The sequence below is a fragment of the Siphateles boraxobius genome, unplaced genomic scaffold, assembly GCF_051911475.1.
Source record: "Siphateles boraxobius isolate OS27281-9 unplaced genomic scaffold, OSU_SipBor_1 9, whole genome shotgun sequence".
NCBI lineage: Eukaryota > Metazoa > Chordata > Actinopteri > Cypriniformes > Leuciscidae > Siphateles > Siphateles boraxobius.
This window is the reverse complement of record NW_027509219.1, coordinates 17,989,101-18,565,816: the sequence shown is the minus strand read 5'-3', so window position 1 is coordinate 18,565,816 and position 576,716 is coordinate 17,989,101. Positions and strand designations below refer to the sequence as shown.

The window sequence follows — 576,716 nt, the reverse complement described above, 5'->3', positions numbered from 1 at the left end:
AGAGCCGTTTTTATAGCTCAAATAACTAACTAAAAACAAACTTATTTTAAAAACAAACACTTAAAATGACATCAGCGTGATGAAAACTACAGTAAATGACAGAAACTATCTTTGGAAAAAAGATATGTGAAGTGTAATTTAATTGTTTAGTTGGTCTCACGTCCCATTGAATAACATGGGGAGGCAGGGTTTATGAGCTATACTAGGACCGGTCACCGGGGGGCAATCGAGACGTTTTGGCTTCACTTTTCAGGGCTTGTAGCAGATTGTGAAATACTCAGACCGGCCTGTCTGGCACCAACAACCATGCCACGCTCAAAATTGCTTAAATCACCTTTCTTTCCCTTTCTGACAATCAGTTTGGAGTTCAGGAGATTTTGTCTTTTCAGTTCAAACTGCCAAAAAATGACTATATGAGTTTGGAACAACATAAGGGTGAGAAAATAATGATGAGAATTTTTTTAAGTGAAAGAATTTGTTTTTGGGTAACTCATTTTTCAAGATTTGAGACCTGAATCGTTTTAATAATACAAGAAAGGAAATAAAAACTGGCTGACTCATTCCACATGCGCACATTTTTTTAAACAACCATGGAGAGGGCTATCATGCAGCCAATTTTTCTATTCTTTGAAAGCATTTATTTAAAGGGGTCATGTCATACTTTTTTATAGTCCCACTAAGATCCACTTATAATGTTTGTCAAGATTTTTATTGAGCTGAATAATGACATCACTGTTTTCTGCAGGGCTGCTTTACAGCTGAATTGAACTCATTGTATAATTGATTAACTACACAATTACTGAACTGGCTTCAGCTAAATAATGACACCACTGTCTTAGAGCTGAATCTTACAGAATTGAATTGTGTTTGCATCATTGATCATTATCTTCCAGTTTATCACTGTAAAGCTGCTTTGAAACAATCTGTATTGAATAACTTGCTATATAGATAAAGATGATTGTCTTAACTGTTAAAAACAAAATTTGCTTTTATTTTATTTCTGTACTTTTTTTATTAACAAGATGGCTGCTTCTACAAAGTAAGAGACAAATGACATATACACACACAAGCACAAATTATAAAAGGGGAGGAAAAAACAGCAAAATATAGTACACTGTAAAATCATACTATATAACAATTGATTTTAAAACAAAGCAAATATGGCTGTGATGACTTAATTACTTCTTTCCAGTCTTGCAGTCTCTAATGTTTACTTGATTTTACTTTACTCTTTGTTTAAGGGGCAGTGCACATTAATAAACATAGATGTAAATGTGACAGAATATGCCAGAAAGGCTATTTTTCAACTGTAGACTCTTAACAGAATGTTAAAAGGGCACCCTAAAAATAAAGCATCTTATATTAATACACATGCACAAAAGATAAAGAAGAAAGGAGAAAAAAAGCACATTATCAATTAAAAAAACCAAGTACATGATTCCACGTTTATTAAACACAATTTATCTTTGGCGGTATGGTTCCTTATGGGTGCTCTTGCTCCATGATTAATGGCATACAGAGCTTAAGCATTACGCAGTCGTACTGTGTAATATCTTACGCTAGCGGAGAAAATTCTTTTACACGAGATATTGAGTCTCGTTCCCTCTTCTAGAGAGAACCGAGGTTACGTTAGTAACCGAGTACGTTTTGTCAGCTACAGCTGTTAAATTACAGTTTTATACTGCAGCTGACAAATCGGTATTTAGCGGTATTTAGCTGTTGATATGAGTTTCTAAACGAAGAAACCTTTCCCGCTTGAAAATTACACCTTTCTCGTTGGTCAAGCCAAACTTAAGAGGTGTGACCTCCACATAAGTTAAAATGGTATCTCAGTGACCTTCTCCTCTTCTTCTTCTGGTTGCTGTTCGTGTGAAAACGGATTTTTTAGGAATTAGTTTTAGGAATTACACTATCAATCATCTTTTGGTTGTTTGCCAATTCATATTCTTGTGATTATTTTATATTTTATATTTAGTAAAAGGCTTGGCCATTTGTTTCAATTGTTGTTGCTATTGTTATTTCATTTCCATTTTATAACTGTGGGTTTATTTGAGAACAACAGCAACCTGATTAATCATTTGCCCTTATTAAAATAATATAATTTGAGGATATTGGTTCTAAAAGAACTCAGGTTAGCCTTCCCCCATAAACAACTGTTGGGGGCGCTACACTTACAAAAAAAAAATGTGACCTGTTACCAGTTTTCAACCAGGAAGTCATTCATATATATATATATATATATAAATATTTATTGTTTTGTTTGTTCATTCATTAAATTTAAATCAATATTGCTTAGGATAATGATAATAATGAGAAGGGAGAAAAAAACACATTCCTGATACCATCACCACATGCCAATCAATGTGATTTGATTACAAATACAGTACACAATTTCCTCATTCGTAAGTAGCTTTCAATAGAAGCGTATGCTAAAAAGAACTTAATTTATATGAAATGTAAAATAATGAAATTAGTACTCTTACTTTTTGATCTTTCTGACTCTTTATACGACTCTCAATTTGGGCCACACTCCAAACCACATCTCAAAGTAAGAACACTTAATTTTAATACAGAGTTCCTGACACCAGAGTAATTAAATCTATCAGACCATAGGTTACACCAGCCTGTTCTCCTCCAGACCTTTACCAAACATTTGATTAACAACAGGATTTGCCAGCTGCCAAGTCTTTGTTTCTCAGACTCCCACCCAGGAACGATTACCTTCTGGCATTATAGCTACTGAGTTTGTCACAGTCATGCCAACAAGTGGTGGGCTTGTGAATGGTGGGAGGCGGACAGGTTTTATCTGACCACCACTGAACACACCAGACTGGACACAGTACAATATCTGACAGCCATCACTAATGGCAGCGAGATTTTGGCTGAATTGAGGTGGACAGCGAGATTGACCCATTGCAAAAGGATTGCCAGACTGGCAGCTGAAGAAACCACCAAAAGGCACTGAGGATTTTGTTGCTGTCACATAATCATTGCTCAGACAAACCTTAATGTCACTACACAAAAATTTCTGGACAAAAAAATTTGGAGGACAGCTGTAAGATTTGGTAAATGGGTTTTGCAAAGATGGTCCATATAGACCTCCAAAGAGGTATCCAGAATTCAAAGGTGTTTTCTGAGTTGTGGAACACCAGTAGGTGTCTACTTTTGCACGGCGGACATAAAAAACATCACTACATATTGGGTCACAACAAGTAGACAACCATAAGAAACCACATGAACGACAGGACTTTTGGCACACGTTAAGAGTATAACCTCTCTCTACTGTCTCAGAGCGTAACAGGGTGGTGTTGTACTGTGAAGGGCAAGAATAATCACCAGTGGCTGGGTTTTTCTGTGCTGTCTCATCACAGATAGTATTTCCATCAGTTGTCAATGAAGTGCATCGTTGGTAAATGCCACCAAAGCTAAAATTAGTGACTGGACCATCACAAGAAGCATCATCTACATTTGCCTGAAAGTTGAAGTTTTTGGAATCTGGATTTATACACCCTGGAATGGTGTTTACTTTATAGTATTTCTCTGCAGCCTGAGAAACTAACAATGCTAATTGATTTAAAGTGGCTGCTGGGAGGTCTGGGAATGTTGATGGATTAAGAAAATAGTGCAGCGGCAGCCCAGAGCGGTCAATAGCCACCAGATTATTGAGCGTACTCTCTTGCCACTTCTGTAGAGTGATGCCTGGGTAGAATAAAGCTCCACCATGGCTCTGAATTAACGAATACGTGATGTTACCCTGATAACCACTGGTTTTAGAGGTTCCCTCGGATGCACTGGCACCAATATCAAATTTAACTTTTTCAAAGAAGGAACCGCCTGCTGATGCAGAAATAGAAGACAATTCTAACTGATTTTTCTGGATATAAGATGTTTTTAAATATTCCTCTTGCACTAAAGTAGCACCAGCATCAACACTTGTGATGACATGAGTACCATAATCAAGTATTAGTTTCTCTGACAGGTAAGTTGCTTGACGTGTTTGGTTGTTATTAATAGCATCTGCGATTTCCTCTGCCTGTTGAGCAAAGCGGGAGTCCAGAGCGAAGTCCGGATAGGCCTTTACTGTGTACAGATGGTTGCGGACCTGAAAAAAATAAATAAACAAAAGAATAAAGACAGACCGACTAAATAAAAATGTTCATTTTAAAACCTTTTACACCTTTACAAATCAAATATATTTTATGGCATAAAAAATGAATAAATGCTGACATTAAGCGATCAATAATAATGAAAAATTAAAATTGTTCTTCTATTTTCAACACAGTCAATAAGTGAAAAAATAGGTAATATTGAATATTAGCATATATATATATATATAAATTAGTTATGTGTTTCTGTAATTCAAGCCATATAAAATTATTTGTTAGCTTTGTTAAACTGTTGTTGTGACTTACTTGAACCCGTGCTGTTACAGCACTCTCTCTCACTTGGTGAGTTTTAATACGTTGGTTTTCTTTAGAGAATTTTCCATTGAGCAAATGAAGAAAGGATGCTTCTGCATTGATGGAGTTTGAAGTGGAGCTAGTCTGGTCCATCCATGACATGATGATCTCAGAGTTTGTTTCCAGGCGGATTTCCTGATATGTGATTTGAATAGGATTTCAAACCACATATGGATGTAGCTTGAAACAGATTTCATGTGCTTTTTTGGCAAGTCCATAAAGCAAGATGAGCGATTGCAGTTGCATATCGCATTACATTTGGAATACAAATACACAGAAACAAACAAATAAACACTTTACAGACAGCATGGAAAGTGAACAATTGAAGTAAAGATGCAAAAGAAACGTGTCATGACTGATAATACTGTCTAAAAAAAATGGGATTTGAGTTTTGACTTAAATGCATGCAGTGAGGTTGTTGTCCTAAGAGCCAGGGGAAGAGAGTTCCATAGTTTAGAGGCTAAAACGGAAAAAGACCTGCCACCCATAAATGATGAACGAAATCTCTGCTCACAGAGGAGTTCACAACCAGAGGATCTGAGAGTTCGAGGGGGAATATAAGGAGAAATTAAGTCAGAAATATAAGGAGCAAGACCATTTAGTGACTTAAAGGGTAGCAGAAGAATTTTGTAAGTAATGCGGGATAACACAGGTAGCCAGTGGAGTTTGAACAGAATTGGAGTGATATGAGCAGATTGTTTAGTAGAAGTTAGTAATCTTGCGGCAGAGTTTTGAATATATTGCAAACGTGAGATAGAGTGTGCTGGTAGTCCAGAAAAAAGAATATTACAGTAGTCGAGGCAAGATGTGATGAACGCATGTACCAGCAATTCAGCGTCTTTTGGGCTTACATAGGGCCGGAGTTTGGCAATACGGCGGAGTTGCAAAAATGAAGCTTTACAGAGTTGACTATAAGCGTCGAAGGTCAGGGAAGGGTCGAGAGTGATACCCAAGTTTTTGACAGTGGCAGATGGAATAATTGATGTAGCTTCAAGGTCAAGTCTGGAAGTATTAGTTATATTTTTTGTTTGAGATGGTAGACCAGTAATTAAAATTTCTGTTTTAGTCAGATTCAAACTGAGAAAATTGCAATTGAGCCAGGTCTTTAATTCATTAGCCTAATACATGATGATAGTGATGTAGTCTGGTGAATAGAGTCTGGGCGGCAAGCAGTATATATCTGGATCTACATAAACAGTGCAATCCATGCTGTTGTTTACATATTCCTAAATATCTCTAATCTATACATATCTCTAATATGGCCTCGCATCAGGGTAAGTGACCAAATCGTGACGTAGGTGCAAACCCTCTATCCACCTCCTGATGAGCTTTCGACTGCGTTTCGAATTATGGGTGGTACTTCCGGTTTGGGGAACTTCCATTCAAAAAGACTGAAACGATTCATTTTAAATCATAAGGTTGGCCTACAAATAAAGCTGATCTGTCAGTTTGACTCAATGAGATATCAGTTTTCTTTCATGTTTTATTTAAGAATAACATGAGAATAACGTAACACTTGGCATTTTAATGTGACATGTTATAACAAGAATATCTAAGGCAAGAGCTCTTTTCAGTCGCTGCTTTTCCTCATGATTATTTTCTTTTTTCCGTTTGCATTCGGCTGTAATAGTATAAAAAAGTTCAACATATACTGTACATTTGTGGTCTGTTGTCAACAATTTAATTTACGATATATGCCATTAATAATTAAATAATTATCTGTCATATATCTGTATATTATTAAGGCAACGTCTGTTACATAATACAGACTACCACAGTGATATTTAAACGTCATTTGCTGTGGAAGATTCGCACTTTTGGGGTTATTCACGGTCTGTTGAAAGTACCTTGTTGATGCTTTTACATTTAAATGTACTTTTAATGTTCAATGTTTGAAGGGTGAGTAGAATAATGTAATGTCATTGTACACAGTTGAAAAAATATATATTATTGCGTCCATAGAGGTAGTCTTTCACTGATTGTTTACAGCATAATGGAAGTTAAACCCATAAATTGCGTAAAGCGTCATGGGGCGCAGGAATAATGTGGATAGTTGAAAATGTTTTTTTGTAATGGCATTGCTGTGAAAACACCCTTTTTGAACCCATAATTTCTGCTTCAGATTAAAGTACAGAAGGGTGGGCACCAGACCTCACCAAGTGAGGGGGCACAAGTAAAATCAGTCCAATGGTGTGACGAGACGTCAGAGGCGTGTGATGTCACCAACCAGGAAACTATAAAGCCTGCCCAAACAGTGTAACGCTAGCTTCTGTGTCATCAGCAAGCCCTCTATGTGAATCGTGTGTCTTATTAGGTGTTGTCTGTCTTTCATATATATATATATATATATATATATATATATATATATATATATATATATATATATATATATATATATATATATAGTATATATATATATATACAGTCCCTGACAAAAGTCTTGTCGCTTGTGTACAAATTGCCCTGAAGTGCCGCTGAAATATATTTATAATCAAGATTTTTTTACAAGAAATGGCTCATTTTAATCCCAACAGCTTTTGTAATAATGTTTCAGTGCAAAACGAAACTGTCAAAAAGTATTCTAATATTCACAGCTTGGTAAAGCCCATTGAGTCAATTTTTGCAAAGACATAAGTGTTGTCGCCTTTTCATTAGAGCTTCACCTGTGACTAATAATGGATCAATTAGGTCTCAGGTGTTTATAAAAACAACCCCAGTACACTAGACCTTCACATCAACTGCAACTAGACCTCTGCAAACATGCCTAAGATTCACCCTGAGACTAAAGTTTTGATTATCAAGAGGCTGAAGACCAGATTCACTGCTGATGTGGCAGACACCTTCAATGTGTCTCAGCGTCAAGTACAGAGGATAAAAAAAACATCTGAAGGCACTGGAGACATTTTTGACAAGCCCAGGTCAGGCAGACCCCGCAAGACAACTGCTCGAGAGGACCGTTTGTTGGCTCGAAAATCCAAGGCCAGTCCATTTTCCACTGCAGCAGAGCTCCAGGAGACCTGGTCACCTGAAGTCCCTGTGTCAACCAGAACAGTTTGTCGGATTCTGTCTCGAAATGGCCTCCATGGTCGAATCAGTGCCCAGAAGCCAGCACTAAACATAAGACAATTGAAAAACCGTGCGGCATTTGCCAAGGCCCACAGCCTGCTAAAAGGATGGACGCTGGAAAATGGAAGACGGTGAATTTTTCAGATGAATTTTCTGTTGAATTACACTACAGGCGCCGCAAATATTGAAGGAGACCTACTGGAACCCGCATGGATCCGAGATTCACCCAGAAAACATTGAAGTTTGGTGGCGGAAAAATCATGGTCTGGGGTTACATCCAGTATGGGGGTGTGCGAGAGATCTGCAGGGTGGAAGGCAACATCAATAGTCTAAAATACCAAGAAATCTTAGCTACCTCTTATATTCCCAACCATAAAAGAGGCCAAATTCTGCAGCAGGATGGTGCTCCTTCGCATACTTCCATCTCCACATCAATGTTCCTCAAGGCGAAGAAGATCAAGATGCTCCAGGATTGGCCAGCCCAGTCACCAGACATGAACATCATTGAGCATATGTGGGGTAGGATGAAAGAGGAAGCATGGAAGACGAAACCAAAGAATATTGATGAACTCTGGGAGACATGCAAGACTGCTTTTATTTGCTATTCCTGATGACTTCATCAATAAATTGTATGAATCCTTGCCAAACCGCATGGATGCAGTCCTTCAAGCTCATGGAAGTCATACAAGATATTCAATTTGGATCTCACAGCACCACTACTTAATTTGCTGACATATTTTTGTATTTGCAGTAAATTTGTTATATTTCTGTATAGGCGACAAAACTTTTGTCTTGCCAAAATTTGACCTTTCTGTCTTGTTTAAATTATAAATCTTTTTTCAGTGAAACTAATTTATTTCAGTGCATTAAACATCATTTGGGAGGGTTTCAGCTTTTCATATGAGCTATTTCTAACACCAATTGATTAATTAAAAGTCAGGTTATTAGCAGGTGTTTCTACAAAATAGATAAGCGACAAGACTTTTGTCAGGGACTGTATATACAGTATATATATATATATATATATATATATATATATATTAAATGTATAATATATATATATATATATATATATATATTAAATGTATAATATATATATATATATATATATATATATATATATATATATATATAATGTATATTGTAGCAAGGTTCAGATATTATGGGAAGAAGGAGGCGGGAACCGGTGAACATTTAACATTTTTAATCAAATAAAAATACAAAAACAAAAGTATAAGCCGGCAGCCCCTCACGGACGACTGCTGGCCACACAAAACAGAAACAAAACACAACATAAAACCAGGCCTGTTCCTCTCTCGATCTCCTCTGTCATCGCTCCACCTTTTATGCTTTTGCTCCTCCGTGAGAGATACGAGACCAGTGTGTCGCGCAGGTGGCGCTCTGCCGTGCTCATCTGTAATCACGCCACCGGCCATGCTCCCATGGCCCTCGTCCTGCTCGCCACATATATCATGGCGAGCAAACAGCATTTTAAATTGTGTGTGCAGGTGCTGGCTGTGCAGACTGTGATCCACTTCCTTTAAGGATGCTCCGCTCTTGCCTGGCTGACTTTGAGGAGACTGCTGCAGGCTCCCATTCCTCACGGGGGACCTCTGTTGCCAAGGCACAGCGGTGATATAGATCGCGGGAATCGCAAATGCGTCTATCAAAGCAGAGGGGTTTGAGACAGGCCCAGCCTTATCTTAACTCTCACCTGATAGATCTAGTGCCATTTTCCGGTGTCAGGAAGCATGCATTGTGGTTCCCAGGTGAGGCACCGGTGCTTCATATGTCCAGCTCTGAGGAGACTGATGTAGAAAGCATCGAAGCAGGGTGATGACGCTCGCAAGCTATCTCTTCCCTCAGTATGCATCGTCCCTAAAGGCCCTGATTCTGGAATGGAATAATATGTTGTTGTTGCAACCAGACTGCTGACAATATGTTAAAATATAGAATACAATTATATTTAAAATTTGGTGCTTTACTTTATTGTGGTAATCAAAATCAATTCGAAATAATTATGTTATCCGCCATCATCATCCACATCCTCATTTCATGTTAAATATTTAAAGCAAATAAAATACAAACAAATTATGCTGTTACTATTACTGTCAGGGTTTATCTGTGTTTGTTTTGGTTTTCAGATTTTGCATGTTTATTTTTGGGTTTTCATCTGTTTCTATGGTTTTCGAACACCTCGTATTCATTACATTGATTGGTTTGGTCTGTATTTAAGTTATGCGTTTTCCTCAGTTCATTGTCTTTCTCTATTTTATATATGGTTGGGCTGTTCTTTTTGTGTTTTGCCATTTAGTATCTTGTATATCTTGAGTATCTTGTTATTTTTAGTTTTTGTTTTATTAAAGAACTGCTGCACCTCCAGATATTTCTCATCATTACCTGCAACCGGCCCTGGGCCCCTGACACTAAAAACTCTAAAACTCTTTGCGAAATCTTTGTGGCCCATTGAAGTGAAAGTGTTACAACCCAAAATGTTGACACCACTCATATATTGATCCTCATTCTGAACCTCTTTGTACCTTTTACTCAGACAACCTCCTCCTTTATATATATATATATATATATATATATATATATATATATATATATATATATATATATATATATATATATATATTCCTACCACCACAAGAGCACTAAAAGCTACAATAGCATAAAGAAAGCCCTACATTGTAGCTACTAGACTTGTGTTTTTTAATTTGTGATTCTTGTAAATTGAATCATAATTGCAAGTAACCTAATGTGATAAGGTAGTGTAATTAAAAGTACAATAAATTTAAAAACTCATTTTCCGTATATTTGTATGCTGTATATTATTTATTTACATAGCAGCAATAATAATAATAATACCAGAATGGTTAAAGCAACAGGTTGGCCAAATAAACCAACAAATTAGTTGTTGGGAAACAATAGGTTGGTGCTATATCAACCCATCACTGGGTTATCTGATGGGTCATTTTAAAAACCAACTTTTAAAGTGAGCATAAGACAAAAATATCTACCTAATTTTTTAGACAAGGCGTCACACCATTAGACTAGACTAAAATTAGTATTTTGAAAGGTAAGCCATGGGATTGTCATTGGGTTTTATAACAAGTTTTATAACTTTGAACAAGCTTCCAAAAAGGAATCCCATTTTTTTTTTTTTAGATGTTTTGTGAAGGTGTGGAACAGCCCTTGTAGTACAGTTCAAATTGGGTCTCCGAATAAAAGAATACACACAACACATGACAGCACACATAATGACTGTCTGGTGTCTCGGCCAACACCTTGGAAAGCTATTTCCTTAGTCACACATCGATGAACCAATACAAGTTTTTGTTTTGTTTTTCTCTGTTAACGTATGAGATGATTAAGAGTGCAAATATACATTAAGATTAAAAAAAAACATATACCTTTATCATGAATCTTTATCTATAAAACCACAAGACACGTTAGTTTATAATCTTTGCCATACAGTGCATACTAATAATGATTCTTGCTGCATGATATTCTGAAAAAGAAAGAAAGAAAGAATAAATCTGGACAATTTTGGAATATGTAGTTAATGTAGTATTATGTAGTTAAAGCTGCAGTAGTGAGTTTTGAGGAAATGTTGACTTAGCCTGAAAATTTGAACAAGCACAACTTACAGGTCCAACCCCCTTGCTCTCTGCTACGCTACAGCCCTCCGTCCACAGCTCCTCCCCCACAGCGGAGCCTGCCGTGAACGCACAGGCTAGTAAGCAGGACCACCGATGACGGCGGATTATAAACAGTTATGGAACATTCACTAATAGGGACGAAACATCAAGATATACTTTACATTGACTATGGCCTGCCCATACTTTGACTACAAACTTGGTCCTCAAATCATTATGTATTTTTCAATACATGTAACTTTATAAGGTTGCACTCTTTCTATAAGTTATAGCTATTAAGATAACGTTAAAGGATTAGTTCACTTTAAAAAAAAAATTTTGCTGATAATTTACTCACCCCCATGTCATCCAAGATGTCCATGTCTTTCTTTCTTCAGTCGAAAAGAAATTAAGTTTTTTGATGAAAACATTCCAGGCTTTTTCTCCATATAATGGACTTCAATAGGACACAAACGTTTCGAGGACCAAATGACAGTTTAAGTGCAGCTTCAAAGTGTTTTAAACGATACCAGACGATGAATAAGGGTCTTATCTAGTGAAACGATCGGTCATTTCAAAAATAAATAAAAAACTTTAAGTTTTATAAGCACAAATGCTCGCCTTGCTCTGTTCTGTGATGCACGCTCGTGATCCTGTTCGAACTCGCTCATCCAAATGAACAAATCTTTTTTCGAGTCATTCGTTCGTTGAATGAACGAAATGACTCCGAAAAAGACTTGTTCAAAATGAACAAATCTTTTTTGTGAAAAAAGATTCGTTCATCTGGATGAACGAGTTTGAACAGGAGAGTCACGAACGACAGTACGCGCTCGCGCTGTCCAAGAGAGGGGTGATCAGCGCGTACAGGAGCGTGATTGACACTGCTAAGACATTCCTCCTGGCTCTGATTGGTTGTTTCTGACCGGGAGCGGTGTATTTCTGCAAATGGCAGAAGGACCACAGGGAGGAGCCAGAGGAGCTTGATTTTTTTTCACAGATTATCTGTCTCATATTCTACTTTCAGGACATAATGAGAGTTTTAACAAATATTTGTATACAAAAGCTACCTACTGGAGCTTTAAGTCAGTTACATTAGTACAGTAGTTAGTCTAATAGTCTACACAACCTAGTTAAAACATTTGGCTTTTGTGATGTACAATATAAAACAAAGATAAATAATCCGAACCTATGCACTTGAATGTAAAATTTACAATTGCGAGGAGATCTCCTGTGCGGTTACAGATTTATTTGGATTCAGGTTTGGGCTCTGGTGGAGCCATTCCAAAACAATCTTTCCAAGATGAAGCAATTGTTTTATTGATTTAGATGTGTGTTTGGAATCATTGAGTTGAAAGGTGAAAGTCCTCTTCTTTTTTTGAGATTTCTACACCAGAAGGTTCAGTGCCAAAATTGACCGGTACTTCCGGCTATTCGTGATTTCCTCAAACTTGCAAGAAAAGCTTCCCAGACCAGTTTTCTCTTTGTCTTCTCAGAAATTTTGGAGGGATGCCCAGTTCTTTGTAATGACACTATATATAGACAGAGGGTATGATCGTGACATCACTGTCAGCTGGCCGATACCATATATTTTGTTTTCGATACGATACCGATACTTTAAGACCAGTATCGTCGATAACAATACCAATACTATACCTCTAAACTGAACTTTTAAATTTGAAAGTTTCTTAAATTATTGAATTACTAAGATTAAAATGGGTAATGATACCCACTAAACATTATATTTGAAAGGCATTTTAACATTCAATATGCCTTAATTGGAATTTATTAGAATATATTTTTATTTACACAAGGTTAAAATGTTTACTTGTAGTGGTAACCATGGAAATCGACAAAATATTATAGGCCTATTGAACTATGGTCACTGTAATGTTCATTTTCATAAGGGACTGCCAGTGACAGGCTGTTGCACCAATAAAATGTAACCTTTTTAAAATTAGTTACAGAATAGAACATCAGTATGAACTTTTAACATTAAATTTAAAATAATTTAATAGCACAAATTTGCACAATGCTACAATTTGTTTATTGTGAAATAGCTCAAACATATATTTTTCTGTCTTCTGTTAAAGGGATACTTCAGCTCTGGGAAGATGAATGTGTATTTAATAGTGGTCATTTATATAGTAGAAATGTGAAATTATTTTTGAAATTGAAGCATTCTAGACTGAGAAAAGGCAGAACATTTATTTTTTACTCATGTGGCTGAAAGACAACAACTCCCAGAATGCACTTGCTTTGCTGCCCTTATGAAGCCAGGCCACTCCCAAACCACGCCTACCGGTTACAGGCGGCAGTATCCGAAGAAATTTCTCCACACATTCTCTAGGCTAATACACACTCTAGTAACAGTAAAGGTTTATAAAAAGAACCACAACCAATGTGAGTTATAACTTTTAATTAAAAAAAAAAATAATATTAAACTTTTACACTCAAAGCTCTTCCAGAGCTTCAGCTGTTTCCTTATATTCATTCACAGTATTGTCCGTCAGGAGCTGGATATCTCCGTCTGATATCCTGGACAACACAGGTGGGCAAAACGAGACGATAGCCTTTAGCAGGTTAATACGTTTACAGAGCGAAATCAGAGTAAGAGGCAAAAAAACTACCTGTGACGACCGGTTTATGCTTGAGCTGTTTATGACCTTACTCCTAAGAAAACGGGTTTCCGCGTTTACATGACCACGTGCGTTGTCAGCTTGTTAAGCATAATATCGGATGTTTTTTAAATAAACACTGACAAAAAACTATACAAGTTTTAGGGCTGGACGATATTGTAATGTCAGTATAAATGGCAGACACCCGTTAGTGTTCTGTTGTTACTGTATTCCGACAGTGTTAATCGAATCATAAGTGGTTCTATCTGTTAGTCCCTAGTTCTTTAAGGGGCGGGGTTTTAGCGGGGTCAAGGGACTAGAGGGAGGGAGAGCTGGAAGCGGGAAGACAGAGTGAGTTTAACAGCAGAGACAGCACTTTATATCTAGAGATGCACAGATTACAATTTTCTAGGCAGATTCCGATTTCCGATTTTTCATGAGTTTGGCCTGCCGATACCGATTTTAGCCGATTCCGATTTCATTTTTTCTAACCACTTTACAGCAAACACAAATATTTATTTTCTATCTTTTCTTTAATAGAACATTTTACATAGAACATAGAACATTTTTTGAACAAATTAAATAAAATTGAACTATATGAATTATTACTCCTGGTGTGGGAAATTCACACATGTAAGTGCAGTGTTATGGTATGGAAGAACCATTTTCAATTCCTATATTCAACTATACAAAAATGTGATATATTTACTTATTTAGGAAACTAAACTTCTGTATGAAAACAGGTAATGGCAATACAATAATATATAAATAGCAAAAATAAATAAATAAATATAGCCTTGCAGTATAAAGATATTTATCCAAACACACACACAGGCTTAATCCAATCACTTGTACATCAATGGCAAGTTTTATTTCGCAAACAGTTCTTCTCTCTCTGCCACATGTCCAGCCAGGCTAAACAAGCGCTAAGCTCGGGCAAGTGGAGCAAGTGCAGGGAAACGATTGGGAAATAATAAAAATCATTTCTTTTCTGACATAGCCTACTCCAGTTCTTGTTAAAACACACCAGACATGCAAATTCTGGGCACTTTTTGGGTGAAATCATATTTATTTTGTCCAACAAAAGTGTGCTTTCACTTTAATTGAGCGCAAGCAGCGCAGCAAAAATAGACTCTGCGCCGAAACCCGCGCTTCACTGCTGCTCACACGACGCTCCTACTCGACGCTCACGCGCTGCTCCTGCTCTCGGTGGCAATGCACTCATTGATTAACATGCACACCGGGGGGAAAAAAATGCGCTGCTCACGCTTAAGGTGTGAAACGGCCGTAATTCACAAGGTTCCTACATGTGAGTTCCGTGTGCACGTGCGATGCTGATGTTGCGCAATGTTAATCATGCGGCGCCCGAGTGCATTTGACCGGCAAAAAAATCGGAATACATCAGACTGACCGGTCATCGCCGGTCATGGCCGATCACGTGAAAATCGTCCGATTCCGATCACAAGCCGATCAATCGGTGCATCTCTATTTATATCTCTTCCTTTATGTTGTACGGCGTGGGTTACGGCCATAACGGTAACCCTGCAGTTCTGAATAAAGCCGAGATGGACTACGGAGCACAGCCGAAAGTGAAGCAAGAGATGCAGGAGACAGTAAGGGGGAAAAGCGAGTGCTTGTGGACACACGGGCCGGCGGCAGATCCGCGCTGGGTTTCGAGCGAGGCGGCTAGGATGAGAGAGGCTATCATGTTACAAGCTGCTGAAGCTGGCTTCGCACCTCCCTTTACCCCGCACAGTGAATTTTTAACATCAGCAGAATGGCGCTGACGTGACAGGCCGACGTGACTAGACGCGGGATGTAAACAAACATGGCGGCGCGCAGGCCTGCAGCGAATACATCAGAGACTCAACCACGCTCGGTATTAAAACACCGCGGTTTTCTAGTAAGACGGATTGGGATGCATTCAAAGCCCAGTTTGAACTGTTAGCTGATGCTGCAGGCTGGCCTGAAAATCATAAAGCCTTGCAGTTAGTGCTGTGCCTGACTGATGATGCGGCTGCCTGTCTGTTGTTGTTGAGTCCTGCAGAAAGAAATGATTATAATGCATTGGTTGGGGCTCTTCATAGGCGGTTTGGACATTGTAGCCAGCCTGTCCTTTTAAGGACAGAATTTCATAACAGGCCTAGAAGACAAGATGAACCCCTCCGTATTTTGGCCAATGACATTGAATGCTTATGTAAACGTGCCTATGCTGAAATGCCACCGTCAGTCCAGAATGAGCTCACTAGAGACAGATTTATCCAGGCACTCAGCCCAAGAGAGCTCCGTGTACAAACGCAGCTAGCTCACCCGACCACACTGAAGCGCTGGAACTGGCTATTGAAAGGGAGATACTGGGGACTGAAATGGATGCAGTTGAAGTTACTCCAATAGTGAGGGCCACAGAAATGACTGAATTGTGTCCCAGGACACCCACGTGGGTGGATAATTATGCAAATGGTGTGACGATGCGCCCGGGCCGCTACGCCTCAGAGGCAAGTTCACGGCGCCGACCTTCAGTTTGCTGGGGCTGTGGCAAGCCAGGTCATCTGATCAGGCATTGCCCTAGGATCGGTCAAATGCAGGGAAACGCCCAGGGGCCCATGTAGACAGGGGGACACGGGCCTGTGATAATATTTCCCATACCTCGCCCCAAGCTGAGGATGAGGAGCAGCGGGTGGAGAAAGGGGTTAAACTGTAACCTGCAGAGACTGTTATGGTATTGGGCTGGTCTTATGTTGGAAATTTTTGCCACATACCCATTGTAGTGGCGGGAGTCGCTTGCACAGCCCTTGTTGACACTGGATCGAATGCAACCCTTGTTCGTCCTGATCTGGTCCCAGTGGGGACAACTTTGGAATCGACGTCTGGTCGTCTGAAAACTGTGACTGGTGATTTTGCGCCAATAAAAGGGAAAGGTCTCTTCCTGTTTGTCATAGGGGGTCTGTCTGTGTTGTTCCACATGTGGGTGGCTAAAGTGCAAGACCCATGCATCCTGGGACTGGATTTCTTGAGGGCCGTTGGCTGTGTGCTGGACCTATCTAGAGACTCACTTACCCGCCCTGATGGACGTTCGGTGCGACTGACCCATCCTACTCCAAACTTGACCCAGGTTTCCCCATCTGTGTATTCAGCAAACGCATCCAGACATGCCCTTGGCGCAGAATATCCAGCCCTTGGGGCACCACCTCACTCAGTGAAATCGCCTGCCATTAGTTCACATTGTCACACACACTACGGCCTCGATGGTGACGCCACATCCCCTTCCCCCATTTTTCCGTCAGCAAAGAATAGCTGTTGTGTGAACAATGGGCTGTGCGATGACGAGAGAGAGACTCGGATATCGGCTGTGAGAGACATTTGGTCCAAAAACTGTGAGGGCTTAAATGAGCAACAAAAATAGTGCTTGTGGGAAGTCATAGAGGACTTCATTGACATTTGTGCTCTCAATGAGAAGGAAGTGGGCCTTACCCACTTAATGCACCATGTTATTGACACTGCAGATGCCCGCCCGATAAGAGTAAGGCTACGTCGTCTCCCCCTGGCCCGACAGGAAGCGGCGGATAAGGAGTTGGAAGAAATGCTGCAGGCGGGTATAGTTGAGCCCTCGGAGAGTCCATGGGCTTCAGCAGTCGTCATGGTAACACGGAAAAACAGTTCCAGATGGCTATTCTGCATAGACTATAGGCAGCTCAACAAAGTCACGAAAAAGGATTCATACCCACTGCCTAGAGTAGACGAGTCACTTGACTTGGTAGCTGGTTCATCACGGTTCTCCACCCTTGACTTGAGGAGCGGCCATTATCCCCTGAATCTGCTCCCAAAACCGCGTTCCACTCAAATGGAGGCCTCTGGCAGTTCAGGGTCCTTCCGTTCGGACTCTGCAACGCTCCTGCCACGTTCAAACGGCTCATGGTCAAAGTGTTGGCAGGAGTGCCTCGCCATGAATGTCTTGTATACCTGGATGATCTCTTAGTCCATGGTGATTCGTTTGAGGTGGCACTCGATTCCCTCAGACGGGTGCTGGGAAAAGTGGCCGCAGCAGGCCTGAAATTACATCCAGATAAATGCCACTTTATGAGGCGGGAGGTTGAGTTCCTTGGGCACAAGTTGGGGAGGGAGGGCATAGGCACCCTGGAGGACAAAATACACACCATAAGAGACTGGCCAATTCCCACAGACCTGAGACAACTGAAGAGTTTCCTTGGGCTCGCCTCTTACTATAGGAGGTTTGTAAGGGGATTTTCATGCATAGGGGTGCCGCAGAAAGACCATGTTTTCGTCTGGACTGACGATTGCCAGAAGGCATTCGATACCCTACGGCAAGCATTGATTGAAGCTCCAGTCCTTGTTCCACCTGACACCTCACTGCCTTTTGTTTTAGACACGGACGCAAGCAACGTCGGCATGGGGGCAGTGTTATCACAGAACAGACCAGATGGGGAGAAGGTGGTGGCATAGCAGGGTCTTTAATAAGTGTGAGAAATGCTATTGTGTAACCAGACGTGAACTCCTTGCAGTGGTAATAGCAGTGAGACACTTCAAATACTACCTTTGTGGCACACCATTCACGATAAGGACAGACCATGCTGCTCTTCAATGGTTGATGTCCTTCAAAGAGCCTGAAGGTCAAGTGGCCCGATGGCTGGAAGAACTCCAGTCATACGACTTCTTAGTAGTTCATAGACCCGGGTCTAACCACGCCATCCACGCCGAGGGCTGCCGTCACTGTGAGAAGAGAGAGAGGCAGGAGAGGGAACTGTGTCTGGGGAACGAGCCAGCACAGCCTGCATGTGGAGCATTGAGGGTGTTTGATACACCAGAGTGGAAGTTGGAGCAGGAGCAAGATGAGGATCTGAGGCCTGTTCTACGTTGGCTGGAGGCACAGCAGGGACTTGATTGGGGGGATATTACGGGTTGCTCGTTGGGGACAAAAGGACTACGGTCCAAATTTAACACACTGAGGCTGAGTAAGGGAGTGCTCCAGCGAGCATGGAAGGAGCCTGCCACTGGCGAGGATAGATGGCAAGTAATAGTGCCCAAAGCACTGAGGGAAGCAGTGTTAACCGCTTGTCATGGGAGTACGGGGTCCGGCCATTTCGGGGTGTCCAAAACCGCTCCGTCGCCTTCGCCAGGGGTTCTACTGGGGCCACCATAAAAGGGACGTGGAGGATTTCTGCCGCAGATGTGATGCCTGGGCAGCCTATAAGGGCCATCTCAATCAATCTCATGCAAAACTTCAACAGCAGGCTGTAGGAGCACCAATGTAAAGAGTAGCTGTGGACATCGTTGGCCCCTTCCCTGTAAGTGTAAGAGGTAACCAGTTAGTCCTCACTGCTATGGACTACTTCACAAAGTGGCCTGAGGCCTATGCAATACCAAACCAGGAAGCAGAGACGGTGTCTGATGCACTGGTGGAGGGGATGTTCAGCAGGTTCGGGGTGGCAGAAATCATTCATGGTGATCAGGGGAGAAATTTTGAATCCAAGCTATTTGCAGCCCTGTGTGAATGGCTTGGCATGGAAAAAACTCACCCAAAACGCCCCTGCACCCCCAAAGCGATGGCCTGATTGAAAGATTTAATAGGACCTTGGGTCAACAGCTAGCTATCCTTACAGCTGACCATCAGCGGGATTGGGACACTCAACTTCCTTTCATTCTCATGGCCTACAGAACTGCGGTACAGGACTCCACACTGTGTACCCTTGCTTTGCTTATGCTGGGGCGTGAGCTTCGGACCCCCCCAGAGTTGTTGTTCGGGAAGACCCGGACATGCCGGCTATACCTGCCGGACCAGAGTATGCAAGGAGGTTGCAGGATCGAATGGAGACAGCCCATGTGTTTGCCAGGGATCAATTGGAAAAGGCTGGCATGAGGCAGAAAAGGAACTATGATGTTAGGAGCAAGGGAAGAGACTTCCAGGCTGGCGAGTCAGTTTGGGTGTACAGCCCGAGGAAGAAAAGAGGATGCTCCCCGAAGCTTGACTGGCAGTGGGTTCGCCCCTGCTTGACTCTAGAGAAGGTGGGAGAGGTAGTGTGCAGAGATAGGGTGCAGATGCCGGCTAGAGATAGGAAAGTAGCCTTGCATAGAGGCAGTCTGGCCCCATACAGAGGTAACTTGGCCGTCTCTTTTGAAAAGAGAAAGACCACCCCCCCCTGCCTCACAAAACAACATTGACCACAGGCCCGTGCCCCTAACCCCAGGGGCTCCTGATTCTCCCGCCCTAAACACCCCACATGGAGCCACTTTCCATGGACTTTCCACTGATCCCCATGCCCCAACCCTTCATCCCCTTGCAAACTCGGACATTCAACCTGATATGCGGCCAAGGAGGCAGAGACGTCGGCCTGGGGACCTTAAAAACTTTGTTTGCCCCTTCGTGGACGAGGGTTCTTCTTATTAAAGGGGGGGGGGGGGGGGCAGTGTAATGTCAGTATAAATGGAAGACACTAGTTAGTGTTCTGTTGTTCGACTGTGTTAATCGATTCATAAGCTGTTCTATCTGTTAGTCCCTAGTTCTTTAAGGGGTGGGGTTTTAGCGGGGTCAAGGGACTAGAGGGAGGGAGAGCTGGAAGCGGGAAGACAGAGTGAGTTTAACAGCAGAGAAAGCACTTTATATCTCTTCCTTTATGTTGTACGGCGTGGGTTACGGCCATAAAACTAACCCTGCTGTTCTTGAATAAAGCCTTATAAGGAGGAAGAATCCGTCTGTTTTAGTAGCGAAACGCTACAATATGATGAGATAGCCTATACATAACATTGATGAGTAGCTAGGCTACATCAACCAGATTTAGAGCGTTCACATGCAAATTTGCTTTAGGCTATTTCCCTCTGCATCGAAATCAGGCACAAAATGTCAGGATTAGAAACACGATTCCTGGCTGCATTTCACTGAATCTTTGGTAAGTTGTAAGGAACACCATCTAGTCCAACCTATAGTTTAAACTGATAATCATTTGTTTTACTTACGTTTTTGCAGTTTCCCATTTTAAATCCAGTCACGCAGCAGGCTCTTTTTTTGCCACTAGGTACGGCTGAGGTGGGGCAATGCGTGCATTTACTATATAGTGCCATTTTTTCGCCACTTCCTGATGGTACTGTAAATCTAATTACTTTGAAGTTTTTTGTAACCCTCACCTGAGCGATACCTTTCAACAATGAGATTCCATTGATAAGCTGTTGTGGCCAATGGCTCTTGTAGCTCTTGTAGTCTTTGAATTGTGTCAGGTTTTCTGTGGCATTTCATAGGTTGTAATATTTACATTTAATGAGTAAAATAGGGCTGATGCCAGATGCCATCGAAGTCAAGTCAGTTACAATGACAAACTGCAGTCAGGTCGAGACCCCGATGAGGATGACTAGCATGCAGTTGAGCTTCCCTGAGACGGTTTCTGACATTTTGTGCTGAAATTCTTTGGTTATGCAAACCGATTGTTGCAGCAGCTGTCCGGGTGACGATGTTGGATGTGGAGGTGGGCTGGTGTGGTTACACGTGGTCTGTGGTTGTGAGGCCGGTTGGATGTACTGCCAAATTCTCTGAAACACCTTTGGAGATGGCTTATGGTAGAGAAATGAACATTCAATTCAAGGGCAACAGCTCTAGTGGACATTCCTGCAGTCAGCATGCCAATTGCACGCTCCCTCAAAACTTGTGACATCTGTGGCAAATAAATAGCATCACAGTCCAGCTTAAGTAAGTAGAGTGATGTTTCATTTTTGTTGTAAAAAAGTTATTAATTTGGTTCATTTATATATAGATAGGAGAAAACTCTGGAGAAAACCGTGATGTCATCGTCCAGCTCAGTTCAGTTCTCATAATTATAATGGTCTTAATGCAGGCAGATCAATATTATTGTTGAATATTACATTAAATGTTACATTTAATGTCCCCAACTAAGCAAGCCAAAAGCCAATGGCATCAAATGGTTAAAAAGGGTGAAAAAGCCCACAGTGGCAAGGAACCAAAACTACATTAGGTGTCCATCATGGGGAAAAAAACCTTGGGAGAAACCAGGCTCAGTTCTACTCTGGCCAACGAACGAACAGTGTGATTGATTTGTGTGTTGTTTGTATGCCTGGGTGATATTAAACCCTTCAACATCTATTTTAAGTTTTCAGTTGAAGTTCTGTCATTTTGTGTATTGTTTGCTTACCTGTTAATAATTCTATTAATGTAGAACCTAACGCCTTTTATTTTGGGACACCTTTCTGGGGAATATTGTGTGGCCTCTACGTTGTTGCTCTACGTTGTGGAAAATGCAGCCCTGGTCAGAAAAAAAAAAACAATACAAGAGAGAGAACACTATTTTCCATTTGTATTTATGCATTTGACACTGATCTTTTAAAATACAACTTTCAGTGCATACATGTTATATCCTAAGTCTAAGACACTGTGGGAAATAAACCAATGACCTTGGAGGGGTAAACACACCTCAGAATTTCATGTCTTATTTATTGTAAAGTTATTGTGTACGGTCTTTATTGAACCAATAGGCAGTCATGTTTAATTGAATGATCTGTTATAGAAAATGAAAAGACCTCATATTTCACTTTGTGTTAAATTACAACAAACATGCATAGGAATCAGACCACGGAAAGCAAAACTATTTTCTGTCTTCTGAGTTGCATTAACAAATCTTCTAAAAGTTTTAGAAAAAAGAAACATCAAAATGTATCATTACATTTGAACACTATAAATGTTGGAAATATATTACAAAAATAATAATGAAAATGTGATTATTTTTTATTTGTCCTTAATTTTCTATACATGTGATCTGTGTATAACATCTCATCTTGAACTAAAAATGAATATGCTGAAATATTCTTTATAATTATAGTTTGTTTTATACAAATAAAAGATCTTATGTTTTTGGTGAATATCTGCTACACCTGTGTCCGGTCAGGTGAGCATCACAAGAAGCGTTGTAGGTGAAATAAAGGATGCCACGCTTTAATTTACAGCTGTGTGAGTGAGTCCCACGTTCAGGTCTGACCACACATCTCCCCACCATGTCATTATAAAATACATCACTGTCCCACACCTCAAATATGAGTTCATGACCAAACTCAATTGATCCAAAATCATAGCTGATGTTCCATTCAGGATCATTGTTGTCCATAACCACCTCAGTCTCCTCATACATATTGTTGTACCAAACTTTCACGTAACCGTCAGTGCGTGTGAAGAGATCTGCTTTCAGGCCTGCGGCTTTCTGCACCAACACTGCCAACCTGCCACGGCTTGCTCGCATAGGACAGCAGTTGTTGTCCAGATTTGGTGTCTGAGAACATCCTTGATTCTCCTTGTGATCTACAGAAAGCATGTTCTCTTCAATATACTCTGTTACTGCACTTTTCAGATTGGCACTAACCTCAGGATCAGCCACCAGATGATGGAGAGGGAAAATTGCATATGATATAATTTCAGGGTTGTCATGCAAGCTCTTCATCCAGTTTAAGTACGCTTCAGTTGGGCTTTGATTTAAATCAAGGTCTGGAAAGTATTTCTCACCTCCCAGCACCTCTATCTTGTGTGTCATGAAGCCCTGGTAGAATCCCATGCTCATGTTATCTTTAAGGATTTGAGAGCATTTGTTGGAGAGAGAGGCATTAGCTGGCAGGAACCCCAAATTCATCTTTAACTCAATATTCAGACAGTTCTTGATATCCGTCTCAGAGAAGCCCATCAGGGTTGCAAGACAAGTTCGAAAAGCCGTGACCCGTCTCACTCGGCCTCCCAGATGGACTTGACGTATGTAGTGAGTGCCGTACGTATCTATAGTCCTTCGGTACAGGGGTTTTGTTTTGTCATCATACTCTGCTTGAAGTCGCTTGAGATGATTTGCAAATTCGGTGCTGATCTTTGGGTGATCTGTAACTCTGTAACTGTACATGAACAACAAAATAAGTCATCTGTCAGCAGATTCTGAGTGTACTTTCTAAATAAAACTGTAATTTGCCTGATGTGTTTTTCAGTTTTTTTGTTTAAAGTTATTTGGTCAAGGGACATGATAAGAAAGTACTTACTAAAGCATGTTTAGGGTTTGTTTTATTTTGGAAAAAACTGTGATTTGGCTGACTTGGCTGTGATTTGGCTGTGATTTGGCCCACAGCTGGCTGACTTGGTTTTGAAGTGTTTTATGACTAAATTGTTTGGTCAGATGAGGATTGCATGCACATCTTAACATGTTTGAGATAATGCTTCTTCTTCCTCATCATACGTAATCCTAAATATCCCAAGGAAAAGAAAACTGACATTCAAATAATTTACTTGCACTGCAGCTTGCTTTTAAAGGTAGTTCTTATGAGCCTTGAAATATGTCTCTCAACAGCCAACAAGAATAAAACTTAAAATACAATATATATATATATATATATATATATATATATATATATCCTATGTCAAATTATTTTGATATTATTAGGTATTCTCAAGTCACCTTATCATGAACTATGATCAAATTAAGGTAAACTGCAATTGAACATCTGTTTAGTAGCTGGCTTTGGATTGTACATCTATGTAGTTGAGACCTGCTCTGATAATTTGTTATCATTCAATCAATATTCAGATATTTTAAGTGTCTCTTTAAAGCTGCACTAATTGCCCTCTTGCGGTTAAAAAGAAAACTGCATGTGTCTTGCGGAGGAACAGTACTTTGGTTGTGCTCCGGGTCTACTCCTCTGTGCGGATGAATGTGGTTAGAGGCACTGGTGTAGTACACGTGGATACAGGACTTCTAATCTGATGTTTTTACAACCGGTGATTCACCAGAGGCTTGCCGTTTTGAATGATCCGTTGTCACTTTTTCTCGTTTTTCGTGACAACAAACCTTCGTCTCCACACTACCCACAGCTGGAGCAACTTTTCTGTGCATGAATATGGCGTGCCGTGTGACACACACGCACACCCACGGGCGAATGACGTAAGTATGTATGGTATTTCAACTATAGCCTGTAGCCTATGTCTGACAGCACAGCTAATGAACAGCTAATGGTAAAACAAAATATATTTGTTTCCATGATAAACCAGCCTTATAGAATAAGTAATGTTTTCCAGCTTCTAGTCATTTTTTGTGCATGCTACCTTAAATTTACCAGTTGTTATTTTACTTTAATAAAATTTAGATATGTCATGCATGGGATTGGCACCATAGGGTTTAACCAAAATCTAAATGTAGATATCAGCAATATTATTTTGCATTAAGTTAGCAAACACTCGCCAGTCTGTTAACATTAATATTTGCCAGCCTCCAAGTTTTGTAGCAAATCTATGCATGTTTCCATGCATGGTAAACCAGAGATATATGCATTAGTTGTTTTCCAAATTCTTGTCATTTATTGTACATGCTACCTTATATTTTTCAGTTTTCAGTTCAGTAACCTCGGTTTTGCATATTCTAAGCTAGCTAGCTACATATTCTGGCTGCTACATTACCATTGTTAGCAAACGCTAGTCTGTTAACATGAATTTTTGCAAGCCTCCTCCAAGCACAGACGTCACACTTTAAATCCTACCTGTTGCTTTTCACCATGCACTTATTTGGCTGCTGTCGCATCCCTTGACATGCCATGTCCTTTCCCCTCTTTCTTTTTCTATGTTTTTAGCCTCCGACAGCTTTTTTGCTTTATTATACTTTTTCGAGTTTCAACGACAACTCACTACTGTGCTGCTCACTCAGCGCTCACGCGCCCGCGCCCGCTCGCGATATTACCCTTCTATGTCAAAATAAATTCTATGATGGAATCTTATGAGGGCGCCGGCGCCTACTCTAGCCTGTTATTAGTCCTCTAAAATTTAAATAACTTTTTTATATTTAACTTAAATAACTTTCATAAAAATTTATATAACTTGTATAAATTAGAATTATTTTTTTAACCATCGCTTTGGCGCCCCCATGATGCGGCGCCCCTATACGCCGCATATAGCACATACCCACTTTTTGCGCCACTGTGTATTTGGGTAAAGTAATTGTTCGTAAGATAGATTTTATTTGCACTATCCTATTAATGACTGTTATTTTTTATCACATTTTTCTTTTTTTCTTTTACATAGTTAAGTCTTCAAATAATTTTGGGGCCAATGTAGGCTACCTCATATGTGACCCTGGATGACAAATCCAGTCACATGGGTCATTTTTTTTAAATTGAGTTTTATACATCACATGAAATCTGGATAAATAAGCTTTCCATTGATGTATAGTTTGTTAGGATAGGAACATATTTGGCTGAGATACAACTATTTGAAAATCTGGAATCTGAGGGTGCAAAAAGATCGAAACATTGAGAAAATCGCTTTTAAAGTTGTCCATTTATGTTCGCGATTGTGCTGCATTTTCTCTCACAAAAATAAATGTTTTATACATTTACGGTAGGAAATTTACAAAATATCTTCATGGAACATGATCTTTACTTAATATCCTAATGATTTTTGGCATAAAAGGAAAAATTTATAATTTTGACCCATACCATGTATTGTTGGCTATTCCCACAAATATACCCGTGCTACTTAAGACTGGTTTTGTGTATCCAGGGTCAAATATATGCAACACTGGCTAAAGATTTCCCAAGAATATAGTTGCAAAAAAAGCATAATTTTATTTTATATATCATTTGAAATGAGTCATTTTGATATATTAAATTTTAAATAAAGGGATGATTTCCATTACACGAGAGTAGGTGTTAAAACTTCATGCTGATTTGTACTCGGCTTTCGCCAAGATAATCACCAACTAAGACGTAGCTTTACAGTAACCTATGCTTCTCCATCCATTTACGCTTCTTTCCATCTGTTGACGTGAATCTCCTTCTGTCTGGTGTTAATACGCGTCAGCACACACAACGGCTGCAACCACAGTCCGGTCCCTTCATAACAACCCTCTGGATTGAGCGGAGTAGGGAACATCTCTAGGGTCTTCAAGTGGGCACCTTCCGTCCTCAGTGTTTCGTCGACTAGCCCACGACACCTCAAGAGGGCTCGACAGTGACTCTGGCGTCCCAGAGTCACCCCCCTCTGTCCCCCACTCAACTCAGCCCAGCTTACTGACCTCTACTTCCCTCTTGCTGCTGAGACCTAACCACAATCTCTCCGCAACCCAACCATACGCGCCAACCCGTTTGACTAAGGCTGTCGAGCCCCACTGGTGCGTTAATATGCAGTTTCAGTGGCAACGGGTCCGTATGGCATACCACCTACCACAAAACACAATATCTGCCCAACCACCCTTCATTCACGCAATATACACAGGAACGTAATGACTGTAAATACTATACAACCTATACAAATAAACCAACAGTTGCTGCTGAGACCTAACCACAATCTCTCCGCAACCCAACCATACGTGCCAACCCGTTTGACTACGGCTGTCGAGCCCCACTGGTGCGTTAATATGCAGTTTCAGTGGCAACGGTTCCGTATGGCATACCACCTACCACAAAACACAATATCTGCCCAACCACCCGTCATTCACGCAATATATACAGGAACGTAATGACTGTAAATACAACCTATACAAATAAACCAACAGACTCTTCAAGTTTTCAAGAAATCTACGAAACCGTAGCATGGCGGCCTGTACACAGCCAGCTAGAATCTTTCCGTCTCAACCACAGCCAGTTGCTGCTCCTTTCAGCTGCTTGATTTAGGAGACTGATTAGCCGTTTTTACAATTTTGGGCCTAAATCAAACAAGCTAGTGTGTGGCAGGGCTAGTCGGGTTTCCACTGTCACTTCCAGGGCTTCCTCAGTGCCAACTGTCAGGGTTTTTGGCTCGCTTAATACCTTGGTCCAAAGTGGGCCAACTGGGGCTTGAGGAGTGGTCATGAACAAAGGCATAGTTTACCCGAGTCAGGAGAGGGTCAACGCTGCTTCTCATTTCCCATGTTATTATGTCAGGCAACCAGCTAACTTCAAGATTTAAGATTTTTGAATAAATTTTCAGCTCAAAACTCACTTTCAGACACCAGCAAGCGTTTGACATAACTTCCTTGCAACCCAACGGGGATTCTGATAACAGTATGAAAGTGAGTTTTGAGCTGAAAATTCTTTAAAATGTCTTAAATGTTGATGTTAGTATTGTTGACTAGTAGCCTGATATAATAACATGGGAAATGAGCAGCGGTTTTGACCATCTCATGTCTGACTCAGGTAAACCCTGCCTTTGTTCATTACCACTCCTCAAGTGTGGACCAAGTCATTCGGTGTGCCAAAAACCTTGGCCGTTGGCCCAGAGGAAGCCCAGCTGAGGCCAGATCAAGCCCCGGAAGTGACAGTGGAAATGCGACTAGTCTTTGGCTCGACAGTGGAAACACATATATTAAGAAAGGTTCCAATTGTTACCATTCTGTGAGAAGTTAAACCAAAAAGTCAGGAGAAATACAATGCTAAATGAATTGAGCTCTTATGAACTTACCTGTAATATGTACAGCTGATCTCATGAAGGGCAAATGTTGCCTTATCCATTGCATTCTGAGAATGGGCAAATTTAGCTATATCTGAGCGGCTCCCTCCCAAAATCGCCTTTCCAATGTCATCAAGGCTAAGGTCCATTTCCCAGTTGTTGTTGATGAGTGATGTTGAACTCTTCATAAGGGAGTCAACAGAATGATGAAGAGCAGTAGAAAGTTGTTTGCTGCAGCGGGTGAAGGGACGCCAGTCCAGCACGGCTGAGGGAAGTTTCTGCATCTGCCCTCCCTGAAAGCGGTTCTTGCAGACCGTACAAGTGCCATTGTCCATGTGTGACTTGACATTGATCAAAAATGCCCCTTTACGGCGCATCCTGACAACATCAAAGCCTTCGCCTGCCAGGTTGTAACCAGGCACAAATGGGGCTTTCTCACATTCTACCTGAGAGCCTGTATGGCAAGCTGAACTTGTGTCCCAGTGTGTCAAGATCAGAGAAATGCAGAGAAAGAGGTGGAAAACACAGTGATTTGTTTCCATGATGATATATCTACAGGGAAATACAGATGGTTCACATGTAATATTTAATTTCTTCCAGAATGGAAAACAACATTAATGTGTTTTGTTTTGTATTATTTATGCTGAAATGGCATTGAAATCTACTAAAATATCCAAAATGTAAAAGAAAAAGAAAAAAATCACCTCACCAAGTTCAATTTTATCCACCGAGTATCTTTCATGCAACAGTCTGTTCCAGCTGTGTTACACCACCATATTGACCTACTTCAGAAAAAGCCTTTTTCTATGTTCCCCCGAAAATACAGTTTCCTCATAAAATGTTATTGCTGTAGAATCACTTTCTGGAATGCTAATGTTGAAAAGGAGCATTGTGTGGAAGCTTGAGCCTGTGGTATTTGTGGAAGGGAGTGTCTTCCTTTTAGACCCTTTCTTCTGTGCTAGACAGATTTCATCCGCTGACTGATTTTGTTTAGAATTTTTTTTACAGGGAATACCAGCTGTGCAATGGGGGAGGGTTATCGTGAGACTTCGCATAAGGGAATTCAGGATGAAGTGCATGGTCAAGCTTAATCATGCAGGACATGTGAATGATTATATGTAGTATTTTTTTTTTTTTTTTTGGATTATGTGGAAACACACTGTGTCATGTTTTGATTTGTCTATGTTGTATAGAACATTTATAGAGAACAAAAATGCCAAATTTAACATTACAACAGCCTGAAAAAAAAAGCCTTTAACTCAAAAATGAAAATTAGTTTCATGTCAAACATAGAGGTGTTGTTAGATTGTATAATTCATGGTTAATGTTCAATATTCTGAAATTTGATTGGCCATTTTGATTTTATCTCTCTATTTGTGTTTACATTTACTCATTTAGCTGACGCTTTTATCCAAAGCGACTTACAATTGCTATATATGTCAGAGGTCGCACACCTCTGGAGCAACTAGGGGTCTTGTCTTGCTCAGGGACACATTGGTGTCTCACAGTGGATTCGAACCCGGGTCTCTCACACCAAAGGCATGTGTCTTATCCATTGCGCCATTTCTTTTCATGCAGCCTTCCCTTGCATCCTACAGGGGGTGGAGCGGAGATGCAAGGAAAGGGAAGTTTGTGAGTCTATGTCTAAAAGAGTTAAACGAAGCCAAAGTAGCTGTCAATGTCTTTCAAATGTCTAACTTTTCCGTGACAACGTGTTTTTGATTATATAAGTGTTGTTCTGGGACTACAGAGAACAGTGTCTGGTTAAAAAAAACACAGAAATATGCTGATAATTAGCTTTGCTGTGTACAAGGTTGATGGTTTCAATTTATAAGACATAATAAATTATAGAAAAGACAAAGAATACACAGAGTTAGTGGAATAGGGACAGTTGGCCTTAATACTGCCACACACACACACACACACACACACATTTATACCTACTAATTTTGATTGTTCACTATGTTAGCAAACTTATGCTTTCTCATTTGAGAGAGGAAGAGATTATAGAGTCAATACAGTGACTCTTTAAAGGGAAACAATTATCTCAAGCTATACTAGGTGAACAGGTAGTTGATAAATAGGGCAGATGCCAGATAAACTTAATTCCTGTTTTGTTTTTATTTTATTTTTATTTTTTGGCTTGGGAGACAGGACATCAGGACATCTTATGACAGGAGGCTTGAGAGACTGGACATCTTTGAAAAATGACAAACTGACTATTGTCCAGGACAACACTGTTTTACTGATTGCTCATCTGGGCAAACAGTCTCACATAGTGGTGCTACTGTTATATCTATGGAATCACTATGCTTTCTTGTCATGCAAAGCAAGTTAGAACAGATAATTGGCACCATCTTGAGTCTCTAGGTGAAAAGGGCATTGCTCAGAAGAATAAGGATGAGAGAGAAATTAAGAGGAAGACAATGGGATTTGTTGGGAGATTTTTAATACACAAATTAATTGTCTAAAGATGTTACAGTGTTTGACTTTGTAGTGGCTGGACATATCAGACTCACAATTATTTGTTACCTAACAAAACAAACCATGAGGTTCTAGTTCTAAGGCTAAAGTTCCAGAGCAACTAAACACCCCAAATGCAGCTAACACCAGGGGCCTCATGTATCAATATTGCGTATGCACAAAATCTTTGCTTAAGCCAGCTTTCACGCTCACGGTCGGATGTACTAACAGTGAAATTAACGTGAGAATGTGCGTTCCCCCACGGCAATTTCATGTCTGGCGTACGTACATTTCTCATAGTTTTTGTCCGTTGGCGAATCTTACAGGCAATGAAGTTAAGTTGCAAACATTACACAACGAATTGTTCTACAAGTCTATCGCACTACCACCTGTGGGAAGCATTGCTATTAATTTGCAATTTATAAAATAATTTACATATATTATCACACGAGCCTTATGGGAATTTTCAATCAATTATGCAATTAAGTAAGAACATATAAAACCATATGCAGATTGATACAACCCTTAGTTTATGGCAATGGCAGCTTTGGCCTTATTAGAGGACATTGCTATTGCAGAATCCGAAGAGAATGAGTTTTTAGGGACTACAATGATTTTCTGGCCCAGGATGATAACTGGCTTATCAGCCGTTTCAGATTTCCAAGGGCTATCCTCTTGGAGCTCTGTGCTGAGTTGGGTCCGACTGTAGAGAGAGGGAGAGACAGCGAGGAGCCACGCAATACCCGTTCCCTTGCAGGTGCTGACAACACTTGGTTTCCTGGCAACTGGTTCTTTGCAAAGAAAACTGGCAGACCGCTCAGGAATAAGCCAGTCGTCTTTGAGCCTCGCAATGCCAGCGGTATGGGTCGGGATCATCCGCATGTCTACCAGGTATATAAGGTTCCCATGTGATGCAGTTGACCAGCCAAACATTAAAACGCAATTTTGCAGCGAAAGCCGGTTTTCCTAATGTAATCGGAGCGATCAACTGCACACACATTGCTATAAAGGCGCCATCTGAAAAAGAATTTGCATATGTGAATCGGAAACATTTCCATTCAATAAATGTGCAGATAATATTGGTTACCTTCCTGTAGTAAATCCGAGTCTCCCACAGCATCAGATACTACTCCAGAGAGTAAAGTTTTTTTTTTCTCGTTTCTACCTCCGATAGTAGCACCTCCGATTCACTTTCTGTAAAGTTTTGCTTCTTGCTGCTTGCTTTAGCCATTTTCTTACTCCTTTCTTTTGCCAAAGTGGACTCATTACCATATTTAAATGTATTTAATTAAGGGAGGAGACTGGGTTGGGCGTTGTGCTCGTGCATGTGCGCTCATTTTTACGTTGGGATTGTCATTTTAATTGGGATGTACAAAGAGAATATGCGTGGGATCCTTCGTACGCAGAGATTCATACATCTGTTTTTTTTTGTGCGTACGCACATTTACAGCTTTGTCGGTACGCAATGTTTTAGTATGAATTCAACGCAAGTCTTTGTACATGAGGCCCCAGGCCTCTGGTTAACATGCTACCAAAGATAAGACTGGTTTACAGTTCAAATTAATGTACTCTAATGTAGTTCAAATTTCACTCTGAATTCACTTTGAAACAAAACAATGAGTTTTTTAATATACAGTCTATCCTAATCCTCTACCCTCTACCCGCTTATGTACAATCATCCAATTTTTCTATGTAATCATGTTCTTTTACGTTGTTTTGCGTATGTTTTAATTCAAACTCTATTGAAGGAATGAATGGGTATCTATGAACTGCAATTATAATTTTCTTTGTTAATTTACATTAAATCTCACAGAACAAGTACACAAACATACACCCTTTCACATTATAAATATTCAATTTACACTTCTTAAAAAGAAGAAATGCATAAAGTAAATAATAAAAATGTAAAAAATTAATAAATAAGTAAATATAATAAATGAATTTGTTACAGACAGTGTTTACAAAGTATTTTCCAGTAAGGTCTTCATTTCCATTTTACATGATATTTATGTATGGCTCCCATAGCTCCCATTTCCGCTTGCACTTAGCAATATAATGGCGCTTTTCCATTACCAGTTTAATGTTAAACATGTCTGACAACATTTTATAACCTCCTTCCCGAAGTTTTGTATTTTTGTACATTCGTTTCATTTACTATTTCTATCAAGACCACTTTCGTCAAATACGATTGACAATTAGCATAAGATTTGGACTGGCAGTATGGTTCTGTTCTGAGCAAGAACTCCCTCCGCATCCATGCAGCCTAGCATGGATAAGAGCAGGGAGAGCAGCAATAACCCCCCTTAGGGTAAACAGAACAGAACCAACATGAATGTATTCCAGATATCATTAATTCAAGATTTTAAAGTACAACATAATTCTATAATTTATTCTGATTCAAGGGGAAAACCAAATCCTGACTGGACGAGAGGAGGAGCTGGGGATGGAGGAGGGTAATTCGCTCCTGAGAAACGGAATAGCTGCTGATAATACTGAAGGAGCTTATATATGTATACAGTGATAGGCGTCATATTCCTATAGGTAGACGTGGATCAGCTGAGAGTCAGCTGATGCGAGCTTGACTAACGTGACCTGCGAGAACTGATGCTATGCTTGATTATAAGAATCTTAAAGGTTTCTTCTCTTAACACGCAATCCAATTTAATATGCAAAACCCTCTGCTAAAAGACAAATAATCGTGAAGTTTCCCTCGAAAGGAACAACTTTTATTTTTAGCTCACTCGCCTCCCGAGGGTGTGGAATCTTCATGTTTAAAAATATTCTCTACAATTGATCATAGTTTGCTTTAATGTTTTATCTTGTTCAAAATCGCACAAAGCCATACTTGTGGTGTTCACGGTCAAAAATGACCAGCCTACAAAAAAAAAAGAAGCTTATAATTAATGCTATATAACAGCCCGTTCTCATCCTTTGGCGTCATACATGTGATGCTTTGTACATTTCGTTGAAATCTTACGCACATGGCATCCTTTAGCATCAATATGAGACGCAGAACCCAAGGCGCCATACAGGTGACGCTCGTCTAAATCCAACGCACATGGCATTGTTTAGCGTGAATATGAGACGCAGATCCCAAGGCGTCATAACCGTACCCTACCCCAGACCTAAACCTACCCATAACAGTGCGTGTTATATTGACACTAAAGGATGCCATGTGCGTAAGATTTCGACGAAATGTCATATGGCGTCACCTACATGACGCCAAAGGATGAGAATGCGTTGTATATAATCATCAAATATTTGATTCAGTCTTTTTGCCAACTTGTTTTCTTTAATTTTTTAAAGATATTCTTTCAATTTCTTTCAATATTTATTTTTTAAACTGACTGATTGTAGGTCTCATTCATCTGAGCTTATATTTGTCAAAACTGAATATCCAATGAAAATCAATGGGGAAGCAATAAGAGAAACATTTAGTGGTCAGGAGCATTTTCATGTTCACATATTTACATGTGTGCTTGCATAAAGGCCTTGGACCTGTCCACAGTCACGCGACCAGGCACACAAACACACACTTTCATGTACACAAATAAACAATTTTAAGTATTACAGGCTTTCTTTTTCACAGGCATGAAATTACTCAGATCAATAATTTTTGACCGCAGGAACACAAAATGTTTTTTAACACAGCACAAGGTTTCAACACTGCTTCTTCCCCTCTGACCTTTTTCACAGACTGTAATGAAAGATCTGAAATGCACACCTGGGAAGGTTTATATATGTTATTTTTTTTAAAATATGTAAATTACTTAAACACTTAAAATTTAGTATTGTATAGCCTTTGCATAAAAATAAAAAAACTAGTTAACGCTGATGTGAGGGTGTGGGAGTGATGGTAAAGTTGACATATTTCTCTCTTCTGACTGTTTTTATCAATCTCTTTCTAATTCGTTTTTTTAATCTTTTCTCTATTGAGTAGTTTTTCTTTTGCTATTTGAGCAATTGGGGAACCAAAAAAATGTATTTGTGTAGTATCTCATTCACCATTATAGAAGTTTACCCAACTATGACGACTTCCGCTTCTGAGAAACCTGGAAATGTGAAAAAGGTCTATTCTGAGACACTCTGACATGAAGATGATCCTGAGCTTGAAGTCTTCTAAAGACCCCTAAGTTTGTGCTAAGCTGCGGCCTTATCTTTCCATTAATCAAAGATCCTCTGACTCAAACGGGTTATCTCTCAAGTCAACTTTAGCAAAGATCAACTTTGGATAAATCCTTAACAAATTGGATAAAGACACTTTTATTTAAATGGCAGAGACATACAAGTAGCATATCAAACCCCGGAAATGAACATTTATTAGAATTATTAAAACAATTTTTTTGGTTGTGGTATTAATTCTCCTACATCAAGTTAATTCTTACAGCTGATCTAAATAATTATAGTGAATTATAACTAGTTGTAATTAATTATTAATGTTTTCTATTGGGCTAATTGGCTAGCTTCAATGACTAAATGAAAAATAAAATAGTCTATTACAATCTCACTAACAACAAGTAAAATATAATAATAACTTAACTTGACATCAGGATTTTCATCAAGATGTCCTTGTATTTACAAGATTCCTGATCATGTTGCATGTCTAAAGACATTTGCTCAGTTTTTTTCAATGAAATATTTATTAGTCACACAAGCATAAAAATTTAGATATACACATATATCAATAAAAATAATAAAGAATTAGAAAATAATTGTATATATCAAACCCATAATTCTGTGAATGTATTTTTGCTCATCTTCTTTAAAACGAATACATTTCAGAGCATTCTCATTTCACAACAATCTCCTTATTAGATACACTTTACAATTTTCAAGATTTCATTACGTTGAATTGTTTTTTATATATTAAATATATATATTGTGTTAACAGAAACATTTTCTTTCAGATTTATTCCAATGCTTGGATTGTTAGTTGAATGTTTCATGTTGAATGTGAATGTAAGTTATTTTTAGAGAATGGTTACTAACTGAGAGCACTTCTAGTAATATAAGTGCTGTATCTGTTACTGCTGCAAACTATTACTACTACTAATATTCATTATAACATTATAAAGCTGTACTGCAAATCTCTGAATAGTCATCTTAAAGAGATTATGAAATAAGGGATTGAGTGGGGTTATCATTTGCAATCTCAATCTGTTGTTCTCTCTGAATCTCTACACTACTCTCGCTTTGACCCTCACTATCAATCTCTTCATAGCCTTTGCTCAACCTGATGGCAGAAAACCTCTTTCTCTTTTTCATTATAATCACCATTCCTGTGACCATAAGAGCAACCAAAACCATTACACCAATGGCTACTCCAGCCTTTTCTCCTCCGGACATCTTAGAAGAAGACTCTACGTTAAACATTGTTGCCATTTGGTTAATCTCACCAGGCTTTGCCAGTCGCCACATCTTTGTTTGTCCAACTCTCACCCAAGAATGATCACCTTCTGTCATGACAGCTACGGTATTTGTGGCAATCATACTGACCATTGGTGGTCTTGTGAATGGTGGGAGACGGACTGGCATTAAATGACCACCAGTGAACACACCGGACTGGACACAGTACAGTACCTGACAGCCATCACTAATGGCAGCAAGATGTTGACTGAATTGAGGTGGACAGCGAGATTGACCCTTTGAGAGAGGGTTGCCAGATTGGCAGCTGAAGAAACCAGCAAAAGGCACAGAGAATCTTGTTGCGGCCTCATAATCATTGCTCATACAAACCATCATGCCATTAGACAAAAAGTGTTGAGTAAAGTAGTTTGGTGGACAGCCATTAGATTTGGTCAATGGGTTTTGCATAGCTGATCCAAATAGACCTCCAAAGAGATATCCAGAGTACTGAGGGATTTTCTGACTAGAGGAACACCAATAGGTTTCTACTTTAGCACGACGGACACGGTAAGCATCACCACATGTTTGGTCACAACAAGTAGACAACCATAAGAAACCGCATGAATGACAGTGGCTGTGGCATTCATAATGATTATAACCCCTTTCTACTGTCTCAGAGCGTAACAGGGTGGTGTTGTACTGTGAAGGGCAAGAATAATCACCAGTGGCTGGGTTTTTCTGTGCTGTCTCATCACAGATGACACTTCCATCTGATGTCAATGGAGTGCATTTTTGGTAAATGCCACCAAAGCTAAGATTGGTGACTGGACCATCACAAGAAGCATCATCTACATTTGCCTGAAAGTTGAAATTTGGGGAATCTGGACTTACACAACCTGGAATGGTGTTTACTTTATAGTATTTCTCTGCAGCCTGACGAACTGATGAAGCCATTTTGCTTACTGTTGGTGTTGGGAGGTCTGGGAATGTTGATGGATTAAGAAAATAGTGCAGCGGCAGCCCAGAGCGGTCAATAGCCACCAGATTATTGAGCGTACTCTCTTGCCACTTCTGTAGAGTGATGCCTGGGTAGAATAAAGCTCCACCATAGCTCTGTATTAACGAATATGTGGTGTTACCCTGATAACCACTGGTTTTAGAGGTTCCCTGGGATGTATTGGAACCAATATCAAATTTAACTTTGTCAAAGAAGTTTAAACCTGCTGATGCAGAAACCGAAGACATGTCTGACTGACTGTTAGAGACATAAGACATTTTTAAATAATCCTCTTGCACTAGAGTAGCACCAGCATCAACACTTGTGATGACATGAGTACCATAATCAAGTATTAGTTTCTCTGACAGGTAAGTTGCTTGACGTGTTTGGTTGTTCTCGATAGCGTCTGCAATATCCTCTGCCTGTCTCGCAAATCGGGAGTCCAGAGTGAAGTCGGGATACGCTTTTACTGTGTACAGATGGTTACGGACCTGAGAAACAAATATTTGAAATGAGAAAATAAAGGATTGATTTTCATCATTTGTTTTAATCAATATTTTTTTACTTGTAGATTTTATAAGATTAGATAAGATTTTGGTGTTAGAATTGTAATTTAGATTTTATGTTACCATAGTGTAGGTTATTCAAAATTACTTTTTCCCTGGTTTAGGTAAAATTACTTCAAAATCTTCTGTATTTGTCCAGCTTATCAATACGGTCCATACATAAGTTTTTTCTTTTAGTTTTGTACTTACTTGAACCCGTGCTGTTACAGAACTCTCTTTCACTTGGTGGCTTTTCATGCGCTGGTTTTCTGTGGAGAATTTAGCATTGAGCACCGAATAGAAGGAAATATCAGCATTAATGGAGCTTGAAGTGGAGCTTTTTTGTTCCAGCCATGACATAATGATCTCCGAGTTTGTTTCCACTCCACTCACTTTCTGTGGAATGACAAAGACTTCATCTGGAATGAGATAGGCACCATCTTCTGTGGTCTGACACTGGGAATAGCTCAGATTCATCACCCGGCCCATGTCTATGTTGCGCAGGTTATCCCAGCCTCCACCTGGAAGAACCTCCAGTGCTGTCAAACTTGAGTTTTTGCGGCACAAACGAAGTCCATTACTGGGACGAATGAGCGGATGAAGGTTGCAGATGTTGATAAAACAGCAGAGAATCAGCAGACACAATGCTCTTGACTCCATGATCACCAGAATCATGTTTCACACTACTTCAATAAAAATGTATGTGGCAGATTATAGAATTTGGTGAGTTCCTTAATAAATCCACTTCTCAGTTTCACATCTGTGAGAAAATAAAGTCATGAGACCATGCACTTCCTCTTCATGGTTTGGCTACCTTGGAGACAGAAACAGACAAAAGAGCCTTTAACCTATGTTTAAACGTTCAGTTGAAGGACGGTTTTATGAGCTGAATGAAACAAATATTTTTGTTGTGAATTATGGTAAATGTATTCAGTTCCACTCATTTTTCTGGGTTTTCATAATGTCCAATTTTTTTTTGATAATGTAGGAGGGTGTGTAGTTTTATTTTAACTATTCTTTTTTTTTCAACAAGAGGAAGTGAGATTCTTTGCTGCTTCTTGTTTTAGAAGAGTATGGCAATATCAGGTATTTTCAAATCCTCTTCATTATGAAAAACATTCTAAAACCGCTGTGAATGTAGATCATGAAAGCCCCAAACAGGTTTCTTGTCATACTTTTTGTACCATATGGCGGCACAAACTTATATATTTTATTATTTCAAAGTATTCAATTCACATTTATTTGTATAGCACTTTTCACAATACATATTGTTTCAAAATGCATGTCTACATTACAATTTAGATGGGATCGGTTATCAGAGGTGATTGTGTCGAAGTTATGTTTTTCAGAAATGTACATATACAAATCACACAGTTAGCTAATAATGTATTAATTTAAACAATGTATTAATTTAAGGCAGAAACATTGAATACATAAAAAGTACTTCGATTCTGCAACGCATATGGTCAGCCGGATATGATGTCATGCTTAAGTACTTGTGTTTTTCAGCAAATATTAAAAGGCAAATTACTAATAATAATGAATTCTGTTGCAATTATTTTTCCTAAATTATTCAGCTTCGAAGTTTGAATGTATTTAGCCAAGATGTGATGTTTACCTTCTGTGTTGAACAAAAATAAATTTGCAAGCCATAATTTGATGCAGTAGAAGATAGTGGTTGAAGGGTCCAAAGTACTTTTGAATGTTCAAAGCCTGACTATACTTTGAAAGAACTGGGATAAACTTACAAGAGATAAAACATCTTTAAATATTTAGCATCACTAGTTTCAAACCACAAACATCCAGTGACATGCTCAGTTCAAGTTCTAATAGTTGGCAAATAGATATGGAGGGCAGCTATGGGTTGGAATCTTGAAAATGGGCCCTATTTAAAAATAGACACACTACAAACATAATGTTGTGTACCATTCAAGAGTAAACTTTGAAAAGATAACCATGCTGTACATGTAGTAGACAAATATTTTATTATAATTTATTTTTACCCATAGGGAAAAAAAATCCAGAGGCTTCCAAACGTGAATTCTCTTTTGAATTCAATGATTAATGTATAAATGTAACTAAAATATAACTATTTATTGTTTTACTGTATTTTTTCATTACAACAATAACATTTTACTTTCTGTTATTGGTTATGGTGATTATTTAGAACTCATCTTTTTCTTTTTTTCCCCCTTTTTTTCTTCTTTTGCTCAAGCTAGCATTTGCGTTTTATGTTTAGGCCCAATGTCATCTTAATTAAAGTGTACAACAAATAATTGCTTCTTTAATTAATTACTTTTTCTTAAAGAAATGGAAGAAACACACTATTGAATGCAATTGAGTTGTTCCTGGAAGATGCTGTCTCACCCAACAGCCTCATCACCTGTGAGGAATAAGTTACACCACAACACACAACACACACAGTTGAAACTTGGAAGGATTTGTTTTCAAGATGAGGAAACCCTCAATGTAAGTCAGGCTACTGTTTAAGTCTCAGCATTAATGTGTGGAGCTGTTCAGTCAGCTCATTCGTTTGCAGACTGTATGCATTTATTAAGTCTTTTTACCTTGCTTTTTTATTAATATAAAATCCTTAGGCTATAGGATATTATAAGATGAAGAAGCCTAACATGGTACTATTTACAGTAAAAAATATATATATTTTCTTTAGCATGCAGAGCATGGCTGGCAAGGAACATGGATATAAACAAAAATTGTAAACATTTTCTTGTTTTCCTCTACTTTTCATCAACTTTTTTATTTCAATATTTCAACTGAATTTTTAAAAGTACAAATATTCCTTGTAGTCTCAGTATGAGCTCATAAAAACTGCATTCACAATAATTATGAGACATTTGAAAAAAATACTGGTTAAGTAAACAAAACATACTGTCTTACATATAGTTCTTATGAAGTTTGTCCAGGGGCCTGTACCGTAATGGTAGTTGAACAAACTCAGGGTTACAGGATTAGTTTTGAGTTGACAAAACCAAACCAATCCAACCAGGCTTTGTTGGTACCATGATGCTGATCATCAACTTTCTCTGTCAACTCAGGCTTTGATCCTGAGTTTAGGTGTGACATCAGTATCGAACAGCCAATCACACGTTGAGAAAGTGAAACTCAGATTAATTTCTCGTGAGAGAAGAAGTGCAATTCACTTATTAAATAAAAGTATTAAAATAGGAAGTATTTCAACAAATTTACACAGCAAGAAGAAAACAGCTGTCTATGAAAGAGGACAACTAAAAGAAAAAGTCTCGCTACTGTATATCAGTGCAATTAAAAGTTGTGAAGTTATTTTATACAGCTGATAAAAGTATAGAGAGAATTGAACATTTAAGCTCACATGTAGTTATTTTATAGCTTCATCTATTGATGCTAAAACGTATATATATTACCTTTATATATTTATTCATTTAAACTGCGTAATAATAATTGATGGACTAAAATTGTACATGTGTGATTGATTAAGGGTATAATAATTACATAAATAATAACTAAATCATACAAATTTATTATTCTAAATAAGCATCACTAAAACCAAGACGATTTTGTCTTTAAAAATCATTTGCTATGTAGTGACCTTTAATTTGGAGTTGAAACAGGTGGAGTGACTTTATCGCATCAGGCATGTGTCACTTTGCTCACAGCTGATTGGTCCAAGTTCGGTTTGCAACCTCTTACCTGGAACATAACCTGCCCAGGACCAGGTTAGCCGTGGAGCGTAAGTTACTATGGCGATGAACACTGCTTAAAGCCAAACCACTTTCATGGTCCCTAAAACCCAGGGTTGTCGCAAACTAAACTGAAACATAGCTGGCTAGCCACCTAAACCGGCTTCATGGTATAGGCCCCTGGTCTTCTTGGCTTGAGGTGCAGTCACTACACTTTTCACTTTTGTACACACTTATATATACACATACAAGCACGTGCAAAAGGAAATTCCATCTTCCTCTCCGGGCCAAAGTTCATGTTTGATGACCTGCAAGTCTGTATAGCAAAAAGATAACTAATAGAGGATGAAATATCATCTCTTGACTCAGAAAGAATCCAAACTTCAAGGCTGCATGGTTTGTAATTGTGGGAGAGTGAAATACTGTATAATTATATTTTAAAATTGGTAATGTATTATAGCTATGTAATCTATTATTTATAACAAACATAATCTCTAGAACATATATCATATCTTTATAATATGGCATGCTCAAATGCTATTGTGTACTTAGTTACACATCCTCAAAGATGGATTGACCTCCTTTTAAATGAATGTAAACACAGGAGAGCACAGTGCAGGTAATGCTTTCTCTTTTACTGCGTACCAAAGTTAAAGTTTGTTGGCAGCAAACTTTGTTAGGATGGTTATAAAAGCATTATTCTTTATTATACTTTAGTTTCTCTAATTCCTTTGCCAAAGTTTGATTTTATTATGTAACAAAAGTAACAATACCCTACCTATTGCAACAGTGTGTGAGTGCTTCTGAGAAGTTTGTTTGGTCCACTTGCACTTTTGATAAATTAAAATACAAGACACGGAAAAATTGCGAGTGACACTCTGCAGGTTAAAAATTATGTAAGAAGTTTGAATGAGAATGGGCGCAACTGTGCAAAAACTTGACAGAAACAAAAAAATCCATACACAATGCAAACATGATGTCATGATTCTGCCATCATGTTCTTTATTTTCCTTGTCTTGTGGCAGGATCATGACAGAACCATGTTTTTGTACACTAGCGCCCTGTTGTTTGGGCCATGTGCTTGTGTTGTCTCGTTAGATACCCCGCCCCCTTGTTATGCTTCTCTTGTCATTACCTAGCCTGTGTCACCTCTTCCCCTCATTAGTTTCTCCCTATTTAATCACCCTTGTGGTACATTGTCAACCAATGCGTGTTACTCTTTGTGAGAGTCCTGTGAGTACTTTGTCTGAATCCCGTATTAAGATTTGTGAGTTTGTGTAGCTGTTTGTTTTCTTCATCTTGTCATTATCAGTCAGTTTCTAGTCCTAGTTTATTTCCTGTCTTAGTCTAGGTGTACTGCCCTTCTGTCCTGTTTTGCCCCCTCGTGGGTTTTTGTTTACTGTTTTGTGCCTCAATAAATCCTGTGTGTCCGCATATCATCTGCGTTTGGGTTCTCTCCTTCACCCTCATGACACATGATAAGTGGTTTCAGAAAAGATAAACATATTATATGTATATGCTCAATAGTGTGCTATGTATTTGCAACGATCACCAGTGAGAGTGCCTGGGATAACCATCAGATATGTGTGTGTGTGTGTGTGTGTGTATGTATGTGTATATATATATATATATATATATATATATATATCCATAGAAAATTCCCAAGGCACAGAAATAGTAACTCCCTTCTGGGTGTGAATACATTTTGCAGACTAGTGTTTAACTAATATTTTATATTACTGCTTGTTGCTATTTTTATACTGTTATTGTGTTTTTATTTTCACTTCCAATAATTGGTATTACAAGCAGATGGGAGACATAATAGCCAATGTAATCACTTTACAGGCAAAGAACAAAGTATTCAAAGTACAACTCGGGTAAATTTAACTTGATTGGGAATTTACATTTATCCATTTGGCAGACACTTTTATCCAATTCTCATTTTAGTTAATAATTCTTATTTTAAATATAAAATAAAATGTTATATTTGTTGTTTTCCTGTTTGGTTTATATAATGAGGTGAATATGTAAACAAAAGGTATTATTATTGTTATTATTATTCATGTTATGATTGTAATCATTTATTAATGTTACAAGTAATGTGTCTAGCCTACTTCAAATGAGAAAGTCCTTTTTTCTGCAGTTAGACACAACAAAAGAGTGTTTTTTCATATATTCGGCTATATGTTTTTTCATATATTGCTTATGGCCTCGGCCTAAGCATGAAACATATTATTATGAAAAATTAATCCACACTTACAGGAAGGTTTATTTCTACTCAAACAAACATTTTTGTTACAATGTTTTCCAGATAGTAAGAATTTTAGAAAATCTAATTTATAATTTTATGTTTTATGTCTTTTTCATTTTACCCTGTAACACAGTCTAATTACATTTATTAATTTCCAATTTAAGTTAAAAAATATATATTGGTGATGTTTTGTATAAATTAATTGCAGTCTTGGATGAGCATCTCTTTTTTTGATGAATATGTGACGTGTGTAATTAGACACGAGCTTTATACACGTTATTCCACTAGATGGTGTTATCTGAAAAGCAGCGATTCTAAACGGAATGACGACTAGGCTACTGCTTTTCAGATAACACCATCTAGTGGAATAACGTGTATAGCTCTTGCGTGATAATTGCATGTTACTTTTCGATAGAAAACTATCCCAGTCACGTAATTTTTTAACATTGTTGTATATATTATTTTATAAGCAAGAAATTATCAGAGTTAGGCCTACATATTTACTACAAAAAAAGTAATTAATAGCCCAATGTAGGATTAAGGCTAAAATGAAATTTGGTATGTTGTTAATGAAATGTTAATAAAACGCAATGCATGTTATTAGTGTAAAATAATAGTAATTATAGTAATTTTTATTATCATAATCGTCATCAAATTTCAATGCAGCAAGAGACTAAACGTTTTTCATTAATTAAGAATTGTTTTATTTATTTTTTTACAAAGGGTCCAACATCCCTTAAAAAGTATGAACAATAGCCATTATCATTTCTAGGTAGTTTTTGCTTTGCTTGATCTGGAAGCTCTTCGTTTGGCTCTCTTGGGTCTTGTGGTCTTCTTGACCGGAGCTGTCTCGTTGGCCTTTTCAGGACTTCCTAAATTTCTTCTCCTCTTCTTAGGGGATATCTTTGCCCCGGCAGGTTTCTTGGCCGTCTTTCTCTTTGCCCTCTTCGCTTTTGCCTTCGTTGGCTTTGTAGCAGCTTTCGAGCCGATCCTAAATGATCCAGATGCTCCAGTGCCTTTGGTCTGAATCAGGCGACCGCTGGCCACCAGTCGCTTAACTGCCAGCTTAATGCGCGAGTTGTTTCTTACCACATCATAACCACTGGCAGCCAGCGCTTTCTTCAGAGCGACCAGAGAGACACCACCAAGCTCCTCTGATGATGACAAGACCTTGAGGATCAAATCAGACACACTGGGTCCTGACTTCTTGGCCTTGGACCTTCTTTTTGGCGTTTTAGTAGCAGATGAGGCTGCTGTGGCACCTGACATGACTGACAGCTTATTTGAGCTGAAACATCAGCTGGAAGAAGATGTCTGATGAGAGTGAGCTCAAGGGCGGGTGCGTGCAAGTAAAATAGTCTACATGAGAACCGTGTAGACCCTATGATTTCAGCGCCTTTTTATGAGCCGCAATAATTTGTGTTTTCCGACTAATAGAAAGAGTATGTTTTTTACTTTTGAAAATAATATAACGACCTGGATTGTCGATCAGATAATCAAGAAAGTTCCACAAGGACATTTAACTTGTACATAGAATACAAACAATAAAGTAATAATTCGTTTTTTATTCGCAATTGTGAAGAATCGATGTGCTGTGCCGTTTTAAGACTGAAAAATGTCTGGACTTTGTTTAATTACATGATTTAAAAAACATTGTTTACTTATTATGTGCCATTGTTCAGTGAGAGTGGACCATATGTAATATTTTCATTAATTAATATAGCGAATATTTTGCAGAGTTTTTGAACAAATAAAATATTTTCAGTCTACTAAAACACATTTTCTTTTTCTGTCAGTTTCAGTCAGTTATACATTATGGCCCTACAAAAACAATGACACATTGAATAAATGTAATTAATAATGCAATATTGATCAAATCTTTTTATTCTTTTTTATTTTATTTAGTTACCAACACCTACAATTCTGTCAGGTGGGATATTGAGATCTAAGGCTATTAGATGTAATTCATTTGTCTATTGTGCTTATTTGGCTGATAGCTTTATAATGCTAAAATAAACTTTAGTTTAATTCATAAAAGCATTAAAATTTTTACAGTTTGATCTTCTAGAGTTATTACACCAGAAGGGTGTCTCCTAGACGCTGAAACCTTATCTTTGATGCCATGTCAGTTGGTAGATAAATGACCTAAAAGGACCCTTTTGGTTGTTTTGCTTGTTTCAAAGGTTTAATTTTATGGCAGTTTTTAAAGGATTACGATTTTGCTGCTTTTAAATCAAACATGCTGACTTTGTGAGCACATTTTGTTCTTCAAAAACAATAGTTATATGATTTAGTTTACATCTTGTTTTTAGCATTGTAATTTAGAATTGAGCTAGATATCAATAATAATGATTTATTCATTTAAATACCTTTAATTCATCCTGCAGCCCCCTTAGAAGTTTTCTGTTTGAAAACCAGTGCTCTAAAATGTAGGTAGTATAACCAGGTCCAGAAAGTAGCCTAATAACATATTTTTCTTACACTTTGAATAGCTACATGTATGTCATTGTTTATTTTTTTTAATAAAAATAGTTTCACAAATATGAAATTAATAATTAATAAAATACATTTGGGAACATGCCCCTCACAACATATTAAGTCAAGTAATTTTTACTGTTACTTTGAAACAAATATTCTCACATTGTGAGAAGTTTTGTGACCAACTAAAATTAAAACTCTGTGCTGTATTTGTGCTTTTTCAAAATCTTCATTAAGCCAATTTATTTTGTGTTGTTTGGCAAAGTTCGTGCCATAGATTGTCTTATTATAGTGAGATGAGAGCTTATGCCTCTTGTGCTTGTGCTTGAGCTTGTGCCTCTTACCATTGGAAAAATATCTCGTTACTAATATAACCTCGGTTGCCTGAGATAATGGGAACGAGTATTGCGTCGGTCTTTAGCTGATGCTATCTCTTTCCTCCGAGAATTCTGAAGCCTGATTGAATCACATATCTGCAACTGCTCAAACCTATGGTGCTTCTGGGCTACCTGCCATATAAGCAGGCTGAGAATGCCATTTTCTCACAATCTTTCGATTGAGGAGTGGCAAGCGTCTACTCAAGTGCAGAACATCAGCTGGAAGATCTGGAAGAGCACGGCCACACAATGCTCGTTCTCGTTATCTCAGGAAACTGAGGTTACGTTAGTAACCGAGATGTTTCCTTATCTATAAGGTTCACTCGCATTGCGTCAATCTTTAGCTGATGCTATCAGGACGCAATTCAAAAGAACCATAATACAAGCGTAGAACGAAAGACCATCCTACGAGCCCCGGCCTTGGGAACTCAAGGTTAAGGGCCCAGAAAGGCAGCAAGGCTAATATTACGGCAAGAACATCCGCCCAAAAACACAAGGCTCAGGTCACAAGGCCGGAGTTCTCAGCAAGCGCCCTAATCGTTAGACGTACAACGAGGTCTAGGACCGGTTTAGACACACAGGACCCGTGCTTTGAGAGCAAGGATGTCCAAGTTATAAAATCTGGTGAAAGTGGATGGAGAGGTCCAGCCGGCCGCCACGCAAATGTCACCAATGGATACTCCAATGGACCAGGTCCAGGGGGAGGCCATGCCCCTGGTGAATTGGGCTCTCACTCCAATGGGGCACTGAAGGCCCACAGAAGCATAAGCTAACACAATTGCATCCACTATACAGTGTGATAACCTCTACTTTGTGGCCGGGTGCCCTTTAGTGCGGCCTCCGAAGCATACAAAAAGCTGCTCTGATTTTCCAGAAGTGGCTAGAGCACTCGAAATATATTCTGAGAGCCCGAACCGGGCAGAGTAAGTGCAAACCTTGCTCGTCCCCAGAAACAGGAAGACCAGAAAGGGTAATAACCTGTGCACTAAACGGAGTAGGGAGCACCTTAGCACTCAGCCATGTCTTGGTTTGAGGATGACTTTGCAATCGTTTGGCCCAAACACAAGGCAGAGGGCGATTGCAAGTCCCTCACTTGTTTGACCGACGCTGAAGCCAGCAGAAGGGTGGTCTTAAGCGAAAGGGGGCGCAGCTCGGCTGACAGAAGCAGCTCAAAGGGCGGGCCCTGAGGACCGTGGACAGGTCCCAAATCGGGATAGAATGGGGGCGAGGTGGGTTCAGCCTTCTGGCCCCTTTCAAGAACCATGTTTCTAAATCGTTCCTTCCAACTGCCTGGCCAGCCATTAGAGCATGATTCGCAGCAATGGCCGCCATGTAGACGTTGAGTGTTAAAGGGGTGCACCCCTTGTCCAGAAGCTCTTGAAGGAAGCATAAAATCAGTGAAACGTCACAAGACGTCAATACTTCATTCCGGACTGAGCACGCCATGTAGACGTTGAGCGTGAAAGGGGTGCACCCCTTGTCCAGCAGCTCCTGAAGGAAGCATAAAATCAGTGAAACGTCACAAGACGTCAAGACTTCATTCCAGACTGAGCACCAGTCAGAGAAGACAGACCATTTAAGGGCATAGAGACGTCTAGTAGACAGGGCTTTAGCCTCTGAGATAGTGCTCAAGACCCTTGCGGGAAGGCACGCTGGCTCCCATCGAGGGGCCATACGTGGAGGCTCCACAACTCAGGTTGGGGGTCCTAAATCATTCCCTTCACCAAGGAAAAGAGGTCCTTCCTCAGAGGAATCGGCCAAGGGGCTGCTGACAGCAATTGTATCATCTCGGGGAACCAGAACTGGTTCCACGAGAAGGGAGCCACCAAAAGGAATGAGCGCCTGTCCTCTCTGACACGTCTGATGACGTGAGGGAGCAGAGCGATCAGGGGAAAGGCATGCAGGGGCAAGCAGGCTCACTCGTGGGCTAGAGCTTCTCTATCTTTTGAAAAAGAAAATATGGCCAGTGAGAGTTGCCTTCTAAGGCGAAGAGGTTGATGTCTGCCCTCCTGAAGACACTCCAAATCATCTGAACCATCTGGGGGTGAAGCCTCCACTCTCATGGAGACGTACCACCCCGAGACAGCATGTATGCCCCTTGGTTCAGTCTGCCTAGCATGTGCACTGCCTTCAGCGGGTGCAGATTGTGATGTGCCCATAAGAGGAGGTGTCTGTACATAGGCCGTGGCCTGAGACCGGCGATTTAGGTGATTGGGTGATTGGTGATTTAGTTAGGCCACCACTGACATGTTGTCCAAGAAATGGTGCCCCTTTAGGTCTGGCAGGAAGGTTTTGAGAGCCAGAAAAAACACCAGCATTTCCAGGCAGTTGATGTACCAATGCCTCTCCAGGCCTGACCAAGAGCCGGACGTCAGCCTGCCTTTGCACAGAGCTCCACATCTGTGTTTGAAGCATCTGTCATGACTACCTTCCTCCTGGAGACCATCCCCAAGTCTGCACCTGTCCGGTACAGATGAGGGTCCTTCCAAGGGGCCAGGTCCTTGACACAGCCATGGGTTACCTTGAGACAGAAGCATCCGAGATGCCAAGCATGGAATGAAACTCGGGCTTTGAGCCAATATTGTAGGGGCCGCATGTAGAGCAGGCCCAACGGAACCACAGAGGCAGCCGCCAATAGACACAGAATCCTCTGAAAAGTCCTGAGGGGAGAGAATCGTCAGAGAACATTTTGGCGCAAGCCAGTTCTGCATTTGGTCTGAGTCGAGAACTGCTCCAAGGAAGGATATTCGCTGAATAGTCTGATAGACAGTGAGCTCTTGGCTAAATTGATCCTGAACCCCAGGCATTCCAAATGGCCAAGGACCATGGACTTATGAGCATTCAATTGTGCTCTGACTGGGCCAAAATGAGCCAGTCATTGAGGTAATTCAGGATGTGCACTCCCTTCTGTCTCAGAGGGGAGAGACGCATCCACGCACTTCAGAAACGTGTGCGGTGCCAGGGACAGTCCGAATTAAAGGACAGTATACTGGTAAGCCACCCCTTCAAACACGTATCTCAAGAACGATCTGTGATGAGGGGCTATCTGGATATGAAAAGTAAGCATCTTTTAGATCAACTGACAAAAACCAATCCCCCGGACAAACCTGCAAGATAATTTGTTTCAATGTTAACACCTTGAACGGCCGATTCATCAGATGTCTCAGATCGAGGGTGGGCCTAAGGAAGTAGTGGCTGTAAAAGATTCTCTACGCCCCCCTTTGCCAGTAAACTCTCAACTACGGACCGGAGGACGTGCAGATTGCTGACCCATACTGAAGTCTGTACAACGCCCTTAAAGCAGGGAGGTCTGCTGATGAATTGAGTGAGTAACCTCATTTGATTGTGTTCAGAACCCAGCTCGACACACTGGGGATGGCTCCCCAAACCTGAGCCAGGGTGGCAAGGGAACTTAACCTTCACCTCTTCAGACAGATCTTCAGACAACTCTTCAGACAGATCAGGACGGCTTCCGAGGTTCAGTGTCGAACGTCACCTTGGGGCGGGGACACTGGTGCTTAGGGATGGTGTAGAGCTTGGTGGCATGGGAGTGCTGTCGTTGCTTGGGCTGAGGTCGGTAGGCTCCTCTGGCAACTTGAGGCAGCTGCTGAGCTGGAAAGCTTAGGCCGGAAGTGGCATATTGCCTGCGGCCACTTCTGTGGAGTGAAGCGTTCAACGAATCCATCCACCGCAGGGCCAAAGAGATCGGTGAGGTGAGACTGAGGAGTCAAGGAAGGCAGCCTTTTCTGCATCTTTTGGGATCAGGGCACGAGGGATGTGAAGTGTTTCGAACAGTTCACTCGTACTCATCAGCTCAACCCTCTGCCCAGCAAACACATTTATGTTGTGGCAACTTCTGTGGCACGTTGCATTTCTGCTATGGCATTGTCGCCGTCTACATTTTCGCAACAAACGTAGAATTGTAAGAAGCATGACATTCAGCTACTGAGACGACGTTCTGAAAAAAAAATGTATGCGATAGGCCTATACTGTAGATATCCCCCATTTAGCATTTTATGTTTTTGAGGTTCATTTTTTATTTCTCAGATGTTAGATAATTATATACTTTTTAAATATTGTTTATTATTTAATGGGGCTATCAGTAAATTAGCCTAATTATAGCCTAATCAACACCTGAAAGTTACACTTTGAAGAGTAAAAATGTTAATTCAACTTTATTAAAACGTCATATGGTAATCAAATTGCACTTCCAAATGTTATACATTTGTGAAAAAAGAAAAAAAACTAAATAAAAGAATATACAAATTTCTTTTAAGTATAATAAATAAAACATAAAAAGCTAAGATCAGAACATTTAATGAATAAAACCGGATTCTGTAGGCTTCATGGCAGACAGTAGCTAGTCGAAAGCCGGGTGATAAAGGTCGCCGGAATCAGTCCAGGAAACATCCACAAATCCAGATGAACAAAGAAACGAATGAGACAAAATAGCATACAAATAAAATGAAAAACTAAACAGTGCGAACGAGGCTACATTAGTCACATTAGAAAATAAAGTTGTAGGTTGTGTTTGAATAATTAGGCTACGTATCCAATTTAGCTGAGGTAGGCTAGATCAGGGGTTCCCAAACTTTTCCATTCCAGGACCCACCTAGACAAGAATAATCTATCTCAAGACCCACCAAAATGATTTTTAAAAAGCATGAATGTGGGGTTGGGTGGAATGCGTTAGATCTCTTCAGAGCAGTTTTCTCCTTGTCATAGTATGAAAGACATACAAGTTTAACTGCAATACAAACTTATGGTACATTATCAAAATAATGTAGAATTAAAATAGCAGCCTAATGGCTGTTGAAATAAAGGGAAGAATACCGAGTAGTTCTTGTCTGCTGCCTCAACTAATTTACCCAGACACAAAGAAATTAAAGATTAAGTAATTTTAATCTTAACCAAAGTTTGATATAACAACAAATAATTTTATTTTCTAAATTATTTAATTTGACAGTAGGCCCATGACCTAGAATTTCAATACTAATATGTCTGCTAAAAGTGTTGTTAAACGCGGTATGCGCGCTCATAATGGAAGCTCGCGGTGCGACGCGCTCGTTTTTTCCAAGCGCGTCCGCGCCGCATCGAGATAAAAACATCTCAACTTTTCAGAATGCCGCAAGCGTTTTCCTTGCTGTAACGGAGAGCGCAGCTGATGGTTGCGCTTAGCAACGACAGACGCCTCCGGAGCGCAACCGCCCTAGCGCTTTGGAAAAAGGAGAACGCTGCGCGTAAATTTCGCTGCAGCCAATAGTGACTGCGCGGACCCACCTCTTCCCAATCTGCGACCCACAAATGGGTCTCGAGTCTCGACCCACAGTTTGAAAACCCCTGGGCTAGATTAAACGCAATACTCACGTATCCTTGCTCGATGAAGAATGAGACAACACAATGAGCCAAATGGGCGGTTGAAATTTAAAATGCTGATTTTCGCGTTTCATGGCAGTGTCGAGTAGCCTACATTGTCCTGTGGTTGTCAAGGAGAAAGACACCATAGACACATAGACACTTGAGCAATGGCCCTGCGGTTTAAATCAACACTGTGACAACGCTGTAACAACCTTCACCACACAACGTAGTTATAAGGTTGGGTACGTTGTGCCAACGTTCTGTGTTTGCTGGGTGGCAAGCGCGTACTTGCATAATGTTTTTACCTTTTTTTGGGAATTTTTTTTTGTAACCGCACACACCTGTTTATTTTTCCTTTGATTTGTCGTCTCATTCGTTTCTTTGCTAGATTTTCATGTCTGCTCATGCTCGTTAGTCACTCCCTGTATATAGCCTAATCTTTTCTTTTCTCACAAATGTATGACTTTTGGAAGTGCAATTTGATTACCATATGCTTAATAAAGCTGAATTAGCTAACCTTCAATGTAATTTTTACTTTTCAAAGTGTACACTTGCAGGTGTTGATTATAATTAATTTACTGTTAGGTCCATACATAATAATAAGGATAAACCATATTTTATATAGAAGTATATAATTATCTTACATATGACATTAAAAATTAACCATAAAACATAACATGCTAAATGGGGGATATCTATATCTAGCATATTAAAAAAATTTAATTGTCAGAACGTCATCTCTAAGTTGCTGAATGTCGTGCAACAACGTTGACAGCCCTGTCGTGTCTTAGAATTCCACGTTGTTACAATGTTGCGAGCACGTAGACAGTGACGTTGCCATAGCAGAAATGCAACGTGCCACAGACGTTGCCACAACGTAAATGTGTTTGCTGGGTGGACATAACATGATTTCCAACAAGACCCAATTTAATAAATTCAAAATTGTGTTACTTATACAAGAAAATGCTATATGTAGTTTTTGTAATATTTAAACTAAAGCAAATATATTTCCATCGAACTTCATTGTTCAATGTGTTTAGCTGATGATGTGCATCTGTCCCAATTCAACAAAAAAAATCATGTGTGAAATGCAACAGTCTGTCATCACAAGGAAGTTATACTACTTTAAATTATTTGTCTTGAAATTTTAAAACGGGTGTAGAATCATAAAAAATGACTGTAACGTTACGTAAACAGATTGTATCAGTCAACCAACATGAATATCATGCTGTGCCATCATATCTCTTTTTCTGGTCACCTAGGCAACGCCTCACACATTTCCATCATGAACAACTTCCCTGTGAACCAGAAAGTTTTACGTTATTCTTTTCTTCTTCTTCTTCTTCTTCTTCTTCTTCTTCTTCTTCTTCTTCTTCTTCTTCTTCTTCTTCTTCTTCTTCTTCTTCTTCTTCTTTTTTTTCTTCTTTTTGCTGCACGGTATTTAGGACCTGGGAGTTTCCATTGTTGACGTATGAGAGAGCACGTGACCGACTGAACTATAAAGAACACGAGGAAAGATAACGTCACAAACTCAACAAAGAAAAAGAAGATCGCCACAAACTATCCGCAACATTCCCAGCTTCGACTCGTCACTCAGCAGCAGACATGGATTGCGGAATGATAACATCCAAAAGCGTTCTTTTGCTTCTCAGTTTAATATTTTGGGTGAGTTTGTGATGTTCTATATAAATTCTGTTCGGTTCTGTTTTTGTTGCCTAAATATAGCCCATTATGATGTTACAAACCTATGCTGTCCATGTGGGTTTTGCAGTTGTTTGATGACTATATTTGTTGGAAGAAGGGACCTTATAAGTATCACAATAGTTTGTATTCATTCCAGAGGTTGTTTCTCCTCCTCCAGACCTAAACGTTTAATAGAATTATTTGCTTTTGACAGCGAGCTGTTCTCTAGAATGTAATTTAATTTAGGGTGAGTCATTTGTTTGCTCTTTGTTTATACACTTAAAATAACTTAAAGGGCTTCAGTGCCTTTTGCTATGCTGCCTTTAAACGTATGCGCTTGCTTATTTAAGAGTTGATGTAACTGCTTCTAACTTGATTTCAATGAAAATAAAGATTGCTGATGCCCATATTGTCTGTGCCATCATGTAGGCCTAGTCATCTGACTAGGCTTAATGTCATGTGCCCTTTTCTGGCTTCAGTGGGCACGAAGGGGAGTTCTGTAGAAAACCAACACTTCTTACTCTTCTACACAGACAATTTAATACTTTCATGCTCACAGAGATGTTACAAAAATTTGCTGAAACCAAGACACACTTTTCAGGGCTGAGACCCTCCGGGGCCCTTTGGTTCCCATTATCTCCAGCCCTGTCTGCATGTGCAATTTGTTTTTTAATTTTCCCCCAAAACAACAGTGCAAGAAGTAAAATCTGAGAACGGAAAGTTCTCATTGTTGCATCTTTGTCTTCTGAAAAGCTGATTTATTGCTGTTGTCATGTGTACTTTTCTACCTCAAGGGTTTCTGTTTTGCTTTTGCCGCTTCTGCTCAAGCTGAGGCACAAGACCAGCATTCCAGGAAAGATTAGGGGGCAGGAAAGGGTTACTCATGGTCTCGTGACTGTGCATTGTGACTGACTGCTGAAGAAACCGATCATGTGCTAGCGAGTCATACATAACCCAAAGTTTACTTGTTATGAAATGACATCATGTGAGAGATGTAGGAGGATATCAGCTAAATTGGGCCACTTTTTGGTAAATCGTTTGGGACAATAATACAATGCCATATATGCCTTTTCCATGTGTTTTTATGATTAATAATGACTGTTTTTGATAATTTTGTGTTGAAATTATGTAATAAAATATAATTATTTAGGCCATATACATTTCTTGAAACGTCAGCTGTGCCAACTTTTTTTGCATGAGCAGTTTCAGGTAAAATGGGCCAGTCAAACTGCAAAGGGAAATAGAAGGCTAATTTATCCTCAATTTTAATTTTAAAACACAATTGCTTATACAGCCACATGACATGTAAACTGCATTAAACAAACATATTCATATGCGCCATTAAAAAAAAACATTTTGGGTGCAAACCCACATATTCAAATGTGCAATTAAAAAAGTCAATTTTGGAACAGCATCAGTAAACTGATGTCAGTGGTGTGTGTGTGTGTGCGCGCACACACACATGTCTGGTTCTCTATCTTTGTGGGGACTCTCCATAGGCATAATGGTTTTTATACTGTACAAACTGTATATTCTGTCCCCTTACACTAATCCTGCCCCTAAACCTGCCCATCAAAGAAAACTTTATGCATTTTTACATTTTCAAAATTCAAAGTTTAGTATATTTATTAAACCATTTCCCTCGTGGGGACTGCTGGCTGCTCCACACAATGTAGGTGATCTCAGGTTTTATTATCCTTGTGGGGGCATTTGGTCCCCGCAATGTAATATAAACAAAGACACACACACACACACAGATGATGGCCCATTTTAGCTGAAACCATGTGGCCCATTTTACCTTAGTGGGTTAAGGTAAATTGGGCCACCAAGAAAAACATCACTTTTACAAAAAATATGTTCATATACCAAACTAACAACATTATTTCTGATTGATGCCATCAAGACAGAGTGCATATTTTTTTATGTGCATGTTTTTTTTTTATAGATTTATCATCCTTATAATTGTTAGATTTGGTATGCCAGGCTACTTACCATGCATCTTTCTGGTGTAGTCTTGATTTGAATGATTCCCCCGCCCACCATATCAACCATAAACTAATCAAATCGCCTGTTACTTGTCAAGCACAGTTATAACAACAGTTTGAAATCATTTACAGTCATTGGCTCTAAATTCCAGAGGGGCTGGGACCCCCAAACCTTAAATGGCCCATTTTACCTGATGGCCCAATTTACCTGATATCACCCTATGTGTTCTTATTGAACTGAACTGTGCAAATTCAGCACCGTTACTGGGTAAATGACAAGTGTCCAAGATAAAAGGACCAATCTTTTTTGAAAATCTAGTTTGTGTGTGTGTGTGTGTGTGTGTGTGTGTTTGTTTGTGTTAATATATCAATAATCATTTAAATACTTGGTCATGAAATAGTAATGGAAGTTTGGTGTGGAGTAATGACATTTTTCTTACACCCTGAATACATGTGAGTGAGTGTACATTCCTGTATATCAGTATTTGTTTTTAATCAAGTTTTATATATATAAAAAAAAATATATATATATATATAGTAAATATCATGAAATGATTTTGGGGGGAGTCCCACCACAGACATTACTGTGAAGTTTGATGTCATTGACCCACCTCCTGTGTCGTTCTTTTTCAGGGTGCTGGAGTGGCCCTTGCATATGTTGGTTCTTATGTGATAAAGAGCTACAACAGCTTTGAAGACTTCGTGTCTGATAAGTACAGCATCATCCCAGCAGCCATCATAATCGGTGTGGCTGTGGTCATGTTTGTCATCGGAACCGTTGGCTGCTGTGCAACTCTGAGGGAGTCCAAAGTCGGTTTAGGCTTTGTAAGTATGAGCCATACATCTGTGTACCTTGTTTCAGTTTATTTCATCGAAAATAGAGCGTAGGGTCCATGTGGTGGTTTCTATTCCTTTTTAAAGCCTTTTGGGTAGCACTGGTTTCATCATGGTGTCTGTTTGGGGATTTAATATTTTATGCTTTTCTCTGAATTTTTCGTTTAGTTTCTTCTCATCATCATGATAATCTTTGCTGCCGAGGTGACCGCTTTTGTGTTTGGCTTCATCTACAGGGGCAGAGTAAGTTGTTCTTATATAACTTCTGAATATTTGTATGCTATTTTGTCTCCTTTCTTTTTAAAAGGGGGATATGTAGAAATCTAAATCATTGGAAAATGTTTCCCATGATGTTTACAGATTAAGGGTGATCTAGAAAAGTCAATGAAAGACGTCTTCCAAAAGTATGACGGCCTGAACACTGAAACGCATGCAGTGGATTACTTGCAATCTCAAGTAAGACTAAAAGGTTCCTTGATATCATTGCAATAATTTTTGGTTGCACAGGAAATGATAGACGCACTGGGCAGGAAATGGATGCATAAAGGAGTCTCCTGATCTTTTTTAATTTTACTCCTTTTTACATTTCCAGTTGGAGTGCTGTGGGGTGAATAACTTCACAGACTGGACTGCGACACCATGGTTTGGCCAGCATAACAACTCTGTGCCACATTCCTGCTGTAAAGCAAACAATACACAATGCACGGGTCAACTCACCCAACTTGATCTTCTGAATACACAGGTTTGAGTGGCGTGTCATTTCGTTTGACATTGTCAATTATTGTATTAAGTGAACTGTTATTTTAGTATTTAAATGCCATTTTAGTATTTATTGATGTATACTGTGTGTGTGTGTGTGTTTGTGTGTGTATATATATATATATATATATATATATATATATATATATATATATATATATATATATATATATATATACTTATTTCAGTTTATAATTTGCATTTAAATGTTTCATCTGATGTTTATTTTATTCCATTTTAAGTAACAAAAACAACTTTTAATAACAAAAACTATATGGTATTCAGATCAGCATATTTCCAAGCAGTTTTCTTGAAATATGTAATTGTTTTTAAACCATTCTTTCGGGGGGAAAACACACTCTGTTGTTCCTACAGGGATGTGAAGCTAAACTGGAGCAGATGCTTCAGGATGTGCTTAGTTATGCAATGTTGGTCATCCTGGGATTTGCCATCATAAAGGTACATCGGTTCATTTTAGCCTCATCATTATACTTGTTTATCTGACAATGAATTTTCAACAACTTGTTTTGTGTTTCTCTCTCTTTTTCAGTTTTTTGGGATGCTCAGCATTTGTGTCATCACCTGCCGAAGCAAGAAGAATGACTATCAGCCTCTGTATGCGTGATAGTAAAATCTGAATCCCTGTCTTGGGACAGTCTCTATTTTCTCAATACTGTGCAGCTACACACAGCCTCACTGGCACTATAAATAACAGATGTTTGAATATGTGACAGTATTCTAAACTTTCTGTATAAAAAAAAAAAAAGTTGATTTTAATATCTTTTGGTTCGAACAAGATATGCTGACCGGAACCACAGAGGTGTGTGTGTGTGTGTGGCCAAAAAAAAAAAACTGTTACCAAATTATCACAGAGGATTTGAAAAAACGTGTGATGTTTTGATGGTTAATGTTTCCCTGCCAAATAGGTTTATAAAATATTACACCCAACTCCACAAAGTTTTAGGAAATGTTACTATAGCAGCACATTACCAAGTGTGTATATATTTAAATCAAACTTGCATAGATAGATAGATGCACTCCATTTTTAAGTATTTTATGCATTTCAGTGTGCTTTAGTTTCTACATTGTCATTATTCAGTTTTTTTTTGTTTTTGTGCTGCTATCCAAGCCTAAGTCTTAATAGTCATGTATGTATCTTATATCTATTCAAATTATTTACCTCAACAAAAGAGTTATTAAATTATGGAAATAAATTGTTCTGGTGAGTGTATTTTTGACATTGTTAAGATTACAAAAGTGCATATTAATAATATCCTCAAATGACTTGTTTATCAACACCATTTCTGAGAAAACTACATGTGAATTTAGATAAAGTGTAGGCGTTGACTAGTTATCTGTCTTTTGCTGACACAGTTGTGAAGTTACTGCTCGTAAAGCCGCCGTAAACTGTCATTATTATCCAGGAATGCTCCGTTGGCCCACTTTTTGATGCTAATAACGCTAATAACACAAAATGTACAGGCACTCGAATGTACATTTGAATGTAAACAATTCAATGTTTATAATACTATAAAATGTTCTGGGTGAATACATAGCAAGAAAAATATTACAGCACTAGTCATATTCAGCTTTGTCAGTTTCTAACCAGTGAAAACCCTAAAGAACTAGACGAAGTCCATTAAATTTAGTGCTTTAAAAGTAATAATAAAATACAAGACAAAAACAATTTGGTTAAATCGTGCCATTATGAGTGTCAGATTGTATAGTCGTTTGCAGTTATATCCATTAGATGTCGCTGCAAGCTAAATTTTACTGAGGGCATTATTAGACAAAGCATCGCGATTGAGAGTTTTCCTCTCTTCATAACAGCACCTGAATAATCCAGCTATATAGCCTACATTATCAATGATAATAAGCATAGCAAAAATTGACGAGTATAGAAGCAGCTAAACAAAACACACTGCTTTGGTTATTTTACACTGCTACATTTGTATCTATATCTATACACTCCCCAAGCTGACTCTGATGTTTGGACAGAGGAAATGTAGACGAGGTCTTCATTTATCTAATTTCCTCCTTTCACCACTGACTCCTCAGTGCGGTAAACTGACCTCAGTCAGGATGAAGCGTTTGGAGGGCAGCCAAACACTTTCTCTGCTGCAGAGGAATCCAAAGAGATACTGCATCTCAGCACTGCCGGTGGAACCGAGGTGCTCATTTTATTTCCAGGAACTGCTGTACTTGATCTATGGGCATTTATAAACTTTGAGTTGTAACCACACAGAATGAGGGCGAGAGTGTGTACAAGTAAAGCAGAGAAGCAAAGCTTTGGGAGACCTAATTGACATCTCCGTTCACTTTATCTGAAAAGAAAAAGACGAGCATTGATCAGAGTGAATGGAAACATTGCTCAGTCAGTCAGACAAAAAAAGTAGTTGGATCGTTCTCTGGAAATGGTGGCCGCAGTGTCGTGTTATTTTATAACCGTATAGGCTAAATTTCATTTGTAAGGGTGTGAGTGTGTGTGATATACCTGATATGCGTATGTGTGTGTGTGTGTGTGTGTGTGTGTGTGTGTGTACAACTGCAGTAGCCTAGACATTACCACAAAAAAAAACTTCTGAAAAAAATCTATTTTTTATAGGTAATAATTAACTTTGTAAAACAACGAGTGTGCCTGTATAGTGAAGCACTTTTCATGTCAAAAACGGACGCCCTGAGCACTGACCAGTCAAGAGCATAATTTAAGCACAGGAGGATGTGTTTGTCCTGCATAAGCGCGCAGGTGTCAGGATCACCGTGTGATGGACGGGGAGGGCCTGACGTCATCAAGGGGGCACCGACGAGTTTTGCCAAAGAAAGCTTCCACACAGGGGAAGGGACACCGGGAGGCGAACAAATGCAGTGTATCTCAAATGAACGCTCTCTCGGCGGTTTCTCCCGTTGACACTATCACGGGTAAGATCTTATGTTATTCTCTGATAACACACACGGAAAATTCCTCACGGCAGCAGCAGCAGCAAACTGACTAAAACCTCCATCTACCGGACTGCACCAGTGCCGATTCAATAACAAACTCTGAACTACGAAAACCCCACTTTCCCGGTGGAAAAGTATGTTCATTTGTATTTTTTCCCAACACAAATAGAGCAAACCCGTAGAGCAGCTGACAAAGGCAGGCGACGGTAAGAGATCCAGGAGCATCGCTGCCTTTGTAGTTTTCTCCGCGGATGGGCCGGAAGATAAGAAGATAGTTTATCAAAATCTGATTCTATACTCTATTTCTTAGGTTTATATGCTCTTTTGTCACTTCTGCGTAGACTTGCGAGTGAAACTGCTCTTATTCTGTATATTACGCACGGGTTTGTGTATGTATCCGTTCAATTTCAGAACCAAATACAGGCGTTACTGTTGTCACACAAAGGCGAATGAATGCAGCGCTGCCTATTGTGTGTTCAGCTGGACCCACAGCTTCATTTGTGATTCATTCACAGGCTTAAGTTCTCCGTTTTTATTATTTTACGTTATCAAACGTTGTGCGTAAATATGAACAATAAAAATTATTCAGCGTAATAAACGTATACATTCTGTTTTAACGTTCAACAACAAATTGCATCCGCTCCCACGGTCATGCAGCGCCATAGTCATATGCATTATTTATAAAGTTTGGCTCACACTAGTCTGGTCCGATTGGTTTATACTAGATTCCTCTGTGCACTCAGTAATTGTTTATTTTTATTTTTAATTTTTATAAAATTGTTTTAGCCTACACAAAAAAGAACAGCAGTTTTGAGAAATCTCAATAAAAATGATCATAGTAGCCTACTCTAAACGTATCAGTGTTCTAGAAAAATCTGTTCTACTATTCTATTCTATTCTATTCTATTACATGAACAGTAAGTCAGTATTATTTTAACTTATTTTTTTTAAATCGTGTTCAACAGCAGAATTACTGGTGTAACATTACCCATGATTCTGTGGAGAAATATCCACCAATCAGAAAACAAAATAAAGCAAAAAAATGACCAAAATATATCTTTTGTGCCCATCTATTTCCATGTCCCATGTTTCTCCATCAGTTTTATTTTGATTGTCGTTCACAAAGCTTCATGGGATTTTAGTTCTTTCCCATTTAAGCCGTCTGTACACACTCTGTACCTTTTGTCTTTTTGTCCGATTTACAAATACTTTTTGCAACATATCATAGTGTGTAATGTTTTGATTCACCTTGTAGCTGGTTGGTTTGGTTCATGACGTTACGTTTTAACAAGGTTTTTTGAATAAGTGAATGTGAAAAATACTTTCAGAACCAAAGCAGCTGAAAAGTGTACGGACACTGCTGCACTCCATTGAGGTGAATAAGAGCCAGCTAAATGTAAACAAAAACTTACTGAGTTCACCTTTACGAATTCGGAAAACAAGAAATAGTATTGTAGTGATATCAGACTATTAAAGGGATAGTTAACAGAAAAATGAAAATTCTGTCATCATTTGCTCAACTTCAAGTTGTTCCAAACCTGTCTGAAACACAAAAGAAGATATTGTGAAGAATGTAAATAACCAAACAGTTAACGTAGCCCATTGAATTCCATAGTATGGAAAAAAATACTATAGAATTCAATGGCGCTCATCAACTGTTTGGTTATTTACATTCTTCACAATATCTTCTTTTGTGTTTCATACAGGTTTGGAACAACTTGAGGGTGGGTAAATGATGACAGAATTATCATTATTGGGTGAACTAACCCTTTAAGTCTAGTGGAATAACATTGGATGCTTTCTTGCTCATTATTTATATAATAATGTAGGAAACCACTAAGCTGAAATATTATAAACTATGAACTGTAAAATGTTCATTTGGTCATACTTCTAAAGCATACTTGTCCATATGTTTATTGCAATTGTGATCAGTATCTAATTATGTCTGCTCTTTCTCTCTCACTTCTTTTCTCCACTGAAGTGCATGCATGAGGTGCATGGCACATAGCTGCGTGAAGAGCATGGAGGGTACAGGACAGACTGGAGCCCGAGACGGCAAGTGAAAGCTTTTAGATTATGGATGAAACTCACTCACGACGCTGCTGCTAATGTTAAAGTCAAACATCACAGAGAACCTCAAACTCCAGCACAGGGGTGTAATTCAGTTTGAAAATAACATGGAGTGTTTTTGGGTTAGAGATGAATCCTGGGAGACGGCGTTTCAGAGTGTTTGCTGTGTGCAGCAGGCACTGGCTGACTGTGGGATGTTGCTATGGAAACACTTGCCTGTTCTAGGGTGTTGAGTTGTATTCCACCAAGTACTGTGCCCCCATTGCTTTGCTAGTATATGCAACTGTTATTTAAGATCTCTCTCTTCAAGTAAAGTGTTAATGTTTTCATGCAGCTGTAATTTGAGTTATAGATTGTAATAAAAATATTGCATTATTCGGTTATTAATCATTCTCCTTACTTTCTCCAGCCTCTCACAGGCAATGCCCAATTGCTCCTCTCTAAGCAATGGCCTGGCAAAATACATCCCCATTCCAATATGGCTTTGACCTGGGGGGACATTACCAGGATCTGCGTCCTCTGGGCGTGGGAGCATCGGGGCTCGTCCTCTCTGCGGTGGACAGGCGCAGCGGCCTGCGTGTGGCAGTGAAGAAGCTGGTAATGCGAGATGCCGTCAGTGTAAAACACGCTCTGAGGGAGGTGAAGATCACACGGCGCCTTCAGCATGAGAACGTGGTCAGGGTGTATGACGTGTTGGGGCCGTCTGGTCACCCTTTACCCTGTGACCTGACCCATGTGCCTGCAATATACATTGTGCAAGAGTGTATGGAAACTGACCTGGCACGGTTACTCGAGCAAGGGTACTCGTTGCCAGCTGAACACGCCACCCTGCTCTTTTATCAGCTGCTTCGTGGGCTCAAGTTCATCCACTCTGCCAACGTGCTGCACCGTGATCTCAAGCCAGCGAACATCTTTATCAACACGGAGCAAATGCTGCTGAAGATCGGAGACTTCGGCCTGGCTCGCATTGTCGACCCACATTACTCGCACAAGGTAAGAGTTGCAGCAGCAGGGCAGGAATGACTGCAGCACATAATGCTTCACTCACTAGAAAGAATAACTGGTATCTACTAGATAGGTCTTTGTTAGTAGGAATAGTACAATGGTTTCTAATAGATAGAGATATCTGACTGATATTTCTTTATCAATTCTCAAAAATGTATTTGTTATCAGTGTTTTAGTAGTTGGTCTATTGATAAATGGCACCATTTGGTGAGTCTCTACAATATTTATTAGTTACGTATCATGGATAATAACATTTTAACATTCATTCATTCATTCATTCAAGGAAGCATAATAATTAGACATTTGACAAAAAATATTGTTTAGATCGAAAATGAATAAATAATAATATGTAATATATATTATGTTCTTATTGTTGTAGTTTAATTATCATTAAGTTATACGTTATTTAATAAAAAAAAATATAACAATAATAATCACATATTCATAATTAGCTTAGCAATAAGACCTTGACCAAAGAATGGATTATTTGTGACCATTTTTACCTTTGCAAAAATGTAAATAATAGTAGTAATAATAATTGTGAAAATAATCAATGCATATGTTTTTTATTGTATTTTATGATCATTTATACATGATATATGATCTAAAAGCAAAAATATAACAACAATTCAAAATCTGTTCTGCGTATTGATTATTTGACATTGAAAAGATGGAAAAAAAATTATAGGTATTGGTCATAAAAAGACAATATCAATTATATCAAAGCTCATCAAGATGTTTATCTAGTTTGAGGTCTTGGATTACACATGTTGAGTTTTAGTGTGTGTGTGTGTGTGTGTGTGTGTGTGTGTGTGTGTGTGTGTGTGTGTGTGTGTGTGTGTGTGTGTGTGTGTGTGTGTGTGTGTGGCAATAACATGTTTTTGTTCATGTACCAGGTTATTGTTTAGAGTACCAGGTAACCTAATATATATCAAAGCACTATTACAATCTGATGCGGTCCCGAAGCACACAGTACTTTTTGTAAGGGTGTGGTTCACTTGATGCTGAATTCCCCATTTTTGGGAACTTTTAGATGTTAGTAGTATGTACTGGCATACTGTTAGTCTGTACTGCGTTACAAGCTTTCATTGCGGTTCACCCTGCAGTTACAGTCTGGCCTTGATTAGCAGAATCACATTTCCTATCAATTATCATGTGGTACGGCTATTAAGATAATGACATATTAATCCATTTACAGCTTTATCATCAACATAACCTCCTTAGGAACAGAAGTACTTTAGATTATCTGCTTTTAATCTTTTTGATGGTTCTCATAAGTCATAAGTCTAGGCAGCTACAGATTAAATTTAAGCAAAAGTTTTTGTTATTATGCATCTGCAAGTAATTTTATATTCCTAAAAGTTAGTTTAGACAATTTTTGTACATAAAATACTGATGGATATAGTTTGTTAAGCCTGTATAGTTGTTTGGAGAGTTTATTGAAGCATTTTTAGGCACAGTGTTTTGTTTTATGCAGATATTATTATTATTATTATTTGATCCTGGTGACCCTACATTAACCCTATTAATATAACAACTACAGTCTGTCTAAAGTTACTTCATATTTCGGTGCATTTTACATAGATAGATGTTTTTAAACTTTGACATTATGCCCTATTGTATTACACAATAATAATGAACAATTACCTTGATGTTATAGGAGCTGAAAGATTAATGTGGCACTTTACTGTCTCATTGTGCTTCTGTATTATTTAGCAGAGCTCACTGTGTAACACTAGAAGACCAGGAGGACAACATGAATGGAGAGCTTTGTGTGAGACAGACAGGACACGGTGGGGTGAATGATCAGGGAAGGGGGATAGTCACAGTTTGGGATGTAAAGAACAGCTAGAATAAAAACAGCCTTACACAGAAAATTATAGATGGACTATTCTTGCAAGAGCCTTGTTAAAATGCCATGCACTGATAGTAAAATAGCTGAGATTGCAGACTCCATAAGAGCAGCATCCCTCTTCTCTCATGTCGCTCAAAATGTTCATTATCAAAATGTCAAAGCTGCTTTAGCACTATTTGCTCGGGATAAGTATTACCTGGTGACCTCTAGTCATTTGTAATAATTGCGGAGGTTGTCTGTGATCTTAATCCCGCGCGAATTGGCCATGTCTGTAATTTGTAAAGTAAAAATTCCCCCGCAAATTACCTACTATATTTAGCTGAACACCGAGGTCCTGGATCTGTGATAATATTAGTCCCGTGCGAATCGCCATCTCTGTAATTTGGCACTGTCGTTTATAACTTTTTCAAGGTTTTTGTTTCATGTGCGCTTTTTTATCCATCTTTCGGGAAGAATGGAGGCTGCGTTGGAGTGTTTTGATTGTAGTTTGGGTGCTGGGTCATATCGCTATACACCTTACAACTATACAATTTTCAGAAAGACAAAGCTGAAAAACATCAGAAGAGCAAAAACAAAAAGAATGATTAGATGGAGATGAACGACATGTATAGCAGCATGGGGTAAGGAACATTCTTCTGTTTATGATATATCATACAGCTAGACCTATAATAACGACAAGACATTTCCAAGCAATAGCTTTTTGATATCATATCCGGGAGATAAGTCAAGTAAATTCGAGTAAAATCACAGGCTTCGCTTATCCCGCGCGAATGTGCCACGCGAAATTCAGATGTGGGGGGGGATAATATCTAATTCACACGAGGTCCCCAGATAGTCCCGTGCCAAGAGGATTTTTTTCTTCAGTGGCTTCAAAAAATATTCAGCCGATATTGTCTCATTAGGAATCATTAGTGGAAAATGTTCTTATAGGATACCAGTATATACACCTACAGTGCCAGATCCTGCTTCAAAAACATAAGTCAAAAATAAGAAATCCAAAATAAGCATCCAAATAGCCAATCACATGGCAGCTACTCAATGCATTTAGGCATGGCCATCTGCTGAAGTTCAAACGGAGCATCAGAATGAGGAAGAAAGATTATTTAAGTGCCTTGAACATGGCATGGTTGTTGGTGCCGGACAGGCTAGTCTGAGTATTGCAGAAACTGCTGAACTACTGGGATTTGTACGCACACCATTTTTATCTAGGGTTTACAGAGAATGATCAGAGAAAGAGAAAATATCTAGAGAGCAGCCGCTCTTATGTGGGTGAAAATGTCTGGTTGATATCAGACGAAATGACCAGACTGGTTTGAGCTGAAAGAAAGGCAGGCAACAGTACCTTAAAAATCACTTGTTACAACAGTGGTATGCAGAAAATCATCTTTGAGCACACAACACATCAAACCTTGAAGTAGATGGGCTACAGCAGCCGAAGACACACTGGGTGCCACTCCTGTTAGCTAACATCAGGAAACTGAGGCTATAATTTGCACTGGTTATAGAAGGACAATAGAAGACTGGAAAAACGTTGCTTGGTCTGATGAGTCTCTATTTCTTTTGCGACATTCCGGTGGTAGGGTCAGAATTTGGCGTAGACAACATGAAAGCATGGATCCGTCCTGCATTGTATCAACGGTTCAGGCTGGTGCTGGTGGTGTTATGGTGTAGAGGATATTTTCTTGGCACACTGTGGGCCCTTTAGTACCAAATTAATTGATCATCGTTTAAATGCCACAGCCTACGTGAGTATTGTTGCTGACCATGTCCTTCCCTTTATGACCACAGTGTACCATCTTCTGATGGCTGATTCCAGCAGGATAACACACTATGTCACAAAGGTCAAATCACCTCAAACTGGTTTCTTGAACATGGCAATGAGTTCACTAAACTCAAATGGCCTCCACAATCACCAGATCTAAATCTAATAAAGCATCTTTGAGATGTGATGTGACATTCACATAATGGATGTGCAGCTGACAAATCTGCAGCAACTTTGATGCTATCATTTCCATATGAACCAAAATCATTATAATATACTGATTTGGTGGTCAAGAAACATTTCTTGTTAGAATCAATTTTGTAAACAGTTTAGAAATATATTTCTAAAACTTCAAAGTTGCTGATTTTTGTTCTTATTTGGTAATGTCTTATCACCTTTGTGATTACAAGTGAGCCTGGATGCCTCCTGTGCCCCCTGTAAAATAAAGGTACAGGTTGTATTAGTCTAAAGAATCATTAGTGTATAGTGAGCTTGAGTGAATTAAGAGCAGTAGTTTCCTTCACCCATTCCCTGAGCGAGTGCATGTAACTCTGCCACTCAGTGCTGAGAGCGTCTGCTCCCCTCTCAGCATGGAGGGAACATTCAGTTCCTAAATCTAGAGGATCACAGATAAGTGGACTATGGATTCACAGCAGCATCTGGATCCACATATGCTAGCAGTGCAGGCAGGGGACTGATAGGGCCCCAGATGGTTATACTCATTCAATACAACATGAAGAATAAAGATGATGTGGACACTGCACTTCATCTATAATTTAAATAAGGAACCAATGGGCCCATTCTCGTGTTCTGTAGCTTACTTATGATGGCTTGGCCAGCGTAAGCAGCAATTTAAAATAAGTAATCCATAGATAAAGAGATTTATAAAAAGCTATATTAAATTCCTTAATCATATTTCATGACTTTGAAACAGATTTGACTTATGATTGTTTTGGAAACTTGATAAATCAATCCACAAGTGTCTTTAGATAAATATATTAGATATTATATTATAGGATTTTTGTGATCATTGTTTATATAAATATGATAAATAAAAAAATAATGAATCCAATAATAATCTAATAAAATGTATCCTAAAAATATTTATCCTATTTGTGGATTTTTGGCCAGTGAAAAAGTTGGCAGCAGAAAACATCCTAAATGTCGAGTCTGTCTCTGTGTGTAAGTTAAACTGACAGTTCTTGACAGCTCGAAATCAGCATTACCGACATTTGTTGGCCAAGATGCCTGATTCCTGACATTTTGTCCTCGTTATTGCTCATTTTGTTGGCCTCACTTGCTTGTGATCGTCAACAGTTTCAATGGTCTGAGTGAATCGGCTCCAATGGGAAGACAAAGGCCCTCTGTTTAAACAGGATATGTAAATATCATTCTCGTTCGTGTCACCATCCCCCTTCAGATCCACCCTACTGAGGCTGCCTGCTAAAATCCCACAAATAATTCATCACCTGAGTCCTGGGGGAGAGTGGGAGGTGAGAAAGAAGAGGAAAGGATGAAGGAAGGCAGGAGCTGATGGAGATTTGTTGGGTGTCATGGGGTTGCTGTATATCAGCTGATTCTCATCAGACTTCATACAGATGCTGAGTCACATGGCATTTTTTACATCCTACTGTTTTTTTATATATTTATTTTGTACTACACAATGACTACAGTTAAATAGTATATATATATATATATATATATATATATATATTATTTTTTTAGCAAAAAGCAATAAAGACATTAATAATGTCACAAAATATTTCTATTTCAAATAAATGCTGTTCTTTTGGGCTTTCTATTTATAAAATAATCCTGAAAAAAGTGTATCACGGTTTTCACAAAAACATAAAGCTGCTGTTCTCAATATGATGATGATAATAAAGCACCAAATCAGCATATTAGTATGATTTCTGAAAGATTGTGTAAACATTAAGCTTTGCCAGCACAAGAATTAATTACATTTTAAAATATATTAAAATATAAAAGTTATTTTAAATTGAAATAATATTTTGCAATATTAATGTTGTTACTGTGTTTTTGATCAAATAGCCTAAATGTATGATATTTAAATAGGTTTATTTAAATATATTTAATTAGGTGTACAAATTCAGACTGACTTCTTTTTCAGCTTGTAAACCTTCAAAACGACAATACAAAAAAGATATTATCATGTGAAGTACATGTCCATTTAATTGTTGTGCATATGGTGTGTGTATGTACATTTTATCTTTGCCACGCAGGGATATCTATCAGAGGGAATGGTCACTAAATGGTACCGTTCACCTAGACTGCTGCTGTCTCCAAATAACTACACTAAAGCAATCGACATGTGGGCCGCAGGCTGCATTCTGGCTGAGATGCTCACAGGACGCATGCTGTTCGCAGGTAAGACTAGAAGAGCCCTCAGTAATGTGCAAGGGGCCGTCATTAGTGTTTCTGTTGCTCTATTGGTTTTTTTATCTTGTGGTTCACTTGAGACTCAAGAACATCAATCTTCATTATCCGAACTCAGTCTTAGAGCGTCCTCTTGTGGCTGTACGTGGCATAGTAAAAAATAAATGTTTAGACCACCTGACATATCAATCCATTTCTATAGTTTTTATTTCACTGTACTACATTGGCAAGATTGTAATAAATACAATACTGCAAAAGTATCAATACATGCAACAAAGGCAGTGACAAGAATAGGGATTTTTATTTATTAATGATAAAAATATGGTAAAATAAAACAATACAAATAGCAGTAACAAATAGTTATGGACTATAAAAAAAAGAGTATTTAGTGTTAAACGATATTTTTATATTGGCATGATTGTTATACATTTAAGCACATTTAACAAAACAGATAGGGATACAACGCTTCAGTTCAAAACAAAAACAGTGACCTGACAAGAAATGTATTAGTGATAAAAAATAAGGTATCAGTACATTTAAAAAAAAATATGGTTATAGTTATACAGACAACAATTGAAATTGATTTTTTTTAAAGAAAAAAAAAAAGATTATTTATTTTCTGTAAGAATTTACTACACAAGTTTGGTGTAACAGGTCTTTTTATAAACGGTAAGATTTTTATTTATCAGTATGGGAATAGATTTTTTAAGTGCATCCTGATGTAAATAGTCCTGGTTCAGTTAGACAGTTACTGCGTCTCTGTTTGTTTCTCTTCTCTAAGGTGCTCATGAGCTGGAGCAGATGCAGCTGATTTTGGACACTGTGCCTGTTATAAGAGAGGAAGACAGACAGGAACTGCTAAAGGTCATGCCCTCTTTTGTAGGTCAAGGGTGGGAGGTCAAAAGGTCACTTAGAGAACTACTGCCAGAAGTAGAGGACAAAGGTAAGCTGAGCATATATTGTTTTTTTAAACATGTGATACTGTGATGCATCAACAGTTTCAGTCACTGAATCTACATTTCAGGCATTGATTTCTTGGAGTGTATCCTCACCTTTAATCCCATGGACCGGCTGACAGCAGAAGCAGCTTTGTCTCATTCATACCTGCAGAGATACTCGTGTCCTCAGGATGAGCCTGTCTCCCTGCAGCCGTTCCGCATAGAGGACGAGTTAGAGGACAGTGTGGTCACTGAGCACGGTCATGCGCTCAGCTCCCACTGGGACAGGTACACCTCTCACTCTAGGCACTCTGATTTAACACCCAGAGCTGTCATTTGTTACAGTTTTCCTGACACAGACCAACGACAATATAAAAAACATAAACTCTTGCTCTTTCATAAAACATTATGTTAAATCTATATAGCATTTTCAGTTTCAAATAAAGTAGAATCCACACTTTTCAAAGTAGAATCCACACTCCAAGGTTTTATTCATGTTGTATTTCTTGCATGAACCTTAAACTAAAATAAAAAATATAATTAATTCATAATGCATATAGGGATCATTTTAGGTACAGTGTGCTGATTGAAAACAACACTATGTGACAATAATCAAGAATGATTTTAGAGCACTAAACAGCTAAATATATACTTAATGTAATATATAATCAATTCATTAATTAAAATAGGATATTCTTAATTCATGGATAATACAATGTAATATTGAGAACGAAAACACATGTATGTTGTGTGACAGTATATTGGATCTGTGCCTATGCTCTTAAAGCTCTTATTTCTTACCCAAATACTACTGTTAGACCCACCTGAAACACTTAAAGCAGTGTTCATTTCATTTGTTTCTCTATTCTATTGTATGCATTTGTGCTATTGTTTGCAATTTGTCTATTTGTTCTTATATTATTACTGACTGTTTACTTGTCTTTTTTTGTAAATTTAGATCAGAGTTCCAAATAAAGCCTCCCTGTGCTGTGTGTACGCTATTTGGGACAAATTACTATTATTATTAAGATAATAATAAAAATGATACGATGTGATACAATAATCGATACCATTTCGATACAATGGGGGAAACTAGACAAAGTTAGAAATTCCAGTTTCATTACAACAAGTTGCTTCTTGGCAACAAATATATTTCTGATAACAAATAAAAATATAAAAAAATGAAATGAAATTACTTCCAGGACATAGTATGACCAAGATTGGTTTGTTTCAACTTTATTATTAGTCAGTTTACCATCTTATATGCAACATGTCTTTGCAAAGCAAAGAAATCAATCGTGCAATTACGGTTTGCCAGAAAGAAACATTATTTTAACAATAATAAGTAGCAGACAAAAGCAGTTTGAACTGAGATTTGTGGTCCCAGTAAAGTGCAGTACTTGTGGTACTAGAGCATACTGAAACTGAGAAAAAAGCCAATTAAAGTCTGCAGTCGTTCTTTGATACTCTTTAATGGTAAAAGTTTGTGGAAGCATGCGCTGGAAGAGTAAAAACAAGGGTGACGTAAAAGGCAATTTACACAGATGGGCACTGAAATGCCCATAGGACCTTCCAATGACGTAGAATGCTGTTCAAATATAGAAACTTATTAAACCCCTGCATAATTAAATCTCATAGCGGACTCCGTGACAGCTTAATAAGAATGTCATTATTGGCACCATATCCATATGGGCACATCTGAAACAAAGTCTTCCTTTACTGATCAGAACCAACAGTGAGAGGTAAAAAAGCTTGTTAGCTTAGACCAAAGAACAGGAATGAACCTTTGAAACATCATATTATCAAATATTCGCAAAGTGTATAAATGCTGATGTTAAAAGGAAATGAATGTGGATGCCACAGATGGTCTTAATTACCACCACTTGACTCTTTTCTCTGTTTGAGAAAACAAAATGTGTGGTTTAAAGGGTTAGTTCACCCAAAAATGAAAATTATGTCATTAATGACTCACCCTCATGTCGCTCCAAGCCCGTAAGACCTCCGTTCATCTTCGGAACACAGTTTAAGATATTTTAGATTCAGTCCGAGAGCTTTTTGTCCCTCCATTGAAAATCTATGTACGGTATACTGTCCTTGTCCAGAAAGGCAATAAAGACATCATCAAAGTAGTCCATGTGACATCAGGGGGTTAGTTAGAATTTTTTGAAGCATCGAAAATACATTTTGTTACAAAAATAACAAAACGACGACTTTATTCAGCATTGTATTCTCTTCCGGTTCTTTTGTGGATCCGCGTTCATGAGTCCGCTGACGTAAGACGAGCTGACGTGTTATCTGGTGTGCCCGAGCTTCGTTTACAGTCTGAGGGAGACGCACGCTGTAAACAAAACAATCTTTGCAAACATGTCTAAGGATTTCCACACAGGGGAAGGCTTGCATTTTTTTTTAACCAGACATATTTATTTGAACCCGAATACACGGACGCACCAGATAACACGTCAGCAGCGTCTTACGTCAGCAGCGTCACTGGCCTCGTGAACGCGGATTGACAACAGAACCGGAAGAGAATACAATGCTGAATAAAGTCATCGTTTTTGTTATTTTTGGTACAAAATGTATTTTCGATGCTTCAAAAAATTCTAACTAACGCCCTGAGGTCACGTGGACTACTTTGATGATGTCTTTATTGCCCTTCTGGACAAGGACAGTATACCGTACATAGATTTTCAATGGAGGGACAGAAAACTCTCGAACTGAATCTAAAATATCTTAAACTGTGTTTCGAAGATGAACGGAGGTCTTACGGGCTTGGAACGACATGAGGGTGAGTCATTAATGACATAATTTTCATTTTTGGGTGAACTAACCCTTTAAGTAATGCACTTACAATGGTCAGCACAGAAGCATTTGATAGCAGACAAGTTTACTGATTGATTTGATCGCACTAACCAACTGTTAACATGTGTAATGTGCAGCCTGATATTATTACAATTTAAAATAACTATTTTATATTTTAAAATTCCTGTAAACTGCCGAGCTGAATTGTCAGCATCATTACTCAAGTCTTCAGAGTCACATGATCCTTCAGAAATCATACTTGTATGCTAATTTGTTGCTCAATAAACATTTCTTATAGTTATCAATGTTGAAAACAGTTGTGCTGCTTACTTTCAACATTTATTTGAAAAAGACACGTTTTTGCTGTCACTTTTGATACATTAAATGCATCCTTACTGAATAAAAGTATTTATTTATGTTCTTACAGTACTGTACTGTATATTAGTGTGTAATCCATGTAAAAAACAAATACACTATAAAACAAAACATTACAAATAGAGTTAATTAAATAAAAACAATGAAAGTATTGTACACAGTCTTAGTTTAAAAAAATATTAAATGTTTGTTTTTATATATAAACTTACTAACACAGTGTGCATGATTTTATTTTATTTTTATCATAATGCTGGTTGCGCAATGTCTCTTACCCTATAAACTTCTAAGTTCAGAAATGTAATTTAAAAAAATTGTGGGAAAAGAGATGCAGGTGTTTTTAACCTAAAACATTCCTTTAAATAATGCCGTAACTAATTGCTAATATGCACTTCTTTATACTTAGTACGCTGTGTACGAAACGTTCATATGTATGCTAAAACTGTTTACACTTTTTCCAGGTATGATGGGAGTCTGTCGTCAGATGTTTATTGGCGGCCGCAGGAGCAGTGTGGGTGCATGCAGAGCGTCTCAGAGCTGGGAGAGGCAGAAGACGACGAAGTTCAAAGAGATCCACGAGCGAGCTCGACGGCCCACATCGAGGAGGCTCAGGTTGACCCTCGCAAATACTCCCACAGCAGCTCCGCAGAGCGCTTCCTGGAGCAGTCCCACTCATCTCTGGAGCGGGTCTGCGGACAATTCACGGAGCTGGACTGCGGCCGCTCCTGCGATTACAAGGTGGGCTCTCCGTCCTACCTGGATAAGATCGCGTGGCGAGAAGGGAAGCCGCAGCACTACTCTGAACCCAAGCTAATACTGGACCTGTCTCACTGGAGGCATAACAGCATGTCTGCTCCAAGAGGGGGCAGCGTGGAGAAGCTTCTTGCCGAGCCTGGAGATCTGTTTCAGGAGATCTCGCGCTGGGTGGAGAGCACACAATCTGGACTCCACTCGCCCGGTTCACCTCAAGAACCTCTCACCTCCCCGTGTTCCCCTCCTCAACCGCTGTCTCCTACAATGCTGTCTCATTCTCACACACAGATCCCAGCACCTTTGCAACTGTCCAGCCCTCACCAGCTCCATGAGGACAGGAGTCCTACCCCGTTCTTCTCCGCTCCTCCATCTCTGCTGCCCTCATCTCCGTCCTCTCCTCATCATGGTTCATCTGATTATCCGTCTTCCTCCATTTGTGAAATCGACGAAGAGCCCTCGCAGATGGATCCTTCCGGAGAGGAACATTTTGACCTAGATGTGTTTATCTCTCAGGCTCTGAGGCTTTGTAGTCAGAGCGAGGCACTTTCGGAGAACTCGGATGCTCCCAAACCAGGCAATGTTAGCCACGTTCATAATATCTCAGATCACAGACCCTCCAGAACACAAACTCCAACCCCTGAGATTGTCAAGGCTCATGGGTGTCATAAAGAGCACTGGTAGAAGAGATCTGTGACTTCTTATTTAATGATTTTAAAGATGTTTGATTGGTGCAGCTTATTTAAGATGGCATGAATGTGAACACTGAGGACCTTTTAAGGACCAGAAGATTTTTGAGAATGTTGTTTTATTACCTGAAGCTGAGATTCTGTATTCCACCAAAAATCCAAAGTATTTACCTTTAGGAAGAGGATCCCCTGGCAAAAACATCTGAGATTTCAGATATTAGGTGAATGGAGCCCTGAGGGCACGTGGTGATGTGAACATTATTTGTTTCCCCAAGAAACTGTTCTCTCTCTCGCTCAAGAAAATTTGTTTTTGCGAGAGACATCTGTGTACTCTCGTATTTGATTTCACGCACTTCAGTTGTCTACAAACTATTCCATCTTTTTGAGCATTTGAAAACTAATTTTGTTAGACACGTTTTGCAAGTTTCTTGGGAAATGAAAGGAAAATGCCAAAAAGTATTTTTCCCCCTTTCAACTTATTTCCCCCCATATCTCTATATTTGCCCTCTATATTTGAAACTAAAATGTTTTATTGAATGTTAGTGCAAGAGTGAATGATTTGTCTGTTAATTCTGTTTAGCACAAACGTAGGTCAGCATAATTTCAATAAGAACTTAGTTAAAAAATTACTTCGTTTGCACACTTATTTTAATAATTTAATTAAGTTATCTAACAAATGGCACTTTGATATAAAGGTTTTTACTCACAATGAAATAAAGACGTAATTTCAATGGACCAGAAAGAGATGTATCATTCTACATAAGGAATCCCCCATTATTGTCCACCATGTCTAGACAAAGACTATACAGTATATGCCAAGACGGTTTACATATATTACAATGAATGGGAGAAACTGCTACGCATAATATGGTGGAACAAGTACTTCTAAATAAAAGAGCCAATAGCCAATTGGTAAAGTTACTGGATCATTGCGACTGCACATGACCAACTAAATTTTCTAATTTTCAAAAAAAAAATTAATGCTATCTGAGGATAAGAAACAACATTTATGGGACAGTTAATGTCAGATTGAGTTTCTGATTTGAAATATGTTTGAATGTGAATTTGGCAAGAGATTTCAATATTTCCCCATTCAAGTAGATTGGCCGGCAAGTGTACAGACTTTCCCTGAAAGAGTCTTTGGAATAGATCACTCTGACCCTCTTTATTACAAACCCTCTGCCATTGGACTCTTTTTGTTGAAGAATGAATCATGGCTGTCGAATATACCATAGGATAATTCTACAATATCATTGGTAAAAGAAAAACATTGCATCCATGCTGTCTTTCAGACAATGACAATGTCAAGATTTATCAGGCTCAAAATGTGAAAGAATGGTTTGGAGGGACACGAAGAATAATTTTCACACATGAATAGGCACCTCTGAGTATTGTTAGACTTTACAGAGTGCTTGACTCTTGCATTGTCAATACAAGATCTTGACCAAAAATGTTTACACCTCTTGATGGAAAAAAAGGTTGTGATTTCCATCAAGAGGTGTAAACATTTTTGGTCAAGATCTTGTTTTGACAATGCAAGAGTCAAGCACTCAATAAAGTCCACTCCATAACATCTCAAAGACTTTCAATGAATTTAGTGTTTGAACTCAGAGGCACTCTATTCATGTGTGAAAATGATTCTTCATGCTCCCTCCCAACCCTTCTTTCAGTCTGATGTGTCTTCCTACATAGTTGTTTAGGAAAAGAAAAGCTACACACTCCATCAGTTAGGGCCGGAAGAACTATTGCCACACATATAACATGCTAGAAGCATAATAATCACCGCAATAATGATCCAATCAGATGCTTAAGCATTTGCCAATTTTAATCCAAACAGCAACTTTTTTTTTTGGCCGGGCAGTGTATGTCCATCCATATTAAGCTGGGTTGAGATAAAGCATTTTAACACTGAAAAAATAAATAAAAAAATCACACTCTTCAACTTTAAAACATTAATCAACAAATGAAAACAGGAGATCGGAAGATTGTTATTCTTTGTAATTTTAATTCCCATAATTTAATTAGTTAAAATGCAGACAACTTTCACAAAAAAAGTTCCAAAAAGAAAGAATACAGCATTACAGTACATATGCAGATAAGGGGGTTTGTTAAATCTAAAGCCCTGTCTTCAGATGTTACCAGACAGTTAATAGCATAGCATTCGCTTCATTGTGGAAATAGAGACGACACAGCAGGCAATCAGCAGGCCAGCAGAAGATTGGGCTACATTCTATTTCAATTGCAGATAAGAACATGGAAACTTATATGATGTTAGAACACTACGGGAGAATGTCACTATAGACTGCCAAGGACAGTTATGAAACCTTTTGTCATCACACCGGTTGAGGATATGAAGGATTTTGTTTGTGCAGCTCCTTCCTAGTGATTTCTTTGGATATGTCCAAATTATAAAATGTCCATCAAAGAAAGCACAAAATGGCACTGAAGTTTTTGATCTAGCATTGTTAGTGGCTAACATGACATTCTTTGTAACTCAGAACTAACTCAGTGGCCAAACTATTGCAGCCCAATGTTCAGTTACACAAATACCTGAATGCACACAATTACGAAATTCAACGCAACTCAAGTGCGCATCACATTTCCAGTGTTGCGCAAGGGGTGCTATAGTACGGATACGCTACTCCCCAAGAAACTTCACATTCGCTCTCAAAACTTTTGAGTTCTTTGCAAGCGAGCGCAAAGTTTCTTGGGGAAATGCAAAAGCATTGAAATATATTTTTTCCATCACCATATCGCTTCAGGGGTTTCGTACTAAAGTGGGAATTAGCGTTTTAATTACCAAGCAAATTACCAAGATGAAATAACATTTGATTTAATGTTAAATACATTTGAAAGCAACTAAATCACCCCCTTTAGGCAACACAAGAGTACATGTGTGCTGGTCAAACGCAGAGCGTCTGCATTCCTGTACTAGCGTAAAGTGTTTCTGGCTTTTTATTTTTACTGCGCATGTGAATGATTTTGCTGGTGTGCCGCCATAAAACAAACCAGGTCGTAGCATAAAAGCCTGATTAAATCGCCAGTTTGATGCAAAATATCGGATGCAGGTTAGTAAAACGTTTGGCTGTGCCCCTGTCTGACTCAATGTTGGTAACGCCACTGCTGGTGAAGGTTCGATTGACCACAGTCTGGCAGCTCAATATTGCATTTCAGGGAAACAAAATTACAAAGGGTATTCAACCTTACTTCTCAAAAAATAATCATGAAAAACTCAACCTCTCTTTCACTCAAGGGAGAGAGATGTCCCTGGGCAAGAAAAAACAATGGATATATGGAACCAATCCACATTACTAACCCCCATCTTACTCTTTTTGCGATAAAATAATCTTTGAGAAAATGTTCAGTGGTATTCAGCACTGAATTTTCTTATAATAGTTACTGGTACTTCCACATAATCGCTGCTCAGGAGCCCAGTTTACTCTCAATGTAAGAAGTCGCCACCTAGGTAAAACTTATATATGTAGAAAAATATAGTTAATGAAATTTATATATCTATTCATTTATTTTTTTTATCTTATCCACCATGTAAAGTTGTGTACTACATGTAGCAGTGTGAGTAACACAGGATCATTATGGATCACACTGCTAAAACACAAAATGACATGAAACACCTTTGCACTATGCCTGGTTATTTCATATTTAATTTGTGATTAATAGTTAGTTGATTGGCATATTTAGGCAACTGCAATGAGTTATTCTACAATATTACAATGTAAACACCACAGTACTGAAGTTATTGTATCCAACAAACAGTAAAGCACATTACAAGGCAAATGGCCATTTAAGCATAGATTTGTTCTTGATGAAAAATAAAAACAAAATTAACACACACACACACACACAAAAAGAAACAGCAACACTTTGCATTGGTTCAAAGCCACACGTTTGTACAGTTTCCAAATCAGGTGACTATCCCGAGGCAGATTACAATGGTGTCTGACAAACATCTAAGCTCAGTTTAGCTGATATAGAATGGTCATTTTTTGGATGGAAATCACAGACTTTTTGGTTTCTTGTGGTTTCTTCTTGGTTTCAGGGCCACAAATATAGGTTTTTACACATTGACCTTTCATTATATGACACATTTGTGTCTCTGGACCACATATTGACCTGATGTTAAACAAGTTCCTCTTCTGATAAAGCTCAATGTGATATCATTACTGAAGGCTTTATCAGTTAGGCTGAATCAAGTAGCTGGATGCTGATATGAGATTCACCGATAGCCAGACCCAGTATCTAATACTGCCTCTCCAAAAAAACATCTATATGAACTGGTTAAATCTACGTTTGTGTGTTTGTGCTGGTTTTATGGGTTCACGCAAGTGCCCGTTAGGGGATTTTGGCTGTTTCGGCACATACAGGTTTTTATATTGGCATCATCCATTGGGCTTGGAGAACATTTTATACAAGGGCTAGACTGAACTACTAGCATCCTTTATATACTTTCTGCAATACAGAGACAAACTGATCTCTTTTGTTTGGACATCATTTAGATTGTTGTAATTACAAACACTGTCAAAGAGTTTGACAATTAAACTTGACCATCAGAATCTTTGGCTATTTTCCAAAAAGGGAATAAAATCAAATGAGTTCAAATCACCTATTGATATGTATGAATTTAAAAAAAAAAAAGCTGAATTATTGAAAGTTTACATTTAATACCTCAGATATGGTCCTATATCCCCTCATTAAGTTTTAATATCTTTAAAATGATGGTGAATTCCTAATATTTCACTGACATGGGAATCTTCTAGGTTAGTTGACTGGAGAAAAAGTGGTAAATCATTTATTTGAAGTTATTCTTGATATACCCTGACAGGATTATGAATAAAGCGTCTTGTCATAGGAAAGTAAATGTTTAATATTTGATCATTTTCAAATGCTTGGAAGAGCATACGTTTCATGCAACTACCAAACCTGGTCTAAAGTCTCCTTATATGTAACAATATAAGACCTCGAAATAAGACATAACTAAAAATCTAAAATCCAAAGCTGAATATATACACAGTAGAAATTATAGTAGTATACATAGTTCAAAACATGATTTTGTCTTCACACCTTTGTTTTTTTTTAAAAAAGGTCTGAATGGTAACATATCGAAAAATAAATACAACAATAGAAGAACAGGGAATTCTTGCACATTATCCACTAGAAAAATGATGAATCTTATAATATGTCATGTATTATGAGATAGCACAGTTTTGTCACTTGTCTTTTATGTGGCATAGAGGGTTGACTGAGGTATGATTTTAGCAATGCAGCTAACGTAGGTTTTGAACAGCAGGATGCTTCTCAGTGTCATTTACGCAGAAGTTTGATGTTTCAGCGAATGGCAATAAAGGTACAGTTATAACACACCACATGTGGCATATTTCAAAACATTACATTTAGACGCCCAGGAATAGTTAACTATATTTTGTGCCAATATACTGTGAATTCTGCCATAAAACTTCCATTCTTCATTTACTGATATTTTATGTGAGATTGGCAATTGCAACGGTTACGAATGCACAGAGTATGTGCACATCTGTCCAGTTCTGTCTACTCCTTTTGAACATGTAGGATCACAGATTTACGATAACTATTTTTTGGAACTTTGAAAATGTACCATTTCATATCACTGAGTCAAAGACCTTGCGGTTTATGGTAACATTTCAACAAAACAATAGAAAAATGAAACGGAAATAAATACTCTTGACAAGATTAAGGATATTAAGGTCAAAGGATTCTGGACGCTTTTCCAGGCAGCATTTGAAGACTCTCCCTACCCCTCTGGTTGTCCCCTTATATCATGATATCATTTTTTTTTCTGTCTCTGTCTGTTTTATTTTTTCATCATTACCCTCCTATACCTCCTTCTCTCTTCTCCATTTCCCGTCTCAGACGTAAGGCAGTATGCCGTAGACGAACAGTGCCATGACAGCAGCGCTGAAGAGGCCTGCTACAGGTACAGTGACAAACCAGGCCAGGAAGATGTTCCGGAAGAGACGCCAGTCCACAGCCTTCTTAGAGCGGATCCAGCCCACCGCCACCACTGAGCCCACCTGCACCCACAGCAGAGGCAAAATCAGCAGTAGCACGATACAAAAACATGAAATGAAAGCAATAAAACATGGATATCAACTCTCAGATGGGGAACTAGGGATACAATATCTATGGAATGTATTTTGTTATTCCTGAAGGCTTTTTAAAGACCCCATGAAATCACAATCGTAGTTTTATGTCCTGTTGTATCAGGATGTTAGATTAATACATATTAAAGGGTTCATCCCATTATTATTTTTTTTTTTTTTTGGGTGGGTCAAAAGCGCTGGGAGCAACATAGCTTAGAAATTGAGATTTGCATTGAGCATTGATCTTGTTGTTAACAGACTGAAATCAATATATCATTTACAGTCACCTAAAGGATTATTAGGAACACCATACTAATACTGTGTTTGACCCCCTTTCGCCTTCAGAACTGCCTTAATTCTACGTGGCATTGATTCAACAAGGTGCTGAAAGCATTCTTTAGAAATGTTGGCCCATATTGATAGGATAGCATCTTGCAGTTGATGGAGATTTGTGGGATACACATCCAGGGCACGAAGCTCCTGTTCCACCACATCCCAAAGATGCTCTATTGGGTTGAGATCTGGTGACTGTGTGGGGTACAGTGAACTCAATGTCATGTTCAAGAAACCAATTTGAAATGATTCGAGTTTTGTGACATGGTGCATTATCCTGCTGGAAGTAGCCATCAGAGGATGGGTACATGGTGGCCATAAAGGGATGGACATGGTCAGAAACAATGCTCAGGTAGGCCGTGGCATTTAAACAATGCCCAAATGGCACTAAGGGGCCTAAAGTGTGCCAAGAAAACATCCCTCACACCATTACACCAGCCTGCACAGTGATAACAAGGCATGATGGATCCATGTTCTCATTCTGTTTACGCCAAATTCTGACTCTACCATCTGAATGTCTCAACAGAAATCGAGACTCATCAGACCAGGCAACATTTTTCCAGTCTTCAACTGTCCAATTTTGGTGAGCTCTTGCAAATTGTAGCCTCTTTTTCCTATTTGTAGTGGAGATGAGTGGTACCCGGTGGGGTCTTCTGCTGTTGTAGCCCATCCGCCTCAAGGTTGTGCGTGTTGTGGCTTCACAAATGCTTTGCTGCATACCTCGGTTGTAACGAGTGGTTATTTCAGTCAAAGTTGCTCTTCTATCAGCTTGAATCAGTCGGCCCATTCTCCTCTGACCTCTAGCATCAACAAGGCATTTTCGCACAGGACTGCCGCATACTGGAGGTTTTTCCCTTTTCACACCATTTTTTGTAAAGCCCAAGAAATGGTTGTGCGTGAAAATCCCAGTAACTGAGCAGATTGTGAAATACTCAGACCGGCCCGTCTGGTACCAACAACCATGCCACGTTCAAAATTGCTTATATCACCTTTCTTTCCCATTCTGACATTCAGTTTGGAGTTCAGGAGATTGTCTTGACCACGACCACACCCCTATATGCATTGAAGCAACTGCCACATGATTGGTTGATTAGATAATTGCATTAATGAGAAATTGAACAGGTTTTCCTAATAATCCTTTAGGTGAGTGTATATCAAGATATAATATATAACAATATTTACTGTACAGAAATTGTTTAAAGGCATAGTTTGTCCAAAACAGAAAATTCTGTTATCCTTTACTCACTCTCATGTCATTCTAAATAGGTAGATCTTTCGTTCATCTTTGAAACACAAATGCAGATATTTTTCAATATTCTCAGCATGTTTGTCATTTCAACCACGCACGTATAAAAATAGATCATAAAAGTAATCCATATGAATCAAGCAATTTAATCCAAGTCTTCTGAAGGTACGTGATTGCTTTAAATGATGAACAGATTTTAATTAGGTTAGATTTTGTTTTATTCATATATAAATTTGGTTTGTTCAATTAAATGTTAATTGGGTTTTACGTACGTACACCTACCAACAACCGTTGCCATAGTGTTTGGAATGACTTATCGTGAGAGGGAAAAAAAGTCGCATAACATCGTTAATGGAAACGCCGTCATAGCAATAGTTTTTTAATCGACATTTAGCAATTATCGCAAAAGTTCTGCACAAATCTGTAATGGAAACCAGGCCTGTCTTTAGCAAACTGAATGTTCAGAAAGCCAGCTAAAATTATTACTATATGGACAACATTTTATTTCGCCACCACAAATATATATTGAATATTTGATATATCGCATAATTATATATTATAGAGAGCATTTTACCAAACAAAAATGTTGGCAAAAGCTCTGACTAGCTAATACATGGCTTAAAAGCTAACAGACACAAGGTAAAAGCCAGAAAACTCCCATTTTGATTTCATAGGGTCATCTGCTTTATATGTCTCCTGAATGCACTGACATAACAAAATACATGGATTTGATTATTAATTGTGCAAAGTACTGGGGGGCAGAGGTTAGTTAGAGGAAATACCACAAGGTTTGAAATTAAGCTTTCTTTTCCTTTATAAAATATATAGCAGCGGGAGGAGTAACATTTTCATACATGCTGTGTGACTCAGGGGTGCTGGTGACAGGTGTTGTGCTAGATACAAGAGCGATCTGGCTGTTCTTATACGGTCAGTGTAACCGAAGCCTCCGTCACAGGGGGGACTAAATCTGGAGCAAAAGTCAACCCAAAGTCAACAACAGAGAATAAAAGACTTCAGGCCTTTAATTCTCCCATGACTTTCTTCAACATTTAAACCCCTTGAACTACACAAACTTCATGTAAGATGTAACCTGTGGGCCATGCAACTAATCCACGAATTCAAGAAAAGCATCATGACCTTTCTGTGAATTTGGTGGTATCATTTGTTTAGCAAACAAGCAACTACATTTTTTTGAGGCATTAATCAATATACACCTGATGAAGATGAGACTCCTCCACAGCTGACATGTGTTTGTTCCGGTTTCAAAATGATGCAATATAGGTGGCTTTACTGCACAAAACTCAACGTGAACGGCCTGGCCTGCCGATTAATATTTTGGATGCTATGACACAAACATGACACATGCTCCCAAAAGTAATGATGATAATTCGAATACCCAAACTAGGGCTGTCAATCGATTAAAAAAAAAAGAAAAACCTTTATTATAATAAACTTTATTAGAAATAAAACATTAAAAAAATTACATTTAAAAAATGTGCTTAACCCCATAATGGGTAACCGGGTTGATTAAATTGAGCTGCTAGTCAATAGCAGTGTTATTGTTAACTTAAAACTATTAAAACTGATTTTCAATATTGAAATAAAGTTTAAATAAAATTAAATATAAATATTACATGAAAAGCTTAAACTTTAAAAAAAAAACTTACACACTTACTAAAACAATTTAAAATTAAAATTGAAAAAATAAAAACTAATTCAAAATATTATTAATTCAAATAATAATATAAATACTACAATAGTTTATAAATAATAACACTGGTCAGTAGGGGCTAGATAGACCAAATGTTGTTTATATAATTTACATAAATTCTGCATTTAAATTGTTGCATATAGTCTCAAACTGTTGGATATAGAGTTGGGTATCGGGTTGAATTTAAGCGATCCTGATCCTGCTTATCGATTCCCAGGTTCAATTCCAGTAAGGTAAAAACATTAAGTCAAACTTTTTGTTGCAGAAGATTTTCATGAACAAAAATCATCAGCCTAAAGAACACTCACATTTTTCTATGGTTTTAACAAAAATAAAAGTCATGACAGTTGTTTGAAAATCATGGCAACTTTTCAAAAACACTGGCGGGGAAAGAGTTAACATGTTAAATTAACAGCCCTAATCCAAACTGTTAACATGTTAAATATACAGCCCTAATCCAAATTAGCCTCAATCCAGTTTTTATAGCACTAGAAAGATTTTACAAGATGCTTATAAATCTGAAAAAAATGTCATTGAGTAGAATGAAGCCAAACATACTTAAATCCCTTGAATTACAAAGCATCCCAGAGCCCCAACAAAAAGCACACGCAAGAAAATAGAGAATACATAGAGGTCAGCTCCTGTCCAATCCAGGGATTTGTAGCAACAATAAGTAAATGGGCTTATTTTTGTTTTGAATTTTTGACTATAGGCGAGGTTGCTGGACTGTCAAGTTTTAGCTGAATGTGAACGGTTCAGGCTGTTGACCAATGGTAATGAGGAAAAATGTACTACTTTTAAATGGCATCACTGCAAGTGACATGGTGTGGTTAAAGCGTTTAGTGTCTCAACTACAATGTATGCACTACTACACAGTAACTTTAAAAAACATAAAGACTTTGATTACTACCTTTTCTTTAAACAACTTAGTAGATGAAAAAAGAATGAATCAAAAAAGTGAATCAAAGCTGCAATCATGGAGTGACATGTTTTGCAGAGGTGAGCACTGATTGGCTGTTCGGTGATTATGCTAGTGAAGCTATGGGGTGGAGTTTAGCACTACCAAAGCTTCACTACTATACCAATACCTTGCAGTGGGTGGAGCTTATAGGAACGCCCATATTTGAGGCAACAAGCACGGTTAGAGCGCTCATTACTTCAATGCAAAATCCACTGTGACAAATGACAAGACAAAGACAAACAACAGATAAAATGTAAGAGACAGGCATAGCAAGGAGCAAGACACCAGTGGCCCCGAGCATACGTGGACAAATACACAGCGACATGCCATGAGACAGGTGAGGAGGGGACAAAGAGATAATGTGGTGAAGCATCACTTAAACACAAATCTGTGAAGAGAAGACAAGAGTTATTTCATTCTGTATGCACCAATGCCACGTGTGAGAGAAGAGGGAGTACTCGTCTTCATTTCTAAAGGGTTTGAGAGAGCCGTCTTAGCCTTGATGAGATGGTTCATTGTCCCTGGATTGACATCAGTATGCACTAAAGTTGATTTATAACCATCAGAAACAGTGACTAAGCCAATGACATCAGTAACTGGATGACTCACATTAGATAACCTAAGATGCCTGCCAGAGAAATCGTGATAAAAAAAAAATGCAACAAATGTCAGTAAAAAGAGGTGCTTAACTTTAAGAAAATGTTGCTCATCCACTTCAGGTGGTAAAACAACATATTATATGAGATGATTTATTTTATATTTGTTATATACTTTTTGGAGATTTTTTTCAACCTGTTACTAACGTAGGTCAGTTTGTCTAAATTATGTCTAACAATGCATATTTATGTGATTATAAAAGAAAAAATTAATTTCATAATTTAAACGAATAATTTAAATAAGAATAAGACCATGTTTGTTGGTAGTAATTGACCAAGTTATTTCAGTATTATTTATATACTATTATATATACTATATATTTTTTATATTTTCAGCTTTCATTTTAATTTTAGTTTAAGTTTTAGTCATGTTATCATACGCTTTTGTTTTTTCTTTAAAATATTTAGGTTTAATTCATTTTTTATTTCGGTTTTAGTTTCAGTCAATTTAGTATTTCAACTTAAACTTAACATTAGAAATGCTGTCTCGGGAACTAACTGAAATACAAGTTTAAGTTTAAAAGATTTCAGTTAACAAAAGCTATTTTTAATAGTTTTAGTTAAATAACAACACTGATTATTGATAAACTTATATTTATGTAAAAGTATAGTTTATAATATAAGAAAAGTATTGAATCAAATTCGTCTTACAGTACATTAACTTTAATAACAGGGTACAATGGAGGAATGCGAATCAACAATAAAAGTCTAATTACAATTTTCTGAATTATTAATGCTTGTGGCAATAAAAGCTAAATACAAATTGTATCATTGTATGATTTTAAATGTTAATAAATACAAGATTAATTTGGAAACTCCTACAACTCATACCATGTTCATTTTATGTTATCTAATAGTTATTTTTCTAAGTACAAGTGATGTGTGCGTTTATTGTAGCAGGACAGTACCCTATTTGTGGATAGGGTGTCAAGTGTTGCTGTTCATCATGATTTGTGATTCACAACAGCATCATATGCTGAAAGCTGTTTTCGGCAGCTCTTGTTCCCTGTACAAACAGACAGTTCCCTCCTCTCTCCGGTGGCGTGCACACAATAACCTGAGGGGGCCAGCTGGGGTCTGACCCGATCTTTACCTTGCAGTGTGTCGTACTGATTGGAAGTCCGATATTGGACGCCAAAACAACAGTGAGCGCAGAGGCCAGCTCAATTGTGAATCCACTGCGGGGGAGGGCAACAGAACACAACTGGTTTAACTGCAGGTGTAACTGTATAAAGTTATGACAATGCATGCCACTGAAAGAGTCTATTACAAACATACAGCACGCAGGTCTAGAGGAGCAGAAACATGCATGCAAGAAGTCCAAGAGGAGATGAAGTTGGTGTAGTAACAAGAAAACAGGGTTGACAGGTTTTCTGTGAGTATTTGCATATGAAATGTGCGCGTGAGGGAGAGAAAACGTGTGTGCATGCATGCAGGTGGAAACAGCGGCAGCCTCGTGGTGGTTATGGTCATGCTGAAATAGTGCTGATAAACTCTCCTGTGGCCTCTTAAAACACACACAGACAGCAGGAACACGTGGGTAAGATATGCACTGTGCACAAACAAGCAGACAAACCATCCACAAAATCATGCAAACCCATCTAAACAGCAACTTTTGAAATAATGAATATAGCAGGAGGTACACTATCTCATTACATTATCCCCAGGGTGAATTACCCCTATTATGCTCTTTTGGATATTACCTGTCATACAGTGTGTACTATAGCTGTTTGTGAATGGAAAATGACTGCAAAGTTTCAAAGATCAAATAAATGGAGTCATTGTCTCCCAAAAGAAAGAACCGATTCTGAACTGCATGAAACGAGTTATCAGTAATTACAGTCTTAAATCCTGCACAAATCTATTTAGGTTTGTAACAAATATGCATAATGCCAGCCTATGGTCTTCATTGTCTACCCACGAACCACGATCTGCTTTGATCTGGCCTCAAACACAACTGTAATGGATTTAGCAGGGAAATATTATGTAATTTTACTGTAAAATACTGTTAGTGTAGAGATTTCGGATTTAAGATTTTTACCGTAAGTTTAAGTCCCTTAAAACCTAAAATGTTGCTACCGTATTTTTTTTTTTACTGTAAAGTACTTGCGATCACAGCTGCTATTTTTTTAGCTTACTTTTAAGTTAAATTCAGTTAAACCTAAAAGGTTGCTACTGTATTTTTTACGATAAAGTACTGGCAACTACAGATTATGCTTTTTTACTGCACATTTAAGTCTAAAAGGCTGCTGCCATGTTTTTTAAGGTAATATACTGGCAACCACAGCTGACGTATTTTTACCGTAAATTTCAGGATTTTTTTTTCAGTGCGCAGTTGTAGCTGAGGTCTGAAAGAGCACAAGAAAGGAAGAGCACACTTCAAAAGCACAAGAACTTGCACTCAAATTGATACGGTAATACCAACACTATTATTACTGTCCTTACCACTGTGTATACAAATGCTGAAATTCAGATAGGGTAATGGGCATTTCTTTTCTGCCACGTGCTGTAAGCGGTAGACCAATGGCAGATGGCAGACTTGCCATCTGACCAATCAGAGCAGAGTGGGTTCAAGAAAAGAAGAGGCTTAGAGAATCCTTTATTGAACCGTTTCAGACACTGAAAAAAGAGGTTGTGCTGCAATGTATATTTTGAGAAAATTAAAGTGTTTTTTGACCTTGGATTCATGTAAACCTATTGAAGGAGACCTCCAAAACAAAATTTACGAACCTTTTAAATGACATAATAGGGACACTTAAAAAAAAAAACTTCTTCCTGTCAACAAACATTAAAGCCAAGGAGTAACCTGACAGATGCTGAGGTCATGCTGATTGTTATTTTTGTGAGGGAACATGGCCACCTGATCCACACTCACTTAGTATAGACTGGATTGTCATGCAGGATTATAGAGTGACCCTTCAGTGTGAAACAATTACAGTCACCAACACATATTTCCTGAAACTGCTAATTTCCGAGCATATCAATATAATTTATAAATAATAAGATTTTAATTCTAAAAACGACACAATCCCAATTAAGTTTCATGATTTTTTTGTTAAAGTTGTTACTATAATTGTTTTATTAAAATTACCAATGCTATATTAATGCTACATAATTAGCAACCATGCTACATTATTCTACATTATTCAAGTCGTTTTTTAATGTAAATAATTGGATTTTTTTTTACTAAAATCCCTGCCACTTAAAATATAAGACAGATAATTTGATTTTATATATATATATATATATAAGTGCCATGAAATGATCCAGGTTTAATTGTATCTAAAGCAGTGTTATTTTAGTATCATTGGGATACTATTATAGTTTCTATTTATTATTATTTGTTATTTTATATTTTCTTTTTTTAATTTTAATTTTTAGTATGTCCATTGAGTATTTAATAATTGTTATTTCAGTATTTTTTGGTACATCAAGTTAAGCTAAATGAAAATGAGAAATATTTCCTTTAGCTAAAATAAAATAGCTTTCAGTTTATAGTTGCAAAGTTTATTTTATTTCAAGTAACACGTTTTTTCATGGTTTCAGTTTTAGTTAACTACAATAAGCCTGATCTAAGAAAAAAATGTAAGTGATGATGGATATACAGTATTCACAGTAAAAAAAGTAATGTTCACCATTAGAGAATCTCGTGGAGAACCAATAATTCACAATTAATATAATTTCTAAATGTAATACTTAAAACATATAATACACTATTTTGGAGCGTAGATGTTATTAGTAAGAAGTAGTCAACAGAAAAATATTATTAAATTAATATAATTTGCCCAGTTTCAAAGCCTCATTTAAAATAATCATCTTTGGTTTCGGGTTTTCGGCAGAATGTGTCCAGAAAGTTTAGTTTTGAGCAAGTTACATTTCAGTGTATCAGTAGTAATCACAATTTCTAAACAAGCATCCTAATAAAAATTATCTGCAGCTCATATTCTCAGAACAATGATGAGATTTTTTATAGGGTAAAATCTTTAGTTCTTATTATGAACTCGAGCTTATTTGTTATTGACAGTTTGTCTTGTTACTAAGAGAACGCAAGGTCGCTGAGGCCGTGTGCACAAGTGTCTTGCTAAATTTAGGAAACCCAGGCTGAGTGAAGGGTGAAAAACAGTGTCCGCTCTCTTTTAACTGCCTTTATTCGAAAGTGTGTTTAAAATTTATACTACAGTCATTCTGCGGTGATATTTAACCGGATTTGTGGTAGCAACACAAAGAGGGATTGAGGGCAAGTACCCAAACGAGAGAGGAGAAAAGCCTCTATTACAGAACTAATCTAGCAAGATTTCAATATCAGATAAACTGTTGTGACCCTGCAGCCAAAGCAGCTCCGTTTCTGTAGTCTACAATTACACCCTTCAGCACTGCTTTAGGACCAAGCGGAAGGTTTCAGTTCTGTCAGATTTTTGCACCAAAACAGGTCCTCCCCTTCTGCTATTTTCCATTTGCTACAGGAAAAGATGGACAGCTTTTGTATTGTCAGAAATAAATAAAACATGGAAAATTGGGTTTTTGGCATGGGTTTACCATAGGAGGACACTTACATTAAGCCTGCTGTATACTGTGCAATTTTTCTGTCCTTTCTAACTGCTGTTCGTTAGAATACTTAATATAAACCCAGTGAGATCCTGGGTGAAATTACAAGATGGCTTAAAGGGATCGTTCACCCAAAAGTGAAATTTACCCCATGATTTACTCACCCTCAAGCCATCCTATAGTATATGACTTTCTTCTTTCAGACAAACCAAATCTGAGTTAGATCAAAAAATATCCTGGCTCTTCCCAGCTTTATAATGGCAGTGAATGGAGGATGAGATTTTGAAGCCCAAAAAAGCACATCCATCCATCCTTAAAGTAATCCATACGGCTCCAGGGGTTTTGACGAACGCGGAAGCACAGAGGATAGAGCAAAACAAAAAAAATGGTTACGAATTAGAAAAATTTTAAAGAGAAATGTTGGAGGATTTCGATGTAAGAGAAGAGGAGCTTAATTTTGTTACACGCATCAGGGGTTACTCTTTTGGCGTAAGTTGACTTGCGCAGGCTGTCTGTCGAAAGATAGTTATTTTAGTTTATAAAGTTTTAAATTGGGATTTTTTTTTAACACAAACGCATCGCTTCGCTTCAGAAGGGCTTTATTAACCCTCCAGAGCCAAGTGGATTACTTTAATGAAATTACTTCAAAATCTCATCCTCCATTCACTGTCATAAGGCTGGCAGATAAAGAACCAATGTAGGATAATGGTTCCTAAAAAGCGGGAATCTCTGTATATTTGTGCAGTGTGCGCATGTCAAAAAATCTATTCCGATTTGCTTGTGACATATAAACACGCACATCCCGAGCACTTTATTTAGTGTTCATGTAAACACTACGTTTGGACTCATCCGATTGAAATAAAAGGTGTGCAAGTAAACATGTCACAAGATCGTTTGAATTTGGCCGAGATTTCGATTGAGCACCAATTCTGTCGCGAATTAGATTACTCCAAGATAATTGAAGAGTTTGCAGCAGCCAAAGCAAGATAGGTCCTCTTTTAAATGGTGAGTCAACTATATTAATTCATCTTAAGTCAACAGTATGTGATATATATGTGATATGTGATAAATTGGCATTTTTTCTCTTAAAAATTAGAACATAGGCGGCATATTCCTATTTTGCCCAGAGCTCTGGATTGTCTTCCCCCGGCCCTGACTGTCATTATAAAGCTTGGAAGAGCCAGGATATTTTTTTAATATAATTTAAATTGTATTCGTCTGTAAGAAGAAACTCATATACACCTAGGATAGCTTGAGGGTGAGTAAATCATGGGCTAATTTAAATTTTTGGGTGAACTGTCCCTTTAGGAAGACTTCTTACACAGCTGGATTAACAATCACATCTGCATGCAACAGAAGCACACACACCAATCATCATGCTCAAACGTCATGCTCTCTGCCAAAAAGCTGATCTCACCTGGAGGGGGTGATGGGAGTGAGGTCTTTGCCCATTGTTTGAATGACACGTCGACCCCAAACCCACAATCCAGCACAGATTCCCAAGCCGCCATAGAACAGCAGCCAGATCGGTGTGGCCGCTTCCTGCATCACCCCACCCTGGTCATATATCAGCCACAGGGCCACCAAAGGACCAATTGCATTACTGCAGAAAAGACAAAACAAACATGTTCACATGTGAAAATTACTACAATGAGGATACAAACTGTATGGAGATCAAGCCATGTGGTCTTTAAATCAACATATTGCTTTAACTCTGCTTACTCATTTAAAACGTAACTACAAAAAGTAATCATAAGTACCTGCAATTCAAGTTTGGGTCGGTAAGATTTTTGTAACATTATTATTGTCATTGCTGTCACTTGATTCATTTAATGTGTCTATTATTTAAATGTCTTCTACAGCATCATAATATTTTGTGCTAGGAGAGGTGGTCATTTTTTATAAATTAATTTGCCCCCCAAAACTAGTAATAATCAAAATTATATGAATGCACAAAGAAATATAATTACGATAAAATATGAATAAACAACTATTAGTACTTCATTTTCAGTTTTTATATGTTTGTACACACACACACACACACACACACACACACACACACTACAGGTCAAAAGTTTAGAAACATTACTATTTTTTTATGCTTTTGGAAAAAAAAGTCACTTATGCTCATCAATTCAGCATTTATTTGATTAAAAAAAAGCTGAATTTTTTTCATCATTATTCCAGTCTTCAGTATCACATGATCCATCAGAAATAATTTTAATATGTTGATTTATCAAATTTGTAAACAGTTGTGCTGCTTAATATTTTTTTAGAACCTGTGATACTTTTTTTTATTCTTTGATGAATAATAAGTTTAAAAAAAGAACAACATTTATTTAAAATAGAAGCACAGCTGTTTCCAACATTGATAATAACTGAGTATCAAATCAGCATATTAGAATGATTTCTGAAAGATCATGTGACACTGAAGACTGGAGTAATGATGCTGATGAAAACTCACAGAAAAAAATTCTATTTTAAATTAAAATAAAATAAAAACATTATTTTAAATTGTAATAATATTTCACAATATTACAGTTTTTCCTGTATTTTTGATTAAAAAATATAAATGCAGGCTTGATGAGCATAAGAGACTTCTTTCAAAAACATTAAAAATAGTAATGTTTCCAAACTTTTGAGCGGTACTCTCTACAGACCCGCCGCTATGGGCAGGCCATAGGGGGCCGGGGCCGCCGCAAAAAATGCTTGTGCCCCCCACTTGAGGCACAGATAATTTAATTTAAATTTAATTTTAATATTATCATAGTTGCTAATTTTGTGTTGCATTAATTTTGCGTTCTTTATCATTAAAATATTAAAAAAATAAAGAAACAATGGTGTGATTTAGTTTGATTGATGGGAATCTACACTGCAACAGCCTATCACGGCCTTACAAAAGAACTTTAGGCTACGTACGTGACATACACCCACTGATCTATATAGAATCAGTCTATATAGAATCAGTGCATACAACTAAGCCGCTCAACAGTTACCGCGCATTTTTGAAAGCTGTTTCAAAATGAGTTTTCGCCGGCTTACTCGCTTCAGTTCCTTCCGAGTGAAATGATACTTTGATGAGGAGGTTCTGCTCGGAGAAACGCTTCCTCCCGCTGTACTGGGACTGGAGAGATGACAGCGCTGCCTCCACTCAAAGTATCTGTGCGAGTGTATTTGCGTGCGTGTGAATGTGTGTGTGTGTGTGTGTGTGTGTGTGTCATGGCAATGCATATCCCTCTGTTGACTGCTTTAAAATGCAATGTTTGAGAGATGCTTCTGTGTTACATCTAATATGTTGTGTAGGCAAGTGTTTTATGGTTATTCATAACATTGCTTCTGTGTAATGTGGTGTAGGCTAGGCTACCTGGTCATATTGGTTATACACTATGTTTAACGTGATGATTACGTGCTGCGCGACTAGAGTTGATTATTATAAATATACATACTGTAGGCTAATAATATTTGCCCCCCCATACATTTCATATGCCCCCCTTAAGACTGAGGTCTGGCGACGGGTCTGACTCTCTATATATAAGATGTTAACCGTTTAAGTTATTAAGCAGCTGAAGTTAGCCTAAACACATTGCCACATCTCAAGTCTTAACAGTCTGGGTATGTGCCAAATCAACTGTAGAGCTGTGAACCAGATCTGTGGCACTCAACTGAGGGCTGGCTCTCAGGACACACTAATGCTGTGGAATGTGAGAAACTATGCAAATACAGTCTTATTCTGAACTCACTAATCACAAGGCATACCAAAAAGAAAAAATACTCAAAAGAAAACACTTAAGTTTCTCAGAGGCATACTGAAACTAGAAAAAAGAATCTTGGTTTTGAAACTAAAAACTACATCAAGTGGCATACCTGACATCATTCCCCCCGTGAGCAAACGATCCGAAACAGGCGGTGAGGATTTGCAGGAAGTGGAAGAGCAGGTAGACTTGAGCATTGTCCTTCTCTTCCTTTTCCTCATCAATGCAGTCCTCCAGCACACCTTCAGCAGGGGCAAGGGGCTCCCTTTTATCGGCTGCCAACTTCACATCCACATCGCCTTCCTCTGCTTCAATCTCGGCCTCTGCGACCGCGTTACAGTAGCTGGAGTAGCTGTCATACCGCAATCGCTTCTTGGAATAGAAGACGCTGTCGCCCACTAGCTTCTCGCTGTCCTCTGGAGGAGGGGCGCTGGACTCCGACCGTATCAGGGGTTGCATCGGCATGCCGCAGATGGCCGCTGTGTAGCACGTGTAGCTGTTGTTGCGGCGAAGGTGACGGTAGTTGTTGTCAGTACGCGAGGCGCTGCGCTCGTCCTCCAGGCGGCCCAGGTGGATCTTGTGTAGGAGGTCCTTGTAAAGACCAGAGTCCTTGTGAACAGTGTGATAGACCTGGCCGTCGCTGCGCATGTGTCCGTCAAAGCTGAATCCCCCATTGGAAACGGGTGACTTGAGGCAGCCGTTGGTCATGGAGTTGGTACGACCTGACATGGAAAAAAAACGAAATAAACAAACATTTTAGGTCGGTGCAGGACATTTTTTTCATAAAATAAGCACATCCTTTCACGTACCATACACTCTGCCGTTGGGCAGAACAGTGCCTCCATTAGCCAGGCTGTTCAGCTCCCCTGTGGACTCTTCTGTCAAGGGCAGCACAGCATCGTTGCTGTTTTTCGCACCTGGGAGCTCTTTAAACACGGGGGCTTCCTCTTCCTCCTCCGGAATTTTATCCAAACTCTCATCAGAGATGCGGGAAAGAGCATGCTCTTTCTTCAGGCGACCTATTTAGGGGGGAAAAAGTAGGAAATGATTTAAAAGAAAGGTATCAAAATTAGGTAGGGAGGCACAATACTGTATATTGGTTATTGAGTTTTTTAATGATCCAGATCGTATCCATATTGGATATTTGTTTTGCATGCTCATTTCCCTTATTGTTAAATTTACATTACCTTTGTAATCATCTAACACTCACTGAAAGTTACTGTATTTTTAAACTTTTAAGGTTTTTTTATCATCTGAAACATGCTGTAACTAATATCTCAAAGCAACTTATATAATGCACATCAAGCACGCAAAACATTTACATTTGTGCTGAATGAGAAAGGTATGCAAGCCCAAGTTTATTTGTATAGCGCATATCCCAAATGCTGGTAGTTGCAGTTTTGCTTTAAATAAATTTGTCTAGGCTTGTCATTTATAATACATGTTGATTAGAATGAATGTCTCTTTAATTTATTTGTTTAATACTAAATAGTTTTCATTCCTTTTCTATTCTGAATACCGTTAAATGTAAATGTAAATTTGTTGTGGAGTAAGGGGAACTAAAATGCAAGTATATAGTGTCTATAATGTTTGTAAAAAAGTTTTTACCACCAGTATTTTACATTATTTCTGAATGTTATAATAAAATGTGGATTATATACCGATGTGACTTATCTGTGGTGTTTTTTCCTCTTAATGCAATTTTAACCAGGTGTGACAGTTTTTTTCATACTGAACATTATAATGTACCATTTAAAAGATTTATTTTAGTTTTACGGTTTTATTTCAAATGTGCACTACCATTCAAAGGTTTGGGGTCAGCAAGATTAATATTATTACAAAGATATGATTACAACTTAAAATAACTGTTTACTATTTTTAAAATATATTTAAAATGTATATTCCTAAGATATCAAAGGTGATCATGATCACGTGATCCTTCAGGAATCGTTGCTGATTTGGTGCTCAAGAATCATTTGTTATAATTATAATTTTGTTCAAAACATTGTGCTGCTTAATATTTTTGTGTAAATCATGATACAGTTTTTCAGAATTCTTTAAAAAGTGACAGTAAAGACACTTATAATGTTACAAAATATTTATATTTCAAATAAATGCTGCTATTTTGAACGTTTCTATTCATAAATTTAATGTATCATAGTTGAATAAAAGTAAAGTTCTTTCAAAAAACAAAAAACGTACTGATCCCAAACGTTTTAATGGTAGTCTATTTAGACAAAATCATATAGAATATTCGCTTATTGGCATCGGCCAGAATTTTAATATCAGTGCATCCCTAATCAACAGAAATGTTCTTTGCCAAACAGACGGGGAAGGGGGAGTAGGCAAGCTTTGTGAAACTGGTGAAAAGCTGAAAATTAAAAGCAGCATTTACAAGATTACAGTGAGAAAAACGAGCAAGCAAACATAATCACTGATAAACATGGATAATCCATCCGTGAAAAACTGTGATATCGGTATGATTACAAACTGGCTCTTTTAAATCGAGCAGTGATAATTAACAACAAGCACTTTATATTAGTGCCCCTCATATTTAATGCCAATTTGCTCTTTACTCATATATAGAATTGATCCTTCTCAAAAGCTTAATAAATCAGATTTTTACATATGATCTCACATGGGAAACCACACTATGAAATAGACCCTTGATCTGAAAACAAATTCAATAAAGCATGCATCAATTCAGCAAAGCGCTGATCCTTGAGTGAAAGCAGTGCTTTAACATTACATTTCATTAGTGATTCATTTCATTGAGGCACTTCTCTCAATCAAAACATGTGGGCAGCCAATCTTGCATTGAGAAAGGTACAGCGACTGCCCAAGGTCCGTGTGACTCATCTGAAAAAATTGTGTTGTTTTCAAATAAACAGCTTCAGTTTATTTGCTTTTCATCAATTGAACGCAACGTGAGCCCACAAGCCAGAGCCAGCAAAAGAGAGCCTTTACATTACAGAGCGCCCCAGCAGAGCAGCAGATGTTAGGCAATTCCTTCCCCTCCTGATCTGGTGAAGAAACCTCATGCTGAGTCACATCTTTGACTTTTTCCAAAGCTGGATTAGAAATAACATCTAACTTAATGGCCAGATGTCAAGTGCACAAACATGTGGAACACACAATTTCTGCAAATGTAGTTAGTAATTGTCCTCAGATAATTGATTCCTAATCGGAAAAAGGAATTTAGTACAAACGGAACAGAGATCTAACACAGATGCTTAAAGCCACTAGTCAGTGGGAGTGAAAAGGACAGTACGTACTTGCTATTTTTCTTCTCATCCAGGGGCAAACAAAAAACCAGACTACACCGGCACATACTACAGCGCCAGCCAAAGTAATGAGGCCAATAGCCCAGACGGGGAGCATCTCCAAGCCCAGTACTGCACAAAAAAGAAAGAGCATGACACGGTCACACACATAATTAAACTTTGCTGTGAGATTTATAAACAATCAAGTGAATATATTCTGAAAGAAAATGCATTTTTCGTGGAAAGTCATCTCAAGACAATGTGGCCTATTTAAATGACAATTATTCAATGACAACAACCAAACTCAAGGCAGATCAAGGACGTCTGTAGGGTGAATGTGCCATAATTTCAATACTTACAGGGAGCGCCAGTGTACATGATGGAGAAGGTGTTGATTCCTATGGTCGTAGCGTAGAAGAGGGGTAAAGCGCGGAGACCGTTGGGAACAGGGTCATCCTGTAATGGACAGATCGCAGAAAGAGCTTCAACTCTATATAAAACTACACAGATATTATGAATAAAGACAAAACATTTCCAAAGTTACATTTATTGCTCATTTATTTTGTTTATACATAAAGTGCCTGCCATTCTTAAATAAAAAGTAGATGCTATACGTTGCAGCTTAAAATAACTACTCCATTATCGGTCACAATTTAAGAGTAGCACATTTAAATCAGTGTTATAGTATTATTTATTTAGTATTACAATAATAATTAATATTTTGAATGAGCTTTTATTTTTATATATTTAGTTTTTATTTATATTTTGTTGTGATTTTGTCAATATTATTTTTTGTTCTATTCAGCTTCAATTTCTTTCTTTCTAGTTTTCGTAATTTTAGTACTTCAAGCTTAAACTTATTTTAGTTCTTTGCCATATCAACATCTCTATTTCTATCTAATATTTTTATTTTATTTTATTTCAGCTTTATTCCAATTAGTTATTCCAATTAGCTTTAGTCAACAATAACAACACTGATTTAAATACTCTCTTAAAGGGATAGTTAACCCAGAAAATGAATATTTGATTATTGTTTATTTAACAGACAGAATGTCCAAGCTGCTCTTTTCCATACAATGTAATTTGGGTTAAGCATCAAAACTACAAAAAAAGAAGAAAAGAAAAACCCAAAAAGAGCCTGTCTATTTCTGAGCTTTGCAGAGAAGAACATTTTGAGTTTTAGCTGCACGAATCTGGATAAATTGAGAATCACTTTTTTATTTTTATTTTATAGAGATCATGATTATCCCACTACTCTAATTATGAATGATTCAATGACTTCACTCGTTTACTGAATGAATCAGCGTTTTTGAACAAATCTCTTGAATAAATAATTAAACGGCAAATAAATATTTGAACAGTCATTTGTTTACACCTAGTGGTGTAACATTGAATGAATGAATGAATGAGGCATTTTATATAGCGCTTTCATATGTACTACTCTACACCCAAAGCGCTTTACAACCATGTCGGGGTCTCTCCTCAGCCACAACCACAATCCACATTTAAAATCCCCTTCCACTCACTACACATCTACATATTGTTCGTCAAAAACACCAGAAGGTCAACTTAATCTGCAGCGAGTGCTGAGCACTTTTTGATGACAATGTTTTCAGCTCTGACCGATGTGCTATGTATGGTCAAATATGTCGTTGCACATACCAATGCAGCCCGGCCACGCTGTATACTGGATAAGCTAACAAAAACAAACCACGTCAGTTACGTTATCATCATGTCTCGCGCTCCAAAAACCACACCAAAAATAAATTTTGACGAATATTCAAATTTTTATTTGACAGTCCTAATGGACAGAATGATTAATCATGTGGCTCTATTTTCTGTGTATATTCAAAAAATAAATGTTTACCTTAAAAACTAAGAAACTTTAAGAAATACATCTCTATAGTTCCTCACACAAAGCAATCACATGGCTTCAGAAAACATTCAATATAGCATGCAAGTAGCATGGACAACTTTTATAGTTAGTTTTTTTTATATTATGAATTTGTCTTTTCGGAGCTTGGCATTACTGTATATTGCATTGTACTTGCATTATACAGAAAATAGCTGCTTAGTCATTCTGCTAAGCATCTCCTGCTATTTTTCACAGAAGAAAAGTCATACAGATTTGGAACAACAGGCTGGTGAGTAAAATATTAATTTTAATTTTTAGGTGAACTGTTCCTTTAAACCACTGTGCTTATGTAGCCACAGGTAAGAATGCATTTCCCAGCTCCTAACTCTTTAAGGCTTAAATATTTAAGTGTTTACAGAAGCAGAGCCTACATCAGGCACACATTTAAAAGATGAACTGCTGTCGACTGTAAAGCAGTTCCTGTGCCATCACAGATGAGCTATTGTCAAATCAATCTAAACAGCCACAGGCACAGTTACTTGGAAATAGCTGAATGCATGTTAAACAGTAAATATAATGAGAACATGTGAGGTCTTATAAGCACTGGTGATGGACCGGTACATAACGCTGAAGGACTGGGAGAAGGCCTCTACTGCACTTTAATATTATATTGCATGTGTGAATCAAAAGCTAAAAACACTTAGAGCACCTTGATCAAATTACTATTTTTTTGTTTTACGTCAAAATTTGTCAAAACAAGACCAATGAAGTAGGGTGATATAAGACAGGTGTAATAGTCGACCCATAACTCACCTTGTTAAGAATTAAATATCTGATGATGAAGAAGAGCAGGCCAGACATCAGGCCAGACAGCAGAGGGGAGATGAACCATGAGGCAACTGCATCAAATAAACAGCAATTACTAAATCAATAGCTTTTCAATATAATGATGCATTACGCAGCTAGAGGCGCAAAGGCCAACAGCCAACATTACATTAATTACAGATCTCAGTTACAAGAATATTGACAGCAAAAATTTGATAATTTACTCCAGAGAAACAATAAATAAACACATACAATACTGTTCAAACATTTGAGGTTGGTATTTTAAGGAATATTTGAGTTTTTTTTCATGTTTATCATGAAAGAAGTCCCTTACACTCACAAAGGCTGGATTTATGTGATCAATATTGTGAAATGTTATTGTTTTCTATTTGAATACATTTTCAAATGTAATTTATTCCTGATGGTAATGCTGCAATTTCAGCATCATTACTCCAGTCTTCAGTGTCACATGATCCTTCAGAAATCATTCTAATATGCTGATTTGCTGCTCAAGAAACATTTCTAATCATTATCATTTTTGAAAACAGTTGTACTACATAATAGTTTTTGTGGAAACCATGATAATTCTTTTCACGATTCATTGATAAATAGCATTTGAAATATAAATCTAAACTAAATATAAATATAAACATAAACGTCTTAACTATCATGTCCTATTAATGCATCCTTGCTAAAATGAAGAATTGCTTTTAAAAAATAAAATCTTACTAACACTACATGTTTAAACAGTGTAGCATAGCATTAAGTAAAAAAACAGAGCAGTACACTAAAACTGGAATTAGACAGCAGAAACAGAAAAGGTAAAAGGCTGACCTTAAGCACTCAGTTGCATCAAAGCAAAGAACAAAAATGTTTGATGGCTATCAAATAACTACCATAGTATGATAAATAATGATTTCATAATGGATTTTTTACCAATTTTGACTAACTGCATCCACTGTACTCCTTTAGTGCCAATAGCAACCATGGAGAAGCCAATAGTAGATCCCACAATGCAATGAGTTCCAGAAATGGGCAACTTCAGAAAAGAGGCAATGAGCTGCCAAGCCGCAGACCCTGAAAGAGACGGGAATTTGAGTTTGAGGTGGAGCAAAAAAAAGTCTTTCAGCCATATGTTCTCTGTCCTTCTGTCTTCAATACAGTCTCTGGATGGGATACTGTTAAAATTGTTACAGTATATCTTTCCCTACCAAATGGCATTAAAGAACTCCCAAAGACATGTTTGATTTCATTTCACAACTTCTTTTAAACCATCTAGGCAATGTTCTAACTTTGAGCTTTACATTTCTAGATTAAAATGTTTCCCATAAATCAGGCATCGGCTAATTCACTCTATTACAACTCACTATACACTACATGTAATCATACCTCCCAGAACCTGGCAGCCTACGAAGAATAAACAAATGCCTCGCTAAGCTTCTCCATCATTAATCTTTAAAATGACACACTGAGGTTTCAACTTTCAACAAACCATTACTTACCGACCATGGCGCTGACCTCTCCAGCCATCAGTACCGGCACAGTTTCATTGTATAAAGTAACATCTATAATTCCCTTCCGAATGGTTTCCCCGACTTTGGCACCAAGGAGCATGGAGCCCAGGGTCTCAAATATGGACGCCAGGATACAGGCCTGACGTAACGTCACCACTCCTGACCCGACCGCTGTGCCAAACGAGTTTGCCACATCATTGGCCCCCACTGAAAACGCCAGGATGAAGGCAATAATGAAGCCAAGCACGACCATCCACAGGTACGAATCTGTTTCCATCTTGGATTTTGTTCACGCAAAGCTTACAAATGAATCCCAAACAAACAATTACAAAGAACTGGAGTAAGCTGCTGTACTACGAAGGAAATTCTCCTTTGCTCGTTTCTTTTTTCTCCCAACTTTTCCCAGGTTAAAAGAGTTCTTGGGGGAGAGGTACACTGCTAACTAAGCCGTTTAACCTCAGTCTGTAGAGTGCTGAGCAGTGTAGGCAGGAGAGAGCATTCCATTGTTTGGCCCTCTAAGTGTCCTGTCCACAAAGACGCCTTCAGCTGTCAAAACAAGAGAGACAAGGACATCATTACACAGTATTCAGATATTAAATACATTTTTTATAATATAAAATATTTGATACCATAGACATTTCATAATTCTAGCCAATATAAAAGAAAAAACTAATACTAGCCTAACTATATAAAAAACTCAAGCTTTCTGAAGACATGTAAACAGTGATAAAATAAGAACAAATTAAATAATTACAAGCAATAGGATAAAAAAACTACAATAGAACAGACAACTAAAATAGATCTACCTGAAAAACTTCAAGCACCAAATTACAAATGCTAGATAAATTGTAAAAAGTAATCAAATGTATAAAAAAACACTGTTTGGTTTTCACTTTTTAAACTAAATATACATTTGTTCTTATTAAAGCTACAAAAAATGATTCAATCAAGAGCAGTGAGTGATTTTCTCTCTTTTGTTGTTTCATTAACATGAATGACAGACAGCAGTAATATTCGGATGCTCTCACTTTAAGAGCTTCCCGGATCCAATATACTGTTACACATGCGTTTCCTATCTCAACTGTGTACGTTCACTTAAGGCATGAATGACTGTATTTACTAGTATACTTGCAAAGACAAGTATTTTGACATACAAGTGTTTGTATTTAACCATTCAAGGCCAATAAAGCGGAAAAATAACAGACAGCGCTGAGAAACAGACTCTCAGAGAGTGCGCGCATATAGCGAAATGAGTTCCGTTTAGCTGCATATTGCGCCTCAATGGTTTAAAATCACTTGTTTTTAAACCACAATGCTTAAAAACTCATGCAAACTTAAGCTTTCATGACATGCATGCAGCACAGCAACGTCACATGAGCATAATCGCGATAGAGACGATAGTGCAAAAGCACACCAGATTGTGTAACAGGGTTGAATATTTGCAATTCAGAAAGGGCTAGCTAGTTAGGAACTTATGTTAGTTTGTAGCTATTCTCCATAGATTTAAGAAAAATATTTGTTTGTTAATTTTTCCCCCTCACAATATTTTGAGTAACGGCTGAATGTTGAGTGTAAATACAGAACAATTTGTGTAATAATTGAGAAAATTAAACAAGAATTTACTTGTCTTCCTGCCATGCTGTAAAAAATGTAGAGAAAATGTTACATTGTTTGGAATAAGGGGGAAAATCATGTGGTAACAGGATTAATAATCAGAAATTCGTTTGACTACAATGAATTGAATATTTCAACAGATTGTGACATATTACATAATAGCATTACATAAAACAGTAAGAAAACCACTTGAGCACTTACATTAACTGACCACCTTACACTACGACACCAAGGGCGAAGCGTTCAGAGGTGACCAAGACACACAGTGTACGTCCATAACAGAATGTAACAGCGCAGTAAGCACTGCAAAACAATCACTCGTGCTTCACACCTCCTCTCTGCTTCTTGGCTTCGTTTCAGGTTTGAGTCTCCCACCGAGGCAAGCAGTACAGAGAGTCGTGCTCCAGCTGCACTGTGCAACACTGCGGAGTCACAGCCCCTAATACCCGCTTACAGCCTCCTCGCTTCCTGCTTTCCCTGCTCTAAGAATCTTAGCGGGTCAAACTCAGTGGAAAACGGCAGGGCTGTAAAAGGGCCACTATGTGCTTGGTGAAATCTGATCAGTCCTGTTTATCGGAACGACTGATCCCACACCACAGGGGGACAGTACAGTATTTAGAGCATCCGTCAACAGCTGATGACTGAATGGACTTTAAAGCATTACAAAGACATAGTATATGATCATGTAGTGACGTCAAAACAAACACCTGTAAAATTACAGAGCGTTCTCACCACAGGCCAGACCTGCAATGCAGAGGCTGAAAAATCACCGCTCAGAACTGATACCGAAGTCAACTCGAGGGGGGACAATGGTACATTCTTCCACTTCACTAAGCCTTTTGTTTAAAGGGAATTAAATGTAAACAGTAGGAAAGCCAGAGTAATACATGCTCAAGGTATTTACTGATTGTGTGCAAGAGTCCCATGAACAGCTATACCTCACGTATCAAACATCACATGGTTGTTGACTTTGTCACAAAAGATGGTCTGTATAGTATAGCTACAAGATTCTGGATAAATAGAGAATCTGAGTTTTTTTGGGTTTTTTTTAAAATAGAGATCCCGATTTTACCACGACTCTGAACAGACAACTAAACAAAATAACACTTAATTTACTAGAGGCTCTGACAAAATTTGAATTGTTTTAAAATAAAAAACAATTATTTTACATTGTAATATTTCATAATATTACTGTTTTGAATCAAATAAATGCAGTCTTGATGACCACATGAGACTGTTTCATTTTTTTTTATAAGTCATATACCAACCCCAAACATTTGAATGGTATATATGCACCGATACAAAATTTCTCTGCCATTACGATAGCGATTATTCAGAATAATTTCAGCCGATACTGATAGTTAGATTTTTCTTAAGGAGAAAAAAAAAATCGCTCCAAAATAATGCTGCAAACTATACAGGTAACCCTCTCATTTGGTACACTATAAGATTAGAGGTTAAACTTAACAACAGAGCCTTTATATTCAACTGCCATTTTTTTTCCAGATATAATATTTATATTCAAATTAAAGCTGAAATATTTGTATACAGCTCAGTTGCACATAAGGTAGTTTTAAAAACACGTCTTCATGGCAAATTTAATCAAACATATATATGTAATTAAAAACTAATAAACTGTGGCCACTGGATAACTTTCCTTAGGTAAATGCAACATTAAGTGATATTGTTCAGAAGCTGTTCTATTGACTTCTTTCCGTGGTTGAAACACAGATTGAGTGAATCCACAAGTCATGATACGGATTTAGGTAAGTTGTACTTTATCTTTCAACATATCTTCTGATATTCATGCATGTTTTTCGAAAAACCCGTACATCTGGCAACCCTGGCTTGAACTACGGGTGATTCATAGGATCAAATAAAGCCTGCATTAATGACGCTACTTTTTAACTGTTAAGGCGCTATTGTCTCGTTTACTTGCCCTAAATTCAACACCAGAGAGATATTCTTCACACACACAGTATGAGTTGTAGTCTGACACGTTTTTCTGCACCGTTTTGATTGACAGGATATATTTAGCTGTTTTTAAACAATCGCCCAATCGCAAAAATAATAGCTTTAACTGGCCGATACCAATTACTGGCCGATTTGTACACACATATTTACATATATATAAATTACACATAGCTATTTATTTATTGCATATCTGTTTGATTAAGTACAAAAACTCCTAGTTGTTAGTGAACTTCTAAAGAAGTTATAATAACAAGCAGCAGATGTTAGGTTTTTCACAAAAATAAAGCACTGTTGAGATATAAATGTCTCAATATAGCAGGTCTGGATTTAAAAATAGGTGCATTTTACAACTAATAATGGTTACAGCACATTTTTAGAAAATGGATGCAATGCCAAAACACTGATACTGCCATGTGGCATCAGGACAGGTGATAAAGCTGAGACAATTTTGATGAATTCTGCTGCTCTCAGATATTTGAGGTCTATTGCTTTTTAGCCCTTCAGCTCTTTAGCAATCTGTGTAACAGGTCTAGCAGTCAATTTGCTGACAACACCTGTCAAAGCCTATTTTTCATACTATTGCTGAACTTTTTATGAGTCTTTTATGAGAAGACAACCACCTTATTCAGAGATTAAATTGATATCAATAAAAATCCCAAGGTTCACCTTGTTTAAAATGTGAGAAATTTAATCAGTCTGGGACCATCCTTACATCATTTCAAGACATAGGCCTATACTTAAAAGGATAGTTCACACAAAAATTTAAATTGTCATTATTTACTCACCCTCACAATAGTTCCTAACCCGTATGACTTACCTTCTGCTAGTTTTGGTTAACACTGACTTTCATTGTATGGACACAAACACTCACTGAGACATTTCTTAAAATATCATCTTTTATCTTCCACAGAAGTCAGTCAGTCATTCAAGTTTGGATTGACAAAAGGGTGAGACGACATGACGACGCGACAGAATCTTCATTTTTGTGTGAACTATCCCTTTAAAGGCCCATTCATACAAACTACAGGTGCACAAACCCTTGTAAACTCTCTAGGCTCAACGATTTATGATGCATTTCACAGCTTCACACAGATATTTAAAAGAAATTCCATAAAATGTAAGTTATGACACCTTGGGACATTCAACACTAATAAACCCTGGGACACAAAAGATGCACTGGGAGAAGAGTATCACCAAACTAATCTGAATATTAAAAGCATTCAGCTTATACTTTGATTGTTAAACAAAGGAAGAAAGATGTGTGTGTGTGTTTATACATAAAAATAGTAATACAATCAATGCACCTAGTTAGTAGTTTCTACAATGCATTCCTCTTGACACTCTCATGCCCTGTCCAATTTATGAGGCACATACAGAACCTGTTGCATTAGACACGACACAAGAAGAAAGGTGTCTGTATAAAAATTTGTCTGTAATGACTGCAGCACTCTAAACTCTAATCAAGTGTACTCACCTTTGGCCAACGCAGTGCTCAGAGTTTCCCCCCTTTTTTGGAAAGTGGGGTCGGAAAAAGGTTCGAAAAACGAACGATGGAGAGATTAAACGTGAGGGATCATGAATGAAAGGATGGGAAAATGCTAAACTGATGTGCTGACTTATGCCAGTAAAACAGGAACAATGAGACTGGTCAATGGATTCAGACAAAGAATAGATGTGCGAACGTTGTGTAAAATGTAATATGAGGAAATGCCAGAAGGAGAGTCAGACGTGTTGCAGGACAACAGCAGTGCGATTCTCATTGAAAAACCTGTCACTGCAGTCTAGACTGCTTCTTAAAGTGAGGCAGCAGCATCACAGGCCAGCCAGCCAATCACGTGCACGCTGAGTGGGAGCGGTGGATCTGATTGGCTAACGCAGCATGGGAAGAAGGAGTGACGAGGAAGATCAAGCCAATGAGAGTGAGGAGAGAGGAAGAGGGGTGGGTGAATCCCTTGTAACAGTCAGGAAAAGGCATGCAGTTGCACCAAGGACATTCAATGGTGTACTGACTGCTGGCACCATAATATCTGCATTATGGCTCTCTAAAAGCATTTAGTATCAAATAAATACAAATTACCAAATGCAAAAGGAAATTTAATAAAGCACCACAGAGTTGTCTCTCCTCAAAGTAGAGCAGGCAAATAAGTAATATTTCAATATTAAGGGATATGCAAACTCCCATGGCAGAACAAATAAAAGGAAGTCAATGCTGTGCAGGTAATTTGAGTGGGGGAAAACATGGGTAATCTCAGGAAAACAATTCACTTATTTTTAAAAATATATAACAGAAAATCAAATAAACAAACCACATAAAGTACATCATATTGTCAAATAAGTATTAATATTATTATTATATTATTAGTTGGACAGTACAAAAAAAAATTCTAAGCTAAAAGAATAAAAGAGGTGTGTTATGCTTAGGGTTAGGGTCCTTGCACACATTCCTTTATATTTGAGGCCCCTAAAAAGGCTATTGTCTTTCAAGAAACGACGGACTGCATGATGAATGTTTCTGACAGTAATATTACTGACACTAATCTCCTCCACGGTGAACAATAAAATCACATCTGCTTTCATAATCTCATTTCGCAGGGCTCCCACACCTTTCGACCAATGATTCTGCATTATCCAATTGACTGCAAATGTCATTTCAAAAATAAACTCAGCTTAAAGGGATAGTTCACCCAATCATGTTGTTCCAACCCCGTAAGACTTTTATTCATCTTCGGTACACATTAAGATGTTTTTGATGAAATCTGAGAGCTGGCTCACTCCTTCATAGGCTGCTAGGTAATTGATATCTGCCAGCCCAGAAAAGTTAGTAAAGACATCGTTAAAATAGCCCAAGTGACTACAGTGGGTCAACCTTAAGTTTGTCAAGCGACGAGAATACTTTTTGTGCGCAAAAATAATGATTTTATTAAACTATTAATTTTAGTTGGAACAACATGAGGGTGAGTAATCACTGACAGAATTACTTTTCATTTTTGAGTGAACTATCCCTTTAACTCAAAACTAAGGAGTTTTCTGCTACCCTAGTTCAGATTCCTACATGCTCTGTGAATATTTTCAATGACCCATATAAAAATGTAATATTTATTTTTCAAATATTTCGGACTGCAATATTTATTTAAATATTTATTATTCAATAATTTTTCACACGTATATGAAATTTCAAATAGTTATAAATATATCTGACAAATATCAAAATATAAAACTTAAATATTTGTATGTTTTCTTAAAGAATGTGTGCAATAATAGCTGAAAATTATACACAGACAGACAGACAGACAGACAGACAGACAGACAGACAGACAGACAGACAGACAGACAGACAGACAGACAGACAGACAGACAGACAGACAGACAGACAGATAGATAGATAGATAGATAGATAGATAGATAGATAGATAGATAGATAGATAGATAGATAGATAGATAGATAGATAGATAGATAGATAGATAGATAGATAGATAGATAGATAGATAGATAGATAGTCTGTCTTTGTTTCTTGCAGTGTTTGGAACAATCAGTGCTTTCAGGATGATGATATCATTATCATCTCATGTGACCCCACCCATTCAGTTCACTTCTCTTGCTCTGAACAGTGAACATCAGACAAAAACAAAGCCAGAACACGTCAGGCGACTACCCCTCTCCAGCAAATCACAGACTGTCCCGCGCCGCTGACACTTGAGGGATGTCTGTAGCCCCAAGCTGACCAACTCACCCTCAGGTCATCCATCTCTCAGTCCTTAAAATAGACAAACCTCCAAACAATCATTCATCCACTGCTGAGACAGTAGCTATAGGTGACATAGCTGCAGTTATTGGAACACTCTCTCCAACAAGCACCGTCAGAAGGGAATGACAGCCTGTCAGACATTGTCATAAGCAATTCTGGGACTCGCTCTCACATCTACACAGCCCTGACTCACCGGCAGCACATCACGCAGTGTTTCAGAACACAACACTTTTATCAGCTTGTCCTGTGGCAAAGAGATACTCTAAACAAGTCTGTGCGGTTTCGGGCATCATGGGAGATAATATATGGGTGGTTTGCGAATAGAAATCCGTAAACAAACAAATGACATTCGCAGGATGCAATCTACCCAACTTCCTTCGCTTCCTTTGATAAGTTGACGAAAGATACTGAAAACCACAGAATAACAGCCAGTGTGTTTACAATGTTTACAGTGTCCATTGTGTCTGATGAAATGATATTACAAATTAGTGGTGTTTTTCATTTTTCATTAGGGATGCATTAATATTAAAATACGGGCTAATACTGATACAGAAAATTCTGACAAAAAAACCCCTTAAATCTAAAACTTAAACTAAAATCAACCACACAACATTATAATGCATGGTATATAAAATTAATATTATTAATTTAGAGATTTTGTTTTGGTAAATATTACATTATATAAAGTGTTAAATGTAAGCATTAGGAGATAATGTCAAAGCTAATGTAAATGAAAAAAAAAACCGAACATGTATGATTAAACATCCATCAATCAATACAGACAAATAAAAAAATATATATAATATAAGCCATATGATATGGCACTAAATACCATCAGGCAATTGTTCATAGCGGTGAGATGATACATTTGTTTTTTTTGATACATCAACATTTAAATAAGAATAAAAAAAAATTATTTACATTAAATAAGGAATATTCCTGCAATGTTTTAATGATTATAACATATGAATTTGAATAATATGACTAAATATTAAATTATTAAGAGGAGGTGGTCAGCTTTTATGTAAAAATTAATTAAGAAATGACTTACAGTAGAAAAAAAGTCACTTCTGAATCAAAGTGAAAATCAATGGTTTCAATCAAATCAGTTCACAGCGAATCCAAAGGTTCACAACCCTGATTGCCTTTTCAGTTTGTATGAAATTTGTGACAGGGATCCTGCATCAAAGAAGCAGTCAAAATCAGCAATGAAGCTCCACAATATTATGACCCCCGCACAGACATTGATGGTTTCAGGTGTCTGCCAATAGCTGCTTTTACACTGATAGCAGGGTGCTCACTTCCTAAACTGACCCTAGGGTGCTGGAAATAGTCGTGACACATGAGGCCGTTCAAAGAAAAGAGCAACCAGGTGTCCATTGCATGTACATATTTTACATTAACTGTAATCCATACAAAAACACCCTCACAGGAACAAAATGCACACAGACACCCTCTTGAGTGCACACCACTCCTCCTCTAGTGCCAAGCAGTAATTTGATATTTTTAGATGGCACTCTGCTGTCTGTGTGGTGTTGGCGTGAGTAATAAGTGCTTTGGTGGATGGTTTATGGAAAATATTAGCTTAGATGCTTTCATTCATGTTTCCCCGCTTGAAAGAGTTGGAAAGCTTAGGTGTTACACTGTTAAATGTCATGCAACCGCGCAGCTCGCAGTGTGATAAATGTTCAAATTAAGACCTGTGGATGGCTGAGAAATGCAGATGAAAAGGCCTCATGCTACTCATATAACTACTAATTTGTCATTAAAGACCCCATGAAATGGCTTTAACAAGTTCAGTTTTCTTTCCTATGCTGGCGAATAAGAGGTGAGGCATATCAAAGGGTCAGGGTCAGTAAGTTGTAATAATATAATATAATATATCAAGTATGCAATGGTACTTTTTTTAAACTTAAAATGCGTAATAATAAAAGTTAATTTTCATCTTTAAGGCCGTATTTAAGCTATAGTGTACTCCTAAAAGTTAACAGGCAGGCACACGGACTAAAATCCACAAAAAATGTATTTAACTCCATAAAATTACTTTTATCTATTTGTTTGTTTTTCCTTCAGCTCCGTCTGATGGGAGCTTTATTTCATTTTTTTTTTCTTGCACCCTGAAGAAGGAAAAAGCTTTCCTTTTAAAAAAAGGTCATTTCAGAGACATATTTGCCAAACTTATGTTCTAACGGCTCGGTGACAGAATGCCTACAGCAACATCTAGTGCACTAGAGGCAGCCCGTGGCTACTGCCGACCTGCCTTTCTACATTACCCTAACATGCCAACTGCCAACAGAAATTAGAACTTCAGTCACAGTGACTTTGGTAACAGATCTACATTTTATCATAAGTCAGACTAGTTTTTTGTTTTTTTTACAATGCTGCCATCTCAAGATTGAGTGACTGAACGATTCAGAGATGGCAAACATATGACAGACTTGCGCACCATTTACTGACATGTCCGAAATTTTCACCCATTACCCTAGTGTGCGAGTGGCGCAACAGTGTGATCTGGGACTGGTGCCAGTTGCCGAGGAGTGACAGCTAGACAACAACAAGCAGCCATGTATTTCCATGGGATAAAAAGAGAAAACAAACCCTAGTCAGTTCTTTACACACTATACTGGCAAAGCATAAACTCGTTTGATGTCAAAAAGGGCATGCGTACAGGATGTTTCTGTTCTTCCTCTAGTTCAGGGTGAGGCTCTGTGGATTCCTCCACCAAATATATTGGAGGGCGTAACTCAAAAACTAAGCACAACCGTGGGCATTTTAGGCATTTCATTTTGTGCCCTTGTAACAACAACCTAACTCCTAACACCACTTAACCTGGTCATAAATTGAGCCATGTGACTTCATTTAAAAACCCATTCACCTTCATGAAAGCTCAATGGAGTCAGTGACTATTTCGGTAAGCCAAGTGTTTGCCATAATGTCTTATTTAGAAACATTTCAGAATGTCGCTATTTCATAAACAATGACAAACTAATGTGGTCACCTCCTCTTCTCCTGCTTATGTCATGTTTTTTAGTTTAAAATGCCCTCTAAGGTGGGAATTTAGCCACAATGTTCTGCAACAAACAGTACTATAACCTGTTCCGATATCTTCACAGCAAAATCATGTCCCTTTACAAAGAATTAGCCATTGTGTTTAAAGAGCACCTCCCAGCAGTTCCTTAACATATCAATGACTTATTGTTCCTTTAGTGCTGCAATGGGCATGGTAAATGGGCAACTTGCCTTCCTTTGAGAATGCCAAGCGAAGAGCCAAATGTTGTTGGGGTTACACACAAGGCTGAGCTGTGGGCACTGACATTCAAAGCTCAGAGGGAGTGTATTGTGAGAATAGCAACAGGGAACATGGATGATGGGTAATTCACTCCCTGTATTGTGGAAAACTCTGCCTCACTCTCTCATAAATCACTATCATACTAAATCTTAGATACATTTATAATTTTTTTATTAGCATCAAAAGTTATATTTGTGGCAAAGACTAAAAATAAACTAGTAATAAAAAAAATAGTATACAAACAATACAATTAAATCTCTTAATATTAGTTCCCAGTGAAATCTCTCTAGGTGCTAAGTTAAGGCTGCTCTTTGCCAGCTCAAAATTCAGTGTAAAGACATAATGCTGCACAAAAGCCAGATAAAATCAAGCATGCTCTGATCCACCTTAACTCCTATATAACAGTATATAGATGTAACTGCTGTGTAAAACCATTTAGGCTATGCCACCTTAAGGCTCAGGTTAAAAAGGTCTGTAAAGCGAGTACAAATACTCTAAAACCATTTGAGTCTCTGTATAAACAATCACTCAAAATAATTGTTAAGAAATCAGAAAATTTTCATCATTGCTCAATACTATATATATATATATATATATATATATATATATATATATATATACACACACACACACACACACACATACATACATACTGCACTTTGGTCCACATGGGGTGGAGAAAGAGGGGACTGTAATATTCCTCTCAGAAAATTTAAATTTAGTCAGTCCGTATTTTCAGTCAAAGCCGCAAGGGAATGGAACTCATTCCTATATTAGAAGACGGGATATGTATGCTTCTTTTAATTTTCATCTTTAAAAAATCGGCACTTACTACTTACTACTGTCAACATTATCATCTAAATACCTTCGCATCGATTGGGGTTATCTAAAGTTTTTTGTGAATAAACTCAAATCGCTGAGACCAAAAATGGGCAAATTGGCTTGAACCTGGCCATTTCTTTTTTTAATAAGTTCAACAACTCAGCAAACACTTATCAGATGTAGGCCCGGATACATAAACACTAAGAGGCTGTTGCTGTCTGATTCTATCACAATGCACACATGGCACATGATGCTGCACATGATGCTAGGATGAAATACTGGTTTTAAAGTCTCTTCATGCGGGTAAAAAAAAAAAAAGCATACACGTTTATTATGACAGGAACTTTTTTTTAGGCATTAATTGAATATTTGACATTCTGCCCATTCAAATCTGTGGAGAAATGTGTGATCTCAACCGAAGGTGAAGTCTGTTTTGTAGGTCCATAAAAGGACAGAAATCTGATATACCACTAAATTATATCAAGCACTGTGAGGAAGCATAAAAGTTATCCAGTATATTTGAAAAGCCTACTATTTGAATAAATCTTTTCATAGTCTTCTTGTGTTGATTCATCTTTTATAGTATATTCCAATCAAGAGCAGACTGAACACTGACTGTAAATTGTAAACTCTTACCAATACACAATAGGCGATGAGAAAGGGAGTCTAGACACATTGATTTCACATGTATGCATGATATTATTTGTCCATATGGCCCTCAGATTTAACTGAATTAACTAGCCATTTTTATCCAAAGCATAAGTAACTCAATATAACAAAACGGGCAGTTTAGATTCTGAACTCCGTACAGCAGCCATGTTATATATATTTAAGAGCAGCCATGTTATTTATATTTAAGAGCAGCCATGTTATATATATATATATATATATATATATATATATATATATATATATATATATATATATATAAGAGCAGAGTACAACAGTCGGATTCCAGAAGTAAAAATACCATTTATTTTTTATTTAGAAGAATTGATTTTTAACAATAACTTAAAAACCATTGAAGACAGACCTACTGTGAGGTTGGGTAATCGATGGTAGATGCTTTTTTGAAACCACCAACCCACATTATTTCAACTTTTTTAAATGATCACATGCTGCCTTCACACCATGTTGTAATTACCATTAATAAAGCTTCGTATGCTTTCAAATCACTCTCGCAGTACTTTGATGTTATAAGACGATCAGTTTGCACAGTGCCACTTCAAGTCGAACACGTGTTCTCACTTGTTGTTCGGTATGCTTGGGTCGTTTGGTCAGGACCAAAAAAAAAAAAAAAATTTATTCCTGGTCCGCTTAGCGTTCAGATTGGCATTTTTATCACAGAACCTAAAGGAATATGTTCACAAACAACCTGATTGGTCAGCTTCGTTTTGCCTATTTTGGGACAGTGTGGTGAAGTGCTGAGTTCCAGCAAAGTGATGAGTCCCAACTTAGGAGCCCAGTAGTATGCCTGATCTAAAGCTGTTCTCGCGATTCGTGATGTAATCAATCAAACTTTAATTCATTTAATAATCTTTCATTTGTATCCTGATTATTTATATAGTTAAAGTGAAAGAAATTGCATTTTTAGGTAGGCTACCGCTATGTTTTGTGACATTGTTAATTGTTATTACGCAATAAGGCACAATTTACTTTTATTTTATTACAAGCATGTCATAATTCGTAAACACAATTAGGCTATGCTTGTATCATATTTGTTATCGTAGTTTTTTATCGAAAAATATTGCAGTTGGTGAAAAAAACGTTATCTCTAATCATTTCGGATAGCTGTATGCTATGTGTGCTGTGTGCTGGGATAATGCGCTTATTGTATGTGCGTAACCTTGAGAACTCGCAAAGAGTTTATAAAATGTGTAAAGGAGTCAAACAGCAGCAGGAATCTCTCCATCACACACACAAATGAAGATCTGACGCAAGGAGACGCGGTTCTGATGCCTGTATCGAACCGTGATGGATGGGCAACATCACGACAACGACTTTTTAGGGTCTCATCTTGTTTTTGGTTCGTTTTTACATGTCTTTGGTCCGTGTTGGATTCATATTTCATTTGAACTGCACCAGAAATCATTTGGTTTTTTGTTTGGTGCGCACCATTGGATGGCAGCGTTCACACTTATTCAAATGAACCGCACTTACAGAGCAATCGCACCAGGGTTTATCTTAAACGAACCAAACATACCAAGTGTGACTGAACACACCCTTAAAGTCCCCGTGAACTGGATGTTGTTTACCGCACCACTTCTCAGTCTCAACCCCTCGCTTATTGCAGACTGATTGTGGAGCCTATGAGTGGAGGTGGTCATGTGGTACAAGTCGTAGCTCTAAAGAAAATTATTAGTTTACACATTGTAATTACAAGTTCTATAAGCACGTGATAACTTTATACAGCTCAGAATCGTTAAGGTAATTACGACATGGCGCGAACACACCTATATTTAACAGCGGAATTCCTGGTGAAAAACTACATTAGCCATGATTCTGCAAAGACAAATCCACCCATCAGAGAATAACAAATCACAAATTGTGCCAAAAGAATGACGTATAAATGGCAAAGCTTCTTATGATTGTAGTGATTTCCCTCATTAAAGTCTTATACCTACCTAATAATATTCATAACATAGCATACCACATAATAGTCTTGTTGAGACTATTCTAACAACAAAAATCCACTTAAAGATTCTTCGCAATAAAAAATTTTTCATGAAAATTGCTGTTCTTAATTATTTATTATGTGGTAACAGGGGTCTCTTGTACCGTCCTTTTGCACGTGAATTAATTACTTAGGCTACTAATTAAGTATTCAATTAAGTAGGCTAATTAATTACTGAAAGCAATATAGACCTGGTCTGTTATAGCGATTATTAGCACAGCTGTGATTACATGTGGCAAGAGGCAATTCCTTTCGGGTCACACTACTTAACTTTAAACTGCATTTGTGCGTTATATTTTGTTGTGGACCGTGAAAAAAAGTGTTAATAGTGCTTCGACATTACAAAATGTTACAACAGACAATCACGTGTATAACGTCTCTAAAATCACTGCAGCCTGTTCGTTGCTGTCTGTCTTGCGACCTCTTACAAATACATAAATTCACATTGGAACAAATCAACGAAAGCCGTGTCACTCACAAAACGATCACCATGCTTAATACAAAGCGGTTAATAGCATTACATACCAGTGGACAAATCTGACCCTGAGGAAAATCACGCAATCCCTTCTTAATATACAAGCACTTTAGAGACAATATCACCGCGTCTCAACGGCATGAAGCAGCTGCACACGCGAGTAACAAAGTAATAAGCGGTCATTTTCCTATTCCTGAGCGCGTGGTGCTGCAAATATTGCGTGAATCTAATCCATTGAATTATCTACGGTTTGACAGCGCTCAGTAACAAAAGCTCTTTTTACTCACCAAGAAGAAAATGTAGACCTCGGACGAGGCTTAACGTGCTTCAGACGACCAGTCTAAGAGCCCTTACTTTATAAAGAGACATTAGCGCGGAGATTCCTAAAGGCTTCCTTCAGCTCTGGCGACCATGTTTGTCCTGACTGGCTGACTGACTGACTGTTGCTGGTGTGTGGCTGTGTGCATCCGGGCGATTGGGGGATCAGGGGGGCAGGAGCTTTCCGTGTATGGAGAAAACACGGGAAAGAACGTGTGGAGACCTATGGTGGAGACGAACCAACGCAAAGTCCTGTCCCCTTCAGCTAAAGTAGCCTATCAACCAAATGTCAGTGGCTTCAAGTAAACTGGCTTTTTATTAGGTTTATTATGGGATGTTTAGATATGACCGAAATGTATCCTTGTGGGTGTAAGAGCCACGAGGGCATTGCTTTTTCTGAGGAAACCGGAGGTTTATTGTAATGTCTGGATCACGTAACTTAACGATCGATATCCATAATGAATCTCCATTGGAAGTGTTTACATTCTTAAATCGAAATATTGATGTTTTATGTTTCCGGGCAGGTAGTTGTCAGTATGCGTACTGTTACGTAACAACATTCGCGCGTTCTCAACACATGCGCGCCACACGAGACCGGGAAGTCCGACTCCTTTCTGCGAATCGGTTCTGTTAATGATTCGTTTAAAAAAATGTTAAAACAATTCAGCGGTTATTTTACACTCGGACGTAATTGCACGTGGTCCCTTTACATTATTTGCATTTTAATATTTTAAATGGGGATGATTCAGGATAATTGGTCCCAATTAATTTAATTATTTTCTTGAACGAATTGTTCAGACCAATTTTGTGATTCAAACGATTCATTGAACAAATTCGACTCGGAATTATCAATCGGGCACGACGAGACAAGTTCAGAAGAGCAACACCACAAGTTCACTGAGGTCATCCCAGGCATTTACCGTACATAGAGCATCAACATATTTCCCTCTCGGCGGTGTAGTACAGCTGCACGCTCATCACTCCATCTGTCTAGAGCAAACATGATATAAATAATGAGGTAACATTTAGGAATATAACAATATAACACGTTACCTCTGTTAATTTCGACCAGACGGTGCACCAGTAAGAATTTTGTGCCATCGGGTTGCTTATGTTAATAATAATAATAATAATAATAATAATAATAATAATAATAGAGGACGCTATTTCTTCGGTTCTTACAGTTTGATAACATAACTTTATATAACTATATTCTACATACTGTATATTGTCCGTTATAATTAAAGTTAAATTATTCGAGAAGTTGACATGCATATTCGTTCACATGAAAAAAAATTTCAAACTCATTGCTACTAAGAGATAATTTAAGATGCAGTTCGATAACATGAACTGGCCTATAGACTATATAGCCTAGTGGCCGTATGCATAATTAAAGTTAAATCATTAACTTAATTGTGGTTTTTCATCCATATATTTAAAGGGATAGGCCTAGTTCACCCAAAAAGGAAATTTCTGTCATCATTTACTCCCCCTCAAGTTGTTCCGAACATGTATGAGTTTCTTCTGTTAAACACAAAAGAAGATATTTTGAAGAATTTTGGTAACCAGACAGTTGATGGTAGTAGTAGGAAAAAAATACTGTGGACAATAGGTCCAACTGTTTGGGTACTGACAGTCTTCAAAATATCATCTTTTGTGTTCAGCAGATAAAAAAAAACCTCATACAGGTTTGGAACAACATGAGGGCGAGTAAATGATGACAGAATTTTCATTTTTGGGTGAACAGGCGACCAAAAAAATTCCAAACTTGGTGAACATCGCCCTCTGCTGTTTCATCCCGACATGCAAATGTTGATTTAGTAAGACGAGAAGTGCTCGTTAAATAATAATAATAATAAAAAACATTACAGTGAATAATCCTAATTTCTACATCTCTCTAATAACATCTTGAATAATATAGCAAACCGGTTGCTAGAGATTAAACAATGAGGCAGAAAACATTTGACATCCATTCAGTTTAAACTATTCCGGAGTGGGCAGTGGCTGGCAGAGCCAAACAAAGCCCTTCTATGAGATTTATTAATCTGAGGGAGGGAGTTTTATTTTTGAGTCTACTCGCATAATTTAACATATGTTTAGGACAATCAACATAAAATGGAGTAGTATAAAACATGTTTCGCAGTTGGGCTGTAGGCTATAGGGCGTGATTTGTACTACACTAGATGGCGGTGGAGCTTTTTAAATAAAGTGCCTCAGAGAGTTCAACACTGCAGTGCCAGACAAATGTTCTACAGGGCTGAGATGATAGAGCAAGAGAAGGGCAACTTGTGTGATGATGAATTAAAGAGTGATTGTTGACATATCTTCACAAGATCAATAATTGTGGGGGGAAAAAATGTCAACAAATGAGGTGAGCAGTGCACATTTACTGTAAATCAAGCTACAAAACTTGATATTTAGTCGTACCTTTCAGTCTTCCCTTGAAAAAGTTAAATAAATAAAGGATAAAAAAAGAGTTGTCTGGGTGGTCTTACTAATAAATTATTAATACATTTTATCACCCTCGTTTATCACACAGATATAAATTGATAAACAGTGAAATCTTTTTGTTGTTGAGCCTTATTATTGTAACATGAGCAAATGTGTTTTTTATATCACTAATCCATCTCTACATTAATTATAACACTAAACTGAATGTGACAATATAAATAAAAAGGGTTTATAAAAATATAAAAACACCAGAATTTAAGGTAAAAAAGAGGGGTTGGGGGGTACTAATAGTGCCAGGTTAGTGAACTCGTTAATAGGTTGTTAAACAGCTTGGGTCCATATTGATAAAAGCCCACTTTTTAATTTTTTTTGTGTTTAACAAGCAACCTGCAGATAGAAGATATAGACTAGGTGGACTATATTTAGCAATTATATTGCTATGGTATGTAGGGGCAACACCCTAAAATCTGTTCTGTAAGACGGCAGTGAAGGGATTTAAGTGCTGATTCTTTAGTACAGAATGGACCTATATTCTGTGAAACAAGGTAAGTCACTTAAATTCACTTCACTCTGGGATTTGAAAGACAATAGGTGAGCTTACTCGTACTAAATGGCACAACACACACACACACACACACACACAAATCAGGAATGTGAATTATGTCCTGGTCAGAATGGGCTGAGAAGATTCTGATTGGCCGAGGGAGCTGTCAGCATTGAGGTTGAAAGCTTGTGGTCAGATTAGATGAGAGAATGAGAACCGTGCAGTATAAAGAAGGACCAAAATAGCAAGAAGGACTCATTTTAAGCCTTGAGAAAATCCATCATGACTCTCACTGAGATTCTCTTCATCTTGACCGGGACTTGCACCGTTCTGGTTTTTGGAGGGAAACTAGTATGCCTTCTTATGATGTTTGCCCCAAAGCTCTTCTGTCCTCTTTCTGAATCTTTTTTCACCTCTCTGGGGAAATGGGCAGGTGAGATACACCAACATTTTGACTTTATTTCCTGTAATTTTGTTTATATAACAGTCAGTCAAGTTTAGTTTAAATATCATACTTCAAAGATTTTTGCAGGGGAAAAATGAGAAAAAGATGTCTTTCAGCAAAAAAAAAAAAAACTTTTACTAAAATTACATTACTACATTAAATCATGCTTAATAGATAATTATTTTAAAAGTAAGTTGTTAGTTAACAGTTAGAAGTGTCATGATTTAATCATTTAAGAATTATGCAATGTTTTTGTATGTTGAACACATGCTGCTGTGCCTTGAAGGACAACCGCTGGTTGAGAACAGTCAGAGTGAAGCCAGCACTACCTTGCTGTTGTTCCACTGTTTGACCCAGGAACAAGTTTCTCATCTCACTTTAAATTGTCACTCACAAAATGTCTTGCTTCCCTAAACAGGACTTTTATTGTTTGCAAAAGAGGGATCCTCTTTATGGCTTTCTTGAAATTATACTGTTTATACAAGTTCAGCAACACAAAACAACAATTCCAGCCACTTTTTCCCAAGCTTCCTTTCCATTCCATTCCGGTACTGAGAGGGGCAGAGAACAAAAGGCAATTAGAACAGTATGTTCTAGGACGCGATTTCTCTATTCATTTCTTGATTTTGAATGGTGGTTCCTGTTCATTTTAAAACAAATTAACCTTACCTTTTCTCTCTTTCCACAACTAATTCTTTCACTTTGAGGCTTTGAAAAGTTCTTCCTGGTGTGCGTGTGCATTACAATATCCCTTCCCAGGGGGTGTTTTCTAGCATGTTAAGACATAGTACATCTGCTGTTCCTTAGTTTCACTTTGAATGAATATTCATGCAGAGCGTTTTGCAATTTGTCCTGCACATTCTAGATGTCACACAGTTGGTTTGGCCTGTATAAGTTATAAGGCCCGGCTGGATCGGCCCAAAGAAGGTTTTCCGATCAGCGGTTGAAGGTCGCTGCACATTACTGTCTATCCGCATGGCAAAGTAATTGATTAAATTAAATACATTTTCTCATATGTATTTACTCGTTACGTCATCTGACTCCAAAAAATGAAAAAGGTTTTAATGATATCTCTACAACATCATTAAGTGTGCGCGAATGTTCGACTATTCTTTTTAACTCTTTACTGAAAATAATGTCAGAGTTGATTAGAATAAAATCAAATGTTTACAATTTATTATGTCAGGTAAATGTATCACGCCAGTTGCATAATCAGTTCAAAGATAATAGATACAAACATCAAATAGTCTAGAATAAAGAGAGAAGATTCAATACCTGGACATTATAAAAAACTACATGATGCGAAGTATACGCAAAACACGGGCTAGTTTTACAAGAGAGAGTTCAAATGTTAATTTCCACAAAGTTCCTTTGTCTCATCAGGGAGTGGTTGTTCCTCAAGTAGACTGTCTGGGATTTATCTAATTTCTCAAGTCTTACAAAGTGCATGATATATATATATATTAGGGCTTCTGTGGGTTATCAAATGGGCATCCCACTTCTTTGATGTTTCAACGATTTAAGACCATGACATCTCAGGGGGGCTCGACGGTAGAAACAGAGTCCTAGTTCCGCCCCTGCTCTCCACCTCCAAACTCAGGATTATCCGGACTCATTGCTGGTTTAGTACTTCCTGGTACTTCCGGACTGCCCTGCGAACCCCCTGCAGCCAACCTCCACCAACAGGTTCCAAGCCCTCCATCCTTTCCGTTGGCACTCGAGAATCAAAGCCTGATATTTCTTAAGCTTACGCTTGTGTGCCTCTTCCATCGTCTCTTCCCAGGGTACTGTGAGCTAAATAAGTACCACCTGCTTGGTACCCAAAGCACAATGTTAGGTCTGAGGCTTGTATGGAATATTTCCTCTGGGAATTTGAGTTGCTTCTTGAGAACTGCCCGCATCTTCCAGTCGTTTTCCGTGGCCCGGACTCCTTTACTCCTCCTCTCTGTTACCGTGCCCTCCCCAGACCTAAGGAACTGAATGAAACAAGGCCTCTTAAATAGTTGTTTTGGCTTCTTTCTTGCCTGCTCCACCCAGACAGCCAGCCGAGTTAATATTTGGTCATGTCGCCACCAAAATTTCCCATTAACCAAACTTGACCTGCACGAGGAGAGGACGTGTTCAAGATTAGCTGGCCTTCTGCAGAATCAGGCTCTCTGTCAAACGCCAAGTATGAAGGTTTGATGGAGTAAATAGGACATTATATATGGAAGACAATAGAAACTCTCTTCCATGCTCCAGATGTCCTGCCAGGTCAGAACCCTCTCCTGCACGCTCTCCCAACTTGTCCAGCTGCCCTGCTTTTTCATGGCTACAGACTTAACATGTCGTCTATCCCCCTTTGCCTTATGGACCTCCCTCTGCACCATGCCACACCAGTCCCTCGGATTCGCCCACTTCTAGCTTGCCCTGGTTGAGAAACCTAGCCATTGCCTTCCCTGGGCCACTGACCTGAAGGTGTCAGCATGTTTCAGGCGCACCTCCGCCATCCTACCCCTTGCGAACCGTTCTAACCTCAATAACCTGACGTACTCTTACGTCTTTACTGTTTCGCAGCATCATAGCCTGCCTTGTTTTTGTTATTATACTCCTCCACCACTGATGTAACTGCCAGCTGCAGCTTGTTGCCTGTGCTATACAGGCATATGGAACAGAAGCTTTATGGAACCATGCTGAACCATCTCCTCAAATAGTTAAAATAGTCCAATCTCTCCACGGTAGAGACAGGTATCTCATAAATGAGCAGTGGCCAGATCAATCTGGGTAGGTCCCTATGCTGGTATCCCCAGGCCTTATACTTGCCAGGCAAGCCGCTCTTCTCCAGCGATGTCATCCAGGTTTCAACTTCCTTAAACATTTCTTAAACACTCTGCTTGTCATTGAGGTCTGCCCTGTACCACTTTCCCAAGCTCTCCACTGACTTTCCTTGGACTGTTGGAATGGTGTCCTCTTTGATCTTAAAGTGAAACCGATTCTGGATGTGTTCCCTCCTCAACACCGAACTTCTGGAATTATTGGGTTTGAACTCCATCCTTGCCCAATCAGAGAGCTCAACAAGTCCTCCAGTGTCCATCCTCCTTTGGATACTGATCTTACCGTGATGGTCAAGTCACCCATGAATTCTCTGATAGGCACCTGTTGGGTGCCATCTGCCAGTACTGCACCCCTATGTAACTTCTCGGCTGACTTGACAAGGAGATTCATTGCTGCTGAGAACAGAATGAATAGCCTCTACCAGTCAGTGATAAATTGTGCGGTGGTGAAACGCATGTTAACCATACTGAGGTAGCACAGCATTTATTTAATTATTATAATTATAATAAATTATAAAACTGAAGCAAGCCAAATCAAGGTTGAATGGTTCACATTTACAAAGATATTTCATTCAAAATATTTATCTTGAGATCTCAATGAGATTGTGAAGCAGGGTACTACTTGTACTTCTACACACAAACAGTGGTACAAAGAAAGAACGAAAGCATGGGAAACCACTTAAGTAAAAAAGACACAAAAAAGTAATTTTCCCACATAGAGACAACACACAGACATTAGTTCAAATCTTTCTAGTCTGCAATGAAAGCATGAAGGCAGTAATTACATCTTACATAATTTCCTCTATATTATACACTGGCCCGCCAGCACCCTTTTTCCTGCCACTCCCTTGTACCACCTACAATGTGAACTTCTATGATGGTCTAATAGTCAGAGGAGGAGAGAAGATGCAGCTCCAGACTTTCAGAGAGACATTTCACACATATGCACCACCCATTCTTCCTCTTTGTTTATTAAATTGCTGGGTACACACAATCTGTCCAAGAACATGCTGTTAAAACACTGACTACCCATCGTCTGAAGTGTGTTAGATTCTCAGAGGGAGTGATAGGAGATAGATTATCACATTCTGCATACACTTGATACGAGAGTTTATTTTCTGTAAAAGAAAAAAAGTAAATTATGTGGTCATAGTTATTTACATTGTAAAATATATAAAGTATTGTTAAAAAAAATTCTCAGATTGAATAGGTTGTTGATCACATTTGTTCACAACATAAACAGACACATCAGTGAATTAGAGAAATAATTATTCTTACTGTTTACGATTTCAAGAATAATACTGAATATTTCCTCTGTTTCAGTGGTCACTGGAGGGTCAGATGGAATAGGCAGAGCATATGCAGAAGAGGTAACCGCCTATGTGAAAACTGTTTTATTGACTATATCTTGATATTAGATTAGTTCAATAATTAAGTATAAGGATAAAAAGGTAACAGTAAAATGTGTTAATGCTTATCATAGACTGCTTATCTTTATAATGACCTGATTATATACACTGACTACAATAATTATTACTTTTATTCTGCAAAGAATGCATTAAATTGATCAAAATAAATGACATTAAAGACATTTATAATGTAACAAAATATTTCTATTTCAAATAAATGCTGTCTTTTTTAACTTTCTATTCATCAAAGAATAGTGAAAAAAGAATGTATCATGGTTTCCACTACAATATTGTCACAAGGGAAGAGGAACATAGAAACTCCTATGCAGAAAATTTAGTTTATTTGCAAAAACAAAGACGGCAATCCAGAAGACAAAAATCAGTCTAACAGCTTCACATGTAAAGACAATTCAGGACAAAGAGAAGAACCGAACTGAGGGCTTAAATCCATGGCTAAATGAGGAACCAAACCAGACTGGGGTGAACATAATAAATTAACCAATGAGAAACAACAGAAACCAACTAACAACTGGAACAAAGGGAACAGGAACTAAACACAGGAAGGAAACACGGGAACCAAAGGAAAAACAACAAGTGTCCACACAAGACCGTTACAAATATTAAGCAGAAATACAAAGTGTTAAGCAGCACAAATATTTTCAACATTGATAATAAAAAGTTTTGATTCAACAAATCAGCATATTAGAATGATTTCTGAAGGATCATGAGACACTGAAGACTGGAGTAATGTGTATACCTGTGAAGTATAGGCCTGTAATCAATCTGGAACAGGAAGTAATCTTTAGTTTAGGCTGCTCCAAATTCTTTGTTAAGATCCCATGCTGTATTTAAGCAAAATAATTACCAACTCATCTCATATAGATATAGGCTGTTTCAATAAGACTTTACAATTTTTGTATTTCCTGTCTCTGTGCAGCTTTCAAAACTAGGTATGAATGTGATTGTCATCAGCAGAAATCAAGAGAAGCTTGACAGAGCAGCCAGGAAGATCGGTGAAGTGTTTACTGTGGAAATTTCAGTTTCTTAGCTTTATCTGTAGTCTTAGAGCTCATTTTTAACCAGCTTTCTTTTCTTGTTCTGACAGAGCTCACTACAGGAGGAAAAGTCAAAGTAATAGCTGCTGACTTCACCAAAGACGATATATATGGACACATTAAAGAAAACATTGAGGGTTTGGATATTGGTATTTTAGGTCAGTAGGTATCAGATATTGCTCATATATCAGAGTTGCAGTTATAATAAAAACAGTAGCTTTACTGTTACTTTTCTTTAAACACAGTAAACAACGTTGGGATTCTACCGAGCCAAATACCCTGCAAGCTACTAGAAACATCTAATTTGGAAGAAGTGAGGTCACCTATGGTTCATACAATCATTTTTCATGCATTTATCTTTATAAATACTAAGGGTTTTCAAACGGTTCCTGCATGGATCCTTCTCAGCCCTGTGCATTTTTAATATCTCCCTTATTTAAAGTGGGCATGAAACTACAGTATATGCTACTAGTGTAGGCTCCCATTAAAGGTGGGGTAAGCGATATTTGAAAAACGCTGTTTGAAAGTTAGCCGGACTGACACACAAACAAACAACACAAACATGTGTAGCCAATCAGCATTAGGGGGCGTATGGCAGTGGAGGAGAGAGAATGAGACATGTTTGTTGGCTCGCAAGCAATCATGTACCACACCCTAGCAACCGAGTGGCGGGTTTTGCCACTGCAAGCACCACTTCACATTTTCTTCAGGAAATGTACATTCTAGTTAATCCTGTGTTATTCAGAAACTGAAACAACACCTTTAGCATACTCTAATATATTCTTTAATGTTAACTATTTTCCTTCATTCTTCCATATTTCTTCTCTTTGCACTTCTCTTTCTTCATCATAATCCTTACAATTTATAATCACATGTTCCACAGTTTCACTCTCTCCACATTTCTCACACATTCCCGTTAGATGTTTAGATATTAGATGTAATGTTGTATTCAAACCTGTATGTACCATCCTTAATCTTGTGATTATATTTTGGTCCCTCCTTATTGCTGATTTTATTTCTCTTATACTGTGTGGCAGTTCCCAACACAGCTCTGATGATGGTTGCAGTTTAAATACTCTCCTTCCCCTCCCAGCATCCAATCACAGCAGGGCATTGATTATTGGCATCAGGTTGAAACCATTTCTCCTACGAAGAGAGACAGGGAGAGAGAGAGTGAAAAAGAGCACAGCTTGGGCACACAAAAACAAAACCTTATGGCTCTGGGTGTAACAAGTGTAGTGCACTCGCCTCGCATGCCGGCGATCAGGGATCGAGACGACTCGGAGCAGGGCGGTTTGGATTGAAGAGAGGGGTGTGTTTGTTTGGGTTGATTTCAAATATCAACAACGTCCAACAGCGTTTTTGAAATATCGCTTACCCCACCTTTAACGATGTAGTAGTAATTATTTTAGATATTGGTAATAGAAAAATGCCCACTGTAAATCTACATGGAAGCATGTTTTTTTTTATAAAATATCACAAATATCAGAAATGAAATTCTATCAAGCAATAGTTGGTAGCCTATTACAAATTATTTATCAGAAACTTGTTTATATGTTTCATGTGGTGGTTTCTAGAGAATACATGATGTTATCAACTGCAATGTAAAAGCCATGGTAAAGGTGAGTAAAGGCAAACAGAACTGTACACTATGAATATTGTTGGCTCTGTGAAGAAATGCTTATGTTGCTCTATTTTAAACGCGTCTGCTAAATGCATACATGTAAATGTAACTGGGTCTTTACCACTCACTCATACTGTTACAAATAGATAAGGAAGTTAACTGGTGGGTCGCAGTGGTCACATCCAAAAATGAGTCACAGCTCTGACAAGGTAGCAGAAAACAAGGGAAAAAATGCAATTAATTAAATACAGCTAATGATATAATTGTCTATAGATAGCAAAAATCTCAGCATAAAATGAAAGTTGGAAGTTAGAATAGTCTTTTCTTCCCGATTGTGATGTATATCTGAGTGAAATGGCTTCTCGAACAAGAAGAAATGTAGGTTGGGACTTGATTTAGTCCATGGAGAATTGATTAGATGGTTTTATTTTGCTATTGCAGTGATCTGATGTGAGTGACAGGTTGTCCTGCTCTCACCAGTAAACATGTCATCAGAGAAGAGATGTTGCTGCAAGAGGGAGGGGAACTTATTTTGATGAGGGACACATGAATAATAAAAAAAGATATACACAAATAAATCATTTGTAATAATAGAATTGTCAATTTCATGTCAATTCTTAAGTGTTAATAATTTTGCATTGCATATACAGATCCGTGTAATATTAATACATTTTTTGGTTGAAATATTGGATGCTAAATAATTTTGAGTCGCCACTTTACGTCCAACGTAAAATCCTAAATAAAAGCCTGATTCAGTGCTAAAGAGATTGATTTAACAGAATGCACTAACACTGTTTTTCCCCATATTTAGATGTGCAGAATTGTCCTACCAGGAATGCAGCAAAGGTTTGGCCTTCTCTGTTGACTAGTTTTCTCGCAATTTTTCATTTAGACAATCCGTTGACTGTACTGTAAGTAATGTTGTACCTACATGTCATCTAACTGAGTATTAGTAGACTGTTAGATTTAGGGTTAGTAGAATAAGGGGTTAGGGTTAGTAGAATAAGTTGACATGTAGTTGCAAAGTTACTTATAGTCTGTAGAATGTCTGTTGGGGTCCATCAAAAAAAATTGTTAGCAGATATTAAGCAGAGAGTCCTACTAATATTCTAATAAGAGTTAGTGGACATGTAAGGTGCAATGTTACTTATAGTAAAAAAAAAAATTCTTAAAGGGACCTTTTAAAATAAAAATAAAAATGCCAGAATTTTAACATATGACAAGCACACTGACAATAAGTATTTCCTCAGAGGAAGAGGAGTCATTCTGAATGTGTCTTCTGGAATAGCCAAAATACCCTGCCCTATTTACACCTTGTACTCAGCATCAAAGGTAAAAAATAAATTAAAACAAAAACCATGTACACAAAGTTGAAAAGCACTGTATTAGCAATGTCAACATATCACGTCAAAATATATTTTTAATATATATCTGTTCAGGTTTTTGTGGAGAGATTTTCACAGGGTCTTCAAGCTGAATATAAATCCAAGGGAATTATTATTCAGGTAGAATAAAAAAAACTTTCCACACTACTAACCACACAACAGTTAAATAATGTGGTTTTTGTGTGCGTTTATCAAATTTACATATCTGCTAACCAGAAGTGAGATGTCAATGTCTTCATTCCCTTAAGTCTTTTTTTTTTTCTCAGACGGTGGCTCCATTTGGGGTTTCAACTTCAATGACAGGACATCAGAAGCCAGATATGGTTACATTCACAGCTGAGGCGTTTGTGAGGAGCTCGTTGAGGTATCTGAAGGCTGGTGACCAAACATATGGCAGCGTCACTCATACCATATTGGTAATGACCCCTGTTTATTAATATAGTTAAAGTGCACTCTTAAAAATAAAGGTTCTTTATTAGCATCAGTGGTTCCATGTCAAACCTTTAACATTTATGGAACCTTTCCATTGAACAAAAGGTTATTTATTTATAGTGGGAAAATGTTTTTTAGATTATTAAAATGTACTACACGTTAAGAAAAAAATGGTTCATTTAAGAACTGTTCACTGAAAGGTTCTCTTGGGAACCCAAAATGGTTCTTCTATGTATGGCACTTCTGAAAACCCCCTTTTTTTAAAGGGACTATGTGTAGTTTTTTAGGTATTTTATTATCTAAAATCAATATTTTTATTCATAAATATGTCCTCAATGGTGTACAAATACCTCTGCCAATTATCTGACTTGTCCTCGTAAACAAAGAATTTATTATCTTTATATAAATGTGACGGGTAGGTCCACGGAGGCTTCCATGTCCTTCCGCCATCTTGAAAAACTATAATAGCAGAGAGGGTCAAAAAGTACTAGGCAAACGCGTTTCCACAACACGTTTTGGTTCAGAGCCAGCGTCACGTAACTGAAAGCAGCAGAAACGGAGGAGCAGAGCAGTGAGAGGCGCTTGTCACATGTCATTGCCCCGGCAAGTTTAAAAGGCTACATTGCACTGTTATTATTCATACTGTAACATTCGTTTGTTCGTTGTGTCAAGTTGCAGTTTGTTTGAAATAACAAACCTGTTCACCCGAAGGAAAACTCGACGAAGTGCTATTAGAAGACATCCTGTCATAGCTTTTTGGTACATAACAGCTACCGTAGATGCAACACGCATTTGAAAAAGCGAGGCGCTGGAGAGCACAATTCGTTTCAATGCAAAATACAATTTCACCGCTAGATGGGAGAAATTCATACACAATGTCCATTTAAAAGAGTGTGTGTGATTTCTGTGCGTGTATTGTTTCTGACCAACGTGTAAATCTCCTATAGGGCGGGATTGTGCAGTCCATTCCCACCTGGGTCCTGCAGAGTGAAGCGTTTCAGCATCACTTTAAGGAGTATGTGAAGGAAAGGGTCAAAAGCTGAGAGTTGTCATTCTCTAAGTATGTATAGAGTAAATATTGTTGAACATTTTAACACCACAACTGTTGTGTTTGCTTGCACTAATAATAACAATACAGTTAGCAAAAATATAAGACTGTAGAAGAAAGTGTGAGGACGAAGCAACTGACAGGCCTCTGTCCATGGTCCTTCAAAATATGCTATATCAGTGTTGATAATGGAATGTAATAATTATTAATCAAAATCATATCAGTAGACAGAAGATAGTTGAGCAGAACTGACCTTGATAACATTAAGAGAAGGTCAGTTTCACAAAGGCCAAATGACAGCCGAAGAGGTGTGACCTTGTTATTTTTTTGTCTATATTTTAAGATTAGAAAATGTTTGGTCTTATTTAAAGAGCAAAATCATGTTTTCATTTGAAATATCCAGTTATTTGGCGCCACACAGTGGTTAAATGCACTTTCACATGCTCTTTAAAGCTTGAAGATGATACATTTTTTCTCATTATCCCTATTATTTTGACTTTTATGTGACTAATCGCTCTGTAGCTGCAAAGACGCACAAGAACGCACAATTTTTTATTTATATGGATATACAGAGAATATATCTTAGAACAATTTTAAGAACAGTTAGTCCGAGTCAGTCTCATTTGAGTTGACAAATTTCACCAAACTTTCTATTTAACACAGACATCATACACTTCTCAACGCCACACACTATGGATCTTGCTGTAAAGTAACTGCTGTCCTTACTTTATATCTCATTTAACTTTAAAAAAAGAGCTGCTAGTTTTGTTTCTGACTCTGACATGCGGCCAGCAGAGGGCATATTTTTGATTCTACAACATGCAGTGTGTGGATTCAGATTTCAAAGATCTCTTGAAGATGCTGAGCAGGTAAAGCACACAAACAAGTGCAGTCTGATGGGGGATTTCCAGCTGTTAATAAAGCTGTTCACCCTTAAGCGTGCTGTCCTGATTGAAATACTGCTGACAGGATGACAAGTTTCCACTCACATTAAAGGGTTTGTGTTTTTACTACAGGGAATTTCCACTGATAATTTATAATGATACTGCTTATAACAGAAAAGACATTTAAGTGGAATAAGGCAATAATAATTTTTTTTTTAAAAAACTGGGAAATCTATTGTTCATCATGTCTAAGCTATGCTGGCTTTGACTGCAGCAGTGATTTATGATAATTGAATGTTTTTTTTTTTTTAAAACAAGCTTCCAGATAATCGCAGATAAGCAAAATAAAAGTTGCAAACGTAATACCCCAAATCTGGGGAAACCACCAACTATATCTCAAAACAAATGAATGTGGTTTAAATAGTGTACAAACTACCCTGTATCTTGAAACAGCCTCACATTCTCCATTCCATCATTTTGCTATATGGCTGTTTTGTTTCTATTTCACAATTGGTTAAGATGAATTAATTAACTGCTGTATAGCTAATTAATCTGAATGAGCCAACTTTTCACTAGTAAAAATTTTACTCAACAGTTCACTAGTTGTTGAGTCCTTTGTTTTGCTAAGGCTAATTTTATAGGTAATATTTTATGTATCCTAAATAAAAAGAATCTATAAAAGTATTTGGAAAAGTTGCAAAAATAAATTCTCAAATTTAAAATCAACCCCTAAAAGTGGCTAAAGAAATAGCCTACCCATAACTTTCAGATGTTTTTATTTTATTTTATTTTTTTATCCAGAACTTCACACCACAGTTTGAAGAATAATCCCCTGGTGATGACTAAGTACATTTTAGCATATTGTTTTTTAAAAGAGTAGCCTAATTATTACAGAAATAATATACTCTGAAATACTAAGTTGGAACTGAATGTAAATATTACAATTAGGCTAAATGAAAATAAATTCTAATTTACAACCCCAAATCAGAAAAAGTTGGGACATTTTGTAAAATGCAATAAAAATAAAGAATTTGTTATTTGTTCATTCTTTTTAACCTTCTTTTTTAACTGACAAAAGTACAAAGAAAAGTTTTCCAATATTTTCACTGACCAACATAATTGTATTTTGTAAATATGAACAAATTTTGATTTTGATGGCTGCAACACACCCCAAAAAAGTTGGGACAGAGACATGTTTATCACTGTGTCACTTCACCTTTCCTTTTAATTACACTTTTTAATCATTTGGGAGTTGAGGATACTAATTGTTGGAGTTTTGCTAGTGGAATATTTGCCCAATCTTGTGTGATACATGACAGCCGCTCAACAGTCTGTGGTCATCGTTGCCTGATTCTCCTTTTCATGATGGGTCATACATTTTCCATAAGGAACATATCTGGACTGCAGTAAGGCAGGAGGAACATCCCTTCTATGGTGCAGAGTGTCTAGAAACCACTCAGTTTTAGCATGTGCAGAATGAGGCCTGGCATTGTCTTGCTTCCCAGGGAAGATGTCATCTTGATGGCAGTTTATGTCTCTGTACAATCCAAATACATTCCTCCATGTCAATGGTACCTTCACAATAATGCAAGTTACCCATACCGTTTGCAATGATGCACCTCAATACCAGCACAGATGTTTGCTTTTGCACCTGTCGCTGGTGAAAGTCTGGTTGGTGCCTTTCGTCTTTTCCATTTTCTCCCAAAAACAAGCTGAAACATGGACTCATCTGACCACAGCACACATTTCCACTGTCTTCTAGACCATCTGAGATGAGCTCAGGCCCAGAGAACTCGCCGGCATCTCCACATAGAACTGAAGTAAAGCTTTCTCCTTGCGTAACAGAGATTCAAGTGGCATTTCTTAATGCAGAGTCAGACTGTGTTCAGTGAAAACGGTTTTCCAAATTACTCCTGAGCACGTGTCTTTATTCAATGGATTAGCATGATGGTATCTTGTGCAATGCCATCTGAGGGCTCAAAGGTCACGCACATTCAACAGCGGTCTACTGCCTTATCCAACACAGACTGAGATTTCTCTGGATTCCCTGAATCTTGTGACAATATTATGTATGGAAGATGATGAAAGGCATAAATGCTTTGCAATCTTGCATTGAGAAATGGGATTTTTTAATTGTTTGACAATTCTCTCATGATATTTGGCACAAAGTGTTGAGCCATGACCCATCTTTGCTTAAAAAGACTGAGAAGCACTTTTACACCCAAACACGATTCCCTCAACTATTTCCAATTCACCTGCTCATTGTGGACTGTTTCAAAATAAGTGGAAAATCTAATTTGGATAATCTTTTTACTTTTATTTGGTCACTGTCCCACACTTTTGGAGTGTGTTGCAGCCATCAAAATCAAAATTTGTTCATATTTACAAAATACAATTATGTTGGTCAGTGAAAACATTGGTAAACGTTACTTTGTACTTTTGTCAGCTAATAAAAGGTCAAATAGAATGAACAAATCACAGATTCTTGATTTTATTGCATTTTACAAAATGTCCCAACTTTTTCTGATTTGGGGTTGTATATGAAATGCAATTAGTTGAAATTACTTGAGTAAGATTTAAGCACATCTTTATATGTAACAAAGGATTAGTTCACCTCACTTTACTCACTTTACTCACAGAAAAACAATTATAGGGTAACTAAAATAATTTCCATTAAAACTTGCATGTGTCACGTATTTAAATATATTTACAATTACACATTAGTAATGATGAAGTTAAATAACATTTAAATTTAACCTATATTAACTTTTAATGTAATATCAAATAACACACTACAAGTACTTCTTTGCATGTGCTTTAGTATGATAGTCAACACATAAAATAAGTGTACTTTAAAGCATGACAGAAGATACAAAGGGGTCATTTACACGACACCGTTTTCGATACCGATACGATACCGTTATTGTCTCCATGTAAACTACAAAAAAGCAAATTTCAGTCTATGGGCTCATATAGTGTTTCTTTAGACATCGACAACTACTGGCCTGGATGCATAACACAGCCTTTTTTTTGTCATTTTCGCGGATCCATGTGAACGGGGATCGTTTTGAAAAAGTTATCGCCAGTACACGAAAAACACCGAGGAAAAACGTTTCCGTTTTTTGTACATCGTTGTTGTGTAACCGTACCCTAAAACATAATTTAAAACATACTTAAAAGTGTAACTTTTAGTTTGACATTATTACAAAAGGCAATTTTTCTAAAGTTTAAGTGTTTTAAGAATCATAGACATGAATGTGTAGAACTAATGACACTTAAGTAGCCTTTTATTTAATTAAAATTATAAGTATATAATATTATTAAAAAAATTGCTTTTAGGATACATTGAAAAGCACGCTATACAATTAAAACATATAATAGGTAGGTTTGGGACAGTTTAGAAAAGAGATGAATATAAATAAGACATATTGGCCTGGTTACATTTAGTTTTGATAAACATACCTTCAAAAAAACATTACTAGCGTGCGTCTTGAGACAAAACAATGGCACTGACATATTTTAAGTTGTACTAGGGGGCAGTTTAATGTTTGAATCTGATTGGTTTACGAACATTATAAGGTGTGTATTTTCAGGGAAACACATGGCTAAAGTAATTCCAGCCGGGTCTTGACCCCATTACAGTTCCATATCACTTCGCCAAATGATTTAATTTATTTCAAAGGTCACCGCCTACAACAACAAAAGAACTAAAACCCTCAACGACAATGACCAAGTAAATAAATATAGTAAACAACAGGATAAAAACAACAAATTATTTCCATGTTTTTGCCACAAAATTACGTTTTATTATGTATGAACACACACTTTCACAGAAACGTCTTGTCAGCGCTGCCCTGAAAATTTTATCAGTAAAATAGTTTAACAACTTAAAAGCAACAAGACATTTCTCACTAGCGATGTAATAACGGCTCTGTTCTTGGAGCAGATAAACTTACAGTTTCGCTATTAGTACAGACACTGATGCTGCTGAACACTGTTGAGAGACACACAGACTGAGATCATTCATACACACTTGACAACTCTCTAATAACTAGTATAATAATAATAATAATAATCAGTGGCTGAAGCCTCAGTTACTAGCTCTAAAATGACTTTTTGGAAATAGCAACAGAGGCTTGGGATTAGATGCGTAAGAAATTAGTCATACATACACGACCGTTTTAAGGACAAAAACCTGACAAATGTCTTAAAGAAATACATCATCTGAACAATGTTTTGAGGTGTGATAATCGGAATAAGGGGAATAATTGACTCCGGGTCGTTGAATTATAGAAAAATAATGCGCACTCGAGGCATAGGGTGTGCATTATTTTTCAATAATTCAATGGCCTGTCGTTAATTATTCCATACTGTATGCCAGTACAAGTTGCGTTAAGTTAAAACAGCTAAATAATGCATTTTAGTCTGGGACTAGGCTTGAGCCTTGTCTGTGAAACCAGGGGATTGTGTTATAAATATTGCATTTTTTGTTTACTAAATTTTGCAACGTTTAACAGCTGCATGTAGTCATGGGCCAACTTATTGTTTTCATGTTGGAAAATTTCTGCTGAAATAAACAAGCACAATACTTTATGTTTATATCAGCAATAAGAACATGAAAGTGAGAGGACTGTTTTGTCATCACTCAACATCTGACTGCAGTCTCAATAAGCTTTGCTTGTGTGGTCCAGCTTCAAGGGCTTCGAGTCCCAGCACACATAAACAGCAGGCAGATGTAGGACGACTGACTGTTTACCAAGCTCTCAATTCTCTAAACATCAGATCAAATGACACTGAACTCTGGCAATCAAACAGAGAATCTTGCTCATTCCCCAACGGGTAAATATTTACCCTAATATACCAAAAAAGTCCCATTTGTCAATGCCGGGGACAGACATAACATGCACATTTTGTAACAAAATAGTTCCTCTTTAAGGTCTATTTGTGTCATTTAACCCGTCTTTGCTGTCAAATGCGTGCTTTTTTGGTGTTTATCATGATAAGATCTAAAAACATCATTAATAACACAATCTGGGAAGTGGGATCAGCCATGTTTGCTTACTTCAGTATGTACTGAAACACTTCAAATTAGGTCAAGTAAGGAAGGAGCATGTGGGAACTCTTTCAGGGGTCAGACCTTCATTCTGAGTGGGAGTTCCCTTTCAGTCGATAACGTCGGACGTAGTCGACGCGACTGAAATGGGATCACGCTAGGGAGCCTATCATCTTCGATTACTATTGAACGAGCCAATGGAATTTGGCGTGCGTGATTTGCATCACACACTCCGCCCCCGCGGCGCGGGTATAAATACGGAAGTGGATGCACGCACTAGTTGCCTTTCGCTTCGGAGCCGTTCGTCTTTTGATGTCTCTGAAGAGTGCTGTTGTGTTCAACGAGCGAGTGTGTCGGTGTTCTTGCGGGAAGACCTCTCCAGTGTTGGTGTTCTACAGCGTGGTGCAGCGGTGATCGCGAGCTTCTCAGCTCTCAACTGCTGTTTTAACAGCATCAAATTTCTACTGTTTGTTTGTGTGTTGACGGTTGGTTAGAGGGCGAGAAGTGAGTGCTTCACTGTTAGTTGAAAGACTATTCAGTGTTTGCCGCGGTCATTCCCTGTGTGCTCCGGCACTGGTGACGGTCCCATTTCCTAAAAGAGCAACACGGGTGTGAGTGCGTCTTTTTCAAGATGCCATTCCATCCGTGCGTTTCTGGGTGCGGTCTGGCACTATCCCCTTCTGACGGTCACGAAAGTTGTGTCGCATGTTTGGGCTTACAGCATGCTGAGGCAGCTTTCGTGGATGAGACATGTTCTCACTGCGGGAACATGTCCATCTCGGTGTTGAGATCTAGACTCGCCTTCGTTAAAAGCGTTGGCGCAGTCCCCACCTCTGGGCCCCGCCCCTGTTCTTCCTCTGGGTTACCTTCCCAGAGGAGGACTGGGGTGCCGTCCAAGCTGGGTGATCTGAGGATCACAGTGAGGGGTAATCCGCCCGGCCACGCCCCGTGGGTCCCTCACTCCTCTTTCACACCGCAACCGGTGGAGCTCCCCATTGATCCCGCTGGTCCCTCTGTAATGGACGGGCCAGCCGTGTCATTTGGGGCCCCTCCAGGGGATACGTTGTCAATCGCAGCATCGGAGGGGGAGCTGAACTCTGGAGATGATGACTCGGCTGCGCTGCCTCCCTCCGGGAGACCAGTGTTGCCCGAGCCAGATCCAGAGATGTCAGCTATGCTGAAAAAGGCCGCCGAGGCGGTAGGGCTCGTGTGGAACCCTCCACCGTGTCCCGAGCCGTCTCGGTTGGATGATTGGTATATCGGGGCGGGCCGTACTGGTTCTCAGTCCGCCGCCCCGGTTCCTTTCTTTCCTGAAGTGCATGAGGAGCTTACGAGGGCATGGATGGCACCTTTCTCTGCCAGAAACCGCCTGAGTAGCTCCTCCCCTCTCACTACCCTTGATGGGGGAGCGGTGAAGGGTTACGAGGCTATCCCTCCGGTGGAGCGGGCCGTTGCGATGCAGTTATGCCCAACGGCGGCCGCTTCCTGGAGAGGTGATCCTCGTCACCCCTCTAAAGCCTGTAAGTTCTCGTCCGCTCTTACGGGCAAGGCTTACAAAGCTTGTGGGCAAGCCGCTTCCTCCTTGCATGCCATGGCGTTGCTCCAGGTCCACCAGGCCCAGGCACTCATGAACATGCACGAGGGTAGTTCGGACCCTGAGCTCATGGGTGAGCTCCGCACTGCAACTGACCTCGCCCTCCGGGCGGCGAAGGTTGCAGCTCGCGCGGTGGGTTCGGCGATGTCCACACTAGTGGTCCAGGAGCGCCATCTCTGGCTCAACCTGGCCGATATGAGAGATGCGGACAAGGTTCGGTTCCTGGACTCTCCCATTTCCCAGGTTGGGTTATTCGGCGACGCTGTGGAGAACTTTGCCCAACAGTTCTCTACAGCTCAGAAGCAGACGGAGGCCATCCGGCACATCCTGCCTCGGAGGGACGCTGCTGCCTTCACCCGCCCCCCGAGGTCAGATCCTCCGCCTGCTCGTCGCCGAGGGCGTCCGCCTGCAGCCGCCTCAGCTCCCGCCGAACCACCGCAGCAGCCTTCACCCAGGTTCCGGCGCGGAGCCGGCCGCGGAAGGGGCGCCCAGCCCGCTCCAGGCGCTGCCAAGCCAGGTGGTAAGTTCCAGCGCAAAAGAAAACGCTGAACCTGGACGGGCTCTCAGGGATGGAGGAGTTGCTTGTGGAGTGGTCGCCGATCCACTCCCTCTGGCTGGTTGGAGGGCCGGCTGGAGTTTTTTGTTATGTGTGTGTCTGTTCCGCCGCTGGCCCCTATAAAAACGGGGTCAGCGGTACCCACATATTCAGAAAAAGAGCAATTTTTCTATTCCTGAGTCCCAAGTGGGCCAGTATGGCGGATGTGACCCTGTATAATAGCCTTACATCCCCCAGCTTCCCTTGGTCGCCAACAGGCAGCTTGGGGCGTTCGAGGACCCGGTCATCCGCCTTCTCACGTCCCCTGCCGCTGGTGGAGACAGGTAAGTGTTGCACTGCACACTAACACCACTGTCTCTACTTTGCTGCCCCACCTCAGGCTCGGCGACCCCGCTCAGGTCAGTGATAGTAACATCACATTAGGTGTTGAGCAGACGTGCTCCTGAAAATTCAGTGATATTCTTCACACCAGGTGTTGAGCAGTGCTCCTGACTTGGGCGTGCTTATCTTATCCTGCTGGCGAAGGATTTGATATAGCCGCTCCTCCAGCCGGTACGAAGGCCAGTTGTAAACTCGTTCTTCGTGCTACTAGGTGGTGGGTTGTGACCATCTTGGCCCAAGATTGGTCTGCAGCTTTGGCCTGAAGGACACGTGGTGTCCTTCCCCTCGAGTGCTCCAGAGCCCGTTGGGTCTTCAGGTCAGCTGGAAGAGAGTAATCTCGCCCACGTGCTGAGTATCTCTGTTTCAGTTTTGGAGAGGTACTCGATCCAACACGTCTCTCCAGTGAGAATGTGTTCAGCTGGGGTTGAAGTGAGAAAGGGTCCCACTGAAAAGATTCAGAGGCTCCTGGGGTATACGATAGCGACAGCCTAAGTTGGCTTCCTCCGTATGTGACCGCTTCAGCGCTAGCTTTACGATCGAGTCCCGAGGTGACCGTGGCAGAGCAGCTCACCCTGTGTGACTATAGTTCATCCCGGTCTGCTGCCAAACCCTCCTCAGCAGAGGGGCCATGTACAAAGGGCGTGTTTTAACGGGGGCCTGGGCGACCCCCGACTACACGGGCATTCGTGCCTCGAGTTGTTAGACATTGCGGGTGTCACAAACTCTCCCGTCACCTCCTCCTTGGAGTCAGACGCTTCTGAGGGCGCCTTGTTCCACCCCTCCCGCTTACTCAATCGTGCCGCCATCGAGCCTCACGACAGTTATAGCCAGGGCAAGTGGAGACTCCATCCCCTGGGTCCGCTGGGTCTTGACCATTCCGGGGCCGCTCAATTGCCCCCCCGGTTTTATTTTTCCGCCAGTGTTTGAGTAAACCGAGCGGACTACCCTTGGACAAACACGGGGTCCCAGCTGTCCCAGGGGCCCGCAGAATACGTTTAACCCCAGTGAGCCTTCTAAGAAGTGACGGCGACTCAGGGTCGCCTTGCGCTGCTCAGGTCAGTGAGATCATCACACTTCATGTTGAGCAGAGTTGCTCCTGAAACTCAGTGAAGTTCATCGCACTCAGGTGTTGAGCAGCAATGCTCCTGTAGCTCAGTGAGTCCATCACAGGTAGCGCAGTGAATTCATCACACGCAGTGCTGAGCAGAAATGCTCCTGGTGCTCAGTGAAGTTCCTCGCACTCAAGTGTTGAGCAGTAATGCTCCTGAAGCTCAGTGAGTTTATCACACTCAGGTGTTGAGCAGTAATGCTCCTGAAGCTCAGTGAACTTGTCACACTCAAGTGCTGAGCAGAAATGCTCCTGTCGTTCAGTGAAATTCTTCGCACTCAAGTGTTGAGCAGAAATGCTCCTGAAGCTCAGTGAGGGAATGCTCCTGAAGTTCAGTGAACTTGTCACACTCAAGTGCTGAGCAGAAATGCTCCTGTCGCTCAGTGAGGTTCTTCGTGCTCAGGTGTTGAGCAGAAATGCTCCTGAAGCTCGGTGAGTTTATCACACTCAGGTGTTGAGCAGGAATGCTCCTGAAGCTCAGTGAACTTGTCACACCCAAGTGCTGAGCAGAAAATGCTCCTGAAGCCCAGTGATCTTCACATGTTGTGTTGAGCAATGCTCCTGTCCTTTGCGCCCGTCACTTGCACCTACGTGCCATGTCAGGAGAGGAACAGGTCTTCATAGTTGCCCCTTATTGGCCCAACTAGACCTGGTTCCCTTCAACAGCCTTCCTGACTTCCCCTGGAAACTCTTTCGGGGACGGGGCACGATGGCACACGCGTTCTTCCCCCGGATTCCGGGCGGTCTTACATCTGAACGCGGAGGTTCAGGTGGCTATCACAAGACATGTGATAGTTACCATCACTTCTGCGAGCACCCCCTAGAATTGGGTAGCGTGCTTACGCCTTTAGAAGTGGAACCTAGTCGTTGAGTGCGTCTTCTCTCCTGAGGAGATCCTGAAAGCTTTCGATCACTTCAGTGCTCTCTTTCCTGCAAAATGGGTTGCAGTAGGCTGTTTTCCTGAATCACCCTCAAAATGATGTTGCGACGCTCATCGTGTTGCAGAAGTATGCAGAAGCACGTTCTGGTCGTCAGGTTCCTGAGGAGCAAGGTCTTGTAAATCCTTGTGTCCCTCTTTATCCTCTTGGGCCTTGTCCCTGGTGCGACTGCACTGCAGAGACCGCCCCTGAGCCACTGCAGGTAGTGAGTTAAAAATTCTGTTATATCAGTTCTCCTGCTCGCGTGGTCTCTACTAGAGGGTAGGGACTTGCTCGCTTTCGGTCAACGTATTGTGCCTGGAGTCTGGGCAGGCTAACTCTCACAGGCTGAGACCCCGGCTCGGATTGTGCCCAAGGTTCCTACCTCTCCCGTAATAGGAGCAGGTGGTGAGCCTGCAAGCGCTGCCCTGGAGGAGGCAGATCCAGCCCTGGCTTCTCTGTCCGTTTGCTTGGACGTGTACAGAATGCAAGTCATAGACCTCAGACCAGCTCTTCAAATATCTGTTGGAATTCAGCAGAGAGGGAAGGCTGTTTCCATGCAAAGTTGCACTTAGTGCTTGCCTTCATTTCGGCAAAGATCCGAGATGCAACATGTCCACTTAGGTGTTGAGCTCCTCTATGATGAGTGTAAAGGGCTCCGCCTGGGCGTTGACGATATACTTTGCTAAACAGATTCTAGAGTTGGGGGCTGGACGACACCTGGTTGAACCGCTGCTTCCCGTGGGCTCCCTTCTCATGAAGCCAGTTTCACCGTGAGCCCGGTTCAAGTGTCGGCTTGCTGCGCCATTCCCCTCCTATGGACTGGATACGTGCGCCTTTTTACTCCAGTTGAGTTCCCTTAAAATTGAACCCTGTTGAGTTCCTCCACACCCCTCCGACGTCGGACGTGCGGAACGTCTGGTGTTAGGCCTACCACTCGTAAGCAGTGTGGAACCTGTGTTAGGCTGGGTCCATATGTTGCGGTCCCTTCGGTGACCCCATATGTGTATTCTTCCACGATACGGCTCCCTGCGGTGAGCCCGTGTCTTCCCTCGGCAGAGTCTCTCTGCCGTCACTGTCCGGTGTGTCTCCCCCCGTCTTAGGCTGGAGCCACCCCAGTGACATTCCATATGTTAGACTGCCCGGTTGCCGCCCAGTTCATATGTGTATTCTCCACATTACCTCCCTCTGGGTTGGATGTGGCTTCCGCAGCGTCCCTTCCTTCCAACGTACGGGGAACGCTTTCCCAGTGGTCCTGTAGGAACAGCAGTGACTTCCCTGGCCTAAGCCCTGTCCTTCCCCGCCTTAAGTTTGCGGGGGCATCAGGAGGCTTTGGTTTAGGCACTGGAAGGTGGCAGCGTTAGTGGCGTGTTCAATGGTTGATCCCATTTCAGTCGCGTCGACTACGTCCGACGTTATCGACTGAAAGGGAACGTCCTGGTTGCGTATGCAACCCACCGTTCCCTGAAGGAGGGAACGGAGGACGTAGTCCCCTTGCCACTACCGCTGGACCACCGCTGACCCCGGGTTACTCTCGGCTCCTCAGCGAAAAGCAACTAGTGCGTGCATCCACTTCCGTATTTATACCCGCGCCGCGGGGGCGGAGTGTGTGATGCAAATCACGCACGCCAAATTCCATTGGCTCGTTCAATAGTAATCGAAGATGATAGGCTCCCTAGCGTGATCCCATTTCAGTCGCGTCGACTACGTCCTCCGTTCCCTCCTTCAGGGAACGGTGGGTTGCATACGCAACCAGGACGTTTATTGTTATACTACATTCTCCAATGGTTTTGTGAGGTGTGATATTCAATAAGTTGCTCATGTTACACTTAGTGGGAGAGAACCAATGCAGCTGATGCCTGAGGGCTCACCTTAATGATGGTGGACTCGTCGTCATGGTAAGCATGGCTGTAATTTTCTAATAAAATTAAGTAGGGGGATTTTTGTGGACCGGCTGAAAGTGTTAAACGAACACGAAATCCGTTCTGAAGAAAAAGTGCTCACTTGGAGGAAAGACGGCAGTGGTTCAACACTTTTCCTCATCAGTAGGATGACATGTAAATGAAAGCTGCCCCTTTCCTCCGTCTGAACATAGGTTGGGCTATTTTGACACTCTCAGAAATCAAATCAAAATGCCTGTTAAAATGACATTATAAAATAAGCAAAGTAAATCAGAGTCAGCAGACCGAGCTCATACGTGACTTCAGTCTTGGTTATAGTATCAGGAAAAACAAACAGCTTGTTCTACCTGCCTCGAACTGAACTGCAGTGCTGATGGAGGTGCTACTAAAACAAGCAAATCTCCCGTGATTTCTGAATATCTCTTTGTGCAACATGGAGAAATAACAGGACGTCCAATTCCTGAGTTTGCATATAGCAGAAACTGATGAAATGGTTTCATTTTCAATAGACTAAAACCACATAAAACAGGTGTAACTTTTTTGGCAGCTGAAGCCCATATGAACTAAATTATTTATTTGATATACATCTTATTTATATGTTCTAGCATTTCCAACATGTCTAAAAATATATAATATACATAATGATTACAAGATTTGTGTAGAATGTTATGGTATTTTGTCAATTCATTGTATCCTTTTTATATCATGTTTTATATTGAATATAATCATGACTAAAGCCTTCAGTGTCACATGATCCTTCAGAAATCATTCTAATATACTGATTTGGTGCTCAATAAACATTTATTATTATCCATGTTGAAAATGATTGTTCTGCACCATTTTTTTTTCATTCTTTCATAACTAGAAAGTTTGAATGAACATTTATTTGGAATAGAAATCTTTTGTAACAATGTAAATGTCTTTACTGTCACTGACTAATTTAAAGCATCCTTGCTAAATAAAAAGTATTGATCTTATTAACCCCAAACTATTGAGCGCTAGTGTATTTCTTAAATACATTTAGACACACTCTAAGAAAAGTTATAAACATAGGGCACAACGTACTGTTAATATGAAGGAATTTTCTGTACAGATTATTCTGTATTGGTGTTTTAATCACGATTCACAATTTTATTACAATTCTTTTTCATGTTGGTTTTACTATTTTACAAGTGACTGAGCATCACAGCCAAACTAATGTCCCTATTTAAAAAACAAAGCCTTACAAGGTAACAAAATATAAAATAAAAAAGAATGGCAGACATTTAGCCCAAAGAGGTGAAGATAAAAATATTTGTCATTATTTTCTTTGTTATTAAAAGATAACAAAGATACACGTTACATATACACAGCATATACATTCAAGAAAGAAATTAAATAAACAAATATAAAAATAAAACACTACATAGACTTTATAAACTGTATAAATTATACATTCAGAACTTTATTAGTAGCTTTAATAAGTATCAGAGCCGAGAGGGATTTTCTCTTTTTTTTTTTTTTTTTGTAACAACATTAGAGTGAGTAAATAGGACATAAATTTCATTTTTGGATGAGCTATCCCTTTAAGAACAAAGAGCAGCATGATTACTATTACACAAACATGGACAAACCTGACATATACACAGGCACCAACACGACAAAAAAACGTGAATTTGACTTGATAACATAACACTCACCAACAGACAAACACAAACAAAACTAGACAAGACACAATGGAAACATGAGGGCTATTTATACACCAAGACTAATGACTAACAAGAAACACCCATGAACAATCAATACAGTCAAACAATAGACAATACATACACAAGACATACATAAGACATAATTACATGATGGCAAGGGAAACACATGACAAACAGGAAACATGACTATGAGAATTTAAAAATAATAGACATAAACATAAAACAAAACCCCAAACTAAATGTGACAATATTTCTATTTTAATACATTTCTACAATGTAAGTTTTAAATTTATTCCTGTGACGGCAAAGCATCAAGGACACCGTAATGGATACCGGCATGGAATCCAGCACCGGCACGGACACACCGACATGTCGCGCCAAAAAACGCCGGCATGGACACCGGCACGGACACTAGCACGGACCATCACGGACACCGTCACGGCCCATCACGGACACCGGCACGGACATACCGACACAGACATGGACACAGCGGCACGGACACACCGGCATGGACACTAGCACGGACCATCACGGACACCGGCACGGCCCATCACGGGCACGGACACACCGACACGGACATGGACACAGCGGCACGGACACACCGGCATGGACACCGGCACAAGCACGGGGACACCGGCATGGACACCAACACGGATACCGGCATGGACACACCGGCACGGACACCAGCATTGATACCGGCACGGACACACCGGCCCAGACACCAGCACGGATACCGGCATGGACACACCGACACGGACACGAACACAGCGGCACGGACACACCGGCACGGGCACTGGCACGGACACACCAGCACGGACCACTGGCATGGACACCCGGCACGGACACCCAGCACGGACACACCAGCACGGACACCTGGCACGGTCACACCGGCACGGACACAAGCACTGGCACGGAAACAAAAACAGGCACGGGCACACCAGCACGTACAAGGACACCGCCATGGACACACCGGCACAGACACACCGACACGATGCGCCAAAAAAAATTCATTTGATTTGGTAACATAAGACTCTCACGAACACCGGCACGGACCATCACAGACACCGGTACCGGCACGGACACACTAGCACTGACACCAGCACAGACGGCACGGACATCAGCATCAGCATGGACACACCGGCACGGACACACCAACACCGGCACGGACACTGTGAATGTACGTCGCATTGTACAGTATGTTGGGATGGAGGTGGCAGAACTACAACTGATAGAATACACAGTATAGCACGATACTACTGTAATTCTTCAAAAGCAGATCGCAGAGACATTTTAATCGTCCACAGTCAAAAGTCCTGATATCACACACCTCTAATTACAAGTACAAACAACTAAGTTTCCTCCAGTACCTATAGATGATCTTTAGGAATATAAAAACTGAAGACCAGTTTGGAAACAATTTCTTAAGGTATTTTGTAAACAACCATTCAAAAAATTGTGGCAAATGTTTCGTGAGGACAATATGCCATCCTTGTTCTACCTCCCAGAAGTTTGGAGGCCGTCTCAAGTGTCCTGTTGTAGCACCAACTTGTCTTCGTTAGTATTAAAGCTATCACCACTTTCTAATTTCAGCATTTAAGAGAAGACCAATAGTGAAAATCCTACCGTTTCCCTCTTGTTTACCTAAGTGCAACAGCTGAGCGATGTGAGACAACAGCTGCAGGTCACATGTGTCATTTCTCTCATTGTGCCACCACTAATGCAGTGTGCTGAGGATATGTTACAGGTGCTGAGCTCTGCGACAAATGGCAGATGAGATGAAACAAGTTGCAGCGGCCTTAAGCTTCCATGAAAGAGAGACTGCGGCGAGAGAGATTCATGCCACTTCGTCAAAGCAATCACACAACTTCAAAACTATTTACACCACTTTTTGGTCTGAGGTCCAAGACCAAATGATTTAAGTCATTTAACTGCACTGAAACCAAATGAGAGGCACAGTTGTGTGGGAGGAATAAAGAAAAATATTTTTTTGTTGAACATGTTGCACTGTTTTTAAATCTGATATAAATACTGTAAAATATTTCAGGGGAAAAAATTACCAATTAACATTCAACATTTAACTACCCCAAATGCTCTTGACAACAATTTTCTTACCATGTATGAATTAAATTCACATTATTTTTATATTTTAATCTCAATAAGTAGCTACATATTAAAATAAAAACATTCAATGCCTTTTCCAATTTCCAAAATCTGTAATGAAACCACCAGTGAACCATCTTTTGTCAATGTTATTTTATTGTATTATTCATTTTTTCCTATAAGTGTTTTCAAATATCTACATTTTACTTTTATTGGAAAAAATTTTAATATGTGCCTTGTGCCTTCTTCAAAACATGAATTTTAATACAATTAAAAAACAAGATAAAATAATAATTGCCAGTCAATTATATGGTGTACTGAATCCTGAAAAACCAAACTAAATTTTTTTTATTCAAAATTTAAAACAAATAAAAACAAATGATCATAAATAAAAAGCCTGTCCTTGCAATAAAACATAACATTGTAAATAATCGTAAAAAAAGCAACCTTAAAACTAGTGTTTCCAGAGAAATTTCTCATTTTTTTTCCAAAGTTGCGAGCTTTGGGTTTTCTCATTACTCCTGGACTTTGCAGAGACACTAACGCTGTTACAGATCTTCTCCACCTCAGTCAGATCTGTCAGTTTGTTAATGCTCTCCACATTCCCCTCATTCAAAATGTCCCAGAAGTCCTTTCCTCTAATTTTTGCTCTTTCTGTGCATGTGGATGTTTTCACATCCCTCGGTTGGTCTACGGTTTTCTTCTTTGACTTGAACAAGTCATTCAGGATGGATGTGTCACCTATAAGGTCTGTGATTTTGGAGGAGCTGCTGGTCTGGGTTGAGCATGATGCAGCACAATCGTCTGTGGAGACTAAAGGTGACCGTGAAGTGTATTTCTTGTTCTTGAAAGGTTGTGAAGGTTGTAAAATGTTGGTTTTAGTTTCTTCTACTGGTGCACTGCACCTTTGAGAAAGATGTCCAGAACTTGATGATGGGTATTTGTCTGTGGAGGACATCTTCATTTTGTTGTTTGTGAGGACTGTACTGCAGTGAACTTGAACCTCAGAGGTTTCTGGTTTACCCATTCTTTTTTTCTTTGACGGTTCTCTTTGATCCTCAATTTCAAGGGTTGGTACCTCAACCTGATGTTTAAGAGGGGAGTTTCGGTGGGCTCTTTTTGAGGTAGTTCTTTGTCTGGCTGTAGAAGGTGGCGGTGAGGTGGGTGGCTTTGGCTCGACGTCGGGTTTAGGAAAGGTCTTTTCGATGATGTTCTTGAGTTCAGGGCTCTCCTGGCTGTAGAAGCTTCGCAATCGGCTTAGTCTCTGCTCTGAATCGTTCTTCAGAATCTCTTCTGCAAAGTCTCGCACAGTGTCGAATCCAAAGAACTGAGACATTTCTTCCAACTGCTGTCTGCGAGACAAAATGTTATCTTAATGACACAAATCAACTTATCTTAGGCCCTGTTTACATCTGGCATTAAGATGGGATTTGGTCGATCGGATCACAATGGTGTTTTAATCCATCTCTATTTTCCACTTTCAACCACTTCTGTCCTGATTTTTTTGAGGGGAGAGTCTATGGGCAGGTAAATCTATGGGCTTATTACCAATCTTTCGATCTAATGGATGAAGCTTGTGCAATTTACATATGAACAGGACCAGAGATGATGGAAAAACATACAGAGAGCAGTAGCTTTTGTTTGTGCTCTGATAACCAGATGATCACACCGAACGCGATGAGTGCGTGTTAGAAATCAGGAATAGTGAGAGAACATTGAGCTTGGTAAGTTTTTCGTCTTGGGTCTCCAGCCGACAAAGTTTGTCTGGCTGGCGCACTTCTCATAATATGCATGTATTAGGCCGTAGGTACAGGTTACCGATGTGTAGAAAGGCCAGGTATAGTAAGAGTTGTGTTCCTGTATCTAAACGAGCTCCAAATACAATAGGATATCAGCCATTGATACGTCTCATATCCTTTTTTTTTTTTTTTTTCGTGATGTCAGTGTTTATTTTTGATTGTATTATGATTTGGCGATAAATTAACATGTTATGTGTGTTTGTGTTATGTACGCATCTACGGTGGAAACAAATTTCCTCTCGAGGACAAATAAAAATCTATCTCTATCTTGGTCAGTAGGTGGAGAGCAGGTGGTCTTTTGTGGCCGTTCGAATGCATTCGACCACATGAGTGTTTACACTACAAAAGCAAAAGTCAAATGTATTTTCTACTACCTTTGGAAGTGGTCGAAAGTGGACAAGCTCAACATGTTTTAGACCCCGTTTACACCTGTATTTAGCGTCGTCCACTTGGGATCAAAACAGATCTTAATACCAGGAGTAAACAGTAAACAGGAGACTGTTTTTTATTTTAAGTGTTTTATTTGGCTAAATCATCTGTAGTAAATCATTAGACTATACAGGTCAATGATGAATAAGAAAATAAAAAAATCTAGTTTAAAAAAAACTTGTGCCAAGTTCTTAAAGATGTACTCTGTGTATTCGCGTTGGTTTCATACGGTTTAAAAAAAAAGTTTTATTAACGTTGCACCACTTGACATTTTATACCGTGTTATAAAAAGGTCAAATTATATTTTATATTTTAAGAGACACACAGTCATGAGGGTCTGCAGGGTCTTCATATGGGGTACACATATATAATTTCCTGTTTTGTTTTGAGATTTATTTTTTCTGAATGTTTCTGCAATTTGTTTAGACCACACAACGTAGGACTTGAAATATTAATAAGCAGTTTACTTAAAAAAATTGAGTGTAATATAAAATTCTAAGAGATCGTTTTATACTCTATGCATTGCAAAATAAAGGCAGTGAGCAAGTTTATGACAGCCTGTATATTATATTATAAGACCACAGCCCATAAGTTACAGCATAATAAGAACCAGAAGATTTGCTTAATGCTAAAACACGTGACATGAAACACACTCTTAAAGGGAGAGTTCACCCAAAAATGAAAAATCATTTACTCGCCCTCATGTTGTTGCAAACCTGTATGACTTTCGTTCATCTGTGTAACATAAAAGATATTTTGAGATTTTTTTTGGGAAATGGAACATTATTCCAAATATCTTCATTTGTGTTCTGCAGAAGAATGTCATAAAGATTTGGAATGACAAGCAGAGGAGTACATAAATAATGACAGTATTTTTATTATTTTTGGGTGAACAATGCATTTAAGATGAATTAAGCAATGAACCCCATTTTAAAACATAAAACAACAACCCAGAAAATTCCGTGTAAGGGTCTTTAAGGAAAACCACTTAGTAATTTGAAACTGAAAGAGCTCACAAGCTGCTTGTGGCGTAACTTCTAATGGTTGCCACCCTTTGTGGTTTCAAAGCAAAAACTATCTATGAAGCAAGACCCTTAAGTATGTGTCTGAGTGGAGTTGAATCCCATTACAGCAATTTATCAAGAAAAAGAGAATTTATATACTAGTGTGTGTGTTTTCACCATTACATGAGCAAACAGTACATTTGTGAAATTGTACTGAGGAGAAAAGCAGAATGAAGAGGGGGTTTGGCTTATGACTTTGGGCAGACTTGGGAAATGGGTGGGTGAGAGGGCTCCGGGGTGGTCTTCCCTTGCTCCTGCGGCCCCAGGGGCCAAGCGGGGGCAGCACACCATAGCTGTGGGGAGAACTGGCACATGGCCCTGCGCTACCAGGAATTTCCTCTCACTGACTTGCTGTTCTAGTGTTTGAGTTTTTAGCCCAATTGACACAATTATTTGCTTTGTGTGGAGATGACGGCTAGTCAGATCTTATGCGGGGAGAAAAGTGAGGGATTTGGTGCAGAAAATAGTGTTACCTGCACATGCTATTGGGTGTTTCGCCCACTATGACAGTGGCATCGTTCTGGCGGTAAGAGGTTTTGACGGTGTTGGTGACCGGATGCTCAATGTGGGGTCTGCCATATGCTAGTGGTGTCTGACCTCCATCGCCGTGATCTTGGGATAAGGGATCAGATGACTGGGTGGAAGTCTATTACACAATAAATACAAAGTATGTCAGAATTGGACTTATTTAACAAATCTTTACCCAAAAATTGTGAGTCTTTCCAAAATTATTCTTGGTTGATCACCCAGAAATCCTACCTGGAATTTCAAACTACTTATTAATTATTGTTAAAAAAAATTAAAACCAGATGCAGGACAAAACATAACCGATACAGATAAACATCTTGCTGTGTGCAACGGTGAAAAAATGGTACGTAGTAAATCTGTATCTGCAGTGGATTTATACAACAAAATGTATAATTTTAAAAACCTGAGGACAAACTAGCTGAACTGACTTTATTTCACAACATCTAAAAGAAAATAACATGCAGTCTCATGCAGTGGTTCCTGAACTACAGAGCTGAATCTCCTGTGCCATAGCTAAAGAAATTATATTTCACATAAATTGTGATTTTCCACTCTGAATTTAATGTAATGAGATAAAAAGCACCATGAAATAATGCGAAAAGGATACTCGGTTACTAAAGTAACCTCGGTTCTCTCTAGAGAGGGAATTAGTATTGCGTAAGTTTAGCTTACGCTACGGGAAAGATTCATCTTCTCGAGATATTGAAGCCAAAACATTATCCTTAATTTTGTATTGATTGTCAACGCAGTGCAGCAGCTAGCAGACCTAGAGCAGGCCATCTCGCGTGCTCATTGGCTGCCCTGCGGGCAACTGCTGCAGCCTACCAGTGAGCCCGGCGTGACGTCACGCCCAATGAAGGGTGCCTGCGCCTTCATAGCGTCACAGCCCGCCAGAATTGGCATGGCTTAGCGTATAAACACTAGGGGCTGTAGGCTGACTTCCCTGGTTTTTCGTCGACTGAAGCGAAGTCGCTCGTGGCGCGAGCACGGTCGGTTATGCAATACTCGTTCCCTCTCTAGAGAGAACCGAGGTTACGTTAGTAACCGAGTATCGTTCTCTTACGAGAGGTTCTCTTGTATTGCGTAAGTTTAGCTTACGCTACGGGAACACTTTGTCAATGCCGTACGCGCCAAGCATCCACCATGAGACCCCGAACTTTCAGGGGAACCCCATAAGTGGAAAAATAAGGTGGCCAGCCACGCTGGCCATCACTTGTACATAAGCACACAAAGGGAATACAGAGCGGCGCGCCGGTCTGTATAGGCACATGGCACATACCCTACTAGTGCAGCTCAACCAGGAGAGCTGAGTCACGTGAGAGTGATCTGAGCAGGATGATCTGGGCAGAATACACCTCTCCTTCACATTGACAACAGTTTAGCCTGCAAGGCAGGAACTTCTAGGTTATAAAACCTGACAAAGGTAGACGGGGAGCTCCAGCCCGCCGCTACACATATGTCATGGATAGAAATCCCACTGGACCATGCCCACGACGAGGCCACGCCTCTCGTGGAATGAGCCCTGATGCCCAGAGGGCATTGCAGACTTTTTGACGCGTAAGCAGCCGCTATAGCGTCCACTATCCATCTGGACAGGCTCTGTTTCGAGGAGGCAAGACCCTTGGTGCGCCCACCAAACGAAACAAAAAAGCTGTTCTGAACGCCTGAAGGAGGCGGAGCGCGTAATGTAAAATCTCAGCGCCCTGACAGGGCAGAGGAGATTCACATCACTTTCGCTGTCAGATGCTGGCAGAGCTGACAGCGAAATAACTTCCGCTCTGAATGGAGTGCCCATCACTTTAGGAACATAGCCATGTCTAGGTCTGAGGATGACTTTAGAGTCATTAGGCCCGAACTCAAGACACGACGCGCTAACAGTCAGCGCGTGCAGGTCCCCCACACGTTTTACTGACGACAGTGCAGTCAGAAAGACGGTTTTCAGTGATAGATATTTCAACCCCACGGAGTCTAGTGGTCCAAATGGAAAGGCTTTCAGGGCCTCGAGGACCAATGAAAGATCCCACATAGGAACCGACGGGGGACGCGGCGGGTTCATCCTTCTAGCATCCTTCAAGCGGATGACCAACTCATGTCTTCCCAGTGACTGGCCGTGCGTCGATTCTGCGAACGCTGCCACGGCCACCACGTATACTTTGAGCGTGGATGGGGACCTCCCCTTATCCAACAGCTCTTGTAGGAAGGTGAGCAGATGCGCCACCCCGCATGTCCGTGTGTCCAGACCTCTGTCGGTGCACCATCCGGAGAACACCTATCATTTAGACGCGTAGAGCCTTCTCGTGGAAGGAGCTCTAGACTGCGTGATAGTGTTCATCACTCATTCTGGCAGGGCAACGAGTACCTGTTGATCAACCATGCGTGCAGAGACCAGCGCTCTGGATGGGGATGCCCGATCGAGCCGCGAGCCTGAGAGAGGAGATCTGCCCTCACTGGAATCGGCCACGGAGCTGTATGTGACAGCCGTGCTAGTTCCGGGAACCAATCTGATTCTCCCAACATGGGGCTATGAGGAGCACCGAATGGCACGTTTCCCTGATTCTCTTGATCACCTGTGGTAACAGAGAGACCGGAGGGAAAGCATATAGCGGGAGGCTGGGCCAACCTGGGCCAGCGCGTCCCCGTCCTTTGAGAAGAACGTCGGGCATTGAGCGTTGTCTTTTGACGCAAATAGGTCGATTTCCGCTCTGCCGAATAGGCGCCACAGCTTCTGGACCGTTTGGGGGTGCAGGGACCATTCCCCTGGGGGAACATTGTCCCTGGACAGTTAGTCTGGGCTGTCGTTCAAATGGCCAGGCACATGCGCCGCCCTCAGTGAGCGCAGGTGCATCTGAGACCAAATAAGGAGGCGTTCCGTCAGATTGCAGAGATTTCTGGATCTGACACTGCCCTGACGGTTTACATAGGATACTACAGACATGTTGTCCGAACGGACAAGAACATGTTGGTCCTGTATGAACGGGAGGAAGCGCCTCAGCGCGTTCTCGACCGCTATCATCTCCAGTCAGTTGATGTGAAAACACTTCTCTTGGTCTGACCACTGGCCGAAGACCGGTCTGCCCTCGAACAGCGCGCCCCAACCCGAGTTGGACGCGTCTGTCGAAATGACTTTCCGATAAGAGATGGTTCCCATCATCACTCCCTGCTGGTAACAGTCGGCTACTAACCAGGGCTGCAGAGCCGCTATGCAGGTCTGAGTCACTCTGATTTTCTGGCCGACCAGCGTTGTAGCGGGCGCATGCGCAGTAGGCCCAGCTGAAGCACCGCTGCAGCTGATGCCATACAGCCCAACATCCTTTAAAATGTTTTCAAAGGGAGAAAGCTGCCCTTCTGGAAAGATGCGGCTAGGTGGCGAACACGGCGCGCGCGCTGTGTCGATAAACGAGCCGTCATGGTCACCGAGTCCAGTTCTATTTCTAAAAAGGAAATTGACTGGCTGGGCAGTAATGAGCTCTTGGTCCAGTTGACCATGAGACCCAAGCTTTCCAGGTGACTAAGAAGCACTGTTCTGTGAGACAGCAGTTCTGTCTCTGACTGTGCCAATATCAGCCAATCATCCAGATAGTTCATTATTCGCAGCCCCTGACTTCTCAGGGGGGCGAGCGCCGCGTCCATGCACTTCGTAAATGTACGCGGTGCTAGGGACAGCCCGAACGGCAGGATGGTGTATTGATATACCTGACCATCAAAGGCGAATCTCAACAATTGCCTGTGACGGGGTATTATCTGAATCTGAAAATAGGCATCCTTCAGATCTAGAGAAATAAACCAGTCCCTCGGGCGAACGTGCGCGAGGATTTTCCTGGTCGCACGCATTTTGAACGGCCTTTTCGCAAGCACTTTGTTCAAGTGTCTCGGATAGGTCTGAAGGCTCCGTCCTTCTTGGGTACGAGAAAAATATCGGCTGTAAAAGCCTGACTCGCTCAGAGAAGGCGCCACCTTTTCTATCGCCCCTTTGCACAGCAGCTTTGCTATTTCTGTGTGAAGTAGGTGTGCTACTTCCGCATTCACTATCGTCGCGGTCCGGGCTTGAAAGCCCAATGAATTGAAGTGTATAGCCCTGCTTTATTGTGCTCAGCACCCATTCTGAAATCCCTGGGATAGTTTCTCACGCAGCTAAGTGAGCCGCTAGGGGGCGAATGGCCTCCGGGTTCAGATCGCCGCCATTTACGGGCTTGTGAAACTGAACCGGAGCCGAAAGCACGGCGCGCGCACTCTCGGTTCTGGGCAATGGCTGCCCGCTGAAAACCGAGACTGGCTGATTTATGTGAGATGTCCCAATCATAAGGGATCGGGAACATTCTTTTTTCACTTTTTGACGCGCGAGCAGCGCTCCGGGCGGAAAAGCTTCCTGTAAGCGTGAGCGCATGTGTGCGGGCACTAGACTTACAAGTGTATTTGACGCCCCGATCATAATGGATGGGGAGCATTTTATTAATGCCTTGCGTTTTGTGATAACACTTAAACGCGCGGGCGGAGCCCGGGGGGAGGTTTGTGTTAGCAAACGTGAAGGCACTCTGGCGGGCACGAGACTTACATTCATAACCTGCTTTCTTGATCGTGTAACAGAGCGGGCAGATAGTGAGCACAGACTTGTGGACACATTTCTTACATTCAACACTCGAGCAGCTTTTCTGCGCTTTATGAGAGTGTGCGGCTGCAGCGGGACACGCGCGTCTTTTCGGAGGCAATGTGTCTGTTTGTAAGCGTGAGCGCTCGTGAGCGGGCACGTAACTCACATTCTTAACCTGACATTATACTCACTTGAGATTTCTCTGGGTCGCCGCGAGAACGGCGGATGTGTGTTGGCGAGCGGGTTGCATTACCGGCACGTTGGCTGCCAAATACACCGCTGCAGTAGCCTTATCTAAGGGGACTGACAGGGCGAGACATTTCGACGGCGGCGCGCAAGCCCGTCCGGGTCATGCAGAGAGCTCGAGAGGGCTCTGCATGACGCGAACGGGGACGCGAGGGCGGGGTAGCTCTCTTGTAACATAAAGAGAGCTAGCCGCGTGCTCGGTGGTCGAGCAGAACTGGAACAGTGTTTGTACGAGGGCGCGCGCACGAGTAGTGGGCACGGGACCTACATGTAACACAGATGATGCCCGTCCGGGTCATGCAGAGAGCTCGAGAGGGCTCAGCATGACGCACCAACGGGGACACGGGTAGCTCTCTTGTAACGTAAATCTTGTAATCCTCAGATGCGACGGCAGTGAGGCTCGTGAGCGGCAGCTGCGCGTCGGTGAGGAATGGCGGGGGGTGTTGACGGCTTTGAGTCGAGCACCCAGGGTCGACAGCGGAAGCGCTTCACAGAGCTCGCAGCCCCGGAAGAGCGAGGCGTCTTAAAAAAGACACTCGCTGCTCTTTTAGAATAGGTTTTTAGCAAGGTAAAGGATACGTCGCCGGATATCGTAGCTCGCACTGATGGCTGAAGGTGGGGAAGACGGCCGGCTTCCTCAGCACTGTCCTAAGCTGGCTGTTCGCTGTTCGACGGCGGCGGTGGCTTCTCTCAGATCCAGCGATGCGAAGAGCTCGCTGAAGAGACGAAAAATCAGGGAAGTCAGCCTATGTTTATACGCTAAGCCACGCCCATTCTGGCGGGCTGTGACGCTATGAAGGCGCGGGCGCCCTTCATTGGGCGTGACGTCACGCGGGGCTCACTGGTAGGCTGCAGCAGTTGCCCGCAGGGCAGCCAATGAGCACGCGAGATGGCCTGCTCTAGGTCTGCTAGCTGCTGCCCTGCATTGACAATGAAAACAAGATTAAGGATAATTTTTTGGCTTCAATATCTCGAGAAGATTAATCTTTCCCGTAGCGTAGGCTAAATTTACGCAATACGAGAGAACCTCTCGTAAGAGAACAATAAATCTTTCAGTTAAACTGTCTCGATTCCACTCAAAAAAGAGCCTGTTCTTTTAATAAATCACACAGAAAAAAAAGTTACTGGTCTCAATCAGTCCGACAAATCTTTCACCAAATGAACGCATGGAATTAGAGCAGTTACTGAATCAACATTTGATTCACTCACTAAACAGAAGTTTTTATATTCAGTCATTTCTGACAGCAAACGGTTTGTGTAATTAAGGACTGTGAAATAAATCCGTTGTTACTGACCGGTTGTTTAAATGTAGTTCAACATTTTTTTGTTAATAAATCACATTTAATTTGAATACAAAAATGATTGACTAATTTCTATAAAAATAGATCAAAATACTATTTTTAGTTGCATTTAAATACTGCATGCAAAAGAAAACTGTTAGTGAATTTCCCCCACAGTGTGCAACAATTATGTTAGTGTTATTTAAATGACAGAATGTACTTGTGCAACAGTTTTTTTGTTAATAAATTATATTTTAATGAAAAAATATATACATATATTAATTTATATAAAAAAAACAAAGATAGATACTTTTGTTAGTTGCACTGAAATACCACACACAAAAAACTTGAGGTAACTCCTAGTGAGATCGGTGTGAGGTGCATAAATAGAAAACTTGTAGAAACCTCTGATGAATCCAGTATCTGGTTTGCAGGAAGCTGCGAGTGCTTGTTGAGTTCAAACACATCTCGTACGGCAGCATGGCTCAGGCGGTCTTCTGCTCTGCTGGAGCCCACTACCTTCTGATTCGAGTGGATGTAGCTCACGTGCTGAAGTCCACCTGTCAGAGAAGTCAAAACACTCAAGTAGATTAGAACAAAGAGAATTGGAACAAACTTAAGATGGTTTCAATCTTCTCAAAATGTCAAAACTTCGTATTGACTCAGTTCTCTCTAATCATTTCATATACAGAGTCGATAAAAAGTTGACATTTTGAGAAGATTTGTTTCTGAAATACCCAATGGAGAAACCAATCTTTTCAAAATATCTAAACTTTTTATTAACTCTGTATATGAAATGAATGAAATGACTGGACTGAATGTGTAATTACAAACCTGCGCACACATATTCAAACGCACATAACTATAGAATCAATTCTTAATGCGCATGTGAACGGCATCAGCATCTATCACAGGTTCACGTTTAAAGTCTGTTTAGAGAGAACGGTGTCGTCTTAACGGCCCCTAATTTAATAACAAATGATCATTTAGACGGAAGTGAATCAATCAAAACTAACTTTAGCTGGAAAAAACATTGTTCAAGAACCACTATAAAACCAAACCAATCTCTGTTACCTTAAATTATATGTTTATCTCTGTAAAGCTGCTTTGAAACAATCTACATTGTTAAAAGCTATATAAATGAGAATGACTTGACTTGTAAAACAAATGACAGTCTAACTGTACTATAATATTATTAACTGTTATTCAGTTATTGTAAATTTATGTTAAGTGCACTTTTTATATATTTTTATTTGTGTGCGTGTCCTGGTAAACCCTATATTTATGGGGACAAAATCCTTTTTTTTTTTGTCTACATGAGGAAAACGGCTTATGATTAATGGCTAGAATATACAGTTTATACAGTATAACAATCATTATGTCTATGGAAAGACCTCATAAAACATGGAAACCCAACATGTGTGTCTGTTGTTTTTCTTAAATGTTTTTTTGATTTTTTTTTTGGTTAAATCTATTTTTGGATTATTTAATTATATATTCTGTTTGTGATAATTGGTCAAAAATCAATAAGGTTACACTTTATTTTAAGGTGACAGTAACATTGTACTTACTCAAACAAGCACATGTACTTACTATAGAGTTACGGTTAGGGTTCGGTTTTGGTTACTTGTAATTATGCATAATTTACAGTTATTACAAAAGTAATACAAATACATGTAGTAACGTGTAACTACTTCACCTTAAAATAAAGTGTTATCATCAATAAAGATACTGCTTATACAAGCTTATTTTAAATCCATAAATAGTCCAAGTAATACCTAATAATGAGTCCAGAGTTCCGGTGTTTCCTTCATCTCTGGATTGGGTTTTGTTAGAGCCTAATGTGTTTCGGCTCTTTATGCCCATAGACATTTGTGTAGTGTTGTCCTTCCCAGAAGACCATCTGTGAGTTGACTTATTCTCCTGAGGAGAAGGACCCTTCATACATCTCACACCTTTCCGAGGCACTTCATCTTCTGATGAAGAAAAACTTTCAATATCAACTTCAGATCTTTTATCTGAAAACTTCACCCTTTTGTGAACATGATTCTTGCCACCAGTTGTGCCGTCATTGTTGTGTTTGTGTGATCTTGGTGGAAGGAGCTCAAGGTCTGCTGACACTTCTGACATTCTCTGTGGTTTACCATCAGTGACTCCCTCCGTCCCTTCCTCGGATTCAATGGACAGATCCAGTGTCTTAGATGCTTGTCCCTTAATCGTGGTGGGTTTTGCATAGTTATCCTCATCCTGACTCTGACTACTTAGGTCCTCTTCACTGTCCGTCTCCTGCAGTCCTCTCCGAGCCATTTGTCTCTGGAGAACACTATACAGGCCCATATTGCTAATACAGGAAGTACCAGCTCCCGTCTGCTCTCCTGTGTGTGTTTCCGAGGGCCTGGAGCAGCAGGGATCTTCATCCTCACTTGCACTGCTGAAGTCCAACACCCCAGCGGTTTTAAGCCCAGAGCCTGCTGATACACCTGTTTGCTCAGCATCTGCTGACCGGGGGTCCTGAGGTAAATCAAGATAGTTCATTAGTTTTATGCAGAATATGTTTTTGTTTTTTAACTATGAACATTGCTTTGATTATTTGCATAAAAATAAGAAAATTAAGGACACAAACGATTTAGTGAGTTCTTCAAACAGGTGTTATAGTTGCATTTTTGCTTTTAAATATTTTGCTTTTAGAAATTTTGTTCTATTTTATTTTGTGTTTTTTCACCGTAGGGTAAATAAAAACGTAGGTTAAATAATTGGGTTTTTGGCAATTTGCGGGCACCAGTTTCTCTTTTTCATCTTTATTTTTGTATTATTATATATCAAATTAGTTGTATCAACATTCTGCAACATTTATATATAAAACACACATATATATATATATATATATATATATCCCTCTCTCTCTCTCTCTCTCTCTCTCTCTCCATAATATTCAGAATATGCCAATATACCACAATTGCTTTCCGCTATTGCTATTAAACAATAGAAATGCTGTACCTCCAAACAATGATATATTCAATCTGTAAAAAAAAGTTGCTTCCTTAAATTGTGAAGTATAATCAACTTGGATGTTTAAGTCATTTCAACTTAAATTACATTAAACTGACATAAAAAAAAATTGGTGCATCTTGTATAACAAAGTTGAAAATTACTTAACTTGATGAGTTAAAGCAATGTAAAAGCATATGTTGTCATAGCTCATTGATCATATATTTTTTTACAGTATAATGATCAAAAACTGAATGTGATAAAATAATGACAAAATAAAACAATGGCTGTCAAATAATGACAAGAAAATAAACAAACAAAACAACTGCAATGCTTAAAAAAACAGAACTCTGCTCTCAACTAAGGAAGCGTCATCCTTTACATACATTTATATTTCACACCAATCTATACTGGAATGTCTATAACAGTTTCTTAATGGATAACATCTAAAACACATAACATATCACTTTACCACACTTTAATTATAGCGACATCCAGTTTTTAGCAAAACATTGATTTTAACAAGCCGAGACGTTGCAGTCAGTGCCTATCCTCTTCAGAAAATCAATGTGTGAGGTTCTTTCCAGAAGAACAATTAGATAAGGTCTCTGCTGAGTAAATAAATGTGGTATAGATAGTATGTTTCTGTGTGGTCTTCACCACTGGGCTTCAGAGGGGGTTGATTACGACCATGTGTTCGCCCGTCATGCCGTGGGAACAGATAAATGATGGGAAAGAAGAGGGGAGGGATGGGTGGGAAAGAGAAACGTTCAGTCCCGGGTCTGTGACAGGGTGGGTACTCACTGGCTCCTCCATCCTCTCGTCCAGAGCTTGAGTTCTGGCCGTCGTGATTCCCACCTCCACTTGGCCCTCCCTCTGTAAGCCAAACATGCGATTCCCATCATGTCAATGAGAAGGAATTCATTTCATATAAACAGTTCATTAAAGGCATGTCATTAGGGATATGTATGATCAGCTGGGCCCTTACAGACAATAAATCTCTGTAGATAGTTTCCACATGCTCGTCAGAACCTCTGAATTAAAACGTTCATGATGAGCCCTAAAAATCGAAATTAATTTCACAAGACTAGGGCTGGAAAGCTGAACAATATAACATATATCAAATATATATATATAACTATATATATATATATATATATATATATATATATATATATATATTAATATATATATAACTATATATATATAACTATATATATATATATATATATATATATAACTATATATATATATATATATATATATATAACTAAGACGCTGGGTTTGGATGCGGATTTTGGATGTTTTTTACCTCCAGGATGCGATGGGTAAGACATGTGCCATCAGTCTGCAGGCGGAAAAGGTTTCGGGTACCAAACAGCTCCCCTGCTTTGCTGTCAGTACCCTGAACCGCCTCAAAGTAGCGTCTAGCATTCTCCTGGCCAATCACTGACAACTGAAGTTGCTGTCAAGCAATAAAGGAGAGAAAAACAAACAGGTCTCAATAAATTTGACATCATTTTAGTGTATTAATATGTATTAGGTGTAATGATAAGGGAGCTAAAACTAAAAATGCTCACAACAGCAAATTACTGTTAAACTGTATAGGAATGATATCTTCATACACCTTTGCTGAAATGTAAATTTTTTTATCAACATACCTGTTTGTAAATCTGGCGCAAGTATATGATCTCCTCTACTGTTCCTAAAGAGATTAGTCTAAAAACCGTCACATCCCTGCACTGGCCAATACGATACGCCCTGTAAATTGAAATAGGATTCACACAAGTCTCTTTGGGACCTTGATAAATTCCATACAATCTGCAAATGTAAACAACTGTTCAAAAGTTTGGGGTCAGTAAGATTTTTTTCATGTTTTTTAAAGTAGTCTCTTATACTTTTATACAATAAAAAAATACGGTAAAACGTATTTTATATAGTGAATTATTATTACAAATTTAAAAAAATCTATTTTAACGCATTTTATTTCCATTTAATCTTGTGATGATTAAACTGAATATTCAGCAGCCATTACTCCAGTCTTCAGTGTCACATGATCCTTCAGAAATCATTCTAATATGCTGATTTGCAGACTAAAAGTATTAAAAAAATGTTACAAATGTTTGTCAATATTTAATACTCAAATGCAAATACCTATTTATATGAATATTTCCTTGTTATTTGCTGACCTGTCAATAGCCTGGAGATCATTGGCAGGATTCCATGTTGGATCAAACAAAACGACAACATTCGCTCCGATGAAGTTTAGGCCAAGCCCACCCGCCCTACAGAAGAAGCATGAAGATCAAAATCATTGTAAATCAGACTGTCATGTTGTCATACATTTTGGGAGATCTTGTAAATAACAGGCACAATGAAACATGATAGCTTTTGGGGCCACACTCACAAAGTAGACACCAGACACAGGTTGACATCTTGAGAGCTGTTGAACTCTCTCACTATCTTAACTCGGTCCTTAGACTTGGTGTTTCCATCCAGTCTGTGGTACTCCAGACCCTCGGCCATACAATAGCTTTCCAGAACATCTAACAGCTGTGAAAGTATAAAGAAAGGTTTGTTTAACCTGATTCATATTTAATAAAATTAGTACTGTGAATCAATTAAAATTAATTGCAATTCTATATTTTAAAAAAAGATAAAAAAATTACATAAATTATATACACTGAAGAGCCAAAATATTATGACCAGTCAGAGCTGAAGCGGAAATCATTGATCATCTCCTAACAAGGCCACATATTAAAGGTACAATTTTTTGTAATAAAATATCCCAAAATTACTTGCACAGTGTAATATATTTCCTACAGTTGATGAACTTACAATATCCCAAAAGTTCCCAAAGATTTTTAATTTCAGAGAAATTCCTATTTTAAATAATGGCTCGTCCCTGGTCATTGTCGTCTGTCAATGACGTAATATCCGCGTTTTCCCTGGTTTCCGCTTGTACTGCCATAGTAACTATGTTAATAGTAACATAGTAAATATATATGATTTTGCTAAGTAAGACATAATTTGTTGATCCTGGAACAACATTCCTGTCCGAAAATGTAGACCTGACCCTATCCCTACCCCTAAACCTAACCCTTCCCATAAGTAATCCCTAAAATCAGAGGGAAATGATAGGTGAACACTGATGCAGAAGCACTTAACCCTGGTTGTAAGCCCAATCTTGACAAACTGTAAATTTGTCTCTCAAATATGATTGGTTGATGGAAATTGAACATGTTGCACTTGGTGAAATCACATTCACCATATATATATATATATATATATATAAACTTTTTAATATACGTAGGAAAAGAATTGTAAATAGCATAGCAAACTTTTTATAACCACCTCACCTTGGTGGAAAGAGAGAAGAGTAGAACTTTGTCTTTCTTCGCGATAAAGTGATTTAGTAGCTTTTGCAGAACCTGAAACAGGAAGAAAAACAGGACACGCTTTTCAAAATGATGATGGGAGCAAAGACAATCTTGCTTATCATAACACGTGAAAACACAACGTTTTTCATTTAAATTGTAATGAGAAATAACACGTCAGTCAGTGGCCACTGGGTAGAGATTAACAGAGCAGGCTGTGTCTTTTCTTTCTATTGCTGATGTTACAGAAACCAGCGGCCATTCTTGTGAGGATGCCAGTAACTCAGCATCTGCCAATAACAGCACCCTCAAGATGCTCCGGCTAAAGGGAGGGGGAAACCTTTGAAAGGAAGGCCTGAAGAAATGTTAAATACTGTCCTTGTTATTTCTCAAGGAAGTGTATCCACAGCCTCTGAGGGAAGACAGCTCAGGGCCAGTGCTAGCCACAAGAGGGTTTATTAATCTCCATATTGCCAGGGAAAAATCCGGAACGGACTGGAAATGAAGATATCTTGGCGAAGCAAATTTTCTATGCTGTCCGTTTGATGATGTGGGCACCCCTGATTCTAATAACTGTAATATGCAACTAAACATACTTTTACACTCAGGGCTCAACAATGAGGATGGGATATATTTATCTCATACATTATTTATGTCTTTATATTAATGCAAAATTGAAACAATGTATTCAATATTGTTGTTGGAAATTCAGCTGATGTGTCACCAAGATAATGTGTTGGTAACTGCAAAACAATTAGTAATTTTTTCCCTTATATGCAGGCCAGCAAAAGTGTGTTTATGAAGTTATAGAGTTACATTATAATTATGTAATTTTCAGCATTTTGTAGAGAAGAATAATATTTATAATAAACAGAAAGAAAAATGTACACAATGAAGACTGAATATATTCTAGCAAATATAAAATGGCATTGTTCAAAATAAAAATTGATCATTCTCTTTTGTGGTGGAGCCTATGAAAATGTTGGCTGGGCAAGTAAAAATCTGAAATGAAAAAAAGCCCTAAAGTACTCCGATTTAATATACTGTACAATTGTTGTGTAAAAAAAAAACTCAAAATCTGGTTCTTGATCATTAGGAAAAATGCCTCACCTTCATTTTTCCACTGTACATGGGGTCAGACATTGCTTCAAATGCTGCTTGTTTGCACCTCTCTGTGAAATCTGGAAATTTTTTAAAAACTTGCTCGCAGATGGCGGTCACATATTTTTCCTGTGGTTGGAAAAATTGCAAAAAAATATTTACAGAAAGATAAAGGATGATGATAAACACAATCTATTCTTGATGGACCGAGTCCATTTGAGCCATTCTAAAATACATTCCTCAAATCTGTTAGAACAGACCAGTTGTACTGATATACATTGATAATAATAAGAAATGTTTCATGAGCAGCAAATCAGCATATTAAAATGATTTCTGAAGGATCACGTGACACTGAAGACTGAAGTAATGGCTGCTGAAAATTCAGCTGTGTCATAACAGGAATAAATTACATTTTAAAATATATCAAAATAGAAAATAGTTATTTTGAATTGTAATCATTTTTCGCACTATTATTATTTTTTACTGTATTTCGAAAACATTACAAGTCTTATAGACCCCAAACTTTTGAATGGTAGTGTACATGACAACAATCCTACACTATTCCCACAACACCCAATTACTAACCTGTTTTTTGCTGGTTCCTTCTTTGGACTGCAGTAGTGCAACATGATTCGCAACCTTTCTCAGTATAGCCAGATAACTGAAGTACAGGTTTCTGACCGGCACACCATCTGCGTTCAGTTTGTAGCAGCACTTCTTCCGTAGACGGCCACTGCCACAGTGACACTTTCCTGAGCTCAGCAACAGTAGGTTCACATCGTCTGTATCCAGCACTGCTCGGTACACCGTCCGCTGGAAGTCTGTGAGTGAGCAATAGACAACCTGGAGAGGGACAAGACCAGAAGGAGTGCAGATAAGAGCATGTACTATGAGATATCATATTAAATCAGTTGGTTTCTTTGACTTAAACTAACTCACTCGATCATCTTTCTTAGGTAGCTGGTCACTGATAAGGGCCTTTGTTCTCCTGAGGAACCAGTGTGAGAGTTTTCTGGCAAGTTCCTGAACTGCTTTACGGCCTTCTGCTAGAGCTCTTTTTGTCACAGTGTGCTTCTGCCCCTGCTCAATGGGGTTCGAAAACCTGTTTTTGAAACCTGCCAGAGAACCCAGGCATCCGGGAATGGCCCTATGACATGAAAGTATTTTAAACAAATGAATGGAGAAATTATCATTATCATGAGGTAGTATAATGGCACAAAAATATACAACTGTAGGACTGAGCAAATATGGGCAAAACTCTTTACTGCCCTAGTACTTCAAAAAGCCTTTTAAAGGTATACATGTGAATTAAATGTGGCACAATGGCCTTCAACATCACAGTATGTTAATGCCTATCTAGTGCAAGGGATTTCATCAATATGCTGATTGAGGACTGTTGGGACACTCCAGGCACATGTTGGTTCTATCGAGAGAGACAGAGTCATTTGCACCTCAATGACACGTCTGTACCATTTGCTTCACAGGACATATGCTTTCAACTACATACTGTTTATTTACTAGTGTTCTCTAATATGTAATTATGTCATGTTTGGTCTCATCTGACCGCTTACACACTGAAATTAATGGTGATGAACTTAATAGACATATTAAAGTATTCTAATGTACAATATAGGTACTATTGGTTAAACATACATTGAGGAGAATATGTTAAAGTTCTTCACCCCCTCTTGATCACCACCTATTTGCCTCATCTTTTGGTTTCCTGTCACTCATTTTCGGTGTTGGTATTCCACTCATGTTTAACAATGCTTTGCTCAGGGTATAAGAAGGAAAGGTAACTGTTGATCTTGGAGAAAGGCTTTAACCCTGCCACTCCCACACACCGGTGCGTAACCTCATACTCTGAGAAAGGTTTTTTTATTTTTTACGGCCTCGTTTGCACAACCGTACATTATTTGTTACAACTAAGTTTTCTATACAGTATGTTGTTCCATTCTGCTGTCTGTATGTTTAAACATGTAACTTAATAAATAACTTTGCCTGCTTTAAAGGCTTTGGGAATCTTTCCTTTTGTCACTGATGATGTTGAAAGCTAAAGTGCTTATAACTTTCGTTATCTAAACGTTCAGGATAAATCCTACATTTTCCTATCAGTTCTAAGAAAGATTATGTTTTGTTAAATTATGTTCCAAACCGCAGTAAACGGTCTACAAAAGCATTCAAGTCAAAATGGAGCTCAAGTACCTCAATCACGGTTAAAATGAGTGGTGCTTTCTGAGTGTCTCACCAGTCCATAACACACCACAGCTCCTCGAGGTTGTTTTGAAGAACTGTTCCTGTCAGTCCAACCCTCACTTTACACCTCATCTCCTTCATGGCCTGAGTGATCTGGGACCTGTGGTTCTTTATTTTGTGAGCTTCATCAACGATAACGGCACCCCAATCAATACTGCACAAAATCAAACATTACATTGTGTAATGTAAGAAAGATGAGTCATCATTAATTGAATTTAATCAGAAAGAAAAGCAGAAAGAGAAATATGTTGAAAACTACACTGAACCATTAACTTTGTACAATGAACGTTTAAATATGATAGGAAAGAATCATTTTGACCAGTAAACATTTTGAAATATACTCAATATAACTGAATAGCATGCAAAAGTTTTGGGACAGTAAGATTCTTTTTTTTATTTTTTTTTTATTGATCTTTTATTTGGCAAGGATGTATTAAAGTGATCCAAAGTGGCGGTAAAATGTTAATAAAGTTTAAAAAATATTTCTATACTGTAAATGCTGTTCTTTAGAACTTGCTATTCATCAAAGAATCCTGAAAAAATGTATCATGTTTCCACAAAAATATTAAGCGGCACAAGTTTCTTCAACGTTGATAATTTGATAATAATAAGAAATGTTTTTTGAGCACCAAATAAGCATATTAGAATGATTTTCCAGGAATAAATTACATTTTAAAATATATTCAAATAGAAAACAATTATTTAAAATTCTAATATTATTTTACAATATTACATTCTTTTTACCTTACTTTTGTATAAATACACCCTTGATGAGCATAAGAAAACATTTTAAAAGAAATCGGTAACACTTTATTTTATGTCAGTTACATATGTTCCATGTAGTTACTATAGTAATAACTATAAATTATGCATAATTACATGCAACTAACCCTTAACCAAACTAAACCCAAATCCTAACCCTATAGTAGGTACATGTAGTTACTTAATATTACTCAGTACTTAAATGTATTATTACAGTTTAACAAAGACACCTTAAAATAAAGTGTAACCTTAAAAAAGATCTTACTGACCCCAAACATTTTGAACAGTTAAGTATATATATATAAAACAAAAAACATAAAACAAACTGGACTCAATATGAACAATATACCTGTTAAACTGGTCCAAACAGAGTCTGAGGGTCTCATAAGTAGTAAGAGCAATCTCACATCTTCCTCTCTGCACACGCGCCAGTTCTTCATCCTTCCTCACACCGTGCACGACCACAACTCTAAAATGACCCCAAGTGTCTAACTCATCTTTCCAGTTGTAGAGGACAGAGAGCGGAGCCACAATGAGGAAAACCTGAACAGAGTCAAACAAACAAAAAATAGTCTACTACTAAAGGGCTTTTAATGCAGTATTACACAACCATATTCTGAACTTACTGTCAGGGTTCTGTCACTTCTGTCTAATCTATTTCTTGGTTTTGTGACAGAGCCCTGACACTCCTGTTTTGTCTTGTCTGTGTGCCTTGTTTCATGTGCTTTGATGCCGTGTTTTGTCTTGTGCTGTGTCGCACGCAGCTTGTGTTTACACTAGCTGCGTGCTTTCATGTTGTCATGTTTTGTGTGACAGGTGGTTTATACCCGTGTTCTCATTGGCTGAGTGTTCATGTCTCAGTTTGTGTTAGCACATGGCTTGTGATTTGTTTTACTGGCCATGTACTTGTGTTTTAGTCATGTTTAGTGTGAGCACATGGCTTGTCATGTATGTTTCCTTGTGCCATGTGCTCTCCTGTCGATTGCCAAACCCCGCCCATTTTGTTACCTGATTCTTGGTTAATTCGCCCCACCTGCCTTCCCTCATTACCCTCTTTTGTTTGCTTCCCTATTTATTCTCCTTGTGTTTGCAGTCCTGTGCTGGTTTGTCGTCTAAGGTACCCTCATGTTTCCTGTTCCTGCCAAGTCCAGTTCTTGTAAAATCTTGCTGCCTGTCTTGTTTCCGCACAGGGTAGTTTTTGTTTTATTTTATGCTTAATAAAAGCCCATCACTCTGCATTTGAGTCTTCCCTACTTTCATCAACCCACACCCTGACACTTACCCTCTGAACTTGTTCTGATGGCTTCTGTGACAGCAAAAACTGTGGCCTGTTGTTCTCAACGTCTTTCCATGTACCGGTTTTCTGCAAAACTGCAGCTAGGAAGCCGATGACCTAAAAAACAAAGGAAAGAGGAAAAATCAGCAATCCTTACTGGGTTTATTCTATATATTGTAATAAGTAGATTTGCGTGCATTTACCTGAACAGTCTTTCCAAGACCCATATCATCACCCAAGATGCATCCTCTGGATTTGGCATAATTGTGATAGATGAATTGAATGCCCTCTCGCTGATAGTCTCGTAAATATCGATTGATGGTGTATGGAACTTTTACGTCACTTCCTGGCAGCAGAAATGGCTCAGAAGTACCTGGAGGCACCTGGTTACTGTGGAAAAGAGGCCTCTCATCCTCAAACTGAGGGCTAGATGTTCTGGCATTCCAGCCCTTTGTAGATGAGCCTTCCTCGTCCATCTCCATCAAGACAGCGTTCACATCAATACAGGTGCTAGCTAGATAATGGCTTGTTTAGTTGTGACAGGCTTCTCCTTTGGAGAAGCACAAATGATGAAATCATTATGGGGATCAGAGTAGGAGTTGTACGTTTGACCTGCAAAACAGAGGCTGAATAAATAAATTCCATATGATATAAGTCATATTATGACTTGTCATATTATGACTTGTGTGTGCAAGCACACTTGGCAATAAAGCTCTTTCTGATTCTGATTCTGATATTATTTGGACATTGAGAACTTTGCTGAAAGGTTAAAGCTAAAGCTAAAAGTATAGATCAGCAAACAATTTTATTCCCCATAAAATGACAGTGAATGGGGACTGAGACCGTCATCCCAACACCTTCTTGTGTGAAGAAAAAGAAGAGGGAAGAAAGCCACACAGTTTAGGAAGAACTTGACATGAGACTACCCGGAAGAATACTTTTTCAGGATTTGTATGTCTTTAACTAAGCTCAGCTGTCTCATTCATTCGTGAAGTCTGACACGAATTTTTATTAAATATTTATTTGTTTTAATTTAAAAGTATATTTTGCGAGTTGCGATCTCTATTGAGTGCTATACCGGCTTACGTTCATTCCTTACACAGTGGAAGTCAGTTTAGTCTTACCATCATGAATTCATTTTAGTCTCGATGTAGTCTCTGAGATGATCATGTATTTCTGGTGCCTGTAATGGCTTGACTGTGAGATAAACAGGTTGTTATTCCTCTGCATGTCCAATGAATTTTGATTTCGTTCTCATCAACTTAGCAACATGCTGCATCCAGCGTCACAACGGAGAGATTCGCGTTTATTTACCTATTTGTGTGTTGAGAGCCGCACTTTCCGGACAAACGCTTAGAGCGAAACTACATTAAAATAAAATAAAATAAAATAAAATACTTGTAATAATTTAAAGTTTGAATTAGTAAACTCAGATCAAATAGCCTATATTTTAGTTCTTAATATTTATACTGTTCATTTTTCTATCTTCACTTGAAGGGGCAACTTACACCAATGCTAACATGTTTTTTTTTTTTTGTTTAAATAAATTAAATGGATTTATTTTATTTATTTATCCGTGTTTCACAGACTTTCTCCCATCTAATATTTATATTTTAGATTAACAACTTAAACTTAAAAAACGTAGAAATGTTGCTTTGGCAACTAACTAAAGCTAAAATAAACATGAAATTTTAAAAATGAAAAATGAGAATATAAATGTAACTTTTAAATGTAGGCCTATATTTTTCAGTTTTCCTTTATTTAATACTAATACTATAATAAGTAACAAATACTATAAATAATACTAAAATAATAATAATTAATTATAATAATCAGATATGCCTGATATGCAAACTGAGGTTTTATTATTCTACCTGGTGCAAAAAAAAAAAAAAAACGAGAAAAAATAGAGAAACATATTTTGCTTAAAGGGTTAGAGTGATTATACTGGCTCAATCTTAAGTTTATCAAGCGACGAGAATACTTTTTGTGCGCAAAACCACCCCCAAAATAACGACTTTATTCAACTATTCATTTCCTTCTCTTTGGGCCTCGAGTGAGTTCAAGGGGGGGTTCACAAAAAAGTGTTCTCGTCGCTTGATAAATTTAAGGTTGAGCCACTGTAGTCACTTGGACTATTTTAACGATGTCTTTAATAACTTTTCTGGGCTGGCATTTTCAATCCTTTAGAAGCCTATGGAGAAGTGATCCAGCTCTAAGATTTAATCAAAAATATCTTAATTTGTGTTCCGAAGATGAACGAAGGTCTTACAGGGTTGTAACAACATGAGGGTGAGTAAATACTGACAGAATTTTCTTTTTTGGGTGAACTATCCCTTTAAGCGCATAATCAATTATATGCTGACAACCAATCCTTCAAATCAAAATATTTGTAATTGCAGTTAAATACGGCAGGTCGTGTCTGGTAACCAGACCAGACCAGTGCAAATTAGCACACAGTCTTACATTGGTAGCTAGGCTCAGACTGGAAAAGTTCCACTCATTTGTTTGACATCCTCCTAATGTATGTATTTCTTCTCAGTAGATTATGAGCCTCCTTCCAGGGGAGCCACCAAATCTGCTAATTATGGTTATCGAACGCAGTTAATGGCTTTGCTCAAGGGTGGTCTGTATCTCTTTAACACATTCATCCGGCCTGACCTCAACATTACCACCCATCTTGGGTGGCTGTTTTTTTCATGGGGGCAAACAGACCCATGCGCTTCTGTAGAAGAAGTAGAAGTGTTGTGTTCGACCCAATGCTATGCCTTCTGCTATGTAAACCATCTGTCATGACTGTTTGGGCTTCTTTATAAGAACATCTCCAGCAGCTGCCCTATAAATTCCCAGCGTTGAGAGAAGATGAACAGAAAGTTCTATTTTTGTCTTGCAGTGTACCAAAGCCGAGCGGACAGCACAGGCTTCCTCCTCATCTTTAGCTTGGAAAACAATAGCGACAAGTTGTTTCCTTAGGTTTTCATTCAGATATAGGCCCTCTTGATTGTTTCTACCACAAATATCCTCAATCATGCAGGTAAAATGTTTCCTGAGGTAAAATGTTCAGATGGAGACACATCAGGCTTTTCCTGAGCAATAAATGCCCTTAGATGACTTTCCTACAATAGGCCACAGTGTTGTAGTTTTGAGCTTCAGGCACTTATGTTGTCCCATACGGTATAGTGTAAAGGGCATTTTTCATTAGCAGTGTGAGATGGCAGGCAGCAGAGACCACTGAAGTTCCCCCTCACTGCAGATGCTGAATGGGAGATTTGTCCTCTTCTCCCTGCGCTTAGGAAACTCTCCATCTGTGTTTCACAGACTTTCTCCCATGAGTCACTCAAACTTAGAAAGCCAAAACCAATTACTGCTATGCCAAAAAGTGACAGTTTCAACTTCATAAAATTGATTATGGAAATTTAAAAAAATGATTTTGTTGATGTTATTGTTTTTGTTCCTGTATTTTCTTGAAGTTACCAGAATATGTGCTGACCAGATGTTTGTGTCAACTTGCTGATGACACAGACTTGATTATCCTATTGTGAGGGACCCCCTTCCTAAAATAGGCAGAAATACATTTAATGTAGCTATACATCTTTTTTTGTATAAAACATAAAAACTATGGCTAGCAGTAAAATACATTTTGTTTTGACTTTTTACCAGCATTTAGAATGCTTTGGTAATAATGTAAGATGTTAAAAGGCGTTCTTTATTTATAAATTTATAAATAAATAAATGAAGTAATTAATTACGGGGAAATGAACGAATTAATGAATGAATGGGGTTCTGGGGTAAAAAAAAAGGGTTATTGGGGAAATAAACAAACAAATAAATGAATTAAAATAAAATAAAATAAAATAAAAGTGGGTTCTGGGGAAATTAATTAATTAATTAATGAATTAATGAAGGGTTCTGGGGTAAAAAAAAATAAAATAAAAGAGGGCTCTTGGACAAATTAACAAACAAATAAATAAAAATGAATGAATTAATGAATGAATTAATGAATGAATTAATTAATAGGGTTCTGTGGTAAAATAAATAAATAAATAAAAGAGGGTTTTGGGGTAAATACGTAAATAAATAAATAAAAATGAATAAATTGGAGTAAATAAATAAATAAATAAATAAAAGAGGGCTCAGGGGGAAATAAATAAATAGGGTTCTTGGGGAAATTAATACAAAAAATAAATAAATAGCCTAACCGTCTTGAGCTCAAAAAACCCTAGTCTTTTCTAACCACCACCTCCAAAGATTACACACCCCTGAACAATCTAACAGAATAAAATAGACAGCGGATAGATGCCCATTAGGTTGTAATGTCTTGAGTCACATCACGTCTAAGTTTCTAAACGCATGCATGCTGTCCAGACTTATTTGACACAAGGAATTTTTTTGGATAGATATGTTTTTAGTGTTAACAACAGTACAACCTGTTAAATGGACTGTACGCTTAACCTCATTTTCATTCACGAAAAATAAATGCTGTGGTCTACCCTGGAAATCCATCAAAAATAACTGCTACTATTAGTTTTTTTCTTTAACATTATATGAACATGAGTGATAAGACCATATGGGTTTGCATTACTATTCCTTTAGTCTTTTTTCAATATATTCCTCATTAATGCGTATGTTCATATCAGCAGTAAAGCTTTACAAAATCTCCATTCTGTCGAGCTGGAAATTTCAGCTGTGTGTGAGGTCTGTCTCAAGCAGATTCCAGAAGTTTTGCGTCATTTCCCCACGTCTCTGTTTGTGTGGTCAACATCACAGACACACCACTGAATCTTTCAAACAGTCTGAATGAGGTGTCTGATAGAACCCTAATACTTTTCCCGGCCCTTCATCCACAAGGCATCAGTCTTCTTTTCCATACAGAATTGTCAGGATCTGTGACAGTCTAGGACTGCTTACTATTAAAACTGTAGGGATGCACACAATTAAAACTTTCATGTAAACTGCTAGCGTGTCTCAGTGAGACATAAGCAGTTGATTTGTGGTTGAATTCACCAGCGCCTCATGCTTGCAAAATAATTCTAGATTTCTGGAACGAGTACATAGAACTTTTGTGATTTCTTTGGACCCGGCTTTGGCAACATGTGCCGCATTCTGTCAGCTATTTACTCTCACTGTTAATTTAAAATGTCACATGGCCCAGAATATTAATGCCTTTGGGGTGGAAAGGGCTTCTCTTTTCTTTCTTTTTCCTTCCCCCTACCTGTTTTTTTTTCTCATTTGTAAATAAATGTAACTGTCCACACGTCAACAGTAGTTACATAGAAATTATTTTTTAATATACTTGCTTAATCAAAGATGTTGCGCACATCCAAGACATCGACAAATAGAGTGCTGCCATGCGAGTCAGTGTAGATGTATACTTGAACATTCTCCAGGCTTCTTGAACTAAGTCCAGCCCCTTTATCCCTCTTCCTTTGTCTTTCTCACAGGCAATTATACAACCACAAGCACACACTTGAAAAGCACACACTGATCATCTAGAAGTGGGGTCTATTATGGAAAGGCACAGAATCTAGTTGCAGGAAGAGCACAAATAAAAAAACTACTTTACAAAGTACATTTATTTATTTATCGTTCCCATCATCAGCTGGCATCCTCTTGAGCCTTTGTGGCACAAATGATTTAACTCAGTGAGCTACATCGCCAAATTCAGGCTGACCTGAATTGGATGGGCTGGTCTCTTTTGTCCTGCATTGAGATGGAAAGACTGGATGAAAAAAAACCCACATATTTACAACCGAAGCGGCGCTCATTATGCCGGGACCCCATAGAGGGCCCTTTTGTTTGTTGACTTGAGCTACAATAAACACATCAAGCATCCAATATAACTCTCCCTGTTCCATCATCAAAGCCTCGATGGGCCTCTTATGGTCTGAGACTGATTTGATAAGCAAACAAAACGCAAGACCAGTGAAAAAAACTGCTGGTGTCGGCATTTTTGGAGTGCTCTGATACAGTTGGTAGGAATCGCCTTTTCATCCTTGCAGCTAGACAGTTACCATTGGACACTGGCACGGTGGCATGGGTTTGGACCAACAGTGATGCATTACTGAACAGAAAAACAAAGGCCTTCTGAAATGTACCAGCTCAGCAGAACCCAATGTCCACATCCCTGGCACGTACATTATGGCCAATAGTTACACAAATCCCTAACCCCGCCCATCTTGTTGTCTCGTTATTGTTTAATTTTCCCCACCTGCCTGCCTCATTACCCTCTTATGTTTGTTCCCCTATTTAATCTCCCTGTGTTTGCAGTCCTTTGCTGGTTCGTTGTCCATGTTTCTCCTGTTCTTGATTCTGCCTGTTACTGTTCTCGTTTTCCCCGACGAGGGACTTTTTGTTTGTGTTTGTTTGTTTCTTAATAAATTGCCAATTGTTTCTGCACTTGAGTCCTCGCACCTTTTTCATCCTACCCATTCCGGGACAGGAATTTAGTTGTGGACTAGGCTTAAGCCTTGTCTGTGAAACCAGGGGGCCACACTGTAAAAAAAATCCTAATTTTACAGAAAATAACTGTGATTTTTTGACGATCATTTTCTTTAATTTAAATTGTACTCAAAACACTGTAAAATTACAAATAATATCTGTAAAATAAAAATTCAGCTGTTATTTTAGGTATTGTGACATTAATGACAAATTACAGTAATTCACATTTTTTATACAGAAAATTGATTGATTTTTCATACAGTATTTTTTCTGTTTTCTTAAATTACATAAAAATGTATGTAAAATTACAAATATAATCTGTTATTTAACAGTTACAAAACAGTTAAATGATAAAATGGTCAAATGACTGTCAGCTCCCAAAAAACTGTAAAACATCATAAATTAAATAAACTGAAAAACACTGTTATTTTACAGGTATTTCCTGAATAATCACGATCATATACCTTCATTGTAAAAAAAAAATCGTAAAAAAAGGGTCAAATGACTGGCAGCTGCGGCTGCCAAACAAAAACCATAAAATTAAAGTAAAATATGCTAATTTAAATAAACCGAAAAAACACTGTTATTTCACAGGTATTTCCTGCATTATTATGATCAAATACCTTCATTGTAAAAAAATCGTAAAAAAAGGGTCAAATGACTGGCAGCTGCGGCTGCCAAACAAAAAACATAAATGAAAGTAAAACATGCTAATTTAAATGAAGTGTAAAAAACTTTTGAAAAATGTTTGAAAAATAATCAAAAAAAAATGATTGGGATCAGTTTCTGCTTTAGTTGGGGTCATGACCCTTGAGATATAACTTTTTCTTTTCTCTAGCTGCACAGTTTTAAACTGTGCATTTGATACACGTTTGTCAAAGTAATAATGCTGGAGAAAATATCAGATGATCTTGATCATTAATTGATGATGTTAAAGTCATCATGTGATGACCTGATTCTCTGATATGACAGTCAAATCTCTGAATATGATAGCTTAGATTATAGAGTATGTAGGTGGAATTTAGCTTTATACAAAGTCTTTAATTAATGTCATAATTTTTCACATGACCCTTGGAATATTGTGGTATCAGTATTATAACAATCTGCATTTAAAAAATATATATATACTACACAAAAATGTTTTGTCATTTTTTTTAGTTGTATAGAGACATCAAGAATCAACATATGAATCTCAACAATGGTGACAACCAAAAAAGTGTTTTTTTTTCATTGTCACCATTGTTGTGATTCATACGCTGATTCTTGATGTCTGAGTGAGTCTATATGATCCTGTCAAATATTTTCTGTATAATGACTTCATAAAATCTGAGTATCACAGCACTGGAGAATGTTTTATGGAAGCTTTGTCATGCACAATGAATAACTACTATTTAATGACATAATCAGATATTATTCTTCAGATGGCATCGACAGAGTAGGACTTTACATGATGACTATTATCACTACAAAGTGACCTACATTATCTGATCGGAGTTTCTCTTAGACTCTTATAATTAAAATGCATCAGAGACACACAGTTAATGCACCCAGAGAAACATTTACGTTCAATGCTAAAAGTTCAAGAGCCCAACTAAAGCAAACACTGATCTCCATCATGGTGACATCAAACTTTATTCTTTTCAATAAAGCTTCAACTTCTAAACCTCTGTTAATTCTCAATAATAATGTTAGTATGAAAGAAATAAAGTCTGGATTGTAATAAGCGAAGATGCTTAGATCCTGAGAGATCTGGTAGAGTTTAATGTTCTGTTGGGGTTTAAAATGTTTCTGTATGGTGTGTTTCGTGCGTCACCATTGTGTTGAAGAGTAGAGCCTGAGCTTCACTCCAGGATGAGCAAATAAACACTGACGAAATGCTGCATGTTTCTTTATTTAACTGACAGTAACTGTGTAGTTGCTGATGTAGTGACATATATAGTCAAAACAAATCATGCATGTAATTAACTGTGTTTTTCAGTAAATAAATCAGAAAATAAATGTGAAGTAACTGTGTTTTAACTGTGTGTTTCTGTAAAAAATATAAGGAAAATTTCTGTAAAAGTTTTCTGCATTTCATTTAAATTACGATATTTTACTTTATTTTTACGGTTTTTGTTTGGCAGCCGTAGCTGGCAGCCATTGACCGTTTTTTTACTTTTTTTTTTTTACAGTGCAGTGTGTGGTGACAATACGCTTATTTCACGCAGCCGTTATTTTAAATTCGAAAGCGAGGCTCCGGTGGGAAGAACCCCGGAAGTATAGATAAACAACAATGCCTTGGACTACCAACCTGAAGCTGCTGCCGCGATTTACACTATTGGATGTTAATATCCAATATAGGATATGTAGATATAGCTCGTTCTTGCTTCTTTTTTTACTTTCTGAAAGAAAAAAAAATGTATAAATGAATTTCACTATATATAGTCTAAAGTATGAAAGAAATGTATGTACATTTTTAGAACAACAAATTTCTACATTAAACACAACAATACGCATTCGCATTTGCGACTCTCCTATGCTTAAAGGCGACACTTCCGGTTTTCTTCCCACCGCAGCCTCGCTTTCGATTTCAAAATAACCACTGCGTGAAATAAGCGTATGGAGATTCAAAACATGTTTATGAAATATATTGACACCAGATGTGGACAGTAACAAAGTACATTTACTTAAGTACTGTACTTTACTTGAGTTTTTTTTTCTGGAAACTTTTTACTTTAACTTCACTACATTTTAAAGAATTTTCATACTTTTTACACCACAACAATTCTGTCAAGGTCCTTGAGTAGAAAGTAGTAACGTCAGTCAGGGGATGATTTTTGTTGCAGGGGTTGGATTTTGGTTGGAAATGAAAGTCGGTTTGACGTCAGATTGACGTCTGCATCCAACGTCGGATAGATGTTGGATTTTGGTTAGAAATGAAAGTCGGGTTGACGTCAGAACCCGACTGATGTTGGTTTCTGACGTCAACCCGATTTTCATTTTCAACCACAATATAATGTCTGTCCAACGTTGAAAATGAATGTCAAACTGACGTTGGATTCTGACATCAACCTGATTTTAAACGTTGGGTTTGGTCTTCTAAATGCAAATTTTGTCATTGTTTTGGAGCACACTAGCTTATAGATAACAGTAAGGCTAACATATTCAAAAAAGCCCAAAAACTTTAAATAGGGCGCAATTTGAAGGAACAGCCATTTGGGTGTCCGAAACCATTGTGGACGCTATTGAGTGCACTTACTCAATCTCACATTCAATCCCACTACTGGAAGTGTGTTCTAGAAATAAATTTGATATTGATATGAGGGTAATTAGGCAGGCATAGATTCAGAGGCGTAAAGTACTGTAAGTATTACATACAACAATGCAACAATAATAAAACAATGCATTGACATTTACTTTTGATACTTAAGTACTTTTAAAAACAAGTACTTCTGTACTTTTACTTATAAAAATCGGTCTCTACAACTTTTACTTGTAAAGGAGTATATTTGATCAGAAGTATCTGTACTTTCACTCAAGTAAGGAAGTTGTGTACTTTGTCCACCTCTGATTGAGAGTGAAGAGTCGCTGGCATCAGACCACACTACACATAACCACCCTCAGTGAACTCTCAGAGCCAGTTCTCACACCATTGCCACATAAGGGAATTGTTTGTAACTCACGGTATGATACTCTCTCTCATCTCTCACTCATTTCTTCTTCTTTCTTTGTGTGTGGCCATGGCCGATTCTCAAATAAATCATTTTCTTAAGCAGCCTATGATCAAACAATATTGTGAAAAATGTTGAAATGATAAGCACCAGCTGTAAGCAAGATATAATTTAAGATTACTGATTATAACTTAGTTCAACCATCCTGAAAAACTGCTTTTGTTGAAATGAAATTAATGATTTAATATTACTGATTATAACTGAATTCAACCAACCCGAAAAACAAGGTTTTACTGAAGTATAACAGTCAGTAGATATAACCTGATTTCTCCAGCAAGGTAAAATTACTTGATAAGTTTGATACAATCTATATAAAATATTTAAATAAATTATATGATGAAACCTTGATGTTACTGTAATACACATAACAAAATATTCATTGATCTTATTAAATTGAAGACTTTTTAAATCAACTTCTAACAACAGTGTTGTTCATTATTATACTCTACATATACTATGAACAATTAAGTAAAGATAAGTGTCAGTATTAAATGTAAAAGTTTAAGTGCCCACATCCTAAGCACAAGCACTACTCTTCAGAACAATGGTAACCGCAAAATTCAGTTACAGAAGCAACTCTAAATGTCCAACATGACAGAACATTAAACATTAACATAAACATCTTTCCCTTTAATGAAAAACACAAAAAAATAACACTTAATACCTACTTTACTGTCCTAATGCAGTGCATTGCAAAGCATGCTAGGAACTACAGATCCACTGCCCAGGGCTTCGTTTAGCCTTTGCCACCAATGGTCTCTTAAATCAACTTCGCTCACAATAATTTTGAGAAAAAGCACACACACACACGCACGCACGCACGCACGCACGCACGCACGCACGCACACACACACACACACACACACACACACACACACACACACACACACACACACACACATATATATATATGTGTCCTTATTTTCTTATCTTGTTTGGCCACTAGGGGGAATGCAAACAACAAGCAAATAACTGTTCTCTTTGTGTTGTTCACACTGGCTGTACTACAGTTCACCACATCCAAAAGCGTCGCCTTCATGTGACCAAACTGAAACAGTGAAACTTTAATACAGTCACACAGTGACTGACATTATTGTTACACACATGATAGCCTAAACGCCACTGAAGGCAGCGTCAGTGACCTGCGGCTACATAAATACACTCATATGGGTGGTCATAAAGCAACAAATATTATACAATGACACTGACATTCAGAAGTTCATTTCAAGTTTCAGGTCATATTTAAACACTGATACCAGATAGCAAGCTGAGCGCAGAGGCGTTCTGCCTATGAGCGGTAAACTAAATACTGCTTGGTGTGTGGTCTTATACCTCCCAGGCTTGTTCCGGGGAGCTTGCGCTCCTCCTTGGTTCCAAGACGGGAAAAAAAGTTCAGTACAATAAAAGGAATGTTCGTCTTTACCAGTGAAACCACGTGTCTCTATTGTGTAAATGTTGATGCAAACACAGACATGTCTATAGCTTTGAACATAAGACATGATTTGGGGGAAATATTTGCGGTTTTATTTTTGACAACAGTCAGAGGCTTTTTAACTCATTATACTCATCACATATGCACATTTGAAATGATAAAATACTCACTTTAAGCAGTATTAAAAATGTATAATGCAATGTTATATTTGCAATGCCAAATGAACATTCTGTCATCATTTACTCAATGTCATTCCAAACCTGTTTGCATTTCTTTCTTCTGTGAAAGACATTGTGAAAAATTAAAAAGACAATGAGGTCCAATATTGTCCATTCTTTAAAAAAAAAAATGTCAGAAGAAAGAATTCTAAATTATGATTTTTAGTTGAAAAAGCCTACACCTTTAGTGAGCACATGTAAATACTGTACAACTGTACTGTACCTTACAACTTCTGACTCTTGAGACTAGGGTCATAAAAGGTTGCATTTTAACTAGATATACAGTTTGAATGATACACATGCAAACACAAGCTTGGATCATGTCTGTGTTAATCAAGAGTGTCTGATCGTAATTCTGAGTTGTGTTTGTAACTGCCTGTCAGTAACAATCCTTGCAACTTCAGGAAAGACCTGCTTGCTACAGACGTGAACTAAACACATAAGAAGAGACACACTAAACGACGGTGACTCTTGGTTGCGTAAAACTGAGTGCACTCAGACAAATAACTGTACCATGGAGTGTAATCTTAGTTATCGCTTTGATAAAAAATGAAATCTGTCATCCAGAGTTTTAACTTGTCAGGGAAGGACATAATTCTTAAATGATATGAAACCAATAGCAAACTAAATTGCAATATATAAACTTGGACTAGTTATCAAAAACCTCAGAAGTCTTGAAAAGTTAGTCCCCGTTCTCTTTTTGTGGGGCCTGATCAGGATTTTCATTGTACTTACAAATTGAAATAAGACAGGCATCTGCTTAACAAATACAAATGTACGAAGTGTTTATTTTCTCAAGATTTTCCCCTCGGTCGCTGCCACGTGCAAACACCCCTGGAGCACATGTGGCCATAAGTCTTCTTGAATGCTGTGTTTGACAGTTAGGAATAATCACTTTCATAATACAAACAAGTTCTGGCACCGGCCCTCACTGTGTAAGCTTTCTGACCAAAAGACAAAAGGTATCAGTCAGTGAAGCTTTCCAGGTGTTCCAATCTGTGTCAGTCCTGCACCCCACATTGGAGATAAACCCGGTCTGAGACACATGAAAAGAAGTTCGTTCATTCTGAGCTGTCTTATTGCTCATTATCATCAGTATGCTTGTATATGATTAACACCTGGTGTTGATTTTAAAGATTTTAAAGATAGTTTGAGATGAAACGAATATTTCCATTTCTGTCCATTTTTCAAGATTCATTAATGAGTATTTAAAGGATATGTTCATCTGCTGCACTTAATTTACCTGCTACGTCAAAAAGACCAATCAGACTTTCTCACAGCTCACTCCCACAAAGATAAGAAATGACAGCAAAGGTAACTATAAAGTTTGTCATTCTGACATGGGACAGTTCATTGAAATAAACGAATTCTGTTATCATTTACTCACTCTCATCCAAAGGCAAGACTCTATATTTCCAGGGAACACAAGAACATATTTTAAAGAATGTGCTTATAAAATTAAAATAAATGGAGATTGAGGCAATCAAAGTTATCATAGCTGCCAACTCTCGCACATTCTTAATTTACGGCAAATAACAAGACAACGCAAAATAATCACTACAAACCTGCTTGTGGGATTTTTTTCTATCTGCATAATGATCTCAGATTTTCTCAAGTGGACTGGTTTAAAGCAGAAAGATTCTAGACCAAAAGAAGTTTTCCCCGCTCTTCACAAGGTTAAACATAATGTAAACATACATTTATATATACATTTACATTTATATATACATACATATACATATATACATATACACACACATATATATATATATATACATACATACATATATACATACATAGATATATACATATATATAGCCTACATACATATATATATATATATATATACATACATATACTGTCATATTCACCACCGTCTTCGTCTGTGTCTTCACTACACTTCCCAGCATCCCCTTTCATCATCACCTGCACCTGCGCCTCATCACCCTCATCATCATCATAATCACCGTCACCTGTTGTCCTTGTCATTATCTGTGTATTTAAGTTCCCCTCTCACGCTTGTCTTTGCTGGTTATTGTTTGTGCACTAGCACACTGTACTGTTGTTTTGGGATTGTTTCTATTTTGAATTAAAACATTTGCTATATTGTATCTTCGCCTTCCGTCATCCTCTTCATTCACCCAAGGACCTTACAGTATAACCAGCCCAAAAAAGAGTCAGCATGGGGATTCTATTCATGTCGGCTAACCCAGCTCACTCACTACTCACCATTGTCCAGGACGGTCGGTCTTTAGAGGATTACGTCGCCGAATTCCTGGAACTCTCTGCTGAGGTAAGCTGGTCAGATGACACCTTTAACTCTGTCTTTTGGTTGGGCTTGGACAGTCATCTGCACCACCAAGCCCCAGCAGCGGGTTTTCCAGGAAACTTCGGCGGTTACCTCGATCACGTGTTGTGGTTGAGTGGGTCAGCCTTCACCGTTGGTGAGGCTGAGGATGACACCACCACTCAATCACACACACCACCCATCTTCACCACAACCCGCCTTCATCTGGAATTCAGTCACCGGCCCGCCAGAGCCCTCATCGCTGGTCCCGTCCAGCTCAGAGTCTTCACCGCTGGTCCTCGTCCAGAATCCGATGGAGTGGGATTTAATAGACTTTTGCACTGAGCCCTCACCGCTGGTTCCATCCAGCACAGAGCCCTCACCGCTGGTGCCGTCCAGTCCAGAGTCTTCACCGCTGGTCCTCTTCCAGAATCCGATGGAGTTGGATTTAATAGACTTTTTCACAGACCCTTCACCGCTGGTCCCGTCCAGCACAGACCCTTCACCGCTGGTCCCGTCCAGCACAGAGCCTTCTTCACCGCTGGTCCCGTCCAGCACAGAGCCTTCTTCACCGCTGGTCCCGTCCAGCACAGAGCCTTCAGCGCTGGTCCCGTCCAGCACAGAGCCTTCTTCACCGCTGCTCCCGTCCAGCCCAGAGCCGCCTTAACAGCTGGTCCCGTCCAGCCCAGAGCCTTCTTCGCCGCTGACGCCGTGCAGCCCAAAGCCCTCGCCGCTGACGCCGTGCAGCCCAGAGCTCTCGCCGCTGACGCCGTGCAGCCCAGAGACCCCTTCACCACTGGTTCCGTCCAGCCCAGAGACCCCTTCACCGCTGGTTCCGTCCAGCCTAGAGACCCCTTTACCGCTGGTTCCGTCCAGCCCAGAGACCCCTTCACCGCTGGCTCCGTCCAGCCCAGAGACCCCTTCACCGCTGGCTCCGTCCAGCCCAGAGACCCCTTCACCGCTGGCTCCGTCCAGCCCAGAGATCCCTTCACCGCTGGCACCGTCCAGCCCAGAGACTTTTTCACCGCTGGCGCCGACCAGTCCAGAGTCCTCTTCACTGCTGAGTCCGTCCTGTCCAGAGGCCGTCACTCACCCCAAGTATTTTTTTGGGGGGGGGCAGTAGGCCCTCGCCGTGGGCGCCCAAGAGCCCACGGTCACCCGAAGGGTCCTCACCGCCACGGCCACGCGAAGGGTCCTCATCGCCACGGCCACGCAAAGGGTCCTCGCCGCCATGGCCACGCGAAGGGTCCTCACCGCCACGGCCGCCCGAGGGGGCCTCACCGCCGTGGTCGCCCCTAGGGCCTGCTCCGCCCTGGCAGTCTGCTCGTCCTGCTCCGCCCTGTCCGCCTGCTCGTCCTGCTCCGCCCTGGCCGCCTGCACGTACTGCTCCGCCCTGGCCGCCTGCACGCCCTGCTCCGCCCTGGCCCGAGGGGTCGTCTCCGCCAGGACCGCCTGTGGGGTGGTCCCCTACACTGCCAAGGCCCCCTGACCAGTCTGCTCCGCCATGGCCCCCTGGACCATCCCGGAGTCCGTCCTGCTGCACCCTATCCTTCTTCCCGTCACGGACTCCAGGATGCCCACCCCCCAGTTATGTCACATTCACCACCGTCTTCGTCTGTGTCTTAACTACACTTCCCAGCATCCCCTGTCATCATCACCTGCACCTGCGCCTCATCACCATCATCATCATCACCGTCACCTGTTGTCCTTGTCATTATCTGTGTATTTAGGTTCCCCTCTCACGATTGTCTTTGCTGGTTATTGTTTGTGCACTAGCACACTGTACTGTTGTTTTGTGATCGTTTTTTATTTTGAATTAAAACATTTGCTATATTGTATCTTCGCCTTCCGTCATCCTCTTCATTCACCCAAGGACCTTACATATACATATATACATATATACATACATAGGCTATATATATATATATATATATATATATATATATATATATATATATATACAGGTCCTTCTAAAAAAATTAGCATATTGTGATAAAGTTCATTATTTTCCATAATGTAATGATAAAAATTAAACTTTCATATATTTTAGATTCATTGCACACCAACTGAAATATTTCAGGTCTTTTATTGTTTTAATACTGATGATTTTGGCATACAGCTCATGAAAACCCAAAATTCCTATCTCAAAAAATTAGCATATAATGAAAAGGGTCTCTAAACGAGCTATTACCCTAATCATCTGAATCAACTAATTAACTCTAAACACCTGCAAAAGATTCCTGAGGCTTTTAAAAACTCCCAGCCTGTTTCATTACTCAAAACCGCAATCATGGGTAAGACTGCCGACCTGACTGCTGTCCAGAAGGCCATCATTGACACCCTCAAGCAAGAGGGTAAGACACAGAAAGAAATTTCTGAACAAATAGGGTGTTCCCAGAGTGCTGTATCAAGGCACCTCAGTGGGAAGTAAAAAGTGTGGCAAAAACGCTGCACAACGAGAAGAGGTGACTGGACCCTGAGGAAGATTGTGGAGAAGGACTGATTCCAGACCTTGGGGGACCTGCGGAAGAAGTGGACTGAGTCTGGAGTAGAAACATCCAGAGCGACCGTGCACAGGCGTGTGCAGGAAATGGGCTACAGGTGCCGCATTCCCCAGCTCAAGCCACTTTTGAACCAGAAACAGCGGCAGAAGCGCCTGACCTGGGCTACAGAGAAGCAGCACTGGACTGTTGCTCAGTGGTCCAAAGTACTTTTTTCGGATGAAAGCAAATTTTGCATGTCATTCGGAAATCAAGGTTCCAGAGTCTGGAGGAAGACTGGGGAGAAGGAAATGCCAAAATGCCTGAAGTCCAGTGTCAAGTACCCACAGTCAGTGATGGTCTGGGGTGCCATGTCAGCTGCTGGTGTTGGTCCACTGTGTTTCATCAAGGGCAGCAATGCAGCTGGCTATCAGGAGATTTTGGAGCACTTCATGCTTCCATCTGCTGAAAAGCTTTATGGAGATGAAGATTTCATTTTTCAGCACGACCTGGCACCTGCTCACAGTGCCAAAACCACTGGTAAATGGTTTACTGACCATGGTATTACTGTGCTCAATTGGCCTGCCAACTCTCCTGACCTGAACCCCATAGGGAATCTGTGGGATATTGTGAAGAGAAAGTTGAGAGACGCAAGACCCAACACTCTGGATGAGCTTAAGGCCGCTATCGAAGCATCCTGGGCCTCCATAACACCTCAGCAGTGCCACAGGCGGATTGCCTCCATGCCACGCCGCATTGAAGCAGTCATTTCTGCAAAAGGATTCCTGACCAAGTATTGAGTGCATAACTGAACATAATTATTTGAAGGTTGACTTTGTTTGTATTAAAAACACTTATTTTATTGGTCGGATGAAATATGCTACTTTTTTGAGATAGGAATTTTGGGTTTTTATGAGCTGTATGCCAAAATCATCAGTATTAAAACAATAAAAGACCTGAAATATTTCAGTTGGTGTGCAATGAATCTAAAATATATGAAAGTTTAATTTTTATCATTACATTATGGAAAATAATGAACTTTATCACAATATGCTAATTTTTTTTTAAAAGGACCTGTATATATATATGTATATATGTAAATATATATATATATATATATATATATACATAGTCATAGACTATATACAAGTCATAGACTTGACTTGACTATATATATATATATATATATATATATGTACAGGAAATGAATGACTGTACATGGTTTAAAGCTGAGACTAACAAGGTAATGAGACACAGGTGGATGCAATCAGTGATGATGAGTCTGGGCAGTGAGTTATGGGAAATGTAGAATGAGTTATGGGAAATGGGAATGACAATAGTCTGATGTGAACGTTACAGTAGGAGGAAAGTATTTTATTTTGGCGACTCACAGGAAATGATAATTATTATGAATAATTACTGAATTTTGATTTGTTACTTATACACAACCTAGTATATGGGGTGAAAACACTTGCAATTGATAACTTTTATGATAGCCGAGCACCGATGGTGTGAGGACCCTATTGGAATTGCTCCGTTCATTATGATGTTTTTGTGTTCTCTTTGAAGGTTGAAATCTTATTCAATCCAAAAAGAAAAAAATACAGATTTGAAACAAGAGTGCAGGAAATGATGATGAGAACAGAGTTTTGTAATACAATGAAACTATATAATGCAATTATTTTAAAAATCGAATGTTTTACTGCAAATCACTTTTTATTTCTCTAACTGATGGTGCATAAATGTGCATGAAAATAATATCTAAAAGATCTCCGAGGGCACAAAATCATTCACCTGCCTTGTGTATCCGGTCCTACTCAACCCGCTCAAAGTGGGATCCGAACTGGGGTCTCTGGCGTGGGAGGCGGTCGAGCTAACAAGGACGCTAAAGGCCACAGCCGTTACCATCAATTGCTTACTGGCCTACGACAGTTACACTCACCCCCCCTCACCTCACTCCCATCTGGGTCACGGCAACAAATGTAACCGGTCCTACTCAATCGGTTCTGAGCGGGATTCAAACCGGGGTCTCTGGCATGGGAGGCGGGCATTAACAAGGACACTAAAGACACCACACAGCTCTTACTGCCCTATGTCTGTTACACTTGTTATGACATGTTATTTGACATTCAGCAAATTACTTTATGCTGACTTTTGAGTACAGTTTTTTGTAATAAAAAAAAGAACAAGGAAATTGGTAGATATTTAGTCACACCAAACATACTTTCAACATTTACCCTATGTCTTCCTGCATTCATCTTTTAGTCTGAAAATGAATATGCTTTGGCTAAAAGGACACAAAGCCTGTTCTTATACTGTTTGATATATGATAGCATGGACTTATTGTCAGAAATCTCCATCAAAATATCACTCTGCAGGTTCACGGTCCCTGCAAACCAGCAACTGGATCTCAACATCTGCACCACACTTCTTCCCTTCTCTCACCCAATCACTCGATCAGTAAATGATGTGTTTTCCCCAAATTATTTCATAAGTGCTAACAGGCTCACAGAGTCACCAGCGATTGTGCACTGAAGAAAGAAGGCAGTAAATCTACAAAGCAGGCATTGATTGGCCCTCAAAAAAAGATTTTGTTTATAAACACCACACATTTGAAAAGCCAGTGGGAGAGGTTTGCATTGTATACTTGACGTTTTACAATTCACATAGCAAAGACATCTAAATAACTAATGGAGTGCGGTATTTTGCTCATGCTTGGTCCCAGAGTGTGATCCAAGCATGGCCTGTTGTAAATGACTACAGATGTCTCTCTGTCATGTGTCAAAAGCAATAGTAAACATGATGAATAATATGTCAGAGCCTGAAAACATCAGATTTGATTTAACATAAGACTGTAGATGTATTCTCATAAATGCCAATGATGCGCACAGCTCTCTTTCAAGTTGCAATTTTTGGTGCTGGCATGCATATGAAGTACATAACCATAAATGATGTCACATCAGTCTATGTAATATTGGCAGCGTCCGGACAGCAAGATTTAGTTTAGAATAATGCAATTAGTTATGAAAAAATCTCTGTCAAGAGATTGCAATACAAACCTGTCTGCGCAGATTCGACATTCACCATTTCTCAATAAATAAAGGTTTCTTTATGAAGACAGTATGTGGCTGAGAAGCTCAATCAGCTGCAGAGATTTGTATATGTAATACTTTTTTGCCTAAATAACCATGATGCAGCCAATAAATTAATATACAGCCAGCTGTGTTTACTTTATAATTGCCAATCTGAAAATGCTTCAAGGAACAGAGGGTCCTTTAGGGCTCGGAGCCACAGAGTTGCGAGCAAGCTGTAGGTACTTGTGGAGAGCCACGTCATCATATATTTCACTCCAAAATGACTCCAAAATGTTTTTGGAGAGTATTTTGCTTTCATGGGAAAACACCCGCAATATTTTACTCAGAACTTATTGATCAATTATAACAAGCTTATACTACAGTGTTTGTTAGATCTTTTGCCAGATTTTACTGTCCAACACTTAAAAATAAAGGTTTTATTGGCATCTATGGTTACATGAAGAACCTTTAACATTCATGGAATCATTGCACAAGAGGTTTTTTACACTAAAAAAAAAAGTTCTTTGGTGAACCAAAAAGGGTTCTTCTATAGCATTGCTTTGAAAACCTCCTTTTGGAACAATTATTTTTAAGAGTGAATATTATGCAAAATTAAGGTTAAGGTAAATAAGGCAGGTTTTAATATGTTTTGTCCTTCTGGACAGTTTTTCCGACAAACATTACACAGCTGTGAAGCAAGACAACCATGATTTTAAGGACCTCTCATGAGATATAAAAATGATATTGTGTAATTAGTTAATAAATGTGTGGCCTTTTGTGTGCTAGGACACTGGGGAGCCACTCACATCCTGCTAATGAGAACGGAACGATTACTTTTTGTTCCTTTTTTTTGTGGAGACTTGGATAAAACCAATCTCACATTCACATGAGTGTTATATTTCTGTAAACTGCTGAGGACAGACAGTGGTGGAACAGAAAGGGTGTAAGGTAGATTTCTATGGTGATGAAATGAAAACAAAACACAAAATCAGCACATACTTCAGAATTATTTAAGGATTGTTTTGGGAAAGGTCCAAACTTAAGCCTGAAAATTATGATTGCTAAGACTGTAGGCTAAGCATAGATCAGGATCTGGGCATTGGAGACCCAACCGCTCTGCATAGATTTACAAATATATTACAAACTAAACAGAAAGTCAGAACACTGCTTTGATGGTGTGTTTAGCTTTTAATATAAAAAAATATCTTAAAATATCGATGGATGGATGGTGGATGGATGGATGGATGGATGGATGGATGGATGGATGGATGGATGGATGGATGGATGGATGGTGGATGGTGGATAGAGAGATAGAGTCAGAGAGAGAAAAATTTCTAGTATTACACACAAAATATATATTTTAATCTGCATTTTCCCCAAAAGATGTCTAATGAAATAGTTCTAAAATGTCCTGTAACATTTGTTATTGTTACATTTGAATCTCAAAAAGTGCAGTATAAAACAGTTCCCTCACTGAAAACATCCAGCCTACGTGCAAAGGTAAATAGCCAGTTTTTATGAAGTGCTCTCCTTTCTCTTGTGTCACACTGATTATACAAGAGCCACACAATCGCAGAGGAAATTAGAGAGTGTAAACACTGGCAGAGAAGTGCTCAGAGCTGTCAAACACATCTGTGTGATTAAGCACAACCTTGTGCTATAGAGTAAACATGGGAAAAGTCATGGGTACATCACTGCAGTGGGAACCATGGCAAACTACAGAAATATTGGGAGAGATTGAGTGAAACATAGTGCTCAAGACAGATCATATAGCTCCGAGAATCCAGCAGAGGAAGTTAATGACTAATGGTCTAGTTTTTTTCCTTTCTGGAGGAAAATAATATGGCTGTAATAATTTCCTGATGGTGGGGTGGGATAGGAAATGGATTCTTCATAACGCTGTATCTCATATTCGTACTAATGTCAAGGCTTTCCTCCCATAGTCTCCTAATCTGATGACATCCCCACTCCAATCATCGTTCAGTGTTTATATAGCTGCATATATTTGTATTATTTGTGTTGAATAATGTGGTTAATGTGAAGGAAATACTCAGAATTTGTCTTTTACCCCATATGTGTGTTAGTGCACACATATACTTACTAAAGTCATCTCCTTCCGTTAATGGGAATCGAACCTGCAACCTTTGGGTTACCAGTCTGACTCTCTAAACATTAAGCCACGACTGCCTATTTAAGGAAGAAAACTAATAATGATATATTGCATAGCATCACTGCGGCTTGGTACAAGATTTTTCATTCTCAATAGTCATAAACTATTTTTGGATGTGTGAAATGCATAGTATAAAACCTATGTAATGTTTGCATAATTCTTGATGAAAGAAAGGGCAACAACAAGGCAAGGAATTCACGTTTTGGCTCAGACTTGTACAAAACTATAAAATTGCATTTTTCCTTTGCCTTGTAATCAGTAAGAAAGAAAGAAAGAAAAAAACATGAAACAAAGACAGATTTTGAATTTAAAATGCTCTTTATTAAAAATTAAAAACACTGTTTACAAAATATAAATCATCTCATAGAAAAGTAAAAATGGAATTACAGGAAATGTGTGAAAAGCAATTCATCTTCAAACACTTAACACAATGCTCCTTTACTACACCATTTTAGTTCAAAAGAAACAAGATCATCCATAGAAAGAAAGAAAGAAAGAAAGAAAGAAAGAAAGAAAGAAAGAAAGAAAGAAAGAAAGAAAGAAAGAAAGAAAGAACGTGTTCGTCCGTGCTCTCCTGCTTCAGCAGTTTTCTTCATGTTTGTCGGGACGCGGAGTCTCGAGTTGAGTTGGACCCAGCGCTTCGAGTCCTCCAGAAAGAGTGCTTTGCTTCTTTAAGACTCCCCTGAAGTTTGAGATGCACACACGAGGATCGCGGCTTGGGTGGTCCCTCTACTTTGGTGAGCTGTTGCTAAGCAGCTAATAATAGTCGTGTTTGCTGAGTAATTTTTGCCCCTCTGGAACCAATCAGAGCCAAGGAACCCCGGCCATCTGACAGCCCCGGAGGGCGGGATTTCGAGCGGTCTTCGCCACGCCCTCCTCCCCTTCTCCGAATGGAGAGTGATCTTTTTTCACATCTATTGAATCTCTCAGAGATCGCCTTGTCGCGCGGCCTGAGGAGGGACCCCATAGATCACAGAATGCTTCAGCCACCGAGAGATCGACGTTTCCACAGCATCTTCCACTTCGCCTTCTGATAACGCGGACTTCCCAGCGGACGGCGTGAAAGTGGGGAATTGTTGGAGACCTCCAGATTCGCGAAATGTTGGAATGGAAGACGCAGACTCTGACTCGCCGTCTCAAACAGGAGTATGAAGTGCTTCGCGGATCTGGGATCAACGAGAGACAAACTTGGTTTTCTTCGGATATCACTAAACGCTCGCGGGGAAATACACTAGCGCGGATAACGAGACGTTCGGCGCAGACTTTGCAACATGGCCTCGGCTGTTAATGTCTCCTCCGAGCAGGAAAACAGAGACCCCGATCGGCCGAGGTTAACACGGAGAAATAGGGGCAACTATCGAACCGCCGCGGCGGATTTGGAGTATTTACAGCGACCGAGCTATTGCGATGCTGCTTTTGCATTGGAGCAGATATCAGAGGTGCTTTTATGTTTGGCATGTTTGCATTTGGACTTTGTTGGGAATCTCTGACAAAGTGCACAACTTTAGTGAAGTCGCTAGGTAACGGGATAGCCACGGCGCCGATGGGGGGGGGGGGGGGGTCTATGCGCGAGGCAACCTGTAGCAGCTTCATTTGTTCACCGTTATGTCCGTCTGTCCCGATACATTAATCGTAAACATAACTGTCAGACGTGAAGCTGAGCTTTGAAAGTAAAGCGAAGGGTCTTAGTGATGTTGGCCCTATCCGACTGATTGAAGCCCCCTCAGATAGGATCTACACAGGGAGTCGTTTTCGTCCCGCACTGCTTAGGCACGATCCATGTGGCTGCCCTCTTCCGTTCACAAATATTGTCGTAACTCCCTCTGTGATGGCTGCAGCACTTCCCAAATCATATCACATCGCGTCCCTTCAGCTATGGGACCCACGTGCATCTCCGATATTACAAGACTTTGGACATTTAACCTGTTTCCCTGGTACAATGTCCAAAGGATGCAATCTGTCACATTGCAGTCATAACGTTACTCAATTTAACCTCTAGTTTATGCGTGGGACAATAACTCATTTGAATTATGCACTTTGAATCCCGAGAGAATAGAAGGCTACAAGTAGTATGGCAAGCTGTTTTAACATTTATTAATTATAACCAGTTAGTATTTTATTGTGACTAGTTATTATTATTATTATTATTAATATATAATTATAATTTTATTAAGTCTTTTTATAGTTTCATTAGTAATAACTATGTCTTAGACTTAGATAATAATTCGTATTCCTAGTCACAAAACCAATTATGACAAATAACTTTTCTGTTTTTACTGGTTATTTTGAATATTTGCCATTGAATTCTTTGATGATCTGTGGTTCAAATATTAGGCTAACTATTATTTTAATGTGGTATATGTAGCCTACATTGTAAGAAATTATATGACAACATGTTTTTACACTGGTTTAACTTATCAAAATAAGTTAAGCATTTAATTTGTTTAAAGTTATAAAATATTCAACTTATTTGTATAAGTCAGTTTAATGTAATTTAAGTTGAAATGACTTAAACATCCAAGTTGATTGTACTTAAACGGTTTTTTTTTCTTAATTTTTTTAAAAAATAAAATAAAAATTTATTTGATACAGTGTACCAGTTTTTAGCACATATTTATAGACCTTATGGGCCAGAGAAAGGAGGGCGCAGGCATCTTTAGAATATTGTCTTTGAACTTCCGTTTTTGCGGTCGCTCTGTATGGCATTGCTGTCCAGGAGTAATTAGCTTTTTTTGAAGTGGATTTACTTAATGTAAAGTTAACGAAAGTTATCATTAGGATTGTAATGTTTAAAGTAGATGTCTTAACAAATGCCAATTAACCGGGAACATTTTAAAAGGAGCCCTTCATTCATAAATATGCAGGATCGCTGTGAAAATACAAGACCGGAAGACCGGAGTGCAGTGCTGAAAGGGGTGGGGCTACATAAGGTGTACACGACACTATCCCTGCGTCCCAGTGTGCATACTATCCATCCTAAATAGTATGTGACATTAGTAATTTTCAATACTATTTAGGGTGGATAGTATGCATATTGGGACGCAGCGTATGTAATTCTTATAGAGTGCCGAAGTTATGACGTCACTTTGTAGGACAACTCGGAAGTTAGCGGCGCATGGGTTCCCTCGATCGAAAAGCTATGCATTTTCCCCATAGGCTTTTGGAAAATCGCAAAAAATAAGATCTGTGTTCAACAAAGAGTTGTGACCCTTACACGTTTTGTCTATCAAGATAATCTTTACAAGTTAATCCAAAATGTATACATTTTGAAGCCTGTATAAAGTTTAAAAAACCACAAGCAGATACAATAAAGTTAAAAAAAAACACAAGCAGGTTATAACTGGTGAGCTTTATGTCATAGATCAAAACGTGAAAATATTTAGAGGCTTTGATAACCACAGACCTTATTTCAGGCGATTTAGCAAAAACCTATTAAAAAACACCATAGACTTTAGGGCGTGGGAACCAGAAGTGCTAAAATGCTAACTCACTTCCGCGTTTTGGCATGCAGAGTGACGTCATAACTTCGGCACTCTATAACATTCTAAGACTAGTTACAGCTTTTTTTTCTATGCAATAACTGACCATTCAGAATGGCTGCTCTATATTTTAGTTATAATTTTTTCCTTGTAAGATTATGAATGATTCTAGTATAGCAACTTGAATACACACTAGTGTCTATTAAATATGTTTTAGTGTGTGTTTAATTAGTAGGAAAACTGGAATAGATACTATTCTGAAGTTGATATCTGAACAACATGAGATAATTAAAATTTCCCACAACAGAATAGTTATTGTGATGGTGACTAGTTGTAAATGAGTAAGTTGTACTACTGGTATCTTATAAATAGATATGTAGTGACACAGAAAAAGATACTAGTCACTACTAGATTATATACTTGCAATAGTAGTAACTAGTAGTAAAAAATGATGCAGCTAGTAACTAGTAGTAAAAAAAGTGCTTGCTATAATGATAGGATAGTTTTAAGGGATGCATGTTAAAATGGCTTGCCATAGAAACAGTGCTTGAAAGTTTGGATGCAGGGAGTACTTTTAAGACATTATGAGGGGTGTTATACGTAACCTTAATTGTTTAATACATTTCAAACAATTACTTAAAAAGAAAGTTGGCTAGGTTATTCCTGATACTACACTTTACGAAGCCCCTTAAGTGCCAATTTAGTTCATTTACTGCATTTAATCGAAAACATATGAATAAGTATCGACGGAATTTAGTTGATCTGTTTAACAAGGTGATGCGAGTTCAATATTTGCTCTCTCTTGTCTTGTAGGGGAAGGCGACTGGGAGGAAAGCACCGCTGTGGTTGAGAGCAAAGTTTCAAAGACTTTTGTTTAAACTTGGCTGTTACATACAAAAGAACTGCGGAAAGTTTTTAGTTGTGGGCCTTTTAATATTCGGAGCTTTTGCTGTTGGCCTAAGGGCAGCTAATCTGGAGACGGATGTGGAGAAACTCTGGGTAGAAGGTAAGAAGCTGTTTTCCTTGTTCTTAAGTCTTTCTAATACGTTTTCCCCTCAAGGGTAATCTAAAGGCAGACCTGAAGCAGTGGGTGGGGTGAGGTGGTGTGGTGTGGGGGGTCTGTCATGTACGCTGAAGGAATTGTTTATTGTATTGAAGTCTGGCAGAAATCCAGATTAAACGTGATAAGAATTGTTTTCACTTCGAATTTGCCTCGCGCGCACGAGTGCAGTTTGCTTATGGAACATTGTAGCGCGCGCGCTCGCCCACCCGCAGATTGTTTGCAAGTTCGATACATCAGTCGGTATTTGATTTAGAAAGCAATGTGAGTGTTTTTTTAAAACACGAATAGCCGCCATTTTGTGAGTGTGTGCGAGTAGTGTGTGTGTGTGTGTGTGTGTGTGTTTGTCTGCCTCCAGCAGTTGAATCTGATCCGTGCTGCTCACAGAGCCTGTGTGTGGTCCTGTTTTGGACAGCGTTCAACTTTCCAAAAAGATTTGTCTGAGTTTCAGCAGGAACCGAGCGAACTACAGGCAGAAACGTGCACTCAGACCCGACACAGACTACAGCGCATAGGCGGTTTGAAGAGAGTTTGAGAGAGAGTTGTTTTATTTTATGAATAAGTCAATTGTGAGATGTTGGGGCCGTAGTGTGGGTGGTGATTTTTTTGAAGGGGGGAGGGGCAAATAGGCCTTTCTGCTTTGATCTACATTCCTGCAGTTTAAAGAACCTTTGATATGACCACAGATGATATAAGAGCTTAATTTAAAATTAATTTCACAGGCATTTTTATATTAATTCATTTTAATTGGATAAATTGGCTTTCAGTGTGTTTTTTGGACTGTAAATACACGCCACGTTCTGTCAATCCAGAACTTCAGTGGTGTGTGGTAGATTTATGAAATGAGGCAGTTTCCTCTCAGTGTTTAGTTTTTTTTAGTCCATTGTAAGTTCCGGTTGCATTTCGACTTATTGTCCCTATTAACCGAACCCTGTGTAAACGTGAAACACTGTTTACCTTACACTATAAACAAATCGCTAGTATAATAATGGGTATTTATATCAACAATCTTTGCATTTTTAGTTTTTATTTAGTTGTAGATTATTGTTTCAATTAATTTCAAGTTGAAATTTGTTATGTCTGAGTGGGTGAGGTGTTTATTCTGTAATTAGTTACACAATTTTGACCAGTTGACCTGTTCCTATTATGATAGGAGGCCATTGTCACGATAATTGACCTAACATAATAAGATATGTCCTGACATGTGACTTTTTGCCAGTATTTATAGTAATATTAAAAATAATATTACCTTATAGAAAATGAGTGACTTTTACACTAATTGATCTCATATTTAGTATAATATGGCTGTTATATTGTTTTTATACTGTAAATTACTTTTTTATCAATTCTTTTGAGGAGGCACTGCCTCCCTTGGAGTTGCAAAACTGGTAAGTGTGTTTGCCACTTCATGGCTTTAAATTATAACTAAATATAGCAAATAAAATGATCCACGACTAATATATATATAGTGGCCAAAAGTGATGTCTGTTCTAGGGTAATGTACATATTCAGACTTGTATTGGAATATTATTAAAATCAAATATATAATAAAATTTATATCAAATAAAGATACCAAAATTATATTGATATAAGTTTTTGGCCACGCTGTCTACAAAGAATTTATTATTTAACACATGCAAAAACAAAAGAGAACCAACATATTAATGACTGCCTATGTTGTTAATGTATGATTTTTCCTGTAAACATTTAGTTTTTCTATGCATTTTTTTTTGCATAGTAAAATAAAACTATATCTTGCCTTTTTTGACACATAATTTTGTTGTAATATTTGTAAATACATTGACTAAGTTAAGTGTTTTGTTCTTCCCTCATATTTAAAAAAAAAAAGATTTTTTAAATATATTTTGATGGTTTACTTTGAACTTTTCATTAAAAACAAATATCCCCTCTCGACATCAATTTTGGCTACTACACACACACGCACTATTATATATATATATTTATATACTACTCCTTATTTATATACTATGTCAATTGCATAAAAGGTGTTTTGAGGTATTTTTATGTTACTGCCCATTTGAAATGTTACATTTGTTTTTTGTAACAGTTGCTTTTCTGCATTTTTGAGATAAACTAGAGAAGGTAATCATTTAGTTGGCTTTATTTAAAAAAATTAATTATACTTTAATAATTTGTCCTTTAGCAGACACTTTTTTTTCCATCCAGTGCACCTTACACTATAGTTCCAGTTCCCCTGGAGCAGCTTAAGTGATTGCTTAAGGCTACTATAATGGAGTGGGTGCAGTAGCAAGCTAGATCCTAAAACCTCAGTCTACCCCTCAGTTAGACAAAAATGTTTGCTGTAATGCTAAATATTTTAAGTAATTACTTAAGCTGAGTGTCAGTAATCTTTAGTAATTATTCTCAACATTAAAGTCATTTTTGTTAAATCGAATGTGAAGCTTGTCACAAACACCTTACCCAGAGCTTTATCCTCTCTCCCTTCAGGGCTTTATTTTTGTTTCTCACTTCCACATTTCCTTTCCAAAAAGTACCGGAGGTTTGCAGATGAAGTATGACAGTCGGTTGCTGGACACACACTCACTCACACCTCAGTTGTTCCCATGCTGAAGCACATGACAGCTTCCAGATGCAGTAACATCGAGACCTGTTTGTTTAGATTAAACTCCACAGCTGAGGGATAGATTAGTTCTGGTTGGCCAGGTTCTGCGCTGGGAGATGTCGGCCCAGCGTCCATTAAGATGCATGTTTATGTTTCGTTTGGAACAGTCTTTTGCTAGCGACCTCCAAATGACCCTTCGTTGAAGCTGTCTCTCTTGCTCTCCCTGAAGTTCAGCTTGAATGGGATTCAGTGTGATCTCATGTTGGCTTTCATCACTTGCCATTGAGGGCTGTTACGCTCCAACCATTATAATTTGTTTGGTTGCTCTACAGATTTTCAGCGTTACATGATTGATGTAGATAATGTTGCCACAGCTTTTCGATTCACTGGCTGTATCCTCTCACTGATCTGATATGAATGTAGCTTTGATGTTTTGGACTCTAAAATCTGAAGTTGTGGAGACTTGTGAACCTCTAGCATACTTCTTCATGTCAGATTTTGTGCAGAAAGAGAAAAATTTTTTAAAGTCTGTGTATATTAACTCAAAATAATGGATTTTTAAACAAATTTGCTGTTATTGTATAGGTTTTTAAAGAAAAAAAAATGTTTTAAAATTAATAAAAATTTAAAAAAGAGTTGCAGATACAATGAGTAAAATTTGTTGCTTCTCAAGATCACAGACTCCAAGTTTTTTTTTTTTTAAAGAAAATACCAGCACCGACTGAATTTAATTAAAACAGTTTCACGTAAACATTCGCCTTCCTGTACGCCTTCCCCTCCTGGACGCTTTCGAGAAGGACCGCTCTCGCAGTGAAATCATTGAAATATCAGGGTTTGGGTTGTCCCATTCTCTCGTGCAGGGGCTAAGAGGAGTAGTATGAGGCTCTGGGCCACAAGGCTCTGTCCCTCAGGACCTGAGGTCATCGAGCGGAGACTCCGCTATTTAAAAGCTCATCTGATCTTGGCTACATGACCCGGGTGCAGAGTGAGGGGTTCCAGCTAACGCCAACCATGATGACAGAAGGTTTACTATACTAGCCCTCCTGTGGAAGAAGAGCCTGATTGATTTAAAAGCATTTAATGATTAATTTAACCAGCAAGATGTTTTTATACACCCAGCAGGGGGCAGTGTAAATTTATTAGATCAGTGATCAATGTGAAGTAAATCTGGGTATTATGAAAGACATGTAACTTGGGTTTATTTCATTCTCGCTTGATGTAGTTGTTGGTCTCTTGACCTTTTTGTGCAAATTTGAGTTTTATGTTAACTTTATCAAGTTTTTCAGTGTTTTATGAGTAGAGCCATTGTATGATGCTCTTTTCAGATGTTTACTCCTGCTGTTTTTTTTTTTGGACATAAAGTGTAGACTGAGAATGCCTTTACATTCAACAGGTGTGGACATATTGACAAATCTCTTTTGGTTTTCCAGTGAAAAGATGAGGACGATTAAGTGTTAATAGAGCCCCTTTCACACAGCGCGTTGATCCCGGGAAATTGCTGGAACACCTTCTGTGTGAACGCAAACACGACCCCGGGATTGATGCCGGGTTGGGGACCTAGTAACATTGCCGTGTTCAGTCCCGTAATGCACGCTGTGTGAATAAAAAGCCGTAATCAATGCCGTGTCGTAATGATTGTGCTGAAGCCGGGATCGTTCGCAAGTGTGAAACGGTATGTAATGCGCTAGTTTATGATCGAATCAGAGAAAAAAATGCACAAGCGTGGTTTGCGAGAGAGAGAAATCGCAGCTCATAAGCAAACTATAGACGCTGCTGAGACATTACATGTCACATCGATGTCACGTGTCTTTACGGGTTGAGTGAACAAAATTTCTGGAAAATCACTGGCAGTGTGAATGAAAGTCAAACGAACCCGGGTCACTTTATCTGTGTATTTTCCGGGTTAGGAGTATATAACCTGCAATTCACGTTAGGAAGAAGTTATCTTCTACTATGAAGGAAGTAGATGCATAGTGTGACCTTCCCGCATTGTGGTGAAGAGATCAAGATCTAGTGGAATTCTCCCTGTTTAGATGTGCTCAGGAGGGCTTGGACACACATGGCTGAACTGTAAGGGATGTATGCGGAGCACTAGGTGAGGGCGATATGGCCAAAATCTTTTATCACGATATGAGTAATTTTATTTCTTTTTTGTTGTTTGAGTAGCATTAATACAGCAGGTAAATTTGGGATGCTGTCACTTTAAGACCGACTGCACGGATCCATTATACCCATGCGTTATCTTTCTCAACCATGGACTTCTCAACTAATTACGTTCACTTAAGACATAAATTACTCTGTTTACTTGCAAATACATGGTCACTTTGACACATAGGTATGTGTATTCAACCGTTCAAGCCCAATTAGTTGGCAAAAAGCATTGTTCAGTTCTCACGCGTTTTATTAATGTGCGCTCGTCTCTCAGACAGTGCTGAGAAACAGTCTCTCAGAGAACACAGGCATATACTGAAATTAATTGTCTTTCGCTGCTTATTGCGCTTTAACGTTATAAAATAACATGTTTTAAACGGCAACGTTTAAAAATGCATTTTGGAATTTGGGCAAGTGCAACAAAAGTGCAGCTGTTGTCAGCCTACAGTATAATGCGTACCGTATAATAAGGTCTGGCATAGCAATAGGGCTAGTGTGTGTAACATTACGTAAAGAGAGTAGAACCTTGTCCAATAAGAGCCGTTCACAGCAATAATAAATTATTGTGATAGGACAGTTGAAAAATAGCGTTATAAAGTTACGGCAATAATGATTCAACGTATACATTCGAAAATACGATTCGTTGGAGGACCAGCTACGTTTATATGCACAACTTTTGTTTCAATCGGACTGAATTCATTCCAATTGATGAATCTGAATGTAGTGTTTACATGAACGCTAAACATGATCAGGTTGATGTGTGCGTTTATATTGGCTATGTCACAAGCTTCAAATGGGAATAGATTTTTTGACATGCGCACACTGCATGAATATAGAGTTTCCCCCTCTTTGCGCATACTAACTATTCTCTTACATTGGTTCTTTATTTGTTGTATACAGCAGACTTAATATTTATCCATTTCTGGTCATAATTTGGAGACAATGAGCATATGAACCATTGTGCCGTGCTGCTTATATTTATCACGCAGTCGTCTGTGGATGAGAGTCTGAAACAAGGACTGGTGGGACGTTGTCCTGCTCCACTTCCCTGATGCTGAGTGAGTGAAAGGAGAATTACAGAATGACAGGACACTCATTTATATGACACTTTATTCATCAGGAAGAACAGCTCATTCAGCGCGTCATACATCATTATGCTATGCACAGTCCTTTCAGTTTTCTCTTAACTGGATTAGAAAAGGAATAAACCTCCCCTTTCAATCCGATCGAAATTTCATTCACATCGAGCTCATTGGGATCGATTAAAGCCACACGAAGGCTTTTCAGTCCGATTTAGCCGTCAATGGGTTTACTAACAAATGATGAGCCTTTTGTGAAGCGCACTTATTGGGTGTGCCAGTGTAACACAGAGAACATCGTGAAAATTTTGCGACACCCTATAGAATGATCCACAACCCAATACCCACTGGTTGAGAAACACTGATCGACTAGTCTAATAGTCACATCCCTAGTGGATACTTTGATATTCTGGTTCATAGAAATGGCTTCTTTCTCAAATGTAACTGTGAGATTTTTGCCTGTTTTCTCTTCCAGGTGAAAGTTGTATGTCGGATTGCTTAGAAAAGTAAAACTGCATTGTATTTTAAACAATTCACACAGTTTGAGGGGCCTATTCATGTCAGTAGCACATACAGTGCAGGACAACTTGCATGACAAAACAGTTTACAATGTAGCAAATTTCTCTGATTATCGTATTTTGGCGCTCGACTGTCCCTAGATTTGGCCCTTTCTCAATTGTAACTATGGGAATTTTGCCTGTTTTCTCCAAGTGAAAGCGGATAACTAAAAGTGCACCTCTTCTAAACTTTCCACTCAATTTGAGGGGGCATTCATGCCTGTAGCACAAATAGCGTGAAGTTTAAAACTGTTTAATACTTTGCAGTTCCTTAACATCCGTTTGATTTTCGTATTTTACACTGTCTATAAATTATGATTTCTTCAGCGGCAGCCTCAACAGTTTTAAAACTGACTCAAGTGTGTGGAAGACAGAAACGGATGGAGCAACTCCCATCCACAACCAGCATCCTGACAGCTCTCCAATTCCTGTGTTTATATTCTGCATACCTCCACTCCGTGTTATTCAAAAAACAGAGACACCAAAATGACGGAAAAGACTCATGCTTTCTCTCTGTCTCGCGCTCTCTCCAACTCCCCTTCCCCTCTCTTTTCTTCCGAAAACTTTCACTGCACTTCAGTCCTCCTCGTTCTCCGCTCCTCACACTGACACCCCCCTTCTCCCCCTTCACTTGGGAGTCCATCCCTGGGATGCCAGATGTATTACAGAGTGAAGCGCAGCAATGTAAACACTGAGTCCTGCCATGGATGCCGGGTGGTCTGGCCCTCCCCCTCTCCACCCTCCCTCTCTCTGTGGCCGGAGGGGCGGAGGAGTTCAGCGAAAGAGAGTGAGAGGGGGAGGGGAGTGTAGTAGCTGGAGTGTTATTTGTGTTTAGGGTAGAACGGCCGTTTTTCTGCAATCTGCTGCTTCGGTTAATGCTTCATACGTATGAACCAAGGTACTACGAAGTTCAGCCTACATCTAGACCAGTGTCATTCTTGTTCTTTGGGAACAGTTTAGTAAACTTGTAGTGAAAATTTAAACTTGCCTTAAAACATGCCTAGTTAACCAAGAAGTGTTTGATATTTTGCTTTATCGGCAACCAAGGAAAGGAAATTGATCTTTGTAGAGTGTTTTTAGGCTGATGAAATTGTTTAGCATGTGAATGTAAAACCATAGTAGAAGTGCATCTGTTGCAGCTTTTTGCATATTATTGATTTGAGCTGACTTATTATTAGGGTTGGGAATCGTAAGAAATATTCCGGTTCTGCCAAACGATTCCGGTTTCTGTTCTGGTTCCCATTCACTAAAAATGATTTAAAACGACTAATAAAAACTAGTAGTAAGGGAAAAATGCAATCCTTTTGGTGTTTTTGTCCTTTTTTGTCTAATACTTGTCAAATGAGTTTAACAGACTGGTAATGTCAACAAATTCAACATATTATTTTGCAATTAATGCAAAAATAATACATTTTTCTAATGGAAAATAAACATTTCTGCATTCTCTAGGAGAATTTGGGACCTCTCCTAGCTTATTATCAGCAGTGGGGAATACCCTCTCAGAAATGGTAGAATATGCTTGAACACACATGTATCATCCAGACAGGTGAAACACAATATTTTTAAAATCGGTTTGAATGATTGATTCATAAAGACTTCACTTATTTCATTAACTAACTAGTGGTCGACCTATATAGCCAAGGCCGATATTTGGCATTTTTAAAATATCGGCATCAGCCGATACGTTTTTCTAATTGGCCGATGTGTTGGAAGAGGGACTTTTATTTTGACGGCGCTCCAGACTTATATTTTGACGGATGGCGCTCAGCACCTGAGAAGAGAACGGCAGCGCCTGATCACACAGCGCTCACTCACATTCTCCGGGGTCTTCATTAGTTTGCGATCTCTGTCAGTCATATACTTTGTTAGACAGAACTGGTAAACAAAGAAAGTAAATGGTATGCGAAAAAGTAAAGCGTTGCTTTTTATATTATTTGCAACAGAAAAGACATCAAACAATCATGCTAAAATAATTTCTCATTTACCGTCAACATTCAGCAAATGCACATCTACATCATTTAAACAAATCTCTGAATATCTAAGAAACATTTAATTTCACAAACCTTGCAGATTTAATAGAATCCAGCTGTGATATCCTGTGAAGTGTGCATTTGTTGCCTGCATAAATGTGTTACTGCGAGTGACGGTCCGTGCGAAGTGAGTGAATGCGAACAGAAGATCAGCTTCACAGGAAACGCGATCGAAAAACTTTAAGTCCTTCATTTTTAAATATACTGTGCTATATCCAGTTGCCCATATTGTCATATTAATATCGTTTTCACTGTGTGCTGTATGTAAAACTAGCGTTACCTTGTCTTTATTTGAAAAAATATGATTACCAGTGCGCAAGAAATTACCAGATTACTGAGTGCCCTATTACAGTGTATACTTCCTTTTTATTCACATATTCATATATTTTTAAACAATTTTTGATAAATACTGTAATATTTTTCAAGTTGCCAAGTATAAGCATGTTTATTGTAAGGATTTGTTTTCTAATTTATTAAATATTGATTCAAATAAATATAAAGTATATAAAATATCGGCTTTATATTGGCCACCCTGCTCGCTAAGATATCAGGATCGGCCATCAAAAAAACAATATCGGCCGACCACTATTTGTAACACAGAAATAACGATACTGTGTGGTTGAAAAGACTGTGAAAGTATCGTCACCACTATCAATTATAACATGAAATCCAAACAGCAGTCGACTGAAGACAGCTGTCCATCACTACATTTATTAGAATTTTCGAATATCCGGTCTGTAATTATTATTCGAAAGATAAAATACTATTCAAATTTTACTACGTTGCTTTGCTGGCCGTAAATGCAGTGAATCCATGATAAATCCCAAGCACTAACTCACAGTTATAATTAAATGCACTGGGTGGCGCTGTGGAGCGTGTTAACAAGTTGTTTGTATTTGATCACACAATTTTTTTCGTCTGCCTCGCGAAGTTTGAAATTACTTGAAAATGATCTTACAAAATGGAATTACTTTTACTAGATGATCTTACAAAATGGAATTACTTTTGATCAAATTAATTAATGAATCTGAGTTATAATTAGCCTGGCTCCGCCCTCCTACGCACTTCCGCTCAATTTCATTTTCCTTCAGTACTACGTCTGGGATTGCGCTGTAGACTTTGGTTTTCTCCGATCAATTTTTTACCGGGCCAATCAGCGAACAGAGGGAGTGGCTGAGAACGATGACGTTGATGTCGACTCGTGCGTTATTTTGAGTTGTAGTTCAAAATAAGAAAGATGCGAGCGAAGCCATTCGGTCCGTTGTGGCAACGCTGCCGAATATCAAGAAGTTAAAGCCGGAGCAAGAACAATCTTTGCTTAGTTTTGTGTTTATGGCCATCCTCCCACGGGGTTCGGGAAAAGACATATGTCACGACCAAACGTCAGCGATTGGTTATGGCAGATAGAGTGACTCTGGGCAGATCCAATAGTTTTAGACTTCAATAGAATACCCGCCTACAAGGAAGTTAACGCTTGTCAATGGAGCGGTGCCAGACTCTCTGTACAAATGAAATGTACGAGAGTCTGGTAGAACCAGGCTAAGTTATAATATCATCACCACAATCTATTAGAAATCACATGAAATCCAAACAGCAGTTGACTGAAGACAGCTGTCCATCACTGCATTCACGACTGCAGGTAAGTGATCAGATATGATAACTTATCTGATAGCAAAATTATTTTGAGGCATATACTTCCTTTAATTTTCATTGAGGGAGACAGGTTTAAAAACAGAAAACGCAAAGTGCTGGTAGAAACTACGCTTTGAACACCGTTATCTTTGTGTCTCTGAAACATCTGTCAGCACAGCGCGTTTTCTCACTTGAAGCATGTGGATCTTATTGTTTTTCTCAACATAAATGTGAAACAATATAAACACGATAATCATATGCTGACTCGAGTGCATATTGCGTTCTGTACGATAACTTTGAAGTCTGCTTTATTAGGCGTTCTTTTTCCCGTTTGCGCTGCTTGAGATTAAATGCTTTTGTTCTTTATATTTTTTGTTTACTTATACTGTTTAATGTTTTCAACTATTGTTAATGTTTTCAAATATTTTAAGCTTGTTGTGTCTATTGCCTAATCGTAAGCTTGTTCAGAAATGGTGATAACTTAAAAAATAATGTATTTTTCGTTAAACGTAATTTAAATAAACGAATATTCGAATATTCAATTTTTATGAGCCCGAATATTCGAATGCATTATTTTTGAAAAATGCCTATCCCTAATATTGACAACTGCTCTTTCTGGGTCATCGACAGCCCAAACAGCTTTGAATGTTCCGGTGTGAAGTTTTTGTCATTTAGGAATAAGATCGCGTGGGTGTTTGAATCGAGATCTTTTAAAGATTAATCGTGCAGCTCTACTGTCTTTTATACTCTCTCTCTGCGTTGATATCTGGCGCAAAACGTATATGAGTAGCGCAAGGGCTTTTCAGTGCATTCATACTAATTTAATATTCATATTCTGTTAAAGGATAAGCTTCCAGCACTTCGCCCACACATCGCACCAGAACTGGTTTCGGAACTAAAACTTAGGAATTTCGCACGGTTCCGGTATTCTTCAAAGAACCGATTCTCGGTTCCAAACTCTACTTATTATATTAGCTAACTTTATTATTGGTTGTCATATCAAATTTTTTGACTGCAGACACCTGTAATCAGCCAATCAGACACCAGTATTCCAGAGAGTCATGTAATAAGCAATTATTTATTTTAAAACCCAGACTAACTGGAAATGTCCCAGTGATATCTTATTTTGCTGGAGCTCACCGAATGTTTGGGTAGGTGTGCACACTGATCCCCCAACCTCAAGTGTGCACACACACACACACACACACTTTTCCTAATGCTTTTTGTTGCAGTGCGATCCAGTTCATTTGAATAGTTTTTTCTTAAGGCAAGGGACTTGAATGAAGCCAGCAACGTGGAAAAATCTACCCATTCAGGCCCCTCTGAATGTACATCTCTGGATTGCAGTAAGCTGTATTTGTAGGCAGCGGACTGCTAAATACATCCATTTTTCGTGGAGCAGATCTGGACAGGTGATTAGCATAATTAGAGGAGAGCTGGCCATACATATGGTAATGCAGTGTGGAGTAAATGGCAGCTGCGGTGTAAAATTTGTGTCAGGGGTCGAACAGGCTGCTTGGGGGCATTGTGCTACAGCTGCGGGTCAGGGACTCTCTCTCTCCCTCACTTTTTCTTTTTCTCTCACTTTCACTTTCCCTCTTTCCCACCCTTCGTATCTCCTATGCGAAAGGTGGATCAGTGCATGGTGATGGTCAATGTATGGAGCCACTGCTGGGCTTTGCTCTATTTTTGGATATGCTATCTAATTTTATCGCTATTAAAACTGACATCTAGAAATGGCAGTATTATTTTTCTTCAACCCAAACGAAATGTAATAAATACTTTGAAGGCAGCTTTCTGGTTTAGATGTGAGCTTAGCAGTCAGCGGCATGTTGAAACTGGTGCGTCGGTGATGAGTCTGTTTGTGGTGTATTACAGTTTGTGCCTGGCTTTGTGCATGTTGTGCGAGAGAGAGTTCATGCCGCTATGACCCTGTGCAGAAACTTCCGTGCGACCACAGGGGGTCTCCCTGAGTTGGAGTCTAATCCAGCTAATCCCGCCCGTAACACAGTCATAAAAAGTTCCTCCCTGTGCCGCCGGCATTACCACACACAGCACCCCCCCCCCCCCCACATCTTAAAAAGCTGCCATAAGCCACACCATCCCATCATGTAGTGACTCCAGCAACCGTTCTTCCCGGCCCTCCAGCCGAGTGATTGGCGTAGTCGGCGGGATGAAGTGGTGGGCGGTAGGGGAGCTTGCAGTAGTGTGGAGTTATGTCATGATCTTCAAGGGGTTGGGTGCAGTGGTTTTGGCTGTGGTGGAGGGGGGTGGAGGGTGGGGGGGGGGGGGGATGTTTCTTTTGTACCAAACCCCTCACACCCCTCTGAAACAGGCCACTCAAAAGCCACTCTGCAGCTGAATGGCTAGAATAGTAATGCGCTTGAAAACTCTGGGCAATGGGAGAGTCCTTGCAATGGCAGCTCCCCCTGTTTGTGAAAGGGAGGTTCAAGGGTTAATGTTATGCAACAAACCGAATGGGCCCAGTGGAGGCACCAACACACACTGACATGCACACCAGATTCACTGGCTGTCCTTCTGCACCCCTTGCATACCTGTGGGTTAGACATTATGGATGGTTTTGTTTTTACATATAAAGTCCTCTCTGCTGTCTAAAGTACCTACATATTAGTTAGCGAAAGTGATTATCTGATTTGTTTATAGGTGTCTCAGCTGCTGCACATTTTAGCGTTTTAATACCTGGTTAAAGCATAGCGTTCATGCCATGTTGTAATTACTGTGATTGCGAGATGGCAACATGTGACATTCCCGGAGCTGTTCATGTCCTCAGACTCGGATTTATGCATTTCTGTGGCAGCACTATCAACAGCAAAATTAATCTGCAGCAGTCAAGTGGTACAAGTCCGAACTCTCCAAGTTGTTTACATTCATTATTATTGTAATGCTATGTGCTTTGAGACATGTGATGCTTTGCAGACTCTCTGGTTCATGTGTTTTGGAGGAGGAGTGGCTTTGGAGACGCTCCGAAGGGAGGATGGGATCTAATGCTTTCAAAGCTAGCTTGCTGTTGCTAGCCTTTATTAAACCACACCTTAGCTTCTTTTTTGCTTACATGTATAGTATACAAATAATAAGCTGCTTTATTACAGCTTTTTTTGGGGAACATTTCATCAGATAAACAGATCTGATTCTGATTTTCATAGAGATCAATTCTAGAAATCATTTATATATTATTATTTAAAATTCATAATTTTGATGAGGAAAACAATAATATTAATAATAATAATTATTATATTCATAATTACTATTCCTATTAATTCCTATTATTATTATTATTATTATTATTACTCTGATTCAGAAAGTGAGTTGTTAGATTACCAATATATAACTCATGAGTTCAAGTTTAATTCATGAGATTTTTTTTTTTTGACTGGTTTGTTAAAAAGAGTAACTGAATATGCACTGGTTCTCGATTCCCAACCTTATTTAAAAAAAAAAATTGATTAATGCATATTTGATAATGTGGTCTAGGGCTGTTGCGATAACCGAAATATTGTAGTACCGCACTTCTGACAGGCCAACTGAAGAGGAATGCAAGTAACCACAGTAAAAACCCTGTAAAACCCTTCTTGTTTTGAACTTTGTGCATGTGTATTGAATGTTAAATAAGTTTATAATGATAACAAGACTGTTTATCATGGTGATTTGTAGGGGTGTAACAATACATCGATATGTATCGTTGCATTGATCAAACGTCTAATAATACGATGCTACGCGTAAAATATCGATATAAGGCACCTTTATTTTGACACTCTCCACATCCTCACGTAACGCCGGTCTACGCATTTCTGCCAAAGCGCGTATTTCTGTTTACTTACCATACTGTCTGCCGGTGTGTCTTTGTAACGTTAATCTCCTCATCTTAGATAAACGCCTGACAAGATTGACTGAACCCTAAACCCGTTTTGTCACAAAAGCCGGTGTCAAGGCATCGCAAGTTCATGTCTTACAGCAGAAACTGACAAGCACCCTTGGTGTTTGTGAACACAACCCGATAAGTCCGTTTTAGCGAATCAGCGTGCAATATTGAGGTCAGGTGACAAGGCTGCTAGTCACTTCGAAAAGACGCGCTAGCAGAGAGGATTTTTGTCAAAGCTGACTAAAAGTGATCGAGGATGGATAGTTTCAACGAATTTGAACCTGTGGTATCTAAAAGCTGAAACTTTTTCACGCAACCTTGCTAAAGCAGCACATTAGTGGTGAGGGAAAAGCTCCCTGTTTTGCGTGTAAGTTAATCACAAGGCGTCTATGTCAGCTGAGGAGATTAACGTTACAAAGATTAACCGAGTGTTTTACTATATGTCATAGCAATTACTTGGTTTTGTTTAACTCCGAAACATGAAATGTGGAGTTAGCCTATCTGCATTTGAAAAATATTACTGGTGGTGGAGTTATCTGTTTTTGCTAAAAACAAACTTTTAATACATAAAAAAAACATACTTTCAATGAGCTTTAATTTTGTGAGTTACCTGTATTTAAAAAAAAAAGTTATTATTACTTATTTAAAACAACCCAGGGTTCTGTTTGATTGATATTACTTGGAATGAAAAAAAAAAAACATGATTCATGAAAATGAACAAGAACAGAGTTATCTTTTTTTGCAAATGGACTCTTCTGTTGTAAATGTCCTAATTGGGAGAGGGTGTGCAATTATCAAAGATTTTAATAAAAAGTTAATTTTTTATATTTTGGTTGCATTTGTGAGTTAATAAAAATGTAACTGGTTGTGTAAACTTGGTACATAATATCTATATGTAAATCAATAATATCTATAGATAAATATCGATATTGCCCTGAATCGAATCGAATCGCAGATTTTTTTTGAGGTATCAGCAAATCGTATCGTTGGCTGGGAGAATCGATATCATATCGTATCATGATGAACTGTCCGATTTACACCCCTAGTTATTTGTACAGAGACTTTGTGGATTTGCACTTAAGCCGTTTAGGCTTAAGTCTGTTTAGACAGTAAATGAGAGAGAGAGACTGACCGCGTGCGATTACTTACGTCTGTCTTTGAGGTCAAGTCATGTATATTCGTGAAAAGGTTGCCGTGTCCAAGGAAAGTGAAATATTTGTCGTATCATCCTTTTAACAATTAAGAGTATTTACCATGAATGGCATCAGCGTCAGTGCTGGTCAGCTTTCCACAGCGCAAGGAAGCCGCGGGAAAATAAATCTGCGAGTTACTCATTGAATCCATGCCATTGGTCTCTATTAAGTGAAGCATCAGCTTCAGCATTAACCATGCAAAGCATTGCTGGTCAGCTGAACCTTAAAAAGTGGAGCTCAAAGTTAAAAATAATTAATATTTTGTTTCATTACATCTATCTTTTAATGAATCAGTGTTCTTGAACATGTTTGTTGAATGAGCGGTTTAATGACTCACTCAAAGACAGTCCGTTGCCATAACAATGTGCTGAGTGCTACGCATTATAATGCGTAGAGACGCTGTTTAGTTTCGGTTACATTGAAAAATGTACTCGTTTTTGTGCATGCTGACCCCATCATAACACTTATTTAGCAACAAATAAATATAAATCAAAATAAAATGGCGATAATACCGCATATCGCACTACTAAGCCACTCAAAATTACCGCAAGCATAATTCCTTCACCGCGACAGCCCTAATGTGGTCAAGAAAATTGTGTTTCACAAGGTTTCATCAGTACCGCATTCTTGCAATGCATGAAGTAGAGTATACAGTTTTTTTTTTAAGATGAAGAGGCTCTATTTGGTTTTCAACTGCTTTACCTAGTGTGCTCACTCATATGATTAGATGCTGCTTTTTATATAATACATTTTATTAATAATGATACCACTTGGTCCATTGGGGCAGATTGCTTTCTCACCTCAACCGAACCGCCCCAGAGTTTGTTTTCAATCGGGCCGAGACCACCTCATTCAGGTGTGGATCCAAGCGCGATTGCTGTCTTCATATATGCCAAAACAAAACAAAGGGAGAAAACGCACCAGGTTCCGAAACAAATGCTCCAAACAAGCCAGGTGTGAAAACGGCCTTAATCTCCCAGGAATATATCTACAGCTGTCCATGTCGATACATTTTATGGGCTTTTAGTTTTTATAGTTTTGATGCACAGGATTAGACAATCATGCTGTTATCTAAAAGACCTTAAAGGGATAGTTCGGCCAAAAATGATATTTAACCCATGCATTACTCACCCTCAAGCCGTTCGAGATACGGCAACTTCCATCACCCGTGAACGCGCGTCGATTTTCATTTATAAAGTTTTAAATATGTATATTTTTACGACAAAACCGCACGGATTACCCTCAGAAGGCCTTCGTTTATCCCCCTGGAGCCGGATGGATTACTTTTGTGAAGGATGTATGCACATTTTGGGACTTGAAGGAGGTGGACCCCGTTGCTTCACATTATATCCAGTGAAGGGTCTAAGACATTTTCTAAAATAACTGAAAATGTGTTCGTCTGAAACAAGATTGACATATGCATCTCGAACGGCTTGAGGGTGAGTAATGCATGGGTTGAATATCATTTTTGGCCGAACTATCCCTTTAAAACACACCTGCAGTCTTGTTTGAATGAATTCACCTCTTGTTCTCTGTCATTCTTTCTCGTTCACATTTTCTTTTGGTGTTAATTTCACACCTGAGGCAAGGCCATTTGTGACCCCAGAACCTGTGCGTCTCTGGAGGGGTGTTGAATTCTCCAGAGTTCAGGTCATAATATGACGTTTCCAACAATATTGAAGTCTTTCTCTGTGAAGTGAGCGACATGCATTGTTATAGTTCCTTCCTGTTGCCTCTGTAAGACATACATCAGAGGAGCCATTCATGACATGTAGGTGACCCAATGCATGATAATCCAGATGGGAGACTTTTCTGATTGAAAAATGACATCTGAGGCTGTTTCATCTCCAAAACATTTTGGTGATCCCAGGGCCTCAAAATCAGGAACATGCTAAGCTAGTTAGGGGTGTAATCAACCTGGTCCCAATAATCTTGTTGAAGTAAAGCTCAGGCTCGCTTGAAGCTGCAATTAATGAGGGATATTGTAAACATGCCCCAAACAAGATCAGATGTACATTTGGGTCCAGGAAAAAGAAATCCATTGCTTTCTTAGAATGTTTCTAGACATTTCGATCCTTCTCAGGCTTTTTCACTGGCAGGGTGGTCTGCCTTTAGAAAAAAGCTTGGTTATTTTCAACTTTAATACAATTAAAATGGTTTGAAAATATTCAACGTATGTCCGTCTCGTGAATTGAAAACCATTGTTAAATTGGATTATAGCTTATAAGTTGTTACAGATTGCTTTACACAGCCCTTCCTCCAGAGCTTGAGGCGGTTAATGAGAAAATATACTTTTTTTTAAGTTTTAGTGGTTTTGAGGGGGGAAACAGTAAAAAAAAAAAAAGAAATTCTGAATTGGTTGCAAATTTTTTTATTTTTTGTTGTTTTATGCTTGCTTATGCTGCATGAAATTGCGACCATTCTCAAATGTTCAGAGTGTGTGTATAAATTGTGAAGAGCCTACGTCTTGTTGCCACACACAACTAGGTGGGCGGGGACTTTGTTTAAAATCTGCTAGTGTAACTTCTTAAGAAAAACATTGGTAATTGCTAACATATGATTCTGACTTAATTTTTCTTTGTTCATGTCCAGGGTTTTTCCGGGGTCAAAAATGACTCTGGTGGTGGTGGATGAGCACACACACACACACACACACACACACACACACACACACACACACACACACACACACACACACACACACACACACACACACACACACACACGCACACGCACACGCACACGCACGCACACACATACACAGTGCAAAGTACCCTACCGATGTGAACTGCGAGCCTAGGACTGACAATAAATCTAAAATAAATTAAATAAATGCAAAGAAACAGTTTGTAATATTATACAATATGATACAAAATCAGTCAAGACATCAAATAGTTCCAAGCACTTGGATTTATGATCTATTTAAAATCTGTAGATCTAGGCTATATGTAAAAAGTCACTGAGTGACTGATTTGAAAAGATAATAATATAATCAAATGAATAACAACAAACAATAATAAATAGGCCTAATAAAATGAACAACAAAATTACACATTACATAGAAGTGGCTGATCTATTATTTTGCCTTTACACTCCAAGACTTCATGCACAGATCATTTGACATACAATATCAGATTGTTTTGTTCCAGCCATTTCTATGGTTATCACTGTCAATCGAATTCAATCGCACATTTAAATCCAGAAACTTTGCAATGTGTAGTTAGTAGCATGAAAAATATATATATTATCGCCTATACCCTCCACCCTGCTTCAAAATCTCAGAAGAGCTTCATATGATTTGCTTGATTATGTTACAAGGAATTGACAGATTGCCTGACTGTACCAGACTATATTATTACCTAGTTCAGAGGAACTGTGAAGTCCTTGTGAACAGTGCTGCCTGCTTCTCTAGGGTGCTTGATCCTGGAAATGGAGAAGTCTTCTATTTTCGGAGGTCAGGTAGAGAGCGCGTGAAGAATCGACAGCTTTGAGTGGCGGACTTGGACGGTGTTCAGCAAAACGCTTTGAAAGGCTGCTTTTGTAGCTGTGAGGGTTTTCTGTTCCTGTTGGAGCTTAGGTGTGCCACACAACGACTCCAATGCCCCAATGCAATAAAGAAGCCAAGGAGCTTACACACACGTGTGCGCACGCAAACGCACTTGCGCACGCACTCATAATTCATAAGCCTGGATTTGAAGGCTGTGAGGAAGACTGCAGGTGTTAAAGGGTGTACTGAAAGGCATTTAGAAGTCAAGTTAACAGGACGGATGGGAGCCTGTACATGTGTTAGCTTTTCCTTTCATCGAGGCTGGAAGATATGATTGATTACAGTGGGTGCTTCTCATTTCTTACTTGTGCATCCTTGTTTCCTTTCCTCGCTTCCTTTCCTAGCGCCTCAGCTCCTCCCCCTGTAGGTTGTGAGGGAAGGAAGCAAGGAATGAAAATGAGGACGGAGGAATCGAATGAAAGCTTTTTTTATACATTGGAATACTTGATCATTCGAGCGTCACTTCACAGCGTCATCAGCAGCGCTCAAAGCATCTGCCCTCATGTTGTTGAAGTTTGTTTATTTAAGAAATTCATAATGAATAATAATAAAGCAAGATACCCTGTTGAAATATGTGAGATGTGTGTTTTATATAAACTGCATAGGTAAACTATAATTTAAAAAGATTGTGACCGATGTGAAGGGGGAGGAGAATGTATACGTGCGTCACGTTTAGTCAATGGAACAGTTCCGCATAGGATACACCTGTGTATCCTCGCTCATGACTCCTCTGAAAGCCTCCTCACTCCTCGTTCCTCGACTCCTCGCGGTGCAATTAGAGAATTGAGATGTCCTTCAAGATGGCTGTGCTTGATTGGTTTCCGGGTCATAGGATGGAGGACAGAGGAGCGAGGAGACGAGGAGGGATATTGAGAAGCATCCCCTGAGACTGTGCTTGACCCTGTGTGACGGAAGTGAAAGTTATGATTGTTTGTCACTGAGTGACTTTTTATCATGCTTCTCTGTTTCTTGTAGGTTTTTCAACTGCTTGTTGATGGTAATAAATGTATTCATTTATATACTTGTTTATAAACTTAAGTTGTCAGCCTGGTGAATTGATTGTGATGAGCTAAAAAATATTGCACTACAAAATAATGCAGAGAAAACGCGTCTTTTTATTTAGTTATTAAAAACACTGACTCCGAGTCAGTGAATACAACTAAATAAAAAGACGCGTTTTCTCTGCATTATTTTGTAGTGCAATATTTTTTAGCTCATCACAATCAATTCACCAGGCTGACAACTTAAGTTTATAAACAAGTATATAAATGAATACATTTATTACCATAAAGTGTCAGTGTTTTTAATTAATTTAATCGCATTGATTAATGTTTCGCTCAATGAACTAAATATATCCGAATTAGCATCTGACTCACCCACTGAACACAAAAATCTAAATATTTAACTCCATTTTATTGTGAATATTGAAATTAATTGTAATTAAAACATTTTTATGTAATTATGTTGTTTCGTAATTAAGACAAATAAAAAAAACAATAGAAATTTACTAAAAAAAATTATGTAGTTAGGACCAATTGTGGGAGTTTGATCATTTGGTGGTGGACAAAAATAACAACAGCAAAAAAGCAGCATACTATACTTTTTAATTATTTTCTGACATTGAGCTGTTGAATTCGAAGCAACATTTATGCTCCTAGACTTATAAATAAAAGTACTAAATTGTTGTAGAGCCTCATCTGAGTCTTCTTTTCCATCACTTTTCATTTCCATTTCCTAGTGGGTGGCAGGGTGAATCAGGAACTCAAGTACACACGGCAGAAGATCGGAGAGGAGGCCATGTTTAGTCCTCAGCTCATGATACAGACGCCACGACAGGAAGCTACTAACATTCTGACCGTAGAGTCGCTGAAGCAGCACCTTGACTCCGCCATAAAGGCCAGCAGAGTGCACGTTTACATGTACAACAGGTAATGGCACAACAGGCTCTGTAGAGTTATTTATGTTTTATTGTGTAGTTGACGAACAATAAGTCAATGGACTTTTTTTTTTTTTTTTACATTTTATGTTAAAAATTGTGAATGTGTATATTTTCCTATGTGCATGAAGTCCTATAAATGATACTATTTAAATCATAGTAGTGCACAAAATGACAGTATATCTAATTTCCACCATTGCATTTTCAGGCAATGGAAATTGGAACATTTATGCTACAAATCAGGAGAACTTTATACAGAAAACATGTATGTGGACCAGGTAAGGAAGAATTCTCATCTTTTTAAAATTATTTTTTAGTAGAAATATTTGAACTTCAGTGGAGGACCCAATGGCTTGTGAAAGTAATAGCACATCTACCTATTCAGATTATAGAGAATCTGCACCCATGTCTGATCATCACTCCTCTGGACTGCTTCTGGGAAGGTGCTAAGCTACATTCAGGAACAGTCTACCTCCCGTAAGTTACACACACCTTTCTGTATTTCATTGTAGAGTTCTCAACGGGCCTGAAAATTACAACCCGGCCCAACCCGGCCCGTGGCTTTTAAAGCCCGGACCCGATGTAACCCGACAAATCAACATGAATTATCTGCCCGAACCCGGCCCGCGGCCCGACGCCGTTTTTCGTTTTTTTTTATTTTCTTTTTTTTTCCCTTTTTTTCCTCATACGCGTATTATCATGACCAGCAGACGGGAATCCAAATCAACCTTTAATGTTCACGTCTTTTAACTATAGCCTACAAACAACTGAAACAAACTTTAAATATATAAATAGGCTATATAGGTTACTAAATATGCCTCAAATAAAAATCTTCTGGACGACCGTTTTTTTGTGGTCATATTTCATCAGCACCTTGCATTTTAAGCATTGCACATAACCTGTAGAATTTCCATCAGAATCCAGCACCACTCCAAACACTTTCAAGACCTCTGATTTTCCCACTCCTGTAGTAGCGACGGTGAATTCACCTGCGGCAAGTTTACTTTTCACCAACTCCATCTTCTTCTCCAGGCTAAAGACGTGCACGCAGCGGCGTCAGTTCTGCCCCCGCGATGCACGTTGCACGCAGCAGCCAGACTTTCTTTACTGTGAACAGCAGCGATGATTAATAAAAAAAATTTTTTTCACTGAGCGGAAAAGATTAAGCCAGAGGTTCGACCCGACCCGAGTCATTTGCTTATATTTTTGGCCCGAACCCGCGGGTCCCGTCGGGTTTGTCGGGCCAACCCGGGCCATTGAGAACTTGTGATTGTAATTGACTGTCCAGTCTGACTCTTGAAATCTAGTTGATTTGCCAAAAAGGCCATTTTCATACAGTGAAAACACTTCGCTGACTTTTCCTTCCTATGAATAGAGCCATGTTGAAAACTAATGAACAAGCAAACTAAATTTAAAGGAAAAAGTTTTCCAATCCGATGAAGAGTGGTGGTGAAAAGTGGATTTTACCATGTTTATTTGATAAATTACCTCTTTAGGGGTAATTTTTTTATAAATCAAACCTAAACAGGGTGTTTAATGAGAGTAGAGTCATTTGCACTCTTTGTAACGTGAAATTTAATAATCATTGAAGCTCAACAAGTCTGATATCATCTTCGAGTTAAATGCTATAATTTATAAAAATGTTAACGGAAAACTAATGTGCAGGGTATGGAAGCTTCAAAAACGATTTGCCTTATGCTTGTAAGATTAAGTCCATGAAGTGTAGGAAATATTTTTTTTATTACGGAATCAATTTCTGTGATTTTGATTCAGTTTGAGAATTAGATAATCTATATTTTTCCATGAATCAGACGAGTACATAGGGATGTTGCATTAATGTAAAGTTTTTAAAAATATATTCTTTATCACTAAATTTGAATCGTATGACAGCCCTAAGTGGTGCTTCACAGTCTCCAGTGGGGTTTTCTGAAGGCCTTCATTGTAATGTTGAACCGCTCGAGGCCTCACACTTCTGCTGCTAATGGCTCCTTGCAACAGTTACACTCAGTGGACAACCACCAAGTCTGCAAAAGTTTTTCTGCCCTCCTCCCCCCTACCTCTTTCCCTCCATCATGGATGTAAATAAGGATTTTACTGTGTTCTGGTTGGGGGACTTGGAATAATGACTCAAGCCTGGTTAGGCACATACAATGTGGTCTGAACCACCGCAGGCCTGCCAGAAGAGAAAGACAGAGGGGCGAGCAGAAGAAAACATACAGAAAAAAGGAAAGAAAGAAAGCAAGAGGGAGAAATGAGAGAAATATGGTGCAGGGCGAAAAGGTGGAGCTGGTTTGACAGAGGGAGGTTTCGAGAATCAGTCAACGGAGCCTTGGAAGTGGATGGGTGATGGAAAGTGGGAGGGTGAACTCGGTCCGAGGAAGGCCGTCTGAGGATAGTCAAACATACGGGCGGGACGGGACATAGTGGTTTTTTTCAAGACCCTCTTTCTCTTGCTGAGACGAGATGGCAAGCAAAGTATGGGAGGTTTGCGAAACTGCTGCGTTGGGCTGTTAGTTGTGGGGAGATGCCAGGCCCTGAGCGGGATCACCCGGCACGGCAGTATAATTAGAGGGGATAAAGATCAGATGAGCGGATTGATTCCATTTTCTCAAAGCTGTTATTATGGAGGCAGGCTGAAATCCAATCCCAACTACATTTGCGCTGCCACCGCTGTGACGTGCAGCATCCATCAATTCCTAAGCCTTTGGAATTCCATCCAGTCACCCTTCCTCCGCTCCCCGTAGTTATGCCGTACCACTTTAAGCACGTCCAACATCCCATTAGCAGGGATCAATGGTTAAACATGAACTGTTTATTTAACAAGTTATTTTAACTGATTATTAAACTAGAACTTGTTCATTAAACTGATCAAAAGTGAGAGTAAAGATGTTTATAATGTCACAAAAGATATCTATTTCAGATAAATGCTTTTGAACTTGTTCAGCAAAGAATCCTGAAAAAATATATTAGGGCTGCAACTAACGATTATTTTGATAATCGATTAATCGGACGATTATTTTTTCGATTAATCGATTAATCGGATAGAAATTAAATTAGATTTTTTTTTTAATCATAACTAAATAAAACCGTAAATCAGGGTATTTATGTGTAAAAGTGTACTTTAAAAAGTGCAAAAGCCACACATTGAGTTTTACTAATATCAATATTTGCATTGTTTTTAATGATAATTGCTGATGGCAAGTTGACAAACATGATTATTGTTAAAAAAAATGATATCCAACATATTATGTTTTAACACAATTTTTGTTAAAACAAATTTACACAGACATGTTGTTCAGATGTGAATATCTGAACTAAAAACAAACTAAAAACATCTAAAATATATAATTCATTTAATTTTTATTTAAAATTAATTATATATAAGGAATATAAGGATAAAGAATATAATATATATTATATATAATATATAAAAGAATAATATAAGGATAAATTGATTAAATAAATATAGAAAGACTGAAAACAATTATGTGAACGTAGAGCCGCAGTAGATCGCGTTTGAAAAACAATTAAAACTTAGTAGACAAATGCTATAAAAAGAGAACGGAATGGAGGGTAACGTTACCCAGCAAGCTAACAGGCTTGAGTAAAGGACAGGAGAAATTATGCATTAGTGCACAAGCATTCGCTGAAAACCACTGAGTACAGTGACTAAAAAACAATATTTTACTGCTGCTGTTATTAACTGCCTTTGTATTTAATGCTTCACTTTGTAAACACCGTTTTAATTTAACCTATTTCTGCGGTAGCGCTATTTTAATCCATCACTTACGTTGCGAGCGAACTGATTGCACAACCTGATGCTCGAGACAAAATACAGACATCCCGGAAGTCCCGGGAGTCTCCCGCATATTGATTGCGGCCCTATGATTGCGGCTCCCTGATGCCCGCGAATTAGTTCAAACTCCCGCGCATGCGAGACAGAAGAGACTGCTCCAAACCGTGTAGCGCGCGCGCTCGGCAGAGCGCCTGAGGGAGAGAGACCTTGCGTGTGTGTGTGTACCAGTAAACGCTCCCCGTGACGTAAGCAGACCAACTAATCGATAATGACATTCGTTGACAACGATTTTCATAATCGATTATAATCGATTTTATCGATTAGTTGTTGCAGCCCTAAAATATATATCATAGTTTCTACAAAATTATTAAGCAGCACAACTGTTTTCAACAGTGATAATTTACATTTACATTTATTCATTTAGCTGACGCTTTTATCCAAAGCGACTTACAATTGCTATATTTCAGAGGTCGCACGCCTCTGGAGCTACTAGGGGTTAAGTGTCTTGCTCAGGGACACATTGGTGTCTCACAGTGGATTTGAACCCGGGTCTCTCACACCAAAGGCATGTGTCTTATCCACTGCACCAAATCAGCATATTAGAATGATTTCTGAAGGATCAAGTGACACTAAATGCTGGAGTAATGACTGCTAAAAATTTAGCTTTGCCAGTACAGGAATAAATGACATTTTAAAATATATTGAAATAGAAGAGTGCTATTTTAAATTGTACAAATATTTCACAATATTACAGTTTTTTTTTTTTAAGTTTAGTGTTTTTTCCCCCCATCAATTCAACCTTTGTAAACGGAAATCTTACCGAAATGAGTGCCGCATTATAAAAACAGTTTATCTTTTGAAATGAACAAGATCAATGTTAGTTTTTAAACAATGGGCTAATCTCAAGAAATTTGGGAGTGGAAAAGGCATGTCAAGGGGTTATCTGTGTTTATGTTAGCAACTTTCTATGGGAGTTTATGTGCCTATAACCCTGATTTCTATTAAATTCCGTTGTACTTCATCTAACTGTACGTTCACACCGCCGCCGGCGAGAGCGGCAAAATTCGCTCTCGCCGCCCTGCCAGCGACGCCGTGGAAAGATTCGTGGACGCTCTGATGCTCTGACGTAGATCGAACGCGTGGTCTTTTTTACATCTGTATTTAAAGGGGCCACGAAGCAAACAAGCATGTCGATCATTATTTTTGCAGAAATTTGATCGATGGAAAAACAATTATAGTGACATGTTTGCTAATGAAATAAACGAATTAAAAGCCATTTGTGTGGTGTGGCTTTTGTGTTCATGGTTAAGTGCTATTATAATTTGCATTCCCGCTGAAAAACAAGCGTTCTAGCGCGAAAATATTGCCTATAAATACTAGTGTTGCACGCCTTATCAAATTCAAATGATCAACCTCCTCAATTTTGCTTGGTAACTAATGTGGTCGGAACCAAAGTTTACAGGACTGCGTTCTCTGGACTCCTCTCAAACGGAGCACCTCTATATTCCGATTGGTTGCCGCCGGTTGCCGCCGAACCGCGTCATTGCTTATTACCATAAAGTTGACCTGACTTCAACTCTCCTCGCCGCTCTCACCGTCCAAGACGCGCCGCTCTCGCCGGAGCTCGCCGCCGGCTCTCATTGACAATGAATGACTTCCGGCCACTTTGATGCTCTCGCCGGTGGCGGTGTGAACGCACAGTAACACACTTTAAGGCTGTAATGTGTGAGTGCCATAATGTGAATGCCACCACATCAATAATATAGTTTCTTTTTTTGCACACAGTGGCAGACCCCCAATGCAGTGGACCAACTTTGATCCGATAGGATTCGTTGCTGAGCTGAAGATGCAAAACTATCCGGTGGACATCTGGGAGGAGATGCTGGTCAAAGCAGAGGTGGGCCATGGCTACATGGATCGCCCCTGCCTGAATCCCGCGGACCCTGACTGCCCATTGTCAGCTCCCAACAAAAACATGACACGGGTGGGTTCAGCATACAAAGGATGACACAGAGCAATAGCTAAAAATCATTGTTGGATCTGTTTACCCAGTCATAGGCTACAGCTAAAGATACATAATTAAAGCAAAGTTGTTTTGCATCTTGAGTGTGTCTGATTTATGATCTGTCATCTTAAGCCTTTTGACGTGGCTCATGTTCTGACTGGTGGCTGCTATGGGCTTTCCAAAAAGTACATGCACTGGCAGGAGGAGCTTATCGTAGGTGGGACCAAGAAGAACGACAGCGGCAAACTTCTAAGGTAAGAGACCAATTTGGGATTTAAACACTGATGGCATTCAGAGAAATAAATTGATCTTAATGTATTTTAATTCTAAAGGGGATAAACAACCGTGAAAACCATAGAGGGTGTGCAAAAGGAAGCGTGTAAAGTGTGTCTTTAAATATGTTAGTGCAATTTGAGGCCATTTTATGCCTTACATAGCAGTGGAAAATATGTAAATTTGTCTTTTCCTCTTTTACACGCTCACATGTACAGTATGAGGTTTGTTTTTTGTTTCTTGGCAGATTGTAATCATTAGTAAACTGCATATTAGTATTCATTCCCACAGACTGAGGAAGCCCACACCTTTTACTCTAAGAGCGAAATGTTTTTTTTTCTCCTAGACCTCTTTAGGCCTTGAGTGGGGGCAGAATTCAGCATCCATATTATGAAAGAACATTGTCTAAAATCCCTAAAATGTTAATTCGCTGCAGTGGTGGTGGTGGCAGGAAAAATATTCTCAAGTGGCTCTGGAATCGTCCACTATGATTTCTAGGAATCTTTTCACTCCCTTGTAGCTTTCTGAAAAGAGAAAGTCGAGGGTTTTTTCATTCAAGAAGTGTTCATTGAATAATAGCTGGTGGACAGTCCACTTGAGGGAGTCTGTACTCTACAGTTGGAGAAGTCTGAGCTCGTCTGTGGAGCAAAGTGACAGACCGCTGTATTTCAGCATGTTAGTGCTTCTTTTCAGTTTTTTTTATCGCCAAGAAATGAAAGACAAGGTCAAGACTGTTTTTGATCATTTTACTCAGCAACCATTATCACTTCATTCCCCCCAAGAAATTGAGCTTTAACAGCATGCTAAACAACAACCAATAAAGAGCGACTCCTATCGAGCGATTTGTTTGGAAATTGGGCCACACGTTGCATCGAGGACAACGCACTACGAAGCTGTGTGCTGACCGTTTAAGGTCACCACAACTTTTGTATATGAAACACTTGGTCAGTTTATACCATTCAGCTCAACATTTTGTTCTCTTTTCACTCTTCCTCAAAGTGCACAGGCTCTTCAGACAATGTTCCAACTCATGACCCCAAAGCAGATGTACGAGCACTTGAAGGGCTACGATGAAGTCTCACACATCAACTGGAATGAGGACAAAGCAGCTGCCGTACTAGAGGCCTGGCAAAGGAGATACTCTGAGGTACATGCACGTCTCTCACCTTGAATCATCTCGCGGAAAGGATGTAAAGATGCTCTGTTGATGTCCAGAATTCAGTCTACTTTAGTGGAGACATTTACAGTGACTTTTTCTGTTGTAGTGTTTTTAGTAATTCATCCTTTCATCAGGTTTTACTTTGCCTAAAACTGGATCTTGTTATGAACCGTTTAGGGGGCCCATGGCGATTCATTCCTTCAGTCCAACTTTGTGTTTCCTAGAAAATACACTCACATACATGTACTCATGCAGTGTGAAGGCATTCATCTTTAGTCATAAGTAATGCATACATTCCAAAGGCGCTGTGTCTCTTGAGATTAGGACCCAGCTGTTTAAGTGCAGTCCTTCAAAGGCATAGACTTCCTTTTTTTTTCATACTTTAAACGCTCAGGTTAAGTATGAACTTGCTAAAACGGGGCACATCTGTAAGGTCGGAAAGGTCACGATGGGACACTGTAGAAATGTGCACACTAAACCCTTCGCATGTATTTGATGCGCAATGTTGTGACATTGAAAACATCTTCTAGAGGTATTTTGGTCCTGTCTGTTTTATAAATCAACACTTTACATTAAGTTTCTTAACATTAGTTAATGCATTTGGTTTCGTGAACTAACAATGAACAACCATTTTTCAGCATTTATTAATAATGCACATTAATGTATATTGAACAAATGTGAATTAACAAATGAACAATAGTATATTTATAAATGATAATTTTACAGAAAATATCAATATGGTTCAATTTGTTAACAATAATGTGTTAGATGTCGCACTAGCAATGGACAACATTTTTTCAGCATTTGTCAATTATCAATGTTTACATTTACATATAACATTTCAAAATTAATGAATGTACTGACATGAATTAACAAATTAACAGTAGTATATACAGTATAAAAAACTGTATGTGGGCTCTCGACGCGCTGATGGCACATTGAATTTATCCACAGATACATTTCAGTACATTCACGTTGTTTCCACAATTTTTTTTTGGACATCTCCATGTGGTCCTGTGAAAAATTGCAGCTTGACATGTCTAAAATTAAAACAAGCTCTGAAAAGCTCTTTGCTGTTGCACTGCACACATACTGTACACTGGATTTGGAAAAGTGTGTGCTTTCATATGCATAAATGTATGTATTATTTGGGCTCCTTATATCATTTGGTTATTAGGTGTCCTTTTGAAGTCTCCAAGTGTTTTTGGAAAGAAACCCAAATTTACATTGAAAAAAGCTTGTAGAAAATACAGTTTTGTAAGAAGCATCCTTTAATCTGAAAGTTTACTTTGCTTGATATAGCAAATGATGACATAATAAACGTGTGAAACTGGATTAATATGCAACCCTTTTGTGCGATTAATTGCATACTTATCGTCAAAAATTATGCATTGTAAAAAAAAAAAATTTATTGACAGCCCTAGTTTATAATATATTCATTATTTTAGACAACTAGTCGTTGTTGACTTGTTACTTGTCCATCATGTTATGTATAAAAATAACATTATGCAACATTAAACGCTGTCAAATTATTGTTCATTGTTAAGTCATCTAATGCATTAATTAATATTTACAAATAATTTTAGCATGCTTTTAATAAGAGATTTGCTCATTTAATATGGAATGACTGCATTACAACACAGCTAGTTTTTGCTAGTGTTGGGTGTCCATTGCAGAATCCCCCTCTTGGTATGGTGGCCCCAGCACTTGTGTGTGTTTTAGCATGCGTGTGGTATCTGTGTGTGTGTGTGTGTGTTTGACAGGACCGTCTGGAACGCATTAACCCGCTCAGCACACAATCTCTTTCACAGCTGCCGTCCCATTGGTGGTTTGTGTGTGACATCATCTGGTCTCTGTTTTGTCAGCCCTGACCTTCGCTTAGCATAGGGTTTCCTTTTAGTGCGTGTGTGTGCAGGGCTGAACATGTGTGTGTTTGTGGATGTGAGTGTGTGTGGTTTTAGGGGGTGGGGCTGTGATTTTCATTTCTTGGATAATTGTGCTGTTGAAACATTTGTGGGACTGTGATTTCCACTTTATTTAATTAGCTTCAATCGCCAGAGGGAAAATACAAAACAAGGAAAAGATGAGCATTGAGAAAATGATAGAAAGAGTGTAAATGAATTGAAGATAAACAAATTAAATATTTTTTTTCTTTCTTCCTTCCGTCCTGTATGTCCTCAGGCCGTCCAGCAGAGTGTGTCTGTAAATTCGTCTCAGAAAGTTCTCACGTTCACCACCACCACCCTCGAAGACATCCTTAAGTCCTTCTCTGATGTTAGTGTGATCCGTATCGCCAGTGGCTACCTCCTAATGGTAAACTCACTTACACATCTCCAGTTCTGTCTGAATAGCTTTCATTTTATCTTGACTTCCTCTCCTTTTATGTTCAGGTTAAAGCACTACCTCATTCACTACATTCTGCGTTACACATTTTAAGTACTCACCCGAGTCTTTGAATAATCTTGGAATATGCCTCATTTCGATGTTAACATCATTTTAAGGTTATTTCACAGTAAGTAAATAACAAGAAAATACAAAACCTCTTGCTCTGTTCTTTGAGCATTCCACCAAAAGCGTGGTGTTTATAAGTCTCTGTTCCTTGTGAAATAAAAGTACAATATAGCATACCTTTAAAAAAAGTGATTATACAGAAATTAATGTACTGATAAGTATTTATGGTAAACTAAAATACAATACTATTGACAATTGTATTTATTTAAATATATTTGTAATAACACATTTTTAACAAAGTTGCAATTCAGTAAATAAAAAAAATATTAACTTTAAATGTAATTGAATAACACACTGCAGTTACAAAATTACAATCAAGTACTTTACATGTGCTTTAGTATGATAGTCAACGTGTACATAAGTGTTTCTTTAAAGCATGACCAAAGATGTTAAAACATAATGATTTAAAATGTAATGTGTTAAGAAACATAGTCATGAATGTGTACTTTTTAAGATTTGGGCACTTTTTCACAAGGTGGATACAATTAAAAATAGTCCAGCTTAGAAAAATGCATCTTGAGACCCGTCTAGTTGTTTTAATGTAAATGCCCCCAAAGAAATGTGTCCAGTCGTGGTCAGATGAGCCTGAAACAAGCAGAAATTGTACAGGAATTCTTTAAATAAACCAATTAGTCAACTGGTCGACGCCATTGCCAAGCAGATAACTGCTCATGCAGTTGTTGAGAGTTTGAATCTACTTTTACAGTAACTGTTCATATATAATTTTCTGTCCATCTCTCCTCTATAAGTGTCTAAAGGTAAAACATTTTTAGAAAAAATCGACCTGGCCTAAGGTTCAATTGATTGACTGATTGACATTAATAAATATTGAGACACATTTTTTCTTTTAAAAATCTTGTCATGAAAGTTTTTTCATGTTGAGAATTCAGACTTGGTGTGTATAGGCCTAGTGTTATGTTACATGCAGCTTGCCAGTGCATGCCTGACCCTGCTGTGCCGTGACCGCACTCATGAGAACGGCACTGCGGTAACGTGATAATGTCAGATTAACGCTATAGCTGTGTTATCTGTGTGCAGCTTGCCTATGCGTGTCTGACCATGCTGCGGTGGGACTGCGCCAAGTCTCAGGGGGCGGTTGGGCTGGCCGGAGTGTTGTTGGTCACTCTTTCTGTCGCCGCTGGACTGGGACTCTGCTCGCTTTTAGGCATCTCCTTTAACGCCGCTACCACACAGGTACAACGCATGAACATGCATTCCAAGGGGCTTTTGATGTTCACACAAAACACATTCATTCCACTGTGCTACTTTTCCATTCTTTTTTTATAATGCAAACACTATCCTTAACCAAAGCACTCGCATCTTTTGCAGCGTCTCGTACATAACATGGCATTCTAAAAACGCAAGTTAAAATAAGTTGAACTTTAAAATAATGCATCTCTAGACCTTGCTGCTTCTTTTTTCCCCCACTGACCAGCGTCTTTTGCTGTTAAAAACACTTTCTGTGTGAACCAGCCCTAAGATGTTACAGTACCTACTGTGTACTTTACATGTAGCATGTTTGTCTGTTTTCATGTGCGTAAAGGTGTTGCCGTTCCTGGCTCTTGGTGTAGGGGTGGACGATGTCTTTCTCCTGGCTCATGCTTTCAGCGAGACTGGCCTGAACAAAAGGATTCCATTCGAGGTGTGTTATCTCATTCCACATGTCCTGAAAAACAGGGAACACTACTAAACAACTACCGTTTTCTCCTGTGACAGACCCTCAGAAACACACAGTGACTACACATCCAAAGATAGTGTCAAGACAAGGCAGTCAGTTCAGAAATGAGGGAGCTAGTATGTTATCAGGAGGAAGAGGGTATATCAGAGCGTACCCTCATGTTATCACTTACATAAAGGAATGTGTGTGTACCTGCCCCGACCTGTGATGTAACTTCAAAAACACTAGCACACTTTGATCTGCCGAGGGCCACTGAACAATGTCACATCACTGATAAAAAAAAATACTACCATTTGTTTATGTTTTATTTTTTTATTTTTTTGGGGGGGGGGGGGGAGGTATTTGTATAATATCTATTAAATCTGATATAATGGAATCATTCAATTAAAATTAGTATATATATTATATTATAATATGGTATATTATGTAAAAAAAAAAAAAGAATGTAACCATGTGTCTATACAGTACTGTGCAAAAGTCTTAGGCATGTTAGTATTTTCTCCCAAAAAAACTGGTTTTAAGTCAGTTATTTATATTTTTTGCAGTTGTGTAGGTAGGAGATATTAGTTTACATTTCAAAGCACTTTTGCCATTAATCTTTATAATCCAGTGAGATTTTTGTATGCACAAGGAGTCTGACAACAGAGATCTGATCTCACCATCATCGACTCTGTCTGTGATCGCATAGAGAAACAGAAAATATATATACCAACAATGAATTCTGTCAGTAATTACTCTCCCTCATGTTGTTCCAACCTTGTAAGACTTTTGTTCAACATCGGAACACAAATTAAGATATTTTGGATGAAACCTGAGAACTGGCTCACTCCTTCATAGGCTACATGGTAATTTCATCTGCTAGCCCAGAAAAGTTATTAAAGACATCGTTAAAATAGTCCAAGTGACTACAGTGGCTCAACCTTAAGTTTATCAAGCGACTATACTTTTTGTGTGCGAAGAAAACAAAAATAACGACTTTATTCAGCTATTCATTTTCTTCTGTGTGAGTTCACGAGAGCGCCACGATGCATGCGCGAGAACTGAAAAGATGACGCTCACGATCATTTGATGGGAAAGTGTGAAAGGTAGGCCATTCATTTTGCGTCATTGTTTTATTTTACGTTTTCTCGTTGGTTTATCTCGATTCGGACATCAAGGAAATGCACACTTTAGAACCATTTTAAACACTACATAGAGACCCATCTGCGTCATCTTCCCAGTTCTCGCGCATGCGTTGTGGCACTCTCATGAACTCACATCAGAGCCCCACACAGAAGAAAATGAATAATTGAATGAAGTCTTTGTTTTTGTTTGTTTTTGCGCACAAAAGTATTCTCGTCGCTTGATAAACTTAAGGTTGAGCCACTGTAGTCACTTAATATTTAAGTCACTATTTTAACGATGTCTTTACTAACTTTTCTGGGCTGGCAAATGAAATTACCTTGCAGCCTAGGAAGGAGTGAGCCAGCTCTCAGATTTCATCACAAAAATGTTAATTTGTGTTCCGAAGATTAATGAAAGTCTTACGGGGTTGGAACAACATGAGGTTGAGTAGTTAATTACTAACAGAATTTAAATTTTTGGGTGAACTATCCCTTTAAGTACACAAAACGCCTCGGTTCCTACTGTAACCTCAGTTCCCTGAAGAGGGAACGAGACGCTGCGTCGTTTGATGTCTTGAAGCACATGCAAAATCAGTCCAATAGTGTGGCGGAACGTTAGAGGCGGGTGACGTCATGAACCAGGAAACTATAAAGCCTGCACAAACAAAGCATTGCTAACTTCTTAAGGTCTGAGCAAGTCGCTAACAGGCACGTAGGAGATATGGCAGGTGACGCAGCATTTCGTTCCATCCTCAGGGAACCAAGGCTACAGTCTTAACCGAGGCCTTCCCTTTCAAGGGATGCGCTGCGTCGATTGGCGCTAAGGGAACGTATATACCAATGCCATCATAGCGTGAAGTGTCTGTCCTGTGTGAAATACTAAGAGCGCACTAGAACGAAAGCACCCGAGACCAGTGTAGAGTCTTGGTCCAAAGAGTAAAACCAACCCTGCCGCATCACAAACGTCCTGGAGGGGCACTCCTGACATTAGAGCCTTAGAGGCCGCCATACTCCTAGTAGAGTGGGACCGGACAGCCATAGGTGAAGGTTGTCCGTTCAACTCATAAGCAAGTGAGATGGCCTCAATCACCCACTTGCTCATTCTCTGCTTAGATGCAGGGGACCCTTTGTTAGGGGACCCAACACATACGAAACATACGAAATGCTCTGACAGATACTGTTGCTGACTGACGGATAAATACTTGCGCTGTTTAATGCGTTTGAGATGTGGTGTTTTCCTTGGTGCTTAACTTAAATTTCACAGGTATATTCTCCATCTGTTAATGTTAGAAAGTCAAACAAATGTGTCCATTTCACTGTCAGGAGAGGACGAGCCCTATGGAAGTGAATCTCCGCTAAAATTCAAGCTTCCGTTAATGAGCGCCAAACAGACGGAGCACAATAGAACAGTAGCGCAATAATTCTGACTAAATATACATATTGCTGAAATATTTGTTGTTGGAGACAATAAATGTGCCATTTGTGGAATTTTAAACCTACAAGTATATTTTTATGAAAGTGACCATTATAATGGGGTAATCAAATGCAGGCTAATATAATTAGTTTGTGCTTTTGTTTTTGTTTTTTATTTTAGCCTTTAATAATTTTAAAAACAAAAGCGTTATTTTTGTTTTTAGATTGTAATGTTACAATGTAAGAATGTAATGGGATTTTAACCACCTTTTTGCACATAATATATTATTGCATAGCCTACATTACATTCACTATATTTGTTTCCATATCCTTCAATATCAACATTGTTTGGATATCATTGAGCAGGATGTGAAATATTTTTTTTTTTAATAAATACAGCTTTTCTTTATCCAAATAGAAAAACGTAGAAAGTACCAAGATATATATTGTATATCGTCATTTAGCCAAAAAATACAGAGATATGATTTTTTGGCCATATCGCCCAGCCCTACACCTTGCAGCGCTCCCAGCCAGCGCCCTCGAGCGCATGACTGTGCATGCTCCTCACCCAAACATGCAACACACAGAACATGTTAAATAGTGCGGGCAGGGGTGCACACACAGCCTGAACTGCTGCTGCTTACTCGCCATAATATACTATATATATAATGACAATGCAATACCAAATAGACAAGAGACAGTTTTAAACAGAGCGCTTGTGAAGATACAGAAGCTAGCGCTGCTTTGTTTGTGCAGGCTTTATAGTTTCCTGGTTCATGACGTCACCCGACTCTGACGTTCTGCCACACCATTGGACTGATTTTACATGTGCTTCGAGACATCATCACGCAAAGCGTGCCCTTAGCGTTAATCGACGCAGCGCGAATTCCCTTGAAATGCACACTTACTAAAAGCAATAGTAACTTGACATTCTCTGTGAGTTCATTCAGTAAAGGAATCGTTAAACTGTAAAATCTTTTTATACTACATACTTTTACACATACTTTCGGTCTTTTTAGTTTATCAAAATACCATGGTATTATCATCTGATATCATCACTTTTCCATGGTATTGCCACAGTACTTTTTTGTAAATCTTTAATCAGTTTCTGCATAGCTATTACTAGCACAGACGTTAATGTCACTGTAAAGTCAAAATTAAGTGTGTTCTGAGTTTGTCACACTACAGAAAAATGTGTTATTAGCCACCCAGCCAAATTTGAATGATAAAAAAGCCGGCAAGTAAGTAAAATAAGCTATCAAAGTCTTGAAAAAATGAGCAGTAGTCTCTGGGGGGGTGTCCGCTGGCTGCGGTGAAACCAGGCCTACTCGCGGGAAAGCTACCATCCCCACACTCAATTGTCAACCGCCACAGCCAGAATGGATGCTCCCACAGTGGGCACGCACTGACGATGATGGCACCAGTTGTCGGCGCGACGGGAGGATGAAGGACGATGCGGGAGATAGTCGGTTCGGCCCCATTTACCAGTAACAGCGGATCATCAGTGAATCCCAGTTGTCCCCGACGAAAGTTTATAAAACTATCCCGTGTAAAATTATCACTACAGAGGCGCGTTTTCGCGGTGATCCTCAGCTCTCCATCAAGGTGGCTCTTCACAAAATTAATCCACCACTTCTTGATGTGATCGTTTTTTCGAAAATTTTAATAATGACACAATTTGTTTTGTACGTGTCCGCATCCAGGTAGTACGCATTTCCGTGACGAACACATAGCTAGCTAGCAAACTGTAGGCTGTAGTAACTAATAGTACTGACAGTAACTCGCGATTGAGCGACAAACTGATCTGAATGTGCTCTATTTATATCGTTAGGGGAGGGGCCAGCCTCAGTGGCTCCAGTATGTTATCAAGTATGGGCCTGTCGAGAGCCCAGTGGCTCCAGTGCTTCAAGTAGTGGCGTGTCCAGGGGCTCCAGTTCGTCATCGAGCCCCCGTTTTAGCCCCACCCGAAAAATCCGGAACACAGCAACGGTGAAAAACTGTTTAACAGTCTAACTCCACAATTCAGTACTTAACAGTTCACAGTCTTTGTAATATGTTTTAGCAATACAAGTCTAACATCTACAGGGACTTTACAGGGATTTTAAGGATTTGAGTTGTTAGTTTGCCTGCAAAACTTTATTGGACGATGGCAATCTTATTTGTATGTGATCTGTTTTTTTGTTTTTGTAAACGATGTGCTTTCGTCTATCTATCTGTCAGGGGTATCTTTGTTTAGCTTTCGTGTGCGTGTATGTGTGGTGCTGTATTAAAGGTGATTGACATTACTCTACTCTAATTCAGATGGCTGAGTTCAAGCATGTATTTGCTTGTGTTTATGTGAGATTGCACACCGTGCAGCGACACTTTTGTGTGGAAAGTAAACAGTTCCCCTGTGGGAGGAGTGAGAGTGCCCTCCTGTCTCAAAAGCTCTCTGTGTGTGGTCCTGCACGTCCTCAGACACCACAAAAAAAAAACGTTCCTCTTTCTTTCCTTCTCCTCATCTCTACCTCTGTGTGTACGGAGATGGGGTTTTGAACAGTTTCTTTTGCGCCTTGTACCCTGAATGGCTTTGAAGGAAGGAAAGAGAGCTTATCCTAACAAGACAATGAGCCAATCGTGTTTCTGCATCATGGGCTTCTTTTGTTTAAAATTATATTGATGGAAAATATTTCTGTGTGAGTGAGGGATAAGGAGAAGGGAGGGAAATGAATCTGTTTTTGCTTTTTTCGTCTCTCCAAAAAAATCCACATAATAGCGGGGCAAGAAAGGAAAGCTTTTCATCAGAAGCTAAGCTCATTAAGTTGTCATGGCAGTTTGTTTGATTATCAGCTCTCTTCGATTTAAACTTCAGCACGCTGAAATGCAAGTTACGCCATAATGTGTCTGTCAGTGATTAAAGGTGATTTTGTTTTTTCCAATTTCTGTTCTGCTAACGTCTGAATTGTTATTCACTAAAGTAATCGAGGCCCGAGAGTGACAATAAATGATTTATTTTTAATTGGAGCTTTGTTTTACACTTAGAATATCAAGAACTGCACCTACTCTCATTTTCGATAATTGTATAACAAAATAAAATTTATTTTTATATAAAAATATATTTCTAGTTAAACTAATTTATTTCTAATTCATAATTATTTCTAATTTATTTCTTAATTTAAACTCATTCCAGCTGAGAATATAATTGTTCAAAATGCCACATTCAGATGAAAAATAAATAAGTAAAAGTTCACAGTATATTAGAGTTTTGAATAAGTTTACACTAAACATAACATTTTTTATATCATATGACAAGATATTAATAAATGCTTTATTTTAATACATTTGTTATTAGTTTGGTCTTAAAATAAGCAGTACAGAATACACTCAGAACATCTAGACCTGCACATACCCCCATATTTTGGGTATATGACTAATTAAATAAATTGAATAATAAATTAAATGGATTAAAAATATATATAAATTAATCAGTTTATTGTCATTTCCAGTTACACTGAATTATATCTATTGTACTAAATCCAAACTCGATCGAGATAAGAATAAAATAATTCAAAGCACAACAAGTAAATGAAAGAATAATAAGTGGCTAAGTTTGCAGTATATCACAGTTTTTAATAAATATACGAGTCATCTTCCTCGATCAGCCATCTAAACTAAACCGCATCAGACTAGCTGCAAAAACAGTAATCGCCGTGGTGTTGATGTCAAACTGTGCACACATTAATATAATACTCCCATGTTTACATATTATTATTATTATTATTATTATTATTATTATTACATATTCAGCAACTTGGTAATGACATCTTTACTCATTTCACATGCCAGTCATAACCGAGGTAATTTATGTATAGTAGTCTGAGGTACAGTAGCAAAAACAGACAGTTTAATTCTCAGGGTCAGAGAGAAGTTGAAAAATGGACATAAAAAGTTAATATAAAACACTTTTTGGTGCAAGAAACCTTAACTAACATTAGTGGACTCCAGGGGGAAGAATAAAATACTTGCTGTGGATTTGTTGACAGTGTGATGTTACTTTCTGTCTTTTTTCCTCAGGACCGCACTGGTGAATGTCTGAAGAGGACTGGGGCTAGTGTGGCCTTGACCTCCATCAGTAATGTCACGGCATTTTTCATGGCCGCCCTTATTCCAATCCCAGCACTCCGAGCATTCTCCTTACAGGTTTGTGTTTTTTTCTCTCTCCATATTCTTAAACAGGAATGCAGTTCAAATTGCTTGTCTGTAGCAATTGTGTGTTTGTTTATATTACCAATGGATGTTTGCTGAAATTTCCCATGTCCGTACCTGCTCTTTCTTTGTGTATGTGCGTGTGTTCCAAACCTTCATTGACTCCAGATTTCTCCACGTGACTTTTATTGATTTCATTCATCAAACCAAGCGTGTGACAGGTTGAGGGAGCTAGCGTGGCCCATAACCCCCCCCTACGGCGTGTGATTAGTGGTATGGCCCCTAAGTACTGCAGATTGTGGGCATGTAACTCAATCTGGGAGTGGGGGTGGGTCGCACGGATTGTTGTTCCACACATCTGCGGTTTATTTATGACCGCAAGGCTGTGGAAGTGACATTGCAAAGAGGCTGAGCAAGAGATCTGCCCACAACCTGCTCCTGACTTAAATCAGGATAAAGAGACTGACGAATGAAAAGTCTGTCATCATTTACTCACCCTCATGTATTTCCAAACCTATAACTCTTTCTTTTGTGGGGAAAGAAAAAGGAGATATTCTGAAGGCTGTGGACTGGAGAATTCAATCTTCAAAAAAGAACTCAAAAAGCAACTCTTAAGGCCTGTTCACATCAACACAAATGTTCGGCATGAAATTTCAGTTCGGAACAATGCATAGAAAACATCAGGATGAAGGAAAGTGCAATTTCACTCTATGACAGTAGGTGGCACTTATAGAAAAGCAGAAATACTGCATTGGTTCCATACTAATATTCGTGTCAGTCTAAAGGAAAGGAAATGACACATTCTACCGAGCCCTCAGTCATCTCTCCTTACTATCTTCACGTGAAGAAGTACTGTAATGTATAACTGACTACCGCAGCAAGCCTAACCATGTACCTTTCGGGGCTCAGTAGAATGCATTTTTCATTTTCCGTGCCTTTCCGAATTTGGAATGTAATTAGGCTTCAGGCACATCCCTACTAAACAGATACATTAACAGCTATTTATCGTGCAAAATTGTCCCACTGAATATTCATCTTGGTGTGAACAGGCCTTTAAAGTGTATTAAAATTGGTCCCTATGACGAATCGTACACAATAAGACCAAAATCCTCTCTAGCTCTCTTTAGCATGTTTGAGTGACAAGTATTGATGTCCAATTCCTGAATTAATAATTTTGAGTCAGATCTTTACAAAGAATCAAATGAACAATTTGAATGATTCGTTCATGATTCGTTCATGATTCACTACTCATGAATGGAGATTTTTCAGTCAACAATGTCTTAAATTTTTGCCTTTTCTCACACAAAGCTATCTTATGGCTTCAGAAGGCGTTTAGCATGAATCTTCTGGACCACTTTTATGGTGCTTTCACATCCTTTTTGAAGATTAAAAGCTCCAGTCCCCATTCATTGTGATTGAATGGTTGATTTACTGAAAAAAGTAACTCTTAAAAAATGACAAGAGTTTATTTTTGGGTGAAATATCCTTTTAAATGGCCTATATGAAATCTGAAACTACCTACGTTTGAACCTACTTAATCAGTCTTACTAAATTCAATTGAAATATTTTCCCCATTGGATGTCTGAAGCCTCATCGCCCTCACATGAAACTCGCACTTATTCAGGGCTTGAGCTGCTTAACCTTTGAACTTTAGGTGAAGTAACCTCGCCATCATCCACATAAACTGCACAGCTGCACAGAGACAGACACAGAGATTTACACACTGATGCCTTGTTCTGTTTAACAAACACGCTCACACAAATCTCAGCCTAAACCCTACAGACAGCCTCCCCCATTTTGGGATCCTTTGATCCTAAATCAGAAATATACCATTTCTGTATATATCTGTAGACAATGTGAAGTCTCATATTGTGTTTGTGTCTGTTTGATGATTGCATATTTTTAGAATATGATGTGCGGGGTTACACTGCCGACCACACGTGGCTCACGCCTCAAATCGCACACACGCACTCATTCGGTGCTGTAGATCTAGTATTAGGATGTGTGGATTGATGTCTCACACACATCTGTCAGACACACAAGCTGTTTTTCACTGTAGCGCACTCCAACTGGCACCTGTTCAACGGTGCCTGAAAACACTCATCTTCAAAACCGCTGTGAACACACACACACTCACGGCTAAGAGATACTGCTTTTGCAAACATGTTATTTCCTGCCATAACAGTCTCTTTTCAGCTGTAGTGTGTTTACTTGATCGTTTGTCCAAATGTGTTTACTTTAACTTTTGTCTAATGTTTTGTTTCAACTTATCCACTTTGGGGAAAATGCCTTAAACTTACTAAAAAATGTCGTTTTTTGTTTTATGCTGGATTCTGCCATATGCATCTCAAGCTTATAGATAATCTTTGCCCTATGAACATTTTATACACTTACATACCAATTTGCGGGCTTTCTATTCTGGGAAAATTCAAAAATATTTATTACTCATCCTGCACTACACAGATTTTTGTCCAATCAAACGCTCATGTCCCTTTCTGAAATATGTCTTTAAAGTCAATATAAACTCAAAATTTACCTAATTGACTAATATACTGTATACTACTATTCAAAAGATTTGGGGTCAGTAAGATTTCTTTTTAACAAGAAATTAATACTTTTATTCAGCGAGGATTCATTAAATTTATATAAATTGACAGTAAAAAATTATAATCTTACAACAGATTTCTCTTTCAAATAAATGCTTTACCTTTGAACTTTATATTCATAAAATAAATAAACTGTTTCAATAAAAAATACTAAGCAACACAACTGCATTGATAATAATACATGTTTTGAGCATCAAATCGTATTGATTTCTGAAGGATCATGTAACTCTAAAGACTGGAGTAATGACTGCTGAAAATTCAGCTTTAATAAATTACTTATTGATATATATATTAAAATAGAAAACAGTTGTTGTAAATTGTAATAATATTTCACAATTTAACTGTTTTTTTTACTGTATTTTTGATCAAATAAATGCAGCCTTACTGAGTACATTCCAAGTTTTAACAAATCACTGGTTCACATTATTCCAGAGGGAAAAAGGGTTGTCTTTATTTATTCCCCATTGAAATATAAATTGCCACATTTACTTTAACAACATGTATTTTTGTGTAATAACATTACATAAATGATGGGTTGCTGCAATTACCACTTCATGTTGAATTTAAACATTATTTCTCTGTTTTAATTCTTCTGCCTCTGTTTAGCACTGCTCCTTCGGCACCTCCTTCACTTTCTGTCTTTTTATCTGTTTCTTTGACCGCTTAAAAGCGGCCACACATGTCGAGCCTAACAGATCTCACTCTAGAATCACTCACGCACACTCTTTCATTCTCTCACTGTTCTTTTTTAGGGATAAAAGATTTGATATTTTGTTTTGTAATGCAGTGACAAGTGTGTCCAAATACTTTTTGGAGTCAATGTATTTTGTATCCATGAGTCTCTCTGTCTTCTTGTGTCTTGGCTCTGTCAGGCTGAGTTGCTCACTGGGTGGTCTGCCAGTCTGACATGGCTCCAACCTCCACCCATAAAAAAAAAACATCCTAACTAGGCCAGGCATGCTTCGATCTGCTCTCTCTCTCTCTCTCTCGCTCTCTCTCTCTTTCTCTCTCTATCTCGGTTACTCTCATTGTCATGTCGCTTTTCTTCATCCACTCTCTTCTCACACTAGTTATTCTGTAAGCTTCAACCGAATTAATCTGGATTAAATGTTTCAAAATCACTCGCTCGTCTCCCCACACTGGTAAGGAGCTCTTGGCCCAGTGGAGTCTTTTTAGTAACCGTGTGATATATTTATTGGCTCTGAAAGAAAGTGGCTGTTTCCCAAGGTCAGAAGAGCCACATCTAGCTGAACACTGAGAAAATCTTTTTTCTGGGTTTGGATAAAAAACCACTTCAGTTTTTAATTCATAGTCAGTTCTTCATATGGGAGTGTGTTTATTGAATTATGAGTCCGATAGCAATGTGATTTACATTTAGAAATTTAAGTGGGTTTCACTCAAGATGGATGAGCCCAAATTCAGTTTTGGAATGGCAATGGTTGTGTTTTTTTAATTTATTTGTTTGTCATTCATCTGTTCTGAAGAGGATAATTGTCTTAAATTTGATTTTGTTGGGATCATTGTGGTTTTGGCATAGACCCTCTGCAGATGTGCGGGTGTTGCTGTATGTGAATATTTTGTACGAGTGTGAATATGTGCTTAATAGCAACTTCTCTTTGCTCTCAGGCGGCAGTGGTCGTGGTGTTTAATTTCGCTATGGTGCTGCTGATCTTTCCTGCCATCCTCAGCATGGACCTGTACCGCCGAGAGGACCGCCGCTTTGACATTTTCTGCTGCTTTGTCAGGTAGTGAACACATTTATCTGGCTAAAGGAAGACTCATCATAAACTGCTGTTTTCAAAACTAATTATATTTAATACTCATTTTAATCTACCCTGAATGGAAAAAAAAAACTTTTGCATTTTAGGAGAAAAACATAATTTAAGCAATTTTTATTTGAAGGATTTCCCCAAATAGGGTTAGCTAACTTCTGGGGTTTTGTCCCCAAGTAAACATACACAAAAAATATTTCAGTTTTTGGTCTATATATAAACATTTTTGTTCTCATGATGACCTTAAAGGGTTAGTTCACCCAAAAATTCATATTGTCATCATTTACTTTCATGTTGTTCCAAACCCGTAAGACTTTCGTGCATCTTTGAAACATAATCCCTCGACTGACAGTCTTCTCAACGATCACGCTGATGCTTCAAAAGGTTCATAAAGATATCGTAAATCTAACGCATATGAATTGAGTGGTTTAGTCCAAAATTTCTGAAGACACACAATCACTTTTTATGATGAACAGATTTCATTTAGGCTTTAATTCTCATATAAACATTCAGCGACCCACACATCAGATATGGTGAATAAATTCAGATAAAATATTCAATGACTTATGACACTGAGTGAAGTATAAAACCGCACAATTAAGCGTCAACCTGTCCTAACATCTATACTTTGTGTGCATATGTGCGTGTGTTGATGTTTATCTCTGTCTGTGGCCCCGGGCCTTTAAATAAGACATGCTGTTGCCTCTCCTGCTTTCTGCAACATTCTTGGTGTCTGATGAGAGCGAGAAAGCAAGTCAGCGATAGGCACATACTTTACCTTCGTAGTCATGCCCCCAAACTCCTGCAGGAAATTAAACCTGATGCCTAAACTTTCACCATGGTTGAAACGCTTGCTTTCTAGTCACCAGCACTCACTCGCTTCTCGGCTTTAACTGCTCTCGACTGGAAAGCTGATTGCGGTTGTGTTTACATGCATTTGCATGAGTGCTCAAGAGTAATGAGGTGCCACATATGAAGGACTTTCACAAGCTCACTCGCGTACTCTCCATTCATATAGAAAATCATGGAGAAGATACAAGCTCTTTTACAAAACCTTGTTAACTTCATTTGCCTTCTAAGCCAGCATACTAACTGTCATGAACCTTTGTAAGTAATTGATTTGGAGCATGCTAGATAGGCAGCGACTTGCCACAAATTGCTCTCTACACAGGACACTCAACTTTCAATTGATTTCAGTAATTTGATGTTAGCATGTTGTTAAATTAATAGTATTATATTCTAATAATAATAGAAAAAACAGCGTATGCAAATGTTGGGTAAAATAATCCAATTTTGTATGCATTTATTGATGTTTATCTTTATTGAATGAATCTCTCTCGCTCAGTCAACCATCCTGGGAGTAGTAGAATGAGTGTGTCCCGAATGTTAAAATGAGTATTCCAAAGGTACCCGGATTGAGTAGCGTAAATTAAATAAACTGAAATATGCAGTATGTATAAGATGATGTTAACTGTGATAAAATGACAGGGCAGTTTATGGTGACAGGATGCACGAAACTATGCAATAGTCCGGCCCATTAAAGACGCAATGATTATGTAATAGTATATCCCACAACTTGCCTAATTTTCAGCTACACACTTAAAATTATCTACTTTTTCATCACAAAAAGAGTTTTTTTTTGTGCATAGTAAAAGTAGGAAAATTGGGACAGCATAACTGAGCTTGTAGCTGGCATTATGGGTTTGGATTCTTCATTAAGGATAAGAATGATGCTGACTTACAATTTGGACCAATCGAGTTAACTTAGAAGTAAGAATGATTAAGATCCCTACCTTTTTGAACTTCCTTTGTGGTGAATGTTAGTCTATACATGCCGACATTATCCAGCTCTTCTGTATCATTTCCTGTGTTGTTGTGATATAAATTGATATTGCAGGAAATTCCACACAGAATCTACCGTTACATGGTGCTTTTGTGTTACTGAAATGCTCTCATTCTCTCTCTCTCTCTCCTTTAGCCCTTGTGCTAACCGGGTGATCCATTTGGAGCCGCAGGCAGCGTACGCCGACTCCTCCGCTGACTCGAGCCGCTACTGCCCTCCGCCCTCCTACAGCAGCCACAGCTTCGCCCAGCACACCCAAATCACCATGCAGTCCACCGTACAGCTGCGCACAGAGTACGACCCCAGAACACAGGCCTACTACACCACGGCAGAGCCACATTCTCACATCTCCGTCCAACCCTTCGCCCCCAATCCCAATGCCAATGCCAATCCCAACCCCAACCGCAACAACAACAACCGCAACAACAGCAGCGCAGGGCCAGGAGCGCCCTCTGATACAGCATCGTGCCAAAGTCCTGATGGCGCTAGCTCCACACGAGACTTACTATCTCAGTTAGGGGAGTCGAGTTTACGCTGTCTGGAACCGCCGTGTTCTCGATGGACGTTTGCATCATTTGCTGAGAATCATTATGCACCGTTTTTGCTGCAGCCTACAACAAAGGTGAGGGTAAAATGCTTTTTTCCCCCACCGTACACATCATCTGATTAGAAGTGGGATTAGAGTTGCCAGCAATGAGCTAATCTCCTGGAGTTAAGTTTTGTGAGTGTTATTTTGTGAGTCAGGGCCTTCTGAAAACCACAAACACCTCAAACAGGGCAGAACTTCGTCATAAGACACTAAAACAGCAGTAGCTTCAGATATAGCCAAACTCTGACTCATATCTCTTTTTTTGTGTGTGTTTCCTATCAGGTGGTGGTAATTTTGCTCTTCTTGGCATTGCTTGGGGTCAGTCTGTATGGCACAACCTGCGTCCGGGACGGTTTAGAGCTGACTGACATTGTGCCTAGGGAGACGGGCGAATACGACTTCATCCGTGCCCAATTCCGCTACTTTTCCTTCTACAACATGTATGTGGTGACCCAGAGAGCGGACTACGCACAGATCCAGCCTCAGCTCTATGAGCTGCACCAACGCTTCGGCACTGTGAAGTACGTCCTGCGGGAGGAGAACAGCCAGCTCCCACGCATGTGGCTGCATTACTTCAGAGACTGGCTGCAAGGTAATACACTCAGATGTGTAATCGATCAGTCTTGTGTAAGAGACCATTGGTAAAGGCCAAACGTTTAACTAAACTGCAAAAAGTCTGGTCATATTGCACATTGCAACTCATTCTGATCCAGAACTGCCCATTTAGACTGGAAGAGATCATCTGACTGATAAGCAAAATGACAAACAAAAGCATTTTCTTGTTTTTTTTGTTGTTTTTTTTTTAGCATACACCTCAATACATTTTGTTGGATGTACACTCCCATTCAAAAGTTTGGGCAAAAGTTGAAAAATAATTGAATACTCTTATTCACCAAAGTACATTAATATTAAAATGATCAAAAGAGACATTAAAGACATGTATAATATTACAAAGGATTTCTATTTCAAATAAATCCTTTTGAACTTTCTATTCATCAAAGAATCCTGAAATATTGTATCATGGATTGAACTGTTTTCATTTGTATTGATGATAAAAAAGAAATGAGCATCAAAACAACATTTAAAATGATTTCTAGCCAAAAAGAATGAAAATGTAGATTTGCCATCACGGGAATAAAATAAATTAAAATGGAAAACAGTTCTTGTAAATTGTAATAATATTTCATAATAGTGCAGCCTTCGTGAGCAAATGTGACTTCTTTCAGATACATAAAAAAAAATTTTTACCGACCCCAAACATTTGAATGGTAGAGTATTTTTAAAAATCTCCCAACATTCCATTTGCCTATAAACAATTTTATTTTCTCAAAAAACCATTTGAGTTTCACAAACTGCTTCATTTTTAGAGACTGTCTTGGTTTCCAGACAGTGCCTTGCTTTGTTGGAGATGAGTTTTACCTCAATTTTACCATCATCAGATCATCTCTTTCTCACAAACATCAATCACGCTGTTAAACCTCCAAATCTGTAACACATTTAATTTCTTAAGACGGATTATGATCCGAGAATGCGATTTAAATTGAGAGATTAAAACAGAGCAAAATTGTAAACAAAGGAAAAGACATAAAAAGTCAGGGAGTGGAGGGGAGGGGTACAAAAAATGCAGTGAAGGTGATAGTGAAAAAAACAAGACAAGAAGATTAGGAGATAAAGGGCATGTCCCTGCAATAGCTTTCTCCTTGTGGCTTTCTCTACAGTGGCTTCTTTCCACGAAATCCATGTGTCGAGTGCTCGGAATGCCGTATCTAATCCCAGACGGGTCAAATTCAAAAGAAAACCTTGTTTTGCCCACTTTCTGTCTCATAGCTCCTTTTTTAAAAGCCGTACCTGTTTCCAAACAACTTCTGTCCAGACAGAGTTTGGGTGGCATGTACAGACTTGCTTTGTCGCTGTCAGCTCGGCCAACCAGAACCTCAAACATCATTGGTGTTTTTCATTTACTTTCTTTTGTTTAATCCTTTCAGCGGTCTCATTAGAACACAATTTTGTTCGGTGCAGAGGCTGTGTCTCTATGTGTGCGTTTACTTTGGTGTATGTATGTGCGTATAGGCTTCAGTAAAGGTCGCTCCAGAGAGGGTGGAGAGAGCTGTCTTTAATATTGTGGTTTGAAATGGCTCGACAAATTGGTCCCAGACAGTGAGGTGAGGGAGAGAGAAAACAATGTGCCGTAGAAACGGACCACTGGCGTTGAGGGGAGAGAGAGAACACGGGGTTGAGGGATGACTGAGAGGAGAGGTTAACATGATTTATGTATAACCTATTGAACAGGATCCACAAAATAATGTGTGTGTGTGTGTCCTGGCAGGTGTGCAGGAGGCATTCGATAAGGACTGGCAGGCCGGTAGGATCACTCAGGGGAACTACAGGAACGGTTCTGACGATGGTATCCTGGCCTACAAACTCCTGGTGCAGACCGGCCGCAGGGAAAAGCCAGTAAACATCAACCTGGTAAGAAATGAACTACACTTGAGTCCACCTAACTTGAGTAAGATCAGATACATCTCAATGCAACTCCAGTTTTCATAGATTGAATCCCATGATTCGCAGAGAGATGATGGAGCTGAGGTGGTTTATCCACAAATAAACTTTCTCCTATATCCAGAGTATCCACTCTTTGAGCACATCATTGTTTATTTACTAAGAAACATACTATGCAGGTCGCCCAATAAATGTCACAACATAAATGAACTAATAAACTTCACAACCTAAACTAATTAACTTCTTTAGTTTATTGGCTTTTTAAATAAGCGGGCTTGGTGACATTTTTTTTTTTTTTTTTTTTTTCATTACTGAATGTTTAAAAAAAAAAATATTACTAGCACCATGCTGAACTCTTTGAGAAAAAAAATATTGTTCTTGGCAGTAGCCTAATATTATGTATAATTTTTATGACTTTATTATTATGTCATATATCAAATGTCAATCTATTTATCTATCTATAGAAAGGCCAATTACATTGTATGTGATTACACACACCCATTGGCATCTCATTTTAAACTACTGCCATCATCTATCTATCTATCTATCTATCTATCTATCTATCTATCTATCTATCTATCTATCTATCTATCTTTCTTATTAGTTTTAATAATAATCTTGACTTATTGTGTAATATAAGATTTCTAATATTTATTATTAATGTTTTATTTATATAAATTCAGAAATTATTGTTGATTATAATAATAATATATTGTATTATAATTATTATTTACTATTAAACATTTGTCATGCCCATCTCTATTTTTCCCCCCGAAGTATATTGATACAGTACAGGGGCATGGCCTTTTCTGTTACTTCCTGGTTGACATGATCACCATGTTTATGTGAATCTCTGGTTGTGTGTAATTCTCGAGATGACGGAGGGGTGCTTGGCCAGATATGTCTTTAGCATCAGTGTCAAGGTTTATAACCACGCATAGGAACCACACCTGGATGTTCGTCTGTATCTTTCCTCATTCTCTTTCTCTCTTTCTCTCTCTGATTGCTTTACCAAGCACAGGAATTTAAAGCTCTCGATGGGGCCACAACTTGCCTCTGAAAAAGCAATTAAGTCTTCATTTAAACCATTTGTTCCAGTTTCTTGCTGCAGGCCTAAAGCTCAGCCTATACAACCTTTTCAGGACTCTTCAGAGGGGCCTTGTCAAGAAAGAAACCACTGCACGCATGCACACACACACACACACACACAAAAACATAACAGGTTAACACATTAACAGTTTCCAGTTGCTACCCAGCATGAAATGTCAGGCAAGAGGAGAGCAAAAATATGAAAAATACAAGGCATACCATATGCCAGAGGGACTAGAGGGTGGGAGGTGTGGAGCGGATGGCGGCAAGAAAGAGTGTGTGTGTGTTTGAGAGTTTGTGGTCTTGTCAGGTAATTGGCAATGCACACATAAGACCAGAATTGATTTGCATTTGTGTTGTTTTCAAGTGGTCATTATTGTGCTGAACAATTGCCAGCTAAATGGGAAAGAAAAGCCAGCCGATCTGTGTTGGTGTGCGGCCCTGTGATGTCATTTCCTCTGCCTGTGAGGGAAGAGGGGCGGCAGTGGGCCAGGAGGTCGCCAGCTTTGCACTGTGTGCTTCCCCTTGACAGCTTGAAGACATACAGTTGTTGCGCATCCTGCTGCTTAATGCAATCCAGATCTTTGGAATCCAGGTCCGCTTTTTTTCTCTCCCGCCTCTCGCTTATTCCCTTCTCTTGGAAGTGCTGCCATGTCCCCTTTCAGTGTATACAGAGGTGGGAATCACATGCTGCCTGTCTCTTGGTCACCTTAAAACTTGTACTACTTTTTCCTTGAGGACTTCCATTTTTTTCTTCATCTGATAGTAAATTTATTATTAATTTTTTTATTATATTATATATATTATTCATTTTAAAATACATTAAACACAAAATCAATACAAAATGATTAACTTTCTATTTTATATATTTGTTTTATTAAATGATAAACTTTCTATTTTATATATTTGTTTTATTAAATTGAAATTTTATGAGTAAGAAATTCTTACTCATCTGCTATTTTAATTTTAGAATTTCTTTTTTTAGTTAAACATTTTCCCCCTCATCTTTGTGATTACTATTAATTACTACCCTCTACGGACACACTGAGTCACCATTGAGGTTCGATGAGGCTCGAGGCACTATTGTCTAGTAATTTTTTTTATTATACTCGCCAGACTTTTTACATGGAATGCAAGAACAATGCAAATGAAAAAAAATCTACATAAATATAATATCATTGTAACGAGGTTAATCAATAACCAAACCATGCCATGCACACCTGGTCCTCTCTCACCCTCTACTGTCGTCGCTCCTCCTTTTATGCTCCCGTAGCTCCTCCGTGAGACACGAGTCCGGTGCGGCGCACAGGTTTGACGGCATGAATGACTGATCATATTAGAGCCTGCGGCACTCGCGTCGAACAAGGTTTATAAAGAGTGACTGTTTTGTCCATGTGTTTTTGATCATCGCTGTTGTAACGTATTGGGAAGCCAGAATGCGTATCCATCGACAGAAATGTACATTAGCCAAACTCTGTCTGTCTGTTTTACGCTTTGTTATAATTATTTATAACATCAAACCATATTATAAATGCGTCGTCAGTTGTAAGATGAACCGCGGTGAAAGTGCGCGCAAAACTGTGGGTGGAGAATGGTACGATTATTTTTTATTAATTTTTTTTACAGTTTTTTATTTTTTTTAAACAAGAAAAAAAATCGCATTTAATTTAATTGGTATTTAATCTCCAGATTTTTTTATTCCTTTCAGACAGAAAAATTATTTTTTTTTTCTCACTTGGTTTTAATTTTTACTTGTGTTGAGCAGGATTTTAGGTCATTGTCCTATCAAAAACCCTATTTTTGCCTTTACGGCAGGGATCAGGAGAAGCAAGTGTTTGCAAAATTTGTACAGATGCTGTGTTATTTTTATAGCTCTCCTCCATTTGCTGGGTGGCATTTCCTCCAGTGTTAACAGCAAGGTTAACTGCACACAGACCCGCTCAGGGACTCAGGCCAATTTTTTTATTGTTACACTAACTCAAGCAATTTTTCTCTCACTCGCTCTCATTTCTACCACACAGCCTGACCCCCTCCCATACACACACACACACTCTAGTACACACTGACCCCCAACTCCTGGCTGGGAAACTGTAGATTTATTTTCTTGAGAAGCACGGATGGCATTGAGTGTGATGCCGTAATGACTTTGCCTTCACTGGAGGTTGCTAGGCGAGAAGCAGAGATTGCTGCAGTGCTGGTGGGCATTGTGATCACAATGCTCGATTATGTAGTGCATGCATTGGTGTATCTGCTATTTCTAGAAATAGTTAAAGTTAGCAGACAAACTGTGTTGAACAGATTCTAATTTTACATATTCTTTTTTTCAAATCACCAGCTAACCAGACAGCGGTTGGTGGGTGCCGATGGAATTATCAACCCAAACGCCTTCTATATTTATTTATCTGCCTGGGTGAGCAATGACCCGGTTGCCTACGCCGCATCCCAGGCCAACATCCGTCCACACCCACCTGAGTGGCTCCATGACAGGACAGACTCCATTCCTGTCAGCAGACTCAACAGTGAGTACTTTGATTCATTTATCACCAGTCCAAGGGCCAGAAACAATACAACGAGTCGATGTAACCAAATTTTATTTTCAGCATTTTAATATGCTGAATTTTGTTGATCTTATCCTGTTATCCTCAGCGCCTATGCTTTGTGAGCACAATAATTTCATCCCAAGCAGCAGAAGATGGCATTAATGCATTACGTGGTTGGGTTATGCTTAGTTTACATTAGTGGTTTGGAAGTTTAGACATCTTAAACCCGTGAATAAACCTGCTGTCATTTTGGGGATTTTCCTTTATTCAGGTCTTATTTGATAGGATATACATTTTTGTGTTAAATGTTAAACGTCAACATGAAATAGCATTTGCAACACATTTTACCTATTTGATAGTAAAAACAGGATAATAAAAAAAATTTTTTAGGACTCGACATATTTATCTTTTGCAGGGTTGTAACTCATCACATGAGGTGATGAGTTGTTTCTGATTGATTATTTTATATTAATTTGATTCATTTATAAAAAAAATTAGAAACCATTCATCAGTGCATGTTTAAAATAAATCAATAAATTTGAAACATGTTCATATTAAGACTAGGAGTATGATTAATTGTATTCTGTTACGTTTTTACGTTTGGTTAATAATGGTCAACTGAGCTTTTCCAAAACTAAATGACTTGTGTATCATTTTGTGAAGTTCAGACAGCAGAAGTGGGTTTAGTCGTATTTTTAAAGTTAACAGCAGCACTGGGCTGCGCTAGCTTGTGTACATTGTGTGTGTGCAGTACACAGTGGGTGCTCGGGGAAATTGTGACTGGATAACAAGCTGAAATGGCCTCTCCGAGTCTGAGCCCCCACAGCAGGCTGGCAGACGTCCAACTCCCGTCCTGATGGAAATTTATAGTTGAGATTATAACGGGGCAAAAGCATGTTTAGCAAGTGGTCCTGCCTGACCCCTTCAGGCACTGGAACACACACACTCAGATATTCCCTCCCTTCCACCCACACGGCCTTCACAGATGCTCTCACACACACCTCTGGAGCGCTAGTCATTCTGGGTCACATTCTTCTGATTTTATTTGTGGTTTTAAGACTGCCGCTTATCCAAGTCCAGTAGCCAGAGTGATGACTCATTCCAGGCCTGCTGCTGAAAGCCCTGCAGTGCACACAAGCTTTGATGACAGGTGATAACTGTCAGCATGAATTTGGCAATACTAAAACGTTTGATGGTCGTCAGCGTGTGTGTGTTCGTTCCAGAGAGGAGCGGTGGGATATTTCAGTGCAGATTTTTGACAACATAATTACAGCAGATCATCGTCAGGATTGACACTCGGCTGCATGTCGAGATTTGATAGCTGGTAATTTAGCGCTCTTTTCCTCCTAGGGTGGAAAAAGAAATCGACATGTTTAATAGGTGCAGTCTGTCACTTTGAGAATGCTAGACGCCCTTTATGCTAACTACGACTCTCAAAGAGTGACAGGTCATGTGGCTTGTTGTAAAAGTAAAATTTACTAATAATTATCTAATTTGTATGGACGTCTTTGTCTGCAGTTCCGGCTGCTGAGCCCATCGAATATGCACAGTTTCCCTTCTACCTCAACGGGCTTCGTGAGACGCCACAGTTTGTGGAGGCCATCGAGAGTGTACGTGCCATCTGCAGCAACTACAGCCGCCAGGGCCTGCCCAGCTACCCCAATGGCTACCCCTTCCTCTTCTGGGAGCAGTACGTAGGCCTGCGTCACTGGCTCCTGCTGTCCATCAGCGTCGTGCTGGCCTGCACCTTTCTAGTGTGCGCCGTCTTCCTGCTCAACCCCTGGACTGCGGGAATCATAGTGAGTTTCTCCTTATGATGTGTCAGGGTTTTGTGTACACGCACATTCATCACAGACTTGGCTCTATCTGTGTATGTACATTCAAGGCTTGTACAAACCAAGTCTGAATTTTTGGCATGAAACGGAACATTTCTATGAACTCCTTCATGATCTGAAATATCCCCTGCAATTATCTGTTGTTATTTTTTCATTTGGAGGCTAGGTCATTTTTTTTAATTGTTCACATGCTGAAAAAATGAATTCATGTATCCAAACATTTTTTTAGAGACGTCAGACTAGGTGTAGGTAGTTTTGGCACAAATCTATAAAAAATATTGTTATATAATAATATACTTTCGTAGCAATTAGTTACACTGGACTTGGTATAAGCAGGTCTTAAGTGGTGATATATATATATATATATATATATGATAGATAGATAACAAAAAAATACTGTATATCTATGCTTTTTTTTATTTATCTATGATTTTTATTTCATTGTGTTACTCTCTCAAAAGTCAAACTTTTGAAATATTATAGTCCTGTTTTGGAGTAAAAAGCATTAAACTATTAAAATATTTGTTTCGGTTATTCAACAGGACATGCATCATAGGGTTCAAATAATGCTAATTTTTTTTAATTCTTCATATTCTCACTCCTTCACTAAACTTCATCATCTGTTAATATCTATTTACTCAGTTTTTTTCCTCACAAAATACAACTTAGTAGCAACTTTATAGTTAATGTTTTATTTATTGAAATTGTGACTATTCCTCACAACCACATTTATATCTCATAACTGCACCTTTATATTTCAAAACTGCAACTATTTTCATAATATCCCCTTTAAAACACTAATTGCCCATATTTCTACTAGTTGTCTTAAAACATTACATTTTATACAATAGTACATTTTTCAATTGCCGCTTTAGTTCATGTGTCATTAAACAAGTTTCTTACAATTACATTTAATACATATTTTTTACTCTGAGGTGGAAACAAGCTTTCACAATGTCCTCCTCAATATTCTGTGAAGGACTGTGATGTACAAGAGGTTTGGAAGTAATTAAATGTGCACAATTTAGAGCAAGACAGGGGAGGGCAGGCAGGAATAGCTGAAGAGAAGCCGTGTTTTTACAGCCCTGCGCTTTGTGTTTATCTTTTACTGTCAGAGCCAGTTTGTTTAGTCTACATGAGGCTTTTTGAGACCATTTTCTAAAATAAATGGGGAAATGAGAGGTTACCACAGCAACTATATCACTCCACATATAAAAAAAAGACCTGCTGTTCCAGCTGAAATGTGCGCATATATAACATTTATATCATTCGTGAGGCCTAACTTTCTTTCCCACACTCTGTCAGCCACTTTTTGATGGTTTCTGTTTTATTAGGGGCAGTGTTTAAGCCATCTGACTGATCCAACTCTGTCTGACAGGATAGTGGCTTCATCCTTTTGCTTTACTGGACACTTGAAAGGGAAAGTTATAGCCCTGCTTCACCTTTAACCATTGCGCTTTTGTCCCAGACCACCAGCGGCCCGCTTAAACTCCATACCTCCCCACTTCCGCAACGCTCGAGCCCCCTCCCTTTCATTTGCCAGCCCTCCCAGACCCCAAACTCCCCTCCGTTGGCCCTCTTTCTCTCCTCTTCATCCCTCTTCAAAGGCAGCTAGGCCCCCAAGTAACCCAAGACTCATCAGCTGATTATGGCATTTACTTTACCAGTTCATAGCCTGAGTTCAGCTCCATATGAAAGCGTCGCAAAAGAGCCCGTCTGAAGAGCAGATATTTTCCCACATTCCACAGCGCTTTATCTAAGCTGACCCATCTAACCCGAGCCGTACTTTACTTTAATCTATGTAAAGTATGGCTCCTTGTGTTTTCAGAAAGAACTTGGATGACGGATTAATGTTTGCCGGTCCTCTCCAACAGGTGTTGGTGTTGTCTTTGATGACGGTGGAGCTGTTTGGCATGATGGGATTGATCGGCATCAAGCTCAGCGCTGTGCCCGTCGTCATCCTCATCGCTTCTGTTGGCATCGGTGTGGAGTTTACCGTCCACGTGGCACTAGTGAGTTCATGTGCTAGTCATAATTGTGAATATTTCTCGTAATTGCATCTTTTTATCTCACAATTGCGACTATATATAGCTAGTTCACTCATTATTATTATTGGTCTGGGTGATTTATATCGATCATATTTGTTATGTTTTCTTCTCAGGCGTTCCTCACAGCCATCGGGGACAGGAACAAACGAGCCGTTCTAGCACTTGAGCACATGTTTGCCCCAGTGCTGGATGGAGCGTTTTCCACCCTGTTAGGAGTCTTGATGCTGGCAGGGTCAGAGTTCGACTTCATAGTCAGGTAAAGACTGCAGACTTGTATTTTTCAATCCCTTTCTGCCGCATAGATTGCAGTACATTTAATGTACTTTAAGATGGGATAGCTGTGTTAATCAGAGTAAAGGATTAGTTTACCCAAAAATGAAAAATTGCCATAATTTACTCATCCTTATGTTGTTTTAAACTTGTAAGACTTTCATTCATCTTTAAAAACACAAATGAAGATATTTTAAATAAAATCTGAGAGATTTCTGTCCCTCCATTGAGTCCAGGCAACTACCACTTTGTCACTTCAAAAAGTTCATAAAGAGATCGTAAAAGTAATCCATATGAATTGAGCGGTTTAGCCCAAATTTTCGGAAGAGATTTGATCGCTTTTTATGATTGACAGATTTGATTTAGGCTTTTATTCACATATAAACACTGATCAACGAACATAAACAGAGGCTCAACCGAACCTGCTTGACGCACAATGACAAACCTCATTGGTTATGATTTAATATTCATGAGGAGAATGATTGTGGTCCTATGAATATCCTGTGAGTGCATAGCTATCTGGCTCAACATATTAAAGTATAAACATAGAAACTAACCAAATGACAAAATATGCTGCTCTTTGCTCATCATAGCTGGTTTGACAGAAACTGATTAACACAGAAAAGATCACTTTTATCACTTGTCGCTTTTGTCACATCACGCCTGGTTAGGACACAGTGTAAATATTTTCCTAACTCTCTTCTCATTTTTAACCAACCTCCCTTCACGTTCAACATGAGCACGTATCTTTCCTGTCTGTCTTCACAGAGCTTAATGCTCTCCTGTGTTTTCTGTAATCTTTTTTTTTTTTTCTACGGCCCTGCAAAGACATTTACAAGCTGAGCACAGAGAGGGCCCGGGGGTTATTTTGCAGCATGTCAAGGAGTGGAAATGAGGAGTGACACACACTGCTACTTAGAGGATCTAAATCAGTAACTTTGCAATTGCTTTATGTTTTATGTCCTTCCCGTCCTCAGATGAGTCCGAACAGATACGCTAATTTATTGTTTCTTGGAGCGGTATCGAGACTATCATTGTGCTGAAATTCAAATCACACTTATATCAAACTGAGTCATGAGTGTTTGAGTGGTAAGTATCTCGGCTGTTTCTATGGGAGGGAAAGAACAAATGTCTGCAGTAGCTCATTCTTATTAGAGGACTGGAAAACCACCACAGCCCTCCACCCTCAAATCACTCTGGATCTAAAGTAGCATGCCAGAAAAATAATACACACACAAGTTCAGAGCAATCACACACTCTCTCCGCAGACCACATTGGGCCCCAGTCCCTCTCATGGGCTCCCATTGAAACGCAACTACTGTTTTTTCATCAAACAAAACCCCCCTGGCCTCCGAAGATATGGAAAAAAAACAAAAAACGCAGGCTGTATTTTTATAGCCTTGCAGGAATAAATGTTTCCCTGACTTTGCTCCGTCAGGTCCGCTGATGTTTTGATTCTAAACAGATCGGACGTGTTGCTCTGCGAGGTTTCGCTTGGGAGAAGTGGCTTTCGAGAACCGCTCTTGGTTCATGGACACTTCACGCGACGTCTCAAGAGTTCAAAGTTGAAGAACATAAATCTCTTTTGTTGCTTCAGCCAGTCTGAAGGAATCGCTCTCATTCGTGGAAAAGCACACCGGCTTAAATCACTCGTCAACACGAACATTTAGTTTGGAGCCTGTGACTTTCCGAGCGGTTCGACCAAGATGATGTCTTTTGAGTTGTAGCTATTGATCTGTTTGATGTCTCTGCTTGTGAGTTCTGCTTTTCGTGTGGTAGAGCAAGAGCCAAACGCAAACCCAAAAGTGCAATTCAAGGAGCCTTACTTGATGAAATGCAGACATAGTCTAAAGATCCAAAAATTTTTTTTTTTTTGTTTCAAACATAAGCCTAAATAATCCCAGGATGGCTTCTCTCTCCACTCTCTCCCCAAACAAGTGGCGTCTGCTTGGTTAAACACTATGGTAGCTGTTCCCTTGAACCAGACCTACGAGTCCTCCCAAATGACATAAAGTGAGTGTGCCTAGTGAGACACCCAGGTCTGTGGTTCTCTAGTGAGAATTCCACCTTGTGCGGCCATAACAGGACATTGTCTGAGTCTGAGGATCCGCTTGTAAACCTGGGGAGGCCGAGCAAGAGCAGCATCAGTTATAAATGTGTCTGTGGGTTTAGTCTGAGGTGCAGCTGTGCTGCATACCAGCTGGCAGGCCTTCGCTAATTTACCCACCGTCTCTCCCACACATGCATTCACATATTAATTCCAGTATAAAGTATGGTTTAAATGCATATTTCGCCCATGCGGTACCTTTATCACTGCAAAAATGTGTTTTCCAGTAAAAATATCCATATATAAATGTATACAAAAGATAAATTTATAATGAGAAAATAAGTTATATAATATTTATTTGATTTACTTTGTTTATTTATCTCTTTATATTTTATCTTTTTAATTTTTTAATTATCAATCTAACATTATTTGTGTGTGTGAAGAAGATAAAGGCCTGGTTCCACAGACAGGGTTTAGATTAAGCCAGGATTAGGCCTTAGTTGAATTAGGTAATTTTAAGTAGCTTTTATAAATGTTCCTTAAAAAACATTACTGGTGTGCATCTTGAGACATAACAATGACACTGATATATTTTAAGATATGCCAGTGCAAGTTGCTTTTAGTTAGAACAGCTCAAACATGCATTTTAGTCTGGGACTAGGCTTAAGCCTTGTCTGTAAAACCAGGGGTGAATTGTACTAAAATACATATTTCATAATTTGTCTGTCATCTATGATGTGTGTATATATTCAGTATTTATTTTATGATAAGAGACATTGTTCTCTCACAGTTCTCTCAAATAAATTAGTCGGTTTAGATAATTTACTGGAAAATAAGAAAATGGTTTGATGACATTTTTTTTCTTCATTTCAGTGCATACATTTTGTAATGGTGATTATTAAACAGAAATTTCATTATCTGGATATATAAGCAAGAAAATTCAACATTTCCACAAGGAAAAAAAACTTATAAAGAAAATATATATATTTTTTTTAAAGCGTGTCCTCATCACAGTATTTCTCTAAAGTAAAAGATGGCTGCTGCAATTTGAGCCGCAGCAATTTACACTGATGCATTGCTGGAGTAGCGAAGGAAGGAAAGCTGGCCATAATGAAGAAGAGAGAAAGAGCGAAGGAGGACAGGAGGGAGGGATTTGTCGAGGAGATTGGGGGGTCTTACCTGATACTCTAGAGATTTAATTAGAGCAGGGGATTGTAAAAGGCAGGGAAATTTCACAGGGGCTTAGCATAGAAAGACTGATAGAGAAAGAAAGAGGGAAAGTGAATGTGCTCGAGGCCAGGCAAAAGGGGCCTGTAGTCTTTCCTCTCGTCTCTTCCTCCTAGACTAAATTGTTTAAATTCTATACCGTTCACTTCATTTGTTTGCTTCTGCGTTCTTTTTTTAAAGAGTGAGAGAGGCCCCTGTCCCTTTGTGCTTTGCCTCTCTTCTCTCGCAAGCCTGTACTCCAAATTCCTTCCCGTTTTGCTTTTCCCTGTGTTTGCTTGTACTCCACTCACCCCTAGAAAAAAGAGAAAAGAAAAACCTCTCTCTTTTCCCTTCCCTATTTTCCATCCTTTTGAATTAACCAACTAATTATGTCCTCTGCTTCTCTGTGCTGCTTTCTAAAAGACCTCTTTGGAGACTTTCTCTGGCACAAGGTAATTTTGTTTAAAACCAAACCCGACTAAAGTCTTTTTGTATGCGATTGTTTGTTAGAATGAGCCTGAGTGACTTTTGCTCTGTGCTTAAATCATAGCAGCAAAGTTCCTTTTTTATTCTGATTACAGTGTTTTTTTGCTGTGTATTGACAGGTATTTCTTCGCTGTTTTGGCCATCCTAACAGTATTAGGAGTCCTGAATGGACTGGTGCTGCTCCCAGTCTTATTGTCCTACTTTGGTCCTTATCCTGAGGTAAGAGGATTGCTCCTGTTAAGTTATCCTGCATAAAGCCTTCACATACCATATATAGTGCCATATTGAGCTCTTTTTAGCTTTTTCTGAAAGAGTGACCAAAATATTTTGTTACCAATATTAGACATTTAGATAACTTTTGCTGTCATCTAATGCTCACACCCTATAATACCTACTCTATCATATTTGATGTGCAGATTTTCAAGCCCAACAGTTTGTCCTGTTGTCTGATTTTATAGTTTGTTTGTTTGTTTGTTTGTTTGTTTTTAGCAAGTAAAAAGCCTTTTTGTATAATTATAAAAGCATCCCACTTCATGTCATGATACATGTTTTTTTACTGTGTAATCTTTACAGATTTTTAAACCTAAGAATAATTTAAGTAATATTTCAAGATGAGTATATACGGGACTGAAGGAACTTAGGTTTACTTAATTATCCATGCATCTTTTTCTTTTTCTTTTTTTTTTTAAAAAAATCATTTTTTGGCCATATAAATATCAGCAACTGCTCCAAATTGCATATTTTAGCTCAGTTTGAGCCTCTGAATAAAATTGAGGTGTTTTTTACTTCTTGAGGATGAGCTCCATATTTTTCTTTATCAAACAATATGAGCCTTAAAAGCTGGATGTATCAAATATGAACAAAAAAACTTTTATTTACAATTTAATTTTTTTATATTTTGTCTAAAAGTTCAATAAACTGTTCCATTTAAAAAAAAGAAGATTTTTCTATTATTTCATATGTCAGGCTTTACAGTGTTTTTAAAACAAGAGTGTTTTTAAAATTGAACAGTGTTTAATGTAATCTTTCTTATACTGTACATTATAATGATTTGATGCCAAATTCACTTGCATCATTACAAATGCTCGATTGTAGTTTAACTGTTTAATTAAAATTTATTTAGACAAAATAGCTTAGAATTTTAATATCTGCCATTTATCTGTTATCAGCTTTTTTAAGTGTGGCTAAACTGAGCCACTGTAAATATTCAAAACTATGCGATGATGTTAAATCTTTAAAATATCACAGGACATCCAGAAATTTTAGATGGAGCAACTTCACAGATTTTTATTTTCATGGCCAATACACTTTCAGGTAACTCCAGTGGACGGACAAAGCCGGCTGCCCACCCCGTCTCCAGAGCCTCCCCCACAGGTGGTCCACTTCACCATGCGGCCCAGTCACACGACCCCTGGAGCAGGTTCAGACTCCTCAGACTCAGAATACGGTTCCAACACTACTGTGTCTGGCATTAGCCAAGAGCTTCAGCAATATGACCTCCAGCCCAACAGGGGGCGATCAGCCAGACGGGAAGATGTGCAGATCGCCACAGGGGGACGACAAGGCAGTCGTCAAGTTGAATTGCCAATGTGTCCTTCTTACTCAGTGAGTAGAGTGTTTATATCACTATATATTTTACATAAAAAACAATGAAGTAACGTTGTTACAATGTTTTCCACAGGATGACTCTAGACAGCAGCAACCACAGCGGCATTACAGGTCTACCCATCTGCCCAGTTCTCAGGATGCTGGACCTCAGTCGTCAAAGCGATACTGTAGCAGGGACCCTAAGAGGGATTTTGGGAGCGGACACCCGCCTCCCCCTCACAGACCACGCAAGGATGCTTTTGAAACCGCTACTGAGCCAGGAGGCCGTTCAGGCCCCAACCACCGGGAACGTTCAGGGGTCCATCGCCCCCGTTCCCACAACCCTTACTCTCACCCTTCCCAGCCGTCCACAGGCCCTGCCTATGGTCAGCCCATCACAACGGTGACGGCCTCGGCCTCGGTGACGGTCGCCGTTCATTCGGGGATGCCCGGCCAGAGCCCTACCTACCCGTCCCACCCCTCCAATGACAATTATCACACTTCAGAAGATGTCTACACTGACCCTCGCTTCTCCGACCTTCACGTGCCGTTTGACGAGAGCAACGACAGCTCAAAAATGGAGGGCATGAAGTTGCAGGATCTAGAATATGACATTCCCATTGTCTGCCACACAAGACCCTCCAGCTGAGGTTAGTTGGGGAGCTTCTCATATGGCGGAATTCAAGTAAAGCGGTCCACATCAAATCAGCAGTTGTATGCACTCTATGAATAAATTAAGGTTTCATTTTATATTAATTAAAAATAAATGTAATTAAAATCCATATATAATACTATATTATAACCGTGATACATTTTTTTCAAGATTCTTGGATGAATAGAAAGCTCAAAAGAACAGTATTACTTAATAACAGTATTAACTTCTTTCGCTTTTTTTCATTTAACTGACACCAAACTTTTGAACGGTAGTGTAAACACTGTTCCTTTAAGCTTTCTATTAATCAAAGAATCCTGAGAAAATGAATCACGGCTTCCACAAAAATATGAAGTCAAGTCAGTTCTATTTGTATAGTGCTTTTCAAAATACTCATTGTTTTAAAAAGAAGCTTTACAGAAAACTATGATGTTAATTTGGTAAAACTTTACAATAATTTACCATTAATGCATTCACTAACAATGAAAAATATGCTTATTACAGTAATTATTAATCTTTGTTAATGTTAGTCAATAGAAATACAATTGTTCATGTTGTTAGTTCATGTTAGCTCCGGTCCGTTAAATAATATAAAGATACATCTTTTCATTTTAATAATGTATTAGTAAATGCTGAAATTAACATTAACTAAGATTAATACATCTTTTCATTTTAATAATGTATTAGTAAATGCTGAAATTAACATTAACTAAGATTAATAAATACTTTCAAAGTATTTTTCATCGTTAGTTCATGTTTACTAATATCGTTAACTAATGTTAACAAATGGAACCTTGTTGTAAAGTGTTACAGTTAGTGTTTATATTTTAATATCTTCTTGGCTTATAGTGGTATTTAGCAGATTAGAGCTGATATTAAGTATCACAGCTGTTTTCAACACTGATGATTATCCACCTTATTCCTGACGAGCTTACTGCGTTTTGAATTATGGGTGGCATTACCGGTTTGGGGAACTTCCATTCAAAAAGGCTGAAACGAGTAATTTTAAGTAAACCCTACAAATAAAGCTTATCCATCAGTTTGACTGGATGAGCTGTAAATTTTCCTTCATGATTTAATTTCAGACATCATAAGAATAACATTACACTTGGTATTTTAACGTGACATGTTATAACAAGAATATCTATGGCAAGAGCTCTGTTCAGTCGCTGCTTACTATTCCTCATTATTATTTTCTTTTTTCCCTTTGCAATCCGCTGTAAAAGTATGAAAAAAGGACATTAACATATATACTGCACATTTGTGGTCTGTTCTCCCGAATTTAATTTGCGATATATTCCATTAATAATTCAAGTTTTGAATTAAGTTTTCTCCTCAAATCCTCACGTCTCGTTCCAGGTTTGTTTTCACAGGTAAATGCAATTTATAATCTGTCAAAATGACAGAAATGACTTAGAAATAGTATCACATAATGCTGAAGTTAATGAAAATTTTTGATTAAGGCAACATTATGTTACATAATATACAGATATTACTACAGTAATATTTAACCCGTCCGTTATTGCTGTGGAAAGAATCGTGCTTTTGGGGTTATTCATGGTCTGTTGAAAGTTCCTCGTTGATGCTTTTACACTTTAAAATTTCCTTTTAATGTTCGATGGTGTAAGGGTGCGTAAATTGATGTTATTTCATTGTGACTTTTTTTTTTTTTTTACGTATTGCGTTCATAAAGCGAGCCTTTTCACGGATTGTTTACAGTTTAACGGAAGTTAAACCCATAATTGGTGCAAAGCGTCATGGGAATAATGTCGATAAGAAAAGTTTCTCAAGCAGCAAATCATCATATTAGAATGATTTCTGACGGATCATGTGACACTGACGACTAGAGTGATGATGCTGAAAATTCAGCTTTGATCACAGGAATAAATTACATTTTAAAACATATTCAAATAGAAAAGTTATTTTAAATTGTAATAATATTTCACAATATTACTGTTTTACTGTATTTTTTATCAAATAGATGTAGCCTTGAGCATAAGAGACTCCTTTTAAAAAGCATTAAACATTTTTTTTTTATGAAATTAAATTACATATATCAAAATGCGTTTTTTTATTGCATTACTTATTTAGCACATAATTGTTTATAATAGAATTAGAAAATTTAATTGACAGTCCTAATAAAACCGATTACTAATTACACCTTTCTATCTGATTCAATTATGTGGACTTAACCAGGTATCTTATCTGTTATTATGAATTAATATTTAACTGCTATTAAACCTGTTTTTGCCCCCTGCTTTGTCTTCACAGTGGTTGAATGTTGAAGCTCAAACAGCCAAAGATGGGACATCTGTCTGCCAGCATGGCAGAAACATGGTGCTGCATGGTGGGAACACTTTGACCAGCTGCGCCATTTCGGTGCTTGACTCTGTTACTGTATAACCCTGGTGTATTATTGTTAGATATTTCTAAGTATTTATGTGTACACAAATGTAAATAATGAATGAGAGTAGCTATAATTTGACCGGGATCGTCAGACTTGTGTGTTCCAAGTGCCCACCCATCATTTGGGTATCTGTGCCATAAGGAAACTTTATTCTTGACAAACATTTCAGTATACAGTCGTTGCTGCTTATAATATTGTTGTAATGTTTGTATAATGCTATGCAATTATTTTCTCTAATTTTATAGAACTGTGCGTGTGAGAGTTTGTTGTTGTATGTGTGCATGTATGAATATTTTGGTCCACGTCAGGCCCCCTAGACCCCTCCGATGCGTATTAACTAACAAGAACAAACACTAAGTGGCCTAACATAATATGTTGAACGATTTTGTGGCAGTTCCATTGCACTTACGGTACACTTCTGTTCAGAACACCAGTACAAAACTGCACAGATACTTTCACTTTCAGAGGACACATTCAGGGAAATGATATTTGTTCAGACATATGCTAGAACACGTAGAACTTCACATTAATATCCAGTTGTTTGCCGACAAGCATCAGATGTTTAAACGTGCGTGCGGATGTTTGCGTTTTGTGTATATTGAAGCGTTAGAGTTTATTCTTTTTAATTTTAATTTGCTTATCACAAACCTGTGGTAGTTGAAAAAACAAAAAAAAACAAATACTGTTTAACATTGAAACACGCTATGCGTGAGAATTTAGCTGAGCAGAAATGAAGAAGGAAACGAGTGAGTGTTGTGTGACTGTGCCTCTGTTTTTCTGTCCTCTGTACTGGAACTCTCTCTGGTCTTTTGTATTCTCTTCATATTCCAGTTATTTACTGTAAAATGGTCATATGCGGCCACCCTAAATTTGCTCATGACTCCAACTTTGCATTACTAAGGTAATGTAATGTGACGGTTATTTCGGGTTTTTCATTGTAGCGTTTTCCTTTTTGTTTGTTTGTTTGTTTTTACGGTACGGCATTATTTCTGTTCAATCATGGTTTAAGCTAAAACATTACTGTTAAAACAATATCCGCTCTGATTCTGGTGACGTAACTTTTTTTTATACATATATATAAGCTATGCCAACGAGCAATCTCAAGGTGTCCGTCGCATAACGGCCGATCATGACGATTTCTTCAATTCGTTGACCTCCTCAATGACAAACCACAACTACTGGCCCTAATTTAGCACGAGCAGTTCTCTGCGCTGACCTCACCTCATAAAAATCCACAACATAACGCTGTGACACTAATTGGACGTTCCCACCTCAACTGCCAAATGGTGCATGCGAGTGCTTTAAGGGTCAAGGGTCATGGAGCCCCCACTCCTCCATGGCTCTGAAGCTGGCATGTGTGTCTTTAACAGTGTGTTTGTGTTTGCTGCGACCCCCTCGTCCAGATTGACTTCCTGTCAAACATATGTTTGTTCTTGACAAAGACTTTTTTAGATCTATTCTGTGTTTGTTTGTTGTGTTTGTGTTCTCCTAAATGTCACATTGGCAGAAATGGGAGAAAATCATGGCTGGCAACTATTGTAATGTTTATATATATAAATATATATATATTCTATTTTTTTTTTTTTAACAGTTGTTTTGCAATATTTATATTTTTGTATAATAAGATGTTTTGTTCAATAATGGTCATAATGCCAGTTCTTAACAATGCAGGGATTTTTACGTCTGTCGGAAAACACGATTATTACAGTTTCTTTGTTACAATAATGGATTTTGATCTGTATAAAGTGCTTACTAATGTTAAATAGGAAAAAAGAGTATATAACATTTACCTTACAGATTCATCATAGCTCTTAGAGGATTTTAAAAGGAAAAAATAATGTTGTTTTTTTTTTACAGACTGCCATTTTTTTCCCATTGTTTTGGCGTGGATGTATGTCGTTTTCAGTTACAAAGATAAATGTATGCCATATAATTTATTTATATGAAAATTTATTTTTGTAGTGTACATAGTAGTTGTCAAGTTATTTGACAGAAGTATATTTTTAAAGAGTTTATATGTAATGCTACCATTTTTGTGAGAACATAACTGAGAAGACATTAAGATGCACACTTTCATTGCTAACTTGTTCTCTGACAACTAAAGTTCCCCTGTTACAGTGTTATATAGACGAGAGTGAGTCCAATCTGAAGACTGTTTTTGGGTTTTGTGAAAAGCTAGCCATGAAAGTAGAACAGATGTACTAGCTCTCTAAATAATAATGTTCAAACACTGATAGAATTCTAACAAATAAAAATATTATAACTTATTTGTCTCTTTGCTATACATTTAATAAATGATTCTTTAAAATGTAGCTACACCCGTGACTATTTCTTTAGCGTAACCTTGTGACCTTCACGAGTCGAATGTTGCATTTTCATCACCTAACACCCAGTCATTATAAATTTCCTCACATACGGGCCTTAAACTAACAAACCTGCTTGATTTAACCAAGCCGTCCGAGACGTTGTTGGTTATTCTGTGCGAGTCTAAGAAAGACTTCCTGACCTAGCCTCTACATTTCAAACGTACAATCAAAAGGCCTAATCAATTTGCCTGAACTTTACATTAAAGTCAAGAAAGTCCGACAACATTATCTGGCACGCAGGATTTCGACTTGCTGACATCTGGCTGCAGATTCAGACTCACCCCCCCCCCCCCACCCCCCCCCCCCCCCCCCCCCCGTTCAGGCAGTCATATTCAACTCTGCGCTCGGCTCTCTTGTATGATTCTGATTGACAGTTTTATAGACTGCAAGGAAATTGGTTGTAGTTACAATACAGCTGGTGTGCTCTAAGTAATGAAAAGGGGCATATGGCCTTAAAAACGGCGATGGAAACTGATTCAGGCTGCCCCCTTCTAACTGCTGCATGGGTGGCAGCCATTTATTATTCATACGTTATAGTTGCCAAGCTTGTTTCAATCTACTGTAACCTTTGATACACTGCAGCAACTTGCTCTCTTGAATACACCGTGGTCGGTGTAATTGCTTATAGAGCCAACAGGAGCACAACCTATGTCTCCTACGAGTCAATCAGGACTGACATTCTAATCATGTGATGTGATTAGGTTCAGGAATCGAACTTTGGCTGGACTTGGTTCATTAACATTTTGTGCAAAATGAGCTTTACAGTTCAAATAAATCTGTTATTGATTCAACCTTTTTTTTTTACACTAAACTGCAAAAATGGCTCATTGTGAAATCTATGACCTTGTGACACCATCTGATTTTTGCAAAGGGGTTGTTATTGAAGGATGGGTCATCCAGGGCCAGATTTATGCATGGGGGTGGGGGGTTGGGATGAGGGGCTATTACAATGAGGAGAAATAATATATTTTTTAAATTCTTCTTAAATTTCTCTCTAATGGTAGATCACTGTAAGACAATCTAAATAAAAATTTAAAATATCGGGCAGAAACCTTGTACCTCAATATTTCGTCATATTTTCGTTTTCCCATAAATCATTACTATAGGTCACCCTTTACGTCTGTCTGTGTGTTTTGCAAAAATTGAAACAATTAAAAACGTATTAACACAAGCTTGAAACTGAAGCTTGTAACTCCATTGGATCCTCAAACTGTCAGTCAAACCTCCTAACTCAACCTGCCATAAAACACATAGGCAATATAGAGGTCTTGGCCTGGCATTTGTCGTCGAGACATATAGCCAATTCTGTCTTCATCCTATATAACAGAGATTTTGGCCAAATGACAGAAGAAAACTGAGTGCCCACATAGGGTTATTGTGGGGCAAAAATGATTTTGCCCATGTCACAATATGAGGTAAATCCGGACAAACCTGCAACCCTTTGGCATTATATTCATTCCACATGCAAAGAGGGCATTGAATAGAGAAACTTGAGAAATTAGAGAAAAACTGAATGATGACTGTTATAAAAGACCTTGACTATCATTATAAGTGGTCTCTGGAAGGAATAAATGAAAGTTTTTTATTTTTATGGAATATTGTATTATTCATTATCAATTATTTATCTGTGTTATGTGCCTTGCTAATCTTTAATCAAAATTCATCTTGCAGCAACTCTTCTCTTGTCTCCTCTTCACTCCTCTCCTCTCCTCTTCTTTTTCTGAATCGCTAAAACACTAAACCCCATTCTCTGAACGAAATTCTCAATAGCCTAAACCAATGTCAAATAAATCACTCTTTCTGTAAAACATTAAACAAGTTCAGGTAGTTAAAACACTGTTTGCAGATCTCATGCACTCTTTTTGCAAAACTCTAAACACATTCTCACTCACTAAAACACATTGTGATGCACTTATGTTTCTAAAAGTTAAACACAACTACAACACAGTTGTCATCGTTTACACACACCGATTCAAAATTGTTCACACTTATCTCTAATGATGTTACCAAACCAACTGTACATAATGTACAGTCAGAGTGCCAAAATTAACTTTAAAATGTTGCACTGAATGTTGATACCAACAATGGATGGTAACAATAAGAGGGAGAGGAGGAAGAGTATGTGTATACAGTAAGAGGTGGTGAACAAAGAGGATGAGAAAGAGCAAGGTGTGGAGAATGTTGTCAAGGCTGGATCTGGCTTTAGGGTTTTTCCCTTTGCCTGCAGAGATGACATTGTCTGTGATGTGGACAACGTCCTCCGGCCGGACCAACATGAAGACATGATGCTGAAGCAGAATAAATCTCTCACTGACCTTGATATTTGAGTGTACTGTAACATGCTTTTCATTTAGAATTTCTTACTGTAACCTTTTTGGCTTTTGCAGTTGGGTCAAAAGTTGGGTCACAGTATGCAAGTGCTGAATATACAGACATTCAATACTATACAATATTTAGCACAATAGTATATTTGCAGTGCATTTTAATTCACCTTACTACTGTAAGTTGTCATTTGTTTACTTTGTTACAATATACTTTTTTGCCTGTAACTACATGCTTTGGATTATGTGTTCTCCAATTCTTGATGTAGTGTCTAATGATCTATTGACTTGCTAGTGTGTATGATCAGAAACCATTGTTTGATTTTGCCAGAAGAGTCAGAGGTTCTCTGAATGTGGTTTGAAAATTCAGAAAAATCCAGAAAAACTGTAATACACCATTTGCAGTCAGCCATGATTAATTCTATTCTACAAGCATATAAAAATGATGCGCACTAAAACAGCCTTTATTTTGATGTGACTGGAATCGTCTCATGTGAGTGGGCATCATTTTAAAATATGTTATCTTTGAAAAGTACTCTTCATTTCTAAGTAAAAATGTTACAATCAGCAAGCTGACATCCATATTGGTTCTCCACCCCTGCAGAGTGTCCGTGATTGTGTGTGAGAAGCATTTAGCAGGTCTATCAGTATCAGAGCTGCAGTCCCTCTCTCTAGCCTCTCAGAGCTGGAAAGCTGGGAGTCATTAATGGAGGAATTCAGAGGCCCTGAAATCACACATCTCATCACCCCTCCCACCCCAAAAAGCCAAGACTAAAAAAAAGAAAAATCAGACAGTAGAAGAAGAAAACGAAAAGGTGTTTATTTTCCAGTGCTGGAAGCTGTTGAACAAGTGATCAGCAATGGCAGGCTGACATTTCAATGGTAACACCCAGAGGAGCGTTACGTTTCAGTGACTGCTGCCATCAGCCCGGAGCAAAATCAAGTCTAACACGGCTTGGAGGCTTAAGTGCAGTTATCCAGTGCCAGAGAGTGATGGAATAACATATACCCTCAAAAAAAAAAAAAAACAGCAATACTCAAAGAAAAACTGTCAGAGCTGAAGGACAAAACAGCCATTGTACGTCTACTGATGTATGCTGGTGGCGATTAAAGCAAATTAATTCATTTGTTTTAGCAACTAAATGTGGTAACTATTCCCAACACATATGGACCATGTGGTAGTAAAATCAGTGACAAAGACATTTACTCAAGCATTTCAGCATCTCATAAATAGTGTTTAGAAAAAGGGCATGAAAACTGAAGTTGCAATAGTTGTGATACAAGTAGCCTCTCGAACAAGAAAACATGTAGGGCGATGCTTCATTTTGTCCATTGGGAATTATTTGGATTGTTGGATGGTTATGGTTTGCTATTGCAGTGATATGATGTGAGTGACAGGTCGTCCCACCCTCACACCAGTAAACACGTCATCAGAGAATAGAAGAGATGTTGCTGCAAGAGGGAGGGGAAGTTTAGTGAATCAAAACATACAGCGTGACTAGTGCTTGCCAAGAGATGACTCATAATTCGGTTCTTTTTTAATCAAAAACACACCATGCAAAACTTTTGGTGTGTCCAAATTTGCATACGTATGCACTATTCTATGCCATTTTGTATATAAATAGTGCGAGTAGTGTGTTAATACTGAAAATTCTTTCTGAAAACTGAAAACATATTGTAAATGAATTATTAGTGCACATCATAATTTTTTTAAAGTAATGTGCCCTCGTAATCTATAATCAAAAATAACCCTCCCTCTTGCAATGACATCCCTATTCTCTGATGACATGTTTGGTGAGGGCGGGACAACTCACATCAGATCACAGCAATAGCAAACCACAATGATCCAATCAATTGCCGATGGACAAAATCAAGTCTCGTCCTACTTTTTTTGTTTTAGTTTGAGAAGCCGTTTCATTCAGATATGTCACAATGGGTAAGAAAAGACTATCGCAGCAGTTTCATGTCGACATGAAAGTACTGGGTACAGTCTCCCTGTCAAAAAGTGTCCCCATATATTTTAATACTGTTTTGGATTTATTGATATAGGCCTACATGACCTAGAGTGTGCTGCTCGTTCACAAGCTGCACGCACAATAGAGAGCCACTTCATCGCTGACACACAAATGATAGAAGACATTTGTGAGCTTGGTTTCATTGATACAATCGACTGTAGGTAAATATAGTCTAAACGCTATTTTTGATTTCTGTCTTTAAAAAAGAATCCCGTTACGCTGTGAGAAACCGCTGCAAACGATTAAGTGCATAACTATCCAAATTAATCAAATCACAAACTCAATCTCAAACCTTTTTGCAAACCCATTTCACAGATTAGATCAATAGTGATTCATTCACAATAGTGATTCTAAGCAGCTAATAGAAAACAGACATGACATGAGGATTTATCAGTAATATCCCCAACCTCGGCATGAACAGAGAACAGTGGGATTTCTGCGCAAAAGATATTAGCCGGTTTATAGTGAATCAAAACGTTGAGTTAAGCATAACTACTTTTCCCATAAGGAGGGAAACGAGGTACAACACATGACTATGGGATATCGCCCTCTAGCGCCATCTGCTGAAGACACCTTTATTCACGCCTGAAAGGCCAATGACATATGACAACGTGGGCAGGACCACCATTGGGCCACCTGCCCACAGCATATAAATGCAGTCGTATGCGTCATTCCCTTTGTTTCATCATTCCCATTCAGTCGGTCAACTCAGTACTACACATGACAATGGGACCTATATTCACGCCCCGCCAAGTCGCTGAACTAAACGTAAGGGACCAGCATTGCCACATGACCCTTTTTCAAGAGAGTAACGGCCCATGGCATAAAGCCCCTGTAGTAAGCATGGGCCGAGCCACTGTCAAAGCAGTGACATCTGGTCGGTAAAACCGAACAAATGTGTGCGGTAATGCCCAACTGGCTGCCGTACAAATGTCGTCTACCGACATCCCTCTAAACAATGCCCATGACGTGGCCATGGTTCTTGTAGAATGCGCCCGTTCCCCTGCCGGCAGAGCTAACCCTTTACTTTTGTATGCAATTGAAATCGCCTCCACGATCCAATGTGAAAAACGCTGTTTAGATAGTGGGTTCCCACAAACCGGGTTGGCAAAACACACAAAAATTTGGTCGGATGAATGCACAGCCTACGTCTGCTCGATATACCTGAGTAAATTTCGCACAGGGCATAACGCATGGAGTCTCCTGTCTTCCTCCGGGTCAATCGAGAGGTTTGATAGAGCGGGCAGCTCAAACGAGTGCGTACTATATGCCCCTGACATGACTTTTTGTGTATGCTCCGAGTTAGGCCTCAACACCACTCTTAAACCATCCAGTGCAAACTGGATGCATGAGGGATGCACTGACAGTGCATGGAGATCACCAACGCACTTTGCTGATGCCAGCAACAGGGCTGTTTTTTAAGACAGCATCCTTCGATTCAATGATTCTAAGGGCTCAAATGGAGATTCACACATAGCCTCCAAAACCACAGTCAGGTCCCATGATGGTACCATCGACTTTGTAACGGGCTTCGGCCGTCTCGCCCCTTTAAGGAACCGAACTGCCAGCGGGTGAGTACTCAGCGCAGCCCCATTAACACCCTCGTGACAGGCCAAAATGGCCGCTAAGTAAACTTTTAGTGTGGAATGTGAGTGACCGGCTTCCTCAAACAATTCCTGCAGAAAAGTTAAAATTCCTGCAATCGGGCATTGACAAGGCGATAATTACTTTTGTCCGCACCACTGTCCGCACCTTTTTGACACGTAAAGCCCCCTCGTTGATGGTGCCCTAGCACTCTGTATCGAGCCCTGCTGCCATTAAATTCTCCCTCTCAGCGGATAGGCCCATAGATGCCACAGTTCCGGCCGAGGGTGTAGATTCTGTCCTCCTGCCTGGGACAGCAGGTCTCTGGTCTCTTCCAGAGACACTCTTCCAGTGTCGAGCGACGAAGCTGCCTTCAGTGAATACATGCTCCTGGGTTGGAGAAAGTCAGCTTGGCGCGGACAATCCCCAAACACACCGGACAGTGCTTGTGTGTATCTTTTGCGGACATGTACCCACATGTCATTTGACAGGGGCGAGAATTCTTGTTTTTAGCCATTTATTAGCAATGCTAAATGTTATGCTTTTAACACTTTTCTCTGTTTGTGCCTTTCGACAGGAATCATCACTGTGGGTTTTTCCTACAAAAACTTGTATAGCAGCACAGTGAAGAGCTGAAGAACAAAGGCAATGATGACGCATACAACTGCATTTATATGCTGTGGGCAGGTGGCCCCTGCCACGTCGTCATGCGTCATTGGCCTTTCAGGCATGAATAAAGGTGTCTTCAGCAGATGGCGCTAGAGCGCGATATCCCATAGTCATGTGTTGTACCGAGTTGACCGACTGAACATACCTGACTAGAATTCCAAATGACTCTTATGAGTCGCTAATTTTAGTGAATCTCAAACAATTATGAATCAGTTGGAGCAGTTTCTCAGTTGTAATATGATTAGGATACTCTATGAATTCTGTTTTAGAAGGGAGCTGCCAATATGGAGCTTCCAGTGAAACTGTTTAGTTTTAGGAACAAAGCTTTTCATTTAAATATGCTGCATAAACACCCCTCATCACTTTTTGTATAAGTAAGGCTAACTATTTTGGCACATATAGGTAAACAAAGGGGCTCTGCAATTGGGGGGATGGCATGTGAATAATTACATTGTTTACTTTGATTTCATTTCGCATCATTTATTTCGGTATTTACATTTCTACCCCAGTGATTGTGAAGCACAAGCCAAGGCCAAGATCTCTCGTAATGCTTATACAGAACTCACTCCGCTTGAACGATTCTCTTTCTCTCTCCCTGCTTTCCAATCCCAACCACATGTTTACACTGCTGTGATGTAGATGTGTTTATTATAAAGATGACAAACTTACGGTACATTGCCACGCAACATTTTTTTTCCCTTTCTCTCCCAGGTTTCTAAAACCCCTGCGGAGCCCTGATGTCCCTCCCTAAGAAAGCTTCCCTCTTTTGTTTAACTAGTCTGTCTTTGCCAGCAAATATGCAGTAATCTATGGAAACATATACGTCATCTAAAGGGCGAGGGAGTGAGACGTGAGTGTGAAGGTTTAGGGAAAAAGTTAAATGCTTTCATGTGTATTTGAAAGTGTTGTGTGAACACAATATTCTGCTAATCCAAATAAAATTAGGGCATCTGATTTCACAAGGCTAGGATGGATGGAGGGAAAAACTTTTTCAGCTTGAGATGCATGCAGAGGGCCCCAAGACTGAATGGGCAGGAGGAAGAGTAATGAGGAGAGGCTTATGTTTGTAAATAATTTGGAATTCGCTTATGTTCTGTCCATTCACAAATGGCAGTCAGATTGTTTTCTAGCATCCTGCAGTATTGATTCTGGCACAGGGACAGAGACCTAATGAAGAACAGGTGTTGAGGAGCTCACACTGAGTCAAGGAGGAGTGACTCTCCACCTCCATTTACTCTCACTTTATTCCCTATATCTACTGTACATGTAGCACCTTTAATATTAAACAAAAAATAAAAAAATAAAAGCTAATTCAAAATATTAATTAATAAATACTATTATAGTATAAGTAATACTTAAATAACACTAAAATATCAAACCAAGTGTAAATTGTAAAAAAAAATAAAAAAGGCATACAGTAGTTTACTTAAAAATGAAAATTCTATCATAATTTATTCACCCTCATGTCATTCCAAACATGTAAGACTTTATTCAGCGGAACGCTGGAGCTAATTTTTCCTCAATTAGCTCCAATAAATAAATAAACAATAATAAAAAGTATTGAGATTATTGTCACAGTCTTACAGGTAAATGTATTTAATTTTGGGGTGAAGTATCCCTTTAAGACAAGAAAGTATTCAGACACTTTCTGGATGTAAGTCAGATATTAGTGGAACATGTTCATAGTTAATGTGATGAACTACACCTGTGGTAACTCTGCTAGGACATCTGTGTGAACCTGAGGGGAACTGACTTCATCCACTAAAAAGAACCTTGGGACCAGTTGGTTAAAAGTGATTACACATTTAATGCATTTTTAATTGTGGCTCCAGTGTCCAAATGCACTTTGGGGCCACTGTGTATTAGAAGTGCTTGATTTGTTAAATAGTTTGAATCCGCTCACTATGCTAAAGAGCAAATACCAGATCTTGGTTTCATTGCATAATGTGAGTGAAATGTAAAGATCATCAAAATGCAAACATAAAACATACAGCCCCTGAAATGTAAGCATGCTCCTCTCTTATAAAGCTTGTGTGCTGTCCCTCTGTGGTTATGTGGAACGCTTTGGCTCGGTATGACTGCGAGCGAACAGCAGCAACGGCCATCACCATTACATGCCAACAGCGAACAGAGTAATTATTGAGAAAATCAGCTCGAAACTTTGGACCTGAGAGACCACACCACACTGAGGCCACAGTTTTCCTTATGTACATGCTGACATTTACCCACAGTGCATTGGTGCCAAATATCCAGCATTAGCTCTGAATGATTCAACTGAGCGGTCTGCCATCTCCGTCAGCGATGTAGACCTCAGTGTGGGTGTTAAACACTTTCACATAAGTCTTTTTGAATCCAGGAATTAATTGAAAACACATGCAAGTCAAAGTATTGATCATTTATTAAAGGGTTGTGCACAGGCATTTCAGTCATGACAACTCTTGGGAAAAATTAAAACATTTTATTAACAAAATGAAATTTACGTATGTTTGGTACTGGCAGACTAGATCTGCTAAGCTGCTGCTGCAGGTAATGTTGCTGCAGCTGCTTCTGCTAAATGCTTGGAAAATAAATGAAAGGAAACCTATTGCTGCTGCTAGAGAGGAACTCCCCCCCCCCCCCCCCCCCCCATTTAGGCAGGTGGTGCTGGGGAGGTAGAGGGTTAAAAATATAACTCTTATAGGGTGCAGCGATAGTGCGGTCGTTTGATGCGTCAAGGTTATATAGGGACAGGATAATGAACACTTGAAATCGATTGGCTGGAAACATTACATTTGATAAACCAATCCGATTGGATGAACTATTGCAAAGATCAGCGTGTGCCTCATCAGTCCAACACCTTAAATGTGCAGTAAAAGTGATGGTGAATTTTTAAATTTATGACAGCAACTCAAAAGGAACAGCAAACTTAAAGATACAACTCATTAAGGGTAACAAATAAAATGTAAAATTATTTCACCAAACAAAAATTATATTGAATAATTTTCAGTGTTGGTGGTAACAAGTAACGCGAGTTACGTAATCAAATTACTTTTTAGTAACGCATTACTTATAAATTTACAACAAGATATCAGTTACTTTTTCAAATAAGTAAAGTTACTTTGTTTTCCTATGTATTGACTGACACCTCTCCTGTCCCCATTTTGAGAGAAATCCAGAGTAAGTGCAGAGGCGTTGTGTAAACATGATGGCTATTGTAGTTCTAGACTAAATGTGAGCATGCATTTACTCATCTCACTTTCACAAAAACAGATTCAGTATTTCTCAAAATGAATAAAAACTGTGAAATGCAAACTCAGAATATTGTGCAAACCTGCAATAATTAAATTACATAAATGTACTTTATTTATTTAATCTCACTTTATTATGCAATGTCTTTGCTGCTGACCTCACGCCCCTGCCCCTTTTGTCTCAAAATGTATTGTGCCCTTTTCTGATAATTGTAAATAATAATAATTATTATTATAAAAATGATAATAAATCAAACGCACACACACCCTTGCCACTAACAATAATAATACAAACAAATATTATATATTAAAAAAAATTGGCGGAGAAGTGTTAGGCGGAGTTTCCTTTGCAGCGCCTCATACGCATTTAACGGTTCTGGTACGCACTACGCAGCAGTTCGCGCGAGTCTCTTCAAACGAGCAGCAGGTAACGTTTAAGCTTATACCGAAAATTACATTTATCCTACCATCACCATGCTACTCTAAAAGTTGCTGCAGGATGCGAGTTATTCTTAACTACAATAAAAGTATAAATCGATTTCATACGCATTCTGAGTGACAATGTCATTCGTTTTTATCCAAGGAATAAAAGTGCAGGGGGAAATACATCTAACAGTTAGTTTAATGAAATCTTAAGTCCATGTCCAACTCTAAATTGTGAGGAACTTATATCTTTGATTTTATAGTAACGCTTTACAATAAGGTTCATTTACTCATGTATGAACTAACATGAACTAACCATGAGCAACACATTTGTTACTGTAGGCTATATCTTAGTTAATACTACAACTGTTAATTGTTTATTCATGTTATGTCACAGTCAGTGCATTAACTAATGATAACAAATACAACTTTTGAGTTTAATGTTTTAGTAAATCCTGAAATTAACTAAGATTAATATATGCTGTATAAGTGCAGTTCATTAGCTAATGTTAACTAATTAAACCTTAATGTAAAGTGTTACCGATTCATGATAGCTAACACTGTCTTTCATACATATAATACATACATTAAATTTACAACATCAACAAAACTAATAATTAATTTTCCATAATTACCTTCTTGATTCTCACTGTTTTGTTTGGTAAAGTAAATAATATTTAGTAATATTATCATAATTTCCCTATTTTCATTTGATGTGTTATGCATTCTGATAATTGTATCAACATATTTTCTTAGAATGCCAAGGAAAGAAAGAATAAAAACAAAAAAATCAAGAAGTAATAATTGTTTTTTTATTTAGTGCCCTTTTTGTTCCCTCCGCCCCTGCCCCTGATGAGGTCTGTGCACACCACTGCCTAAAAGGTTTGTTTGAGCTGCACCCTCTAATGTACAGCTGTGAATTTGCATTTCCTTCAGCCTGAAGGCTGATTGAAGTCTGTTTTATGCTTCTGCGTCGAATCGACGGCGTACCCCCGCAGACCCCTCTGCGTCGCCGCGAACCCCTCCGGCGTAGCTCTACGTGCACCTCCAAAAAATTGTAACTACGCGTCGAGGCGACGCAGACCACAAGGGCTGTGATTGGTCAGATGCACCGCGATGCAACTCAACCTGACGCAGAACCATAAAACGGCAACGACGCCGTAGGAGTGACGGCGTAGCTACGCCGTGGAGTTGACGCAGAAGCATAATGAGGCCTTTATACTTCTGCGTCGGACCTACGCCGGAGCCTCTACGCTGTAGCATACGCTTTGGTTTTAATTTATACTTCTGCGTCGTTGTTCGCGTTGACGCACGCAGAGGGATCATGTGAAACCCGAGGAAGCGGTTTGAGCAGACCAATCACACCGCTTGCGTCCACGTAGAATTGACGCGTTGATACATTTTTGGAGAGTTGCACGTCAGGGTACGCCGAAGGGTACGCGCTGGTCTGGGATAGCACAGCCTACGGCGTAGCTACGGCGTAAGTTCGACGCAGAAGTATAAATTGGGCTTGAGGCTTATTAATTTCACATTTGGTGTTAAAGGGCCTTTACATTTGCCAAAAATATAATTTGTTTATTAAAAAAACAAACAATCAAGCCCAGGTGAGAAAAAGTAACGCAAAAGTAATGTATTACTTTTCATAAAAAGTAACTAATGCAATTACTTCACTTGCTCCTCATGTATCTTGCAATCATGTGATCATGTCTTGTGCTTCCCCTGGTCTGATTGGTTTTTTAGTCTTTTTGCTCATGTGTCTGATGTTCTTATTGGTTCCTTGGCTTGTGTGTCACGTCTTGATTCTTCATTGTTTCATTGGGCTCAGGTGTTTCTTGTTTGGTCATTAGTCTTAGTGGTTAGTCAGTGTGTGTGTGTGTGTGTGTGTGTGTGTGTGTGTGTGTGTGTGTGTGTGTGTGTGTGTGTGTGTGTGTGTGTGTGTGTGTGTGTGTGTGTGTGTGTGTGTGTGTGTGTGTATAGCCCTCATGTTTTATTGGTCTCTTGTCTAGTATTGTTCGTTTAATCCGCTGTTTGGTGAATTTAATTTAACTTCAAGTCTTTTGTTTATTTTGTATCTGTTCATGTTGGGATTTTCAAAAAACTGCTATTGGGTTCTGCAAACTTGCCTACAGTGGACATTTGTTACAGTATACACAAAAAACATTGAAACATTTCTCAAAATATCTTCTTTTATGTTCTACAGAAAAAATAAAGCAATTTAAGTCATTCAAACAACATGATAGTGATTAATAAAATAATTTTCATTTTTGCGGGAATTCTTTAACGGTTTACTTACAAGTTTCGAGACCAGCTCCTTGCTCTAAAGTGGAAGGGAGGGGATCGCAAAACTATCACCGGAAACGTAATGGTCAAAATTTAGTATGCATTAAACCATTGCAATACACACTGTCAAATGATTTAAATCATATATAATATATTAAAAACATTCAATAGATCTCTCAGCCCCAGTAATAACTGACATCAGTGAAGTACAAGCTTACTCATCTCAGAATTTTTCTATACAGCCTTATTCAAAGAAGAGACCATCTCTCTGCCAAGACAGGCTATATTCTCCAGCACTGTTTGTCACTGAACTGTTAAGCTATTTGTTTGAAGTGTTTGGAAACTTGTATTTATTTGCTAATTTAGTGTGACTGCATGCAAGACAGCTCAGACAGAGACAGAGAGATAGAGAGAGCAGGCATGAATCTGGATCTGCACTGCAAGCCGTTTCTCTCTGATTGCTCTGTCAGTCCATTTGTGTTTTGGCAAAGACTCTAACTCCATGCTTGTTTGTGTTAGGCCAATACGTTTACTTTAATCAAAGAGCGTACACTCCAACTTTGCTGATTAACACACACACACACACACACACAGACACACACACACACACACACACACGTTTAGCCCAAGTATATAGGACGTAATAAGACTGATCAGAGCAAGATGCTGTAAAACAGCTCCTTTCAATTTTGTTCAACTCTGACTTTATTATGAACCGTGAGTTAACCGTTAAATGCATGAATTTTTCAGCAATCATAATTACATATTCGGGTCTTTAGCGACCCGGATCTATATTTGACACAGATGGATCATATCTGATGCGATAATATAAAACTCTCCTTATATTAGAGTTACAATTACAGAAGAATAAAAAGCTCAGAAGGGTTCAGTTTGAGCAGATGTTTTATACCATCGTCACTGTACTCGTCAGAGCTCATTTCACAATACATTCAGAATCTGGCTCATATTCGCAACCTCAAACATATTCTCAAAACTATCAATTTCAGCATCTTCAAAATCAATATTTTGATCGCTGACAGCTTCTTCACCAGATCCACCATCAAGTGACAGTGTCACTAATATTTGATTGTGTTCAGTACTTGCTCTGCAGTAAATCACAGAGCCATTTCAAGTTTTGCTGATGATACTTCCTATTCTTTTGTTTTCTGCCTGCGGTAACTGTAAAACATTGCTTTAACATTGTATCAGACATTGTCACCTTGTGGAATAAAGGTGACTTGCATTTATTCAGTCATCAAAGTTCCAATTATTGTAGTGCAGTAAAAGTATACTTACCGTACACTGTTACACAACTCGGGTTGTAAGCAACCCTATACAATTATTACAAAAAATTAATGGGAAACAAGCATTATTTTATCATTTTCTCAGTTTTTTACTTCTTATATTGTTTATAGTGAATTGATTGAGAAATACTAAGAAAGTTGATGTCTTACTGAATGAGGAGGGTAGTGAATGATGTCCCTTGCACATCATATTTTGTTGATCTTGGAACAACATTCATGTACAAAAATATAATCCGAACCCTATCCCTACCCCTAAACCCATAAGTCCCTAAAATCAAAGGGAATGATAGGTAAATAACATGTAGAAGCACCTAACCCTGGCTGTAACCCTAAACTTGACATAAACTGTAAACTTGTCCCTCAAATCTGATTGGTTGATTGGAATGTTGTTCCAGAATCAACATATATATTGATCCAGGAATATGTTGTACTAGGTAATTTAGCAAATCTCAAAATGAATATTATTGTTAAATATAATATAATATTATTAAAATAAAAATGTTCACATAACCAAGAATTTTTAAAAAAAAAAAGATTTAGAAAAAACGGGACGTTTTGAACGTTTAAAGAACATTCAAAAATGACGGTTTCATAACTTAATGGGAAGTTGAACGTAAGCAAACCATTATTCGAACATGTTTTGGTTAACTGTCCATAAACTTACAGGAGAGACCTGAGACATATCTAGGGACCACAATATGACATTAGAGAACTAACCACACAGAACATCCTAAAAACTGCATACTGTAGCAACACCTTTGCAACCACTCGCATTGTGGTGGTAAGTTTTGCATGGGCAAACATTGCAAATGTATAATTATATTTGCGTTTATTGTCCCTTAAAACATCATACACTTTGCTAAAAAGGTCACACTATGAATCTTTGTTAAAAAGAAACATATTCGGTTTGTAAACAAGAATATAAGCATTCTCTGTTTCAGATTGGTCACAGAGCATTCCCTTCTTCCCCAATGAATCCCTTACTTCCTCACCAGGCAATAAAGGACTATGCTGAAAAATGTTTGGAATTGCAGTAAAGCGGTTCAGAAGGTGACCATCTCTAGTCATGAAACCTTAGGCTTTCTCACTAACTTACAATAGGATGCCAACCACATAGAGAGCATGGAGACTTATGCTTTCTGTACACCTTAAGACTTTGAAAAGATTTAGAAAAGACTTTATAAGATTATCAGCTCACATCTAAAGACTTGGGTTCACAGTTTTTAGTCTCAGACTAAAGACTTGCGATAATAACAAACATGTTTGATATGAAAGACTAGAGAAAGACTGGCATAAATCGGGTCGCCGACTGCAGATTATCACCTCACATTTAATGATCGAGACGATGGGAGCGCGCCGAGACTCCAGTAAGATTCCTAAAGACTGCCGGTCTTTGGTCTGGGATTGTGAAAATCCTTTGGTGTACGCACGGCATTAGCTGCCTCTTTAAAGTTTGAAGATTTAATACTTTAGAAGATACTTTTTTATAACAGTTCTGAGTTACCTAAAAGACCAACAAAAAAAGACAATATATCATTGCCTGTCAAAAACAGATCAGCAAATTTCTGTAAATTTCAGCAAATTGTGCAACATCAGTGCATGTGGAATGAGACAAAGAGTGAGAGAATGGTGGCATAAACTGGAGGATGTTTGACTTCACAGGCATTTGTGTTTATTTTTATACAATAAACAATTTTATATTAATATATGCATGTAACCCATGCACAGAATGAAGAGAGTTTGAGAAAAGCAGAGGAAGAACCTCATATGATGCACATTAACCCAAATCTAAAGACTAATAAAGTCCTGGAAGATATAAATTAAAATCAGATGATCATTATTCATCTTGGTGTGCTAACCATTAGTCCTCATCTACGATCCCCCTCTGATCATTGAGAATGACAATCTTGTCAGGAAGGACAAAGAGCCATGTAAGCGCAATTAACTCCATAGCCAACAACAAAGACAACAACCACATCTTTTTAATTTTCAGCTCGGATGATGGCATTACATGAGCATGCGAACACACAGACCATCTCATTTACACATGGCTTAGACATCACAGCTCTCATGAACCCAACAAACAGGCCAAATGAGATCTAGGGTGAAACTTATTTGAAAGTTAGCAGCATCACTGTGCCCTGTGCACTCCAAAGAGCAGTGTACTTGAAGTGAGCATTCTGTGTACAGTGTATTGTCTCATACTGTACAGTATGTGGATGTTTGTCCATGTCACTAAAAACTCATTTTAAATTTGAATGTTACTGAGATAACAGCAGGAAAATTAAAAAAAATGTTTTAAATTGTTAAAGCTTTGCATAAAATTCAACCTAAAATAAACAAACATAAGATATAATTTCCTCAGATGGAATGAGAAAAATGAAAAAGTGCATCAACTCAGTCCACCTACAGAAAAACCACAAATATCCCTTTATTGCTGAGAAGCACAATTTTGATGACACAATTTGATTTTCAGCCAATTCAAATCACATTATCATGATAACTTGTTCTAATCAGTCTAGCTTGTCTTAATCACTTAGCGCTATCCAACTGAGTAAGCTAGCTTTCTAACTGAAAACCCCAGACAAGGAAAATGTTTACTTTGAGGCTTTTTAGCTTGGATAATTGTCATGAAACTGCTCTGAAACACAGGTTAAGGATTCAAACACAGCTCTATTTAGGGTAATACATAATCATAATTCATTAAACAGGCATAAGGTCAAAACCACAGGCAAACAGCCCAAACATAAAACAAGGTCCAAGACACAGGCAAATCCAGGGAGACAACCAGAAGATCAAAACAAGACCCAGGACATCACTCAGAAATGCAGTGTGACACAAAACATTCACAATCAGTAACTAAACACACCGGGTTTAAATAGGCAAAGTTACCAGGAGTAATGACACATAGGTGGACATGATCAGGGATAATGAGTCCGGGCAATGGATTATGGGAGATGTAGTCCATGGTGGGAAAGCAAGGGAGTCGGGATTGAGATCATGGTTACTCCAATAATATGTAACATTAATTCACTTATGTTCAGGATTGCAATTGTCTACATAATCAGGCACTAAATAGAATGCTTAAAAAAAATCAATCTTCAATTTTCAATGGGATTTTTAAATCCCAAACTTCAATCTTCCAGTACCATTTATATATATATATATCGTTTATTATTCATCATGGGATACTGAGCATGGATTTTAACACAAAGCCTGTGATACCCTATTGAGTAATGAGGAGTGTGCAGTCGATTGCTCCCCCAGAAACATACAACAGATTCCTCCACATAAGATTTATGTATTCTGAGTAAGACAGGACATCTGTTTTTTCATCTCCCTGCTCAAAGATGTTCCAGTCTCTTGATACCAATTTTTACTGTCTAATTGCTTTTGCTCTCTTCAAGCTGAACTTGAATATTACTTTGTGTTTAAAGCCATTAAACATTTGTTTCAATTCCAATACTAATTTGTCATCAGATGAACATAGTAGCCTACGCATTGTGCGCTCTTACGGTAGAATATTGGGTTAGTGAGTCATATAGTGATTCAGTAGCCGCTCTGATAGATTAGGTGATTTCATTCAGTGGAGGATTCGTGAGACTAATGCCTTTCTGCTGTTATCTCGGGACGCTAGTCCCGAGGTAAATAGCGTTCGTCAGCTCCAGTTTGTATCCAGCCTCTCACGGAGACTTCAGATGCCCCAACGCCTGTGAAGAGACGACTCGACGCCTGTGAAGAGACGACTCAAAGCCGGCGATATGTTATGCCATAAATTAATACTTGATTAACTAACTGTATTTTTCTATGTACATTTCCGAAATGCAATTTCTGTAAAGCTGCTTTGAGACAATGTGTATTGTGAAAAGCGCTATACAAATAAATTTGAATTGAATTGAATTGAATTAATTCAAACCAGCAACTCCTACATTTGTGAAATTCATTTTAAAGAACCGAATCGTAATATGTTTGTGAACCGGAATACACAGGTTACGCTGTTTGGTTGTTTTCTCCTGCAGCCCGTGAGGTGTGCTGTGTTAATGCAGGAAACATTGCTGTGATCAATGGCACACTATTGGGGCTTTGTTGTGTCATAAATATGTAGAATTAATACAAGTTACGCCAACCACAAACTTGTTGATTAATTATGTAAGCATAGTTTTATGTTCGGCATTAACGCACCTCCATTTTCTCACTTTATGAGACCAATTATTCCACGAGTTTACAAATCATCCGTTTACATGTGTAAAGTCCCTTTTACACTAATAACAAAATATAACTATACTATATTAGCATCCACACCAATGGACAACAATGTTCTGTTTATTAAAAGCGCATGCTGCAGTTTTGTTGTCTGCCGCATTAAATGCTCTCTAAAATCGGGTGGATTTTTGATTGGTTTGATTGGTTGTCTTCAACCTTTAAGATGTTTGCTTTTAAACATTCATTTAGGATTGATCTATTTATAGAGTTTACTGCGAAAAAACATGCTGTTTTATAAGAGGAGTCACGGACAATTGCGGGTGTAGTTTCAGTTTACGGCTCTATAATTGGCTCTTTAGGTTTGAAGTGTGTATTTTGTGCAAAAATATTGATTTACATTGGTCAGCCCACAGATATTCCACCCCAAACTGATTTCATTGGTCGAGGCAAATTTGAATCAAATCAGTGTTGGGATGGATTACTTTTGTCTACATGTTAACAGAACACGAGATGGTCACTGAAATACGAGAAAAATCAAAGAAGTTACGGCTCATTTACACTAAGGACACTTATACCGTGCAATGGGGCACAAAGTACAGTTAGTCCCAGGGGTTGAAATCGCCTTCCTTTGAATGGGTGATCAGGGTACCGGCAACATGTGTGTAGAATCTATTATTTTATATTTTTATAAGAGTCTCATTTGTTCTCATTGCACATTTCACACCATGCAGCTCAACCTACATGCAATTAAATGTTGCTGTATGCGGCACTTGATCGAAATTAGGACAATGAGAAGGTTAGTGGCCAGAGAAAGTCCATTCCTATCCAAAGCATGGTAACCTAAGGAGAGCCAGGTTGGTCTGGCCACACCTTGTCTGTGTGCTTCTGTTCTCTGTGAGTTAGGATCCAGCCTGAAGCCAGCTGGCTTGGATTCTGGTTCATGTGGGCGGCAGTAATGCAGGCAGCCAGCACATTTTCATTCAATATAAATAAAGAGATTGGAGGGAACTCTGCCGTTTTGTACAGGCGGTCATATATTCAAGATTTAACCGCATCGCATGTAAAACTACAAACCAGATTTGGGACCTCTCTTGGAAACAGAACATTCAGCGGAAAAAAAAGTGGAAAGAACGATCATTCCAGCCCCGTCGGGCAAGAAGTGGTTAAGAGACCCTCTGCCAGGTACAGAAATGAAACTGGTCTGGATCTAAACTGAACTAATTTGTCAGCACTACCATTTGTGCAGCTCTCGGTCTCTGGCTCGCAGACAGGCATCAGCGGTTGACATCCTACTCCAGTCAAAATGCTTGGAAGATATGAGCATTTCTCATGATTTGGCCAAGGGGAAGCTCTGCTCCTACCACCCACTTAGTGATCTCAGCGCTGGACATGGCAGCCTTCTGCCAATACCCCTTCCATCATTTCGGCCCCCACCGCCCTTGCTATTTTCTCACATTGGCTCCTTTTCCCCCCACATTCAACAACTCTCTTATTCCCCCTTCTTATGATCGACCATTTTGAGTTCAGGGAAAAACACACATGGTTTCTAGCCCAGGGATTAAACCACAGTTTTCTGTGTGTTCTTTATTCCTATTTGGATGACCAAAGAAGTTCCGCTCAGACCAGATGTATTTTTATGTAATGACCAAAGGAATCTGGCCCGAACTGACCTAAATGTACTTTTGGGAGAATAAAAATTCTGTGACTGTGTGTGTCCAGTCTGAAACGCATGTACATTTATGGGATTTAATTTTTAAATCAACTTCTTTGTAATTAGAGCATCACTATCAGATAATCTATGGCCAGTTTAAACGATGAATTAAGATTAAAAAATAAAAACATTAATCCAAGAAAAATGCCCAATGTAATTGTGCTATCGTTGAACATTTTATATGCATTCACACATGAATGAAAAATTAATTATTGCAATAAATATTTGTTTGACTTGGTAGTGTGCATAGAGGTTTTTCTCTGCAGCCTTTCCATTTGGTGAGTGAGCCAAAGGCACCACCCAACTCTAAGAAAAACACACACATGCACGAGCACACACACACGCAAGTTTGTGTGTAGAAAACCACAGGGGTGGTGAGCTCTAATCTGGAGCCACTAGCCCACTTTAAACACATTCCCCAAGTTATAGACTCTGCCTCACACCAACCTTTCGCAAGAACATGCAGTCTTTCTCCACATTACAACATACATGTACCAACACACACACACACACACACACAAATGTGGTACCATTACCTCTGTTTAAACAACTGTTGTAATTCGTCTGCTCTGCATCTGCTGAGGTGGCCTTGAGGAATCACTGTTCCCTAAAACCAGCTACATAGCCTCGGACCTCCGTGCATTTGTCTTTGCTTCCAGGGGGACAGCCGCATGCACAGACCCCTGACTTCTTGACTTCTTGCTGCTGGTATGCGGTCGAATCCAGATCCTCCAGATCCTGCTCTCGGCTGACCTTAAACAGTCTTCCCATTGTATGAGGCTCAGAGTATCCACCTCATTGTGATTGGCCATGTCACCTCCTAAATGAAATGTGTGCATAATATCATCTAACTTTTGCAATGGAGGCAATTTTTTTAGGGGAATAAAATGTGGAAGACTTTTGTGTATACAAACATTTTCAACAGTCAAATAGAATGATTACAAATAACTATACATATAATGTACACATATATATATGCAGCAATTCAGATAAATCCAAAGAAATGGCTCTATAACTGGTGAATCTCATAAAACCTATCAAAAATTAATAAATAATAATAATAATAAACAAACAAACAAATAAATAAATCTATGGGGGAAAGAGCTTTCTCTTGTTCTTCCTTTCACTGATAGAAATGCTCCCATGTTAAGCTGTTTTAAGAAAATGTTAAAAACTCTTAATAAATGCCCTTAAGTGTCACCGGCCCACCGGTGGGCCCAAAGACATTACATAAGCCTATTTAAAACAGTAATATCCTATTCTAAACCTAAACTAATCTAAACCTAAAAAAACTATATATCCTTTGAAAGCTTACAATTTATAGTTTTCATATTTGTTCATATTTCATATTCTTCTAAATAAATTACAGAGGAGTCGTAATTTATCAATTTGCAACAAGAATATTTTCATACTCCTATAGGTGTGTTCAGACCTTTATTTTGAAATAGTAATAAACATGAAAAATCACGAAAGAATGGTAGAAAACTCAGTTTGTTTTCATGCCAAGAGTTGGCAAAAAAAGGTCTGAAAATGTTTTAAATATAAAGAAAAAAATTTATAGATTCACCATTTGTGATGTGGCAGCGAACTATAACACACATTCGTGTTCTTTTTATGTGTTTATTAGAGGTTGAATTCATATCAAAATCTGCCAAACTTTCCATACTACTTCTGAACAGGATGGATCTGCTTCATATATTGTGAAAATTGTGGAAAAATATGGTTCAGATCACTCAAACCACAAATGGAAATGGAGGCGCCCTTATGGGCAGTAATGGAGTCTGGGGGTGACACTTAAGGGTGGCACTACATCTTTTTAAAATAGCTTACAATGATTAATTTGACTTTGGGTGTTGAGTTATTAAATGTTGTTACGACCGTTCAGGGTTTGAGTTAGTTTTGCACTGTTCACAGTTCAGTTGCCCTTTTCTTTGTTCATCAGATGCTCTTTGATTTCCCCTAATGTGTTACACCAGTGTCATATTGATTATCTCGTTTAGTCCGTGGTGTGTATTTATAGCCCTGTGTTTGGTTCAGTGTTTGTCAGATCTCGTCTCACAATATGTGTTGTTCCCATTTGGTTGTTTTCATTAAAAATGGCCTGCAAATATAGATCCAGCAAGAACATTTTAGAACTATGACAATTAAGCACATTCATCCCAAATTACTATCATCATAATGAAAACAAACGTTAAAAAAGTTAATTTTGTGGTTTTGTTATAATCTAATTATTTTTTTATATTATTTGCTATTATTGTTGATATTTTGACACTAAATCCGGTTTCTTCTTTATCAGATTCTCCTATATCCTTGTTTTTAAAGACAGAACTCCTGACATCTGAGATGTTCAATCAGAGTGTTTTTCCAGTAAAATTACCAAGAACAGCTCCCTGATAAGCCGTCATGCCTTCAAAGACATGCAGGACAACAGATGTTTCCATTAAGGCTAAAAATAGATAAATAAATAACCTGCCACCACTTGAGGTCATTTTTTCCTGCATTGCACCTTGATGCCGAATAGGCTCTAACCGCACATATTGGTGTCCAGCCTGCAGCAGATCATGCCTCTCAACATCTCTTTTATTATCAGTCAATTTGACTGAGCTGATAAGTCCTGACAACATGTTTTTAAATTAATTACGTAGCGAAACTTGAATGCGTTCTTGTTTATAAAACCTTCCAAACAGCTAAGTAATAATACATAAGAGTTTACATGCCATTAGGATTAATCTTATAGGCTATCTAAACTACCTTAAAGGAGATCTAACTATTTGGACGGAGCCCTGAGGTTCTGTTCTTTATAGATGTTGAAACCATTTTTAAACAGTGCCACCTATTGGTCAAATGCAAAACAGTCCTGCACTAATCCTGCAGGAGAATGTGAAAAAGGATCAAGCATAGGCTACACAAATTATTTCAAAACGCGCGATTAATGACGTAATCAAATACCATCTAAAGCTTTAGAAAGCAAATTAATGGGTTTATTCACGCGCTTTTATGTTATAGGTGAACGATTTATTTTTCTTCATGTTAAATGGAGGTATTTATGTTAAAACGTTCTGAATGTAACCATGCCTTTAACATTTATTTTTTGCTGCATATTGCTATTTTACAAACAATTATCTCAGATCCTTAGTCTTAAACAATTAAAATAATCATAAAAATGTTATTTAAAATTATGATAATATGCAAAGGGTGAAATAAAAATAAACCACATTAATGTGTCATAGGCTATTTATTATATTAGTTAAGAGCTGAAAAGCATTATTTCAAAATGTATAAAATGTAGTTTTTATCATACATATTATCAGACAGTCATGTAGTGGAAACACTTGGCACATTTGTTCCTTCAGATAATGAGAGTGTGAAAGTGTACTTTTTGTGTGATTTAACAAAACAGTATTTTCCTGAATAATGTATGCGCGCTTCAGTTCATGCTGCGAATTTGCCCCTCCCCCTTTAGAGGCGTGCAGCCAATAGCAGACGACAACATCCGGTTTAGATGTCTGAGAGGGAAGTTCAGAAAGATTTTTACAGCATCTGTTGCCGCGAAAATTCCATATTGTGTTTAGTAATCTTATATACAGTTATCTTATATTATTGGAAAATTAAGACAATACATGTAGGTCAGCCTGAGCAAAATAAGGAAGCCGTGAGAGTGCAGAACTGTCAAACACGACGGCTGAAGTGTTCGCAGACCGTCGTCAAGCTTAACGTTACCCTGCTGATTTTAAAGGTAACATCTGGGTCTACTTTGTTTATTCACATTACAATGAAGCCTTTGGTCTGACGGTATGTGATTTTATCTATGATTGTCAGAAACAGGATGCGCATTTGCGAATCTATGACCTCGCTTTTTGCTCATGAATAATAAGTCACGTGACCTTATAAATATTCATGTCTTTACTCTTTATTGTAATGTTTGTTTGGAGGCGTGTATGTACTCAGACAGAAGTGAAAAGCTTTTTGCGCTGATGTTGGAGTCAGTGAGATTACAGACAAATATGATATAAAATATGTACAATATAAAACCAAGGTAAATAAAAAATGGTAATGGTTCTCTTAACCTTGTAAAATATAGTGTGCTCAGTTAAACATACGGTACTTCCTAAATGTCTTAGCTCTTCAAAATCAAGATAAGTTTCAGTTTGGATTTTGGAAAGTTTGAGGAAGCTCATGACATGTCAGACATAATCATACAAACCCCAGTTATAGTGTAGCCTATGTATTATGTTTGATTATTACATTTATGTTCAGTTATGGTGTGTTGTGTAGCCTACTGGTTTATGTTTATGTTTGTTTATGTCTATGGCATTTTGCTTGGGTCGGAACTGACAGAATGACAATTTCTTTCAGTTTTTTCCAAAACACTGTTTTTGTGCCTTTCGCGGTCATCATGCTAACTACAAACACAGAGGTTTCGAAACTTTCGTCGCTGTGTTTACTCTGTATTTACAATTCTTTGCAAGCTTAACCACTACCTACAACATACTGGAAAATACCTCACTCCCACTAAATGTTTACTCTTTGAATTCTAGCAACCCGGGATCAAATCCATTATGACTAAAAGTTTGCTAAGAGCTGTTTCCTACTAAAGCAAGTTGGTATTTGACTCTGGTAAGCGTATCCTTAGCAGACTGGTATGGTCTTGAATGGCAACATGCCCAGTGCATTATGGGTGTTTTAAGTTTTTCTACTTGTTAAAAGGGAGGACAAAAGCCTTTTTTCACCGTTTTCTCTAGTCATGTAGCACAAAAAGGTTCACTTTCTACTCCATATGTTGCCAAATTTTATTGGAAAGTCCATTTTGGCAGTGATGAAGTACCCCTTGTACCCATTTGTTTATTTAAAGGGATAGTTCACCCAAAAATAAAAATCCTGTCATCATTTACTCACCCTCAAGTTTTTCCAAACCTGCATGACCTTCTTTCTTCTGCCGAACACAAAAGAAGATAAGAATGTTGGTAACCAAACAGTTGATGGACCCCATTGACTTGTATTGACTGTACCCCCCCCCCCCCCCCCATATTATGGAAGTCAATGGGGCCCATCAACGGTGCCCATAATTTGCTCTTGACTGTTGCTTATGTCAGGAGCCAAATTATACATTTGTCATCACTTCTTTACTAAAGCGTTTTTTTTCTATTTGGCATACAGTCAGGATATTAGTATGTGTTGGTACACATCAATGTTGACACTCTCCAGCACATAACATATAGGCCAAACCATTTACACGTGCACAGATTCAGCTAACTCTCTACTAGTATTTTGTGTCTGAATTACACCCATCTTGGCTGTGGCAGTTTATTGGCCAGACGGCTATGTCCCCCGAAGGATTGGTGAAAGCTGTGCGGGGATGACAAGTCAACAAGGAGCGTTTGTTCATAGTTTGGTTTGATGAAAAAAAGGAAAGAAAGGCTAATTATATATTTACATTGTCTTACCAAGGGATTTTTCCAGCAGGGGTGATGGCAAGACATTAAACAACTCCGCCGTTACGAGCAGATCATAAAAACACTCCCTTGTTGTGTTTTTTACAGACCTGTCATTAAGACTAAGAACAACAATTAGACACAAACTCCTGCTCCTGCACACACAAGCTGTTTGAGCGCTTTTTCTACCCAGTTACGCTGTGGTCACGGTGTGAGAACCTCGCCTCCCAGCAGGACACAGATGAGGATATGTCTCCATTGATGGCTTCAGCCTTGTTCCGTTTTGTTTATTTGTCGAAAATACTTCAGTGCTGAGTTAAGAGCGTTCTAGAAGTTTAAAATAAAGTCCATGAAGACTTTATTGCACTACCAATTGCCTTTTTTAACCCCCCACCCCTTTTTCAAACTGGCCGGCTCATGAAATAGAGGCTGATGACAAATTAAGAGACCTCAATTGGGTAACACATTTTCAACTCCCCATTTCATGATTACAACCCCTGTCATCTCAGACTCTGTACAAAAGGCATCATTATTATGGACTTAACTCTCCTACTTTTTTTGGAATGAGAAACACACTTTTGAAGTTGCATGGTCCAAATATGTAGATCTGGTGGCCGTTCAAGGAATTGTTCATCCCCCAAAAGCATTTATTTGTGTGTCTCTGCAGACTTCAGAGGATGGCTGCTGTTTCGGAGACAGATGTGCAGTTCTGGATGGCTAGAGCAGTGAGCTGGGGCGAGGCTACATCATGTTCCGCCCTTCTGGACACAAGCAGACACCTTGATTATCTGAGGAGTTTTCTCCAGCAGGTTCTTCTGGGGTTGCAGCAAATGGTATGAAAAATTTCACAACACACAACTTCACAAGCAGGACTTTTTTCTGGAATTTTGTGGAACATTTTACATAGTCCTCAGCTGTTCTGTTAGGATCCAGTAAAGAAATGTTGATCTAATGTTGTTCTGCACAACAGTATTCTTCACCAGGAGATTTGTAGCATTCGAGTTTACACTATCTACAGAATGGTCATCTAGTTGTCCAATAACAGACTAATTGATTTGTGAGGTCCACTATTTTATGATTTTTAAATAATTTGTTTTAATACAAGGTAAGACAGTAAGATTTGTATGACAGTAAGTCTCCAAAACATAATACATTTTACAATTGTATTAATTTAAATTATAATTTTATATTTGCATTTATAGAATTCTTGTCAACATTTCTACGGTCCTCAAAACATCATAAATGTAAAATAAAAAAATGTAAAAAAATGGATGTATACAATTTAAGCGTATCTAAATGTATATTTATTTATTTTTTTACACCTTTTTTCTCTGAAGTGTTCTTAAATTTGCAAGAATAGCTAGAAACTATACATGTAATGAAACTATACATCTCTGATTACTGCATTACTAAAACATTACTGATTGGTTTCATTTTTTTTTTTAGCAAACTAGCAAACAAGATTAAATCATCAGAAGTCACAAACAATTGCCACTGAAAACCAAATACTTAAATTTGCATTAAAAATAAAGGCATGAAAATACATTTACATAATCCACTCGCATGAAACTCTCACAACGGCCCTGGACGAGTGGGCCATACTTGAGTACTGTAATATTTTTTAACTGAGGTGCTTTAAAAAAAGAGAAATTAAGAGATCCAACTTTGAGAGATTTTGAGCATGATGACAGCATATTATGCTTTAATGTGCTAAAAGTAACACTGTAACTAAGAACTAAGAAATGGAGTTGATTTTAAAAATGATAAGTTTTGCACATTGCACGAGTTCATAGAATCTCCTTAAATATCAAGGTCATAGTGCTTTAACTAACTCTTTTAGCACCCCTAACAGAAGCCGCTCTGTGCGAATGAAGGCTGGACATTGGCACAGCGGCGGTGATGATTTAGTGGGCTAATAGCCACTCAGGGACTGCCAGCGTTAACCTAATGTATCCCTGCATCAAGTGTTGCAATTTTGGACAGGGTATCATGGGTTAGCGCGACTCTGTGAAGGACCAGTGTTAAGAAAAATGTTGCCTCACACTGACTCTCCTCACCTTGAAAGAAGCTCTTTATTCAACCTGCAGCGGCCTTTCGCTCCAGCAGATCTCCCGTTGGTTTTGCGCATCATGCCGTTTGGTGCCTGGCATGTCAGAAAAGAAAACTAAATCTTGCAGGCTTTCTTATTTCAACTTACAATGGCTGCCCTGCCAAAATGCAATCACACCTTCCGTTTCCATCAGGCTCAACATGCGTCAGCTCCTCTGACAGCATTCAGCAACGTGAAGGGATCGGGATTTCTTAATTGGCACTAAACCTTTATTCCCGGCAGAGCCTCGTAAAACGGCCCGAATGAAGCGGATCTGAACGGCAGTGCTTGGATGAGTTAAGGACGTGGCTCACGCCTGAGGATGAAAAATGTCTCGTTTATATCAATTTCCTCATTTGCATTCCATCAGAACCGGTTTTCCCACTCCCTGCTTGGGACTGCTGGAAAGGGGAGGATTCACGGTCCCGTAAACGGTTTTCTTCCTAAGCCTGGCACAGTTGGGTGCCCACTGGCGATGCGCCCGTGCTCAAGGGGAGACATTCCATGTTTGAGTGAACACATTCCATAATTGCTGACTTGTGAATGTGTATATAAGACTTTTTGCCCTTAAAATCCCATGAGAAAGCATCTCTGGGATAGTACATGCAATTACAAATTTGCTTTGTCATGGTCAAATGTATGGTCATTTCAAGCTGTTTTTCAAGAGTTTACATTGGAGGAGCATAATTAGTCAGATTTTATATTGTGATGTGGTATAGTGAGTTTATTAAAAAGCAGCATATTTTATTTGATCTATTTTTAGATATACTTGAAAATTCTCAAATTGTATTAATTCAAATTTAATCAAAATGTTTAAATGGTGTTTGGGGACCCAAGGTGGCTCCAAAATGTTTCCTGGGAATTTGCAGAAATTTGCAAAATAATTTTTTTATTTTTAGTTTTTTTGTAATTTTATGGTTGTTAAAGCTGTAAGACAGATTTGAAACAATATTAGGTTTGAAAAGGCATTAAATAATTTAATTAATTAGGTTGTATATAACATTTAAAGTGGGGGTAAAATGATAGATTGTCAAAATATTTCCTAGATAATATTTTAATAATTTGTTTTGGCTTCATTACAATAAAAATACAAAAAACAATTATTTAATTTTGCTAACAACACATTTTTTTATATCATGCTTTCTTTCACATACAAAATGTTTTTTTACACATGAAAATGTAGAGCTGCCATTACATTTTAGGATCATCCCATTAGTGGGACCTTGACATAAAACAAAATCCTCCATTAGATGTTATAAATGCAAATGGCAGTTGTAGAGCTACAATAATTATTTTAGTATGTGCTCTGTATTTGCATTCATTATTTTTTTGGCTGCCACAAGGTCTTTTTCTTTTTGTCAGACTTGACGTGTTAAAGTTCCACAGGAATGGTGTCATTCTCTTCATGGGTGCACTGAAATCGTTTAGCATCCAACAATGTATGTGCCTATGGAATGTAAAAAGGCTCAGATCCTTTGTGTGGCTTCCAGTGTACAGTAAATTGGCAAGGCACATCTTGAACTGATGCAAAAAGCTGTGATCCTCAACATGCCTTTGCATTAGCACGCTGGTTTTCATTAATTACGTAACTGACTTTAAAGAAATGATCAGTGACTCTTTCTGTCTGTCTTTGTGGGAATTGCTTATTAAAAGACCATCAAAAGTTTTTTTTTTGGCTCAAATAGTTCTTTGGGAAATGCTGATTAATTTTTTTCATATTAGCTAATTGTTCATACTTTTGATGTCGGCTAACTTGGCAAGTGGCAGAACTTCATTGTGCACTTAAACTGTCAGTATTACTTTTTAAAAAAAAAATTTGACCACAGCTCATGAGTTGAGACAGTATCTGGTCTTGATTTCAATTTTGATGACGAACATTCTAAGCAATATAGTTTCTGACATGAGCTCATTTGTTCCTGCTGAGTTCCTCTCTGCAACCATCAGTTCTTCCTTGATGTACCAAAAAACAAAATGGGCCTTTAAAATGACAAAAAAAAAAAACAATAAAGTGATTGGCTATTGTGGCAAGAGAGGCATCTATTTTAGAGTATATGTGACCCTGTATCACAAAACCAGTCACAAGTAGCACGGGTATATTTGTGGCAATAGCCAACAATGGCTTTTATATGGGTCAAAATTATCGCTTTTTCTTTTATGACAAAAATCATTAGGACATTAAGTAAAGATTATGTTCCATGAAGATATTTAGTAAATTTCCTACCGTAAATATATAAAACATTTATTTTTGTAAGTGAATGCAGAACAAGCGCGAACATAAATGGTCAACTTTACAGGAGATTTTCTCAATGTTTCAGTTTTTTGCACCTTCAGATTCCATACATCAAACCATACATCAACACTGTAAACCCTAACGCTCAAAATAATTAATTGATTTGAGTAGGAGAAACTATCAAATTAACTTTTATGAGAATTTAGCACTTTCTTTTTCTTTCAAGTTCACAAAATGGATATATTTTAAGTAAACTGAACTGTTTCATTGTTTTGAGTTTTATGAAATTAATATCTTTTAATTTAGCAAACTTAAGTTTAACTGAAACTGCTGGGATGTCTATTTCCCAGCATGCTATGCCGATGGCACTCGAAAGGGAGAGTAAATGCTAAAATTAAGTGTAATATAATGTTTATCTCATTATATTAGGTATATCTTATCTCTCCATCAGGTGTGTTTTATATCCGACCAGCCACCTGACTTGAATTATGTATGATCTGTATTCATGGTGTTGGAGCACCATGGAAACACCAGACTGTTTCTGATTCATTCACAGATGCCAACTTTCACACTATACAAAATATGACTCAAATTTCATTGATATAAAGGGTGTGTCATTAACATAATCTATGAGATGAGTACTGTATATTTGGAAAGATGAGGTGTTAAAATACAAATAAAGTACAAACAAATTTTCAACTGAGCATACATGCTTTTGCACATTGAGCTTTAATGCTAATGCAAGGGATGAAAGTTTGAATCTTGCTTGTAACGTTTTTCAATATTGTTCAACCCCATTATTTCACAGTTTCTTTATACTATACAATTGAAAAAGCCGACAAACTATTTGTATTATTAATACTAGGTATGCAATGTGAAAGGCTGTATTGCAGTTTATTTTTCATGATTCCAATGCAGGTTTTTGCTATTAATGTCTGAGGTGTGTGTGTGTTTACTGTATAACAGAGCTCCACTAGTGAGGCCATGGAGATGTTTCCTTTTGTGGGCCAGTTCCTGGGAAGACTTTGTTGGAACCCATGTGTTATTGCGGATGGTAAATTTATGACTCTTCTACACTTGGGGGTGTGTTTCCCATTTGAGACCAAGAAATGTGTCTGCATGGTTTGGGTATTTATACTAATTTTCCAATGAAACCTGTAGTGGCCTGCTGGGCATTTGTTCTGTTATTTGGCTTTCTTTCATTACCTCATTACTCCTCTTGTCTCATCACTATTTCCTTTCCCTGAAATTTCTTATCAGATTATGTGTTCTTCACATGCAGTCTTAAAAATGACTTGAACAATTTTAAAGATCTTTCACTGTACTTTTTACCCCGTTATATAGTTAAAAATGATATTATGAATTTGATTTAAAGTTGTATATATATTTATTATAAATTGATATTATAAGCATAACAATTTGAGTGAAAAGTTGCATTGAAAAATGTCTAGGTTTAAATGAGATATTTCATCTTAGTTTAGTCTACATTGTGCCTGGTTATAAATGCATTAATGCATGCATGCATTTTCATGGGTTTCCCATTAGATGAATAATGTGTCTATTTTCACATCTTATGAATGGCATTTTGTCCTGTGGTCTTGTTTATGTATGCTCAGAGAGAAGCCAGAGACTCCTGCTGCGGTGTTTGAGCTGTCTGTACAGCGCTGAGCCACTGAACGCTGTTGAACGAAAAGCCAACACTTGGATCAAGGTAAAGCCAACAACATTTCACCCCTTAAGGTTAATAAATCGCCAAAGATGTTTAACAAATTGATATCCTTACAGACACAATTGAAAATGTGGAATATATTGGTTGTTTAATTTAGAGTGTGAAGATGAAAGAAAAAATGAATTAAGAAATCAAATTTTCCTTGATCTCTTGACATAAGAGGTCATTGTGCTATAAAAAAAATCCTGTACAATTCAGAACTGAAAATTTTCTCATTGGGCCGAAAACAAAGCGTGTTTTTACAAAGTTCCATATTGCGTCAGTAAGTCACTGTTCATTTGTTCGCTTCATTTTACTGTGGATTCATTTTTAAAGAATTTTCATAGAAACAAAACAAAAGATGATGCAGTGCTGACTACATTGGATCCGACATTAATGTCACAACTCACAAGAAAAAACTATGTTTTTACCTTGTCACTATTGCTTTGTCTGTTGCAGATGGTTTAATATGTACTCGCTTTACTATCACTTTTCTGAAAATGATGAACGACAAATATAAGAACGACAGTGTGACAAGCGATGGTACATTCATAATTCGTCTACACGAAACATACATGGTGTGCCGATTAATTAATCTAATTGCACACCAAATTTTGCTGAGAAATTACCCCAAAAAGATAATTTCATTATTGATAAAGTCATTCTTGTGTTAAATGATATCTGTGGCAACAGGTATTTAAACTTTATTTGCCTCTACCAACTTATAAAGCTTATGTAATATGCATAAATGTTTCACAGGTGACAAATGTTTAAATTATGTAACTAAATAAACACCTTTCTGAAGTGTCTTTGTTCCAACATGTAATAAACTACAAGACTACCTCACAAATGCATAAGGAATTGATATAAATAAAAATGGTTTATTGCCAAGCTGTTGCAGACTGGAGTATCCTTGGTATTTGAGGTGTAGGTTTGTTGTCTTCTGATCCGGGATCAGACTCAAACATGTATGGCTAAACATGCAGTTAGAATGTTCCTAAAATTCCAGATATTGGGACAAAAATACCCCTGTATGAATATTTTGTCTTATATTTATATCATATGATATAATTAAGCAATATCATATGAGCAACGAATGCAATATCACACGAGTGCGGTTTTTGTGCCGAATAGCACGAGCGAAAATGTGATATTGATTTTATCCAACAGTTTAATAAATAAAAAGTTAACATTGTGTTGTTTTAGACTCAATATTGTATGTTTTTGCTAAATTTTGCCAATGAAAATATAACACACAAAAGTGTCTCTTTTTTTAACAAATCCTCGTTTTGAACGAATCGGGTGCCAATTATTCAATGGCCCATTCATAAAGAGTGACATTTACTCAATTCCTGAATTTGAGCCATCAAAACAAATTGAATGAATGAGTGAGTTAAATACTCTGTCATAAAGACATTTTCTGCCACCTACTGGCAGTTTTACTTTCTTAAAAAAATAATATTTTATATTCCATATTAATAAAAAACCCATTAAAGTGATAGTTTACCCAAAAATTAAAATTCTTTCATCATTTACTCTACCTCATGGCGTTTTACTTTTACCTATATTACTTTTTAAATTTTTTTGTGGAGCATAAGATATTTTTATGAATGTTGACTTCCATTTTAAAAATACTGAGACATTTCTCAAATCATCTTTTTTATGTTTCACAGAAGAAAGAAAGTCATACAGGTTTGAAACTATATTAGGGTGAGTAAATGATGACAGAATTGTAATTTTTAGGTGGACTATCCTTTTAATAGCCATTTAAAACCCATTAATCTCACGCAATTATTTAATTTTAATTGCAGTGTAAATGCATTCATGCCACATCTGAGCTGCAATTAACGGTCTGTAAATATATCTAAATACCAATGCAGGTGCAGCTTCTGAAAAACAAATTGCCGTTGTAGTCTAAAGGTTTATGTGTAATAAATTCTATTTTGAATCAAATTAAATATTTCTTTCTAAAGCTGCTTTTTTAAGCTTTTCTCATTTAACACAATAATGACTTTATCAATAATTAAATAATCTTTTAGGGGTAATTTCTCTGCCAAATTTGGTGTGCAATTAAATAAATGTATTGGCACATCATGCAATTAATTAAATAAAAAATGTAATCGCCTGACAGCCCTAATTATTTAATTAAAATTGTCATTAAAAATTAGATTAGATTAAATTAGAGTTTAAAAGTACATGCTTTGAAGGTTTAAGCCCTTTTTTGTTTGTAATATACCTTATAAATCTCATACTCTTTCAGACCCCAACAGTTTTCAATCTGCTAAAAGTTTTTTAGAAATTCTCAATGTACACTTTTATATTTGAATAGATGTAATCAGGGTTGGGAGAGTGGGGTGATGAAAAAGAACTAAAATAATTGTACACTTTCAACCTTTTTACAGAGTCCACACAGATGGTTTACCATAAGCAATACAGAACCCCTCGCGTTTTGTGTGTGCATTCGTTTGATTATTTTTTTCATCTAATAAAACATAGCGCTAATTAAAGCAGGGCTTTTAAAGTAAACTTTAAATTTGCCAGATGTTTTTTGACCTATACGAAGGGAAGTGGAGTCAGAGGGAGGTGTGGGTTCTCTGTCAGGGGTTGAGACACGGTATTCAATCTTACATTATTTATTTGCTTAGCTAACAATCCCTAGTGCAGCAGCAGTGTGTGTACGTATGGTTTGTTCGAAAAAGATACAGGACAAAAAACAGTGAGATTAGGACTATTTGTTTGAGGAAGTTACAAATTATAGGCGCTTGAGCATTTACTTAGATGAAACATGGGAAGAGGAATACATTCTGTATTGTTTCCAGTGACTGTCCTACAAAAGGTCCAGAAAGTCGCTGTTTTTCACACTTTTCTTTTGGTATAGAGGTCAGTTTATTGTCAAAATTACACCATGATACCATGGTAATCTCATGCTTTTCCAGACATTTGGAGTACCATTCGCATAGGTGAAGATTATTTAAATAATTATGAGGCACATTCATTTAAAAAAAGAAAAAAAGAACGATTGTGCATGGATAAATCATTTATAGCAAATACTGAAATATTCCATTAAAAAAAAAAAAGATTTGTCAATTTTGATTTCATGGTGACTTTAAGGGACATACCCTGTAGTTGTAACGTTTGTTCAGGTTTGAGTCAGGAAGTGTGCCACTTTGTGTTCTCCGTTTAATAGCAGATCACTTTCTCTTTTGTTCTGTTTTGCTGAAATAGAATTACTGTCCAATGTTGTCAGTCTCTTTCTTGTTGTGTTTTAGTAAATTGATTTGGTTTGAGTTGATTTCCTGGGGGTCAATCTTCTCCTCCCAGTCTGACGTCTTGCCTCTTCCAAGCCGTTGATCTCTTATTTTACCATTCTCGTGTTTGTTGCGGTCCTAATGGACCGTGTGTTTTTCCGTTTATCCCCATTCGTTGTTTGTTCCGAGCGCTGTTTGCTGTCACTGTCAACATTTGAAGACTCATCCATTAGAGAAAGCCTTCATGTCGATCAGCATGGGTTACAATGTGTGGTCCATCTGGGATGATTCCAGCTGACTCCCCAGAGCCTCAACAGCGGTGATGGCCTGTGTTCCTTTAGTCACTCATCATGAATAAACAAATGGTCCTGTCATTCACAAAGCCATCTTGGTCGTGTTCTTCGTGTGGGTGGTTTAGCCCAGAAGAAGAATCACCATGCTTCCACTAGAGCCACGGATTGACATTTTAAAGGGCCTGTTGCCCATTCTACTGTGAGCCTTTGCTCTGGAGCGCCAGCCTGACTCGCTCTCTCCACATCACAGAGACCAGACCATGCCTGATGGCCTCTCCGCTCCTTCAGGGCTCCTGGGGGTCTGGAGCAGTCTTTAGGGAGCCTTGTGTGGTCTCTTTAAGTACAATCACCACTGCGCATTCGAGAACTATTTTAGGCTGAGCCCATCTTTACTATTTCTGTCACTTTGTCTTTTGATGTGCCTGTATTTTTCTGTTTTTTTAAACCCCCTAACCATAAGGATTAAATTTTGTCAGGAAACTTACCCCTGCCCCAACATGAAGATTTTTTTAGCCCTCATATTAATGCATTCAAAATCTGCTTATAACTTGTAAAACTGAGCCATAACTGAATGCAAAATTTGTTTGAACGTTACTGTTATGACCAAGTTATTACTATATGTACCCCTTTTAATCAATAAAACATTTTAGAAATTCTTTGAAATGTAAAATTTTACGTGAACTAGAGAAAAAATTGTATGCAAGACAAAATATCTATTTCGTCAATATTCAAGAGAAATGCAATGTGCATATATAAGATATATAGATATATAAGAACATATAATAAGACCATATATTCTGAGAATTACAAGTTTTACCTCTTTGAAATCAATGGATATAATTACATTTCTTTGAACTTATAACTCACGACTCAAACACAGTCCAAATTTTAATAAAACTCACATATTAATTTTCTAACATAACGACTTCAACATTTCTGTGAAATGTTTTCAAACTAAATATATACATTTAACTTGCAACAACTTGCATCAAAACTTGCAAACATGAACACTTTAAGAGTGCCCTAGCAACTACATAGCAACCACCCAGAACAAGCAATTGTTTAATAATGTATTTAGTTAGCTTGTTTCTTTGAAGATCTTTAGGCTTAGAGTCATGTGATGCCTTGATCAGAAAACACCCGAGAAAGGTGAATATGTGCTCCTCTCAAACATTCTGTTTTCTTTTTTTTTTTCATTTTAGGAATAATGTACAAGTTGTTTTGATTTAGCCTGGGCATCCATGTGGTTTAGTACTGTCTAAATTACCACTTTGAAGGCCAAATAAAAAAAAAACTCCACACAAAACAAAGAAAAAACATCATGACAGATGCCATCTTCCTCCACCTCAAGGTAGAGAAAAAAACTAGAGAATATAAAAGGTCTGCGTTTCATTGGCCTGTGCTATAGCCGCAGCCCAGCTTAGAGTTAAGTGTGATCTGCAGTGTGTTTGTGCTGTTCAGATGGTAGTAATTGAGCCTCTTTGGGTCTGTGGAGGACATCTTAGCATACTGTAAACCTAAAGAAACCACATGGCCCCACCACAAGCAGACATGTTTTCTGTCTAGGCTTAAACCCCTTGAGCCGCAGGGATCACTGGTGATCCCGAATTTTACATTAAAAAAAATTTTGCATTGTTTTTGAGCTGCTTTATCTCTCTATTAGTAATTGCTAGAGCACTTCTGAGTATTTCACAGTAAACTGTCAAGTGTTAGCTTTTAAATGATACCTTGGTTTTGTGTGTAGTCAGAAGGACTCCTTAGCAACAACCATTTTATTATGGGTATGTGATTTTGCACTCGATTGCCAAAAGGGGGGCGACTGGTAAGGGGTTAAACCCTGTGCTTTCATAAACAGACGGGCCTTGCCACCAGTTCCATTGTCTTTTCCCCTTTTTTTATTTGCATGCAACATGGAGATGTATTTATAATGAGCAAATAGTTTTCACATTATAGACAAAGCAAAATAATTCAAAGTTATTGATGTTTCATGGTGTGTGATAAAATTTTCCCAATAAAATCTGTCGTCTGCATTTTTACGTTCTGTGTCTGTTCTGGACAGAATATGTTGTGTCATCTGATCTCGGAGCAGGAGGGCAGTGTATCTCATGCTACAGTAAAACATGCTGGATCAAGCCCGAAGCGATACCACTCAGAGGCTCTTCAGAAGGTTTGGGAATCACTGTTCACAGACTTGGCATATTAGTTCACAATGACATGGGTGGTGTGATGGGTAATAAGGCTAAACGTTTTCTCTTTTTCCGTCTATTGATGATTTTCGATTGAATCTATTTTCTTTCCCCCAATCAGAATAACTGTTGTTTCTAGTAAACAGCCACTAATGCCAAATAGGTTGAAAATGTGTAATCTAGAAGTAAAATACTGTGAAAAGCTTAAATTGTTTAAATAATGCATAGCATTATAATAAAGCATTATTAACTAAATTAACACCAGGCACATTAATATTGAATAATTTATGTTGAAATAAGGATTTGACCAATCAAATATTAAACCATAATAAACAGCAATATTTACATATATATATATATATATAAGTGTTTAGACAAACTTAATCTCAATAGAATTGAACTTCATCAGTAAAAAATGTAAGTTTGAATATGTTTCTATGATTTGTTTTCATTATAACTCCAATTTTAATAAAAAAAACTTTTAGTTTGAATGAATGAGGTATATATATATATATATATATATATATATATAGTAAAAACATTTAGTATGAATGAATATATATATATATATTCCTTCATACTAAATGTTTTTTTTAATTAAAATTGGAGTTATAATGAAAACAAATCATAGAAACATATTTTCAAACTTACATTTTTTGCTGATGAAGTTCAATTCTATTGAGATTAAGTTTGTCTAAACACTTTCTTAGACACATATTGCATGACAGGAAGGGCTTGTAAAACTAGTCTAGCGATGTGCTGTTTAAAAATGGACTGATAAAATCTTTTTAAAATCATTCACAATGTTCACATTATCATTTTACATCACCGGCAAAATCATAGTGAACACATTGTGAATAGATATATTGCCCTGCCATAGATGTATTTTCCACTTATTCACATGAGAAATTAGTTGTTCATGTTCACGGTTATTATAAACTGAAACCAAAGTTAAAGTTTGTGTTGATTTTTAAATTGCATTTTTATTACATTTGTGAAATTATAGGCAAGCTGTTGTGTCCTGTTGTCACTTTCAGGTGGTGTCATTGATGACAGACGAGGTCATTAAAAGCTGTGACGGCTTGCCAAAAACATCAGCAATGTAATGAACGTTTAATCTCACACTGGATTCGCCTTTAGAGCACCTCTAACAACAGTTATTATTAAAGATCTTCTGTGTATACATACATACTATGTGTATATATATATATGTAATCCACACTAATTTATCACTCTTTGTAGATGTTCAAACAAGAACATTCACACCATGTCTACGGCATGCGCTGCCTTGGTCACATGTCCTCAGATGGCTCCTCTCATTGGAGCTCTGTTGAAGCATTCCATGTTGTGTGGCTCTTCCTGTCTGAATCAAGAGTTTATTAAGGAAGTCAGTGAGGCCTTGATCAGGTAAGTATCATTGCACTGAAACACTGTAATGCAGCATTTAATGACAACACACAGATGATGTCCACTCTTGACCCGTGTATGTTTTTCCTGTCTTTCTTTCTTACACAGTAAGAGGCTTGTGTTGGAGGATGAGGCTGTAGTGACCCTGTGGTGTCTTAGTCCCACCTGTCTGGAGGGGGCAGCAGTGAGCTTACTGGAATCTGTGCTGTCTGACCATGAATCAATGACACAGAGTCTGGACAAACATGTTAACAACTCATTACTGGTACGCTTGATTTCTTCTATATTACCATTAAATGCTGGTATTTTCTTTAGATGGGTCTCAAGTTTGAGTAAAAATGTTTCCCTTTTTGATAACACCAAATGTTGTATAGTTGCATTCGTCAACTTAAAAATGGCCGAACAGATATATCAGCACCTTACAACAACAGACCATCACCGTGTTTATTAGCAACCAATTCACAATGTTATGTTTGGTGGCAACTAGTACCGCATGTCATAATATTTGCTTCGGTTGCTAATTCATTTGGTGCTGCTGTTGACAGTAAAACTATGGTAGTAAAGAAGGAATTTGATGGTCTGTTGTTCGTATGGTACACAATGTATGAAGATTAACAAACAGACTCAAACAGTGTGACGTGAACCAGGCCCGTGGTCCATACACATCTTTATGAGGCTCTTTCATTCCTACTTAAAGAAACTTAAAATGACTGAAATCAAGACCTTATTTACATGTCTGTCTAAGGACGTCAAACAGTCATCGTGTACACAGCTGATGTTTGAGGTTCGTCGAGGTCTGTTTAGCATCTCATTCTGAGCTGTACAGACAGGTAAAATAAGGCCCAAATGCAACTGCGTTCAATTCGTATTTGTTTGTGCTTCAGAGCATATTAAACTGTGCGGTGTGTTTACGTTGCAGGAACAAGTTGTTTAAACCGCAATCAAAAAGGGGAAACCAGAAATTAGTTTCACATTTCTGTTTTCATCCACCTTCCTCACAGCTGAGCTCCAACAACAATAAACAGCATCTTCCAGCATCCCACTGCCAGAAAGAGGATGTTTTTGCTATTCTGTAATTGACCCTCCCTGAAGTGTTAGGAGAAGGTATGGATGAGTGTTTGGAAAACCCATCTGTTTTCACTAGGGAGAGAAAGCTTCGGCCTTCATAAAAAGTAAAAGCAGACAGCCCTTTCCTACGCCTCTTCTTACTACACATGATCTCTTATGTGAGATTTTAGAGACTTAAAGCAATAGTTTGTCAATTTTCGGTTTTGAAAAGGATTGATAATTTATTCATCCGCCTGTTGTTCCAAACACATATTATTTCCACTGTAAAACACAAAAGGTGAATTTATGAAGAATGTAATGATCACTCTTTTCCATATAATAAAAGCAAAAAACACCATGTATTTTCAGAAAAATGATCATGAAAGTGTAGTAAAAGTGGCCCAAACTACTCGCGCTCTATATTTGAAGTCTTCTGAACTTTCTTCTCCTCCACTGTAGCTCTTGACAGCTCCAGTCCCAATTAAATATAGAAAGTCATACAGGTTTGGAACAACATGATAAAACAGGGTGAGTAAATTATTTCATAATCTTAACTTTGGGGTAAACTCTCCCTTTAAGGAGAAATGCTTTTTTTGAGGCTGCCAAAGGGTTAGGTGATAATGCAAAGCCTGCAGGTTTGATCCTAGACCACAAGGCACCTGTGAATTTGTACCGTTGAAAAGTGGGGTTTTATTATGATTTTTAAATGTTTTTGAAAGAAGTCTTTTATGCTCAGCAGGGCTACATTTATTTAATCAAAATACAGTAAAGCAATGGAAAGTGATGCATATTTTTTTTCAGGATTCTTGGATGGATAGAAAGTTCAAAAGAACAGCATTTATTTGAAATAGAAACATTTTGTAAAAGTATTCATTTTCTGACCCCTAACTTTTTAACAGTAGTGTATGACGATTGTCTGATGACTGGTGTCTGAATCGCTTATTTATGAAGATCAGGTGAGGAATTAAATGGTGTTGTATATCAACATTTCGGCTCCAGGTGCATCTGAATTATTGTGCGAAAAATTGCTTGTGATTGCAGCCATACAGTTTCATTCATTGGTTTTATGACTTTGGCTTTGAGTTGGTGAATTCTTCTTAATGTGATCTTTCTCTTTCTTGTTTCTATTGCTCTGTCTTCTGTTTCTGAGACGGGATCATACCATTTAATATTTGTTGCCTAAATGCGTCTCTTTTTATTGGAGCAGCAAATTGGCGGCTTTTGGCAAGCGTTGAATAGCTGGGGTTACGGGAATGTCTGAGATGCTTTGGGGTTTGGGGGGTGGTGTGTGAGGATCGTGTGTGTGTGTGTGTGCGTGCAGAGGGGAGATGAGGGTGCCTGTAGGCTGGGTGTGGCAGATGTTTTAATGGTCCCAAATGAAGGAGAGAATAATGAGGCTTCTCCCTGTGGCCTACACACACACACACAAAACACATGCGCAAACAGAGACAAATGTTCTGAGGATCAAAGACCGCAGGGGCACATGTGGGCTCTCTGGAGCACTGATGTTTTGGGTCTGGGTGAAATGTTTTTATGGCATTCTTTGCCCATATGAACTATGGGTATATTAATGAAACCTGTTCTATTAAAATATGAGCATGTACATTTACGTGCTGCACCAGACACGCATGTACAGCTGCTTCGATGTCATTTTTTTTTTTACTCTCTTTCACATGTATTTAAAACAGATGATATTTGCTGTGTAATAAAGCAATGTGCATTTTGTTGGTAAGAAACTTGGCTGTTAAACTTTACAGCAGTGAATTATGGGAGATGATTTGTGGGAGATGCCAACGGGTTCTCATTATTATTGCAGTATTGCCTCCTGGTGGTTGAGAGAGTAGATGACAATCAGACAGTGTTCCTAATGCACTGCAATGTTCTTCTTTCCCCACCAGCCTCAAGCTTCAGCCCATTACTGCCACATCTTTCTCACAGTCAGCGAGATTTACAGGTGAATATTGGCTTGTATTATTTTTTTTAGACCTACGCAAACAAAATGATTTAAAAAAGACACCATTTATACTGTATATAATATATAATATATTAAGTGATTATATAATATACACAGTAGCGGCCAAAATTGATGTCCGGAGGGGATATTTGTTTTTAATAACCGTACAAATGTGATTAAACCATCAAAATATGAGGAAAATATTTTATATATCTTAAATATGAAGGAAGAACAAAACACTAAACTTGGTTATGATATTTATCTTACAAAATTATTTGGCAAAAAAGGCAAACTGCTACAGGTTTTATTTTACTATTTAAACCCGAAAAAAAGCTCACAGGAAAACGCATTAATTGACTACAACATATTCAGTTATTAATATTTTGTTAGTTCTATCAATTATTATTTTAGTACTGGCCAATAATATTATTTTTATTATTGACATTTTTCTGATTTAGGCTGCTTTTGGAAGCTTTCAAAGAATACTAAACTGTTACCCATATCTTATTATGTTTTGATGCTTTCTCGATCAAAGCATATATTAGAGCTTAAGTGTGAATGCTGTTTTGTTTTTAAACAAAAAATGTACTGTGTTTGTGTGTGTGTGCAGGAATGTGCTGACAGAGATTGATGAGAACCTGGCCCTGAGAGCCCTCGTACAGGTTTTCACTGCCTGCTTCCTCCAGAGACTGACCGGTCAGAAACCTCAGGTACAAGCTGACTTCATGAATGTGAATGTGTCGTTTCTCTGGCACTAGCAGCACCAAACTGAATCACACACAAAAAAAAGATTGTTTCCAAAAATACAAAATCCCACAGAGGCCATAAACAAAAGAAAACAACGCAGAGAAATAACAATGCATGGCCTCTGTGGAGATTCATGTGATTGACATGTCTGTTTGGTGCCACTAGTGGCTCTCAAACGGCACAAAAGAGACATTTCAAAGTTCGACTTGTTGTGATATCTGTGTGCATATATGATTTGTAGGATCGTCTACCACTCAGTGCCTTCTTCCCAAACGTGACGCCCAGTTTACTGTCTCCTTTACTGACAGCACCGTCAGGTACAGCATCACATACGATCTCTGAGAAAGCTCTTCTGATGATATAGAGCATCAACAGTTTATAGCACATACGGGAGAGAGTGGGGTAAGCTGTGCCAAATAAGTTGGTTATTTTAGGGTGTATAATGCTAAATAAAGCTTTAAGTAAATAAAAATTAATTTTCAAAATCTCTCTTTAGGGGTAAACTAAGTTTAATTGTTATATATAAATTGTTTAGATTTTTTATATATGAATAAAATAAAACGTGTGTATACAGAACCAACAAAATGTGCAGCAAAAATGCTTTGAATGTGTTATATTCACATTTTCTGAGAATTATTTTTATTTTTTCCAGAACATCTGGCACACTTTACCCCACAGCTATCGTTTTGGGGAAAAGACTTAATTATAAATGTTATCATTATAAAGATTTTTATATTTGATTTATTGACCTTTTCAATATGTCAGATGTATTACAAGGAAAACAAAATAACATAAAAAAGCATAAATACTAGAGGATTGTACAATAAGACTTCCTTGTTAAAAGTTTTCATTAAAAAATAAATGGCTGATCCTTAACCTGAAAATAACCTGATTTTATGAATTGGACACTACCGTTCAAAAGATTAAAAAAAAAAAAGTAACGTAATATTTTAATTTAGCAAGGATGCTAAAACATCAAAAGTGACAGTAAAGTCATCATCGTGTTACAAAACATTTATATTTCAAATAAATGCTGTTCTTTGGAGCTTTCAATTCATCAAAGAATCCTGAATCACAGTTTCCATAAATATATTATGCAGCACAACTGTTTACAACACTGAATAATAATAATAATAATTATAATAATAATAATAATAAATGTTTCTTGAGCTCCAAATCAGCATATTAAATTAATTTGACTAATTAATTGAAGACTGGAGTAATGACTGCTGAAAATTCAGCTTTGCCAGTACAGGAATAAAGGACATTTTATATGTTCATTTTATATTTTCAAATAGAAAACATTTTAAATTGTAATAATATTTTACAAAATTACTCTTTACTATTTTTTTAAAATAAAATCAGTCTTGGTGTGCACAAGAGACTACTTTCAATTTTTTTTAAAAATCTTACTGATCCAAACTTTTAAACAGTCGAGCATATTTGTAGACCTTGCAGATCAGTTTGTGTTGACACAAAATTAATTTACTTCCCATATAAATTACTTTAATTTGCTTTAAATGGGTTCTTACCATGAAAATAAATCACTTTTCCCACATGCATATCAGTCATAGAATTATGACACAATTATGACAGAAATTGTGAATGTTTCCTAGAATAAGGGCAGCCACAGCCACACAGTACAGTCTAATTATATCAGATCGCTAGCAAATTACAAGACACACTAAATATCTTTCTTTTACTCATATACCACCCAAAACGATAACCTCATCAACTGACTGAACATGACTAAAATATCGGGTTTGTCTCAGTGAGTGGCTTGAGCTTGATTTGAATCCTTCATCTTAAACCTCCACCATCTGAAAGTGTCCAAAGCCTGGCCTTATCTCCCTCCCTCCATCAGAGCAGTCCCAAACAAACCGGCTCCTTCCTCCTGTACCCACCCTGCCCGTTTCAGGTCCTCTGATATCTATCTCTGGCTCGGCTCCCTAAGGACCCTGGGCTCTGCAGCGCCTCCTGAACTCCAGAGGATGTCCTCACAATGCCACCTATTCTATATCCAGCACAACAGAAGAATAGCTGCCGCCGAGGGTCTCTTTTAGGATTATTTGTTTGCGCTGGTTCAATTGTCAGTGTACGTGGGAATGATTGACATGAAGGGGGCCTTCGTCTAAGGATAGGTCATTATTCTTGACTGTGGCATGGCTTTAAAGGGACAGTTCATCCAAAAATGAACATTTTGCCATTATTTACTCACCCTCTTGTTGTTCCAAACCTGACCTTTTCTTCTGCAGAACACAGAGGAATATATTTTGATGAATGTCTGCTTTTTTTTGTCCATATAATGATAGTAAATATACAGTGCTGAATATGTTTTAAGGGGCTAAACAGTTTAACTGAAGTATCACCATATTTCCCCAGTTGATTGATTACATTAAGAATTGCATACATTCTTATATCCACAATTTCTTGTCAACATTTTCACAATTCGCTATGTTTTTAGGAATACAATTTATAAAAGTCAAGGAAATGGTAAATGAACAAACCCCTCTGTAAATCCTCAAGAATATAGATAGGAATAAAGCTGTGACGTTTATAGAAGTTGAGATTTCTGGCTCAGAAATGAATTTCTGCATTTTAATAAATCAGACTTTAAAGATATGTATTGTATTTAAAATCTACATACGCAAATAGATAAAGTGCAATAAAATAAACACTTAAAAGTGTTTTCACTTTTTTCTTCCACTAGTCTGAACCAACATGTTATGAAAAGCCAAATAGCACGAAATCTCAAAACTGACCAGTACATGAAAAAACAATGTCTTAATTGTTTTAATAAGTGTCTTAATAATAATATAGCAGATGGCTATAGTTCCTAAGATTGGTCAAGAACACTTTTAAAGCCTAGCGAAGGGTCAGTTGAAACTATTCGAACAGGAGGTTTATTATCAGAGGGTAAGTTAGGTATCCAGCTCAAAATCAATTTCCAAAGTGTCTGATTTCTGCGTTTGTCATTTCACCCTGTTTCAGAGGTTCCCAGAGAAGCCTGGCTGGATCATCTGAGCTGGAGCAGAAGTTTACTTCAGAGCGTGACAGAGAACGAGGAGGCGGGGGAAGATGTCAGGTGAGATGAGCTTCAAGACACTGCACTTCATTGCTTTCTTATCATCTGCTGTGCTGTTACTTGAGAGATTTCCCACGCAGTAATCCGGTATGTTTCTGGCCAGCTCAGGCTTGACACAGGAGGGTGTTTGGACACAGATGACCAGATATTCAGTGATAGGTTTTCACTTGATGTACACATAGCTGCTCTTCACAAATGCTTGTCCTGGAAAAATACCTAAAAGGTCTATTCACACCAAGAGGAATGTACTGAATGACTTAAAAATGGGTTGCAATACATTAACCCTTTGTGCTACAGACATAACCACCCCTTCAAAGTCCATTTATAATATATGTGCATATATAATATATGCACATAAGTATATAATGTTTTTCATTTAGCCAGACATGCGAGTAGACTTATTGACGCCAATTCTTTTCACATTTGGTGTAAGTAACCCTATACAGTGTACACACATACACTACCGTTCAAAAGTTTTGGATCAATAAGGTTGAATATTTTTATTTAGCAAGGATGCATTAAATCAATCAAAAGTGTCAGTAAATCAGAAAGATTTCTATGTAAAAAAAAAAAAAAATCCTGTTCTTTTGAACTTTTTTCTGTCAAAGAATTCTTTGTATCGTTTCTAAAAAGTAAGTAGCAAAACTTTTCAACACTGACGATAATAAGAAATGTTTCTTGAGCAGAAAATCAGCATATTAGAATGATTTCTGGAGGATCACATGACACTGAAGACTGGAGTCAGCTTTTGTTTATCACAGGAATAAATTGCATTTTAAATATAATCAATTCGACTTCTGTGAATATTTCCAAATGAAAAAGCAAACAAATTGTTAAATCAAAGTTCGAAATTCATTGAAATTGACAGCTTAACGTAATTTGTAATATATATAATCACTTTAAACTCTAAACTGTCCATTTCAATGTTCAATAAGAATGAACCTTCTTGATTCTCTATCTCTCTTCATAACACATATGTTACGGTAAATAACTGTTATGTTCTTCCATTGTGTGTTTGGGTGGATGGTGATTTTCCAGGGCGTATGAGTCTGTCTTTGAAGCTTGGTTCCTGCTGGTGCAGTGTGGGTACTGGGTGGATACAGCTGTTGAGCTGCTTGTTCTGGCAGAGCCTGAGAACGCCGAACCGCTGCTGTGGCTCCTGACGTTCTTCCACCACCCCACCAACAGAGGGCACCAGAGGTCCCAACAAACCGTAAGAGATCTAATTATGGCGCTGAAGTCAGTCAACCTTACGTCACAAGTTTAAAAACAGCAAAGTGAAGCAGACTGGAAAATTACTGATGGTTTCCTCCTCTTTGTTTTTAATCCCAGGCAGTGGCCAGAGAAGCCTGGACTCATCTAAGGATCCTGTTTCTCACTCGTCCTCCCCCTCCTAGTCACCTCAGTGCTGTGAAAGAGCTCCTGTCCTCATCTCTTTCAACAAACCTAGTCTTGCATCTGTTTTCAAACTTTGCCATCTTTTCCCATGGACCTGTTAGCATTATCACTGAAATAACTGACAAGGTGAGGTCTTCACTGATTCAGTTTCAGCACATTGTGAAATTACATTTACGTCCACAAATGCCAAGGGTTTACTCATGCGAACACGGTGGCCTATTCAAGACTAGACGAGGGCTCTGCGCAGCCTAATTAAGTTGTCATCAGTGCCTTTATTGATCCTACGCTAGTTCGTGTGGTATGCAGAGAACAACAGAATAAAATAGGCTGTTGGGTTTACAACACATTTAAAATCAGAAGTGTTTCAGTCTCTCACACACACACGCATGCATGCGCTCACGCACGCACGCACGCACGCACGCACACACACACACACTATATACCCCAACTGCTTGAATGCTGAGAGTAGCTCTTTTATGGCAAGGTTAGGTCTCAATTTTGTTTACATACAGGGATAATTCACCTAAAGTTATAATACAAAAATGTGATATTTTGAATATTCATGCAGGTGTTTCCCATACAACGACAGTTCATAGTGACCATGGGCTGTCAAACTCTGAATCTGACAAACAGATAAATCATAAAATAAATCATAAAAGTAGTTAATCTGATTTGTGCTTTATATTCCAAGTCTTCTTAAATCATGATATATGTTCAGTCATAATTTACTTTTTATCTTATAATTTCAATCTAATAACATTGTCATACTTTCAACTTTTTATGTCAGTTATGACTACCGGTAATTAAAAATGTTTGTCATAATTTTAAGTTTTAATGTCATAATTTTAACTTGTGCCAAAATTATGACTTTTTATCTCACTGTTTTCCCTTTTAATCTCATATTTTTTTTACTTTTTATCTCATAATTTATGGCTTAGTATCTCCTAATTTCAACTTTTTATGTCATAATTATGTTTATTTCTTATGTGGTGGAACATTTCTGCTTCTGTCATACAGGTACTCTTTTCTCCGTTGTCTCCGCTGGTAAAACACGATAATAAGTGTTCTCCATTGTCTAGTTTTCACTCCTTGCATCACCGAACTACACTACGCTACTAGCATATCTAGAGGCAGCAGCCAATGAGTGTGAGGATTCTCTGACGATTAGTAAAACTCTCAAAAATACAATGAGGGTGTGAGCTGCACCATACATATTGAAACGCTTTTTATAAAAAGTTTTTTATACAAAAAAAAAAGTTTTTAATATAAAAGAATTATCGATAATCTCAATCAAATCGGCACCAAACTAGTGAATACACCTCTATTTTTTTTTTCTGTGTTACATTGGAAAATGAACAGCATATGGGCTTTGCAACATGGAAATAGATAATGATTATTACACGCACTTAATTTCTGTGGACCAGTGGAAATTGTGAGGGCTAATTACCCAAATGTGTGTGTTTTTTGATGCTGGCAGGTGCTGACTGAGGCCGCTGTGAGGCGCAGGGCACTGTGGATCCTCGCTTCGATACGCTGCAGACTAAACAGTGCTGCCTCGCGGGACGACAGAGTTCATTCCAGGCTGAGGACGCTTCAAGACGCCCTCCTCCAAACCTAAGAACCTCACATAAAAACTCCTAGCTTCGAGCGCTTTCTGAAACTATTTATTAGGACAAGGAATCCTGGTGTGGCTCAGTTACGCATCAAAATGCTGGGTGGGACGATATGGCATTTATAGAAGAGAAGCCCAGCTGCCGTTTTTAACTTTAAAAGCTGTGGGTGTTCTCCCCCTAAACCCAAGAGGGGCCTCCGCACTTGATGTATTGAGCCAAATAAAAGGAACACATGTATTTCTATCTGTGTTTAGATGACATCAAACGTGAATCTGAGAAAGTAAATTTCCACCGATGTGACTGCTGTCAGATCTGCGGTTGTATTTCGTGAGTGTTTGGACTCTTTGTTGTTTGACTGCGGAGCTCCGTCTAGCTAACACGCTGTTTGTCTTCGCTCACTGTCCTCCCACACACTCTTTTGACAGGGGAGCATGCCGGAGTCCTTCTCACCACATGATCACTCACATCTGCACGTGTGTGTGTGTCTGTGTGTGTGTGTGTGTGAATCCCAGGGAAGGGCCTCCTGAATAGTTTAGTCTCTGTACTTTACTCTCTAGACTCCATCATCACTAGTACTTCTCCGTGGGTCTCCGTCTCCCTGTAGGACCATTTCCTCTGAGCGTTTTCCCTATTCAACCCTCTGCAAGCATGTGTTTATCGCTCAAAACTGGGTCATACTGAATTTAAACTATAAGAATATCACTAATGTATTTCATTTGAAATGCTGTTAAAGTAGATCAATTGTCACATTTAATACTAGTATAACTGCAACCAGTTGAATATTCATTGAACAAATAAAAGGTTATTATACGAGACCACAATTCTAACAAAATATTCAGTGTAAAATGTGTCAAGTCGGCCACAGAAACGTCCCTGAATGTGTGAGGTGTTGTAAAAACACTAACAGTGAGGATAAGGTGACATGTTTATGATGCAAACATGCGTCATCTGCGCATATTTCTACCGCAAACATTTTCTTCCAATCTGATCGGGACTCTGGGACTGGACAAAAACAAGCTGTACCCTGGTGAGGAAGTTCAGGTATCCCAGCCTTCCAATACTTCAGAATGACACACATTTGAGTACAGTATTTGTTTTTAATTCTTTCTGACAATACAAAAGTATGACATTTTGGCTTTATTTCATATATTCTAGCTTGAACATCGAATTGCTGCAATGATGGAAAACAATCGCCCTAATAATGACAGTGATTGTTTTTTGTGCATATTCCATTCGTCATTTGTTGTGACAGTGGGATCCTGCCTGAGCTCCCTGAGTTGAACATGTGACTGCAGACCAAACAGATCTGAAACCTGCAAAAGAGAAGAGCCAGAATCACTACAACATGAAACATCATGATTCATTCTCAGGACATCACACGTAATGTATCAAGGCAAGATACATTTATTTACATAACACATTTCATTCAAAATGGCCATTCAAAGTGCTTTACATGAAAGGATTTTAAAGAATGAAGGTAACACTTTAATTTAGGGTCCACTTCTCACTATTAACTAGTTGCTTATTAGCATACATATTACAGTTTATTAGAACTTACAAAGCAAAATGTATCCCTTAATCCAACCCAAAACTAGAACGTAACCACCTTACCAACTATTAATAAGCAGTAATTAGGAGTTTATTGAGGCAAAAGTCATAGTTAATCGTGGGAATTGGACCCTAATCTAAAGTGTGACCAAACCAAACCTCCAAACCCTTTTTTTTTACCATTTATAATTAACTTTCTACCTTTTCAGTAGTTTATTTTAAATGGGTTTTAAAAATACAAATATTATATAATTATTTTTCAATAAAAGAATGACTAAAATGCAATTTAAATAGTTTTGGGTGAATAGCATGTCATTTAAGTAATTTTACTATGTAGTATTTTGTCAGTAGTTTCAATTTTAGTTCACAATAACAACACCACTAATGCGTCTCCCAAGGTTGGCCCAGTTAAAATGCAGTGAGATGCATAAAGCAGCAGAGAGTTGTCCAGAGCTGTGGTGGTGTGTGGACCAGACTCCTGTTCCTGCTGAACTGAGCCAGTGTTTCTACAGTACTGTAATCAGCTCAGTAGGCACGGGAGGCCAAGTCCATCTATCTCTCGCACACGCTCACATATGACTCGCACTGATGGAAGGATCAGATATGGGATAATACGCTTCAGCTGAAGGTGCTTAGCACTTCATTTCCCACAAAATATCTCCTAATGACATTTTAAATACGGCCCGTGCAACTAATTCCATTTTAACTAGCCTTGGATAGTAATGCATCTTTAAACACTTTCTAAATATAGTCATTTATGGCCTGCTTCTCCTCAGCTTCATATTTAACTCATACATCTGTCATGACTTAGAAGACGGCATGCTGGTCGCTGGCCGTCCGCTAACTCAGGAAGTTGTGCTTAAAAGGACCTCAGCAGATTGTCTCAATTGCTGTCTTTCATATTTCACCCATCAAAGCTAAAAGTGGAGCTGTTTTTACAGTCTACAGATGCAGATGTTTTGGTCTGTGTGGCCGGGTCTTGCTCCATTCCTCCTGTCCACATTTCCCATAATTCCTCTGGATTTCATGTGGATTTTGTGGGCCCAGTAGTAGGAGAGAGCAAAATAATTTAGTTTTTCGCATAGAAGTACATAGTGACTCTATAAGACGCTTGAGCTTATGGAGAAGAGGAGGAGGAGGAAGACAATAACTCCTGGGCTCCTCATCTCACTGTGGGCTCCATTAGCTCAGCCTGTTTCTCTTCAGCCCTCATTACAGCCATCTCCACCATCTCAGACTCAATCTTCATCTGTCATGCCACCCGAGCGCTCTCGGCAAGAGTTTGTTATGCTCGTTGTGGAGTGGATCTCACAATCAGCTCATTACGAAGGCAACCGTGTCGTACTGCACTGCTACGATAAAGTTTTACTCCAGAAACCCTCAAAGAGCATTTGCACAATGATATATGAATTCTCAGTCTTTATGGGAGAGATCTGAAAAAACGGTATGCCGTTTTTGTCAGGATATGAAAACCAGATGTCAAAGTTTGGCTAGTTAAGCCCAAAGTATACACGTTTTTTTTTTTTTTTTACACGTATAGCAAATGCGTACAGTCGAATGGATAACTTTTCAAAGTGTACTCCATTTGATAGCGTGCACGAACATAGCCGGTCAACATGTGTGCTCTAGAAAGTTTCATCTTTGCTTGTTGTTGCAGTCTCTGATATTTTGTTGTTTTGTTCCGTCTTTCAGTGTTGCCACCTTGTGTAACAAATGATTAGTGCAAAACAAATTCAATGTGCAAATGACATCTGCACGTACAAAGTACATGCGGTTACAAAAATCGTGCGTCACACGTACTATTCTGGTGACGAAATTCACTGTACACGGACCCAATACTTTGGGATTTAGGGTCTTTCTCTATTATTAGCCATACAAATTTTTTTTTTTAACTAATTCATTATATTATAGCTTGATTTGTTATGGAGGGCTCTTAAAAGTAGCTGGTGAAAGGCTTTGTACTGTTAGCATCACTGAACCAGCAGGGTTGTCATTATTAATAGGGATGAACCGGAAGGTTGACTAGTCGTTCAACCACCAAATAATCACTAATGGCAAGTTTGACTTTTATGTCGATTTGGTTTATTATTTTTTAATATTTTATCTGAAGTGCTTTAAGAGTATAAGTTAAGAGATGCAAAGGAAAGAGCCTACTGTGTGATAGCATGCTATACTGTAAGTCTGATAGTAGCATTACTGACCTCAAACTTTCCAACAGTAGGAGATTATTTGTTGACTTTCTGTCTAAACGAAAATCCCTAGCCATGATGTCATTTTCTTGAGCGATTAGCCACTCGACAACTGATTTGCGAAATGCTAACAGAAGGCTTTCTCTAGGTACCGTATTATACACCTCATTGGTAAAGACTGCTGAAAAGAAAGTAAACTAGACACCCTCCACCGACTTTCTCTCTTACAAGTTGTCTTCCGTTTCTTGTGAATGTATAATAATTACACTTTTAGCACATCTGCAACGGGTTGTAGAAAAGAGGGGAAAAGCCATTCCCTGAGGTCTCTCTCCGTCTGTCTGTCATCCTCTCATCAGGTGCAGAACTTAGCCACTGTGAACAAAGAGTTCAATCACTGTTCACCAATCAGCTAAGCTCTGCACCAGCTCTGGGAGTCTCTCCCCGACACGCATTCACCCACGCTGTCGTTCCTCCTCTGCATTTTCTTGTCATCCTGTCGGAGGCCCACAGAGAAAAGCCACGTCGTCTTTTATTTTTATTTTCCAGAGCTGCGTGAAGACGGTGCCTCTGGTTGCCATAGCAGCCGTCCGAGCGGCGGTTGTGTGGTAATCCCTGGCAATGTGATTTTTATCTTAAGTCACAAATCAGCACGCCAGGAACCCACACAGCCAGCAACATGAAAGGCAAAACCTGCAGATCCTCTTGCTCTCCTGCGATTGAGCACGCTTGGCTGGGCCGCCGATATGTCCCTCATTATTCCCATCAAGACACATTTCACAGGCCTCCAACGTTCAGATTTCAGTCCCGACACATTTCTCTAGAGTTCTCTTACACTTGTGGGATATTTTTGCTGTTTCAGAAGTACACTGACTGTAATTTGCAGAATGAGTCTTGAACTACGGCTGCTTTTAACATCTAGGAATTTGAACATATAGGAATTTTTTCCTACCATCTAGGAATTATTTCTCTGGATGTTTTTTTACATTAGCTATCAAACGCAGCTGAAGAAAGAGAACCAATTATGTGTACGAGTGGATACGATGAAGATTTTTTATTAAAATCCACTTTAAAGCTAAATATGCAAATGTTATTTTTTAATGTTGAATCATGGTTTTTGAAAAACTTTTATACCATTTTCAAGAAGTTTCAATTGAATGAAATTCAATAAAATAAAATGTCATGCGATATAACCTTCAAGTAAAAATATATTACCGTATATATATATATATATGTCATATTATAAATACATGCGAGTGTACATCTTAATATCTAGCAGTATTTTCAAAAAAGTTTTTAAAGGTTTTTAATTTTTTTATATATTTTAGGTTTCATTAAATTTTATTTTTCAGTTTTAGTAATTTAAATACTTCAACTGCCCTGTAATAAAAAGTTCAGACTATTCGATATCCTCTCTGACAATTTACACATGTATGCATGTTGATTGAATTTCAAATATTAATGAGAAATGAAGTTGTATTAAAATATTAATTTTTTTTTTCTCCAAATAAATAATAAAAGTGTTTTCCTCGTTATCATATCGGGAAAGTTTTATCATATTTTTTTATTTATGTCCCATAAATAAAATATACTCATCATAGAAAAGGTGTATTTAACAAATTGTATTTTTAAAGTATTTTTTTAAAATAAATTATTAGACGAGTGACACATTATTGACCCAAAAAGTAAAATAAACAAAAACCCATCCACAACACCCATTATTCAGGTCTAATAGCCTTTTGTTTGGCGTACTTCAAAACAACAGGTGTAACCTGCTATCAGAGTTTAGCACATTTCAGGGCACGTCCGAGCAAGGCGGACGCCCAGTGTGTGTACCGGAGATTTATTGACAGCGGCTAGACGCTGACCTCTGAAGACAAACAGGCTCTCTGAGAATGAAAATGCTGCATTAGCGATACACAAATTGCAAAATGATCGTTTTGACCGGCGTGATTCATCCAAATCAAGTGACATAAACCACAACGTCTTGGAAAAGCTGCCCGTCTCCTCAAACAAATAAAACTGTCTTGTCGGCAGATTAAAAGCACCAAAGCTTCACCAAAAACTCTGGAGCGAGACGACTAATGGATTTATCTCAGGGCTGTAAGTTGTCTCTTTCCCATTGGCTGAGCACCGGCCTGTGCTGCTCGGTTAAACAGAATAATACCTTAGCGTGATGTTGAGATAGCCGGCTTCAAAGCCAGACAATTACTCTTTCTTCCGTTCATGGTTACCACCATATATCAGTCCTTCACAGCTTTTAAGGAAGCAACAAATTATGTGGACCCAGGGAATCCCTCCCTTGTGGAGGCAGGAATTTTATACAGTAAGGGCACAGGGATCCACCTCTCACCCGAAGACCTGACAAAAAAAGCTGCTTTTCTGGTGCTTGGGAATAGTTTGAGGAACACATTCCGAATTCATCACAATACAAACAGATCTCGACAGGCTTCCTGGAAAAGTGCAGATGAGGCAGGCGGGAGCTTCTGGAAGAATGTAAATGTGGCGTTGGCGAGGACACTGGGAGTGGATCTTTAATAATGTGGGGAGTAAAAACAAAAGGGCTTTTTTTAGGACTTCTGCATATTGGTGAGTTTTTTTTTAAAGAAGCTCTTACATAATATACGATATTTTCGTTAAACGTGTCCAAGTGATGGGACTCTGAGCCATTAAAATCTCTTGACGGTTCATGAGCTGATTTAAACTAAATCGTTTTTGACTTCAAACTACAGTAAAGGACAGAGGGGACGTGACACTCTTACCTGATTGGTCTGAATTCAGAGGATCATTTCCTCCACAACGCTGCGTGCTGATTGGTCCATGTCATCTTTAATGAAGGATAGACAACGGCGTGCTAATGCTTGCTGCCGGGCATCTTCCTGGACCATCAACTCACCGTACAAATACACCCCCATGGCCTAGTACACACAAACACACACTAGAATCAAGAAGTGTTCTTTATAAGGGAACGAGATCTCAGCTCTGTTCCTAAACCTAGTGAGCTCCCTTACCGCCTACTACTTACACGGACAGCTCCCTTCCAAGGCAACATCCTGACTGAAATATCATAATATACATTTAGAAGTACATATAAGTATGTTTTATAAGCAATTTTCCATTTTATAGCTCAGTACATTGTATTCTGAGAAATATGAGGATGCCTTAAAAGGCTGGCCATAAAGACAGCTCATTAAGTTTGGGAACAAAGCGCTAGAGAACCACTCATGTACCTGGTCATGGATCAGAAAGAGCTCAACGTCTCGGTATGCCGCTGTGTGTTTATGCTTGACCGCAAGTTCACACCAGCGATGTTTCACCTAATAAGAAAGAGACGGATAGAAAGTGATTAAACAAGATGAAAGCAGCCCAACAGCTCCGTAATAACACTGAGCTCACAGGACGTCACCATCTGTAAGAATCACACGCATATGGGAAAGCACATGACTCTGTGGTTTTGTTATCAGTGTGTTTTATGTTGAAGCAAGCGTGTGTCAGTGGAGGTGTGTGCTCTGTTTATGCTTGATGTTCTCTCTCTCTTTGGTGTATAAATGGAGGCTGTGTTAGCGCAGCAGAGCCGAGAGATCACAGACTGGCTCTGTCTCTCCCTCGTTCTCATTCCCGTTCTGGTTCTTTGCTGTCATTCAACTCTTTCCTCACAGTGACCTAACAACAGCAGCGCTGAGCACGGCCCAAAGCCTGACCTCATACACATTTGTGTCACTGATACACTCATCATTTTTAGGAGTGACCGTATTTAAAGGAATATTCCATTTCCAGTATGACATTGGCATAATGTGCACTCTTAAATATAAAAGTTCCAAAAAGTGTTTTTCACAGTGATGCCTGGGAAGATTCATTTTTGGTTCCCCAAAGAACCTTTCAGTGATCAGTTCTTAAAAAAAAAGTTTTTCTTAGTGTGAAGAATATAATAGTCTAAAGGTTACAGTAGCCTGGTTTCCATTACAGATTTGCGCAACATTTTTGCGATATTTTCTAAATGTCAATAAAAACCATTAACCGATGTTATGCGACTAAAACGTATTTTTTTCCTCTCACGATAAGTCATTCCAAACATGGCAACGGATACATTGTCTTGATAAATTGTGGCATTTCTTTTTTGTTTAGAATCCAGTATTCCTGTAATTCTTGAATAATGTTTCGTCTTCGTGTCTCAACATACTGTGCCGTCTTTTTGACTTTTATGTTATGCCAGGTGACCTGTAAATGCGTAAAAACTGTTTACATTGCAGTTTTGCGAAGTATTCCTTTTTCGGATTGCCTGAAAAAAACACCTCATGTGAGCGTAAAAACTTCTTTGCGACATATGGTTGTTTTTGCGAAATTGATGTGTTTCCATTGGCTGTTTTTTCAATTTGCAATTTTAATTTGCGCAATTTGAACGGTAATGGAAACCCAGCTAGTGTGGCACTTGCTCAAGTGAATCCGCTGATTAAGAGGTCGGACGTGATAGTTCTGCATCATAATAAGCATGTTATTGATCTTAAGCAAAGTCTTTCGTTCCCATTTCGTGTCTTTCGCTCCCCCACACGCAGCAGGGGTTTAAGTGAAGCTGAATAGGCGGGAGCTCGCGGGGCCTGAAGGTGGCAGGCACTTTAATGATTAATGAAGTTAGATTGTGTGAGTGTGTGTACAAGTGTGTGAGAATGTTTGCTTTAAGACGAGGTGTGAAATGACGCAGGAAAACAACAGGAAGCAGCGGCACTGCAAAGAGCCTTCCGGTCACAAATCACCATCTATTTAAACAACATGTTCAAATGTCACCGTGCAATTATGAGGAACGAGGTTTCCGCAGTCTCCTCTGTCTTCACCTGCTCGCAAACCTTATCCTTTCAGCTGATCGCTGTTGTGTTTCTTGTTTTGTTCTTTCTCTTTCATGTGTCAGATGTTCTGTCATGCATTTTTTTAAACAAATGCTGTTCATGCAAAAGTTTGAACAGACATGATTTCAGTCTCCACTGTTCAGTCAGTTTTACAAAATTAACACACTTACAAAATTTACACTCGCCAAGTGCTAAATGCAAATAACTTAGGCGCTTGAGCAAGAAGATAAAAACTGACATATTTGATTATTTAAAAGCGAATACAATGTTTGTGACTGGTAATATTCGTTTTCACCTATTGACTGGCCTGATTTATGATGATGCGAGTGGCTTGTGCTCTTTGAATCAAATATGGAAAAGCAACCAAGCTTCCATAGTAAGAAAAATAAATAAGATGAATCAAATATTTGAAAAAAAGTTAGAATGTGTTAATTATAATCATATCTTTTGCACTTTATGCTGTTAATTTTTTAACTTATAGCTATCATGGACAAAAATAAAATGTAACTTTCAATGAAATAAACTACATAAAATAGATGTAATGTCTAATGTAAAATATGTTCTGATTTTTGTTTGCTTTTGATGTGAAAGTCTACTGTAGGTCTTGGGACGCACGACACATTTCAGAAAAGAAATAAAATCAATATATATAACATTTGTTGTCCCTGGCACAAAGATGTTGCTATTTAGCAATTTTGTAGTGAAAATGTTGGCAGCCAAGAACAAAATTTGAAGGGCTGGCTGGCTGGGCATTGCTCACTTGTGTGCACACACACAAACGTATATGTGGTTTAAGAGGACTCTTCGCAAAGGTTTTTGTACTGTACAAACTGTATATTCTACCCCCCTACCCCTATCACAGAAAACTTTCTGCATGTTTTGAATTTCGAAAATAACAAACACCTTTTAGTATGTTTTTAAGCCATTTGGTTTACCATGGACACAGGAAGTGTCTCATAAACCATGTTTATGTTGTAATACCTGTCATTATAGACATTTGTGTCCTCATAATAAACCACATATACGAGAACACACACACACACACAAAAAAAGAAGACCAAAATGCTTTCCCGTCAGGATAACAGAACCACTCGCAGCCCACAGAAGCCACAGTGACGGCAGCCACATACTAGAGAAAACACACATCAGTAATTAGCAGTAAGGCCAACAAATACCTCAGATACACACACAGAATAGCACATCTGTCTAGACACAAACAGCAAGCAAACCTGTGTGTATGGGATAAAGGTTCCTCTCGCCTGGGGTGTGGTAACAGTTAATGATAACAATGATCTAAACTCCTACAACAGGAAGACATTTTGTTCAGTCAGACAGCCTGACCTACATTAACCTAACCTAAGGACACTTGAAGAATCCAATAAACTTAATACGCACGCAGCATTAGGTATCTCACTCATTAAAACTGACGGGGAAAGGAAGGTTAAGAGGTATTGGTGAATGCGAGAGAAAAATTGCTTAAATGATGATCTGGTGACTTAAAGGGATAGTTCATCCAATTACTAACGTTTCAGTTTATTTCTTGCATAAAGCTTTAAGTCTAGCAGATGAACAGTATGGACTACTGGATGGATGTTTTTAGGTAATAATTTTAAATGCATTCAAATACATTATAAAAAAGATATAATATATCATTTAACTTAAATACAAATTTAATTTAACTTAAATAATACACATTTAATTTATATTAAATAATATAAATGTAATTAAATTTGACACATTTATACATACACTGTACACTAATGTACAAAAGTTTGGGCTCGGTAAGATTACAAAAAAACATTTTAATTAATACCTTTATTCTACAAGGATGTATCTAATTGTTCAGAAGTTACAGACTTTTAAAGACACTTTAAAAAAGATTTCTATTTCAATTAAATGCTGTTCTTTTGAACTTTACATTCATTAAAGAATCCTGAAAAAATCATCCTGTTTCCATAACGGTTTTCAACATTGGTAATAAATCCATTATCAAATCAGCATATTAGAATGATTTCTGGAGGATCCCGTGACACTGAAAACTGGAGTAATGATGATGAAAATTCAGCTTTGCATCACAGGAAAAAAGGTACGTTTTAAATATTTAAATAGAAAACAGTTATTTTAAATTCTAATAATTCACAATATTACTGGTTTTGCTGTATTTTTGATCAAATCAATGCAGCCTTAGTGAGAATAATAGACTTTTTTCAAAAACATTAAAAGGTCTCACCAATTGAACAGTTGTTTAATTATAGATATTTGTCATCTTAGAGCCAGTGGCCTCATGGGATAGCAAAGTGTTGACTAGCTGCGCACTTCAGGACTTCAACAGATGCAGTACATCATCCAGGTATTGTTCAATTGTTCTGCTGCTTTTTTGCATTTTGTGTAGCAGGGAAGTAAGTATAAATGAATGCAAAAAATTATACGTAAAAGAGCAACCCGGACTATCTGTAAGATATCACTTTTTGTGTAGAACATAATCATAGGAATTTCAGGGTGAGTAGATGATAACAGTCATCCATTTGTGGGTGCACTGTTCCTTTAAAGTGAGGTCAGTATGTCTGATCAGTATTGGCTGACCTCTGTGTGTCCACAGCAGATTGAAGTAACATGCCATGGGCATCAGTGATTGCACTGCATCTGTGGGAGCGTTTCTGTGTGCATGTACACGTTTGCTTGCAGTAATAAATTGTGGAATGTCCCGTGTAATTACTGCGTCTCTGGAGAGAGAGAGAGAGAGAGAGAGAGAGAGAGAGAGACTGCAGCTGTCCTGCCTCAGGGGTCTCCCCAGGAATGCAGCTCAACTCTGATCCCCTCCGCAGCTGCCGGACCAGGTCTAAACGGGGCACAGAGGAGGGCACAGCGACACACATGCACGTAAACCCGTAACCATGCATACTCAAGCTCATTTCCAAACGGTCACATGCACATGCTAATATACCAATACGTGTCTTTTAAAACGAGTAGGTTAAGCCATGTTGACATTATGCACACACTGAGATTGATATAAAGAAATGCCAGCCTTTCAAGAACTTCCTGATACAGCAGATGGCGGGACTACAGAGGCTCCATCATAACCAGACAAAAGCCTCAGGTCATTTATCACCGGTGATGCAATATTTCATAATACGTCAAGAGCGCAACCTTAAAATGATGTGGGTCACGTCACCCTGGGAAGAGATCATCCCAGAAGTCCCCGTTTGATCTGTGAGTTTAAATACTGTGCATTTTAAGTTACTTGGTTAATGATGATTGTGCTTTCTTGTAGTTTTAATGTAGTGAAACGTGTTACAGTCATTGGGTCTCATTCATTAATTATTAAGTACAGAAAAAGTTCCCACGCAAATTTCCCCAGGTGCATACGCATTATTCTCATTCTGATGTTGAGGAAAAAGGATTATTCTAAAAAGAAAGCACGCCCCCACAGTGAACATAATACATGCTCAAATCACCATTTAATGGCCTTTCTGCACCTGTACAGGTGCAAACGCATCCCTGCGCTCTCTAAAGAGGAGCTCTCGTATACGAAAAGCAAGATATTTGAGTAAAACTAAGTGTGCCGTTTTCAGAATCACTTGTATTTACTTGTCCACAGACATATTTCCAAAAAAACGTACCTCTACCTACAGTATATTTTTTGCAAACCGCAATGTAGGTAGACGATAATAATAAATGTATCTTGAGCACCAAATCAGCATATTAGAATGATTTCTGAAGGAACATGTGACACTGAAGACTGGAGTAATGATGCTGAAATTCAGAAAACAGTAATTTTAAATAGTATTACAATTTTTTTTTGATCAAATAAATGCAGTCTTGAGCATGTGAGACTTATTTCAAAACTATTTTAAAAGTCTCCCCAAACTTTTGCATGGTAGTGTATATATTTAATTGCAGATATCTTTCCTCAACTTTTTATGCACAACCAGATTAAGCTATAATACACATACCATACAATAATAATTATTGTATGGGTTACTAGTTATCAGACTTTTTGGTCACACTTTAATTTAGGGTCCAATTCTCACTATTAACTAACTATTAACTACAACTTTTGCCTCAATAAACTCCTAATTTACTGCTTATTAATAGTTAGTAAGGCAGTTGTTAAGTTTATTGGGTAGGATTTTAGGTTAGACCCTAAACTAAAGTGTTAGCGATTTTTTATGATAAAAATATTAATAAATGTATATATTTTTTGGCTTCCAGGCTTCCAACATTCCAGGTTTCTAAAGCCAACTATTTTATCCTTAATTTAAGTGCATCAACCTACTGATAAATCATAATTTCTGTGTAAAAATGTTTACACAGAGGTTTTAAACACTTGAGTATGTGTGGTAAATGAAAAAGGATTCTGGTTTTATGCTGTCACTGTTTCATGTTGTTTGGATTCCAATAAAATGCTTTTCAAATGGAACTGGTGTCAGCTGATCTCTCATCAAGCAGCCCATGTTACGATTCAAGTGATTTTTTTCTAGGAACACACATACTATTACAGAGCACGTCTAGAAACTTCTGATATGCCTTTAATCAATCGCTCTCTTCCTGGCCAGTTGTCCGTGTGAACTTTGTGACCGGGATTTGAGAGTAGCTGTGATACAATGCGTTCTGTGTGCCTGACCAACAGATGGTATTGGCACTCGCGCGCAATATACACACGCACACGAGTCCTCACATGAAACAGCATACCACAACGCTTAGCCCTCATGCTTTTGCCTGTGCTCGCACGAAATACACGTCACACATCTGACTGAGAGCTGCTATTCTCTCCTGATTGGCATGCCTAATCTAAGCGGAATCCATCCCAAATACTGTTCAAACACCTCACAAACTCCTACGCAGGATTCTGAAGTACGACATTGTGTAATGGAATGGAGGCTGTACTGAAGGCGGATTAACTAAAACCGCGTCCTAAATTTGACCCTCTAGTATTCTTCTAAATGAATCATAGTTTCTTTATTCCCTTATAATTCAAGTATAAACAAAATATCTTCAAACACATACACACACACATGCGCATGTTGGGTTTTCATATTTTAAGGGGACTTTCCATAGACGATCACTTTAGTTTAGGGTCCAATTCTCACTATGAACTAGTTGCGTATTAGCATGCCTATTACTAGGATATTGGCTGTTTATTAGTATTTATAAAGCACATATTAATGCCTTATTCTGCACGACCATATTCTACATCCCTTAATCCAACCCAATATCTAAACTTAACCATTCCCTTATTAACTATTAACAAGTAGGATTTTATTGTAGCAAAATTCGTAGTTAATAGTTAGAATTGGACCCTAATCTAAAGTGTCACCAATGACTTTTATACAGTACAAACTATATATATTCTAGTCCCTAACCCTTACCCATCACAGACAACTTTCTGCATTTTTTACATTTTCAAAAACTTTATTTTGTTTGATTTATAAGCTGTTTTCCTCATGGGGACCAAAAAATAAATAAAAAATAAGCCCAAAGGTCAAAAATGACTGGTATTACTATCTTTGTGCGGACATTTGGTCCCCATAACCAGTGCTTGAAGTGGGGGAAAAAAGGTGCCGGTACTCGCTTGCACTGGCAAATCATAAAATTTTTCTACTGTGAAAAACAAAACTTGGAGATATTGCTGGTACAACAACAATTTATTGTTATTTATTAACAACATAAATGTATTTAAACAAGTCGTGTGTGCGTGCGTGCGTGCGCGCGCGCGCGTGTGTGTGTGTGTGTGTGTGTGTGTGTGTGTGTGTGTGTGTGTGTGTGTGTGTGTGTGTGTGTGTGTGTGTGTGTGTGTGTGAGAGAGAAAACGGAACTCCTCCAAGTCTGCAAGTCCAAAAATACATTTATGGTGAGATATTATACATTTTATTTAATTAAATGCATTTATGGTAAGATTATTATATTTTCATGTCAATCTGTGTTCATTTTGACCACGAACCATGCGCTGTAACTTTAATTCAGCACGTGCAGCACAGCAGAAATAGACTCGGTGTGGAAACGATCTCTGCACTGCTGTATAGGCTACACACCGCTCCTGGAACGGATCGCCGGAGCGCATCCGCGTGCAGTGTGAACGCTCTAACCTGTTAATACAGATGCGGAAAAAATATGCACCACTTACGCACTGCAAACGGAGTATATGTGAAACGGGCTTGACACGGGCTTTTTCTGTCAGTTGTAGAGTACCGGCTACATGCGAGAAGTAGCGGTACGCAAGAAAAAGTGCAGGTACGCTTAAGAGTAAAATGTAGAAGTGCCCGTACTGCGTACCGGTGAGTACCGCCCCACTTCGAGCACTGCCAATAACACAAGGAATACCAGTTACACACACACAAATGTTAGTTTAAGATGGATTATTGAAAATTAAACTAAACTGAATTACATTTTTTCAAGAAAATCCGAAGCAAACAAAACAACAAGTGGTGCTTGTCTGTGTAACATTACCACATAAGAAGCTGTGGTGCTGTAGGCATCACTACACAGTTGGTAAGCTTTTCTGAGTTGTTTTAGCTTGTAACTATGAGGCTATTAGGTACTGACTGATTGCGAGGGCATTAATTGGTGGTTCCTTACTAAATGTGTGCAAAACTGCCAGAATGATATAATGTTGAAGGTGGTTGCCAGGCTACACTGGCTGTTTGTTAGATGGTTGCTTACAGGTCCAGTCAAAAGATCCCAAGCCCCCGTTCTTAATGATATTCTGGTCTCTAGGTATGGCACAGAACCCTCCATCATCATAAGTCTACAGGATGTTTCCACTCATTTTGCTGTGCACCAGGTGAAAATTAAAAGTATGATCGCTTTACAAAAGTAAATAGCACACCTCTCTTCAACATGCCACACAATCTGAGGCATAATTCACGTCTGTAAACGAGTCATGACGAGTTTAATACTCTGGGTTAGGGGTTGGTTTAAATCCCTAACCCTTAGTTTGAGCAATATTAATGGCCATGCTTGCCTTTGCAAGTACCACTAATCATAAAATATCCAGTGATTCATGTCTTATGTGAGAACAACGCCCAGTCGTGACCCACATAGACTGAGTGGCGCCGACCACACCTCTCATTTTTATTGTGACCTTAAAGCGATCTACAGGCGGAGCTAATAATTATGAACAGCTAATAAAGGATTCACGTTTATTTTAAAACATGAAAATTATGTGTCGGCAGCAATTCATGAAAGAAAAAGAGGAGGCTAAATGATGACGGTGCTTCAGAATGGTCAATAAATGTCTATAGCGGGCAAGGGGATTAAATCTGTCTGAAAGAAAAGATGACCGTCGGAGCCTGGGAGAAGCAGCAGAGAAAAGAAGCCAGAGAGCGGGTGGGACGGAGGGAGGGGCACGTGGTAGTAATAACCTGATTTATTTTTAGAGGGCCTCTTGTTTTTCCTGGAAGGTCTTGATGAAAACCTCCCATTGGGCCTTGGTTTGAAACTAACTGTGGTAGTCTGGGACTTACTGTGGTCACCATTTCGTATTATCTTACATCATTCGTGCTGCCAAATAGTGCTTCGTTTCAAAAGAACATTGTGGTAGGTCACTGCCGGCCTGCCAAATTTTGCTCCTAAACAGAAGCTGGCCTCGTCTGAATTGACTAAGTATCACAACGTGGCCTAATTGGCTGCCGGGACAGTAATTGAATCAGGAGGCAAATACCACAGAGGTTAGCGTTTGGCTAGCGTGCGCTTCTCAAAGAGAGCAGAGCATGGCCCGAAACCCCTGTAAGTCTTAAGAAGAGAACTCTCCATAATCTGGGAGAAATCAGATAGCTTCACTTGCGTTTGTCTGATACGGCCAAGCGAGCGAGAGGACGTTTCAGGGAATTCAAGTAGACATGATATTTTCGAAACCTCTCTCTCTATCTTAAACAGAATGATGAGATTACTTACAAATAAATGCAAGCAACTTATTCAGTGGGGTAGAAGTGTAAATGTCAGCAGTATTAATGTTACGGTATACAAACTCAAGAAGGAGAACAACAGAAAATGATAAGACTGATGGATTGGTGTGGTTTTTCAGCTGTGAACATAAGAGGTGTTGGTGGAGACGTGACAAATGAGTTCAGGCCGCCTCTAGTCAATATTTGTAAAGGTGTGGGGAGGAAACGGCAAAAAAAGAAGGTATTAAAAACATTTTTACCGGTCAATAAAAAGAAAAATAATTAGTTTTTTTTTTTCAAGTAGTTCTCCTGAACGCTCTGCCTTCAGAAACTCAGAAAATGATTACTTACAGTTATCTCTGCATATTAAACTGCCAGAGAAGAAACTATTTTAACATTGAAAAGACACTTAAGACACTAATATGTGAATGCACTGAAGCCATTAAACAGATGTTTTTAATCTTTTTAGTTTCCTGATTGGTCTCAACCTAGAATTCAATGTAATTATTGAGAATGTCGACTGTTTTGTGGTATCATCAAGATAAATATACTGATGGATAAGCATTACTCATGCTGGAGGTAAAGTAACCGGTCAAATGCAAGAGTGTATGGTGTAAATATATGTAAGAGTGTTGATTACCTCAGCATCCTGGGCCTGTAGGTTATAAGTAGACTGAAGGAGTCTTAGCGTCGACAGACTCAGCTTTGGTTCCTCGAGAAGAAACTCCAAAAGAAGCACAAGCTGCTCTGGACTCAACTGAAACAGAAAAACAAAAGGATTGTGAATAATTTCATAGTGCTAACATACAGGGGCGTCATGCACTTTGGGAGAGGGGTGTCATAATATAATAAAACTTTACTTTAGCTTTCACTGTAATAATTACTGCATGTCATTATATCCGATTATTCCTTTGAATTATTGGAGCGAGAACATACATTATTAATGCAATTACTGTCTCAATTCCAAAATATTAGGCCTTTATCGATTTAGTCTTCCACGTATTTTGTAGCTTCCACAACTTTAAAGAATATATAAGAACTGACACCACAAGGCGAACTGCAGCTTATCTCAGCATTGTGCAGTGCTTTTTGTGAATCCGAGGCTGTTCTTTGGAGTCCTGCAAATCTAACATCCTCCATTGCCTATAGCATAAGTTAGAGTTTGCTCGATCAGTAAAAGTCATTTTAACAGTAACATGTAATATTTTGGATGGATTCCCCCAACCACCCGCATGCTAACATATACAGTGGGTTCCGAATGTTAATTGTTCAAAAGTTTGAGGTCTGTAGTTTTTTTTTTTTAAAAGAAATTAAATCTTTTATAGAGCAAAGATGCATGAGACATTTATAATGTGCTGTTTTTTAGTATTCTTTTGTAAAACAAAAAATGATCATGGTTTCCACAATACTTAAGCAGCACAAATGATTTCAACACTGATAATAAATGTTTCTTGTGCACCAGCATATTAGAATGATTTCTGCAGGATCATGTGACAATGACATCATTTTATATGTGTAATTTATTTCAATATTTACAATATTTTAATATTGCTAAATTTCAACCAAAAACCATCAAAATTGATTTGATTAGTTATTAGTGAATTAGTGAGGAATCATACAGTAACCGTTTCTTCTTCATTCTCTTTTTTTGTTTCAAATGCTTTAAATCATAATACTTTGTTCATATAGTTTAGGATTTAATTTTATTTAGAACCCTAGATTTTCAATGTGATTTGTTTTTTCATTCATAATTTAAATAAGACTTGATCGGGCACAATGTGAAACGTAGATAAAGACTCAGATGAAACACAGCACAAAATGATTTACAGGTTTCAAATAACATTTGTGAACCATGACGGCGTTTTCAGAAGGCTGAATAAGACATCAATGCTGTCTTTGAAGCGCATCAGAGAGCCGAGCAGGAAAAGACAAGCACGTTTCGAGCAATAGCTCTGAGTAGGAAGAGCGTTCCGGCGAGGTAGAACGAGAGCGAGAAGAAAATAATTAAGCCTTCCTCCTTTAAAAGAGCTCCTCTCATAATCTTCAGAAAAAGAAGAAAATCACATTTCTCTCACTTCTTGAAAAAGCAAAGTCTGCATAATGGTTTCGAGACTAGAGTATAGACAGCTAATGGAAGGAAGGAATGCTTTGGGATTTGAGCGCTGGAAAGATGCTTTAAAGTCTCATCTTGCAGTATGGAAATCAGGCCTAAACCAATTATCGCATGAAATAGCTATATTTACATGGGATTATGTTTCTTTTTTAATTCTTAGCCTGCTTACTCTTGTTTTAGCCCATCTTTCAGTTGCTAAAACTTAACATTCCAGATGTAAGGAATCGTACAAAGAAGAAAGACACAACAGTCTCCGACAGGTAAAAATGAAAAGCTCTACTTTGCCATGATATTATCAAAAAATCCTGCTGCCCTTTGAAAGGCGTGACAGAAAATATGATTTGTCCTCATAACACATGCTGACAAGCATTTATAAAGGCACAACACGAGTCAGAGCGAAATAATCAAGAATATCGCTGACCTGACAGCATGCTTATATTATTTGGTGTGTGTGTATGTGAGCGTGAGTGTGTGTGTGTTTGTGTGTGTCAGAAGGAAGACTGACAAAGGAAATTCTCTCCTGCTGCTTTTATCTCAGGTTAAAAATCCTGTCAAAATTTATTTTTGTGCCTGTATATTTGACCGTTTATAATGATATAATTCATTAACTGATATAATGTTAATATACCAATCTATTTGAACAATTAAAATATGTTTAAAATATATTGATACTGTAACTGCCATGCCAACACAGACAAAAGAGCACACAATGAATTAAAGTTAATTAAAATTTGGGTAACACTTTACAATAAGGTCTCATTTGTTAACATTAGTTAATATATTAACTAACATGAACTAACAATGAACAAAGCATCTGTGACAGTATTTATTAATCTTTGTTAATATTAGTTAATAATTCAGTTGTTCATTGTTTGTTCATGTTAGTTCACAGTGCATTAACTAATGTTACCAAATACAACTTTTGATTTTAATAATGTATTAGTAAATGTTGAAATTAACATTAATGTAGATTAATAAATGCTGTAGAAGTCTTGTTCATTCTTAATTCAAGTTAACTAAAGTAGTTAACTAATGTTAACCACTGAAATCTTATTGTAAAGTGTTACCAAAATTTGTCTTACCATAAACATTGTTTAGTTCTTGTTCTTGTCATGTGTTAAATACTTATCATTTATGTACATTTAGATGTTTTAAGAAGAACCTGAATTTTTAAATAAAATGCATAAACAAGGTTTATATAAATGTTAAATATAATTGTTGAATATAACATATAAAATGCAATCTCTAAAAATAAAAACCATCATTTCTACAGGATTTTGTTGAAAAATAAAATCGACTGTCCCATAGATCTAAAATAATTTACTAGATGGTAAAGTAACTTAGTTGACCAATTTTCAGGTTTTTACTGTAGCATTTCTGCAGAGAGAGGGAGAGAGAGAGAGAAAGAGAGAGAGAGAGAGAGAGAGAGAGAGAGAGAGAGAGAGAGAGAGAGAGAGAGAGAGAGAGAGAGCAGACTGAGGCTGGAGATGGAGAGAGAAACAGGAAAAGGGAAATGGTGGAGTGAGCGAGGGACACGTAGACAGAAAGCGAGAGACAGAGCTGGCAGAAAGACTGATGCGGTAGGAGATGGGTGGTGGCAGGCCTGCTATTATTACTCCATTATCACATCAGGATCTATACAGCAGTGATGCACAGTCTCCTCCCTCCTGTGCCACTTCCCTTTCTCTGTCCGGCCAAACCCACACGCACACACACCACACACACACACACTGTGTGCTCAGCCTGGGACATCACTCATCCCCAGCTCCTGTTGTATTAAACTAGTTACACCTTAATATGGTGGATGAAGTAAGCAACAAATTAGCATTAGCATTTTCAAATCACTTCTCATGGACGCAACTTTATCAAAGTCTCCATCAGTTGAAATATCCTTCCCTAAAATGGTTAGGAAATGTAACCTAACCAAAATAAGAACTATATTTGTCTACATTACTGAAAGAGGGAACCATTTCACTCTTGACTGCTCTGTGACCATTCAAGACCTTATAAGAACCATAACCCAGGACAAAATAACTGCAGCAAAAGCAAAATTATAGTAATTTGACCGTGAGAAACCCAATAAAGTCATTGTGCTTTGAAGAATAAATGGCAAGGGTCAACTGTTTTTCTAACTCAAATCTGCTGTGAAGAATTAATGTGGTGGAAAGCAAGGACTTCTCACTTTGGGCCGATAAGCGGGTGCATCGCCGCTCTGTCATTAAGAGGCATTCACAGGCCCACCCAAGATCATCGGATCCGCCGCCTTTGAAAGACGAGAGGAATTTAAAGTCATAAAAGATAGAGGGGAGACGAAAGCCCTCCTCCACACTCAATTTGCCTCAGGGAATGGCAATTGTTTCGAGATGGCAGTAAAAACTTTTCCACACAGGGGAACAAACAGCCCTGCTGTGCCCAAGTCCACTCATCTTGTCAAAAACAGGGCAGAAAAGAAAACAAGGTGATCCGCTATCCGGGGGAAACACCCTCCTACAATACATCACTCTGCAAAAAGCAAAACGGGGTTTTCCGTCACTTGGTTTGACCCAAGGAGAAAGTTGAGGACTGGATTTTGGTGCCAAGAAGGTTTTCGATACGAATACAAATATGCAAAAGATACACATTTTTTTGTCCAATTGATTAATTAAATACAAAATACAATGTCATTCATTGATAAAAAGACTTAAATGTTTTTTTTATTGTTTTTATTCACATTTTGAAGGGAATAAAGTCATAAATATTGATAAAATAATGAAAAAAGATTTGGGGGGAAAAAAACTATGAAATGTATTATTTCTTAGTATATATAATAATATTTCAACAAATCTGCTTCACTGCAGAACGATATTTTTGTCCACCAAATTCATGTGATGTGACGGCAATTCTGAAAAAAAAACATAAAACAGGAAATGATACCATTGATACCATGATATCATTTACCCTCATGACTGTGTGTCCAAGTCAATGAGTATCTAAAAATATCATATTCATATATCAAATATATTCATATAGGTTAGATCAGGCTGTAAAATGTCACTTAATGATATTTATGAATTAATAACTCATGATCTAAATAGAAAATCATACTGTTTTTTAATAATATTCTAGATGTAAACTATATGTACAGTAATCAAGGTCTAAGAACAATTTCCACCGCATGATATTAAGAGTCATTAAATTAAAATGATGTTTAAAACGGTATAAAAGTTTTCAAAACCATTTATGTGTGTTAACCCAAATTTAAAATAAAAACATTCTTATTTATCATTAACCCTTGTAATACTGAACATAAGAGTGCCTGAGCTCCAGACAGCAGGAACCAAAGGTGAACATCTCCACTCCTAGAACAAACACACACCGTTGGAACAGGACAAAGTGATTATTCAGTGAGATCACAGGCTAGAAACACTTGTGTGACAATGTCGGCAAGGCTTTCAGCACTTGCTCAAGGCCTAATTGTTTTACAACCCTGAACTCATCATTTTGTCATTTGGCCCAAATCAAACAGAAAACCCTGAAATTCATCGTCCGCCATTAACACACTAGCCTATGTGAGCCGTGCGGATGTGCCGTCCACCATAAGACCCCCTCCACGAGCACAGCTCCACACATGCAATCCCTTTGGCCCGAGTGTGTGTTTGGTTTTCCGCTGCCTTTTTCATTTCTCTCCACATGAAAGACTCTTTTCATGCAGTGTCCATTAAAGCCATGGAAAAGTTAGCAGCGCGCAAATAAACAGCGAGAAGCTTAAATGAAAAATAATGTACTTTCAAATCAGGAGAGCTTTCCTTTGCCTTATTTCATCTCAATCGCCTTTGTTTAGTCATCGGTACAGTATCCTAACACTTCTAATAGATTAATCTTAATAAAATACTTGATTGGCTCCAAAAAACCCTTTCAATGGAAGTCTCTTAGAGTTTGTAGAGAGGACAGACAGAATTGATCACTTCCCAGACGTCTCCTATAAGGCGGGAAAAAACTGTGAGCAAAGGCAAGAGGACGATGTGGTGGGTAAAGAAGAAAAGTGACTCATAGGTGCTGAGATTATGTTTCTGTTTGTGGAAAGTGAAAGAACACATACACACACACACACACACACACACACACACACACACACACACACACACACACACACACACACACACACACACACACACACACACACACACACACACACACACACACACACACACACACACACACACACACACACACACAGACACACCCTGCCACCGTTATTTCTACATAAGCTACAGGAAAACCAATGCTTGCAACTACAGGGATAGTTTTAAGGGAAAGTTCAGCCGAAAATGAACGTTCTGTCATTATTTACTCACCGCCATGTTGCTCTAAACCTGTATGACTTTCTTTTGTGGAACACAAAAGGAGGATTTTTGCAGAAAATCTCTTTCAATTAATTGAAAGTGAATGGAAACTGGGACTGTCAAGCTCTAAAATGACAAAAAGCACCATAAAGTATCATAAAAGAAGTTCATACAACTCATGCACCATATTTCAAGTCTTCTGAAACCATACGAATACTTCTATTGTGTCTATTGTCTGTACCTTTGGGTTCTTTTTGAGGCTTGAAAGCTTCAGTCCCATTCATTGTAATTGTGTGGAAAAGTGCAAGCAGAAAGTACAATATTCAAAATGTCCCCTTTTTTCTTTCAGAGAATCCTAAAAGTTTATAACGACATGAGGGTGAGTAATTAATGACAGAATTTTCATTTACGGATGAACTATTGCTTTAAGTGCCTTTGCAAACACCATAAAAATAAGAAACAAAAGGAAAAGTACTTTATATGTATGAAGTATTCCGTTCAAACAGGGACTGCAATATGGTTGTGTGTGTTATCCTGTGCAGAGGGAAATTCCCTTCAATTACACTAACAATGTTCTTACACAACGTTTTATGTTCATTCAAACTGAGTGACAGTTTGCAGTAAAATCACATAGGAAACCAGTGACATGTTCCACAAACACAGGAAAAAGGCCAAATGTTCTTTCACATTTTGTTCACTGAATGTGCGTCTGTGTTTCAAACGTGTCTGGAATGTAAAAATGAGTCAGATGCATTGTTCTCTTAAAAAAATTAACCCATTAAATAATCAAACATAAATGGGGAGTTGGAAAACAACATGGACATTGACTTTTTTTATCATCAAAGTTTTAGGTAAAACCCTAGGGAAAAAAAATAATTTTAGATGCTGTAAAGATCACCTTTTTGTTTCAGTTTTAAAACATTTTATTTACCCACTTTCCAGTTTATTAGTGTGACAAGTTTGACGATCGATTTTTAAAAGTACAAATATTCCATGTATTTTATCAATTCATAAAAGACATCTTGCGCATAATACCAAAAAATACAGAAAAATGCTCTAACATAGTTTAGAGTGACGTAGAGCAGTTCATACTGTCGAAGCTTGACATTTTGTTTTACTACCCAAAAACATTAGCAATTGGACAAAATGCTAGTGAAATAATTGTTCATAGAAATGTAGACAATGATTTATTGACTCTCCTGTACTAGTGACATTTCACTTGTTGCATAGCAACTCTTTTAAGTATTTAATGTGTTTGATTCAGGATGCTTTGATGAATAGAAAGTGTAAAAGATCAGCATTTATTTAAAACAGAAATCGTCTGTAATAATGTATTTACTCTCACTTTTGATCAATTTAACACCCTTGATCATATAGATCATATGAATAATAGTATTAATTCCCCAAAAAGAAACAAATAATCTTACTGACCGCAAATTTTTGAACGTAACAGTCTCTAATCATTATAACTACAAAAAACATCAGATTCGGGGTTCTAAATCTTTTTTCTGTTGGTAAAATTGCATCCAATTCTCCCTAATAGCTAGTTGCTTATTAGCACGCATATTAGCATATTTGCTGTTTATTAGTACTTATAAAGCACATATTAATGCCTTATTCCGGATGCCCATATTCTAAATCCCTTAATCCAACCCAATACCTAAACTTAAAAAATATCTTACAAACCATTAATACGCAGTTATTAGGAGTTTATTCATACTTTGCAGTCACGTGACTACCATGGATACCTGGAGGGCAACAAACGCTGACAAAATGGCCAATACTACAATCAATTATATAGTGAGGCTATTTGTTTCCATAGCACATTAACAAAACGTTTAATGACACTAATAACACTAAAAACAATACAATTACTAAATATGAATAATATCACTAAAATTATATAGGCCTAAAAACAGTCTTTAGTTCACGAACAGCACAACTCTGCCATCTGTGAAAATCAAAAGCAGCTTCAAAAACTTGTTTAAAAAGAAATATTCTTCTAATTGTTTACTCTAATTTTTAATTTATTAATGTAGGTCCAAAAGAAAAATATTAAGCCAGTAAATTAAGATAGTCGTCGCTATACTGTTATATCCTTCGTCGTCTCTGAGAGAAGGCGGCGTTAATGCAGCGACAGATGTTGAAAGCTCAATCCGTTTCTACTTTCACGTTCGGGGAATGAGTACGTTGACATGCACGGTCTTAACCCGATTATGCTGAATAATAGTGCATCCAATCGCACAACAACTATCTGGCATGTCGTTTACACCACAAAACACCAACTTTTGTATATTAAAACTGGCGACGTCCTGGCAAGATCCTTGATTAGTTTACTGGGTTTCATTGCTAGAGAGCGACGTTCTTGCCTGCCAGCCAGTACTTGTGACGTCACGTGCAAAGTATGAATTGACGCAAAAGTCGTACTGTAGATAATAGTTAGTTAGTAGTGAGAATTGGACCCTAATCTACTTTTTTTAAAAGACTGTATGTTATTTGTGAGAAGTGTTCACTCTTCTCCCCTCTGTATCCTGCCATTGTTAATGCATTTCCAAGGTAACAGTAGGAATATTAAATTACAGTCTTCTACTGTACCGACTTCACTCCAACAAAATGTCACAGGCTTTGACAGAACATCTGGAAATGAGATTTAAATTTATTTATAATTATTACCATCTCAAAAATTACTGTAAATATGCGGCATACGAGTACTGAGAGGCTTTTATACCACGCTTATAAAGTGTAAAACGGGGTTAAGAATGCTGAGGGACGTAAGTGAATTGATGAAGGACGAAGCAAAGCGTTCAGCATAAAAGTTAAATGGATGCAAAAAACCTGGAGACAGCCTAGTGAACTGATGTGAATTTCTCAAAGCGCTCGCAAAACACTCACTTTCATCTGCCGCAACAATAAAGCAAAACCTTGGAAACGGAGATGTTCTGCCTCTTTGAAACCTCATGCGTTGGGTCCCCTCGAACCTTTGCCCCCGTGGAGGGTCTTGTGTGTAAGAATGCACAACAATCACTCCCTGTTATTCTTGCACATGAGTCTGTGCCTAAGTGGCATTATTAAAATGCCAAGTGTGATTTCTGTGGCAGTTTTACTGCTTCTGGGCTTTTTATGCTGTCTGACCACAGCCTCATAAAAACAAACTCCGGCATTGACAGACGGCAAAACACCCGGCCTGGGGTACTTGGGTTACACTAGCTTCCCCCCCCCCCCCTGTGTCTTTCTCTCCCTTATTGTCTTTATCAGGACTTCTTTGTCCCATTGGTTAACTTTGCCTCAGGGTTCACTTCCAAAAGAGTTAAAGCCCCCTGCCTTTGAATGTGGCAGATCTCAGAGTATCTTTGCTGCTGCAGGACGATAAATGACGACACATGATGCATGGCGGTGAACACATTAGCTCTGTAGTTCAGGTAATATAAGCCTCTGAGTTTTAGCAGCATTAGGGTGCACTCGTCACCACGGGGAAGGCAAGACTTTTGTGAATTATAGATCATGTGAGGGCAGGTCTGCCCTTTATAAAGCATGACTGACTGTGATTGTCTCAACACAAAAAATATATTTATTGTCTTAATCAGGATTTTGTCTTGTTTTCCAGTATAAATATTTAAACCTCCTTAAAACGAGATTGATTTACTTGGAAAGCAAATTTATATAATATTTTAAGGGCCAGATTTACTAAACAGGGCGTAAGAGGACAATTCCAAAAAAGCGCCAATGGGAATGGAAAGTTCTGCACGTGATTTACTGACGACTCGCAAATGACAGAACACAGATCGTCTCATTTCCATAATGACCAACACAATCTACAGAGAGCAGCGCGAATTTGCATCAGGTTTAAGACACTTTTTTGGGGTTTTAAATAATCGCGCAAATACCAGTAAATTGACGAGAGCAAACATTAATAAATCAACTTGCGTGATTCATTTAAATACTCTCCTTCCATAAATTCTGAGTCTGATTGGGAAACTCCTGCAAATTCACATGCAACAAAGTCAGCCGCAAAAATAACTGTCCACGCATTTTTTAGCGCTAATTTTTCACTGCGTGTCTTTAGTAAATCCTGACAGAAGCTTTTAACGCCAAAAGAGGGTTTGCGCTGGCGCAAGCTGTTAGTAATTTTGTTCCTAAGATCAGACTTATTTACATAATACATCTTGAATGAAGTCCATTTTATTAATCTAGCCTAAATTTGTGAGGTTTATGCTAAAAAATATATATTTTTTATGCTTTTACATAAGATACTAAATATATTCCAGATGTATGTTTTTTTCGTAGATAGATATACTGTAAAATAATAAATCAAAATGTATCAAATAAAATAATAAAATAAAATATATAAATACGTAGAAAGTGTTAATATATATATATATATATATATATATATATATATATATATATATATTAACAAAGTAGATGCAAAACAATATAATATACATGCAAAATATATACTACAGAAAAAAATTATGTATTGAACACATTCTAAATATATTTAAATTACTTTCTCTATAGTATTTATTTTGTATTTATGTTATTTTTTTTGTTATTTAATGCAACTACTTTGTTTACAGTATTCATCCAAATATATTTTGGGCACACAATATTTTTTTATAATATAGTATTAGTAGAGTATCTTCACTAGTCTTGTTTTGGTACTGGAAAAATAGACAAAAATACTGATAAAAAACTGATTTTGCAACAGTGATCTGCCTTTTTTATTGGAAAGATTTAGTGAAAAAAAAGACAAAGGAATACGTGCAGGAATGGGACCGTGACACTGCAGACTTTTTGAGCAACGTAGCTCCAAAGTGTGTAGAGTGTGTTTGGTAATCATTACGTCACTGTTCTAACAGCATTAAAGGACGTTGGGTTAAAAAAAAAATCAATAAACGCCCTTTTTAGAAATACACCTGCCCTTGTTCAACAGGCAGCTGAAGGAGATACACTGACTCAGTGACTCAGATTCTGAGTCTGAGAGCTGGTTCCTCATAAGACAGATCCATACCTGTGCATTATCAAGCAGACTGCACCAGACAGCAAGTTGACGAGACGTCACTTAGTGTAACAGATACAGTGTGTCCGTTTCGATCACGACATGAGGGTTAATAGAGAGGAATCTGTCACGGAGATGGAAAAAGTATGCATAAAGATAATGTGAAAGGCCATGAATTTCCAAGCCTCCTTTGTAATATGTCAAACTAAGTTTCCTCCAAAGCAACAAAATTGATGTATAGCAATCCAAGCTTTAACACTCCAAGTGCAACAGTGTTGTTCAAGCTTTTGTTATGTTATTGGATAGATATAGTAAAAAAGCCTCTTTGTAATATGTCAAACTAAGTTTCCTACATTGCAACGTCACCTAAAGATAAAGTGTCTACCACAAAAATAGCACCAAGCGGAATTGGTTTCACATATCAACTGTATTGACCCTTCACATCTTTCACCAGCTTATTAAATCCCTCCTTTTGTGCCCCTTTACAGTAACACCTCCATCCCTATGGACCTAGAGCTCAATGTATGTTGGCGCAGTGTAATCACGAGTCCTCCCTCCCTCTCGTGTCCAGCAGCTGAGAAAACAAACATGCCATAGATGTACTGCCTCTAGATACCATGCACTTGAAAGGTCTATTATGTTTGACTACAGCTGTCCTAACAAGAAAGGTTATGTTGACCTTGCCCTTCGAATACAGATATCCAGAAGCTCTTGATGGGTATTGTGATATTGTTGTTTCTGGGATCTGTTAGTGATTCTGTCACCCAAAACAAAGCGTCACTAGTTGTGCATCCTCATCTATCGTCTTGTCTAGTTTGCAATTTGCCCTAAACTTATCAACCACATATTAGCGCACACTAAACCCAATGGTTTAATCAATGAAATCAATTAGCCTACGGTAAGGTTCGATTAGTTTAAATTAGTTAACCTTTTGAACTAACAATAAACTTTGCTAATGTTATTTTTACATATATTAGTATATTGTTAATATTATAATAAATGAATCAACTAAAACAATTAATAATCAATTCAAATAAAGCTGAAATAAAATAAAATATAAATATTTATATAAATAATACTAAAATAACATTGATTACAAATGAACATGAATTCACAACAAACAAAAAAAATTGTATAATCAACATTAATATAAAATAACCTATAGATTAATAAATACCTTTAAAAATGAGTTGATAGCTAATAACTAAAGTGAATTAATTTAACTTTATTGCAATGAACCATAAAATGTAAAATTGTGTAGTTGTTACCTTAAAGGTGATGTGTGTAATCTCATCCAGCATGATACATCAACCAATGATGTAACTTTGGGGCGGGGCTAAACCTGGAAACATGTTGAAACATGGCACTATTTCTAGCCAATAATTATTTTGTTGGTGTAACCTACTATAATAAAGTTGATTTAGTCATCATAAATAATTGAGACTTGAATATGACTAGTTAATTTAGAAATTACCACATCCGGCTATCTGACCTAAGATGTTTTACAGTGTGGAAGGGTGAAACACAGAGAAAAATGAGGAAAACAGGGAAACGTCCTCAACCCACTCCGTAGCACAGCCACATGAAGGACAGCTTTGACGACGAGAACAAAAGATCTACTTGTGTGCATAATATCAGCAAATTAGGTGACAAAAACAAACAGCTGCGGGTGAAACGCTGAGAAGAAAAGGGGGGTCAGTGCGAGGAAAGGGGGCACGTGTTCAAAGCATAGAGAAACAGGCCTGTATCATCGCAGGTGCTCGATGAACACACACAGACACCACAGCGTCTACTATATGGTGAATGATTGGTAAACAACGGGAGACGCAACAGGGAAGATCAAAGCAAAATATCTATTGTTAATAAAAGCACCTGTTGAAAGACACTTTGATGATACCTGTTTGAGAGGGCATCAGAGCATGAAGAGACCTTTGTGTTTGTCTACAAACAGCTCCTGACACCACAATCCAAACCAGAAGATGGCTTTGAAAAGCAACTGGCATGCATGTTGTCGTCTAGACCGAAGGAATTTCAGGATTTGTCGTCCAGATGTCATCGCAGGGTTACCTCTGAGTGACCCCTAAATCTGACTGCACATGCCATTTGAGGATCTGGGTTTTTTTGTTTTTTTTACCAGCTACCATCTCATAGGTCACCTGTTCCACAGACTCACTCCACATAAGCTTCTTGTTCATATTGAGTTACAATTTAATCAAAATGAGAAATCTTATTAGACTCCGCAGACTCCTGGAATATGCCATCATATAAGCTTGCCAAGGGCTTAAAAGCCATTTAGGGTGCTTATATCTTCACGTTTTCTGACGTATGTTTCTGTATGTACATAATTACGTATAAAAGGAAACATATGTTTCGTCATCTTTCTTTTAGCAGGAAATGTATAGGCTAAAAAAAAACAAGAGGAAGATGGAGAATATGAGTTTTAAAGATAGACAACATCAATATAACTAAATATAAACCTACAGCTGGCATGCCATAATTGGACATTTACCATTTTTATCAGATGATACAGTCAGTATGCATACTGCACATTCACAGGCAGACGTTTCCCCATGTCAACTGAATTTCCTCCATATGAGTCCGAGCGGATTTGTGAGACAGGAGAGAGGAAAACAAATCTCACAAATAAATGAAAATGTTAGCGAGATAGCATCGGTTTCTGCTAAAAGCCTGCTCGGGTTCATCTCCCCGCGTGCTGGCATAGTAGCTGCCACCTGGAGACCCTGGCAGGAAGTGTTATGAAAATGAAATGTTAGCGTGTCTGCAGGGCTGGACAGAGGTATGGTGACTGGCTGCTGATGCTGAAGCCAGCATACAGCCCCCTGCTAACCTTCAGATTAGACCTCGGAGCTCACGGGGGTCCGCAGAGAGACTAAGCCCAGATATCTTTCTCAATATACGACGTTCCTTTCACGCACCACTGGAGCTTTGGGCCCAAACAAAACATGAAAAAGGGAGGAGATGAGCAGTGACAAGGAGTAACTTATTTAAGGCCACGTCCACACGAAGCCGGTGCGTTCCCTATCCGATCTTTTTTTTTCCTCGTTCTAAAAAAAAATTCCATAAACACGGCGTCGTCTCAAGAAATATCTGCGTACACACGAAACCACTGAAACCGACTGAAAACGGTGTAGTATACATGCCAGACCAGTACGAGACGGTGTAATTCGACTTGCGCATAAACCTTGCGCGCTGTATACAATAATATACAGTAATATTAGGCACAGTAGCTTCTTTTCTTTTCTTTTTTACCAAGAACTTTATTGAACGAAAAACTATAAATGGTACAAAATAGGGATGAGTCACGATAGTCGATTAGTTACAGACGCATAAAGCTTGCCACAAAGAACCGGCAAATAGCCTAATCATTATGAATGTGTCAAATATAGCAAGGAGAAATTTTAATTGTTTATTAACAAACTAGTGTTTTGTGTGACGGTGCTGACTCGCCACCTTCGCAGTATTGTGAAGGTGCCTATAGAGAGAAATGCACACTTCATATGGATTATTAGAGTTGTCTGTTTCTTTTCGTTTTGAATTGTTTTGTTTAAAAGTAGACATTTCAAGCTTAGATATATTTCTGAGTTTATGTTCATTTATGAGACAAGCTCCAGTTCTCGTGCGATGCAAGTTATATCGCGTCGGCGCCTCCATGTCCTGATTATAGGCTATTGTCTGCTATATTTCCAGGCAATTTGTTAATGAAACATTGATTAAAATTAAGATACAATTTATACAAAACGAAATTCACTTTAAAGAAAGGCTTTATACAAAACAAAACTTAATGAAGTGGTCAAAATGATGTGTCTCGATATTGCGCATCTTACTCACGCTGTTCACTTTTCATATAGGGCCTAATCAACATATATGAAATGGAAAAAATACCATTAAAACATAAATATGAAACTAACTTTTCTTTAATGGCTACAACATATAGGCCTACAGTACAGAGAAATTTAATGTCGAAGCGAACGCCGTGTCACTGGTGAGCATGAGGGGCAGAGGTGCGTTTTTTAAATAATAATCAAATAATTCCCAGCGATCGTCGAATATTATGTTTGCTTGACATGCCCATCTCTACAAAATACGAAAAGTCTTAATCAGACAAAATAAAAGCATCATAGCATAAGAACGAAATATAAATAAATAAAATAAGAATACATTAAAGTAAATAATAAATAAATAAATAAATAAATAAATAAAAGAGGCTCAGTAGCTTCTGAAGCATGAACTCAAGCAAGTAGTCGCAGTTGTTGCTGTTATGGCTACTGATTTAGCGTGTCTGACTAGTCGACACGTGGGGTGATGACATCATCGTTTCACAAAATATACGGATTGGCCGCACACACGAAATCGCAAGGGCGTCGTTTTCAGATTTATCCACTTTGGGACCCGGTTTCAAAAAATAGCGGTTTCACTCTCCCAAAACGCCGGATCCGTGTGGACGAAACGCCAATACGATAAAAAATTTATACGTATACAGCGAAACGCGTCTTCGTGTGGACGGGCCCTAAAGCAGCAATGCTACTAACTAGTAGCATGATAGCAGTTCAGATGTTTTAAAAACAGTAACAAGCTACTTTTTACTTAGGCGTAACAAAATGCTAAAAAATTCCAATTCGCATACTTATGTACTACTCTATGCCATAGTATAAATACTGCAAGTAGTGCATTTACAGTGAAAATTCCATCAGGAGGTGCTCTTCAAATATCCAGATGATGCACTAATTTAACTGGAAAAAAAACAAGGTGAGAAATGTTGGACACTTCAAGCACTTAATGGTCACAGCTTTAATTATATAGTGGAGAGGATGGGCTATGAGACTCCAATGCTGGATGACACGCTAGTCATCTAAAATTCACACACTAAATGTTTAAGTACATACTGCATATTTTAAGTGCATTATGTATAGTATGTCATTGAGAAGTTTTTTTTTTTTATGTAGCTCTATATAAAATGCTCTCTGTATATTCATATCACCAATATGGTAATGCACTAAGGCAACAATGTATGACAACTTTCAGTAAAGCTGCTTTAAATGAAGTCGACATTTATTGTATGTGAAGTCGACTTCGACTAGTCGGTGATGATGTCATTAATGAACAAATAAGCCTGAACCTCAAGCTGAGACTCGAACACGGGTTTTCTTGTGCACTTGCGCACAACTATGGCGTATGACACAGCCCTGTCTCTTTGAGCCTCTAGTCAGTTAAACTAGTGTAATTGCGAAGAGCTACGAATAGGCGAATAGGCTCACTATTAGCTGACGCTGGTCATGTGGGTGATGCGTGTGACGTACAACAACAGATCATACGCTGTTAAACTAGTAACCTGACTCGAGGCCTACAGAGAAGGAAATGAATAGTTGAAATAAAGTCGTTATTTTTGTTTTTTTTGCGCACAAAAAGGGTTCTCGTCGTTTGATATACTTAAGATTGAGCCACTGTAGTCACTTGGACTATTTTAACGATGTCTTTAATAACTTTTCGAGGTCGGCAAGTTCAATCCCTCAAGAAGCCTACGGACTAGTATGGAGGAGTGATCCAGCTCTCAGATATCATCAAAAATATCTTAATTCGTGTTCCGAAGATGAACGAAGGTCTTACGGGGTTGGAACAACATGAGGGTGAGTAAATACTGACAGAATTTTCATTTTTGGGTGAACTATCCCTTTAAAACATGCATTCACCCGATCAATTTTGAGCATCCAGATGGTATAATCAAACATATCTTGAGGAGTTTTCTCAGAGTATGCATTTATTTGTCATTTTAACTGTTAGAAATGTAGCGTAAAAGTGGACTAATCAAAGATTTCTTATCCTGTTGCGCCCTCTATAGGCCATGATCAACGACTAGTCAACGTCAAGCTTAAAGTGTCATGGCAGAGCATTAATGCAGCCCCTAGTATAAATCATTGCTTGACATGAAAGTGTGTTGTATGGCTTCAACGTAAAAATACCTTTTTTTGTCAGTATGTTCGAAGAAGCTTTCCCGATACTGATGGTGTGAATGCATTAGGGGTGGAACGGTACATGTATTCGTATTGAACCGAATCGGTACGGGCGTCACGGTTCGGTGCACGAATTTACACGTAGAATACACAGTATAAAAATAAATAAAACTCTAAATATCGATAAAATTCGCTCAATTCGCGTTTGGTCTGAACGCAGCATATTGAACAGACTGCAATGTCAATATTGCAATGCCGAACTGTGTACGCGCGCGAGAGAGGGAGAGGCGCGGGCGCGATGGAATGTGTGTGTGTGCGTGTGTGTGTGTGTGTGAGAGAGAGAGAGGCGCGAGCGCGATCGAACAGTGGAAACAAAAACATACTCCGTAAACATATAATTCAAACTGCAAAGTGTTTACATATATTTGTGTACACTCGCAATAAAACACAACATTGTGCTTTTGTCACACTCTCTTGTCAAACTGTAACCTACAACTATCACCCAACCAAAATCGCACACACACACACACACACACACACACACACACACACACACACACACACACACACACACACACACACACACACACACACACACACACACACACACACACACACACAGTTGTACTTTTAAATTACACATTCTACATTGATTAAAAAAAGAAAATCAAATGTGGTTTTTAATGGTAGCCTAGTATTATTTTATACGGAAATCAATTATTTCTAATTCAGATGAGAATAAAGTTAGGGTTAATTAAAAGTAAGAAAAACAAATATATTGATCTGAAATATGGCAAATTAATTTTAAATTCATTCAAACATACCAAACATATCGCAAGGTCTTTGTCTTTTTATTAATTTAATTAATAAACTAATTAAATTATATAAAACTATTGTCAGTGCACTACAAATAAACTGGTTCTATGCCTTTATTAATAAAACTTATTTAAAAAATACAAGGCTTAAGACATTTATAAAAATGTCTTCTACATTTTTGTTTTGCTTTTTACTCCATTGTACCGAAATCGTACCGAACCGTGATGTCTGAACCGAGGTATAAACCGAACCGTGACTTCTGTGTACCGTTCCACCCCTAGAATGCATACAAACACCATGGCACTGAGATTCCTCTGTCTAGAGCCCTCATGCACAGAGATGCGCACATACTCAAAACTCCCTGTGAAAAGTGTAAAGATTCTTTAAAATCATTTACAAAATGTTTCATCCGCATGAATGCAGCTTCAGATGACTGTGGCAATGGCCCTTTAAGAAGATTAAAGACTCCTGACAAGCAGCACGGGATGAGTCATCCTTACACATGGAGACTAATACGTGGCAGAGTGTCACACCAGGCGGCTGCAAACAGACCTGCTCTAAACATCTCCACCTGCTCTAACACTTCGAATCAGCTTTAGATTCCGCTCAGTATTGCATGCACAAATAAATCCGAGAAAAACCACCAGATAGGCCACAATTGATCTTTAGACATTCTGTCCCAATTGGAAATTTACCAAATAAACAAAATTAAAATGTCAAGGTCACATGACTCATCAACAGTGACTCATATTTGCTTTTGGTCCAGAATGCTCAGAGATTTGACACTTACTAAAGGTCACTCTTGGAGCGTTCTATATTTCTTACACTTAGAAACCTCTTAAAACTAACAAAATCTCCTATTACACTGTCTTGTCTGTCTTTGCATCCCCTCTTACAAAACGAGAGGTCAAAAACACTACTCCTACTCTACCTGTATATGCTGTAGATTCTTTTACCTTTCGATTTCCTGGTCTCTATCTAGGGTTTCAGGTTTATAATAGGCTGCAGGGATGAGAACGACAATGCAAAGGCATGTGAATGAACAGTAGCCAGTGGAGGGAATGCTTACTAGTCCAAGAAGCAACAAATGCCACCCACCCACATACAACAAATTAATTTGGACGCAAATATATCCATGAAAATCTGTGCGAACATATGGCCATCTTTTAATTTGAGAGTCATATTGCAGAGCACACCCCAACAGAGAATAAAGCAAACATAACAGAAGGCTGTAGTGCGATGGTAAGTGCGTTTTAATGTGCTATTGTCATCCTCCCTTTGTGCCCTAGCAGCGCTGATTACAGCAAGCCATCCAACACGCAGTCCACTGATTGTGCCAGTCAGACGGGCAGCTATTTCTGCCCGCTATTCCTGTCTGTATCATTACTACTCGCTCTCTGGCCCCTCTCAATTCAAGGCCCAAATATAGTCCCATCAAATGGATCTGATAAGGGCTCATTTCCTGGCCCACTGCCAGCAAGCCAGAAAATCACTGAAACCATTTCACAATGGCATCATTCCAATGGCATTTTGGTTTGTTGGGGGGGGGGGGACGACATTATTTTTAATGTTCGGTACAAACTTTTGGTGGTGTGGGAATTCCAAAAAACAGATGTTTTTCTTTGCTGAAAAGATATTATATGTACTTCAGAATTAAGACTATGAGGGGAAGTTAGCCTTATAGGTATGAGATGATTAATAACAGTGTTTTGTGCCTCGTCTAAAGGATGAAACATATTAACAATATTTAATACAATATTCAGCAATTTCTATATACACTACCATGCAAAAGTTTGATAATAATAGTTTAATAGTTATAAATAAATAATAGTTTTATTCAGCAAGGATGCATTAAACTGATAAAAAGTGACAGTAAAGACTTTTACACTATCAAATTTCATAAAATCTTTTCTCATCCTTCTTTTTAATGTTCTATTCATCAAAGAATGCCGGGAAAATGTACCATAGATTCCTGTTTTCAACATTGACAATAAGTAAATGTTTCTTGAGCAGCGAATCAGCATAAGTATGATTTTTTAAGGATCATGTGACACCGAAGACTGGAGTAATGATGCTGAAAATTCAGCTTTCCCACGCAGGAATAAAGAAATCTTTAAAATATATTACAATAGAAAAAAGTTATTGTAAATTGTAATTATATTTCACAATATTACTGTTTTCAATTAATTTTAAATGAATAAATGAAGCCTTGGTGAGAATAAGAGACTTCTTTAAAAAAACATTATATAAAATTTGTAGTCTGCTAAAAATAAATAAGAAAAATAAATTGAAGAGTTTATATATATTATATATATATATATATATATATATATATATATATATATATATATATATATATATATATACACACACACATACACACACATAATTGTGACACAAAAAAAATAACTTCATTGCAGAAAGATATATTTCCAGCAGCATTTATTTAATAAAAGCAACATTCTGTAATTAAATATGACAATATTGCTCCATAGCATTTTGCCAACTAGTTATTAGATCTAGTTTTCACTTGAATTTGACACTAGCAGTGTAGGCCGCAGAGTCATTAAGGAAGCAGATTTCTTTACCAAATTGAGTTCAGTAGTTCAGAAGTATAGATCAGTCCATTTGATTGTCTCTAAACTAACCTCTTGTCATAACCTTTCTGAAAAAAAGAAAGAAAATGAAACTAGAAGAGATACAGCATTTATAGCCTAAAGTCTTATTATGATTTTCTTTTTTGACGGAAGCACTTCGGCTAAAACAGCCCAAATTGATCTGTGCGCCTAATGACAAATAAACCACTTTAAAAGTGCAGTTATTGGATTCATATGTGTCTCCCTCGATAATCTGCACGCCTGTGAGCCCAACAGCATTAAGCCCCTGCATTAAAGAGTCTGCCGTGTATGCTGTGGGCTTTACAAGTCTGCTCTGAAGACCTTCAGAGAGTGGAAGTGTGTGAGGGGAGGGGGAACTCAATGAGGCTAATAGTACCATAGTGGTCTGTGAGACCCGCCGTCTCCCTCGCTCATTACCGAAACGCAGCTTTGCCTCTACCAGACAGATGTTGGAGAGCGGCACTTACGACCAGTGAGAAACGAGATGAAGTGATGCCCGAGTCACTTCACTACGTTTTTTATTTGTGACCGTTGATTTCATTTCCCACCAAATGAGGCCCATGGAACATGATGCAAAACATGCATGGAGTCGTTTAACACGGGGCTCGTTTGAGCACTATATGCTACCTCTCATTTAAGGAACCGAATTTATCCGCAAATTGGTATTTGTCATAAATCCAATTGGAGCTTGAATGTCACGGTTGTGGAAATAGTGAGGGGCGACCATATGTAATCAGTTAAAGCGATGTGTGTCTGTGTATTTCCTAACTGATGCCTTTTCCATGTGCGCTGGAAAGACAAACACAGATGGTATTTAATGAAACTAGAGATGTTGCTAGCTATTTTTTCGGTGAGGAAACCACTCACGTTAAAAGCTTTGAGCCCTATCCCTCAGAGAAAACTTCAGCTTAGGCTTTCGATGGAAAAGTCAGACTGTTTGCTGATTAAAAACTTAATGATCTGAATCAAATGATACAATGATATTTATCTCACTTGCGTTGAAGAAACAAACTTATTGTATGTGTTGTAGCTGTAGCCAAACTCTCCACCTGACTCAAAAATCACAGTACAGGCCATAATTATCATCTTCACCACCAAGGCCCGTCATTGGGGCAAAATAGTCCACTAAATATGCTGAAAATGTTGTTCCACAAAAGAAAATATTTGAAAGATTTTTTTTGTCAGTGGGGTCCAAAACACACTGGAAAGAAAGCCATACAGATTTGGGTTAATGAAAACAGAATTTAGATTATTAGGTGAACTATCCCTTTAAGTGTATACTGAACACCACATTAAGAACCAGACGCCTCCAGACACATGTTAAAGTGCTTCTATGCTGGATGGAGGGAAAAAACAGAGAGACCGCAGAGTTCTGCTTTCATGCACCAGGAGTGGTAGAGCCTTTTATATACATACTGTTCATATAATGCTCTGGCTTTTAAAGACCCTGGGTCTATATTACAACCCTCTCCGCTGTTCTCTAGCGAGCGAGCGTGCCCAATTACCGTATCAAATAAAATCCATCAACTATATGAGGTTTGCTGATTATGATGGGCTTGCATAGGAAGTTGGACGCAAGAGCTCTTTTGAGAACAGGGCTTATTGCATCCTCATATAGTACAAAGCAGGCTGTGGAAATTCTCAGCCATGCAATTCACAATAAAAATCTGTGCGCAGGCTAACGCTAATACACACGCATACCAGGCAAACAGCCTCAATAACAGGAAAAATGAGCGAACACTGCCAAATACGGGCCTTTACACCAATGGTTTTCACCAGGTAGATGTTGTCACTATACAATCTGCATGCAATGAGCATCTTTCTACATTGAAGGCCATTGAATATTTTGCAAGCAATACATACAGTATAAATAAAATTTCAATATTATTAGACGTTTGATCAATATTAAGATTCTTTAAACAAATTCAATTCAACACAAAAACCATGTATCAAACCAGGCCATGCACACTTCAAACACACCAGCACATGTGCAATGTTTAGGTTCTCATAACACAAGTCAGTCATGCAGTTGGCAATACTGGGCACAGCTTTGAGCTGATCTGCATCTGACTTTGAAGTTTAAATACATTCAAACTTAAAATAACTTTTCTGGTCAAATGATTGCATGTTGTATAAACCCCTCTGATGTGAGGAATGTGAAGTATAGTGTGAGTGAGTGTGAGTGTAATAAAAAGCACATGACTTCATGGTTTATTCTCTCAAGCATTTGTTCCTCTCCACAGCCTCTGCCCTTCACTTGCTCCTCTGCAATTGGACATGGACCCTGGATCATTCCCACACATGCAGACAAGAGACACATGCGACATCCCTCTCTTTTCACCTACAGTACGTCCACACACACTCCAACATGACCGAAAAATCTCAGTATTTTTCGTCAGGTTTTCCAGTAAAAATACACAAACATCCATATATAAGAATTTAAATTTACTAGCGAAGCAAACATGTTTTAATTTTTTTTTCATGCTTCAATGGAAAACAAATTTTTTCTTGTATAAATCTAACAGAATTTTAAAGTTTACACTTAAATGAATGAATCAATCAAATATTCATTTAATTCAAGATATATTAGCTCTAATAGCTTCATTTCTCAAAACAAAATGCAATAGTTTTACTGAAAAGGACAAAACTGATTAAGAATCTCATGTTATCAGAGAATATTCATTGAATAAAATGTACTTTTACTCAATGGATAATTGTTTGTTTCTGGTATTTGGCATAAAAAAAAAAGTTATCAATGAGATAAGAAAAAAAAAATTTTTTATCCAACACATTTCTCAAATAAACGTATCTTGTTTTAAGAATATTTAAAAAATTTTGGAAAATTGAAAATTTTCAACTGGAAAAAATCGAAGAAAATGATTTTTGCTTGTTCTTTACAAACCCCATTCAAACATGTCATTTCAATGTCTCCTCAACAATATGATTGTTTTCTTAAAGGGGACCTATTATGCAAAATTCACTTTTGCATGGTGTTTTGACATAAATGTGTGATGGCAGTGTGTGAACAACCACCAAGCAGTGATAAAAATCCACCCACTCCTTTTTTTTAAATCCCCATAAATCATAAGCAGTGTCTCCCAACGACCTGTTTTCAGAATGTGGCTTTTGTGACGTCACTAAAGCCACAGGCCCCGCCCACGAGTGTTGACAGACACTGCCGTTCTAACATAGACCCGCCCTGATCGAGTTCACAGCGAGTTGAGAGTTGTACACATCCACCATTGCTGCACTGACGAGAATGTCTCCCAAGTGTTGTCGTGTAGCTGGATGTATTAATCTACATAGCTCTGTTTATTTACTGGAGCGATAGGCCTAACATTATTGATCATGGCAGTAATGAAAGTGAGAGTGCGCACTTTATTACAGTTCATAGGAGTTGTTTTACGGATATACAGTTTACCAGTTTATTAAGCACCCCTTGAAAAGGTGTGTATAATATTTGTTTACTGTTAGATGTAACTAGTTTTTTTTGTTCTTAGCTGTGTATGTTGAAAATAATGAAAGGGAGAGGGAGAGAGTTTATGGATAATACTTTAATCCGGACTTCTTTTAACATTACATTGTTTATTCAGCTCTTACAGTGATTTTATAGAGTGAAATTGACGCTTCATCTTTTGTGTGATGTACAATAAACTTCATTGACCTCTTCAGTATATTTTTACAACATTCGGACGCGGTCCGCTACAACATGCTTGTACTAATAGTGGATAAAAGAAAGATGGAAAAACAAGTTATAACCGTAATTAAACTAGACTATACCTGTTCAGTCTCCGTACAGCATATATTATCTGGCTCTGTGGGCATCGAAATGAACATGGCTACTGAGAGTTTATGTTTTGATATTATCATTCTGTGAGATGAGAGATTGTCCTGACACACGTCCTGCGAGCTCGTGAGGCTCCGCCCTCTGGGCCGGCAGCAGCGGCTCGTTTGCATTTAAAGGGATACACACTAAAACGGTGCGTTTTTCTGAGCCTCAAAAAGTGACAATTTAAACATGCTGTAGAAAATTATCTGTTGGGTATTTTGAGCTAAAACTTCACATACACACTCTGGGGACATCAGAGACTTATTTTACATCTTGTGAAAAGGGGCATAATAGGTCCCCTTTAATCTTGAAACTTTATAGTGTATATGCGTTTGTCTATGCGTGTATGTGAGCCACTATCCTGTCAACATCCGTAGTAGCCCTTTTATATTCCTGCATTTTCCCTGACGTGCAGTTAGCTCATGTGAGGAATGAGTCAGAAGTAATGGAGGAGACCTCCCCACCTCTTCCCTTCACTTCTGGCAAAGGAGGGGCTGAAAGGGAAAAGGTCAGGCTTGTTTTGCTTTTGCTTATGAATATTTTCTGTTAGTTGTTTTTCATGGATCTCGCCAAACTGAGCTTGTCTCTAATAACAGTGAGAATGAGATTGCAGCCCTGGCACTCGCACACAACCGCAAATTTTTGGATTGAATTGTGCACTGTCTGATGCCAAAATATTCACTAAATGCAGACCCTCCCTCCCCCTTCTATCACACGCACTCCAGATATTAGACCTATAGTCTGTCATTTTGTGCTCTCAGGTCTTTGGAGAGGATTTGGATTGAGGGGCCTACTTCCTTTACTTCTTCCTCCAAATCCAAAAATCAGCTTTGGGTTCAGGATGCGGCGCACGAAAAAAAAAAAACTTCAGGAAAAGAGTGAGTTTGAGACTCTGAGGAACAGAAGGAAACAGGTCACGGCAATCAAGAGCACTGTTGGACATCTCAGTGCACGGTAGTAAAAAGGGTTTATGCTGTCAGAGGCCTGCAAAGATAAATTTGAGTGGCGTACATTACCGCAAAAATATCGAACAGGCCACAGGAACATCCATTTGGCTATGCAGAGTAACGGTAATGTCAGCACACAACAGGATCTTCGATTAGGCTCAAAGACACACAGTCCCGTAGTAACCGCTTTCATCTACAGTCCAGCGAACGTTCAAGGGAGCACACGACTGTATAAAACATATGCCGAAAAAGGAATTGAAGAAATGACCGTGAAGAATAAAGATTAGGAGTTTGGTGTATCTGCATGTCACTATGGTTTCAGGCTCTGCGGTCTAAGGGAAGGATTATGTTACTCATAAATGTGACCTTAATTTCAGACAACCTAGCATTCCTTTCCTTGACACTATATATACAAAGAGAGATTTCACAACAGCTAAACCTTTGAGCATTGAGAAACATCATATAGTGCTATAGCTGTAAGATAACCTGTTCCCTAAACTGCCACAGCTTAGCTCATATGATGGGGTGCTGTGGTGAAGTGGTTAAATGAGGGTGATGTAAGCTGGAGTCTGGCTTGAATTTCATTTACCTATCGCTTCCTCATATCTTTCTATCCTTTCTTTACTATCCCTATTAATAGAAGTGTCATTAGGGCCAAAAAAACACAATAAAACTGGACTGGTTTGGACCATGAATGGAGCACCTGTGCAACTTTTGAGAGACTTAATCACATGGTACCTGAGAGGAACTGTTCCTGTAATAGGAACACCACTTTCAAAACCACTATCATAAGTTCAATTCCAAGGAAGAACACATACACTGAAAATGTATAAGGGTTTCCACAAAAATATTTAGCAGCACAACTGTTTTCAACTTTGATAATAATAAGAAATGTTTCTTGAGCAGCAAATCAGCATATTAGAATGATTTCTGGAGGATCATGTGACTCTGAAGACTGGAGTAATGATGCTGAAAATTTAACTTTGACATCATGGGAATAAACTACATTTTAACATATACTTAAATAGATAAAACAATCATTTAAAATTATGATTCACAATATAAATGTTTTTACTGTATTTTTGGTCAAATTAATGCAGCTTTGTGAACATAAGACATTCCCACACACAAAAACATTTTAAAATCTTAATGACCCTAAACTTTTGAATGGTAGTGTAATGATAAAATGTATAGCTTGAATGCTCTATAAAGCACTTTGAGAATGCTAAATTTTCTTTGGACAAATAAATATTAAAATATACCACGTACACCACTTTTAATAGCTTAAAAAAGAAAAGAACGAATAATATAATATAATATGACAAATATTTTCATTTTAACCCCCCCAAAATGTGTAGGATTTTATAGTTTGTGTTCTTTGTATTCAGCCAAGAGTTCAATGTGACATTTAGATCCTCTAATGGGCACACATTCTCTCATCACACAAGAGTTCAGAAATTTAATAAGCACTGAAAGCAATATTTCTTCATATTCGGGTAAGCTAGCGTTTTCATTCATCCCCATTTGCATTTGTGTTAACGGAAGTCAAAAGAGCAAGTCTAGTATGACCACAGCTTATGTAACTTGGCATAAATGTTTCTGCCACTGAAATCAATAAAATAAGTGTACTGTGAGTCTTTTTGGATTCAAGTGTCTACTAAAGTAGTGACTTTCAAACAATGGCTCAATGTCAATATTTCACATTATATAAATGGTTAGCAGCTATGTGGGAGGCTAGATAATATATGAGAACGTATAGAAGCCGTTCCCTCTGTCTCTGTGATTAGCCGGTGCAGACAGGCTCTCTCATTAGCTTGGCGTTGGATGAAAATGGAGCAAAATGAAGCTCATTATCACAAAGCATAACTAATATAGCACGGCAACTCCCCAAACACACAGACACACACACACACACACACTCAAATGGGAGGCAATAAAACCCCCCATTCTTTTCTGGCCCAAAACTTTCATTTCACATTAAAGTGACCCTGATCTCAGTCTGGGGTTAGCGGGGGGTGTCTGGACCTGAACAGTGCCAATTACCTATGATGTAATTACCTATGAGAGTGGAGCGTTTGCTGCACTGCCTGTAGGGCCCACATGCTCTCCTCTCACCCCTCCGTCGCTTTAAGGGCCCAGCCTGAGCTTGATTTATGGGCGAGACGAGGATGGGGCGCCTGCTTTTGAAGTCCATGAATGTGCAATATAAAATACACCTGGAAAGCGCCTTACACGGGCAGGGGGTGGGGTGAGAGGAAGGGGGCATGAGGAGAGGAGGGGTCACCAGTGTTTCCTTTCAGGTTGGCTTTTATGGCACCACTTCAAACAATCGCTCGCGCTCTCTCTTTCTCTCTCCGTCCCCACCCTGGTCATTGTACAGAGCCAACTGGACTGTAATTGGTCTTTCTTCTCTTTCATGGGCCTGTCTCTCTCTCTCTATACACCCCTATCATTGTTCTCTGAAGTAACATGTAACAAATGTGTCAATTCACCAGGTGCCAGAAAGACTGAGCTTCTCTACTCGTTCAGAGAAGTGCGCTGTGGGGAGGTTTCACAGCTAACATCTGTAAAACATCTTCAAAAATATCACATATAAAAAACTATCAAACTTTAAGCTGGATGATGATGAGAAAATTTGTTTTATGTGATAAATGAGGACATACTTCACTTGCTGTAGTATAGTTCGACCATGTAAAAAACATGGCGCATGAATATGATAATCAGTAGATACATTTGTATGTAGTGGTGTCCAAAAAAACCTTAAAAACTGGATTTTACCTAGGAAAAGTTTTAAAATTAGGATTTTAAGTTTAGAAAATTATGACATAAAATATATAACAGCATTCATTTTATGTAATAACTTGTATCTTTTATATAAAAAATCTTAACAAAAATTATATTATAATTAAATTCTTAAAACGTATAATAATTTACAATCTAATAAGGTTTAGGATTTTGAATTTAAAATGAAGGACTTTTAAAATGAAGAATACTGTATACATTATATTATTTATTTTATGTCATATCTTTTCTTTGTTTTAATTATTTAACATCATAATTCTAATAATACAAATCTAATAAGGTTTAGGATTTTGAATTTAAAATGAAGAACTTTTAAAATGAAGAATACTGTATACAACCTGCGCACATATATTCAAACGCACATAACTATAGAATCAATTCTTAATGCGCATGTGAACGCCATCAGCGTCTATCACAGGTTCACGTTTAAAGTCTGTTTAGAGAGAACGGTGTCGTCTTAGCGACCTCTAATTTAATAACAAATGATCATTTAGACGGAAGTGAATCAATCAAAACTAACTTTAGCTGGAAAAAACATTGTTCAAGAACCACTATAAAACCAAACCAATCTCTGTTACCTTAAATTATATGTTTATCTCTGTAAAGCTGCTTTGAAACAATCTACATTGTTAAAAGCGCTATATAAATGAGGATGACTTGACTTGACTACATTATATTATTTATTTTATGTCATATCTTTTCTTTGTTTTAATTATACAAAATCCTAATTCTAAAATGAAATTAAACTATATTATATCAAGTTTCCTATTATTTAAAATGATTTATTAATTTTGCTAATTAAAAATTAAATAATAATAATAATAATAATAAGAGCAACATACTTTTAACAGTGGTCTCAGACATTTGGATCCCACTATATATCAAAATACCCCTGAATTACCATCTGACATCATCACTATTGCATGGTTATACTTTTACTAAAGGTTAACAGCTTCATCGAGACAAATGGTAGCAGCTGTAAAATGTGACACATAAGAATATCCTTTCACTAAGACAAAGTAATGTCTATAGTACTTCAGAATATGCTCTTAGCTCCAGCCACTGAAACACACACACATACACACCTACCACTGAAGTGACAAAAACAGGATCTTAGTGCAGACATTACATCAGTGCTGAAACTTGAAGGTGACATAACCTATATCCCACTAGATAACACACACAATACACACACCCAGCACACACACATGCAAGAGATTATGATGCTTATTCTGCCGTCTGATTTGCGAACATACTTTAATAGAGGCCCGACCGCACTGTTTGGTGTGCAGCCAGTCGCCGTGCAGATTCCACATGTGTGCGAGTTTCAGAGAGACAAACTGTTTGACAATTTGGGTAAAGACTTGAGGAGGAATCTGTATACACGTACGCATAACTTCGAAGTTCCGATAAACACAGAGAGAAAGAGTGCACAAAAACATCACGCTCATAAACTCACACGCTGAATGAGCAACAGGTATCTTCCTTGGCGGGTGATCAGCCATTTTGAAGCTAAACCCCAAAGGAGTGACTCATTGCCATCACATGATACGGCACATAAAAAAACACCGGCCACAAGCTATTTCAGGTCGTGCCTTGATTTCCCCCCCACCTATCTTCTGTTGTCGGGCGGCCAAGGGGCGGACACATAAGATGGGTGTATGTGTGAACCTTTCTCCAGCATTCAATGCCCTCCAGTACATCATCAGCGTACTAAAATCTGATAGCCCTGCTCCACAACAAAACTATGTGCAAACTTGAGTGAATCTTAAACGGGCAATCTGAGAAGAGCAGAAGTTGGAGGACATCATTAGGCATGATTAACCAAAACTATGGACATTTCCTAATCCTGAATGACTGAACTGAGTGGGAAATTATTAGGGAAAGATGCAGTGAAGACAAACGGGTGGGATGAGATCTATTTAAAGCCTGCTTGGCAGGGTCTTACCTCTTTGAAGTTAACCTTGGGCCCTGATCTTTTCCGCTTGCTGCCCTTTCCACCAGAGCCACTGAAGTGAATCCATTTTGCAACCTGCGGAAGAGGCAGAGGAGGGCGGGAGAGAGAGATAAAGATAGAGTGAGAAGGTGAGAGAGACAAAGACATCGTAAAATACCTGCCGCGCCACATTTTCGCCTACTTCTCGGTAATGAAATAGTTAAATATGATGCACTCCGCACATACTAGCTCAATTCAACAGTTTCAGTGCTGAAGAACATCATTCAAACATCAGAAAAATAGATACAATGACTGTAAATAATACAATAGACAATAGATACAATAGACACTAAATAAAGAGCATAATGGTAAAATCCTTTACTTTTCAACACAAAATACATCTTCTAACACTGTGATTTCCTCTCTTAGCCACTAAGTGATGCTGCAGGTACGAAAAACAGCAAATACGATCCGCAATTACACAATAAAGACGATTCGAACCACAAGCATTCTCAAATACTTTCTCAAAACAGAAGATCCACAGTCATAAAAGTTACCAAAAGCTCTTGAATGAAGTAAATGAAGTGCTACAGGTCATACGTAAATGAACTATTAATCTGCAAGGGAAGTAAGATATAAACAGGTGTTCAAGGGAAGCCTTAAGAGTTAAAAAAAAGTGCTTTACCTCTTCTCTGACTTCTTGCACCGCTGGAATCCGCAACCATTCTGAGCAGGAGTCCCTCAGCCACTGAACAAGAGGAAGAGAGCAGCAGAATGTTGAGTGGAGAGAGAGAGAGAGAGAGAAAGAGAGAGAGAGAGAGAGCGAGAGGGAGAGAAAATCACTTGTTCCTTAATGGGAACTACCCACTCGACAAGGCGAGCTCTGCGACCAGGAGCACGAGTATCAAACAGAGGACAAAATCCTCTTATTAAGTTGAAACGGAGGAGTTCTCCTCTAAAGATCCGTGCTTGTGTCTCCTGCGAGATCTTCCGCACGCTCGCTCTGCACTTAACCTTATTAAAGCTCGCACCGACGGCGCACTGAATACCTTCCCTCACTGACAGAGGGAGGAAAGAGGAAGGAGGGGAGCAAGTGAGAAAGGAGGAGGCAGAGAGATGAGGTGTGCGTGGGGGGGTGCAGACGGCAGTAAAAGGTCTGTGAGCGGAGCTTCGTTGTAATCAACAGTGTTCACTCCCTGTGCAGTCAGAGGAGGGGCCTTATGTCTCTCTCTCTCTCTCTCTCTCTGTTACACACGCACACACACTTCTCTCGGGGCCACTGCTCTCAGGAGAACTGTCTCTTTAAAACTGATGAGCCGTGTGTGCGTAGAGGTGTGTAAACACAAAGGCAGGTATAGAAGGATCTCACAGACAGGCTGACACGGCCTCTCACAGGTAATAAGAAACATGTGGGAGAAAAGAGGAGAAAAACAGATCATATCAATTACAAAAAAGTCAAGTGATGGTATAAGTTATTAGTACATTCATATACCATGGTATATCAAAGGTAGTTCAACAAATATCCCAGTACTTTTTTGTTACCACAGGCATTTTTACATCTTCGGAAGAAAAGGTGCAGTGTTGTGGGTGGTCGCCAAGGCATTGCTATGTGACTGAGTGGTTGCTAGGGGGTTATTTACTCGCTCAGATTAAAAAGAGCCCATATATCCTTCAAGTCTTGTTAAGACAGGCAGCAAAACTCTGATTTATCTGATTACAATCTAATTTATAGCAAGGGTTAAAACCAGGGTTATTTTAGATTTAGCTTAATTTATTTTTTAGTTTGTCCAGTCAGATTATTTTTGGCGTTTGTTTCTACTCTATGAAGGTTAGTTGTTTTTTTTAAGTGTATATTGTTTTTGTATTTTTCTGCATAGTAATAAGTATGTTAAAAATATCATTTTAGTTTATCAAGTTACATTACTTTATTTCAGTTAACAATAAAATCTTGCCACACTATTCAAAATACTACTATTGTAAATAATCAATGACTTATTAAATCTTTGAACTAAACAAGTTTATTCAATTACAAAGTTTGAATGTCCCTGTTTCCGTTCTCATTTTCAAGATCTGAAGTAAATGATCCATTATCCATTTCATTACGGCTATTAAAGTCATGCACAAAGAACTCAAATTAAACCATTTTAATTATTATACAAAACACAATCAATCGAACCCTGTGTTGAACATTGCATCCCGCCGTCACAGCTGGTTAGGACAAAAACTCTGATTAACATATAAAATGTTGTCGCATCTGGTTAGGACACAGTCTAACTATAAACAGTCAACCTACAAACAAAAAGAAAAAGAAAAAAGTCTGGTCCCCAAATATGGCTTGGGTTCCTATTTAAATGCAAGTCTATACATTTTTCTGCCCATTTTATTTTTCCAAAAATTTTAAGTCTTAGAAAAAGTAGCACATCTCTCCTCAAGTGTCTTTATGTGCGTGCATGAATTTACTAGCCACTTTGAGAGTTAAAGATACTTATTTTTGCTACCCCAGGGAAGAGAGAAAGTCTGCGATATGTGTGCATGTCTATGTATGTGTGTTTTTGAGACTTGTGTGCACTTTTGGGAAAGGAGAGTGGGCAGAGCAGAATTTGACTCTCGGGCTGCAAACTGCCATTGTTAACTTGGATACCACACATAGCAGTTTTACGGCCCAGATTGCCTGGTTCATTCCCGGCACAGCCAGGCCTTTGTGCGCCTGCAAGACACTGCAATCAGCCCCCTCTCACAGCCAAACTCGTAAAGTACACACAAACACACACTCGCAAACTCCCATCTCAGGCATGCTGACAGTAAATACGGTAAATGTAGTATTTCTGTATTAGTACGTCTGTATGAACTCCAAAAACCGGCCTGCTCAAAACTAAATTGGTGTTGAACAGTTAACAGTGGGATGCTGCCCTTGTGTTGGCGGCACAACAGCGACAGCTGCTTTTTACAATGACAGACGTGCTAACTGCTCTCACAGCTCTGTCTGAACTTGAGATGGATTTTTTTTATACTGTAATATCTGTCAAATGATCTGATCCTTCTTACTTTCTTAATACACATTCCTGGCTTCAATGTGCTTTATATAATTCATTGGTGAACAAAACAATCTTTCATCAAAAACGTTCTTTTAGGTTACGCACATGCTATAAGGGAGAAGGTCGTCGCCCCCCTGCGCACAATTAAACAGAGCTTATTTTTTTCGTTCGTGTTTATGCACACTTTACACAACTAAAAGCAGAATAAGCTTTTATGTCAATTACTAGCTTATCAATTGCAAGATCTTCTTCCTCTCCAACTGTAATTATGATCCTAAATCGCCAATTTTGAGTAAAATTTCATACACAAGTGCTGATTCTTGACAGCATGTCTACAAATAACACAAAGGAATAGCTTGCAGACATTTTTACACTGCTTTGCACAGAAAAATATAGATAGCACTTGAGGAGACATGGGATTTCATTAGCTGTTGTTTAATGCTACTCACTCGCTAGTGAATTTGTTAATACTAATAGACATGATTTTACCTCAAACAGATCTTTGTCATTTTTATTCAAAAGAGGAAGCTGCCCACCACAAGATTTTGTGCTCTAGTAGTATACATGCTCACTCAAACAGTAAGAAGTGGACAAAAAATACACACTCAAAACTCGTCCCTCAAACACAAACACACACACACACACACACACACACACACACACACACACACACACACACACACACACACACACACACACACACACACACACACACACACACACACACACACACACACTTGTATCTGCTCACTAAAGTGGCAGTGAGCTTGAGCTTGACAATCCTAGGGAACTGCTTAGAGGCATGTACATTAAGGCAATAGTACCAACGCACAGAACGGCTACAAAAGGTAGGAAACTTATACAGTCTCTTAAAGTGACAGCAAAATAATTTACTCGACCTCATGTCATTCCAAAAATGTATGACTTTCATTCTTCTGTAGAACACAAATGAAGAAAAAAGTTCTTATTCAATGAAAGTCAATGGGGTCCAATGCTGTTTTAAAGTCATACAGGTTTGAAACAACATAAGTGCACTTTCCCACTAAGATACCTTGTTTTTAAGAAATCCTAAAGCAGAATTGCATGTATCCTTCATGGAGAAACCGAAAATATCTGCAAAACCAAAAATCCATTGCGACAAGCTCAGTGAAAAAACATAAATCCAAGATGGTGGAGAAAGCAGGTGATTTATAAATTCTTAAAACATTTCATTTAACACTCAAAAATATTCATAAAATAGATCAGCATATTTGAAAAGAGATTATTCTTCCCAATAATTGTATGTGCTATGTATTTTTAGACCATTGCGCCCTTAGCTTAGCAACATGCTAGCATCATATTCTACTGAAATCCATTTCAAGTCGAGTGTCTTGTGCAGAGAGCTACTGTACTTGTGAGTTTCAATATTGGTTTGCCTATGAGTTTCCATGACATGTAGGCAAAAGGATGCATGCATAGGTTTTTGAACAGAGCTCTAGTTCTCTAAAACCAGCTTAGATTTGCCACTGTGAATTCTAATGTTCTAAACCACAGCTATTTCCATACAGTCGCACCCAAGCTAATGATCTGAAGGCTGTTTTGCTTTTCTCTACAAAAGGTAAATGTCAGGATTGGGATTTGGTAGGCTGCTCTGAGCGTATCCTTTCAGCAGCAACCCACAGCGAGTGGAGTCAAGGGAGGTCATGAGATTCCGATTGTCCCAGCCTTAAACCCACCTCAAAATGCAGATATAGCAACTTATTATGCTCGCTCAAATGTTTGCCATCTTAAAAATAGCACAATGAAAAAGAGAGCTCCGTTCCCATCTCATCCCTCCCTTTTGTATGTGTGTGTGTGTATGTGGCTGTGATTGTTTATTGTGGGGATCGACTATTTCCTGCCATTATTTATTTAGAGGAACGTTCAAGAAGAACATGTTTTTAACCCTCTGGGGTCGGCGGTATCGCCGGCGATACCAGCTCACTTTTTTCCTTATCAGTGCAAAAGAGACTCAAATTACTCTGTTGATTTTGATCTTACATATAAGTGCTGTACATCATTACATCCTGTTAAGTGTCTATTTTTTTTGTGGGTACTCACAATAAAAACAAAGTGTTGTGCTTTTAGTCAAATAAAGAAAAATAAACATGATGCGCGTTTTACCTTCTCTCGTCAGTGAGGTCCATTCTCAAACGCGTCCGAAAAATGAACTGTAACTCTGTCAATACTTGTCACAGAGATACGAGAGATTTCTCTTTATGAAGCTGAAATTCTCTTCTTTTAAATGAAGTAATTTATATATATAAAAAAAAATATTCTCAGTTTATGTAATCTGTATGAAAAGAGAGAGATGTCAGTATTTTTCATTCCAGCTCATATACCTCATTACGCGTTAATGTGCCACGCCCACGGAGAGCGCGCGGTATTCAAACGCAAATGATCTAAGGCAAGCCATGCAAACATGCCAACGCCCACCAACTGGATTATAAAATCATGTTTAGTAAGTTTCTTACTACCGCTGTGAACACAGCGTATCCCTACCCTGTGAGGAATAATACTATCTAATAACCCTGGAAAATGTTCCAGAAGTGCTGGTAGTTTCATTTCGAGGAGCAACGGATCCAGCGGATGTAGTAAGTCATTTATTCTTAAGTGCTTTGTTCTAATCACGATATTGAATAGTGTCTATAAACCGCAAAAAGACTGTTTAAATATGAATTGCGTGTCTGCAGACATGGGCAGTATTTCAATTAAATGTATTTTAAATACGTATTTAATTACTTTACTGTATTTTGTAATTTGTATTTTGCAGGTGTGGAAAAATTTAAATGTATTTTGTAACAAAATATTTTGAGGGAGTGTATTTGGAGTATTTCAAATACTTAAATACTTAAGAAAAATCACCATAGTGATTTTGCCATATTTTCGGTCTGATGTTGGCAATGGCAATGTCCAGGTTAGATGCACGAAAATCACGTGACACCCTGTAGACCGGGCTCCCTCCAAGAAGTGAATGAGTTTTGAACTCTTAAAAACGGCATTAAAGGGTTAGTTCACCCAAAAATGAAAATTTTGTCATTAATGACTCACCCTCATGTCGTTCCAAGCCCGTAAGACCTCCGTTCATCTTCAGAACACAGTTTAAGATATTTTAGATTCAGTCCGAGAGATTTCTGTCCCTCCATTGAAAATGTATGAACAGTATACTGTCCTTGTCCAGAAAGGCAATAAAGACATCATCAAAGTAGTCCACGTGACCTCAGGGGGTTAGTTAGAATTTTTTGAAGCATCGAAAATACATTTTGTTCCAAAAATAACAAAAACGATGACTTTATTCAGCATTGTATTCTCTTTCGGTTCTGTTGTCAATCCGCGTTCCCTTTAAGGTAAAGTGTTTTGTGAAAAATATACAGTCTACTCACACACATATTGCACAGTGAACAGCATTATAGAGAAAATAATTGTGCCTTATGAGACCAATGCACTGTGTTGTCCTTCATAAAAGGACATCATAGGCCCTACCTATTATGAAACAGCGTGTCTGTCGTAACTCCACTGAACACTAACACAGAAACCAAAAATATTCGGGACAGCAGCATTTGTCCAAATTTCAATCTTAACCGTTCTATTTCATCAGAAACGATCTTAAAACAGGGCTTTAAGGGTAAAATACCGAACTTGTCCTTTAAGGCACGAGTAGAGTAACGGTGATAATATGGCTACGTAGACTACATCAAACACGTTTTGCTATTAAGGGCAGCCTACCACACCATTGATGTGAACTTAGCTACATGCCATTTACGTCAGAGGGAGCTATTTCAGGCCCTGTAGAGGTTTAGAGAAATGCCCATACTTTTTTATTTTGCTTCTTCGCCATTTTTAATTTACACATTTCTCATATTCGTGTTATTGCTACTATTTGTGTTATTGACCTTTCAGTAATAAAAAAAAGACTTAAGATTATTGTGGGAGTATTTTTGTATTTTCAAAATACTAATTACTTGTATTTTATTTAAATACATTTTTCACATCAGTATTTTGTATTTTATTTTGTTACATTTTTATGAGCCAGTATTTGTATTTTGTAACAAAATAGTTTTTGATGTATTTTTCCCACCTCTGCGTGTCTGTGTGACACGTAACGCGTAATGAGGTAATGAGCTGGAAAGAAAAATACTGACATCTCTCTCTTTTCATTCAGATTACATAAACTGAGAATATTTGTTTTTTATATAAAGTACTTCATTCAAAAGAAGAGAATTTCAGCTTCATAAAGAGCAATCTCTCGTATCTCTGTGACAAGTATTGACAGAGTTACAGTTCATTTTTCGGACGCGTTTGAGAATGGACCTCACTGACGAGAGAAGGTAAAACGCGCATCATGTTTATTTTTCTTTATTGGACGAAAAGCACAACACTTTGTTTTTATTGTGAGTACCCACAAAAAAAATAGACACTTAACAGGATGTAATGATGTACAGCACTTATAATTTGAGTCTCTTTTGCACTGATAAGGAAAAAAGTGAGCACAAAGCACAAATGTCAGAGCATGTCAGAACACCTCCAGGACCCAGAAAACCCCTCAGACCCCTGAGGGTTAAAGTCAAAGTAACGGCTTCAGTTGGGGGGGGGACTACAAGGATTTTATCCAAAAGTGAAACTGTTCCTCTGCTGATTTTGGCAGCCATGTATCATTAGATCCAAAGGCGGCGTTAATGAAAATGGCACCGCATGTCAGTCTGGTTGGCCAATGAGGGCACATCGAGCACAAAACTGAAATGACTGCGCAGGAAGGGAGAGAGATTAACGTTTGAATCCATTTCTTTGAGACACAGACTCAGGATGGATGAACGGAAAGGCTTTTGTGGTCTTTTCTGGTTGTTATAAAACACACAAAAAACACAAAGATTTTCCATCTTCATTCAACAAGAGTAGATTCCACACATGCAGCCTACATAGTACTAGCTGGAAACTGGAAACATGATATCTTCATTGTGGAAGTGAATCATCTTACAAACTGTAAAAGAATGACTAAATTCTATAATAAACAGTGGCCAATGCTGAAAGAAAAAGACAGATTTATGGCTTCATATTAGTCATCAATTGTTTAAGAGCTTGTGGCAGCCCAGTTTAGAAATGCTTGAGAGGTTAAATGGATCTTAAAGCAAGAGGGAAGCGGCTTCATTCATGCCATGTGTCGGTCCTGGAGAGATATATGCACAAGCTCTATGTTCTATTGCTCAAGAGGAAATAGATTAAAAACGGTTTTACATTCTGGGTGACAGGCATGAGAGGTAGCACCAATACATCTTTTACATGTTGTGTAACAAGCCTGCTTTTATTCCTTTTGCATAATCATAGAGTATATAATCTGGCTTGAATTACAAAACATCTCAAAATAGATCTTGGCTTTTTTCATCTTACCTCTGGCATTTCAGGTGTATCTAACCAGTCTGAAAAGATGGTTTCAAGTCTGATGCCCCGACTGAAAGAGAAAATTGATACATTCAGTAATTGTTGAAGGAGATCAAGTACTTCGGCGTTGCTTTCATGTGCTTTAAAATCATGTAAATCCTTTAAATTAAAAGCATTCTTAACAATAAGTCTACATGCAATGTGCCTGACTACTTGGGTTTTGAATAGTTCAGAATTTAAGATTTGTGACTCTTTCAATTCATGAGTTTGGCATTTGAGTTGAATTGGCCACCAGCAACAGGATTTCATTTCACAGTTCAACACAGTTTGCAACAAAACCCAAATAATTTAACTTTTTGATTGAATAATTCACTATTGATTATTCTCTTATTTTTTCCCTAAAAAAAAGGGATTATTAGACGTATTTCCCTAAACAATGGTTCAATACGAACAATTAAGTCATTAAATAAATTTTTTTTTCATACAATGGCACAAAATGTCCAATGACTTTTTTTTCCCTCCAAAACACCAAATTTATATCAATTAGTATATAGAATATTGGGTAAATGTATAGCATTCTGGGAAATAAAGTGTTCCTCCACTCACCCCCTAAATTTGATTCCATTTTAATTTGACTTCAAATTCCAATTTCAATCCTGTTTGCTATCTCAATTAAAATTCAACTGGAACTGAATTGTGATTTTCAATTCAACTCTGTATAGATTTGCGTTTCTTCTTTCCCCTCAAAGTATTTTTTTCTCTTGCAGTAATTGAAGCCATTCACCACTTACTCCAAATCAATCTTGTTAATGTGCAAGAGCGCAGACACAGACATGCACACACACAAACACAAAGCACATATAATCAACTAAATGGACTGTCTCAGACAGGAACAGTGTGTCTCCGACACTTGAGGCCCTTTGACACAACAGTTGAGCACATTAAGGTGATGACAAATGAAAAGGATGGAAATTTCCATCTCAGCATTGAAGAGGGAAAAGCCCTCAGTGTCAGAGCAAAACACTAAGCTCACCGGACTGTGATTACTAAATAACAGCGCTCTCATGCCACAGCATGTTGTTGCAGAATAAAAGCAAGGTTCATTCTACAAGCAAATATTCAAATGCATGCTGAGATTCATTTGATGATGATTAAAAGAACCTGTGAAGTACACTTAATGGCATGCCTAATCATACCAGAAAAGTGTTTACATGCACTGTTATACACGGTGCCTGGCGAAAGTATTCAAACAATTTTTTTTCCTGCACCACAGTGACTATCAGCATCTTGGTCACCCCTCCAACCAAGACCACTCTCCATCGATTGCTCAGTTTGTCCAGGAGCCCAGTTCTAGGAAGAGTCGTGGTTGTTCAGTAATTTAACACAAGGTGATCATCTTCAAGCTTTCAAAATTATTTTATCCCTTTGTTTTATGTATTATTTTGATGACTGCTAACAAAGTGTTAACAGTAATGAAGTAAAAATAATCCTAGTAACTGCTGGTATTTTTGGAGAATATTATGGTAACGGTGGTTATTTTTATTAAGGATCTTGTCATAAACTCTTATGAAAACTGTTCATAGTTTAATAAGCATATATCATTTGTGATATGCAAAGATAGTCATTCAGGTGATCAGATCAATATAACTATAACTACCACTGCCTCATTTGAAATAAAAATTAAACATATTGATTAAAAAGAATACAGTTACTATACTAAATAGTATATTAAAGTAGTGTAGTTATAGTAAAATCGTTAAATCATTACAGTAAATTTCTGAAGGAAACTTAAAAAGCATTCTGAACTAGCACTATAAACACACCGCCAATACAAAATTTGCATCCATGAAGGTTTTGTGGGTGGCTGCCAGCATGTTGCTATGTTTGTGTTAGGTTGCCAGGGTGTTTTTGGTGGTTGCTAGGTGGCTGTTTACAGGCATGAGTGAAATGAGCCCACTCACCTCAAGCCTATACCATATTCTAGTAGGCACAGTACATATGGCTCAGGTGACTCTCTAAATGTACTGTATGTCTAAAAGGGATTCATTGTCCATTTTTTAGTCAAACAAGGAATGTTAATTTGCTGAGAAAATGAATAGAAACTGAAAAAGGGGGACAAGTAAAGCACAGATATATAAGTGAGTCAGGCAAACATTAACAGAAGCTGTTGTGGACTTCCTGGGGGGTGGTGTAGGAGGAACGGTTTGCCATGGAAGCATTGATTTGTCTTTGATCTGACACAAGGAGGCCCATCTGTGATTGTTTCACCACATCAGTCTGCCGTTCCAGCGTTGTGCCGCCATGAATGTTTACACTTCTGAGCAGCAGACACAAATATTGAACGCCCTTACCTTTCAGTTTAATGTAATTTAATCAATCATCAGCCAGTGGCTAGGCCTTAATGAGCAAAATGGAGACTACATGAAACCGAAAGAAAGACAGATGAAGAGATCTGATTGTTTTACAATTTGCCATGATACCAACATAGTCAAAACCAATACTAGTTAAATTTCCTAATGCTACTGAACAAAGTGCATTATTTAAAACAGTTAAATATTAAATTACTTACTTGAAGAAAAATGGTTTTATTTATTATTTAACAACTTAAAAATAAAAACGGTATTACTGTACACATACAGTATTAAAATAAACACTGCTTCAAACAAGTAAAGAATAAATTAGGAGCATTGTTGTTTGAGTAATATTAACATTAACAAAACAGCTCAATTTACACAGCAAGGCCTAATATACAGATCTGCTATTCTGACGTATCCAAAGACAAACCTCACTACCGTATATAAATAACTCACTAAAGATGTGCATTTTGTGTTTCCTGCTAGCGTAGCAGTGAATATGCACAGTTGAAGCATGAAGCAGCTATAGGACTCAACACTTCTATCATTCACCATGAAAAAGACCCAATCAGAACTACTCTAGACTTCCCACTGGCCACAAAGCATAACAATATTATGAAGGGCAAATTCATATTTCTTCCATATAATACATTTTTAGGCAGTTTTAATGACAACATTATGTCAACATGAAAATGATGAAACAGTGAAAAGGGAAAATAAATATTGATGATACAACGGGTGAGTTCGGGCAAGAGAACCAGTGGAAAAATCATTTGAGGTAGAGCTGGAAAAAAAAGATTCCTGCAGGGTCTGGTTTAAATATCTACACTGAAAGCTCCCCACACTAATAATAATGGCAGAGCAGTTGAGGAATTTATTGAGTATGTGTTTTTGAAAGGCAATGTTGACACCATTTCATCATACCTCCTCATTGTTGGAAATGTGTCCAGGAGCATCTGCAGGAAATCCTACAAGAGACAGACTACAGTATAAATGAAAAGCAGTGTGTGAATAAAAAAGCTTCAAGCAGAGCATACAGAGCTTAAAAAAGTGTACTGATATGTCTTAATGTATTTCTCCACTAGTCTACTACCAAGGTCCAAAATGAACTTTTTGTCACACTCCTGTCAATCGAGTGCAACAGTCGACCTCCAGAAGAAAAAGAAAAAAAAAGTAGGGGAATAGGGAAAAATCTCCATAGGGGAATTGATTTTTAACGATAACTTACAAACCTTTAAAAACAGACCTATTTTACTGTGATCAAGTCTCCTTACACTCAAACGACTTACAATTTTTTAAGTTCATTGCAAAATATACATATTATATACAAATATGTTTCTATATACATATTCAACATCTTTAAATCAAGTTTTATATTCATTCATTTTATTTCGATTGTCATTCAGTGCTTCATAGGATTATAGTTCTTTCTCTCGTTAAAGCTGTAAAGTACACACTCTTGTACCTTTGTCTTTTTGTCCGATTTACCTTTTTTGCTTCAAATCATAGTTTGTAATGTTTTGATTCACCTCATAGTTGGTTCATGGTTTATAAATCCTTAATGAAGACTTAGGGGGGGGGGAAGGGAAAAATACTTCCGGAACCAAGGCAATTGAAAAAGTGGACATCCACTGTTGCACTATGTGGCAAGCAAATTGAGAAAATAGTAAGCTCTTTGCATCTCTCTATGAAACAGCACCTCCTACAAAATAATGTAGACGATTTGTGATCATATTTTCATTATGGTGGCATAATATGAGGAATACTTCATTTAAGTGTTGCCACATGATTTTCTGGAGGGGAAAAAAACATTATACATCATAGAAAAGCTTCAGTTACACTTTATTTTGATGGTCCCCTTAGACATTTTGTTGACTATAAATAACATTGCACCTACAAGTCAACTAAGTCTCATTAGAATATTAGTTGAGTATTAGTAGACTGTTAGATGTAGAGTTAGGGTTAGTAGAATGAGGGGTTAGGGTTAGTAGAATAAGTTGACATGTAGTTGCAAAGTTACTTATAGTCAGTAGAATGTCTGTTGGGGACCAATCACAATAAAGTGTTAGCAGATATTAAGCAGAGAGTCTACAATACTCTAATGAGAGTTAGTGGTCATGTAGGTGCAATGTTACTTCTAGTGAAAAAAAAAATATATTGTCCAGTACAAGCTTCTAGAAGAAAGCAATCTGTGCCAGTACATTGCAGAGGTTTGCATCCAGTATTTTTATCCACATTTTGAAATATGACTGGATGAAAATAAGACATGAATAAAAATTACATTAAAAAAATGTATAAACTCACATGAGGTGGATCAATTTTGTAATCAGTAAGAAAATGTTAAAACTTTATTTCCTAGATCAAAACAGCTTCACTGCTACAAGTCATTTCACTGACAAGTTCGCCTAGAGAGGAAATTATTATTATTTTGCAGTTCCTAATATAATTACTAGCCAAATAGCTATTAACTCTTTTTTATATTTACCAGAAGCAATTTTAAATCTCATTTGGTGCATTGTGAGTGTTCATTTTGAACCCCGGATGCAGCTATGCGTCAAATCAAGTCAACAATTACACCTTTAGGGAACTGGTGCATACTTCCTCTGATACAAGCTGATGGAATGACGGTGAGGTTAAAAGCTACATTTGCGTTCAGGCTAAAAATTAATACACAGCTCCCGTGCAGGACACACTCACCTGAGACAGAATGAGCTGCCCGTGGAATTTTCCCACAAACACTTTGAAGAAGTGCAAGAACTTCTCTTCACCAACCTGATCAGCCAGAAACTTCAAGAGGAAGTAGCCCTGAGAACGGAAAGAGAGAAACTCTACACAAATAGAAAGAGAGCAACTCTACACAACCCAGAGGATGTCCCAGAGGAGTCTGCACCTCTGAGCTATCAGACGTACCTTCAGATAGTGCACCTGCATGAAGGGTTTTTCCGGGTTGAGGGCATGTTTCACTAGTGACGCACCAGACTCGCTCACTTCCCCTGTTTTCTCTTTATTGGGTCTGTGAACAAATACATATGCAAACACACAAACACCACATGAATCAGACTGTGGTCTGCAGAGGCGGCATTTACATTTCGGAGGCCCATTTCAAAGAAACAGTCGGAGGCCCCAAGAACCAATAATCTACCACTATCCACACATTAAGTGGAAGTGAAAGTGACGTGAAGGCCAAGTATGGAGATCCATAATCGGAATTTGTCCAAGTTAGTGAACACACATTAGGAGTAGTGAGTAGTGAACACACACACTGCAAACAGCTTAAATTGGGGGTTAAGTGTTTTGCTCAAGGGCACCTCAGTCATTTCCTGCCCGTATTGAGAATCGAACCCGCAACCTTCAGGTTACCAGTCTGACTCTCTAACCGTTACGTTAGAGATGATAGGCTTGAGAGCAAAGAAATAAAAATTTGAAAACAGGGATTAGATAAGTGATTTAATAGGAATTAGTAATACAATATGAACATAGGAATAGGCTACATCAAGAGAAAATATTTTAGACTTGCATCCAATTTTGACATTTAGAACTTTCTGGTGATGGAGTGCTGTCAAAGCTCTGACAAATTTATCCAGCGATCTTATAATGTCGTGTTCAATTGACATCTGGGAAATTGCGGACAGTCTTTCCTGCATTATGGTGGAGTGCAGGAATAATTTATCCCAGGCACAAGATATAAATATAGAAAAATTAGATGATGGGGGAAAAAATTAAATGAAACTAAAACTGCCAGTAGGTGGTTGAACGAGTGAGTCATTCAATCATTCAGTCAAACAATATGTTCAAAACGGCTGATTCATTCAGGGACAAAGCAAATGACTGCGTCCAAAAGCTTGTTGCCTCGCTGCCCTATTAGGCAATCACTTTGGAGGCAGTGTTTGCCCGAATTTATTTCGGACAGACTTCTGAGGCAGCATAACGGTTTAATGATCTACAACAAAATAGAGCAAGCTTTGGTGGTAACTAAGCAAATATTTAATTGCTACAATTGCAATTTCTCGCTAGAAATAACATAGAAAGTGGAAAAAGCAGGTAACAAACGTACATTTACACAACTTTCAGATGCCATATAGTATATATTTTTAGCTCTGCACTGTTGTATAAAATCAATAAGCTTCAAATTTGCAATAATGCTGATGTTCCGGAAAACAGCACTTTATATCCTGAATTATAAATGTATAAATATAGGCTATTATCAATGGTGGGCCGCCAGGGCCAGCAAGGCCTTCTCTGCTGGCCTAAACACTATCAGAATCACTGACTTGCACTTTAATATATTTCTTCCATGAATGAGTATTGAATTATTCCCAATAGTCCATTCTCTTAATCTCACAGCTTTACTCTTGGTTGCGCTGCTTCCAGTATTGTATATTTATTTTAGCACTTTTATCTAATTATATTTCAGCCATCACGTGTTGCCAGGGTAAAATCTGCCGTGAGGCCTTCAGAATCGACAGTATGGGCGAATGGAAATGAAACTGTCGCTTTAACCAATCAGATAATCAGTCAGATTTAATCAGCCAATCAGATTTCGATTTGACTGCACCGGGGCCATCTAGCAGGCGTACAATAACGTCGGCATTTTCACATCCTTTGATTGGATGGTCAGGGCGCGTACTATTACTGGTAGTCAGAGGCTGAGCTAGCTAACCGCATCTGTACGAACTGCATAAACTAAAATACATTCCTGTAGATTTAATAGTTTTTCAACCCACAAATTAATGTTTATTTCCCTCCTTAACCCCCAGCAGGTTCAAAACTACTGGAAAAAATCCCTTATTCAGCCTTATTAGGATGGATTTTGTGTAAAACATAATCAGTAGTTTTGGTGAGTATAATGCTTTTTTTGCCCCCTTTTTTTCCGTGGTGAATATGGCCGCTTCTCGCTGGAACTTTTGTTAGGTTTTTTTTCGCATCTACCGTGTCATCTCCTTCTTTGCTGAACAGTCGTTTGCCTGGACTTTATCATTGTCATTTCCCTGTGGATATAACGCGGATACTGCCAACTGACAACTTTCCAACTCATAACTGGCACTCATCCAACTTACACTACTCTGCTGCTGTTTGCCGATCTTCGCGCTACTCCACTGTACCTTCTACGTAGGTGGCTGATGAGTCTCCACTCCCTCGCTTATCTATTGTGGACAGTTTTTTGAGTGGTAGATTACCCCCTATCATTCAATTTATCTGACAAGGTCTTCATACTGCGTTGATCGTGCATAATTAGCGCTGTGAGTGTTGCTGCTTTCTTGCACTCTACTGCAAGAGAAGTGCGTTCTTAAATTGCCAGTGATGTCGTGTTGTCCCTACATGTCCGCGGTCAAATTATGCATACTGCATGCAACGTCCCAGTCCCTGTACTGCTTAGAGTTCTAACTCTGGGATTATTACTCTGCTGTGTCATACCCATGGCGCTTAACTACTCGCTACTCCAACTGCATTGCATGAAAACGCGTCCTCGTCTCGACGCGACTACACACAGGCCTGTCGCCTCCATTTCTCATCGCGCTGCTCGTCGGCTTCAGCCATTCCTTCCATCTGGTCGAACCGCTCGGATACCCGCTATTCTATGCTAACTTCTACTCACCGTGGAATAAATCTTGCCTCATTAAAACTGTTTCCTGTGATCTGTCTCTGACTAATACACGCAATGACTGCGCGTTTCATCCGGCAGTTGCGCTGTTTAACTGTCGTTCCCTCACAGATAAGGCTACCGTGCTTTGCGCACTACTAACTGAGAAAAACTTTGACTTATTGCTCCTCACTGAAACATGGCAAACTCCTAATGACTATTTCCACCTAAATCTTCTCACACCCTCTGGATACACCTACCTGACCAAACCTCGTTTGACATCAAGGGGTGGTGGCCTGGTTGCTGTTCACCGCAGCAGCATTCCAGTCAAAACTATTGACTTTCACGTGACTTTAACTTTTGAATATCTAGTTCTCAAAGTTTCTGGTACATCTCCAATGATCTTGATTCTCCTGTATCGTCCACCTAAAGCTATCTCAAATTTCTTCAGTGAACTGCATGAACTGTTAACCCTTTCCTCTGCCTTATCCTCTTGTGTTATATTACTTGGTGATTTCAACATACATGTTGATACTGATTGTGCGTGAATCGCGTGAACTCTAGTCATTATTTAAATGTTTCAATCTTGTACAACATGTCGATTTTGCTGCACACTCAAAAGGTCACACACTGGATCTTGTCTGCACTACTGGTCTACATAATTTTTCCGTGCTTGGTTCTCAAATTGGACTGTCTGATCACCTCCTCGTTGAACTAAACTGTGAAATGCCTCTTCCCTGCCTCAGGGTGAAATCTACTATAACCTTCTGTAACCTCAATTCTGTTAATCCATTACTGTTTTCTGAATCTGTACAAACTCATCTCTCTGATATTACTGAACACACTAGCTCTCTTGATATCCTTACCAAATATAATGCCTGTATTTCCGCTGCCCTTGATACACATGCCCCTCTTAAAAGTAGAGTTGTACCTTCTACACACACGTCTCCCTGGTTTACCCCTGCACTTCGCAATCTAAAAACAGCTGGTCGTCGCCTTGAACGCCTTTACAGGAAAACTGGTTTGACTGTTCACCTTACTGCTTACACTGACCATATCCAATTGTACAAGTCTGCTATAAACACTGCACGCTCTGGTTACTACTCTACTATTATCAATAATGCATCCTCTCGACCTAAAGCACTATTTTCAGTAGTCAATAAACTCACCAACCCTCCTGCACCTGTCATTAGTAACTCAGCAGACCTCTGTGAGTCATTCCTGCATTTCTTTTTAAATAAAACTGATAGCATTCCCAATCATTTCCCATCCATGATCTCTCCTGGCTACACACACGACTTCCCCACTGCTTTTACTCCTGGTACTCTCACTGATTTTGCCTCCCCAACCCCTGCTTATATCTCTGAGCTAATCAACAAAGCAAATACATCTTCCTGTCATCTTGATCCAGCTCCTACTACTTTACTTAAAAAATGTGCACCTATTATTTCTCTACCGATTTCACTTCTCATCTCCCAACTACTGGTTCTGTTCCTCTGGAATTAAAAACTGCTGCTGTCACTCCTGTCCTAAAGAAACCCAGCCTCGACCCTACCAACATGACCAATTACAGACCAATCTCAAATCTACCATTTCTTTCGAAACTGCTTGAGAAAGTGGTCGCTGCCCAACTTCAAACACACATGTCATCTAACAACCACTATGAATGTTTTCAATCCGCTTTCCGCACCCTCCACAGCACTGAAACAGCACTTCTTAGGGTTGTCAATGATCTCCTTATGGCCACTGACTCCGGCTCCACCAGTATTCTAATTCTTCTAGATATTTCCTCTGCGTTCGACACAATCTCTCACAGTATTCTCATCTCACGACTCTCTGCTCTTGGTGTTTCTGGAACTGCCCTATCTTGGTTAACTTCCTACCTGTCTGATCGTCAGCATTATATCTCTATCCGCCAGGCTAAGTCCACTACTGCCTCTGTCCCGCACAGTGTTCCCCAGGGTTCTGTTCTTGGGCCTCTTCTCTTCATCATCTACATGCTCCCATTAGGTAACATCATCCGTCAACATGACTTTAAATTCCACTGCTACGCAGATGACACACAACTATACATCTATTCACAACGCAATGCTCCTTTTCCCACAAATTCCATATCAGCCTGTATTGATGATATAAATGCTTGGATGACCAGTAATTTTCTCAAACTAAACACTGATAAAACAGATCTACTTCTTATTGGCTCACCTCGATTTACATCCTGTTTCTGTGTTGAAAATGTTCACATTGCTGGAGTTTCGGTTCAACCTTCCACTACTGTCAAAAACCTTGATATAATCTTTGATTCATCTCTTTCCTTCCACACATTTCCTCTCTCACTAAGTCTGCCTTCTTTCACCTTCGTAATATCGCAAGCTTACGTCCATTTCTGAACATCAGCGAATGCGAAACCTTGCTGAAACCTTGGTTCACGCTTTCATCACATGACGGCTTGATTACTGCAATTCTCTTTTCTATGGCTTACCCAACTCATCTATAAATAAAATCCAATACATTCAGAACTCCGCAGCTACAGTCCTTACATACACAAAGAAATCCTCCCACAGTTACGCAGACTTAATTGGCTACCAGTACGTTTTCGTATTAACTACAAGATACTCCTCATCACATTCAAAGCACTACATGGTCTTGCCCCCACCTATATTTCTGATCTCATCCATACCTACTCCCCAGTTCGCACACTTAGATCCTCCGATACCGGACTTTTAACGATCCCACGGCACAAACTATCATCATTTGGTGGAAGGGCTTTTTGTACTGCTGCCCCAACTCTCTGGAATTCTATTCCCCAACACATCCGCGACCTTTCATCATTACACGATTTCAAAACTCACCTTAAAACGTATCTTTTTGCTACTTGTTTCCCTTGATTTCTGTTTATGTACCACTATCTCAATTTATTTTTATTGTTTCTATGTCATGTTTATTTGTACTTTATTGTAAAGTACAAATTACTAATGACTATTTCCACCTAAATCTTCTCACTCCCTCTGGATACACCTACCTGACCAAACCTCGTTTGACATCAAGGGGTGGTGGCCTGGTTGCTGTTCACCGCAGCAGCATTCCAGTCAAAACTATTGACTTTCACGTGACTTTAACTTTTGAATATCTAGTTCTCAAAGTTTCTGGTACATCTCCAATGATCTTGATTCTCCTGTATCGTCCACCTAAAGCTATCTCAAATTTCTTCAGTGAACTGCATGAACTGTTAACCCTTTCCTCTGCCTTATCCTCTTGTGTTATATTACTTGGTGATTTCAACATACATGTTGATACTGATTGTGCGTGAATCGCGTGAACTCTAGTCATTATTTAAATGTTTCAATCTTGTACAACATGTCGATTTTGCTGCACACTCAAAAGGTCACACACTGGATCTTGTCTGCACTACTGGTCTACATAATTTTTCCGTGCTTGGTTCTCAAATTGGACTGTCTGATCACCTCCTCGTTGAACTAAACTGTGAAATGCCTCTTCCCTGCCTCAGGGTGAAATCTACTATAACCTTCTGTAACCTCAATTCTGTTAATCCATTACTGTTTTCTGAATCTGTACAAACTCATCTCTCTGATATTACTGAACACACTAGCTCTCTTGATATCCTTACCAAATATAATGCCTGTATTTCCGCTGCCCTTGATACACATGCCCCTCTTAAAAGTAGAGTTGTACCTTCTACACACACGTCTCCCTGGTTTACCCCTGCACTTCGCAATCTAAAAACAGCTGGTCGTCGCCTTGAACGCCTTTACAGGAAAACTGGTTTGACTGTTCACCTTACTGCTTACACTGACCATATCCAATTGTACAAGTCTGCTATAAACACTGCACGCTCTGGTTACTACTCTACTATTATCAATAATGCATCCTCTCGACCTAAAGCACTATTTTCAGTAGTCAATAAACTCACCAACCCTCCTGCACCTGTCATTAGTAACTCAGCAGACCTCTGTGAGTCATTCCTGCATTTCTTTTTAAATAAAACTGATAGCATTCCCAATCATTTCCCATCCATGATCTCTCCTGGCTACACACACGACTTCCCCACTGCTTTTACTCCTGGTACTCTCACTGATTTTGCCTCCCCAACCCCTGCTTATATCTCTGAGCTAATCAACAAAGCAAATACATCTTCCTGTCATCTTGATCCAGCTCCTACTACTTTACTTAAAAAATGTGCACCTATTATTTCTCTACCGATTTCACTTCTCATCTCCCAACTACTGGTTCTGTTCCTCTGGAATTAAAAACTGCTGCTGTCACTCCTGTCCTAAAGAAACCCAGCCTCGACCCTACCAACATGACCAATTACAGACCAATCTCAAATCTACCATTTCTTTCGAAACTGCTTGAGAAAGTGGTCGCTGCCCAACTTCAAACACACATGTCATCTAACAACCACTATGAATGTTTTCAATCCGCTTTCCGCACCCTCCACAGCACTGAAACAGCACTTCTTAGGGTTGTCAATGATCTCCTTATGGCCACTGACTCCGGCTCCACCAGTATTCTAATTCTTCTAGATATTTCCTCTGCGTTCGACACAATCTCTCACAGTATTCTCATCTCACGACTCTCTGCTCTTGGTGTTTCTGGAACTGCCCTATCTTGGTTAACTTCCTACCTGTCTGATCGTCAGCATTATATCTCTATCCGCCAGGCTAAGTCCACTACTGCCTCTGTCCCGCACAGTGTTCCCCAGGGTTCTGTTCTTGGGCCTCTTCTCTTCATCATCTACATGCTCCCATTAGGTAACATCATCCGTCAACATGACTTTAAATTCCACTGCTACGCAGATGACACACAACTATACATCTATTCACAACGCAATGCTCCTTTTCCCACAAATTCCATATCAGCCTGTATTGATGATATAAATGCTTGGATGACCAGTAATTTTCTCAAACTAAACACTGATAAAACAGATCTACTTCTTATTGGCTCACCTCGATTTACATCCTGTTTCTGTGTTGAAAATGTTCACATTGCTGGAGTTTCGGTTCAACCTTCCACTACTGTCAAAAACCTTGATATAATCTTTGATTCATCTCTTTCCTTCCACACATTTCCTCTCTCACTAAGTCTGCCTTCTTTCACCTTCGTAATATCGCAAGCTTACGTCCATTTCTGAACATCAGCGAATGCGAAACCTTGCTGAAACCTTGGTTCACGCTTTCATCACATGACGGCTTGATTACTGCAATTCTCTTTTCTATGGCTTACCCAACTCATCTATAAATAAAATCCAATACATTCAGAACTCCGCAGCTACAGTCCTTACATACACAAAGAAATCCTCCCACAGTTACGCAGACTTAATTGGCTACCAGTACGTTTTCGTATTAACTACAAGATACTCCTCATCACATTCAAAGCACTACATGGTCTTGCCCCCACCTATATTTCTGATCTCATCCATACCTACTCCCCAGTTCGCACACTTAGATCCTCCGATACCGGACTTTTAACGATCCCACGGCACAAACTATCATCATTTGGTGGAAGGGCTTTTTGTACTGCTGCCCCAACTCTCTGGAATTCTATTCCCCAACACATCCGCGACCTTTCATCATTACACGATTTCAAAACTCACCTTAAAACGTATCTTTTTGCTACTTGTTTCCCTTGATTTCTGTTTATGTACCACTATCTCAATTTATTTTTATTGTTTCTATGTCATGTTTATTTGTACTTTATTGTAAAGTACAAATTACTAATGACTATTTCCACCTAAATCTTCTCACTCCCTCTGGATACACCTACCTGACCAAACCTCGTTTGACATCAAGGGGTGGTGGCCTGGTTGCTGTTCACCGCAGCAGCATTCCAGTCAAAACTATTGACTTTCACGTGACTTTAACTTTTGAATATCTAGTTCTCAAAGTTTCTGGTACATCTCCAATGATCTTGATTCTCCTGTATCGTCCACCTAAAGCTATCTCAAATTTCTTCAGTGAACTGCATGAACTGTTAACCCTTTCCTCTGCCTTATCCTCTTGTGTTATATTACTTGGTGATTTCAACATACATGTTGATACTGATTGTGCGTGAATCGCGTGAACTCTAGTCATTATTTAAATGTTTCAATCTTGTACAACATGTCGATTTTGCTGCACACTCAAAAGGTCACACACTGGATCTTGTCTGCACTACTGGTCTACATAATTTTTCCGTGCTTGGTTCTCAAATTGGACTGTCTGATCACCTCCTCGTTGAACTAAACTGTGAAATGCCTCTTCCCTGCCTCAGGGTGAAATCTACTATAACCTTCTGTAACCTCAATTCTGTTAATCCATTACTGTTTTCTGAATCTGTACAAACTCATCTCTCTGATATTACTGAACACACTAGCTCTCTTGATATCCTTACCAAATATAATGCCTGTATTTCCGCTGCCCTTGATACACATGCCCCTCTTAAAAGTAGAGTTGTACCTTCTACACACACGTCTCCCTGGTTTACCCCTGCACTTCGCAATCTAAAAACAGCTGGTCGTCGCCTTGAACGCCTTTACAGGAAAACTGGTTTGACTGTTCACCTTACTGCTTACACTGACCATATCCAATTGTACAAGTCTGCTATAAACACTGCACGCTCTGGTTACTACTCTACTATTATCAATAATGCATCCTCTCGACCTAAAGCACTATTTTCAGTAGTCAATAAACTCACCAACCCTCCTGCACCTGTCATTAGTAACTCAGCAGACCTCTGTGAGTCATTCCTGCATTTCTTTTTAAATAAAACTGATAGCATTCCCAATCATTTCCCATCCATGATCTCTCCTGGCTACACACACGACTTCCCCACTGCTTTTACTCCTGGTACTCTCACTGATTTTGCCTCCCCAACCCCTGCTTATATCTCTGAGCTAATTTATTATTATTAATTCACTGAAGGCCTAGGTGTGAAATGCACGGCCCACCACTGGCTATTATAAATATTAAAAACAAGAACTCATACAGCAAACATTTTTGCACTATCTTGACATTTTTGCACCAGGCCCCAATAATTTCCAACCATGGTGTGTGCGAATCGTGATGGTGGTTGGGCTCTTTTTAAAGCACAAGCCTTGTGTTGTGAGGCCCGTTTCAAGTGAACGGGTGAAACATAGCAAAGGCCGCTACTGGTGATCTCTTTAATGCAAAGTGCTGCATCTACAGCACTCTGGATAGGAATATACTTACATCAGCATACATTAAGACCCCTTAACAGTTTACTAAGTGTATAAACAATTGCATTTATGAAACCATTACGTCCCGGATAGCTTTTCTTTCTATAGCACCATAGATGACAGTAATGCTGCATTTTATGGCTCTTTGTTACATAAGTGCACATTAGGATTACTGTATGATTCAAGTCACGAGACAGGTGCATTTTTTTTTTTAAAATAAAGATGCATTAAATTGAATATATATTAAGCAATATCATTTGAGCAAGAAGCAATGACTCACTCATAAAAACGTAGCTGCATCCGATACGCCCACTTCCCTCAAATAAACAGTATGCGAAAACAGTAATATGTCCAAATTCAAATAACAGTATAGGTGAAAAGCACCCGGATGACCACAGGAGAAGGGATGTAAATAGCAGTGAAGCAAAGCAATAGTAGGTCACATGTCAATGGCAACATGACGAATGTTGTATGTCTAGGTTACATTCATATTACACTCATTCATACTATATAGAACACACTTTTTAGCAGCAGAAAAGTAAGTATTCATTTAAAGAGAGTATGCGATCAGCATGAATGTATAAAGTGTTTTGAAAAATTCAGTTGAATGAATGATTCAATGACTTGCTCGTAAGGACAGTTATACTAAATCCCATCCACTAATGCACAGACAGTCTGTCTGGGGCATGCAAACACAGACAAGCCAATCAAACCTGAGAACCAATTAATCATAACAGGAACTACAAAATTTAGATAATAGATATTTAAAGATCTTCAAGACACTCCGCGTCATTTAAAGCATCAGACAGGCTGCATTCTCACAACTCAGACCGAATGTTTCCTTCCTTACGGCCAAAGGTACTGTAGATTGCAAGAGACAATCAGAGCTTTGAGTGTTGGCCATCTCTGCGTTTAATGACGACCCCGGTTAAAAACTATTGATCTTCTTCAGGAGATTAACTGGTCTTGCCAATAAAAGGCTCTTGTAAAGATATGGTCGATACTCAGGCGCCGCTAACACAGACAACAGCATTTATTCGTACTTTTTTCTTGCAGACAAATGGGCGTGTAGCTATATGAGTGCAGGGTTTTTCTAGCCATCATAACCTGCTTTTGTTTGTTTCTTTGTGTCACTGATTTGATCCTGATAAACTGCAGTATGATTGATCACGCTCTAATGCCTTATCTCTGTGAGCATGTGCACACAGTGCAGGTCTACGCTGTAAAATTCCACAGAGAAAGTAAAGCAAGATCTGGTAAGAGGTACAGATGCTTTCCCATATATGGAGATCTAGACTATAGAGATGTAAAAAAAAGTTTTTCACTAATACTTTTAACCAGTAAAGCTTATTCAGGAAAAACTGTAAAATAACTAGATCTTTACATTTCCTGAAGAAAATAACAGTGATGCTTGCCTGTGCAAAACTAGCTACTATGATGAGTGTTCTGGTTGCACCTTCCATGTCTCTATGATATTCTGGTCCCTCTTCCAATGAACTGTACAGGATTTCAACTGTGCTATTATCCACCACTCAAAATTATGAAAGTAATACATATTATAATTAAATTAATAATTATATAATTTACCTATTTTGATTGTCTGCCAGTCAAAATAACTAATTAAATACATTATCAATTAATAAGAATGAAAATTATAATTATTATTAACCAGCTGCTCATTTACATAAAACAACAACAATCTGTGAGTTCATGTCAACCTGCGGCTTCAGATCCTCTTCAGGATCCAGTTCTCTTCATGGCTTCAGCTACCTTCTAGCTGTATTTGGGACACTCACTTGTGCTTGTACATTATTGATGCTTACATTTGGTTCCCCTCCAAAAATAAAGAGCAATGTCTCCCTCCTTTCCTTTCCTCTCTCTCTCTCTCTCTCTCTCTCTCTCTCTCTCTCTCTCTCTCTCTCTCTCTCACTGTATGGGAGGGAGTGATAAGGGTGAGCTCCTTTAAAAGGCATGTATTATTCCTCCTAGTCACACAGGCTTTTACATGTGTTTGTGGAAGTGCCCACAGCTGTCCAATGAAAAGGGTGACAGGTATTTATCAAACAATGGGCAGCCTTCCTTTCCAGACGGATGCATAGATGGACCAACAAATAAACAGATATTCTCTAGTGTCAAAATCAATGAGAATGACTGGCCCCTATGTCCACTCTTTTTGGCTGATGTCTTTTTCGCAGTTGAGGAAATGTTTTTTGTCAGTACAACTACCATCATGGTGAAATAAAGTTTAGTTGTAAAATATGGTAAAAAACAATTGGTTTAACGCAAGCACAGTTTGTAGTCTAAAGCAGAAACAGCAATGTATCGGCTATAACTTTTACTTTTGACATTAGTTTCTTGGTAATCTATGTAAGGAGAGCAACAATTTAAGAGGCCATATTATTCCTATTACAACGTCTTGATTTTGTTTTTTTGGGGTTATTAAAATAGATTTTCATGCTTAAACACATTATTTTGCATGTATTTTACATTGTTGCAGCTCCTCTCTACCCCGTCTGTCAGTAACACTCCGGTCTCAGTATAGTTCCAGTCTCAATGAAGCCCCTCCTTCCGAAAACCGCAATGTGCTCTGATTGGTTGGCTGGACCAGTGTATTGTAGTAGGGGGAAGTTCGGATCATTTTACTGACTCGGATCTTTGAGTCTCGTTCAGCAAAATGAACGAATCTTTCTTCGAGTCATTTCGTTCATTTCAGCATAACATAATTAAAATGGCATGTTAAATATACCATTTAACGAGTCTCGAGTTCGGGTTTTAAATCCTTCATTCCTTTCCATCACGTGACCGCTGGTATCTCGCATCAAATACAACTTTAGATTCGTATTATTGACTGCGTCTGAATGTATATTGTTTTATATTTAGGAATTAAAATACAAAATATGTGCAATAAACATTATCTGAAAAATAAAAGTTCCATCTTATTAGCCTATTGTCCCCGTCCGTCTCTTTTCTAAATGTTTTCTGTGCATCTGTGGTGTGTTTTATTATATATTATACATTAATTAACTATTATACATTAACTATGTGCTTGTTTGTAAAAAGGTAGTGAATTAGTAGGCTATTCAATACGGTGACAAGTCACGTGACAAAAGAACGAAGGACTCAAAACCCGAAGACTCGAAAAAAATGAACTGATCATTTCTCTTTCCGGTACTGACAGCATAGCCCATATGGGACTGACAGGAAGAACGAAAGACTCGGACCCGTCCCGAACCCGAAGACTTGAGAGAGATGAACTAATCATTCCTGTTTCCAGTACAGATTCAGAACCCATATGTTGCGCAATGCGCATGCGCGGTCAACACAAAATGAACGAATCACTCTCTGAGACAACTCGGTAGTCCCGAGTCATATTAAAGATTTGTTCAAAATGAACAAATCGTTCATGAACGAAACATCACTAGTGTATTGATTGGTCAACCATTTTGAGCGCGTTTCAAGTTGCAACTCCTTTACCATAACTGCAAATTTCCAACACACTACTAATGCAACAACTATGCCTCATCCCTTTTCTTTCCTTTTTTTTTTTTTTTGCGTATGCCTTGGGTATGAATTATTTAAATGAGGGATATTGTGAAATATACGTTCCCTGAAGAAAACTCAAGACTACAATAGAGCCGTTCCAGGGAGTTCAGAAACAGCGCTTACTGATATAGAAAGTAACTCTTTAGAGTAAACTTTGTCCTTTGTATCTTTGCAGAGCTTTTTCATGCTCAACATTACACACTAAAGAAAGTTTAAAATGTAAAAAGCTTAATGGGTTCTTATTATTATATTTGGCGTTGTTTGATCAACACTATAGTGAATACAAAAATCTTAATTGGCTGTTTGAAAACATATGTAAATAACGTTGTTTAGCTAAAAGTTCTGTATGCATTTAAACTTTTCCATAAGCGCCACCTTCAATTGCCGTTTTTTCCACATTGTTCTAAACAGACAAATCGCATTTCACACATTTTTTTTTATTGTGAACAGACCTTTATACCAGAAACGTACTTCAAACAAATGGCGAAACGCAGCTGGAACATGCCAGTGATTGGACAGACATTTTGAACAGACAAGTGATAATGAGAAAATGAACATTTGAATGCTTTTAATGTTTTTTTTAACAGACATTAAAATATTTTTGTTGGTGTGAACAGAAACATACTTCACACAAGTACTGAAACGCAGCTAGGAGCGGCAGCGCACATACTTGCAAGGTTTATGAATTGCGTTCTGCCACATTTTGCAATGCAACTACGTGCAAAGCTGACTTTGCGTGGCTGGAAGCTAATAATTGAATGCAAGTACAACCACTGTCCAAGCATTTGAGGTTGCATACACATACTTGCTGAAAGTTTCTGACCTTACATTTACATTTATGTACTTGGCAGATACTTTAATCCAAAGTGATTTACACTGCAATCAAGGTATACATGTGATCAGTTCTTATATATCCTGAGAATTGAAACCGTGACCTGGCAAGTGCTACGCTCTACTGTTTGATCTTTGAATATGTCCTAGATTTGAATGACATGTTTTCCTTGTGATAGTATTACTCACCGAATAGTTTACATGACATTTCTATGTTTTATCCATAAAACGGGGATTCTTCCAGACTGTCTGAACATTTTATCCCTGAGATTATAGTGGGTGTGGGCCTCTCAAAGCGAAGGAAGGGCCAGACACATGCTGTCAGGTGGATCCTCAAAACCTGCTGGTATTGTGACAGCTGAATTCCTGAAAAGCTCTATCGCTCTATCTCACACACTCTCATTTTTTTCATTCTTAAAAGTTAAGCCAAGGTAATCTACTCCTACCACAAACCTACATAAAACCTTGTGATACTGTGCTCTTCATAAGAGAACATCACAATACATTACATCTCATATCAAATAATACTCATGCAAAGACATGCTTGAAATTATTCTGTGCAGTTGAAATGTCACATCTTTTTTAAGCTCTCGTTAAAATTGAGCTTACGTGGAAATTTGATTGCGTAAATATGGTATTTCACCATAATGTTTCCAACAGAAAATTCGTTACACATACAGTATGTCACTGCTTATTACCATGAACTTTATAGGTCCAACAATACACAAAATTAACATGACAGACAGAAAATAGGAAAAAATTCTGATTTACCCAAACAAATGCAAGTATTAGCCATATATATTACAATGAGACAGATTAATTGTGGCAATATTACTTTATAGTTAGATTTTATGTATTTGATGACATTTGACATCAACAAAAAGCATGAGAATAACTTAGTCAAAGTAATTGCAAAGGCTGCTAATTAATTAAATATGTATATGCGCAGCATGTTTCATGGTGATGTGTAGCATTGTGATCAAAGAGGATAGATTGAATCGCAGTAAATGCTGCTTTATCTCTGCAGCGCTGTCAGTTTGTCACTTTGTAATTTGAAAAAGCAACACGTGGCACAAATCTTTCCAAACTTGTAATGAGAAGCATTTACAAAAATGTTCAACAATTTTCTTTTTAAATAAAATAAAAACGAATTATGTTTTACTCCAAACTCACTTCATAACGTCAGCCGAGTGTTTGAAATAACTTCCTTTTGTGATCTGACGTGGCTTCATATCACAGAATGGGACAGAAATTGTATTATTTTATAAAATTCTATACAGTGATAAATTCTGTCGATTAGCATTATAGTAATTAGCATTAGCATTATTATAAATATACTTTATTTTTATGAAAATACCAGAGATATCTAGAACACAGATAAACCATATATTGTCTGAATCGTATTTTTACTGTCTTCATGTTTCATCAGTCAAAATGTCTCTTAAATTATGACAAATTATGTTAGTAAATGCAAATTGTGGGAATCAGATAATTTACTCAAGTCATTCTAGGTGCATATGACTTTCTTCTTTCAGCCAATCACAATCTGAGTTATAAAAAAAAAATTAAAAAAATGGATTTTGAAGCCCAAAAAAACACACCCATCTATCATAAAAGTAATCCAAGGGGTTAATAAAGGCCTTCTGAAGCAAAGCAATGCATTTTTGTAAGAAAAAAATATATCCATATTTATAACTTTATGAACTAGAATCACTGGCTTCGTACATGTACACGAGTCGATTTCCGGCCGAAGAGAGAACCCTGACTCGACGCATGACGTATTGACAAACCCGGAAGTCTAAAATGAGGATTTTAAAGAGAAATATTAGAGGAGCTTGAGTTTGTTGCCTAGCCCTATTTGATTACAAATACTATTTTAAAGTAGCACCAAGTAACTTTTCCTCTGCGGTCGCCTTACAGGTTGGAAGCGGAATTGTCCATTACCGGTGTCGTAAATAATTTAGCCTACCGCAGCCTACTGTCGCACGTGCATGCTCTCTGTTTACCCAACACCGGCTTTGGAATCAACAATGGCCACAGACAAGGTAGAGCATCGGTCCCCAACAGGGGGTCTCGGCCCACTAGGGGGCCTCAGCGAGCTGTTTGGGGGGCCGCGTCATATTTTGAAAAGTGCTGAACAGCATTGAAGCAGCAGTCCGTAACTTTTTTGTGTTCAAGATTTACTAAATTTATATAATGAGCGAGTACATCATGAATCCATTTTCCAAACCGTGTGTTGTCTTATCCTGAGTCACTATGGTACACCTTTAATAAGTGTTTATATTGGGACTATTTTAGTATTGATAATATCTAAAATATTGGGACTATTTTAGTCCCAATATTGGGTCGTACCGCTGGCGGTGTAGCCCAGTGCCTGCGTGACTCGTCAAGACATAAACAGAGAGAAGTAGCTCCGGCTACAATGTTCTTCCGCAAGACGCATTATTCTGTTAATAAACGCATGTTTATTAATCGCTAGAGTGCCAAACGATCATATTACATTAGCTAATTTTATTTACAATCCCCTGGCTGACCAAAAAATGGGTTTTCAACGAAATAGGGCCAATTAATAGGCTGTTTTTAAATTACAAATAGTCTACTGATGTTTTCGTTATAGTATTTTCAATATTATGCGCTATTATTTGTGCATAAACATATGTGGTTATAGTAATAAACATACTTTAAAAAGTATGTTTGTTTGTTTGTTTAAAAACAAAACATTCTGTCATCCTTAGGCTACTGCAAGCTTACAAGAGCGACAATATCATTAAATGTGAAGGGGGGCCCTAAAATATTTTCTTGGTAAAAAGGGGGTCTCAGACAAAAAAAGGTTGGGAACCACTGAGGTAGAGTATGATGCATGATTTTATGAAAGTATGATGTATTGCGACATCACAAACGAGCAATTGTAGCAATTGTAACGCTTGCCGTAAAGCAAGTCAAACTAGTAGTTTTCTTATGTGTCATTAGAACTACAGAAACGCGACCCGATCTGGCAACCTTACATAGCGTGGATATATCAGATAAAGGACCGCAAAGCTGTGGCATAAGGGCATTTCACAATGTCACAACTTTGGAAACATTATTTTAAGGTAAAAAATCTTACTTAGTGCTGCTTTAATTACAAAAGACTACTTTAAGCCTACTTTGTAACCGAGAAACATGTTAGTTCCAAAACTTCTCCTAAAAATGAACTTGTTCTATCGTGGTCTTTTGTATGTGCAGATGATGGATAAGCCCTTGCATGAGGAGTATTGAGAGCATATGCATTTAGAGATTGAAAGTTAGAGAAGGAGGAAAGCAAAGCAAAGAGAGAGAGACAGAGACAGACATGGCCAATCATACCTGAGGACCTGCAGCTCTACTTCAGAGTTCTGTAACTCATCGCTCAGTCTCCTCCAGCGTAGCAGAGCTTTAAACTGTCTCTGCTCCTCAGCTTCTCTACAACCCAACTGGGGAAGACAAAAAAAGTTAACAAAACAAAGCAAACAACTGAAATTAAGTGAGTCTGAACACAAAAGTTTCATTTTAACGGTTAAGTGTGTCATTTCTGCACCACTAGCATCATCAAATGGAACCAGCTATTGATTTCAAGGAATAGATGTCCTCAAATGCACCCCCATCAGCAATTGGTCAGACAAACAGATATCCCCGCCTCTAACTCTCGGCATTGGTTAAGCCAGCACGTCTGTTGTATATTATATTTTGATTATATTTTTGTGCTATCAATATTTTGATAGCACCAAAAAGCCCCAGAGTTTATACTCTTCAGGGAAATCAATCTATGAATGACCTACTGATAGCAGTCTCTGAATATTGAAGCAGGAAAAGAGAAAGAATTTAAAACATCAATACAATTACACACTAAAGATTTAAATGCAGCTTGTTGAAATTTAAGACATATTGGAAACATTACATTAGCACACCAATAGTTTTAAATTCAGAACCGGTAAACAGATTATAAATACATTCTGAATGAAGTGAAGTACTGTGTTGATGCGGCGCACAATCACACTTCACAAGCTTGAGTTTGTGTCTCATTATTAGCTATCTCAGTCATTACAGAAAGTGAAGTCTTCCAGTTAATGCAGAAAATTCCATTTAATTTTAAACTCATTTTACATTCTGACAAGTCAGCAAGTGCTCTAATAGGTGTGTAATGAATTTTGGTAAACATGCTGCATTTAAGATTCTTTCTTTTTTTGGAGCTTTACTGTTTGAGGAAAAAACAAATCCTTTTTGAAAAACGATGAAAACTTAGATTGGCAGCACATAAGCGTTCAAAGATTCTACTTTATCGTGGTACCTTCTGAACGTGGTTCCAGAACGCATCCTCTAAATAAGTGGCAAAACCCTCGCTGATCCATTCTTCCGTCCAATCCCGTGCTCCAATGGCCAGCCCAAACCAGGAATGGGCGATTTCATGGCACAATCTTGCCCCACAGAGGTTCCTCTCACCCTTTAGCAAGCTTTGAGACAGGAACATGATATGTGGACTAGAAAACAAGAGAAAGATTTATTTTACCATTTAAAAGGGGAACAAACTTAAAAAACGACTAGGATTAGACGCCATGGTTGTACTGTAATTCGTCTACAAACAAATCATTGCTTATAATGTTACTGCGGGTGCTGAGAGCTCAGAGCTCTGACTTCAGCTCTGATCTAGTTATAACATGTTATAAAACTCAGCCACCCTGAAAGAACATCAAAGTGTGGGATTTTCTCTGCCATAGACATACTGTCGTTAAGGAGGTGGAGCCCCCAGCCAAAATGAGGCCTGTTTGCTGCCAGTGGATTTCAGAGTAGCCACCCGTGCCGCACCCTTTACCAAAAAATCTGGGTGCATTTGCTAATAGCAGCAAATTACAAGACGTATAACCGTCATCAGATGTTACTGGGAAAAGTTCCACTGTGAAATGTGTTGAACGACAACAGCTTAAGCTGGAAAAAATGTCAACTGTAAGATAAGGCTCTTTGAATCCTGAGGTTGTGTATTTTCTTACACAATTGAGACTGCACATAAAACCAATTGAAATATAGTAGTGTTTGCCTCCTCACCCGAAATTACCTTGAGTGACCTTTTCAACCAGATAGCCTTGTGTTTCGTACAGCAAATGGGCTGTTATCAAGACCATGTTCCAAACAAAGTTCCTACGAGTCAGGAAAAACAAACCTGTTTCTTTTGTGTCCCAAGGCGTTGGTTTGGCCACATAATGGTTTTCAAATGTGACACATACTGTCGTAGATAGCCACAAGCGTTTTTCTTCCCTCACAAAATGAACCTGATAAAATAATCTGAGAGTTTTATGTACCCCTTTTTACCTTATCAGCCAGACGTTCACCTTGCCTGGGTCTGGAAAGAGTTTTTTTCTTCCCTACTGTTGCTTTCTTTACACAATGACCACAGCGACAAGCAGGAAATCAATAAAAAGGTTGGCCTTGACTCTTGAGTTGAAGGTGGCAGGTGTGCCTTTCATTCACACTGTTATGGTTCCCAGAAGTCATCGATATGTTATTTTAGCGGGATTCTGTGTGCCCAAAGAGTTCTCTAAAGTAGAGCTGAGGGACTTTGAAAAAAGCCCAGTTTCTGGATATAGATGACAGAAAATGTCCAACACTGTTAAAGAGAAGTGGTAAACAACATAAGCTTGTTCTTTAAAGGTGGACACTGTTCAAAGGCCAGGAAAAAGGGATCTCTTTAGAAGCCACAGAACCTTCTTTTCAGATGTGAAGCACGCAGAATCTGTTCACTGACCGCCTGATGCATAATTTTCACAAAACGGGAAAGTAGTTTCCCAAAATTGGACAGACAGACAGATAGACGGATAGACGGATAGACGGATAGACAGATAGATAGATAGATAGATAAGTTTATTAGTTTATAATGACGTGGACAGTCATTTTTGAGAAAAAGAGCCGCTTTAGCCTAAACGGCTAATTTCCAGCTGTAGTCCCCGGTTAGTTGTCAATAGGCATACATCAATTTAAAAATACATTACAATTATATTTACAACAGGACTAAGCAATGGAAAAATAGACATACTAAGCATGTGGCACAACATTGAGACAAACGCAAACAAACATGCGCAGATTGCAAAGACATGGAAAAACAATAAACAATTTGTAAAACAATACAAATCTACACAAAGAATAATCACACAAAGGCCACACTAAAGCACTAGCAAGACATAACATTGAGGCAGGCAGCAGAAATCAAGTGGGAGTAGCATGACCATGTCACATCAAATACACATCGCAACTATCAAATTAATGTGTGCAGTTGTAATTTTCGGACAGCCAGTTTTGCAGGTGTATAGTAAAAGTCGAGTACGTATGTATGTCTTTGATTGTAGTTAGTTAGTTCCACTTTTGTATTGCTGAGACAGAAAATGATAATTGACAAAATGTGCTTTTCCTAAATGGAATTAGAAGGTCACCTCGTGTGGTGCATCTAGTAATCTAACTACTATTATTATGTCGGATTATGAATGAATTAAAAGAAGCGGGTGCAGTATTATGCAGAATTTTGTAGACTAAGCAGATGTTTTTATATTTGATTACATCTTCCCAGCTAAGCAGTTTATGATTATTAAGGATAATTCAGTGATGTGAACTGTTAGGCGTCTGATCCAGAACTTTAAGAGTTATTTTATAAAGAGTTGCTAGTGGCTTTAGTGATAGACTGTTGGTTTAACCCCAGCTTGTCAGACAATATGTTAGATGTGACACAATCATGGTATCCATAAATAGTTTGGCAGCATTAAAAGTAAGTGCATTTCTAATATATCTAAAATTAGCTAAACTAAACTTGACCCTATTGCACACTTTTTTAATATGCGCTTTAAAAGAAAGATTAGAATCAATAATAACACCTAAATACTTGAATTGTGGCACAATACTAATGTTTTGACCAGAAATCGTTATATTTGACACAATGTTAAATTTGCTCTTTGTGAAAAACATTCCCACAGTTTTATCTACATTTAGTTGAAGGCACAAACAATTCAGTCGGTTAGTGATCTGATCCATGGCTGTGGTCTGTTTAGCAGCAGCCAAATGTTTTGTCTTGGCATGCACATAAATTACAGTGTCGTCCGCATACATTAGTGTATTGGTATCAGGGCAAACTGCTGGCAAATCATTAATATATAGACTAAATAAAGCGGACCAAGTATCGATCCTTGTGGTACCCCTACGCGTAAATTACAAGCTAATGAACGATGATTGTTCACAGAAACGTATTGAGTTCAGCCAGTTAAATATGATTCAATCCATTTAATTGCAGAAGAGGAGAAGTTAAAAGTAGAGAGTTTGGCAATAAGGACCTGATGGTTGACTGTGTCAAAAGCTTTACGGAGATCTAAAAATACAGCACCAACAACACCTCCCTTGTCAACCATTGCTCGAACAGTTTCTAATAAGAGACAGTTGGCTGTTTCTGCGGAGTGATGGGCCCTGAAGCCAAACTGCATCGGATTAAGAGTGAATGGACTATTATTAAGGAATGAGACAAGCTGCTCTGATACACATTTTTCAGCAACCTTGGATACCACAGGTAAAATACTAATTGGGCGATAATTAAATATGTTCATAGGATCATTTGATTTAAATATAGGAGTTACAATTGCAGTCTTCCAGGTAGTTGGAAATGTCCCCTCTAATACTGTCTGGTTAACAATTTGTGTGATAGGGTAGGCCAGGTGTTCTTTCAGGGATTTAAGCATTTTTAGAATCCATTCCATAAATATCTTTTGCTGTTGAGATTTTAAGAGAATTAATAATTGCCTGGGTTTTAATTTCGGAGATAGGTAGAATGCTAAAAGAAGGCTTACTTTCATCTTTGACAAGTTCTCCGGTTGTTGGATGAAAATTCTGTGCGATTTCATCAGATAGATAGATCTATCCAAGTAAAAGTTCATCCAAAACTGAACTACACAGGTTCTCTTTTACTGATGCCACACACAAGCAAACACATGTACTGTAAGTCAATAAACCAAAAATTCCTGGAGGATATCTGTACAAAAATATTTAATAATCACGTCTTTTCATCAGAGAACAGAATATCCCCACCTGCCATTGAATTACCAGAGGAAACACTGAAAATGGAATGTAATGGTTCAGATTTCAAACATGGCAAAATCATCATCATACTCTCAACATGGAATGTCAGAGTTATGGAGGAGGAAAACTTGGTGGGAATAAATCATTCCCCATCTAATATAAGCCTAATTGTGTTTATTGGTAACCTGCCTAATTACATTTTCTTTTTCCAGTAAAAATATTTAAACATAGGCTACAGGATAACAAGATAAAGCTACTTGAGAAGCAAAATTGCTTAAAAGGGACAGTTCACAGATAAATTAAGTTTGTCATCATTTACTCACCCTCATGTAATTTCAAACCTGCATGACATTTTTCTTTTATGAACACCCAAAACAATATTGGACCCCATTGGCTTATCATTGTAAGGACCAAAACAAACAAACAGAAAAAGAAGAAAAGCCCAAAAAAATTTGTCTGAAAAATTATGCCAGTCTGGTTTTTGTGAAATCGTACTAAATGACCTAGATACCGAAGTGACGCTCATCCTTATCTAGTACAGTACAATACTTTTTTTGAAGTTGAATAAAAGAAAGATAATTGGCATACGTTTAACAAGAAATTATTATCCTTCACAATTTCACATTTTCACAACTTCACATTTTTCACAATTTCACAGTACAATACTTTTTTAGAAGTTGAATAAAAGAAAGATAATTGGCATACGTTTAACAAGAAAATATTATCCTTCACAATTTCACATTTAATTTATCTTTGTAGTCATTTCTAAAATTTACTAGCGATTTCTGAGTGAAAATTGTATGTATGAAGAATACATGTTAATTGAACTATAATTGGCCTTAGAATTGTACTTGAATTTGATACTTCAATCCATTATATCATGTATACTTGAGACAGCAAAACTGACTGTTGCTCAATTATTGATTATTGCTCAACAACTGCACATTGTAACTCTAAAAAGCTGAAAGGTAAGAAGAACACTTTTAAACTACATTATACAGTGATAGAAAAGCACTAAAGGGCACCAGCCTTCAACAAATGGGTAGTTATGCCCCTGAATTCAGATCATTAACCACTAGGCAATGAGTAACTCCCAATGAGAAGTGTAGTGCCATTTCAGACATTCAAAGCCATATTTATCTTCACCCCCCGTCTCCTCAAAGTGGCTCCATAATGTGCTGCCTGCACTTATTCTTTCTCTTTGTCTCTTATTTAATTTCCCACTCTCCTCAGTCTGATTGCATGAGCTTATTATAGATGGAAAACCCTGGAAGAACCTCGCAGAACAAACCTGATCTGCCACAGTCCCTTTTCTTCCTGGCCTTCAGGATTTAATGGGTGGTATTCCTGTCTAGACTTTAGATTAAGTTGTGGAGTTGCAAAATGAGGTGTGATTCTCTCTGTAGGCCCTGTGGGGCTCCTTTTGCATGCCAGACCTTTTTAGGACAGATCACATGTGTCAAACATGTAAATCCTGGGAATAAATACCCACACACAGAGGCCGCTGCAGTGCAGAGACTATCAGGATTTGTGGCGTACGCTCCATGAAGCAAACACAGCCTGTTGCAGATCACAACAACAATGCAATCCATATGTAGACGTTCTATCTACCATACGAGTGGGAAATCTGGAAAATAAACCCACGCTCGCATCGCTGCCGATGTTTATCGCGAGTGCCTCATGGCACCATTTTAACTTGATTGCTCCACATTAACGTTACAGAGGACTGCTGAAGAGCGTTCGTAAACTGAGCCCGAGGCGCTCATCAGAACAAGAAAAACCATCCGGACTGAGAAGCAGCAGCAGATGTTTATGCAAAACTTACAGTGTGCAAGGCCCCATTATGTGAGCTTCCTTCCAACATTCAAAGCTATCTTATGAGTGAAGTCATTGGTTGAGTATGCAGAATTCTGGCACGCGTGGAATGCAGGACACTGAAAAAAGACCAAATGAAATCAAACTTGACCCCGTTTACTTTCTTAATACAATATATTTGTCTTCATAATCTTTTATGAAAATATAACTATAACCACACTGAAACAACTTTTCTTTTCAACTGATTTCATAGATCCCTCTTAATTTACAGTCTCCCCTGATCCACCCCTCTATATTTTGTTCTCATTTAAAATCTTGCTTCACCCAAAAATGTAAGAATAATGCATATACACAGCCACACACAAACATACACGCATACACGCACGCACGCACACAACAACACCAACCAATTCCTGATTAAAATTCCTGATTTGCCAAATATGTATAATATTTGTATAATATAAAATATAAAAAATATTTATTTCACTCAGAAATGCATCAGATTACACAACTCTGCAAACCAGGGTTAATATAGTTGTCTTAAAAAAATTCTATCACTTGAAATAAAAAAAATAAAAATACAACAAATTCTAAATATTAATTAAAAATATACTGATAAAACAACAATGGAAAAACCTTTTAAAAATTAATATGAGTGATTTTTTGCAGTAAATAAAACCCCCAGCACAATCCTTCAGTAGAAGTGCTAACAGTAATCCCTCTTTTTGTTAGGAATTTATTTAGACTCCTCCACGAAAAAAAACATTGTGTGAAAAATCTAAACAAATCCTCAATAAATGGTCTATTCACACAAAGAGCAAAGCAATTGTCTTTCGGGTTGAACATTCACACCAAAGCAAAGCAAATCCACACCCGTAAAACAGATGGTTCAACATGAACGCACCTTTCAACTGCTCTGCCATTCAGCTATCAGAAGCACAGTCATGTTCAACACAAAATTAAAAAATTAATTAAAAGTTGTTTTTGACTTAATCACCAAAGGTCAACAGCAAAAACACTTGTACATAAAGTAAGATTAAATACATAAAGTGTAGGCTACTTGTATTATTTAATGTAATAATTCATTGAAATAAATAATAGCAATATATTTCAGTGTGTTCTCAAATGTGTACAGAGACAACAGTCCACATAAAATTAAGTTTATATTGTGACTTTAGCTGGTTAACCACAGTGTCAATTTCTTGTTCTGGTTTATAAGTGCTTTTGCAAATCTCTCTCCAGCTTTTATCTTGACTCCACTGGAAGGATGATTAGCTTGAATCTAGCAATAACACCCTCTCCTAGTTTGCAACAGACTTCTAAAGATACTTTGTGCTTGGATTTGTTATATTTGTGTCTGGTCGGAGGTCTGGGGGAAGAAAGGCAGCTTTCTTGGCTCGGAGAATCAGATTAAACGCAATGGCAGGAGCTTTTACAGTGTCATCAAGTGATTCAGTATACACATAGCAGGGACATCTGCCCAGTCTTTGAATGGCCTCATCCATTCTGGATTTTCGTGCGGTAGATGCTACTCCAGGGATGCTGGGTAATGGCTCCCCACCTCACACTTTGCTCTAGTTTACCAGCCTCTACTGCCACTCCTACTGCCTTAAATCAGCCCCAGGGCCAAATAAACTCTCTCTGTGCCGTACAGATTTGATTCATTTAGACGCACGTTCTGTCCCACACAGCAATATCCATTTGTTTTCTTATAAAGCTCTCTATTTACAGTGGAGAATATGAGTCTGGTCTGAAACTGGAGCGAGAGGCACCCTCCATACCAACGAAGACAGTTTTTTGGAATCAACCTGTCAATGAAGACATGGCAGGAAAAAAGGGGTATGACTCAGGCTGGATTTCCAGAAAGGGGTTAAGCATGAGACGGATAAAGCAAGGAAGCAAGGGCAGCTGATAACAACACAGGAATGTAGTACTAATAACAACCTGCTTTCTAAATCGGATGCTGCTTATTTACATTTAAAGAAAGAAGAGGGAATTTACGGCGTGGATCCAGGCGGGGAGATCAGGAAAGTGGAAAAGCACCTAATGATTTCAAAACTGCCTAATAAAGTCAAAAATCTAGAAATCTGTCTGCCTTTTAAACATGCTTCCCTGTCCACCAGGTGCAGGCATGCTCTGAATTCTTTTGCTTGTGGTGTTTTTTTTGCACACACAGCCAAAGGAGGGACAGAAAACCCTCTCTGTGGACTCTCGGCAGAGAAAAACATCTCATCCCTGACAATTTGATTAACAGCCATCTTTCGTGCCAAAGTCCCCCTGGTCTGAAAGATGCTCTCTGTCACACACTTCTTAGGTTACTCAGCAATCAGAGAGGAGTGAAACAAGAAAGTAAAGCGAGAGAGAGTGAGGGAGCGAAAAGAAAGAGCGAGAGAAAGGGCTATTTAAGTGGGGTTATCTCAGCCTTCCGAGCTCCTTGGCTATTCCAGCACATTCCAAAAGCTTCACATCCGTCGTCCACATTACACTCCGCACCCATGGGACTCCTCTTTCCTTTCCCCATATGGTCATTTTAAGGCCAAAGGAAGGGCATGTCAGCAAATAAATGAGTTTGGTACTAGATAGATATTACAATGAGGTAAGTGCTACCTGTAACCACTAAAAAACCTAAAACACCTACAATACCCTCAAAACTGAGACAGAGTCTCCAATTACAAACCAAAGTAATGCTGAAAAGTGGCACTACTTCATTGTTTGGGACATTCATGTGTGGCCTAATCAGAATATCTCATCAGACCTTCCCACTCGGTAGAAAAAACATATAATATTTGACTAATTTTGACAACCAAAGGCAGAGGCAGCCTGATTATAATAAGAGCATTTCATGCAGCCACAAACTCGCTGATATTAAAATGTGAGCCTACATTTAAATAATGTTTTTTGCTTTTCATTACCCCTGGTCCACATAATGCCTGTGTTATTCAGAACTTCAAAATCCAATAATTTATTTCATTCAGTTGTAATCTAACATACTCTGGTGAGTCAGAATGCATGAAGGATGATTAATACGCCCTTAAACATTTCGAATCCCAAATTTGCCGCATGTGGGTGGTGCATGTTTCTAAAACTGGTAAAAAAAAAATTGTATATTGTTAATGTTTGGAGATTTTACATAATCAAAACTCCGCTGAATGCCAAAATCACTTCAAAGTCCTAAATCACGTTGTCCTACCCTGCGTAATATATGTACCGAAAAGCGTGTGCGAGCGCAGCTCTTGAACAACAAACACAGCACCTCTGGGAAACAAACTTCTTTATTCCTTCTATGCAATTGCTGACTACCTGTTCAGGTGGTGAAATATGAAGTAGGTTGCCCCCAGGCTGAAGGTCTCTCTGGGCAGAACATACCACCTGCTCTATTTCCAACAAATAGTCAACATGAAAAGCATTTTTTCCCCCAAAAATGCTCAAATCCAGATGAAGCACATAATTCACTTATATAGAGTAGAATGACAGATGTATGATAATTTTGACTTTTCTAGGAATACTTCAGGTTCTATACAAGCTCAAAGAACAGCATTTGTGGTATCATGTTTTTTACTATAACAAATAATTGTAATGTGTCGATCATTCTCTTTAAAAAAAAATAAAGGTTAATCTGAGGTACTTACAATGTAAGAGCATGTAGCAAATGTTTTGATCACTTAAAAGAAGAAATGTATACTGTAGCTAATAGTTAAAGCACTTCTATTCCTCTGCTAAAGCTTGTAAATTATTTGAGCCGTAAAGCCGTTGAAATCATAATTTCTAGTTGTTTTAGGTTTGTAGGATTTACATCATGGCAACAAAATTATAAAATTGGATATAACTTTACACAGAAAAGTAAGCCATTTTTTTCCCACACTAAATTCATGTTAACACCCATTTTATTATTGTCTTGTGGATATCCTAAGACAGTGAGTATTTTAATGTCAATGGATTGGCCCCATTCACTTCCATTGTGAGTGCCTCAAAAAAGTTAAAATGCAGGATGAATTTAATTTGTGGTATTTAACTTTGTAACAGCCATCTGCCCTGTAAATTGAGTTAAGTTGTATTGAACCAGGAATATTCCTTTAAGCTGTGAAGAGCTAGTGAGATTTTTTAAGGCATGATTCTGCCTTAAATGGCATGATCTCGCCCCTCCCCCCCTTGGGTGCCAGTCCAAACCGCCTCAAGAGTTCAGACAGATCTAACAGGCTATATAAGGTCAAATGCTAGTCTCAGCAGCAGAGTAATTGCCAAGTAATTGACCGAGATGAGCTATTTATTTACAGTGTATAAGTACACAAAATGCACGTCAAGTGGGTTGGCAATTACTCACGAGAATGTCTGGATGCATAATATTGAGCAGGAACATCCCAGAGAATTCGTTTAACCTGTCTCTCTGTAAAATTATTTATGTGGACATGTCTGAATCTCTCCCAAAAGCACTACTGGTGGTGTGCTTGTCTTAACATACAGCAACAATCCAATGATGACTTAATTAGCAGCTGCAACAATACAGTTTTGGATTCTACATAAAAGACATCAGTAAATAAAGCTATTACCCACCTACTGTCACTAAACACCTTACATCATTGACATAGCGTGGGAAAACAAAATGAAATAAGATTTCTCTAAGCTGCAGAAGCCCTCAGTCTCGCAGAAAAGCAGCCGATGCCCATATTTGCACATCTGGCATATGAAGTATTCCAACTATGTCCTGCTGTGGCGTAAAAGAGGTGTTGAGGGACAGAAAGTGAGAGCCTTCAAAGTTGAGGAAAGTGCTGTGCCCTTCCTCTGAAGATACGAGCATCTTGTGTTTACGTCATCACCTGGTAGCCGCCACAGCCCAGAAACTTCCCTACGTGATCGGTCAGCCATACACAGGATGGAAGTGTGATGATGTTCCTTGCAGTAATATTTCCTCAAGCTTCAAAAAGCCTGTCATCAGATTCTAGGACTTTACGAATCAGACTCGGAGGAATCGAGCCAAGAATAACGTCCCGGCGGGATTGCTGTTTTTTCTGCACTGGGACAGCAGTCATTCGGGTATTTGGGAGGAAGCACAGCGCACACTATCAGGCCTGGCCTTTCTTGACTTCTTAATCTTTACTTCCTTCCCTCCAGAGAACCACCAGCAGCACCACTTCTATGTCCAAAGCCCCAGCTGCAAATGAACAAGCATGATATAAAAGCAGATATTGGCTTGGCCCCAAGGATTTGGGCCCACATACTTCACAATTTTCAGATTAAACAGCTCCTGTCTCTGAAGTGGTTCCAGGAGCGAATGGCTTTTGTTGCTGGAAATAATCAACACATCCTCTCCCACATCCTGGGGGATTGGGATCTCAAAGTGCCCCTCTCCTGGCCCCAAATGTACTTTGTTGATCTCACTTTTTCGCTCTGATTTGTGCTTCAAGAAAGTCCTGGAGGACTGTACCATTCCCTAGAGAAGGGGCGGCCGACTGTCTCCTCCTGTGATCCGTACAGGGCAAAGGACAGTGAGTATGAGTATCCGTTTCTCTCTCACACAGACATATTTCTGTCATCCAACGCCAGTTTTTCCAAGGAGGCTAATAAAACCAAAAATAAAGGTGAGTTAACTAAATTCTCTCCAGACCAAAAAAACCCTGCAGTCCTGAGTCCTGTACTTCACATTAGCTCAAGCAAAAAAGGAGTAACTAATTCAGGAAAAGAAAAACACAGGAGTGACCGCTGTTAAGATGCATGCCAGTGCTAATTAGAATGTGACATTTTCTCTCTGTGAATGTCTGGAACCAGCCTGGGGCACTGGGTAATGACCTCATATCCTGTGGAATACTTATTCCTGGACAAGGATATGGTGGGAAATACGGGAAGACCTGTGGTCACCTTTCTTACTAGTATTATATATATCTTATATCCAAAGCGATTGCTTCACTGGGAATTGTGCAATGCCTGAGATTCCACATTGAATTCTAGTTAAGGAATGATTTGAAGAAAACAGAGCTTGGTATACTGTAAACACAAACAAAAACACAGTGCACCCATACGATTCATTGAGCATTTCCTGAACAGTGACCTTCCTGAGCAGTGTAAGGAAAATGAGTTTCACTGCAGCCATTTAAACAGATCCAAAAGGTTCTCACCACCTAACGCCACCCAGACTACCCAACAAACAGCATGGTTAGCCAAAAAGAGCATTTAAATCAGTCAATTCATAAAAACTGTGGCATGCTGGAGGGCGATGCCCAAAAGGAATCAGTGGGAACAGCTGCCAAGCAATGGCTTGATATACATGTTTCTCTTCTAAAGAACCTCTGCTTTGCAGACTAAATAAGACAGGTCAGTGTTTTAGTTTACCACTGTTGATGAGATACTACTGATACATACACTCACCTAAAGGATTATTAGGAACACCTGTTCAATTTCTCATTAATGCAATTATCTAATCAACCAATCACATGACAGTTGCTTCAATGGATTAAGGGGTGTGGTCCTGGTCAAGACAATCTCCTGAACTCCAAACTGAATGTCAGAATGGGAAAGAAAGGTGATTTAAGCAATTTTGAGCGTGGCATGGTTGTTGGTGCCAGACGGGACGGTCTGAGTATTTCACAATCTGCTCAGTTACTGTGATTTTCACGGCACAACCATTTCTAGGGTTTACAAAGAATGGTGTGAAAAGGGAAAAACATCCAGTATGCGGCAGTCCTGTGGGCGAAAATGCCTTGTTGATGCTAGAGGTCAGAGGAGAATGGGCCGACTGATTCAAGCTGATAGAAGAGCAACTTTGACTGAAATAACCACTCGTTACAACCGAGGTATGCAGCAAAGCATTTGTGAAGCCACAACCCGCACAACCTTGAGGCGGATGGGCTACAACAGCAGAAGACCCCACCGGGTACAACTCATCTCCACTACAAATAGGAAAAAGAGGCTACAATTTGCAAGAGCTCACCAAAATTGGACAGTTGTAGACTGTAAAAATGTTGCCTGGTCTGATGAGTCTCGATTTTCTGTTGAGACATTCAGATGGTAGAGTCAGAATTTGGCGTAAACAGAATGAGAGCATGGATTCATCATGCCTTGTTATCACTGTGCAGGCTGGTGGTGATGGTGTAATGGTGTGGGGGATGTTTTCTTGGCACACTTTAGGCCCCTTAGTGCCAATTGGGCATTGTTTAAATGCCACGGCCTACCTGAATATTGTTTCTGACCATGTCCATCCTTTTATGGCCACCATGTACCCATCCTCTGATGGCTACTTCCAGCAGGATAATGCACCATGTCACAAAGCTCGAATCATTTCAAATTGGTTTCTTGAACATGACAATGAGTTCACTGTTCTAAAATGGCCCCCACAGTCACCAGATATCAACCCAATAGAGTATCTTTGGGATGAGGTGGAACGGGAGCTTCGTGCCCTGGATGTGCATCCCACAAATCTCCATCAACTGCAAGATGCTATCCTATCAATATGGGCCAACATTTCTAAAGAATGCTTTCAGCACCTTGTTGAATCAATGCCACGTAGAATTAAGGCAGTTCTGAAGGCGAAAGGGGGTCAAACACAGTATTAGTATGGTGATCCTAATAATCCTTTGGGTGAGTGTATATGTATGCAGTGTTAACTAACATGAGACTGAGGGGGAGTGTGCAAAAAACAGTTTTTCTGTAAGTTGTTTTCACTGAAAAATAACTGCAATTATGTTTTAAAACAAAACAAATCAGACAGAAATTATCATTTAATAATCCTCATTTTGTTTAAAATCTGTACGAATTTCTTTTTTCCATGAAACAAATAAGAAGTTTTTGAAAAATGTCCTGGTCACTGTTTTCCATGCAATAATGATGAAAAGAATACAATGCACCAAAAAGCTTCAGAAGACTTGGAATAAAATGTATGAATTTTATGGACCACATTTATGATATTATATGATTTGTAGAGCATTTTGTCCTTTTTAAAATTTTTAAATTTTTTTAACATTTATTCATTGCAATCACACAGAAAAAAATAAAATTAAATAAAAACCTTTCGCTTTCTGCATTCCAAGGATGAAAGTAAGTAATATGGGATTTGTAAATCATGACATTCCTTTAAGTAGCCAAACGGGATAAAACAGATCAGTTCAGTTCTATCTCTACACATTATTTATGATTGCTGCACACTACAGATCAAACAAAATAATATTATTCCACAATCATATTTGAGATAAATACACCATTTACCTGGCCATGCCCAGACTGGAGAACCCTGAGGGAACAATGAGCACATCTAGACGTGAGAATGGATGGACACCAAGAAGAGAGTGAGCTTCGGTCATACAGAGAGGCAGTAGGGGTAGAACCATGTCCTTTGCTTTTTGCAGATGGCAGGGTGGGGCAAATACCCGGTGAGGAATAACAGTCTGTGTCCTAGCAGCGCTAAGCATGAAGCGACAGGGATAATCCATGTGGGAGCAAACATATTGCTGATCAGTGCTGTCCAAAGAAAGACTGCAAAACAGAGAAATATGCCAATATTAACGCAGAAAACACTATAAAGAGTATAGTTGTAGGCTTTGATTCAGCATATAGTAAACAAGAATCAACACAGAGTATTTACTGTATGCAAGGAACCCAAGTCCAATCACAATTCAGTATTCAGATAGATGAGAAGACCATTAGCAATGTAAAAATTAGCAATGTAATATGCAAATATTGTGACATTTAATCAATGTCATCACTACATAAAAAGTAACAATTCTGCATTTGTTTTATCATAGTTTTAACTTTGTAAAGTATTCAGAAAGCGATCTAAACAGAAAACCGGGATGTATTATAGAGATGTGTATATTATTGGAATGTAATAAACATAATAACTTTTTTCCATATTTATTTTTATAAGGAATATACCATAGACGTGAATTCTTTGCAAACCAAATATATCACATTAAAAAAATTAATTTTTTTTACACCTTTGAAACAAACTAAAAACAAAATAAAACATACACCTTTAGAACACCTAAAAACAAAAAAGCAAACTTTAAACAGTGGAAACATGTTGTTTTAAAAGTAACGTTAGGTCTGCGCGAAAAACTAGATATTATCGAGAAAATTGGACATTTTTACTCGACATTGATTAATCTAACAGCCTAACGTTATCACACAGGAGGAAAAAACGCGACATCAGCAAGTCAGTGCATGTCGCTAATAAGTTATTTCTGTGTGTCTGTGTGAATGAACGGCGCGCGGTTTGTTTGATACACAAACTCACGCACGTGACGCTCACAGTGTTTTCAGCGTCTCTATACCTCTCAATATGTGCAGACCTGAACACATGAGCTTCACCTCCAAAGCTGCTTTGAGAGAGACACTCCACAAGCTTTACACCGTTTAATTTGAAAAAAACTACCGTCAATTACACACTGAAACTAAAACTGAAAAATCTTCACGACAAACCGTCAAAATAAAAGTTCGGATTAACTTCAAGAAATTATGATTGAAATATATCACTACTGTATAATAACATGTACTTCTAAAAGTAATAATAGTAATATTAATATTTCTAAGGAATATCATACAACCAAGATACATTTTCAGCCATGTTTTAAATGTATAGCCTACACTAGTGTAGCATACAGTATCTTATTTGACAAAAAAATAAAAATGCAATGTTGTGTTGTAAATTAATTGTTGTATTTTCATTTGATTACATTTTAAAAAACTCGATTAAATTGTTAAAGTTTATGTAAATTTGTATTAAATAATAAAACTGAATTTCCCATGCAATATCATTCTGTTTATTCTAAGCGTGTGCTTGTCTGAAGCTTTAATACAGAGCTTGTTACAGCAGGATGTAATCTGATTGGCTGTCTATGTTTTTATCGTTCATTGGCTGGATAAAATCGTTCTAAAAGTGATTCCAACGATATTATTTCTCTGTGCCATTATCGTTATAGCTGTGGTGTAGAGTCTGCTATTCTTTAATATTGAGAACGATTTTTAGAACTATATCTTTATCGTTATCGTCCTTGGTGTGAACGGCCTTTATGGGTTTTAGATTTTTGGATGAACGCACTTTAATGTTATTAATAATGTGGTAATACCTCTTGTTATTGTGGCATTGAATAAAAATCTATCGGTGTCATTGGGAGATTTTCAAATCTTAAAAACTGTCAAATTTTACCAAATAATAGCCTATATATATATATATATATAGGTATACCCAAGATCTCCAAAATCTCCAAAAAAGTCTGAACAGTCAATATTTTTTTCTAGACTTACACTTAGTCACATCACATGCACAACATACCTGGGTACTTTGACACAACTTTCATCTGTCTTTTCCACCTCAAAGTTGGGAACGTTTACTCCAGCCTCTAGCCATTGCCCTACTGCTATGGTAAAGGTAGAGGCTGGCATTGGCATCGTAACATAATAATCCCACTGCAGAAAACCTGAACGGAGTAGAGAAAAGACTTCAGAATTTTCCATAATAAAATTATTGCACTAAATTACACCTCCGTAATTATGAACTGCTGAATTAGTGTTTCAACTGTAGCTACCTGTCTCTGCAGGTTTTGGAAAGGCTTGATTTTCCCCACTCATAAGAACAGTGTAATCACACGGAGCTCTCACACATGCTTGCCACGTTGACATGGCAACAGGTGGCTCCTGGCACGGGATGAGGGCTCTGTTGTTGATGGGCGAGCCCATGGTATATACACAGCATCTAAACGATAAAGATGGGTAAAAATATAGTATTTTACTCTATGCCCGTGTTTCTTGCCATGCTTTTCAGAGATGGTGCTAATTATAAAGCCTTGCAGTATTGAGATGTGAGAAGATAAAAAAGAATCTGAGAAGATAAAAAAAGGTTGTTACAAATAATACCAAGAAAACATTTTTTGAGGATTGCACGGCTTACAGCTTGATCCGTGTGGTCTGATTCACAAACAAGTAACTCTTTTAAACGGTTATTTTTAGTGAATCAGAAACATACAGTGCAACCAGTGTAGTCCGATTCATGCACAAATTACGCTACTCCTTTTAAAGGGCCCCTATTTTGCTATTTTTAAATTTCCTAATGTTGTTTTGGAGTCTCCTACAAAAGGATAACATGCATCAAAGGTCAAAAAACTGTTTAATTTCCTCATAATATACATTTGCACATCACCACATTTTCAATGATTCTCAAACGACTCGTAAGATGAATCAATCTCTCTAAATCCCTCCTTTCCGCGAGCTACTCTGCTTTGATTGGCCATACAGCTCAGTCTGTTGTGATTGGTTAACCGCGTACAGCGCGCGCGTCGAAAACAAAACGGCCATTAACATAACAACGTCAGCTCTGCTTGTCCTAAAGACAGTAACGAACAATGACGTTGATTTTACCATATCAATGCAAGCGCAAATCTGATGATGAAACATTGGAAGAACTATTCATTAAACCTGAACCTCCATCGCAAGGACAACTCGAGCAGGACGTTTCTCAGTGGTACATTATGAGATGTTGCAACTGTAATTCCTCACAGTCAGCATTAACAAGTGCATGTCCATTAACAAATCAATTATTTTACTTGTACTAATTTATTTACCAAGTATTTTTCTAATATATTGCGGTGAACACGTATAAACTGTATCAATAACAGTGCATGTATGCAATGTATACATTAGCCGAGCTCTAGCGTGAATGACTGATGTAACATAAACGTTGGGTAAAACAAATCTTGCTCCATGCTTAATCTTTCCTCAAAGTAGTGGGAACGACAGACAATCTGCATTAATAGACACAGTTATAGGTAATAGTTGCCCACAACTGATTAGCAGTATTAATAATGCGAGTTAACCAGTTAGCAGGAGACCTAACGTTTACAATATAAAAGTCAAAACTAAGTATTTTGAACACCATCTTTCAAGAGCAAGCGGTTTGTGAATCCTGCATTGAACTCTGAGATTTGAGGAGCAGTCTTCAGTAAAATATAGGGAACACAGCAAAAGTTTAGGATTATACTGCTGTAGTAAAGATGAATTTTAACCATTGATTCTTCACGTGCACGTCCTTGGGCAGTGAAAAAAAACTGGCTTTACCGTTACACACTACATGAAAGGTCATTTTCAAAATTCCATAATAGGGGCCCTTTAATGAATCATTCAAAAGAGTCACGAACTATGGAGTTTTTTTTTTGTTTGAATTAATCAGACGAATCGTTCACTGAATTAACTCACTTGAAATGTCACAGCAGTTACTGAATAAACATTGCTATCATTACTTTTATTGATGGAATTTTATGTGTAATTTAAAAAATAGACATTATTCTGTAATGTTCCAGGAGGGTTCCCTTTACACTCTTTAAAAGAGAGGTTTTGTGCCATAAAAAGAGTAATTTAGGTTCCCCAAGGAACCATTCAGTGAACAGTTATTAACCCTTGTCCATCCTTTTTTGTCTTTTTCAGTTTTTTTATAATTTTGTCTGTTAATACCAACTGCATACATTTTGGCACAAATGTGCATTTTTTTTTGAATTCGTACTAGTTCCTTTAATAAATCAATTTTACACTATATAGGTACACAAAATTACGGAGCCTCCCTAGTCCCACTTTGTAAAAAAATAAATAAATTATAACTATCTCGTGGCCTCAAGATAGTAACTCGTGGCCTCAAGATATACTAACTCGTGGCCTCAAGATAGTAACTTGTGGCCTTGAGATAAGTGTATATAAAAGGAGAATGGAGCAGCTTTTCTCCCCAAAGCAGAAAGTGCACGCTAAAGCTGCCACCCGCTTAAGGCACTTCTTGTCAGGCTAATAGCTATGGATAGAGAGCATTTGATAAAGTTGTATTTCAATTTAGGGATGCGGTACCAGGATATACTGAACACACTTGCTTTGCAAGGGATTATTGTCAGTAAAAGGCTGTTAAAGGAACACTCCACTGTTTTTTGAAAGTGGGGTTATTCACTGTCTCCCCTACATTTAGATAGGTGGGCAACTGCATTTTTGTCTCAGTGCATCCATTGTCTTAGTCTAGCAGCGCCACCATATTGTAATAATTTGTATTTTTTTTGTTTTTACAAAGTGGGACTAGGGGACTCCGTAGAAAATAGTTACACTCAGGACCTTAAGAACAAAAAAGTCCCAAATGAAACCCATTAAAACTTCAATTTTTAATCCCAGTTAATTTTTAATAGCCATTTAACTATAAAAACTACTTTCATTCTGTTGGCAAGGCTTCAAAATTAAAATGTTTACTAGCTTTGTTCCTGTTTTCTTATGTATATTATAGAGCCAATTTGATAACATATGCAGCTATAATTGTGTGGGTGTGCTGGTATGAATGTCAGAGTGTGGTTTGTATGTGTGTAAGAAAAAAATTGTGTGCATGTAATATTTGAGAGAGAGAAACTCAACTGTAGTGCAAATCACAAACCCAACCACTGTTTGTGCCAGTGAAGCTTTGCTGTCATCTAACAGAGAAAATTTGGTACTGCACCCAAACAAAATTCGGAACACATTGATGGCTTTGATTTTCTAGCAGTTTTAGAGTTCAACATGTTTCATAAAATATATATTTTATATAAAATAATGTTCATAAATCATTTTCATAATCTTAAACCTCTGAACTTTTGTTGCTTCCCCTTTATAAACTTTTTTTTTACTTCATCAATAATCTGCCAAGGGTCTTCTTCAATGAGACGCTCCCAAACGTCCAATTTTTACGAATTTTTGCCCAGAGTAACTTTTTTAAATTGAGGGTTAAGTGAACTATTTTTTTTTCTTAACACGAAGAACAACCCTTTTTCACTATAAAGAATCTTTTGCGGGATGGAAAGGCTTTATGGATGTTAAAAGATCTTCATGGAACCATAGATGCCAATTAAAAACTTTTATTTTTAAGAGTGTACAATTAACAGCATTAGCTGATGCCGCAAAAAGGACATATATAAGTCTGTATGAATACCCAGGCCTAGTTGTTGGTGCATGTAAATATAAACATGGTTGGTACCTGCTATCCTGGTCTTTTGTCCACCTCACAGAACCACCTGTGGGCTTAGTTTCATACCAGATTCTGACAGCAGACGGGAAGTCATGAGGAGAGCAAACCCCTTCCTTCCTGACCTGAAGACTCCACTGGTCCATGTGGAACCGTAGAGGTTGTGCATTTAGGACGGTAGGTGAACGGCTGCACTGCAGGTATAGCTCATGCTGCGATCTCCAGCAGACTGAAGGCATAGAGACCAGCCTCTGTACCAGACTGGATGATGACGGATGATCCGCGTTTGCATACCGATGGTCTACGTCAAGTTTCTTCAATACTGTAGTTACATCCACCTCTTCCACTTTTGACACCATCAGGTCACAACAATCCAGCACCAAGGTGAATTCTTCACTCTCATCAGCCCAAAAGACATCACTGACATCATTTCCTCCACTCAAACGTGATGGTTCCTCAGGGGGTATCAACTCATTTGGCTCAGGTGTGATGGGAGAACTTATGTCATGTTTAGATGACACCTGAGATATGTTTTGCGCCTCTGTGTTTGATACAGATCCCGGTTCACCTTGTTTGCAGGAACCAATAGCGGGCTCCAGAAACAGAACAATGCTGCCACCAATGACCTTCCTTTGAAAGTCAACAGTGAGGTCAAGCACATAGTGTCGGACGTGCACATGGTTGGTGTTAGCCCGCAGGGGCAGGTCATCTTTATTAGGATCCAGATCAACATCAGGGTTACTTTCCATAACTGGATGTTCTTTAAGCAGGAACAGAAATTTTCATCTTGAAACCAGACTGAAATATCATTAGGAATAATGTAAACAGAATGCCATTTGTAAAAAATTATTCGGGCTCTCACAAAAATTCCACTCGTTATTCAGTCTGCATCTGGTCCTGAGGCATTTAATAGCCTGTAATTATAAATGTTAAAGAAAATATTACTTGAATTAATCTATTTAAGGTAAATATACAATCTCACCATTAAACAGCAATACTGATACAGACCTCTTGAATAGGATAAACAACTGCAGGCCATCATACATTCTATTATTCAGACATATCCTAAATAATTACATGGGTAGTTAACATGAAATTTCAAGCAGTGTGACATGCTATACTTTTAAAACTATTTTGAACAATATTTGTTATATATAAAGTATATAACTATTATATTGCATGCAGTTTTTAAAACCTCATATTAACTGGAATGTTAAATTGTATTGAACATTAAAAAAAACATTTAATTGGCGTTTAAAAGGTCTGCCACAGGATTATTTAAAGGGATAGATCAACCATACAAATTCTGTCAAAACTCACTCTTGTCATTCCAGATCAGTTTGAGTTTCTTTCTTTTGAGGAACATAAATTAAGCTATTTTGAGAAATGTTGTTAAACAAATCATTTTAATGAACATTTACTTCCATTGTATGGACAAAAAAATGATAATGACATAATTTACTGTGATTAAAAATAAAACAAGTGGAAGTTACAGCAAAAAAAAACAACTTCCCACTACACACACATACATAACTTAAACTAAAACCTTGATGATGGATGAAAAAGTTCATGTCTATGCTATTTGTGAACTATCAAAATAAAGATTTTTACTAAGAAAAAGAATGTTTCAGTATTTCATTGTCTGGTAACTGAGCAAAAATTTAAAGAGTAGCCTTCCCCTTTAGACTTTTGAAGTGTACATTTGTGTTCTCTTTCGGTGCAAAGGGGACATTTAATACTGTAAGTGGTGCTAAAAGTGACAATTTACAACCAGAGGCCCATAATTACGTATTAAATCACTCACTTATAGACACTTCCATCCAACACTGTAAATAACCCTTAAGATAAATACTACTCTCTAGGTGATGACTAGGCAATCCATTCATATTCATTCTTTCAAAGCAGTTGTTCTCAATTCTGGAGTAGCCTAACCCAGCACTGCACATTTTGGATATCTTCTTTAGAGCTTTTCAGTTTGTAGCCCTATAGAGACACAGTGGGTTTTTATAATGGGCGTCACTGGGCGATTTTGATTTACGAGTAATAGCCTACATAGGGACAGATTTACTAACAGCTCGCACCAGCACAAACCCTGTTTTGGCATTAAAAAACTACTGTCAAGATTTACTTAAGACACTTATTTTTTGGGCTGACCTTATTGCATATGCATTTGTAGGAGTTTCACTTTCAGATGCAAAATTTTATGGAAGAGTATTTAAATGAATCATGCAAGGTTATTTACTAAGGTTTGGGCTAGTCAATTTACTGGTATTTGCGCCATTATTTAACTCCCCAAAAATGCATGTCTTAAACCAGACGCAAATTTGCTCTGCTCTCTGTAGATTGCGTTGGTCATTATGGAAATGATCCGGATGCGTCTGTGTTCTTTCATCTGCACGTGGTCAGTAGATCAAGAGTAAAACTTTCCACTCCCATCGACGCTTTTATGAGATTGCGCTCTTACGCTAATTTGCCGTTTAGTAAATCTGGCCCTAGTCTGTAGTTATTAGTTAACATTACTTTTACGTTTTCTTCTACACCATATATGAAAAAGGATGTGTTGTCCTTGACAAATAACACAACCCACAGTTGTAGTCCAAATATAGCAATATCTTAGCAACTTTTTAGGTTAAAACACAGTGACTTCAAAATACCTGTTTAAAGTTGCGATGAAACGACAGTAGTTACAGACCATTCATTCCATATTGTGACGTACATATGAGTAAAGTAGAAAAAATGTAGAGCGGAAAATATTTTTGTTAAATAAGTATTATGTCTGAATTCATAATTATCATAAAAAAGTAGGTGAAAAGCAATTACTATATCCTACCGAGATTTTAATTGTGCATCTGATTGACATTTTACTATCCGATGAGGCCATGTAGTCCAGGTGATATGTGTGAAATTTTATGTGGTATGTTCACTTCTTCATAAAAGCATGAAACTTGGTACTCTTGTACAGTTTGGGGCCCTGAACATTTTCAGAAATAGAGCCATCGCAAAAACGCCTCATGGCGGCCATTTTGCTTCCGCCATAACCAAATTATGTATTGTGTATCATATCTCCTGAACCAAACATGATAACACAGAAAATATGATGTCTACCCCTATGTTTGGATGGTCAAGGATTACAATGATACCATATACAACAACATAAAATGTTCAGGTGAATAGTTAATGGTGAATTCAGGGATGAGAGAAGGAAATCACAGTATCTGATGACCAAGGCTAGACTTTATAATAATGTATGTTGCATGTATGTTGTGTAGAGTTTAAAAAACTTTATCTTTTTGCTCATTAACCTTGACAATTCAGTGAATGTAAAGAGCAGAATATTCAATATGACCTTAGCAACATAGCTTAAAAAGGATGTGTCAAACACAAAGATTTACTTAAAAAAAAATGACCTAGAGAGTAGTTCATGTGTGCGAGGGGCAATCTGATCTGATTCTTGTGGGTGAGATGATTGGGTCAGCATGTGTAAACAACTTGTTTGGTAGTCAACATTTTCACAAGATTCCTGGCCAGAGAGTAATCAATCATGTCAACCAACTCATATGTCCAACTCACAATCCTTGACCATCAAAGGGGCCGCAGACTAAGACTAAGGGACCGTTCACACAGAACACAATCTTGCATTTCCACTGCACTACTTTTCTATTGTTTTTCAATGTAAACATGACTCTCTAACTGTTGTGCTCGCACCTTTACATTTTATTATATTATGACAAGTTATTATTTATCGAGTTATGACATTTTGTTTAAAATTGATTGTTAAAAATCAAACGTATGGATGAATCGTTTACAACAACATGCATTTAAAAAATAGATATTGTGAATTTCTGCATGAAACGGAAGTTGCAATAGTCTTTTCTTCCCTATTGTGATGTAGTGAAGCGCTTCTCGAATAAGAAAAAAAATGTAGGGTGGGACTTGATTTTGTCTATTGGGAATTGATTGGACAGTTGTAGTTTCCAATTGCTGTGATCTGATGTGACAGGTTGTCCTGCCCTTATGCCAGTAAACACGTCATCAGAGAAGGGAAGTTATTGTGATTAAAGATTATGAGAGCACACAACTTTTAAAAAAGAATGATGTGCACAGATCATTTATATAAATAGTGAAATATTAAAAAACAAACAAGAATTATCAATTTTGATTTCATGGTGACTTAGGGTATTACTGTGTGTAACCGGAAAAATTTTTTAGGGTTAGAAATGTTTTAAGAAATGTAAACTTAAAAATGTTTAAGTCTCTTCAAGTACTGTAAACACAGCCCTCATTATAAAGCTAATTGGAAAGTGTGGAGAGAACTCCACAAATTGACGTCACGATTGAAACGACTCTATTTGACGCACCTAATAAGACGTATTTATTAGCAGAAGTTTCAAAACCCGTATGTATGGATCATAGAAGGGTGTGAATTAGTGAAAGTGAAACATCCAAAATGTGCAGAGCTAGAGGACTTCAGGACCAGAACTGAGAACCACTGTTTTACACTATTACTTCTTCCATACAGGTTTAAAGCGCGTGAGACTCGACGGGGTCAGTGTTCAAAACTTCTCAACAAATCAGCTTTAATACACTTTAATAAAGCGCTCTCAGCTAAGTTAATTACTGAAGTGAGATTCCATGTTTTCTTTTCTGATTCTTCAGAATTTCTCACAGTAAATTTTATGCAACTGACAATAGACTGCAATACCTGTTTTGTACGACAGCAACAAAAGCTAAAAATCATTTTATAGACATCTCGAGTTGTTTCACGAACCTGTTCCTCCCTGTGACAGTTCGACAACGCTTGAAAAGCCGCTGAACCGGCGTCTCATGTGATGTGCGTCATCATGCAGCGCCAGCAAGCTGAGCTGGATCTAATAAAGATTTACCTGTGACCTGTCTGCATACTGTTTATGGAAATTGACGAACCACGCCAATGAATTAGTTTATAAATGCAAGAACAGATCTCAGATACTGCTATCAAAAGTCAAATTACACAATTTCACAACATAATCTTACTGCACAAAAAGTTATAAGCATGTGGCTTTTTATTAAGTTTCATTGGCAAAAATATACATATACACAGTATTTATTCATTTGTGCTTTTAGGCAGAAATAAACCAGGTTGAAGTTGTAATGATCTATGCACTTAAAACCAACACACAGTTCTCATTGTAATGTGTAACAGATAGAATGAAGCACTGAAAACAGAAAAAAAAAGAAAAAAACAGAGCTTATGTGCAGTGCACTTGAAAAATTGAAAAGGTGAAAAACAATTGGAGAAGAATGATGTTTTTTATCAATGAACCAAAGAAAAAAAATTTGACACCATTTAGTTATTTATTCAACATTTGGAAAAAGGAAAAGGTAAACATTTGATGTGCTCATTCTCTGCACTTTTTAACAGATGCTGTTCTTCTGTCTCTGTAAACCTGCTTTTGTTTTATTCTGATCGGATATGGTCACATTTTAATAATGGAATAGGAGCTAAATATTCTCTATAAATAAAATATAACTATATATACAAAACTGTATCTTATAAATCTTACAATTACAATATACATAGGGGAAAAAAGGAATAGAGTAATCATGATTTAAACTATATTAGCTATATGTAAACGTACAAATGAAGAGGTGATCTGTTTTATACCATTATAGCATCTTAACTGTCGTTTTTTACACCTTTGACGCTCTCAGTAGCTTTTAAATATTGATCAGGCTTTCGTTCTTGAAGCAGTTAATTTAAGGTTGTAGGTTTTTTCCTAACATGTAACATGTGTAACAATTATTGTATTAGTTAAAAATACAATATGTTGGAACATAAAAAGGAAGATTAACACCATAACCAGAAAAAAAAGGGACTGACTAAGGTTTTTTGTCCTAAAAACAATTCTAAACAAATAATAATGCACGTTCTAAATCCCTGAAAATCAATTCCATATATATACAGCATACAGAATACAACAATCTAGGATATTTCCAGGGGCTTTTAAGACTGTGCATGAAACTCTGCTCGAGTCATCTAATTATCAGCTGACGAAGCTTTTGTTTCCTGGCACACTGCAACATCCTTCCCTTGATATCCTCTAGAGACGCTCTCTTGACATCATGAATTTTCATCTTGTGTCCGACGGAGGCTGTGCCGTTTGAAGGAATCCCTGTTGTTACAAACACAAGAGGGAACAGGAGCTTAAGCAGTGACTGCAATGTTAGAAAGAAATATATCTACACAAAAAGAGCTGCACTGTGCAATAGGAGTGCTCACATTGACCACGTTCACACAATCAATGTTTGGTATTGTGCAACTCTCAAATTGTCCTGTCCCCTGTATATAAAGCATCTCATTGATCCAGCTCTATACAGATTTACCTGCATATATAGAAAATGTCGAACAACGCCATTGAATTATAGTTTATAATGCAATAATAGACACACATACACTGCTATCAAAAGTCAAAAAATATTATATATTTTAATAGTAAAAATATTACTGCACAACAGGTAATAATCAAGTAGCTTTACAAAGGAAGTGATTTAGTTTCTTTGAAAAATATATATATTTTTATATTACTGAATTAATGGTATTACTGAAGTTATTGATTAATAGATATTACATATTTAATTAATAAAAAAATATTAATATTATATATTTTATTATATTATAATTATTTTTTATATAGTGTTTATATGTTTACATTAAATGTTGTTCTTTTTGAAGTTTCTATCAAATAATACCGTGGTTTTCTCAAAAGTATTAAGCAGCATAGTTTTTTAACTTCGATAATAATAAGAAATGTTACAATTATTTCATAGTTATTTCATACAATTATTTAATTTCATAATGAAGTATCATCACTGAAGAATAAATGCTGTTTATTACTACTTTTAAAGCACATATTAATGCCTTATTCTGCATAACCATATATTCTACATTCCTTAATCCTACCAATACCTAAACTTAACAACTACTTTACTAACTATTAATATGCAGTGACTTTGAGGCAAAAGTCATAGTTAATCGTAAATATGTGTTCCCCAAACTTAAGTGTGACTAAAATTTGTTTTTAAAAATCATTGCATATACTTTTTCCATACAACAGTCTCCAAAATATCACAACAAAAGCACAATAAACTAGTTCATAATGACGAAATCATCTTTTTATGGGGTGAGCTATTCATCCCAATTTTGCTGAATCAAAGGTCAAGTATACCATTAATGGGTGTACCTATTCTCGATGCGAGGTTTGATGATAGGCTTGTAGAGCTCAGGGATCTTTCTCTCCAGCATTGGCCTCAGATTCTCTCGCAGTTTGTTGTAGTTTTTCTTCATCTCCTGCTGGTACTCCTTCTGATCAGGAGTGATGAGTTGCTTGTTCTTCTCAACAGCCTCTCCACACCTGCAGATATGCAATCAAAACAGCATTAGCAACACAACAAGCGCAGCAGAGTACCAGACGATAAATAATTGGTGCAATTATCTGCATTTGGACAGAAATAAACAAATGAGTTTGATAAGGAGACTCAACAATTAAGTTTTATTCCCCAAAAACTTGCTCAACAACAAAGTCACAAAGGGAACGCTGAGGAAAATGAAAATGTGCTCTAGATCTACTTTTAAAATTGATTTTAAATGGCTCTATACCTTTCAAAATGTATCTTAAACGGTCTAGTTATAGAATTAAAAGGCTATAACATCTTAAAAGGCATAAATAACAGTAACTTGGCTAGTGAAGGTTTGTGCTAGCTTGGATGGGTTATGGAGAAAAATAAACATTTTAAATTACAGTAAATATTTGTCTGCACGCTGGCAGCAATCAAGGCCTATTCCGTCTGTAAAAAGGAATATGTAATATTTCCATGCAAACTGTATACATCTTGGGAAAGAATCACTGTATTCAAAATCTTAAATCGTTTCGAGTCTTGGTTTAAACATTATGATGATTATGCAAAACAAATGCAGCTGGGTGACATTAAGACGGGGTTTATCCGTCTGCAGAAAAGCCCCTCGGGTGTCTTTCGTCCACGTATTTCAGCGAACTTTCAAATAAAGAACTTTAAACAAACCAATCACTACAAAATAAAGACACTACCATATTTGCTTTGATCCTACGATAGAAAACTTGCTTCATTCGATCATACTTTACTGAAAAGATTATGTGCATATCTATTTTCCATTGGAAGCGGCAACTCACCGCATTATGAACTCTTTGAAACACAAACGGAGTTTGTTGTGATGACGGAAGAGCTTGGGGTCTGCTGGGATTTCATTCAAGAAGACCTGGGCCACCTCCAATGGACCCTGCAGAGACACACAAGAGTGAGAAAAGGAAAGAAAAGCCCCCCCCTCACTCCCACAGCGCTAACGGAGAAAATGAATGCTTCATCCATTGGAGGCCACAAGGTAAAGTCAACACATAAGGGAAAGATCATGAATAAGTCTTTGTGTGAGTGATGTCACCGTGGAGCCAGGAGCAGATGCATTGCCTCGCTCTTTGTATGTTGTTTCTCCAAAGGGCATTTATCACGTAACCGCAGCCATATGCACAGGATTTAGATATGTTTTAAACTTGATTGGTGTTGTAAACTGCCACTTTGGAGCTTCAGACATCACTATAAATACAGAGATGCCGGGAGCATCATTATGAAAATTTACATTACTCTTCTATACTGTACTCACATTACCTAAAGTATTCAAAAACCACATCAGCAGTAGAGGCATGGAAGGAGTCTGGGTGACTGGAAAAGTGACTGAGCCAGTGTTTATGTCAAGGGATCAAAGTTTGGTTTGGTTTGCATGGGTTCATTAGCCTCTGCTGGTACATGCGGTAACTACATCATCTGAACGCAAAAAAGCATCTTTCCCCAATGATGGTTATTTAAATTCAGCAAAATATTTTTTTAATAACACACACAATATATATATATATATATATATATATATATATATATATATATATATAAGGCCGTGTACACACTGCAAATAAATGTGGTTGTCAATTCACCCTTTACTGCTTAATCCTGTTTCGTTCATACACAGTTCAGTAATTTACGGGAGTGACAACCACATTCTAAAACGTTAACTCCTGTAAACTCCTGAAAAATGCAGGTATTGACAACCGCACTTACAAAAATTCTACACATTCAGAGAGGGTGTTATTATTGGGAGATACGAGGGTCCGTGGCTCTCCCATTGGAGAAAGCGTAATGGCTAACTTTGATCACGTGTGCCTTGATAACCAATCACATTACAGCATTTCGCACTACAGAATTTCGTTCAGAGTTGTGCGACAGAAATCACAGGGAAAGTGGTACAAGCCTCGACTCATTCCTGTTGCCAGATCAGTGCTAGAAGAACAGTGAACAAGAACAAGCCCACAATAAACCAAAACAATTCCAAATGCTTTATGCTGAGAGTAAGACCAAAATATCGCAGCCTGTACCTGCTCACTTTAATAACTCTGTAAACTCGATTATTTTATGAGCCAAGCTTAAACAACAAGCCCCATAACACCTATAATAAGTGGACATTTCACACACGAGATTTCAGAACATTGCTTTGGTTAACAGGGTGTCAATTATCACCCTTTTGGGAGTGAGTTGTGTCCTGTACACACATGGAATGATAATTTAGGGGAATCACTCCCGGATGTAATGAGGTTGTCACTTCTGAGACTTTCGAGTGTGTACGTGAGTGGCCATATATACATTAACGCTAAAAAGTTTGGAGTCGGTACTATTTTTTTTAATGCGTTTGAAAGAAGTCTTTTAGCTCCCTAAGGTTATAACAGTAATATTGTGAAATATTATTACTATTTAAAATAACTGTTTTCTATTTGAATATAGTTTTAAATGTAATTTATTCCTCTGATGGTGTTTGAATTTTCAGCATCATTACTCCGGTCTTCACATGATCCTTCAAAAATCATTTGGTGCTCAATAGATATTTCTTATTATTTTCAACATTAAAACATTTTTAATATTTTGTGGAAACCAGGATTATTTAATTGAATAGAAAGTTCAAAAGAACACCAACTATTAAATAAAAATCCTTTGAAACAATAAAAATGACTTTTTACTGTCACTTGCGCATCCTTTCTATTTTATTAATTATTTAGAAAATTTTTAAAAAAGTATATACACATTGTTTTTTACAAAATAAATAATAAAATAACATAAGAATTTGTATTATTATTTTAGATATATTATAAATAGATGTTTTACCAGAGTGTTTGTTTTAGAGGGCTTTTTACACACATGTACACACAGGGGTAATAGTTACTAATGAAGCGTACAAGTGTACATTAAAGTTTCAGACCTGATTGACAGTGGCTGTGACGGATCCCTGCAGAACCATCTGAAGCATCACAGCATCTGGCTTCTCTCTGTGCGTGGCTTCAGCCAGCTCTCGCGTCTTCTTTTGCATGTCCTCAATGGCCACCTCGATGGGCGTGAGGTCAAACTGAAAAGAAAAAAAAAAGAGTTAGGGGATTGATTCTATCAAACTACTGTTCAGATGAAGTTGTGATTACCTCCTCCTTCTGAATGACGTTGATTCGTGTCTTGATGTAGGGGAAGGCATGCATGGTGGTTAGGATGGTTTTCCTCTTGTATTGCTCATTGAGTTCCCCCCGCGGCCGCCCACTCTTTGTGAATGGCGTAGTGTACATGAAGCGGCGAAGGTTAAAGTTCTTCTCAAAGTTGGTGAGGCGGTCTTTCATTTCATAGTCATCAAAGAAAGGCTCCACAAAGGTAATCTGTACGTATACCTGATGTGATGTATGAAAATCAGCAACACGATGTTAGGAAATCTCAATGGCACTTAATCGAAACATAAATCCTTGAGGGTAACATTAGTTGAATGAGGCAATTGAGATTTGACTGTAGAGGCAGACGACGGCCTTTCAAGCTAATGAGGGTCATACTGAAGAGAACTTTTGATTGTAATCGTGTTTACACTGGCACAAAATTTGATTAAACTTACCTTGTTGGGATTTAGCTTGTTTCTGTCTACTGGTGTGGAATCTTTAATCATTTCCAAAACTCCATCTCCAAAACACTCACTGTAGAAGTTCTGGAAAATTAGAAGACAAAGAGTTCACTACTAAGTTGGTCCTGATAAAACGAAATGTGTAAGTTACGTATAATATCAGAGCAAATGTCAGACCATTACAGTGCTGCCTAAAAGTATCAAAACCTGTAATTGAAACCTTAAGAAAAACTTCAAATTCATCTTCATCATAAATGCAGTTCAGAACTTCAGAGGGTTCCAGAGAAATTTCACCTCAAGCCGGTGGGATATCTCCGGTAAATGGGTGATTCCTGGCTCTTTGTAGATAAATTCTTGCTCATCCAGGTCTCCAAATTTAGAGCCATAAAATCCTACGCGGAAGTAAGTTCCAAACATCCTCTTGTGACCCTGAAAAGTAAAAATAAACATTTCGATAAAAGACAGTAGTTGATGCATGATTTTAGGTTTAAATTTATATAAAGTCACCATTTTATGTATGTTTTTCCACTACTTTTACTGACTTTTTTTTGACTTTTTACTTGACTCAAAAAATTTTTTTTTTTTTGAAGATGTTCATAAATAAAAAGATAATTGTAAAGTTTTTAAGAAAATATTAATTCAGTTTTCTTTCTTCCAAATTAAAATTACACATTCTATATAATGTCTCAAAAGTGCTCATAAAACTAAATGTATAATAACTATTAAATAACAGCTAAATGCTGTTTTAAATCGTTTTGCCTCAAGTATAACATGTCACAACACATCAACTTCCTCCCAACTGCCCACATACACATTAGACAGCTTTTTCCAGCCTGGCAGAGTCATGTAGGAGGACATGTCATTTGTATGCTTTACCTTTTGAATGATGCTCTCAAAAGCCCTTTGGAGCTTGTCATGTGTGGAAGCGAGCTTCCGGAAATCTCTGTGGGCCTCCAGTATAGGCACGATTACCTTGTACACCTCATTAACTGCCTCGTACAACCCGCCCTGTAAGTGTAAGTGAACAATGGTAAGCAGTAATGAACAGAATTTTTTAATTCTTAAAAATATATAATATATTAGTATATATATATATGTAAAAATTTTATATAAATACATCATATATATACACATACATATATATACACAATTAAGCTAAATCTATTAATATAGTTTGTGTATTTTTTATCTTTCAATCATCATTATTATAAATATATAAAATAAAATAAATACTACTAACAACAATATATATTTTTTAAGTATTTAAATATAATAAAAAAATGTATGTTGTTATATATATATATATATAGTATATATACTGTACAGAGTTTAATGTATATAAGTAGTATCATAGTACAGAAAAGATACAGAGTTTCATAAAAGAGAATGGCCTTCTAATTTGGACTATGTCGCTGACGCCTTGCTCCACGGATAACTCACATTGCTGAATAGCTCGGCAGCCTGTTCCAGAAGTCCAACTAGGCCATTTTCTGTGAAGTAGCGTCCCGAGCAAACCCCATCCTCGTCTGGAGACAATATGTCGTCTGAGACTGCAGACTCCTCCAGCACATTAGGAGAGATGTTCTGGTGGGGAGAGACAATTATTTACCACAGACGGACATGGATCTCATTTAGACCGAGCCGTGTGTGAGGGTTCGAAGAGCAGCCGAGACATAATTCACGCCTACTGTTGTTTTTCGGAAAGGGAGCCGATTCAAGCGTTTCCTACTCACGATAATAACTCACTTGAAAGGTGACGCTGCCCACAGGCAAGTATTTGTGATCCTCCAGCATGCTGAGATATTCAGCTACCAGGGCAGCGGCGTGGATCAGACACATGGCTGACTCTGTAAAACACTTCCTGCCGTTGTGCTTCTCTGCCATGTTTTGGAGCCAGGTTAGACGCAGGTCTGGAGAGGTCTGGTAACCCTTTGCGATCCTGGAGCCAAAGCAAACAGTAGGTTTATTTAAAAAGTAGGTTAATGCTCTGAGGAAATAAATACAATTTTGTTCATAATATCAAAGGAAAGTGTGGACTGGCATATTCGCTCAAGTTATTACACATGTGAGGCACACTGCAGGGCTCAAATTTGCCACTCTGTTACCATAGTAAGTCCAAAAACAGTAGAAACCACAGCAAAATGGGAAGCAGAGGGAAAAAAACCACAGGACTGGAATCCCTAAGCCAGATGCAGACTTGGTTTTAGCTGCAGAAGAAAATGTGTACCTATACATGAGGTCCATGAGCATCTCCGGATCTTTCTGGAACTCCTTCATCTTGACTGTATCTGAGAGGATACTGTTTAGGTTCCTCAAGAGTTCATCCACCTATGGATACATAGATCATCTGTTGTAATGAATTACTTTATTGGTTTATGACGATGATTAGTATACTTCTTGATTTGGCTGGATGTCTAAAGGTTTACCTGTGAGGGCAGCTGTGTAGATTGCATTTCCATGTCCTCTTCCGCATATGCTAGGATAGTTCTGAAAGAGCGACGTAGGTACTCCTCATGGATGTCTGAAGACTTGCCAACCAATGAGGCCAAAGACATTGTCACCTGCATTTTGACTCTGGAGAAATTCTGCAAGGGCAAAAAACAAGGGGTCAAGGTTTGGCTACCTAGCCTAACACAGCTATTCCTTGCTGCTCAATGCTGTAACTACAAAGTTTAGCAGCAAACAAATAAAATATGTAATAATAATAATAATTTTCTTCTTTAACAGCCAATGTAGAAAGACTAGTTGACTAACTACTCTGGAAAAGTCAATCCAGACTCAAAAAATTCTGTGGTCCCATGAGTAACGACGGCAGCATGCAGTTAAAGAGTAATAAGCTATGAACCAAACCAACAAGCCACTAGGTGAGTCACATTACAAACTTTGATTTGAAGCAAAAAAGCCAAAAATTACAAGACTGTGTACATAAAAGCTTTAATGAGGGAATGAACTACACATCACATCACATTAAGTATTGCTAATGACAATAAAATAATAAAAAATGACGGAGATAAAGGAATTGATAAAAAGATCAATATATAAATAATATATTTTATGTTTATTGCAAAATATCGCAGTGCTTCATGGGAGTGGGCGGGCACAAAAGTGTTCATTTGGCGTGATTTTAGTGTTTCGTTTGTCTGATTGGTGGAGATTTCTTTGCAGAGTCATTAGTAGAATCATCAATAATGTAGATTTCACCAGAAATTCAGCTGTTAAAAACGGTTATTTAAAAACACATTTAACTGGGACTGTAGATGAAAATAAGCTATTTAGTTAACTCTGGCACATAGCATCAAAGGAAACATTTATGTTTAAAATTGTACATGGTCCTTTCAAAAAAATTAAATAATAATAATAATGTGTGTTGATGGCTTCAACAAAAGCATATGCCCACGGTAATGACTGTGCAATGACTGTGAGATGGATGAGAATACCAACAGATAGCTTTCTCCGTGGTAAAACATTGATTTCATACAGGATTAGTTTACCCTCTTTAAAATTTAAGTTGTTATTCACTGGCAATCTCCGCCATAACTTTCAAATCTCATTTGCATTCATGTATATTCAATAATGCCTTAATAATAACTTAATAATAACTTAAATGATGGTCTTTTCGTCATGCAAAACTATTACTTTAGAAAATGTGGAATACAGAGTATGGACTACTTTTACAATATTTATATGTACTTTTTTGCCTTTTTGAAGCTCGACAGCACCCTTCCTTGTTCACTTTCATTACATGCAAAAAAGCAGCATGAACTTTTCTGTCTAACATCACCTTTAGTTTTCCACTGAAGTCATTCAGGTTTGAACGGGCAATGAGGGTAAGGATTTTTGGGTCAACTATCCCTTTCATTTCAAGTCTTGTTACAAAGTATGAATGTCCAAAGCATCATGACAGCAGAGGTCTGATTACTGCCTGAGGTTTCCTATTTAGAAAACAGCCCTTCCCCCAGAAGTTCCTGTCAACCAGAGCTGTGTCATTTATCTGGGTTGGCCCTGCTGAGGTTATTGAAGGTTACATTGTCCGATACAGGTGTTAGGCTGTGAAAGGAAACGCCACACTGCCAGGCGCGGTAGGCTATTGCTGTCATAGTTTCAGATCATTGATTCCAGGGGAGGCTTGAGCCAAGAGCTGAAAATGCTCCATCCATCTTGCTTAGCATCAGGAAACTGCAAAATGATCTCCCATTAACCCCTGTATAATTGCCAATGGATCATTTCAATGGCACCATTATGTTAAATTGAGCGTATGCGTGAGGCATCTCTGTACGCGCCAATATCGCATCGGGTCAGTTTTGCCGTGAAAAACGACTCAACATCGACACTGCTGAGAAGATTAATTCTGAATTTGTGCTTAGATCTGACTTCACTGTTTTCACCATTTAATCTAATGCGAGAAAAGGCCTTAGGAAACATAAAAACAAAGCAGGGAGGGGGGGGCTGTCGCTAAAAGGAATCAACATGACTTATTCAAGGTTACACTAACGACAGGAACGACTGCTAGAGCCTTTTACAAACCAAACAAGCAAACAAACAGACAGACAGAGAGAGAGAAATCCATCCTTTCCCCATTAAAGATGAATGAGATGGCAAACAACACGGCCATCTGGTAGGGGAGGGATGAGGGGGTGATAAATTGAGTAAACAGAGGAAATACTCCAGCCATCAGCCTGGTGCATACAGAGAGATGGCCGATCAGCAGCGACAGGCTCGTGTTATCAGACGACAGACAGACATAGAGAAGAAAAACATTACAGCTAGCATTGTCAATGTTAGCATTTTAAAAGAGAAAAGGCAAGGTGAAAGTGGTTTTCATTTATTTGGCAATAGACCCTACTGAAAAATCCAGCATAAACCGGCATGAATGTTAATCCAAAGTGGTTTGTCTTGGTTAGAGCTGTTATAGTGTTGGTCTGGCTGCTGGACCACCATAGTCATGCTGTTCTCAAGCGAAACTGAGCTGGTGTAGCTGGTCTACCAGCACTCCCACTTTCCATGCTGGGGACCAGCAACCAGCATCACATGCTGGTCCCAGTATAAAAAAAACATACCAATGAAAGTGACCAGCAATGCTGGATTTTTCAGCAGGGGCGGTATTGAGTGGTCTGTTATGCGGTGTCTTACACTAGCAGAGCTGTAGCTGTATCTCATGATCAGGTACAGCGTAGCACAAGCCTGACTCCTGTTGCCGTCCACACAGCTGCTGCAGTAATGAAGAACCTTCTGACACAGGTCTGCACACTGCTCTGCCTCCTCCTCAAACAACAGGTCACCAAACTGAAAAATATTAGTGTCAGTGATATATTAAATTTAACATATTACATGATAACAGGAAGGGGAGACAGGGGTTGGTTGGTACAATTTACATTCTTTGGTGAATACCTCTAGTGAGAGAAACATTCATTTTAGGTGCAACTGAAAGCTTAGGTTCTTGGATAATAGAGATTCAATAATCACATTTTGTTAATTCATGACTAAATTTATGCAATTGTGCCAGCCAACTGTAATACAGGAGGGAATTAACAAACAGAAAAAAATGTTTACAATTAATATGATTCTGATACGGTTTACACTACTGTTCAAAAGTTTGTCTCTTATGCTCACCAATTAAGGCTTTATTTATTTGATTAAAAAAACAGTAAAAACAAGGTAACACTTAATTTTACAGTGTCCTTGTTACACAGGTTACATACTACAGTAATAAATACAAATCATGCATAATTACATGCAACTAACCCTGAACCAAACCTAGTTCATGTAGTTAATTAATATTACTCAGTAATTAAATATATAATTACACTGTAACAAGAACACCTTAAAATTAAGTGTAACCAAAAACAGTATTATTGTAAAATATATATTTTTTTAAATCTATTTTAATATAACTTAAAATGTTATTTATAAAATACTTACTGACCCTAAACTTTTTAACAGTAGTATATGATTCATTTAAAAAATCTTTTATAATAGTTGTTACACTTTAATCACTTAAACAGTTAAACATTTTAGTTTTTGCTTAATCTTAATTTGTTTTGTCTTTTTATTATTATTATTATTATTATTATATGCTGTAGTATAATCATATAAATATTATTCTACATCAAAATTATTACATTATTCTTTATACCATAGTCTATCTGAATACACCTTCCAGCCAATCAGAATAGTTTAATGCACAGGTAGTTCCAAATCAGTTGAATCCTGGTTGAATCACTGTTCTATATTAATGCGCTGCTTTGTGTGTCTGATGCAAAGCAGGCAGAATATGTTAGATCTAATGAGCCGTAACTGACAAAAATAACCGTCAATTTTACCCTTCCGGTCAAATATTGCGCTGCAAACATCAATAACAGCTTTAAGTTGTCAATGCTGACAAATGACCATGGTATAAGTGGGATAATCAACGGCTAGCTGTGCATTAAACGATTTTAATGCATTTCGAGAAGGCAACCACCACGTCGCGCATTAAAATCCCCCAATGTAATATTAAGAATCAGCTATTAAAAAATATGGACTGGATCAGACCTATAAGGATTGGTTGACTGCTAAACTGAATATTGAGGAAAGTGCATGACTCCCCTCAACATCTTTAGTGCTTACGGACTTTTAATATACATATATGTCGAGGTAAATGTTCATTGACGCACTCTTTTCATAAATGATGTCAGCCAAGTGTCATTATTTATCACAGTTTTTTTTTAAAACAATATAAATAAATTGCTGGTTTCCTGGTCTGACCTCGTATTTTAAATCTCTCACACAAATCTCTTTTTTTTCCTGACAGCATACAATTATGAAATTAACCCTGTAGACAACCAACCTCAATCTAGCCTACAGCTATATGATTAAGAACGAGTTACACTAAAATAACCCACAAGAAAATGCTCTTATATAGTTGTGAATAAAAACAAATTCAATTTCATCACATCTGAAAAAGAATTGGTGTACTGTCAGCTGAAACAATTGCACAAGACAGTACCTTTACGATGAGAGCCCGTAGGGTGCTGAAACAGTGCGACAGGAAGGTGGTGCTCTGGTTACAGGTGAGAGAGTGCAGCAGAACTTTCAGCACTCCACCAACCACATTATCCTTGCAATCTGCCAGAGGAACTGCCTGAAAGTTGAATATCAACATTTATTCATGCGAAAATGTCCAAATATGTTTTGGGTCCATTGTAAGAGTTCTCAGTTACCTGTACAATCATCTCCAGCAGGTCAAGGACTATGAGGTTGGTCTCAGTTGCCAGGTTACCACAGATTATGGCCTCCTGATCCAGCTCTGCTTTGGATCTGAGGAAACAACAATAACAAGACAGTAATCAAAACAAAACAAAAAGCTTATTTTTAGCAGTAGATTAGGGCCATGAAGAACTAGAACCAACAATGAATGAGAAGCGTTGCAGGTTAAACAGATGTGAACCGTGAAATGAAGGTACTATTAAACGCTCACTTGTCCTGCCTGTCGTTTGTCTGGCGCCACTGTGTAAGGTCTTTCCTCCAGCGTAGGTGCTCTCTCTGACCCAGCGTCCGGTCGTTACCTTGCACAACACACAGCCAACACAACAAGAAGGGACATATTTAGAAAATATCTAAACAAAGGAAGTCTGCGGACTGTAAACATGTAAAATTAGACAGCATTTTACATGAAATGGAAAAATTATTTTAGTGGATTGAGGAACACAAATAATATATTATTCATTGGGTCAACATTAACTGTCCCCTCTGCAATTAATATTTCTGTCATTCATTATTTATTCATCTGCATGTGGATTCAAAAACCCAAATGCCTTTCTTTATGCTGTAGAGAACAAAAGGTAAAAGGTTTTTTTTTATAAATATCCTGTAACATATGATGAAAGTGAATGGAGACTGGAGTCAGACTTACAGTACTACATAATATATACTACAGTAACTAAATAAATACAAACTTTCCTCACAAAAAGTTACTGTGTGGTTTCAAAAACAGTGCATGTAAATTTATATGAAATACATTTTTGTATGCATTTATATTTGGATATAAATTTACTTGCATCTAAATAAATATTTATAAATATAAATATATAAACATATAAAATATATAAAATTTATATAAATTGCGAGTTTTCATCTCTTATTTCAAGTTACAAAGTCAGAATAAAGTAATATTCATCAAAGCAATTGTCTTTATAACTTAAAGAAAAAGATTAAAAAAATAATAATAAAAACATAATATAACTATAATTTAATTATAACATAATATAATATAATATTAAGCACCAAATTAATAGCACCACATAATGTTAGCACCAAAAAAAACAAAAGAAAATTCACCGCTGTCCTCCCTTTTACATTTCATTTCATCAGCTAGCCGCGTTACCCAGAATGGTGCGTATACTATTCCCACCAAAATGATGTAGAGTTTGACAAATATAAATAGAATTGTGTATAGTGCAAGACAGTCCCATTGAAAAAAAAAAAAAATGTATGTTCTATGAAAGAAAGTCACATAGGGTTAGGGGCAAAATGAATAACAGAATTTCCATTTTTGGGTGTACTATCCCTTTAAAGGCTAAGATAGAAAGTAAAACATGAGATGCAGCTCACCTCCCACCCTTTTCATCATTTCTCCCCTGGCTCCATAGCCTCCCAGCAGAACCTCCTCCAGACGCGCTTTAGCCTGCTGAGACTTCTGCAGTGCCTGCGTGCTCACCTTATCCGAACTCTGCTTCCCCTACACACAAATAATGCATCACGTGAAAATGTTCTAATGACATCAAAAAGGCCATCCAGAAGATGTCTTCCTGTGCAAATCAAAGTACATCCTGTCATGGTTCTTGATGCTGCAGTGCCTGAGTGTTTTTACCCTGTACTCAAAGCAGGAGATGCAGATGGCGAGGAGTTCCAGCAGACGGCTCAGCTGAGAAAGAGGCATATCCACGGTCCAGCGCTGGATCAGATTCTGGTCTGCATTCTTAATAATCCACAGGAAACACATCAGCAGATTGCGGCTGGTCTCTGCTGTCAACATGTTGCTGGATTTTCCCGTCTAGACAAAGAGAGATATTCAAATTAGAATTACTGTTTCTTTGGAACATCTCAGATAAATAGACAAATATCCATAGATATTACACGGCTCTCTGGAATATTTGATTCTGATTGATCAATCACTGTAAAATATTTGAGAAATGTTGTGAACTATTGTTAACTAAAACTACTAATTTCCTTAATCGAACTAAAGCTGAAATAAAATAAAATATAAATATTAGATGAAAAACCTAAAAAAATAATAATAATAAAAAAATATGTTGCCTTGGCAAAAGAAAATGTAATGTAAAAAAAGGTCAACATTTGCATAAATACTAAAATAGCACATTAATAATACTAAAAAAATAACACTGATCACTCTTCTCATATAATACAATAAATTATTTCCATTTACTTATGTCAATTACGTTATTAATTAATTTTATATCAATATGATATGCTATAATATAACATGAAAATAACATTATTTATATATTAATATATAATATAATATTTATGCTATTTAAAAACCTTGTTCATACCACAGATGTCATAGATGCCAGTGCATTTCTCCCTAATGTGTTGAAAGGATTTCCAGCGATTGCCATGGCAACAGACTGATTGATGGGAGTGATGCTGTCAGTGTCATCCTCAGGTCCACCAGACTTGCCTTTACCGCCACGAGAGTCAGACACTGTGAAGAAAACACATACATTCACATATAAAACCGTAGGTCTGAAAAGCAGAATCCATTTTAAATACCATCAGAGAGCCATAATCAAGCACTTTGGCTCACTGCCTAAAAGCAACTATTAAATCTAACTGAGATTAACAACTAGACTTGTGTAAGACGGTACCTGTGAAATCAAGATAATTGATGGAGTCTATGATGATGCCCACTAGAGGGAGGTAGAGAGCAGCAATCTTGGCCTTGACCTCTGACCTCGAGCAGCGCTGGTCCAGATCGTGAGCACACAATAAGCTGTATGTGGCATAAATGGCCTTTTGTTGAACTCTCCCCCTACACATGCACATAAAACAGAATTATTAGTTTGTCAAATGCACTCTTGAAAAAAATTCACTAATCAGTCGTTGCCACTTTTGTGCCACAGATTAAATGTGACCGACCCCTCTGACTCAATGTCCAGTGCAGTACTGAGTTCGGTCAGCAGCAGTCCGGTCAAGTAATGCCGTTGCTTAAAGTCCTGCGACAGATCAAACATGGCTGCGATCTTATTGTCCTGAAAACTGCACGAGCTGGAGGTCTGGTGACAGAGACAGATGATACTCATTGTTTCCAAACACTGTGAGTATTAGATCAGTCATAACAGCAGAATGATGTTGTTTTTTTGACTGACCTGTGAGGAGACAGAAGGTGACGGGGAGGCGGGGGCGGAGGCAGGGCTGCTGAAGAACAGGCTGAGGTTTAGGTAGTGCTCATGACTGCACAGGATCCTCAAAAACTCTAACCTCATACTGATCAATGTCGACATGTTCACGCTCTTTGCTGCCATCTGTGAAAAAGAGTGACAGTTACATATTAATGCTGCAAATATTAATTAGTGGAGCTCAAGAAGGTGGTGCAGGACAAAATTTGTCTAGCAGAGCAACAAAAGAAATATACATTTATATGTACATTTTATAAAATTAAAAACTAAATTTTTAAATATCAAATTTTTAGTTAATTACATATTTTATCTATCTACCTATCCATCTATCCACCCATCCGTCTGTCATTCCCTCCATCCATCCATCCATCTTTCATTCCATTCATCTATCTTTCATTCCATCCATCTACCTATCTTTCATTCCATCCATCTACCTATCTATCTACCTATCTATCCATCCATCCATCTTTCATTCCATCCATCTACCTATCTTTCATTCCATCCATCTACCTATCTATCTACCTATCTATCCATCCATCCATCTTTCATTCCATCCATCTACCTATCTTTCATTCCATCCATCTACCTATCTATCTACCTATCTATCCATCCATCCATCTTTCATTCCATCCATCTACCTATCTTTCATTCCATCCATCTACCTATCTATCTACCTATCTATCCATCCATCCATCTTTCATTCCATCCATCTACCTATCTTTCATTCCATCCATCTACCTATCTTTCATTCCATCCATCTACCTATCTATCTACCTATCTATCCATCCATCCATCTTTCATTCCATCCATCTACCTATCTTTCATTCCATCCATCTACCTATCTATCTACCTATCTATCTATCCATCCATCCATCCATCCATCTTTCATTCCATCCATCTACCTATCTTTCATTCCATCCATCTACCTATCTATCTACCTATCTATCCATCTTTCATTCCATCCATCTACCTATCTTTCATTGCATCCATCTACCTATCTTTCATTGCATCCATCTACCTATCTTTCATTGCATCCATCTACCTTTCTATCTATCTATCTATCTATCTATCTATCTATCCATCTATCTATCCATCTATCTATCCATCTATCTATCCATCTATCTATCCATCTATCTGTCTTTCATTCCATCCAACCATCCATCCATCCATCTTTCATTCCATCCATCTACCTATCTTTCATTCCATCCATCCATCCATCCATCTATCATTCCATCCATCCATCTGTCATTCCATCCATCCATCTACCCATCTATCATCCATCCATCTTTACTTCAAAAGTCATGCCTTCATTTTTTATGCCGGACATGCTTGTGATGTTCACTGAACCGAGAAGTTGTGAATGATTTCTTGCTGTTGAGATAACGATTAGAAAATGAGATGAGCTGCAGTACCTGGTTGCAGTAATTCCTCACAAGCTGAAACACAAAGCCTCGGTCCATCAGAGACATCAGGTCATACAGGAAGAAAGCCAGGCTGACGTTAACCTTCTCTGCCTGCTCCAGCTCCTGAAGACAAATAAACACACACATCTCTTCTCATTATCACTGACAAAGAACATTCCTCCAAAAAAATCGACCTCTTGTTATTCTCATGCGCTCCATGTTTACGGAGTTACTAAACAGTTCTTGAGTCAGATTTTGATCTATTCAGATAGTTTTCAATCACCTTTTGCTGTTTTACTAAAATGTTCCCAATCTCAGCAGTAACAACATTGACTATAGTGGTAATGTCATCTTTGAAACGGTCCGAAAATCGATTCCTACGAGGGACTGCCTTCTTATCCAGCTGGGACACGTGCTGACTCATGCTCTTCACCTGGAGTGAATACATTTGGACAATTAGAACCAAAAAAAAAAAACTCACACAACATCTACAGAACATCTTGCATTTAGAATTTCAAAGAGAGCCAAAGTTGTCTTGCTCAGCAACATGTAGATATTTAATCATCTTACCAGAAGTTCAAAAAAGAACCAGGCGTATTTGTAGACGTTCTCTCTGCAGACTCCAGTGCTGACCACCATCTGAAGAGCCAGCTCCTCATGGAACAACTAGAAAGACAGATGGATCTGCTTATTTAGAAACACATCCTCAGCTTCGGTAATGAAGTGGCAAGTCAAAGAGTTACCTTTTTGCTTGTGGGACGTGTGCTTGCTGTGGAGCTCTGTGAAGTATTGGAGACATTTGTAGCTGCTGACATGCGACTGCCTGGAAGATTTAAACCCTGGTGGAAACCAAAATGAAGAATGAAAAATAAAAATAATGCAAAGTGTGTGTATATGTGCTTGTAGAAGAGCTGGGAACCATTCAAAATAAAAGTGGGATGTAGCAATGTTCAGGGAAGAAGGAGGCGGGAACCGGCGAACAATCAAAATAAACTTTATTTAAAATAAAACAAACAAACTAAAATACCGCCAGCAGCCCCTCGCGGACGACTGCTGGCTTACCCAAAATAAAACATAACGGCCAGCAGCCCCTCGCGGACGACTGCTGGCTAAAATAAAACACAAATACAAAAACCAGAACTAAAATCAGGCCTGTTCCTCTCTCGATCATCAACGTCGTCGCTCCCCCTTTATGCTTCCGCTCCTCCGTGAGAGATGCGAGACCGGTGTGCTCACAGGTGTTGCTCATTATCAATCGCACCACCGGCCTCGCGCCGTTCTCTCACGTCCCTCGGCCGTCCTGTTCGTCACATGGGAATACCTTTTAAATTTTTAATTTTAATTTAAGGAATTGTCATTGTTGTTGACTAAAATTGAAACTAATAAAAATCAGTGAAAATAAAAAGCTGAAATAAAATAAAATATTGATATTGATATTAGATGAAAAACTGAAAATTTAAATGTTTTGCCTTGGCAGCAATTAGAAATAAAGTGTAAGTTGAAGTGTAAAAATTACTAAAACTAATGAAATGAAAATAAAATAAATTGATATTTTCAAAAGACTAATAAAATGACAAAAGCACATAACAAAAACACTTAAACTAAAATATTAACAAAAAAAACCGCTAAACCCACCAATGATTAAAATTAAATTAATAATAAATAATAGTATATAAATAATACTAAAATAAATATTTAAAAAAATATATTAAATTAAATACAGTTCATTGAACTGTGATTCCATATATTCCTCTTCCTACATCCTGTGGCCTGTGACTCGTGAACTTTGACCAACACTTGGGTTAATGAGCTGAAATTTAGATTGGCATGTTGAGGTTGCATTTGTGTATATGTACCTTTCCTAGAATGTTATTGACCTCTGCGTCCTCTGGGCTCTGTGGTACTGGTATATCAGGGTTGCTGCTGGAACGAATCCGTGACTGAAGCAGCATTAGGCCGACCGTGTTGGCTGAGGTGCGAGTCAGAGTGCTGTATCGGCTCTCTGGGTGAGCCATCAGACCTCCTGTGCCTGGTGAACATAAGCCTCGGATCAGTGACAGAACAATGGAGCCAATCCCAAACCCACTAAAAAAATTGATTGTTTTGGAATGGCGAAGAATGACATCATTGGGGGTCTAGATGATATCACATCCCTACTGTACCTGTGGTGTGGATTTCATGTTGTGTGTCTGGCAAGCGGAACACAAAGTACAGATATGTTGCAAGGAGACAGTTCCTGCCCTGATGGTCCTTCGCCAGCTCCTGACTGTTGTGAAGGCTGTTGACAACTGACACCACTGACTCGAATGCAATCTGGGCCAGATTCGCTGCACAAAACAAGATTAAAACCCTGTAAAGTCAGCTGACAAAACCGAACATGCTCACTTGCCTTTGCAGGACGCAAAAACCAGAACGTTAAATTAGTAAAATGTCCGAAAACTCTGAAGAGAATGTACATGTATGCTGAAAAAATGACTTTGTTTTTCCAGTAAGTGTAATTCAAAAGCTAAAAGCTCTTCCTGTCTGAAACGCACCAGTCTGTCCAGCAATGACCATGGGCTGCATGATGAGCCGGAAGAGCTTGTCGAGGACCTGATGGAGAAAAAGCACCAGCGGCTCCAGGCTTGAGGAGGACAGCGAGATGATGCTGAGCTTCAGCTCGTGCTCAAACATGTTTTCAGAAATCTTCTCATCTCCCACTCGGATGGGGAACGTGGTTTTGCCCCCCAGGGCGTGACACAGAGTAAAGAAACGGTCCAGATGACTGTCCTGTGATTAAATTAAAAAAGTTTCAGCCAAAAGCTTCTTAAATATAAACATAACATTGCATAATATTATTAAAATGTTTGAAATGTCACCTATAGTTTCATATAATATAATAATATATACTGTATATAGAAGCCATTTTTATATATTTTTTAATATTCATTTTAAGCTATAATTTATTTTTATTTCAGTTTTACTAATTTTAGTACTTTAGTAATTTTAGCAGTTCTTTCAATTAGTTGCCAAGGCATTTCTAATTTTAGTTTTTCAGTTATCTATATTTAATTATATTTCAGATTTATTTCAATTAATGAAAATTATTTTTTAAATAAGTTTAGTTAACAACAACACTGAAATAAATCTGAAATATAATTAAACAACAGTCTTTATTATTAACTATACATTTCTTGAATTGTAATTCAGTTCATTCTTGTCATTCCATTTCCTGTTGGGTAGGTCAATGTAACTCAAATTCCATAGAATTTTGCAGAACACTAGTATATTTTAATGCTTGAAATTCAGCTGAAAAGGTTTGTTGGTGGCCGACCAGCATGATCCTTCATGTGACATTGATTACCATGCATGGAGGTCTTGCTAGTTAACCTAATTAAGAAGCCTGATGGGAACATCAGCACACTAGTATTCAAAGCATAACATAGATTGGTCCAGCTAGGAAGTGAGTTCCGGGAGCGTTACGTACCTGAGTTTGGACGGAGGACACAGCTTGTAGCTCAAGGTTGAAAAGTCCCTTATGATTCTCAAGCCACTTAACTGGAGGTACCTGAGCTGGCAGTTTCTGAACGCATAAAACACCACAAATTTACTGAATGTACACTATATTAAAACAAATGAACACACAAAGGCACAGAAGAGTCATAGATTCTGTGCTTAAATAAGACATTGACATAACATTATAAAATTCAATGACTGGTCTCCAAAAAAAGGCAGATGTGAAATGGTTGACTACCTCTGGGGGATGCAAGGAATAGTTCACGGGAAGTTTGTCCAGAACGATTGGCAGGCACTGCTGTCCAGTCTGCAGCCTATCATTGTTGAGCATGGGCAACCACTGCAGGGAAGGAACTGAGGTCATGACACTTACTTTGTGTAGACATCACTGAAACTCTCTCTAGTGTTTGTTATATATTTATATATATATGTATATATACATACAGTATATGTATGCATGTATGCATGCATGCATGTATGCATGTATTTAAGCATGTGTATATGTGTATATATATATATATATATATACAGTATATATATTTTTTATTATTGTATGTTCACCAAGGCTGCATTTATTTGATAAAATTTTACAGTAAAAATGGTTATTTTGCTGAATATTATTACACTTTAAAATAATTGTTTTCTATTTTAATATATTTTTAAATGTAATTTATTCCTGTGACGGTCCTAACGCTGAATTTTCAATCTTTAGTATAACATGATCATTCAGAATTCATTCTAATATGCTGATTTCGTGCTCATAAAAAAAAAAAAATCTTATTATCATCAATGTTTAAAACAGATGTGCCGCTTATTATTTTTGTGGAAACCGTGTTAATTTTTTTTCAGGAGTTTTTAATGAATAGAAAGTTCAAAAGAACAGCATTTATTGGAAGTAGAAATATTTTGTAACTTTATAAAAGTCTTTATTGTCACTTTTGATCAATCTATTGCATCCTTGCTGAATAAAACTATTAATTTTCTTCTTTTTTCAATCTGACTGACCCCAAACTTTTGAACTGTAGTGTATATACACACACAATCTGTTCAGTCACTCACTGAATATCCAATGAGAGTCTCCATACTTCCAGTCTGGTTCTGTTTCTGCTGGCAGCTGATATGGTAGAAAGTGAACAGCAAATGGTGTTTCTCTGTTAAACGGGCTGGAAGACGAATCTTTAGCTCGTCATAGAAATCCGGAGACCTGCAGAGCAAATGGAAACAGCCACTGACTACTCCATCCTTACATTTGCTTGATACATTGATCACTGGAATTGTTGTTAGAGACCATGATTACCTGTTGTGATATGTGACTGGAGTGTAGACCTCTTGAAGAACCTCAGGGCCACTTGATTTTCCAAAGATTACCTTTTGAAGGAAAGCGCAGAGGAAAATAAAGGGGAGTACAAAATTTATAAAATATGAAAACATTTTTAAATATGCTCTTCACACACTAGTTACACATTCACAATCATAATATTTTGGCTGATGATTTTTATACAAACAATTACGATTTGTGACTTAATTGTTTGCCACTTAGAGTGTAAGCTGTATATGTTTTGTACCTCATACAATACAATGACTAATTTGATATTTAACTATAATATATTTTTATATCATACATTATATTTTATTTTATGGCTTTGTAAACAAATATCTACTGTTTGAATGACAGTAATTGAATATAAAATAATAATTATATTTAAAAATGTTAAAAAAAATTCTTTTCGATCCACTTCAGTGTACTTTCAATTCTTACTGATATTGTTTGGAACCCAGCTGACCTGATTGTTTATTATATTTCTATTATTTTATTATGTTATAATAAAACATGTATTAATATTAATTTATTGTAATTATAATAAATATAATACATTATAATTCTAATATAATATTATTTATATTACAATATAAATGCATTAGTCATTTATTTGACACACATATAGACACATAAATATGGTTTAGCACTCACAGGCATAGCACAGCTGGAGTCCTCACCACTCATGAACTGGATTTTAACCGTAATGTTTCTCGCTGAAGTCAAACGATTAGTAAGATTCAACCTCAGAGGATACAAGTACAACAGGTTCCTGTAACATAATTAACATAAAATTAACATTTAAAGTCCATAATTGGGTGTAAAAACATTAACTGACCACTAGATGGCACAGACCACTCAGAGTTCTACATTAAAAAAAAAAAACTAGCTTAATGCAAGTCATTTATAAATATCACATCAAATATGAGATTTCCTGTTGTGCTTTTGTCTGGCTTATTTGCATATAGCAGTTCGTTTTTAATGCAAGTTTATCCTATAATCAAAAATATGAAACAATTTTACTTTTTCCATAATCTATCCATAATCCATAATCTAAACAATCCTCCTAGCCCCAAAAACAAAAAACAGGGCTGATTTTGTAGGGGAGGCAAGTTTCTTTGGGCTTGTTTTGTAAGACCAGATTGCTTGTTTTTCTTATGAGACCTGGCAACACTGATATGCAAAAAAATGTCATGCACTCAACCTATTTGTTTTCATAGTCAATGAATGACTAGTATCAACCACAGTTCTGCCTTCCAAATTCTAACAAACATTATTACTTAGAACTAAGATTTATTCAAGATTACTGATTAATCACTGCAACCCAGTTCTGCTGGATCTCAGCTTGACAATTCGTGCGTGTGTGTGTGTGTGTGTGTGTGTGTAACCTAAATTGTGAAGACTGAATGTCCCCACAAGGACTAGCCAGCGGTCCCCACGAGTGAAATGGATTAATAAACATGCTAAATGATGCTTATTTGAAAATGTAAAGAGGCAGAAAGTTTTCTATGTGTAGTTTTAGGGTTAGGGAAAAGAATATACAGTCTGTCTGTCTGTCTGTCTGTGTGTCTGTGTGTGTGTGTGTGTGTGTGTGTGTGTGTGTGTGTGTGTGTGTGTGTGTGTGTGTGTGTGTGTGTGTGTGTGTGTGTGTGTGTGTGTGTGTGTGTGTGTGTGAGTGAGTGAGTGAGTGAGTGAGTGAGTGAGATTACCGGTATATATTGTGAGGCACATAGACTTCACTGGAAGGGAACTCCAGCACCTCTTTAACCGGCCGTTGATTTTTCTCAGACACAGGCTTGACTGGAATCAGTTCGGGGGACAGACACCCAGGTACAACCTCAGGCACTGGAGACACTTCCAGTTTCAGATAGCCTATCAAACAACATACATATATGATGTAGGATGAGGTTTTCAATTTTTACACAAAGGACTTTTTCTGTGGAAAAAGTGTGCAGCAAAAAGGCACACTTGAGACATCTGCTCACCAGGTATGAGTTTAACACGTCGCTGACTGGACGACCTCTTGATGTCTGTCAAGAACTTGAACAGGTCCTCATCGCTCAGACGCTCTCCTTCCTGCCAGGACATATTTCACATAATAAGCATCTTTTCAAATGTGTATGGATTCTTTAATGGAGAGTTTAGATGATAAATGTTGCAAAAATGCAGTGTGATATTACCTAGAGCTAGCTGAAAAATGCAGGCACCATTTAATCAGGAGAATGTGAAGAATGGAAAAATGTACTCAAGGTGAACAACTAAAATTCAAATTATTTCAGCAACTTGTTTTTTTACAATGCTAATTCGACAAGGTTGAATTTTTTTCCCACATCAAAAGCACTGTTCTGAAATAAGCAACTGCTGAAATTTTTAAATTGATCACATCTCCTTTAATACATTTTCTTGGTATTATTGTGAACTAATCATCATTGCACATTAACAAAAGCAAATGTTTGTCTGTGTAAACTTTCATCAAAATGCATTCAATCTTCGGCCTCTGAAACGACTTTCCTTGTCTGCTGACATCACCATGGCCTTTAGTTTTTCAGTTCCACCTCTTCAGCCACCATTCCCCTAGAGACCACACCCACCTACACTAGTATTCAAAGGTTTGGGGTCAGTATTTTTTTTCTTTCAGAAAATGTATACTTTATTCAGCAATGATGCATTAAGTTGATCAAAAATGATAGTCAAGACAATGTTACAAGAGATTTCTATTTAAAATAAATGCTGTTCTTTTGAACTTTCTATTCAAAGAATTCAGGGAAAAAAATGGTTGCCACAAAAATATTAAGCAGCACAATTGTTTTCATCATTGATCATTTCTTAAGCACTAAATCAGACTTTTTACCGACCCCAAACTTTTGAACGGTAGTGTAGCTGCACTATATAGAACACTCCTTTTTCACAATTTATTTCAGAAATCTTTTCCCATCTATTCACAATCTATTTTAAGTCCCGTCAACATTTTTTGTTGAATATTCGATTCACTCTGAATTGTGCAAGCAATACCTGCTTGATGAACGTGCACATTGTGACAGCTGGTTTGAAGCCAGACAGGACATAGTTGTCCTCCATCACGCTGAATCTGTCAGAGTTACGTCTGGGCAATCCTTTCTTTTCCGTACCACCCCTGCCTGTGCCAAAATTCAAAACTATGGATTAACATTTTTGCAGGGTCATGCATTATATTAATAGACCCCTGGTATTCATCCATTCAATATCTTACCATTTATACTGTCTGTATCACTTGTGTCTCGTTCCAGTGTGGAGTTGATGGCACTCATGATGTTGACCGTAGCGAAGGCAAATGGCATCCTGTAGCGGCCCAGTCTGTGACAAAACCCCTCTGCCTGATTCTTCAACTTCTCCAGCTTCTCTCTGTTCTGAAGGACACAGACAAAGGATGGAGCTTCATAAAAAGATAGTGGTTTTATTTATCATAACATTTCTCTTTAGTGAAATAATGTAGATTAACGTCATTTGAGAAATAATTTACTAAATTATACACACTTTATGGCCAAGTATGGGGACACCCTAACAATCAACTCTTTTGTTGAACATTTAATCTAAAAAAAAAAAAAAAACATGCTTTTACTCTTCTGGGAAAGCTTTCCATTAGATGTTGGCAAATGGAATGTAGGGTTTTGAATGTGTTCTTCCCCACCAGACTCAGTGAATTAATATTTTATGGACTGTATACAGGGGCATTGTCACAACTCTAGCCAAACCCGATTATTAGAAGGGGGTGTCAACATACTTTTGGCCATGTTGTGCACATTAACAATGAAAGAAAGTGAAATTTTCAGTAGTTACCTTAGTAGCATCACTCTCCCTCAGTACCATATATGGTTCAGCACAATCCCCGATCTCTCCTTGCTGAAGAACCTTCTCAATCTACACATACACAACACCAGAACACACTATTAATAACACTATTGTTACACAACTCTGCCATTTATCATGATCTTCATAATAATTTCTACAACTATGGGAATCATCACTATCGATACTATTGGTCCTGATATGACTGATATCTACAGAGCAGGTCACTGACAAAAATAACACACGTATATAGACTAACATTTGTATGGGGCCAGTAACATTTTCTTCTAAAGAAATGAATACTTTTATTCAGTAAGGATGCATTCAATTTGTTTAAATGTGTCAGTACAGACTTTCATAATGTTACAAAAGATTTCTATTTAAAATAAATGCTGTTATTTTAAATTTTATATTCAAAACAAAAATCCTGAATTTTTTTTTAGCACGGTTTCCACAAAAATATTAAGCAGCACCACATAATTTAAACATACTGGATTTTTTGTTTTTTTATAAATTACATTTTATATATATTTAAATTACAATTATATTTTTATTTTTGAATAAATGTAATTATTAACACTTTTTTTCATATCATAATAATAATCCACAATATTACTGTTTTTACTAAGAATTTATGTTAAATTTCAGCCTTTCAAATACATGTTTTAAAAATGTACCCAGACTTTACTGAAAAAGAGAAAAGAAATAAAATGACTTATTAATTGACAAAGTCTCAAAATATATAAAAAAACCAACAAAACCAGATGATAAAGTAATTTCAAGATAATAAATGTAAGCATTTTAATAATTTCTAAAATGGCCTAGTCCTAGAAATTTACTCAAATCTACCTTAATGACCAGATAAATGTCTGGAGAGGGGTAGGAGATGGAGAAAATTGCAGATCTGGCCAAAGTGGAGGTGTCAATGTTGGGAGTGTGGGGTCGCAGGAAACCCTTCATCTGATCTGAGTTCAGGTCAAAATGAAAGTTCTCTGAAATCTGAAGGGAAAGAAATATAACATGACTTGCAATGGACAGCATGAAACAACCAACGTGGTAATGGTTTTAGCATATCACTAAAGAAACAGAAGGGAAATTGTGGTGCATAACGAACAAAAACACTTCCTTATACTTCAGACAGAGTGAACCAAATCAGAATTGAAATTAGCATATAGTTTCCCCCTAAATTAACTCTAAATCTCACTCAATCTGACAAAACTCATTTTCAACATTGTGAAGTCTTAATCGGGCATATCGGGAATCTTAAATTATCTTGTTTTTTTCTCTTAACATTGTGAAATGGGTAATTCCTCCCATTCCAAAAACTCTCTACACCAAACCATGAAAAAACAACATGCTGCATAAAGTCCCTATTTAGCATGAATCATCTGGTCTGTCTCATGTATTAACCTTCTTCAGTGAAAGCTAAAGCTAAAGAGGATTAATGTAATACTTCAGGATATTCCTCCCAAATATATCTGCTGTCTGTCCATTTAATGTGAAAAATACACATGCCACTGCATTTACAGTTAACATTATAACTCATTAATCACTTGAGATCCATGACTGTCAGTCAAAGACACTCTTAAATTTGCTGTACAGTTTAATGTTCACTGGTTTTATAGAACTCGGTCAGAACCGTTCCGACTATATTTTGTGACCAATTTCTACTTTATAAGTTGTTTTAGATATTTACACAGACTAAGAAAGAAACAGAGAAATTAAAGTCCAAGGATGTTGATTTAACAAAACAATGTTTATGGCATTGGATAATGAAAGTCTCATTAATGTCCAGCGTTGTTCAGACTAAAGTCGAGGAATGTGGGAGGACTAACAGAAAGAGCACTGACAGGAAGAGTATTTATTAATTATGTATCCCCAGCTTAAGCAAAAGGGTCTAGATGCAGAAATATACAACATATTTTTGTTGTTTATTCATAGCTCTTAAGATAACCATCAGAAACTGACCTTCTTCTTCTCTTTTGCGTCATAGAGGGCCATGGTAGCAAAGAGAGGCTCAATTTCAATCTCAAATCTGTAGAAGGAAAAACATTCCCTCAAAACCACATTAAAACCATGGAGAGCATTTCAACCGCACAGTAAAAAAATAAAACAGGTAATATATAATGAGATATAATGGTTTAAAATATGAAGTTAAATCACATTGTGAGATATAAAGTTGCAAATAGAAGAAAAGAAGGTCTCAAGTTTAAACATTCAGAGAAAATAATCAATAATAGTGGACAGTTAAAAGAAGTATTACTTGATGGTCTGACATCGCACTAGTATCCTCTGCCCAAAATGTTCTTTGGGACAGTCAGGAATGGGCCGAATTGCTATTGCATCCTCCTGTACACATTCATGGGTAGATTGAAGATAATATTTAGTTTCTAATTCAATCTTACTTATGTTCACAAAAAAACAAAGAAAAAACACTCAAGAATATCCTGTAAAAAACATATTTTAACATTTAAGCCTGTATTTAAAGCAAGTGCTGCACCTCATCCATAGGCGGGTAGAGGCCAAAGAGCTCGCCGTAGCGGTAGCTATGTCTGGCTTCCTGGTTGAAGCGATCCAGTTCCTCCGGGCTGCTGAAGCGCAACAGATTCTCCACACGACGGTCCGGCTGCAGAGCCCGTAAGTTGAAGTCTGAGCTTGTGAGGGTGGTCCGTGTTGTATCATTACCTAGTGCTGGAAGGGACGGCGACTTTTCCTGAGGGACAGGATATATGGAGATACATTTAGATATTATAGTTTTCAACCTGGGACCTGGGGAAGCACAGGAGACCAAAAGAGGGTCCTAGGGGGTTCAAGGAAAAGTGTAAATATATATGTAAAATGTATATAAAATACAAAATAACAAATAATAAAAATAAGTACAGTTCACATTTATTTAATTTAAAAATTGTAAAAATATGTAATGTTTATCAGATTTGATTGTCTTTATAATATTTGTTTACTGTTTTTTCACACAGTATTTGGGTAAATAAAGGGAAATTTAGGAAGTAAATCATATTTGGTGGTCTTTGGAACCAAAATGTTGGTATAACCATTGCAAAAGAGTTGTTTAAACTGGACGCGTCAAATCGAACATTCTTTCACTCTTCCATTTGTCCTGTTGTTGACAGATTCAAAAGCGTGGAGTATGTCAGAAACTGAACGCACATCTGTATACTGTATCCAGTGTAGAAAGTGTCAGTGATTATAATCGGTTCTATTTGCTTTTGACGCAACGCTGACATCCAGTGTAGGCAAGTGTCAGCCGTTAAGCAACTGAATGCCAGTGGGCGCCCCTAACTATTTGTCAATGTCTTGCTTGGGAGGCAGTCATATGCAAATGTATTTGCCCATGAGAGTTCACATATCCCGTAAAATCAAAAGAAGTCGTGTTTTTTTTTTTTTTTTTTTTAAAGCTTGATTAAATGCTTTATTTACAATGAGGACATTTTAAGCTCGGAAATTTGCAGGATGTTTTAATGGTACCTCTTATATGTCAAAAAATGTGATTTCTCATGTCATGACCTCTTTGAGAGCATATATTCTTGCATATACAAGCTAAAAGCGATGGTTCAGATTAAGTTCATTCATTCACATTCATTATTTGACACTCTTTATTGTCAAAAGTGCAATGAAAAACAAAGAGGCACATAGAATTAACTATTTCCCAATCGTATGTCTTTTGATCACTGACTGAACTAGCAATACCACACAGCTGCATGTGAATTAGAGCAGAGGAGCTATGTATAATTCTGAGACTAATGCTTTTTTCCAGGAAGATCATAAGCCTTTGAGATGGATGAATTCTCAAAACCCTAGGAGAGATTTCAGTTAATCGCCAAATATAAGAACCATATGCACTAGCTCTGATAGTGGGCATCATGCAGAGTTCCCATGATACATTGCGTCTAGTAGGGCTGTAGTACTCGAGTCCGGTCTTGGACTCAAGTCCGGATTCGAGACGGTTTTTCTATGATCTCGGACTTGTCTCGCACTCGCTGGTATTCGGAATCGGACTTGTCTCTGTCTCGGCCACTGGTCTTGCCAAATATGGCTTTTGGTCTCGACCGAGTGCAGGTGTCTTTATTATGTTCCCAGTAAGCACACATAAAAGCCATTTATATGCGCGCCGTTTATTTGCTCTAGGGTGAGCCGCGATTGCGCCAGAACCAGCCAGTCATCGAGATATGATTCAGCATGCGCACTCCCCGGAGTCTCATGGGTGCCGCCGCGTCCATGCACTTCGTAAATGTACGGGGTGCTAGGGACAGACCGAACGGCAGAACTGTGTATTGATAAGCCTGCCCCTCGAAGGCGAATCTCAAGAATGGCCTGTGATGGGGGGGCTATCTGAATGTGAAAGTATGCGTCTTTCAGATCCACAGTGAAACACTGCTATTATGAGGTATCACCATATGTCATCATTCTGTTTTCTTTAGATTAGAAGATTATATGATATCAAGGGGAATGTCTATACTTAAAAATCCTGGGTGTTGTGACACTGTTTTTGCTTTTAGATCAACAAATAATAACCCAAAATGATTGTCTTGATAATGTCTTGCACAAGACTTTTTTTCCCTGTCCTGGACTCGGTCTCGAACCTTTTTGGACTCGAACCTCTTTGGTCTTGGTCTTGACTTGGACTCGACAAAGGTGGTCTTGACTACAGCCCTAGCGTCTAGCCTGTGTAATAGACCTTCCCGTACCATTTGTATTCTTAATCTACTTGCTTAAAGACACACATCACAGAGGAGAGCTGGCTAGCAGAGTCTTTGGTACTCCTCTGGATTGCTAATAACCCCTGCAGGGAATGCGGAGGCCCTTTAAAGGATCTGAAACTAAGAGATGACTTTGGTGTTCCCGCACTCTCAATCTAAACTCTAAACTAAAAATGAATGGAGTGAAACAAATCTTTGTGGTTTGGATAATTAAATCTTGGCAAAGCTGCATTGGGACGGAAGCAGTGAAGACAGAATGAATATTCATGCCTCATTTTGTCCCTGGACCCTGACAAAAAGAGGTGGGATAGAGCCAAGATGGTGGTCATAGGGACAAAAAGAAAAAAAAATACCTAAGGTTTTAGGTATTCTGCTTATTTTATCCTCATTCTTCTCATCTGTTTATTTCTTTACGTTGAATTAAGAGGAAATTGATTTGTTTTGTATGGAATTGAACACACATATGCCCCTTTCACACAGAGATCTTGGAAAACATAGATAATGTGTCCCGGGATTTTTCCCGGGATCGTTTGATTTTGGTTCATTCACACTACCAGTGATTTTCTAGAATCTGTGTGTGCGTTCATACACAACCCGTAAAGACACGTGACATCAGAATGTGACATGTTTGCAGACACTTTTTTTGTCCTTCCTTTGTTCCTTAATGAACAAAAAAAAATGTTCTTTGTTCCTTGACAATCACAAACTTTCTTTTTTGTTCACTCTATCAAATTTTCTATGGCAATTGTCTGGGATCAACACTGTGTGAAATGGTTATATAAGGATGGGTGGTGACACACTTTATCGGCTTCAATATAATAATAATAATGACTACAACAACAACAAAAAAAAAGTGTCCATGGGGTTGGGTGGTGTACTTGAGTGACACCAATAACAATGTGTACAAAAATCCAAATTAGCTGCTTTGTTGTTGTAAAAAATGAGTTGTATATAAGAGGAAATGTTATATAAACTGTGCTTACCAGTTGGTCTTGTTTGTCAGGCTGAACGTCAGACTCAAACGTCTGTCTCTGTAATAATTTGTTAACATCTGTCCTCTCGGAGTACGCAATCCATCCATAACCCTGAGTTCTGTGAATAAGAAACACAAAATCATAATAGTATCTATGTGTCTGATGTCATTTATTTGAGTATTTAAAATTCAGCCCTGAGGAGAGACAGGAAATGAAGTTTCCTGGGGATTTACCTTCTGCTAACCACCAGCCAGGGCTGCGTGTAACTTTGAACACAATCCCTCACATGGGGATCCAGTTCCACTCTGGAGACACACAAACATACACATTATCCATGAAGTCATGAAGTGAGGAACACTGTTTCCAAGCCTCAACTTGGTTCAATTGAGAATATTATCTTAACAGCTGATTATGAGCACTTTTTATTCATATTACACATTTAAGCTAAGATTTTTTTTTTTTTAGTTATGGTGACCACTAAAATCTCGGGGCTCACGGCGTCCCCGACATCAATATTACTTAATAATATTTGAAAAGCTGAATTACTGTCTCACCACTTGGGATTTTGGTACAGAGATAAAGGTTAGGATCATGATTTTTCGGTAGTATTACATTCGTTTTCATCTCGGTTTTGAGCAGTTATCCGTTTTTCAATTGAGAATGAAAATAAATAATTTATGCAAACAATACATACTTGTGAACACGTTAAGTATAAATGTTTGTTTCTTCAGAGACCCATCAAATGCCACCATGGATTGGTAGAACTTATATTAAAGCTGAAAATTGGCCGATTTCTACTCTAAACCTAGTGAATTGCCTATCTAGACGCCATTACAGGCAACTCAACTGCACACGTTTCAAAAGAGTTGTAGAGTACAAACACTGAAATTCTTCTAGTTGACCTTCTCAACCCCAACAGGGAGCATCAAGTAGCACCTACCCTTCCTCCGCGACAGAGGGGCGGATGGTCCTGCATTCCCTCTCCACCAGCTCCACCTCCAGGTTGTCGTCGGGAAACTCCCCCAGCTCCTGCATGAGCTCGGGATCTCCACTGCGCAGCTGTGACATCAGGAACTCATCCAGGTCTACTGGCTCAACTGCTTCATATGACTGAGGCTATATAGAAAACCAGGACATACAATCCAAAAAAAATTAGCTCTTGGATTGGACACATCATGCTTACTTGTAAGACATTGCCTGTTGCAAAAGGGAGATAATCCAGAATAGTATAGTATTAGTATGAAACAAAAGTAGTGAAAAGTATACGAATTGATCCTTTATTAAAAAACTAAACTATTTTTACTTTATTAATAAACATTTTTTTAAAAAGTAAAAATTTCAATATCTAAAAGAGGCCAGAGACCATCATCAAAGATGAATGAATCACTTCTCTTGGCACTAAAGCATTTAATCCAACTTAATATTAGTTGTCTGTCTATCAAATAAGAAATGCATTTAATCTCCCTCTATAACAACTAATGAAAGACCTAAATATAAAAACACACACAGAGAGAACTAGAACGCTCTATGACCTCCATAAAAAATGAAACAAAGGAGGAGGCTGGTAGCAATAAATCATTTTATAGCTGTTGACATTCAGACCATAGCAGTAAAAAAATGCATTGCCTACAGTTGTGTTCTTCTGTTAGTAAAAAGCTAGACTGGAACATAGAGCATTCTGTCATGACTCGAGGCAGACAGATCCAGACCTGCTGAAGATCATTAACAAAACTGCTGCAACGCTCTGGAAGGTTGCGATCTTTTGAGAAGTTTCATAGAGATGGATTATTCAGAAGGCTATTGGACATTAAATCATCAAACTAACGCTAGCCCGCAGAAAGATAGGAAAGCATGTCAAATAAAGGATTAAACAAAGTGCAATTTTATATAATAACCCTAGCAGCTAGTTATGAAATGTCTCAAACATTTATTTTCACACTCTCTTATCATTCAGTTATCTGAAATATGCCCCTATAACAAGGTCTTACTAAAACAATTCTGATAAAACACTAAGTATCACATTGGCACACCTTGAAAAGCATTTAAAGGTGTAGACATTGAATCCCACCACAGGAGAAATCAATGTAGATAAGTAAACTAAAACACTGTACTGTATGTGATCTGATTTCATCTGATCTCTATGGAAGCCTGTTTACACCGCAGAGTAAAAATTAAATAAGGTAACAACAGAGATAACTTTATACTTTTTGCAAGATACAAGAGATAACATTGAAAAATATGAAACAAACGGTCGCAGAATACGGAGGATCTTGAGGTACAGTACAAGGAAACAATTGCGAGATGTAAACTCACAATTATCAAAAAACTCACAACTGAGGTATACGTGTTTGTGTTTGTAAAATTAAAGCTGCAATACTGAGAAATAGATGCAAAAGTGAGTAATAATTTGAAATAGCATATAAAGTTGGAGTATATGAAATAATGCTGCAATTGTGAGAAATGTCTCAATAGTGAGAAATACGGCTGCAGAAGTGAGATGCAATAGCATAAAATAAACTCGCAATTGCGAAAGATAGTCACAATAGTGAACAGTGAGTAAAGTCTATTATTTTTAAATTTTTTACTCAAAGGTGGAAACAGGCTGTATAGCAAGTGTTTGCTTCTATCTCTAGTGTCATACATGAGGTGGCACAAGGAACAAGCTTGTACATATTAATAACTGTGAAAAAGCTCTGGATTTACAACAGGATCTACAACAGGTTTACATGCATCAAAAGCCAAAAAACACTTTCATTTTCTCATAATTTACATTGCACAACACCACATTGTTCAATGATTCTCAAACAACTCGATGGATGAATTAGTCTCTCTAAATTCCTCCTTTCCGGGAGCTACTCTGCTCTGATTGGCCAGACGGCCCAGTCTGTTGTGATTGGTCTACCGCTTACAGTGCGTGTTGGAAGATAACGCCCATTACCAACAACACTTCAGCTCACGAGGCTTCCTCAGTCATCAGCAATTGTACACTGTAAAGAAAGTAACGATGATGTCGATTTTACCAACATTTGAAGAACTTATTCAACCCGAACCTCAATCGCAAGGACGACTTGAGCAGGACATTTCTCACTGAAACGCTACTCAGTTTGACGTACAGATGTTAACTCGTCACTATCAGCATTAACAGGTGTATGTCCATCAACAAACCAATGTGTGTGTATATATCTAATTTATTGCTGTAACATGCAGGAACTTTATTAAACTATCAATAACGGTGCATGTTAGCCGAGCACTAACATGAATGACTGATGTAACATTAAAGTTTGCAAAACAAATCTTGTTCCATCCTTTATCATTACACAAATAATTAAGAACGACAGACAATCTGCATTTATATACAATTTTAGGTAATAGTTGCCCACAGCTGAGAAGCAGAAGTATTTCAGTAAGACAGTGATAACGTGAGTTATGCAAGCACCATCCCCTGACCTGTGGTCCTCCTCTGGACAGCAGGTCTGCTCCGCCATTCAAGTGTCATATCAGGAGCGTCTGTATCAGTTTCAGCAGCGGAAGAGAGCGGGTACCCCCCTGTCTGTTTATGTACGACATTACGGTCGTGTTGTCCGTTCTGACTAACACATGTTCACTGTCTAGATGTTGCGCAAAGTGTTTCAGTGCCAGAAGAACTGCCTGCAACTCCAAGTAATTTATACGATGCTCCTTCAGTGCTGACGACTATTGTCCCTTTACAGAGCTCCTCATTCATGTAGTGACGCATCTGTCGTCAAGGGACTCTGCCTAGGGGAATTCCCTCTCTCAACAGAGCAAGGGATACCCAGGGAACCAGAGCCCGAATGCACACTGGCGTTACCGTCACTTGTCTGTTTAAATGCCGTGTGGGATTCAGACCACTGCTCAGTGCCCATCTCTGGAACGCACGCATAAAGAGGAGACCCAACCGGACGACTGCTATTATTGAAGCCATAAACCCCAGCAGTCTTGACACTGTACGTAAACGCACTCGCCTTCCCAGCCGAAAAAGACTCAGGCAGCTGCGAAAATTCTCGGCCCTTTGAAGTGACAGCATATCTGTGTTCTTTAACGAATCTATCTCTAAATCGAGATTTGAAATCCACTGACACAGAACCGGGGAGCTAATCTCAGAGATCATAGATGGGAGACAAGGGCTTGTTCCCTGTTGTCTGCGGCCAGGAGATCATCCAAATAGGCGAATACTCTCATGCCTTAGTGAAGTCAGTGCCGCTTCTGCACACTTCGTGAATATGCGCAGCGCTAGGGACAGCCTGAGCGGCAGGACTTGAATTTCGTATGCATTCCCCTCGAAAGAGAACCTCCGAAAGTTTCTGTGATCCAGGTGTGTATTGTGACATGAAAGTACGCATCGGTCAAATCCACCGATGTGTACCATTCCTGGGGACGCATCCGGAGGCCAGAAGCGGACAGTGTCTGTCCACTGCACCATCGAGTATCAGCTCTACAAACGCTACGCGAAGCTGCCGGCAGCGTATACAGTCTCCGGGGTTGGAGAGAGCCAGCTTGGCATGGACAATCCCCAAACACACCGGACAGTGCTCGTGTGTATCTTTTTCGGACAACACGTACCCACATGTCATTGGACAGGGGCAAGAACCCTTGTTTTTAGCCATTTTGCCAAAGAAAAAAAAATGTATTAGCTTTTGTTAGCAATGCTTAAAACTTTTCTCTGCGTGCCTTTCGGCGTCACCACCGTGGGCGAAAACTGTGGCGTGATGGAGTTCTAGCAGCACGGTGAAAACCTGAAGAACAAAGGGAATGCCGAAAACGACTGCAGCTATATGCTGTCGTCATGCGTCATTGGCCTTTCAGGCATGTATAAAATTGTCTTCAGATGGCGCTAGAGCGCGATATCACATAGTAATGTGCTGTACCAAGTTGACTGACTGAATGGGAACTTTATTTATCGTGCACTTTCGACTTTACAACTTTGCAGAATGTTTACATTCACAAACAGGTATTACACACACTGCATGAGGGGGAATATTCAAAAAACCATAATATAGGGGCATTTTAAAGATAACAACTGTTCAAACTTTTTTTGCTGTGTGGTTTATGTATATCATCAGCAGTTGACAGGGGAGGAGCAGTGAGACGGTTGATAAACAATCTTTTAGTCTATAGGTTAGATCATCTAACCCCAACCAGTAATGGGAAACAAAGGTTAACAAAAACAGACTGTTTCATATATCTGTTCTGCATCATCTAACACACAGGTTTAAATGTCAGTTTTTATTCACAGGCCTACTTGTGCTTCTTTGAAACATGGAGGCAACCACAAAACAGTTCCTGGTCTTTATTCAACACCATCAAGCTTAATATAACCCACCCAGTCAGCGTGTGTTGTGTAAATTTAGCTCAGAGTTTCAACTCTCCATCTACCAATTGAAGGTAACCAACATACACAGATAGAACAAGTGCATCTGAAACGAATGAAAGAAAATACTCACCAAATGCTTCTTGCGAACAAACTGGACTGACAAGATGGCGTTGCACGGAAGCAAAAACGACTTGTTTCTGCAAACCTCTTCCTTAATAGGTTTGAGCCGCATGAAGCACTATCTTTTGGTACTTCCAAAAGCAGGATGTGACATCACAACCACATCCCTTACTAGCTATGGTGAAATAGCAGGGGCACATTGTGAACTCATAATAGTCAAAAGCGTAAGGTTAAGTTAATCTGAGTCAAAGCCACAGTTCTGCTCTCCACTTTAAGGAAGGAATTATATGATCACTGTCAAAAAGTGAGTCATATTTTACAATAAACAACTAATTATGAAAGCTAGATGTATGGGTTTATCATGCTGTAAAAAACCTGTACACATCAGGGCGCTACACTGTAATGTGTAAACCAATAACCTTCAAGTATCAAAATAATAACTACTAAACTTAACTACTTAACTAACTTACTTTATCATTTTAAAGCATTATTATGGAAGTATAATCTGTTTTTAATCCCAAAAACGGCTATATTTCATTAATATAACAGTTTCATTTGCTTTTTTACAGTCTCTCTATATTGTGAATTATGGGAAAACATCACAGGGATGTTTATGCTTCTATGGAGACAACAGCTTCTAAAATCCATGGATATTAAAGATGAGTGTGTGTGTGTGTGTGTGTGTGTGTGTGTGTGTGTGTGTGTGTGTGTGTGTGTGTGTGTGTGTGTGTGTGTGTGTGTGTGTGTGTGTGTGTGTGTGTGTGTGTTCGTGTGTGTGTGTGTAAGCTGGAAGGCGCCAGCTGCAGTGGTCTGGGAAGCTTGGCTCTGACCCATTTTCCGTAGAGAGGAAGCACACGCAGGTTAAAGCTTAACCACAAGCATATTCACATACACACTTTGTGGGACTTAGCATTCATTTCTAATGTTCTTAAGTAAATATAAGAAATATAGGAATGTAATAAAAACAAATGTAATATTTTAATTTTTTATGAATAAAACAATATATATATAAAATATTTATACACCGCAGTGGCCAAAATTGACATTTTATCATGGAAAATTGACATCTTCACCCTTTATTCAAATATTATTAAAAATATGTTCAAGATTTTGTAAGCATACTGCATAGTTGTGCTTGAAGTTGATTGTTTTATTTGTGATAACGCAGTTAAACATGCCAAATTGTGTGGACATCATTTTTCGCCAGGCTGTCATACAAAAAAATTATGAACACATGCAAAAACAAAAGAGAACCAATGAAGTATGAATAACTGATTATGTTTTAGTCAATGTATGCTTTTTCGTGTGAGCCTTTTGTTTTTCTATGCATTTTTATCAGTAAAATAAAACCTGTAGCTGTAGTTTGCCTCTTTTTTTTGGCCAGATAAATACCTTAATCAAGTTTAGTGTTTTATTCTTCCTTCCTATTTTAAATTTATATATAATTTGATATAACTCATATTTTGATGGGTTAATCAAACTTGTAGGATCATTAATAACAAATACCCCCTCAGGACATTACTTTTGTATACACAAACATACTTACATATTCATATATATATATATATATATATATATATATATATATATATATATATATATATATATATATGTGTGTGTGTGTGTGTGTGTGTGTGTGTTAAAATATATGTATTGTATTGATTTCAATTATAAAAATTAAACTAATAAATGAAATAAATCATTTCTCAAAATATTTTGACAGCTCAATGCCATGACTGAACAATCAAAGGGCAGAATTTCAAAGAAAGTGTAAAAATTATAATCATCGACAATCAAACTGCATTAGACAGTGATGTCAGAGACATACACCCATTATCACATCCAGAACACCGTTTATAAACATGTATAATCTACGAATGACCTATTTGTATGTACAGAATCAGTTTGTTTCTGTGAAGTAACTCAGCTGGATTCTATTGAAGTATCAATCAGTGAAAGTGCATCACTCACTATGTTGAAGCAGAAAGAGCCAGATGTGCTGTAACTGTGCCGTTGATGCGGCAGGGAACCATGGCTGATCCCACTGAAGTGTCTCCGGATCTCTGCAGAGGAGTATCTGAGATGAGAGAGAGAGACAAGGATGAAGAGGGTAGAGAGGAAACAGAAAAGAGAGGTGCAACACTGGATTATTCTCCAGCAAAGGGGTATTGTGCAGACACCATGCACTTATTTAGACACTCCTCTCGATGTGAGTGTGTGTGTGAGACGTAAAGTTACACACATATTTAATGAACCTTCCCATCTATTACCGCACTCATTACTCTTCATTAAACACGGTCCCCCTCCTTAAACTGAAATTAAGTGAATTGCTTAGGTGTATTAGGGTAATAAATCAGAAGAGCTCAGTAACTGTAGTTCATGGTCACCCCAACCTAGATATGAATAGTCATACCACATAATTGCAACAGCATAAACTTAATTTTTTTTCACATTCATTCTTAAAAATAATGGTTCTTTATTGGCATCAATGGCTCTATGAAGAACCTTTAACATCCATGGATCCTTTCCATTGCACTAAAGTTTATTAATAGTGGGAAAAGGTTCTTTAGATAATTAAAAAAAAATTAAAAACTGTTCACTGAAAGTTTTTTTGGGGAGCAAAACATGGCTGTTCTATGCAGTGTTAATTTACTTTTAAAAGTAATGCATTACAATATTGCGTTACTCCCTAAAAATGCAATTGCATTAACTTTTTATAGAAAGTAATGTTACCATTTCTTTTGCGTTACTCGTTTCACCTGGGTTGGGCTTGCTTGTTCATTTTTTAATAACATTTTTTTTTCCAAAATGCCCTTTCACACTAAAAGTGAAATGAATAAGCCTCAGGCTGAAGGAAATGCAAATTCACACCTGTACAGTAGAGGGTGTGTGCAGCTCAAACAAACATTTCAGATGTGCAGCCATTATGGATTGCAGAAGATTAGGATGAAGTTCAACACTTACTTCAACAGTAAAAACAACAATAAAAAAGGAACATAAATGTGACGTTTTACTAAAGTAATTTTTGCTTATTCGTATTGTTGAATCGGATTATCAAAAGTCAGCAGCCAAGACATTGGTTAATAAAGTGAGAAAGTATATTTTTGTTATTTAACATATTTACTTATTGCAGGTTTGCACAATAGTTTTTAATGATTTTGAGGAATACTGAAACTGTTTTTGAACAAGTGATATAAGTAAATGCCTACTAAAATATAGCACCACCGCAAATCCTCTTTTGGTGTTAAAAAACTACTGTCAGAATTTACTGAAGACATGCAGTGAAAAATTAGCGCTGAAATGGCGTGGACAGGATACCAGGGTACCTGACCTTATTGCAAATACATTTGTAGGAGTTTCCCCTTCAGATGCAGAATTTTATGGGAAGGGTGCATTTAAATTAATAATGCAATGTGATTTAGTAAAGTTTGCGCTAGTAAATTTACAGGTATTTGTGCCATTATTTACCGCCCAAAAAAGCATGTCTTAAACCAGACGCTCATTTGCGCTGCTCTCAGCATTACGGAAATGTTCCGGCTGCGTCTGTGTTCTTTCATTTGCGCATTGTCAGTAAATCACACAAAGAACTTTCCACTCTCATCAGAGCTTTTTTGGAATTGCGCTCTCACCTTAGTCTAGAACAGAGGTCTTCAATCCTGCTCCTGGAAGGTCACTGTCCTACAGTTTATTTCCAACTTGCCTTCAGCACACCTGGCTTTGTATTTTGAAGCGATCCTGAAGAGCTTGATGAGCTGATTCAGGTGTGTAAGATTAGGGTTGGAAGTAAACTCTGCAGGATATTGGCCCTCCAGGAGCAGGATTGAAGACCTCTGGTCTAGAACTACAATAACCATCATGTTTACACAGCGTTACTTTTGTTACTTATTTGAAAAAGCAACTCAGATATTTTGCTGTAGAGTTAAAAATAATGTTTTACTTTACTATTTAAGTAATCTGATTACTTAACTCACGTTACTTGTAATGCGTTACCCCCAACACTGCTTCTATAGCATCACTGTGAAAAAAAAACTTTAGAACCTTTATTTTTAAGAGATATAACAATCATCTGCTACTGCTGCCTCGCTCTCAAGTTATTAGTATGAACTTAAAATATCCATATCAATCAACCACTAGATTTGAACCCATGACATTTGCCTTATCAGCCTAGCTTCTTAACCCTCATCCCATGATTCTTTTTGACACAGTATCCTTAAGGTCATACATACATTATTATCAATGCTGTTTACATTTAATTGTCTCTTCAAATATTGATGAAGTAGAGTGTGATATCAAATACTCCATTGTAAACTTTTGGCTGAGAGGCAAGTACAACAACAAACCCTTCTGTAACATGCAGTATTCAGCTTTTGAGAAGCACGCCGTGACATTCCTAAATGAAGCGTAAAATTATTTAGACACTCTTAATGATATGTTCCCCTGAACACTGGATAGGGTGCGCTACAACAAGGTTGTACCACTGGACACCAGAGACTACTCATTTTCACCAAATCATTTCAGTCACATTCCCACAGTGTCTCAGCCAACAATTCCCACAATGCAGCATGTTTTTTCAGAACTTCCATTGATATGAACAGAAGGATTCGCCTCAGAAGCGGAGAGGTATTGAGTTTGGCAGCCAGCCTTCTGGGCCACAGCATACAACAGAGTGCTATTGTGCACCTGCTTATAAAAAGCCCCCCAAAATGGGTCACCATTCATAATGCTGTTATGTTTCCCCCCAAACTCATTTACACGGATTGTCTGTTGTAGGATAGTGGCGTTCCTGTAATCATTTGCACTTTATATTCAACATTAAAAAAAATTAAACAACATTACAAAATTCAGCCGTTAAGTCAACAACCCTGTAGCTGCTGTTCTTGTTTTTCAGGACTCTGTTCAGTAAATTGAGCCAATACAAAATATAAACTTGAAAATGTTTTGTTGATTTTTTAAATAGGTTTTTATTTGTCACTGCATTTCTATATCCACAAAATCAGCCACAGACTTTGTTTAATTACTTTAAAAGTCAAGTCTGGGGCGTCAGGACAGCATGAAAATTCTATAACCGCAAAGACAAACAGCAGTTAATTATAGCATGAAGCCTTCCTATTTACTGCAGATAGATCACAGAATGCCGCAGAGAGTATTTAACATGCACAACATGTTCACGATTTGTTCTTAATAGTGCACGTTCTTTAAAAAAACAAGTTAAAACTGGTGTAATATCTCACCGAAATGCTGCATCACTGTGTAAAACCTAATGTAAGATGAAAAGCAAAAAAAATAACATTTCAGGATCACATTTGTCTATAAAGACGGAATGCTGTTTTACTCATCTATTGCAATAACAGCAGATCTTTTATAGAATAACCAGGCATTCATTTGCAGTGGTAAGTGTTCTACGACAAATGTAGCTATGAAGAAAAAAATATATTAAACATGAAAGGCTGTGATGGGTGGGAGCTACAGTTCTTCTCCACAAAAATGTTACAGTCTTAGTATGACTGGAATATTCATCACAATAAAATTAAGTGTTATCATGGACTATGTTCTCGACACATTGAGATAATGACATAAAGTGCAGAGAGATGAATCTCAATTTGACCCTCCTTCTGCTACATTGTCTTTCCATCAACTTTGACAGGAACATTTCACGCAAACAAACACACACGACATAAAAATTGCTCACACTTTATGAGCATCCATCTCTTTCCTGGATTTGTTAGACTGTTTGATGATCATCACAATGCATCTCGCCGTATCAGTTTAAAATAAATCTGTGTGTTTTTTTAATCAAGGATTCTCCAATATTGAAATTGCACTCTTAAAGGGACAGTTCACCCAAATACAAAAAAAAAATTCTACAAAGACTGTTTTTTTGTCCATAATAATCAATGATAACCAAAACTGTTAAGATTGCCAACATTAGAGTTAAGGTGAACAATACCTTTAAAAGATTGTATATTCGCTATACCTTTGACTTAGTGCTAAATGATAATCTAAATCTTAAAACAGTTTAAAACAAATTTAATATCTTATTTCGGCCCATGACCTTTTCTAGTATAAATAATATCGTTCAAAAGTTTGGGGTGAGTTACATTTTTTATACAGGTCCTTCTCAAAAAAATAGCATATTGTGATAAAGTTCATTATTTTCCATAATGTAATGATAAAAATTAAACTTTCATATATTTTAGATTCATTGCACACCAACTGAAATATTTCAGGTCTTTTATTGTTTTAATACTGATGAATTTGGCATACAGCTCATGAAAACCCAAAATTCTAAAAAATTAGCATATTTCATCCGACCAATAAAAGAAGTGTTTTTAATACAAAAAAAGTAAACCTTCAAATAATTATGTTCAGTTATGCACTCAATACTTGGTAGGGAATCCTTTTGTAGAAATGACTGCTTCAATGCGGGGTGGCATGGAGGCAATCAGCCTGTGGCACTGCTGAGGTGTTATGGAGGCCCAGGATGCTTCGATAGCGGCCTTAAGCTCATCCAGAGTGTTGGGTCTTGCGTCTCTCAACTTTCTCTTCACAATATCCCACAGATTCTCTATGGGGTTCAGGTCAGGAGAGTTGGCAGGCCAATTGAGCACAGTAATACCATGGTCAGTAAACCCTTTACCAGCGGTTTTGGCACTGTGAGAAGGTGCCAGGTCGTGCTGAAAAATGAAATCTTCATCTCCATAAAGCTTTTCAGCAGATGGAAGCATGAAGTGCTCCAAAATCTCCTGATAGCTAGCTGCATTGACCCTGCCCTTGATGAAACACAGTGGACCAACACCAGCAGCTGACATGGCACCCCATGGCACCCCAGACCATCACTGACTGTGGGTACTTGACACTGGACTTCAGGCATTTTGGCATTTCCTTCTCCCCAGTCTTCCTCCAGACTCTGGCACCTTGATTTCCCAATGACATGCAAAATGTGCTTTCATCCGAAAAAAGTACTTTGGACCACTGAGCAACAGTCCAGTGCTGCTTCTCTGTAGCCCAGGTCAGGCGCTTCTGCCGCTGTTTCTGGTTGAAAGTGGCTTGACCTGGGGAATGCGGCACCTGTAGCCCATTTCCTGCACACGCCTGTGCACGGTCGCTCTGGATGTTTCTACTCCAGACTCAATCCACTGCTTCCGCAGGTCCCCCAAGGTCTGGAATCGGTCCTTCTCCACAATCTTCCTCAGGGTCCGGTCACCTCTTCTCGTTGTGCAGCGTCTTTTGCCACACTTTTTCCTTCCCACAGACTTCCCACTGAGGTGCCTTGATACAGCACTCTGGGAACAGCCTATTTGTTCAGAAATGTCTTTCTGTGTCTTACCCTCTTGCTTGAGGTTGTCAATGATGGCCTTCTGGACAGCAGTCAGGTCGGCAGTCTTACCCATGATTGCGGTTTTGAGTAATGAAACAGGCTGGGAGTTTTTAAAAGCGTCAGGAATCTTATGCAGGTGTTTAGAGTTAATTAGTTGATTCAGATGATTAGGTTAATAGCTCGTTTAGAGACCCTTTTCATGATATGCTAATTTTTTGAGATAGGAATTTTGGGTTTTCATGAGCTGTATGCCAAAATCATCAGTATTGAAACAATAAAAGACCTGGAATATTTCAGTTGGTGTGCAATGAATCTAAAATATATGAAAGTTTAATCTTTATCATTACATTATGGAAAATAATGAACTTTATCACAATATGCAAATTTTTTGAGAAGGACCTGTATATATATTTTTGAAAGAAATCTGTTATGAAGGCAGCATTTATTTGATCAGAAATTCTATTTCTGGTTTAATTTGTTTTTAAAGGAGCCGTATGTAAGAATGTGGTCAAAACTGGTACTGCAATAACTTTCAAATGACCGTAGAGCGGTGTATCCCCTCTCCCTCCTCCCTGACTCGAGGTTGCCAGATAGGCTGCAGGATACAGCATGAACGTAGGCTGCTACAAGAAGCTTTTTCTGTTAATTATGTTTATGCTTCAAATGAGAGATGTTTTGCAAAGTAATTATATATCGCAAAAATTTACTAATGGCAATTAGCCAAATATAATCGTAAAGATGTACGCTCGTATGTGACAGTACATTGTTAGAACAGTAGCTGTTAGTCTAACTTGTAACGGTAGGTGTCTGTCATTAACGCAAGTACAAGCACAAGCCTCTGTCACTGTGTGTAACCGATATCAAAGATACAGCTATTCATTTAGCTGACGCAATAAGTGAAAGCGATCAGCTGTATTTTTTTACTTACCCTGCAGTACACGTCCATAACGCTTAAATATGTGATGTGAAAGATTACGTGTCATTCTATTATTTTTGGCTGTAGAACTTGCATGATAAACAATAATGGGCGTGCTAAAGTTGTTTTCCTCAGCGTCTCATCATAATGACAGAGAAACAGGCTCTGATAATGCATTGCTAAAGTTAGTAATGACGACTCGCCGTTTTTATTACCCAAACAATTCCTTACCTTTTCAATTCGATGACCCACCTCCTCCATATGAGCTAACGTAACGTTACTTTGCACGAACATGCATAACTTTGTTCGACTGTCATGAATATTTGAAATGTCCATTTACATCAAGTACAAGTTAGCCAAACATAGATGAATCTTACCTGTCCAGAAATTCTTCTCCATTTTCAGCCGTCTCCATCTTTTAAAGGCATCTCCTATGCAGATCCTTGTTTTATTTCGGACTTTGTCACGAAGTATTTCGGATTCATAACGAGTTTTTTTTGGTTTCGCAATGTTAGACATTTTTTATCCGATTCCGACAAGTTTGTAGCTGCAACTGTGGTAACTAGCAGAGCTGGCAACCCGGATGCCGCAACACTACTGACTTCGTGATTGGTAGATAGGTGGAGGGTGGCGCATCAGACCAAAACACAACACGACAACATCAACATCAGTTGAGGGCTGCAACTTCACTTTTTAAATGACAATATCCTGGCCGGACTACTGTTGTCAGTGATATAAGTATTTGAAATGAACATGATTTTTTAATGTCTAGTGACATATCAGGGCCATTTTATGATTAATTGAAATACATTTCTTACACACAGCTCCTTTAAATGTAATTTTTTTTTTATTCCTGTGATGGTAAAGCTGAATTTTCGGCATCATTACTCCAGTCTTCAGTGTCACATGATGATCCTTCAGAAATCATTCTAATATGCTGATTTGATGCTCAAGAAACATTTCTTTATTATTATTAATGTATTAACAGTTGTAATGCTTTATATTTTTGTGAATAAAAAAAGTTCAAAAGAAAAGCATTTAAAAATATTGAAATAAATCTTGTGTAACATTAAACGTCGTTACTGCGTTTTGATCAATTTAATGCATTCTTGCTGAAAATTATGAAGAGTATTTTTTGAAATCTTAATGACCCATAAACTTAAACGGAAGAGCACTATATTGACTTAATTTGAATTAAACTTTTAATTCAATGATGTAAATAAACAAACACATTCTCAACAATACACATTCAGAAAGAAATCCTTAGTCAATAACCAACAGTGAAGAAGTCATCAAAAAGAAATCAACAGTTGCTCTTATTACAGATCAAGCACAATGACAAACTCTCTTTAAAACACAATTACAGCCATGACAAAAGCAGCCACATTCCACAGAGAGCGGACTATGATTGTTTGTCTTAGTTGTCTCAGCCAAGTATGATTGTGGGTCAGGGAGCCTCACAACAGTATTGTGCAAGAACACTGCACTAGTATGGAACTTCCCTTGAAGGTCGACATCAGCTGAAGATAACTGAAATTAAAGAACTTTTCTCGTGATATGGGGAGCGTTTCCTTCAACTACAGTCTTTCTGCTGACTGGGGGCTTTCGTTTATAGTCTGCCACGTCTCATTACATTCTGTTTTCACCACATTGTCTGTCCTACAACATTTAGTGTCACTTCTCATAGTGAAATGCGCCTGGAAAAAATCAAAGGATCGTGAAAAGGACGACGGAATAAAGAGCAAACAAAAACCAAACCTCAGGGCACCCTTCTTCAGAACAAAACACAGCTGTGCTCAGAGGACTTTTCATGTGTGAATGCATCACTCATGCAAATAAATGAGTGGTCACTGAAAATGAGAAGGGACATGGAGGGTGGTGCATGGGCCAGGAGAAATCTGCAGCGTATTTGCTGACGTTTTCCCCCTTTTCAAAGCTGTCTGCACGAGACAGCACGAGTTCAGCTTGTGTAATGCAGCTGCTGCTGCCGCCACAGCAAGTATCGAGCCCCCTGTGGTTGCACTGGTTAGGCTGCACTTGCATGAAAATCTGGGAATCATTCTGTTGGCTGACCAGCTCACTGCTTTTTAGAGCTTGCTTGGTTTTGTTTTAGAGAGACCAAGATCTATATTCCCTATAACTGCCTATAATCTCTCTTTCTTTACTACTATCAATGAGTCATTTTGAATTTCCTATTGTGTCCTTACAAAGAGGAAGCGAAACAGGACTGTTTATTACTTAATCATAGATACCCAATACTGCTGTGACAACAGATATAAACTTCGAGCACACTAGGTTTATATCTACAAATCTTTTCTTGAAACCGAACGTTTTTCGTAGGATTCGCATTCATACGTTTATATGCTGTACTATTTTTTTCTTTAAATCTTACGATTTAAGTTTTCGTAGGACTCACGTGGTACGAATTCATACGAAATTGCCAGTTTGTAAAATAGTTGAATTTTTTTTTTTTGATCGGGTAGGATGGACAGATATTTTTTATATAAAAAACTAGTCGATACTGATAACTCAATAAATCATGTTATGGCAAATAATAATAAAAATTGTTGATATAAAAATTCTCATTTTTAATTTTTCAAAATTATATTTTGTCTAAATATATAAAAAACACAAAAAACTACAATCAGTCAGTGAAGTGTGTTGAATTTTTCCATCGCAGCATTATAATGCATTAAAAATAATGTTTAATAATGTAACAGGGTTGCAAAAATGGTCTAATTTTGCTTGGCAGTTAAAAGATTAGTTCACTTCAGAATTAAAATTTCCTGATAATTTACTCACCCCAACAACATCCAAGATGTATAACCCTGGGGCTTTTCATTCTGATATTTGTTAGAGACTGCATTTAACACTGTTTTTAAATTATTAGTGTAAAGATTAATTTTAAGTTACTGTTAAGTGAGGTAATCTAAATGTTAAAATAATGAGCTGAACGATTAAAATATCCAATATCAACAAATACAAAAAAAATCTCTAATATCAGCAGACAACAAATATGATGCCGATATATTGTGTATAGCCTACCCAATACAATCATTTCATGCACTTTCTTTGCTCCCCGTCTGATTACAAGCACAAACGAGGACATCATATCAAATCCTGATGCAGATCCAGCACAATAACAATTGTGCTGATACAGGATGCTACTGAACATGTGTAACACTGTTTTTCAGTTTTGACAAAGCCGTTGAGTGCTCATGTATGGGCGATTTACACTAAAGATTCATTTTCATCCAAAACATAGACATACTGCACAGACAGCAGCCTGGGATTCAGTAAACAATTGCGATGCTATTTGAAACCTGCAGCATCTGTGTCACCAGTCCAAAGCCTTAACCAGTATGCTTCAACCACCATGAAACGGTAGCCAACTTACAACCGAGAAAACACAAAATCTGTGAATTCCACAGAAAAGCTGGTTTAAACACACGATATGACTTAAAAGCTAAATTAATCATCTCATTAATTCAGAAATGCATAAAGATTGACTCCACTGCATGATTCCCATAATCTGCAGAAACAAATGGAGTGTGGCATATGACAGTTGTGCTATGAATGACCCTTTGTGCGCCTGTGTGACATAAACTCACAAGACAGAATACGGATCATTACCCAGTATATGAGCCCTTTGTTTTAATACCGGACTCCCTTCTTCCACTATGTCTTTAAATTCATTTCCTCCCCACCTGTTCTGCGATAAAACAGGAACAATACAAACTTCCACTTTAACTTGACATCGAACAGCCAGGGGTCAATCCTGAGCTGCAATAAGCAGATGACAAGGGGGATCGTGGAGGAAATGATCACATAGACAAGAGCTCCAATTTTAGAATTACAAGGAAATGAATGAAAATTGCTCTGAAATTCATTCGTACTTTCTTTTAGCCTGAAGGGGTATGTGGACGGCATATGAACAATAACTTACAACAGCAAGAATCTGAATGTAGACCATCAGCAGAACATGACAGGTTGCTAGTTCAAAACGTATTCATCTTAAAAATGAAGGTTCCAAAAGGGGGGTTTCACAGCTATCTGAATGCTGTATCAATGCTGTACCTCATGAACTTATCTTTAATATCACGTAGCAATATTGATCAGACTCACAAGACTATCAAGTCTAATCGTGCCAGACTCGAAGCTTATCCCAAACGTGTAGCTGCCTGTTCCGGAATTCAACCAAACTCCCTGTAGATTTAACACTGACTGCAGGCAGACGGACAGACAGCTCCAAAAGTCAGCTCAGTTTCCCTGGGATCAGTCAGTGCACGAGGTATGAGGTCCTGCCAAAGGAAAAGAACATTACCTGTTGATTTTGAGAGCGAATGCTCTCCGCTCTGACGCTGGCAGAGAAGACATGCGAGTCTGATATCAGTCCACGCAGAGCCGCGGAGAGCAGGACGGAGCGGTGATCGCTGATGGCATCGCAAGCCTCATCTTCGCGGTATCAGCGGCTTTACTGGGCGGAAACTTCCGCATTTTAACTTCAACCCAAACAGAGTGGATTTACACGGGAGAGAGAGAGAGAGAGAGAGAGAGAGAGAGAGGGGGGGGGGGGGGGGGGGGCTACTAAACTAAACTACTAATCTTGTTATGAAGATTAAGGGTGGGTTTGCTTTATAAACAAATGGTGTTTAAATGGGTGACGACAGATAGCAGGACATAAACACAAGTGCCGGTTTACGTGAATATGACTAATGACTAACCCATAGATATCCTTTCTTTTTAACAGACAATTCATATAGTAAAAAATACGTTTAATAAAACAGAATTGTTAAGATTAGATGTTACTGTGGTTTCTGACGAATAGCCTAAGTGCAAGTCTGCAGCCCGACCCTTGACAGTGACACTTGGTCAAGTTGCTGTAGAGAAAGATGTGAAATTGCACAGCTGCGACCCCTGGCGACCGGGAATTTGTTTTGAATGAGCGAGCAGTGAAACACACTGAGCCTTAAATGCAGTTATTATTTTGAATTAGCTTTCATTTTTTTTATTTTGTTTTCATTTAGATTTTAGTTTAAAAAATACAAAATTTCTATCTATTTATCGCAGAGCTAGTGCAAGACAAGCATTTGTGGTTAAAAAGTATACATGTGTTTTTTTTTATTTTTAGAAAATTATAGATTGTTTCGTTAGATAAGACCCTTAGTCTACTCCTCGGCTGGGATCATAGAGCCCTTTGAAGCTGCATTGAAACTGCAAATGTTTTCCTCAAAAACCTTAATTTCTGAAGACTGGAGAAAGAAAGACATTAACATCTTGGATGTTGTTGGGGTGAGTAAAGTATCAGGAAATTTTAATTCTGAAGTGAACTAATCCTTTAACTGCCAAGCAAATTAGAAAATGTTTTCAACCCTGCTACAAAAATGTGGGTTTACAAAACAGATTTTTTTTCAATAGGCATTAAATAAACATCAATATATATATATATATATATATTTGAATTAAGCTGTTGACTACCTCGTCTGGGACAATTACTTATTGATCAACATATAATTTCCATAAATTCAAGAAAAAGGCTGTAACTATTTTGAGTGAATTGTTTAGTGCATCATGGCTAGTTTGCTATTAGCTGGGGCCTGTTTCAGAAAGGAGGTTAAGTGAAAACTCTGAGTATGTTAACCCTGAAATGAGGGAAACTCTGGGTTTTCTGTTTCAGAATGGTAGGTATGTCAAACCCGAGAAAGCAGAGTAAGTCAAGCCCGTTTCTGAAAGAGGGGTAACTTATACTCAGAGTCAGTTACCATGGTAACTTTCTCTGTGAACCTAACCTGGTCGGGAGCAGGTTTTCTTTAGTAAACCCATTTTTCTTATGTAGTAAATGCATCTTGATTTAAGAATTTTTAGATATTTTTAATGGAAACAACAAGACAAAAAGGCTAAGTAAGAAAAGCATTTGTTTTGCAGGGCAGTACATTCATTCATTGCGCATTTTTCTATGTAACATCGGAGATGCAGAGCACATTACTAAGGCCACTGTATCAGAGCGGTATTAAGAGTGCCTCGCTCTCACGCTCGTTCTGAGAGTTTTTGTGTTGTTTCCTTGACACAAACCCAGGACAGTGGTGGAGAAATCGGTTTAAATAAGGATAATCTGATTAAATGACATTCACCTGATAACATCCTGCTGTGACCTCTGGAAGTAACCTAATAATTAGAATTTCCTTTAGGATTTCCAGTGTGGTTGGATGTATTGATGGATGTGTATCTGATTTTCTGATCCCATCAGAAAAATGAACCAGATAACTGAATGGGAGGATGCCAGATGGAAGGGTAGAGATATTCCGTAACAACCACCACAGCATTATTCACAATTTATTTGGTCATCTTCATTACCTTTGAATACAAAAGCAACAGTAATTATTTTTCCTGTTGGATTTTAATATTCTTCCAATATTGTGTATCTCCTCTTTATCTATTAGTGATGGTGCAAGTCCAGCCTCTGTTGGCAGAGTAGAAGTCAAATGTTAATTTCATTGGCCTAATTACAAAATGTAACAGGTTGGATTAGAGAACATTTAATTAGGCTATGTGAAAAGAGCATTAGCCTATACAACATGGAAACATGTGCGGCACATTGAAATAGACACTGAATTATATTTATATTTATTTAATATGTCAAATGTCGGTAAAGTCCTACAGCATGGTACCTTTTATGCTTAAATATTTAACTGATTGAATTATGGTTTTATTGTTCATTTTTAGTTGCTGTCACATTTTTTTTTTTTTTTTTTTGCCTGTGGGGTACCATGAAAATGAGTATTAGTTCAATAACTTACCTCTCTTTCAGTTTTCACCTGATAATATAAAAGTGATTGAGAATTATACTTGTGTAAGTTATTGACTCGGAAGTATGCAGACGTCTTGTAGGGTGCTGTTGCCATGGTGAATCACAATTTCAGGGCTCCATTTGATCGTGGCTTGTCATAGTCATGGTGCACGCTCTTAACTCAGAGTCAGAGACAGAGTAGATTAAACTAACTCAATTCAGCTATTCTGAAACCAAAAACTTATTTGTTGTGAATTGTCACCATAATTAACTTTATGGTTTATTGAATTGTTTGCATATTAAGTTAAATACAGAAAGCCCTCACGTTGATTTCTCTTTAAGGTAGACCTATAGCCTACTGTATAAATTAATTTTAAAAAGCCCATTTTGATTTATTTATTTGTTATGCACTTGTTATGCTCAAACTAATGCTGAACAATAATTAAAAAAAATTAAAACAAATAAAAAAATTCGATCCGTTTTTAAACAGGAACTCTCACTGCAAGTCAATGCGCAGCTCGGACCGTGATTACAGACACACCAGCATATCGGCCCTTAGTGAAATATTGCTTTTTTTTATATAACAAACTGGACGACAGATATCACTCTGCAAGTCACGGTTTAAAGGAATACTTCATCTAAGAGCTCGTATTTCGAAAAGTGTAAGTTGTCTTTAATTTGTGTGTATAAGCTTCGAAATGAATGCATGCCAAACCGCTCTTTATTGACAGCGAAAATGACAGCACATGTGTCTCTAAAATCAACGTTCTGATCTGTCAACAGGGTGAAATATAATATATCCGATTTATGTTCGACCTAACCTGAATATTCTTAACACTGAAGAATGAATGTCCTGTCATATGCATTTATATAATATAAAACCCTCATTTAATCTGAACTCCAATTTGTGTTTCTAGATTTTCATTTTTTTTTTAAAGATCTCAATAATGGAAGAAGAGGATGAATGTCCGGAGTTAATTCCCATCAAGGAGAAGCCCACTGGACCCACAGCTCAGATACCTGTTACCATCATCACTGGATACTTGGGTCAGCTAAGCTTTTAAGCAGTAACCATTTCTATCACTCCAAAGTGCATAGATAAAGCATACCAAAGCTTTTTTATTTAATTTTTTTTACTAAAAATATGATTATTCTATAGTATTAAAGTAAAAATACTCAATAATATGCAAATACTGGTTACTATATCCTTAAATAGAAGAAACTATCATTTTAATCCAAGTGGTTTAAAGGGTTAGTTCACCCAAAAATGAAAATTATGTCATTAATGACTCACCCTCATGTCGCTCCAAGCCCGTAAGACCTCCGTTCATCTTCAGAACACAGTTTAAGATATTTTAGATTCAGTCCGAGAGATTTCTGTCCCTCCATTGAAAATGTATGAACGGTATACTGTCCTTGTCCAGAAAGGAAATAAAGACATCATCAAAGTAGTCCATGTGACATCAGTGGGTTAGTTAGAATGTTTTGAAGCATCGGAAATACATTTTGGTCCAGAAATAACAAAAACTACGACTTTATTCAGCATTGTATTGTCTTCCGGTTCTGTTGTGGATCCGCATTCAGTGACGCTGCTGACGTAAGACGCTGCTGACGTGTGTCATGTGCGCCCGAACTTCGTTTACAGTCTGAGGGAGACGCACGCTGGAAACAAAACAATCTTCACAAACATGTCTAAGGATTTCCACACAGAGGAAGACTTGCATTTTTTTGCCCAGCCATATTTATTTGAACCCGAATACACGGACGCACCAGATACACGTCAGCAGCGTCTTACGTCATCAGCGTCACTGCGGACTCGTGAACGCGGATCCCCAACAGAACCCGAAGACAATAAAATGCTGAATAAAGTCGTAGTTTTTGTTATTTTTGGACCAAAATGTATTTCCGATGCTTCAAAACATTCTAACTAACCCCCTGAGGTCACATGGACTACTTTGATGATGTCTTTATTTCCTTTCTGGACAAGGACAGTATACCGTACATACATTTTCAATGGAGGGACAGAAAGCTCTCGGACTAAATCTAAAATATCTTAAACTGTGTTCTGAAGATGAATGGAGGTCTTACGGGCTTGGAGCGACATGAGGGTGAGTCATTAATGACATCATTTTCATTTTTGGGTGAACTAACCCTTTAACTTTATTTCTCTCTTTTCCATATACAGGTGCAGGAAAGACGACACTTTTGAACTACATATTAACAGAACAACATAATAAGCGAATAGCTGTCATACTTAATGAATTTGGTGAAGGTAAGTTATGAAATGAGCAAAGAAATAAAAAGACCTCTAGCGTTGTTCTTATGCCTAGATTTTTTTTATCTGTCCTGACTGTCCCTCTGGATTTTTCACTGTCATGACCAGAAGAGGGCAGCAAATTCATTCCCCATTTCCTTAACCCAAAAATGAAAATTTTGTCATAATTTTCTCACCCTCATGTTGTTCCAAACCTTTATGGGTTTCTTTCTTCTGTTGAGCATGAAAGAAGATCATTTAAAGAATGTTGGTAACCAAAAAGTTGACATTTGCAATTGACTTACATAGTAGGAAAAAAAATACTATTACATTACATATACTATTACATACACATACAATACATAATTTGCCATCATTTTCGTAATTTGGATCATATTCATGAACATTCTGATCAAAAGTGCACAGATTATTGAAATGTGGGTCTGCTTTGCACATAAGCTCCACAGAGGTTGACTCTGTGCTGTGTTGTCCTGCAGGCAGTGCTCTGGAGAAGTCTCTAGCTGTGAGTCAAGCAGGAGAACTCTACGAGGAGTGGTTGGAGCTGAGGAACGGCTGCCTGTGCTGCTCTGTAAAGTACGCCCTTTCAAATACCGTGACGAATTGTCTAGAAAGTGTGTGTGTGTGTGTGTGTGTGTGTGTGTGTGTGTGTGTGTGTGTGTGTGTGTGTGTGTGTGTGTGTTTGTTTCCTGTAGTTATGTGAAGAATAAATATAGTTCCATCTGGGCCACACAACTATTGTTGGATTTTAAGATGGATTAAATGGAAACCCACTATTTCTGCTTGCCTATTACATTCCAGTGACTAAAGAACTGTTGTCCTTGTTGAAACTATTCAGTTTGTTTGTTTGATTCGTTCAAAATTGAGTTTAAAAAAAAAATAGTGGTTAACCTAACCCCTAACCGGTTAACCTGATTTTTAATTTTGTGACAATTTCTCATTTAGGGTCATGAACATGCCTGCAAAGTTTTGACACTTTGAGGTGTTGTGAAATGAGGGTACAAAATTTCGGACGATTTTGATGTTCGCAGGTTAACTTGACCCGCAATTTCGTGGTTAACCGCAGCTACACAGACCCAATATATAAAAATGTCCGTTTCTCAACTACCCTCTGAGGTTATTTCAATTTACATTATCCAAAGAAATGTTTTTTTTTTGTAATATTCATATATTTTTTTAAACAAATGGTTATTATACAGTTTTAAAATAATTTGTTCTTATGCTTATTTTTTGTTGTAGTGTGTGAGAAGTATTAATATTAAAGGTTTACTTTTTTTTACCTATTTCTTCTTTTTCTTTTTCATAATGTGATTATTTTTTCAGGAATTGTATTTAATCCAATTAGGGTCAATTTGACCTGTAACATAAAAATCGTACCCAGAATTCAAACATAAAACTGGTTTTAATTACCAATCATTATGAAAACATTATATAATTACTGCTGTGAAATGGAAAATAATTAACTTGTAAACCAATGTTCAGAAGTTTGGGGACAGTAACAGTTGTTTTTAATAAATGTATGAAGAAGACTTTATTCAGCAAGGATACGTTAAATTGATAAGTGACAGTAAAGACATTTATAATGTTACAGAATATTTCTATTTCAAATAAATACTGTTCTTTTGAACTTTCTATTTATCAGTCAATCCTGGAAAACTTACTTGAGCATCAAATCGACATGTTAGAAACATTTCTGAAGGATCATGTGACAAAATATTAAAATAGAAAGCAGTTATTTTAATTGACTATTTACAAACTTTTGAACCATAGTGTACAATTGCATATATTAAATTATGTCAGATAATACATTATCACCCCTTACTTTTACAGAGACAATGGTTTAAAAGCTATTGAAAATCTAATGGAGAAGAAAGGAAAGTTTGACTACATCCTTCTAGAGACAACCGGATTGGCAGATCCAGGTATTTTATGTGCACCAGCAGACACTTCTTTGTACCATAACTAATCTCCTTGTTATGATAGCTAAAGCATCCATTGGCCAACTTGCTCAAATGTTTTTATCTGTTATCTTTTGTATGGGAGCGTTCTATATGTTACATCCATGTTTGTTTACACGGATGTTTCCATTATGCAATATTTTACGTCTTAGATTTAATTGAATTAAATTGTAAGGAGTTCCTCACTTGACGCAATCTACCTTGTCTTCGTCCTCACTAGCATTTAGCTTCTAAATGTAACTTTCTTTTTTTTACTTTGCAACACAATTTAGACATCTTTGTGTATAGGGATTTTCCTCATACATAGCAGAAAGCACTATAACGTAATTGAGAGTGAAACTGAGATCAATGGAAAGGCAGGAAGGGTCAGCATCTCTGTACATGAGTGATAGATGTCAAGGGCCAGCGGCGTGCAGGACCCTCAGAGCTCAGACACAAGCCCCTCTTCACTGCTCTGCACTGTCATTGGCTGAGACAGGCCTGTCATTCCTGGGGGCCTCAGGGGGATAAGCCCCTTCCCTTCATCAGAAGATGCTTGTGGGCTGAATGGTTGATGTTCCTGATGTCTTTCACGAACATTGCCTTCATTATACTTCTATCAAATATTTATAGAGCTTTCTTATTCTACCTTGACAGTTTGACAAAACTCCATTATGTGAACAAGATGGCCTCAAATTGTAACATGAAACTGTGAAATAACTTTTACAGGAAAAGTTGGAAAACATGGAAACAAACAAAATGTACCTTGTAGTTAAAATTTTTGAAGCCATCCATAAAATTTAGTTATGCATTTTAAATCACATACCTGCACCCTAAACCCGTATGAGTTTTAAGGCAAAAAAGTGTTCAATAACTTGATGAACACTGCAAAACCTATGCTAAAATAAAGCATAGTATATAACCCAATACATTTTTTGCCACACCTTTCAAAGGTGAGTGCCATGAAACTATATTTTGCATAATTTTATTAAAAAAAAAAAGTAGAATTATGTGATTTCCCATTGTATATTTGCAGTGAATAGTAAAATAATTATAACTATTTTTTTAGATTATATATTAAAAATGTATATACATGATTTATAAATTTATAAAATTATAAATGTTTATTTATTTATGTTTTCCAAACCAGGAGCTGTTGCTTCCATGTTCTGGGTTGATGCAGAATTAGGGAGTGATGTCTACCTGGATGGTAAAAAACTAACTAATAAATGTTGCCTCAGATGAAGTCTGTCAATATAATGCAGTTTCCTCATCTCCCACATAGGCATTGTAACGGTTATAGATGCTAAATATGCAATGCAGGTAAGTTGCTGATCCACACACTAAATTACTCCTGCAAACTGATATTTTGAAGCTTGTATTATTCTTAGCAATACGCAGATTGAATTCATGCACACTTGAATTCTATGCAACTTGTGTTGTTTTGAAACCATAAACGGCTAACACTAGTGAACTATTTTACCTATTAAAGTGTTTGTTTACCCAAAAATTCTGTCATCATTTACTCACCCTCATGTCATTCCAAACCCATAAGACTTTCGTTTAACTTCAGAACACAAGCTAAGATATTTTTAAAGCTGCAGTCCGTAACTTTTTTTTTTAGTTAAACATTTACAAAAAATATATAATAAGCGAGTACATCATGAATACATTTTCCAAACCACGTTTTTGTCTTATACTGAATCACTGCGGTACACCTACAGTATAATAAGTGTTTATATTCTGACCATTTTAGACTGTTTCGGGTCGTACCACTGCGAAGTAGCCAACTACCTGCGTGACTTGACATAGACAGAAACAGAGAGAAGTAGCTCCGGCTAAGTTCTTCTGCAAGACGCATGAAGTTCTGTTTATTAACTGCTAAAGCACCAAAAGTTATGGACTGCAGCTTTAATGAAATCTGAGCAATTTGTGTCCCTCTATTGACAGTCTACGCAACTTCCATTATGATGCTTCAAAAAGTTCATAAAGAGATCATAAAACTAATCCATATGAAGTGAGCGGTTTAGTCCTTATTTTCTGAAAAGACACGATCGCTTTAGATGATGAACAGATTGTATTTAGGGCAACCAATGAGGTTCATTATCGTGTTATGCAGAATGTTTGAGCTTCTGCAAGAACCAAAGAGGTTCATTCTTGTGTATCAAGCAGATTTGGTTGAGCTTTTTTTATGTTTGCTGATCAATGTTTATATTTCAATAAAAGCCTAAATTCGATTTGTTCATCATATAAAGCGATCAATTCTCTTCAGAAAATTTTGACCATTTAAACCATTCAATTCATATGGATTAGTTTTACGATCTCTTTATGAAGTTTAAAACGTCAAAGTGGTAGTTGTGTAGCTGTCAATGGAGGGACAGAAAGCTCTCAGATTTCATCCAAAAGATCTTAATTTGTGTTCTGAAAATGAATGAAAGTCTTATGGGTTTGGAACGACATGAGGGAGAGTAATAATTACAAAATTTTAATTTTTGGGTGAAAACCATTTTAGAATTATTTGTTCTGATTAATGTTATCTATAAAGTTAAATAATTATTGCAAATTGGCATAAGATATATATTACATTCTTAAAAAAGCAATAAGCCATTCAATACAATTTTACCTTGGTTAAAGAGGTCTTAATCAGTCATCAATTCTTTATTGTTTTAATTGAAGACATTACAAGCCTTTTATGTTTGATGCATATGAGATGATAAATATAATAGAGATGTACCATTTTTACAGTTCTAGCCAAAATTATTATTATTTGTTTGTTTTTTGTGTTTGGTTATGGCCAATAACCAATAAATTTCTGATATAAAAATTCTATCCTATTTTGCCTAAATAAATTAGAAAACACTAAAAAAATGCATCGAGTAAAAACAATGTAAACAAAAAAATAGGTAAATAAAAAATGGATGCATTTTAAGAAAGATAAAAGCCTTTTAATAAATAATTTTAATTTAATTTTATATTTTAATAAACACAAAAGTAAACATTTTAAGAATCACCACTACAATGATTGAAAAAAATGTGTTTGATACAAGATACATTAAAAGATCCAGTTAAGAAGCCACTTTAAAAGGTTGGATATATTAATTAATAAAAAGTTTGATACTTTTTAGTTTTTTAAATTATTTGGTCTAAACTCTAAACAGTCCAAAATACCAACTTTGGGAATCAACTCTGTATAAATGTATTACATGCTGTTTTTGAGCTCAACTTTGCAATTGTTTATCGTTGTTTTGCACACATATATATATATAAATGCAAAGCTGGCCTTGTAAGCATTGTGTAATACATTTATAGGTTTATCTTATGGCTCTCTCTTTTTTTTAAAGAGTTTATCTCTTTTCCTCAATTAGTTTATTACTGGAAGGCATTATGTTTACAGAAAAAAAACATTTATTTTAAATGTAATCTTTAAGTATCGTATCCCACTGAAATATCTTCCCCCTTGCCGCTCCTCTTCACACTTCAGGCCGGGAGCAGGACAGTGGTACTGACACCTGGGTAATAGGCTGTCATTTAGTGGTGTCAGTCTTGGCAAGTCAGTCTTTTTATTGCAGAGGTGGCACCTCTCGACACTGCAGCCCTCTGGGGTTCTGTGAGCGCCTGTTGAGGTGAAGACAGGGGAGGGCTTGATAGAAACCGAAGAAATAATGGATATCAGGGCAAATCGCTCTAATGGGCCTGTCACCCTTTGTCCTGCTCTTTCATTGTCACTTGATATATTCATCCGTATAAGACATACTTTAGGGTGTGGGGGGCTCAGGTGAGGTGTGTTCTCTCAGGGTTTGACTTGCAGTGACATGCCCATCAGGTGCCCTTGTTTCCATTGATCTCTGCCAGTTGGTTTGAAAATCGTGCAGACAGGTGATGAGGCTTGTCTCGCTCCCAGAGCTCAATGTTATTACATATTGAACACAGACATTGAGACATACCTCCTTCCAGTCAGCAGAGATGACTGGCAGCACGTAGAATGACATAAATTGGATTGTTTTCAATAAGCAAACTGTTCATAAGTTATAATATCCTGGAAATTGGATTTCTTTTAGTGAGTTTGCATCTTGTAATCGCAAACTTGTCAGTTTGCTCATCTGCTCGGATGTTAAAGACATATTGTCAAGAAGGAAGCAGTACAGAAGTCAAGTCACCTTTATTTACTGTATATAGTGCTTTTAACAATATAGATTGTTTCAAAGCAGCTTTACAGTGATAATAGGAAATTTCAGTAACAGAGACTAATGTTAGCATAGACGCCATCCTTCTTATGATGTAACAAGTGCATCTATGATGTAACAAGTGCATCAGGATTTATGGGAAGTGTTCCCGGTTCTGGCTGACCTAATCTATGCAGCCTAACACTGAATTATAGAAGTCTATAATGTGTTGTGTATGCTAGGTCAAAGAGATGTGTTTTTAGTCTAGATTTGAACTGGCAGAGTGTGTCAAAAGACTGTCCCAATGTTTTGCTGCTAAATGGGAAATGAATCTACCGCCAGAAGTCGATTTTGATATTCTATGTATTTTCAACAGGCCGGAATTTTGAGATTGCAATAGACGTGACAGTCTATAATGCGTTAAGAGCTCGCTCAAGTACTGGGGAGCTAAACCATTTAGTGCTTTGTAAGTAAGCAGCAATATTTTAAAATTTAACCTATACGATGTTTAATAGGAAGCCATTGCAGTGTTGACAGAACCAGGCTAATATGGTCGTACTTCCTGGTTCTGGTAAGAACCCTAGCTGCTGCGTTTTCGACCAGCTGTAGTTTGTTTATTAAGCGTGCAGAGCAACCACCCATAATAGCATTAAAATAATCTAGCCTTGATGTCATGAATGCATGATCTAATTGTTCCGTATTTGTCATTGAGAGCATTTGACGTAATTTATTTAAGATGGAAAAATGCGGTTATACGGATACTAGACACGCGACTTACAAATGAAAGATTGGCATCAAAGAGCACACCCAGGTTCCTAACCGACAACGAAGACTTGACAGAGCAGCCATCAAGTGTTAGACAGTATTCTAGGTTATTATGTGATCTCTGTTTTTTTCAGAATTAAGTAGTTGGAAATTACTAGTCATCCAGTTTTTTTATATCAGCTATGCATTCCGTTAATTTTGTGAATTAAGTTTTGTGAAGAAATATAGAGCTGAGTATCATCAGCATAACAGTGAAAACTAATGCCATGCTTCTTAATGATATCTCCTAAGGGTAGCATGTACAACAGCAAAGTGAACAGCAAAGGTCCTAGTACTGAGCCTTGTGGTACGCCATACCGAACTTTTGATCGATAAGACATCTCTTCATTTGCTGCTACAAACTGATAACGGTCAGATAATTATGATTTAAACCATGCTAATGCAATTCCACTAATCCCAACATCATTTTCGAGTCTATTTAAAATAATGTTGTGGTCAGTATCAAATGCAGCACTAAGATCGAGTAGCACTAATAAAGAGATACAACCACGATTGGATGATAAGAGCAAATAATTTAAGACTTTAATGAGAGCTGTCTCAGTGCTATGGTACGGTCTAAATCCTGACTGGAAAACCCCGCAGATACCATTTCTTTCTAAAATGGAACATAGTTGCCTTTTCTAGTATCTGACAGAAAAGGTAGATCCGAGATCAGCCTGTAATTGACTAATTCTGTAGGATCAAGTTGCGTTTTTTTTTTTTTACAAGCGGTTTAATCATAGCCAGCTTGAAAGTTTTTGGTAGAAGATGAATTAATGATAATAAGAAGAGGATATATGACCTCTGGATGCATCCCTTTCAATAGCTTAGTCGATATAGGGTCTAACATACATGTTGTCAATTTAGATGACACAGTCATCCCCTCATGTTAAGCCTACAGGACCTTATGAGACATTAAATGTTCTAATCATTCTATTTGAGATTATAAATTATATAATTCCAACTCAGAATTCTGGTTGCACGAGTTGCATTCAAAGCACTCAAAGTGAACAATTTTTTAACTATTAAGAATTATTTGTTTTGATTAATATTATCTAGAAGATTTACTGTTTATTAGACATTACCATAACATATAATTTACCTTCAAAAATCAATAAGCCACTCAATGCAATTTTGCCTTGGTTAAAGAGGTCATGAAAATACATCAAGCTTTATTTGAAGATGTAACAAACCTTTTATGTTTGTACTTTTGTATATAAGGTAAATATGGTATAATATGGATGTACCATTTCTACAATTCTGACTGATTATAATATTTTTTTTATTTATATTTTTAAAAAATTATATATACTTTTTTTGCTTTGATTTGATTTATTGCTGATAAATGATACATTTGTGATACTAAAATGTTATCCTATTTTGTTTAAATAAATTAAAAATTAAAAAAACTAAAATAAATAGTTTTAAAGGATACAAGTGAATTTGCATCACGACATTATAATGTGCACTATGAAAAGGGATATTCATTGTAAAATTGGATAAAGATGACATTTAATAAGGTTATTAAATAATTGAAAATGTGTATATATACTTAGCTGAGAACCAAAAAGGTGCTGATATGTTGTGCATCACATGTATTTTCACGACAAAAAACTTGTATGATTTAAGACGGTTTGGTGTTGTAACAGTTGTGTTGTATGTGTTATGTAATCATTCTTTCATTTTCTATTTCTTTTCTAGCATCTAACAGAAGAAAAGCCAGAGGGTCTTATCAATGAAGCTGCCAGGTAAAACCTTATTTGATTCATTAATATCCTCCTGAGACCCAGCCAGAGACTTTTGTTATATTTTAGTGAATTTCTCTGAGACCATGCATGTCACAGGTTTAAAGAGCACATTCGAGGCTTTACAGAGATACCAAATGTTTGGAGGTTTGACCATGAGCACTCCTCCTCCTTGGTCTTTAAAAATGACTGACATTGACTGAATTGACTGACACTCTTATGGAAATATGATGTAATTTTCTAATTCTCATTTAAATCTGGCAAATTTTCAGATTGTTTGTTGTAAATGAACATCTCAGGAAAACTTTGTGGGGTTTCAAATCAGAATATGACTTTCTGTTACGAAACAGGGCATTGATTTCATACATGTCCATTGTAGAGGACACCAGGACTTACATCATGTTTATCAGGCATTCTGGGGAGACACAACAAGTGAATAGGGAAAGAAAATGTATATCAACATTCCTATAAAATATGAGAAATTCTTATGGAAATGCTGCCAAGTTATTACTGCAATTATTACACTTCTTTTTTTATTGCATGTTGCCACAAGAACACATGAATATGCAAATTAGATGCAATGTATAGATACATTGTATAGAATGGGAATACCATTCATGTCCATGTTTACACTTATATTGTATAAACTATCCGATCATTCTATTATATCTTTCGTAACATAGTTGAGAATCATCTTTATATAAAGTTTGGTTAAAAAAAGCCTTAAACCTAAAAAATTTATTGGTGAATGGAAAAACAACATTCTTTTTCCTTATAGTGTCTTTTCATTTTCTTAATAATTGAGTCCTGGTGAGGACATAGCATAAAATATTAATAAAATATCTTCTTTCTTTTTTTTTCAAAAAGAGTTCTTATGTTCCAAACAATGTAATAACATAAAAAAGCTAAATTCACAAAACTTTTTTCTGGATCTTAGGTTGATATACTGTACAGTATAAATATGGTGTTCGCCGAAAAGTTTAAAGTCTTCATCATTACAATAAATAACTCATTATGCACCATACAGTTCTATAAGAATCCAGAAGCCATTTTTCCCACATCACACCCAGATTTTTATGAGCACCTCTTGTGTGGTCTTTCAAAATACTATTTGTGACTGTTATGATATCTCTATTAAACATTACAGCTGGTGCTAATGTTTGTGCAAAAACATATCCGATTCCAGCCCAGCTCCCTCCACCTCACCTGCTGCGGTCGGGGTGTTTTTGTTGGGGTTCGGAGGCATGTCGGAATGCTCACAAGTGTCAGAGGCCATAAAAAACGCTTCTGCTCTCTGTTTATGTTTTCCTACCACGCAAAATGGTGGCGCCTTTTGAGTATGGCACGAACCATGCCACCCACACACGACTCAACAACAGGCAGGGGGATGGATGAAACACAACAAAGACTGTTTGCACACTTACACACACACATTTGGATACAAAGGGAGAGTGGGACATTGAACACAAGCAATAAAGAGAGTGACAAAAGAGAGAATGAGACGAGTTGTTCTCGTACTGTATTGTTCTATTGATGTGTTATACGACTGTAATCACACATACTTGCGTACAGCAACTGTAGATGCACATAGAACCAATTTGCTTTTTATGACGAATAATCCATATGCGAGGTGTCCCTCTGAGGTGTCGCCTGCATTTGACGCATACACATTAGGAAAGATGGGCAGCATTTATCAGGTGATTGTGAATGGTGCTGAATTCTGCTTTCTTTTTTTTAGGCAGATAGCTCTTGCTGATCTGACCATCATCAATAAGACCGATCTAGTGAATGAGACGGAGCTGCTGCAGCTCAGAGATACGGTGAGGTGAGAACTGTCAACCTTTTATATTCCTATAGGTTCTTATTAGGCATGTACTGATAATAAAATTCTAGCTGATAACGATTTTACCAAAAAAATGGCCGATATTAAAATGTTCATGCTATTATATTATGTAAATAATAATAAATAAAAAACTGACAACCAAAATCAGTCATTTTGAATGCTACGTGCTAAGTGAATTCAGGGATCGCAATGATATAATGCACAGTGTTTTTAAAGATTAACTTTTTGTCAAAGGTATAGTACTAGTGCTACACTACCGTTTTGGAAAGACATCTATAATGCTCACAAAGGATGCAATTATTTGATCAAAAATACAGTAAAAACAGTATTATTGTGGAATATTATTACATTTTGAAATATAATTTATATTTTAATGTGTTTTAAAATGTAATTTATTCCTAAAGCTGAATTGTCAGCATCATTCCTCCAGATTTAAGTGTCACATGATCCTTCAGGAATCATTCTAATACTGGTTTAGTGCTTAATCATTAATGGTGCTGAATTATTAATGATGGTTCTAATTATAATCAATGTTGTAAGCAGTTTTTGCTGTCTAAAATTTTTGTGGAAAAAATTATTTGATTTAATAAAAAGCTTAAAAAACAGCAATTATTTGAAATGGAAATCTCTTTAAATAAATGTCTTTACTGTAATTTGAATCAATTGAATGCATCTTTGTTGAAAAAAGTATCAATTTTCTTTCTCCAAACTTGTAAATGGTAGTGTATCATGGTTTCCACGGAAATATTAGGCAGCACAACTTTTTTCAGTGTTGATAAAAATGAGAAATGTTTCTTGAGCAACAAATCAGGATATTAGTATGATTTAGTATTAGTAATGATGCTTAAACTTTGACAGCTTTGACATCACAGGAATAATTAAAATAGAAAATAGATAAATTACATTTTAATAATACTTTAAAAAAATATTGTTTGATCAAATAAATTCATTTTTGGTGAGCAAAAGAGACACTACTTCAGAAAAACATTTTAACATTTTTAATTATTCCAAACTTTTGACCACCAGTATATGTTATTCAGTAGATCCTGGTATTTGTCTTTAATATGTCACAAATGTTTTGTGGTAAAGACACCACAACATTTTTTATTAATTATAAGTGGTGTTTGCTTAGGCATGTCACTTTTGCTTAGGGTTAGGGATTTGAACCCGCTTACACAAAGTATTTTCTTTTCAAATTTTTTACAATAAAATGGGCAAAGAAAATCTGAAACTTGCTTTTAATGAGGTACCCTATGCATATCTAGGTACTAAAATATTTTAAGAGTCTTGAGGGTAGACACATTTGACTTTCAGAAATGAGTAAAAACCATTCAGAAAACCTTGATGACCACATAGCCACGTCCAGAGAACCAAACGTAATACAACACCATGGCATTGTAATGTTGAACTACGCTCTTCTTACTATTTGCTTCAGAAAATGTAAAAAATCTAGTTGTAGTGACTAGTACTTGTTTATTGAGTTTTTCTACATGTGCTCTGTCTTCTTCATTATAGATCAATAAATGGGCTCGTTAAGATTTTGGAGACACAAAAATCCAGGTGAGGTGATATGGAGAAACCACCAACACAAACATGCACTTTCATGGTAAAAACGGTGTGTGTATTGTACCATGTTTTTAAGCTGTTTCAAACTTACTTTCTGCATGCAACAAATGTCTGTCAAGATATTTAAAGCAGTTAGATTTTAAGGCCTGTAATCTGAAATGTACACTACTGTGTTATTATCAATGTTGTAAACCGTTTTGCTGCTTAATTATTACAAATATTTAAAAGAATTTTGAAAATAGTATTTTTTTGTAACAATGTAAACATTTGCTGTTTGCTGTCATTTTTGATCTATTCATTGCATCCTTGCTGAATAAAATTACTTTATTTAAAACAGTAGTGTATGTTCAATCAATTTTATAAATTGACCTAAGAAAAAACTGTTTTTCAGCAGTTTTATAGGCTTGTTAAGGCACTCTTTATCTTCTTATCTATTAAAAACATCAAATACAAAGTATTAATATATATATAAATACAAATGAAGTGTATTTTCCTTTCTCATAGGGTTGATCTGTCTCAAGTATTAGATTTACATTCTTTTGATACCAAAGATGGCACAAGGTAAGTGTTTTTTGAAGAATACCTATTACAGTACTTGATTCTTACTGAAAGTATAGTGGCGATTCTGTTCACCAGTATGTTTTCCCAGAGGATTTTGTGCATCCGACGAGGATCAAACACTCCATTAGCTCATGCTAATGTGGATGACTTACACAAAAACACAAAAATGAAACACCCAGTTTAAGAGTAATTACAGTGAGACAGACTAAATGTAAATGACTCTGCCCAGCTGCAGAGGATTATAGCCGGTGTCTGCAGTAAAGGTACAGAAGCACTTCCACACAGACTGCCTTTCAGCCCCGACTGTGGCCAATTTGCCCCCCTGAGCACAGGCTGCTTGTCTGGGATGACCCCCCTCTGGTCTGCTGTGTGGTACTCACAGCCCGACGAATAATCCACAGAGCTACGTTTGCCCTCCCCGAGGGGTCAGAACCCGCTTTCCCGCTACCCTTGCGCGCTTTCTTCTTCTTTCTTTCTGTATTAAGCTCAATCTTACTATTACTAAACCCAAAAGCTCCTCCGCATCACACCAGCAGCGGGATTAGGGGCCGGCCCGTCAGTGTAGTCAAACCCTTTGATAGGTTTTAGCTAAGAATGTACATCTGTTTGATGCATTTGGGTATGTAAGAGAATGTTGTTTATTGATTTGACATCAATCAATGCACTCGTTTCACATTTCAATGTCTTGAAATCTGGTGTTTTGCAGGTTAGCTGAAATGCTGCAGCTGGTAAAAACAAGCCAACCACATCTAGACAAGGTGAAGATGACTTGTTTTATGACATTTTGAATTGGCATATAGGAAAAAACAGTCCAGCTTCTATTTCTACTAGGAGGTTTGTTTAAACTAGGAGCTTTGGTTAATGTTAAATGTTCCTCCTACCATTGAACCAAACTTTCCATAGGAGCTCTTATCATTGGATGGGTCACTTTCCCGCATCCACCCAGTCGGTCCCACCCTCCCCCTTCAGAGCTAAACTTCACTGCTCTTTTCATGTAAATGAGAGCCCCGTTTTCTCTTGTTATTCCAAAGGAAAAAAAGGAAGTGTAACTTTGTGTAACTTTTAGCACAGACAAACAATGGTTTAAGTATCTTTAAAGGGCCCATGTAACACCCCAGAGAACTACAGCAGAATGGGCGCTAAAGCAGTGTAAGTGTTTAAAAACCAAGGGGAAATTCATTGAAAAGTTGTACTGATGCTGTTTAAGATTTTAAAGGCTTTAGTAGAAACAGAAATGATTAAAATCCCTTATAAATTTTTGCTGCTGATTTTGTTGCCTTTTGTGGCATAAAATCATCTTGATAGCACAACAAATCTGCAGCAATCTTACACTACCGTTCAAAAGAAAAAAACTAATTAATACTTTTATTCATCAAGGATGCATTAAATTGATCAAAAGTGACTGTAAGGACATTCATAATGTTACAAAAAGATTTCTATTTCAAATAAATGCTTTTAAACCTTCCATTCATCAAAAAATCCTGGGGAAAAAATGCATCACATCACAACTGTTTTTACATTGATGATAATAATCATCAAATCAGCATATTAGAATGATTTCTGAAGGATCATGTGACACTGAAGACTGGAGTAACGATGCTGAAAATCCAGCTTTAAAATTGCATTTTAAAATACAATAAAATAGAAAACAGTTATTTTAAATTGTAATAATATTTCACAATATATTTATTTTTACTGGTGTCCACTTTTGAATGAAAGTGTACAGTACATTTGTAATTTCACATAAAATGTTTGTGATGGGACAAATGTTTGATGTTTGGTTTGTGTATTTGCTTGATTTCAGAGTATGCTGACTGTAACATTTGAAGTACCTGGCAGTGTGTCAGAGGACCTATTAAATATATTCATTCAGGTACAAATGCATCATATGGAAGCATATAAATAAAACACAATTAAATTAAATATTTACATCATAACAAAATGTCTTGAAATTTTAATGGTTTTTTTAGAGAAATAAAAAAACATATTATTTTTCTATAGAACCTCCTATGGGAGAAGATATTTAAGAACAAAGTAGGATTGGCAATGACAGTTATCCGGTTAAAGGTAAGACAGATACACTCATCTGTATATTCATTATGTCAGCCACCGAAATGCCATATAATCATGACTTCTGTGAAGAAGCATTGCCTTCAACAATATATCATGTACAAGCACTGTAGTATTCATCAAATCTGTTCTCAGTGTAAATGATGTGTGTTGTGGCAGGGGATCTTCTCCATCCAGCAAAAACAGAAGAAGGTGATGTTGCAGGGGGTCCATGAGCTTTATGAGCTGGAAGAGACTCCAGAGTCCTGGGCCGATCACGAGCCGAGACTCAACCAACTCGTCTTCATAGGTGAGAACCAACTGTATGAAGACCGTCTGCAAGTGCTTCCAGATATTAAGATGCAGTGCCTATATAGAACTCTTTTTAAAATGCTAAATTATTAATCTACTTGTTGAACATTTGTCATTGTTTATTACGTCTCAAAATTGTTTCATAAAAAAATTAACATTTACTCTCTTTTTTTCTTCAGGTCGAAATCTTGATGGCGAGATTCTGAAGAAAGAGTTCATTTCGGCCGTGTCAAATAAAGACAGCGTGGAGTAGATGATTTCTGACTGAAATTGTGGACAATCTACCAGGCCATGTATAGAAACCATATACATATACAACATCAATAACCTCTATCTCATAAGACATCTGTGGAATCACTGAAAATGCAGCTGTTTCTGTTTGCAACCCAAAGGGAGATTGCAAATCATGCAGCAGCTTAAAGGTGCTTATCATGCTACATAATGTTTTAAATGAACAAAGTGTTCAAATCTGACACTTATGTACTTAGAAATCCTTTAAGCATCTCTATGCCACACTTCAAACCAGTAAAATTCACTGACATGTCTTAAACGCATTGTAATTTATTTCACATTTAAATCATTTTTCTCCAAATACATGTCTGAAAATGCGTTATACTTTGGAACTAGAGAAAAATCCATATTCTTTTTTTAAGAGTATAACGTTATTTAAACAATTCATTTGGGTGATCAATCACTAATCATTTTACGTAGGCTTTTTCACAGTGTAAAGTGTAAAAAAACAGTAACAAGTAAAATAAATGTAGTCTTGAGTTACATGGCTTGCTCTTCTAATGTGTTAAATTTGTCTTTTTTTCAATGTGAGAACCATCTTTATAAGCACCCACTTAACACTTTCTGTGATGAGGCGAAAAATGGCTATTTAACAAACATTGGGAAAATTGGTTGGTTATTTTTTGTTGAGCGTGGAACACACATTATGATAAATAAGCAAAAGAAAGCTTAGTGAACTTATAAATGTATACATTGAATGTAAGCCACTTTGGATAACATGTACTGTAAAAAAATGTATGATCAGTAAGTTATGAGAACATGTGTTTTCACTTTGCTTTAACTCATCAAAATAAGTTAAGCAATTTTCAACTTTTTTTATAAGTTATACAAGATTCAACTATTTTTTAAAGTCATTTAATGTAATTTAAGTAGAAATGACTTATACATCCAAGTTGATTGTACTTAAAATTTTAAGGAAGCAACTTTTTTTTACAGTGTGCCACAAATTTTATTAATTTAGTGATGTGCTAGAAACTGCAGTAAGAATATTTTAATTCATTTTATCACACTATAAATTATTTGCTGAAATTTTTTCACAATTTGTGTTATTAGAAACCTTAATATTCAGTACAAACACTATAAGATCAGTCTGTCTTTGGGTTTATTATCAATGACAATGAGTGCTGTAAATAGTTAGTTTACACAACTTTCAAGTAATCATACATTTACATGCATCCACTTCCACGTCATCCACAGCTGAGGAAGTGGACGGTGGGCTCCAACCCTTTCATTTGCAATTGTGATGACTGTGAACAGTTTTAACACATATCCGCGCACAAGAAGGTTTGCTTTGAGGATTGCTGCTCTCATTCATGCCCTCCAATAAAACTCGCTCCTGGCCTGTAGCCTAAAGCTGCGCCGTTTCCTTTTTGATTCTGATGTTGATAGGCTCGTTTACCGGCATTCTTCTTTCAATGCGGGGAGCCGGGCCATGGCCATTTTCATGGTCACACCACCTGCGGGTATCTTGAGGTGACAAACCAAACGAAACCCAGGGGGTATCGGGTAAAAATCATTATTTTAAACCGGTAGTTAGGCGTGGTGTGAAAATTCACCCTCACACATCCCAGCTCCCACTGCGCAAACTTGCTTCTGAATTGGAGAGGAATTCAAAAAGATCGAATAACGTGTGTGCTGACGTAGTAAAAGGTTCAGTGACGTGACGCTCTTTTTTTTGGTGCGGATTTAAAACGCATCAAAGATGCGATTGATCAAAAAAAAAGTTGAAATCACGATTTGTAGGCTATAATAAGCATATTTCATTAATTGAATTACAATTCGTTTTGATTGGCTACTTTTGTTTGATGTTTGAAATACGCTTAAAGAGCAATGATAATTTGGTTCAAATGTCTGTAAATTAACTGACTTATATCTTATCATTAAGACAATTAGTATTAAAATTAGGATTTTTTTTTGTTTGGATTGTTAAAGTTTAAAAAGAAAGTCATTGTGGCATAACTAAAAAAAGCATTTTGTTGTCATCTAACTGGAAATCAACAAAAAGTAGCTTTAAAACTTAAACTGCAGGCCAGACAACGTCAAAAAATAGGATATTAAACTAATACACTATAAATAAAATATATACTGCATTTATGTTTGAAAATAATTGTTATTTTCTATTTTTATTGATTATTTTAAACGTGACATTTAAAAAAAAATAGCTATACGCATTTGTTTATTTTCATATGTGTTGGCATATGCGTTTTAAAGATCCATTATTTGTAAGTCCATTTAATAGTCCTATAAATTTTATATTTCAATACTTAAGTATAAATATTTTAATATTAAGGATAAAAATTTATTGAAATAAAAAAGCTCATAAAAGGTGGTCCTATAAAAGTAATTAATAATAGCCATGGCTAATAATAATACACTTTTCTTGCAGAAGCCAACAGTATCAGTACAGATGCTCTAATGGGATGATTAGGATCCACATCTCATATGCGAATTGTTTAAACAGGTCAAAGCCCCCCACACCTGCCTGCCTGTCCTGAATCCCTGCGGTGACACTCCAATCCTATTGGTCTGACCCTCGGCGGACCAAAGACAGAATGCGTGTGGCCTCTCATAAATAGCCCTCATTTCTTTGAGTCCTGCAATCCGACCACAACCTTCACCAACCACGAGTCGCGTCCAGCACATTTGGGGTCTCCAACAATGACCCTTACCCAGGATTACGAAGAAGTGCCGTGTACCCCCGTCTCGTTTGAAGACGATGAAATAAACATCGTTGGAGGAGACCACAGTGATAGCGACCGAGAGTATTTCATCATGCCTGGCAGGGACCCCGATCACTCAGGGTCCGAGTCTTCAGGAGAGAGCGAGAGCAGCTTCTCCACCGCGTCCGCTCCAAAACAAACCTCCTCCGTCAAGCCTCCGTATTCCTACATCGCCCTCATAACCATGGCCATCCTCCAGAGCCCGATGAAGAAACTCACCCTCAGCGGCATCTGCGACTTCATCAGCAACAAGTTTCCATACTACAAGGAGAAGTTCCCAGCGTGGCAGAACTCCATAAGACACAACTTATCACTCAACGACTGCTTCATCAAGATCCCACGAGAACCTGGAAACCCGGGGAAAGGGAACTACTGGTCCCTGGACCCTGCGTCTGAGGACATGTTTGACAACGGCAGCTTTCTGCGCAGAAGAAAAAGATTCAAGAGGAACCAACCCGAGTTCACCAAAGACAACCTGGTGCTCTACCACCACCCAACGTTAAGTTATCGAGCATATGGGCGACCTTACTGCGTTTCTGGGCCGGTGCCAGCCCAGGCTAATCCTATTGGATATTTGCCAGTGCCGGATGGCATCATGGTGCCCCCTCCATATTTCCAGTATCAGACTCTCAATATTAAGGTCCACGAAGCTCCAGAAATCCAGCAAAGGCCCGAGCCCAAGACCCAGAAGTGTTCGTTCAGCATTGACAGCATCATGGCTAAATCAACAGCGTGTCCTCACAAAAACTCTCCTCATCATATCACACCTGACTACAGTTGTGCTTTTCCCAGGCCAACATCATGTCTGACTCCAAGTTTGGTACCTGTGCCACCAAGGACCCCTCTGCTCAAGACTGTTCCTTTCACAGAAACTCTGCGGATGGTGTATCCTCACTGTTGAACTAGGGGGGGGGGGGGGCTCTTGTCATGTTAAATAGGCTTGTAACATAAGATATTTCTGTCATTGCTCTCATGATAGTTTTAATGTAAATAAATAAATGGTAATATATTTGCTAGTCCTGGAAAGTGGATGTATTAAAATGCCTGTTTAAATAAAATTGTCACATTTCAATGTTGTGCTCTCATTATTCGTAGTTCTTCGATTGCAATTATCTTGTCAAAGTTTTCAGAATTAAATGAAATAGCCTAGTAAGTAAGTTTTGCTCAGTTACTTTGCCTGGCTTTTTTGGGGTCACTTTTGGGAAAAGTTTTGAAGGTTGAGTAGGGTAATGTAGCCTATACTGCAATTCTTAAAGAACTGCATGAATGAATGCACGAATGAAATAGTACTCGTGTTACAGCGTGCATAATTTCCCTCTGTCAATGCTTGCAAGACATGTTTCTGTCATTTTATGTCCACTAGATGGAGACTGAAGCTCGTGAAATCAGTCGCACTCAATGCATTGATTTCACAAGCATTCCCCAGTTGAGACGGATGTGCGATTTTTTCGATTGGACACATTACTATTTGTAATGTTTTTGAAACAAGTATCTTGCTCAACCAGCCTCCATTTATTTGTCAAAAATACAGAAAAAAACAGTAATATTGTAAATTATCACAATTTTAAAAAATGGTTTTATTTTTTAATAGAGCCTACTTTAAAATATAATTTTCTGTCTGAATTTTCATCAGCTATTACTCTAGTCTTCAGTGTCGCATGCTTCTTCAGAAATCATTCTAATGTGCTGATTTGGTGCTCATTTATCATTGTTGGAAACAGTTGCGCTGCTTAATATTTTTTTGGAACCTATAATAATTTCTCAGGAATCATTGATGAATAAAAACTTTATGAAAACAGCATTTATTCCAAATAGAAATATTTTCTAACGGTATAAATCTTAACTATCACTTTTTATAAAATTTGCTGAACAAAAATATAAATTTCTTAAAAAAAAATTTTTTTTAAAAGGTAGGCCTACTGACCCCAAACTTTTGAACGTATAGTGTATTCTGTTACAAAATATTTCTATTTTAAATAAACGCTGTTCTTTTTAAACTTTTTATTCATCAAAGAATTCTGAAGTTTCACAGGTTTTAAAAAAAACTGTTTCCAACATTGATAATATATCCGCATATTAAAATGATTTCTGAAGGATTATGTGATACTGAAGACTAGAGTGATGGCTTCTGAAAATGCAGCTTTGCATCACAGAAATCAATTATATTTTAAAGTATACGGTATTTAAATTGAAAACCATTATTTTAAATTGTAATAATAATATTATATTATTATTTTGCCAATATTACTGTTTTTTTTCTGTATTTTTGATCAAACAAATGCAGACTTGTTGTACATAAGACTCTTATTTCAGAAACATTAAAAATAGTAGGCCTAATGTTTCCAAAGTATGACCGGTACAGTATATAGTTATCACTTTGTCTATTAGCCTAATGCATTTTCAGCACAAACAAACAGTTGTCACACTTTTCACTTCATATATTTATCATAGTATATTTATTTTGAATTTCTGCGTGAATAGGCCTTCATGCCTAACTATATGCATAAAAGGTATAACACAAAATATCAAACCATTGTTTTGGCCAACAACAAAAAATGTAATTAAATATGAAACACATTTCATGAAAAATATCCATGTATCCCCTGAACACATTTCAAACCTATAAAATGCCTAACTAGTTTATTGTTGTTTTCAGTGTGGAGCTATAAATATGATACAGAAATTTAGTCTGAAGTAGGCCTACAGATTTCACAAAATAACTGTAATTTAAGTGTTGTTGTTTTTTTAGTTTTTTTTTAAACTCATTTTATATAGAAAACATAACTGGACTTTTGACTCAAACATTTAGGCCTACTGAGAAACAGCTCTTGTGCCAACTAGCCCCGCTCTCCCTTAGGCCTATCTGTTTTTGGCATTGTAAACTTTTGTCAGTTTATTATTTCTCTCTCATTCCTTTCTGACTTCATGTTTAATGCTATTACGTTTTATGAATGTTATGACATTTCTGCATTTGATCCAGTGTGGGTCAGGTGAGAACTGCTGTCCATCTTAGCGCTTCTTGTGGATCCAGTGCGCCACGGACAGTAGAAGCGTCCGATTACACAGCAGCACACTGTCACTATTCGCTCCCCCACACATCATGGGCTATTTTTGGCCAGTGCGTTAGCTCATTATATAGAGTTTTCTTCAACCCTCCCTGCCTTTTGGCAAGCAAACGTGCGCGTGACAGTTCGGGAGAAGAGTGTCGGTGAGCGGAAGACCTTATCTTGGAATCCTTCTTTGCCCTTTCACCCATTTATTCTGTATTCTGTGCCACTATACCACGGTTCGTCCTGGTGCGATGAGAAGACAGCTGCTGTACACTAGTTTTCCAAAGAAGCGTCTCAAATAATCCACTCCGACTGAAGCGCACTGCTCGCTGCCTCCGTCAACTTCTTCTGTTGCTTTTTGACGATATTTAGAACATTGTTTCACACCTCATCACATTTTTACGGTCCCAAAGCGTTACAGAAGATCATGGAGACTAACCCTATACCCATTTTGACTATCCAAACGACCCCCTTCGACGACCAGAGACCAGGGACAAATGGACTGCGAAAGAAGACAGCTGTTTTCGAAAGTAAAAAGAACTATCTTCAAAATTACATCCAAAGTGTGCTGTCCTCCATCGACTTGAGGGACCGTCAGGGATGCACTATGGTGGTGGGCAGCGATGGAAGATACTTCAGCCGGGCTGCAACTGAAGTTATCGTTCAGATGGCAGCTGCCAACGGGGTAAGGTGATGGTGTTTATACTTTTTCAAAGTCAAATAAAAATCTCATGCATGTTTTTCAAGTTCACTATTTATTAACATTTTGAAGTTAGATTTATTTTTTGTCTATGATAGGTTTTTAAGTCTAAAAATGCATTATTTATTTATTTATTATTTCCCATTAAACTTGATAGATTTTGTAGTAGACCTATATAATTAAAAGTGCATTTATTCACTTATAAATATAATTAGATAAGTCTATATAATAAAAAATGCAGTGTTTATTTATTTATTATCGTTTCTGATCTATATCATCAAAAAGGTAAGATCAGTTAATTAAAGCTTATTCATTTATTTGTTTATTTATCTATTTATAAACGTTATAGATGTTCTAGTCCATATAATACAAATGTAATGCATTGTTTTATTTAGTTATTATTTATTAGGTTGTCTGACTTATATGGACTCATCATCAAAAAGTAACATCAGTTAGATTAATTAAAGCCTTTTTATTTATTTATCTGTTTATTGATATATTATAGTTTCTATAATAATAATGTTTTTCTGATCTATATTATCAAAAAGGTAACATCAGTATGATTAATTAAAGCCAACTTATTTATTGATTGATAAATATAAATTTTCTTGCCTATATAATAAAATGCATTGTTTGTTTGTTTGTTTGTTTCCTAATAAACTATAGATTTTGTCTATCTAATAAAAAAATGTTTATTTAATAGGTTTTCTGATCTATATCATCAAAAAGGAATCAGTTAGATTAATGAAGGCCCATTTATTTATTTATAGATTCTATGATTTATATAATCAAAAATAATTTACTCATTTATTTACCAATTGGTCTTTTTACAAATTATCTTTGTTGTTGTATTTGATTATTATCATTTCAAGTGTCTTTGAAAAATATATGATGATTTGTTGTATGTCTGTTAGACGTGATATTTTTATGATTCAGTGTAACATGAGATGGATTGATACTTTTGGTATATCCCAAACTGAGATGCACGTTTTGTTGGAAAACCCTGAAAAGCAACAAACTGAGTATGAAAGAAAGTTATAGAGTTAAATCATTCCTGGCCTGACCAAATGCATCCTGTCTTATCTGTCATGCCATCCCTCCCCTGCACACTCTTCCTGGAGAACCGCTGTTTCCCTTGTTTTGACCTCATGTTCATGTCAACTACAGGGAAACCCAGAACATATGGCCATGAGCCAAGATGCTTCATCAATTTTGTTCATCAACCTTTATGGTATATTTTATTGTGCTTCTAATGAAGATGTAAAGTTTAGTTCAGTCGGAGCATAAAGCCTGAAGTCACTGTTTTGATGCTCTAAATACTGTTATTCCATTTATATTATACAATACAGCCACATAATTCCTCCCTCATTTAGTCTCTTTCTTTGCATCAGTGACATTCTTCCATACAAACTTGGTAGGTCTCAGAGATATGATATACAGATACTGTGTATCCCAAAAGCAGCACCTTATATGGATAAGCTGTTCAAAGAGTGCTGGGAATACAGTTCACACTCATTGAGCTTCAACTAAGAGATGCATGTAAAAGCAACGGGATGAGCAAAGCATCAGTGAGGTATTTAATTAGCATATATAAAAAAAAAAGACTGGGGTCAGTGCACTTGCTCATCATTATAAATGCTTGAGTGAGAGATGCCAAATAGCTCACTATTAATAGAAAGTGGCTGATCTTGTAAAGCTTAATGAGTCACAAAGTTGCTGAGATGTCTGGGCTGCTGTCTTGTGAGCTAGAAAGACTGAAACAAGCAGTATCTGTCAATATTTAGAGCGCTTGACAAATGAGGTTGCAATTTATGGAATCTAGGATTGTATGTCAGGTCTGCTTTGAATGCTTAGGTATTATTAGCCTGTATTGCAAGTAAAGAACCCTGTACACGTCTGTTTAGTTTTGTCACTGAGTCAGCTCGTCAATCCCACAGGAATGAGCTACCAGACAGATGTAGTTGTTGATCTGGTATGCAGTAGTAGCCATGACTGGCGCCTCGGAAAGGGTGCATGTTTAAAGCCCACCACATAATGTTATGATGACCCCTGGTGAAGGTCTGGAAGCAAAGAGGCTATTTAGGATCTAAAGTGCACGTTTACATTTGTCATTTCAAAAATGAATGACTTTCGTTCTTTTGTGAAACACAAAAGCAGTTATTTTGAAAAATGTTTAAACTGTTTTTGTTCAATTAAAGTCATTGGAGTCCAAAACAACATTGGACTTTCAATGTATGAAAAGTAGTTTTACATTTACTTATATTCATATCATCTTTCCTCAATTAATCTAAAATAATATTTACTTATTTTGTCTTATACGTTGTTTTTATAATCTACAGGGGGGGGGGGGGGATGCTAAATATTTACTTTTAGATGTACAACAGCTTGTTATAAGGGTATATATTACTACTCCAAGATACTAATATGCACATTTTAGTGCCAGTAACTATAGTATAAATACTCACTTGTACATTTTTATACTTGACTCTTTTTCTTCTGTAAACCCAAAAGTAAATAAAAAAAAAAATATATATATATATATAGTTTTTTCCTACAGTGAGACAACATTAGAAAACAACATTAGACTCTATTGTCTTTCAATGAATTTTTAAATATAACTTGAGATAAATCAACCTTGACACCACTGATGTCACAACCACGCCAGGCTCCACCCTCACACAATCACAGCGCACTCCCTCTCCTGAGTACTGATCACACACCTGCACATCACACACCTGCACATCATCAGTACTGCAATCACCTCCTGCTTATAATCCTCACTCATTCTTTGTCCTGTATCGTTTGCATCAAGACGCTAACGCTGTGCTTACCTCCTGGACTCCAATATCTGCTTACAAGTCTCCGTGTGATTTCTCCGAGTCAACAACTTTTATCCTAACCATCAGTTCATTCTCCTGAGTCTTCGCAAATTCCAGTTTGTCTTCATCATCACCAACTGCAAGTATTCGAACTGTGTTATTCGTGGTTGATCGTCTGGAACTCTTCTCACCCACATTCCTTCACCTCAATAAACATCATATTACTTGCATCCTTGTGTCAGTCCCTTCTGTCTTGTAACAGAATACCGGACCAACAAAGAGAAGACCGACGAACCCCAACATGAGCACCGCGGATCCCTTCCAGGGACTCGTTGACGATGTCCGTCAGTCTCTACCGTCCGCTCCACAAGCGCCGCCCACAGCGTCCACTTCCGCCGACGCTGTCCTCACTACTTCTCCATCGGTGCTAGTCAGTCCCATGGCCCGACCGACGCCCTTCTCAGGATCGGCGGAGGATTGCAATGGGTTCATCTTACAATGCTCACTGGTCTTGGAAATGCAACCACACCTGTATCCAAATGACCTTGCTAAAGTTGCTTTTGTAATTTCACAATTGAATGGCAAAGCACTACGCTGGGCCGAATCACTCTGGTCCCAGAAGAGTTCTATAATCCAATCTCTCTCCAGTTTTTTCCCTCATTTCAGAGAAGTTTTCGGGAAGTCCCCTCCTGGGATTCATCGATTGGAGAGCAACTGTACCAGTTAAAACAAGGTTCAATGTCTGTGAGTGAATATGCCCTGCAATTTCGTACACTAGCTGCCGCTAGCGGATGGAATGAACAAGCCTTGCTCACCACGTATCGCCAAGGTCTGAATCCTCGCGTATGATTGTATCTTGCTACCTACGAGGATTCCATTGGACTAGAACGCTTTATTCAACTTTCCACCCGTTTCGCCACTCGGATGCAGTCATGTCTCGAGGAGCATCAGGACCTGCCACTCACTCTTCCATCTCTTCGTCGACCTGAGTCCATCAGCCCTCCAGAACCCGCCTACAAACCCATGCAGATGGATGGCGCACGGTTGACTCGCACTGAACGAAATAGACGGCTGACCCAGAATCTGTGTTTATATTGTGGTTCCTCTGAGCACTTCATCTCTAAATGTCCCATTCGCCCTCCTCGTCCCATGGTGAGTGCTATAATTCCTACGTTTGATAACTTGAAACCACTCTCTACTTTTGTGAATTTAACTGCTGCCGATGTTACGATTCCAGTCATCGCCCTTCTCGACTCAGGGTCAGCAGGCAGCTTCATCTCTGGAGCCCTCTGCCGTCAGCTCAAGCTCAAGTCTACCGCCACGCCGTCCATCTACCAAATTCACTCGATAACTGGCAGACCCCTCAGCCGGAAACAGGTACGTCTCTGTGCTGGTCCCATACAGCTTCAAGTAGGAGCCCTACACGTAGAACAACATAATTTGCTGGTTTTGGAGGAATCCACCGCTGACGTGATTTTAGGGCGCCCATGGTTGGAGCAGCACAATCCCATCATCTCCTGGAGGACTGGTGAAATACTGAAGTGGGGGGACTGCTGCTTCCCAAACTGTTTTTCTGCACTGCCGGTGCCGGCTACTCCTCAGGCCAGAAAGTTGCCTCTTTGCTCTACATCCATTGAAAGTCCAGTGGAGAAACTTTCCGTGGACGTTCCTCCTTGTTATGCCCATTTCAGTGATGTTTTCTGTCCCCAGCGGGCCTCCAAGCTGCCTCCTCACCGACCATGGGATTGTGCCATCGATCTGCTTCAGGGTGAGTCAGTGCCCCGTGGGAAGATTTATCCCCTGTCACTCCCGGAGGAGAAGGCCATGTTGGAATACATCAAAGAGGCTCTGGATCAAGGTTACATCCGCCCTTCTACTTCCCCTGCTGCTTCCAGCTTCTTTTTTGTGGCGAAGAAGGACGGAGGCTTGCGGCCCTGTATAGATTACCGTGCACTCAACCGGATCACTGTCATGTTTCGCTACCCCCTTCCTCTCGTCACCGCTGCACTGGAACATCTCCGAGGTGCCACTGTTTTTTCCAAGTTGGACCTCCGCAGCGCATACAACCTCATCCGGATACGTGAGGGGGACGAATGGAAGACGGCCTTCGTGACCCCTACAGGCCACTACGAGTACCTAGTTATGCCATATGCATTGGCCAAGGCCCCCTCCGTTTTCCAGGATTTTATACATGAGGTACTCCGGGAGTTCCTCCACAAGTTTGTCTTGGTCTACATAGATGATATCCTGATTTACTCCCGGAGTATGACCGAACATCGCCACCACGTTGCGGAGGTCCTGAAACGCCTGAGGGATTTCCAGTTGTTCCTGAAAGCAGAAAAGTGTTCTTTTCACCAACCCTCAGTGCAGTTCCTTGGCTATCACATCAATAGCAGTGGCATCCGGATGGACGAGGGGAAGGTGGATGCCATCCGCAACTGGCCCATACCCACTACTATTAAGGAACTCCAACGTTTCCTCGGATTCTCCAATTTTTACCGTCGCTTCATCCTGAACTACAGCATCATTGCCAGTCCACTTACTCACCTCCTTCGACACAAGCCCAAGTCTCTGTCCTGGACGCCTGCTGCCACCCAAGCCTTCGAGTCCCTCAAGAAGGCTTTCACCACCGCTCCTCTCCTGGTTCATCCCGATCCAGAGAAACCTTTCGTTGTGGAGGTCGACGCTTCGACCACAGGAGTGGGAGCGGTCCTTTCCCAGCAGCAGGGGAACCCAGGTAGACTTCATCCATGCGCCTTCTTCTCCCGCAAACTCAACCCGGCGGAGGTCAACTACGACATCGGTAATAGGGAGCTGTTAGCCGTCAAGCTGGCTCTTGAGGAGTGGAGACACTGGTTGGAGGGGGCACAACATCCATTCGTGGTTTTGACGGATCACAAAAATCTACAGTACCTCAGAGACGCCAAAAGATTAAACCCACGACAGGCAAGATGGGCTTTGTTCTTTACCCGTTTCCGCTTCACCATTTCCTACCTCCCTGGTCCCAAGAATCTTAAAGCGGACGCTTTATCCCGTCTCCATAGTCCTGAAGAGAGGACTGAAGAACCAGAGCATGTTCTACCTGAGAACATTTTTGTAAGCCCCATCACCTGGTCTGAGGAAACCCTACCCTCCTCCAATGTCTCCACCAACACTCCGCCGGGTTGCCCAGCAGGTTTACTCTACATCACCCGGACTCGGCGCACTCCTCTCATCCACACTTCCCACACATCGCTGGGCACTGGCCACCCAGGGGTCAATGAGACCCTCTCGCTGCTAAGAGAACGCTTCTGTTGGCCTAACATGGCAGCAGACGTCAAAAGGTACGTGACAGGTTGCAAGGAATGCGCCATCTCGAAGAGTCTGCGTCATCTTCCCTCCGGTAAGCTTCATCCTCTGCTCGTTCCCAACAGACCCTGGTCACACCTAGGAGTCGATTTCATAACTGACTTGCCTACCTCTGATCACTGTACCTGCATTCTAGTAATCATCGACAGATTTTCCAAGTCATGTCGTCTAATTCCCCTGAAAGGACTTCCCACCGCCATGCAAACTGCAGACGTAGAATGACAGCCGACCTTCGCCGCTCCGACACTCCAACGTATCAGCCAGGTCAGAAGGTCTGGCTGTCCACCAGAGACATCAAGCTATGGTTGCCTTGCCGAAAGCTGAGCCCCTGGTTCATTGGCCCCTTCAAAATCATGAAGCAGATCAACCCTGTCTCTTACCAACTCCAATTACCACCACAATACAAGTTTCATTCTACCTTCCACGTCTCCTTGCTGAAGCCTTATCATCCCTCTGTTTCTGTTTCCACAGTGCCTGGTGCAGCAACAGAACCCCCCCTCCGCTCATCCTAGAAGAGGGTGCCACTTACCAGGTTCACAACATCTTGGACTCCCGGCGCCGTGGTGGTCTACTGGAGTATCTCGTGGACTGGGAGGGATACGGCCCCGAGGAACGCTCTTGGGTACCCAGAGACGATATACTTGATCCTAACCTGCTCGATCAGTTCCACGCCACCCATCCGGAGAAGCCCGCACCCCGGGGCAGAGGCCGACCACCACGACGTCGGGGTCCACGGCCCTCAGGAGCGGGCCGTGAAGGGGGGGGTAATGTCACAACCACGCCAGGCTCCACCCTTACACAATCACAGCGCACTCCCTCTCCTGAGTACTGATCACACACCTGCACATCACACACCTGCACATCATCAGTACTGCAATCACCTCCTGCTTATAATCCTGACTCTCATTCTTTGTCCGGTATCGTTTGCATCAAGACGCTAACACTGTGCTTACCTCCTGGACTCCAATATCTGCTTACAAGTCTCCGTGTGATTTCTCCGAGTCAACAACTTTTATCCTAACCATCAGTTCATTCTCCTGAGTCTTCGCAAATTCCAGTTTGTCTTCATCATCACCAACTGCAAGTATTCAAACTGTGTTATCCGTGGTTGATCGTCTGGAACTCTTCTCACCCACATTCCTTCACCTGCACTGCCGAACTTTCACCTGGTTGCTCAATAAACATCATATTACTTGCATCCTTGTGTCAGTCCCTTCTGTCTTGTAACAACTGAAACCAAAACTTCAATTTCAGATAGGACGTCTAGTCATTGGACACAACGGGATCCTGTCCACCCCAGCAGTCTCCTGCATCATCAGGAAGATAAAAGCCAGCGGTGGGATCATTCTCACTGCAAGCCACAGTCCAGGAGGCCCAGGAGGAGACTTTGGGATCAAATTCAGTGTCGCTAATGGAGGTGAGAACATTACAAAGCATATTGAAACTTTAATGATACTTTTTGCTTACCTTACCTTAAATTTATTTTTGCTTTTACTTACAGCATTATTACAATGAGATTATTATTTTTTTATCATGCATATTACTGACTAGTGCATATTGCCATTCAAAAGTTGGGGTCTATAAGATTTTTTAATGTGTTTGTAAGAAGTCTCTTATGCTCGCCAAGGCTGCATTTAATCAAAAATACAGTAAAAAATGTGAAATGAAAATAAATGTTTTATATTTGAATATAGTTTAAAATGTAATTTATTCCTGTAATGACAAAGCTGAATTTCAGCATCATTACTCCAGTCTTCAGTGTCGCATGATCATTCAAATCATTCTAATATGCTGATTTGCTGCTCAAGAAACATTTCTTATTATTATCAATGTTAAAACAGTTGTGCTGCTTAATATTTTTGTGGGAGCATCTCTTATTTGTTGAAATCTGCCACTGTTTCTTTGTTCCAGGGCCTTCTCCAGACACAGTGATGGAGAGGATCCATCAGGTCAGTCGCACACTAGAGGAATACGCCATCTGCCCTGACCTCCACATCGACCTGTCCCGCCTTGGCCGTCAAGACTTTGACTTGGAGAACAAGTTCAAGCCCTTCAGAGGTGGGCAGTATACACTTACTCTAGTGTGTTCATTTACTTTTATCACAAACTTCAGGTTTTCACTCATGTACTGAACATAAACATGTTCTTTCTCTGTTTTCCAGTTGAGATTGTGGATTCAGTCGAGATCTATCTGAACATGCTGCGGGGAATTTTTGACTTTGGTGCCATCAAGAGCTTACTGACGGGTCCTAACCAGCTTAAGATACGAATAGATGCAATGAATGGAGGTAAACTCTTGTGGACAGTTGCAAAAACCTATATGCAGATTTATATCTGTATGTACTGTAGAGTCAATCTTCATGTCGTCTCTTTCAGTTATGGGACCATATGTCAGAAAAATCCTATGTGATGAGCTCGGGGCTCCAGCTAATTCTGCTGTTAACTGTGTCCCTCTGGAGGACTTTGGAGGCCAACACCCAAACCCTAACCCTGCTTTCGCTGCAGCTCTGGTGGACTCTATGAAGGGGGGAGAGTTTGGCTTTGGGGCTGCTTTTGATGCAGATGGGGTGCTTATCTCTTATCATCTGACAATCATTTACAAATTACACAAACAGAAAAAATATGTAAAAACTTCATAAGAATAATAATCAAGAAAAGAGCGGATGAATCAAGGCTGTTGAACAAAATGATTGCTGGAATATTTCCTGGATCTTTGTCAGGGTCTTGTTTTGATTGCAGTTCTTTATTAATATCTATCTGCTTTTTATTTTATTTAACTAAGATCTCATTTTCAACAAAACCTTATCTTGTTTATCTTTATTTATTTTATCTTCTTTGTTTCTATCTATCTTTTTTCTTTATACTTTTTTTGATATCTCTATTTCTAAATATTGCAAACAAGTGAGAAACTGCTGTTCATACTATTGAGAGTATGATTCAAAAGATTGGGGTTGGTAAGAATTGTTTAATGTATTTGAAAAAGGTATCGTATGCTCACCAAGGCTGCATTTATTTATTTGGTGCTCAATGAACATTTTTAATTATTATCAATGTTGAAAAAAGGTGTAATGTTAATTTTTTTTTGAAATTAGTGCTGTCAAATCAATTAATCTCAATTAAATCGCAATTAAATCCGTTTAATCAGTTGAATTATTAAAAGTTTTTGTTTACAAAGTGTGTGTGTGTGTGTGTGTGTGTGTGTGTGTGTGTGTGTGTGTGTGTGTGTGTGTGTGTGTGTGTGTGTGTGTGTGTGTGTGTGTGTGTGTGTGTGTGTGTGTGTGTGTGTGTGTGTGTGTGTGTGTGTGTGTGTGTGTGTGTGTGTGTGTGTGTGTGTGTGTGTGTGTGTGTGTGTGTGTGTGTGTGTGTGTGTGTGTGTGTGTGTGTGTGTGTGTGTGTGTGTGTGTGTGTGTGTGTGTGTGTGTGTGTGTGTGTGTGTGTGTGTGTGTGTGTGTGTGTGTGTGTGTGTGTGTGTGTGTGTGTGTGTGTGTGTGTGTGTGTGTGTGTGTGTGTGTGTGTGTGTGTGTGTGTGTGTGTGTGTGTGTGTGTGTGTGTGTGTGTGTGTGTGTGTGTGTGTGTGTGTGTGTGTGTGTGTGTGTGTGTGTGTGTGTGTGTGTGTGTGTGTGTGTGTGTGTGTGTGTGTGTGTGTGTGTGTGTGTGTGTGTGTGTGTGTGTGTGTGTGTGTGTGTGTGTGTGTGTGTGTGTGTGTGTGTGTGTGTGTGTGTGTGTGTGTGTGTGTGTGTGTGTGTGTGTGTGTGTGTGTGTGTGTGTGTGTGTGTGTGTGTGTGTGTGTGTGTGTGTGTGTGTGTGTGTGTGTGTGTGTGTGTGTGTGTGTGTGTGTGTGTGTGTGTGTGTGTGTGTGTGTGTGTGTGTGTGTGTGTGTGTGTGTGTGTGTGTGTGTGTGTGTGTGTGTGTGTGTGTGTGTGTGTGTGTGTGTGTGTGTGTGTGTGTGTGTGTGTGTGTGTGTGTGTGTGTGTGTGTGTGTGTGTGTGTGTGTGTGTGTGTGTGTGTGTGTGTGTGTGTGTGTGTGTGTGTGTGTGTGTGTGTGTGTGTGTGTGTGTGTGTGTGTGTGTGTGTGTGTGTGTGTGTGTGTGTGTGTGTGTGTGTGTGTGTGTGTGTGTGTGTGTGTGTGTGTGTGTGTGTGTGTGTGTGTGTGTGTGTGTGTGTGTGTGTGTGTGTGTGTGTGTGTGTGTGTGTGTGTGTGTGTGTGTGTGTGTGTGTGTGTGTGTGTGTGTGTGTGTGTGTGTGTGTGTGTGTGTGTGTGTGTGTGTGTGTGTGTGTGTGTGTGTGTGTGTGTGTGTGTGTGTGTGTGTGTGTGTGTGTGTGTGTGTGTGTGTGTGTGTGTGTGTGTGTGTGTGTGTGTGTGTGTGTGTGTGTGTGTGTGTGTGTGTGTGTGTGTGTGTGTGTGTGTGTGTGTGTGTGTGTGTGTGTGTGTGTGTGTGTGTGTGTGTGTGTGTGTGTGTGTGTGTGTGTGTGTGTGTGTGTGTGTGTGTGTGTGTGTGTGTGTGTGTGTGTGTGTGTGTGTGTGTGTGTGTGTGTGTGTGTGTGTGTGTGTGTGTGTGTGTGTGTGTGTGTGTGTGTGTGTGTGTGTGTGTGTGTGTGTGTGTGTGTGTGTGTGTGTGTGTGTGTGTGTGTGTGTGTGTGTGTGTGTGTGTGTGTGTGTGTGTGTGTGTGTGTGTGTGTGTGTGTGTGTGTGTGTGTGTGTGTGTGTGTGTGTGTGTGTGTGTGTGTGTGTGTGTGTGTGTGTGTGTGTGTGTGTGTGTGTGTGTGTGTGTGTGTGTGTGTGTGTGTGTGTGCGCATTTGTTTAAAATATTATGTAAACAAAAACTTTTATGTTGGATTCGATTAATCGAATTGGCAGCACTAGTTGAAACCATGATATTTTTCTCATTATTCTTTGATAAATAGAAAGTTCAAATGAACATGATAAATAGAAAGTTCAAATGAACAGCATTTATTTGAAATATTCTCTTCTTCATAATTTTCAAATGATACAGCAGCTGGTTATTTAATACACCAGATCAGTGAACAAGAAATAAATATCAAGTAATCTATGCAAGATGTTGCTTGTTCAATGAAATTAGGACAGAGTTGTTGTATAATGTTGGCTATGTTTGTCTTATGTACAGGATCGTTACATGATTATGGGTCAAGATGGGTTCTTTGTGAGCCCGTCAGATTCACTGGCAGTGATGGCAGCAAACCTCTCCTGCATCCCTTACTTCAGTCAGAGAGGAATCAGAGGTTTTGCCCGCAGTATGCCAACCAGCACAGCCATCGACAGGTAAGAAAACCTTGCTAATTTACAGATTGTGAAAAATAAACCTGTTTTTATCAAAAAGCACATTCACAGAAATGTAGGTGTTAAATGTTGCTGATAGGACTCGGACTCCTGTAACATGCTCATATCATACCATTGAAATGCCATTATTCCCAGACATGCTGCAGACTATTGAAATTTAGTGATATTTGAAATTGAACTCATCACCAAAAGTTGCTCAAACCACTCTGTCTGATAAGAATGTGCTACTAAACCTTCAAAAATTCAGCAAGACTGTTATGCAGAATCTTGAATATTAATGATGTACTTAAATATTAATTACAAACCGATTTGCTTCACTTGTATTCAGTGAAACAAAGAAACTGGTTGGTAGTTAGTTTTAATATAATTTTCACACGGCTCGCTTCCATTTTTTTCTTAACTTTCACATTTGTTTGTCAAATTAAGAGAGAGTGACATTATCCCTTAATATACTGCAGGAGTTCAGAGCTGTTTAAAGAAAAGCCAGTCAACTCTCAAAATAATTGATAAGCTGATGATCAGTGAGGAAATCACCCATCAGGATCTTTCCACTATCTCAGTTACCCTTGTTGTGCAAGACACTAAATGGTAAAAGCATTAGTGATGGGGCCAGAGGTTACAGTGTGGATACTCACTCCCTAAGAATAACAGTGTTAGCTCAACCCTGCGCTCCTGCAGACTAAAAATAATCATGCTAAAGACCTGTCTGCTTTGAGACAGGATCTTGTGCTATGAGAAATTAATAGCAATTTCATGCATTTAAATGATATTGTTTAAATGTAAAGGCTTTTAATAAAATGTTTCTTTCCTATTACTATATTTGTAGCTTATTTTGTGGTTCTGTGGTGCTATCAAAACATTTCCAATGTTCCAAACATTTTTTGACCAATGGGGAACAGGGAGTGTTCAGAAAATTATTAAATGGATAGTCATCTTTTACTCACCCTCATGTCGTTTCAGACTTTCTTCTTTAAAACTCAAAATATATATTTTGAGAAATGTCTCAGCGTTTTTTTTCCTTCTTTTTTCTTGTCCATACAATGGAATTCAATGGTAACCTTAACGGTTTAATACCAACATTCTTCAAAATATATTCTGTTGTGTTTCACAGAAGAAAGAAAGACATGCAGGTTTGGAATGACATAAGGATGAGTAAATGATGACAGATTTTCATTTCTGGGTGAACTATCCCTGTAATGATGGCAGTCAAATAGGAAGTGATGTTATTTAGTGCTACCCAATCAGTCATTAAAAACAGCCAGAAAGTGCTTATTGTGTCATAACACCAGAATTAAGTGTAATTTCCTCCCATCTATATTGTTTTTGTTCTGTGGCTCATTATTCACTTCCTGGAAGCTTTGCAAGGTTGATTCAATGTCAGTAACACACTGTCAATGAGACTTTAACTACTGGTGTGGCTAAGATAAAGAAAGAGAGGTTGAGTCTACATTTGGCCTGAGATTGTACCTTGTTATAAAGTATAGCCATAGCTAAGCAGAGTGTCATATTTTCCAGTCTGGAAATGAGAGGCAGTTCTAGATTGTTTCCTTTCTCATTGTCTCTTACATTGAAGTCCCCCTCCAAATTTGAGCTGTTGCCGTCCAGGCTAAAGGTGCTGTCATTTCATGTTACATTCACTTACATTTGATCGCATGTGAGCGTGGCAGCATGGAAACGGCAGGATATATGTCATAGTTTTGTTTTTTGCTGCATAAGTTCAAGTTTGGTGCACCCGGTCCCAGATAAGTGGTAGATAATTGATGGATGGATGGACGGATGATCTGCAAATTTGTATTGCAAATAATTCTGATCAATAATGGAGTAGTCTCTGAATTTTTGGCTCAATAAAAAGAATACATATACTTCAAAGCTGAGTTTTCGTCTTTATACCGACATATACATTTATGGATGTAGCATCACGGAAAAAAAATGTTTTCAGTTGCGATGCCATTGTAGAAATGTGACGTGTACTTGATAAAAATCATTTGAATATTACAAACCAATCAGTAATGTTTTGCCATGTATGCCACCATATCATTCTACAGCAATTGTGTTGTGACAGTATACAAATGATAAATAATAAATATATAAATTATACATTTAAAAATTAAAAATTGATTTATAAACTGATTGTAAATATCAAATTAAATAAATAAAATGCATATATTTTTATTATATTTATTTATAATGAATACATTTGAATTATTTTATTTTTATGTTGGAGCCCGTACAAATGTTGGAAGGACAACTAGAAATGGCCTGATTGGCAAGCAGCAAAAATATGCAATGTTCAGTTGAGCCCTGTTTTATAGGGCGACTAATCTCTTCATCATTAACAGCTGTTAATAAGATAAACATACTTTTTAAATGTTCACACCATACATTATAATTCACAATACCACTAGGGAAGAGAATCAGGTCAGAAAATGAACTGACCTTATTTAGTTAGCTGTTTAAATTCTGAGTCCTTAAAAGTCAGATTTTGTAGTGCTGGATCTGGTGAGAATAACTGTATTATCTTTTCATGAATCTGTATCATTCTGTCCAAATAATCTGAACTGTTTTTCTGAGGCATGCATGTCCCCTGGGGTGCGAGTTGTTGGAGCAAGGCGTCTCTGCTGCTGTAAACCTTTTTAGGCGACAAGTGAGCACTAGGCTGTGGGTGTGTTTATATTATGGACCTCTCAGGAGTGTGTGTTTGTTAAGTGGCAGTGGAGATAATCTACTGGAGCATGTGTGTGCTGTAGGTCTGGTGTGTGATTGCAGCTCTTTATATGTGCTCATATGACTGTGTTTAAGGATGGAAGGATGGAAAGGAAACATCTGCCGTTTTCCCTACACATGGGAAGGGGAAGAGAGAATGTGTGCTATCAATGTGACCATGCACTGAGGATGAACTGCTGAAATATGGAGAAATTACACATGAGACAATCCAGTCGAATTGTAACTGCAGTCCAGTTTGTTTGCTGGAACCATATTTGAAACCCATTTAATGATATAAAAACATCTGTATATAAGATCCTGGGACTTTTCACTGTTCGTATCACTCCGCTTCCCTGTGTTTGCACATTCAGACAAGCTGTCAGTCTGCGCATTAGTGGTGGGGATTTTAAGTGAATCTTTCTGCAGGCACTCGTTAAATTGGTAGGTGGTGAAAAGGGACTGTTTTTAAGAGTGAGTCATTGAGTAATTCACTGAACTAATTTGTTCAACAACTTTGATGCATTCAGGAACAAAATAAGCAACTCTCTTTACTAACCGATTCGTTTAACAACACTGATTTATTCAGGAATGAAATAAGCGACTCTTTATAAGTCATTGAATTATTCACTGAACCCATTTGTTCAACACCACGGATTCATTCAGGAACAAAATACAAGTCGGAGTAGTAAAGTGACTTGTGAATTGTTTCGGGGGGTTTCCTTTTTTGGCTCAATCAAATATTTTTTGCAATTCCATCTAGTAATTCCATTACATTGATGTAAAAAATTACATACTTGATATCAAATTATAATAATCTTTGAACTGTAATATGCATAAACAGTTCATGATTTGTATAAGCTTAATAATTAAGCATTCTTTCAGTATTTGTTTTTTTACTCTTTTGGTCATTGTTCTCTGTGTGTACTCACAAGATTAGACTTTATAAGGTGGTAAAGTCCTTAAACTATTTGTTTATATTGTAATAAAGCAATTTCAAGCATTATCGGTATTCAAAGTTTTATTTTCAAAAATGTTTTAATATACCTTGGAGTAAGGAATGTAAATGGAAATCATTTTAGTATGATTTGGGGTAGTTTACCAGCTTAATTAGACTGCCTGTCAACTCATGCTAACATTATGCTAGTTGATAATTGAGTTTTATTCCCAGATTGAGGTTAGGAACATCTTGCCGACTTTAAAACTCAGCTGTACATGTTATTTTCCCTTTTTTTCATTCTTTTATAGACAGAATTGTTAAAAATCCAGTCACGCCCTCATGAACACATGTGCATGCAAAATATTTCTGATGCAAAGTTAGAGATAGCGCTGCTTGTGTTGGCCACAAATATGAGAATAAATCATTGAAAACAAGTCAACGGGTCAAAGATTCCAGTTTGCTGTCCATGTGCCAGGCTTTCCATTCTACTCCATGTCCCTTGAGTCAATAACACTTGTTTTCCCATATTTAGTAATTCCACCCATGAGTAAACAGCTGCATCCTAGCTCTCCTCATTTACATCGGTTCCCTCTCATCTGTCCCTTCATCTGATGGGATCTCAGCAACTCATTACCCATAATGCCAGATTGCAGTGTCTGAAAATAGTTGACTCTATGACTCTATGCCATTATCCAAGATCAACAAACAGAGAAGGAGACTTGTAATTGCGTTCCTCCTCTTGTTTTCTCGATCTATTTCATTTTCATAGTCATGAATGATTACAGTTACCAAATTCAAAACTTGCTGTCTTAACAATAATGTAGTATGACAATATTTGTTCAAAGGTAGGCCTATATTTTCAGTTTCTGTGACAGCTCGCAGGAGTTTGACAGTATAAGCAAGTTAAACAGGTGTAGACTACACACCGATGATTAAAGTGCTGCTAGCTTCTCCAGGCACATGGCTGAATCTCAAAATAAATGTCAGCCAAAATGTCAGCATGGTTTCGTTCTGCTTTTTGCCTTATAAAGACACTGAATTGAGTAGACGAAATATGCAGTTTGATTAATGAATGAGCCCAAAGGACAGATACTAAATGTACTACCAGTGAATTTTTAGAAAGCTAAATGGCGATTACTTGGCTCATGAGTATATCAAACAATCATTACCTCGACATCCATGTTTTCACAGTCTATCATTTACTTGTATTATTTAAAAATATATAATACTGTATTATTAGGTTTCCTAAAATATGATCCATGTGGTAATATGACAAAATCTGCCTCTAAAAAATCTATATTTATCGTAATACTTATCTTTATAGTTGACGTTCTTGGTGTGTACGGGCCTTTACATTGCAGTGCCATATAGCTATAGTAATTGCAAAATTTTTACGATATTTTGTTAAAGAAATGGTGCTGTTAGCCAGTGTGATACAGTCCTTCTTTCAGATTTGTTATTGTCATAAACTCTGAGTAGGATTGCACTGGAGTTCTCATGCTTCCTGTTTGTTTGCAGGGTTGCTAAGGCTATGAAGGTGGCGCTTTATGAAACTCCCACAGGCTGGAGATTCTTTGGAAACCTGATGGATTCTGGGAGGTGTTCGTTCTGTGGAGAGGAGAGTTTTGGAACAGGTGTGTGCCATCAGAGTCCGTGCACTTCTCTAAGAGCATATAAAAGCCCTTCTCCAGCTTTTAGAGTTGAAAAGTCGGTAACGCTTCATTTTACAGTCCTGTTTCTTATTATAGTAATTACAATAATTGGGTAATAACTGGGTAATAACTAGGTACTAACCCTGAACCTACCCCTAAACCTACCCTTAACCCATGTACTTACCTTATATTACCCAGTACTTTCTAGGTAAGTACACTGTAAGTACTGTACTGTAGAATGAAGCGTTTCCGAAAAGTCATCATGAATATTTTGTCATCATTTACTTCTTATGTTGTTCCAAACCCCTATAATGTTATTTTTCCGTTGAACACAAAAGAAAGCATGTTTAAAGAATTATTTTATATTATTGACATTTTTGGAGGCAGCTTTTTGTTAGTAAATGCTCTCTGACATTTTGACCATATCTAAAATGTAGATCTTTATCAGTGTTCCTCTATAAAAGGAAGACAGGCTGGTGAATCATCTGAAATAGTGAGAAAGTGAGAGTGGTCTTTGCTGGCAAAAGCAAACTACTCCTCCTCTGCTTTTCTCACAAAAGCACACAGGGTGGGGGGCACAGAAGAAGGAGGTAAAGGAGCGGAAGAAAAAAGGATTTAGTGGATTGTAGTGGTTTTAGTTCTCTAGTCCTCGCATGTCATATAAAATACAAGTCACACGCTTCAACAATCAGACGTGTTCCTGCTTAATAAAGGTGTTCCTTGAACGACAGGTACTTTTTTCATGTCACGGGTTTGATTTTAATAAAAGTAACAAAAAACTAACAGCTAACTAATAACTTTTTTCCCCTTTTTCTGTAAAGGTGACATTGAAACTGCATTTGGAAATGTTTTAACATGCATGTATAATTTATATCTGCTTTTTACAAAGCATCTACATGGTGTTCAAATGACTTATCTATAGATTATATTTTTAGTCTTAAAATATGAAAATTTGCTTTTCAAATTGCTTTTATTTATAGATTGTAGTTTTTTTCAGAACCATATGTTCAATATTCAAATATGAAAATTTGTCATAAAAATATTTTAAAACTATGATTATTATTCAAACAGATAAAAGAAACGTTTTCAATATTTCTTTTGTGGGTGCCAAGGAGATAGTGAAGAGCTTAAAAATGTAATATGAGACATGATGTGTAAAGAAAAATGAAGGTAAATAAAATTACTGTTGGCCATTTAAAACAAAGTTTCAAAATCATAATTTCCACCACAGAATGTTATCAAAACATTTTTTGTGGAAATAACATTTGTTGGTTCAGAAAAATAGCAAACATTTCAGTGATATACAGTATGTACTGTATATGCACAAACAAGTAAGGGATAGTTCACCCAAAACTTAAGTCATTTACTCACCCTCATATTATTTTAAACTCCTTGTTTTATGTTTCACAGTTTTTTTTTAATGTTTTTTTTGGTTATTATTTAATTACCTCTTTAATTCCACTAGGCCAAAACTGCCTATAGTTGCAAAAAATCCCATATGTGAAGGTGAGCCCCTGTCTGGTATTGAATGGTTGTGTTTTGATTGGCAGCTGAATGTGGAATAAGCAACTGGCGCTGAATGATGTTGCTGGGCAGACAGACGCTTGGCCCTGTGGGCGGCAGGGTCGATCTGTAAAGCCTCTGGGGTTTTACACCGTCACAAAGACCTTGAGTGAGACACGAGGCATTGTCTGTAGGTGTCAAAAGAGTAGCCCGCTCATTATTCACCATGTTTTGACTTTGCTGCGGGATTGTAGTGCTGTCATGGGTCACTTGTCAGTTTAGTTTTCACTAAACACTCTCTACTATGCTAGACATGCATCATTATATGGTGAGGGAGATATCTGGTACAAATTGAGTGTGTTTATGGAATATTGGCATTAAGCAAGTTTCCCTTTTGGCTGTGAACCAGGTCGTTTCTGCGTCAAGCTTATTGTTTTGTGAGCTGAGGGAAAGTTAACAGATAATAGTCGGACAAGCTGACAGATGTTGAAATCTGCTTTTTGAAATGAACTTTATTGTGTTTTATTGATTTGAAGGGTCAAAACTAATTATACAACAATGAAACATTAGCTTACAAGCGTCTTTGGCTGTTGATGTGATGTGTGGTAGGCCTGAGCATTTTTTAGTGCTTCAGCATTAGTCACGCACAGAGAACAGCTGTCGGATACACTTCTTCTGACACATGATTACATGAAATAAACCAGATCTAAGAACAAAAGTCATAGAGAAGATGTCAAGCCAATGAAGAGTTGACCAGGGGAGTGAGGGCTTTCATAAACCATTGTGGTTGTTATCGAGTGTACTCATACTCATTCAATCCCACAATGCACTGCAATTACGAATGTATAACAGATGTACACTCAACAATACCCATAATGCGTCACGTCAAATGAATTCCTGCAGCAGAATCATCCATCCGTTTTTCCAAACCACTGGTCCAATGTGGGTCCAGCATAATATCATACAGGTATAAATTCCTTTTTAAATGATTATTAAATTGTTTAATTAAGGTTTGTACATGCTAGGTTCCATAGCTGCCAGTTTGCTATGCTTCAAATGATTGTTAAACAGCAAGCGCAATCTGTGCAAAAACGACAGCCTTTCTAGAGTTGTGCCGAATTCTGACCCCTGCTTGATTATAACCCCCTAGTATAGTTAGGTTTAGGATTAGGTGTGGGGGTGTTGTTAGGATTAGGGGTGGGGTTAGAATTAGGCAATTAGGTACTGACTTCTACTAGGATGGTACTAATTTGGCAGGGAGACGAAATTCAGCCCAACACCGACGCACTCAGTGGATTCACTCACTCATTTTTGTTCACTCCTTCAAGTGGACAAGGCCTATACTAGTAAGCTAATATGGGGAATAGTGAATGAGGGTATAAGGGGTGATTTAGACACAGCTCTAGTTTTCTTTGATCTGTTTTCCTGCCACTTGTTTGTTACTACAGTTCCTGATTAGTCCTCACCTGTTCATTGTTCTGTTGATTGCCATCAGTGTGTATTTAAGCACTCAGTTTCTTCAGTTTTCAGGACGCTAAAGGACACTCCCTTTTGGGTCACGGCACCAATGTAACCCCTCCAGTTCTAATCATACTGCTCCGAGCGGGAATCGAACTGGCGTTTCTAGCATGGAGGGCAGGTGCACTAACAAGGAGGCTAAAGACCGCAGCCACTAGTGTCAGTCTCTAGTGCGCCACACACAAATATTAAGCAACTCTTTTCAACATTGATAATAATAATAAGAAATGTTTCTTGAGCATCAAATCAGCATATTAGAATGATTTCTGAAGGATCATTTGACATTGAATACTGATGTGATAGCTTCGGAATTCAGCTTTGCATCACTGGAATATATTACCTATTAAAATATATATGCAACAGTTATTTTAAATTGCAATAATATCTCACAACATTACTATTTACTGTATTTCTATTAAGTAAATGCAGCCTTGGTGAGCATAGGAGACTTCTTTTAAAAAATCGTACAGACCCCAAACTTTTAAACGGTTGTGTAGATGGAATATCAAAATTATGTATCTCTTTATCTGTCTCTTTCAGGTTCAGACCACATCCGAGATAAAGACGGCCTGTGGTCAGTTCTGGTATGGTTGTCCATAATGGCAGTGCGTAACCAGGGGGTGGAGGAAATAGTGAGAGATCACTGGGCAAAAATGGGACGCAACTACTTCTGCAGGTGAGCGAAATAAGCATCTTTCCAAGCAACAGTTCCTTCCCAAGCTTCATTTATAACATCAATCTCCAGGTCTCTCGGGACATTTCAGGATATTTCTTTGTGTATACATACAGAACCCAACCGCCCAATGGCTTTTCCTTTGAGACTGAGTAGGCAGTATCTCTTTATTGTGTGCCTGGATTGTTTTTCCCTTTCCCATACATGTTTCCCACATTCACCATATTTAGCTCTACTTGTAGATGTCATGTGAAAATCCTGGGAGCTCTCCAAATGGTCATGAAACAAGTATATTTATTACTGTAGGTATTATTAGGTTCCATCTTCTTTTACATTGATGTACTATAGTGTTTGTTGGATTTATTTCTTTATATCTGCCAGGTTTGACTATGAAGGAGTGGACAGCAGGGCAGCGTATTACCTCATGAGAGATTTGGAGGCTGTTATCACTGATAAAGCATTTACCACTCAGAAATTTTCTGTGGGCAATAACGTCTATAGCGTGGAGAAGGCTGATAATTTTGAGTACATCGACCCAGTGGACGGCAGTGTGTCAAGGAAACAGGTCAGTTCAACACCTTGAGATAACGTGAGCAATGGCCTGTCAAGTTATAGTCACACTAAACTTTGAGCTTTATTTACTTCCATTCATACACATGCACATGGGAGATAGGAATCACTTCATTATTTTATGTTCTTTATTTAGCAAATATTCTGTTTTGTTAAGTTTACAGTGCGTTTTCAATGCGAGTTGAATGTATAATTTTTGAAAGATGTCTCATGCTCACCAAGACTGCATTTATTTGATACAAATACTGTACAGTAAAAACTTATTTCAGGGAATTTATTCCTGTGATGCCAAAGCTGTCACATGATCCTTCATAAATCATTCTACAACCCCCAATCAGAAAAAGTTGGGACATTTTGTAAAATGCAATAAAATCAAGAATCTGTGATTTGTTCATTCTATTTAACCTTTTATTAACTGACAAAAGTACAAAGAAAAGTTTTCCAATGTTTTCACTGAACAACATAATTGTATTTTGTAAATATGAACAAATTTTGATTTTGATGGCTGCAACACACCCCAAAAAAGTTGGGACAGAGACATGTTTATCACTGTGTCACTTCACCTTTCCTTTTAATTACATTTTTTAATCATTTGGGAGTTGAGGATACTAATTGTTGGAGTTTTGCTAGTGGAATATTTGCCCAATCTTGTGTGATACATGACAGCCGCTCAACAGTCTGTGGTCATCGTTGCCTGATTCTCCTTTTCATGATGGGTCATACATTTTCCATAAGGAAAATATTTGGACTGCAGTAAGGCAGGAGGAACATCCCTTCTATGGTGCAGAGTGTCTAGAAACCACTCAGTTTTAGCATGTGCAGAATGAGGCCTGTCATTGTCTTGCTTCCCAGGGAAGATGTCATCTTGATGACAGTTTATGTCTCTGTACAATTCAAATACATTCCTCCATGTCAATGGTACCTTCACAATAATGCAAGTTACCCATACCGTTTGCAATGATGCACCTCAATACCAGCACAGATGTTTGCTTTTGCACCTGTCGCTGGTGAAAGTCTGGTTGGTGCCTTTCGTCTTTTCCATTTTCTCCCAAAAACAAGCTGAAACATGGACTCATCTGACCACAGCACACATTTCCACTGTCTTCTAGACCATCTGAGATGAGCTCAGGCCCAGAGAACTCGCCGGCATCTCCACATAGAACTGAAGTAAAGCTTTCTCCTTGCGTAACAGAGATTCAAGTGGCATTTCTTAATGCAGAGTCAGACTGTGTTCAGTGAAAACGGTTTTCCAAATTACTCCTGAGCACGTATCTTTATTCAATGGATTAGCATGATGGTATCTTGTGCAATGCCATCTGAGGGCTCAAAGGTCACGCACATTCAACAGCGGTCTACTGCCTTATCCAACACAGACCGAGATTTCTCTGGATTCCCTGAATCTTGTGACAATATTATGTATGGAAGATGATGAAAGGCATAAATGCTTTGCAATCTTGCATTGAGAAATGGGATTTTTTAATTGTTTGACAATTCTCTCATTATATTTGGCACAAAGTATTGAGCCATGACCCATCTTTGCTTAAAAAGACTGAGAAGCACTTTTACACCCAAACACGATTCCCTCAACTATTTCCAATTCACCTGCTCATTGTGGACTGTTTCAAAATAAGTGGAAAATCTAATTTGGATAATCTTTTTACTTTTATTTGGTCTCTGTCCCAACTTTTTTGGGGTCTGTTGCAGCCATCAAAATCAAAATTTGTTCATATTTACAAAATACAATTATGTTGGTCAGTGAAAACATTGGAAAACTTTTCTTTGTACTTTTGTCAGTTAATAAAAGGTTAAATAGAATGAACAAATCACAGATTCTTGATTTTATTGCATTTTACAAAATGTCCCAACTTTTTCTGATTTGGGGTTGTATGATGATTTGGTGCTCAAGAAAAATGTCTTTTTATTATGAATGTTGAAAACAGTTGTAGGCCTACTTCTGAATATTTTGTGGAAACCGCAATACTTTTTACAGGATTTTTTGATGGATAGAAAGTTAAAAAGAACAACATTCATATAAAATAGAAATCTTTGTAACATTATAAATGTCTTTACTGTCAATTTTTATAAATTTCATGTATCGTTGCTAAATAAAAGTAATAAGTGTTAGTAAAATAATCTTACAGACCCCAAACCTTTGAACGGTAATGCAAATTTAAAAATAAAACGTACTCTGTTACTAACGTAACCTCGGTTCTCTCTAGAGTGGGAACGAGTACTGCCTAATATCTTACGCTATGGGGAAAACCTCTTTTCCACGAGATATTGAAGCCAAAAATTATCCTTAATTTTGAATTAATGTAAAACGCTGTGCAGCAGCATGCAGACATAGACAAGACGGCTTGCGTGCCTATTGGCTGTCCTGCGGCAACAGCAGCAGCCTATCGAGAGAGGCTCTGCGTGACACATATCCAATGGGGGCACAAATTCAACACATAAGCATTCAGTGCCCTGACAGGGCAGAGGAGGGCGCACAGGGAAATAACCTGGGCCCTGAACGGTGTGTTGAGGGATGTGGGCACGTACCCGTGCCTTGGTTTGAGTATGACTTTTGAGCCATTAGGCCCAAACTCCATGCATGACGCGCTTACCGAAAGTGCTTGCAAGTCCCCTACGCGCTTCACTGAAGCGAGAGCCATAAGGAATACCGTTTTGAGAGACAGATGTTTCATGTCTGACAAATGGATTGGCTCAAATGGGCCACCTTTCATGGCTTCCAAAACCGTAGAAAGGAAACTGAGGGGGGTCTGGGAGAATTCAGCCTCCGAGCTCCCCTGTGGAATCGCACGACCAGGTCGCTTTTCCCCAGTGACTGGCCAAACGTCGGTTTTGCAAACGCCGCTATGGCCGCCACGTATACTTTGAGCGTGGATGGGGTTCTGCCCTTATCCAGCAGCTCGTGAAGGAAGGAGAGCACTTCCGTAACCCCACAGTCTGCGGGTGAAAAGCCCTGAGCTTGACACCAGGCAGAGAACACTGACCACTGAGGAATAGAGGCGTCTAGTAGACGGGGCTCTAGCCTGCGTGATTGTATTTAACACTCCCTCTGGGAGGTTAGCGGGTACCCGTTGATGGCCCATGCATGTAGGGACCATAATTCCGGGCGAGGATGCCAAATCGAGCCCTTTGACTGAGAGAGGAGGTCTCTCCTCACCGGTATCGGCCACGGGGCAGTGCTGCTCTGCCGCATTAGGACTGGGAACCAATTCTGGTTTGTAGCACTGGGCATCCGTTTTCCCTGATTCGTTCCAGCACTTGAGGCTGGAGCGAGACGGGGGGAAAAGCATAGAGGGGGCAGCGGGGCCATACGTGGGCCAGCGCATCCCTGCTCTTGGAGAAAAAGTTCGGACAGTGAGCGCTTTCTTGGGACGCAAACAGGTCCACCTGCGCTCTGCCGAATGTCTCCCACAGCCGTTGGATCGTCTGCAGGTGCAGCGACCATTCCCCTGCTGGGACATTGTTTCTGGACAGACGGTCTAGTCCCAGATTCAGGCGACCAGGCACATGCGCTGCTGTCAGTGAAAGCAGGTTGTGCTGAGCCCAGACCAGGAGGCGTTCCGTCAGCCTGTAAAGGTTTCGGGACCTGACGCCACCCTGGTGATTTATGTATGGCACCACTGACATGTTGTCCGACCGGACTAAGACGTGGCGGCCTTTTATCTGGGGACAAAAGCGCCATAGCGCGTTGTCGACTGCCAGCATTTCTAGACAGTTTATGCGTAGGAGCTTTTCCCGTTCTGACCACTGGCCGAAGAACGGTCTGCCCTCGAGCAGCGCTCCCCATCCCGAGGTGGAGGCGTCCGTGGACACCACCGTCACACTCGAGGGACTCCCCAGACTCACGCCTGACTGATACCAGTCGGCTATCTTTCCAAGTTTCCAGAGCCGAAACGCATTTCATGTCGACCCTGAGGTGAAACAGACCAGAGGTCCATGCCCGGGGTGGTACGGGGTGCTAGGGATAGGCCGAACGGTAGGACTGTGTATTGATATGCCTGGCCCTCGAAGGCGAATCTCAAGAATCGCCTGTGACGTAACGCTATTTGTATTTGGAAATAGGCGTTTTTCAGATCTATTGACATAAACCAGTCTCCCTGGCGCACTTGCGCGAGGATTTTCCTGGTTGTCTGCATTCTGAACTGGCGCTTCATAAGCACTCTGTTCAGCTGTCGCAGATCTAGAATTGGTCTGAGACCCCCATCTTTTTTCGGCACCAGAAAATATCTGCTGTATAGCCCCCATTCGCTCTGAGCCTGAGATAAAGGTTCTATGGCCCCTTTGCTCGGCAGTTTCACTATTTCGGCTCGAAGTAGATGAGATACTTCGTTGTTTACCGTGGTTTCGACTCGGGCCGTGTAACGGCAGGGACGTCGAGCGAACTGTAGCGAATAGCCTCTTTTTATAGTGTTCAACACCCATTCTGATACCCCGGGAAGCTTTGCCCACGCATCTGCGTGAATAGCTAGGGGTAGAATGAAAACCGGGCTCTGGCCGCGGCATAGCGGCTGCTGCAGAGCTTCGGTGTGCTGAGACATAAACACTGTGTTTATAGTGTGCGAGGCGGGAGGCGCGCCGATCACGGTGGGCAGCCTGGTCACACTCGGATTCTCCATGACAGGTTGTGGAGAGAGAGCAAGCGGGACAAACCCCGTGGGGTTGAGCGTGTCTGTGAAGGAATGTGGGCGCGGGACGGCGGGCACATTCACTGCACTGAGAACACCGTCGGCTTGTGCTGACTGAATGTGTGTCGGTTTCGTTTTTACAGAAAACGAGGGACACGCATCGTGTAGTGTTTGTGGGCACTATGTCGTGGGCACATTCACTACATTTTTGCACAATCGACATGAGTCGTGTGGCTGTGTCTCTGTGTGGGAATGGGCACTGAGCCGTGGGCATTCTTACAAGACTCATAACACCATCGGCCGTGGCCGGAATACCAGAAAATTCACTCTTTTTGGATTTATCTGGGTCGCCGTAAAAATGGCATTTGTGTGCAGGCAAGCGGGCTGTGGTGCCGGCTTGTTTACTGCGAAATACACTGGAACAGTCACATTGTTGGGAACTGAACGAGCGAGAAGTTTCGGTGGAGTCTGGCCGCGGCGAGACTTAAACACCGTGGGTTTTAGCTGACTGTATGTGTGTTGGTTTCGTTTTACAGAAAACGTGGCACATGCAGTGTGTAGTGTTTGTGGGCACTGGGTTGTGGGCACATTCACTACATTTAATGCACAATGACATGAGTCAATCTCATTTGTGCGTGCCCTGCACTGTGGCGGGCTGTGTTTGTGTGTAGAAATGAACACTGGGCTGTGGGCATTTTTATTACACTCATAACACCATCGGCTGTGGCCGGATTACCAGAAAATACACTGCTTATATGATTTTTCTGGGTCGCCGTGGAAACGGCATTCTTGTGCAGGCAAGCGGGCCATGGTACCGGCTTGTTTACTGCAAAATACACTCGAACTGTCGCATTTTCTTGGAACTGAACGAGCGAAAAGTTTTGGTGCAAGTCTGGCCGCAGCGACACTAAATTTTATCTGCTACGATGCCTGGGATCGAACATGGGTCTCCCGTGCAAAAGGCTTTGGGTTTCGCAAATGAGCCACAGGGGGAAACGACGAAAGCTTAAAATAGCTCGAGCAGATAAGAGAGCGTCATCACAGTTTGTGTGTGTTGGCGTTTGTTTGCAGGCGTGCGTGTTATACAACAGGCTCATTACTACAATATTGACATTTTCAGCCGCTCAAACTAAGAGGAGCTGAGAAATGTTTGAGAAATGAAGATTGGTCCGGCCTCGGCGGGACCAAAACACACTCTTTCCTCATTTCGCCGATGACGCATATCCACGGGGGGCGGGGTAGCTTTCTTGTAACGTAAAGAAAGCTAGCCGCGCAGCGGTTTTGATGCTGGCCCGTTTCCCTGACGACTCGCGGGCAGAGGGGGGGAGGTCCACAGAGCTCGCCCAGTCCTCAATGTCCGACGCCAGGATAGAGCAGCTGCCCTTATCTACAAATGAAGCTATCTCGTCGTTATTAACGGCGGAAGCGGCGGCGAGCGGCGGCCGTTGTCCGTCAGCGAGCGACTCCAGTGAAGCTGGTGAAGCTGGCGGGTGAACCGGCGAGCTATCACGGGCTGGAGAAGGCTCGGGGCTGTTTCGTCGACCTCAATGGCGGAAACGGCGGTAGACGGCGGCCGCTGTCCGTCGGTGAGGGACTCGAGCGATGCCGGCGAAGCTGGCGGGCGAACCGGCGAGCTTTGGCGGGCAGGAGAAGGCTCGGGGCCGCGCTGGGCACGACGCTTTTACGCCGCGGCGCTACAGCGGGCTGAAGTGCAGGCTCTGAGAATGATGCCAGGCGAGTCCTCAGTCACCATCGGCAGTAGATCACAGTGAGGGCATCCGCCGTCGACGAGAGCGAGAGCCGCATGATCCTCACCCAGGCAGGAACGCAGATGCATGGCGATCCTCTTCACTGAGTGTGGCTCGGCACGAGCCGCAGGATCTATGCATCTTGAAAAAGACGCAGCTCTTTTAGGAGAGGGAGAGAGACAGTGAAAAAATGTGTGTCGCAGCGGCGAATACACACACACACTTGCAGAAAAGGATATAACGCCGGAAAGCGTAGCAGGTACGGCGGCTAAAGGCGGCGATGTCAGCGACTTCAGACTCAAAGGCTCGTCCCGCTGTGTGCTTTTTCTCAGACGGCGTGGCTTCTCACTCAGGATCCAGCGATGCGGTGATGCTTCGCTGAAGAGATGAAAATCAGTTGTACCAGCCTAATCGAGCTATGTTTATAGGGCGAGACCACGCCCTTTCTGGCGGGACGTGACGAAATGGGCGCGAAATGCCCCCATTGGATATGTGTCACGCAGAGCCTCTCTCGATAGGCTGCTGCTGTTGCCGCAGGGCAGCCAATAGGCGCGCAAGCCGTTTTGCCTATGTCTGCACGCTGCTGCACAGCGTTTTACATTAATTCAAAATTAAGGATAATTATTGGCTTCAATATCTCGTGGAAAAGAGGTTTTCCCCATAGCGTAAGATGTTACGCAGTACGAGAGATACTCTCGTAAGAGAACACACACACACACACACATAAAACTATGGTTTTAAATGTTGCAACTAAGTGAATTGACACATCACAACTTTATAATGTACAGTATGAGAAATGGATGTTCATTTTGAGATTTACATTTAACAGTGTTATTAAATTAACGTTTTTGCAAAATTAACTTTAAATGAGTATTTGTTGATCGCAAAGTTCATCTAAATGAAAAAATAAGATAAAATGGATTACAGTGATGAGATCCAAACTGCAAACATGATCATGGTTTAAACTGACCGAACAAAAGTGAATCTTTACAGCATGCGTGTTTAATTAATTTGAAGTCAACCATTATAAAAACAAATGTGTGCATTGGTCCCATAGTGCACCTTATTCATCTGAGATAATGGGGAAATGTCTGAGATTTTGCAGCTTAGTTGCTCGTATAAAGAGCTGCCAGGGGGTTGTTGAGCATTAAGGTTTTATGTTCAGCAATTAAATGCTATTTAGTGCGGCACGCGCACCGACCACCCAATGAACGTGGGCTCAAGTGGGATTCCTTGTTTGGGCATCCACATATACACTTAGCTGCTTATGTGTATACGGTGTATACGGTGTACGCGGCCTGGTTGAAATGAACAATAAACACGTGCCACCGAGACTCTGTTCAAATTTTCTCTCTCTCACTCCTTTTTTGGACGATGTGCTAAAGCGCACATAGGCGCACGTGTGCTTGTTAGTAACAGGAGACGGATGTTTCGATAGATGCTTTATCTTTATCTGGCCTGGATTTGCTGTACTAAGATCCTGAGCCCTTGAGTGGTCTGTGTCACACACACACGTGTAAATACTTGCGTAGCCTTGTGTTTGAAGTTTACCCAGCTGACTCACACTGTTCTGACCAGGAATGTTTGGAAACCACCTTCTCCCCCTCCAAAACAAACTCTCAAATCACAAAAAAGGATGTAGTTATAGCATCTACTAACAGGGGCTAACTGGATGCCAAACCTTGACCTCTTGACATTAGCATTCACCCGTTGCTTTTCGACACCTCATCCGCTTCTCATCTCATTTATATCCTTGCAAATCAGCATATTAGAATGATTTCTGAATGACACTAAAGACTGGAGTAATGATGCTGAAAATTCAGCTTTGTCATCACATGAATAAAATTACATTTTAAAATATATTCAAAGAATACAGTTATTTGAATAATGTTTCACAATATTACTTTATTTTTGATCAAATGTGAATTGAACACATCTGATCTAACCTCATGAATTGGTGTGATTTCACGCTGGTGACATGGGGTCACAGCCTGTCGTTCATTCGGCACAGTCACTTCAGCCATCCGCCCGGCATCTCTACAGCTGAGTGTGTATTATTACAACAGACATTCCTCCCAGTGCAGGATTGTGTCAGCTGTCCCGGTCCTCTTCTCTCCTGGTCTGTGGGGGGCCACTGAAGAGAAACTCAGCTGTCGGAGACCATGACATACGCAGATACACACACCAACATAGATATTACATCTATAACAGGGGTTCTGGTTTCGCTTTGGGATTTTATATTGGACATCAGCATTGGACGTACTTAAAATGAAAATGTATTAATTTTTAATAATAAAAAAAATCTATCTATCTATCTATCTATCTATCTATCTGTCTATCTATCTATCTGTCTATCTGTCTATCTGTCTATCTGTCTGTCTGTCTGTCTGTCTGTCTGTCTTATGTACATGATTTTTGAGGCTGAGTGCATATCTGTCGCATCTTTCTAATTTGGTTGCTTACTGCTTTCAAATGGCAGATTATTTTCTGCAAAATACTGTGTTGAATACTGGATCAACAGCATTTGACATCAACAACAAAAAATATGTTTTGTTCTCTTCTTTCTTTTTTTTTTAAAGAGCTCTATTGTGGTCAAGGGAGAAACTTTGTACAAGCCACACTTGTTTTTTTATTTTTACTTTTCACATAATAACTAAATTCTCATGCACTCTCCATATCACTTGCTGTCTCTATGTAGTTATTGTTAATTTTGTTTAAGTTATTGTTACATGTCACTCCTCCACTGCTGAGCAGTTGTCCAATTGGATCTGGCTCGGAAAATAGTTTTTCCTGTCATCTAGTAGACATTGTTATTAACTACAAGTGTTGCTGTTTGGGAAATCCAATTAGTAGAGCTAATACTTTCATAAAATTACATTTTATAAGAGCTGCTGAGGAATGTGAATGTGCCATGTTGAATGTTTGACATTTTCACATACAGTTTTATTTGTGCTTCACAATGCTTTTTTGAAATGACATTGTGTAGCGTACTTATTACTAAGCAGTGTACTTTCTAAATCAACCTCGACCAGTTGAACAAAAAAAAGGGTAGACATGAAACTGCTCTTTTTAATTCTATCAAATAAGTAATGTAAAATTGCATAAATTATTCTTGAACTGACAAAAGTATTTTAAGGGAGAAGGTTACATTAGAAACATACATTTTAACATTAGATGGTAAATACTGATTAAATCCACTATAGAACTGTTGGTAACGCTTCATTTTACAGTCTTGTTTCCCATGTACATACTATGTACTTATTATAATAATTACAATAACTGTGTAATAACTGGGTAATAACTAGGTACTAACCCTGAACCTACCCCTAAACCTACCCTTAACCCATGTACTTACCTTATATTACCCAGTACTTTCTAGGTAAGTACACTGTAAGTACTGTACTGTAGAATGAAGCGTTTCCGAATTGTTTTAGTCTATACAGTATTTAATGCAGTTACGTATATCAGAAGACAAAATTAAGAGTAATCCCTTTACTTTTCTTGGGAAAAGTAATTCAATTACAGTAATGAATCACTTAGTAATGCATTACACCCGACACTACTAGTTAATGATTCTGGCTGGTAACTGAAGGTTGTAGGTTAAAAAACCACAACTTTATGACTAATCAGAATTGTTAACACTAAAATGAGCTGCATTTCTATTTCTGCACTTGTCCTGCAGGGCCTAAGGATCATCTTCACAGACTCGTCCCGAATCATCTTCAGGCTCAGTGGTTCTGGGGCCGGAACAGGGGCCACCATCCGCATCTACGCTGAGAGCTACGAGAGAGACCCAGAGAGACACAGCAGAGAGACTCAGGTGAAGACTTCACTCTAGTTTAACTCAGCATCACTGGTGTAAAAGCTCAGCAGGAGTGATTGTGCTTATGAACCAGTGCACTGCCAAAGTGCTTCAGAACAAATAAAAAAAGCTTAGTTACAGTTTAGTTATGCAATGATAACAAAAGCCTAAACAAACATCAGGTAAGTGTAAGAGAAACCTTCCATGTGTGTAGCAATATTTATTAATCATAATGTGCTTCATTGCTGCCATAACATCATATAAATATGTTATTGAAAATTTTTGCCACATATAAGTTATTGATTAGTTAATTTGTTTTTGTTTTGCTTGTATACAAGTGATATGTCATCTACTGTATGTGGAAAAGGTAATTTATCATCATCATTTGACCAATCAGAGGCAGAGCAGAGTAGGCTGGTCAGAAAGGAGGCGTTAGAAAGATCGAATCCATATATGGAACAGTTAAGCAAAGAGAACGGTTTGGCCCGACAGCGGAAAAGGGGCTATATATTGAACTGTTTTAGACACTGAGAAAAGATGTGATGCTGCAATGTATATGAGAAAATTAAAGTGGTGTTTTTTTTACATTGAATGCATGTAAACCTGTAGGTTACCTCCTAAACAAAATTAGGAACCTTTAACACAGCATAATAGGGCACTTTACATAAACATTCCAAGTTCAGTTCAGTCGACAGCATTTTTAGCATAAAAATGATTTTGACTCATCCCTCGTTTTCTTAAAGCTGAAATCAAGTTTACAGTGATTTACTTACAATGGAAGTAAATGGGGTCAAATTGTGTATGTTTTAAAAGCATAAACATGAAACTTATACTTTTATAAAAGTACTCGCGTATTCTTCTGTTAAAACTTGTGTTTTGTTTGAGCTGTAAATCTGTATAAACCATGTTTGCAGTAGTTTTAGGGTTTTAGGTGTTATGTTGTCATGGCAGTAAAGTTGTAGAAATGAATGTAACTATACAGAGAAAAAGTTATTAAGTATCTCTTTCACACTAAAATCATGTTAACATGCATAATGTTCAAGCTTTCTGGCTGCACTATTGAAACAGTGAGTCCCGGTATTTTAATGTTCATTTAAGGTGACCCAGTAATTTGTTGCTTTTATTAAGAAAAATTAAGTATTTTTGTCATTACTTACTCGCCCTCAAGTTGTTCCAAACCTGTATGAGTTTCTTTCTTCTGTTGAACACAAAAGAAGATATTTTAAAGAATGTTGGTAACCAGAAAATTGAAGGCACCCATTGACTTTCATAGTAGGAAAGTAGGAAAAAAATACTATGGAAGTCAATGGGGCCCATCAACTGTTTGGTAACCAACATTCTTTAAAATATCGTATTTTGTGTTCAACAGATAAAAAGAAACTCATACAGGAACAACATGCGGGTGAGTAAATGATGACAATTTTCATTTTTGGGTGAGCTATCCCTTTAATGCGGTTTAATGCAGCCACTCCATTAAATTTGTCTCATGATACTGGCAGTCTGTTTAACAAGACCTTCCTTTGACTGTTGTAGGTTGTGTTGGGTCCTCTCATTGCCATTGCTCTAAAAATCTCCAACATCCACGAACGAACTGGAAGCAGAGGCCCCAGTGTGATCACCTGAGACCAATCCAGCAGCACACACACCAGGGGCCAAATTCACTTTCCTCGCTCACGTCTGATCCGTCTTCATTTGTGCCTTTTACCCTAAACAAGAATGTGCCAACTCTTCGTTTTGCTGCTCTTCTACCATTTCTCACCTTTTCCTTTCTCCTCTCTCATTTGTCTTTACAAGGGCCCCTGTGAGGTTTTCTATTCTTTTGCACATTTATAAATTCATGTTAACCACTACAAAAAAATCCAAAAGGGAGCAAAGCGTTTTCTTCACGCTTATGACTCCTTGACTGCGTTTAATTCAACAAGAATGAGGTTAGAAACAGAAAATATAGACCACTTTGTGTTTTGAATCAGCTGCATGGGGTCTAAAACTTAAAACCTGTATGCCTTTGTTTACAATGTAGCTGTTACAAAGAAAAGTAGGCCTATTCAATGCAATCAATGAAATGAGGGAGCAACGCTGTTCAGTATTTACTTATTTCTGTGGAATTCACGTTAGAAACACAACAATATAATCTGTGCAACAGCTAGACCTGGGGCCTCATTTATAAAATGTTACATTTGATCAAGTTCATTTCTGAAATGTTAGTACATGTGATTCAGAGAATGTACGTACGCACCACAAACGTGCGTACGCCTGTCTTGCAGAAATATCTAGAAAACGCTCCGTAATTAATGTTATTTGCAACAGTCAGCATACAAATCCTTTACTTGAGAATGGCGAACTGCAAGAATTGCTTAGATTTCCAAATACCGTACCTGCAGTACTCTGACTCCGCCACAAGATCATTTTTATAAATCTGAACATTGTAGTGGATTTTAGCACGTTTTATAAATGGGGCCCCTGATGTCCAACAATGAACCACTAAAATAATAATCATAAAGATTGTCTTGAAGAACGGTTGTGCTATAATTTTACGTTCAATCTTGTAATCTGCTCACACTGGTTTTGATTTGCAATTTTCTGACCACTTTCTGAAATGCCAGATTAACTTTGTGGCGTGAATCAAAGTATGAAATGTTTTAAAGGAATGTTTGGCTAGGAATTGGTCCGCTTAAATTATGCTTAGTATAGTTATTTTGTTGAGCTTTCAATTTTTTTTAAATCCTGCATGAATCAGTTGTTTCTGTCTAGCGTCAGATGGGTTATGTGCATTCCATTGTGTGATGAGAAACATGCCTCTAAGTTTATTATTATTTGTATTATTATTATCACATAACATTTCAAAAAACATTTTTTGATCCAGAACATTTATCAGTGTTTAAGATATTTGTGAGGATTTAAAAATTTTCTGTTGATTCTAAAAGTGGAAGTCCCTTAAAACGCTTTACAAATCACTTCAGGTGAACACAAATGCTCCCTTTTAAATGCTATTTTGATGGAGGATAGAAAAAAGTAAATAACTACAATGGCATTAGCTGTAATTAATTATGTATCCTAAAAGGTGCATAAATAAACTTTATCTTTTGTGTGTCCTGGCTTCTTGTTATTGTCATTCAATCAGTGAGGTCATAAATTCATACATGTTATTGCTGTCCATCTTCTGTCTTATTCCTTTCACTTCAGAATATTCAGTCAAGTACAATGATTAATATTAATAATAATTAGATTTACCAAATGTAATTATACTGGCTAAAAACAACTTAAAACAAATTAGTCTCTATAGGCATAAATGTGTCATACTTTTCTTGTTCTTCTTTATTTAAATATATAAAGAAATACTATATACATTGCCAGTCAAGTTTTTTTGTTTGTTGATTTATTAGATTAAAAAAGCTGTAAAAACAGTAATATTGTGAAATATTATTACAATTTAATAGAAAATGTCAAAGGAAGTTAAGGGTTCCTCATGGAGTTGCCAATAAAGAACCTTTATTTATTTTTTTGAGTGTAGGACAAGCAATTTTATTAAAATTAATTTTTAAAAAAATTCAATCAAGTGAGGTTTCTTTATTAAATTTCAAACAAGTTTAATTCTTATATTTTACAAACAAACAAGAAAAAATAAGAACAAGATTCTTATAAATAAGAAAATAAGAATAAGAACAAACAGGGTTAATAAAATAACCCTGAAAATGAAAAGAGGGCAACTTCTGAGGAAATTGATGTAGACTTCTGCTCAAATAAAAGCAAAACAATGGATGTTTGTTTTGTTCATGGCAAATTTACATTGGCTCAACTCAGATGCAAGCTGAAGAAAAATCTGCTGAAGATTGCAATTCACATCTCAACTATTATGGAGGGGAGTTCGACATGACTGATGAGTTGCAAATGAACAATGACCCATAGGAACCTTTGCTATTTGTACATTATTGTTAAGTAGAAACATATTTACTTTAGAAAACTGTTCACTTGCCACATATTTCACAACTCAACACAGCTGCTTTTGTATATTTTATACATGTTAGTCTTATTTTATAACAATTTTTATCACAGAAAATATTTGATATTTTGTGAAAAATAACTGGATATACAGTACTATAAATGTTAGGCTAAGGTTACATTGACCTTGAAATCCATTACTAGTTAGAAAGAGAAGCATGTCCAATACTATTAGCTAGCTTGCTGTTGAAATATTCTATATCTAATATTGTCAACAAAATAAAAGTTGCAATAGAATGTATCTCCATACTTAGTCTTTTTTATTTGTTGTCATAAATCAATTATTGGTCACCCTTTACGTCTGTCAGTGGACTCTTCCCAACAAGCCAGACATGCCGCCTGTCATGATGAAGCGTGGTCAATGAGCTTGTCATGGAGGGCACGCCCCACCTTCAAAACCATATTACAGAGGCAATGAGAAGATGTGGCATCCTGCGGATGAGACATTAAACTGAGGTCCTGACACTCTGTGGTAATTAAAAATCCCAGGATTTCCTTCCTTCCTTCATCCAGGTGATGCTGCACATTGGTGGTGGTTGAGGAGATCCCCCCCTTCCATGTAAAGCGCTTTGAATACCTAGTAAAGTGCTATATAAATATAACAAATTATTAAATAACAAAACGCAGCCACCACCCGGCCACATGTCAGGGTCAATCGAAGAGTGCACCAGGCATGTGTGCAAGGAGCACAAACGTGTAGTTGTCATAAGCACCGAGATGGCAATTTGAGATGGCGCTGTACCCGTGTGATTTTATTTTGTCAGTTTTATTTTCTTTCATTCAGTTACATTCACCACAATTCACGACAGTTTCACTACACTACAGTACAATTTCAGTGTTATTGGTTATATCATGTGTGACAAAGTGGCAAATAAACGTATTTCAAGAGTTACATTAAATGTGTGAATCTAAATAACTGCTAAAATGGTTCTTTTAACTAAATAATGTATTTATTCTTTTGTTTTATCACGCTTTCATAGATGGGTCATTTTTGACCCATGTGTGTAAACTTGAAGTAGGCCTAACACAAAACGTAGAAAATATGAAAATAATAATTTGTGATAATTGAAAACAAGATATTTTAAATATTCATGGATCATGGAATTCATAGATCATGGAATATGCTGAATAAATGCTGAAATAAAGTGATTTCAAAAGATGAAACAAAAAAAAAATGCCCATCCATGCATAAAATAATAACATGGGAAATGAATACGGGTCTTTTTAGACCCATGTTGTGCATTAGAAAGGGTTTGCATAGCTTGTGCATCAAAGGGTTAAAGGGGTAGTTCACCCAAAAATGAAAATTAGCCCATGATTTACTCACCCTCAAGTCATAGGTGTATATGACATTCTTCTTTCAGATGAATACAATCAGTTATATTAAAAAATGTATGTAAATGTATGTAATGTGAGTAGCTACTGCTGATATTTGCTATGCCATGGCGCACTACGCTACTTCCGACGTCACAAGTTGCGCATTAGGGACAAATAGACTGCATATGGCAGTTTGGATGGAAGCTAGAATTTTACTAACGTGTTAAATATGAATATTTTTCTTACACAAACCCAGAGCCATGTGGATTAATTTTATGATAGATGCACTTTTATGGACTTCGAACAGAAACAGCCATTCACGGCCATTAAAAAAATTGGAAGAGCCAGGACTCTGATCGTATTCGTCTGAAAGTCCATTGCCCATTCATTCGTTAGCCTTAAAATTTTAACAGGATAAAGAGAAAAAATATGGAGAAAGTCAAACAGGATTCAGATGTGAATTAGAAACTTCAGCCTAGTTCCATCTAATAAAATATTGACAGACACACAATAGGCCTATAACTTCTTTAAAAGGCGAGATGGGGAAATGGGACCAAGACGAAGGAAACTTGTATAGACGATTAAAAGGTTCAACTGCTGTTCCATGCAGAGAAGCTAGATGGAGACAAGTTCACATGACATCATGCACGAAATCCACTAGAAAATGCCACAGCAGTTCAGTCACACTGTCTGTCAGGTGTATTAGAATAAGTTTAAACATTTCACAGAAGCGACATTTTTTTATTTTATTTTATATATAGGCCTATGGATCATGTCTTGATAATGTTAGGTATCTAATATTTGGTATACAACTAAAAAGATCATCATATGCGATAAATCCTACACGATATCGAATGTCTCAGGTAAATTCGTTTTGGAGGTTGCAGTAACGAAAGTGGAAAAACAGCTCGCTAGTTAAGCGGCGCAAATGGTTTTTGCACGTTTTCTAGGTCTTTGTTGCCGAATAACCGAATCTGTGTCTTTAAACTGAGATTGTCTGTGCAGTCAGTATTAATCATGTACTCGTCTAGTCCCACCTCTTCCTGCAGCAGCACGGAGAGAGAGAGAGAGAGAGAGAGAGAGAGAGAGAGAGCGCGTAGATACAGTCTGATCATAACGTAGTGACGGACAGCGATCGGTAACACTGCAAGAGTAGGCTACAGGGCATCTCTGAGAAATATCGACGTTTGAGAGAATAACAACACAATTTTCCGGTAACTTCTTTGGATACATCATTGAAATTAAATTTCAGCAGCTAACATGACTGAGAAGTGAATTATGTACGCGAAACTGTGTTTATAAAGGATTTTAAGTCATCGTATTCCATAAATGGCATGAAGCGCGGATGTCAATAGATGTTTGACGTGCACATGGATGTTGCGACTCTGCTTGTTGTGTTTATGGAGAAAATTGTGCTTCTGTCAAAGATCAGCCGAGTAAGTGTTTATCAGATGTTGAGATTATGCTATGCATGTGCATAGGACAAGTTATAATTCAGCTGTAGGATAAGTTATAAATCGCCATGGCGTTGGGTGTATTCTTACAAACAAGTGGAGTTTAATGTGTCATTTTTCCCCCACTAAAAAGTAAACCAGCAGTAAGCAATCATGGTAGAACCTGTTGGCTTTGTGGAAGCATGGAAAGCTCAGTTTCCTGACTCAGATCCTCCTGAGATGTCTTTGAACTCTGTTGGAGACATTGAGCAGGAGTTGGAGAAATGCCGAAACTCTATTAGGCGACTGGAGATGGAAGTGAACAAGGAGCGCTTTCGAATGATTTACCTGCAAACACTTCTGGCCAAAGAGCGGAGAAGCCATGACTCTCAGCGTTGGGGCTTCAGTAGGGTCTTGCAGGGTGAGCGTAAGCCGGCATCCACGGATGTCCATCCTCAGAAAGCTGATGAGAGCAGGTGTCTCCCAGCCAAACTGAAGCACACGACCGCAGCAGAGGAGAGTCGTGAGTCTCAGCCGTGTGTTGAGGTGGGGGGATGTGATATCTCAGACCTGGACAGGCTGAAAAATAGAGATGGTGAGACTGACTGGATGTCTCCATACAAAAAAAGGAGTGTTGAAGCTCCACTCAGACCCACTGCTTCACGTGGACCGGCACATCATGAGGCGGATGGCGTTCCAGAGTCTCCACCGAAGGAAAAAGCCACCCCGGGGTTGGGAGTCGCTGCACTTCGGTCAAACTTTGAACGCATCAGGCGAGCCAATTCCCAAACATCTAGCGAGGGGAAAAGCGAGAGGCCTTACTATGTCAATATGGAATACCACCAAGAAAAGGGTCTTGTCAGGGTCAATGATAGAGAAGTCTCAGAGAAGATAAGTAGTTTGGGCAGTCAAGCTATGCAGATGGAGCGTAAGAGGTCTTTGCATTCTGTCCCGGGTAATCTGTCCACTGCTTTCGGGGATGTCCATAAGACAGAGCGGTCACATGAAAGAGCAACAGAGAGTGGCTACAACTGTGAGTACGATGAGGCTGACCTGAACACTGGGTTCCTCAAGGACAATTTAATTAAACTTAATGGAAGAAGAGCAACTCAGCAGAACTGGCACCAGTCGGACTGTCAGCCCTATACAACCGTTTATGTGGGGGGCATTATGGGAGATGGAGAGGAACTGCACTTGACGTGGCCCAGGCGGTCTTACTCACCTGGGAGTTTTGAGGATGGATACACGCCAGATTGCAGCTCTAATGAAAACCTGACATCCAGCGAAGAAGACTTCTCTTCAGGGCAGTCCAGCCACGTGTCCCCGAGCCCAACCGCCTACCGAATGTACCGAGAGAAGAGTCGCTCTCCATCCCAGCACTCCCAGCAGTCTTTTGAGAGTGGGAGCCCTCCTACCCCACAGTCCCAAAAGCGTCTCAAGCAACAGCTAGCACTCTCCGAGGCTAATGTTGTTGGTGTCCGCAAGAACTGGCCCACAGACGGAAGCTCCAACAACTTCAGCAACAGTTTCCATGGAGATTTAGGTAAGACAATATTCTTGCAGTGTTTACTTGTGTATGTCCTGTAGGGTCTGTTTGGTGGGCCTCACTTTCACTTTCCCATCGTGGGAACATAATAGAAGAAAAGGCTCCAAGATCCATTATAATGACATTTTATGCTTTATATTGGTCTTTTAAGAGGTCATTACTTGCTGTTGTGCAACCCTTCTAACATGTATCTGATTTTGTCATCATGTGTTGAGTATTACAGGGGGTTCAAACTTTCTGATGCCAGTTATGATGACCCCCTTGTGAAGCATTCCCTTCCGAAAATATAATGGCATAGGCCTACACATTTTCATTCATAAAGGCCTATTATATTGTTTGAGGAAAACTATTAAAGAATTGTTTCCAAAATGTAAGATTTGACTTTTATGTTGTCACTGTAATAAATCTAAAGCAAATTATTAAAATATTATTTAGAAAATATGGATTTAGCTTTAATTGGATGCGTATATAAAAATATTTTACATATTAATATATAAAAATTTGAACAAATAATTTTGCTGAAAAAAATCAGGGCAGTCAGTAGAATGTAATTATTATGTTTATTCTTTTGGTTTTGGCCAGCCTGTAGAAAACAGAATGAAACCGTATTATCATCAGATTTGGTAAATGTGTAATAAACTTTAGATTTATACTAAATCTATTTATACTAAGTCCATAAAAGTGCATCTATCCATCATAAAATTAATCCACACGGCTCTGGGTTTGTGTAAGAAATATATTCCTATTTAACATGTTAGTAAAATTCTAGCTTCCATCCAAACTGCCAGATTTACTCTCTCTCTCTCTCTCTCTCTCTCTCTCTCTCTCTCTCTCTCTCTCTCTCTCTCTCTCTCTCTCTCTCTCTCTCTCTCTCTCTATCTATCTCTCTCTCTCTCTCTCTCTCTCTCTCTCTCACCCCAAAAGTTTGAAACCCCCTGGACTTTTAGGCAGATAATGAGGCAAATCCATGTTGTGTTTGTCATTTTCAAAACAAAGTACCAACCCTCTACTATATTTTTTCTTTGTGCTAGCTCTCCGTGTGGTTCCTCCCTGTCCTTATCTCCCTGTCATGATACGACTGGTCTGATCTGCAGTGTTTGAGGCCAAGAATGGCCTCAGGCAGTGCAGTCACTCGCTCTCTGTCCACCCAGAGTGTTTATGCATCAGTTCACATTAATGCTGTTGTCCTGCCGAGGGCTAATTAACCTAAAGAGGTCGTCTAGTATGGTGAATTTAGCAAGGCTTTTTGTTGGGGGAGGGGTGAAAGACAAGAAACAAATTAAGAGAAGGGCTGAAGATACAGAATGTCAATTGAGCAGACATCTGTGGTTTTATTGGTTTGAATGGAAACACACAAGGAAATGGTTCTTCATTTTGAATGTGAGCTCTAATGCATTTGAATGGTCACCATGCATGGCATGTAGCTTTATTTTAGCTAATATTCAGTCTTGTTTTCCTCATGAATGGTGGGTCACTGCAATGCAAAGAAGAGGTTATTTGAAGCAAAGTGTCAGTGTGAAGCAATCTTGCATTGAGAAATAGTTTTGCTTTCAATCATTTCATTTTCAGATGCATTTACACTCTTTTGTTGTGTGTGCAACAACGGTTGTAGCAAACGTTAACACTCATGTTCTGTTCAGATTGCATTTTTTGTTTAGGGTCCCAGAGACCCCAGTGATATAACACTGTAAAAAATTATATGATTAATAAGATGTGACAGCATATGTTTTTACATTGCTTCAAAGGGATAGTTCAACCAAAAATGAAAATTCTGTCAGTATTTACTCACGCTCATGTTGTTCCAACCCCGTAAGAGCTTCGTTCATCTTCGGAACACGAATTAAGATATTTTTGATTAAATCTGAGAGCTGGATCACTCCTCCATACTAGTCCATATAGGCTTCTTAAGGGATTGACACTTGCCAGCCACGAAAAGTTATTAAAGACATCGTTAAAATAGTCCAAGTGACTACAGTGGCTCAATCTTAAGTTTATCAAGCGCAAAAAACAAACAAAAATAACAACTTTATTTCAACTATTCATTTCCTTCTCTGTGGCCCTCTGTCAGTTAACATAGTGTGATTGCGTAGAGCTTCGTCACATGTAGGCTCACTATTGGCCTTATGTTGTTGGTACAACAACAGAAGCTTACGCTATTATACTAGTGAACTGACTCGAGGCCCACCGAGAAGGAAATGAATAGTTGAAATGAAGTAGTTATTTATTTTTTTTTTTTTTGCGCACAAAAAGTATTCTCGTCATTTGATAAACTTAAGATTGAGCCACTGTAGTCACTTGGACTATTTTAACAATGTTTTTAATGACTTTTCGGGGAACAAGTGTCAATCCCTTAAGAAGCCTATGGAGGAGTGATCCAGCTCTCAGATTTAATCAAAAATATCTTAATTCGTGTTCCGAAAATGAACGAATGTCTTACGGGGTTGGAACAACATGAGGGTGAGTAAATACTGACATAATTTTCATTTTTGGGTGAACTATCCCTTTAACTCATCAAAATAATTTTCCCACTTTTTTTAAGTTATACAAGATTCAACTCATTTTTTAAAAGTCAGTTTAATGTAATTTAAGTTGAAATGACTTAAACATCCAATTGATGTACTTAAAAATTTACTTTTTAAGCAACTTTTTTACAGTGCTTCAAAAGTTTGGGGTCAGCAGGGATTTATTAAATTGATCAAAAGTGACAGCAAATACCTTTACATTGTTGCAAAAGATTTGTTCTTTTTAATTTTATTCATCAAAGTATCCTTAAAATGTTTATCGCAGTATCCACACAAATATTAAGCAGCACAACTGTTTCTAACATTGAGAACAATAATAAGCAATAAATCAGCATATTAGAATGATTTCTAAAGGATCATGTTACATGTAATTCCTACTAAAAAATCAGCTTTGCATCACAGGAATAAATTACATTTTAAAATATCTTCAAAATCAAATAGAAAACAGTTATTTTAAATTTTAATATGTCAAAAAATGCTGTTTAAAAAGCCAAACAAAAAAATAAACTGTATTTCAAATAAATGCAGCATTGGTGAGCATTGAAAGCTTCTTTCAAAAACATAAAATCTTACCACCCCAAACTTTTGAAAGCAAGTGGATTAAACATATTCTCATAGAGAACATCTGAAGCATGTTTTCTCATTGAATTATCGAAAGTCATGTAGATATGTCATAGCAAGACATATTAACTTCTGAGCCTTAGACTCTTAAACCTTAAACAGAACATTAGTGTTAAATGATTAAGAAAGAGCACAATAATGATAAAATCTAGAATACATCGTTTCATTGTTCGTGTTGGTTCACATCTTTTGTTTTATTGTCTTTAGTTCCCCTACAATTGGAGACTTATTGTCTTATTATATGATAATGAGGATATATAATATAGATAAGCCAGTAGCTCTTTAAGTTAAAATTTTTTAGTGCAAATTTGACAAAAATGACAGAAACCGATAGAAGACTACAGAGCTAAGAACCTATTTCTCTCCTATCAAGCAGAAAAGAGCTCATAAGCTCAGTCCAAGCTGTAGTTACGCAAGCAGGCAGAGAGAGCGCAGAGCTGCGAACTCAGCACGCCACAATCAAATTGCAAATGATCAGTGTTATGTTGCGTTTTAACACCAGGATCGTGATTTACACCAGTGGGAAGTGTAGCCATTCTTCAGTCTGTCTCTACATTTTCTCCAAATTCTTTCCTGCAATCTTAATCGAATGCCCTCGAGCTGTTCACAAACCGCAATGTCGAGTCTTGCAAGATAGTTAAACTGCCTCTGTTAGATCCGTTACTCTGAGAGAGAGATCAGAGAGCATGAGGCACAGATTTTAGTCCTCGAAAATGTCAGTTACGCTCACCTAGTGCCCCTCCCTCGTGTAAACAGCAACGGACACTGCAGGCACGTGCCTTTGTCAAACACTCATGCTGTGCCACACTGTGGTGACTGCCCTGACATTTTTGAAAATACTCAAGTGATTTAATATGCATTTACTATGAAATTAAAGGTACTAAGCGTCGTGTATTGTATATAGTCAAAAAATGAACGGTTGCATGACAGAGGTTATTTCGCAACAAGGAAAATATATCTTCATGGAAATCCCTTGAGGTAACACCAATAATAAAAATGTTTCCTCAGACCTCTTCTGTGGTAAAACAGTTACTTTTCAATCATGTTTTATAAATCCGCCTCGTTTTACACAGGCGATTGATGTCGTGATCAGTCAAAAGTGTTGTGCTTGGTGGGCTGGGAATGGATTGAGTTTGACTTTGTGGGCATTATGCTGACAGAACCAGCCAGTGAATGAGATCAGGTGGTTCTTACAGTTTTACAGCCATTTTTCCTGGGAAGCTAAATCTGGCAGGTTTCCCTTCCGTCAACTGGGTGTTAAAAGTCACCTCATAGGAACAGACCGGCCCTGGCAGACAACATAATCCTGCCGGTATTATTAAAATAAACAGTCCTTTGTTAAAGTCCTCCTCACAAACTCTTGAGTTACACCATGCATGCTGGCTTGAGCAAAAAAAAGTTTGTGTAGAACATATTTTTTTTAGACTTGTGGGTTTTGCCTGGCCTATCTATCTATCTATCTATCTATCTATCTATCTATCTATCTATCTATCTATCTATCTATCTATCTATCTATCTATCTATCTATCTATCTATCTATCTCAAATTTAATTTAATTGTAATTTTACTTCCTTGCATTAAAATTCAAGTTGAAATTCTGTATTCTGTATCCTCTTTGTTACCTCAATTCAATTTCAGAAATTAATTTGATATTTAAAATGCATTCTCAATTCAATTCTAAACGGATCCTCCATCCTTCCGCATGAAAAGGGTAACAGGTGGTAGTGCATTTTATCGTTGGTTTAACATTATTATTTTAAGAAAAGTTCCTTATTATTTTGAAAACATTTCAACTTTGCAAACAGAATCTGTGGTCTGGTTTCAGTAAGGCTTTGGGAATGGTGATAGGTATTTGATGGCTCTTATCCCTCTTGCTTTTTTTTTTTATCATCTGCCAGAGCCCATAAATCCAACGAAAGCCTCAACATCAGAAATACCGCTCATACAACATCAAACGTGCACATCAAGCCTGACAGCGGTAGCAACCGGTGCATGTAATTAGCTTCTTTTCAAACAGTCTACTTATGTGGTCAGTTAAGCTGTTATTTTGCCCTACCGATGCCCTAAGACGCGCTAACTGGCCCTTTTTGTACGTGTGACTGTTTGCGTGTCACCTGTTGTCCTGGGGGTTGGACTGTGTAAACGGGGGCAGGGCTGAGACCCGGCTGGCGTGGGTCCAGCTGGCACGGGCCTCAGAGAGCCCTGCACCACCATCACCAGCTGCAGGGGAAAGAGCGGATCTTTTTCACTGTCATTTGATGGGAGGAGCTTTATTTCACAGAATCACTACACAATTGTGTGTAATTTTACATAGCACAGATGTAAATGCATATATAGGGAGATCCTGAATGTTTGGGATGGGAATATTGAAGCTTGTCCTGTATTTATTTTATTTTGAGTGTAACTTTATAATGAGAATTTGTACAGTTAAGAGGTACACCTGATAAAAGGAAATAGATAGATGAATCTCAACGATTCTCAACAAACAGATGTGACACCATCTGTAAATGCCATGTACCACCGAAAATGCCTCTTCCTTTTTACACAGTGTGTTTGCTTATGCCACAAAGGCAGAATAGTCTCTTGATTACAGAGGACGATGTCGATGACGGAAATAGTTGCAATGGGGCCCTGTTGGCAAGAGTAAACAGCAGCATCATGAAACTATTGCAGTGGTGTTGTTATTTCAAATGGACACTGAAGAACTGGCTTTTCTGGAGTTTGCAGTCAGTGTTTTTCTGGTTTCCTGTGGATTATGTTGACGTTTAATGGGTTTTAAAGTCATTCCCTACCCTTTCCAATTTCATAATGTCAGATATTTCAGATGAAACCGGATATTCAACAAGAAAATAAACTACTGTTCAAGAATTTGGGGTCAGTATGTGTTTTTTTTTTTTTTTAAAGAAATGTATATTCAGCAAGGACGCATTAAATTGATAAATGGTGAAGACATTGACCTATAAAAATACAAAAGATTTCTGTTACAAGTAAATGCTGTTCTTTTGAACTTTATATTAATCAAAGAATCCTAAAAAAAAAGATCACTATTTCCACTAACATATAAGTAGCACAACTGTTTTAAACATTATCTGTTTCCATCCACCTATTTTTTTTTGTGCACTTTGGGATACTGCATAAAAATCGCTGGATAAAACACCAAGATGCGCATAAATTCAAAAAATGTGCATAAAAAGCTCAATTGATAAAAAATTAATTCCGATAAGAAAAGCTATGATGGAAACGCATTTACCGAATAAATCCCTCGAGGCTCAGCAAAAATCTAACGTGACTACTGTACCTCAACAGAGGATGGGATTGAATAAACTGGACTAACCAGCGGCCAAGTTTCATTGCACAGGATCTCAAATGTTGCTTTTGGTCATTCTGAAATGCCTGACAGACATTGGGTCTGTCATCAAAATGATTTGGTTTAATTCCATCCCAGAACCGCCTCACACGATTACGTTCCCAAACACCAGCATCCGAACGCAAGAAAACATGACAGTTTCTTTTGAACACATTGGATGGGAACGGTGCTTTTTTCCGCAAATGTTTTATGCAATGTTGCGATTTTGCATGTAAGTTAAATTCGTAAGCTACTGATAAAAAAATATCAGCCAATGCCTAATGTAACTGATATATCGCGCATCAGTTTTCTGAACTATGTAATTTCCCGTTCCTTCATTTCTTAATTCATGACATTTATCACAGTCACAGAATCGTGGCAATGTTGTGTGCTTTCTTTGAGATCTTCGGAACAGTGCAGTCTTGTTATTTTAACGTACTGTACATTGTGTGGTTCTCCTCTTGCTCAGCCATGTCACCTCCCGTCCTAATTCTGCACCAGTCCCTCTCGTCTGCTACAGGACCACCCCCTCCCCTACATTTCCCCCAGCAGCGTAACCTATCCGACCTCATTTTTCTGTTCTGTCTGATCCCTTGTGATTCACAGTAACATCATAACCCTCGACTTGCCTCCCTGTACTACCACAAAGGGTTTGTCCTTTTGCCTATCTTCAGATCTGCCCGATCGATGTTAAACCATAAAGCCTGCTGTATCATATTTGATACGCACATTTCTGAGGCCTCTTATATTATCAACATGAAAATCTGTTGTACACTATCTACAGTACATGCTTTCTGTCGTCTGATTTATGGTTTATACTTGTTTTAGCAACTAAAAGGCCTTTTTGTATAAATCTAAAATATGCTACTGGTTTTTATAAATTAAATGTCAGAACAACTTTTATCGTTAGTGTTATTTTAAGGTGAACACTTACAGCATCAGCAACTTGGGTTTGCTTGACTATCCATAAATTCTATAGTAAATCATGTTAAAATATGTGTATTAAATACGATACAACAGGCTTTGAGGAACTTTTGTCTCTCATGCATCATATGCAAACTTTCTTGTAAGTTAAGTAAAACAAGCTAACAAAAAGAATAGAAAAATGAAAGTGCAAATTAATTATTTTTTATTATTAAAAAAACAACAACAACAACACATGAACTTTACAACCAGTGATAATATCAAGCAGATCATAAAATGCAAAGTTTAACTTAGTTTTCAACTGTTCCTTTGCTTTGTGCCCTGAACCCCTCAGGGGCTTACCCAGCTTTCCTGGTGGGACTGAAAGGACCCTCTGTACTCGTTCCCTTAAGTGTTTATGGAATGTCTCAGCTGCTTGAGAAGTGCGGTAAATACACGGCTAATGAAAAGTAAAGTGGCCCACGAGCACAGGCACTGACCCCTGGGGGCTGTTGCGCAGTTATGTGTGTGGAAAGTGGTTGGTGTAAAGTGCAGCCTGGAGGTCAGAAATGTCGCCTGTAAGATTTAGGATATTCTTCTGTAGTGTTATGGTAAAGGTTTCTCATGTTTAATCTCAGTCTGTGATTTACCACCTTTAGGGGTTACTGTTGATGCCCTCTGTGAATGTGCTATATGGATGTGCAGGGCTTCAGACAAGACAAAAAAAAACATACCATGAAACATTTAGGAGCCAGAATACTTTTTAGATGACAAATTACCGTATCACTTGATAAGGCTGGCTGTTCAGCAGCACTTCAGTTCATTGAGTGCATGCATAGCTTCTTACTTAAAGCCCTCCTGTAGTCAATCATTTTAACCCTCTAAAACTAATCATCAATCATCTAAATTACATATTTAATTTTTTTTCCTGTGAAAAAATGTATTGATGTCTTAAAATAGCTTGAATGTAGTCCTTGCTTCATTTAGTATACTTTATGAATATGCAAATTAGCCCCACCTCCACTGACTCACACCAGCTCAGAATACCAGATCCACTTGCTCAACTTTAGTGTAGTAAACGCTGGTGTAGTAAACACAAACAAACTCTGGTGCGATTCGATTCAAATATGAACGCAACACTGACCAAATCCATGTAAATGAACCAAAAACAGGAAGTTGAGACCCTGAAAAGGACAGAACGCTCACACATACCTGTTTTTTTTTCTTTCCGTCAGTCGCGAACTCGCGATGTTGCCCATCACAGTTCGGTACAGGCCACAGAACCATGTCTCCTCACAGCAGATCTTCGTTTGTGTGTGTGACAGAGGGATTCCTGCCGCTGTTTTTACTCCTTTACACATTTTTTAATGTGTGCTGGTCAAAATACCATCATATGTAGGCTACGCACACACAACGAGCGCTTTTGTCCTAGCATACAGCATTGTTTTGGATGTTCGGTAAGTTCTGTCGCGAAAAATAAGTCATAAACGTCGACCAATCAGGTTGTGAGAAGATCCCTATGCCTTTAGGTTTGCTGTTTAAAATCACAATGGCCCTCATTTATCAAAAGTCCGTACACCAAATTTCCAGCGTACACCTGGCGTACACCCAAAACCACGGTGACTTTGATATTTATCAATATGGACGTTGGCGTACGGCACGCTCAAATCCTACGCCAGGTCAGGAGGTGGTGTACATGTACGCACGTTTTGAGTCTGACAAACTAAAAGATATGAGGAGCTCTTTTCCAAAACGCGATAAACACCATTTTTAAAAATAATTTGTATTTTATTTCTATTAATAAACTAGTGTTGTGTCTCCAAAGATGAAATTGATGATCACCATTTCCGTAGTGAACGCGCCTATAGAGAGAGTAGCCTATTTCTTTTCGTTTATAATTGTTTCGTTTAAAGACATTTCAAGCTTTCTTTATAGATATATTTCTCATGTCTGTGAGGCATATACTGAGTTTCGGTTAATTTGTGATGAGATGCGCTCCAGTTCACGTGCAATGCAAGGGACCGCGCCCGCGCCTACATGTCATGACTCATGATTATATTGTCTGCTATTTGCTTCTTATTTATTAAATCCAGGCAATTGGTTGATGAAAAAAATATTAAAATTAAGATACAATTTATACAAAACGAAATTCACTTTAAAGAAAGGCTTTCTACAAAACAAAACTTAATTAAGTGGCCAAAATCATGTCTGAGCATGTCTCCAGATATATTGCGCATCCTATCTTAGCCTATGTTCACTTTTCATAATCAACATAGATGGGGAAAAAATAACATTATTATTGTTTAACAAATATGAAACTAATTGCACTTAGTTAATGGCTACAACACGCCTAATAGTATGCCTGAATATTGTTATCATTACTTTTTTCAAGTTCGGCACGAATTACTATTAGCCTAAATGTGTTACTAAATGATTTGAATGTATTTTTAACATTGTTGTAGTTAAGGACTGTATTTGTGTGTTATTTTTAAATAATTTGTTTTATGTGGTGGACAATATTGGAACGTGACATTGGAAATATTTATTTTATTTTTACTATTTAATTTATTTTACTATTTATTTTGTTTGGCTTTTATTTATTTCATGCAGTTGCACTTATTTTAATTTATATTAATTTATAGTATGAGTCCCTGATTATATGTTGCATGTTCTCTTCTTGTTGTTTTTGTTGTTGTTTTTTTAGACAAAAAATGGATGGATTTATAGCGTTTTGAAAAAAAAGATACAATTAACTTTGAATTTATCATCAACAATATTGTTGTTTGATTTAATAATAATTTTTCATGATGGTGATGGTCTCGATCTCCAGAGAAGTGTCTCCTCTTTGCCGTCTTCCGTGTGTCCATGGCGTAAAATGAGGGTGTGGGGGAAGCGGATACTTGAATATATAGGGGCTTGTAATTCTAATGACGATCGTTTTCAGCCGCGGCATTTATCAAGGGCAGGTATTGCGTACACCTGGATTTCAAAGGTACGCACAGCTTCATAAATCAGGCGGTGAGAGGAGTATAAGCATAATCTTACGCCAACATATACGCCCGTTTCTACGCAAGAATGATAAATGAGGGCCAATGTGAACGCTAGGCGGACCTAGACAAAAAAAAAATATTCGCTTTTGGCCTGGACCAAACAAACCAAGCGAATCGAACTACGAGTGTGAACGCACCCTAACAGAGAAATTGAAATCCGAATTTTTAAGTTTCAGAGTATTTCTGCTTGTTTAGGAATAAAAGTAAAATGGTGTTGATTATGGTTACAAAATGTCTTGGAAACAGAGGTTCAATTTCAATCGATTGAAATTGAAGATGGATTATTATTTTAAATATTAACCAATAATATTTTAATGTATTTATTTAAATATTTGTTACATTTCTAAAATACCATTATTAATTTATTTCAACAAAACTGCTTGAAAAATGTTTCTTTTGAATATATGTGACAACCTGTCAGTAAATGGACTGATGCATGTCTCACTAAAGTATATGATCACAATAACAGTTCACCGCGGTGTTCATTGTTGTGTTATAGAAAAAAGGTTTTCCTAACTGGATTTTAAATTGTCACATATATTATATCTTGATCGTTTTAGTCACAGTCTGTAGACCTGACTTGTGGTGTTCGCTGTGTTTGTGTCACTCAAGTGACTTGAGCATTTTATTAAGCTTTGATATACCCTGTTCCCACTCAGATCTATTTAAACATCTTTAATGAGCTTGTTTTGTAGTCCCACCCTGATTCTCATTAGCTCTTCTCAACCTATCTGATAAATAAAATGGATTTAATGACTGTGGTGTGGTCACTTTGATTCATCCTCCTCCATAATGAAAGCAGACGATGGACGATGGAAGTGTTTTGATGAAGCATGGGGGAACTGGCCATCAGCCAAACCAGCAGGCGGTGTGTGGTTAAACACATGCACTCCTCCGGTCCAGCAGTAGAGCCACCCTTTCCCAGGCCCTGAGTTTTTATTTTGATTCAATATGTGGATGGGATTTGCTTATAAAGTCTGTTTGGGATCTTCGAACAATTGAGTAAATTTGGCCTTTACACTATCCCTTTCCACAGTGCGAACTAAGCAGAAACGTTTCACTGCTGATTTATTGAAGGCTTAAGCTTGAATACCGCAGAGTCTTTAGTTGCCATGCCAACCCCTGGTTTTATGGTCTTACCAATGCTTAATTGCTTAGATGGTCGGTTTAGATATTAAAATGTTGGGCAGACTAATTGTTTTCTCCTATTGTGATGACATCATTGCACAGAAGAACATTTTGAAGTAACTATAAAATGTGTTGTAGAGTTAAACGTTGCCAACAGGCTGCGTTTGTTAGAACTACACTGTAAAAAATTATTTTTTCGAAGTTGTAAATAAAAAAAATATTGTGTGTTTACAAGTATGTTTTACAAGAAAATACTATTTCAGTCTTTCACTTAATGTCATGTTTAATTCAATATGTTACTTGCTGTTACTTTCTAACTCTTTGTGATATGTACTAGCAATTTCTGAGTGAAAATTGTTTCTAGACCATTTTTTTTTCAGTGTATGTGCTTCTAAAGGGAGAAAGCGATAGAGCGTATTAATATTAATAGTGTTGCAGAAAGCCATTGCTATTTTAATTCCTTTTTATGAATATTAGGCCCAGCTATGCTTTTCCACTCCCTAAATTGTCTCAAGCCAGACATTAGGGTGACACACAATTACTAATAGCTTTTTATGCTAGGAAAAAGCAAACAGGATTTGGCATTGTCCTATGTTGATACTTTATGCAGTGCATAAGACATCCCATTAATCGACTAGCTGCTATTTTTCCTCCAGAATAGACCTAAACAAATCTTGTATTGACTCCTCAACTGGCTGCCCTAAGTGAATTGCCTTTGACGGAGGCTATTTTTTTAGTTGCCTCTTGTAGCCATGCAAATGTGTCTGCGTGACTTTCTGGTAAAATCCATTTCCACTCTCACCCGCATGACCGCCCGCCTCCCCAGTGACCTTGCTGTCGAGAGCTCCATTGATTTACTGAAGAAGCAAATCCTTTTAACACCATGCCACTTTTCTCCTTACTCTCAGAGGCATCTCCTAAAATCGATGTGTGTGTGTGTGTGTGTGTGTGTGTGTGTGTGTGTGTGTGTGTGTGTGTGTGTGTGTGTGTGTGTGTGTGTGTGTGTGTGTGTGTGTGTGTGTGTGTGTGTGTTTGTGTGTGTGTGGAGTGAAGGCCAGTAGCCCCATCATTAACCCGTACCAAACAGGTGCTGTATGTTTGAATGTCACACTTGCTTTATCTGCCTGGGAAGTGTTTGTGCCGCAAGGAAACGGGGACCAAATATTAGTATATTTTGAAATGGCAGTAAAAGGGTAGATGAGCTCTGTTTGTTTTAACTGTTTCATCAAGGTGAGTTCATGAGTTAATAAAAAGTGAGAGGACCAGATTGGTTCATGCTTTGATTTGTTAATAAATATCTTTAAAATATCTCTAACTAAGGTCTTCATCAGGCCAAGATAGATGGGTAGATGTATAGATGGATGGATGGATGGAAAGAAATTGGATTTTTCAAAATCCAATTTCAAAGCATCACACATGTTCTTCAAAAAAATATCTCTGCTATGACCTTACGCTCCTATTAAAAGTACTTAAACACAAAAGTGAGTGTATTCACATATACAAGCTTACACTTATGTCTAATAACCTGACAAAGGTCATTTAAATGCCTTAAACTTTGTTCTTTTAATGGGTAAAAGTCATAAGCAGTTTAAGCAATACCCGATTGGCACACCTTCACTTTTTATTACCTTAATTTCACTTTGCAGGTAAACACCTTTACTTCATTTTAAGCGTCGTATGCAGTAAATGCAATGAGTCTGTTCATGTTCTGATGTCAAAAATAGAGAATAACTAGTCAGTTTCAGAATTGTTTTCTTGCATTGACAAGTTTTATAAGCTGGCTTTTAATAGTTATCTATCTATTGTTGTACAATGACTGAAAACATCTTTTTTTTTTTCAAAACATTTTCCATCATCCATCTTCAAAATATACGTATAGTTTCATTCCAGCACTGTGATCGTTCCACCATTGTCATTAAATTCTTCTGTCAGTTATGAAAACAACTACATTGAGCAAGTTCAGACATTTAGTCTGAGTCAGTGAGTGAAGTGTGGAGATGTTTACAATTCCAGCTTGCAAAGAAAGACATGAAGGGGGGCGGTTCCCTGAGGCCTGTCATCATGGAATCTGACTGGGGGGTTAAAGCCATCCAAATAAATGCATTCTGTCCTCCCACATTTACCTGGCACGGCTGTTATCCTTTTTATGTCGTAATGTGAAAAATGAAGATTGAGAGTGTCCAATGTGAAGGTCATATTGAAAATAAATTGGCTTTCTTCATCCCTACAAGCCTTTTATTAGACCTTGCGAAATATATTAAGAAATACCTGTTTCTGTCATTGACTCCCTCACTTCCCTTTGTACCAGTTTTCTGTTTGTCAAAGGGAGGCTGGACACGTAGAAATGAAAAATGATGGTGAGCTGAACTGAATATACTGTAGTTCCAGTAAACGTAACTAAATACTGTTGGTTCCAATAGGTAATAACTAAACAAACATCTCCCTGAGCTTAGAGAAGTTTGTTTTCTATTGATTGTGGATATTGCCACTAACTTTAATTGGAGATCATTTTTCAGTTTGTTGGGGAACTTACTTTATAGGTTCCCTCTGACACTTCAGTCTGAGGAGGAAGAAAACTAACATACATATATGACTGATATTTTACCTGCTTCCTTTTGTATACATATTGTTCCTTTTCTATTGTTTCTTTTGCAGGATGTCAAAATGTTTTATCGACTTCAGGAACCCTAGAAATAATAAAATGGTAAAACCTAAATTTAGACTTGGAAAAAGCACTTGATTTTTATCTAGTGGTATCTTGTCTGAATGTTGCTTTGGTGTTGATGTGACGTTGTAGACAGTGTGTCATAAACAGGAAGTTGCTTTATCCAAAATAGTAACAGTTGAATGGCTGTCAGTGCACCGAAGAGCTTTTTCCTGCCTGCTATATTTACATCGTCTCTCTTCTGAGGGGAAAACAGCCCACCAGTTTGTCTTTGAGGTGTTACGGAAATTTGAGACACAATAACCACATGTTCCAGATAAAACAACCGTAGTACCAACAGGCTTTTAATACACATACATACCGGTAGGCCACACATCCTTTGTTTCATGAGGTGAATTTACATGTTAACCTGCCAAAAATGATATTTTCACACAACAGAAATGTCCTGTTGACCTTCTGTTTCCTCTAAGGGGCCCATATGCACACATATAGAGGTATACATTACAGCGTGATCTTTGTATCCGTGTCCATCTTCATGTTCCTCACACTGCTGACATCATAATTGTGAAATCTTTATCTGTGATTTAATTAGGGGAATAAAAAACAAAAACAAAATCCAAGATGTTTAATACTTATAAATGTTTAATTGTTTGGAGCACTGTTGATTTAATTCCATCGCATGATGAATAAAAAACTGGAGTGTTTATATTGATGTTTTAAATAAAGGAACCGTTTAGAAAGCAGTTAGACAATTTGTGGCATAAAGCTATATGAGTATTATTTTTTTATTTTATTTTTATATTTATAAATTGACATCTATTTGTATTTATAGTTATTGTACTTTAATGTGTATATGTACAATATATAAGTAAAATTAAAAATATGAGTAATAGCTAAAAAATGAATTAAGATTACACATGACCTGCCACAACATTTTCACTATAGATTTTTCAGATCATCTAATGCAGCCTTGGAAAAACTTTGATCCTCGAGTTAAAAAAGATAGTTATGAGCAGCTGGTTGTGTTAGAGTAGATCAGTGAGTCTGATCCTGAGATGGATGTTACTGGCCTGACACATCTGGTGCTTTCCACCCCCTTTGGGATCATATTCAAACATACGGATTAGGATGATCTGTGTGTGGTTTTGTGAGTGTGTGTATGCACATATTAGTGCAAGAAAAAAGACCAAGAGTGGCGGCTCTTTTTTTTGGTTGATGTTGGTATTATCGCAGGATAGAAATGCTGATATTGCGTCATGAGTTTAATCTACCTCGCATTGAACTGTGTGACGCGTTTGTATCCTCTGCCAGCGGACCGAACCAGCTGCGCTCGTGTTGCCCTGTTCATTGCTAACCAAAGGGTTGTGATTTTAAGTTCAGGAGTCAAAGCACTCTGTTAGTATCTTTGCCCTCCATTTGTGGATTTAAATAGAATTATATAATAGCTTTGAGTGTTTGTCATTTCAGAAACAAATTCTCAGTTATTAATGTTTCCTTCCAAGGAAATGTAGGTCGTTTTTTCCCACTTTGTTCCACCGAAGACCTTTTTAAGACTTCCTGTTTGAGTATGTGGGGCTGTTCGACACTGACACTGCTGTAGCTGGACAAGAGCAGACATGAAATGGCTCCAAGGAATTCTTCCCTTTCTAAGCTTTTGACTGGTGAACTGTGCCTTTATTATGTTGACAGTTGGTTTAGGTTTATTAATTAATGGTATTTCGCATAATCGCATATAATCCTTTTTGCAATCAAGTTTTCCAATATTTCACACAGTTCCTTAATTTCACCTTGACATTCTTGTCACAAATATTGAACAGCTTTTGTCATTCATTATAATTTTCACTTTCCGCTTAGTCTAGGTGTTTTAGCGTGTTTGGATGTTTGTGTGAATTGTGTGTTTTTGTTGGAAAATGACCTTGCTTCAAACGTATGTTTCCTGTGGAAAGTTGAGTGTCATGGTCAGACATCCCTGCACACTTCCTTAATGGCTGATTCACAGTCACAGTGACCAGTGGGTCTGTTCCCAATTCCATCGGAAGATTGCCGTTTTTGGACGTCCAATTTTTCTACAATCGCCCGGTTTCACAGTTAGCCTAGTCCCAGACTAAAATGCATGTTTGTGTTGTCTTAACTGAAAGCAACGTGCACTGTCATATCTTAAAATATGTCAGTGCCATTGTTTTGTCTCAAGATGCACACCAGCAATGTTTTTTTCTAAGGCATGTTTATAAAAACTACTTAAATGTCCTATTTGAACTAAGGGCTAATCCTGGTTTAATATAAGCCCTGCCTGTGAAACCAGGCCTTTGTGTTTTCGCAGCGATTGTTTAAATAAGGGGTTCTCAACTTTGACCTCGAGGTCCGCTTTCCAACAGAGTTTTGCTCCAACTCTAATCAAACCCACCTGAACTAGCTAATCAAGTGCCTTTTCAATGTTTCATTATTTTAAAATGATGCAGGTTTTCTTCTGCGCCATTGAAACTTGCTTGGTGGGAGATGCATTCAAGTTTCTTATTGAAAATAATCATCATTTTAACCATTCCAGTCAAATTTTTTTGCTACAAACAATATAAGCAGGATACTCCATTGCTAGGTGTCGATTAGCTGTGGATAATCTATTACTTATATTACATTACATTTCATTACATATTACTCATTTATTTTCCCTTACAAAACTACACTACCATTCAAAAGTTTGATTTTTTTTAATACTTTTGAAAGAACTCTCTTATGCTCAAGGCTGCATTTATTTGATCAAAAATATGGTAAAAACAATAAAAAATAACTGTTTTCTATTTGAATATATTTTAAAATGTAATTTATTCCTGTGATGCAAAGCTGAGATTTTAACAGCCATTAATCCAGTCTCCAGTACTCCAGTGTCAAACGAAATGATTCTGATTTGGCACTCAAGAAACATTTTATAAATATTGTGCTGGTTAATATTTTTGTGAAAACCCTGATGCACTTTTATCAGGATTCTATGATAAATGGAAGGTTTAAAATAATAGCATTTATTTAAAATGACATCAGGATGTTTGTATGGATGCGGCCTTGGTGTTAGCTACGGGAATTGTTTTGCTCATGAGCTCAATGCTAGTCGCTAATCACATAGTAACACGCGCTGCCCTTTGGCATGGCTCTTCCTTCTACATTCAGACAGCAAAGACCTCTCTCTCGCTATCTCTCTAATCCTTTACCTCTTTTCTCCTGTTCTCTATTTGTTCATGCTCTGTCTATTATTCTCTCTTTTAAGCTGGCTACACGCCAGGTCACTCAGCAGGGCTTCCTCCTTTTTCCCGGAGTCCTCTCTTTTCTGTTTCTCAGATTCCCAGTTGCTCCCATTTTTGCCCACTTTGCTCCAAGTAAGCTGAATGAATCGAGATATGGGACACTTGTTGTTGCCAACACGCAACTTCCAGTCTTTTGGGCTTTTTTTCATGTAAATCACACTGTTTGTGTACATTTGTGTACACTGTTGTGCTTGATGGCTATGAGTGGACAGGCTTGATATGGCCTAATAGGTGTCAGGGAGTGGAAACTAGGTAGTCCAAAATTCAAATGTAACTTTGCTTTTCATTTATTACATAAAGCTCACTTGAAGTTATTCGATACTACATCAAAAACTACTAGCCTAACTGATAAAGTTCTAACATTATTAAAAAAAAGTGAACAGTCAGTAATAAAATAAGAACAAATACACAAATTACAAGCAGAGATGAATACTAAAAATACTCTCTCTCTCTCTCTCTCTCTCTCTCTCTCTCTCTCTCTCTCTCTCTCTCTCTCTCTCTCTCTCTCTCTCTCTCTCTCTCTATCTCTCTCTCTCTCTCTCTCTCTCTATCTCTCTATCTCTCTCTCCGTGCGCGCGTGCTTAGAGTGTGTGCGGCTGTGCGAGAGCCCCGATTTTCGCCTATTCTTCCGTGTTTAAAATAGTTGAATGTGTAAATTGGCAAGACAAAACCTGTCCAAATGATAAACTTTCACTCTATGATGGTTATATTTAGCGGTTAATCCGCAAATCACATCACCGTGGGACCTGGTCCGTACTGTTTATGTGAACTTTGTGTGTTTTTGACATAACCATGTGTGTATTTGACAGTTTAAGCGCAATAAGTCTTGAAAGAGAACTTAGTTTAATAATCGCAGGACGCGCCGTCTGATAGCCACCTTTTGTGTGCGTGCTTCGGATGCGTGCCCTCAGAAAACTATATATCAGAAGTTTAGACTGATATAGCTTTAAAACGCATGCAGATAATAAACTTTCATGATGAAGAAGAACTGCAATGTCACATGAGACTGACTGCAATAGAGATGATAAAACAGAAGTTTTAGTTTTTGGTAGAGTATCCCAGGCACAAGCTGTAAAGGCTCCGCCCTTTCCTGGAAAGCGGGGTGGGGATCAGCAGCTCATTTGCATTTAACCCTCTGGGGACGGATTGGGTGGTACCGCCCAAAATGACATACTTTTACAAATGTGTAATTATCTTAAAAACTATTAATGATAGAGAGGTACGGTTTTTTTTAACGTCTTCCTCAGATTCCGCTGAAAACAGTGATAACAAACTTACCCGGCTTGTATACACACTTCCTTGTTGCGCAATACCACTACGTCAAAGGCCAATGAAATCGATGTTGTTTGGCAGATTCACGAGCAACAACCAATGGAAAAATTGCCGATGGAGGAATATTTTTCTTACCCAATCAGAGGAAGGTTACCACGACGTATTCTAGCAAATCGGAGGACTCTGTAGCCTTGCAAGGGGTGGTACTATATACTATTACGCAAACAGCGTTGAGTGGCAGAGACGACAGAAAGCGAACGGACGCATCGAGTATAAACAAGGCTTTACGGAGCGAGAGCGCACAGGGATATGAGAGAGAAACAGAACAATTATAATATATATATATATATATATATATATATATATATATATATATATATATATATATATATATACATTAGTGCTGTCAAACGATTAAAATATTTAATCGCGATTAATCGCATTAATGCCATAGTTAACTCGCGATTAATCGCACATTTTTATCTATTCTAAATGTCCCTTGATTTCTATTTGTCTCATTATTTTTTCTAATTTTAATGCTCTTATCAACATGGAAAAGTGGATCAGCAGTAAGTTTGTTCTTAGCTGTGGTATCCATGTGCTTCTGAAGTCATCCATTGTAGAGCTTAGATTGGGCCCAAAAAATCAAGCCCGACCCGAGCCCGTGCTCATTGTGTCCGAGCCCGGCCCGACACATAAACTGTAATTATGAGCCCGAGCCCGATTTAAACCCGTCCATTTTTTTAATACGTGGGTCGTTATAACTGACGTTCTCAACTACTTTCTATGTTACTTTCTCCCGCCCGTAACATTTTTGTCCCGCTCCCGCCCACAAACAGACTCTTTTTTTTGTAGGCTACCTCAAAATACTTTAGCCTACGTGTCACCATCATACACATCAGCATAAATGCTCCTGATAAATTATTTGTTATTAAAGCATTAACACACAAACCACTGTTATAACATAAAAGCAAGCAGGCTACTGAGTGCATGGTTTGGCATGACTGAATGCGCGCAAAGTGCGCTCCCTTAATAATTCCTAAAAAGCTGACATCAGTTCATCGCAATCTCACACATCTGTTATTATCAATGAAGCTGACTGCACAATGCATCTTTCATAATATATACACTCGGTTTGTTATAATGTGAGGATTTGCCAGCATACAGAATTCAGCACTGAACAAAAAGTCTGTTTTGAGCGGTGAGGGGAGTCTATCTTAAATGCTTCTGATTGGCCATTGCGTTCAAGAAATCAACACATATGTCTGTGATTGGCTACATCCCTCAACGCTGCAAACATTTTATAAAAAGAAACTCTGGCCTGTAAATCGTTTCTATTTTGTTTTAGTTGTTCTTGTTGCTTTTCTGCAACATATGAATAAAAATGTATTAGTTTTTATGTTTTATTCATAGATATTTCTAGTTTGCGGGAGTCCCGCGAATCGTTTTATTCTCCCGTATCCGCACACAGAGTGAGTGCATTACCGCCCGCGCTCGCACTCGGTTGCGCTGAGAGTGCACGTCTCTAGATCGGCGTCTCGCGCTCGCGCCATCCACTCAAAACGTAACGTTAGCCTACTACTCTTTGGCCGGCGCGCAAGCCCAAACAAGTACGTGCGGCGTGCCTGTTGTTTTGTTTCCGGTCTAGCTATCCGGTGTGATGTTGTAGTTTTTCTAACGTTACTAGTTGTTGCAACAGCATGTGAAAAAAATATGAAGTTTGCTAAGCCAAAAAGAGCGTTAATCTCGCGAAAAAAAAATTGACGCCGTTAAAATGTGTTTGCGTTAACGCCGTTAATAACGCGTTTAACGCACAGCACTAATATACATACAATTATAGCATTATTTATTGTTTTAGCACTTTTATGATGGCAAGCAGTAAACGATTTACGGTGGAACAGGCTCTGGAACAATTACTGGAGAGTGACGAGGAGAAAGCATTGCTTAGAAAATTCTAAGCATTCCTAAGAAAAACACCTGGGACTATTTGTAAATAAAGTTAAATTTTGCATTGTTCTTTACACATTTTTTTAAACAATTACACATCTATCTCAAGCAAAGGCTTTGATAAATATATTTTTTGTTCAAAAACTGTTCACTATTGTTGTGTGATGTGTGATTTACAGAAAAATAAATGCCAAAAATCGAATTTCCGTTTTTGAAATTCTCTAGTTTATTGAACATTTTCACTCATACTTCCTTTATAAACATATTACATGTGTGCTTATGTTAGTTTAGGGTCTTCTGAATCCATAGATACCAAACACATAGTGTTCCATCTCCATTACATATAGTTTATAAGCCCAAATGAAAAAATAGAGAAAACGGACCAAAAAAAGCTTAGTCCCCAGAGGGTTAAAGATGCATGCACGAAAAAATGTTTTTCCTTCCACTCAAAAATGGTAATTTACAACATGGTATAATAAATAATCTGTGGGGTATTTTGAGCTGAAACTTTACAGACACATTCTGGGGACACCTGAGACTTATACTACATCTTGTAAAAAGGGGCATAATACGACCACTTTAAAGGCTAACATTTAAAGGACTGTGTTCATTGACTTTTTTGTTTTACTGTGGTATCGAAATTGTTATTGAAATCTCAGTGGTATTGCTTCTGGCTACTGAGGTTTTGGCATCGTGACTACTCTAGTTTAAACATACTATGTACAGAGCAAGAGCTGTGAGGGATCAATGAGAGTGGATTTCAGTTTTGATATCGTGTGTGTGTGTGCACGTGTTTTGTGTACATCTACAGAGCTCATGACTGTAGCTTCAGACTTTGCCTTATTTGAGCTGATCAGGACACCAGATAAGACAGACACATAGTCGATATGCTTGCGTCTGGACATCTCACAGGTGCTGAGCTGTTCACAGACTGCAGGAAATGAATGGCTGCTTTTAGACAACTTACTCTACAAATACAGACAAGAGGGATAACTCACAATTGTCAGGACAGTCTATGAGGATTCATCATGTCTCAAGTCACTGCAGACTATGAATCACAGCTGATGTGAATGATAGCCACCATATATATATATATATATATATATATATATGATACACATGATATTGTCTTTTTTCCTGGTTAATTTATGCGTTATTCTTGTATGGAAAAGCAATTTCATTTTTGGGTGAACTGTTTTTTAAGCACAGTTATGTTGTATATTTAGGCAGTATGAAGTGCACGTGTTTGGTTTCAGCTCAGCAACTCCTCATTTTTAAATCTAAACATGCCCAGTATATTAAAATGGCATCACTAATGCAGCTATTCATCCATGTAGCCCTTAATCCTCATCAATGGTAATTAAAACAAAAACAATGGTGTTGAATTATTCATTGCTATTTGAGTGATTAAGGGGTTTTAGTTTCCGCTCAATGGGGTTGTGTCAGTCTTCTCCTAAATGGACTGCTTTGACTTCAGTTTCACATTTCCGCCAGTGAGTTGACGTGTTTATAACTTGCAGATCGTCTTTTCAGTGGCAGTAAAAGGGTCTCCATCAGGACAGAGGCATGCCTGAAGTCCTCTAGTCTTCCATTGTTCATTAGTTGTGTGAGGCTTGAGGAATAACAAAGAAGTGACTCGACTTACTTGACTGACTCGCTCTTAAACTCTTTAGTATCAGTGGTATTCCCTGGAGGTGTGTAACAAATACTCAGTCTGTCATGGCAGCAACCATATCATATGAAGAAAATGTTAACTCAAGCTTATTGAAAAAAAGTCTTCTCTTTTTCCCAGAGTCCGTTTAAACAAAGGCAATTAAATCCGTTGTATTACATTAAACAGTGCATTATGGTGGACTTTTAAGTAAGAATAAAAAAGATTTTTAAAAAAATATGTAAAACAACCAATTCATCCTTATATGGTCAGAGGAAAAAAATACAATTCAATCGCTGCATTTTACTGCACACATTTTTAATAATTCAGTTGCAGCGTTATGCATTAATAATGACTAGGAGGCTTAATTGAGGCTGTGATTTAGAGAGATGGTAGATAATGTTTCCCAGAATAAATGTGAAATGGGTGATGAATTCCTAACGGCTTTGGTTGTCTTCACTTGGCAGACATTATCTGTTGCTTTCAATTATATGTCAAGGTCTTTATTGCAAAGAGGAAAAAGCTCAGGCGGTAAGTCTTTTTGGCTAAGGTTTCAGTCCTCTGTGTGGATTGCATTAAGAGATCAGAGATGTATGAGACTCTCTCTGCCTGATGAAGGATGTATTGATTATTTCAGGCACTCAAAATTAAGATTGATTAAGATATCAACCATTCTTGGGTGCTTGCCACTCATTGACAACGGAGATTGTATTATGTACTAACATTTTATTGTTGTTTTACTGTATATTAGCTCTATTTTGAATGATTGATATGATTTCAAAGTGAATAAAATCATGTTACTCAAGTATGAAACCCCGACTTCTCTTGTCTCTATTTGCAGACATCCCGTTTAGCGTGACCCCGCCTCCAGCATACGTTTATGATGGCGATCGAGGGGAGGACCAGCGCTTGCAGCCTGACGTTGCATCCTACACGGATGACTCCCGCTCCTCTCCTCGCCTTCACCTAAAGGGTCGAAGCATTAGAAAGACCTCAGGGTCCCTGGAGTCCTCTAAATCAGTAAGGGACATTGATATACAAAGAACTAGCATTTGTTTTCATGATATCATGATGTTTAAATACCTCTCTCAAGTGTTTTTGTCATTAAAATTAGTTTTTTTGTGTAGGTTATTGTTTTTTTGTTTTTGTTTTTCAAACCTATCAGTATCAGGCTATATTGGATGTTTAATTATACATGCTCAATGTATAATTAATGTTAATGTCATCATTATTAAATCTCAAAAGGAATATTTATTTTTCATACTGTATTATAATGTTTTGATGCCTAAATTCACCTGTAGCATTTAAAACGATTGATTTTAGTAAACTTTGTGTTTAATTTATCATTTATTTAGACACAATACTGAAAGTGTACACTTTAATATCATCCATTTATCAACTGTTAGCGAAAAACATCAAAATAATTATCAGCAGAAATTTTAATATTGGTTCTTTTACTTCAGGTTTAAGGGTCTTTTAACACCCGTGGTTATGCAAATTTGTGTTTGTATGCGCTGAACTTTTGTCCTCTGCATCCTTTATCTTTATTCTTTGGGATGTTTCCTATCAGTGTATGGGATTATGTAGTCTAGTAGTCTTATGTAGTCTTATGTAGTGTAGTAGTTGAGCGCTGTAAATCTGTATTGGATTGGATTTAGGTTTTTATGAGGATTACCCTGCTAAGGAATTCCTAGGGCCTTTAGACTGGAATGCGTGTTTTTGGCTGAACCCTAAAGGGTTTTGTAATGGGCACTTTCTTCATTCTTTCCACTCTCACCGTGGACATTCCCAGTCGGAGCTGGATGTCGAAAAAGGGCTGGAGATGAGGAAATGGGTTTTATCAGGGATTCTGGCCAGTGAGGAAGCCTATCTCAGCCACTTGGAGGCGCTCTTACTGGTGAGTAATACAGGATTGATTTACTGCATGCTTACTCACTAAAGAGGGTCAGAGATCACCGTTATAGTGGTGCTGAGCTTTGGACAATGCACTGCACCCAGATGGTTACAAATGAGAGCACATGGACACCTTTTGACTCCCTGTTTTATTTTATCACAGCCTATGAAGCCCCTGAAAGCTGCTGCCACCACTTCACAGCCCATGTTAACTCTCCAACAGATAGAAACCATTTTCTTCAAAGTGCCTGAGCTCCATGAGATCCACAAAGACTTTTATGATGGCCTGTTACCCAGAGTGCAACAGTGGAGCCACCATCAATGTGTGGGTGACCTCTTCCAGAAACTGGTGAGCAGTATTGTTATTGTTTAATATAAAACATACAGCATTCATGCTGGATCTTTTTGGTTTGCATTCAATAAGTTTAAAACAAAAAGAGAAAAGTACAAGATTTAGAAGATATTAAAATTGGAAAAGCCTTTCATTTTTAAGTTATTAGGGTTTTTTATTATGCAACAATTCAGTATTTCATGCAGTAATTATTTTCATGTAATGACAGATAACCGATAAATTACAGATATTAAAACACTGTACTATTTTGTCTAATTAAATGAAAAGAAAACATTAAAACCTACAATTGGTCATTTTAAAAGTTACAAGTGTATGAACTTACTTCAAGTTTTTATATTGTAAAATAATGTGTATGAAAATGTATTATTTATTATGAGAGTTGCTAAAGATAACAATGTTCCTAAATGTTTAATGTTATGTAAGATTAACGTAGTGAACATTAGATGACACAAAGGTAATTTAAAAGTAAAAATGGAAGAAAATACATAAACACTTAAATAATACTAAATTAATAAATCTCTCATAGCAACTGATAACCCATTTGATACCGATACATTTTTCAACAAAAAATGAATTTTTATTGAATTTTGTATTAATTTGTGTTTCCAGCAAAAACTTTTATATTATATGAAATTGTAAAATATATAACAAGATTTTGGCCAAACTAACACCAGATGCACTATTATTGAAATCACTGGTTCATAATGCACTATCATCTAATTATATGCCAGTGTTACTGTTATTCATTATAACAACTGAATTGTGGTGTAACTTGATGCTGCCACATGCACGTGTCTAATTTAGGTAATCCATACATGATGTTTCTGTCAGACCACCCTAGAGAGATCTTTAGAGACGGTTTATAAACGCAGTCGTCATCAAAGCATGTCTCTCCGGTCCTCCCTAAGGAAAATTTCCTTTGATAACTGGTTTAGTGAGCTTCACGAGCAACAGCCACATCATTCCACTCGGCACAATTAGCTGTGGAAACTGAAACTTTACCCCCCATCTTTATAGACGCCCGCAGGACTTGACGCTTGTGCAGATGAAAGCTTTTCAGAGCCACACGACTGCATGTAAAGCAGATAGGGGGTCTTGCTCTTAGATCGGTGGGGGCTGCGGTCAAAAATGCTGGGGTTGAAAGGTATTAGGGTGTTTAAGCCGGATCTCACGACAAACTGGAAAGTTTCTTCTATTTTAAGATAATATTTAGCACAAAAAATTTATTTATATGCAGAAAAATCTCAGTTTAAATGATCAGTTTTTATGGGGCGGCTCCTTTAAGGCAGACAGAGCATTATAAAATCATATACTTACAGTTTGGAGATGCAGGTGCTGTCAGATCATCCTTCAACAAAGGTTTCTTTGCAAACTCTCCATTACAGTGTGCCTCGTTTACGAAACAAAATGCTCTGAACAAACATATAATCCTCCGACACGATCATTAAAATAAACCATCTTCTTGTTTCCGATGCTGGGATCCTTCTGAAGTCTGTACAGCTACTTTAACTGGACGCGTAAAAGCGAACGTTCTTTCTCAAGTTGTAACTAACTTGGTTACAAGTGAGTGCATGTAACCATGTGACTTTTATGCTGCAGTGTGAATCTGTCCCATAATTGTGCTTCCATACATCACCTTTGCAATTGTATGAAAAAGTGAAAATAAAGTGAAATTTAGATGTAGTGAAAACACTACATCTTGTGCACAGACATTCATGATATTATAAAACAAAACGTACATTTCTGAAAGCCGTAAATTAAAACTATGTAGTGAACTGTTACATGGTGTCGATCTGCTCAACTCATAAATTCTGACGTTTCCATAGTTGGGGTTTGGGTTAGAAACGCATCACCATCCCCTCTGGGATCCACGGCCATGGTTGTAGCTGTGAATTTAGCTGTTGATTGACATAAATGTCTTCTTTGAAATATAAAGGCATTGGGGTTAAGGAAGTGTGGCCAAAGGCTGAATTCATTGTTAATCCCACAAGGATTATATTGTTAGCTGCAAATACCTGTGGTTATTATTTGAGGCATTAGTGACATGTAAAACCGAGCATTTTTGTGGCTTGTTCCTTTATCTTTGTCCATTTAGATATGTTTGCATGGAGGGAATATTTATAAAGCACAAATATTTGGGGGAATATGCCATGTTACTTACCGTGTGTGTGTGTGTGTGTGTGTGTGTGTGTGTGTGTGTGTGTGTGTGTGTGTGTGTGTGTGTGTGTGTGTGTGTGTGTGTGTGTGTGTGTGTGTGTGTGTTTGTGTGTGTGTGTTTGAAATGACAGTTCTCTTCCAGGGTGTGTGTGTGTTTTACACAGAGAGGGGTAAATAAACAGGAAATCCCACAGGGAGACATGGTCGCACAGAGTTTTCAGTGGACAGTGAGTCCAGTGTCTGCTCTGTTTCCCAGAATGCATGATGTCATAGTCCATGTGTCTGCCCTGGAAACCCACTCACTGCTGGGCATTCCCTTGCCTTCTCCCTCTCCCTGTGGACCGCCAACTCTCATGCCATGGGATTTACTCCCCTTACTCCTTTCACGAGTTTAGTCCAAAAATTGGCTCAGATGTTGTTTTCATACTGTAATGAATAGGTTCAGGCCAGTGTTTCCTACAGAAATTAGTCCACCCTTCACTACATTTATATACTTATACTAATTACTTGCAGTAATATGTCGATACAGTAACCGCTCTGTTCAGTGAAGGATTTATCAGTCTGATTCAAACACATCTTTTTAAACAATTCATAAATAAAAACAGCTTTTAAGAGTTTTAAAAAAAAATCTGAATACACTGGTCAAGTTTTATGACTAGCTAAAATTAACCGGCTCATAAGAGTCATTTGTTCATGAATCAGGAATCACTGGTCAAGCTGCTGCAAGTTTTGACTCACTAAAATAAACCGGCTCATAATGTGTCATTTGTTCGTGAATCAGGATACACTGGTCAAGCTGTAAGTTTTTTGACTCACTAAAATGAATTGACTCATATTTGTTCGTGAATCAGAATACATTGTCAAGCTGTATGTTTTTGACTCACTAAAAGGATTCGGCTCATATTTGTTTGTGAATCAGAATAGATTGTCAAGCTGTATGTTTTGACTCACTAAAATGAACCAGCTCATATTTGTTTGTGAACTGGTAAACACTGGTAGATTTTTCCTGACATTATTCCATGGTATTACATTATTTCAAGTGTTTATCACATTCAATATGAACTGAGAACTCACATTAACAGCTCAAATAAAATAACACTTTTTGCCACGGCACTGAAGATGTGATCTCAGAACACTTCACTAGAGGAGAGTCTTTAGAAAGTGCTTCTTTTCATTTTAATGGTTCTTTTCACTCTTTTAATGAGTATTCATCTTTTATCAGTGAGCGGAGTTAACAGCACGATGTAATCCGTCTTTTTTCTGATCTCTGGGTACTAATGCTCATATTCTGGATCGCTCACAAGTTTCCCCAGTTGCTGTATAATGGCTTTGTTGAAGGAAGTGCTTAACCTCTCTGTCTCATGACAAGCCCCTTCACAAGTCCTTCTCTTATTTACCCCAGTATTGGCAGCACTCGAGATGTTGCCATGGAAAATGCTTGTTACGTGCCCATTTCACAGTTGTTGTCTTTTGAATGGTGTTTTTTCTTCACGACACAAATGCTCATTCACCACAACATTTTGGCCTCGTTTAGTCACTTCTCCTTTGTTTCAGTGTGTGTTCACTCTGTTAATATGTCCTTTTTAGACACACTTTATTGTGTGTTTGATCTTTTTTAGATAATAATATTTTCAACTTGCATATTTTTTATATATATATAAAATATAAGTATATATACATATATTTTATATAGTTATATAGTTCAACCAATTACGTCATTGTCATAATGTGTCTGATGTGTTGAGTGCTGTTGTCTTTATGCTGGGTCAGGCTGGTATTAATTACCAGGCCACGTAAAAGTGCCTGCTCTACCTTAAGCAGAATGAATCCGATGTAACATGCATGAGTAATCTGCCTTTAGCTCTGACTTTTATCTTTAAACCACCTTCTCTCTCACTCTCTCCTGTCGTTTTATCTTCCCACACAGGCCAGCCAGCTCGGCGTGTACAGGGCTTTTGTGGACAACTATAAGGTTGCCGTGGAAACTGCCGAAAAGTGTTGTCAAGCCAATTCTCAGTTTGCTGAGATTTCAGAGGTCAGTTTTAAGGGCGCGTACATTATACTTTCAAAACAAGAGCTGATATCTTTGCCTCTTTGGATATTTGATATATTTCCCTTTTTACCTTCAGAATCTGAAAGTCAAGAGTGCTAAAGAGGGTAAAGATCAGAATGCCAAGAACTCGTTAGAAAGTAAGAGATCATGATTCATTCACTAATTCTTCCACATTTACTCTCTTTCTTCACTGCTTAGCATTCTGATCACTTCTTTGCCGTTCTCATTCTCAGCCCTGCTGTATAAACCGGTGGATCGCGTCACTCGCAGCACCCTAGTCCTCCATGTGAGTGAAACTGAAAGAGCATACACCTAATCATGACTTTTTATCAAGTTGAAAGTGTTTATGCTTAGTGGCGCAACATGTTTTATGTGGAAGTCCATGGACTTATACACATTTAATAAATTTAGTGTTTTGCACTATTAGGCCCTGTCTACACTTGGTGTTAAGATGCATTTTGGTCAATCAGATCACAAGTAGATGAGGGAGACACATTCCCATTCCCGTAAGCCTGGTGGTGGCCTTTTGTGACTGTTCGAACGCATTCTACCCGGTCCAATGCGTTTTCGACTACCTCTGGAAGTGGTTAAAAGTGAACAAGCTTAAAAGTTTTAGATCCCGTTTACACCAGATTTTAATGTCATCCACTTGTGATCCGATCAACCAAAATGCATCTTAAAGGGTTAGTTTCACCCAAAAATGAAATTTCTGTTCATATTTACTCACCCTCATGTCGTTCCAAACCCGTAAGACCCTCATTCATCTTCGGAGCACAAATGAAGATATTTTTGGCCATTTTAGGCCCAGAAAGGTAGTAAAAGCATTGTTAAAATAGTCCATGTGACTACAGTGGTTCAGCCTTAATGTTATGAAGCAACGAAAATACTTTTTGTGTGCAAAAAAACCTAAACAAAAATAACAACTTAATTCGACAATTTCTTCTCTGTTCACGTTGTAAACACAGTGCAGCACTTCTGGGTTCTACGTCATAATGCCAGCTCAGTGTTGGCTGGCTCCTGCGTGAGCATCACATGCATGTATCGTGGTGCTCACATGAACAGCGTCAGAAACTGACACGGGAGAGAGGAAATTGTTGAATAAAGTCTTCTTCTTTTTTTTGCACAAAAGGTATTCTCACCACTTCATAAAATAAGGTTGAACCACTGTAGTCACATGGACTATTTTAACTATGTGTTTACTACCTTTCTGGGCCTTGAAAGTGTCAATTACGTTGGTCTATGGGGGTGTCAGAAAGCTCTCGGATTTCATCAAAAATATTGTGTTCTGAAGATGAATGAAGGTCTTACTGGTTTGGAACGACATGAGGGTGAGTAATTAATGACAGAAATTTAATTTTTAGGTCAACTAACCCTTTAGCAGGCGTAACTAAGCATTTACCCTTTACCAGGAGTAAGCAAGGCCTTAAATTAGCCTGTGTGTTTCTTTAAATTTAGGACCTGCTAAAGCACACCCCATCCAGTCATCCAGATCGCCCTCTCCTGCAGGACGCCCTCCGTATTTCCCAGAACTTCTTGTCCAGCATTAATGAGGAGATCACACCCCGTCGTCAGTCTATGACAGTGAAGAAAGGAGAGGTCAGTGCTGCCTAACTGTAATATGGCCAGTTTGTATTATAGGTCAATGATGTGACTTTTTTTTTGTCTGCATCTATCAATTATTTACAAAAGTGAATACATAATTATGACATGAATACAGCTCTTTTATGATGATGTTTTAGGGTGGGTAGGGTGATAAAACTGTCCTGAAATCATAATACACTTTTTAATAGCTATTTAATAAATAAATAAAAATATATTTTATCGAAAACTGATTCATTAATATTATAGAAACTTTTGTCCATCTAATCAAATCATATTAGGACATCATATAGTGATATCATATTAGGACCCTAATGACTGTGTCAAGGTCATTAAGTCGGATAAAATATCAGATAAATATAAGATAGACAGATAAAACAGGCATATAAGGCCTTTTTTGGACAAGGCGAGGTTTGAAAATGTATGTGATGTAACTTCTCAAAAACTTGTTAAATGATAATATCATCAGTATCATGATATTTGTATAAAAAAAGCCCGGAAAGTAAATATCTGTATACTTTCTTGTTTTCAAGGTGACCAGGTCAGAAGGAAAATCCTTACTGTAATTCTTTTGTACTGTAATTCTTAGGAATACTACCAGTGTACAAAAATTAATTAGTACGCCCCGGTTGCATAACACTGCAAGGGTCCCGTCAACAATATAATAATCTCCCGCCTTCCTGTTCCTTTTCCTTTACCTCATTTATCAAAAGTCATTTTTGCGAAACGAGAAGTGTCTCAACACCCTTCCCAGCTTCAGAATGAACACAAACACACACTCTTGCATACTACCCCGACCCCTCTGTGAGTCAGTTGACTTTGTACTAGACTTCCTCGCAGATTACTGGAAAACTGTGTGGGAAGTGACTCTCTGATTGTAGGCTTGTGGACATGCCAGGCATTTTTATTACAGAAAATACAGAGATTCAATTGAAAGACAGAGATTATTTATTATTTCAATGATTAAAAGAATGTCTGACAGATGAACTGGAGAACAAAACAGCTCAATTAATCATTCTTCCAGTAAAGATTTGTTCTAAAATAAGGAAATTTGTATCACTTTGCAAGAAATCTATAATAAATACAGCATTATACAATCTTACGAGAAATTATTCATCATAAAATATAAATTTTCAACATTAATCATTACTGCGACTCATTGCCAGAGACCAAAAATATATATTTGTAACTCCATTGGGATCCAACTAACAATTTTGTATTAAAGGAATATAATTTTTTTTCTTCCGTAAAACACAAAACGAGAAACTTTAAAGATCCATTTTACAATTTCAATGTATTATAACTGAAGCTTTCAAGCTTCAACAACGACTCAAATGCACAAAAGTGCCATAAACGTACTTGATATCTTTTGTGCACTATATTCCAAGTCCAATTGAATTGATTTAGTGGTAAAAAAATTACCAAAAACATATGATACATTTAATTTCATGTATACATTTTCATTCAGAGCTCTGATAATGCCTGTTCAGAAAGAAAATATTGTATTTTCCAACATTATCGTTTCTTTATGATAGGACATCTTGGTCCATGTCCTGTGTAATTATTGTCTGCGAGATGATGGATTTCCATTTCATGGCCATGTTTTGCATCTCATCTTAGGCTGTTTCAGCAGATGTCTCTGAATGCAGTTAAAGTCAATACTGTACCCATATATCATGTGGGCCAAATCTTGATGTAAAAAAGAGGAAAAAAAGCAAGTTTAAACATAAGGGATAAACGCACACTCACTGAAGCCAGGGTCACAGGTCAGAGCCAATGTTTTGAATGCATCTACACACACACACACACACACACACACACACACACACACACACACACACACACACACACACACACACACACACACACACACACACACACACACACACACACACACACACACACAGACAGAGACAGACGTTTAGGAAATGAAAAGAGCAGATGTCTCTCACATATGTCACACACCCTTCAATTAGGGACGATTCGGTCACTCAAGAATGCAAATACACACCCAGTTATGTAGACTGACCTGAGATGGACATTTTTGGGAATGTCTAGTAAGGAGCTTTTTCAATTTTAAGGACAAAATTAGCTACTTGTGTTTTTTTGTTGTTGTTTGTAGAACATATGTTGTAAATTTCGATGAAGGTTAAACTTTTTTCCCTAATGTGATTTACAGTAGGTAATTACCATCATATCTGCCTTTTGCGAATCATCTCATCAAGCACACTTTTTTAAATCCCATCAAGCCATGCTTTTCCAAAGTTGAAACCCCCTCAGGCTGCCATCATTATCATGAAAATAGCTCCCGTGACTCACCCACAATAGTGCAATTTCTTAAGTGTGTCATGCCTCCATTTGTGTGAATGAGTCTGAGCCTCTCATTGGCTGCTTTTCCTCCTCACCTACTTTAAATGACCTTCTGCCTCAGGAAAAATAATGACTGCCACTGATTCATGGGGCAGTAAACCATACATGAGCGCCCCCTATTGTTGAACAGTTGAAACTATTTTTGGTTTGCAAAAAATTCTGACGACCCTTTTCCCATTTCCAGAGTTCAGAATCGTCATTGAGTAAACTTTTATTTTATTTATTTATTTATTTTTTATTCAAATTTGCTCCAATAACATAAGAATTCCACAATAGCATTTCTGAGACTTTACAAAAGAGGGGAAAAAATTGAGAGATTAATAACATTGGTCTGAAGAGAAAATTTGTCACATTCGTCACTCTCAAAACTGTAAAAAGTAGCTTTACGATATGGAAGCACGTCATCAGAGTCTACGAAAAGGGTCTATTAGTACTTGTGTTGTTATTATTAGGATTATATATGCAATTTTATAGAAAAATAACAGGGGGGAAAAGACAGTTATTGTTTTAAAAGTATTGTATTTTTGTATTGTATTGACATTTTAAAGTCATCCTAATGTCTTTAAAGAATCGACAGCTTCTCAGAGACCAGTTTATGGTGGAGTTAGTAGAAGGGGCACGAAAACTTCGCCATGTCTTCCTCTTTACCGACCTGCTGCTTTGCGCCAAATTGAAGAAACAAACCGGAGGGCAAGTCAATCTTTATTAATATTTATTTTCTTCTCCTCATCTTCATTGTCACATATGTGACACCCCGGTTTCTGTGTCTCCCAATGTTTAGGAAGGGGCAGCAGTACGACTGTAAGTGGTATATCCCGCTAGCTGATGTCACCTTTCAGACCATTGATGAATCCGAGTCCTCCCCGGTCTCCCAGATACCGGAGGAAGAGATAGATTCCATAAAGGTCAAGATCTCCCAGATCAAGAACGAGATCCAGAGAGAAAAGGTAGATGAAGGCATTCATTAGAAATGCTTTTCTTCAGCAAACAGTCAGCTTTGTGTTAATTGTTTCCCATCTCGTGTTCAGAGAGTGTGTAAAGGAGGTAAAGCCCTTGATCGCCTCAGGAAGAAACTGTGCGAACAGGAATCGCTGCTGCTGCTCATTTCTCCATGCATGGCCTTCAGAGTCAGTAACAGGAATGGCAAGGTGAATCAGTACCAAAAATCTGCAGTCTGTGTTTGCATTTGCTTAAAAGTTCTCTAAGACTTTTGAAAACTTAAAGGGATAGTTTACCTAATTTTCTTTTTAATTCTGACAATTACTCGCACTAATATTGTTTCCATTTTCATGTTATGGCAGATAGCTGAACAATAACAAAGATTGGAATTCTATAGTATATTGTCTAAAAAGAAAACACAAACAGACCATTGTAAAACTGACAATTCAAACAAGCCATTCGCAAAAGTTCTTATTTCTTGTGGGTTTTATTTCTTTATTTCAGGGCTATACATTCCTCATTTCGTCTGATTATGAGCGAGAGGAGTGGAGGGAGATCATTCGGGAGCAGCAGAAAAAGTGTAAGCGCTGCTATTCCTCTCCGAAACCTTCCTACGTTCCAATAAAATTACAGCGAGAGAGTGACTTAGTTCAATTCAGATGTCGGTGGCGTCACTGACCCATGTCTCCTGATTTCTGAATGTCTTCTCCCAGGTTTCAAGAGTTTTTCTTTGACTTCGCTGGAGTTGCAGATGCTCACCAACTCCTGCGTGAAGCTACAAACGGTTCACAATGTTCCTCTGACAATCAATAAAGAAGGTGAGTGCCTTTTTATTTGCTTCTTTAAGAACTATCTGAAACTGGTCATGACTTGAATTGCTTTTTCCCCTAATAGATGATGAATCCACGGGGCTGTACGGCTTTCTGAATGTGATTGTCCATTCTGCGACAGGGCTGAAACAGAGCTCGAGTAAGTTGTCTGGCACGCGAGGTCTCACCTAGTTTATGAGACTGGAGCACACTATGGTGTGTTTTTTTGGTGGTTGCAATTAGATGGAGTGAAATCCGGCTCACAGTAATCATTAAATTATTGAATGCCTCTAATATATGCGCACATGCATGAAAACACCTGACATGCTCCCTGCTGTTGTTGGGCAGAGTTCTCTATGAGCAGCTGTGGAACAGGGAACACTGTGTTCCTTCTTAAATCTGACTTTCCATCGTTAATTTCCGTATCTCTTTGCGTTGCTGCCTGGCTAAAGAAACTTTGCTAATTTATTGCTTCTGCTTTCTTATGGCCTTTGTCCCCTTTAAAATCGTCCTTAATGTAAAGTATGGTTGAACTGTGTGAACCAAAAGCTCTTTACATAGAGTGGTCGATTTAAGAAAAAAGCTCTTAGATAGGCTGTGTTACAGTGAAAGCTGTTCTCAGGCACGATTTGAAGCCAGTGTTAATTAAATAATCTAGTGTATTAATAATTATAATGAAAAGTAGATTGATCAAAAGTGACAAAACAAAATACAAGACTGACAAAGACATTCATAATGCTATGAAAGATTTATGTTTCAAATAAACACTATTCTTTTGAGGTTTCTATTCCTCAATGAATCCTGACAAAATATATCATGGTTTTCACAAAAATATTAAGCAGCATAACTGATAATACGACAATTTTCTTGAGCGCCAAATCAGCATATTAGAATGATTTCTGAAGGTTCATGTGACTCTGAAGAAAATTCAGCTTTGCCATCACAGGAATGACATTACATTTAAAAAATATATTTGTTATTTTTAATTGTAATTTTATTTCACTATTACTGTTTTTACTATATATTTTTTTATCAAACAAATGCAGTCTTGCAGAGCATAAGAGACTTCCAGAGGTCACATAAAAATCATGCCGACTCCAATAGTGTAAATAAATATATAATGTTATATAGTGTTAATTTCAGTGTTATTTTAATGTTTCTTTTGCTTTAATTAACTAAGGTGTTAAGCACCGTTTGAATAGTTATTAAATTATGTGATCTTATTTTTTTAATATACAGTGATGTGAATAAGTTAGGACACCCATGCTAAAGTTGCCTAAAAAGAGGAATAAAAAATCATCTTTTGGAAATTGATCTTAATGCTTTAATTAAAAAAATGAGGATAAATCCAACCTTTAAAGACACCAATTTTCTTTGTGAATGAATAATGTATCATAAATAAATAAATGTTCTTCCTTAAAATACAGGGTGCATAAGTCAGGACACCCCTATGTTAAATTCCCATAGAGCAGGGCAGATTTTTATTTTTAAAGGCCAGTTATTTCATGGATCCAGGATACTATGCATTCTGATAAAGTTCCCTTGGCCTTTGGAATTAAAATATCCCCACATCATCACATACTCTTCACCATACCTAGAGACTGGCATGGTTTTATTTCAGTTAGCCTAATAGCTGGTTTGATTTGCATTGAAAGATGATCTTATGGAAAGTACCCCATGCCAATCTCTAGGTATGGTGAAGAGTATGTGATGATGTGGGGATATTTTATTTCCAAAGGCCAAGGGAACTTTATCAGGATGCATATTATCCTGGATCCATGAAATAACTGGCCTTTAAAAATACAAATCTGCCTGGCTCTATGGGAATTTAACATAGGGGTGTCCTGACTTATGCACCCTGTATTTTAAGGAAGAACATTTATTTATTTATGATACATTATTCATACACAAAGAAAATTGGTGTCCTTAAAGATTGGATTTTTCCTCATTTTTCTAATTAAGGCATTAAGATCAATTTCCAAAAGATTATTTTTTTATTCCTCTTTTTAGGCAACTTTAGCATGGGTGCCCTAACTTATTCACATCACTGTATACTATATCTTGTATTTTTTCTCATTTCATTTATAAAGCCTTAATTCAGTAAATTCTAAAAAAAAGAAAGAAAAAAATACAACTTAGAAAATAACTATCATGGAATATACTTGATATCTAAGCTATAAATATTGTGATTTCTGTCATATTGCCCTCTTCTAATACTTTTACCTTTAACTTTATTTGGAAAAGATACTGTGTGGAAATATATATATATATATTTATATATATATATATATATATATATATATATTTGAAAATGGTTTTATATGTAACCAGCTTGTTGTCTGTTCTCTCCCTCACCTCAGATCTGTACTGTACGCTAGAGGTGGACTCTTTCGGCTACTTTGTGAACAAAGCAAAGACTCGTGTGTACAGAGACACCACAGAGCCAAACTGGAATGAGGTCAGAACTGCAGCGCATCGTCAGCACACACTTACCTGCAAAAACATTACATGATAAAGAAACGTATATAGTGTTAGAAAGACAGATATAATAATTATGTTACAGTTACTTTTATTTAAGAAGAAATTACACCTTGCAGCTTTAAATATGAAAAGACATTATAATGCAAGCTTTCTCTTTTCACAGGAGTTTGAGATTGAGCTGGAGGGCTCTCAGACCCTCAGACTGCTGTGTTACAGTAAGGTCAAACAGTGCATGGATGATGGGGAGAACATGGATCGCATCATGGCCAAGGGACAGATTCAGGTATGCTTGCTCATTATGTCCACTCATCACATGCAGGGATACCTTTATATGATACTTGAATATTTTACGGAGCTTTGAGATGGGGAACTGCACGTATAATTTCAGCAGTGGTTCCTCACAGTGATCACAGAGCCCAGGGTTGATCTCACCAACAAACACCTGACAGTTAACAGCTTATTGTAAGTCGTTGTTGAGATTTTCGGAATTTGTCAGGTTTTCTTGCACAGAATATTTTAGAAGGTCTGCAACTAAAAAAAAATTTATTAATTGATTAATCTGTTGATTATATCTTTGATTCATTATTTAATCAGATAAAAGTGTATTTAATGTCCAAGTTTAAAGCACAAGGACCAATTAAGAACAAAGTAAACAAAATATTAAATATTAAGTTAAATTATGTATTACATTATTTAAATTAAGTAAATAAGTTTAGGCACAGGCTATTTACACTAAGTGCAAATAGTGATAAATGCTATTTACACAGTTACAATCCTTTTACATAGAATCTTTCGTTAACAAAGTGAAAATAGCGTATTTTTTATAAAAATATCGTATACATTTTTTTTTACACTATAGCAGTATTTCCTTTGCAATAAGTGTAAATAGTAGTTAGATGCTACAGTATATACTTATAAATAGTGGCAGAGATACTATTTTTTTAACATTATTGTACATTAAACGGTCTGCAGTAATTACATAGTGTAAATTAATTATATTTATTAAAATTATTAAATGGATGCCGCCTTATTGGGACAATAAAGCCCTCCCTACCTGCCCCTAAACCTTTAATATTAAACGCACGTTAGACATTTTATTTCCACTTTTCAAATATTTTCTTAATTTTTATTGAAAATAAATGCCTTTCCGATCTGATATGTGATGGTAAAAAAGGAGTAGAGCGAGTTCGGCAAAAGGCGGATTCAAACATGGGTCGATTTGCATCAAAACTTTCTGCCACTCGCCTTACCCCTACACTATTGCTCCTGATGTCGATGCAGCATCATCTGTAATTTTGTCTGAGCCAACCAGACCTCAGTGGGCGGAATTAGCGTAAATAGCCTCTGCCAACAAGACGGGCTATTTGCAATTAGCGTAAATAGACACTCCTTTAAATTAAATGTTAAAAAATGAAGGTCCTGCCAACATGAAACTAAGCTTTGTGGCCTCATATGCGTTTTTTCCCCCATAGAACTGCGTTTTTACTTCTGTAAAGTGATGTAACTGATGTAACTGTTTCTCTGTGCACTCGGCAATGAAATTGTTGATTATTTTTATTACTGATTTTGTAGATTAGTCATGCATCCCAGGATAAAACAAGGCGGTGTATGTATAATCTGCTAATGACTAAGCATTTACATTTTTAACGCCTAATGCAATGAACCGAACAAAGCCGGTAAGTTGTTCAGGTAGATAATCCTGCCATATGCGGTGGTGTGGTCATGTCACCAGAGAAAACAGCAGAGGGAAGACCTTGGGGAATTGCTTAGGTGTTGTGCTGGAGAAGGATTAGAGAGACTGTACTATGGATTGTCGTACGAGTTGGAAGCACTCCAGAGAGAAAGTGGGACATGACACGCTGACAGAGTCCCAAAGGGGCAGGTGTGACATTACGGATGGGAGGAGTGAGGGTCTGTATCAGCAAATGAAAGCTTTTGTCTTAATCACGTGACCATTTGTTGCCATGGCAACCATAAGCATTTCCTTTGTGGCAGCAGACTGTATAGTTGTTTACTTCAAACACTCCAAGCGAGATCCTTTATACCTGTTTGTATAGGGTTAAATGCTTCAGTTTCTTCTCATACGATTGTTACAACAGGATAAATAGTGATTGGAAGAACATAATATTCTCCTAAACTTTGGAAGTGCCACATTTCAGTGCTATAATCAGAAAAAAACCAAGCAAAACACTTGAAATTGTCTTGAATACATTGTTGGTAGGTCAGCTGCCACACTGGGACGTAATCATCAGGGTGGGTGGAGATTCAGTAGTTAATCCCAGGGCTCCATCTGTGAAACAGCCCTGTCAGGGGAGATCTGTGTGTGTGTGTGTGCTCAAGACTATAGCAGACAAGATTCACAACAACAGGTTCATCCAGACCAGCATGAGAACGGTTATACCAAAACACGCACTGCTTCAGGATCACATGGAACGCAAGCCTGCAATTGTGCTAGAAGATCAGAATTTGACTGTGCTTCTGTGAGCGGGGAGGGATTCGTGTTCCTGTATCCTGCTGCTTCTCGTCAATAACAGTAGCTTCCTCTGAGGAACCTGAGGAAGATGGGCAATAAGGACCAGATCCAGAATGGTGAAGAGCATTATGGTAGAATAAAGGCTGTGAGCAGTAAACTGATGAAGGAAGAACTCATTAGCAGCTGTGAAGGGGAGGAAGAGGAGAAACAGGAGGAGGAAGAGGAGGTGGATATTGGCCTCAGGAGAGGTCCCAGCACCGGGGCTCGACTGTGGGGTAGAGTTCGCAGCACGCTCCTCAGGCAGAAGGTAACGGGAGCCTCACCTCCTCGTGTGAGGAATTCTGGGAATGAGAAACTTGCTTTGAGATGTGTTATTAAGCAGGCTGGTTAGGAATTGAGGTAGTAAAGTGTTTGATGTGTTTGTACCATCAGTCATCGCAAGAATTTTTTTCTTTGATATGTATTTTGTGGCATCGGTAAAACAGTAGGGTGTGCATTGTTTTGGGAAAACTACACAACAGAAATAGTGATTTGAAAACTATTAAGGCTTGAGAATGAGTACATAAGACACCCTGGCGTACAGCAGGGCTTTCATACCTCCAGGGGGCAGCAAGGGGTCAAGATATATTTATATACACAGGACCGGTCAAAAGTTTGGACATTTTTTTTAATGTTTTTGAAAGAAATCTCTTAATCTCACCAAGGCTGCATTTATTTGGTCAAAAATACAGTTTAAAAAAAAGTAATACTGTGAAATATTACCGGTATTACAAATTACCGATATTAATATAAATTAACTGGTGCCTGTTGTAATATATTTTAAAAAATGTAATTTATTCCTGTGATGCAAAGCTGAATTTTCAGTAACATTTTTAATCTTCAGTGTCACATGATCCTTCAGAAATCATCAAAAGCATAACTGTGCTTTATTATGAATAAACACAGCTCAATATCAACATCAAGCGGTGTAACAATAAATCGTGTAACAATATATCACAATACAAAAAAGCAACAATATATATTGTGGAAAGTGACAGCCTGTATTGTGTATAGTTCACCCAAAATGAAAATTTCTGTGAGAAAAAAATCAATTTTACAGAGTTTTAGTGTCAGCACTACATTAACCCCTTACGAGACACCCAACCATATGTGTGCAAGTGTACAATTGAAAACTGTTTGAATATATGTGATGGTAATACTGTGATGGCTTCTTTCCTTCAGAAACCATTCTGATATGCTGATTTGTTGCTCAGGAAACATTTCTTATTATTATCAATATTGATACCAGTATGTACTCTTGTACGATGATGAAAAATGCTGTCTGAACATTTGTGTACAGAATATGACATTGATTGTTGCTGTCATTTCACCATGTTCTAGTGCAGCAGTTGCCTCTCAAATTAGATTTGTTGGCATGAGTAAAACCAACCAATCAATACAGGTCTTTCCTTTGGCAGCATGCTGGTAAATTATGTAGTCACATCAACTAAAGCAGATCACAATAAATACAAACTGACATCTGGTATTAGAGACACTGGATTGATACTGACAACTGATTATGTGGATGATTTGTAATACCGGGCATAAGACTAGGGAAGCTGGACATATCATAAAGAAGGGATACCGTTTGGATCATAATATTCTTTTGGTTGTGCATTTCTGTTATTATAAAAGTGATTGTGCATGTAAGTGTAAATTAAAAGAGTATTGTGCATTGATCTGTATGATATGCACACTTTGTGCCTGGACAGCTATCGTCACTTGTCCTGGCTCAGCTCATTTGTTTATTTATTTATTTTGCGAAATATAGATACTTTCCAGTAGCGTGTTCATGAAGTTGCCATTTTTAGCAGGCGACTTTGTGTTTGGGTCGCACTCAGATAAGGATTATCCTCTTGATTGACATTTGTCCCTATTTTCACAGCTGGATCCTCAATCGCTGCAGGGTAAAGACTGGCAGAGGACAGTAATCAGCATGAATGGGGTCAGTGTGGCTCATCCTGCACAATAATAACACCTTTACTAATAATAGGAGCAATCACTTTATTAAATGTTCAAAAGTCCATTTACATTTAAATAGGCCAGTACACTTTGATTGAGATCATCTGTGTATGTCTGGGAAGTAAATATAATTGATATTGCTGTGTCATCAGAGAACTGTGAGATATATCATGATATAACCATATTTAGTGCATATGTAGATGCTGATTACTTGTCTATTTTGCAGATTTGGTAAGATATTTAAATTAGATTGTGTGGAAATTGTTTTTGTATTTATTATTCCCTAATGCTTTGCTCAAAAATACTGAAGACAAAAAGTATTGTGAAATATTAATACAATTTAAAATAACTATTTTAATATTTTCTATATAATAACTATTTTCAGGGTCACATGATCCTTCAGATGTCATTCTAATATGCTGATTTGATGCTCAAGAAACATTTCTTATTATAATTAATTTTGAAAACAGTGCTGCTCAATATTTTTGTGTAAACCGTGATACATTTTTTCAAGTTACGTTGATGTATACAAAGTTCAAATGCACAGCATCTATTTGACATATAAATCTCACTCATTTTTGATTATGAGTTGATTACGAATTTAATGCATCCTTGGTGAATAAAAGTATTAATTTCTCAAGCTTGTGTGTGTGTGTGTGCGTGTGTGTACAGTTGTGGTCAGAATTATTGGCACCCCTGGTAAATATGATCAAAGATGGCTGTACAAATAAATGTGCATTGTTTATCCTTATGATATTTCATTCAAAAAATGTACATAAATTTAACCTTTTATTGAAGTAAAATAATTGAAAGTAGGGGAAAAATCACTTTATGAAATAAATGCTTTTCTCCAAAATACGTTGGCCATAATTATTGGCACCCCTAGATTTGTTAATGAGTAAAATATCTCTGAAGTATATTCCCATTAATATTTAAATTTAAATATTTAACCCCCCCCCCCCATACACACACACACTTTCAATTCTTTTACTTCAATGAAAGGTTATATTTCTGCGAATGTTTTGAAGATTTATTTTTACAGGCATCTTTGATCATATTTACCAGGGGTGCCAATAATTCTGACCACAGCTATATATACATAGACACACACACACACACACACACACTACTGGTTATATCTACTTACATTCTCCAATCAATAGTTAACAATCATTTGTCTGCTATAAAGTTTTAGCAGTATGAAGCAATGATGATTATCTTGGTCATGTGGCTTGATTTTAAGCCGATGGCCACAGCTTACAGTTATTTAATTCTTGATTATATGATAGGTGAGATTGAGCACAGAGCTCTTTTGTTCTCATCAGTGAGATGTTTTTGTAAAAAAAGTTGTGCATATTCATCATTCTTTCCAGATTGAGGTCAAGCTGTCTATGCGGTTTACCAGCAGAGAGTTCAGTCTGAAGAGGATGCCCTCCAGGAAACAGTCCGGAGTGTTTGGGGTCAAAATCGGGGCCGTCATTAAGTGAGTCAACCTACAGATCAATCTATCCAGTGTATGACTGATATAAATACATTTTATAAAACACATTATTAATATAATGGATATAATATTGTATTTCCCTCATTACCAAAAGTTTTTTTGTATAAATAAATTACATCAAATTACTAATAAATGAGTATTTGATTTTTTTTTTATTTTTTTTATTGTCCAATCACATTAGACTATTCCAGTCATATCAGTTGCCTAAAAGCTGTTTTTCTTTACATGGAGCTGGTCTCCTCATGGGGGCTTCCATGTTGTGATCACATGACCAGCCAAACACTAGTTATTTTTACTTTGTATCCCCCTTATTTTTATCTAATTTCATAACTGGAAACTTTTGTTTTTGAGTAATACTGCATTCACACCACTAGATGTCAGATTAAGCCAAAAAGGCTAGCGAGTGCGCTGTTATTTATAAATGAATAAAGTTATATTGTATTGTAAAAGTCAATCATGATTCAATCATAAAAGCAGTCACATTCCACTCACACATCTCACTCCAAGAGCAACACCAGTCAGATATCAGCCATGTTTCCCATAATTTAGAAGACACAGGGACCCTTCTTAGAGTGTTTTCATAGACCCACCTGACTCAAATGAGGTTTCATAAAAATAAGGAGGGGGAACATTTCCTTTTAATAAAGCTGAGGATAAGTTGGTCTTCATCAGAAGGGTTTTTAAAAGCAGAAAGGAAAACAGAAAGCAGCCCCATTATGGACTTCCTGAGAAACAGGAATAAATTATTATTAAAGGCAAGGGTTTGCCAAGGGCTTCCCTCAGAGGACTGCAATAAAAACAGGACTGTGGATTTAGGAAATTAGACTCTCAGATATGCATTTTTCATAGTTTAACAGCAATGTATAAGGGTGAAATATTGCTCTGTAATAATAGTTGTTTTAAAAAAAACATGACAGTTTTGGGAGGGACAAAATGTTCATTTTCCCTAGTGGCCTCATTATGATGTTGATATTGGAATGCTCTGTCAGGATAATGCAGATGTAGGTTTAAATATAGGCTGTGAGAATGTGGATACCACAAAGTAATTTTTCCTTTCATAGTGAACAAATAAACAAGCTCTTTGAATATACTTGGGGTTTTTTTTACATCCCAGAAATGGGCCAAAAGATTTCCCATAATTTTCTGTGGTCATAGAATTTACAGCTTTAATACTGACGACAACAAAAAACAGCGCATATCAACTAAAATATATTTTGCAGATGCTTGTTGTTGACTTGTGTGTGTTTTTTCCTCTCAGACGGGAGCACTCCAAAGTGCCTCTCATTGTGAGACAGTGTGTGGAGGAGATTGAGCGCAGAGGGATGGAGGAAGTGGGCATCTATCGTGTCTCTGGTGTGGCCACAGACATCCAGGCCCTGAAAGCTGCCTTCGATGCCAGTAAGTACTGTAGTACTTCTTGTAGGGATGAACGAATTAAAAAAAAGATATTAAAATATATTATATTATATATTTAATTTCATACATATTTTTGATATGGTTAAAAATGAGAATGTTTTGTGACTCAACAGACAATAAAGACGTTTCTGTCATGATGAGTGAGATGGACGTGAATGCCATTGCTGGAACACTGAAGCTTTACTTCAGAGAGCTTCCTGAGCCCCTCTTCACCGATGAACTCTATGCAAATTTCTCTGAAGGCATTGGTTAGTTGAGAGTTTTTCAAGTTATGATGAATAATAGTTTATATCAAACAGTTCACATTAAGAATTTATTCTTTGTTTTTTTTTTTTTTCATTTCCTTCAGCGTTGTCGGACAGTGTTGCAAAGGAAAGCTGTATGCTGAACTTGTTGCTCTCACTACCCGAACCAAACCTGCTGACCTTCCTGTTTCTGCTGGACCATCTGAAGAGGTGAAGATTGTCCCATCAGTCAATTTCAATAATATGATTCCTAAGTGAATGCTTGTAAAAACCTGATCCCAATCTACGAACCATAATATCATAGAAACCACCTAAAACACCCTATCAACTGCATAGCAGTGCACTGGAAAGTTTTTTTCTTTTTTTTTTTACAAAACTATATGTAAATTAGGGCTGTCAACAGAATTGAATAATTACAATTAATCTCATAATTTATACCAGTCTTTAATAAGCAGAAAGACATATTAAACTGAGTTAATAAATGAAATATGTTTATTTTTGTCTTTATGCCGGGTGCAAACTATACGATTTCTAATGCTCGTCAGACTGTATGAACAGGATCCCTGCTGTAAGCCAAGTCACACTGTAGGATCTCAGCTGTCATTAATGTCACTCAAGTCAAGGCGTGTTAAAACCGCAAGCAGACTCGTCCGAGGTTTTACATCATCAATCACGTTCGGTGACTGTGAGCTGCATTATGGGGTAGAAATGCTTGCTAGCAAACAAAAACAATCTTTAGCGTTAATTTTATCATGACTTTACTGGGGGGGGAAAACGAAGATTTGTGTGTGGAGGAAGTGGTCATTTTTTGTTGTTGCCTCGTTTTCTGCGCTCCTATTGTTTTTTGATATGACGGTCGACGTAGGAGAAGTCACACTGCAGAACTGCAGAACAGAAGATTTGTTTTAGACCTACACTACGACTGAAACGTTCTTCGTTGTTTTCCTCAGGGTGGCTGAGAATGAGAGCTTCAACAAGATGTCCTTCCACAATCTCGCCACAGTGTTCGGCCCAACCCTCCTTCGCCCTTCTGAGAAGGACAGTAAAATTCCAGCCAATCCCACACAGCCCATCTCTATGAGTGACAGCTGGTCTTTTGAGGTTATGTCTCAGGTAACACATGTACATTACGTTCTAGAATACTAGAGTTCTGGTTTTAACTGTCCTAAATGAGTCATGAACAAAAGAGTGGTTCTGTTGATGTATTGGTTGGATCTGTTGGTGAGATAGTTCCTCTTTATCTCTATAGGTCCAGGTATTACTATACTTCCTGCAGCTGGAGACGATCCCTACTCCAGATAGTAAACGTCAGAGTATGCTCTTCTCCACAGAGGTTTGAAGAGATGCTCAGGTGCATTGTGGTGTGAAATGCCCTGGGAATTAAGTGATTCAGCATGTGACCAATAGAGGGCATCAAAAACCTACTGAAATCTTCCAAGCGGAGTGAATTCCCAACTGCATCAGTAGCATTCTGTTTAAATTTCTGGAGAAATTCACAGTGAAGAATGACAAGCCAGTCTGATATCTTCTCACGGACTCACTGTTTCAAGCACTAAAGTTACATTTAACATGCAGGTGATGTTGTTTATTTTCACTGTCATCCATTGTAACTTTTCTGACTGAATGGTGAGTGCCAAGCTTTCTCGTAGGTCATTGGATGGTGAATGTTATTCTTGCGTTTTGTCTTGTTCCTTTCAGCACTGCGGGTTTATAAAGAATTACAAATGCCAGTTTTCCATGACCGTTTTATTTGATCTGACATTTTGCTCACCTATGATTTATGTCTTCCCATGGCGAGGGCTACGGAACATCTGAACACTCAAATCATGAGGAACACATTTATATGGCCCTTTTCTGATGGATAAAACACAACGCAGAGAATTCAGATGTGAGATTCTTTAACCAATGTGTGACTATGGTCAACATAGTAGCGGTCTTAATGGTTCATGACCAAAAAGAAACTATACAGTGGCACAATTATAGTTTCTACCACTCCCAAGATTCCCAAGAAAATACATTGTTCGATTTATGAAAACATTTCCCTGTTTTATGTCACATAAATCCAATTAAATTTTGGATTACTGAGCCTATATTAAAACAATACAGTACACATGGGCAATATCACATGACTTTATAGGACTAGAACACTGTATCTTTCAGTGCTTTTCTAAACGAAAACCTCACATAACTTAGAAAGCAAACAGTAAAACTAGTTTTAAATCTTTATATCATATAAGGAATTCAATGTTATGCATACATCCTCAACCGTAACTAATGGACTTAATACTGTATATTAACTGTATATGAAAATTAATAGGTGTTCTCCATCAGAATGATATCACTGCTACTACACTCCTATTATTGAGTAAAAATTAACTTAATTCAAACACTGTAAATCTTTTTTGTTTAATGGTTTGGGATCTTTTTTTCTCTCTTTTTTTTTGCTGTTCACAAAACTTGCAAGCACTTTGCGATCCTGAACAGTGCCAATACCTTGCCCTGTTAAGTGTGTATGTAAATTGTTTAGTTTTTAATGGCTAATGTGCATATATCTGTATTATGTTGTTCAGTACAAAGGAGAGGCTGTGTATTGTTAGGATGTCATGTAACATGCAGGCATGTTGATTTGTTTATCACTTATGTTCCTTTAGAGATTACCTTTAGTTATTGTACGACAGAGTCTTTACGCTTGTGTATTTCCTTTAGAGTAAGGAAATCGAGACATTCCTGTAATTGTGTTGAAGATCATTGCCTTTCTCTGTTCTTATTCCATTGAATGTTCCGGAATCTGCACTTCCTTTATCAAAGTCCTACTGGAATTACAACTATAGCCATTCCTCGCTTTTCTCTCTTTTATTTGGTCCATTACACAGTGTACTGATGAAGATATTCCTGGCTGCCATTTTACAACCAATCCTCCATGATGAGGAAATGTTCTGTATATGGATAAGTATTGCACAGTGTGGATTAAGGAGATGGATCACAATAAACGCCTTCATCCTCTTGTTTCCTCTGAGCCTTTGACGGTTCTGTGTGTATATCTGACCGATGGCCAAGTACATGAAACATTCCTCAAAAAGAGATAGCATTACTCCCCAGAAGACATTAGGACACAGTGGTTTGCGTTCAGCATTCCTTCCTCTTCTGAAGCTCTATTGTGAATTGTTTATACTGGACAATACTCAAACTGCACAATGCTACACTTGTATGGCAGATCTGTTTAAGTGTGGCATAATGTGATTCTGTACAAAGTAGATGAATAATAAACATGATGTTGGTTGAAAAGATATTTGCAAATCCCATGTTTTTGTTGATGTTTTATAAACAATTAAAAATAGATAGTTTTTGAAAACAGTCTTCAGTATCAAAGGATCAGAAATTATGATGATATGGGGCTCATAAAACATTTATTATTGTAAATATTGAAAACAGAAAACATGATCATTTTTTTCAAGATTCTTTGATGAATAGAAAATTCAAAAGAACAGCATTTATTTGAAATACAAATGATAAATGTCTTTACTGTCACTTTTGATCAATTAATCAATTTATTTAAATAAGTTTATTTTAATAATTAATTTATTGGGTAACACTTTACAATAAGGTTCATAAGTTAATGTATTAACTAACAGGAACTAACCATGAGCAATACATTTGTTACCGTCTTTATTAATCTTTGTTAATGTTAGTTAAAAATACAGCTGTTCATTGTTTGTTCATGTCAGTTCACAGTGCATTAACTAATGTTAAAAAATACAACTTTTGATTTTAATAACGTATTAGAAAATTTTAAAATTAATATTAACTAAAATTAATAAATGAATTATTGTTAATTCTTAGTTAATGTTAACAAAGGTAGTTAGCTAAGGTTGTTAACTAATGAAAATTATTCTAAAGTATTACCATTTATTGTAAAAATCCTACTGACCCCAAACTTTTAATTTGTTGAAAACGAAAAGAAAAAAATTTTCTACTTTATTTTCTACCTTATTTGTTATTAA

At 38.1% G+C, this 576,716-nt stretch overlaps 16 protein-coding genes and 1 pseudogene across 30 annotated transcripts; 9 read left to right on the top strand and 8 right to left on the bottom strand.

Moving 5' to 3' along the window:
- Nucleotides 1-2,541: 2,541 nt before the first annotated feature.
- Nucleotides 2,542-6,489, bottom strand: LOC143732047 (macrophage-expressed gene 1 protein-like; annotated as a pseudogene). Its single transcript, XR_013201042.1, has 3 exons — nucleotides 6,448-6,489; nucleotides 4,413-4,595; nucleotides 2,542-4,102 (listed from the first exon to the last, which is right to left on the bottom strand). The product of XR_013201042.1 is annotated as a macrophage-expressed gene 1 protein-like (transcript).
- Nucleotides 6,490-22,085: 15,596 nt separating this feature from the next.
- LOC143732750 (perforin-1-like) lies at nucleotides 22,086-29,430 on the bottom strand. Its single transcript, XM_077224101.1, has 3 exons — nucleotides 28,887-29,430; nucleotides 28,190-28,727; nucleotides 22,086-23,667 (listed from the first exon to the last, which is right to left on the bottom strand). Exons 2-3 carry the CDS (start codon nucleotides 28,717-28,719, stop codon nucleotides 22,644-22,646), a joined length of 1,554 nt encoding a protein of 517 aa, XP_077080216.1. The 5' UTR covers nucleotides 28,720-28,727; nucleotides 28,887-29,430; the 3' UTR covers nucleotides 22,086-22,643.
- A 5,457-nt stretch (nucleotides 29,431-34,887) lies between these two features.
- On the bottom strand, nucleotides 34,888-38,312 carry mpeg1.1 (macrophage expressed 1, tandem duplicate 1). Its single transcript, XM_077224099.1, has 2 exons — nucleotides 37,739-38,312; nucleotides 34,888-37,474 (listed from the first exon to the last, which is right to left on the bottom strand). Exons 1-2 carry the CDS (start codon nucleotides 38,201-38,203, stop codon nucleotides 35,753-35,755), a joined length of 2,187 nt encoding a protein of 728 aa, XP_077080214.1. The 5' UTR covers nucleotides 38,204-38,312; the 3' UTR covers nucleotides 34,888-35,752.
- Nucleotides 38,313-44,136: 5,824 nt separating this feature from the next.
- LOC143732359 (histone H1.5) lies at nucleotides 44,137-44,725 on the bottom strand. Its single transcript, XM_077223352.1, has one exon. The coding sequence runs from the start codon at nucleotides 44,723-44,725 to the stop codon at nucleotides 44,225-44,227; it is 501 nt and encodes a 166-aa protein (XP_077079467.1). The 3' UTR covers nucleotides 44,137-44,224.
- On the top strand, nucleotides 44,580-58,144 carry tspan36 (tetraspanin 36). 2 transcript variants are annotated; one of them, XM_077223345.1, is made up of 8 exons: nucleotides 44,580-44,795; nucleotides 53,115-53,334; nucleotides 55,971-56,162; nucleotides 56,340-56,414; nucleotides 56,532-56,627; nucleotides 56,764-56,913; nucleotides 57,306-57,389; nucleotides 57,481-58,144. In XM_077223345.1, the coding sequence occupies exons 2-8, from the start codon at nucleotides 53,275-53,277 to the stop codon at nucleotides 57,553-57,555; spliced, it is 732 nt and encodes a 243-aa protein (XP_077079460.1). In that variant the 5' UTR covers nucleotides 44,580-44,795; nucleotides 53,115-53,274; the 3' UTR covers nucleotides 57,556-58,144. The 2 variants fall into 2 exon arrangements, with proteins under 2 accessions (XP_077079460.1, XP_077079459.1); XM_077223344.1 differs by lacking the exon at nucleotides 44,580-44,795 and having other exon boundaries at nucleotides 52,922-53,334.
- Nucleotides 58,145-59,623: 1,479 nt separating this feature from the next.
- mapk4 (mitogen-activated protein kinase 4) lies at nucleotides 59,624-75,242 on the top strand. The gene is made up of 7 exons (XM_077223325.1): nucleotides 59,624-59,849; nucleotides 61,852-61,925; nucleotides 62,350-62,933; nucleotides 68,806-68,950; nucleotides 69,741-69,902; nucleotides 69,984-70,185; nucleotides 73,530-75,242. Exons 3-7 carry the CDS (start codon nucleotides 62,388-62,390, stop codon nucleotides 74,500-74,502), a joined length of 2,028 nt encoding a protein of 675 aa, XP_077079440.1. The 5' UTR covers nucleotides 59,624-59,849; nucleotides 61,852-61,925; nucleotides 62,350-62,387; the 3' UTR covers nucleotides 74,503-75,242.
- A 1,250-nt stretch (nucleotides 75,243-76,492) lies between these two features.
- slc20a2 (solute carrier family 20 member 2) lies at nucleotides 76,493-116,778 on the bottom strand. Of its 3 annotated transcripts, none has more exons than XM_077223326.1 (11): nucleotides 116,184-116,778; nucleotides 101,291-101,848; nucleotides 100,725-100,865; nucleotides 99,777-99,862; nucleotides 97,468-97,564; nucleotides 97,121-97,240; nucleotides 94,655-94,864; nucleotides 93,958-94,567; nucleotides 91,511-91,696; nucleotides 86,642-86,726; nucleotides 76,493-80,572 (listed from the first exon to the last, which is right to left on the bottom strand). In XM_077223326.1, the coding sequence occupies exons 2-11, from the start codon at nucleotides 101,577-101,579 to the stop codon at nucleotides 80,408-80,410; spliced, it is 1,989 nt and encodes a 662-aa protein (XP_077079441.1). In that variant the 5' UTR covers nucleotides 101,580-101,848; nucleotides 116,184-116,778; the 3' UTR covers nucleotides 76,493-80,407. The 3 variants fall into 3 exon arrangements, with proteins under 3 accessions (XP_077079441.1, XP_077079442.1, XP_077079443.1); XM_077223327.1 differs by lacking the exon at nucleotides 116,184-116,778 and adding an exon at nucleotides 103,118-103,460; XM_077223328.1 differs by lacking the exon at nucleotides 86,642-86,726 and having other exon boundaries at nucleotides 116,184-116,365.
- Nucleotides 116,779-119,113: 2,335 nt separating this feature from the next.
- hsd17b3 (hydroxysteroid (17-beta) dehydrogenase 3) lies at nucleotides 119,114-130,509 on the top strand. 2 transcript variants are annotated; one of them, XM_077223343.1, is made up of 11 exons: nucleotides 119,114-119,210; nucleotides 123,791-123,837; nucleotides 124,814-124,889; nucleotides 124,982-125,089; nucleotides 125,177-125,244; nucleotides 126,509-126,553; nucleotides 127,367-127,401; nucleotides 127,806-127,887; nucleotides 127,995-128,060; nucleotides 128,207-128,356; nucleotides 129,320-130,509. In XM_077223343.1, exons 1-11 carry the CDS (start codon nucleotides 119,186-119,188, stop codon nucleotides 129,413-129,415), a joined length of 798 nt encoding a protein of 265 aa, XP_077079458.1. In that variant the 5' UTR covers nucleotides 119,114-119,185; the 3' UTR covers nucleotides 129,416-130,509. The 2 variants fall into 2 exon arrangements, with proteins under 2 accessions (XP_077079458.1, XP_077079456.1); XM_077223341.1 differs by lacking the exon at nucleotides 119,114-119,210 and adding an exon at nucleotides 119,409-119,642.
- Nucleotides 130,510-145,740: 15,231 nt separating this feature from the next.
- ercc6l2 (excision repair cross-complementation group 6-like 2) lies at nucleotides 145,741-168,620 on the bottom strand. The gene is made up of 18 exons (XM_077223319.1): nucleotides 168,421-168,620; nucleotides 167,500-167,908; nucleotides 167,303-167,413; nucleotides 166,370-166,563; nucleotides 165,251-165,412; nucleotides 163,942-164,149; nucleotides 163,588-163,845; nucleotides 163,012-163,131; nucleotides 161,884-161,955; nucleotides 160,932-161,077; nucleotides 160,714-160,809; nucleotides 160,186-160,285; nucleotides 159,837-159,989; nucleotides 159,329-159,400; nucleotides 157,315-158,047; nucleotides 155,942-156,096; nucleotides 149,368-149,540; nucleotides 145,741-146,954 (listed from the first exon to the last, which is right to left on the bottom strand). The coding sequence occupies exons 2-18, from the start codon at nucleotides 167,776-167,778 to the stop codon at nucleotides 146,057-146,059; spliced, it is 3,930 nt and encodes a 1,309-aa protein (XP_077079434.1). The 5' UTR covers nucleotides 167,779-167,908; nucleotides 168,421-168,620; the 3' UTR covers nucleotides 145,741-146,056.
- A 21,395-nt stretch (nucleotides 168,621-190,015) lies between these two features.
- On the top strand, nucleotides 190,016-258,512 carry ptch1 (patched 1). The gene is made up of 24 exons (XM_077223318.1): nucleotides 190,016-190,544; nucleotides 193,398-193,590; nucleotides 214,036-214,225; nucleotides 214,442-214,511; nucleotides 214,619-214,710; nucleotides 219,815-220,013; nucleotides 220,167-220,288; nucleotides 221,307-221,454; nucleotides 223,648-223,779; nucleotides 225,016-225,171; nucleotides 225,521-225,619; nucleotides 232,225-232,350; nucleotides 236,589-236,707; nucleotides 238,713-239,199; nucleotides 239,449-239,758; nucleotides 241,493-241,635; nucleotides 245,090-245,273; nucleotides 246,813-247,093; nucleotides 249,004-249,141; nucleotides 249,291-249,433; nucleotides 253,306-253,405; nucleotides 254,501-254,791; nucleotides 254,868-255,423; nucleotides 257,697-258,512. Exons 1-23 carry the CDS (start codon nucleotides 190,377-190,379, stop codon nucleotides 255,420-255,422), a joined length of 4,446 nt encoding a protein of 1,481 aa, XP_077079433.1. The 5' UTR covers nucleotides 190,016-190,376; the 3' UTR covers nucleotide 255,423; nucleotides 257,697-258,512.
- Nucleotides 258,513-283,404: 24,892 nt separating this feature from the next.
- Nucleotides 283,405-309,204, top strand: fancc (FA complementation group C). The gene is made up of 15 exons (XM_077223275.1): nucleotides 283,405-283,671; nucleotides 286,035-286,200; nucleotides 290,653-290,740; nucleotides 291,303-291,397; nucleotides 296,995-297,102; nucleotides 298,159-298,223; nucleotides 298,364-298,528; nucleotides 298,637-298,793; nucleotides 301,474-301,529; nucleotides 302,140-302,239; nucleotides 302,518-302,593; nucleotides 305,268-305,361; nucleotides 306,400-306,574; nucleotides 306,694-306,885; nucleotides 308,237-309,204. The coding sequence occupies exons 2-15, from the start codon at nucleotides 286,045-286,047 to the stop codon at nucleotides 308,375-308,377; spliced, it is 1,668 nt and encodes a 555-aa protein (XP_077079390.1). The 5' UTR covers nucleotides 283,405-283,671; nucleotides 286,035-286,044; the 3' UTR covers nucleotides 308,378-309,204.
- Nucleotides 309,205-309,449: 245 nt separating this feature from the next.
- Nucleotides 309,450-411,808, bottom strand: aopep (aminopeptidase O (putative)). 6 transcript variants are annotated; one of them, XM_077223269.1, is made up of 18 exons: nucleotides 411,698-411,808; nucleotides 406,942-407,843; nucleotides 406,366-406,422; nucleotides 403,502-403,668; nucleotides 403,249-403,393; nucleotides 401,184-401,450; nucleotides 387,421-387,610; nucleotides 386,460-386,566; nucleotides 368,875-368,977; nucleotides 368,662-368,769; nucleotides 366,889-366,932; nucleotides 363,620-363,680; nucleotides 355,867-355,929; nucleotides 355,194-355,277; nucleotides 325,471-325,587; nucleotides 315,337-315,423; nucleotides 314,869-315,024; nucleotides 309,450-309,685 (listed from the first exon to the last, which is right to left on the bottom strand). In XM_077223269.1, the coding sequence occupies exons 2-17, from the start codon at nucleotides 407,676-407,678 to the stop codon at nucleotides 314,884-314,886; spliced, it is 2,478 nt and encodes an 825-aa protein (XP_077079384.1). In that variant the 5' UTR covers nucleotides 407,679-407,843; nucleotides 411,698-411,808; the 3' UTR covers nucleotides 309,450-309,685; nucleotides 314,869-314,883. The 6 variants fall into 6 exon arrangements, with proteins under 6 accessions (XP_077079384.1, XP_077079387.1, XP_077079388.1 ...); XM_077223272.1 differs by lacking the exon at nucleotides 406,366-406,422 and having other exon boundaries at nucleotides 406,942-407,689; nucleotides 407,792-407,843; nucleotides 411,698-411,767; XM_077223273.1 differs by lacking the exon at nucleotides 406,366-406,422 and having other exon boundaries at nucleotides 406,942-407,689; nucleotides 407,792-407,843; nucleotides 411,632-411,732.
- A 145-nt stretch (nucleotides 411,809-411,953) lies between these two features.
- On the bottom strand, nucleotides 411,954-462,234 carry dock8 (dedicator of cytokinesis 8). 2 transcript variants are annotated; one of them, XM_077223077.1, is made up of 48 exons: nucleotides 462,048-462,234; nucleotides 451,461-451,566; nucleotides 444,978-445,153; nucleotides 444,271-444,342; nucleotides 444,047-444,155; nucleotides 440,849-441,061; nucleotides 440,612-440,697; nucleotides 440,317-440,383; nucleotides 439,198-439,347; nucleotides 438,340-438,420; nucleotides 437,753-437,909; nucleotides 437,536-437,660; nucleotides 436,509-436,599; nucleotides 436,233-436,395; nucleotides 435,178-435,295; nucleotides 434,503-434,573; nucleotides 434,265-434,409; nucleotides 433,444-433,545; nucleotides 433,177-433,272; nucleotides 432,245-432,479; nucleotides 431,873-432,037; nucleotides 431,567-431,739; nucleotides 430,454-430,549; nucleotides 430,281-430,376; nucleotides 429,994-430,143; nucleotides 429,720-429,833; nucleotides 428,278-428,433; nucleotides 428,048-428,184; nucleotides 427,777-427,940; nucleotides 427,462-427,613; nucleotides 426,759-426,941; nucleotides 426,500-426,626; nucleotides 425,367-425,454; nucleotides 425,110-425,206; nucleotides 424,896-425,030; nucleotides 423,041-423,193; nucleotides 420,337-420,495; nucleotides 420,138-420,238; nucleotides 419,657-419,849; nucleotides 419,351-419,494; nucleotides 418,787-418,918; nucleotides 418,205-418,339; nucleotides 417,905-417,994; nucleotides 417,453-417,689; nucleotides 417,239-417,382; nucleotides 415,116-415,222; nucleotides 414,150-414,320; nucleotides 411,954-413,081 (listed from the first exon to the last, which is right to left on the bottom strand). In XM_077223077.1, exons 1-48 carry the CDS (start codon nucleotides 462,098-462,100, stop codon nucleotides 413,030-413,032), a joined length of 6,267 nt encoding a protein of 2,088 aa, XP_077079192.1. In that variant the 5' UTR covers nucleotides 462,101-462,234; the 3' UTR covers nucleotides 411,954-413,029. The 2 variants fall into 2 exon arrangements, with proteins under 2 accessions (XP_077079192.1, XP_077079193.1); XM_077223078.1 differs by lacking the exons at nucleotides 451,461-451,566; nucleotides 462,048-462,234 and adding an exon at nucleotides 449,500-449,594.
- A 2,787-nt stretch (nucleotides 462,235-465,021) lies between these two features.
- On the top strand, nucleotides 465,022-482,536 carry cbwd (COBW domain containing). The gene is made up of 16 exons (XM_077223076.1): nucleotides 465,022-465,170; nucleotides 465,428-465,557; nucleotides 466,696-466,782; nucleotides 467,262-467,358; nucleotides 468,613-468,704; nucleotides 469,870-469,929; nucleotides 470,005-470,042; nucleotides 475,388-475,434; nucleotides 477,170-477,256; nucleotides 478,790-478,834; nucleotides 479,345-479,401; nucleotides 480,108-480,159; nucleotides 481,206-481,274; nucleotides 481,403-481,468; nucleotides 481,631-481,760; nucleotides 481,942-482,536. Exons 2-16 carry the CDS (start codon nucleotides 465,458-465,460, stop codon nucleotides 482,013-482,015), a joined length of 1,101 nt encoding a protein of 366 aa, XP_077079191.1. The 5' UTR covers nucleotides 465,022-465,170; nucleotides 465,428-465,457; the 3' UTR covers nucleotides 482,016-482,536.
- Nucleotides 482,537-484,375: 1,839 nt separating this feature from the next.
- On the top strand, nucleotides 484,376-485,824 carry foxd5 (forkhead box D5). Its single transcript, XM_077224246.1, has one exon. The coding sequence runs from the start codon at nucleotides 484,712-484,714 to the stop codon at nucleotides 485,672-485,674; it is 963 nt and encodes a 320-aa protein (XP_077080361.1). The 5' UTR covers nucleotides 484,376-484,711; the 3' UTR covers nucleotides 485,675-485,824.
- Nucleotides 485,825-487,751: 1,927 nt separating this feature from the next.
- Nucleotides 487,752-522,823, top strand: pgm5 (phosphoglucomutase 5). The gene is made up of 11 exons (XM_077224050.1): nucleotides 487,752-488,508; nucleotides 495,945-496,107; nucleotides 496,602-496,748; nucleotides 496,853-496,978; nucleotides 497,067-497,257; nucleotides 499,818-499,972; nucleotides 505,149-505,264; nucleotides 508,844-508,979; nucleotides 509,358-509,541; nucleotides 519,614-519,751; nucleotides 521,267-522,823. Exons 1-11 carry the CDS (start codon nucleotides 488,251-488,253, stop codon nucleotides 521,354-521,356), a joined length of 1,704 nt encoding a protein of 567 aa, XP_077080165.1. The 5' UTR covers nucleotides 487,752-488,250; the 3' UTR covers nucleotides 521,357-522,823.
- A 3,263-nt stretch (nucleotides 522,824-526,086) lies between these two features.
- LOC143732470 (breakpoint cluster region protein) lies at nucleotides 526,087-576,000 on the top strand. Of its 4 annotated transcripts, XM_077223563.1 has the most exons (24): nucleotides 526,132-526,485; nucleotides 526,637-528,025; nucleotides 551,268-551,446; nucleotides 552,219-552,323; nucleotides 552,483-552,668; nucleotides 556,756-556,863; nucleotides 556,958-557,018; nucleotides 557,115-557,167; nucleotides 558,337-558,477; nucleotides 561,419-561,540; nucleotides 561,632-561,797; nucleotides 561,879-561,998; nucleotides 562,294-562,369; nucleotides 562,503-562,607; nucleotides 562,684-562,758; nucleotides 564,959-565,056; nucleotides 565,243-565,362; nucleotides 569,477-569,536; nucleotides 570,927-571,036; nucleotides 572,313-572,452; nucleotides 572,584-572,718; nucleotides 572,820-572,925; nucleotides 573,666-573,828; nucleotides 573,965-576,000. In XM_077223563.1, exons 2-24 carry the CDS (start codon nucleotides 526,657-526,659, stop codon nucleotides 574,052-574,054), a joined length of 3,888 nt encoding a protein of 1,295 aa, XP_077079678.1. In that variant the 5' UTR covers nucleotides 526,132-526,485; nucleotides 526,637-526,656; the 3' UTR covers nucleotides 574,055-576,000. The 4 variants fall into 4 exon arrangements, with proteins under 4 accessions (XP_077079677.1, XP_077079678.1, XP_077079679.1 ...); XM_077223562.1 differs by having other exon boundaries at nucleotides 526,087-528,025; XM_077223564.1 differs by having other exon boundaries at nucleotides 526,136-528,025; nucleotides 561,419-561,544; nucleotides 561,636-561,797.
- The last annotated feature ends 716 nt before the right edge of the window (nucleotides 576,001-576,716 follow it).

What these genes read in the sequence shown, in the direction of transcription:
- LOC143732750 (XM_077224101.1), bottom strand. Translation starts at nt 28,719, where the DNA reads ATGGAAACAAATCACTGTGTTTTCCACCTCTTTCTCTGCATTTCTCTG. An exon ending in ATCAGCTGTACATATTACAG is followed by an intron (nt 23,668 to 28,189) that starts GTAAGTTCATAA and finishes GTTCATGTACAG; the next exon opens with TTACAGAGTTACAGATCACC.
- mpeg1.1 (XM_077224099.1), bottom strand. Translation starts at nt 38,203, where the DNA reads ATGATTCTGGTGATCATGGAGTCAAGAGCATTGTGTCTGCTGATTCTC. An exon ending in CTGTAACAGCACGGGTTCAA is followed by an intron (nt 37,475 to 37,738) that starts GTAAGTACAAAA and finishes TTTGTTTCTCAG; the next exon opens with GTCCGTAACCATCTGTACAC.
- LOC143732359 (XM_077223352.1), bottom strand. Translation starts at nt 44,725, where the DNA reads ATGTCAGGTGCCACAGCAGCCTCATCTGCTACTAAAACGCCAAAAAGA.
- tspan36 (XM_077223345.1), top strand. Translation starts at nt 53,275, where the DNA reads ATGGATTGCGGAATGATAACATCCAAAAGCGTTCTTTTGCTTCTCAGT. An exon ending in TTCTCAGTTTAATATTTTGG is followed by an intron (nt 53,335 to 55,970) that starts GTGAGTTTGTGA and finishes GTTCTTTTTCAG; the next exon opens with GGTGCTGGAGTGGCCCTTGC. An exon ending in TGGGATTTGCCATCATAAAG is followed by an intron (nt 57,390 to 57,480) that starts GTACATCGGTTC and finishes TCTCTTTTTCAG; the next exon opens with TTTTTTGGGATGCTCAGCAT.
- mapk4 (XM_077223325.1), top strand. Translation starts at nt 62,388, where the DNA reads ATGGCCTGGCAAAATACATCCCCATTCCAATATGGCTTTGACCTGGGG. An exon ending in AGGACGCATGCTGTTCGCAG is followed by an intron (nt 68,951 to 69,740) that starts GTAAGACTAGAA and finishes CTCTTCTCTAAG; the next exon opens with GTGCTCATGAGCTGGAGCAG. An exon ending in GCCAGAAGTAGAGGACAAAG is followed by an intron (nt 69,903 to 69,983) that starts GTAAGCTGAGCA and finishes TCTACATTTCAG; the next exon opens with GCATTGATTTCTTGGAGTGT.
- slc20a2 (XM_077223326.1), bottom strand. Translation starts at nt 101,579, where the DNA reads ATGGAAACAGATTCGTACCTGTGGATGGTCGTGCTTGGCTTCATTATT. An exon ending in GATATTTAATTCTTAACAAG is followed by an intron (nt 97,565 to 99,776) that starts GTGAGTTATGGG and finishes TGTCCATTACAG; the next exon opens with GATGACCCTGTTCCCAACGG. An exon ending in GCCCAACGGCAGAGTGTATG is followed by an intron (nt 94,568 to 94,654) that starts GTACGTGAAAGG and finishes TTTCCATGTCAG; the next exon opens with GTCGTACCAACTCCATGACC.
- hsd17b3 (XM_077223341.1), top strand. Translation starts at nt 119,492, where the DNA reads ATGACTCTCACTGAGATTCTCTTCATCTTGACCGGGACTTGCACCGTT. An exon ending in CTACCAGGAATGCAGCAAAG is followed by an intron (nt 127,402 to 127,805) that starts GTTTGGCCTTCT and finishes GTATTTCCTCAG; the next exon opens with AGGAAGAGGAGTCATTCTGA. An exon ending in GCGTCACTCATACCATATTG is followed by an intron (nt 128,357 to 129,319) that starts GTAATGACCCCT and finishes AATCTCCTATAG; the next exon opens with GGCGGGATTGTGCAGTCCAT.
- ercc6l2 (XM_077223319.1), bottom strand. Translation starts at nt 167,778, where the DNA reads ATGGAGATGGACGAGGAAGGCTCATCTACAAAGGGCTGGAATGCCAGA. An exon ending in TACCTAAGAAAGATGATCGA is followed by an intron (nt 163,846 to 163,941) that starts GTGAGTTAGTTT and finishes GTCCCTCTCCAG; the next exon opens with GTTGTCTATTGCTCACTCAC. An exon ending in TGCGCCAGATTTACAAACAG is followed by an intron (nt 159,990 to 160,185) that starts GTATGTTGATAA and finishes ATTGCTTGACAG; the next exon opens with CAACTTCAGTTGTCAGTGAT.
- ptch1 (XM_077223318.1), top strand. Translation starts at nt 190,377, where the DNA reads ATGGCCTCGGCTGTTAATGTCTCCTCCGAGCAGGAAAACAGAGACCCC. An exon ending in GGAGAAACTCTGGGTAGAAG is followed by an intron (nt 193,591 to 214,035) that starts GTAAGAAGCTGT and finishes TCCATTTCCTAG; the next exon opens with TGGGTGGCAGGGTGAATCAG. An exon ending in GACAGCGGCAAACTTCTAAG is followed by an intron (nt 220,289 to 221,306) that starts GTAAGAGACCAA and finishes TCTTCCTCAAAG; the next exon opens with TGCACAGGCTCTTCAGACAA.
- fancc (XM_077223275.1), top strand. Translation starts at nt 286,045, where the DNA reads ATGGCTGCTGTTTCGGAGACAGATGTGCAGTTCTGGATGGCTAGAGCA. An exon ending in ATGTTAACAACTCATTACTG is followed by an intron (nt 298,794 to 301,473) that starts GTACGCTTGATT and finishes TTTCCCCACCAG; the next exon opens with CCTCAAGCTTCAGCCCATTA. An exon ending in TGACCGGTCAGAAACCTCAG is followed by an intron (nt 302,240 to 302,517) that starts GTACAAGCTGAC and finishes TATGATTTGTAG; the next exon opens with GATCGTCTACCACTCAGTGC.
- aopep (XM_077223269.1), bottom strand. Translation starts at nt 407,678, where the DNA reads ATGGAAAGTAACCCTGATGTTGATCTGGATCCTAATAAAGATGACCTG. An exon ending in TGCAAGAAGTCAGAGAAGAG is followed by an intron (nt 355,278 to 355,866) that starts GTAAAGCACTTT and finishes CCTCTTCCGCAG; the next exon opens with GTTGCAAAATGGATTCACTT. An exon ending in TCTTTCTGATCCATGACCAG is followed by an intron (nt 315,025 to 315,336) that starts GTACATGAGTGG and finishes TGTGTGTACTAG; the next exon opens with GCCATGGGGGTGTATTTGTA.
- dock8 (XM_077223077.1), bottom strand. Translation starts at nt 462,100, where the DNA reads ATGTCTTCTCTGCCAGCGTCAGAGCGGAGAGCATTCGCTCTCAAAATC. An exon ending in ACGCAAAAGAGAAGAAGAAG is followed by an intron (nt 439,348 to 440,316) that starts GTCAGTTTCTGA and finishes CTTTCCCTTCAG; the next exon opens with ATTTCAGAGAACTTTCATTT. An exon ending in TCAATAACATTCTAGGAAAG is followed by an intron (nt 430,550 to 431,566) that starts GTACATATACAC and finishes GGTTTCCACCAG; the next exon opens with GGTTTAAATCTTCCAGGCAG.
- cbwd (XM_077223076.1), top strand. Translation starts at nt 465,458, where the DNA reads ATGGAAGAAGAGGATGAATGTCCGGAGTTAATTCCCATCAAGGAGAAG. An exon ending in CATCATCACTGGATACTTGG is followed by an intron (nt 465,558 to 466,695) that starts GTCAGCTAAGCT and finishes TTCCATATACAG; the next exon opens with GTGCAGGAAAGACGACACTT. An exon ending in TGCCTGTGCTGCTCTGTAAA is followed by an intron (nt 467,359 to 468,612) that starts GTACGCCCTTTC and finishes TTACTTTTACAG; the next exon opens with AGACAATGGTTTAAAAGCTA.
- foxd5 (XM_077224246.1), top strand. Translation starts at nt 484,712, where the DNA reads ATGACCCTTACCCAGGATTACGAAGAAGTGCCGTGTACCCCCGTCTCG.
- pgm5 (XM_077224050.1), top strand. Translation starts at nt 488,251, where the DNA reads ATGGAGACTAACCCTATACCCATTTTGACTATCCAAACGACCCCCTTC. An exon ending in AGAGGAGAGTTTTGGAACAG is followed by an intron (nt 505,265 to 508,843) that starts GTGTGTGCCATC and finishes TGTCTCTTTCAG; the next exon opens with GTTCAGACCACATCCGAGAT. An exon ending in GCAGTGTGTCAAGGAAACAG is followed by an intron (nt 509,542 to 519,613) that starts GTCAGTTCAACA and finishes CTTGTCCTGCAG; the next exon opens with GGCCTAAGGATCATCTTCAC.
- LOC143732470 (XM_077223562.1), top strand. Translation starts at nt 526,657, where the DNA reads ATGGTAGAACCTGTTGGCTTTGTGGAAGCATGGAAAGCTCAGTTTCCT. An exon ending in GCAGCACCCTAGTCCTCCAT is followed by an intron (nt 557,168 to 558,336) that starts GTGAGTGAAACT and finishes CTTTAAATTTAG; the next exon opens with GACCTGCTAAAGCACACCCC. An exon ending in CTGCTGGACCATCTGAAGAG is followed by an intron (nt 572,926 to 573,665) that starts GTGAAGATTGTC and finishes TGTTTTCCTCAG; the next exon opens with GGTGGCTGAGAATGAGAGCT.